The sequence below is a fragment of the Homo sapiens genome, chromosome 11, assembly GCF_000001405.40.
Source record: "Homo sapiens chromosome 11, GRCh38.p14 Primary Assembly".
Classification (NCBI taxonomy): domain Eukaryota; kingdom Metazoa; phylum Chordata; class Mammalia; order Primates; family Hominidae; genus Homo; species Homo sapiens.
The window spans coordinates 12,086,046-12,659,087 of record NC_000011.10 but is presented as its reverse complement, the minus strand read 5'-3'; the positions used below and the strand labels follow the sequence as shown (position 1 = coordinate 12,659,087).

The following is a 573,042-nucleotide window of genomic DNA, read 5'->3' as shown; positions in this document are numbered from 1 at the left end:
GACCCCACTCTAAGGGCAAGGTGAATGAGAAAAACAAACTTTCTGCAAAAAAAAGGAGACAACATTAGCTGGGTGTGGTGGCGCGCACCTGTAATCCCAACTACTCAGAGGCTGAGGCAGGAGAATCGCCTGAACCTGGGAGGTAGAGGTTGCAGTGAGCCGAGATCGTGCCACTGCACTCCAGCCTGGGTGACAAAGTGGGACCCTGTCTCAACAAAAAGGAGACAACAAAAAACTTGTATACAGGTCTTGACCTTGGTGTTGGGTGTCAGGGAAAATAATCATCTGAAAATTTGTAACCGCAAACTGATCATCAAATGATTTTACAATGATTCTACAAAAAATGAAAAATGCAAGCTGATGATACTATTTAAAGTGGTTGCTTGTTAGGCTGCTAGTTGACTGAGAGACATAAATATAAATCCTCTCTGAAATAATGCATACTCAATCCAGGCCTCCAAGAACTCCCACAGATAAAGTTCCAACAAAAATGAGTAACTCACTGTAAAACAAAATCACAAAATGTACTAAGAAGCAAGGCATCATCCACAGGAACCAGCAGAGAAAACAGAACACAGAAATAGGAACTTTACAGCTACAGATAACTGGAATATAAGACATGGACACTGAAGTAATTAAATTTAATATGTGCTATGGACTGAATTGCATCTCCCCAAAACTCATATGTCAAAGCCCCCGTCCTTAACTTGACTGTTTTTGGAGTGAGGAAGTAATTGAGGTTAAATGAGGTTATAAGGATAGAGCCCTGGTCTGAAAGGATTAGTGTCCTTCTAAGAAGAGACACTAGAGAACTCACTCTGTCCCTCTGCCAAATGAAGACAGAGTGAGAAAGTTTCTCCTGCAAGCTGGGAAGAGAGGCCTCATCACAAACCCAGCAATGCTGGCACCCTGATCTTAGAATTCCAGCCTTCATGCTGTGAGAAAATAAACGTATGTTGTTTTAAGCCAGTCTATGGTGTTTGTTACGGCAGTCTGAACTGACTAATACAATATAGTTAAATAAATATAAGACCAGCTTAAAGTATTAGCATGGAATAACCAGGCAGAATTGAGAAAAGTTCACATAGAAATTCTCAAAAATAAAAATTTAATTATTGAAAATACAAATCCCATTTGAAGAAAGTCAGGTTATACCACTGAAGATAGAATTAGTGAACTGGATGATAGATTGAATGAATTTTTGAAGGAATGATGAACAAATATATTTGTAAATATGTCACAAACTCTAAACAAACATGGTATAAAATTTAAGAAATAATGTCCAGTTTGTGGAGGAATCCTGGCCTAGAATTAAAATACTAGATGACAACATCATACAAGGTAGGGGATGAGTCCGTGGAGCCTAAGGTCCTTTATTGCTGGTCTCCCAACAGCCAATTCATCCCTTCCAGTATCCACTCTGATTAGATAATGCGGTTATTTTGCACTAATTTAATCAGATCCATTCTAACCTTCTCCCTTTAACTTCTATATTCCAAACCCCCAACCCAGCACCGCCAGCATCACACTTTCCTCCATTGCCTAGTTGCTACTGGTGGATGTCTGTGAATGACCAACAAGGCCTGTTTGGCCAGTTTTTTCTTTAAGTATTAAAAGGCTTAATCAGGCCCCTGCAAGGATCAGGTTCTTAAAATCATCCTTATTCCAAACAGTTCTTTTTAATTTTAGAATGCTATTTTCCTTTTTGATTATAAAATGAAATGTGTTAATTATATTAAAATTTAGAAAAGTAAGAACAGGCCGGGCATGGTGGCTCATGCTTGTAATCCCAGCACTTTGGGAGGCCAAGGTGGGTGGATCACGAGGTCAGGAGATGGAGACCACGGTGAAACCCCGTCTCTACTAAAAATACAAAAAATTAGCCAGGCGTGGTGGCGGGTGCCTGTAGTCCCAGCTACTCGGAGAGGCTGAGGCAGGAGAATGGCGTGAACCTGGAAGGCGGAGCTTGCAGTGAGCCGAGATTGCACCACTGCACTGCAGCCTGGGCGACACAGCGAGACTCCGTCTCAAAAAAAAAAAAAAAAAGAAAAAATAAAGAAAAGAAAAGTAAGAGCATAAGGAAGAAAATTATTAACACACATTGTATCATGTCATAAAACTAACCACTCAATATTTTTTAAAATGTTAAACTGTCTTAAAATACAACCAGATTAATAAAACAGTTGTATTTCCACTACTCAGAACTGAAAATTGCTAACATTTTGTCATAGTTACTTCTAGACAGTTGCTTACATTTTCAGAGCTTAAGATATCTTTCTGTTTATATGAGAAATAATCATTATCACAAAATGTATTACAAAATATTTTAAGTTCATCATATTAATTACCACTATCACTTACAAATTATGATTCTCTCTGTCCCATAAAATATTATTATCGTATAATAATGTAATGGCAAATGAAAAGAGTTGTGCACATTTTAAAAATACACTTGAGAGTTTTATTATTATTTTATTATTTTTAAAATAAAATATTTTTGAGCATTTGTGATTATGTAAAAAAGTTTAAAGTTCAGGGCTGAGGAGAGATGACTGTTTCCTAGATCTAAGGGTGATACTGTTTTTTTGTTTATCTTCTAAATGAAGGAAACAAAAGATTACTGACCAATTCAGAACTCTCTTTGACCCCTCCTTACAATTTTATTCCCCCTTCTACTTCCTCAGAAGCAACCACAATCATGAATTTCCAGTGTATAGTTCTAGCTATTTTTTATACTTTTATTATATATATGATCTATTAATATATAATGGTCATATATGTATATATATCTGATCTATTTCACTATTGATGCACATTAGTGTGCCTTCCAATTTGAGAATACAGTGAATAAACCTGTTTTGAATATTCTTGGCCAGGTTTTTGATAAATATAAGCAATCATTTCTGTTTGGTATATACTCAGGGATTCAAGGTCATAAAACATAAATTTGTTCAGAGTTTATAGATACTTTCAAACAATTTTTATAGTAATTATACAAATTGAAACTTCCTCTATAATAATATATGAGCATTCCTATGAGCATTCCAGTTGCTCCACATTAGCATCAACACTTGATATTGTCAGTCCTCTCAGAGAGCAATATAGGTGCAGTCCTATCTGATTATGGTTTTACTTTGCATTTGCCAGATTTTCTATAATACTCTGCAAATTTTCATTCAGTTATTGGTGATCCTTTTTGTAATGTGTTTGTTTACATCTTTAGCCCATTTCTGTGAAGGTCATCTAACTTTTCTTTAGTGTTTTGCCAAAACATTTTATATTCTGTTTAGGATTCTGTTGATGGATATATACACCAAAAATATCTTTTCCCTGCCCGTGTCTTACATTTTCACTCTCTTAATTGAATATATTTAACGTTAATGAATTCCAGCTTATTAAATTTTCCTTGTGAGTGATTATAGTTAACATTATGTTTTTCACTTCAGTTTCTACTTGTTCATTTCTAGTGTATAGAAATAAAAATGATTTTTATGTATTGATTTTCTATCCTGAGGATTTGCTGAAATCATTGATTAATTTTAGGAGACTAGTTTTTTTGTTTTTGGTGGTGGTTTTTGTTTTTGTTTTTGTTTTTTGAGATGGGGTTTCGCTCTTGCTCAGGTGCCTAGGCTGGAGTGCAATGGTGCGATCTCAGCTCACTACAACCTCCACCTCCCAGATTCAAGCGATTCTCCTGCCTCAGCCTCCCTCCCAAGTAGCTGGGATTACAGGCATGTGCCACCATGCCTCGCTAATTTTGTATTTTTAGTAGAGACAGGGTTTCTCCATGTTGGTCAGGCTGGTCTTGAACTCCCAACCTCAGGTGATCCACCTGCCTCAGCCTCCCAAAGTGCTGGAATTACAGGCGTGAGCCACTGTGCCCAGTCTGTTTGTTTGTTTTTTTAAAGATTTCTTAGCCTGGGCAACAGGGTGAAACCCCATCTCTACAAAAAAATAGTAAGTACAAAAATTAGCCAGGTGTAATGGTGTGCGCCTGTAGTCCTAGCTACTTAGGGGGCTAAGGTAGAAGGCTTGCTTGAGCCCAGGAGATCAAGGCTACAGTGAGCCACGTTTGCACCACTGCACTCCAGCCTGGGTAACAAATTGAGACCCTGTCTCAAAATAAAAAGTAAAAGAGATTCCTTGAGATTTTTTAATGTAGATAGCTATGTCATTTGTAAATAGGGACAGTTTTTTTTTCTTCTCAATTTATATGCCTTTTATTTCATTTTCTTATTTTATCATGCTGGCTAGGCCTTCCAGTGCTATGTCAAACCAAAGTGATAAGAGCTAATATCCTTGTTTTGTTCTGGAATTTAGAGGGAACACATTCAGTCTTTAATCATTAAGTGTGATATTAGCATTATTTTTTTTTGCAGATGCTCTTCATCAAGGTAAGGGGCCCCTTTTTCTAGTTTGCTGAGTGTTTTTATCACAAACAGAAAATAAATTTTGTCAAGCGCATTTTTTTTTGCATCAGTTGATATGGTCATATAGCTTTTCTTCTTTGGCCTATTAATATGGTGAATCACATTGACTTTTGAATATTGACTCTTTATTTATGTCTTCCTAAATTTCTCTTAGAAATATTTGGTAGTTTTCAATTTAAAGATCTTAAACATTTTCCATTAGATTTATTCTCATGTATTTAATACTTTTTGTTTGTAAATGAAATTATTTCCTTAATTTTATAAGTATTATTAGTATGTAGAAATAAAATTGTTTATGTATTGACTTTGTATCCAACAAACTTGCTAAATTTACTTAAGTATTTCAATAGTCATTTATATTTCTTATGTACTTAATCATATTCCTGCAAATAAGGACAGTTTCAGTTCTTTAATCTTTTCTATTCTTTATTTTTATTTATTTTTCTTGCCATATTATATGAGCTAAGATCTCCAGCACAAAACTGAATAAAACCAGTGACAGTGAATATCCTATCTTATATGAAATCAGTGGGAATATTCAATACTTTGCCTTTGTGTAGGATTTCAGCTATAGAATATTGTAGGCTTTTATTTTGTTTTACATGTGCAAAATTCAGAACTAATTTTTTTAAAAACATCCTTTAGCCCAGGGGTCTCCACATACCTGTGGAGGTATGTGGCCTGTTAGGAATGAGTCGCACAGCAGGAGGTGAGCAGTGAGCCAGCGAGTGAAGCTTCGTCTGTATTTACAGTGGTTCCCCATTGCTTGCATGACTGCATGAGCTCCACCTCCTGTCAGATCAGTGGCGGCATTAGATTCTCATAGGAGTGCGAACCCTATTGTGAACTGTGCGTGTGAAGGATCTAGGTTGCACGCTTCTTCTGAGAATCCAATGCCTGATGATCTGTCACTATCTCCCATCACCCCAAGATGGGACCATCTAGTTGCAGGAAAACAAGCTCAGGGCTCCCACTGTTTCTACATTATGGTGTTTATAATTATTTTATTATATATTACATTGTAAAATAATAGAAATAAAGTGCACAATAAATGTAATGTGCTTGAATCATCTCAAAACCATCCCCCTACCTTGGTCTGTGGAAAAAATATTTTCCACAAAACAGGTCCCTGGTGCCAAAAAGGTTGGGGACCACTGCTTTAGTCCCACATAAGTTATTAAGACTTGGTACTGTGAACTTAGAGGCATGTTGTAAAGTATAATTAACAAAGAAAAAGCAACGTAACCTACTTTTGAATATGGAATTGAGAAGGTAGCAAATGTTTAAATAAAATTTTTGAGGAGTTTTAAATCCAGGTAAAATTTACATACGTAAAAATGAACAGATCTTATGAATGTTAGTATATCCTTGTAACCAGTAACTCAATCAACATACAAAACATTTCTACATTCTCCCAAATTTTATCTTGCTTCCTTCTAGTCACTACTCACACCACATACACAAACATTATGCTGATTTCTATTAATGTTTTTGTTTTGCTGTTCTAAAATTTCACATACATGGAATCATAAAGCATGAATTATTTTGTGTTTGGCTTCTTTGCTGAGCAAAATATTTTTAGCATGACATAAATTTTTATTCACTCTCCTGTTTGATGAACATTTAAGCTGTTTCTAGTTTGGGGCTATTATAAATAAAGCTGTTATAAATATTTCCATACAAGTCCTTTTGTGAACTTAAGTTTTAATTTCTCTTGGGTTAATCCCTAGGATAGGAACTGTTGGGTCATAGATTAAGTCTGTTTAACTTTATAAGAAACTTCAAAAGTTTATTATAATGATAGAGCTGTTTTCTATTACCACAAGCAATATATGAGTACCAAATGTTTTATATCCTCCACAGCATTTGTTGTTAGCCTTTTTAAATTTTAGCTTTTTTTTTTTTTTTTTTTGGTAACAACCTTTTCAGCAGATTAAGAAAGTTCTCTTCTATTTCTAATCTACTGTAAGACTTTATTGTTTATGAGAGCTAAATGTTATCAAATACTTTTTCTGCATCTCGTAAGACACTTGTAAGACTCTCATTTATTTTGTTCATGTGGTGAATTATACTGATTGATGTTTTAACAAATTTATTGAGGCGTGTTTTACATATCTTAAATTCACCAACTTCAAGTGTACAGTTTGATGAGTTTTTGTAAATTTATCCCGTTGTGCAATTACTATCACAAGCTATCACACCAAAATTTTCCTTATTATTCCCCTATGCAGTTCATTGCTCTTATTTTTCGAATCCCCAGGCAATCTCTGAAATGTTTTCTGTTTGTTCTGTTTGTATAATTTTGTCATTTCTAGAAATTCTATGTAAATAAAATCATAAAATATACATCCTTTCCCACATGTCAAGCAACTGAAGCCTCCTGCCAACAGCCATGTAAGTAAGCCATCTTGGGAGCAAAACTATCTGGTTCTCTTCAGACCTTCAGATGACTGCAGCCTCAGCTGACATCTTAACTGCAACCTCATGAGAGACCCTGAGAGCCAAATCTACCTTTCTGAGCAACTATCAAACTTCTGACCCACGGAAACTGTGAGATAATAAATATTTTTTGTTTAAACCATGAAAATTGAAGTGCCGGGCGCGGTGGCTCACGCCTGTAATCCCAGCACTTTGGGAGGGTGAGGCAGGCAGATCATGAGGTCAAGAGATCGAGACCATCCTGGCCAATATGGTGAAACCCCGTCTCTACTAAAACTATAGAAGTTAGCCGGTCATGGTGATGCATGCCTGTAGTCCCAGCTACTAGGGAGGCTGAGGCAAGAGAATCGCTTGAACCCAGGAGACCGAGGTTGCAGTGAGCTGAGACGGCACCACCACACTCTAGCCTGGGTGATAGAGTGAGCCTCCGTCTCAAAAAAAAAAAAAAAAATAGAAGAAGAAGTAAGTTATTATGCAGTAATAGATAATGAATATACTTGCATTAGTGGAAAAAGCCCATTGGTCATTATATATTACTCTTTTTACATAACCCTGGATTTTTAAATATAGAATTACTGTGTTTAGATTCATGAGAGATGGTAATCTATAATTTTCCTTTCTTAGAATGTCCTCTTTGGGTTTTGGTATCAAGATTAGGCTAACTCATAAAATGAATTGGGAAATGCTGTCAAATTTTTATGATCTCAAAGAGCTTCTGTAAAATTAATAATTTTTCAATTATATATTTAGAAGAGCTCAAGAGTGAGAACATTTAAGTTTGAGGGTTTCTCTGGAGAAAGTTTATAAATTACAAATGTAATTTATTTTGTAGATATGGAACTATTGAGAATTTGTATTTTTTATTTCAATATTTTTATTTGTGCAATAATTTATTTTATTTTATCCCAATTGTCAAAATATTACCCTAAATTATTTAATAATATCATTTTATCTTTTTATCTGTAGAATTCTTGAAATTCATAATTTGTGCTCTCTCCCTTATTTTCATCAATTTTTCTATGTATTTATTGATTTTAATAATATCTTCAAAGAACCACTCTAGGCTTTGTTTGTTAAGTTTCTATATTGTATATTCACTTTCTCTTTCATTGTTTTCAGATCTTATCTATCCTAGTTTATTTGGGTTGTTTCCTGTTTTTTTTTTAGCCTAAATTGGAGACTTTCATAATCTATTTTCAATCATTCTCCTTTTTCTCATACATACATTGAACGTTTTACATTTCTCTCTAGGCACTGCTGTAACTGCTTCTTACACATTTTTATATGTAGCAAATTTTTTGCTGTTTGTTCAGTTTAAAATATTTTCTGATATTCATTATGATTAATTCTATGACCCATGGGCTATTCAAAATTAAGTGACCAATCTCAAAATATCTAAGGATTCTAGGAATCTTTTAACATTTTATTTATAGTTGAAATCTACTATGTTCAACAAATATAGTCTATATTTTTGCTATTCAAAGTACTTGTTAAAATTTCCAGCTTAAAAGTTGTTGAATCTTCCAATTTCTTTTTATTACATGAAATCTCTTTAACTTTAGTAATATTTCTTTCATTAGTGTCTTATTTTGTTTTTATATATGTATGAACATATATATACACTTATGTATATATGCACATTTATGCACTTAATGACAGTATCAAAATATAAAAGCAAAAATTAATGGAAGTAAAAGGAGAACTGTGCAAATCCGCAATTACAGTTGAAAACTTTGGTATCAGCTCTTATAGGAAATGATAGAACAAGCAGATAAAAACTCACTAAGGATATAAAAGATTTGAAAAGTACAATTAATCAACTTGACTTTATAGACATTTATAGAACAGTACAGCCAACCACTGCATAATGCACATTATTTTCAAGTGTATAGGGAACATACACCAAAATACAATGTTTCTTCTTTTTCTCTCAATGTATCTTAACTTTATACTTAAAAGGATTTTTTTCCCCCTGCTTTTTTTTTTCTTTTCTTTCTTTCTTTTTTTTCTTTTTGAGACGGAGTCTCACTCTGTTGCCCAGGCTGGAGTGCAGTGGCATGATCTCGGCTCACTGCAACCTCCACCTCCTGGGTTCAAGCGATTCTCCCGGCTCAGCCTACTGAGTAGTTGGATTACAGGTGCCCACCACCATGCCCAGCTAATTTTTTTGTATTTTTAATGGAGACGGGTTTCACCATTTTGGCCAGGCTGGTCTCAAACTCCTGACCTCAGGCGATCCGCCCCCCTCGGCCTCCCAAAGTGCTGGGATTACAGGCATGGGCCACTGTGCCAGGTCCATATAAACAGCGTATAGTTGACCTTTAAAAAAGTATAAATATATATTTTTTGAGACAGGGTCTGGCTCTGTCATCCAGGCTAGAGTGCAGTGACCGGATCATGGTTCACTGAAGGCTTGGCTCTGACTATCCTCTCGCCTCAGCTTCCCAAATAGCTGGGACTACAGGCACATGCCACCACACCCAGCTAATTTTTTTTTCCATGTTTTAAGAGACAGGGTCTTGCTGTGCTGCCCAGGCTGGTCTTGAATTCCTGATCTCCAGTGATGTTCCCACCTCAGAGTATTTATCTTTTAATTGCAGTGATTCACCCATTTATATTTAATGTTTATACTTAATGATACAATTGAGTTTGGGTCTACTGTCCTTCTGTTCATTTTCTATTTGTTCATTCTATTCCTTTGTTTCTTCCTTGCTCCTCCCTTACTCTCTTTTGGATTAACAAAATATTTTTCTTATGACCTTTTTCTTCTGTTTTGGTCTTCGAGTAATGTATACTTTTATTAATCATTTAGTGGTTACCAAATAAATGACAACATATTCCTTGATTTATTAAAGCCTACCTTAAATGAATACTTTTGCCACTTTCTGAACTATGCCAAAAATTTACAAGTTGGTCGGACACAGTGGCTCGCGCCTGTAATCCCAGCACTTTGGGAAGCCGAGTCAGGCAGATCGCCTGAGGTCAGGAGTTTGAGACCAGCCTGGCCAATATGGTGAAACCCTGTCTCTACTAGAAATACAAAAATTAGCCAGGCATGGTGGTGGGCACCTGTAATCCCAGTTACTCAGGAGGCTGAGCCAGGAGAATTGCCTGAACCTGGGAGGCGGAGGTTGCAGTGAGCCAAGATCGTGCCACTGCACTCCAACCTGGGTGACAGAGTGAGACTCCATCTCAAAAAAAAAAAAATTTTACAAGTTTGGTTCCATTTATATCCATCATACACTTTATGTTATTGTCACATTTTATTACTACCTATGTATTAATCCCTACCTGGCATTGTTACTAGTGTTTTTAAACAGTAAAAATTTATTTATTTTATCTACATATTTATAGTTAAATGCTTCTGACTGGGATCATTTTCATTTAGTATGAAGAATTCCCTTAAGTATTTCTTACAGTACAAGGCTTCTGGTGACACATTTTCTTAGCTTTGTCTGAAAAGTTTTTACTTTAACTTTTTTTTCTTTTCTTTTTTTTTTTTTTTTTTTTTTTTTGAGACGGAGTCTCGCTCTGTGCCCCAGGCTGGAGTGCAGTGGCGCAATCTTGGCTCACTGCAAGCTCCGCCTCCCGGGTTCACGCCATTCTCCTGCCTCAGCCTCCCAAGTAGCTGGGACTACAGGCGCCCGCCACCATGCCCGGCTAATTTTTTGTATTTTTAGTAGAGACGGGGTTTCACTGTGTGAGCCAGGATGGTCTCGATCTCCTGACTTCATGATCCACCCACTTCGGCCTCCCAAAGTGCTGGGATTACAGGCCACTGCGCCCGGCCAAAAGGCATCCAAGTCTTATTTCTTTTGAAGGCAATGTGCTTTTTCCTATGTTTATTTTACTCTTTGCATTTGATTTTCAGCAGGTTGACTATAATAAACCTGTATATAGTTTTTTTTTATATTTATCCAACTTGGGGTTCAAAGAAGTCTTTAAATCTGTTTTAACATATTTCATCAGGTTTGGAAGTTGTGGGGCTAGTCTGTCTCCCAGGCTGGAGTGCAGTGGTGTGATCATGGTGCACTGCAGTCTTGACCTCCAAGGCTCAATTGATCCTTCCACCTCAGTCCCCCAAGTAGCTGGGACTACAGGCATGAGCCACCATGCCCAGTTACTGTGTGTGTGTGTGTGTGTGTGTGTGTGTGTGTGTGTGTGTGTGTTTTATGTAGAGATGGGGTTTTGTCATGTCGCCCAGGCTGGTCTCAAACATCTGAGCTCAAACAGTCCACCTACCCAGGCCTCCCAAAGTGCTGGAATTACAGGTCTGAGCCACTGCACCAGGCCCAATTTTTCTTTTTAAGACTTCATTCCTTTTACAATCTTAGCCTTGTCTTCTAGCTTGGAAGTATCTAATATGATCTTTAGGCAGCCCACTGTATCTTGTGTTTTTAATTTCAGGGACTGTTTTGTATTTTTAGAAATTCTATAAAGGTATTTTTTGAATTTGAATTAAAAAGTAGTATCTTGCTATTATTTGATTCCTTTTCACAACGTCTCTATTAATATAACTGAATCTTCCTATTCATGAACATGGAATCTCCCTCCATTTATTTAGTCCTTCTTTCATCGGAGTTTTGTAACTTTTCTCATATCATACCCAACATGTATATGAAAGAAATTGCAGTTTTTTTGGCCAGGTGCAGTGGCTCACCCCTATAATCCCAGCACTTTGGGAGGGTGAGGCGGGTGGATCACTTGAGGTCAGGAGTTCGAGACCAGCCTGGCCAACATGGAGAAACCCCATCTCTACAAAAATACAAAAAAATTAGCTGGGCCTGGTGGCACACGCCTATAATCCCAGCTACTTGGGAGGCTGAGACAGGAGAATCACTTGAACCCAGGAGGCAGAGGTCGCAATGAGCCAAGATTGTGCCATTGCACTCCAGCCTGGGTGACAGAACAAGACTTCATCTCAAAAAAAAAAAAAAAAAAAAAAAAGAAAAGAAAGAAAAAGAAATTGCAGTTTTTGCCATTAAAATAATTGCAAAAACCACAATTATCTTTGCACCATCCTAAATACATATTTTGTTAGATTTATGCCTAAGTACTTCATTGCTCTTGGTTCTAAGGTAAATGGCATTGTATTTTTACTTGCAAATCCCACCTGTTTATTGCTGGTATATATAAAAAGTGATTGGCGTTTGTATATTAATCTTGTATCCTATAACATTGCTGTGTTCACTTATTATTTCCAGTTATTAAATGAATTTTTTTGGATTTTCTACATAGATAATCATGTCCCCTGTTTTCTTTCTTTCTTCCCTATCTGTAACCCTTTTATTTATTTATTTATTTTTAAATCTTATTGTATTGGCTGAAACTTCCGGTGCAATATTCAAAATTAATGATGAGAGGAAACATTCTTTCCATGTTTCTGATCTTATTCAGAAAATTTTAAGTTACTTACCATTAAGTATGCTGTTAACTGCAGTAATTTTTTGTAAATATTCTTTAGCAAGGTGGGAAGTTCCCTTCTTAGTCCATTTAGTGTTGCTATAAAGGAATACCGGAGGCTGTGTATCTTATAAAGAAAAGAGGTTTATTTGCGTCACAGTTCTTCATGCTGTAAAATAAGCATAGCATCAGCATCTGCTTCTGGTGAAGGATTCAGGCTGCTTCAACTCATGGCAGGAGGTGAAGGCAAGCCAATGTGTTCAGTGATCATATGGTGAGAGAGGAAGCAAGAGAAAGGGAAAATGCTAGATTTTTGTTTGTTTGTTGGTTTGTTTTTTAATAATCAGCTCTTATGGCAACTAATAGTGCAAGAACTCACTCACTAACTCCACTCCTTCCCCAACAAAGGAGGGCATTAATCTATTCATTACGGGCCCACCCCCATGACCCATCCACCTCCTGTTAGGCTCTACCTGTCAACACCACCACACTGGGGGCCAAATTTGAACATAAGATTTGAAGGGAACAAACATCCAAACTGTAGCACCCTCTATTCCTAGTTAACTGAGAGTATTTATTATGAATGGGTGTTGGATTTTGTCAAGTGGTTTTTCTGCATCTCTTGATATAATCATATGATTTTTCTTCTTTAACCTAATGATATGATGGATTATATTAATTGATTTTTGAATACTGAATATGTTTTAAATACCTTTAATAAATCCCACTAGGTCTTGAGGCATAATTCTTTTTATAAATTTTTTGATGTAATTTGCTAATATTTTGTAGAAAATTTTTGCTTCTGTAGTCATGAGAAGCATTGATCTATGAGTTTTTTAATTTTAGTAATGTCTTCATCTGTTTTTGGAATTGAGTAATGCTGGCCTCATAGAATGAGCTAGGGAATATTCCCTCTGCTTCTATCTTCTGAATGAGATTGTAGAGAGTTGGAAGGATTTCTTCCTTAAATGTTTGGTAGAATTAACCAGTGAACCCATCTGGGCCTGGTCCTTTCTGTTTTGGAAAGCTATTGATTCAATTTCTTTAATAGATATAGGCCTATTGAGATTGTCAATTTACTCTTGTGTGAGTTTGGAAGATTGTATTTCAAGGAATTGGTCTATTTCATCTAGGTTATCAAATTTATTAGCATAGAGTTGTTTATAGTATTTTAAAAATTATTCTTTTAATGTTTATAGTGATGTTCCCTCTTCTGTTTCTGATATTAGCAATTTGTATTTTCTCTCTCTCTTTTTTTTTTTAAATTAGCTTGCATGGCTAGAGACATTGGTTTTGTTGATCTTTTCAAAGAAACAGCTTTTGATTTTATCAATCTTCTCTATTGATTTCCAATTTCAATTTCATTGATTTCTGATCAAATTTTTTTTTTTTTTTTTTTTTTTGAGATGGAGTTTCACTGTGTTGCCCAGGCTGGAGTGCAATGGCACAATCTCGGCTCACTGCAAACTCTGCCTCCCAGGTTCAAGTGATTCTCCTGCCTTAGCCTTCAGAGTAGCTGGGATTACAGGTGCCCGCCCCCTGCCCAACTAATTTTTGTATTTTTCTTAGAGATGGGGTTTCACCATGTTGCTCAGGCTGGTCTTGAACTTCTGACCTCAGGTGATCCACCTGCCTTGGCCTCCCAAAGTGCTAGGATTAAAGGTGTGAGCCACTGCGCCCGGCCAATATCTATCATTTAAAAAACGGTTTTCCATTGTTGCCCTTGTTCTATGTTCCTATTTTTGTCTTTTTTTCTTCCTCTTGTGGTTTTAAGAGAGCATTATCTATAATTTCATTTTCTCTCCTTTCTTAGAGTATCAATTTTACTTCTTCTTATTTTCTTGCCCCTCTGCTTCTTTTCTAGTGTTTGTAATTTATGTTCACAACTATTCCATGTTCGCTTTCAAACAACACTATACCACTTCATGGGTAATGTGAGTACCTTATAACAAAATCATCCCAATTCCTCCCTCCTGTACCTTGTATCACTGCTGTCATTCACTTATACATAAGCATATTAGTGAAAAAATATATATAATTAAATACATTGTTGGTATTATTATTTTAAATAAACTTGTCTGTTAGATCAATTAAGAATTAGAAAAATAATAGTTTTTATTTTATCTTCACGTATGCCTTCTCTTCTGTTCCTTGTTTATATAGATTCAAGCTTCTCACCTATATCATTTCCCTTCTCTCTAAAGAAACTCTTGTAATATTTTTTGAAACTCAGGTGTACTGGTAACGAATTCCTTCAAATTTTTTTTTTTTTTGGTCTGCAAGCCTGTATTTCTCCTTCATTTTTGAAAGATAATTTTTCAGGGTACAGCATTCTAGGTTGGTGGTTTTTTACTTTCAACGCTTGAAGTATTTCACTCTGTTCTCTTTTTGCTTGCATGCTTTCTGAGGATAAGTTGGATGTAATTCTTATCTTTGCTTCTATGTAGATAAGGTGTTCATTTTCTCTACTTTTTTTTTTTTTGGAAACCGAGTTTCTCCGTTGCCCAGGCTAAAGTGCAGTGGCATGATCTCGGCTCGTTGAAACCTCTGTCTCCCAGGTTCAAGCGATTCTCCTGTCTCAGCCTCCCAAGTAGCTGGGATTACAGGTGCATGCCACCATGGCTAGCTAATTATTTTTGTATTTTTTGTAGAGATGGGGTTTCTCCATGTTGGCCAGGCTGGTCTTGAACTCCTGGCCTCAAGTGATCCACCGGCCTCAGCCTCCCAAAGTGCTGGGAGCACAGGAATGAGCCACCACACCCGGCCATTTTCTCTACTTGTTTCAGGGTCTTTTTCTTTATCTTTGATTTTCTGTAGTTTAAATATGATATACCTAGGTGTAGGTTTTTGGCATTTATGATGCTTGATGTTCTCTGAGTTTCCTGTATCTGTGGTTTGGTGTCTGACATTAATTTGCAGAAATTCTTAGTCATTATTTTTTCAAATATTTAAAATAATTATCCTTTTAAAAATAATTTTTTGTTCCTTTTTTCTTCTCCTTCTAGTGTTCTCATTATGTATATTTACACCTTTTGTAATTGTCTCACAGTTTTTAGATATTCTGTTCTGTTTTTTTCTAGTCTTTTTTTCCTATTTGATTTTCGACTTTGGAGGTTTCAACTGAGATATCCTTAAGCGCAGTGACTCTTTCCTCAGCTGTGTCCAGTCTACTAATAACCCCACCAAAGCAGTCTTCATTTCTCTTGTTGTTTTTGATCTCTAGCATTTTTTTCTTTGAATTTCCACCTCTCTACTTATATTGACCATCTGTTACTGTGTTCTGCCAACTTTATCCATTAGAGCCCTTAGCATATTAATGATATTTGTTTTAAATTCCTGGTCTGATAATTCCAATATTCTTGCCGTATTTGAGTCTGGCTCTGATGCTTGCTTTGTTTCTTCGAACTGTGTTCTTTGTTTTAGAGTATGCCTCATAATTTCTTCATGATGGCTGGAGATGATGTTCTAGGTAAAAGGAACCGCCCTAAACAGGCCTTCAGTAATGTGGTGGTAAGGTATTGTGGGGTGGAGAAGTGTTCTACAGGCCCATAGGTAGTTTTCAGTGTTTTAGTGATCCTGTGCCTCTGGACTGTGAACTTCACATGTGCTTCTCGGCACCTCCCAGCCCAGGCGGAGCAGAATAACAAGAGTGGGCTGGAGTTAAGCATTTCCCTTCTCTCACATGGAAATCTAGAAGGGGCTAGAGTTAGGTATTTTTCTTCCTTCACGTGGAAGGCTACAACCAGCTGTAATAGATTTGGGTATTTCCCTTCCTCCATGTTAGGTGCTGATAAAACTCCAGCTGGTTTGGCTCCAGTTAATTACTTTCTCCTGAGGGCAGACCTTGTTAAGAAGAATAAAATGCACTGGTGTACTTCAAAATGGTTCCCTTTTCTCCTCTCTTCTGCTAGCAGCACGAGGAGATTTTTCCCCAAAATCACTGTGAGACCCTGTGGATTCTAGCAGTTAAAACCCACTAAAGTGTAGGGTCCCTGATGACTGGGACCCCATGGAGTTTTTATCTCCAGCAATTTATCAGCTACAGTTCAGATTTCTGTACCCCAGCATTGGTTCTGAGGAAGTTTCCGCATGTGGTTTCTGCTGTGGTAAGTTGTGATTCTCTGTACTCACCGGTCAGTCTTTCCAATTTTTGGGGGGCAGAGGTTTGCACCTTAATCTCACTTCTTTCTCTGATCTAAGAAGAGTAGGTTTTTCTGTGTGCTTAGCTTTTTAATTGTTACAATGAAATGGTGACTTCCAAGCTTCTTACGTGCTAGACTGGAAACTGGAAGTCACCAGTGAAATTTTTACCTTTTACTGTTGGATGTATGTGTGGTGTGCAGTCAGCTATCATAGGGCAGGAAGTTTACATTTTTGTTCCAGATTCAGCCGGGGACTAGTAACTTGGAAGTTTCCTCTCTGACTGCTCCTGAGAGGAAGCGGCCTTGTGTGTGCACACAGTCTTCTAGACTGCCAGGGCTGAGTGTGATTTTATTTTTAAGCTTGGCTTCATAGGAGTTGCCTCTTGGGGCAGAGTGGCTTATTGTTCACTTAGTGTTTTGTCAGATGTTCTGTTTAAGTTCCTTGTTCCAGTAAAGCTTCACCTTGTGTTGATGAGTCTGTGAGGCTTGGGGAATGCTTTCAAGTCCGCCCCCACGTCTGCTCCAATTGCTCCTGTGTGGGGGCAGCCTCGTGCTTGCACACAACCCTTTTGACCCCTAGAGTTGACTGTGATCCTACCAGGCCTCTTTTTAGCTGTCTTTCCCTGGTTCTATTAAACTTCTGTTCTGCTGTTTTGCTTGTATAACGGAGCTACCAGCCTCCTCTTAATTATTCTCCACCTGATCTTTATGGTTTTCCACAGCGTTGTTGTTTTTTGTTTTTCTTTTTTACACAGGGGCTTGCTCTGTTGCCCTGGCTGGAGTGCAGTGTGCAGTAGCATGATCACTGCTCACTGCAGCCACGACCTCCCCACACTCAGGTGATCTTCCCACCTCAGCCTCCTGAGTAGCTGGGATTACAGGCATGCACCACCACACAGGCTAATTTTTGTATTTATTTATTTATTTATTTTTAGAGCTGGGTTTTCCCCATGTTGTCCATGATGCACAGCATTCTTAGGCCTGGAATTCTCCACTCTGTGTTCCAAACAGCTGGTCCCCTCAGGCAGAGCCGCAGAGCTCTTCATCTCATGGCCTGCCTCTCCTCTGGGCAGAGACCCTGTGCTATGCACTGGAGTTGGGGGTGGAGACCTACTTATCGATGTGACACCCTTGCTCTATGAATAGGGTTGGGGTGGGTGGATGGTAATCCCTTGTCTACTTGGCTTGACCTTCCTGGCATGGAAACTCTCCTAAGAGCACATGGAATGTGGGCAGAGAGCTATTGGACTGCCAGTGTTTGCAGCTTGCCATGCCTGAGGTAGTTTCTATCCTATGACTGAGGGCTGGGTGGAGAAAGAGTACCCTGGTCATCTCGGATGTGTCTGCCTAGAATACAGCTTCCATGATCCAGAGATGGTGGTGGTATCAGGGATATGGTGGTGGGGGGGGGATGTGGTGTGGGGGGGATGTGGAGGTGGTGGGGGGGATGTGGTGGTGGTGGTGGGGGATGTGGTGGTGGTGCTGGGGGGGATGTGGTGGTGGGGATGATGTGGAGGTGGTGGGGGGGATGTGGTGGTGCTGGGGGGGATGTGGAGGTGGTGGGGGGGATGTGGAGGTGGTGGGGGGGATGTGGAGGTGGTGGGGGTGATGTGGAGGTGGTGGGGGGGATGTGGAGGTGGTGGGGGGGATGTGGTGGTGGGGGGGATGTGGTGGGGGGGATGTGGTGGGGGGGATGTGGTGGGGGGGGATGTGGTGGTGGGGGGGATGTGGTGATGGGGGGGATGTGGTGGGTATGTGGTGGTGGTGGGGATGTTGTGGTGGGGGATATGGGGGGAATGTGGGAGTATGGTGGGGGGAGGTGGTGGGGGGGGTTATGTGGTGATGGGGGGATGGTGGTGGCTATTCTGGAAGTCTTACCCATAAAATAATCTTTAAAAAATGGAAATTTGCTCTGCAGCTATTCCTCCTCTCTAACTTAAAGCAATTTAATGATTCCCCATTGATTTTTAAAATGAAATCTAAAATTCCTATGCTGGCCAACCTATGTAATCTAAGCCTACATCTCCAGCCTCATTTTGAGCCAATTTCATTCTTAGTGTTCTCCCACTGGGAACAACAGTTCTCTCACAGTTCCTCAAACGTGGCAAACTCTGTTTTGCCTCAGGACCTACTCACTTCCTTTTCTTTACATGGCTCATTGCTACTCATTGTCCAGAATTCAGCTTTAGCATCAGTCTTCAGCAAAGCCCACTTTTTGCCTCTTGACTTGTATAGATCCAATGCTCCATTGAAACTGAGATCTTCCCTTTCCACACCTGTAATAATTTAATTATTTCAAGTTGTTTATTATTATTATTATTTTGGAGACAGGATCTTGCTCTGAGACCTGGGCAAGAGAGTGAGCAAGATGACAGCTCACTGCAGCCTTGACCTCTCAAGCTCAAGCGATCCTTCTACCTCAGCCTCCCTAGTAGCTGAAACCACAGGTGCAAGCCATGGTGCCCAACTAATTTTTAAATCATTTGTACACACTCCCTATGTTGATTAGGCTGGTCTTGAATTCCTGGGCTCAAGTGATCCTTCTGCCTCGGCCTCTCAAAGTGTTGGGATTACAGGCATGAGCCACTGTGCCCTGCCTTGTTTCTTATTTAATAACATCTACTTCCCTATTTGATTGTAAGCTCCCTGAGGGATAGTTTTCTATTGTGCATTTCCAAGGAGCTCAACAAAGACCTGACTGATAGCCTGATGGATCCACCATAGAGCCTTTACACAGGGTGAACAATGCCGGATTATCCTGCGGTATGAAGTGGGGAAGAACACAATGGTTGTTAGTAGTTATTTTTTATTTTTCTTCTCTTGAGAATTTATGCAATTATTCTAAAAAATTACGTTTTGGTCAAGGTGTATAGATTCTTTTGGATCTACATTTGGAGGTATATATAGTTTGGCTGCCCAGATCAGGCATCCTTAACTCACAGAGGCAGTGGTAGGTGTTGCTTCTGGTACCTCTGATGCCAATGGGGAAGGTCACTCTTCCCTCCCTTACCTAGATCTTTCTCTGAAATCAAATGAGACATCCTAGATGACAGGAACTTGTGAAGGCCAACACAGAATATGCTGACTCAGATCTCCTCCCTATCACCTCCTTTCTTTTGTCTCATGTAGAATTATGAAAATAATATCTGTCTTGTTTATTGGCACAAGTAGATACTTAATAAATTCCTCTTTTCTTTTCCAGTACACAGTTAATTGTTTTAGTTCAGTTACATACCTGTGAGCTTCTAAAGTTCCTTCCATTGTTTTCTAGCTCTTGTCTAGTTATCTCTGGAAAACTCCTCAATAACAATATCACAGCCCCCCAAATGGCCATACTCGTGCCTTCGGTGTGTAAATATTGCTGGTGTTAGACCTGTATTGAGGAAGAGAGAACAGGGCATTCAGAAGAGAAATCACATGTAATTTAATTGCATTACTCTCTGAGTACCTTGAGATGTCCACAAGTCCCTTTTAGAAGCCCTGCAGATATAGTCAACTAGTTTTTCCTTCTTTTCTAAATAAACCCAATATGTGGTTTTTGAATGAATGAATAAATGAACAATATCTGCTTATCCTCAAGGACCAGCAAAATAAGTAAAAATTTCCTTATTAACTTGTGTTGCTTTCCTGTTTTGTTTAATCGTCGCAACTGTGGCCACAGAATACCTCACAATATTCAGTGGCAAATGTACAGCATGTTAGCTTCAGTATGGATTTCTCTCTTTGCTGGATTTTCAGGGTATAGGGAGGATTCACCTCTATATGTACCATTGTTTCTGACTATGGGAAACAAGGTCTGTGTTCCAAGCAGATTGGATCATATAAAGTGGGATGTAACTACTCTGAATTTCAAAACTACCTACACAACACTCAGACATCAGAGAAGGGTAATTCTGGGGGGCTTTCTGACTTTTACTTGACCTTCCTGTTCTATTTACATTTTAAATTGTCCATTTAATGAAATGTAAAAACCAACTCCACTATTGTGAGTCTAGTTTTCTGTCACCCATGGTTCACATCGAACCTCAGTTATTTGAATCACATTGTCACAGTAATTAGCCCAGAGCATGAAATTACTAAATGAATGAGTGAATGAATGCCACACACAGTACAGTTGAAGGGGTTGGAAATTTCGTACTGGAGAATATTCAGATAAAACTTGATGGTTTCTTCAAATATTTGAAAGACAGTTTTTTGAAAGATTCAAAAGGTTCATGAGGCAGGACTAGGCAGAAGCAAGACCAATGCACAAAACTTTGTTCAGTCCGACAAACATAGCATGCCTACTGGGCACCATGTTTGCCCTGTGGGATATGGAATCGTTAAACAGTATAATCCTGCTCTGAGGCTTTGGGGTGGGTAGGGGCCTGTGGTAGGAATGGATTTCTATAGAGGGAACAATCTTACTGGAAATCAGGGGCTGGGAATTTGGGAATTAGTTTAATTGTAACTTAAGTTGTATGTTGATGTGGAGAGACTGCAGGGGGTAACTAATGGCATTTAATGGGGGTGTGGGGGGAATCGTTTCAGTGGAACCACCTCTTGGCACCATCACTTGTGTGGCTTAATATCTAATGGTCTCTGAACTCACCCCCTCAAGGCCCTCACTTTTTTTTTTTTTTTTTTAAGACAGAGTCTCACTCTGTCACCCAGGCTGGAGTACAGTGGCACGATCTCAGATCCTCAGCTCACTGCAACATCCGCCCCCTGGGTTCAGGTGATTCTCCTGCCTCAGCCTCCTGAGTAGCTGAGATTACAGGCACCTGTCACTGCCCCCGACTAATTTTTTGTATTTTTAGTAGAGACGGGGTTTCATCATCTTGGCCAGGCTGGTCTTGAACTCTTGACCTCGTGATCCACCCACCTCGGCTTCCCAGAGTTCTGGGATTGCAGGCGTGAGCCACCGTGCCCGGCCAAGGCCTTCACTTCTTAAGGCAACATGGATGACTTTGCTTATTAGGTGAAAGTCAGGAAGTTTCAGGAAAGAAAGATTAATATTTTGGGGTATTTTCCTTATATCTTATTTGTAAGTGATCTTCCCCCACATAAAAGCAGCCTGTTAAATAATTCCTTACCTTTATGAGAATTTTCTAAAATAGTACAATCAGAGATACCCCTATTTTGTTAGACATTTTGATTGGGTTGGTTTAGACAATGTGGTCACTCTATGTGTGGATTTGGAGGGGGCTGCCTCATAGCCATTGTCTTGAGAAAAAGCCTTTGCTAAGGGGCTGTGGTGTGCCTTGGCCCCAAGTGTTCGAATTAACTAGCGGTGTAGGAAGCAGGCTCTTTTCCTTCTTCTTTTAATTCCCCAAGGTCCCAGGGAAGGCCTGTGATCCACAGCTCTGAGTAGGAAAGGCAGGCAGGGAGGCTGGAGGCTGTCACAGGGCTGGAAGCAGGGTGGGCAAGACCAGGTCCATGGGGAGCCTGTGAGAATGTCCAGGGCAGGACTGGGAGGGAATGTCAGAGAAGAGGGCAGGATCCTGACTGCTGAGCAGCACGAGACTGGGACTGGGCAGAAAGGAGGCCTGAAGCTTAAATAATATCACATGAACTCTCTCGGTTTGAGGTTTTATCAAAGAGGCTTTTGAGGCCTGGAGAATTCCAAACCTCCTGGAAGGGGAAGTTCGCAGGCCTGGGGTCCTGAGATCTTACTTTAGGAGCCTTTCACCCCTCCCAGTCAAGGCCCTGGGCTCTTGCCCATTCATAGGCCCATCCTGATTGTACCTCACAGTCTGCCTGGGGAATGTGAGCCAAGGAAATGCATGTGTAATGAGATTCGCACCCACATTTTCCACACCCTGTCTGGGGACACCAGCTCTGACAAGCATGCGTGTGCTTTTGGGATTATGACCAGAATATGCATAATCAGAGATATCCCAGAAATTTGGCATCCATGTGGCCAAAACTTTGAGCATTGGATCCCAGCTTCTGTGGTTCTCACAAGCTTAGCAGCTGCCTTTTCTTAAGTTATTGTCTAAGCTAGGTTCATTTCAGGAAACAGGCAGGTGACAGTGGGAATCTGTGATGATGCTGGAGGCCCTAAGGAGTCTCTACTGAATAATCATGTCTTGGTGCAATTCCAACTTCAGGTAGGAAAGTTGGGATTGAGAAGAATCTCTCAATTCTTGATGAGAATGCTCCTCCAAAGCAATGTTGCTAGTATAAGGCCATTTTTGTCTTTTAGCAACTTTTTTTTTTTTTTTTTTTTGGCAACAGGGTCTTGCTTGGTTGGTCAGGCTGGAGTACCGTGGCACTGTCATGGCTCACTGAAGCCTCAACCTCCTGGGCTCAAGTGATGCTCCCTCCTCAGCCTCCCTAGTAGCTGGCACTACAAGTACACGCCACCGTGACTGGCTAATTTGTTTTAGTTTGTAAAGATGGGATCTTGCTTTGTTGCCCAGCCTGGTCTTGAATTCCTGGCCTCAAAGTATTCTTCCCATCTTGGCCTCCCAAAGTGCTGGGATTGCAGGTGTAAGCTACCACACTCAGCACAACATTTTTTTTTTAATGATAATACTCACTTTGGTGAAGGGTTGGGGTGAGATAGATACTACAAGTAGGAATATATGTTAATGAAAGTTTTTTTGTAAAAGACATTTGTGGCTGCGCATGGTGGCTCACACTTGTAATCCCAGCACTTTGGGAGGCTAAGGTGGGCAGATTACCTGAGCTCAGGAGTTTGATACCATTCTGGCCAACATGGTGAAACCCTGTCTGTAGTAAAAATACAAAAAATTAGCCGGGCATTAGTGGCGGGCGCCTGTAGTCCCAGCCACTTGGGAGGCAGAGGCAGGAGAATCGCTTGAACCCGGGAGGCGGAGGCTGCAGTGAGCCAAGATGACGCCACTGCACTCCCGTCTGGGCAACAAGAGTGAAACTCTATCTCAAAACAAAACAAAAAACAAACAAAAGACATTTACTAGTCTTGAGACTAGTCTTTGTCTTTGTACTTGAGTCTCAAGTACAAAGAGCCTTGAGAAATTAGACAGATTTCAAGACAGCTCTGATTACACATATTCTGTTTTATAATGCACTTTTGCCCAATAATTCTGTTTATAGTAATCCCCTTTCAGGAAATAATCAGATATATAGAGAAAGAATTGTGACGTTTATGCCAGTATTGCTCATATCAAAATGTGGAAATTTACTTCAGTGTCTGATAATAAGAGAATAGTTAAATTAGTCACATTAAACTTATTTGGTGAAATATTAGGCCTCCGTGAAAAAAATGACACTTAGAGAAAATATATACACAGTTTACAGAAAATACTAATTTCCTTTTTTTTTTTTTTTTTTTTTGAGATGGAGTCTTGTTCTTTCACCCAGGCTGGAGTGCAGTGGCATGATCTCGGCTCACTGCAACCTCTGCCTCCAGGGTTCAAGTGATTCTCCTGGCTCAGCCTCCTGAGTAGCTGGGATTATAGGCGCATGCCACTATGCCTGGCTAAATTTTGTATTTTTAGTAGAGACGGGGTTTCACCATGTTGGTCAGGCTGGTCTTGAACTCCTGATCTCATGATCTGCTTGCCTCAGCCTCCCGAAGTGCTGAGATTACAGGTGTTAGCCACCGCGCCCAGCTAATTTTCTTAAATATGTGAAAAAGTGCTCCACCTCACTCCAAATAAGAGAGATGAAAAATTAAAGCAACATGAGATACAATTATCACTAGTGAAAGAGTAAAATGGTTGATAATTTGTGTTATTGAGGGAGAGAGAGAACTGGAACTCTCATATACTGTATTAGTTACCTATTGTAATATAACAAACTCTTAAACTTAGTGGCTTACGACAATAATAAACATTTGTCATGTCTCCTAGTTTCTGTGTGTAAGTTATTTTGGAGCATCTTAGTGGGGTCTTTCTAGCTTGGGGTATTTCATGAGATTGCCCTCAGCTGAAAGCTCGACTGGATATGCACAGTTCCCTTCCAAAATACCTCACTCACATGGCTGGCAAGGCGATTCTAGTTGTTGGTGGCAGGTCTCAGTTTCTCCCCACAGGGACATCTCCTCAGGGCTTTCTCATGACATGTGTTGTCATGACATGGTGGCTCTCTCCTGAGTAAGGGAACAGATTTTGGCTGCAAGACCTTTTATAATTTAGCCCCACAAGTCACACACTATCATCTCCACAACACTCTATGCATCACATAGACAAGCTCTGATTTAATGTGGGAGGAGAGCACTTGGGGATATGAACCAGATGAAGATTATCTGGGCTATCTTGGAGTCCCACATACTCTGGAAGTGGGAAGATATTTGGCAATATCTATTGAAATTTAAAATGTGCAAACCCTTTGACCCAGGAATTTAACTTTTAGGAATTTATACTGCAAGATTTGCATTTGTGTCTAATGATATATATAAATATATACAAGGAAAGTTATTACAATATTGCTTTAATGCAAAAGCTGGAAATGCCCTAAATGCCTACCAACAGGGCATTGGGTGAATAGTATGGGACAGCTTTCAATGTAACATACTATACAGCTGTTCAAAACAATGAGATTGTTCATTCCACTCATGTAGTTCTGTGGAACTATATCCTAAATATATTAAATGGAATGTGGGTGGGTGTGTATAAATTGATAAACTCTATTAGGAAGGACATATAAAACCCTGTTAACACTGGTGGCCCATTTGGGGAGCAGGAATAAAGGGAAAAATTATTCACTTTATGTTCTTTCATATTTTTCAAATTTTGTACCATATAGACATATTACCTATTCATTAATTAATAAAAAATTAAATGATTTTAAAAGTAAAGAAGTAGAAATACATTTTAAAATGATTGGAAATGCTCATACTATACAAATAATTTAAAAATACCATAGCAAACCATATTTGTGATATAATTTAATTTGTTTTAAAAACATTGTACATAGGCCGGGCACAGTCGCTCACATCTGTAATCTCAGCACTTTGGGAGGCCAAGGTGGGAGGATTGCTTGAGCTCAGGAGAGCGAGACTAGCCCAGGCAACAAGGCAAACCCCATCTCCACCAAAAAATACAAAAGTTAGCCCAGCACGATGGCATGTGCCTATAGTCCCAGCTACTTGGAAGGCTGAGATAGGAGGATTGCTTGAGCCCCGGAGGTAGAGGTTGCAGTGAGCCAAGATCACACCGCTGCACTCCAACCTGGGCAATAGAGCCAGACCCTGTCTCAAAACAAAACAAAAATGTACATAGGAAAAGACTGAAAAGATCATACCAAAAGTGACAATCAATGATAGATAAAGTGTTTCCCTTAACTTTATCTTCTAGATTTTCTACAATGACTATTTTATTTCTGTAATCAGAACAAAAAACAGACAACTTATTTCTGGTTAATGAGATGAAGGGAAACTTATTTTCTTCTTCATTCTTTTTAGTATTTTTCCATAATGATTTTGTATTACTTGTAAATGCAAAAGAAAAAAGATTTAAAACCTGCGATCCAGGGTTCTGGATCAGAGTTTCCAAAATTATGCTTGGGGATCTGAGCAGTGCCCTGAAGAGTGAGAAGCACCTTTTCCTGGACTTGCTCTGGCCAGACTGGGCTCGACCCCACAGTGTTCATCTGCTAGCCCTGGAGAGCAGGGAAGAGAGCTGCTTTTCTTTCCCAGGGCTGGTTAGCACTGTTCACAATCAAAGACTTCAGATTGTTGAACAGCCACATTTGCTGCTGCAGAGGCACCCTAGGATGGAGCAGAAGTAGAGTGCGAAGTTGGGAGCAGCCAGAAAGACAGAGGCCAACGGAGAAATCCAAGCACAGAGCGGGTTCAGGCTGCAGCCATTTGGGAGACAGTGTTCTAGATTGCTTGGAACACTTCCTGACTCTAAGCTCTTTTACTCTCCAAGGCCACCACGTGAGTATCTCCCATGCAGGAAGTCTTTGCCTCTTTTTCTCCCCAGGACTTTGCTTGACCGTGAGTGCCTACATCTGTGAAATTCCTGCCAGAGGACCCTGGCCCCTTGGTTCCACACACACACACAAAAAGCACTCATATAAATATAGTCTGTTAAATTCAATAGTGGAAAAACAAAGGGCAGAGGAAAGACAATTCCTGGATGCTGAGCTGAGATGGCTGCCGTATACTGCCGAGACAGCTACCATGGACTGTTGTCTAGGTTGTATACTGCTACATCTAGTAGGACATCCTTCATGAAATAAACATTAATTTGTATATTTATTATAACATTTCCAGATGATGGTTATAAATTGTTTTAACAAAATTAGTATATTATGATTTTCAGAAAGGTGTTTTGAGAAGGGACACCTTTTTCTAGTTGGTTAATATGGGTCAGCAGCATCTGTGAATTTTAATTCAGTACTTAATTTAGTACTGAATTTTAATCTTAGTTCAGATTTAATTTTAATACCTTGCCCTTGTCTACAAACCTAGCCTAGTCTGCCATGAGACTCCTGGAGGTGGGCAGAAATACTGGACAGTACTGAAAAGACAGTTTCAGGTAAGGACAAAAAGTAGAATGGGAAGTTGGGAGCAGCCAGGAAGATGGAGGCCAAGGGGGAAGTTCAAGCACAGAGCAGGTTCCAGACTGCAGACATTTGGGAAACTGTTCTGGCTGCTGGAAATGAGGCAGATACTGGAAAGCAGGCAGAACCATAGACCTTCCTTGCATCTCAGATGTGCATAAGAGATGCTGTCAGTTCTCACTTCACACTTGGATTTTTGGCTTCTCCAGTTATGAAAAACTGTGTGCTGCTGTGTGCGGATTTTGAAGCAATTATTGAGATCTAAGGGCTCTATTAAGGGCAGAAATTGCTGCCTCACTAGGCAGGCTTCAGTGACTTTGTCGCTATGGTGTTTAATCCTGACTCATGGGCCCACATGCTCTTTCTCAGGTTGTGGAGTGTAGATTCTGTGATTTATCGCATCTGGCTGCTCACATCCTTTGCACTGTGTGTGTGTATGTGTATAAGTGTGCATGCAAGCTCACTTTTGTATAATTGCACGCTGGCTTCCCTCCAAAATTCTTGCTGTTACAAATTACTTTTGGCTATGTTCAGGTTCAAGGTAGGAAAATCCAAGAGACAAATATAGTTGAAATGTGTCAACAGCCTTAGGCTGCCATGTTTGGGGAAGTATTTTAGTAATGAGAGTCCTCAAGTCTGAGAATGGCCCCATGGTCTACCACAAAGGGCCTCTTTCTCTCTCTTCCCTCTTTGCTCTCTATCGCCTCAACTAAACTATTTGGGCAGAAAGAGCAGGGAGTCACTGAAATGCCTGGAGCCCCTGGATGTTCCTTTATGGAGATACCTGAGACTCCCTTTTCTCATAAGGCCCTTCTAGAAGTCACTCCTAATGTTCTGTCTGAGCAACCCAGATCCCCTTGTTGAATTCTAGACCTGTATATTTGGCTGGACATGGAATATCTAGGAGGAAAAGATGTATCAAACTCAATATATGCCCAAAGTCAACACATCAATAACCTTCCCTGTTTGCCACTACTGTCTCCTCCTCCCATGATTCCCTATCTTGGCGTGTTGCCTCTGAGAGTGTGTTAGCAGAACTCCAGCCACGGGGAGTGTCATTAACCAAGGACTCATCTTCTGTGCCCCAAAATCTATCACTGTGTTTGCCCTGCGACCATGCTTTCCACAGGCTGTTCCCAGCAATAATTAAGCCTAGTAAAGACACCAAGGCAGATCTGTTGCTGAGAGACATGGGACAACTTTGACAACTGACTTTGGCTCAAGGACTTCCTGATGGCCTTGCAGAATCTTCCCTAGGCTGCATGGCAGTCTAGGATGTTTTTATTCAACCTTTCTTCTGTCACCCCAATACTTGGGATCTCCTAGACTTGTAGTCTGATGCCTCTTCCAGATTTTTGCAACTCTTTCCCCATTTTCTTAAAATCTTTGCACATTTAGTTACATCTTGGCATATTTCTCAAGGACCCGGAATAGCAAACGTAGCATTGCGAATGGGATAGTAGTGCTACTGGTCCTGTTCCATCTTGAAAAGACCAGCAGTTTGTCCTCACAAGGAGAGAGACCTCTTCTGAGCACAAGTTTGCCTTTCCTGTGTTTAGATGGCATGGTATGGGATATCATCAGGGGCTCACTCTTGCCAGGGGACACAACGAGAGTCCTACTGAACTACAGGACATTATCATTAAGACCCTCTTTCATCAAAAGATACCATTAAGAGATTGAAAAATCAAGTTTACACAATGGGAAAAAAAGATTTCTGATATACGCACCTAATATGACTTGTGTACAGAATATAGGAATTCTTCCAATGCAGATAACTTAATAGAAAAATGGACAAAGGACGTAAACAGGCACTTCAAAAAAAGAATACCCACATGGCCAATACACATTTTTAAAAGTGTTAAATTCTGCTAGTTACTTGGGAAATGTAAATTAAGACCTCAATGTGATGCCATGAGAAATGGCTAAAGTGAAAATGCAAGACAATACCAAATGTTGACAAGTAATTGGAATTGAGCAACCAGAATTCTCACACTGACACTGGAAGTGTGTATGGGAATAACTATTTCGGAAAACTGACGGTATCACTAACCTGTACATGTACATTTCCTATAGTCAGCAATTCCACATGTACATATGTTCAACAAAAAACAGGACACGAATATAGCTAGCAGCCCTATTCATAATGTCAAAAACAAATAATGACACAAATGTACATTTATAGGAGAATGGATAAATAACTCTTCATACACTAGAAGATAGCAATGAGGATGAATGAACTACGATTACATGCAATAACATTGATAACTCTCACAGACAATGGCGAATGAAGAAAGATAGGCACAGAGCATATGAGGTGATTCATTTGTGAAATGCTTAAAAATAAACAAAACTCGTCTAGGCTGTTAGAAACTGGGATGGTGGTTATCTTTAGGCTGTGAGTAGTGACTGGAACTGGGCAAAAGGGTGGCTTGTGGAATGCTGGTATGGGTTCTGTTTCAACATCTGGGTACTAATCACTCATGTGTGTTCACTTTATCAAAATCCATGAAGCTGTTCTAGAATTATTGACTTTATGTATGTTTTTCATTAATAAAATTTACCAAGAAGTTTACTTTTTCTCAATATTTTCATTATAAAAAATTTAGAAAATATAGAACAGAAAAATTGCAATAAGGCTAACCTACTTTTAATATTTTAATGATTATCCTTTTGATTTTTTCTGTATGCACTCAAATGTTGTCCTCTGCAACACTCTCCTTCAAATAAAATCAGGACCATGTTCTAGATGCCATTTTGTAAGTATCTTTTAACACTTTGACTGTATATTCAACCATACACATTGTAAACACCTTTCCCTGTCATGAACATTTGTTTATCACATTTAAAAGGGCTGCAAGTCATCCACTGAATTGGGAGTTCCACTATCTGTAGAAGAACTCATTTTTCATGTCCAGTTTGTTTCCAGTTTTTCAATATTGTAAACAATGTGATAATCAGTCTTGTAGCTAAATCTTTGCCCTACATCTTTGGTTATTTCTTCTAAGTCTTAGAAATTGTGTTTGGGTATAAAGAATGTGTATACTCTTGAAGTTTATACATCCCATAGTTAATTTTTTAACAAGTAACAATTTCAAAGAGGGCATGGCATGATTTGAACTGGGTTCGTATCTGGTTGTTTGTGGCATTCTAAGAGCAACAACAATGATGACAATGCTAATAGTTACTATGGTGCCTATTATTTATTTCCCACTAACAACCTGGTTAGGTGATTTTTAGTAGATACATTTAGTAGATACAAATGAGAAAAGAGGTTCAGATACGTGAAGAATCTCGTTTAAGTTCTTTCAGAATAAAGCTGGATACAAAGCCAGGCCTGCCCGAAACCAAAGCCCATAGCTACCATGATGTCTCCCCAGAGAATGGGAAATCCTATTGTCAAGTTGTACCAGGAAGCCCAACTGAATTAGTGATTCCTATAAGTTATATCAAAAGTTCATAATTATAGTGAGAGTTGATGCTCAATTAATACTAATAGAGATCCAAAAAGAAGGATTGAGACAGGAGAAGAGAATTTGTCTGGAAGGGTGGGTGCTTACGGAGTCTGCTGGAAGTTAGCAGAAGATAAGAAATTGAAATCCTGTGTTAACCCACTTGCTGATGGCATGTCACAAACTGTATGAGCCTTTTTAGCCATCAGGGTACCAGGTTGTTTGGCCTCATTCCCAAGATCGATAAGCACATTCCATTGAGACCAGATGTAGCTGGGAAAGGCAAAAGCCAAATAGTTTCCAAGAAGACCCAGAGAGGGTAAAGAGGTTTTTGCAAGCTTTTAGGATGTGTCTTGGAGTTTTTGTGAAAAGCCAATGAAGTGAGATTGGGGGGATATTTCAGTGAAACTCCGGATCAAGCTGCATCCGTTTTTTCCATGAGGGTATGAGTGCCAGTTACTCAGAAGTGGCAAGAACACTGTGTGTGTGTGTGTGTGTGTGTGTGTGTGCGCGCGCGCGCGCGCGCACGTGTGAGCATGGGTAGCATCAATGAAGAAAAGGCTGGGATTGGCAAGTGTTCAGGGAAACTGGATAGGTATGTTTATCGATAATTTGCCTCAGTCCCTCTCCTTGCTGACTTACATTTCAGTTGATAGGGTGAGTAGCTCAGACAAGTATAGAGAAGAAAGAGGCAACATGGAGAAGTGGAAGAGAAGGCTTTGGTAGGCCATGGATCTAGCCTTTAATTTCAATTTAGCCACTGGTTAGTTCCTCATAAGACTAATACTAGCTAACATTTATTGAGCCTCATATGTATTTTATAATCTGTGCTAAGTGTATGTTCTCTATCTCATTTAATCTTCAAAACCACTCCATAATTCCATTTAGTCTCCTATTGTCCCATCTCATTGATGAAGAACTGATGTTCAGAAGCGTAGGGCACTTATTGGAGATCCCACAGGATTTGTTGAGAGTCAGATTTGAACTCGGGCCCTTCAAAGTCCAATGTCCCTACCTTCAAAGGCATGACTTGGAGGGTATTTTTAAAACTGAGGTTTCTGTTTCCTTTCCTTTAAAATAGAAATAAACGGCCGGGCGCGGTGGCTCACGCCTGTAATCCCAGGACTTTGGGAGGCCGAGGTGGGTGGATCACGAGGTCAGGAGATCGAGACCATCCTGGCTAACACAGTGAAACCCCGTCTCTACTAAAAATACAAAAAATTAGCTGGGCGTGGTGGCGGGCGCCTGTAGTCCCAGCTGCTCAGGAGGCTGAGGCAAGAGAATGGCATGAACCCGGGAGGCGGAGGTTGCAGTGAGCTGAGATCGTGCCACTGCACTCCAGCCTGGGCGACAGAGCAAGACTCCATCTCAAAAAAAATAAATAAAAATAAAATTAAAAAATAAAACATAAATAAAAAAAATAGAAATAAAGCCAGCCATGGTGGCTCATGCCTGTAATTCCAGCACTTTGGGAGGCTGAGGTGGGCAGATCACTTGAGGCCAGGAGTTCGAGACCAGCCTGGCCAACATGGTGAAACACCGTCTCTACTAAAAATACAAAAAAATTAGCTAGGCATGGTGGCATGTGCCTGTAGTCCCAGCTACTCAGGAGGCTGAGGCAGGAGAATTGCTTGCAGCTAGGAGGCAGGAGGCAGATGTTGCAGTGAGCTGAGATCCCACCACTGTACTCCAGCCTGGGCAACAGAGCGAGACTCCCCCGCCCCCCCCCCCCCCCCCCGCCAAAAAAAAAACCTAGTCTATGGCATTGTCTGGAGGCCTAAATTAATATGGTATTTTAGACCACAGTCTGACAGGTAGCAGGTCCTGAATGAATGTTACCTTGTCTCCCTCCCCAGGACTTTCAGAGAGAGAGAGAGCACGTAAAAAAAACCACACCACACTAAAGAACCAGAAAAACATCTGGTGGCCTGAGTAAGGCTGGATTAGATAGGGCAATACTATAAACAAGAAGTAGGTTCAGATTCAACTAGGAATACTAACAGTATGGAGGATATGGGGCTCAGAACTTCACGTATACTGATTTCATCACAAGTTTGTGGGAATGATGGTGTATTAGTACGTTCTCGCACTGCTGTAAAGAAATACCTGAGACTGGGTAATTTATAAAGAAAAGAGGTTTAATTGGCTTATGGTTCCATGGGGCGTACAGGAAGCATGGCAGCATCTGCTTCTGGGGAGGCCTCAGGGAGCTTTCATGGCTGAAGGCAAAGTGAGAGCAGGCGTCTTGCATGACAGAAGCAGGACCAAGGAAGAGAGTGGGGAGGTGCCACACACTTTTAAAAAATCGTATATTGTAGGAACCCACTCACTATACAGCACCAAGGGAGGATAATGCTAAACCATTTATGAGACCCCCTCAAGACGCAGTCACCTCCCACCAGGCCCCACCTCCAACACTGGAGATTACAATTTGACATGAGATTTGGGTGGTGACAGAGATCCAAACCATTTCAGATGGTATATGTCTAATTGACAAATGAAGAAATGATGCCCTAAAGGACTATCCCTAATAACTTAGGGATATGTTGCTGGGATTCCGTCTGATGGGTGGGAATGTCTTCCATGTTTTTATTGTTTTTCAAATTGAAATTCACAAACCACAAAATTCACTTTTAAAGTATACAATTTAGTGGTTTTTAGTATATTTATAAAGAAGTGTAACCATTACCACTGTATGACTATCTAATTCCATAGTGTTTTCATCACCCCAGAGAGAATCTTCATACTCATGAACAGTCATTCCCCATTCCCCCACCCCTCAGCCCCTGGCAACCACTAATCTGCTTTATGTTTCTATGAGTTTGCCTTGTCTGGACATTTCATATAAATAGAATCATAAAATATGTGACCTTTTGTGTCTAGCTTCTTTCACTTAGCATAATGTTTCAAAGTTGACCCATTGTAGCATGAATCAGACTTTTATTCCATTTTATGGATCAGTAACGTTCCATTATATGAATATCACATTTTGTTTCTCCATTTATCACCCGATAGAAGTTTTGGTTGTTCTCACGTTTTGGCTATGATGAGTAAAGCTGCTATGAACATTTGTGTATATACTTCATGTGGACTTATGCTTTTAATGTTTGTATATACATTAAGTGAAAGAAGTTAGATATATATACTTGGTAGAATTGCTGAGTCATATGGTAATTATGTGGTTAACTTTTTGAGGAACTGCCAAAATGTTTTCCAAAGTGACTACAACATTTTTTGACGTCAGAAGCAAATATATGGGGGTCCCAATTTCCCTACATCCTTGTCAGCACTTGTTATTTGTTTTTTTCATCATAGCCATCCTAGTGGATGTGAAGTGGTAGCTTATTGAGATTTTTATTTGCCATAATTTGACAAATTATGTTGAATGTGTATTTAGAGAAATATCTTCTGTTCATTTTTAAATTGGATTACTTGTCTTTTTGTTATTGAGATGTAAGAATTCTTTGTATAGTCTAGATACTAAATGCTTATTAGATATATGACTTGTGATATTTTCTCCCATTCTTTGGGTTGTCTTCTCATTTTCTTGATAGTATCTTCTGATACACAAAAATTTTAAATTTTGATAAAGTCCAATTTATCTACTTTTGTTACTTAAGATTTTGGTGTCATTATCTAATAATCTTTTTCCAAATCCAAGATTATGAAGATTTAACCCATGTTTTCTTCAAGCGTTTTATAGTCTTAGCATTTTACATTTAGTCTTTCATCTATTTTGAGTTAATTTTTATATATGGTTTGAGGAAAGGAGCCAACTTAATTCGTTCGCATTTCGATGCCTAGTTGTCCCAGCATCATAAATTGAAGAGACTGTTCATTCTACATCAAACGGTCTTAGCACCCTTGTCAGTAATTAATTGGCCACATATATGGATTTATCTGGATTCTCAATTCTATTTCATTAATCTATTTGTCTATTCTTATGTTAGTACCACACCATTTTGATTATTGTAGCTTTGTGGTAAGTTTTGAAATCAGGAAGTGTGAGTCCTCCTTTGTTCTACTTTTTCAATATCTGTTTGGCTATTTTCAAGATTATTTATATTTTCATAAGAATTTTAGGGTGTTTGCTAATTAAAATACTGCTGGGATTTTGATAAAGCTTGTGTTGAATCTATAAATCATTTTGAGTAGTGTTAGCATGTTAACAATATTATATCTTTTTATCCATGAACATGAGATTTCTTTCATTTATTTCCTTCTTTTATTTTCCTTAACAATGTTTTGTACTTTTCAGTGTACAAGACTTCTTTTTTAAAATTTATTCCTAAGTATGCTATCTATGAATAGAAGTAGTTCTACTTCTTTCTTTTAAATCTGATGATTTTTTATTTCTTTTTCTTGCCTAGTGCCTTGACTAGATTCTCCACTACAATGCTGATTAGATAGAAGGGATGAGATAGACATTCTGGTCTTTTTCCTGACCTTAGGGGCAAAGCTATCAGCTTTCACCATTAAGTATGATGATAGTTGTGGGTTTTTCTTAAATGCTCTTTATCAGATCAAAGAAATTCCCTTCTATTCCTGCCTTCTTCAGTGTTCTTATGAAAGGTTGTTAGATTTTGTCAACGCTTTCTCTGCATCTATTGGCAAAGTAATGTGGATTTGTCCTTTAATCTATTAATGTGATTTAGTACATTGATTTTTTTTCATGAGCTGAACCAACCTTGCATTCCTGGGATTAATCACACTTTGTCATGGTGTATGATCCTTTTTATATGCTGCTGGATTTGGTTTGCTAGTATCTTGTTGAAGATATTTGTATATATATTCATAAGGGATATAGCTTTCTGTAGTTTTCTTGTGAGTTGTCTGGCTTTGGTATCAGGGTAATTCTGGCTCCAAATAATGAGTTAGGAAGTGTTTCCTTCTGTTACTGATGAATTGCCTATGAATACCTTCAAATGTGTCAAGTTCTGCTGCATGCATTTCTGGGCTCTGTTGTTAAGTACATATATGCTTATAATTGTTTTGATGGAGTGACCCTTTTATCATTATAAAATGTCCTTTTTTTCTCCAGTAACAATTTTTAACTTAGTCTCTTTTGTCTATACTGCAACCACTCCAGCTCTTTTGTTTACTGTTTTCATGGTACACATATTTCCATCCTTTAAACCTATTTGTGACTTTGATTCTAAAATGTACCTTTTGTAGACAACATACATTTGAATCATGCACCCTCCCATCATAATTCTAGTCTTTGTCTTTTAATTAGAGTGTTTAATCAGTTTGTATTTAATATAATAACTGGTAAGATTTACATCTGCCATTTGTTACTTGTTTTCTATATGTATTATGTCTTCTTTGTTTCTTCATTCATTCCCCCATTACTGCCTTCTTTTGTGTAAAATGGATATTACTTAGTGGGCCATTTTAGTTGACCATTTTACTTTTTTTTTTTTAGTGGTTACCCTGGGTGTTACAATTAACATCTTTTTTTTTTTTTTTTTTTTTTTGAGACGGAGTCTCACTCTGTCCCCCAGGTTGGAGTGCAATGGCACAATCTCAACTCACTGCAAGCTCCACCTCCTGGGCTCATGCTGTTCTCCTGCCTCAGCCTCCTGAGTAGCTGGGACTACAGGCACACACCACCATGCCCGGCTAATTTTTTTGTATTTTTAGTAGAGTTGGGGTTTCACCATGTTAGCCAGGATGGTCTCGATCTCCTGACCTCATGATCTGCCTGCCTCGGCCTCCCAAAGTGCTGGGATTACAGGCATGAGCCACAGAGCCCAGCCACAATTAACATCTTATAACAATCTAATTTGCATTAATACAAAGTTGATTACAACAATATATAAAACTTTCCTCTTATATAGCTCTAGTATCTACCCTCTTATTTGTGCTGTTATTTTCATATAAATTACCTCATTATACATTGCATGGTCTGATACATGACTGGTATACAGATTCATAATTATTGCTTTATGTAGTTGTCTCTTAAATAATATAGTAGAAAACAGTTATAAATAAAAGATATATTTACATTGTCTTTTATATTTAGTTTTTACCAGAGACTTATATTTCTTTATGTGGACTCAAGTTATTGTCTAGGGTCCTTTCATTTAGGCAGGAAGAACTCCATTCTCTGTTTTTGTTTATATTGGAATGACCTAATTTCTCTTTCATTTTTAAAGGACAGTTTTGCTAGATACAGAGCTTTTGAGTCTTTCAGGTCTTTGAATATGCCATCCACTGCCTCCCAGATTCCATAGTTCCTGATGAGAAATAAGTTAATCTTAATGAAGACCACTTGTGCTGTATTGCTTCTCTCTCGCTGTTTTTAAGATTCTCTGTTTGTCTTTCGACAGTTTGATTATGATGTTTCTACGTATGAAACTCTTTGAGTTTACCCTATTGGAATTTGTTGAGCTTCTTGGAGGTGTAGATTCACGTTTTTTAAAATCAAATTTGGGAAGTTTTTGCCCATAGTTTCTTCAAATATTATTTTTCCCCTTTCTTTCCTCTCTTTCTGGGACTCTCATGAATATATTGATACACTTGATTGTGTCCCATAGGTCTCTGAGGCTCTTTTTCTTCTTTTTTTTTGTTCCTCGGTCTGAATAGATAGTCAAGTGCATAAAAATGACAGAATGGGAGTGAAACAACCTAGAGGTTTGTTAAAATTGTTTGTGAAATTGTTGTTTCATTGTTTGTGAAAATTCTTCCTCTAGTGAATGTGTCCACAGACAGGCAAGGCCCTCATAATGCCTGCTTTGAACATGGTGGGTTCAAAGCAAACAGATGCAGAAACAGTTCACTCTTTCTTCACTTTCCCTGAGACATCTCCTTAAATTCCTTTTCTCCCTAGGACCTAAGGGACTCAGCATCTCTATTTTCAGCTTGATCCTTTCTCTTGAACCATAGGCTTTTGTGTCCAACAGCTGAAATTCAGATCCAGATCACTCTGACTGCAAGGTCTGTGAAGTTGGTCTGATTCCTATGTTCCTTTTCTATTACTTTCCTAAACCCTCAACACGGCCTCTTTCACAATGACTTAACTCCTTGATGGACAGGTTTGTGGTAGGGTAAGGTGGGGAATGGGGCAGATAAGGAGAGCTGCCTGTCTGGAACTGGATCTGGATGAGAAACCAAAGTCAGCTTCATGTCATTAACAATTTGGTTTATGACTATCCTGGCTATGCCACTTCAAGCCTTTTGAAAGGTCTCCTTTGCCTTATGTACTCCTGATTACCAAACCCAATCCTAGAACAATGAAGAATGGGCATGAAATATTTACTCTGCTGAAGGGATAATTTGAGACCAACATAACAGGATAATATGGGGGAGGAAAGTCTCTCCTTTCCTGCTGCCTACTCAGGCAACTCTGCAAACGGAGTATGGGGAAATAGGAGGAGTCTTCTAAAAATCCTAGGATTCACCCAGTTTTTTTTTTTTTTTTTTTGAGACGGAGTCTCGCTCTGTCGCCCAGGCTGGAGTGCAGTGGCGCGATCTCGGCTCACTGCAAGCTCCGCCTCCCGGGTTCACGCCATTCTCCTGCCTCAGCCTCCCGAGTAGCTGGGACTACAGGCGCCCGCTACCACGCCCGGCTAATTTTTTGTATTTTTAGTAGGGACGGGGTTTCACCGTGTTAGCCAGGATGGTCTCGATCTCCTGACCTCGGATTCACCCAGTTTTGTAGCCAGCAGACTGGGAGTCATCTTCAGCCTCTTCTTTCCTCTTTTCTTCCTTCTCCTTTCCTTCTTCCTCTTTCATTTCCTTTCTTCTTTCTTCCCTCTCTCCTTCTCCATCCCTTTATACATGCAATAAGCCTAATACCTCTCTATTCTTTCACCTCCATGCCTTAGTCAAAATCTCATTGCCTTTTCCACCTGGAGAAAACTGAAACTTGTTCTGAATTGGTCTTTAACTCCCATCTTCAATTCCCATCCACCTTCCACACCAAATCAGAGATAGATTTTTAAAACCCAGATCTAAGGGGACTGGATACCCTTATAATGTAGAAGAGGCACAATGAGTACACAGCCAATCCCACACAGTCAATGCATGTTCATTCTGGTTTAAACAGAAAAACCCATCTTGTAGCAACTACTTATAAGGAAATCCCAACATAACCCCCTTTTGTTTGTAGACTAGCTTCTGAACTTCCAGTTGAAACTGCGTATCACTCCTTGTTTGAGCTTCATAGATTTTTCTGGGTAAGGATCACACAACTTGTCCTCCCATTTCTTCCAGGGTTTACGCATATATTTCTTGTTTATGACTGTTTCCAGACAGATTTTGTCTCAGTTTCAGCAATGCATATCAAAATGGTTCAAGAACCTCACCTTCTACTTAACCCTTGTCTTACAGATGCTGTTTGTCAAGAGACTTTTCTCTGGGATCTAATCCTAAAATGCATGGGCTGGGCATAGTGACTCATGCCTGTCATCCAAGCACTTTGGGAGGCTGAGGTGGGTGGATCACCTGAGCCTAGGAGTTCGAGACCAGCCTGGCCAACATGTTGAAATCCCATCTCTACTAAAAATACAAAAATTAGCCAGGCATGGTGGTGCATGCCTGTAGTCCCAGCTACTTGGGAGGGTGAGGCAGGGGAACCGCTGGAACCCCGGAGGCAGAGGTTGCAGTGAGCAGAGATTGCGCCACTGCACTTCAGCCTGGACGGCAGTGAGAGTCCGTCTCATAAATGAATGAATTTAATTAATGAACGCATGTGGAGAGTCCAGGGATTTTAATGTGTTTTGAGTGAGAGAGATGTAAGGTGTGTGCTAGATCATGCTGAGACATCTTCTTAGACCAGAGAGAGTTGAGTTGGGCCTTTAAGTATAGGCAAGACTAGGAATGGTGCAAAAGAGAGGAAATGTTTTTCCAGATTCAGAAAGCAAGGTGAGAGGTTCCCAGCCCTAAGTGGACATAAATGCTGCACATGTGTAGCAATAAAGAGGTAATCTGATTAGAGCTGCATTTGGGAAATGTGGAAAGGTAGGAAATCATAGCAGAGCAGTTTTAGTACTGGGAATACTTTTTGAATTCATCTAATTAATCATTCCCCAAACTACATTTCTTAGGACACTCATATCTCTCTAAGTATTAATAAATATTTCCCAATCAAAAAATTTAAGAGGTCCTATGGTCAAATCCATCTGGTGAATACTGTGTTAAAGTCCTCAGGGAAGGATGTCGCAAATGTGCATTATGAGTCTCCAAAGCAAGATGTATTATTCAGAATTTGCCTACCTTATTTGTCCATGGAGTCCTGTTTTCAAGAAGGTTCAAGCAAATATATTAAAAGGAGAATGTCCTGTGAAATACAGGCAGTAAAATGTTGATCAATCCAATCTTCTTATTTTTTTAAATGTTGCCCTGAGGGAAGAAGTGCTTGCTTAAGGTCATTCCTTAAGCTGGAGACTGTGCTTGGGCTAGAACCAGGCCTCCTGATTCCAGACATAGACCAATTACAGTGGTCTTGGTTGCCATGGATATAAGAAAAAACACTAGATGCTGTAACAATGCCCAAATTTCAGTGCCTTGGCTCAACAGAATTTTATTTTTCATCCATGTGGCAGTGTAGTGTGGGAGTTCCTGGCCAGTGGGCAGCTTGCTTCCTGTGGTTAATCAGAAACCCAGACCCCTACAATTGTGTGGATCTGCAATCAACTGGGGCCACAGAGTTGATAGAAGAAGGAAACATAGAGAAGCCCCACTTGCTTTTTAAGGGCTCTGGCCCTGGAATTAGATCTTACCCCAGTCACTTCTCAGCTGTGCTTCTCCGTCACTGAACTGCTTTTACCTTCGGTTTCTTTATCTGTAAAGTGGGGGCAATTATAGAACTACCTCATGGGATTGTTATGCACAGTAACTGAGTTAATATTTGTCAAATACTTATCTATACCTGGTACATAGTATGGGCTTTATAAGTACTTTCTAGATAAAATAATAAAAACATTAAAAAAGACTTCTGCTCACTTCATTAGCTATACCTGGCTGCAAGGGGAGCTGTTTTCCAGTGCCAACTCCACATTGTGGAACTGGGAAGTTCTGAATTTTTGGCAAATAGCTGACTATGTTTGCCAAACATTAGAATTTGTGTCTGAACAGGTGGGTGATGGAAATTTTTGAAGGTTTTGAGAAGAGAAATAAAATATGAATAAGCCACTGCAGATATTCCTCTCCTATCTCAAATCTTTTCTGTAAAATTTGAGTTATTGAAGATAAAATTATATTAGACTGTAAACATGTATGACAGAGAATACGTGAATTTTTTTTTTCTTTGCTCACTACAACCTCTGCCTCCTAGGTTCAAGCGATTCTCCCACCTCAGCCTCCCAGGTAGTTGGGATTACAGGCACCTGGCACCACGCCCAGCTAATTTTTGTATTTTTAGTAGAGATGGGGTTCCACCATGTTGGCCAGGATGGTCTCCAACTCCTGATCTCAAGTGATCCGCCTGCCTCGGCCTCCCAAAATGCTGAGATTACAGGCAGGAGCTACTGCGCCCGGCCTGGAGTATGTGAATTTTTATTTGTCATAAGGATTTTAAAATAAAACAGGACAATGTCTCGTCACATACATTATATCTGCTTCTAAGCAAAATGAATAAATGGCTACTGCCAAAATCATTGAGGAGAAGAAATTTAAATTTTCCAGAGAGAAAAACCATAATAATAGGAAATTAATTGTATAGGGTCTTTATTGCTAATTTAATGTTTTTAAAAACTAATGCTATCTGATGTGCTAAAGTAATTTATTTTCTTTGAAAATTAAAAAATATTTATAAGAGATGTTAATGGTCCTCAGCTTTCCCATAAGGGGATATGTTTCTCATCTTGAAATTCTCCTATTATAGAAGCAGGAGCTATTTGGATTGTTCACACATACTCCACTTCTCTGCGGGCACATAGTAGGATAGCACCTTCCTGCCCATTTTTGAAGATAGGCATGGGTCATGTGACTTGTCTTGGCCAAAGAAATGTGAATGGCCATCATGGATATCACTTTCAGGCAGAAGATTTAAGTATCACGGTGTGATTTGTCACGTTTCTTCCTTCAGCTGTGGGGCTTATGACCCATCACAGCCTTCTTCCATGCAGGTCTGAGTGTGTAAAAAGAATGCAGTCCCACTGCCAATCAGAATTGAATATGCAGCGTAAGAAAGAAAGAAACTTTTGTTAAGCCAATAAGACCTATATTTTTTTGCCTCACCATAATGTAACCAATACCAGCTGACCAAAATAATTTCAGGTTGGGAAAGCATAACTTTTAACTTTTTAGTTTTTTAAGCTAATTGGATTATGGCGTATAGCATAGATGGATGGAGGCACAGCCTGGAGATTGGAACATAAGTTAAGTGACAAGGGCCTGAACAAGGCTTAGTCCAGTGGAGATAAAGGGCAATAAAAAAGGCAAAACACTACACAGCCCTTGTTCTTAAACATCATGCTCTCCTCTGAGCCTCAGTCTGCCTCAGATACAGGGATGACTAAAGCTGCAGTTGACAATCACAATATCTTCCCAGGAAATGACTTAACTTTACCTTTCGAAGTATTTTTGAAACTCTAAGGCTAATTATGTTTAACATATTAGTACTGTTTGGTTATTGGTTTATTGGATATTGTCTCTAATTGGCAGTATTTCTTCCTATCTTGCAGACTCAAATCTCCTTAACATGGTAATTATTCCTGGACAATACTGTATTCAATTTGTTCTGAAAGTAATCATGCTATAATATTAGGCATTGCTTTTTGCAATCAATGGAGATCTTTTTTTCATTATAACAGAAAGAAATGCTAATTTAAGGAGTCACAATAGAAAGATAAGGTCCAATAGAGTCATTATTGGTATAGGCAGCTGATTTCAGATCACTAACCGGTACTGTTTGCTGAGTTACAATAGAGCGAGGTTCTGGCGCCATTTGCGTAGATAAAGGTACTGATGTAAAATACACACCTAACCGGAAGGAATTACCGAGTGAGCCAGGCGTTTCCTAGATATTAGCTGAAGTATAGAATTAGTCCCCCTGTCTTGGTCTGTAGATCATAGATGGGACAAAAACCTTTATAGAAAACTAACTCATCTAACATCTACTAAATTTAGTATGTTCTCACTTATTTCCCTGAATCACTAATGGACATGTATGGGAAGGTTTTTGTTCTTTTGATATTTGTTATTTAAAAAATTACAAACAGAACTGAGTTACCAAAGTCATTTTAACAAATATGTCCTGAGCACCTACTGCTCTCTCCACTTTACTAAAGCCCTCACTACAACGGATGTGGCTACTCTGGAAAGTCAGGGGTAGAAAGTGGGAAATATGATTTGAGCGATATCCCTATCTAGTCCCCCGTGTACATTAACATTATTAAAATGCTATTTAAGAATTCAATTGCCATATGGCTTCATTTATATTTTTAACTTTTTATTGATATCCGGGTCTTTAATTTTTCTTTTTTATCTTTTTTATTCAATCGTATTTGGGGAACAGGTAGTTTTTGGTTTCATGGATAAGTTCTTTAGTGGTAATTTCTGAGAGCTTGGTGCACCCATCACCCGAGCAGTATACACTCTACCCATTGTGTAGACTTTTATCCCTTACCCCCACCCCACCCTTTTCCCCAAGTCCCCACAATCCATTGTATCATTCTTATGCCTTTGCATACTCATAGCTTAGCTCCCACTCGTATTAATAAGTGAGGACATACGATGTTTGGTTTTCCATTCCTGAGTTACTTCACTTAGAATAATGGTCTCCAACTCCATTCAGGTTGCTGCGAATGCCATTATTTCATTCCTTTGTATGGCTGAGTAGTATTCCATGGTGTGTATATACATACCACATTTTCTTTATCCACTCATTGGTTGATGGGCATTTAGGCTGGTTTCATATTTTTGCAACTGTGAATTGTGCTGCTATAAACATGCGTGCATAAGTATCTTTTTCATGTAATGACTTCTTTTCCTTATGGGTAAATACCCAGGAGTGGGATTACTGGATCAAAGGGTAGTTCTACTTTCAGTTCTTTAAGGAATCTCCACACTGTTTTCCATAGTGTGTTGTACTAGTTTACATTCCTACCAACAGTGTAAGTGTTCCCTTTTCACTACATCCACACCAACATCTGTTATTTTTTGATTTTTTGGTTATGGCCATTCTTGCAGGAGTAAGGTGGTATCACATTGTGGTTTTGATTTGCATTTCCTTGATCATTAGTGATGTTGAGCATTTTTTCATATATTTGTTGGCCATTTGTATATCTTCTTTTAAGAATTGTCTATTCATGTCCTTAGCCCACTTTTTGATGGGATTGTTTGTTTTTTTCTTGATGATTTGTTTTAGTTCCTTGTAGATTCTGGATGTTAGTACTTTGTTGGATGTATAGATTGCAAAGATTTTCTCCCACTCTGTGGGCTGTTGACTCTGCTGATTATTTCTTTTGCTGTGCAGAAGCTTTTTCGCTTAGGTCCCATCTATTTATCTTTGTTTTTGTTGCATTGCTTTTGGGTTATTGGTCATGAAGCCATTGCCTAGCCAATCTCTAGAAGTGTTTTTCCAATGCTATCTTGTAGAATTTTTATGGTTTCCAGTCTAAGATTTAAGTATTTGATCCATCTTGAGTTGATTTTGTATAAGGTGACAGATGAAGATCCAGTTTCATTCTTCTACATGTAGCTTGCCAATTATCCCAGCACTATTTGTTGAATAGAGTATCCTTTCCCACTTTGTTTTTGTTTGCGTTGTTGAAGATCAGTTGACTGTAAGTTTTTGGCTTTACTTCTGTGTTCTCTATTCTGTTCCATTGGCCTACATGCCTGTGTTTATACCAGTACCATGCTATTTTGGTGACTATGGCCTTATAGTATAGTTTGAAGTCAGGTAATGTGATGCCTCCAGATTTGTTCTTTCTGCTTAGTCTCAATTTGACTACGTGAACCTTTTTTTTTATTATTTTTTGTTCCATATGAATTTCAGGATTGTTTTTTCTAGTTCTGTGAAGAATGATGGTGGTATTTTCATAGGAATTGCATTGAATTTGTAGACTGCTTTTGCCAGTATGGTCACTTTCACAATATTGATTCTACCCATCCATGAGCATGGGATGTGTTTCCATTTGTTTGTGTTGTCTATGATTTCTTTCAGCAGTGTTTTGTAGTTTTCCTTGTCGAGATATTTCACCTCCTTGGTTATGTATATTTCTCAGTATTTTGTTTTTACTTTTTGCAGCTATTGTAAAAGGGGTTGGGTTCTTGATTTGATTCTCAGCTTGATGGTTGTTGTACAGCAGTGCTTCTGACTTTCATACATTGATTTTGTATCCTGAAACTTTACTGAATTCATTTATCAGATCTAGGAGCTTTTTGAATAAGCCTTTAGGGTTTTCTAGGTATAGGATCACATCATCAGTGAATAGCAACAGTTTAACTTCCTTTTTGCTGATTTGGGTGCGTTTTATTTGTTTCTCTTGTCTGATTGCTCTGGCTAGGACTTCCAGTACTATGTTGAATAAAAGTGATGAAAGTGGGCATCCTTCTCCTGTTTCATTTCTCAGGGGAAATGCTTTCAACTTTTCCCTGTTCGGTATAACATTGGGTGTGGGTTTATCATAGATGGCTTTTAGTACCTTGAGGTATGTCTCTTCTGTGCCGATTTTGCTGAAGGTTTTAATGATAAAGGGATGATGGATTTTGTAAAATGCTTTTTCTGTGTCTATTGAGATAATCATATGATTTTTGTTTCTAATTCTGTTTATGTGATGTATCACATTTATTGACTTGTATATGTTAAACCATCCTGCATATGGTATGAAACCCATATCTTTTTGATATGCTGTTGGATTCAGTTAGCTAGTATTTTGTTGAGGACTTTTGCATGTATGTTCATCAGGGATATTGATTTGTAGTGTTTTGTTGGTGTTTTTATGTCCTTCCCTGGTTTGGGTGTTAGAGTGATACTGGCTTCATAGAATGATTTAGGGAACATTCCCTCTTTCTCTAATTTTTTAATAGTTTCAGTAAGATTGGTACTAATTATTTGAATGTCTGATAGAATTCAGCTGTGAATCCATCTGGTCCTGGATTATTTTTGCTGTTGGCAATTTTTAAATTACCGTTTAATCTCTTTCCTTGTTATTGGTCTGTTCAGAGTTTCTGTTTCTTCCTGATTTAATCTAGGAGGGTTGGATATTTCCAGACATTTATCCATCTCCTCTAGCTTTTCTAGTTTGTGTTCATAGTAGCCTTGGATGGTCTTTTGTATTTCTGTGGTATTGGTTGTAATATCTGCCATTTTTTTCTAATTGAGCTTATTTGCATCTTCTCTCTTCTTTTCTTGGTTAATCTTGCTAATGGTCTATCAATTTTGTTTATCTTTTCAAAGAATGAGCTTTTTAATTTACCTTTTGCATTTTTTTGTTTCAATTTCATTTAGTTCTGCTCTGATCTTTGTTATTTCATTTCTTCTGCTGGGTTTGGGTTTCGTTTGTTCTTATTTCTCTAGTTCCTTGAGGTGTGACCTTAGATTGTCTATTTGTGCTTTTTCGGACTTTTTGATGTAGGCATTTAAATGCTATGAACTTTTGTCTTAGCACCACTTTTGCTGTATCCCAGAGATTTCGATACATTGTGTCACTATTATCATTCAGTTCAAAGAATTTTTTAATGTGCATCTTGATTTCATTGTTGACCCAAAGATCATTCGGGGCAGATTATTTAATTTCCATGTATTTGTATCATTTTGAGGGTTCCTTTTAGAGTTAATTTCCAGTTTTATTCCGCTGTGGTCCAAGAGCATATTTGATATAATTCTGATTTTCTTAAATTTATTGAGACTTGTTTTGTGGCCTATCATATGGTCTGTCTTGGAGAATGTTCCACGTGCTGAAGAAAAAAGTATATTCTGCGGTTGTTGCATAGAATGTTATGTAAATATCTGTTCATTCCATTTGTTTTAGGGTATAGTTTTAAGTCCATTATTTCTTTGTGGACTTTCTGTTTTGATGATCTGTCCAGTGCTGTAAGTGGAGTACTGAAGTCCCCCACTATTACTGTGTTGCCATCTATCTCATTTCTTAGGTCTAGTAGTAATTGCTTAATAAATTTGGAAGCTCGAGTGTTAGGCACATATCTATGTAGAATTATGATATTTTCCTGTTGGACTAATCATTTTATAATTATGTAATGTTCCTCTTTGTCTTGCTTTAAAATCTGTTTTTTGTCTGATATAAGAATAGCTACTCCTGTTCCCTTTTGGTTTCCATTTGCATGGAATATCTTTTTCCACTTTTTAACTTATATTTATGTGAGTCCTTATGTGTTAGATGAGTCTCTTGAAGACAGCAGCTACTTGGTTGATGGATTTTTATCCATTCTGCCATTCTGTATCTTTTAAGTGGAGTATTTAGGCCATTTACATTCAATGTTAATATTGCAATGTGAGGTACTGTTCAATTCATCAAGCTAGTTATTGCCTGAATACCTCTTTTTTCATTGTGTTATTGTTTTATAGGCCCTGTGAGATTTATGCTTTAAAGCGGTTCTATTTTGCTGTATCTTGAGGTTTTGTTTCAAGATTTAGAACTCCTTCTAGCATTTCTTATAGTGCTTGCTTGGTAGTGGTGACTCTCTCAGCATTTGTTTATTTGAAAAAGACTTTATTTCTCCTTCAATTATGAAGCTTAGCTTTGCTGGGTACAAAATTCTTGGATGATGATTTTGTTTGAGGAGGCTAAAGATAGGACCCCAATACCTTCTGGCATTTAGGGTTTCTGCTGAGAAATCTGTTAATCTGATAGGTTTTCCTTTATAGGTTACGTGATGCTTTTGCATCACAGCTCTTAAGATTCTTTCCTTCACCTGGATTTTAGATAACCTGATGACTATGTGCCTAGGTGATAACCTTTTTGTGATGAATTTCCAAGGTGTTCTTTGGGCTTCTTGTATTTGGATGTCTAGATCTCTAGCAAGGCCAGGGAAGTTTTCCTTGATTATTTTCTCAAATAAGTTTTCCAAACTTTTAGATTCCTCTTCTTTCTCAGGAACACTACTTATTCTTAGGTTTGGTCATTTAACATAATCTCAAATTTCTTGGAAGCTTTGTTCACTTTTGAAAAATTCCTTTTTTCTCTGTCTTTGTCAGATTGGGTTAATTCAAAAGTCTTGTCTTAGAGCTCTGAAGTTCTTTCTTCTACTTGCTCTATTGTTGAAACTTTCTAGTGTATTTTATATTTCTCTGAGTTTGTCTTTCATTTCCAGAAGTTGTGATTGTTTTTTTCCTTATGGTATCTATTTCTCTGGAAAATTTTTCATCCATATTCTTGGTTTTTTAAAAAAAATTTCTTTACATTGGTTTTCACCTTTCTCTGATACCTCCTTGAGTAGCTTAATAATCAACCTTCTGAATTTTTTTATCTGACAATTCAGGGATTTCTTCTTGGTTTAGATCCATTGCTGGGGAGGTAATCTTTTGGGGGTATGATAGAACCTTATTTTGTCATATCACCAGAATTTCCTGGTTACTTCTCATTTGGGTAGACTATTTCAGTGGAAAGATCTGGAACTCAAAGGCTGCTGTTTAGATTCTTTTGTCCCATGGGGTGATCACTTGATGTGGTGCTCTCCCCCTCCTCTAGGGATGGAGCTTCCCAAGAGCCAGACTGTAGTGATTGTTATTGCTCTTCTGGGTCTAACTACCCAGTGGGGCTACCAGGCTCTGGGCTGATGTTGGGGAGTGTCTGCAAAGAATCCTGTGATGTGATCTGTCTTTAGGTCTCATGGCCATGGATACAAGCACCTGCTCTGGTGGAGGTGGCAGGGGAGAGAGGTAGACTCTGAGAGTCCTTGATTGTAGTTTTGTTGAGTGTGCTGGTTTTCTTGAATGCTGGTTATGCTAGTAGCGAAGTTGTCTGTAGATATGCTCAGGACCTCTGGTTAGCCAGGATGTTACAGGTGGTGGAATTAGCTGTTGTTTTCTCTTTTCTTGGAGCAGGATTATTCTGTCTTGAGTTGCTGTAATGGCTTGAGTTGGCTGACCTCCAGCCAGGAGGTGGTACTTTCAAGAGAGCACCAGCTGTGGTAGTAGAAGGGGGATATAAACATGCCCTAAGTTGGCCAGCACAATTATTTGGGTTTCTCAGGTGATGGGCAGGGCTATAAAGCTCCCAAAACTTTATGTCTTTTGTGTTCAGCTACCGGGGTGGGTTGAGGGATACCATCAGGTGGGGGCAGGGTTAGGCAGGTCTGAGCTCAGACTCTCCTTGGGCAGGGCTTGCTGCGGCCACTTTGGGGGATGGGGTTCCAAGGGAGACTTTGGCTTCCTCTGCTGCATCATACAGGTTGCCAGGGAAGTGGGGGAACCTGGCAGTGGCAAGCATAACCCAGCTTCCATGCAGCCAGCAAGGCCAGTCTCACTCCTGTCGTGCTCTGCTAACAGCACCAAGTTTCTATCCAGGCATCCCATGCATGGAGTTCAGATGTTGTCCCAGGTTACAATCTTCCCCACTGAGAAAGCAAGCTTTCAGACCTCACAGCTCCCACCTGCTCACACCATTGACTGCAACTCCTGCAGCAATTCCTGTTTGCCCCCCCACTGCCCCCGATTCTGCTCAAGAAAATTTGTGCTTCGTTGAAATTTTTACAAAGTTTAGTGGGAAGCTTCTTTCACCCTGCTACCCCTCTCTAGTTCCACTGGCTGCCTTCCCTGAGGACCCCTGTGAGATAAAGTCAGGGATAGCTTCCCTGGGCTTGAGCTGGGGACTGGGAGTGCCTACAGGGCTCTTCCTGCTGCTCCTTCTACTTTAATATTTCACTCAGCTCCTTAAATCTGTTTCAACTCTAGGTAAGATGAAATCCTCTCCCATGAGCTGGATTTTCAGATTCCCCCATGGGGTTGTGTATTCAAAGGCAGGTTTCCCCCCATCACACTTTGGGAACTCACAGTTTTCCAGCTGTCTTTTGGAGTTAACAGCAGCAAGCCACTTATTCCACAAGATCTGTGAACTCTTTCAATTTTCTGGGCACATTCCTGTGGTGGTCCGCGCTGCACGTTAGTCCTGTCTCCTATCTGCTATTTTCCCTAGCAGATTAATCCTAATTCCTCTTTTTTAATTTTTTCAAGTTTGTTTTGGCTCTTCTCAGATTTGCATTTTTATATAAATTTGAGAATCAGCTTGTCAATTTCCATTAATAAAGTATTGACATTTTGGTCAGCTTTGCATGTAACTTATATGAGGATTTGGAGAGAATTGGTGTCTTAAAATATTAAGTCTATACAGTCATGAAAATGGTCTCTCCTTCCATTTATCTAAGTTTCTCATTTCTCTCAATAACATTTTGTGGTTTTCAGTGTAGAGGCCTTAATCATAGTTAATCCAATTTATTGCTAGATACTTGATGTTTTTTGATCCTACTTGGGGTAGGTTGAAAAATGGCCTGTAACAATGTTGGGTCCTAGTTCCCAAAAACCTATAAATGTTATCTTATTTGGAAAAAAAGGTCTCTGCAGATGTGATTAGGTTAAGGATCTTGAGGTGAGGAAATTGTCCTGAATTATCTGGGTGGGTCCTAAGTGCTATCACAGGTATTCTTTTTTTCTTTAAAAAAAAATTTTTTTTATTATACTTTAAGTTCTGGGATACATGTGCAGAACGTGCAGGTTTGTTACGCAGGTCTACACGTGTCATGATGGTTTGCTGCACTTATCAACCTGTTGTCTACATTAGGTATTTCTCCTAATGCTATCCCTCCCCTCGACCCACACCCGCCGACAGGCCCCAGTGTATGATGTTCCCTTTCCTGTGTCCATGTGTTCTTGGTGCACTGTTTAGTTTTCTGTTCTTGTGTTAGTTTGCTGAGAATGATGGTTTCCAGCTTCATCCATGTCCCTGCAAAGGACATGAACTCGTCCTTTTTTATGGCTGCATAGTATTCCATGGTGTATATGTGCCACATTTTCTTCATCCAGTCTATCATTGATAGGCATTTGGGTTGGTTCCAAGACTTTGCTATGGTGAACACTGTTGCAATAAACGTATGTGTGCATGTGTCTTTATAGCAGAATGATTTATAATCCTTTGGGTATATACCCAGTAATGGGATTGCTGGGTCAAATGGTATTTCTGGTTCTAGATCCTTGAGGAATTGCCACACTGTCTTCCACAATGGTTGAACTAATTTACAGTTCCACCACCAGTGTAAAAGCATTCCTATTTCTCCACATCTTCTCCAGCATCTGTTGTTTCCTGAGTTTTTAGTGATCATCATTCTAACTGGTGTGAGATGGTATCTCGTAGTGGTTTTGATTTGCATTTCTCTAATGACCAGTGATGATGAGCTTTTTTCATATGTTTGTTGGCCGCATAAATTTCTTCTTGTGAGAAGTGTCTGTTCATATCCTTTGGGCACTTTTCGATGGGGTTGTTTTTTTCTTGTAAATTTGTTTAAGTTCTTTGTAGATTCTGGATATTAGCCCTTTGTCAGATGGATAGATTGCAGAATTTTTCTCCCATTCTGTAGGTTGCTTGTTCAGTCTGATGATAGTTGCTTTTGCTGTGCAGAAGGTCTTTAGTTTAATTTGATCCCAGTTGTCAATTTTGGCTTTGTTGCCATTGCTTTTGATGTCATGAAGTCTTTGGCCATGCCTATGTCCTGAATGGTATTGCCTAGTTTTCTTCTAGGAGTTTTATGGTTTTAGGTCTTACATTTAATTCTTTTTTTTTTTTTTTTTTTGAGACAGAGTCTCACTCTGTTGCCCAGGCTGGAGTGCAGTGGCATGATCTCAGCTCACTGCAAGCTCCGCCTCTCAGGTTCACACCATTTTCCTGCCTCAGCCTCCCGAGTAGCTGGGACTACAGGTGCCTGCCACCATGCCCGGCTAATTTTTTTGTAATTTTAGTAGAGATAGGGTTTCACCATGCTAGCCAGGATGGTCTCTATCTCCTGACTCTGTGATCCACCTGCCTCACCCTCCCAAAGTGCTGGGATTACAGGTGTGAGTCACCACATCTGGCCACATTTAAGTCTTTAATCCATCTTGAGTTAATTTTTGTGTAAGGTGTAAGGAAGGGGTCCAGTTTCAGTTTTCTGCATATGGCTAGCCAGTTTTCCCAACACCATTTATTAAATAGGGAATCCTTTCCCCCATTGTTTGTTTTTGTCAGGTTTGTCAAAGATCAGATGGTTGTAGATGTGTGGTGTTATTTTTGAGGCCTCTGGTATGTTCCATTGGTCTATATATCTGTTTTGGTACCAGTACCATGCTATTTTGGTTACTGTAGCCTTATAGAATAGTTTGAAGTCAGGTAGCATGATGCCTCCAGCTTTGTTCTTTTTGCTTAGGATTGTCTTGGCAATGCAGGCTCTTTTTTGGTTCCATATGAAATTTTAAGTGGTTTTTTTCTAATTCTGTGAAGAAAGTCAATGGTAGCTTGATGGGGATAGCATTGAATCTATAAATTAACTTGGGCAGTATGGCCATTTTCATGATATTGATTCTTCCTATTGATGAGCATGGAATGTTTTTCCATTTGTTTGTGTCCTCTCTTATTTCCTTGAGCAGTGGTTTGTAGTTCTCCTTGAAGAGGTCCTTCACATCCCTGGTAAGTTGTATTCCTTTTATCTCTTTGCAGCAATTGTGAATGGGAGTTCACTCATCATTTGGCTGTTTGTCTATTATTGGTGTATAGGAATGCTTGTGATTTTTTCACATTGATTTTGTATCCTGAGGCTTTGCTGAAGTTGCTTATCAGCTTAAGGAGATTTTGGGCTGAGACGATGGGGTTTTCTAAATATACAGTCGTGTCACAGACATTCTTATAAGAGAGACAGAGAGAGATTTGACATAGACACACAGGGGAGAAAACCATCTGGAAATGGAGCAGAAAGAGATTTGAAGATGCTGGCCTTGGAGACTGGAGAGAGATGACTATTAGCTCAAGAATGCTAACAGCCTCCAGAAGCTGGAAGGAGCAAGGAACAGATTCTCTCCTAGATCCTCTGGAACATGTCTTTGATTTTCTTGTTTTTCCCCAGTGAAACCGATTTTGGACTTCTGGCCTCCAGAACTATGAGAAAATACATTTTTGTTGTTTTAAGTCATCATGTTTGTAGTAATTTGTTACAGCAGCCTCAGGAAACTGACACTATTGTAAGTGGTATTGTTTTTAAAGTTCAGGCTAATTCAGGCATAATTTACATTCAGTAAAACTTTCCCTTTTTAGGTATAAATTCAATGATATATAACATATATATATATATATATATATATATATATATAGTAATGTAACTACCACTGCAAGAGACATATAGAACATTTTCGTCACCACAAAAAAGTTCTCTTATGCTTGTTTGAAATCAGTCTTCTCCCATCCAAGCTCCAAGTAATTAATGATTTGGTTTCTGCCTCTGGAGTTTGGCAGATGTCATGTAAATGGAATATACAAATTCTAAAGGCTATATACAGTATATAGCCTTTAGAGTTTGACTACTATTTTGTTGAAGAGTTTTATGTCTATTTACAAGACAAATTTTATGCAGTTTTTTAAATTTTTTTTTTCTGGTTTCAATATTAGGAAAATTCTGGCTTTACAAAATATGTTGGTAAGTGTTTCTCTTCCATATTCTGGAAGATTTTGAATAGAATTGATATTATTTCTTCTTAAAATGCTTGATATTATTTACCAGTAATGCCATCAGGGCCCAGAGTTTTCATTGAGGGAGTGTTTTAAACAACACATTCAATTTATGTAATAGATATAGGACTATTCATGTTATCTGTTTCTTCTTGAGTGAGCTATGATAGTTCACAATTTTCAGGAATTTATTTTATCTATGTTATCAAGCATATTGGCATAAAGTTGATCATAGTATTCCTTTATTATCCTGTTATGTCTGTAGAATCTGTGGTGATGTCCATATCTTCCCTGCCTCTGCATTCTTATTGTTGGTAATGTGTATCTTTAAAATTTTTTTTTCTTCATCAGTCTGGCTGGAGATTTATCAATTATATTGATCTTTTCAACTAACTAGCTTTAGATTTCATTACTTTTTTCTCCTTTTTTTGTTTTCAATTCTATTGATTTATATTATTTTGCTATAAGGAATTCTGTTTCTTGAACTCTTAACCTCAAGCAATCCTTTTGCCTCAGCCTCCCAAATTGCTGGGATTACAGGTGCAAGCCACTGCACCCAGCCTAAGAATTTTGTTTCTATTTCTATGAACATTTAATGTCCTTTGGCACTTTAAACAAGTCATCCCATTGATTTCTTGCTTTTAGAGCTTCTGTTGAGAAGTTAGCTGTGATTGTTGTGGGGCTTTTTTGTACGGATAATATATTCTCTTTCTCTACCCTGCTTTCAAATTGTTCTTTTTCATTTTTGAAGCAAATGCTTCAAAGGAAAAATCCATGCCCAATTATGAGATTCCCATCTCTGGGCTCACATCCCTTCATCTCCTGGCCAAGTTGGGAGCTCTTCTTTGTCTCCCAAAAGACATTTAAACCCACTTTTTCTAGTTGTTTATGGCAAAGTATTGTTCTGATATAAGATAGTTTCTCATAAATGGCAGAAGTCCTTTTATGAGTTTTAAAAGTACCTATTTTTAGGTCTTTACTGAAACTGTACATCTTATCTTTTATCATATTGACACAAATTATGTTAAAGACTGTTTAATTATGCAATCTTTGGATCTCTGTGAGTTTGTGTCTATTGTCTGTTATTTCTGCTGGGTGTCTTTTCTGTTGCCTTGCCTTACGGTATGCCAAGTTATTTTAAGATTGTGTGCCAGATCTTATATGTGAAAATTATTTTAGAAATCATGTGAGGACTTGGAAGTTATGTTCCTCCTCTGGAAAGGATTTTACTTTGCTTCTGTGAAGTTTCTGGATCCACTACCAGTTTGGGATAAACTTAATGTAATTTCAGCAAGTGAGATAATTTAAAACATGGCTGCATTTCCTACAAGTGAGTCACCTTCTGATTTGCCTTTACTTCTAAGTTATAGCCCTTTAGGATCCTAACCCAAACATAGCAAGTTTATCACCTTCTATTCCTTGGCAGGCCTTGGATATCTCCTGTTGGTCCCCAGGCCTGCAAGCTTATCAAAGGCTGCTAAACAACTCAGATACTTTTTCTAGAATTGATAAGTGTCTCTAAAAGAAGCTCCTAATTCCATGTTAGCTCTGTCATCTTATGCATCTTGGTCCACCAGTTCTTCACTATCTTTTGGGCCCTTCAGTACTCTAGGCAGTTTTAAACTTTTTTAAAATGCAGTTTTTATAGATGTTTCCAATAGAAGAATGGTTCTCTTATCTAGTCCCACATTAATAACCTCATTTGCCATTTCCTTGAGTGTATTATAATTTTATTTTTTCCCTGAGATGGAGTCTCGCTCTGTCGCCAGGCTGGAGTGCAGTGGCACGATCTCGGCTCACTGCAGACTTTGCCTCCTGGGTTCAAGCAGTTCTCCTGCCTCAGCCTCCTGAGTAGCTGGGACTACAGGCGCAAGCCACCACGCCTGGCTAATTTTTTTATTTTTAGTAGAGACGGGGTTTCATCATGTTGGCCAGGATAGTCTCGATCTCTTGACCTCATGATCCGCCTGCCTCAGCCTCCCAAAGTGCTGGGATTGCAGGTGTGAGCCAGTGCACCTGGCCATAATTTTTAAAATTCAGGAAATTAATTTTTTCTAATTTGTCCATGTCTCTCTCTCTCTTCTCCCCCTTTTTTCCTCTGGTTTTTAAATTTTATTTGTCTGTTATGGTAAAAGGCTTTCCTCAAATGTATGGTAAGCCTTGTGTGTGTGTGTGTCTTTTTAATGTTTTAAAAACAGGGACTACATGCTGATTGGAGAGGTGTGTGTGTGAGAGAGAGAGATCAAGCGGGGTGGGGGAGGGGAGAAAAGATGTTAGTGGACTTCACTGATCAGGGCTAACCTTGCTGTTTCCTTAGGCTGGAGGGGTCATCAAAATGTCAGTATATGTGTGTCTTTTCTCTTGAGCAGGGTTATACTCCTAGCTGCCAACGTCCTGGGAAGTCTCACTGTTCAGTTTTATGACTTTTATTTCTTCAATGTTTAGACCAATGCTTTACCACTTCCTTGAGTTGTTCCCTGAGTTCAAATCATCTCCACCTGGTAATAGAATATGACTACCTCAATTTCCTGTGTTCATCTCAGGCCCAATCAGCTGTGATCAGGGGACTTGGTCACATGTTATAGAGTTGCCACTTTGGCACTGAGGTGAATGTATTTTCCCAAGAGGATTTGAATGGGAGGAAATTATGGGCGTATTCTTCATAAGGCACATTCTTATATCTTGTTTTACTTGAAGCACTTCTGAAAGTTCTGAAATCCTTATATTTTCAAGGAAATCACTCCTCTTGATTTGGGAGAGTGGAAAAATAATCAAGCTATTTTGAGTAGTCAGCTTCCTCTTGTCAGGGACTTAAAAATTTTCATAAGGCCCACTTGGGACACATTCCAGATGATGGGATGTCCATTTCTGCTCAGAGATGGTTAGTACCTTGGCTATTTCAAAACAACATTATCTATGGGATGTGCAGAGGACATAAAATCTGATTAGAAACTTTCTTCATTCTTTAGATAGAGTCTGTTAGTTCTAAATTTACAGGAGGGAAATTTGGGGATAGCCAAGGTCCTACTCTCACCTCATATTCCCCATTGCCAACTGGTGTAGTTAAAAGAGAAAGAATAAACTTTATATTCAGACAGACTTCCTTTTGCGCCAGAGCCACTTACTAGCTGTGTGACTTAGGGCATGTTCTTCAAACTTGGAGGTTCAATCTCCCCCTCTATTTAAAATGGCAATAATGAAGCTTGTTCTGTTCATACTCAATGAAAATAGTAATGCTTATGTGTTAAACACATGTTAAATGTGCTAGTTTTTCTCATGCGCTTATGTCTCACATAATTCAAATTACTCAAAGTCCTATTGCAAACATTTTACCCTATTGGGAAAGCCAGGTTGATTCCTCACTTGTTTTGCTGAGGACATTGCTGGGGCAGGACATAGTGTGTAGGGAGCTTAGATCAATGACTGGTTGGCGTATCATTCATTTAACAGCCGAAATGGGTGGGACTGAGGAAATGACTAGAGAGGTAGCGTCTTGGAGAAAAGGCAAATTAAGAGCTAGCCAGTCAATTTGTCAAGTGCAAGAAGCTCAGTTTTACACAAACGGGACTAAAACTTGAAAAATCAATCATGCATGAAACTTTAAAGTGGGGTTGGGAGGCAGGATCTGGAGAAATTCCCAGAACCACAAGATATGGCTCTTCTACTCCAGGAAGGGTGTGGTCTGAGGGCTTAAGATAGCATGATGATTTTTATTATCTTTTATTTTCTACTTATTTTGATATAAATTAAAGATCTACATAAGTATAAGGGGGTAAAAAACAAAAGCCCACCTTTCTGTTACCCCTTCTAATCTGTTTCTATGCATTTACACACATACACAAAATACTTTTTAAAAACATAGATCAATCTGTACATCTTTTAAATTTAATAATATATTTTGAAGATTCATTCAATAAATATTGTGAACTACTTTAGATAAGATATTTCTGTTTTATTCACTCATTCACTATATCTCTATCTTTTCAATTTTTTTCATACTGACACACATATATTCATGTCTTTTTTAACAGTGGCAGAACTATTTTACAGTGTAAGAGACATTGTTTTCTCTCAGTCTGAGTCTTACCTTTCCATTTTCAAATGATATCTGTCAAACAACAGCTTTTAACTTCAGTTAAGTTCAATTTATCATTCTTTTCCTTTATAAGTAGTGCTTTTTTGTATCTTATCTAAGAAAATCTTTGCCTATCCCTAGGTTGTGAAGATTTTCTCATGTCTCCTTTTAGAAGTTTAATGGTCTAATCTTTATGTTATATCAATCCCTTAATTAAGGCTTGACCTGGTCTGAATCACCGAGATTGGTCCAGAAATGGACAGTCACAGGATTTTTGCTTGAAAGTTTCTGGGGAGGTATATTTTGTGAGATAAAAACCTAGAGCTGCTCTTAGCCATTTTTGCTGCCTGAGAATGAAGCTGATGCAAAAGAAAGAGAAAAGAGATGGAAAGAGGCAGGTTCCTGACAACATTATTTGAACACCTGATTCCTCCCAGACCTGCAGTCAGATGTCCTAGGCCCTTTCAGTTACAAGAGCCAATAAACCCCTATTTTGGCTTTAGGCAGTTTGAGTTGTACTTATTTCAACTACCATAAAATTTTAGGTAACTAATGGACATTGTTAAGGATGTGGCATCACTTATTTAATCTGTCCTCTATGGATGGGCATTTCAGTTGCTCAAAGTTTTAGCTGTTATAAGTCATGCAATCCCTGGAGCTGGTGGAAGGAGGGGGTGGAGGAAGATGTTGGGTAAATTAAAGAGCCAATGTTTTGTGAGAGGCACAGAGAATTTCCTAAGAATAAAGCAGCAAGAGTCTACCTTCAGCCTGCATAGTTAAACCAAGGGAGAGGTGATTGTTTCATCAGACTTTTCATTAGAGGACTGGGGGCTTCTCTTCCACGGGCAAAGGAGTGGCCAGGAAGGAGATAGGGCTGTTCTATAACAGTATCAGCATCAGGCAAGGGGAGAAGGCAGAGGGGCAAGGCTGTTGCCTGCCCGAGGTTCCCGAGATGGGCTCTGCTCAGGCCCTTGTCACGCTTGTGATCACAGCCTTGCCTTCAGCCCTTTCCACAGACCTTTTCTCTCTCTACTCACATACCATGTCATAGCCCTTTGCAAAGTGACCTTTAGACCTTGTGTTAATCAGTTTCGGCTCCTACAATAAAGTAACAGACTCGGTGGCTTATAAATGATGGACATTTATTTCTCACAGTTCTGGAGGCTGGAAGTCTGAAATCAAGGTGCCTACATGGTCAGGTTCTGATGAGGGCCCTCTTCTGTGTTGCAGACTGCTGTCTTCTCATTGTGTCTTCACATGGTGGAAAAAAAAAAGCGGTGGGGGGTGCCCTAGAGAGCACTCTGAGGTCCCTTTTATAAGGGCACTAATCCCATCCATGAGGGCTCCACTCTCATGACTGAATCACCTCCCAAAGGTCCCATTTCCTAATACCATTATATTGGGGATTGAGATTTTAACATATGAATTTTGAGACATTCATATGTCATTCAGCTCATTGCAGATCCCAAAACATACAACAAGAAACTTAGAATATAATCATTTGAATAACTTTCAAGTTTGCAAGTAAAAATCTGTTATAAAGGCAATATTATTATTATTACTATTGCTCATTTGAAAATGAGAGTATAGTGGAAATAGAAGAGGGCTTCAGCATACTCTTTGAAGTCAGAAAGATCTGAACAACTAGTAGATTAAAAACCTCGGGTAAGCTACTTTTTATGCCTCAGTTCTTAATCTATAAACTGTACATAGCAAACACTTTGTTCATGTAATTATGGCAAGGATTGAATGAGATAATTTTTGGCAGCATGGCATATGGAAAATAACTGATGAATGGTAACAGACATTATTAAAAAACAAAGGCTCAGGGAAATAGAGACATGTCCAAGTTCTCATAACTAGGGAGGGTCCAGAACAGTCTTGGATCCACCCATGACTTCTGATTCTTGTTCTTTCCACTACACAGTTTTTTTTTTTTTTTTTTTTTTTTTTTTTTTTTAAGATAGGGTCTTACACTGTTGTCCAGGCTGGATGAAGTACAGTGGTGTGATCACGGCTCACTGCAGCCTTAAACTCCTGGGCTCAAGTCATCCTCCTGCGTCAGCCTCCTAAGGTGCTGGGATTACAAGCATGACCCACGGCACCTGGCTCCACTGCATAGCATCTGAATGTAAATTGGGCAGTCAGGGAAGACCCAGACTAGTCTCTCAGCCAGTGAAGGGAGAGTATGGAGATAATTTGTTTCCAGCTCTTTTTACTTAACTGTTGGACAATTTCCCTTTCTCAAACATCCTCCAAATACTGGTGTATTTAGAATGAGACCCTCGCAGGTGCTGACCTAACACCACTTCAAGGTTTTCTACCATAACTAAGACCTCAACGAGTTGTTCGATTTCCCAGAGCTCTCGGCCCAGGCTCCCCCTGGCGGCCGCTGCGGAGAAGCACCCAGTACCAACTGGGCCAGGGAGCCTCCGCGCTCGTGGAGCAGAAGGGTCAAGAGCAGATGGTGGCCGCCATTTGTATTTACTAAGCCCAAGCAGGGCAAACACTTCACAGGAGGCACCCAGCTTGTGACGCAATCCTTCCCCAGGTGGAGGACACACTCACATTCTGCTCTGGGGATTCCAGTACCAAGAGGACAAACAGTGGTAGGGGACAGAGCTTAGGTCCTCTGGGAGGAAAGTGGCTGAGGAATTGGGTGGAGGAGGCCGAAGCCTTTTATGGCCTCTCTAATTCTTAAGTAGTTGGCTCACATCCCTCAGGGCTGGCGTTATAATGGTACCTGCGGTGCTTAGCCAGCTTGGCCTAGGGAACTTTCTCGTCCAATCTGGACTGGGCCCTGAGCTCTGTGCAGCCTGTGTCTATTCTTGGTCACACACTTGAATACTCCAGTTTTTGACTACCCAGTTTCTAATACATTTCAATGGAAGCCTGTGCTGTTTAATCCCCAGGATGCCCCTGTAAGCTAGATTCTTTTATTATCCTCATCTTGGAGATGAGGAGACTGCAATACGGAGATCCTGTGTCTCCTGCTGAGGATCACTCAGCCATGCAATAGAAAAGTTGGCATTGAAGCCTAGATCTGAGAGCTTCAAGGGCTGTTTGCCTTCCACCAGGCTATCCTGCACTGAACACAGTAATTATTTGTTACCTATAGACATGACCAATCATAGAACTGAAGAAAAAACCTGGAGTCAAAGCAGAAGGGAGAAACCTAATTATTCACAATTCTACTTGTGTCTTCCTTCCTTCCTTCCTATCCCTCTCCCTCCCTATGGTTTGTTCTACAAGCTTTCCTTTTATCAAAGAATCACTGCCAAGCCGCAGCTTCCTGTGTTTTGTCTTATTACTCAGAGAAGAAAGTAGTGTCTGCTGGCTTGATCTGTAACTCGGGCCGTAATTACTTCTGAACTGTTAGGGTTCAGAGGGCTGGCTAAAGATCTCCAAGAAATATCAGAACCTTCTGATTCTGTCATCTCTTGGGTGGAACTTAGAGACAAGTAACGTTATTGGAGCACTATTAAGTATCATATTCTGATTTATAGATAGATATTCTAAGGGGTATGTGTCTGTGTGTATACACACACACACTGTGTACACTTTGGGTCTGGGCTCTTTTGCTCAGCATAACACTTCTGAGATTTATCCATACTGTTGCATACATCAGGGGTTTGTTTCTTTTTATTGCCGAGTAGTACTCTGTTGTATTGATATACAACAATTTATTCACCATTCCCCCTGATAGACATTTGTGTGGCTTCCAATTTTGAGCGATTATGAAAAATGCTATGAACATTTGTGTACAACTCTTTGTTTAGACATATACTTTTGTTTTTCTCTCAAATGTTTTATTTCCTGTGAATGAAATTTCTGGGTTGTATGCAAAGCATGTGTTTAACTTTTTAAGAAATTGCCAAACTGTTTTTCCAAGTGGTACTATTTTATATTCCCACTAACACTGTTGGAGTTTCGGTTGTTCTACATCCTCATTAACACTATTATCAGTGTTTCAAATTTTAACCATTACACATAAGTTTTAGTTCATGTTGTCTCATAATTTTAATTTACATTTCCCTGAAGATTGATTATGTTGAAGATATTGTTACGTATTTATTAGCTGCCCATAATCCTCTTTTGTGAAATGGATGTTTAAATATTTTGCCCATTTAAAAAAAATCGGGCCTCTTATCTGTTTCTGAATGAGTTATAGGAGTTCTTATATTCTCGATATAAATTCCTTGTCAGGGCTGGGCGCAGTGGCTTACGCCTGTAATCCCAGCACTTTGGGATGTCGAGGTGGGTGGATTACTTGAGGTCAGGAGTTTGAAACCAGCCTGGCCAACATGGTGAAACCCCGTTTTTACCAAAAGTACAAAATTTAGCCAGACATGGTGACAGACACCTGCAATCCCAGCTACTTGGGAGGCTGAGACAGGAGAATTGCTTGAACCCGGGAGGCGGAGGTTGCAGTCAGCCAAGATCATATCACTGCACTCCAGCCTGGGTGGCAGAGTGAGACTCTGTCTCAAAAAAAAAAGAAAAAAATTCCTTGTCAGATGTGTGTATGTCCGTGTGTGTGTATACATATGTGTGTGTGTGTGTGTGTGTGTGTGTATATATATGAATGACTATGTAACTATATATTATATACATGTATCTGAAACTTGCCTTTTTAATATTTAAATATGTTGTCTTTCACAGAGCAGGAGTTTTTACTTTTGATTAAGTCCAATTTATTAATTTTGTTCTTTTGTGCTTAATGCTTTTTTGTGTCTTTCAGAAAAGAAAATAACAAAAAAGAAAATCGCACACACAAAGTCTTTAACCTTAAGTTTGAAAAAATTTTCTCAATGTTTAGAAGTTTAATAGTTTTAGCCTCTTTGTTATACTTATGGTAATTTTAGAGTTAATTTTTGTGTATGTTTGAGGTAAGGTTATTAGTCTGTTTTCACACTGCTATAAAGAACTACCCAAGACTGAGTAATTTATAAAGGAAAGAGGTTTAGTTGATACACAGTTCCACATGGCTGAAGAGGTCTCAGAAACTTACAATCATGGTGGAAGGTGAAGGGAAAGCAAGGCATGACTTACATGGTGGCAGGAGACAAAGAGAGCGAAGGGGGAACTGCCAAACACTTTTAAACCATCAGGCCTCGTGAGAACTCACTTCACTATCATGAGAACAGCATGGGGGATACTGCCCCCATGATCCAATCACCTCCCACCAGGTCCCTCCTTTGACACGTGGGAATTACAATTCGAGGTGAGATTTGGGTGGAGACACAGAGCCAAACCATATCATAAGGGATGAGGTCAAGTTTTTCCAAATGAATATACAAAGTTGTTCCATTACCATTTGTTAAAAAGATGGAGGTTGTGGTGAGCTGAGATCATGCCACTGCACTCCAGCCTGGGCAACAGAATGAGACTCCGCCTCAGAAAAAATTAATAGATCACATATAGTAGATCTATTTCTGGACTGTCAATACTGTTCCTTTGATTTATAAATCTGCCCTTATAACATTACACTGTCCTGATTGTAGCTTTTTTTTTTTTTTTTTTTTTTTTTTTTTTTTTTTTGAGACGGAGTCTTGCTCTGTCACCCACGCTGGAATGCAGTGGCACAATCTCGGCTCATTGCAACCTCTGCCTCCCGGGTTCAAGCGATTCTCCTGCCTCAGCCTCCTGAGTAGCTGGGATTACAGGCACCCACCACCATGCCTGGCTAATTTTTGTGTTGTTTTTTTTTTTTTAGTAGAGATGGGGTTTTGCCATGTTGGCCAGGCTGGTCTCGAACTCCTGACCTCATGATATGCCCGCCTCAGCCTCCCAAAGTGCTAGAATTAGAGGCGTGAGCCACTGCGCCTGGCTCTGATTGTAGCTTTATAATCAGGTAATATAAGTCTCCCAACTTAGTTCTTTTTCAAATTGTTTTGGGTATTTGATGTCCTTTGTGAATTTTGGAATAAGCTTATCAATATCTAAAAATAATCTGCTGAGATTTTGATAGGAATTGAGTTAAAGATATAAATTAATTTGGAAAGTATTAACTATATTGAGTTTCCAATCTGTGAACATAATATATCCCTGTGTTCATTTAAATTTTCTTTAATTTCTCTTAGCAGTGTTTTAGTTTCCATTTTGCAGATCTTGAATAATTTTTTTTAATTATACTTTAAGTTCTAGGGTATATGTGCACAATGTGCAGGTTTGTTACATAGGTATACATGTGCCATGTTGGTTTGCTGCACCCATTAACTCGTCATTTACATTAGGTAATTCCTAATGCTATCCCTCCCCCTGTCCACCCTCCATGACAGGCCCTGGTGTGTGATGTTCCCTGCCATGTGTCCAAGTGTTCTCATTGTTCAATTCCCACCTATGAGTGAGAACATGTGGTGTATGATTTTCTGTCCCTGTGATAGTTTGCTCAGAATGATGGTTTCCAGTTTCATCCATGTCCTTGCAAAGGACATGAACTCATCCTTTTTTATGGCTGCATAATATTCCATGGTGTATATGTGCCACATTTTCTTAATCCAGTCTATCATTGATGCACATTTGGGTTGGTTCCAAGTTTTTGCTATTGTGAACAGTGCCACAATAAACATACATGTGCATGTGTCTTTATAGTAGCATGATTTATAATACTTTGGGTATATACCCATTAATGGGATGGCTGGGTCAAATGGTATTTCTAGTTCTAGATCCTTGAGGAGTTGCCACACTGTCTTCCACAATGGTTGAACTAATTTACACTGCCACCACCAGTGTAAAAGCATTCCTATTTCTCCACATCCTCTCCAGCACCTGTTGTTTCCTGTCTTTTTAATGATCACCATTCTAACTGGCGTGAGATGCTATCTCGTTGTGGTTTTGATTTGGATTTCTCTGATGACCAGTGATGATGAGCATTTTTTCATGTGTCTGTTGGCTGCATAAATGTCTTCTTTTGAGAAGTGTCTGTTCATATCCTTTGCCCACTTTTTGATGGGTTTTTTTTTCTTGTAAATTTGTTTAAGTTCTTTGTAGATTCTGGATATTAGCCTTTTGTCAGATGGGTAGATTGCAAAAATTTTCTCCCATTCTGTAGGTTGCCTTTTCACACTGATGGTAGTTTCTTTTGCTATGCAGAAGCTCTTTAGTTTAATTAAGATCTTGAATAATTTTTAAAAATTTATACCTAAGTAGCTCATCTTTTTGAATGCTCTTATAAATTATATTTTAGTTACTTTTCCAATTGTTTGTTGCTAATATATACAGATGCAATTGATTTTTACATGTTAATCTTGTATGCTGAAACAAGGTTAATCTCATTTATTAATTCTAGTAGGAAGACTTTTTAGGATTTTCTAGGTATACAGTCATGTCATCTGTAATTACAAATAGTTTTATTTCTTTGTTTCCAAACGGTATGTCCTTCCCTTTTTGTTTTGCCTTTTTACGTTAGCTCTGACCTCCAGCATTATATTTCCTTGTTCCAAATTTATGTGGAAAAATATTCAGTTTTACACCATTCAGTATGATGTTAGATGTAGGTTTTTTTGTAGATAGTGTTAATCATGTTGAAGAAGTTCTATTCCTAGTTTGCAGAGTTTTGATCATGAATGGATGTTAACTGTTGTTAAACACTCTTCCTACATCTATTGAAATGCACCATATTCTGTTACCATGATAATATGATAAACTAACATATTAAATTATAAATTAACATTAAATTCTGTTACTAGGTTATATGATAAATTACATTAATTGATTTACAAATGTAAAGCCAAGATTGTATTCCAGGAATAAACCCCACTTGATTATGTATTGCTATCCTTTAAAAATATTACTAGATACAATTTGCTAATTGTGTTGGAAGGATTTTTTTTATCCATGTTCATAAAGGACAGTGATCTATAATTTTCTTTTCATATAATGTCTTTGTCAAGTTTTCTTAACAGGGAATACTGGCCTCATCTTCTATTTTCTGAAAGAGCTTATGTAGAATTTGTATTATTTTTTTCTTGAAATGTTTGAATGTTGAATGTAGAATTCATTAGGAAGCCATCTGGCCCCAGAGATTTTTCTGTGTGTAAAGGTGATTAATTACAAATTTAATTTATTTAATAAGACATAGGTTTATTCAGATTTCCTATTTCTTCTTGAGTCAGTTTTGGTAAGTTGCATTCTTTTAGGAAATTTGTCCATTTCATCTAAGTTGCCAATTTTTTTGGCATTATATTATTGATAATATTTTATCCTTTTAATATCTGAAATATCTGTAACGATGTTCTCTCTTTCATTCCTGATATTAGCAATTTATATCTATTCTTTTATTTATTTATTTATTTTTTCTGAGACAGGTCTGTCTTTGTCACCCAGGCTGGAGTGCAGTGGTATGATCATACCTCACTGTAATCTCAAACCACTGGGTTCAACCAATCTTCCTGCCTCAGCGTCTCTAGTAGCTGGGGCCACAGGTGTGCACCATCATGCCCAGCTAATTTTTTTTTTATTTTTTGTAGAGTAGGTCTTGCCATGTTGCCCAGGCTGTATTCTTTTATTTATTTATTTATTTAGAGATGGAGTCTTGCTCTCTTGCCCAGGCTGGAGTGCAATGGTGTGATCTCCGCTCACTGCAACCTCTACCTGCCTGGTTCAAGTGATTCTTCTGCCTCAGCCCCCTGAGTAGCTAGGATCACAGGTATGTGCCACCACACCTGGCTGATTTTTGTAATTTTAGTAAAGACGGGGTTTCACCATGTTGGTCAGGCTAGTCTCAAATTCCTGACCTCATGATCCGCCCGCCTCGGCCTCCCAAAGTGCTGAGATTATAGGTGTGAGTCACTGCGCCCAGCCCCAGGCTGTATTCTTTTATTTTTGAGAAGTTGATGTAGGATTTTAATAATTATATTGATTATTTAAGAGAACGAACTTTTGCTTTTGCCCTAACCTTAACCCTAATATCTGTTTTTTATTTTATTGTTTTCTGTTCTTGGTTATACTATTTCTTTTTACATATTTTTGGGGTATAATTTGCTCTTCTTTTTCTAGCTTCTTAAGGTTATATTATTGACCCATTATCTGCCTATCGATTCAGGTTTGCATTTTCCTTGCTTGATCTTTTATAGCCAGTGTTATGTTAAATGCTTTCCTTATTGTTATTCATTCTTTTATTATTTTGGATCATGTCTTGTTTTCTCGAATCTGTTTTTACAAGTAAGACAGATAGATAGAATCATACCTTGTTCTTTGACTTGTGCACAGATATTAACTTAGTGTTCTGTATATGTTATGTGCTTAATAATTATTAAAAAATATTTTAGTGTGTTTCCAAGCACCAGATCTATATGAAGAGTGGGGAACAATGCACATAAGAGGAGTGGAGCTTAACATTCCTATTTGGTCATCAAAAGCCAGCTCAGACATCATCTCTTCTTGGAAGGACTCTCCATAGGCAGAAAGTATTTCTCTCTTTCATTCTATTTTGTTTATCTTGTATACACTCCTCTTGTTGTACCGATGTTGTATCATAATATTTTAAAAATTAGCTTATAGGTCAGCCTCTCCTACTGTAGTTTTAGTTTTTGACAACAGGGACACTGTCTTGTTCCTTGGTGCCTAGCACAATGCCCGTCATACAGAAATTATCCATTAAATGTTTGGGTGAATGAAAGAACAAAAAGCCTTTCTGTGTCTCTGAAGTCTGGTGAAACATTCAGAACATATGTAACAATCCGTGCTCTGTTGTTCTATATTTCAGAGAATAAACATGCAGGCCTATTGTGTTTTTGAAATGCATTTTAAATGGAAAAAGTTTCAGCATGTGTTGTAAGTTACTGCTGTCCCTCAGAGTAGGGTCCGGAATCAATCAATGTCTGGGACCCAAAAGCACGTGGACACCACCACTTTTCACCCCCAACCCTTTAATCTGTCTCAAGAGAAAATGACTGGTTTAAGCCAAACTAACCTCTCCTGCCTTCGTTCTCAGACATGGGGACTGGTTCACAAAGAAAGAGGGTCTGCAGCTCCACTATTTCAGAAATGCTGAACTCAGAGCACTTAGATAATGGGAAATGTCCCGAAACTCCAGCCAGATCAATTTGTTCCCCCTCCCTAGGGCTATTGTCACAGTGCCCTTGCCAAAGCTCTCAACAAGTCTTCATAATCTCTTACATGCTTGGTTCTCTGTGGAGTTTTCCAGGCACTTTCCTACCCATTATCTTTTCTAATCGCCACAACAGCTGCTATATACGGTATTCCAGAGGGCACCGAATGAAGGAAAGAGATCCAGCTCTGGAGCTGGACAGCACTGATTCAATTCCTGCTCTGCCAATTACTGATGTGGCAGGGGGCAAATATCTTTACCTCACTAAGCCTCAGTTTTCTCATTTGTAAAATGGGGATAAAAATACTCAAAGCCTTCTTGTATAACTCAGAGCTAATATGCATAAGCCATTTAGCACAGGATTTGGTACCTGGTGGGTGCTGATAAATGGTAGCTATAATTGTTACTATTTTCATGTTCTGTTAATGTAATTACTTTGGTTTCCTGTAGCAATTCAGGGTAAGATTAAACCAGGTGCCACGTGCAGCGAAATACTGCTAATGGCTAATGGACATCATATATATTGTCAATTAACTGACTTATCACACGATATTTTCTAAAAGCAAGGGTAGAGGGAACTTTAAAAACCTAAAACCAAAAAGAAAAAGCACCAAACCAAATGGAATAAAGGCAAGCCCTGTAGCTTAAATATTGCTGGAGTGCAATTATGTCTGTCCTGGAATCAGTGTAGACCTTGTGCATAAAGTAGCTGCTTTGGATAAGTTGGTGTTAGTTTATTTGTTCCTATGAACAATTTAACAAAAAATTGAACTGGCATCTATGCAGTGCTGAATGCTAAGTTTAGAGAGAAATGAATATGTAAACCTTTGATTTGCTGAACAAACCTTTGGTCTTCAACAAAAGACTGTACAAAGAACACAGAGCATGGAGCCTCTAACTCTACCTGGGAGAACTGGGCAGAGGAGAGTTGAAGGATAGGTTGGCTTTTCCTCAGATGGTGTTAACACTAATGGCATCTTCAAACTGTGATGAGGTTTTGTGAAGATCGCTGTGGGAAGTGGTGAAGTGATGATTAGCTTGGTGTGATAATCAAATATTTGCTCTATAGCTAGGCAGAACTCTGAGTGAGAATCCATGCTCTGTCATTGATGAGTTGGATGAACCTTGGATAAGTTGGTTCAGGTGCTTGCGTTTACACAACTTAAAATGGAGATGCTAGTAATAGCTACCTTGGAAACTTTAAGGGACCAACAAAAAATTTCCTGTCTTCCTCATTTAGACTTGGAACTAATTGAAAGGGTGGAAATTAGAGAGATAAGTATAAAAATGTCATGTTACTACTTATAAAACTGTATTGAAAAACTTGGATGCTTAGAAATGATGGGCTTCCTAATTCTACACCCCAGTAATGAACATAGTCACTAGGCACTGGCAGAAATGGAAACTACAGGCCCCTTTTAGGAGGAAAATGTGCTCCACGAAGCTTACTCAGCAGGAAGACTCGAATGCATTCAGGTCAAAGAGTGGCTTTAGACGTGGCTGAGCCAAGTGCATCTAGTTTCTTCTTCCCAACTAACCAATGGGTTGAGCGACTCTCCCAGGGAGAATGAGGGGTGAGCAAGAGGCTAAGAGTTTGCTGTAGTGAAGATCCTTAATCTACAGGAAAACCTGAAGTCTGAGAAAGGGAGGGTGCTTCCAACATCCATATTAGCAAAGAACTGGATTAAATATGAGGTAAAATATACAGCGAGCACTCTAAGCATAGTGCCTGGCAGGCAGTAAACACTGAACAAATGTTAGCTTTTATTGTTGTTACTATGGCAGTAGATTAACAGGGCCCAATATATTCTCTGATATTTTTCCCTTAATGTATCCATGAAGACATGCAAAACCTCAAACACTGGATGCTACAGAAAGGACCATATGCCAAAGTCTGAAGGGGAATTTTTTCCAGCTCTACTATTGATAAATATGTCCATCCTGGATAATACTGTTATATAGAAACCATGGAACTCCCTTTTGGGAAGCAGGGATGTAAATTGATCCGAAATATTGACAAACCTTATGCAGCAACATCTCTTCTGCATTTGGATATTTTTTAGCTTGATAGAAGTCCTAGCCTCTCATTTTCATAATTTTTCTCCACACATAATCAGAAGCTACAACTCACAGAACATGTGATGCATTGCATCTAGAAAGTAGCTATCCAAGGAAAAGCATTCTGGTAGAAATGGTAGAGTTCTGGGAACAGTGCAGTAGGTAGAGATGGGGTAGTGATGAAGGAAGAGGCAGGAGAAAAAGGATGGGGTCTTTATGCTCTATATAATAAAAGAACCAACAAATGCATCTAGCCCCAAAGTCAGTGAGAGGAGAGTTCTCCTCAGCCCTGATCAGTCAAGAAGGATAATTACCTACCCAGCCTAGGACTAGGGGCCATGCATATCCACTCCTACTTTAAGTCTAAATCTTATAAAAGAATACTTCAGCACCCAAAGGGACAGAGAGAAACCAAGGAGATGCCATGGCCTCTACCTGTTGGCATAAGGTGGTCTTTGTACAAGGATAAGTCAATAGGTTTTTTAAAAGTGCCCTATAAAAATTACTATAGCATAAAGGAAATGGAAAATTATTCTCTAGGCTCAAAGGGAAATCATAACTCTAAAAATTACTTGCTACAGAAGTCAGAAAATATTTTGGAAAACATTTGCTTTTTTCAATAAAATGCAAAAAGTCATGGTATCTCTGAAAAAGGACAGGTGAGCCTGAAACAGAAATGGTGTGAGATGAAAAGAGTTTGAAAGTCAATTCCAAAAGCAAGACTAATATTCATGTCCATTTTGGACATGATTTTATAAAATGAAATTTCCTGAAGAAAAGATTGGAATGAAACAAAAATATCTAAGTTTTAATAAAACAAACTGTTCTTTAGTAGAAGAAAAGGCCAGTGTTTAGAGATTAACGTGATTTGGTATTTTCCAGGTGACTTTTATATATTGCTGATGACATTTTTTTAAAGTTTAAGGAAGACAAAAAGTTCTGTAAAAATTCATGCAAAAAAATCACAAAACACAACCAAAACCAACAGCAACACATTATCAAGAAACAAAAATCAGACTTCTCATTGGCAACACTGAATAACTTAAGAAAATAGAACAATTCTGCATAGTTTTGAAGGAAAAAATGTGAACCAAGTAATGGTCAGAGAAACCAGGTGAGGGATCTGGAAATGAATAACTGTTCAAGGAAAAACATTGTGGTAGAAACGGTAGAGTTCTGTGAACACTAATCTAGAATCTAAATCATTAGATTCTAGAATCTAGTAGAATCTAAATTAATTCAAGAATGTTAAAATTGTAGTACAATAGAACAGGTAATAAACATTGAAAATAAGTGAACAGTGTGAACATGAAAACTGTCAGGATCCTGTCAGAAGACAGAAATCATCTAGATATTTCAATCAGAGGGAATTTAATATAGGCTATTTGTTACTTAGAGGATGGTCTTCCTTACTTCTCAAACTTTAATGTCACCTGGGATCTTTTAAAAATGCAGATTCAGGCTGGGCGTTGTGGCTTGCACCTGTAATCCCAGCACTTTGGGAGGCCGAGGCGGGCGGATCACTTGAGGTCAGGAGTTTGAGACCAGCCTGACCAACATGGCGAAACCCCATCTCTACTAAAAATACAAAAATTAGCCAGGCGTGGTGGCGCGCGCCTATTATCCAGCTGCTCGGGAGGCTGAGGTAGGAGAATTGCTTGAACCCAGGAGACGGAGGTTGCAGTGAGCCGGGGTTGTGCCACCGTACTCCAGCCTGGGCAACAGAGCAAGACTCCGTCTCAAAAAAAAAAAAACAACAAATAGATTCAAATTTAATAGATTTGGAATGAGCCCTGAGATTCAGCATTTTAAAGATGTTCCTAGATAAAGCCAATGCTGCTGGTTCCTGAAACACTTTTTGAATAGTAAGGAAATAGGAAAAGTTGAGGAAACCAGAGATTAGCAGTAACAGGAAGACACAACTTTCCTTAGGGTTGAAGAAACACGGGAGGGGATGCTATTTCAGTGTCACTGAGTGGTAGCTAGCCCTGTGGCCAGGGTTTCCCGATGGGAGCTGGGACCAAGGTGAGAGGGGCTGGTAGGATCTGAAATCACAGTGGAGATGCAGCTGCTGCTAGAGACCTAGCTGGAGGCAGAGTGACAGGGAGTTAAATACCTTCACTAGCCTCTGATCTTCAGCAAGTATTTCCTGTTTGCTGCAACTACCTTCCCCAGTGCAGTATGCAGCCTTGCTGGCTCTCAGCTTCTCCTCTGAGTCAGCCTTTAATATGCTGAGCAATTAATTAAACTTGATCCCAACCACTACCTCTAAACGTAGACAATCAAATGAATCACAAGGGGCTCTCTAGGTATAGGATCCACCTCTTAGAGCTAGAGAGATGCGGTAGGGGAGAATAAGGGGGGAGTAACAAGTCGAGTTTACATCAATAACAAACGCAGTTTTCCTCCTACACTTATTGCCCTGTGTAGCTTCTTTTCTCAGTGTGCCGACCACACCATGCTCTCTCCCACTTCAAGGCCTAAACAAAGGCTGATGCCTTACCATGGAATGTGTTCCCCCATACTCTGTGTCTGGTTAACTCCTCATCATTTAGATCTTAGCTTAAATGTCTCTTATTAACAGAAAGCTCCCTAACACCCTAGACTAGATAAGGTCTGCCTGAAATAATTTCTTATAACATCTCTTCCTTGCTCTTCCTGGCACTTATAACAATGCGAACTTATATTTGTGTGATTATGTTCTATGTCCCTGTCCCCGCTAGGCTCTAAGTTCCATGAGGGTGAAAATGGTGTCTACTTTGTTAAATATGGTGTTTGCCATGCCTGGATGCACCTCTCCAGGTCATTAGCATAAAAAAGCAGATTGGGTGTTTTGGTGGCCAGAGAACATATTCCTGATGTTAACATTTGAGTGTGAGTATAGAAATGTGATTTCTGGAAGGCATTTTGCTTTGATAATGAGCTGGTCAGTCAGGAGTTGATATTATTCTAAACTTTCAAAAGTTGCATCACATATGTAACCCATAAAAGTGGCATTTAAAACATAATAACAACTACCATTTGTTGAATACTATCCCATGCCAAACACTGTGCTGTTTTACAGACATTTAATCCTCACAACCACCTATAAGGTTATTCCCATTTTACTGATGAGGACGCTGAAACTCAGATGGTGAATGATGTCCTATATTTCATAAGTAGTGGAGCAAAGATTAGGATTGATGTCTTTCTGTCTTTATTAAGCAATGTAACTATTATAACTTCTAAATAACTAGTTTTAAGTTTAATTTAATAGGCTTTTTTTTTTCTTTTTTCTAACTCAAGGGTGAAGACCTAAGCTGTGAATAGCACAAAGTCTTCAGGGAATGTTCCTTCCTGGGCAAAAGGTAAGTAAAGCAGGCACCTGTTTGTGCAGGGGTGTGGCAGCCCCCAAGGAAGCCCACAGTGGAATATATATCTCTCAGCTGCAAAGAGCCAAGAGAGGTCTTTACGGGAAGTTAAGTCCGAATTGGAACCAGGAGGAAGTTTGGCAGGTCAAAGCCACTGGTGTGCCAGCTCTTAAGAGCTGATTGTTAAATTTTTAGGAATTTTGCAAGCTGGTTATTAGATATAGTCATTATTAAACATTAACTTTTATAAACCTGTAATTTAAAAGTATATTAAAAGCAAAGGTAACAAATACTTAAAACTTATTACTTCCTAATGATTTTATTACATTTCACTATTATTTATGCTCTTGAGTTACGTCTGCTGAAACTGAATGGTAGAAATACTATATAGTGGTATGCTACTGTGCATCTCTTCCCACTTCTGTGTTGGGAAGGTAGCTTGAAATTGTCCATCGTCCAATGTTTACACCGTGGAAATTGGCAAGCACTACATATCAGTCCTCCCATTTCTGAAAGCTGGTTGTCAGATGTTTGTCAGCACACTACTACTGCTTTAATCCCTGGGAAAGGGGCCAAGATCAGAGCCAAATGTCAAAAGCCAAAGAACAGTACAGATTAAAGCTGTAGTTCCCTGTGGTTGCTGCCCTCTGTTATTTGGGGTAGTTAGCATTCAGGGAGCTGGAGAATGGGGTTTTGGTATTTTGCAAATAGAAATGTTTGGTATAGAAAAAAATGGTTTAAATGCTTATGAGAATAAAATTGTGAAATAGAAATTAGATAATATTAATATAAACTCAATTGGTAAACATTTTTTGAGGTCTAACAAAACCCCATTAGTATATAAAGTAGTTAGAGATGAGATACTGGGATTCTTTTGTCTTTTAAACTTGGAGGTGTTGCGTGAGGCGTAATGTATGTTACAAATCGAACACTCGTCACACCCTGCCACTGCGCCGCTACTGCATGACCACTGCCTTCTCTCTATGGAAAGCTACAAGACAGTTGTGTACATTTTGGAACGTTTTTGACTCTTGTTATATTTGGAAGAGGCTCTGGGATGTTGTCTAAAGAAGCTGAGAATTATTTATAAGAGGTAAAGGTGAATTGTGAAATGATGTGATGGTGCGACTGTAGTTAGAATTACTGTCAACACCTTACAATTTTGGCTGTGCTTGTAGAATCGGTTTTCCTTAAAGGCTTTAATTATCTTTGAAATCTGATTCATAGCAACCCAGGCAGTAGGGCAAGGAATATAAAATTTTATAGAAATGTTCAATTCAAATTATCTGGGTGAAGTTGGCCAGTCTCAGTAAGTGGTGTGTTTTACCTGGCATGCTTCTCCTAGTTGATTAAATGTCTTACTTGTTTTAATTGATTACAAAGTCATATGTGCTTATTGTAAAAATTCACATAACACAGACTACAAATCTCTTACACACTCACAACCCCAAACCCCAGAGGTAATATCCCATAAGTAAAACAGTTGAGAGTTTTTCTACCTATATGTACTTAACATATAAATATGAAAATTAAATGAGATCATATTGCTCTGCAACTCTTTTCATTTAAAAAAATGTGATATGGTATACCTACAGAAGATTATATAAATGGATGCATACAAATTATAACTAAATGAACACTGGTGCAATCTCTACTTAGAGTATGAAACAGAAAATTGCCTGCACCTTTGAAAGTTGCTGTGCCCCTTCATAATCACAAGTACTTACTCCTATAACATAGGAAACGATGACCTTGACTTTTGTGACAACCGTTGTCTTGCTTTTCTTCATACTTACACCGCGTATCTATGTATTCCTAAATAATCTTTTGTTCAGTTTTGACTGTTTTGAACTTATATGAAATCAATCATTCTGAATGCATTTTTGTAACTTTCTTTCATTCAGCTTTGAGAATGAGATATATTAATTTTACTGCACATAGCTGTAGTTCATTCATTTTTATTGATGCATAATATTCCATTGCAGTGATAGAAATCAGTTTGTTTAGCCAGTGGATTTTTGATGAACATTTGTGTCATTTTTAGTTGTTTGATATTTTTAATGATGCTATTTTAAATACGTACACACACACATACATGTATCTGGTGTAAGTATATTGAAGTTTTCTTATGATGTATACCTAGGAGAGGGGTTATTGAATCACAGGATTTGGATGTGTTAATCTTTACTAGGTAATGCAAATTGTACTCTAGAATGATTTACCAATTTACTTTCTGATCCATGATGGATGAGAGGATCCTATTTCTTTAAATGTTTGCTAATACTTGGTATTGCCAGGCTTAAAAATTTTTGCCTTCATATATCATTATAGCTTTAATTTGCATTTATCTGATCCTAATGAGGCTATTTTTTTAACGTAATTATTGACCATTTTGGTTTCCTCTCTCATGAAATTCCTGTTAAGTCATTTGTCCATTTTTGGTCTTGAATTGTCTTTTACTTAAGGATTCTTCAGTGTTCTTTATATGCAGTTTTTCATCAAATCTAAGATGCCATCATTAAAAATGTACCACTGTATTACATTAAGAACAAAAACATTTTCAATTACGTTGTAACCTGCCAGTGATCATAAGATGCACCCCAACGTCCATGATGGTAAAATGTGGAAAACTGTTTGTCTTAGATACAAAAACTATGGTGTTCTAAGTAGAAGACCTTTGCCAGTTATACGTGTTGCAAATAGCTTCTCCTGATTTGTTGCTTGGTTTTTCCCTCTCTTTATAGTTCTCTTTGATTAACTGCAGTTCTAGCTTTTAAGGAAGTCGAATTTATCTACCTTTTTCTCTACGGCTTTTTTTTTCTTTTTGCATCTTTTTAAAGAAATTATTTCCAGCTGTGAGATAATGAAGATATATTAATTTCTAAAAGTTACGTAGTTTTCTCCTTCTCATTTTACCTTTAATCTCCCTAGAGTTGATTTTAGTTATGGTGTAAAGTAAGGTCCAATGGCATCTTTCACCTTACGCCTGTGTCTTTTTCATTTTTGTCAACCTTTGTACCAATACTCTACTGAGTTTCCTGTAGCTTAACATCTGTTAGAACAACTTCCTCTCCATTTCTTCTTCTTCAAGGACATTTTTGGTTATTCTTGGCCCTTGGCACACATTTCACACACTCAAAATCCACTTCCTCCAAACAAAAAACTTGCTAGGACTTTGATTGGGATTGCTTTGAATCTATAGATCAATTTGAGAAATGACATAATAAAATTGGATCTTACAATCTATTAATGTGATTTGTATCTTCATTTTTGGAATCCTTATTGATTTCTCTTGATAATGTTTTATAGTTTTGTGAGTGTTTTGCAGAGTTACTGTAAGATATATTCCTGGGTATTTTAAATGCAGTTAAAAGCAGTATTTGTGTTTTTGTGTCTTGTTGCGATATATAAAAATATAATTGAGAGTTGTATATTGCCCTTGTATTCAGCAACATTTTATATTTCAAGTTTATTCTAATAATTCATTTACGGATTTAAAAATCACCTACATATATAATCAAAACATCTGTGAGTAAAATCAGTTCTGTTTCTTTTGTTTGCCATTATGCTAGGATTTCTAGTATCATAGTATAATAGTATAACAATCTAATACTGAAGAGAGACGATAATAGTGGGCAGTCTTGTCTTACTTTTTTTTTTCTTTTTTTTTTTGAGATGGAGTCTTGCTCTCGCCCAGGCTGGAGTGCAGTGGCATAATCTCAGCTCACTGCAACTTCCGCCTCCCGTGTTCAAGCGATTCTCCTGCCTCAGCCTCCTGAGTAGCTGGGACTACAGGCACGTGCCACCACACCTGGCTAATTTTTTGTATTTTTTAGTAGAAACAGGGTTTCATCATGTTGGCCAGGATGGTCTGGATCTCCTGACCTCATGATCCGCCTGCCTCGGCCTCTCAAAGTGCTGGGATTACAGGTGTGAGCCATTGTGCCCGGCCCTGTCTTGTCTTACTCTTGATCCCAAAAATAGCATTCCATAGTTCACAGTTTGCTGCTGGGTTTTTATTTTTGTAGTTACACTGTATAAGATTAATGAGTTTCCTTGTATTCAAAACCAAGCTTAATGGCTGAATGATCTTTAACTGGTTTCTTTACTTGTCTGTGAATTAGTGTCCTTATCAGAAAAATTGGATGTCCTACTCTAGATTCCCTAAAATGCAAACACTGGGACAAGGATTAAGTGCTAATGCTTTAGGTGAGAGATGTGATCCCAGGGCAGCAAGAAAGGATGAAAAGAAAAGGGAGGTGGTAAAGTGTGGGAAGCAATGTAGGGTAAAGCCTTTCTGCACTGGCTACTGTCATGACTACAAACACATAACTGCGTCTCAGCAGGTGAGTCAGTCACTCAGCCATGCATGAAGCCTCCAGACAGGCTGCATGGCCATCTATGTCTCAGCACAGTCAGTGGGCAGGAGGAAGGAGAGATTTTATCCTTCTGCTTCCTGTCTTTTACTAGTCAAAATTTTCCCCAATAGGAGTTAACTTTTCCACACTGTGGGTTGCATTATCAGGCTTTTTGGCAGCTATGTGTAGCCACTTCTGTGGAGTGGCATTTCATCTGGGTCTGGAGATTGTAGGAGGGGCCAGAGACTCCAGATAAGTGGCTGCTCAGCCTCAAGCAGCAGAAGGGTGTGTCCTTTGCCTGAGATGCTGAGTGAAGCAGAGCAAATGGCTGAGTCCAGGAGACAGGTGAGGCTGAGAGACTATGAGGAGGAACAGTAAATAGGTCAAGTTGATTGTGTGGATTAAATACATTACTTGCATTTAATCTTAGGTTAAATAAAATGCTCAGAAAAGTGCCTGGTATAAAGTGAGCTCTCAAATACTATTAACTAAAATGCAATCCAATTTATAATCCCTTTCTCTATAGACATTAATCTTTGTGAAATGCTTAAAGCCTTTCTCATTCAGCTATTCTAAAAGTATCATCCATCTGGATTTTATTTCGGTATAAGAAGTGAGGTCAGAATCACGCTTTATGTTTTTCCAAATGACTTGACATGGGTCCAAACACCACATATTGAATATTTCATATTTTTCCGTTCCTTTGAAATTTGGTTTGTAAGATATTGAACTTGCATATTTATTTGCTAATTTATTAGCTTTTAATTCTGTTCTATTGATACATCTGTAAATTCTATTGTACTGTTGTAAGGATTGTAGTTTTATGATAATATAGTACTGTAGGGTATGTTCCCATTTCTTGCTCTTCTTTTTAAAGATTTTCCTGATTATTTTCATATGTTTATAATTTTAGATAAAGTTAACAATCATTTTTAAGGTTTCTTCTCTTAAAAATGCTGTTGAGATTTTGATTGCGAATATATTAAATTTACAGTGTAAATTAGGAAATATGTATGATGGTGCAATATACTTTTAAAAAAAAGCTCTCTCCTTTTATTCAAGATTTAATGTTTATTAGTAAAATTTTGTAGTTTCCTATAAGTACCAAACATTTCTGGTTATATTATTGCTAGATACTTTATGACTTTCTGTAGTTGTGAATGGAATGCTTTCTTCTATCTTTATTTTACTTGATTATTGTTTGTATATTAGGAATCTATTGGCTAATTTTTAACAACCTTATTGAGTCATATTTTGTAGTATTATATCCATTTCAAGTGTTCAATGATGTTTGGTGACATTTAGTGAGTGGTCCAACTACTACCGTAAACTAGTTTTAGAATATTTTCATTCTCTGAAGATATATTTTATACTTATTTATAGTGAATCCCAGCCCCTACCCCCAGGACAACACCAGTCTACTTTCTATCCCTATAGATTTTCTGAACAATTCATGTAAACGAAATCTTGCTATATGTAGTTTCTTGTGTCTGGCTTGCTTTCACTTAGCAAGGTTCATCTATGATGTAGTGTGCGTCAGTATTTTGTTTTTACTGCTGAATAATATTTCACTGTATGGTTATACCACATTTCCTCTATTCATTTACCAGTGATGGACATTTAGATTCTTTCCAGTTTTGGAGTATTATGAATAATGTTACTGTGAACATGAAGTCTTTGTGTGGACATGTTTTCATTTCTCTGGGGCAGATACATAGGAGTGGAATTGTTGGGTTATACAGTAATATTATGTTTAACTTTTTGAGAAATTACCAAACTATTTTCCAAAAGGGCTATACTGTTTTACATTCCTACTAACAATGTATGATGGTTTTCTACTGACTTTAAAATATTTATGTTGTACGTGACTACGGAAAATTGTTTTTATTAACTATTTTTATGTTGATGCTTGTATTAATACACATTCTTTCTGTTTTGTTGTTGTTGTTTGTTTTGTTTTGTTTTTACTGGTAGGGTCTTGCTCTGTAGTCATGGCTGGAGTGCATTGGCACAATTACAGCTCATTGCAGCCTCGAACTCCTGGGCTCAAGTGACCCCCCTGCCTTAGCCTCCTGAATAGCTAGGACTATAGGCATGTGCCACTTATAGCTGGCTAATTTTTATTTAAAAATTTTTTTTGTGGCCGGGCGCGGTGGCTCACGCCAGTAATCCCAGCACTTTGGGAGGCCGAGGCGGGCACATCACGAGGTCAGGAGATCAAGACCATCCTAGCTAACATGGTGAAACCCTGTCTCTACTAAAAATACAAAAAAATTAGCCGGTCGTGGTGGCGGGCGCCTGTAGATCCAGCTACTTGGGAGGCTGAACTTGCAGTCTCCCGGGAGGCGGAGCTTGCAGTGAGCCAAGATAGCGCCACTGCACTCCATCCTGGGCAACAGAGCGAGACTCCGTCTCAAAAAAAAAAAAAAAAAACTTTGTAGGTATGATATCTTGTTATGCTTTCCCAGGATGGTCTCAAGTAATCCTTCCTCCTCAGCCTCCCAAAGTCTTGGGGTTACAGGTGTGCGCCACTGCACCCAGCAGAAAATATACTTAGTTGCACATGACAGCATTCCAACTCAAACTAGCTTAAGAAAAAATAAAAGAAAGTATATTGGTTTATGTAATGAAGAAGAACAAATGAAGTGTTGATCATAAACAACTAGAATTCAGGGAGTTAAAAGACTATCAGATGGGGTCCCTCTCAGCTATGCTTCTTAATCTTGAACATCTTGACAGATGATGCTTAATGGTACAGTTTTTGTCCTTTGATTTCTTTATGTAATATGTTTATCAATCTCTTGCTATTATACCATCCTTGGATCTCGAAATATACCCTATTTGGTCACATTGTATTATTTTACATCCTGCAGTATTTTTTGCTAACACTTTGATTAAAACTTTTTCTAGATACATGGGTGAGCTTGATCTTCTTTGTTTCATACTATCTTCAAGCAATTTGGTTATTAAAATGTTTACTAGTAAAATAAGTTCAAGAAGTTTCTATATTTTTATGTGGTCTGGAATAATTTAAATAGTATTATAATAATTTGTCCAATAGCTTAAAGCTCAATTCTAAAATCATTTGGAGTTAGTATTACTTTCACAGGTAGATTTCTTGTCATTTTCTAACAGCTTTTGTAATTGATGTATTCAATTTTTTTTGCTACTTCTTGCATTAATGTTGATAATTTTTATTTTGTTAGGAAATGATACATTTCCTATAGGTTTCCAAATCTGTAGCTGTGGAGTTGCATATGATAGTCTCTTGTAATTATTTTAACCTGTATTATGACTTTGGTTAGGAATTGGTTATACTGATTTATAATTCTACTTAAAATATAAAATGATTCCATTCCTGTTTTCTTACTTTATCTTCCACTCTGGATATTATCAGATGATAAAATTTTGTGTGTAAATTTTATCAAACTAACTTCCATTTTCCTGATTATAAATGAAGGTCAATGTACTTTCGTGAGTTTATCAGACATTATGGTTCTCTGCCACTGTCAAATGTATGTTTATAACCTTTGCCTACCTTAATAATTTATTTGAGACTTCTAGTGCTAGCCAAAATGGACTCACTCCACTATGGCCTATCTTCCCCACAGATCACAACTAATAACTCTGGATAGAATTAAAAAAAAAAAAAAAAACTACCTGAAGACTGAAAAATAAACACTAGTTGTCAGATTGGGGAAGAATGTCAAATCTTAAAGAACAAGCAGTATGGGAAGGAGTTTTCTGGGTTTTTTTCCTTGTCTTCAAGGTTTGATCCAAGGGTAGCCCCAGTGGCAGAACTGTGTAACAGGTACAGACAGCAAAACTCAGAGAAGGCCTTCCCCATCTGACCAGGAGACCAAAGGAAGAGACTCCTGCACGCCAGAGAGTGTGGGGGAAAATCCCAGTTGTTTTTCTTTTATCTTTTTTCAGCAGCCCCATTTGTGAAGCTACCTGCTGTAGTAGTGGTGACAATAGCATAGACACTGAAAACCTTGAGAGAAAACTTATCTCTTTGGTCAGAGAAACCGAAATAAGGGATTCCTGTGGTGTGAGAGTCTGGAGCACTCCCTCTGTTTTATCTCATCATTTTACTCTGGGTGTGGCTCCAGCCATGCAAAACTGTGAAAGCACAGAAGCTAAAACTCAGAGAGAGAAACATGTATTTCTAGTCAAAGAAATGAAAAAAGGTGGGACCTCAGGAGCTGGAAAGTGTGGGAGAAATCCTGAGGAGAAGAGAGCTGGAGAAGGGAATCACCTGATTCTATATGAACCAGTACAAGTCATCCCTCAGCTGCGCATGTGTGGAAACAGGCCCAGAGAAGCATAGCATGGGATTTGAGGACTGAACTAGAATATAATCCACAGCTAAGTCCTGGACTAATGGCGCACATATGGGGCAAACTCACTAGAGCATAGCAAAGGCTTTTAAAATTCGCATTAGAAGCACAGCCCCTAGAAAAATGAAACGGAATTCACAGTCTAGATCTAAACAGGTTCACTGCCCAAATCAACCTTCTTCAGGGGTTTTGACAAAACCAAAGGTTTCACACACAACATTCAAATTACCCAGATGAATCCAGAATTACTCAACATGTGAAACACTGGGAATATGTGATAAATTCTCAAGAGAAAATACAAACAGATGCTAATCCCACGGTGATCCAGATGCTGAAGTTATCAATGGCTTTAAGCAGCTATTACAATTTGAAGTTAATAGAGAAATAAAAGCCTTAGATATGGAAATAGAAACTACGAGAAGACCCAATTGGGACTTCTAAAACTGAGAAATGTACTATGTGAAATAAAAACTTCACTCAACGAACCGAATAACAAAATGGAGATGACATTTGAAAATGGAGCAATAGGAAGGATCCGATTTGAAAAACAAAGAGAAAAAAGATTGACAAATCTGTGAGCTCTTATCAAAAGATCTAATATTTATATCATTGGAGTCCCAGAAACAGAAGAGAAAGAGATGGATTCAGAAAAAAATATTTTCAAGAAATAATAGCAAAAAACTTCCTAAATTCAGTGAAAGACATAAGTTTATATTTCAAGAAGATCATTGAACCCCAGACAAGAAAAACTGAAGAACAACAACAAAGCCCATCTATTCATCAGAGAAAAACTTCTGAATAACAAAGAGAAAGAAAAAAAAAAAATCTTGAAAGCATCCAGAAAAAAAAAATGACATATTATATAGAGGAGAATAATGATTTTTATGACTGTGGATTTCTTATTAGTATCCTTGGAGGCCAAAGAACGGTAGAATAAAATTTTTAAGGAAAGAGAACTGTTAATCCGGAATTCTATATCCAGTAAAAATATTAATTGAGAATGAAGGAGAAATAAGGCACTTGCAGATGAAGAAAAACGAAGAGAATTCACCAAGCTGAACTCGTCTTAAAAAATGTTAAAGAAAGTTCTTCAGTTTAAAGGGAAATGATACCAGAGGGATCCTTGAAACTTCAGTATGAAGGAAGAGTAACAGAAATGATAAATATCTGGGTATATGTAATAGATAATTTATATGTAATAGATAATTTTTCTTCTCATAAGTTCTTGAAAATATGTCTGACTGTCAAAAACAAATATAAGATTGGTAGGGTTTTCAACGTATCTAAATGTAATACCTATGACAACTATAACAACAAGTGGGAGAGTGAAGAGAACAATGTGGTTGTAAGACATCTACATTTTAATTCATATGGTAAAATATTCTAAGGACCCCATGAACGGTTAGTCGTGTCTATTATAATCCCTAGAGCAACTATTAAAAATGACCTTATTTAGTCCTGGAAATAGACATTGGCCTGAAATCTACTCAGTCTAATGATACAATCACTCCAACTATCTGACTTTGAATTAATGTTTGCATGCTGTGTATTTTTCTATCTGCCTACTTTTTAAACTTATTTGTGTCTATATTTGAAGTACTTTTCTTTTTTTCTTTTTATTTTTTTTGAGACAGAGTCTTGCTCTGTTGCCCAGGCTAGAGTGTAGTGGTGTGATCTCCACTCACTGCAACCTCCGCCTCCCAGGTTCAAGCGATTCTCCTGCCTCAGCCTCCCGAGTAGCTGGAATTATAGGCGCCTGCCACCACACCTGGCTAATTTTTTTGTATTTTTAGTAGAGACAGGGTTTCACCATGTTGGCCAGGCTGGTCTTTAACTCCTGATCTCAAGTGATCCGCCCACTTCGGCCACCCAAAGTGTTGAGATTACAGGCATGAGCCACTGCGCCCGGCTTTGAAGTACATTTTTAATAGGCAGCATATAATTGGGCTTCACAATTTTAAAACCTAATCGGACAAAATTTGCCTTTTACTTAGAATACTTAGACAACTTACAGTGAATATGATTATTAATATGGTCAGCTTTAAATCATCTTGCTATTTTAAAATATGTGTCCCCTCTAGTCTTTGTTCCTTTTTTCCTCTAATTCTTTAAAAATTAATTGAATATTTTTATGATTTCATTTTATTTCCAATATTGTGCTTTTACTTCCTTCCTCCTAAACTTTGTGCTATTGTCATATGTTTTACTTTTACATATTATAAATCTCATATTAGTTATTGCTTTAGTTTAAAGAATCAGGGACCTTCGTAGGCATTTATATAACAATGTCTTGTATATTTACCTGTGTAGTTATTATTTCTAGTGTGCTTTCTTTGTGTAGATTCATATTTTTATCTGATAACTCTTTGCTTCTATCTGAAAGACTTCTTTTAATATTTCTTGTAGTGTGGCTCTGCTCTCGGTGAAATCTCTCAGCTTTTGAATATCTGGAAAACCAATATTACCTTCTTTTTTTGCTTCTTCCTGCCAGCTCCTTGATCTTGAATCACCTCTGTTTTTGAAAGATATTTTTGCTGAATATAAAGATTGAGGCTGACAGTTCTTTTTTTTTCAGCATTTTGAAGATGTTGTCTGTTGTCTTTCCACTGACATCATTTCTGTTGAGTTATCTTTGTTCCCCCATATGTTACATATTGGTGATTTTTATTATTTTTTTTTAACCTGGCTGCTTTTAAGTTTTTTTTTTTAATCGTCACTGGTTCTGAGCAATTTGATTATGATGGGCCTTGGGATGCTTTTCTTTCTATTTCTTGGGCTTAGCATTTTAGATTCTTAGCTCTTGTAGGATTAAGATTTTTATCAAATTTTTAAAAATTATGGCCATTATTTCTTCAAAATTTTTTCTGCTCCTATGTTTTCTCTTCTTTACTGATTCCATTACAAGTATATTAAGCCACTTGAAGTTTTCCCATAGCTCACTGATGCTGTCTGTGCTCATTTTTTAAAATTCCCTTTTCTCTCTGTTTTTGTTTGTTTGCTTTTTGCATAGTTTCTGTTGTTACATCTTCAGGTTCACTAATTTTTTCTTCTGCAAAATCTAATGTGTCACTAATCCTATCCAATGTATTTGCCATCACGCATTGCAGTTTTCTTCTCTAGAAGTTTTACTTGGTTCTTTTTTATATCTTCCATATCCCTACTCAACTTTTTAAATGTGTGGCATATAGTTGTAGTAACTTTCAATGACTATGCTTGCTATTTCTAATATCTATTATCAGTTAAGGTTTATTTTCAATTTATTTAGTTTTTCTCATTACAAGTCATATTTACCTCCTTTTTTGTACCTAGGAGTTTTTTATTGGATGCCAGATACTGTGAATTTTTCCATGATGGTTACTGCATATTTTTGTGTTTCCATAAAATGTTATAGCTCTTTGTTCTGGGACATAGCTAAGTTACTTGAAGCATTTGATCTTTTCAGGTTTTGCTTTTAAGATTATTATGTAAAGCTGGAGCAGTACTCAGTACTAATTCTTTTCCACTATTGAGGCAAGACTGTTCTGTGCACTCTATCTTACACTCTGAGGATCATAAAGTTTTTCAGTCTGGCTGAAGGGGAAAGGCATCATGTCTAGCTGTATGTGAGCACTGGACAATGTTACTTCTAAATCTTTTGGTGGTTCTTTCCCCAGCCTTGTCTAGCTTCCCCACACGCATGTGCTTATTATACTCAGCTGAATACTCAAGGGCACTGTTCCACAGTGAGCAAGTATATGCACACCTACCTCCAAAGGCTAGGGAGCTGATAGACTGAAGAAAGAGGCTGACAAATCCAGTTTCTCAGAAAGAAACTTTTAATAGGAGCTTGCAAACAAAAGTGGTCTCAGGCAGCTGTGAGATGGTGGATTCCCCATACCTGCCCTCCAGAAAATGTCCTTTATGTAGCAAGTTTTTAAGGTAAAGACATGTGCAGCTGGTCATGCCTCAAATTTTTCTGCAAAACTTGCAACCACTGGGGAGATGAGATAAGCATCTTTGTGAGGGATTATCTATGCTAGAGGCATTGCTTAAAGATCTTACTGCAGAACACCTTGGTATGTGAGGGTCAAACATGGGTCATCATAGCAGTTTCACTGCAAGATGGCATCAGTCTTGGTGTGCAACAGGCTGTCTTCCTATGGGTACCCTCTGCAGATTCTCCTTTTCTGTGATACTCTCTCTTCTCTGGTACTCTGTCCTGCAAATGCTAGCCACCTTGGCTTCTCTAGACTCTCAGCTACATCTTCTCAACTCGTCATCCTTTTGTTGAATTGATCCCTTCATCATCATCATCATCATAATTATTCTTATTACATAGCTCTCTTTATCCATGGCAAATTTCTTTGTCCTAAATCTTGATATCACTAATGAGATGATATCTTTTTAAGTACTTTACTCAATGCCCTTGAATTATGAGGGTTTCCATGCTGGCTGGTAAGAATATAAACTATTCTTGGCTCTGTGTGAGCTTTGGAGATTTTTCCTTCTACTCTTTTTGGTTGATTCTTTCCTCGTCCTTGGGTAGTTTCCTCACATGCATTCTCTGATCTGTCCTCAGCTGAAGACTCAAGGCTTTGAAGATTCTGGAGTTCTCTCCTGATGTGCCCCTCTCTTCTCTGGTGCTCTGTCCTGTCAGGTCTAGCCACTTTAGCCTCCCTATCTTCCAGCTGTTTCTCCTCAGCTCAAGGAGACTGCTAGCCTCTGCCTGGAATCTCTCTTCTCATGCAGCGACTTGGAAACTCCCTCTAGGCAGTAAGCTAAAATGTCCTGTGTTTTCCCTCTCTGAGATGTCATTGTCCAGAACTGCCTGATGTTCAACATCTGAAAATAATTGTTTCATATGTTTTGTCCTTTTCTCAATTGCTTCAGATGGGAGGGAGTATCCAATCTCTATTACTCCATATTGACCAAATGTAGAAGTCCTTATTTTTTTAATTTCTTTTTATTTTTGGCTATAGTCACTCTGTTGTGTTATCAAATACTAGATTGTATTTTTTCTGTCTAACTGTATTTTTGTACCCATTAACCATACTCACTTCCGCCTCCCACCATCACCATTCCAAGCCTCTGATAACTATCATTCTACTCTATATTTCTGAGTTCAATTGTTTTAATTTTTAGCTTCCACGAATGAGTGAGAACATGCAAAGTTGTTTTCTTCTGTGCCTGGCTTATTTCACTTAACATGATATCATCCAGTTCCATCCACATTGTTACAAACGACAAGATTTCATTCTTTTTTTATGGCTGAAGAGCACTCCATTGTGTATATGTATCATGTTCTCTTTATCCCTTAGTCTGCTGATGGACACTTAGGTTGATTCCAGATCTTGGTTATTGTGAATAGTGCTGCAATAAATATGGGAGTGCAAATATCTCTTCACAATTCTGATTTCCTTTATTTTGGGTATATACCTAGCAGTGGGATTGCTAGATTATATGGTAGTTATGTTTTTAGTTTTTTGAAGAACCTCCATATTGTTGTCCATAGTGGTTGTAGTAACTTACGTTCCCACCAACTGTGTACAAGGATTCCCTTTCCTCCACATCCTCGCCATCATTCCTTATTGCCTGTCTTTTGGATAAAAGCCATTTTTATTGGGGTGAGATAATATCTCATTGTAGTTTTAATTTGCATTTCTCTGATGATCAATAATGGTAGTCACCTTTTCATATAGCTGTTTGCCATTCATATGTATCCTTTTGAGAAAAGTCTATTCAGACCTTTTGCCAATTTTTAAATCAGATTATTAGATTTTTTTCCTATGAGTTGTTTGAGCTCCTTATATATTCTGGTTATTAATCCTGTGTCAGATGGATAGTTTGCAAATGTTTTCTCCCATTCTGTGGGTTGTCTCTTCACTTTGTTGATGGTTTCTTTGCTGTGTGGAAGCCTTCTAACTTGATGTGATCTCATTTGTGCATTTTTGCTTTAGTTGCCTGTGCTTGAGGCACAGAAACTTTGGTTGCCTACGCTTGTGACACAAGAAACTTTGGCCCAGATCAATGTCCTGAAAAGTTTCTCCAATGTTTTCTTTCAGTAGTTTCTTAGTTTGAGGTCTTAGATTTAAGTCTTTAATTCATTTTGATTTGATTCTTGTATATGGCAAGAGATAGGGATCTAGCTTCATTCTTCTGAGTATGGATATCCAGTTTTCCCAGCAGCATTTATGTGTCCTTTCTCCAATGTGTGTTCTTGACACCTTTGTTAAAAATGAGTTCACTGTAGATGTATGGATTTATTTCTGGGTTCTCTATAAAAGTCCTCACCTTTAATAACTTTAAAAGTACTTTTAAAGTACTTATTTTATGGATGCAGACTATATCTACGATTCCTGTTGATTACATTTTTTTTCCTGTCAGAATCCTATGTAGCCTGTGTTGATGGAATATTCCTCAAGGGTAGTTTTGTGTTTCCTTCTACCAGATTATGTTAATTTCTCAACTTTGCAGAATTTCCACAGATGAAAATCCACTGAAAACGAGCTAACAAACATATCTGAAATAATTGTTTTTAGACATCAGATATCTTTGGTATCCTCAGATCACATGGAGAATGTAAATTCAAAGTTGAAACAAATGTATGATGTTGGTCCACATTTTTAAGTTGTTGAGAGTTCCTTTTTTCAATATGGAGCCCAAGCAAAGACTGACAAACTTTCCCATAATCCTTGTGATATGGTTTGGCTCTGTGTCCCCACCCAAATCTCATCTCAAATTGTGATCCCCATGTGTCGAGGAAGGGACCTGGTGGGAGGTGATTGGATTCCGAGGGTGGTTCCTCTATGTAATTCTCATGATAGTGAGTGAGTTCTCACAAGATCTGATGGTTTAAAAGTGAGGCAGTTCCCCCTTCGTGCTCTCTCTCTCTTGCCACTATGTAAGACGTGCCTTGCTTCCCCTTCACCTTCTGCCATGATTTTAAGTTTGCTGAGGCTTCTCCAGCCATGTGGAACTGGGAGTCAATTAATCCTTTTTTTTTTTTAAATATATTACCCAGTCACGGGTAGTTCTTTATAGCAGTGTGAAAATGAACTAATATAGCTTGCATGCTGATGGATAGTTTTTTCTTCCCTGGAAGATGTCAAGCTTTGGGTAGATATCTCAGTTCCAGCTCCCAGTATCACATGGGACTTTTCTGTCTCACATGGGTGTAGAACCCAAATCCTTACATTATTGAAACAAGCATTTCTTCCCTATTCTCTAGGAATTTCAGAGTTAGTTCCCATATTTATTCTGATTTTCGGATTCCTCTTCATTCATAGGATGTGAAGATTTCTCTCTATTTCTGATAGTATTAGTTATTAATTTTAAAGGATGCACATATATAAAACTACATATGTATGTTTTTATACATAAAAATTATAAAGATATCTGAAAGATTATATATATTTATATAAATAAAATATTTCAGATAAACTACATATTTTCTCTGATTACTAGTTAGTGGCAACTTACTGAAGCTTCCAGCCCTCAATAATTTGAATTCAAAAATTAAGTACCTGGCCATGCAGAGTGGCTCATGACTGTAATCTCAACACTTTGGGAGGCCAAGGTGGGAGAATTGCTTGAGTCCAGGAGTTTGGGATCAGCCTAGGCAAGATTGAAAGACCTTGTCTCTACAACAAGTAAAAAAAAATTCCAGGCATGGTGGTGCATACCTACAGTTCTGTCCCTTAAGTGATGCTGCCTCCCTTAGGTATGTGAAATACACTGGATTCTTGTGAGAAAGCAGAATGATTGTAAGATTATTATAGTCTCTTTGAATGAACATTTTGTTAGTGATCTTATTGTTATTTTTTAGTAAGAGCATACCACCATACATATATATCTGTGTATATGTACACACATAGGGACAGGGCTAAACAGTTTTTAGTGATGATGATTCAGGCTACATGTGTTATAACTGTCTGACTTTGTTAGTGGGAATTGGCTGAATACCATTTCAGGACACTCTTGAGCAGGGTTCAGAAAACTTTTTCAGTAAAGGGCTAGATAACAAATATTTTTGGCTTTGCAGGCCATATGGCCTCTGTCACAATTGCTCAACTCTGCAGTTACAGTGTGAAAGGACCATAAACAATATGTAAATGACTAGGTGTGGCTGTGTCCCAATTAAATTATATTTATAAAAACAGATTTGGTCCATGGGTTGTGGTTTGCTGGCTCCTGCTCTTGAGTCTATTCCATAATAAAATGCTATAATCCATGTATCCATAAATTAAGGCTTTCATTGTGCGCATGGAATTCCCAGATGCTGTCTGAGTCAGGTGGAGAGAATCTGGGTGGCTCCTCTTGGAACTCCAACAGAGTAGTGAAAATGAGATGGAACCCTGGCATGTACCTCCTCTTCTCTTATCACAGACTGACTGCAATAAGAAGGTAAACAATGTTGATCTTGGCCAAGGAGCTTTTCATAAGATGAATATACTATTCCATTGACTTTTTGAATCATTCTTGTCTTCCCAGAGCCTTGTAGGGCTGGTAGAATGACCAAAGCGAGGTTGAGTTTTTGGATTATGATAATGTCAGCTGGAGAAGTGTGGAACTTTTAAAGAAAAAAATTTTCAACAGCTGGGTTTAGTTTTAATAGTTTAGTAATTTTTAAAAACTTATTTAGAAAAAAGGAGATAGAGTCTCACTGTGTTGCCCAAGCTAGTCTTGAACTTCTGGGCTCAGACAGTCCTCCTGCCTCAGCCTCCCAAAGTGCTGGGATTACAGGCATGAGCCACCACGCCTTGCCTAGTTTAGTAATTTTACAGAAAGACAAGGTGACCGGTCCAAATAGTGATTTTTCCCATTGGTTATCTTCCCTACTGAATGCTATTGATCTTAGTTTCATCAAGGGTGTAACAGACTGAGCTGGATTTAAATAGGCACCCACTGATGTGACTGTGTACTAAATAATCTGGAAATCAGGGAATAGGTGGGTCCTGAATGCTATCCCAAGCATCAAGGTTAAATAGATTCTCTTTGCATATAGCATGCCATTTACACAAATCATGATGAATTTTACTTTGCTTCCAGTTTGGACAAGGACTTTAGGTATAGCCTTTATTTATTTTTTCTCCCTTTCTAGAGTTTGTGATTGCCTTTCTGTGTTTGTGTTGATAAAAGGATAATGTGCTTTAATCTTATAATCAAATATATCAAGCTTCCGTTTTAAAATAAAATTTTCTATTTAATTTTTTGAATATGTAATAAATTCCTGAGAGTCAAACATCAGGAATTATAAGACAATATCCTTTCCACCTCATTTTTATATGTGCTCAGTTTCCACAATGGGTGATTACTGGTATTAGTTTCTTAATAATCATTTCATCGAATTTTTAAGCATATGAAAGCCAGTACACATAACTATTTTTTCTTCTCACCTTTATATATAAGTGATAGCAAAAATATTATTCTGCATCTTGCTTTTTCACTTAATAATATATCTTAGTGATTTTTTTGTGTTAATCCATAGTTTTTTCATGCATTTTGCAACTGCACAGTTTTCCATTGTATAAATAACCATAGCTTTTAAATCTGTGTTTTATCCATAGACTTTCTAATCTCTGGCTGTTGCCAACACCATCGCAATGAATAAGCCTGTCTGTTTGTTATTTTGCACGTCCTAAGTATAGGCATACCTCATTTTACTGCACTTTGATTTATTGTGCTTTGCAGATGTTGCGTTTTTCACAAACTGAAGGTTCATGGCAATCTTGTGTGGAGCAAATTTATTGGCATCATTTTTCCAACAGCATGTGCTCACTTTGTGTGTCTGTGTCACATTTTGGTAATTCTAGCAATATTTAAAACTTGTTCATTATTATATCTGTTATGATGATCTGTGATTAGTGATCTTTGATGTTACTATTATATTGTTTTGAGGCACTATGAATCACTGTGCCTATATAAGACAGCAAGCTTGATAAATGTGTTTGTTCTGACAGCTCCACTGACCTGCTATTCCCTCATCTCTCCCCCGTCCTTGGGCCTCCCTATTCCCTGAGACAAAACAATAGCAAAATGAGGTCAGTTAATAACCTAACAATGGACTCTAAGTGTTCAAGTGAAAGGAAGAGTTGCACATTCTCTCACTTCAAATCAAAAGCTAGAAATTATTAAGCTTAATGAGGAAGACATATTGAAAGGTGAGATAGACTGAAAGCAAGTCCTCTTGCACCCAGCAGTTAAGTTGTGAATGCGTTGGAAAAGTGATTTGAAGGAAATTAAAAGTACTACTCCAGTGAACACACAGTAAGAAAACAAAACAGCCTTATTGCTGATGTGGAGAATGTTTGAGAAATCTGGATAGAAGGTGAAACCAACCACAACATTCCCTTAAACTGAAGCCTAGTCCAGAGGAGAGCCTAACTCTCTTCAATTCTGTGAAGGCTGAGAGGCAAGGGAGCTGCAGAAGAAAAACTGGAAGATAGGAGAAGTTGGTTCATGAGGTTTAAGGAAAGAAGCCATCTCCATAACATAAGAATGCAAGATGAAGCAGCAAGTGCTGCTGATGATAAAGCTGTACCAAGTTATCCAGAAGATTTGGCTAAGATAATTGATGATGGTGGCTACATTAAGCAATATATTTTCAATGTAGATAAACAAGTTTTCTATGGGAAAAAGATGCCAACTAGGACTTCTGTAGCCAGAGAGGACAGAAGTCAATGCCTAGCTTCAAAGGACAGGCTGATTCTCTTGTTAGGGGCTAATGCAGTTGGTAACTTTCAGTTCAAGCCTATGCTCATTTACCATTTCAAAAATCCTAGGGACCTTAAGAATTATGCTGCACTCCATAAATGGAACAAAAATCCTAGATAATAACACATCTGTTTACAGCATGGTTTACTAAATGTTTTAAGCCCACTGTTGAGACCTACTGCTCAGAAAAATTCCTTTCAAAATAGTACTGCTCTGCCAGGTGTGGTGGCTTACACCTGTAATCCCAGCACTTGGGGGAGGCTAAGATGGGCAGATCCCTTGAGCCCAGGAGTTTGAAACCAACCTGGGCATCATGATGAAACACATCTCTACAAAAAATACAAAAATTAACTTGGTGTGGTGGTGTGTGCCTGTAGTCCTGGTTACTTGAGAGGCTGAGATGGGAGGATTTCTTGAGCCCAGGAGGTGGAGGTTGCAGTGAGCTGAGATTGCACCATAGCACGCCATCTTGGGTGACGAAGTGAGATTCCATTTTTGGGGAAAAGAAAGTACTGCTCATTGACAATGCCCCTGGTCACCTCAGAGTTCTGATGGAGATGTACAGGAGATTAAAACCGTTTTCGTGACTGTTAGCACAACATCCATTCTACATTCTAGATCAAGGAGTAATTTTGACTTTCAAGACTTAATTTAAGAAATACATTTTGTAAGGCTATAGCTGTCATAGAGAATGAGTCCTTTGATGGAGCTGGGCAAAGTAAATTGAAAATCTTCAGGAAAGGATTCACCATTCTAGATGCTATCAAGAAGATTCATGATTTGTGGGAGGAGGTTAAAATACCAACATGAATAGGAATTTGGAAGAAGTTGATTCCAGTCCTTGTGGATGAGTTTGAGGAGTTCAAGACTTTAGTAGAAGTAACTGCAGATGTGGTAGAGCTAGCAAGGGAACTAGAATTAGAAATGGAGCCTGAAAATATGACTGAATTGCTACAATATCATGATAAAACTTGAATGAATGGGGAGTTGCTTCTTATGGATGAGCAAAGAAAGTAGTTTCTTGACATGGGATCTACTCCTGGTGAAGATGCTATGAACATTGTGGAAATTATGTCAAAGGGTATAGAATATTACATAAACTTAGTTGATAAAACAGTGGTAGGATTTGAGAGGATTGACTCCAATTTTGAAAGAAGTTCTGAGGGCAAAATGCTATCAAACAGCATTGTATGCTACAGAGAAATCTTTCATGGAAGAAAGAGTCCACTGAGCAGCAAATTTTATTGTCTTATTTTCAGAAATTGCCACAGCCACCTCAATTCAGCAAACCCCACCCACCCTGATCAGTCAGCAGCCATCAACATGGAGGCAAGATCCTCCACCAGCAAAAATATTACAAATTGCTGGAGGCTCAGATGATCATTAGCATTGTTTGGCAATAAAATATTTTAAAATTAACTATGTACATTTTTAGACATAATACTATTGCACACTTAGACTACAGTGTAGTGCAAACATACTTTTTATTTTGTTTTATTTTTTTTAAGACAGGATCTTGCTCTGTTGCCCAGGCTGGAATGTAGTGGCGTAATCATAACTCACATAGCCTTGAATTCCTGAGCTCAAGCAATCCTTCCACCTCAGTCTCTTGAATAACTAGGATTACAGGCATGCACTACCACGCCCAGCTAATTTTTAAAATTTTGTGGCAACAAGGTCTCACTGGGTTTCCCAGGCTGGTCGTGAACTGCTGGCTTCAAGGAATCCTCCCCCCTCAGCCTCCCAAAATGCTGGGATTACAGGCATGAGCTGTGCCTCCCCTAAACATAACTTGTATATGCAGTAGGAAACCAAAAAAAATTGATTCACTTTATTGCAACATTCGCTTTATTGTGGTATCTGGAACAGAACCCATAGCATCTCTGAGGTATGCCTGTATAGGATAAATCCTTAAGATAAATTTCTGGGTAAAAGTTTATACTGACAAGAGGCTGAGAAGAGTTAGGGAGTTGGGGGTTGGGGGAATGAAGAGATGTTGATTAATGGGTCCAAATATATAATTGGATAGAAGAAATAAGACCTACTGTTCAATAGATTAGTAGGGTGACTACAGTTGACAATATTCTATTGTATATTTCCAAATAGCTAGAAGAGAATAATTCAGATGCTCCTAGTATAAAGGAAAGATAAATATTTAAGGTGATAAATGTCTCAATTACCCTGACTTGATCTTTACACATTATATGAATGTATCAAAATAGCATATGTACCCTGAAAATATTTACATCTATTATGTATCAATAAATAATTTTAAAATTGAAATACGTTTCACAGAAAAAGGCTATATGTGTTTGAATTCTGATAATTATTGCCAATTTATCATCTATAGGGATGGCACCAATTAAAACTCCTGATAGAAATGTATGAAAGGAACTGGGCACGGTGGGTCATGCCTGTAATCCCAGTACTTTGGGAGGCTGAGGCAGGCAGATCACCTGAGGCTGGGAGTTCAAGACCAGCCTGGCCAACATGGTGAAACACCATCTCTATTAAAAATACAAAAGTTAGCCGGGCGTGATGGCGGGTGCCTGTAATCCCAGCTACTTGGGAGGCTGAGGTGGGAGAATCGCTTGAACCCCGGGAGGCAGAGGTTGCAGTGAGCCAAGAGCACGCCATTGCACTCCAGCCTGGGCGACAGAGCAAGACTCCACCTCAAAAAAAAAAAAAAAAAAAAATATATATATATATGAAAGAATATACTACTTCATATCAGCATTATTACATCATTCTGAAATCTTTTGGATTTCTGCCATTATAACTGAGAAATAATACCTAAATATAGCTTTAGTCTGCATTACTCTTATTAAGAATAAAGTTGAGCCTTTTATATATGTTTTGTGAACTGTTTATGTATTCTGTGAATTCATCATATCTTTAGTTCAGTTTTTCTACTAGGTTTTTTGTGTGTTTCTTGTCTATGTCCAGGACATTTAACATTCTAGGGAGATTATCCCTCTGCTGTCACACAAATTGCAAATATTTTCCTGACTCATCATTTATCTTTTGCCATTTTAATTATTTGATAAGTTAGATTTGACCTTGGTTGTAGTACTTTTTTTTGCCTTGAAAACATTTTTTTGTTTTTGTTTTTTTACTGCAGTCAAATTTAACTATCTTTATTTGTGGCCTTTGGATTTTATGTTTTAATTCAAGTTCTACCCTCATTCCAAGGTCATGAAAGTTCTCCACTATTTTCTCTACTACTTTATGGTCATTTTGTTTCGCACTTAAAGATTTGATCTTTTGTAATTTATTCTAGTATATAGTGTGAAATTTGGGTCTAACTACAGTCTGTTCTCATTATTCACAGATTCTGTATTTATGAATTCACCTACTTGCTAAAATGTATTTATAACCCCAGAATCTATACTCATGGTATTTTTGCAGTCATTCTTGATACAAGCAGTGGCAACAAATTTCAGTTGTGTGACATGTGAGTGTTCCTAGCTGAGGTCGAACAAGTGATGCACTGCCTTCTCTAGTACTATAAGCAAGTGGGCTCCTTCCAGCCTATTTAGTATGACATTTTCACATTTTTGTGCTGTTTGTTGGTGCCTAATTATAGTGCTGAAGTGTTATCTAGTATTCCCAACTGCCTTACAGAGCAAATATATGTGTTAGATTAGCTTTGTTCAGGCATGAGTTCCAGTGCTGTTGGCCATGAGTTCATTGTTAATGAATCAACAATATATATTAACTAAGGTGTCATTAACAGAAACACATAAACAAGGTTATGGATTAATCAGTTGATAAAAAATGTTGTGACCGGAGGCTTGAAGAAACTGGACCCAGCATTTCCACTAGCAGCAATGATTCAGTATTCACTAATTCATGTTTGCAGCATCTTTATAGAACTACTGCTAATCATGAGAATCAACTGTATATATTTTTTCACGATAACTACATAGCTCCTCTAATACAATCACTTGAATGGTCTATCTCTCACCACTGATTTGAGGTGTCACTTCAAAGTCACCAAAGTGAGAGGATCGCTTAAGCCCAGGAATTCAAGACCAGCCTGTGCAATATAGCGAGACCTTGTCTCTACAAAGAATTTAAAAGTTAGCCAGGTGTGGTGGCCACCTGTAGTCCTAGATACTTGGGGGGCCAAGGTAGGAGCATCTTTTGAGCCCAGGAGGTTGGAGGCTGCAGTGATGGTGCCACTGCACTCCAGCCTGGGTGACAGAGAGAGACCCTGTCTCAAATAATAATAAGAAGAATTTTTAAAAATCTGCTAATCTTAGTTCCCTCCACATTTGTCTTTTTAAGAGTTTTCCTGGATATTTTTGCTTTTTTCTTTCACACAAACTTCAGAATTACCTTGTTTAGTCCTAAAAAACTTATTGGTATTTTTATGGAGTTAATACAGAAATAAACTCAGGGACAACTGGCATCCTTTTGAGTCTTCCTACTCAGGAATGTGGTTTGTCTTGCCACTGAGGCAAGTCATCTTTTGTATCCTTCAGGAGAATTAAAAAGTTCTCTTCACATAGACCTTCAAATTTCTTTGTTTAATAATATCGTTACTTCAGCTGCTGCTATTTCTATGAGATTATCCATCTTATCGAAGTCTGCAGGACATCTACGGAGGATGAAAAAACCATGTTCTGAACCTAGTTGATATATTTAAAGACTATCTTCACATGAAAATTTAAGGTGGGAGAAACAAACAATTGTTATATAGAGTAGAAGGAATGAGATGGGGAGATTAATGAAAGTGTAGGAAAGGCTTGATGTGTCATCCTGTTTATTTCATCCAACACTTTGAGTTCTTTACAACGTATCAGCAGTATTCTAAGTCCTTTACAATTATTCATTTAGTTTTACAACAACCCTATAGGATGGGTACATTATCATTGCCACCTTGACTTTATAAATAAGGAAACTGAGGTTGACCGAGGCTTGAAGTTGCACAGCTGGTTCCTTGAGGGAGCTGGAATTCAGACCCAGCAGATTGGATTCAGGGGCCATGCTCTTAACCACATATGTTATATCGAGGAACAGTTAGGACAGTAGTTGAAGAGAGTGCAGCGGGTCCTTGAATAATGTCATTTCTTTCAACTCATTTCCTTATAATGTTGATGAGAAAAAAAAATTACTCTCTTGCTGGGACCACTGTCTGTATGGGGTTTACACATTCTCCACATATATGTATGAGGTTTTTCTGGGAACTCTGGTTTCCTCCCACATCCCAGAATTGTGCCTGTTAGGTGAACCGGCATGTCTAAATGATCCCGGTTTTAAGAATGTGTGTGTGAGTGAGCTCTGTGATGGGAATGATGTCCCCTCCAGGGCTGGCTCCTGTCTTCCACCCTAAGCTGCTGGGATAGGCTCTGGCCACCTGTGACCCTGAACTGCAATAAATGGGTTAGAAAAGGAATGAATAAATGAATACCAATTATTGTCAAATAAATATTCGTCAAGCCTACCATAATCATACAAATGCATAACAATAAACAATGCAGCACAAAAAAAGCTCTGCGAGCCTGCCATATTTGTGATTGTTGGTTTCGAACTATGTGGTGGGAGGAGGTGTTCCTGACAATTTTTGCTTTGCAAGCATTTATTTCTTGATTTAACTCATCACCACTATGACCACCATCATTAGCTGATTTACCAAAAATTGGGTAAACAATTACCTTGTTTTTATTAACCTTTCTTAATGTATATGTAGCTCACACTTATTTCAATGTTTAATATTAGAAGTGTTTGGGTCTTTGTTTAGAAGTTTAGTAATGTTTTGGGGACCACAAATATGCTCTAGGAACTTACCTCTTGTTTATATGTGGTAAAAGTGGTTTTGTTACATGTTGTTTCACTTAAACTTGCAGTTTCCAAAAACCTATTGATGATGTTAAGTGAGGACTTACTGTATTATGGCCCTAAGTATTCAAACATCAATGCATGAAAATTTGGTAACTTGCAGAACAGATCTGAGATTATTGTTTATTACTTGAGAAGTTTTATAGTGTTATTGGCACTGTGGAGACCAGAACTGGGTTGGAATATGGTGACAGAAGAGTCACCTTTATGTAAAGAGAGAAAGGGCAAGGGCAGCAGACCACATGGCCTTGAGTGAGACCAAAGGATGCATCCTGACCCAGCTGACGGAAAGGACACAGATGGTGCACACAGCCGTGATGGGAGGCTATTTCTCTGGATCCTTTCCCAAAACCTCAGACCTCTGCCAACAGCAGGATGATTGACAAGCAGCTTTGTAAGTGATTTCACCTCTGGGAACCCTCAGAAGCAACCTGAAGAAATTCAGCCTTGTTTCTTATCCTGATCAATAAAGAAAGATTAGCTGGTTTAATAGGATTGGGAGGAAGCCATATTATACATAGCTGTAAAGCTATAAAAATGATTTGGTCAAGTGACCCCATCATCTCATTTCATTAGAAACGAGAATAGTCAGATGACTACCCTAGAATTCAGGATGAGAGATTCTAAATAGGTGAAAAATAACATAGGTATGATTCTATAGGTTGAAACTGTGGAAAGGAAAAAAATATAGAAAGGTTAAGAAGAGGTGAGGGAGATAACTGACATTAATTATGGCCGACTGTGTTCCTGGTGCTTTACATAAATGTCATGGCACAGGACTAGACAATTAGGACAATGAAGCTTGATAGAAAGTCTAGAAATAGACTCTTACGTTTATGGGAATGTAAAATGCGATAAGCATAGCACATCAAAGAATAGTGATGAGAACACTTGGTCTCCATTTAAAAAGTTAGAGCCCAAGTTACATATCCAGACAGGTTCCAGATGGAATATGGAGTTTAACATAAAAATAAAATGTTAGAAGGAAAAATAGAATACTTTATCATTGTGGGTGAAAAAGGACACAAAATTCAGAAGCCATGTGTCGAAACTGATGAATTTGACTGTATCAAATTCTTTTAACTTTTGAATGACTATATCAAAGAAACCGAGATAAAACTTTTGTCACATTTATAATAATGTTCAGTGTTCCAAAAAAATAATTAAAAGACAACCCAAAAGAAAAATAATGAGCAAGGAAAATGAGCTGGCAACTCACAGGAAAAATACAAATGGCCAAGAATCAATGGAAAAAAAGCTCAATGTCCCAGTTAACCAGGAGATACAAATTAAGTGAACAATAAAATAATTTTTTACCTATGTTTTTAAATTATTTAAAAGCTGATAACATATGTTATTGGCAAGGGTGTTTCAGAAGCTGGTGCTGTCAAATACGAATAGGGTGAATTTGAATTGATGTAGCATTTTTTTGGATTGAAATGTTCTTTCCTTCTAACATAGTAAGTCAGTTTCATGATACTCATCCAGATAAAGGAGCACAGTGGTAAGAACCTGGACTTATGAGCACGGTTGCTTGCTTGTTGAATCCTGCTTGTTAACTTATTCCCTGTTGCTGCAAGTTATTTAGCCTCTTTCTTAGCTTTGTCATCTGAAAAGTGTGAATGATCATAGCTCCGACCTCAGATGGCTGTTGTGAATACTTAAAAAGTGACTACATGTAAAGTACTTAGATTAACAACTGTAACATAGTAAACACTCAATGAGAATTATTGTGGTCATAGAAACACAATGGAGCTAGGATGTTCACAACAGCATTATTTATAAAGATTAAAAAGAAGTAAGTAACCAAAATGATTACTTTAATGGGGAAAAGTTAAATATTATTGAAGACCATATAGGCATTAGAAGAATTAAAGAGACTGGTCATTGATTAGCTGAGCCTTTCTTTATTGAGTTCCTATAATGTGACAGGCCCTATCCTGGCACTGGAGATACCGTGGTAGATAGAACAAAATCCTTTATCGAAAAGCAAAATACTCCAAGAAATGTTAAGAAGGCAGTTGCAAAACAGTGTTCTTGGAATGAGTCTATGAATGACAAAAACGAATAGCTTTACCCAAAACTATGGACATGTGAAATGCCAAGACAAATATTTGAAAGGATACTCAACATACTACTGTACCTCATGTTACCTTTTAACGTTTCCAAAACTGGAATGTGTCTTACAAGTGATGGCATCTAAGATTGGATAAAGTATGGCATTAGCAAAGGTTATCTTGGAGGTAGGATTGATGATTGGGTAAGGATGATAAGGGACTTTTTACTTTATTATTCTTTAGTTACACTTGGACTTCCAACTAAGGCACTTCTGTATTTACTTCTTATTATGTGAAACTTTGCTATGAGAAATATGTATATGACTGACTTGTGTAAGAAGGCAACAACAGCTAACCCCTTCGGGCTTTGTGGAGGAGGGAGGTCCAGACCAGATATGGACAGTTGCAGTCCCACCCTGATGCCCAGGTAGACAACTTGACCATACAAACCTTGCCTACCTTGGCCTGTGGACCTTCCTATGCTGTGGTAGCCAATGTTCTTTCAGTTACAAGTAACAGAAACCCACTTGTATTAGCTTAATTTTAAAAAGGGTGTGTGTGTGGGGGGGATTTATTATAAGAACAAATGAGTATTGCAGAATCCAGGGGCTGATCCTGTGACCAGGCCTGAGCAAGGATGCCCTCCGGAACCAGGCTTGGGGTCTTTCAGCCTCTGTCTGGCCCTGTGTGATGTCTCTCTCTGTTTCTGTTCACCTGGTTAGTTCATTCCTCTCCTCTCTCTGCAGAGGGAGTTTCAGACTCTTTCTCCACAGGACAGAAGGTGGCCACCCCATGGCTGCCAGATTACATCTTTTCAGTTCAAGTGGCCAACAGGTACAACTAGCATATCTGGATCCCAAATCTGAACTCCTGCGAGACAGAATCTGATTTGGTCTGTTTGGGTCGGTCAACATCCACTAGTGATCAATCTGTCAGGGTCAGGGAGTAGGGCGTACATACAGATATTGCTGCCAGGAGCTACTTTTGTGGCCAAAGGAACGCAGCTACTGAGGAAGGTGAATTATGGGCCAGGCAGATGACTTCAACTGAATAGCTGCGAAATGTCATTCCCATGATATCTTATTCCCTTTATTCTTTTCGCTCTGGTCCTAAGGGTGTCTAGGATTTTGGTGCCTTGCAGGACCAATAAAACCAAGATCCCCTTTTCTTCCCTAAGAAACTACTCTTTCTCCCCAAAACGATCCCTTCCTTATAGCCTTCTCAGCCTAGCTTGCTGGCCTTGGGAGAGACTGCTAGTTTTGCCTTCAAGGGCAATTTATTAGGCAGGGCTTCGCTAACAAAACATGTGACTTGCTGGTTTATCTTTGCCTTTGTAGATGGAATGGAAATGTATCTCTTTTTTTGCAAAAACTTAGGGATGTGATGAAACAGAGAACTCCATAGCTTCAAATGGCTCTATTTCCTCCATAGTCTAGTGTAATGGCGCTAGAGAAAGCAGTCTTCATAGCCAGAATCACCACAGGGAATGCTTCTAAAATGCCTATGACTCCCATGTACCATAGTCACCTTAGTGAGAAGGTAAAACAGAACTCAGGGCTCCCTTCTCTCAGTAGGAAGCATTTCTCAGCATGACTAGCACAAAAGATGTTTGGGGGAGACCCAGAGGCCTCTGGTTGGTTGGACAACTCTAGGCTTGAGCTTCTTTTTTTAATGTGGTGACAAAAAACTTAGGAACTGCTCTTTGGGGGAAAATATGTGAGGATCGTGGTTTCTAATTTTAAATGAAAAGTCCACCTTCCACCATATCACCATCATTGTTGATCAGATGTAGCCTTTTCTAAAAGCTGGAGGGAGTTGTAATGCAGAATTCGAGTGAGCTCACCTGGTCCCTAGAGGGCATTTTAAAGGACACAAGGGAAATAGTTGAAGAAAATGAAAATGTCATTGGGTTCAAGCCCTCTTTCATGGGGAAGGACAAAGACAGGGATGGGGAAGGTAAAAGGAAGAAGGGGGTGAGCCAAATTCTTCAAGGTAATTTCCTTGAGTATGGGAGAAAAAGGAACGAGTATAAAGATCAGCTGAAGAAATGGAACTCCTTGTTGAGCTTCTTTTAATGGCTCACATCCACAGTAGTCCTGGAGGTGGCCTGTACGATTCAAGGCCTTGGCAGCAGTAAGAAAGAACAGGGCAGTGCCGAGTCCTGCCTCTATCATTGATTTGAGCAAGGGCAGGGTCTTTGCCGGTGTTCTGCAGAGCATCCTTGGGCCAAAGAGGCTCCATGCATTTTTTCGGGACTTTGGATTGTTTGCAGTTTGCCCCATAACTCCCACACATTTGCTTCTTCATGTCCCAAAGCTCTGGCTGCTGCAGCATTCCCATAGGAATGTGGATGCCTGCCAAGCGACCTCATGTGCATTCCATTCATCTCCTTGGCTGGGAGGCAGCAGGGAAGCAAATTGGCTGGTTGCTTAACTGTTTGGGTCCCAAATTCACCCTGAAAGGAATCACCAAGGTTGTTGGACTTTTCCAATAATCATGAAGAAAAAACAGAAGATAAAACAAAAGAGATATTTATTTATTCATATGATCCCATCTGGAAAACAGCTATTTTCAAGTGTAGCTTAATGAAAATCACATCCTTTGGTTTGTTTGAAATCATCTTCCACCAGAAAGGCATTTTGAAGCAATGAGGCTTTGTGAGGTGTGATTCAAAACAATGTGAGTAGTTTTTTTTAAGCAATCACACCAAACTGTAGCTACTCAAATTCAGGTTGTTGCCTTCCAAGTAATCTCAGTGGGCTGTGACCCTGCAATTCCAAGATGCTCCAACCTGTGTAAAATTCCTTTAAGGAAATTACTACACTCTTGCTCTGTTTTGCTTTTTGTTTATCATTCAGTCAGCACATATGGGACACCTCCTGTGTGCCAAGCACTCTGTAAAGCTCTGGGGATAGAGTAATGGGGGAGGCACAGTCTTATTGAATGTTTGACCATGCGAAGCCCCCAGGGGCCAGTGGAAAAAGTTAGTCTGACCTGGATTTGAATCCTGGTTTAGCCTCGTGCAGATTGTGTAATCTCAGGCAACTTTCCTAAACTCTTTGAGTCACAGTGCCCCATTTCTAAAAGGAAGACGGTAAAATCTACTTGATGGGATGTCTTTGAGGAGAAAATCAGAGGAAAATATGTAGTAAGCAGCCTTAGCACAGAAGCTGATATAGAGTAATTGCTCAGAAAATGAGAGCACTTATGATTTTAATTGTTTGAATTACATAGCTAGTTCAACTGTCTTTTTTTTGGACTAGATAGACTCTTACTCTTCGAAAAATTAATCATCCTGTGCATGAGAAATATGCACAAGGTACCAAATTCAAAGTATACAAAAATTAGATGATGACAAGAATATCTTCTCCCTGTCCTTACTCCTTGCCATTAGTTCTCCTCACTAGAAAGAATACAAGCAAGTTCTTGTATATTTCCAGATTTAACTGTATTTCTCAGAGATCGGTCCATAGCAACACTTAGTGCTCATTCTTTTTTTTCTTTTTTCAGCGAATTGAGGTATAATTGACAAATAATGTTGTATATATTTAAAGGGAACAATGTGATGATTTGACATACGTATATATTGTAAAATGATTACCAGAATCAAGTTAGTTAATGCATCATCATCTCACATAGTTACCATTTGTGCGTATGTGGTAAGAACACTTATGGACTACTCTACTTGCAAATTTCAAGTGTACAATACAATAGTATAAACTGTAGTCACCATGTTGTATGTTACACCTCCACAATGTATTCGTCTTATAACTGAAAGTTTGTACTCTTTGACCAACATCTCCCCATTTCCCCCACCCCCCCAGCCTTTGGCAACCATCCTTCTACTCTGTTTGTATGAGTTTGACCTTTTCAGATTTCACATATAAGTGGAATCATACAATATTTGCCTTTCTGTTTCTGGCTTATTTCACTTAACATAATGCCCTCCAGGTTAATCCACACTGTCAGGAATGGCAGAATTTTTTTCTTCTTTATGGCCGGATAATATTTCATTGTCTATATATACCACTTTTTCTTTATCCATTTGTTTCCATGTCTTGGCAATTTGAATAATGCTGCAACGAACATAGGAGTGCAGAGAGACACTGATCTAACTTCGTTCAGATATATACCCAGAAGTGGAATTGCTGGATCACATGGTAGTTCTAGTTTTAGTTTTTTGAGGAACCTCCATATTGTTTTCCATAATGGCTGTACTAATTTACATTCCCTCCCACTGTATACAAGGATTCCTCTTCCTCCACATCCTCAACAACACTTACTTCATCTTTTTGATAATAGCCATCCTAACAGGTGTGAGGTGACATCTCACTGTAGTTTTGACTTGCATGTCCCTGATGATTAGTGATACTGAGTACTTTTTCATGTACCTGTTAGCCATTTGTATGTCTCCTTTGGAAAAGTATCAATTCAAGTTCTTTGTAACACTTTTTAGAAGAGATTATTTGGGATTTCTTTGCTATTGAGTTGCATGAATATCTTGTATATTTTAGGTATTTACCCCTTATCAGATATATGACTTGAAAATATTTTTTGCTCATTCCATAGGTTGCCTTTTCATTTTGTTGTTTCCTTTGCTGTGCAGAAATTTTTTTGTTTGATGTAGTCCCACTTATTTGTTTTTGCTTTTGTTGCCTTTACTTTTGGTGTCATACGTAAAAATATCGTTACTAAGGCCAGTGTCAAGAAGCTTTTTCTCTGTTCTTTTTTATTTTTTCTAGGAGTTTTATGATTTCAGGTCTTATATTTAAGTCTTTAATCCATTTTGAGTTAATTTTTGTGCTGGTGTAAGATAAAGATTCTATTTCTTTCTCTTTTTTTGCATATCAATATCTAGCTTTCCTAACTTTATTTATGGAGGAGACTTTCCTTTCCCTATTTTGTAATCTTGGTGCCCTCATCAAATAATAGTTGACCATATATGCATGCGTTTCTAGTCTCTCTATTCTGTTCCATTAGTCTGTGTCTGCTTTTATGCCAGAACCACACTGTTTTGATTACTATAGCTTTGTTATACAGTTTAAAATCAGGAAGTATGATGCTTCTGATTTTATTCTTCTTTCTTAAGATTACTTTGGTTATTTGGGGTCTTTTGTGGTTCTATGTGAGTATTGTTTTTTTTTTTCTATTTCTGTAAACAACACCATTGGAATTTTGATAAGGACTGCTTTGAATCTATAAATCACTTTGGGTAGTTGATCATTCTTAACTGCCTCATACTTTTTAAATGATTATGTGGTAGTCCATTGACTGAATGTGTCATAATTGATTTAGCCACTTCCCTATCAATAAACATTTAAGTTTTTTCTAATCTTTCACCATGACAACAATAAAGCAAAGCCCATTCTTGTGCTTAGCTTTGACTACTTCTAGTCAAAGAATGGCAAACTAAAGAAATACAACAGGCTTCTTAAGGCAGCTCCTGGCAATGTCACTGGAATTGGGTGACTGCTTGAAGCAGAAAATGCTGATCTGATTGGATACATTCTGAATGTTTTCTCAAAAAACATCTCATTATTCTATTCCTGGAATATTGATACCACCCTCAAATGCTACTTATTTGAAAAGTGAGCCAGGCACAGTGGCTCATTCCTATGATCCCAGCACTTTGAGAGTCGAAGGCAGGAGGATCACTTGAGGTCAGGAGTTCAAGACCAGCTTGGGTACATACTGAGACCCTGTCTCTACCAAAAAAAAAAAAAAAAAAGAAAGAAAAAAAGAAAAAAATGCAGAATCTATGTAATAATAATACAGAATGGTGACATTTTAGTCCAGACAGAACTGCCATGAAACCCCTCCAGGACGTATAATACATAGACAAATCTTTCTTTCGCTGGCAGAAAAGAGTCAAGGATGCAGAGATTTCAGACAGCCACTCTAGAAGCAGCTGTTAAGAAGATTCCCACTCTAATTTGCTGCCACAGCTTGAAACAGTGAAATGTATTAAAATGTGCCACATCAGTTAACATGGGTTCAGTTAGATGGAGGTTGCCAGTTTGGAAGGAGGGCAAATGTTCCTTGGTGGCCATCTTTGCTGATGCCCAGGACTGCACAGGCTGTGTGTGGAGCTCAATCAGAGAGAACTTATACATGAGGTTCTGGCACAATCCAGGTACAAATAAGACCCAGGGATTAGCTTTCCTGGATGAATAATTATTTCTGAATCATGGGAAAGGCACACGTGGAAAGGAGGCAGGGGGATGGAAGATGGAAGTCTTTCTAAGAAGTCTCCGCTGTCAGAGGCACCAGTCCTCAAATGAGCTCCATGCAAATGAAAACCGGTCCCAACAGCATCTTGAGCCAAAGAAAATTCTTGGTTGGGGTTGAAAAAAATGCCAGATAAATAGTTTCTTCTTGCTTCTCAGCAGGGCCCAGCTATCACTGCAATCCAGATCTGGCCTCTAAGCAGTTCTGGCAGGTTTAGCTTGGACCAGCTGCTGTGATGAAATTGCAATAATTCCAGGTTTCCCTCAAATCTGGACTGAGCCAAAGGCAGTCTAGGCTTCTAGCAACCGCTGACTTCATTGCCTTCTTTCCTGTCCCTCTTCAACTTTCAAGCTTCTGGTTTTTAAATTTTAACTTAGATACGGGTGATAGAGGAAACCTGTTCAGTGCAACCCAGAAGTCTGGAAAATGTTTATTTCAGGTCAATTTAAGAAACCTATATTGAGTACTTAGTGAGTCTATTTAGGTGAGCTGCGTGGTATAACTACTGGCTAACATGGATTGTGTATCCAGTGATACGCCAGGCTTTGTTACAAGCTTCCTACACAGAAGATCTCATTTAATCAACCAACAGCCTATGAGGTAGGAATGATTATCCCTGTATACAAAAGAGATACGTTTAGTCTCTTACCTTAAAACAAACAGCTGGCAAATGGAAGTATCTGGATCTGAACCCAGTGTAGCCTGAATCTCAGGCCTCTACTTGTGCTCGCTATGACACTGGCCATAAGCAAATGAGTCCTTAATTAGAGGTGAGTAAAAGAGACTCGGACAAGAAAAACTAAAGTGAACAAAGGCAGAAAACTGAGACCCACGTGGGAGAAAGTAGAAGTAGGCAGATAAAGAGTGTGGAAAAAACAGTAGAGGCTAGATTCATGCTCATTCTGAGCCCAACCTCTGAAGACCTTGTGGGTCCTGGAAGCCTAGTGGGGAGGTTTCCCCAGAAATCACTTATTTATAAAGAACTTCCAGCCATTAACACAAAGACTGAAGTATTCTGAGAAGTTGTCCAAAACTCTTTGCTCCCAAGAGAAAGGAGAAATCTCTCTGGGTGCGTTCAACATGGAAGTTTTAATGTACTCTAAGAGGTTCAAGATTTCAGACACTAAGTCCCAGGGCACTAAGAGACTTGCAGTGTGACGCATTGAAGTTTAGGGAGGAATGTTTATTGTATTTCTTCTAATTAAAACAGGCTTTCTAGACCAGATGGGTGGCTCACTGCCCCTACTCCTGACCCCTGCCCCATTATGGGCACCCAGGAGAATGGAAGTAGATCTGTTTCTAGAGAATAAAGCATCTTTAACCCAGAAAGGGAAAAGAACTCTGGGCAGAGTACACCTCAGCAACATCCAGCAGTCTGTGTTGGTGAAGAACAGGGGTATGGGTTCATAGTGGAGCCATGGGATCCAGAACCACATGGCATGTCCAGAAGCACACTTTTGAGCAAAGCTGGCCAACAAGTGTCTTCCATTTTTGCCTGTGGCATCTGAGACCGTGTTCTTCGGCTCATCCCGAGGCAGAGGCCCAGAGATACCAGAGGCTGGTGGTAACAAAGGGCTGATATTCAAAATGGTGGAAATGATTCCAGGAATGATTCACCAATGGTTCTGACCTGAGGAAGACTTATCAAAAAAGTAAAGAGGGCTGGGTGTGGTGGCTCACGCCTGTAATCCCAGCACTTTGGGAGGCCAAGGTGGGCGGATCATGAGGTCAGGAGATCAAGACCATCCTGGCTAACACGGTGAAACCCGTCTTTACTAAAAAAATACAAAAAATTAGCCGGGTGTGGTGGCAGGCGCCTGTAGTCCCAGCTACTCGGGAGGCTGAGGCAGAAGAATGGCATGAATCTGGGAGGCAGAGCTTGTAGTGAGCCGAGATTGTGCCACTGCATTCCAGCCTGGGCCACAGAGCAAGACTCTGCATCAAAAAAAAAAAAAAAAAGTAAAGAGAGAAGCAGCATCCCACACCCTCTTCCCTGACTGTGGGTTCTCCCTGGCAGCAGATTCCATCAGGGAAGGGGAGACACTTTTGTTGTTGTTGTTGTTGAGATGGAGTCTTGCTCTGTCACCCAGGCTGGAGTGCAGTGGCACGATCTCGGCTCACTGCAAACTCTGCCTCCCGGATTCACACCATTCTCCTGCCTCAGCCTCCCAAGTAGCTGGGACTACAGGTGCCCGCCACCAAGCCCAGCTAATTTTTTTGTATTTGTAGTAGAGATGGGGTCTCACTGTGTGAGCCAGGATAGTCTCGATCTCCTGACCTCGTGATCTGCCCACCTCGGCCTCCCAAAGTGCTGGGATTACAGGTGTGAGTCACCACGCCCGGCCAACATTTTAATCTGTGAATTATTGTATTGGGAACTTAATGCGTGAGGCATTCTAATAGCCAAGAACCAGCAGAAAATGATGCAGCTGCCCAACTTTGCATCTCAGGTAGGGGAGGGGGAGCCCCCACTGAATAGAGTAAAAAGTACAATGAGAGACAGACAAATATTGGTCTTTTCACAGTAACTTTTGAGACCTACATATCCACATACTGGCTTCATGTTATATGTTTTTTATTTATACTCTGGAACATTTAGTAGGATAAGGGACATGTAGAATGTGATTCACAGGAAAGTGGTGGGCCCTGAGCAAGGACCTGAGTGTGTTTTTGGTCTGAAACTGAGTTACATGATTTGGGGCAAGTAACGGTCTAGCTTTGTCACCCAGGCTGGGGCGCAGTGGTGCAAAGACAGTTCACTTCAGTCTCAAACTTCTGGGCTCAAGTGATCCTTCCACCTCAGCTCCCCAAGTACCTGGGACTGCAGGCATGCACCACCATGCCTTGCTAATTTTTGTATCTTTTTTAGACACAGGGTTTCGCCATGTTTCCCAGGCTGGCCTTGAACTCCTGAGCTCAAGCGATCTGCCCACCTCGGCCTCCCAAATGCTGGGATTGCAGGCATGAGCCAATGCACCTCAGTTTCTTGTCTGCCAAATGGAGTGAAAATAATTATCCTGAATCTTGATATGAATGTTATATATTTCCAAAATCCCAAGCACATTATGTGTGCTAATTAAATGCTAGTTACTACAGTAATAAGGAGAAAAATGTAGACCAAAACATATAAAAATAATCAAAAAGTACCAGATTGTAAGCTCAAGGGCAGAGACTCTGTCTCATTTATCTTTGCACCCCTAGCACACTACAGATTCTTGGCATATAGTAGGCAGCCCCTTGAATGTTTTTTGCATTAAACTGAGCTGATTTGTTGAGTATCACCTATGTGTAGAAATTGTTTCAGTGCTGCTTAGTCTATCAGATAAGCATTTGAGTTATTTAATTCTTCTGAAGATTAGTTTATTTGTAAGACAGAGAAAATGCATCTACTGAGACCAGAGATAATTGGTTAGCTCCCTCAAAACAGTTTTCCCTATTTTCCTTATTGACAGACCCCAATTGTATTCAGTAATCCTATGTCTCCTGTCTCTGTCTCCGGGTAAATCTTCATTCTTTCAGATGAAGCATCCTGATGACCTCATTGCCTTTGCCTGTGATTAGTTTAGGGGTGGCCATGAGGCTCTGTCCTGGCCAAGGAGACATAAGAGGATGTCACTGAAGGCTGCCAAGAAAGGTCTTGTTGCGTCAAAGAAGCGGAAGAATACACATGAGGAGAAATAGCCCCCAAAACAGTCTTCTCTTTTCCACTGGCTATTGTTTGATTGCCTGTGATGGCTGGAACTGAGCAGCCATCTTGAGCCCACGTGGAGAACCACACCAATCTCCTGAGGATGGCGGAGCTGAAAGCTGGGAGAACCTGGGTCCTTGATAGCATCTGAGCCACTGATCTAATCAGCCCTGAGATTCTTGTTACGTAGATGAATTTTCCTTATGGTTTAGGTCAGTTAAGTCAGAGAAAGCAACCTAGATGAGATACTCCTTCATGAGGTTCTTAAATTTGGTTCCCCTCATCTCCCCTTCTGGAAGACCATCTGCCAGGAATATTGCAGGAGGGATTCCTGCCTTGTGTGGGAAACATGGTGGCTCCTTTCAAACTTTGAAATTCTCTGCTTCTGTGTTATTCACAAAGCAACTCTGAAAAGCCATTAGTTGGAGCTTCTTAGGAGAATGAAAGGCAGCATGGAGCCCTGGGAAGCATGCAGGATGTGGAGACAGAAATCCTGAGCTTCATCCTGGAGATTCCATTTTCAGCTCTGCAGCTTGGTCAAATCACATAAGCTCTCATGGCCTCAGTTGTCTTACCTGTAAAATGAGGATAAAAGTAGTCCCTACCTCAGCATAAGGATTAAATGAGAAAGTGTTGACATGCTTTACAATGTGCGCTCCTGTTTACAGACAATTATGCAGAAGAAAAACCCACATAACTAAACAAGGAGCAGAAAAGTAAGGCTTTTATTTATTGTGCTGGAAACAGAGAGATGAAATGGATGGATGTTTGTTGGAAAACAAACCATTTGGGGAAAGTGGTGATCTTCTCTAGAAAGGATTTCATGCCCTCTCCCTACCAGCTTTGCAAATAACACAACCCTTTCCCAGTGGTTCTAAAGGGCTGTTGCAACTGAGAGCAGAGGTGAAAGCCATGGAGTCCCTCGGACGATGACCTACAGCTCTGCCGTCTATTAATAGCTTTTAAGTCCTTAGAGTGCAGCCCAAGCCCCTCCCACCTCAGGGACATGAGAGGGTCACAAGGCTGCCTGATACAGTCTGCAGAAAACTGGTGGTCCCCAGAATTCTCCCAGTTAGGAATTTTTTCTCCCCTAATGGATTGGGCCTGCCTGGGCCTCTTCCCGCAGAGACTCCAGCCTGATCTGTCAGGTTCACATTCAGCAAGCAGTAGTGAACTGTTTTGGCTCCTCAGGCCACTCACTAGCTGTCTTGACACATCTTATCTCATTGCACCATCACAGGAATGAGCCAGAGCCATTGTATTGAAACAGAACCCAGCTCAGAGAGGGGTTGTGGCCTGTTCAAGGTCACACAGAAAGGACCTTTGGTTTTAGGTCTCAATCCGCCTGTCTCCAAGGCCTGTGCTGTAACATTTGTGTTCCATCTTGAACTCTGGGAGACTTCTGGGCCTTCAACAAGACCATTTAAATCCCTCAATCATGTTGGAAAGAACAGTAAGGAGACTGTGGGATGGGGTGAGTAAGGGAGCAAAGACACAGCTGGCCTCACACTTGGACTCGGGGTCAGAAGGCATCGATGTGTGCATTGATACAACTCTGGTGGCCAGGGTGTTGCTGAGCATGTCAGTGTGGGCTCTGGGCGCAGGCAGGGCCCTTGGCCCCTTACTGCATGGTCACATCTGATTGTATCACCTCCATGCTTACAGAGCCTTAGAGACCTTCTGTGATTTCCTCTGTGCAGGACAAAGTCAGGTCCCATAGTTTGACACTCGATGTCCTTCATGACCCAACTCCTGTCCTCCTTTCAAAACTCACTCCCACTCTGAGCCTTCTATTCCCACACAGATCTAGTTACAATTCCCAGGATAGCCATTTTGAGGGCAAGGATCGCATCTGATGACTTTTCAGACTCCTGGAGCTCAGCACAGCATCTGGAGCAGCCATGATGTTCAGGGGCTGCAGGAAAAGCTATCACCCTTGTCAACAGGGCCCAGCAAGTGGAATAGGAGGGATGAGGAGTGGGGTGTGAGGGAGGGCTGTGTACAGGAGAGGAGGCTACAGCAGAGGAAGGCCCAGTCTACAAGGCTGGGTTCTGGAGATCCTGGGCCTTGGGTTGCTTGGCTTTTAAAATGGGCCTGGGACCTGGGCACTCTCTTGGGCATTGGGTCCAGGCTGCTCCAAGGAGGAACCCTTTTACAATGGGCTTAGCACAAAATTAGACAGTGAGCGTCAGTTGTCCTGGGCCTGGATGGCAGTGTACCCCATGGAGGAGTGGCAGCATGAACATTTACAGAGGGCTGAGAAGGGGCCAGGAATCAGGCTGGAATCTGGTGCCCCAGGAAGCACATCCAGAAAGCAGCAAGTCTACCTGAGATGCCATCTTTGCAGACAAAGAATAGGAAGCAGAAAGGGAACCTCTTTGATTGGCCCATTCTGAGAACTAGGATGGTTATAGTTAGTGTCCACCCAGATTGGCTCCCTTTATCACCAACACCTGGAGTGCTCTTATGAGGCTAAGAGGATTTGCAGGGAATGATTGCTCCCACACTCTGCAATGAGAACCTTAAGCAGTTCACGCTGCATTCTAGCATACGGTGTGCGGGGAAGGAGGGGAATTATAAGGGGAGCCAGCTCCTCCCTGGCTCAGGCAGGATTCTCCTCTTTCCAGCTCCTGTCATTCCCAGCCTCGGATCTCACTGCTCACCTTTCGCTGGTGCTCCTTCTATGAGTCTGCAGTGGCTCAGTTTGCTCTGAGTGTAATCTTGGTGAATTCATCACCATGGAGGTCACTTCTGTCAAATCTGTCTGCCCTACTAGTTCCACCACAAATCCCCAGATGATTTCTTTCCCCAGAGTTTTGGGCCCAGATGCCTGTGTTCTCAATCCCAGTGAGCATAAGTTCCCACCTGTTCAGGGTTTGGGGACCATATTAGTCAGTGTTCTCCAGAGAGACAGAGGTAATAGGATATATGTATATAAGAAAGGAGTTTTTTAGGGAGAATTGGTTCACACAATCACAAGGCAAAGTCCAACGATAGGCCGCCGGCAAGCTGGAGAAGAAAGTGGCTCAGTCCTAATTCAAAAGAAGGAGAGCCAACGGGGCAGCCTTTAGTCTGTGGCCGAAGGCCCGAGAGATCCCAGCAAACCACTGGTGTAAGTCCAAGAGTCCAAAGGCCCAAGAACCTGGAGTCTGATGTCCAAGGGCAGGAGGAACAGGAGAAAGATGAAAGCCAGAAGACTCGGCAAGCAAAATCATCCCACCTTCTTCTGCCTGCTTTGTTCTAGCCATGCCGGCAGCAGATTGGTTGGTGCCCACACACACTGAGGGTGGGTCTTCCTCTCCCAGTCCACTGACTCAAATGTCAGTCTCCTCTGGGAACCCTCTCACAGACATACCCAGAAACAATACTTTACCAGCTACCCAGGCATCCTTCAGTCCAATCAAGTTGACACCCAATGTTAACCATCGCAGGGAGGATTAGCTTCTCGGCCTTTAATGGAAAGAGGCATTTCCCCATTGTGGCTTCCCTACATATAGCAGCAGCATGGGGAGGGAAGTGTGGGGCATTCCTGTTTGATCACACCACACTTGTACATGCACTTTTTTTTTTTTTTTTGAGACAGAGTCTTGCTCTGTCACCCAGGCTGGAGTGCAGTAGCGCAATCTCAGCTTGCTGCAACCTCTGTCTCGTAGGTTCAAGTGATTCTCATGCCTCAGCCTCCAGAGTAGCTGGGATAACAAGCATGCACCAACATGCCAGGCTCATTTTTGTATTTTTAGTAGAGACTGGGTTTCACCGTGTTGGCCAGGCTGGTCTCGAACTCCTGACCTGAAGTGATCCACCTGCCTCCGTCTCCCAAAGTGCTGATTACCTGCATAAGCCACCGTGCCCTGCCCACTTTTACGTGTTCTTCTATGTGTCCTTTCTGAATCCTTATGGAGACTCTGAAACGGGGATAATGTCATCCCTATTCTGTAGACGAAAGAAGGGGAGACCCAAGGAGAAGCTGTAACCAGTGGCAGAGCTGGAATGGAATCTGGAACTGCTGGCTCTGCATCCAGGCTCTTTCCTCAGTACCCGATTCACATCCCTTACTGAACGAACAAGGCGCATGGCCCCTGACTCAGAGGACAGCATGTGCTCAAGGGTTTCCCTACCTGCCTGTCCTAACCACCAGGGCACCTGGAAGCCACTGGATGCCTGTTGAAGTATGTGTTCATTGAGACATGATGGACCAGCCTCTGTGGGGACCTGGGGCTTTTGCTGGTTCATGCTTTGGAACACGGAGAGTCCTGGTCTGCCCTGAGTGTGAGTCATGCCTGGACGTTCACATCAGGTCACTCTGTAGTCTCATGTACTTATCTTACAGCCTTTCTGAGATTCTTGCAGGCCTTCCCCAGTCCTCCTTTAGTGGGATAGGTTTCCTGGGCAACCCATCTCCAGAGTCACATAGAATTCACTTGCTTTTTCACTTTTACTTTCACCAGTTCATGTTAAGTTTGTGCGATTTCCTTCCATGACCCGTGTTCCTAAGCAAGGAAAGTAAGGAACTCACACGGAATGAGAACCTGCTGTCTGCCAGTACTGGGGTGCATCTTCTCCTTGAATTTGATCTTTATAACAAGTCTACATATGTGTTAGGAGGGCGTTATTCCCATTTTTACCGTTCAGGATATTAAGGCTCAGAAGGATTTAGTACCTTTCCTGGAGGTACACCAGGAATAATAAATGGCAAAGCCAGAATTTGAATCTGGGTCTTTTAACCACTCCTTTTCAATATGCCCCACTGTCTCCTAAGGACGTTTGTTCCAACTGTGGTGGCCACTTGAATTCAGACTTGAACTCTGCTGTCTCTCTGGAATAGGTCTACTGAGCTTCTCCAGGCTTTTCTCTTCTGTCCAGTTTTTCTTTCAGTGATTTTATTTACTGAGAATCCTGGGCACTGAGAGCTGAAAGGAACTTAAAGAGGCATCCAGTTTCCCCTCCCCTGAAGCTTGAACTTCCTGCCCATCCTCATAGCCCCCTAAGAGGTAAGAAGGACAAATACTGTTGCCTCATTTTGTGGGTAAGGATAAGTTTTCAGAGAGGGCATGCTGCGTGTTCTGTTTGCCCCTGCAGGCCCACTTGGAAACTCTCTCTACCTTCCCTGTGTTCCAGGAGCCTCACCTATGGACAGCGCAGCTGGGCTGCCCTGGGCTCTGGCCTCCTTCTGGTAGGTGCTGGCAGGAGACTGGAGGGCGGGAGGAGGAGGAAGGAGATGTTTACCCTTCCGCTCCCTCCCTGCCTGGCCTCAGTCTGGTAGAAGTGAGTGGATTCCTCTACCTAAAGACATGGCTCCTGTCCAGTTTTCTCATAGTTATAGATCTCGCTGGGTTCCAGTAATAGCCTCTGTCCCTGGCATGGCACCAACTACCCACTGCTGCCAGCCCCAGGGCTTTATCAGCCCTTGTTGCTTCCCTTAATCCTACCCCACCTTTGAAAATAGCCCCTTCCTTACATTCTCATCAATCGTCTCATTGTTAGTTTTTTCTCACTCCGTTTGAGTGGTCCATGCATTTCCTTAAGTGACTCGTCCAAAGTCTCTCAGCAACTCAGGAGCGGGGCTGGTTTTCAAACACAGATCTCAGAACTGTTTTTCTAATGATTCACCTCATGGTGTTACCTGGGGCTGGCTCTGCTCCCTAGTCTGCATATTTGTGTCTGAATCTTGTCTCATTCTGCCCCAGGTCCTCTCCAAGACTGAGCACCTTTACTTTTGTCTCTTGCAGCATCCCTGGACATTCCATTGCCCACCCAGATCACTTTTTTGGGATTGCTCACTTGGCATTCCTCAGCCACACATTATAGAATGTGAACATCCCAGGGTCAAGAGCCCTCATCTCTTTGCCCTGGTTGGCTTTACCATCTCCAGGACTGTCGCTGCTAGTCCAGATGCAGTTCCGTCCTTCAACCTAAGACTCAGAGTCCAGCCCTTGAGGCCTCTTCTGTCCTGGGGCTCAGCCTTTCATGCTTCTCTGGCGCTTTGAATCTGCCAAGTGCCTGGTCCCTAGCCAGAACCCCCACTTTCTTCCTGACGTTGGATATTGGATGCCATGTCTGCCTATGGGATAGTTTCTTCCCAGGTCCATCCCATCTAAACCTTGCCTGAGCTTCAGGAGCTCAGAAGGAGCATCACAGGAGCCCTGTAGTACTGTGCCCACGTCTGACCACCCTCTCTCTGTGTTTGGGCTACTGATCCCCAGATCTCTGCTGTCTCCAACATGGCACAGTTCTGGGCACTCTCTCCCTTTGAGAAGGAACACCAATGGCCAGATTTTGGAGCATAGATACTGACATCCTTCGCCCTGACACCCAGAAAAGAAAGCCAGGGGCTGGGCCTGATGTGAAAACCTCAGTCAAGCAGGTTGGCTCCACAAGCAGCAATAATTCCTTTGGGAAACAAGAGTGCCAGGCAAGGAGACCAAGGCAGAGACTCAGGTGTGTTGGGGAATGGGGAGAGACCACTGCTTAGGGCCACAGCCCCTTGGATCTTAGCTGCTAGCCTTGAGTAAAATAATGTCATTGGGGCACTGAGGGTCCACAAGTATGTTCAGAAACTGGATGAGGTGGAAGTTGCAGGTAGAGGCTTTATTAGCTGAGGTACACGGGGTCCAGAGATGTGTGCATGTGGGGGGTGGTGCAGGAGCCCACAGGGATGGCAGGTCGGCCCACCTGGCTTCCTGCCCATTTCCCTTTCTCACTTATGCAGAGGGAATGCCTCCTTTCCTGTTCTGGCTGATATGCAATGAGAATTTTATATTCATAGCTCCCTCATTGTATGTCATCCTGAGAGGTTCCTCCTGCCTCCTCAGTGAGCCACATCTTGGATCACAACATTGCTGAGTCTTGTGTACAGAGTGTGAATGTGACACATTTCTACCACCTTTGGGGACATCCCTGGGGAGAGGCAGGATATTTGGTTTAAATCCTGGCCCTAAAGCTGCGGCATCCCTGGGCTGGAATGTAGAGTAACAGGGCTGCCCTGAGGAATGAGCGGGAACTTGATCTGCCAAAGGAGACGCTCCACACAGGGGCCACACCTGGGCCGGGGCTCGCTGAGGCCGGTAGTGTGTGCCTCCTCCACAGAGGGCCTCCCTGAGGTTCTCTTAGGGGAGGGAACTACGCCCTGTGCCCTGCTACCTCTGGTTCTATGCTCAGAGTAGCAGGGCATAGGACCCACGCAGGTCTGGGAAGCCTCATAACAATCCAAAGACCCCCTCTTTCCCAAAACAGCCAGAGGAAATGTGCCATCGTGCAAAGAATGTGGGCGTGGGAATCACACAGACCTGGGTTGGATCCCACCTCTGCCACGTGCAAGCAGTGCAACCTTGAGCAACTCACTTACAACTTCTTGGAGGCTGTTTTATCATCTGTAAAAACATGAAGTTAATCACACCTACCTCAGAGGGTGCTGTGATGATTAGAGAAAATGCTTACATACAAATAACATTCAAACATGTCAGCAGTTTTAATATCAGCCCCAAGAATGGAGGGAATGGGGGGTCAGAGGTCCCTGGAGCCAGCTTTGCCATCAACGGGCTCTGTGACCTTGGGCAAACTCTCTCCCCTCTGCAGTGGTGGGGCTAGATGCGATTATTTCTAAGAACGCTGAGCGTCCCACCTCCAGGATTCTTCTTTCTCTTTTCTTTTCAAGCAGCCCCCGTTCTGGTCTCAGGGAGGCAGGTTCTGAGATGGAGGTATATGAGCAGGTGGCTTACTGGGGAGTGAGCCCAGGAACAACACCAGTGAGGGAGCGAGAGCTCAGGGTGAGGAGCTAGGCTGTGATATGCAGTGAGGGTGGCCTCAACTGCTCCTACCTGGAGCTCTGGGGCTGGAGGGAGGATCTTGAAAGAGCCTCTTCCCTTCAGAGATGTCCAGATGGAAGAAAGTGTATGCACTGACTGTGTGCACCGACCAGTCCTTGGGTGCCCATGCAAGGGCGTGTCATCTTGGAGATAGGCTCACATCTTTCTTCAGCAGGGCCTATCATGCAGTGGGAGGCAGCTGGGGGTGTGGAGGGTAGGGAGAGAGGGAAGAATGAGTGCCTTGGCCCTCAGGGCCACCTGGGCAGGGGGTACCACAGCATCCACTGCACAAGCCCTTCCTGCTTCTAGACTTCTCTAGAGTGGAGATTCAGTCTGCTGGCTTCTCAGTCTTGGACCTGGCCTGCCCTGGCCTTCGCCAGCAGGGGAGAAATCAGTGTCTGTCCACGAATACTCATCCACTGTCTGCAGCTGCCAGGAATTCTGAAGGCAAAAGCTAAGGAATTCAAAGCATCTATGACTTAGCAGGATTGTTCCAAAACTGCAGACTTCTCCAAAGAGCCTTCTGGATTTCATTGTGAATGCTTCTCTCAGTTCTTAGAACATAGCCAAGGACTCCCGCCCCTCACTTTTCAGGGCTGTCCTCTGGCTGCTGGGGTCAGTGGGCCTTGGTGAGCTTGCCTGGGGAATGCGTGGGTGTTTGGAACCCTTGCCTTCCTGCCTAAAGGTAAGATGCTTGGAAGCTGGAGTCAGACAGTTCTACCCCTTTCTACAGGGTTATTTTGGCCACTCCACTTAACCTATCTGGGCTTCTTTGCTCATCTCTAACATGGACTTGGTACTACCCTCAGAACCTAGGGACGTGGCTTTTCTGGAGGCTAAAAACAGAACATCTTGAGCAGATAAACATGCTGCCTTCTGGTAAATATGTAGTTTGAGTGGTAGCTACTATCTTTCTATATATTTTACCTCCTGCCCCATCCCCAATCATAACTGATTGGTCCAGGAGTGGGCATTAAGAATTTATTTGGAGCCTTGTATTGGCATCCTGAGCTATAAAATTTGTACAAGGCTACAATGGCAAGCAGCTTTCCTTGTAATATTCCTGTCTCCCTCCCACTCTCCCAAAGACATCACTAGTCAAAAGGCAATGGGGAGAGTGCTGGGTTGATTAGTAATGTCTGCCATAGATATGTGAGGAGCAGAGGAAGCATGGTACTATTTGCCAACCCTGGCCTAAGGCTTGCAGGAATAACGGTAGCACTAGGAACCCCTACTGCTGTGGAGCTTTCAGGTTTACAGAGTGTCCATAGCCACACTATTGTTGAGCCTCTTCACCAGCCCTGGGTTGTGGAGTGGCCCTCCTCGGTGTGGGATGATTACTCTCATAGTTGGAGCATAGGTTCAGGAGAGAGGCCTGAAGATGGCGGGGTGGGAGACACTTCTGAGCCAGGCAAAATCAAACCAGGATTCAACAAGTGACAAGCCCCCCTTACATCCTCACTACCGACGGAGAGGCTCAGAGGTACAGTGATTTGCCCAGTATCAGACAGCTAGCAAATGCCAGGCTTGAACATAGGCCCTTTGCCCCTAAATCAAAGTTTTCAGGGGTTCTGGCTATCCTAATAAAATGTGCTTGCACTCTCTCCCCTGGGCTTCCCCTGAGTCGAGTCTCTAGCAGTGTAACCTGACTGCAGATTTTCACATTGGGAAAATCCAAGAGAAGAAACTTGCTGCCTGTGACTTGTTTTCTCTCAGTCCCTGGAATTTGATTTTGTAAAATGATCTCATAGGCTTATTATAAACATGCATTGATGTACATCTTCAACTTTTGAAACAGCCAGTGTGAGTAAAGCTGAGTCACGAATGGAGGAAGCAGAGCCTTTCAGTAAAGTCTATTCACATATGGGCACAGGCTGTGCCAGTGGAGCCGTGTGCTTCCAGGCAGGGCTCTGGGCTCAAGTAGGCCGTAAGTCAGGATTGCTGTCATCTTGCTTTTTCAGTCCCCTGTCTCTGGGTCTACTGGTGTTCCCAGCCACAGTCTCAGGAACCAATCTGCTGATGTGCAGTGTGGGGAGGTAGAGGTTCACAGGCAGGCAATAACTCAACAGCCCTGGAAAAGTTCTGTTATTAAAGACCTAGTATCTACCTGGAGCACCTGGACATTGTTTGATGACAGCACCCTCCTCCCTGGCTCTCTCATCCCTCTCACGGGCCTAAGCTCCTGCCTTCACCTGCCCTGCACAGCAATTGCCCAATGGGACTCAAAAAGCCCACTACTAATTCCAGCTGGTCCCCTGTCTGAGGCTGGCAGACTGGGCCAGCCCCCTCTGTGTGGTGCCATCTCCCCTGATCTCAAGCCCTGCTTGCTGCCTGTCGCTTAGCCCTACCTGCTGGAATCCTCCTTTCCCTGTACACCTGCCTGAACTGTGACCAGCTTGTGTGTTCCTGCCTATGAGACCTCAGCAAGCCTGGCTATTTCCCTGGGCCCAGCACTGGTCAGCTGGGGTGGTGCTGCAGACTCCAGCCTCTGTACCACCCATGTCCTTCCCTCTCCCCCCAACTCCAGTCCAGAAGCCGGGAGCTCAACCTGCCTCTAGCTTTCTACCCAGAGGAGGACAGCCCCCCAAGTCCCCACAAGGGCAGAGACAGGCCACTTGTTTGTTGGAGAGGAAGTGAGGCTTCCTCAGGCATTCATACCTGTGCCTCTTCCCAGAGTACTCCAAATAACCAAGTGTTTCGCATAAAAAGACACAGAGCATACCCTTAAAAGAATACTTCAAGGCTGGCACTTATAATTCTAGTGCTTTGGGAGGCTCAGGCCAGGAGTTCAAGACCAGCCTAGCAACATAGACTCTGTCTCTACAAAATAGAAATAAAGAATTAGACAAGTAGGGTGGCATGTGCCTCGAGTCCTAGCTGTTTGGGAGGCTGAGGCAGGAGGATTGCTTGAGGCCAAGAGTTTGAGGCTGCAGTGAGCTATGGTTGTACCACTGCACTCTAGCTTGGGTGATAGAGTGAGACCCTGTCTCTAAAAACAAACAGAAATGGAACAACTTCAGAGTTCGGATAAACCTCTTTGTTTAATTTCAGAGTTTCCTGCAATCAGTTAAGAAAAGCCCCACCACTCCCCCTCCGTCAATTAACTAGATAAATACATAAAGTCAAGAGGAAACAGTATTTGTGATGGTAAAAGGAATTTTGATTCACAGTTGGAATCAAACCTCGTTGACACTGATCATGACCTCACCTCTAGCCTGTGTGGTGTTGGGGAGCCAGGGTTAAAGGAATGTGGAGGCAGCAGGACATCCTGGAGAGAATGAAGACTTCAGAGTCAGACAGAGCTAGATTTGAAGCCAGCTGGCGAACCTCTGTTTTCTCTTCTGTAAAATGGGTAACTATAGCACCTACCTGACAGGTTAGCATCTACATGATGGATAGGTTTCTGTGCATGGTACATGGCTGGAGTCCAACAAGAATTTATTTCAAGTCTGTCTTTTTCCACTGGAGATCATCACTGAGTTGCGGTCTCCTGAGCAGAAAGGGGGTTGGCAGCCGGAGCATGTGTCTCTCTTGGAACACCCTAGGCTCTGGCAGCACACAGGTTATGCAAGGCACAACCGGAGGAGGAAGTAACAGGATCCTAGCAGTGACTGTTGTTGGAGAGGGTCAGACCAAGCTAAAGCTTGGAAGGAGATGCAGCCTGGTTCCATCTGGATCTGAATCAAGGGTCAGAGGGAAGTGTCAAGGCTTGGAAGTCACTAGAGCATAAGCGCATGAGGCTGAGAGCATGTCTGTTTTGTTTGCTGTGGATTCTCCCATGCCTAGCGCAGCATCTGGCATCATAGGCAGTGTTTAAATATTTATTGAACAAATGAAGAATAAATGAATTAGTGACAGCCTTATCAGTTCAGAGCCTGGTTGTTTCGGGAGTTCCATTTGAAAACAAGGCAAAGGAGAACAGCTGCTGGCAGGAAACAAATGTGGGAACCACCAAAGGTTCTGAAGATACACCATGTTTAAACGGCTAGAACCTCAACTCTGGAGCCACGTGGCCAGGACTCAAAGCTCTGTCACTTACAAGACATGGAACCTGGATCATGTCACTAAATCTTTCTGTGCCTTCATTATGTTTTTTATTTTTTAATTTTTTGCCTATAACATGGGGATAATAGAACCTACCTCACAGGATTGTTGAAAGGACCAAAGGAGATTATTTGTGTGAAGTGTACACTGTAAGTGCTCAATAAACACAACTGTTAGTATTAATTGAGAGGGATGTGAAATTAGCTGTGTTTCCAGAAGTTTTGGCAGGGAATACACACAGAATGGATAGCTTAAAGAGAAACTTCTTAATATAGTGATAGATTTTAGAGCATAGAAAGAAAAAAATATGGGGAAAAAAACCCTGCAACTAGTTAAGAGTCATTGCAATATCTGGGCATGAGAGGATGAGGCCTAGATTAGGGGACTAGTTGGGGGTCCACAGAGGGAGAGGACCAGTGCAAAACAGATGGTTCATGAAGGAGCAATTGGTAGAACTGATTGGATGTGTTGGGGGGAGCAGAAAATGTAGAACTCCTTTGTGGGTCTGGAAGGAGATGGTAGCTCTCGAAGAGATGAGGGATGTCTAAGAAGGAGCAGGGCTGGTGAAGGATAAAAATCCAGTTTGGAATGTGCTAAGGGGGACAAGGGGTAGCCCGCTTGAAAGATGCTGTGAAGCTGGACATGCCCACGCGGATGGGTGAGATCTTGGGGTTGGAGGGAGGGCAAGCAGGGGTGGAAGCCAGGGGACATGTAGGAAGAGACGTGTGGAGGGCACTTCCAGAGAACACCCATGTTCGGGGGTGGGGAGAGGAAAGACCTCCACCTAGGAGCACACAGAGCTATAGCCAGAGGGCGGGTGAGAAGGGGACAAATGCAGTGCCCCTGAGGCTGTGGCAGCCAAGTTCCTGGAGGAGTGGAGCAGGGGAGTGGGGCCAGGGCCAGCCAGTGGGTTCAGTGCTGACAACTCAGAGGACAACTTATCTTCTGGAAAATTAAAGGCAGAATCTAGGGGTTCATAAAAGAAGGGAGAAAGGAAGGAAATAGAATTAGCATGGGTCTGTATGAGACCAGGAAATTGCCTTAAGGAAAAAGTAAAACAGGGCAGAAGATGGAACTGCAGTGAGAATGGAACCTGTATGTGTTAGGAGTGAAAGTCAAGATGCTGGAGAAGGAGGGAGTCAGTCCTGGAGCAGGCAGGTGGAGGAAGTGGCAGCCTCAGAATTGGGGCAGGAGGTAGTGAGAGAGGCAGTGAGAAAAGATGTTGAGATGCTATGGAAAGAACATGAAGCAAATAGCTTTGACTTTCTTGGTGAAGGAAGAGATGAAGACATAAGCGGGGAGAAAGTGGAAGGACATGGGGATTAGGTAGGGCACAGGTGTATGGAAGATGAAGGCAATCCGTGAGAATTAGAGGACTCTCAGAAGCCAGGGAGCACGCAATGGCAATTGAAAAATGACAAAGTAATTGGCTGATGCATGTCCATTCTGGAATTTTCTGCAGTAATTTTATGTTCTGGGACAAGAGTAGAGATGCCTGCCAATGGGGATGACCAAACGGTGAGTTTAGAGAGGCAAGGAAGCTGTGTGTGAAGACAAAGTCGAAATGGCTGGCAGTAGAGCCTAGGCTGGACTTTGGGTCATTGCTGGTCATCTGGAATCTGTAGCATAAAGCCAGTGATTTCCTAGCAACAAGTAGTACTTTAGAAGAATGACCCCAAGTCTCCGTTTGGCTTTAGGGTGAGTTGTGTGATTTTTGGAGCAGCAAATCTGTGTGGAAAATGAAGTTGTTGATCCTGGAGGGAGATGCTCCCAAAGATTCCATGGCAGCTGTGGCTGGGGTATTTTCTGGAAGAATCTAACTAGGGACCCTCAGTGGTATCTGATGCTATCTCATCATGTCATTGAATTACCTCAAATGAGCTGCACCTGTCATCCCCACTAAGATGGGAGAGTCATTTGGGAAGAGACCCTGGACTTTCCCAACCCATTTTGTGCGGAGACTTTCCCAACCCATTTTGTGCAGAGAGTGGGGTTGAAGACAGAACAGACATTCCACAAATATTCGCTGACTTGACTGCATTCTGATTGTGAGAGGTTTGGGGTCCAGCCCAGGGCAGTGACAAGAATTCTTGTCCCATGGTGTTTGGAGTTCCACTTCATCAGTGTTAGGGCGGGTCTGTGCTGCCATGTGGGAATTGGAATCACATGAAAAGAATGGGAGAGAAAGCTCTGTATCTTATTGACAAAGCACACCAAAGGGATGCTGGTCAGAAAGCCATTTAATCCATAAACACAAAGACACATGAATGGGCAAATTCTGTAAATGAAAGCAATCTGGCAAAAGCCCTTGGTGGTGAGCTTGGTCTCCCTCACAGGCAATGACAGTCTTGGCCATGGGTCTAGACAACACACAATTCCAATGCAGCCTAGGAGGACATTATGGAAGTGAGCTGGGAGAACCAATGATGCAGAAAGTAGACTCAGGAGAGGCACAGAGAATGCACCCCCTGCCCCAAGTGCAGTGGATCAGAGAGCTCAGAACAGAGAAGAGATGAGGAGCTCATGGCCTCTCGTAGCCTAGCCTAGAGCACACTTACTGCTCACTATCTTATTGTCCATCATTTTAAGTCAAACATCCCCAGTTCAGTGAGAGTGTACATTCTCCAATATTACACACATAAGGAAAGATGGGGTAACCCCTAAAGCCTGAATGAGAAAAAGCTTCCAGGAGCTGTTTTTCAGATACACCAACATATATTTGCCAAGGGCAGGCACTGTGTTTCTCCAGGCAGGCGGTAAGGCCTTTGACAGGGTTTCCAGGAAGACACATAGCAGCCAGAGAGTTGTGCAGCCCCAACCCTGGCTCCACACAGAGCAAACATGTAACAGATTAAATATTTATCTATTGTCCTGTCTACCTCAATAAAATATCACACTCCTTTAAGCGGTTGCCTTAATGACATTTGTGTGTCTTGGAATGACAGCCTGTGCTAACAAATTGCATCTCAAGATGTGAAAACATGAAGATCAATAAAAAGAAATGAAAAGTCTGCTTCATTGATAAAACATCATTTATCTTAATAATGGGTACTTCTCTGAATTTCCCAAGTGCCCTTCCAAATGCCAGTATCAAAGCCAGTGCCCACATGTGTGTAGAAAGTTCAGGAGGGTTCAGGGGAGTTGAGGCAGGAACACAGGCTGCTCAGCCCAGGGGGTCCACCGAGGAGAAGCATCATTCTGGGCCAGTCACCCACTGGACTGGTTTCCAACCAAGGAGATTTCAAGCGGGGATTTCCAAGCATATTTCTGGAATTTCAAAACTTCCAGTGAAAATAATATACAATTGACCCTTGAACAACAATGATTTGAACTGGGCAGGTCCACTTGTTCATGGATTTTTGTTTTGTTTTGTTTTGTTTTTTTGAGACGCAGTCTTGCTCTGTTGCCCAGGCTTGAGTGCAGTGATGCGATCTCAGCTCATTGCAACCTCTGCCTCCTGGGTTCAAGCAATACTTCTGCCTCAGCCCCCTGAGTAGCTGGGATTACAGGCACGCACCACCACACCTGGCTAATTTTTTGTATTTTTAGTACAGACGGGGTTTCACCATATTAGCCAGGATAGTCTCAATCTCCTGACCTTGTGATCTGTCCGTCTCGGCCTCCCAAAGTGCTGGGATTACAGGTGTGAGCCACCGTGCTCGGCCCATGGATTTTTTTTCTGCCTCTGCCACCCCTCAGACAGCAAGACCAACCCCTACTCCTCCTCCTCCTCCTCCTCCTCCGCCTACTCAATGTGATGACCATGAGGATGAGGACTTTATGATGACCTGCTTTCACTTAATAGTAAATATATTTTCTCTTGCTTATGTTTTTCTTAGTAACATTTTTTCTCTAGCTTACCGTATGGTAAGGATATAGTATATAATGCACATAACATACTAGCTATGTGTTAATTGACCGTGTTCAGTAAGGCTATTAGTATTATAGTTACGTTTTGGGGGAGTCAAGTTACATGCAAATTTTCAGCTGCTCAGGGGTCGGTGCCCATATCATTCAAGGATCAACCGTACTTTCATATGAAAGTTGTTTCACCAAACATTGTGAAACATTAAGTGACCCCCTTTTGGTAGATTTTATATAATGTGGTGGGCATTGGAGCAGTTATAGTTCATGCTGATTAGTATGAATTTTGAAAATGTATTATTCCACATCCAGGAGGCTTGCTTATAGTTTGTCAAGCCCACAGGCTGAATGGTGGGATTCCTGCTCCTGCCGTTGGTAAAACAGGAGTCCTCCTCCGAGGTGAGAGGGCTGGAAGCACTGGTCTCCATGGATCAGCGTTCTGGCCTGGTAGGCCCCTTATTTCATTCCCTCCACACATGCAGCCTCGTCCACTCTGTCCAGTTCCCCTAGCTCTTCTCAGGACACATTGTGGAGAGGCTGGGGGTAGTCCAGGAGTTCCTGTCCATCAGCAGCAGCAGGTTAGGAGGAGCTATGGGATGCCCAGAGGTTGCTAAGACCAGATTGGTGTTGGGGTGGGCAGAGGTCTGATCTCCTCTCCTGGTCTCCTCCGCTCCCCAGCCAGGACCATGGTATGACATGAGAAAGGCAACCCCAGACTCCATATTGCTGACGTAGCTTTCCCCAGAGTTTTCCTACACAGTGGGACATTTAAAAAGGTAGATGGCAACCTGTTTTTCAAAGGAGAAAAATCAGCACTCCCGATGCCTGCGATCGGATCCGTCTTCTCCCTCATTCTGTGTCCTCTAGCCATGCTGGCTTTCCGCACTCCTCTGGGGAGCCAGGTCTTCTTGTCTGGGGATCCTCCTCCGTGGTGCGCCCTGGAGTGGCAGGCTTCTCATTGGAGTAGCTCCACGACTGAGGGATTACTTTAAAATGCCACTTTGCCGGAGACTTCTCATGACCTTAAATCTACATTAGAACTCTTTCATAGATTTTAGTACTTCTCCATCGCGACAGTCACAATTTGTAACTAACGTCGATTCATAGTTATTTTTCATCTGTCTCCCCTGCTAGCTATAATCTCTCACTCACCCTTGGACATGCTGCACTCAACACATACTTGCCGAATATATGACTAAATGAAGTCCTGAGTTCAGAGTACTCATCCTAGAAATTTCTCAGGGGACAGATACATCCTGTGATCAAACAAGATTGGGACCCATCGTACCCCGTCTTCCCTTAGAAAGTCCTAATACGCATTATGTAGGGGACTCTGAGGTGCGCTCCAACTAGAAAACAAAAAGCGTCAGTAAGCTAACTTTCTTCACCTCATGTTTCCTAAACATATTTAAACGTGACTTTTTTTTTCATCTAACATTTACTAATATCCTGTAGAATTTATTTTTAAGAGATGCTTTCTTGCAGGATCCTACTGGGAAGCCTGAGGTTCTCAAGGTCATCAGGCTTGGTTTGGGGGCAGCACCCTCATGGCTGCATTGCTGTTGTCATGAACACGTGAACACGCATGCACACGTTCACATATGCGACCACCACTGTAGTAAAGCATGGGCTATAAGCAGAGTTTGGAGCTAGCCTGGGGTTACAGTTTTCAGGGAGCAGAGAGTAAAAACACAGTCGAAACTCTGGTATTTGTAAATGTAGCCTTTGTAGTTAGGATTGTGAGTAACTCATACTGACTTTTCTTTTGGTAAGACCCAAATCTGCAAGTATTTGGGAAGCTGATGTGTGGAGGCAGGTCCCATAGGTGGTGAGTCAGTCTACCTACCCTACCCGGCCTTGCAGCTTAATGCAGCTCTCTTGTTTTCAGCAGCTGCAGCAATTCTCTTGGATTTTCCAATAGAGTTAAGCAAATTTTTGGGGGAAATGACACGCAATCTTGGAATTAGTGAAGATTTCAGGACATATCCCTCTTGCCTATCTAGGATGTATTATAAAGGTAAGATTCCTGAGGTGGAGCTCTATTAAAGGCAGCGGATCTCAAATTAGTTTTGATCAGCCTCCACTTAGGCACGGCAAAACTGTTTCACCTACCGACTCCATCTAGTCTTATTTTCCAGTGGAAAAATAAATGAGTGATAATTTGTGGGGAGTGGATTATGTATACATTTGTTCTAGCACTGGACTATGGATGATTCCTATTTGAACCACAATGTATACATGTCTCAGAGTCTAGTTATTGAAAAATTACAGCTCCAGAATACTGTTGATGCAAATAAGCTTCAAGTATACTCTGTAGGGTTAACCAAGCAACCCACAACAAAACAAACTGATGATAATGCAAGCTAACAGTAATTCATAATTAAAAAGCACCAATAGCAGCAATTGAAAATTGCAACCAACTCGAGGCAACACTGATGATGTGCTGATAAAGAAGCCTTCTCCCAGATCGGGAAATGTCATCTCTGTGCCTGCACATGTGAAACTGGAGCCTTCTAATATAGCAGGCGAGCACTGCATTGCTGGCAGCTAGACTTTATAGTACAGTATTATAGCGTATGTAGTAACCTTTGTGATGCTTAGTGGATTACAAATTCGTAGTCCTGGTAATATATAAAAATGAAACCTTCATCAATCTGCATACAATTCACCATAAGGTTCCAAAAGAGGACTTAAAAACATTCGGTTCGAGGCACATGAGGATGCCTCTGATAATGTGCCCCAGCCTCTGGTCCTGCACCCCATAGGTTTTAGACTCTACTTTTGAAATCATTGTCTAGGCAGCCTTTCCTCCTTCGGCTAGGGCTTTTTTCCTTTCCTAGCTCGAGCAGACTGGAGATACGCATTTGGATTTATGAAGTGCTCAGATTGTTATTTTAAAATGTGAAAGGAGTTCTTTTTAATACCCAGGGTAATACAATATCCAAGATATAACATTAAGTGATAAAAAACAAAGTGTATGACAGTATAGATGACATCCTACTTATATTTTTTGAAGCCCGCAGATTTTATATGTATGTTTGTGCTTTACATGCCTAGAGTATCTCTGGCAGTGTGTGTAAGAAATGGATCAAAACAGTTGCCTCCAGGGAGAGGTAATGGGTGCCGGAGGAGAGAGGGAGGCTTAGGTTTTCCACTAGATACCTATTTGCGCTTTTTAAATTTTGCACCATGTATGTATTAAGCATTAAAAATAACTGAGTTTAAATTAACAGAAAAGAAAAGAAAACCCAGTGAGCCTATGAAGTGTTGATTCTCATTTTGGTTTCTTTTTTCTTTTTTTTAAAGATGAAGATTAAGTTTGTTTTATTTATTCTTGATTCCTCTTTTGCCTTTCAAAGTCATGGTCATATATTAAGTAGGAGATTCCAGGTTCTAAAGTAAAATATCGAACTGAGATGACAGCATTAGAAAACCAGGCCCAGGACCTGGGATTCTGGGCTGAGACAAAGAACTCAATCCCAAAACACAATTTTCTGATAAATTAGAACTGTTATTTAAAAACTTTCCTAGTGTTCCAATGTATTTTCATACTGTATATATGTAAAATACAAAAGGAGCACTCTTAGTAAGGATACTTGTACATTTGTAACTTGAATATAAGAAAAAGAGACCAAAAAAGAGACAAAATTCATAAAGCAAAGCATGTTTAAATGAATGCATTCCTCTTACTTCATCCTGCTTCAGTATTGCTCAAGAAAATGAAGCAATTATTTATCTTGATTTGCTACCAGGAATTTTTTTAAAAGCAAAAGAAATATTACACTATTTAGTGTTTCCTAATAAAAAATAAAATTTCACTAATTATGTAAAAAAGAATTGTATTCTTTTACATAGATCAACACAAAACAGTACATTGCCTTTGTATGTTAAATGCTCATTATGCTGAGTGACAATTCTAAGAGCAAAGACATGTAGTTATCTAAATTTTATGGGTCCTCAATTACTGCAGATAGACAGTACAGTAAGAGACAGTACAGTAAGAAATAAAAAGGCTGAAAGGAATGTTTTGGACATTATAGGAGGCCTAACTTTGGGTGGTGTAGATACAGATCAAAATGAATTCTCAAACCAGAGATGGGCTTTGTGGAATGGGCCTAAAGTAGTGACAAGGTAGTCACAGACTTCTGGAGGAGGGTACTTGGGCTGGTGTCTACCTGGCATATTTAGGAACATTCCATAACGAGATGTAATATCAGCACAATTGATTATTTAGCCCAAGGTCTCAGTCAGTTGATGGCTACAAGTGTTAAGTACCACAAGCCCCACCTCTATCTCTGTATGTTTAGAGTGCAAATATTTTCCCCATGCTTCTCGTCCCCTAGTCACTGCCCACCCCCCTCCGCCCTTCCCTATTCTTACAGGACTTAGCAGGCTGGCACACTAGAGCTCTGTCTTTCAAAGTCAAGTTCACATAGAGGAGATACAAGTAACCACAAGCCCTTGAGTAACCCACGCAAAGAAACTGCTTGGCTTTGGTCTAAATGACTTACATTTTTCCTCGCTTGAATTAGCCGGTAATTACATGTGGGCAGACTTAGCCAGAATAGTCTAAATGATCAATTAGAAGGCAAAAAGAAGTTCCTTTCTTTAAAGTTCAAGGGTCCCTGTTGAAGAGCCCTACTTCCAAAGTGATGCTCACATGGGCCCGTGCCCAGCTCTCTGCGGTGCCTGAGCATATTGTACATTTGCTTAACGATAATGAATTTAGTACTTATTTTGCAGGAAAATATAGGGCATTTCCATTACATGCAATCAAGCAAAAAGGCTGCAAAATGTGCCACTCCATTAATTCTAAACAAAATCCTTCCCAAATGTCACCCTGAAACCAAAGTACAGAGTTATTATAAATCTGAAGGAATTAAGAGTAATTTTCATTTGTACAAAGGATGTGAGGGACATGACTCCTGCCACACACACACTATTAATTGGGTTAAATCCAATTTGCCAATTTCAGTGTGAATCACTAAGCTCTGACCTAGCTTGCCCCAGTGGTGAGATCAGTGGGTTCTCGTGTTTTTGGCTCAGGTGTACATGTGCACGTGCTCAGATGTGCACACACATACACAACTTTAGAACATGCAAAGAACATAATGTAATTGGCTTGTTATAAACATGTTGTACTGTCTACTATTGAGGAATGCATACTTAGCTAAAAAGAAAAGCAAAACCTTGATGATTGGACTCAGAATAGTGGTTACCTTTAGGGAGAAGGGAGAGGTTATGTTCAAAGAGGAAAAAAATTCCAACTTCTGGCAAGTCATTTAACCTCCAAGCCTTAGTTTCCTCATCTGTAAAAGGGGAATGAAACACCTACGTCAATGGGAGTCCTGAAGATTAATGGCCTTGAGTATATCAGAGCAGAGCACTTAGTGTGGGGCCTGACACACAGTTAGCATCCTTTGAATGGTAACTAGGATCTTTATTTTCATCTTGTGGGGACTCTTTTGCCTAAGCTGGTTCCCAAATCATGGAGGGAAATCTGGACCTGGCACCGGGAAGGGAACAACCTTCCCAACCTTCATTGCTAGGTTGGTCCCCAGCGCCTGGGAGGGATGGGTCAGCCCACTGAGTTATTGATGATTTCCTTCCTAATTTCAGTTTCCACTATCTCTGGGTTGCAGCTGGACTTGTGGGAGAGCACAGTGCAAGAGACAGGAATAAGCAGGGTAAGGCAGTTCGGAGGAGGGTCCAGTACGCCAACAGCAAGAACTCTTGGGCAGTGGTGGGCCCAGGGCAGCCCCTCACTCCACGTTACGGTACTTGGTGAAGAGGTTGTACAACACTCGTAGTGTAGATTTCAGGTCACAGTTGACTATGTCTGCGTAGAAAACAAAAAACACCAATTGTTTCCATGGGGCCACATGTTCCAAAGCTGGCATACACTGCCCCTCCCTTCCACCCACCACCCAATCCCATGTACCCAGCATGTTCGGGGCAGATGGGTAGAGTGGGCAGCGAGAATTCAGAGCAGGGGGCAGTGAGGGTAGAGGTGCTGGGGCACAGCATCTCCAGATAAGAAGGCCTGACCCTCCCCACAATCCCCACCTGTCCCAGGGGCTCTTTGCCCACTGCCTCCAACCTCCATCATAGAACCAACCATGGGTGGTGAAAAGGAGGGGAAGGCCTGGGGCTGCAGTGGAAGACCAGGGGGTGCATTAGGACTCAAGCTGCCTCACAGAAGCTTGCCTAGCAGAGAAGGGGGACTTGCAAGGAGTACTCAGGAAATAGGCGTCATGGGGGACAGACAGGTTCCGATTAAGAATACAGCATGGCAGAAGGGTTTGAGGTGCTAAAACTTCAGCTGGAGGTTCCTCAGCTTCTATGCTACCATTCCCTCTCTCGCTCACTTCCTCCCTCCCTCCCTCCTTTCCTCTGATCCTCCCATCCTCCTTCCCTCCCTCTATTCCTCCCTTCTTCCGTGCCCCCGGATCTTCCCATCCTCCCTCTTTGCCTTCCTTCCTTTGCAATAGGAGCTTTCCAGGTACAGAAGTGGGCAAAGAATTCCATGTGGAAAGTTTAGTGTATCTTACTAAACCCAGCTATGCTGGAGAATTCCCAATAGGCCAGCATGGCTAGAGAGGTTGGGGTGTATGGGGCTGGATCCCGAAAGGCCTTGAATTCCAAGTTACAGAGCTTGCATGATTTTGTAGGCTAGAGGCTGGAAACTGGCAGCTGGCAGGCTAGCTATGACTCACTGACACACTGTGCTTAGCCCTTCCTCCCTTCATCCATCTATTTACTGGTCACCACCTTCTCTGGCTGTTCCTCTAACCCTCTGCTGGCTCCTCTACCTTCCTCCCTCCCCCAACAAGACCCCCTCTCTGCTCTTGTCCCTCTGCTGTCACTCTCCTAGAAAGCCAACCTTTGAAGAGTGGGAGAAGAGAAAACAAACAAAAAAATGGAACTCCGTCTACTATTGAGGAATGCATACTTAGGTAATAAAATTATAAAGAAAAGCAAAAACAAGGCAAAACCTTGATGACTGGACTCAGAATAGTGGTTACCTTTAGGGAGAAGGGAGAGGTTATGTTCAAAAAGGATGCAGGGCAAGTTGAAGGGAGCTCTTGGGAGCCGGCATTACTTTTTTCTTTGTCCTGGGTGGTGGCTGCGTGCTGGCTCGCTTGGTAAAAGTTCACTAACCTGTACATTTATGTTTCATGCACCTTTCTGTATATGTGATATTTTTCACAATAAAAATGATTAAAAAACAACTGTATGGGAGGTCAGATGAAGTAGGTGATTAAGAGAAGGTAATAAATGCCCTGGGATTCAAAGATGGGAGAAATTACACCAAGCCACTGGGAAAGAAGGGGTGGGGGAAGGTGTCAGGATTCTAGCAATGCTCTGGTCAATACCCACAGGGATCCTTCAAGAGTAGGCAGAGTGGGGAGCCAGGGGCTCCCAGGTCTTAGCCTTGGGACTTTTAAAAAAAAAGATTTTATTTTTTATTTCAATAGCTTTTGGGGTACAGTGGTTTTCTGTTACATGAATGAATTATATAGCAGTGAATTCTGAGATTTTAGTGTGCCCATCACCCAAGTACTGCACATTGTACCTAACATGTATTAGTTCCTTTATCCCTGTGCCCGCTCCTGCCTGTGCCATTCTCAGTCTCTAAAGTCCGTTATATCACTCTGTATTTAGCCTTGGGATTCTTGCAACTGGAACTGCCACAGCCTGGCATGCTCAGGCCCCAAGCTCCAGGCCTAGGGCCCAGGGCTTGGGGGAACCTCCTTAGGTTCCCCCCACCCCAAGGCCCCTCCTGCCTGCTCCCTCCAGGCCTTATCCTGGTTATAGACCAACCCTGCTCCACCCTGGCTGGGCCCAAGGTCTCCTACTGATAGACCAGGGGCTTCCAGAGACCCATGGAGAGGCCTGGAGTGGCCTGGAGCTCCCAGATTCTGTTTCTGCTCCCATGGTGCTTCATCACATATCTGAGCCTCTAACTGGGGCCCTGGCCTGAGGCTGAGTCCTGCTACCTTGCCTTGCTAATGCTGAGCCAGGAGTCCCACCCTGAATCACCTTCTGCCAGATGGAATCCCATGCCCTCTAGGCCAATTCCTGTCCTCCCCTGACTGCTTGGTGTTGAGTGTTTCTTAAATTCTACTCAAGTCAAATACCAGGAAGTTACTCCAGGGAGGAACTGCTAGAAAGGCAGAGAGGGGCAAAGGTGAGCTTGCCAAGGGAGTTGGGTGTAAAGGGGAAGGTAAAGTGGGCCTGGAGCTCCTGCAACAGGCTCCTAATAAGCTCCCCTTACCCTTTCCAAACCATTCTACCTACTGGAGCCAGACTATGATAGGCCTCCAGGCATGGCTGTGCAGGATGTACACTGCACAACTCCAAGGCACATCATTCACACTTCCAGGGCACCACTGTCATGGACTGCAAGGTAAACAGGGCCTCTTGGAGCTGTGTAGCTCACAGCTTGTATGGCCATACAACTATTTCCCTTAGAAGGTCCAAAATCCTAAATTGTGGCTTTGTAAGGCGTAACCTGACCCGACCTGCCTACCTTCCCACTCTCATTTGGTACCACACTGCCTCCCTCACTATGTATCACAGTCACTGTGGCTTCCTTTCACTACCCTCCCCATGGGCCATGCTTGGCCTCCGCCTATGCTGTTACAACATCTAGATCACTCTTCCCAAATAGCTGGCTCTAGGTCCTCCTGCAGACCTCAGCTCAAAGCACAGGCTCCTGGAGGGAGGCCTTCCTGACCCCCGCCTGGGCGCAGGGGTCCTGTTTTATGTTCTCAAAACTCCCACATGCTTCCTTCATAGTACTCACTCCAGGTGTAAATCAGTGACTTGTATGCTTATTGATTAACATCTGCCTCTGTCCTGGACTGTAGGTTCCTTGAACACAGAGAGCATGGACCCTCCAAGGATATTAACAGATCCATGAATGAATGGTTGCCCACCGTCTTGGAAGCCAAGGAAAAAAATTCCAGAGAGGGTGGACAAGAGGGCCACGCGCTCCCAAGAGGGCGAGGAGGTTAAGGACTGAAAAGAGTTCCCAGGGAACATAGGCCCAGCAGGTGACTTGGGAGAGAGCAAGGCCAAGAGCAGGTGGAGGTAAAATGTTAATAACAGCACGGGCAGATCAGAAGTGGAGGCATGAGCACGGGTCGCAAAGGAGGAATTTGGGGGCCTGGTGAAGGACAGATACTGATAGAGGCAGGGGGATTTGTTTTCCCTTTTGAAAGGTGGGTGAGTTCTGAGGTTGCTAGAAAAAGAAAATGTCCAATATGGGAGAATGTTTTAAACTGGCCATTTTAATGGTTACTAAGTGACATTTTTATGTTCACAGAAGTTTGAAGTCCATCTCCACTACAGCTGTGTGACCCTGGCAGTCACTTAAATTCTCTGAATCAGTTTTCTCACTGGTAAAATTGGGCAATACCTTTATGAAAAACACCCAGAATATATTAAGGGTCCCCTAAATGGTAGTTTTCTTTCTGTTTTCCCATCTTTGCCCATTAGCAGAGCTGCTATGTATAGCCGTGCAGTCTGTGCACTGCACAATGCCTGCATCATTCACGTGGACTAAGCCCTGCTCCTTGGAAAACTGAGTTGCTTCTTCACCACCTTCACCACTAACGCCAACAGATGGGCCGGGTGAATAGGGGAGACAGCAGTCAGAGACACTGCCTATCACTTATCACCTGTTCTTATCAAGAAAGCCAAGACCTGGGCCCCCAGGTAGTCCCAGGCAGACTAGTAGGCCAAAAGGAGACTGGACTATCTCAGCCAGGAGAAGGGCTGTGGATTCCTGGGAATATATTGTAACTTCATGCTGTATAAACAGAGCCACGTCAAAGCCCTGTTCTCATAAATTGTGTGATTAGCAACTCAGTTCAGTTCTGATAGCCTCTGTGTGCTGGCCCAGGGCCCCTCTCTGGAGGCAGACAGCCAGGACTATGGGGCTTCTGGTCAGATACACCAGAACAGAGGCTGTCTGACAGCCTGGGGCCAAGGAAGAGGTGGCTCTAGAGATAAAACAGCTTCTGGCCAAGGGGAAAGGGCTCATTGTTTGCTCCTCCCCCCCAGAGGTATTAGTGACTCTTTCTATCAGGAGAGGACCATCGAAAATGAGTTCATGAATCTCTAAAGGATGCAGAGGCCAAAGGAAAGAGAGGAACTCTCTTCCCAGCAGAAACTGTCTTTGCACAAAGGGACAAGGCCCTCTGTGGCCATTTGTGACACCACAGTTTCCTTCATCCCAAGGCACTGCTGAAGGCCCTTCTCCGAAGCCTTCCCCCACGGTCTCTGAACCCCTTGACCAAGGTGGGAGGCCCCTGCTGGCTCAGGGCTGGCAGCTGGTGGGGGCTGGAATCAGTTAGGTGGCCACTAGGTGGTTACTTATGCTCTAGCCCCCAGCCGACCTCCCTGCGCCTCTATCTCATCCTGTCTCGCATCTCTACCTGCTCTCTATTCCCCACCGGGGCAGGATCCATGCTGTACAGATGCTCCTTTTCGTGGTGACCTACTGCCCTATCTGGTGGTGAGTTTGCCATTTGCTTTATTTATTTTTAAAAACTTTTAAGTCATTAAAAATTTTTTTTAAATATGACATACATCCAGAAAAAAACCCATGCAACATATATGTACTGTTTTAAATATTTGAAAATGAACTCCTGCCCGTCAAAAATAGAACATTGTCAGTATCCTAGAAGCATCCCCTCCCCCTTCTACATTCCCTCTCTCATTCCCCAAATATAACCACTGTGCTGACACTTATGATTACTTCCTTGCTTTTCTTACCAGTCCTAGCATCAACATACGTGCCCTTGAACAGTAGCTTCAAATGTTGCCTCTTTTTGTATTTCACAGGATTCATCTATGTTGTTACATGAGCTGTCTGTTTTTTTTTTTTTAACAGTTTTACTGAGGTATAGCTATAATTATCCAACTATAATTCTATAATTGTTCAAGGATAAAGCTTCTTGGCCGGGCAGGGTGGCTCACGCCTGTAATCCCAGCACTTTGGGAAGCCGAGGCAGGCGGATCACCTGAGATCAGGAGTTCAAGACCAGCCTGGCCAACATGGTGAAACCCCGTCTCTACTAAAAATACAAAAATTAGCTGGGTGTGGTGGTGGCAGCCTGTAATCCCAGCTACTTGGGAGGCTGAGGCAGGAGAATCTCTTGAACCTGGGAGGGGAAGGTTCCAGTGAGCCGAGACCACGCCATTGCACTCCAGCCTGGAGAGCGAAACTCCGTCTCAAGAAAAAAAAAAAAAAAAAGAATAAAGCTCTTGATTTGTTGTCTACCTCTGGTAGGTTTTCAGTGCTTCAAAATCATTGTTTTGATGATTTTTGTCCAGTTTTACACTTGCTTTTTTGCAGAGAATAGTCACTGATCTCTTCAGGCTACAGTAACTAGAAGTTCCTGCCCTGACTTCTCAGTTCAGTCTTTTTTATTGTCATGGTTGTATTATAATCCATGATATGAATATGCTTCAATTTATGTAGCTAGTCTACTGGGATGTACACTCCAGCCTATGCTATCATGGGTATTCTTGGGCTTGTCTCCTGGTGTATGGACATACGTACCTATGAATGGAATTGCTAAGTCAAGGAGTGTGCTAACTTCCTATTACTGCTGTAGTAAATTAGCACACATTTGGTGGCCTAAAAACAACATAAATGTATTATCTCTGAATTCTAGAAATCAAAAGCCCCAAATCCATCTCACTGAGATAAAATCACGGTGTCAGCACAGCTGCATTTTTTTCTGGAGGCTCGAAATGGAGATCGTTACACTTGTTCTTTCCAAGTGGGGGATGGAATAAGTTAGGTGGCCATAAGGCAGTTAGTTACTCATGTTCTAACCCTCTGGGGTTGCCTGCATTCTCTGGCTCATAGACCTCTTCCATCCCCAAAGCCAGCAATGGTTGGGTGAGCCTTTCTTATGCTACATCACCCTCACACTCCTGCCTCCCACTTCGACTTATAATAAGGACCCCTGTGATGACATTGGGACCACCTAGATAATGTCATCATCTCAAGACCCTAAATTTAATCACATCTGCAAAGTCCCTTTTGCCATGTAAGATAACACATGAACAGGTACCGAGGATTAGGACCTGGACGTTTTTGGCCAGGGGTGGAGACCACATTATTTTGGCAGGGGGTGTCTACCACATTATTTTATAGCGTATTACAAATCTTCAACTATGTTAGATGAGAACAAACTGTTTTCTACTTTCGGCTAAATAGGGACTGAATAAAAATAAAATGGTTCTAGCAATTTAGAACACCAGCAGTTTCTGTTGCTCTACATCCTTGCTAACACTTGGTATGATTAGAGTTTTAAATGTTTGTCACCATTGGCTTCTGTACACTATCTCCTAGGGGAATGGGGGAGTTGAACATTTTCCATGTTATCAGCCACTGACCAAGTCTTCCCCAAATGAAGTGATCACCTGGAACTAAGCTGCCATAACCTGCTTGGTTTTTCAGCATTGCTTGCCATCTGGTCCCAGGTATGAGACTCCTTAAATTTTAGATATTTAGTCCTACAGACTTCAATCCTGCCTGGTACTAGATGTCTTCTGAGTCCCTGCCTGCCTGTTATTCTGGAGTCTTAACCATAATTGATGATGAGTCTACTTGAAAGGTGATAACAGGGTGGACATGTGCATTTGAAGACATGTGGCACGATGCCCTAAATAAAAAGCTGCCAGCTGCATGACAATATTTCTTTTTCTTTCCTTTTTTCCTTTCTTTGAGACAGGGTCTCACTTTGTTGCCCAGGCTGGAGTGCAGTGGTGCAACTTCCGCCTCCCAGGCTCAAGCGATCCCTTCCACCTCAGCCTCCCGAGGAGCTGGGACCACAGGCATGCACCACTACACCTGGCTAATTTTTTTGTATTTTTTGTACAGGTGGGGTCTCACTATGTTGCCCAGGCTGGTCTCAAACTCCTGAGCTCAAGCCGTCTGCCCACCTTGGCCTCCCAAAGTGTTGGGATTACAGGTGTGAGCTTCCATGCCTGGCCATTATTTCGACTGCTCCACTGGTTAGGAACTTGATGCTAACCCTTGGCTTACACTAACTCAGGCACTAAACGGTCATGAAGCCTGGGCAGCAAGTCATCTCAGATACAAACCCAGTTTCTAGGGGATTTCAAGGCACAACAGAGCTTTGAGTGTTAAACAGCACAGCAGAGAATGCATTTTCCTGACCTTAAAAACATGTTGCCATGAAAAATGCCTCCACCACAACCAGTTTGATTTTGAAATGCCCTCAAAGAATTACCCACATTGGCACCCTTTGAAATGTCTGCATCATTTACTTCCAAATCTCACTTTCCAGGTAGAAGCATAAAAACCAGACGGAATGCTGGGATTCACTTCTTTCAAAGTACAATTTCATAAAATGCTATTTCCATTCCCCTTTACGTACTGGAAATTTGCAGCATGGGCATAATGCCCTGTGTCATAACAAATAAAACACGTGTTTTTCCATCCACATCAGTCTGTTAGTTTCACATTCAGCAACTTAATAATTGCATAAAAATATCACCTATATTCCAAAATATTCCCATAGATTGATTTATATTGGGAAAATTATCTGTCCCAAGGGAAAGAAATATCCCAATTCTAAAATAGCAGAAGTACTTCCAATCTGTAACCAGGAAGTTTCATATTAAGTGGTTGAAGAAAGTGGAAGCAAAATGATGGTCGGAACTTTCTCACTGTGTCTGTCCTCCCAGAAGCAGGGTGCTCATCATCTGCCCACAGAACAAGAAGAGTCCATTCCTAATGGCATTAGGAAGGCTGGAGTGGCCTTGCCAAAGAGAGAGCCCCAGGGGGACACCAGCCTTGCTAGAGGTCCTCCCCCAGGTCTCAGTTGACCAGGGGCTTAGGACAAGGTGGTAATAAATGAGAACAGGAGTTGACCTTTGTTGGCTAGAGTCAATAGATAACGAGTCTGGAAGGAGTCATGAGACAGGGTCCCCATTCTTCCCCGGGGGGACTTTTGCTCATGCTGTCATTCTGTCTGGCATGCACACACTTCTCTCCCAGTCTCCATACACCAAAGCCCTACCTGGTCCTTATGGTTGAGCCCCACTGTCTCCATCAAACTGTTCCTCCCCCAAGACAGAAGTGGTATCACCTCCTCAGTCCTCACAGACTCTTCCTTGTACCTCTTTCGTAACAGTTCCCATGACTGTCATTTCATTTTGCTAACTGGCTCCAACTTTTCTCTTCCCTGGTTGGCTACACGTGCCTTGAGGTTCAGGAAGGTCTTACCCCTCTTGTTATATCATGGTCTACAGGGTCTCAAGCCCACTAGACCAGGGCATGGCCCCCACTAGGTGGGGGTTTGGATAGAGGAGCTCAGAGCAGAGGCAGGAAGGGGGCATGAGAGCCCACCATTCCTACTCATCCACTTGCCTATAAACTACCAGAAAAGTGCGAGCAAAAGGGCCACAGATGGCATTCTCAGTGTTCCCAGGGGACATATGCAGGAGATTATCTGCAACACAGTGGTGACCTGCCAGCTCTGGTGAAATGGAATACTTCAGTCAGTAAGGGGCAGAAAGCAATCATCCGTACCAAGACTACTAAGAGAAGCGTGCCTCCTCTGCTCACGAATGCACGTGTGCACTCCTAGCAGGAGTATGCAGGGGCTGCAGAAGCACTTGTCCCTTCTGCATTTCCCCTCAGACTTATATTTACAACCCAAACCCCACAAATCATGGCCTGTCCTCAGACAGAGTCTGAGCAGGCAGAGCTCCGCATCTGTAAGGAGAGAAGCAGTTTTGCTCAGCCCAGAACTGTCTGCGCTGCACCTTCACCCCGACTGGCGGGGACACAGCTCTTTGGCAGGTCAGCACCCTGTGCAGGGACAGGAAAACCTGGAAATTGGGCACAGGGCAGTTCCTGCAGCAGCAGTTCTGCTCGGTCCCTGATCCCCGCGATCCCACGCATGGCATGTGTGGGATTTCAGATTCTTTTCTTCCCCTGGCTGTGCAGCTGGCAGCTCACAAAGGGTCTCTGGGACTGAGCAGCTGCACCGAGTCCCACCTTCCCCAGCAACGAAGGCTTCAGAAAATGCTTCCCTCTGCTACAAAATCTGAGTACTCATGTGCAGGGAGAGGGTCTCACTCTGTTGTCACAAACCCAGGAAAGAGCAAAGTACCTTCTGGCCGCGGTTTTGGCTTTTCCAACCCTCCATCTTGCATGAGCTCAAAGGCAAAGGAGACATTCAAGACCTGGCAAGAGAGATGCAGACAGCATGTACCATTGCACACCCAGGAGCCCCAGGACCTGGCCCTGGGAAGTGAAGGAGCCCAGCACTGTAGCCAGAGGGACAGAGGCTGAACTAATTTCAAGGAGAAATATGGCTACCAAAATGGGCAGGCCACCTGGAGCGTGAGCTAGCTGATCCTAGCTTGCTGTTGGGAGAAGCACTCCTGGAGAAGCACAAAACTCCCTTCATATCCTACTGTGTTCCTGTGTAAACTGCCAGGACTTCAAATTGGGGGTGTCAGTGCACACGTCTGGAAGAATCAGATGGCAGGACATGTTCAACAGGCAGAGCAGGCTTTCTGGTCAAATGCCTTTGTGTAGCGAGCAGGATGTGGCAGCCTACGAGAGGCCATCAGAACCAGGCTAAGCATGAGCCTCAGGGCTGACCAGCTTCACAGTCACTTTCCTTGTCATCTCTGGGGAGAGAGGAGGCTGGGCTGGGGCACTTGACAGGGACACAGGGCAGGGGACCCGGGCCAGGCTTCAGGGCAAGGGAAAGGCAGTCAGGGATGCCCAGTGGTCTGCAGGTAGCTCCTTCCCAGCTCAGCTCTTATAATGGGTCCCACCTCCAGGCACTGAAGACGTTGAGCAGAGGGGAAGCTTCTGCCTTTTTTCTGGATAGCCCCAGCATGGGTGTGGGCACATGAGTCAGGGGATGTGGGCTAGGGGGCCTCCCTTGATGTCCCTTCTCCTTACCTTCTGTTCAAAGCTGTCCGGGGTCAGGAAGAAGCTGTGCAGGGGCACAAAGTAGCCCTCCAGGAGCCCCATGAGCAGCACCAGGTACACCCCATCTGCAAACTGGAGGAAGAGCCAGGTGATGGCACTGGCCCCTGAGCCTCCCAGCCAATCCCCATCCAGGGGGCCCATCAACTTCTGTGCTATGCCACCTGAAGCCTACCACCCCAGCCAGGCTGCTAGCTCGGGGGTAGGGGCAGTGGCCCGAGACAAGGAGGTCTGCTCTGCCCCACGTCTGGCTGGCACAGGAGCCACAAGCCCAGGCCCTGATCTCAGCTGACCCAGCATTTACTGAACAGAGGCTGTGTACCAACTCCTGGTCTAGGCATGGGGACCAGAGCATGGTGGGGGGTGGGGGGTGGGGGGTGGTCAGTGTGGCTCCTGCCCTGGAGGAGTACACAGTCTAATAGGGAAACTGGTGTGGGGGCAAGGCACAGCTGCTCTGATGGAAGGAAGCTCGCTGGCCTGAGTGAGGTTGAGAAAGGTCGCCCACAAGCACTGAAGGCATCAGAGGAGTCTTCTGGAGGGGACAGAGCCTGAGTGGAGAGCTGAGGATGAGCAGGATTGGCTAGAGTGGGACAGAGGGAGGAGGGGGAGGTGATGTCCAAGGTGAATGGCATGAGGTTCCTGGGGAGATCTGTGCTTTCTGAACAGAGAAAGGACTAGTGTCACACAGGGCTGGGCATTCTTTCTCCCATCTCTCTTCAGTATTACAGCAGCAGAGTGCAGCTGTTATGAATGTGGGCTCTGGGGCCAGGCCTCCCAGGTGCAAATTCCAGCTCTCTCACCTACTAGCTATATGCCTTGGGCAAGTTATGTCACTTCTCTGTACTCATATGTCTTATCTGTAAAACAGGGATGGTAATAGAATAGTATCTATGTCACAGAGTTATCGTGAGGACTAAGCCAGTTAAATATGCAGAGAGGGCCTGTAAACTGCTAGGCATGTAGCATTGAATAAATATTAAATGTTGCTATTACTGTCTGGGAAAACAACAAAGCAATCAGGACATGACTTACTTGCTCTTGCTGGCAAAAGCAGAACTATGTGCTGAGGGCCCTGGCAGGAGGCTTGCAGCCCGGTCCCTTCCTAGGCAGAAGAGGCCAGATGGGTTGGGAAACCAGGCCCAAGGGACAGGAGAGTCCCTCAGCTAAGTGCGGAGGCTGCTGGTCTTCTGCTTAGGGCTGGGTGAAGTGAGCATACACTGAGGGCTCAGGACAGGCTTGTGGAGGCCGGGGATGATGGACCTTGGGAGGAGTAGGGGGTTCCAGGTAGGGGGGATGGCCTAGCAAAGACATAGAGGTCAGATGCACATCCGACATTCTAGAACCCTTTCAAAGGAGGCTGGGCCACCAAATGTTTATGAGTGTATATAGCTGCTGGGGTTTAGAGAAGGCCACATTTCTTGGAATCACCTTAGGAGCCCAGAGTCTGCTCAGAGAGCTTTCCAGGTAGCCAGCTAGCCGGCCTGCGGCTCAGCCGTCATTAAGGGCACAAGACCCTGAGCTTGCGCTTGCCTTAAAGGCAGCTTCTGGCCGAGTGCGGTGGCTCATGCCTGTAATCGCAGCACTTTGGGAGGCTGAGGCAGGCGGATCGCTTGAGCTCAGGAGTTCCAGACTGGCCTGGGCAACATGGTGAAACCCTGTCTGTACTAAAAATACAAAAAAATTAACCGGGTATGTTGGTGCATGCCTGTAGTCCCAGCTGCTCAGGAGACTGGGGTGGGAGGATCACCTGAGCCTGGGAAGTTGAGGATGCAGTAAGCCGTGATCGTGCCACTGCACTCTAGCCTGCATGACAGGAGTAAGACCCTGTCTCAAAAACAAAAGGGTAGCTCCTCCCAGCTTCTATCCATCAGGCCTGCAACTCAGGTGGGAACGGCCTGAGCATGACTCACCCTAGGTGGACACGGGAGAGCAGACCCCAGAGTCTGTCAAAATCAAGGCCCTTCTGGTGGGAGCTGAGCAACTGGGCTTCATTCAAGCTGTGGTGAGAAGGAGTTAGGAGTAAAAGAATCCAATCTGTGAGCTCAGGGGTGACCTTGGGTTAGGGTTGGGGTCATTCACAGCTCTGAGTGCCAGGCTTAGACTGCTCCTCACCTCCCATGGCTGGTTCCACTGACTTGGTAGGAATAGTAGATAAAACTGTAGAGACCCAAAGTGCTTGGCAGTGACCCCTGTCATAGCACTCCCTGCCCTTGAAAACGGAGCTGATCATTCCAGGGCCCATTCTAGCTCACTCAAGGAAGCGTCACTTTTCCAGAACATTCCTTATTTCCTACAAGAGTACATGAAGCTCATTTCACACAGTCTAGACACACTCAGGTGGAGCTCAGCGACAGGCTGGCATTTGTCTTTAAAATAAAAGGAGGTACCCAGATGACTGAAAGAGAAGTATAAGGCAGAAGCTCACCAAGAATGAAAGGAGGTGGGGAAACAGGATTCATCAGGCTCAAAATATCTCCCCAATAAAGATTAGTTAAGTATAAAGAGAGGAAAAATAACTTTATAATAGGGAAATCCGGTGAACACCATCCTAACCAAATAATCCAAGTTATCACTAGCAGTGGGACTAATGGACAGAGTGCCTCCTCCTGGGATGCCCCGGGAAGAACACAGCCTTACTTGGGACGTGCTGTTAATGAAAATGCATGACCTGAATCTAATATGTGCAGAAAAGACAGTCTATAAACCAACTGGCCTGAACACTTCAAAAAGTGTCAGTGCCACAACAAGAAAGGCCGAGGAGTTGTTCTACGTTAAAAAGAGACTAAAGAGACATGACAAGTAAATGCAGCATGTGAGCAAACTGGACAACTGGCAAAATCTGAACAGAGTGTTTTTTCTAACCACATGATGTTGCCATTTTAGTAGGTTAAGAACAGTCAGCTGGGTGCGGTGGCTCATGCCTATAGTCCCAGCACTTTGGGAGGCCAAGGTGGGTGGATCACCTGAGGTCTGAGTTTGAGACCAGCCTGACCAACATGGTGAAACCCCGTCTCTACTAAATACAAAAAATTAGCCGGGCTTGGTGGCGCATGCCTGTAATCCCAGCTACCTGGCAGGCTGAGGCAGGAGAATCGCTTGAACCTGGGAGGCAGAGGTTGCAGTGAGCCGAGATCTTGCCACTGCACTCCAGCCTGGGCAACAAGAGTGAAACTCTATCTCAAAAAACAAAACAAAACAGAAAACAAAAACAGTCGAATGTCAGCAATTTCATATGATTCAATCTAAACAGATTAATGTATTATGTTAAAACTGCCTGCCTTTGATAATTGTGTTGTGGTTACCTAAGAGAATGTGCTTGTTCTTGAGAGACATATGCTCAAGCATTTAGGGGTGCAGAGAAAGAGAGAGAGGTGTGGCCAAATATTAACAATCGGTGCATCCCAGTGAAGGGTATATGAGTATTCATTCTTGTAATTTTCATAATAAAAAGTTGGAAAAAATCCACAGAGACTCAGTCCACCCCTCAGAGTAGGACAGATTCCCATGCCCTCATCCCCCTCAGCTGGGAAAGCCCTCCTGGCCAAGTGTGGTGGGCCACTTGGAACAGGGGCTGTAGGGCAGGGCCCTGCCTCTACCTGTGCTGGGGTCTGTCACCCACCTGGGTTTCCAGTTCTGTGACCTCCAGGTTCAGTTTATTCAGGTGCTTGTTCACGAAAGTGATGAGTGTCTAAAAGAGAAGCAAAGCAGGCCCTAAGCTGGGGACTCGCACTAGTGCAGGAGCCTGTGGCTGCTCCGTGACTCCCGTGAGGGCAAGGGTGAGGGTGAAAGCAGAGGATCAGGCCCAGCCAAGAGCCCTGGGCCCAGGAGCTCTCTCTGCAAAGGCCATTGAGTGCACAGGGAGGGCCACAGGCTCGACTTTGCAGTCCCATACAACTCAGGGCGTGTAAGGAACAAGGAGGTCCCAAGAGGCAGAATGATAGGTGGAGTGTCTGAGCCAGTGTCTGGGTGGGGGAACTGAAATAAAATGATTCCACTGGATCTCTCCTTCCTGTCCCTTCTTCGGCACAGGTGCCTAGGCCAGGGAGACAGGGAATTCTGTGAGGAGTGGGGAAGGCTGAGATTGCTGGGGTTAGCCTGGGTGGGAAGACAGGCTGTTCATGCTGATGGAGGGGAAAAGGCCCAGGTGCAACATCCAGTGAGGAACAGACAGGTACATGGATGGCAAGGGGGAAAGCCCTGTGTGTGCAGAGGTTAGGTGATGCCACCAGTTCTGGCAGGAAGCTCGCAAGCTGCAGGGATGGGTTTTCCCAATGTTCTGTTGCATCTCGCTTCCCTCTGTCCATCCCAGGCACCCCTTTCCCACCTTTTTCACCACATTCAGCTTGTCTGGGGCATGGTCGAACAAGGTGTCAAAGGCATCACGTTCTGAAAAAGAGGGAAACACAATGTGGAGCACAAGAGCTGATCCCTGGCAGGGAAGCCCACCTTGGGTCCCAGAGCCACGCGCCTCTCAAGGTCACAAGGTCAACTACCGATGGGAAGCCTCTGGGGTATAGACTGTGCCGGGAACTCTGGAATGTGATTTGGGGCTAAGATTTGGGGTGATTCTCACCCTGGGAGCCTGTGTCTGTGTCCGTGCATGTGTACATTATTGGATTGGGGCAGGCTCAGGGCTCTTTTAGGTAGTGTGACCCGGGATTAGTCATTTCCCTTCATTGTATTCCATTATATCCTAACGTAGCTATTGTTCAGGTGTTTCTGAACCTCTGTAGAGGGAGAATGTTATCCAAATATTAAATAATTTCACCCCCCAATTTTCAAAAACAGGAGACCCATGACAAACAAGCTGGCAGAGGGCACAGAGAAGAGGGCTGGGAGCCAGGGAGCTCCAGGATGGGATATGAGCTCTTCCTCTTAAGTGATCTAGGCCACTTCAACTCTTTGTGCCTTAGTTTCCTCTTCTATAAAATGTCATTTTAAAAATAACCCTCCCTCAGGTTTGTCATGAGGATGAAGTGTGAGAACAAGCATGTGCGTGCTCTGTAAACTCTGACATGTTCTCCTGAAGTGAATAATTTTTAGCATGATTGAAATATTTCAAAATATTACCCACAGTAAATATCAGGATCATAGAAAATAGCAAAGCCATGCTCCCTGCAGGGATTCTCCTTGCTGCAGCCTCCGTGTTCTCAGAACTGAGAGGTGACACAGTGGAAGGGATCTGACTCAGGAAAGGAGAAGGGTCTCCAAGGTGAACCTGGGGCTGGGAGGGTGCGAGGCCCTGAGGCCTGCCTTTTCCAACTCTGGCACCAGTGGGTAAATCTGAGACTACCAGGAAGGGGATGGTGATCCCTAACATTCATGGACTTCATAAACAAACAAACCCAGTCGTGATAAATGGAAGAGATAAGAGCTGTGATGAGGGAAGAAAGAGAAGACAGTCTCTAGAAGGACAGAGTGGGGACAGGGGACAGTCCTTGTGTTCATGCATGTCTTCCTTTATTTCCACGAGACAATTAGAGCAGAACTGCCCTGAAAATGCCCAGGACCCATCCAGACACCTCGGGCAAGCTAATGAATCTTTCTGGGCTACAGGTCTCTCATCTCTAAAATGAGGATAATTACAGTAAATATTTCAGTGGGATGTTATGAGCATTAGATGATTTAATACCTAGAAATATTTTAGCATACTTCCTAGGACATAGTAAATGCTCAAAACGTTTTTTTCTGAGGACACTTTTGGTTCTTTTTGATTGTTGTTTATCCATCTGCACACCTATCACCCACTAAATAAGCACTTGCAAGTAGTGCACTGGCAAGAATAATAAACTCGGAGTTAAGTGCTGGATAAACCAAGATCATAATCTCCTCCTTCACCCTTGGGCTGTGGGGTCCCAGGGGGTGTAATCGTGGCTTCATGTGTTTACTGTGAACATCAATAGCTACAAAAGTGCTTTGTAAATGGCAAGGTCAATGATGGCCTGATAACTTTCAAGACAACTGTGCAGGTGTAGGTAGTCTTCTTCCCGCCAGTAAGCTGTCCCTCCCAACCCAATTGGCCATGTCACCCAGGCTGGTGAAGACGTATATCCAGGTGACAAGCTGAGAGCCTGTTCCTCCCAGCTGCTGCGGAATTAACTAAAGCCCCAGTGCAGCCACCAGTGCCAGAGGACAATCTTATGTGACTTACCATGCCTCCCGGAAAGAGCCCTGGAGGAAAAAGAGAAAGAAAATAGTGTGACTCTTCTCTTGTCCCTTATAAGAGGCCAGTCCTCTGAAAGGACACTCCATCACTGCTGGAAGCCCACCCCATGCTGCCTGCCACCCACCTGCCCTTGGTTGAGGAGCTCAAAAAGCCTCCTTCCATTGGCATTTTATTCTGCACGGCCTCCAATTATTGAGACTTTACCACATTACCACCCATTTTCCCCCCAGTTACACCCATATAGTGGTGTAATGCAAAGCCTGGCATAGTGATGCCTAAAGGATCACTTTTTGCCTTAAATAAAGTCATATTATTGCCTGCAGTTAAAGAATATTGGACTCAGGGGCTGAAGATTTCCAACCAGAAAATCTTAGAATTCTTACGAGTGAGCTCAAGCAACCCCTCAATGCAGAATTTTACTGCCTAGGTTGCTGTGGGCAGGTCAGCTTTGTCTCTCTCCTGTCCACCCTGTAGTACCCACCAAGATGTACCTGCCATTGACCCAGGGTAGGTTTTCTCAAAGAGTGCAGGAACTGGAACCACACTCATAGCAGAGAAGCAGCATAGTATCAAGAGCACAAGCTTTAAAGACACATCATTGAGGTTTAAATTGCACTGAGTGATTTTTTTGCTGTGTGACTGATATGGTTTGGCTGTGTCCCTCCCCAAATCTCAACTTGAACTGTATCTCCCAGAATTCCTACGTGTTGTGGGAGGGACCCAGGGGGAGGTAATTGAATCATGGGGACTGGTCTTTCCCATACTATTCTCATGATAATGAATAATTCTCATGAGATCCCATGGGTTTATCAGGATTTCCTCTTTTGCTTCTTCCTCATTTTCTCTGCCACCACCATGTAAGAAGAGCCTTTTGCCTCCTGCCATGATTCTGAGGCCTCCCCGGCCATGTGGAACTGTAAGTCCAGTTAAACCATTTTTCACCATTTTTCATTCCCAGTTTTGGGTATGTCTTTATCAGAAGTGTGGAAAAAAAACTCATACAGTGACTTTGGGCAAGCTAATGAACCTTTCTGGGCACCAGGTCTCTCATCTCTAAAATGAAGATAATTATGGTAAATACTTAAATCAGATGTTGTGATTATTAAATGATTTAATATCTAGAAATATTTTAGCATAATTCCTAGTATGTAGTAAATGCTCAAAACACTTTTTTCCAAATACACTTTTGGTTCTCATAATGATTATTATATTGGTTTATCCATCAGCACACCTGTCACCCACTAAGTGAGCACTTGCAAGTAGTGCACTGGAAAGAATAATGAACTTGGAGTTAAGTGCTGGATAAACCAAGGGCACAGTCTCCTTCCTCACCCTTGGGCTGTGGGGTTTTAGGGGGTGTAATCATGGCTTCATGTGTTTACTATCAATATCAATAGATAGGAAAGTGTCCCATAAATTGTACTGTGTTGTCATTATTAGGACATTGCATCCATGTTTATGTCTTTGTGGCAGAGAGAGGGACCATAGAAAGCATAACATGCATCCGAGAGATTGTTCAATAATCTGAAACTTCACACTCCCTGGTTTGGGAGTTTCTCCCAGGCCATGCTCCTCTCTGCTCTGTCGTCTTCTTTCCCAGAGGTGAAATAGTGGGCACAGGCAAGCCCAGCATAGGGGAGGGGTGGTGGGCGGTGGGACAGTGAGGAATTCTCCTTTCCCAACAGGCCTGGCTCCTCCCATCCCTCACAGAACCAAGGCCAAGGTGTGCCCTATAGATCAGTTGACCCTTCAGCTACCAAGACTGGCCTCTGAGGTGATACAGAGGCTGCTTGATGGGGTCTCTATAGGCCATAAACAGGGCATCTTGGGAAAGGCCACTTTACATCTCTGGCCCCTAGTCTCGGCCTGGAATGCCCACGCCCCTTAGTCCTTGTTAAGCCATGTACACAATGTGATCTAGACGGGCAGTGCCCCAGACTCCTGTCAGTCATGGCTGGGCAGAGGGCAGGAACCTCCTAGAGACTGGATGGGCTTGGCAGGTACGGGTCAGCTGTGCTGGAGAAAAGATGGAACAGCAGCTACAGAGGGCAAGGGAACGAAGTCACAGCTGTGACCACAGTAAATCTTTCCTACCTCTCTGGGTGGGGCAACTGAGGTCAGAGAGGTTAAGGGACTCACCTGGTGAGTAAGTGGCAGAGCCTGTATTTGAACTCAAGTTGGGTTGGCTTAGCAGCCTCTGCTCTTTGCACTATGCTGCTCTTGTTCAAGGGGGACTCAGAGAAAAGTCTGGGGAGCAGGGAATGCTGAAAGCTAACTGCCTGACTTTGCATGGGGCCAGGGTGCAGTTCTCGGGATCACAAACTCACCCCACACTATGAATTTTTTTTCTGCTTGAGGAGAAAACTCCTGTTCCCCATGGCAAAATTTTGATAGGTTCTGATATCCCAATTTCTAAAAATAAATGAAAAAAAAAAAAAAAAAACCACCCCAAACCAAAAGACAAATCTAAGGTAGAGAGGCTTTCTGGGTCATGGCACATGCCCAAATCAGATTCAGAAAAGGAAGAAAAACGTCCTTTTGAAGGTTAACAATTTAAATTCAACCCAGTGTTTATGGCATGACGATTTCATGCTGGGTTGGCTTTTTTTGGGCACACTTTTTCCTGGAGTGGCACAAAATTAGAAGTTTTCAATCACTGCTAATTCCGTCTCCCTACTTCCCCACCCAAGTTTGTACCTTAAGCATTGAGAGGCATGTTTTGAATGCATGGAAAAGGCTAAACTATAATCATTGGCTGAAGTCTAATCCCTCCTGCAATCCCAATAAATGAAAACTAAATATCAGCAAATGGATGAATTTCAGAGAAACATCTGTGTTCCATTACAGAATCGCTGGCAACAATGGTGTTGACATACTCTGTGTTACCAGTTATTTCCTCTTGGATTTGCCGAGACTGGAGGATTCCTTCTCGTTTCTGAAATGGGGGTGGGGAAAGGGGTTGGGAGGAGAAGAGAAAACTATGCTTTAGAAAAATACAGAAACACTGATGAGCATTCCTGATAATGAGAAAGTTACTGGTGTTTAAGAAATGCACCCAAGATAAGATAATGCTGGAAGTGAAAGGAGGTCCTGATTTTCAGGGACTGGACTGAACCATTAGGACGCAAGTGCAATTAGTGTTTAGTCCAAACAAGTAGGCTGTTTCTTGGATGGTGAATCTTTCCTTTCTTTATTGGAAGACATGCTGCTGGAAGCAAACTGTTTGCCTCCTGGAGTAATCCACAATAAACCAAATGGAAATGAAGGCCAGGGTGTGTCTGCCCTCCAGCTGGGGCCACAGAGGGAAGCTGAGAAACACATTTAACTGGGGGGCTGGGTGGAGGAACTGAGGCCAACTAGGAATTCAGACAAGAGGCAGAGGGTTTTTTTTTTTGGTTTTTTTTTTTTTTTTTTTTTTTAACTGATAAATATGGGAGCTTTTAAATAAGTAGTAAGTCCTCACTCAGGTAACTAGCTTATTCTCTGAGAAAAGGTTAAGCATGTTAGAAACTCGTCCGTCCGTCCGTCCATCCATCCATCCATCCATCTGTCCACACTTCTCCCATCAACTTATCCTCTTTCTTGTTTATTTCATTAATCAGTGCCCTCTATGTACAAGGCCCTGTGCTGGAGTTAGAACAAATACTATGGAGTATATGATATAGTTTCTGCCCTTGAGGAGCTAAAGTCAATCGGGATAGAAGAAGTAGACACCTGAGAATGGTTTCCCCAAAACAGTCCTGGTTTATCCCTGATGTCCCAGCATATTAGTAAGATTCCCTTTCATCTCAAAAGTGTTATGAATAATAGATTACGTGGTCACCCTCGGCAGAAAGTGCTGAATGCAGGCCAGGAGCAAGCACTTTTAGCTAGAATGGTCAGAGAAACCTTCCAAGGGGAGGGGGCCCTGGAGCTGGACACTGAGAAGGGGTTATTTCAATGGGAGGAATGGCCCCAGCCAAGAGGCAGAGGCAGGACGCACAAATGTGTTCCAGAGGCCATCCAGGGGAGGGCAGCTGCCATCAGTCAGGGGGCAGCTCTGAGTGCCAGTTTGGAGGGTTTAAAAAGCACTGTGTGGGCATGGGAGCTGACGAAGGAGGTAATGTTGGGGTGCAGGAAGACTTTCTGATGGGTGTGAGGAGGGAGATTCATTCTACTACGTCCCTCCACCACCAGCACCAGACACCTGGAGGATGCTGTGACATAGCAAGCGATTGACCAAGCAAATGCATCTTCCCCAAGGCTGAGATGAGCGTGAAGAAGGAAGGAGCCTCTGAACTTGGGTGGCTCATCTGAGCCCTGCCTTCTCGAGCCTCCTGCCCAAAGTTCCACAGAACCCAGAGTCCTTGCAAAATACTTTTACAGAAGAAAGGAAGAACTGGATAAGACCAAGAGTCTATCTGGCTTAGATTAAGAATGGACTAATCAAAACAAAAAAGGAGGTAAAAGAAAAAAAAAAATCTATCATTTAAAGAGGACCAGGTGAAGATAAATCAGGACTTCTTTCCACATGCAGTTTCAACACAGGCTGTGTTTTCATGTGGGGTTAATGGAATCTGTGTCCTTGTCCTGCATGGCCATTCATAGACGTAAAACCTCATCTCCAACTTTCTGCAAAATTAAATGCTTCTGCATAGAATGGAAAAGAAATCTGGGTTCAATAACCCCTCACACAGCATCCTGATTCACCTCCACCCATTATTTGTTCCCTAAAGAGTTCTCCCTGTGGTTCAGTCTGTGACTCACCACCAATTCTGAGTCTTGCTTCTGTGCCTGTTCAACTTGATAAAGCAAAAACACCCCATAAAACCTGATGTGCATTAATGCCATTTTATGGAACATGTCCTCTTTTCTCCCTCATGCTAACAAAACAGCCTACAGGAGAAATTAAACTGACAACAGGCTTCTGATGGCCTATAATTGAGCTCAAAATAAGGCAGGAGACACAGGCTTGCAATGACCACTGTTTCAAAATAGAAGCCCCCTCTCTCCTGCTCACATTTTCAGTCATCATTCAGTCTGTAGTAATTCCAGCAGGCAGATTTTATTATTTCTGTTAGAGGGCTGTTTATTCTAGCTGATAAGAAAAGTCTTAAGATGTTCAACAAATTCATGCACAAAGAACTGGACTGGATTTGTCACAAAAGAGAAGATAAAGAAGGGCAATTTACATAAAAGTATTTATCTCCTCTAGTGATAAGAGAGCTATTATAAATGAATATAACAGCAGTATGTTTACTTATGAAAATAATTTTTAAAAATTTCAATGTTAGTGATATGTGGTCACTTTTAAAGTACTCTTTCATGAACTGTTTCAGGAACCATGATTAAAAAAAAACAGACTATATTTTCCAGAGCAGTCTGAGGTTCACAGCAAAATTGAGAGGAAGGTACAGACATTTCCAGAGATTTCCTATATATTCCCTGCCCTGACACATACTTGTCCTCACCCACTTTCAATATCCTACACCAGAATGATACACTTTTAACAACCGATGAGCTTATAATTGATACTGTCACTATCACCCAAAGTCTATAACTGACATTAGGGTTCACTCTTGGTGCTGTCCATTCTATGGATTTTGACAAATGTATAGTGACATGTACCTAAAAATCCTCTGTGCTCCCACCTATGGGGACGATGTCCACCTATTCATCTCTGCCTCCCTAATTGTAGTTTTTAAAAACATAAAGAATTGCATTCACACATCATTGATTGGTAAAAATAACATGACAGAGATGACCTGGACTCACTAGGAAGATGCTTGAACCAGAGTAGTCTGAGTTGGCCACATATCCATAGCAGACATAAAATGCTTAGTGCCATGTTTGAGACAAGTGAAGAGCTCAATAACGAGGACATTTAGGACCTTTTGGCCAGTGGCACTCGGTATCTGAGCCACACACATTCCCATTTCCTATGAGCCCTCTCTGCTTCTTACTTGTAGTCCTATCTCCTCAGCAGGCAGGGCCGAGGTGTCATATTCCTGTTATACCTTCTTAATGCTTAGTGGAGTTAAGTACCCAGAGGTGTGGAATAAATAGTTTTTCACTGGGGGACAACTGATCAGTTGATTAGGAGGACCATTTCCTTGTCTCCTCCTGTTGACAGCTGATCCTTGGAAGTTCAACTCAAAGTCCTTTTGTCTTGGAAACTGGCCTGGTCTGACAGGGCAAAGTCTACCAGCCCTCAAGGCTTTTTCTTATCAAGGGATGGCAGAGCCACTGTTATCATTCCCTATTCCAGAGCCTGGATCGCCAGGGAGCTGCTTAGATGGAGAGCTCTCCTTTGCTGCATGTTTATTTGGAAAAGAACAGGAACAAGCAAACAAAAGGATGACCTTTTGCTAAATGGGTATAAAGTTGGAAAATAAAATTGAATTTGGGTATTTAATGGGGTTAGGAGCGGAGTGAGATAGTCACAGGGAGAGAGCACACCCTCATTGTGGAAATTACACAGCCATATGTGAATGGAAATTCCATCCAACAATCTGGAAAAGATGACTTGAGATCCCAGCTGTGCTTCTGTGAGTGGGTGAACAGTGGCAGTACCTTCACTACAGACATGGCCAGTTGGGGTCTCTCTCAAACACATGCACATGTACACACACATTCCCTTATATGCACAGATATCGTTCTCCCCATACCTAAGTATCATTTGTTTAACCAAAATATTATGGTTCTCCATGGTTTGCAGGGCACCTGTACACTCCTGTACACAAACTCACACACACACACACACACCCACATACCTTTCCTCCTGACCCCATGACACACAGCTCACATACATACCGCACACCCTCATCTACACATTACACAGAAAACTCAGACAAAAACACATAAACCATAGGCACATACCCCACACAAAGCTATCTATACACAAGCACACGCTCTTCCATCTTGTGTACACTTACCAGGGGAAGCCAACATGCAACAGAAAGCTCATTCAGTGCCTCCCAATATACTGCACACCCAGGCTCACTCAACATTCATGCAGCCATCCTTCTAATGACCTACTCGACGCACCATAGGAACTCGACCTCCACGACTCTTTAAAGACACAGATGTTTGTAGTGTTACCTGTCTTACCTGGACCACAACCACTTGGATGGAAACATGGTCTGGGAGTCGAATTGGTGCGCGGAAATACTGAGACAGAGCAACGAGCAGGTGTAAGATGGCCACCAGGCTCTTGGCATGAACAGCTGAAATGAAAGAAGATTGAAAAATTACAGCATCTTCTTCCAGGTTCTAGGCAATATAAGCAGATGTTCAAAGTGTAGTAGTACCCCACTGATAGAGTTTGGATATTTGTCCCTGCCCAAATCTCATGCTGAAATGTAATCCCCGGTGTTGGAGGTGGGGCCTGGTGGGAGGTATTTGGATTGTGGGGGTGGATCCCTCATGAATGGCTTAGTGCCATTCCCTTGGTGATAAGTACACTCGAGCTCTCACATGTGATCTGGTGGTTGAAAAGTATATGGCACCTTCCTGCAGCCCACTCTCTCTCTTGCTCCTGCTTTTGTCATATGAAGTGCCTGTTCCCACTTTGCCTCCTGCCATGAGTAAAAGGTCCCTGAGGCCTCCCTGGAAGCCAGGCAGATGCCGGCCAGTTTAAACCTCTTTTATTTATAAATTACCCAGCCTCAAGCCTTTCTTAATGGCTATGCATGAACAGCCTAATATATCCACCCAATGTCCCTTTATACCATGCCTGAGGGTCAGGGGACACCTGTGGTCATCACAGGCCTCACTCTGGGCCCCCTCAAATCTTTCTTTTTTTTTGAAGCAGGGTCTTGCTCTGTTGCTCAGGCTGGAGTGCAGTGGTACAATCCTAGCTCACTGCAGCCTCGAACTCCTAGGCTCAAGCAATCCTCCCGCCTTGGCCTCTGTGGAGTAGCTGGGACTACAGGGATGTGCCACCATGCCTGGCCCCCTCAGTTCTTTGCCAGGTCCCATGGGGCTCCTTCTTGGGTCATATTATTGCCAGATTTCCAATGTGGCACCTCTCTAATCCCAGGTTCCCATGAGGATCCTGACAACTGCTGAGCTCTGAGCTCAGATCAGCTCTCTCCCGGTCCCATGTCCCTGCCCACTCCACTCCAATCACCATAAGCATGTCTGCTCTGCACTCCCTCTCCCTTCCCACTTAACCATGAACTCTGGATTATCACTACTACCCTTGTCTCAAGACTGCACATAAAGCACGCCCTTAATAAATAAACATTGAGTCAGGAACACTAGGTCTCTTCCTTGGTTCAGGGCTTTAAGATCCCTGGAAGAAGCCATGAGAGAGACATTCAAAGGGCTATGTTACTTGGCTTGAGTGTCACTATGGTCACTGTAGGCAATGCCCTTTAAGGAGCAGCTGGGACGGGATGTTACTGAGCCAGGGGGCTGCCAAAGCTGCTGAGTCATGTGCTCAAAGTCAAGCCATTTACACCAGAGAAGGCAGGGTCACACTGGGTTGTAGTTTTCTCACTAGATGAGGAGAAAAAGACTCAGTGAGGTGCACAGAGGGTCAGGCAGACTGGAGCCTGAATTCTAACTTTATAATCTACCACTTATTTACTGGCTACATGGCCTTGGGTAGGGTAGGCCACCGAAGGCCTCTGAGCCTTAATTTGCTCATCTTTACAAATGGAGGTAACAGAACCTATGTGGATGTACAGGTTGTAAAGATTCCCCAAAAGCCTTCATTAAAAAAAAAAAATGAAAATAGTTACACTAGAGTGGATAGTCTTAATTTTTTTCCTATTTCAAAATATTCTTTAGAATAAAAATCTGCCATCTTTTCAATTAAAACAAATTCTAGCCACTGTTGAACATTTGTGTGCCCCTATCATTCCTGCCTCTCGACATGTCTCCTGGGAGTTTTCTCTCTGATGCTCCTGGAACACAACAGGTGGCCAGGAATGGCTGATTTTTTTTTTTTATTATACCTTATGTGAAATTACCTGGCACCTAGGCAACTAAAACATGCCAGCTTTATTCCCTTTCTTTCTCATCAAAGGGAAGATTCATCAGATATTTTGCCTGCCTTCACAGTCCTACCAGCTTCACGGCTCTTCATTACAGGGGGCATTTAAGGGAATAACAAAAAAAAAATGCCTATTTTGTGTACTTCGCATGCACTAGGCCCATTATTAGGATGTCATTCTGTCTTCCCTGGGATCAGTGAGTCTGATTTAGCAGAAGCTTTGAGAAATCACTAAGAAAAGAGAATGATTCAGACATTCCTTTGTAACTCATTAGGGTTTCTGGTTATCACTGCTACTTCAAAGAAGGTTTTCTACTGATTATGAACAGCAGCTCACCATCACCACAAACAGAAGCTGAACTGCTCTGAACTCCTAGCCTTCCAGAAGGTTTCAATTTTGGGCTTTCGGGCCTTGTTAACTAAGTTTTACCCAGACTTACAGCCTCAAAAAAAGATCCTGATGTGGCACTGACCCACTGTGACCCACTGACATGGTGTGGTCACCATCAGAGGCAAATCCAGGTTTGCTCTTCTCATCAGAACTACCGGCCCACCACCTGGCGTCACTGAGGGTTGTAAGAACATTTGCTACCCCTCTCCCCTTTAATGGCAAAATATAATGCTAGAAAAGTTGTGATCAAGTAAGTTGTTCTTATACCCTGGTGACATTGTACACCATCTCCATTGTCTTAGTGAGCAATGCAGAGCTATACCATAAGCATCATATAGATGTCAGACTCATTCAATGAATGCTCTATCCTCCTGGGATTTTTTTTAGAAAGAAATAGTCTATAGTCTCACACACATACATACTACGCTACGTGTACAAAGATGTTACTGTGTAATATACTATGATGTTTTAAAACCCTGGAAAACACTATGTCCAATAACAAGAGGATGGTTTAGATCAGCATTTTTCAAACTTTTAAATATGAAGCACAGAAATCCTTTGTTCTAAAAGTTGATAGTTAAAACTGATGAAAAAAGTACAACTGCTCCGCTTAAAGTGAGGATTCTGGAGTCCTAACTGCAGCCTACCCATGACTTCTTGTCTTCTCCTTGGTGATGCTAGAGTTTCTCCTTGCAAATCCCTAGTTTTGGACCAACCATAGTTGAATAACCACTGCTTTAAGAAGTTATGGTATATACACATAATGAATAGTTTGCATGCATTGAAAATCATAGTTAAGATAGTATAGCTATATATATGTGTATATGTGTATATATCTATATACACATGTGTATATGTGTGTAATATACATAGCTATAAATATACATTTATGGATATATGCATACATAAAAGCATATACATATGTATGTATATCTACATATACACACACAAACATGTGCTTGTGGCCAACATTTGGAAAGGAATATATTAAAACAAATGAAAATAGTTATGCTAGAGTGGAAAGATTGTTTTTTTTTTTTTGAGATGGATTTTTGCTCGTCGCCCAGGTTGGAGTGCAATGACTAGATCTCGTCTCACTGCAAACACCTCCTCCTGGGTTCAAGTGATTCTCCTGACTCAGCCTCCCAAGTAGCTGGGATTATAGGTGCATGCCACCATACCTGGCAATTTTTGTGCTTTTAGTAAAGAGGGAGTTTCACCATGTTGGCCAGGCTGGTATCAAACTCCTGACCTCAGGTGATCCACCCACCTTGGCCTCCCAAAGTGCTGGGATTACAGGTGTGGGCCACCGTGCCCCGCCAGATAGGTTTTTTTTCCCCCTTTTTTTCTTTTTTCTGAGATGGAGTCTCACTCTGTCACCCAGGCTGGAGTGCATTGGTGCAATCTTGGCTCACTGCAAGCTCCGCCTCCTGGGTTCAAGCGAATCTCCTGCCTCAGCCTCCCGAGTAGCTGGGATTACAGGCACCTGCCACCACGCTGGGCTAATTTTTGTATTTTTTAGTAGAGACGGGGTTTTGCCATGTTGGCCAGGCTGGTCTCAAAGTCCTGACCTCAGGTGATCCACCCACCTTGGCCTTCCAAAGTGCTGGGATTACAGGTGTGAGCCACAGCGCCCAGCCTTTTTGCCTATTTTCAAATATTCTTTAGAACAAAAATATGCCATTTTTCCAATTAAAACAGATTCTACCCACTGTTGAACATTTGTGCACCCTCATCATTGCTGCCTCTCAACACGTCTCCTGGGAATTTTCTCCCTGTGCTCAACAGAAGCTGAGGCCAACATGTGCCCGCAGTCAAGTCAGGAGGGAACATATGGGATAAGAGTAAGCGCCCAGGCCTCACTGTGCAAGCCGGGAACCGCAGCTGCAAGGCTAAGAGTGTCACTCTAGGGCTGGAAAGCAGTATTTAAAACAGGGCTGCTGAGTTAGAAATAGTCTTCCAAACACGTCCTGTGGTGGAAACAGAAATTGGTGTAATTTTTCTGGAGGTAATTTAACATTATGTACTATGACCTTAAAAATGCTCTCACCCTTTGGCCCTAACATACCACTCTTAGGTATTTATCCTAAAGAAGTCATTATGGCTACAAGCAGGGAGAATGCATCCAGCTGTATTGATATCAGTGGGAAAACGGAGAACAATCTGAAAATCCATTATCAGTTAAGTAAATTATGGTAGATCCATACAATGTCACATTATATAGTATTAAAAGTGACATACAGAAGAATATTTAATGATTTGTCAATATATACATCTTCCAAACAACATAAACAGGTTGATCTCATTTTTGCTAAAAGTTTTTTATATATACATATATAAAATATTATACACTACTTATTACACACGTACAGACACACACAGAACTTGAAGAACACAGCACAATGTTCACGGTTCTTGTCTCTAGGTGGGCAGTGAAAAGACAAAAGTCCCTGCCCTCATGAAGTTTACCTTCATAGTTTCTTAACCTCTCTATGCCCTGACTTTCCCATCTGTAACATGGGAATAAAAGAATTCTTACTTCAGATGGGTGAGTGAAGATTACAAAGATTAAAATACATAAAGTGTTTAGAAGAATACAAGACATACAATAAGCATAATACATGTGTTAAACGTTAATATTTAAATTTATCTGCACTTTGTAAATTTTCAATAATGAAAATTACTGTTGTGAATTAGAAAAAAAAAAAAAGGAAGAAATCCCTAAAGCCCCAGATCAAGGACCTTGGTAACTCAGCAGCCTGTCCCTACCACCCTCATCCTGAGCGGAGAGGCGCCACAGTGTCCTCAGGTTTACATCCACGGAAGGTAACTGAGAGAGGAGACAGAGCTTTTCCCCCAGGAGCTGAGCCTGCCACATTCCTTATGGAACAAGCCACTATGACTTTGTAAATAAGCCCAGCTCTTCAAAAGCCCCAAGGCATCACAGGGAGCTAGCCACCAAGATGAGATAATTATTCCCTCTGACCTAGTAATCCATCTCAGTTCTGGAAATTTATCTAAAGGGAGTAATTCAAGCAAAAAGAGGCACAAGCTAAGACATTCAGTTTGGTGCTATCTGATATTAGAAATAGGTTGGGAAACATCCTAAAAGGATAGGCATCAACCTAGGGTTTAAGTTAACAGTGGGATATCTACCCTATGAAATAGAAACAGCTATCAAAAATTTTAACTACAAAGACCACGAGGGAATGTAGAAAATACGTGTGATGTAAGATCAAGCGAAAAATAACAAAACACAAAAATGTATATGACTTGGGCCAGGTGCAGTGGCTCACGCCTGTAATCCTGGCACTTTGGGAGGCCAAGGCGGGTGGATCACCTGAAGTCAGGACTTTGAGACCAGCCTGGCCATGGCGAATTCCTGTCTCTACTAAAAATACGAAAGTTAGGTGGGCGTGGTGGGGCATCCCTGTAATCCCAGCTACTCAGGAGGCTGAGGCAGGAGAACTGCTTGAACCCAGGAGGCGAAGGTTGCAGTGAGCCAAGATTGTGCCACTTCACTTCAGCCTGGGCAACAGAGCGAGACTCCATCTCAAAAAAAAAAAAAAAAAAAAAGTGTATATGACCTGACCAAGCAAAATGATGCAGTGATGTAACTAGTAACAAATGAAACAGTGAAATGAAACAAATGAAAACAAACAAATGAAAAGCTAGATTAGCATGGTAATACGAGTGATGATTTTTCTTGCACACATTTCCCCGTAAGAAATTAAAGTAAGCATAAACCAAACAAATCATTCAAAGCCACTGGAGACAATGTTCTTGATGTGGCTTTAAAAGACCCTGTTCTAGGCTGGGCACAGTGGCTTGTGCCTGTAATTCTAGCACTTTGGGAGGCCGAGGCGGGTGGACTGCCTGAGCTCAGGAGTTCGAGACCAGCCTGGGCAACATGGTGAAACCCTGTCTCTAGTAAAATACAAAAGAAATTAGCTGGGCTTGGTGGCACACGCCTGTAATCCCAGCTACTCGGGAGGCTGAGGCATGAGAATCGCTTGAACCTGGGAGGCGTAGGTTGCAGTGAGCTGAGATTGCACCACTGCCCTCCAGCCTGGGCAAGGGTGAGACTCTGTCTCTACAAAAAAATAATAATAGTAATAAAAGACTCTGTTCTTCTATCTCAGACTTTCCCAAATTGGGTGCCATGATAAGTTAAATATGTTTGACTTGTTTTTTTTGGAGGGGTACAGGGAGGTGGTCCCTATTCAAAGGAGCGGGAGATAGGATCAAACCAAACTAAACAGCAGTCTTCATTAGAGGACTTCTCTAATGTTTATGACTATTGTGGATTTTTAAAATGCAGATACATTTCCCAAACTAGTCATCAACCTCCCTGCCCTGCCTTGTTCTCCCCCATTGACAATACTAGCATTCCTGGAACACAGTGAAACAGAGCCCCTCTCCTTGATAGCATCTAGGGCCCAGGGCACGGCCTCCCCTCCTCCTGCCCTCAGGTGTCTCCCTCTGCGGGCAAAGAACGCCCTGTGCCCTGTTCCCAGCGTCACTGCTGTGCAAAGCAGCTGATCATGCTGTGCACAAAAACGTGTAATTATGCCGAGGAGGCACTTGGTGTCTCAGCCCCAACGTCAGATGTTAGAGACCTGCTGGAGGGATTGTGACTGGCAGTTACTGGGTTTCTAACTTTAGAGGTGAAGACTCCATTTGCTTTCCCAAGTTTGAAAAGTATTTTTTTTTGTAGGGGGCTGTTGATTTTAAGTTGTGTAAGTTAGACGCAATAAAGCATAGTACTTAACCCCTTAATAGTTAAAGGCAAAACACAGTCTAATCTAATCTTTTATTAATCTAAATTCATATTTTTATCTATTACAATAAACTTTGGAATCCAGTTGCTACTGCTAGATTCACCTAATCCCTTGATTAATTCTGATAGGGACTCATTAAGTCTGTATTAGACACCGGGCCTTTGGAGCAGTAAATGAACTAATAATTTATAAACTAATAATTATTATAAACTAATAATTTATGCTTTCTGAGGTCTCTGAGCTATGCTACCTGTAAAAAGCTGAATTTTAACATCTTGTTTCAGTGCCTATGATCTCAGCCATATCTTTGCTCTTTCTAGAAAATGAAGGGGGATTGGAAGGGCGCGGGCTTTGGAATAGACAGAACTGAATCCTTGCTCCCTGCTTCTCAGCTGTGTGAATGTGGGGACCTCAGCTTCCCAAGCCTCTCCAAGCTGCAGACAACAGCTTTCTCAAAAGGCTGTGCTGGGACTTAGAAGAAGTAGCTCAGTGAATGAGTTTCCTTCCCTTCCCCATTTCACGTGAGGTTTCTATGCAAAGCCTTTTACAGAAGAGGAACGTGAGATTTTGACATTCTGTTATTTTTCCCCAAGGGTATGGATGGAACTTCTTCCAAGTTCTGAGGAAGCGGGGCAACTTGTTCAAAGATAAATGAGTTTGACCCCCTCCCCTGAAGCCTGCCAAGCTTATGGATGGCTTCTTGGGGAAGCCCCATGGCAGGGACCACAGGCATTGTTTAATGGTGCCCCTTTCCTTTGTTCAACTCACAATCCACATTCCACTTGATGCTCCTGGGAGGAAGTTTCAGGGTTTCATTGATCTTCTCCAGGACAGTCTGCAGTTTTTGCTTCTGAGCAATCTCTGACTGGGTGACCTCAGCCACATTTAGCTTCTCACTCTCCAGTTTCTCTGAGGGTGACAAGGGAAAAGAGAACAGCTGTTATGCTGGGCCCCAGACAACCCTACTGCATGCACTTACTCAGTTATTCGGTCTCTCATGCACTCATGCATGCATGCACTCTTGCAACAATAGATACTGGATGCCTACCAGCAGAGGGACACTGCTGTCCCCTCATCACCTTATGGTGGCACCAGCAGCATCAGTACTGTGAGAGCCTCATGATCATGACTTGAATCCCCAGATCCCAGGGGCATTTAACCTAGCCTGTCATATTTGAACTCTATCATTCTGGAGTTTTCTCCTTCTTTTCAATTCTATCTTCTCCAAGGACATCTCTGTGCTCCGACTGGAAAGCCTTCTCTGTAGAGTTAGTCAAGGCATTTTGTACATTCCTGTAGTACAGTCTGGTCAGGTCCAATCATACTTATCTGTTTTAAGTACCTTCTTTCCTTTTAAACCCACCTGGAAGGTAACTTACTTAATGTGTCATATTTAATCAATTCTAAGGCACATATTTTTCACATTTTAACATCCTTAAAGTCAGGTTGTGTTTTACTGGCATCCTACAATGGCTGCCAGCTAGGTGGAAGGTCTAAGAGTTATCATTGTCTCCACGGGCATGAACTTGCTTGTAGCTCTTCACAGTATGATTACTTACATGTCTCAATAAGCCTACATGAGCACCTTCAAAAAGTATAAAATAAAAATTCTCAGCAACAAGAAAGCATTGAGTAATAGCTTAAAGTGATTTTTCTCTTTCTGAGTGGTTTTTATATAATGGTGTGTTTTAAAATCAATAGTTTTTTTTTATGCAATGACATAACACCTTAATACTTAAAAAAAAGGAAAAACTCAGTCTAATCATTTTGTTAATCTAAATTCATATTTTAATCTATTACAAAGAAAAAAACAACTTTGGACTCCTTAACAGGAAATTGGTTGCCTACCACTGGAACTCACCCAATCACTTCTAATTAATTTAAGATTGACAGAACTGCACACATTTAAAATATCTTTTCTCCTAATTTTTAAGGGCTGCTATACAAGTTAAATTTTACTATGTATCAATATTTTCCCTAATGCTTACATAATTTATTTTTAAGTAACTGTGGTTTATCTAAGCCAAATGCCCCTTGAGTCATTCTTTGAAGATAAAGTTGCCCAATGGAGAATTTATGCAGGTTCTGTGGATTTGCGAATTTTTTTAAGCACCTCAGTAGGACAATCTCAAGCTATTCTTACCTGTGATGGCCTGAAATGTTCTCTTTAGTTGTTTAAGCCATTTTTATCTCTAAAGTTCAGGGATTTAACAAGAATAAATCTAAATGTCTTCTTCTTACATCTTGAAGAGACCTTGTGTGTGCCTTATCCATTTTTAGGCTGAATTCTTATCTTGGATCCTCTCCTACTGAAAAAATGACAAGTTATTTTCTTTCACTTTTTCCCATTATTTTCAGATGATGTAATTGTCTCTATAGAAGCAAGTTATTTTAATCTTACTTTGCAACTACAAGCATTGGATAGAGGCTGCCCAAAATGCTAGGTTAAGAACCTTCTGGTCTTATCTTGGCTCAGAGGCAAAGATTGCAGGCAAAGATTACTGATGACTGTTGTGAGAGAGGGTTGGGTGGGGAGGAGAGGAGTGAGGAGGAGCCACTTATTTGCTAGCTCTGCTGTGTTGCATCATTGTCTATACATTTTCATATTTAAAATCTGGCATTGAACAGATTTTCAGCTTAGGTCTCTGAGTCTGTTTTCTAGGTCAATAACTTTTTCTTGCACAGTTGTCTAGTTCATTCTTTTTTTTTTTAAATGGTGTGACATAAGAAGAAATATACATCTTGCCTCCTTGATCTCCCTTCCTAGCACAGAGCTTCTAAAAACCTTGTAACTTTCTGAAAGATGATAGTGGCATCTATGGTTATAATATTTGGGTTTTGTCCCCAGTTCCTGAAAAAGCTCTGAAATGATTAAGGTAAAAGGAACATCTTTTGTTATTCATAACAAGCCCCTTTCACCTACATCTGAGTTTATGTTAATGAGGCAACTTTTAGAAAGCTCTGAGGATGGGGAAGCTGATTGCCAGGAGAACCAAGCATATGATTAAAGGATTGGAACATTCAGCCTCATACCCCCGACCCATGAGAAAGGGGAAGGAAGCTGGAGGTCAACTATCAATGGCCAGTGATTTAATCAGTTATGCCTACTTAATGACACTTCATAAAAACTCTGGCCGAAAATGTTCAGAGAGCTTCCTGGTTGGTAAATATATAAAGGTGCTGGAGGGTCATGCACATGAGAAAGCATGGAAGCTCTGTGCCTCTCCCACAAACCATGCCCTATGCATCTCTTCCTTTTGGCTGATTTTGAGTTTTATCCTTTATAATAGACTAGTAAACCTAAGTGCCTTCCTGAGTTCTGTGTGCCATTCTAGCAAATGATCATATCTGAGGAAAGGGTTTTGGAAACCCCTGATCTATTATAGCTAGTCGGTCAGAAGTACCAGAGGTCTGAACTTGGCGAATGCCAACTGAAGTGGGGACACTCTTGTGGCACTGAGCCCTTAACCTGTGAGGGCTGTGCTAAGTTTGGGACAGTAGTATCAAAATTAAATTGTAGGACACCCTGTTGCTGTCCATAGAGAACTGGAAAATTGCTTAGTGTGGAAAACCCACATATTTGGTGTCAGAAGTGTTAGGAGTATAGAGAAATGTGTTTTCCATTATTGGATTTCACACCTTACTTACTGAAGCATCCATTGTTTTTCTGTTTCCACTAATATATTTAACTAGTCTATGGTACTAAAATTGTAGTGCATTCTTCCTAAAATTAATTTTTTTCCTTTTTTTTTTTAGCGTCTGGTATTTCTTATTTAGGAGAAGCATTTTTGTGGCTTTGTTTTGTGTTGCAAATGTTTTATAAAATGTAATTCTGCTTTACTTCTTTCCATTTTAGTCATTATGCTTTGGGTTTATATTCTTGCTTTTAATTTTTGCTGTTCGATATTTTAGTTTAGGCATTGATATTGGTATTAAATGGATTTGCATAAAAATATATCGAAGTAATCCTTATTGTGTGTGTGTTAATATTCTCTCTTTTTTTTTTTTTTTGAGATGGAGTCTCATTATGTTGCCCAAGCTGGAGTGCAGTGGCACAATCTCAGCTTACTGCAACCTCTGCCTCCCGGGTTCAAGTGATTCTCCTGTCTCAGCCTCCTAAGTAGCTGGGATTACAGGCATGCACCACCACGCCCAGCTAATTTTTGTATTTTTAGTAGAGATGGGGTTTCATTATGTTGGTCAGGCTAGTCTCGAACTCCTGGACTCAAGAGATCCACCCACCTCAGCCTCCTAAAGTGCTGGGATTACAGGCATGAGCCACCACACTCAGCCTTCTCTTTCTCTTTTAATGAAAATGAGATTATAGTATATATATATTTTTGCTATTGGCTTTTTTCCACTCATATATATATCATAAGTCTTTTCAGGTCAATATATGAATATAACTCATTATTTTTCAAAACTGCATATTGCATTATATGACTTATAACTTGACATACAGCCAGGTTATAACCCACATTTTCTGTATTTGTAATAAAGTTGCAATAAACATCTTGTGTGTGTGTGTGTGTATGTATTACTAATTGATTACTGCTGGTAAACATGAAAGCTATTGCCTTACAGATTTTTTCCTTGTATGTTGTCATCTTACCAAATCCCTTTATTAGTCCTATTGCGGTTTGAGTCTTCAGCATTCTCTGGGTATACAAATAAAACATCATTATCTCTATTTTGCAGGCTTATGTGACATATTTTAATTTTCTAACATTTTAAATAAAAGATTAATTTGCGAACTTCTTCTGCTATTCCTACCACCTCCTTTATCTTTAAGGTATTCAACCCTTAAAATATAAGAGGCCCCCTCAAATAATATTTCTATAGCTTAATAGTAATTTACTCAACATTACTAAGGATTTAAAGATAATGTTCTTTTGTGGGCTAATTTCAGCTAGCTCCATAAAGTTTTCTATTGCTGAAGTTTTATTCTTCCAGGAAACTGTTTCTCTCATGTTTCCATAGTTACACAAATTGTTCATAACTAGTTTAACTCTTCATAAGTATTAGGCATGATTTTGAAATTGATAGGATGTGATTTAGAAAATTTTCTCAGGTGGATTATTTTGTGAATCTTTGAGTTGTTTTTGAAGGTATTACCCAAATTTGCTTTTGGAGAGATTATATATAGAAAACAATGAAACAGTAGTCAAAAGTTCTGACGCATAAAGACAAGGCAGAATAAACTCAATTACCCTGAATGGTGGGAGAACTGAGATGTTCTAACAAACACAATTGTCATATATACCACACTATATTAACGTAACCACCCTTCAAGAACTAAAATATGTAAAATACTCTTTCCAGTATGAACAGTTCCTGAGTTGTTTAAAAAATACTTTTGTCTCCAAGTATATTAGGAGAGAAACTTGCATTGTAGTCAGAGAATTTGGTCTGTATGCTAATTTGTTGAGATTTGCTTTATGGGCATAGTCAAATTTCGTTAAGTGTTCCATGAGCAGTTGAAAAGAATACAGTTTGCAGGGTATCATATGCTATATACAGATTAGTTAGAGCTGATTAACTGTATTATTCAAATATTCTCTATGAACTTTTTTCTTAATATGTTATTAAGAGAAGTATGTTAAAAACTAGCACTGTGATAGGTTTGTCAAATTCTTGAAGTAATGATTATCATTTTAAATTTTTAAATATTTGATATACAAAAGTACATATAAGTTTAAAATTTCTATATTTTCCTAGTGACTTTAATTTCTTATTAATATGTAGTGACTCTCTGTAGTAATGCCTTTTGCCTTAAAGTCTATTTTGTATGATGTAAAATAGTTACCCCAGCTTTAAAAAAATTAGTCCTGTATACATAATTATTTCCACCCTTTTTCTTTCAACCTTCGCGTGTCCCTCATTTATTAAAACTATCTCAGCTGGGCGTGGTGGCTTTATGCCTGTAATCCCAGCACTTTGGGAAGCTGAGGCAGGAGGACTGCTTGAGGCCAGGAGTTGGAGACCAGCCTGGGCAACATAGCGAGACCCTGTCTGTACAAAAAATAAGAAGATACTTAGCTGGGCATGGTGGCACACACCTGTAGTCCTAACTACCTGGGGGGCTGAAATGGGAGGATTTCTTTTGAGCCTGGGAGGTAGAGGCTACAGTCGGCTGTGATTGTGCCACTGTACTCCAGCCTGGGTAACAGAGCAAGACCCTGTCTCAAAACAAAACAAAACTATCTCTTGTATATAGTATTTGGCAAGAATTTGTTTTGTTATTTGGTCTGATATTGAGTTTACCAGTATACTTGGATTCACTTCTACCAACTTATTCTGAACTTTCTATTTAGTGGGTTTTCCGATTCTTCTCCCACTTCCAGCCTTGTTTTTTTTTGGATTAATGTTTTCATTCTTTCTCATTCCATTTTCTCCCCATGATTAGTAGGGAGGTTATATACTCTGTTTCTATTATTTCAGTATTTATGATAGAAAATTTATCATTCATATTTAACTTAATAAAGTCTTAAGCTAATTGGTATCTTTACCCATATACTAAACAATACAAAGACCTCAGCACGCGTTGACTCCAATTACATAATTCCTGATTTATGTGCTACGGTTGTATGGGATTCTGATTCTATCTTGTTTTAATTAACAAATTAGACATTATTGTGATTATTTTATATTCATTTAATTATGGCTTTGATCTACCCACCATGATAATCTTTGTTCACTATTGCATTTTAGGTATTTTTGGGGGGTTCATTTTCCTTCCTATTTTACATTCTTGAGAAATTCCTTTGCGGGGGTCTATTGGTAATAAACCCTCTCAGTTTGTGTTTATTGAAAATGCCTTTATTTTCTCTCTCTCTCTTTTTTTTTTTTTGAGACATAGTCTTACTCTATCACCCAGGCTGGAGTGCAGTGGCTCGATCTCTGCTCACTGCAACCTCCACCTCAAGTGATTCTCCTGCCTCAGCCTCCCAAGTAGCTGAGATTACAGGTGTGCGCCACTATTGCCTGGCTAATTTTTGTATTTTTAGTAGAAATGGGGTTTCACCATGTTGATCAGGCTAGTCTTGAACTCCTGAGCTCAGGTGATCCATTCGCCTCAGCCTCCCAAAGTGCTGGGATTACAGGCGTGAGTCACTGAGCCCCGCCTCTCCTAACTTTTTTTTTTTTTTTTTGAGACTGAGTCTCACTCTGTCACCCAGGCTGGAGTGCAGTGGCACGATCTCGGCTCACGGCAAGCTCTGCTTCCCTGGTTCACGCCATTCTCCTGCCTCAGCCTCCCGAGTAGCTGGGACTACAGGTGCCCACCACCACACCCGGCTAATTTTTTGTATTTTTCATAGAGACGGGGTTTCACCATGTTAGCCAGGATGGTCTCGATCTCCTGACCTTGTGATCCATCTGCCTTGGCCTCCCAAAATGCTGGGATTATAGGCGTGAGCCACTGCACCTGGCTGCCTCTCCTAACTTTTTAAAGCCGCCTCTCCTAACAGTTTTTTTGGCTGTGTATGAACTTATAAGTTGATCATTTTTGTCAGCACTTTAAAGACATCAAAGTATTTTGATATCTTCAGTATTAATATCTTTTGGCTTTTTTTGTTCCTTGTGAAAGACAGCTTTCAGTCTGTTGTTCCTTTATAAATAATTGATTTTTTCCTCTATGCTTTTAATCATTTGTCTTCAGTGTTCTTAGGTTTCACTGTAAAATGTGTAGGTGTAGATTTGTCACTACTTATACTATTTGGGATTCACTGAGCTCCCTGAATCTGAGGATTCATGTCTTTCATCAATTCTAGAAAATTCTCATTCATTATGTTTTCTTTAAATATTTACTATACTCCATTTTCTTTTCTTCTAGAATTCCAGTTAGCTATGTATGTTGCATCTACTTAGACTAACCTCTATGTTTTCAAATTCTCTTTCTCGTTTTCTATTCTGTTGTCTTTCTATACTGGATTCTGGGTAATTTCTCTAGTGCTGTCTTCTGGTTCATTAATTCCTTCTTTAGCTGTGTCTAATCCATTGAGGTTTCTAGTTTCATTATTATTCACACTTTTTCATTTCTAGAAGTTCTATTTGGTTGTTTTTCATATCTACCTTCCAGTCTTAATAGTTTCTTGTTCTTTTATCATTTTTAAGTCTTTAAAAACATTTATTTTGACATATTAAACATACTCATTTTATATTCTATAACTGAACACTTTTTTTCTTTTTCTTTTTTTTTTTTAAATAGAGGTGGGGTCTCACCATATTGCCCATGCTAGTCTCGAACTCCTGGGCTCAAGCAATCCTCCCACCTTGGCTTCCCAAAGTGCTGGGGCTACAGGTATGAGCCACCATACCCAGTCTATAGCTCAACAGTTTCTAATATTTATAGTATTTGTGGGATGAATCTACAGATTATTGTTTCTGTTGACAGTGCTCATGGTGGCTTACGCTCATGTCTTTGGTGATTTCTAATTTTGAGGTCATATTCCTTGGAATTTTAACTCTGGGAGTTCTTTGTGGTCTGAGTTTAGAGTTCCTTCCTCTTTAAAAGAAGGACATATGTTTGCTTCTGTCTTGGGGCACTAGTGACCTGGGACAACTTGTAACTAAAATTTCAATTTAGATTTTTTAAAGTCACATAAGTACTGTGAATCCTAGCCTTAAATCTGTGTGAGTATAGACTTTTGATGAGGAGTTATCTGAAGCAGACTTCTTTTTAATTGTTCTGTTCACATCCAAGGCTAAGATAATTTATCCTTATTGCCTCTTTCTGTGGGACAAATTTTGTACTCATTGAAAGAGTTGCCCTTTCAAGACCATGGCTCTATTCAGGGGGCTCGAATCCAACCCTCTTTCTTGCTCAGACTCTACCCAAGATTTGTCTCCTGACCCTGTATGTGTGACCCTTTAAACTTCAGGCTATAGGCCATTAGGAATGATAGGTTATTAGGAATTAGCACTTATCCCACTAGATTTATACTTCCTTCTTGTTCTTGGAATCAGAAGAATTTCCTTCCTTTTCACACCAGTTTAGCCATCCCATACAAAAATATGTTCTTGAAGGCTTATCCAGATTTTTAAAGCATGAGGTACCAATAAGATTTATCTGAACATCTAGTCATCAGCCATAATGCTAAAAATGAAAATCTATTTTCTTATCATATTAATTAGGACCTCTGAAACACTTATAATAGTTGTAACAGCCATTATTTCTCATTTGTCCCTAATACCACATCTCTGATATTTCACTATTTAATATGTTCAGTTAGGTTTTATTTAGTGGTCTTTATCATATTTAAGTAGTTTCCTCTTTCTATTTTACTTGAAATGACTGTTCAAATATGTATCAAATGTTATTTGATATCTACTGATGGGTTAATTCAGTTTTGCTCCTGAAATTTACATATGCACTCAACCAATTTCAATAAGACTGATAATATACAAACAGAGAAAATTCAAGCTGTGAAAACTGTCTCCTTTCCATGGCAGTCCCAAGTTCCCTAGTCCCATTCATAGAGACAGTTTATTATGACTATTACGAGAAATATTCTATGCATACAAACATTGTATGTGTCCCTTGACACACACACACACAGTCGTTCTCTACCATGCCTTTTTCTATGTAGTAAGACATTTTAGAGAGCTTCTCTATTATTTATAAAGAATAATAATAAAAAACTTTCATCTAACTTTTGAGTTTGAGATGAGAAAATAACTCTTTCAGTTTAAGAATAGCAGCATATATCAACAATCCTAAAATCAGATTATAGGAGGAGGATCTTCAAGCAGGGCTATTCAGCAGAACTATCTGGTATGATGGCAATGTTCATTTTTTTAATTGTCCAACGTGGTAGCTACTAGCTACATTTGGCTATTGAGCACTTGATATCTAGCTGGTGTAACTGAGAAAATGAATGTTCCATTTTAATTGCTTTTAACAGCTGCATATGGCTATTGGTTGCTGAATTGAATAGCTCAGCCATAGAGGTTTTTAAAGCCACCTTCCTGACTTTACAGGAGAGTGATCGGAGTAACAGAGGTATGTTTTAGTGGTGAAACCAAGATTGGAACTGAGATCTCCTGTTTCTTCATTCCTGCTTCAATTTTAGCATAGCTGCCACTTCAGCCCAGCATTTTAGGGCATAGAAAAGTGACTCTCAAAGTAAACAAGATCAAACTCTTCAAGATGCATCTCCTCCTGGGGTTCATGGAGTCATACCTGTTCAACATCCACCACATAGAATCAGCCTGGTTTACTCTAGCTACTCTCCCTACATCTCTAGGTCCTCTTCAAGCTTTTCCCCATCCAAACTGACACTCCTCTATTTGACACTATCCTTTTCTCATGAGGAGATGCTCTGCTGGAGTTCCTTCCACTCTCTCTGAGCATCTCCCATACTGCTCCTATGTTATTTCCTAAAGCCCCATTTCTGACTGTGTTGTTTTGCTCATAAGGCACCACTAGTTGCCGCTACCAAAACAATACAGTCTAAAACTCTTAGTTCATGGTCCTCTAATGTGAGCTTCATCTTCTTCCTTTATTTTATTTATTGTTTTGAGACAGAGTCTCACTTTGTCTTCCAGGCTGGAGTGCAGTGGTACGATCTCAGCTCACTGCAACCTCTGCCTCCTGGGCTCAAGTGATCCTCCTGCCTCAGTCTCCTGAGAAGCTGGGATTACAGGCGCCCACCACCATGCCCCACTAATTTTTGTATTTTTAGTAGAAATGAGGTTTTATCATGTTGGTCAGGCTGGTCTTGAATTCCTGGCCTCAAGTGATCTGCCTGCCTCGGCCTCCTAAAGTGCTGGGATTACAGGCATGAGCCACCGCACCCAGCTTTATTTTATTTTATTTTTATTTTTATTTTTGAGACAGAGTTTCGCTCTTGTTGTGCACGCTGGAGTACAGTGATGTGATCTCGGCTCACTGCAACCTCCGCCTGCCGAGTTCAAGCGATTCTCCTGCCTCAGCCTCCCAAGTAGCTGGGATTACAGGTATGTGCCACCATGCCTGGCTAATTTTGTATTTTTAGTAGAAACAAAGTTTCTCCATGTTGGTCAGGCTGGTCTCGAACTCCCGACCTCAGGTGATCCACCCACCTCGGCCTCCCAAAGTGCTGAGATTACAGGTGTGAGCCACGGCGCCCAGCCCTTTATTTTAAATAGACTTTTCATTTTAGAATGGTTTTTAGATTTATAGAAAAGTTACAAACAGTACAGACAATTCCTATGCACTCCGAACTCAGTTTCCCCTCCTATTGTTAACAGCTCACATTACTATCGTACATATGTCACAGCTATTTATGTATGGCATTAGTACATGACTGTTAACTCTATATCTTATCTGGATTCACTAGGTTTTTTCTAATGCCCTTTTTCTGTTTCAGGAAACGGTCTAGGATACCACTTCTTTTCTTCATGTCTCCTTAGCGTCCTCTGTTCTGTGATGGTTTTTCACACTTGCATTGTTTTTACCATGACCTTGACAGTTTTGAGAAGTGATGGTCAGGACTGCTTGATTTTTCCTATATTTTTCTCATGGGTAGGCTGGGGAGGAAGACCACAGAAGTGAAGTACCCTTTCATTACACCCTCCCCCTACCCTGTCCCCACTTCCACACTCTAACCATGGGAAGCCTGTCACTAAATTCAGCCACTCAAGGATTGTGGAATTAATTGCCACCTTTTTTGAAGGGGTTATATCTACACAAAGTATTTGAAATTCTATAAGGCAGAGTTGTCTTTTTGTTCCCATTTGCTTATTTGTTCAGTTATTTATATCAGTATCAATTTAAGGGTATTTAGACTTTGGGTTATAATCCAATACTGCTATTATTAATTTTTCCCCCAAATAATTCCAGCTTTGGCCACTGGGAGCTCCCTCAGGTTGGTTTTGGACATTTTCAATGTGTGGCCCTGTATATATATTTTTTCTTAGCACTTCTTTTTGGTACTGCAAGATGCTCTAGGCTCATCTACATTCCCTGCCCCAGGTCTAAAATTAGCCATTTCTCCAAGAAGTCCTGGTTTCTCCTGTTGGAAATGGTGCTAAAAACCACGACCTGGGAGCTGGGTCTCATTTTCTTTGTTAGCCTCATATCCCAGTCACCCAACCCTGATGGTCATCTACCCACTGGCTCCTGGACTCTACAGCATTTTCCCTCCATTAGCACCAAAATTAACAGAGGCTTCCTGGAAACTCTTTTGTTGTCTTGGCTAAAGTGCCCTTTCTCCTTCCTCATATGGTTGAGAATCTTTTTCTGTAAGGCCCCATTCAAAATGCCCCCTCTGGCTGGGTGAGGTGGCTCACGCCTTTAATCCCACCACTTTGGGAGGCCAAGGTGGGTGAATCATTTGAGCCCAGTAGTTTAAGACCAGCTTGGGCAACATGGTGAAATTCCATCTCTACAAAACACACAAAAATTAGTTGGGTGTGGTGGCACACACCTGTGATCCCAGCTACCTGGGAGGCTGAGATGGGAAGATCTCCTGAGCCCAGGGAGGTCAAGGCTGCAGTGAGCTATGATTGTGCCACTGCACTCCAGCCTAGGCAATAGAGTGAGGCCCTATCTCAAAAAAAAAAAAAAAAAAAAAAGTCAACAAAAATCAAACACCAAAATACCCCCTCTTTCCTGAAACCTTTCCCAAACTCCTACTTGATCTCTTACAGACCTGTATACTACCAGGCTGTGAGTTTCCACAAGACAGCATATGACACATTTACTTTTATATTCCTGAACTCAGCAGTTAGCATATAGCACACCAAATGGTTTTTGCCTAGTGGATATTATTATCTGACTGATTAAGATCAGTGTAAAATGCACTCTTTAGGGTCTATCAGGGAAAAAGAAAACCACACACACACACACACACACACACACACACACACACACACACACCAAAACAAAACCACCCTCCTGCAGAACTTTACTGCCACAGGGAAACTTTTGGTCTCAAGCCTGAAGAATGATATCCTGTTTCAGTCACATGTTACTGTGAAAACCAGAAAGAAGAGCCCTGGAAGCTTATGACTCTCATCTCTGAAAATAGGCCTTTTCTGTTCCCAGCACATGTACATGTTCAAACATAAGGATCAGTCAAATGAAACATACCACAAGGAAATTCACATAGACATCCCAAGCCAGGAAACCTCAATAAGAAGCAGGCAGTGGGCCATGTTCAAATGAAGTGATGAATTATGTTGTATAGGCATCTTCCTGGAATCGCTTATCCCATCTCTCACTCAGTCATGCCTACTGCCTAGGTGTTGTGAATGTAAATATAACCAGGTGACCATGGACATACCTGTATAACTGAGGTATTTGGAAATGTGTCCCAACTTTGGATGATTCTGTGACTTCTTATTGATGCCATGGAGTAAGAGTATATTCTGGGAGACCTAAGGCTCTTTCTTCCATCAATCACCCTGGAAGGGGGTAATCCTGGACAAGAAATGAGGTGACTTTTTGGCTGGGGTAGGAAGGAACTTCCTCCTCATTCTGGGGTTCGGAAACCTCTGCTCTGAGGTTTGGAAAGGGCTAGGGCTGCTCCCATGAGAGGATGAAGTGTATGTCATGAAGAGGCAGGCCAGCGTTGCTGGCAGCTAATATTTTATTGGCAGCAACATCAACAGCGCAGAGAAGTGGCCAGTGTCCCCACAGCGGGGTTGCTGTCTCTGTGGTCTCTCTGGATGACAGCGATGCCCCTTCCCCCAGCTCCTTGGCCCACCTGCATTCATCTGCAGCTACAGACAGCTCCTAGCACACTGATGGCCATCTCTGGCCCCAAGGCTCTCTCCTCTGTCACCACAGGAGCACAGCCTGGAAGTTTTTATTTCCTGCACAGGTCACCCTCAACCACAGGGGGAAAGGAGCCATAGGATAAATGCCCTTGCTACCTTGCACTGGGAAGGGTGATTCTGAGATGTGTTGTTACGTGGTTTCTCAGAGGGCCCAGCTATGAGCCCTGGTTGAAACAGAGCTGCTGTTCTGATTAACATACTCGTGTTTGGCATTTCTCTCTTCCCCTCTTACGTGCCCTACTCAGTTATTTGTACGTTTTAAGGTCACCTTCTATATAAGCTTCCTCCACCCACATCCTTGTCTTGGCGTCTGCTTTTGGGAAAACCTAAACTAAGATCTGCTGCCAGGGCAAGTGGGAAGACCCAGGGAATACAGGCAGCAATGGGGCAGCTGGGTTGGGCAGCTAAGAAAGGACTAGGGAGAGGCTGTTCTGATAGAATCTACCAGAAATGCCTGGGGCCTGTGAGAAGGGTGATTTTCCTGCAAGGAAGGCAGACACTGCTGTGAGCAAGGGGCATGTGGCCACACAGAGGTGAGCCAGGCATGCTATTGCTCCCCATTGAGCTCACAATTGGAGAACACCCAGCCAGTCCTTGCCAGCCAAAGTCACATGGCATCTCAAGGACGCTCACCTGTTCAGGCTTTCACCACAGCAACGAAACATATACAACTCTCTGCCAAGAAGTCCCTGCCTAATATGGTTTGGCTGTGTCCTTGCCCAAATCTCACCTTGAATTGTAATAATCCCCATGTGTCAAGGGTGGGGCCAGGTGGACATAACTGAATCATGGGGTAGTGAATAAGTCTCACGATATCTGATGGTTTTATAAATGGGAGTTCCCCTGCACAAGCTTTTCTGCCTGCCGCCATGTAAGACATGACTTTGTTCTTCATTCGCCTTCAGCCATGATTGCAAGGCCTCACCAGCCATGTGGAACCGTGAGTCAATTAAACCTCTTTCCTTTTTTTTTTTTTTGAGATGGAGACTTGCTCTGTCACCCAGGCTGGAGTGCAATGGTATGATCTTGGCTCACTGCAACCTCTGCCTCCTGGGTTCAAGCGATTCTCCTGCCTCAGCCTCCCAAGTAGCTGGGATTGCAGGTGCCCACCACCACGCCTGGCTAATTTTTGTATTTTTAGTAGAGATGGGGGTTTCACCATGTTGGTCAGGCTGGTCTCGAACTCCTGACCTCATGATCCACCTGCCTCGGCCTCCCAAAGTGTTGGGATTACAGGCGTGAGCCACCACACCCGGCCAGCTTTCCTTTTTAAATTACCCAGCCTTGGGTATATCTTTATGAGCAGTGTGAGAACAGACTAATACACTGCCACACCTTCTCACACACTTCTGCCTCTAGGTTCTGGGTCTTTGCTCCACAATGTAATCAACATGGCTTCCTGGATTCCATGTCCTTTTTTTTTCTTTTTCTTTTTTTTTTTTTTTTGAGACAGGGTTTCGTTCTTGCTGCCCAGGCTGGAGTGCAATGGCACGATCTCGGCTTGCTGCAACCTCTGCCTCCTGGGTTCAAGTGATTCTCCTGTCTTAGCCTCGCAAGTAGCATGCACCACCATGCCCGGCTAATTTTTTGTATTTAGAAGAGATGGAGTTTCACCATGTTGGTCAGGCTGGTCTCGAACTCCTGACCTCAGATGATCCACCTGCCTGAGTCTCCCAAAGTGCTGGGATTACAGGTGTGAGCCACCACGCCTGGCCCTGTATCCTTTTCTTGATGTCAGATGTGTATGCTCCTGGGCTACGAGAGGCCCCTATGCCATTTCCATCATCTTCTAAGTGCTAGTGTTTCATAGTTACTTTACTAATCTCAAACTCAGACCCCTCCAGCTCGCTGCCCAAACAACTCAGTATTAAGGAAGCTCAACCCCCAGTACGATTAGAAGCTGGATTTCTGGGAACAGTCATGCCTAGTTAATACCACCACGTAAGGGCACTGTACCTAGGTACAGATGTTTGGTTATTTATGCTGCAGACAACAAGTTAAAAACATCCACTAATATACCCACATCTTGATATCTAAATTCCATTCTCTAATAAAATAAATCAGGGCTCGTTGGAGAAGTGATTGATTTCAGGACTGGAGTAAGAAAAATATAAGATGGTCTTGGAGTATCTTATGATGTGAGAAACAAAGGAAATGCTCAGAAAAAAAAAAAATATGGGCAGCTTGTTGAACGTGTCCAGGAGGCAACCTGAAAGAGCTCCCAATGGCCGAAGCTGGAGGCCAATGAGCAAAAAAGTGAACGATAAAGTAGTACTGGATTAAACCCAAAGTATAAAATAAATATGTCCATAGTGATATAAATAAATAGAAATGACAACTCTTCCTTTTAGAATTCCAGTTAATAAATGCAGAAGGAATACAGAGAAGAGACCATCTCTGCTAGAACACTACCATAAGAATTGCGGCAGATGCATTCTAAATGGATGCAAAAACTAGAGGGAGAAGTTTAAGGAGAAACAGGATATTTACGTGGTCTCAAAGTATCTCTCCCCACTTAAAAAAAATTAATTAAAAAGAGAAAAACAGTCACTTTATAATGAAGAAATCTGGCAGATACCACCCTGACAATGTGATTGAGGTTAACATGACCAGTGACACGAAAAATAGCCAGAGGGGAACGTAAGGTCAGAGTGCTCACTCAAAACTCTGCCTCCTTTATACTCACAGGGTCGTTAAAAAAAGAAAACAAACCAAAACATTCCCCAAAATCTCTGCTTCCAGACTGATCCCTCCCAGGAGCTCCTGATGCATTTTTTTTTTTTTTTTTTTTTTACCGCAAACTGGTTCCCTCCACCTGAGTATCCTACCCATTATGGGCTTTGAATGTGTATGCCCTGCCTCAGACCTTTGAGATTAGGGTCTAAACTTAAGTTCACAAAAGAAGCATCACCTCCATAGTGAATCACCTTTTCAGCATGAAGGGTGAAATGTGAAATGATCTAATCTGCTTGTACGCAATGCCTAACGTGGGGTTGCATAGATGTGATGCTGGATGGTTTTGTAACCATTCCTGGAGGCAAGATTCCTCCACAACCATGTTCCATTACTCTGTGGCCATGTTCTACCTTGCTTTGACAGCCTAGCATAGAACATTTTGGCAGTTTCAGATCCTGACTAGATGTCTGCTGGAGGAGTTAAAAGCTGTAGTCACTGGGACAGATGCGTGGTGAGGCTCCCGGCTTAGCCATGTCTTCATGTGCCGAAGCTTTTTCATTTCCTCTCTGTATTCAGTTGGAGTTTACAAGCCTTTAAATATTAACACTCATTAATACTGATGTCTGAGAACCAAATCAGTTTAACTTCCTAGAAATTACATTAGCCATTCATTCATTCAATACACTTTTTTTTTTTTTTTTTTGAGAGGGAGTCTTACTCTGTCCCCCATGCTAGAGTGCAACGGCGTGATCTCCGCTCTCTGCAACCTCTGCCTCCCAGGTTCAAGTGATTCTCCTGCCTCAGCGTCCCGAGTAGCTGGGATTATAGGCACCCGCCACCATGCCCGGCTAATTTTTGTATTTTTAGTAGAGACAGGGTTTCACCATGTTGACCAGGCTGCTCTTAAACTCTTGACCTCAGGTGATCTGCCTGCCTCGGCCTCCCAAAATGCTGGGATTACAGGCATGAGCCACCGCGCCCAGCCTCAATATACATTGATTAAGTGCTAGGCAACATATGCTAGACAACCTGATGGTGCTGGAGAAGCCTGGATAAATATATAGGACATGGCTCGTGCCCTTGGGAAGCCTATACACATTTACCTAAACAGCTACAGATGACATGGAAAGTCTTATAATAAGGCATGTATATATACTTACATGTATGTATACAGATATGTGTGTACACGTTTATATCTACACACCTATACATATATGCACATATGTGCAAGTGTATATATAGTCCCTCAGAGAGAGAAACATTTGTGTGTGTGTGGGGAGGAACACAAAAAAAAGTATATGACTATCTTTTCTAAATGTGACTATAGGGCCAGGCGCAGTGGCTCACTGCTGTAATCACAGTACTTTGGGAGGCTGAGGCGGGTTGCTTGAGCCCAGGAGTTTGAGACCAGCCTGGGCAACATGGCAAAACCCCGTCTCCAGAAAAAATACAAAAATTAGCTGGGCATGATGGTACATGCCCTGTAGTCCCAGCTACTCAGGAGGCTAAGGCAGGAGGGTCACTTGAACCCTGGAGGTCGAGACTGCAATAAGCCAAGATCATGCCACTGCACTCCAGCCTGGGTGACAGCGAGAATCTGTCTCAAGAAAAAAAAAAAAGTGACAGTACTGTAAAGGCTATAATAGGGAGGCACATTTGATTAATTTGATTAATTCTAGAGATCAGAAGGATGAGCAATAATGGTCTCCCCTGGTGGGTAAAGGAGGAAGGCAGGCCTTAGAGGCAGAAGGACTAGCATGATCAAAGGTACAGGCATGTTAATATGTGTGGCATATATAAAAATGCAGCAATGGTATGTAAAAAAAATAGTAAAACCAATGATGACAGACATTTATCGAGCATCTACTATGTGTCAGGCACTATCCTAAGCACTTTACACGTATTACTACACGGATGAGCCACATGTGTGGGTGAGACCAAGGAGACAGCTGGGGGTCATCGGATGATGGAATGCTTTGAATGTTGTGCCAAGGGGTTTGGACTTTGTCCAGCAGGAGAGAGGCACTAAGAGTTATAAATAAGTACAGGCAAGACTGGACTTGTGATTTTAAAAGTTTCCTCTGCTAGCTGTGTAGGGAATAGGTTGGAGGAGGTGAGATGGGAAGCAAAGAAGTGAGTTTGGAAGTTTTTTCAATAGTTCAGAGAAGTCAAAATGGCAGAGGATGTATTCAGGAGAGGTAGAAATGGGTCTTGCTGATCCCTGTATACATGGGGGCAGAGGAGGAAGGGAGAGGATTCTATGAACTCAGAGGGGATGAAACAGCTTTAGAAAAGTGGATGAATTCAGTCTAAAGCAGATTCAGGTAGAGGTGCCCAGAGGGCAGCTAAGGATTGAAGTCGAGAATCTGAGGGGACGGTTTGGGCCACAGTTAGATTAGGAGCAGTGGGGGACACCTTAACTCCATTCAAGCTAAAATTTGTCCTTTCAACACTAAGATTACCCCTGAATTCTCCTTTCTCTCCCCATTGTCCTTACATTTTCACATGAACAGCTGCAAAGTGACCCAGGGAGGAATACACACACACACAAGTCCACAGATGACAGAGGAACACACACACATGCATCTGAAGGTGACAGAGGTCTAAAAATGCATACTCAGGCCCATGCATGTAAATATACCGACAGAGGCCACACAGGCATGCTTTTCTGGAGAGGCGGAGGCGTGCTTTCTAGTTATTAATATACAGTGGGGTCTTTTCATCTAGCTGATGATTCTTGGCTGCTAGAAGGAGCAGGCCCACCTAGTCATGGAGACTCCCTCTACAATTCATTCATATGAAACATTCCAAGAGGACATCTAAAGCCTTCACTGAGCTGTTATTCCATGCTCCACACATTTGTAATCCATTTCCAGGTAAGCCACTGTAAACTGAGAATAACTCCTTCTAGCTACAAGTAGGTGATCCAACCACCTGCAATTAAACACACATCCATTGCAGCACTCAACTCTCCTACCGAAAAGCTTCTGCAGGACTTGTCCATCATACAAATCTTCAGCTAGGTCTTTCACAATGATTCTTTCTCCAACCAACACATCATTAATCCAGTCAATTAATACCTACAGAGAGAGAGAAAGGGAATGTGCAATAGTAAGAAAAGAGTTATGGGGTATTTTCTTACAGACCAGCTTTCTTATCCTAAACAATTAAAATCCAAATTAACTTTAGATTTTAAGTTTCATTTTATTTGAGATGGGGTCTCACTATGTTGCCTAGGCTGGACTTAAACTCCTGGGCTCAAGTGATCTTCCTGCCTCAACCTCCTGCATAGCTGAGACTATGGGAGTGTTCCATTGTGCCCTGCTTTGAACTTCAGATTTTAAAAGCAGGAGAACTATCCACATAACCCAGTGTGTGCACAGGTAGCTGTAAGTGTGAGCCCTACTGGCCTTCTTAATTTTCAGATGTATATCCTGCTAGTGCCATGTCCCTGTTAATATCTATGTCCCCTATTATTCCTTACTCTAATGGCAAGCAACACTCACAGTGTACGGCCATAAAAAAAATTTTAGGCTGGGCGTGGTGGTTCACACCTGTAATCCCAACACTTTGGGAGGTCGAGGCGGGCAGATCACTTGAGGTCAGGAGTTTGAGACCAGCCTGGCCAACATGGTGAAACCCCGTCTCTACTAAAACTACAAAGATTAGTCAGGCGTGGTGATAGGTGCCTGTAATCCCAGCTACTTGGGTGGCTGAGGTAGGAGAATTGCTTGAACCGGGAGGTCAAGGCTGCAGTAAGCCGAGATCGTGCCACTGCACTCCAGCCTGGGCAACAGAGTGAGACTCTATCTAAAAAAAAAAAAAAAGTTAAGTATACAGTGATATGTCTTGGTCATTGTGCACAGTAGTTTAATCCCCACCACAATCGAGATACAGAACAGTTCCCTCCCCAGTAGGATGCTTCCGTAGGTCCCTTTGTACTCAATCCTCATCCCTGACCACAGGCCTGGGGGAACCACTACAGTTTTGACATTTCTCCAATTTCTTATAAGTGGACATCGTCCTTTGTGTTGGACGTCTTTGCCTTAGCATAAGTATGCTGCCTTTATAACACAGCAATAGCCAGACAGCGTTGCCATCCCTGGGTGGGCTGATGTTGGAGTCTGGAGGCTTTTGTTCTGCTGTCCCAAGGCAAGAGGATGGCAACTGTAATACCTACTGTATACCAGGCACTGCACTGTATCCAGTAGAGTAAGACCCAGCCTCTGTCCTGGAGAGGCTTATGGGGGCAGAAAACCGGTCAACCAAAGGATTATAACATAAAGAGTTCAAATCCTGGGGTGGGGAGGACATGGTGCTATGAGAGAGTAGAGAAGAGGCCCCAACAGGCTGGGAGTGGGCAGGAGAGATCAGGAATGAGGGGAGGCTTCCAGAAAGCCTTGTGTTTGAGGAGACTTTTTTTTTTTTCCTTTTGAGGCAGGGTCTTGCTATGTTGCCCAGGCTGGAATGCAGTGGCTATTCACAGGTGCAATCATAGTGCACTATAGCCTCGAACTTCTGGCCTCAAACCTTCATCTGAAAGTAGCTGGCATTACAGGTACATGCCACTGTGCCCAGCTCCTAAGAAGACTCTTAAACTAGGAGTTGACCAGAAAGAGTAGGATTTCAAGGTGGTCAAAGCAGCCTAGATCTAGAAAATCGAACCTCCCTCTGGAAGTACGGAGGTAGCTGTGCCTTTGGTCAGCACCCCAGGGCTCAGGCCTATGTGCATCTCCAATCCTTCACTCTCTCAAACAGGGCCCGAGTGCAGGTCTAGGTCTGGGAGATCAACATTGAAGCCTAAACCATTTGGAGCCCATTCTGACCGTCCTTACCCTTAGAGGTCTCCTGAGCAAGTAGTAGCATACCCATTCTAGCATGGTGAGCGCCCTCTGATAGGAGCAAGCCCAGGGCTAGCCCCTTTCCCCCTACCCTTGCCCACACAGGCCCAGCACCCCGGAGAGTGTGCAGCGGCAGGCACAGCCTGCACCTCAACTGTTCCATCTTCTTCCTGCACAGAAAGGTGAGGGCTCAGGGTCTCACTGGGCAGGGGCAGTCATCTATGGATGCAGCACAGACTGCATCAGGAAAGGCCAGATACCCAACATGCACAGCCCAGCTGCCTGTGAGGCTCCGGTTGTGATCCAGGGGAGCAAGGGGCTGCATGGCGGCCTAGCCAAGGCTGCCTCCTTTCTCTTAAACTCTGGGGTCAGGGCACAGACTCCCTTCAGCAGACAGAAGGGACATTTACACATCTCCTCTGAGATGACTGCCCTCAGTCCTCCAGTCCCTAGTGAGATGGCCCAACCCTCACATGGGTTTGATTTTACTTCTGAATACTCCTGGCTGACTTTGAAATTCCTACCCATTCATCCACCCACCCTTCCTTTCCTCCTTCCATCCTCTAATGTTTATTAAATACCTGCTATATGTGACATTCTGTGCTAGGTCCTTGGGGTACAATGATAGAAAAAAAAGACAGTCTCTAACCCCAAGAAGCTCACCATTTAGTAAAGGAGACAGAGAAGTGCATGAGAAGCTATAATATTACGTGGAGACGACAACAGAACTAAGGATAGGGTTATAGCAGCCGTGGAGTGGTTGAGCCATGGCACTAGAGTTTAGAGCAAGCTTCCTGGAGCAAGCAGCCGTGCTGAGACTTTCAGATGAGGGGCATGAGAGGCATTCTACTCAGAGTGGACTGCATTAGCCAGGCTTTGGCGGTGGGGAGCGCTGGGAGCACGCATCGGCTGCTGGGAGCAGCAGTTCTGGCATCCTTGTGTTGCTGGGTAGTGGCTGATCTCAGGTTGAAGAGGCAGCTAGAGCAAGGAGTCTAAACACCACCTCTTAGGAGTCGACTGCAACCTGTGGTGGATGAGAAACTCTGAGAGGTCTTGCACAGGGGAACCGTGTATTCAGATTTGCATGGGGGAATGAATCACTCTGACATCCAGTGCTATTTTTTTTTTTTTTTTGAGACAGGGTCAGGCTGGAGTGCAGTGGCGTGGTCATGGCTCACTGCAACCTCTGCCTCCCAAGTTCAAGCCATCCTCCCACCTCAGCCTCCCGAGTAGCTGGGATTACAGTCATGCGCCACCACACTTGGCTACTTTTTGTATTTTTAGTAGAGATGGTCTGGGATTACAGTCATGCGCCACCACACTTGGCTACTTTTTGTATTTTTAGTAGAGATGGTGTTTCACCCTGTTGCCCAGGCTTCAAGTGATCCACCCACCAGCTAATTTTTTGTACTTTCAGTAGAGATGATGTTTCATCGCATTGCCCAGGCTGGTCTCGAACTCCTGAGCTCAAGTGATCCGCCCGCCTTGGCCTCCGCAGAGTGCTGGGATGACACTCATGAGTGCCTTTTGTCTTAAGTGCAGCTTGGTTAAGCTGAAGAGGAGGAACATAGGACAGGGAATAAGACGCAGGGGAGAAATGAACAGTTTTGAAAGGACAAGCGCACGCCAGCCACTGCGCAGGTACGTAATGCACAGTATGTCACTTCATCTCCTTTATTTCTGCTTGAGTTCCAGCTCCTTGTTTATGACCATAAACAAAGCATCTGGCTTTTCTGAAACTTGATTTTGTCATCTGGAAAATGGGGATGAGACTAATTACTGCTCCACTGCCTGCTTTTGAGGGTCCTTGAGAAAATAAGCATTTTGTGCACTCTGGAATCCTGGCCATCGTGAGCTTACCTGTACTGAACTGTCTGGTGCTGTGACCAGCACCACTCACTGGGCATTTGTCACATCCCACACTTAAACAATCGGTTACGTTTTCGATGGCCATCTGCTAGACAACTCACTGCCTGAGGCAGGGGCTGCCATGACTTTTTACCTTCTCTCAGGGGCTCGTGGGGTACCTGCACAGAGCAGGTGGCATATGGACACATGGTGGGTCAGTGAGGCACCTGAAGCCGCTCCTGATTTCTTCTTACCTTCATCAGTTCTTGAAGCTTGGGGTCACTGCGTGAGTTTGGATCCACCATTGTTCGCACCTCATTCTCCTCTTTAAAAAGAAAAGGAATTCAGTGGGGGTGCTGGCATGGGAAAGCTTAAGCGAATTCAGAGACAAGAGCACAGTTACCCAGCATCGTGTCCTCGGGGTCCAGCTCAAAGGGAATTGGGCTGAGGGGCAGGTTGATGGCGTTCATTCCCTCCTCCTGCAGCTCGGACACTGGAAGAAAAGGAAGAGCAGGGTCACATTTCAGCTGACGGACGGCAGGGGGTTGGAGCTCTGTAACAAGGGTGTTCGATATTGACATTGAGAAAAAAACCCACTAAGGGTAGATTACAGCTGTTACTCAGCCTACGATCAATTCATGGCCTCGCCTGGCTGAAAGGACCTAATTGTCCCCTTAATCTCACCTCTGCCAGCTGTCACTTCACTTGCTTTCCTCAGGGAAGCAGGGAGGTCTCAAAAGCACAGAAATCTCCCTCCTCTCAGAAAAGATTTCGGAATGAATGGAAGCGAGGTGGGCACTGACTTCTTTCTGAGTCTCTACCTCCTGCCTGTCCCATCTTCCAGGACTTCCTGTCTGGTGCCCGGCGACTGTGTGCTGACAGGATGAATGGGGTCATGGGTTTGAGGCTATATGTACGCTGTAAGGCATTTCCATCCTCCGTTCAACCGTCCTCTGACTTCTCACCTCTCCTGGCTTCCCTGAGGTACTCTCCTGATTATCTGCCTTCCCACCTCCACCCAACCCCAGCCACTGCTCAAAAATACCTCAGTTCTGGCCCTTCCCTGAGCTCTGGTCCTATCCCTTGAGATGGAACCAGCTGTGGGACCTGGGGCCAGGCACTTCATCTCTCTTGGCCCATTTCCTCAGCTGAAAATAGAGTTTGACTGGATGAACAGTAAGCTCTTTTACAGTCTTCAAATCCTAGAAATCTGTAATTCCACCTTCCTCAGAAAGAAAAACAAAAACAGGTAAAAACTACCAAAGATTACCAGCCCACGCTCCTCCAAGTGACCAGCCCCCACATGGAGCCTTAGTACAAAAGAATTCCTCCCACAAAACCAGTTGTGTGACAGACGTTTGGTGAGTGCTGACCTTGGATTACCCCTCCTAAAAGCAGTGACTTAAATCCCCTTGCTTTTTGCCAATTAAGCACAGAAAGGCCATTTTCTCAGAAGGCGTTGGTCACCAAGAGGTTCTTAAAGAGCTAATACAGCAGCTGCAATCAACCTTAATAAAAGCAGCGTCCCATCTTTCCATTTTATTTTTTTTATTGACTCTGGCCTCACCAATTGCCAGCATAGACTTGCAAGAAATCCTAAGCACAAGGCAGCCACTTACAAAGAGTTCTTTCACCTCAATACACTCACTGATAGCTGCAGTTGGACTGGAAGGAGACTGAGAAACAAAGGGAGTGAAACACTCTCTACGCCCTAAGAGACACAACTTGCATGGCGAGGCTGGTATTTAGTACCTTTGCAGCAGGTCTTTGACATTCACATAGGGTACCAGCCAGTCACCACCTTGATCTCCACATTCACAGACACCGACTATTTCATAGAATTCTCCATAAAACATGACAGAAACACAGAAGGGGTACCTTCAAAGCTTAAATCAAGCTTGTCCAACCCACAGCTCACGGGCTGCAATGTGGTCCAGGATGGCTTTGAATGCAGCCCAACACAAATTCATAAACTTTCTTAAAACATTATGACATTATCTGGAGATTTTTAATAGCTCATCAGCTATCATTAGTGTTTAGTGTATTTTATGTGTGGCCTAAGACAATCCTCCTCCTTCCAATGTGGCCCAGGGAAGCCAAAAGATTGGACATCCCTGGCTTAAATGATTCTGTAGGTACAGATTGTGTTTGTTTTCCAGCTAAGCACAACTGTTTCCTTAAAATTCTATAGTTTCTTCTAATATCTCCCCTAGAACTACCAGTTTTCTTTCTTTCTCAGGCTATTTCTCACAAAGAAGCACAATTTTCATTACTTTGTTAACAAGCATTGCTACGCAAGGAGTGAGCAGTGGAAATAAAGTCATGTTTAAATGTGGCTGCAAGGCTAGGCTTACTGGCCAATGAAGGAACTTGCTCCTGCCTGGGACTTTCTCTCCTGTAGCTACACTGATCGGCACTGTCCAATACAGTAGCTACTAGCCACTTGAGCTATTTAAATTTCAGTGAATTAAAAATTCCGCTCCGTAGCTGCACCAACCACATTTCAAGTACTCAATGGCCACAGGTGGCTGGTACCTACAACACCAGACAGCATGGATGTAGAAAGGTTCCATCACAAGATCATCAAGTATGTTCTCATGATTTAAGTGAGGACATGCCATATTTGGTTTTCTGCTCCTGTTAGTTTGCTAAGGATAATGGCCTCCAGCTCCATCCACGTCGCTGCAAATTACATGATCCTTTCTTTATTCATGGCTGCATAGTGTTCCATGGTGTATATGTACCACATTTTCTTTATCCAGTCTATAGTTGATGGGAAAATAATCCATACAACAAGCCCCCAGGACACAAGTTTGCCTATGTAACAAACATGTACCCCTGAACTTAAAGTTAAAAAATAAAATTTTTAAAAGAGTAAGTGGATAATGTCCTAGGTCATCCCATTCAACTAATGTCCATGTCCACATTTAAATCTCCAGCCTGGAGCTCCAAGCTTATGAATCTAATCACTTATTCAATGTCTCCTCTTAGGTCTACTAATAGAGATCTCAAATGTACACATCCAAACAGAACTTGTGATTCTCAACACCCTCATACCCACCATACCAGCACTAAAATGAACCTGTTCTTTATTCTTATCCTCTTCAGTAGATGGCACCACTGTTTACACCATGGTTCACGCCAAGCTCCGAGGAATCACTCTTAAGTTCTCATTTTCCTCACCTTTTGCATCTGTCCAAAACACTGGCAAGTATTGTGGGCTCCGCCTCCAAACCAGGACCCAATTCCAAACACTTCTCACCATCTCCCTGCTCTATCATCCTGACTTGAGCCACCGTTATCTTTTGCCTGGCCTATCAGAACCACCTTCTAACTGGTCTACTGCTTTGCTTGCATTTCCCCCACTCTCACCTACTTCCCACAGTGCAGCGAGAATGTTCTACAAAAATGTAAATAGGATCATACATTCTCCCACTTCAAGCTTTCTTGTGACTTCCCATCATACTCAGGTCATAGGTAGGAGCTGAGGTTTTATTCTATGAGACTCTGATTAGCGCCCTCCCACCTCCCTCTCATGTTTTATTTTCTCATCATGATCTATTTTCTCATCATGATCTGAAATAAAAACTTATATGGCTGTTAACTCTCTCCCTCACCAGAATGTAAGTTTTGTAAGGACTGGCACTATTTCTCTTTTGTTCACTATTAGATCCCCCATGAGGCCAGAGGGCACAGTGGTTAGAAGCCAAGCTGCCTACGTTCATATCCAGACTCTACCACTCACCAGCTCTGTGGCCTTGGGCAAGTTCATCAACCTCTCATGCCTTAGATTCCTCACCTGCAAAATGGGAGTGACAGCAATATTGCCGACCTCCAAGGGTTGCTGAGAAGACTAAATGAGTTAATATATGCAAAGTACCCAGAAGCATGCCTGGCAGCTGGTAAGAGCTAGGTAAATACATGCAACTATTATTATTACTTAAAACAACACCTCAAGCATTGTAAGCACTCAAGAAATATTTGCTGAATACATAATCCAAACTGTCAAGACCACCCTTCAACTGCACAGGTTATGAGTTGAGGCAGAATTTGCCAAAGCAGAGAATGGGATGCAAAGGATTTTACCTTTTTCCCAGAAAAACAAAATACATTTCCATTTTAGCCTGACTGTGTGTGCGCACATGTGCGTACGCATGCACGCACATTTCTGGGGCAGCATTTCCAGCTTACATTTTATAAGGTAAGTAAAGTCACACCTGTCCCAAGACTTGTTGTATAGCCAAAGTGAGCCAATTTGTAAATGGAGAGGTATTGAAACATCTCTAAAGTGTGACTAGAAACGCAATATTTGAAGCCAGGACTCCTAAAGGTGGGTCTGAACAGGATCTCTTTTTCTGTGTAGATCATTGTTAAAAATGTTTTCAGATGAAGAATCCCCAGTCAGAAACATTCCCCTCTGCCCTGCCTCTTTAATTCACTCACAGAGACATAACAAATCCAAGAAGAAAGGCCAAGATATGTTTGCAATTGGAAATGTTTTTTTCAGGAAACGATTTGGTACAGGAACATCATTCCCATTCCATTAACTGCTGACTCTGAGCCAACTGTTTGTAAAAGTGAATATGCAAACTGCCCAGTGCAGGCCTGGCCCTTGCCCCATGGGGCCCCATTAGTGGCCACTTTCCCAAAACAGCCCTCCTGCTTTGGAGGTTTCATTTCTATTAAACCAAAGCAGGACCCAGCAGAAGCCCCTTGCCAATCCTCACGCACTGAAAGAGAAAGAGCTACAACTGAATTTTCTCGGCACAGAATGGGAATCTGATGTTTATCCACTGAACCTCCTCTAACAATCTAAAACTGGGTCCGAATGTCTCGCAGCGCCATTAAGTCATAACTTAATAAACAGATCAAATGCCCAGCTGAAGGTCGGGGTAGGGAAAGCAGGGAGATTGCCTGAACCCCTGAAGTGCTCACCGTGAGAAAAGGGGCTTTTGTTTCCAGGGATATGTGGTCTGACTCTGAGGCCACATGAGCAGAAGAAAGTACCTGGATGGGCTTTGGCGTGTGGATTTGTACCCTACTTCTATTTTTATCAGCTGTGGAACCTTATGTAAGTAGGTTAACCTCCTTGAACTTCGGTATAAAACAATTCTGTACATAACAAGGGTATAGCTGACATTGGTGGTTTGCTCCCCAACATTTATCCGTTTTCCCTGCTGAAAGAACCCTCATTTTGTTCCAGTATACACCCCTCCCTCCTATGCCTCCAGGTAAAGCCGCTATTGGTTTAAACGAATCATGATGATCTTGATCCCTGTAGCAGTGGTTGGCTCAAGCATCATCATGTCAATTCTGGTCAATGAACTGTGACAGAAAATTTCTAGAAGCTTCTGGAATCACTTTCCTTCATTCTAAAGAAAGGCCCAAGGAAGAAAAGGCAACCTTCTCCTTCTAATCATTATTGTGTCAGGATATTATACCTGGATTTGTTGCAGCCATTTTGTAGCCATGCAGTGAGTAAGCTCAAGGAAGAAGCTAGTGTGTTGAGGTTGGCAGAGAAAAAATATAGAAAGATGGGGTTCTTGTTGATACTATTAAGCCACAACCCCTGGAACCACTCAAGCTCATATGTCTTGTTATAGGAGATACAATAAATTCCCTTACTGTTTGAGCCAATTAGAAGAGGTATTTTTCTAGGCCTCAGAGCCCAAACTCCCTAACTGATAACATGGGGATACCAGGATTCTAAAGTCAATGGGTGAATAGAGTAGGTCTGCAATGAATGGTAATTTCCCCCTGATTTTTGTTCATGAAGAAAAGAAATGCTATGGCATCTCTTTTACTCCGGAATACATCTAGGGACTCAAAGAATACCAGGGGAAAAGCAAACATGGAGAGAATAGACAGAGGTCTCTAAATATGCAAGGCCAGTAATTTCATTCATTCAACCAATAAGCATTACTGGGTGCCTCCCCTGAAGCAGTCCCCATGCCAGCACTGGTGATACAGGTTTGGGGATTTGACGTAGGCCTGCCTCAGTCTGCTCAAGGTGGTGGGAAAGGTAGGCCCGCAGATGCAATGCACACGGTGCTACACTCAGAGGTGACAGAGATGTAAGGAGAGAGCCACAGGGCTCATGTAGAACAAGGCTAACTTTGGATGGAGAAGACTGGGAAGGAGTCCTAAAAAGGGAACATTTGAACTGGACCTTGAAAATGTAAATTTTCAACCAACACAGGTGCACTACAAAAGGCACATCTTGTGTAAAAATAGCAAGATGTGGAAAAACAGGGCAGGTGTTGAGGGAGTAGTGATTATGTCTGAGCACAGGGAATATAAATGTGCACAGGGGAAGGGGGTGAGGAATGGAATAGCAGATAAGTAGGGCGGGGTTCCAGAGTGTTAGGGTCTTGAATTCATCTATTCTCCACATTCCCTGAACCACGCCCACTGTATCTGTACTTGCAAAAAACCATTCTGAGAGAGGGCAAGAAAAGAACCAGGATGTTCTTTCTCCTTCAGGGCCAGTGGGCCCCAGTGAGATGTTTAGGCTGCTCTAGATCCTTATCAGAACTCTGATTATTAATTTCTAGTCCCCTTGAAAGTTATTAAAGCTCCCTTAATTTCTAAATAGTTCCAGGGCCTATACAGAAGCTCTTGGCAGCTAAAGACAACTATATTGTCTGGTCAGCAAGTCCCAGCAATGTTTCTCTATGTGAAAAATCAATCTGAAAGAACATCTACAACAACAACAACAAAAAAATTAAACCCTACAGCCTAACATCATACATTATGTTGAGAAATTGGATGCTTTGCCCCTAAAAATGGGAACAAGTCAAGGATGTCTCCTCTCACCATGCCTATTCAAAATTATACTAGAAATCTTAGTACAATAACACAAGAGAAGAAAATAAAAGGTATACAGATTGGGAAGGAAGAAATTGTCTTTGTTTGCCGGTGATATTTCTAAAGAATCAACCATAAAACAAACAAACAAAACACCAATGCTCCTCACCCCTAAAATTCCTAGAATAAGCAATTCTGGCAAGGTTGCAGGATACAAGGCTAATTTACAAAAATCAATTGCTTCCTATATACTAGCACTGAATGGTTGAAATTTAAAATTAAAAACACAGTATCATTTATAGTAGCACAAAAAATGCAATACTTGGGTATAAATCTAAAATAATGGGCACACTATATCTTCTGATATGCAGAAGATTATAAAACCCAGATGATCTAAATAAAGGAAGAGATATTCAGTGTTCATGGACTGGAAAACTTAAGATTTCAATTCTTTCCAACTTCATCTATAGATTCAATGTTAATCTCAGTCAAAATCACAGAAAGCTATTTTGTGGATATTGACAAACTGATTCTAAAGTTTACACAAAAAGGCGAGAGACCTAGAGTAGCCAACAAAATATGGAAGAATAACGAAGTTGGAGGACGAACACTACCATACTTCAAGACTACTAAAAACATACAATCATCAATTGTTAAAATGATCACAGACCTAAGTTAAAACACAATACTATAAAACTTCTAGAAAAAAAAAACAGAAAATCTGTGTGACCTACGGTTGGATAATGAGTTTTTAGATACAACACCAAAAGGATAATCAATGAAAGAAAACTTGGTGAGTTGGGCTTTATTAATACTTCTACTCTACAGGCCGGGCGTGGTGGCTTATGCCTGTAATCTCAGCACTCTGGGTGGCCGAGGCGGGCGGATCACAAGGTCAGGAGTTTGAGACCAGCCTGGCCAACATAGTGAAACCCCGTCTCACTAAAAATACAAAAATTAGCCAGGCATGGTGGCGCATGCCTGTAGTCCCAGCTACTTGGGAGGCTGAGACAGAAGAATTGCTTGAACTCAAGAGGCAGAGGTTGCAGTGAGCTGAGATCAGGCCACTGCACTCCAGCCTGGGCAACAGAGCAAGACTCCGTCTCAAAAAAAAAAAAACAACTAAATAAATAAATATTTCTACTCTACAAAAGATACTGTTAAGAGAATGAAAAGACAAGGCATAGACTGAGAGAAAATATTTGCAAAATACCTATCTGATAAGACTTGTATGCAAGTCTGACTCAACTACAAAATGGGCAAAAGATCTGAATAAGCATATCACCAGAGAAGATGTACATATAGCAAAGAGGCATATGAGAGGGTGTTCATTATCCTTTGTGATTAGGGAATGACAAAACACCAATGAGATATCACTAGACATCAACTAGAATGGCTATAATCCAAAAAAAACTGACAACACTAAACACTGGCAAGGGGTGTGGAGCAACAGGAACTTTCATTTATTGCTGGTAGGAATGCAAAATAGTAAGAGCCACTTTGGTGTTTTCTTACAAAACTATAATTTTACCATATAATCCAGCAGTCAAGCTCCTAGGTATTTACCCAACTGATTTGAAAACATGTTCACACAAAACCCTGAATGTGAATATTTATAGCAGCTTTATTCATAATCACCCAAAACTGCAAGCAACCAAGATATCCTCTAATAGGTGAGTAGATAAACTGTAGTACATCTATATGAAAATTATTATTTAGTGATAAAAGGAAATGAGCTATAAAGCCATGAAGAGACATGAAAGAACCTTAAATGCATATTCCTAGACAAGTTGGTCTAAAAAGGCTACATGCTATACAATTCTAATTATACGACATTCTGGAAAAGGCGAAACTAGAGAGAGTAAAAAGATAAATGGGGGAAAATGCTGAATAGGCAAAGTACAGAAGATTTTTAAGGCAGTGAAAGTGTTCTGTATGATACTGTAATGGCAGACACATGATATTTATAGTATAAGAAATGTCTTAGTCCATTTTCTGTTGCTTATAACAGAATGTCTGAAACTGGGTAACTTATAAAGAAAAAAAATATTTCTTACAGTTATGGAGGCTAAGATGTCCCAGGTTGCAGGGCCACATCTAGTGAGGGCCTTTGTGCTGGTGGGGACTCTCTGCAGGGTCCTGAGGCAGCACATGGCAAAGGGGCTGAGTGTGCCAGCTCACATCTCTCTTCCTCTTCTTATAAAGCCACCAGTCCTATTCCATAACTCATTAATCCATTAATGGATTAATCCAGGCATCCCCAACCCCCAGGATATGAACTAGAACGTGGACCAGTACTGGTCCATGGCCTGTTAGGAACTAGGCTGTACAGCAGGAGCTGAGCAGTAGGTGAGTATTACTACCTGAGCTCTGCCTCCTGTCAGATCAGTGGCTTAGATTCTCATAGGAGCGCAAACCCTATTGTGAATTGTGCATGCAAGTGATCTAGGTTGTGTGCTCCTTATGAGAATTTAATGCCTAATGATCTGAGGTGGAACAGTTTCATCCCGAAACTAACCCCGACCCAACCCCATGTCCATGGAAAAAACTGTCTTCCATGAAATTGGTCCGTGATGCCAAAAAGGTTGGGGACTACTGGATTAATCCAGGTAGAGTGCTCATGAGTCAATCACCTCTTAAAGGCCCCACCTTTCAATACTGCCACATTGGGGATTAAGTTTGAACATGAGTTTCAGAGGCGACAAATATTCAAACCCTAACAAGGAGTAAACCTTAATGTAAGCAAATTAAAAAATCATTTAGAAGGTTAGAGGACCCAAGGATGGAATGCAGATTGTGACAATAGAATCTAACTGTATTACAAATGTATGAGATGACCTCAATGAAAGGGGTGATGGGAATGGTACGAACTTAAGTATCTCTGGAAATGAGATGACTCTATAAGACCAAAGGCAAAAGGAACTGCATTTAGGCACGGCACTCTAGTTGATAAAGTTGTTTCCCATAGGGTATGGGTTAACAGTGCTGATACTGCTATATGTGTATGCTGGAATTGAACAATTAAGTAAATGCATGGTGGATGGTAGGAGCCAGTTTTCTCACTGGAGTGGGAGGTTATAGATAAACAAGGGGAGAAAGCTAGAATGGTCCATGTGGTAATGCATTGGAGTTAGAGACATCAGTAAAAACTTATGTTTAACTTAATATAGATACAGATGGTTACAAGATATGTGTATATCTCTCTAAGTATTTCTATAAATTAGTGCACACACATATATTTCCTTACTGTGTTAACTGAGAGGGCCTAGATGCATCAGTACTCCAGTAGCAATGAATGTACATAGAGCCCAGATGTTCGTTTCTAGTCCTGTTCTCCAATAAAAGTAACCAGGGCTCCTTGGAAAAATGGCTGATTCTAGGACTGCAGAGAAAATATATGAGATAAGCTTGGAGCCAGAAAGGAAGGAAGTACTCAGGAAAAAAAAAAAAAAAAGGAGGGATGTCAGAGGCTCACAGGAGCTGATTGAAAGAGCTGGCCAAAGTTGCAACCATTTGAATAACAAAATAAAGTAGTATTGGATTATAATAAAGTGGATTATCATATAAATTGTATTATAACAATCTGAAGCCCACAGATAAAATAAATGTCTGTGAATCCATAGTGATATAAATAATTGAATAAATTAACACATGGAAGAGAAGAAACTAATCTGTGCAGAATTTCAAATTTTCATAGATCCTCTGTTCTGAAAGAATGGAGCATAACTCCCCACTCTTTATGTGTGGGCTGCGTCTAGTGACTTCCTTTGAAAGAGTACTGTATAGGAAGGAGGAAAAAAGTTAGGCTTTACAGTGGAGAAATGTGACAAACACCACCTCAGCCAGGAAAACAAGACCAATATCCACAGTCATAAACCATGTTGATGTTATGTACCCTTGATATGATGTGATGAAAATGGCACTTTACCTCTGTGACCTTCCTTCCAGAAACCCATAACTATAGCCTAAGAATGAAAAAATGTCAATTCTAACAGGAGGGCATCCTAAAAAATACTTGACCAGTACTCCTCAAAACTGTCAAAGTCATAAAAAAACCAAGTCTGAGAAACTGTCACAGCCAAGAGAAGCCTAAGGAGACATGAAGACAAAACGTAATGTGGAACAGATAGAGTATGTTAAGTACAAGCTAAAGAAATCTGAATAAACTATGGCTTTAGACAAAATATAGTAATATCAATAATATAACAAAAGTAATATATCACTAACTGTAAGTTAGTAATAATATATCACTACTGTCCATTAATTTTAAGAATTGTACCATACTAATTTAAGATGTTAATAAGAAAAAAAAGTGGGCGTGGGATATACGAAAACTCTGTACTCCCTTTGCAATTTTTTTTTTTGGTAGATCTAAAACTATCCTAAAAATATATAGTGTTCATGAAGGGTTGGGGGTGGAAATCCAAGATTTTATGAGACACGAATGTTTCCTCCCATCACCAAGAAGATAGTAGTAACTTATCTGACTAAGCTCTGTAGAAGCATTTGGACAGGAGGCAAAGCCCAAAGATGACTACAGCACCTGAGAACTCAAAGTTGTTGGTTGTTTCCAGGGCTGAGATGAGAAAATTTAGGAGAAGACAGAGCTTCCTCCTAACTTAGGGATGCCTGGCAGGGTCATTTCTACTTTATTAAAAAGGGGTCTGTCTCACTAGTACAAGTGTCACTGAAAGTTCGGTGGTCTTTTCAATGACTTTTCTCTGGAATTGCATCTATCCATGGTCACCTACGGAGGTCTTTATACCATGGGCTTTTGTATTAGTTCTCTATTGCTGTAGTAGCAAATCACAAACTTTGCGGCATAACACAATACAAATGTATTATCCTTGCAGACCTGTAAGTTAGAAGACCAACATGGGTCTCACTGGGCTAAAGTCAAAGTGTCAGCAGGGCTGTGTTCCTTTCTACTGGCTTAGCGGGTAATCCATTTTCTTTCCTTTTCTAGCATCTGGAGGCTGCCCTCATTCCTTGGTCTGTGGTCCCTTTCCTCCATCTCAAAGCCAGCAGTGGGGGCAAGGCTCAAATCCCTCTCACTGCATACTCTAAATCTCCTCTTCTACTTTTAAGTTTCCTGTGATTTTATTAAGCCCACCTGAATAATCCAGGCCAATCTCCCTATTTTAGGATCAGCTGATTAGCAACTGAAATTCCCCTTTGCCACATAAAGTAACATATTTACAGATCCTAGGGATTAGGGCATGGATGGCTTTGGGAGAGTGATTATTCTGCCTACAATAGCTTTTTCTGTTAAGGGAACAAGTTCTGTTCTTAATACCCTTCTCTACAACATATGGGTTCACTTTTTTCCCATGTGAGATTGCCAGAAGAAAATGCAAAATCTGCACCCCCCAACCCAGTCCCTTAAACAAGAGAAGTTTTACTACATTTAACTAAAAGGATACTTGTTTCAGTGGTTATAATATGTGGCTTCAGGTAAACATGGGAACCAGCTCTTGGTGGCCTCAGCAGAATGTTGGGGTCTCACCACACTCTCTTGTACTTGACACAGCTAGTCTAGTCACCGAGGTTGACATATGGCCCTTGGAGCACAGCCAAAAAAGAGAACTTAGAGGCGGTGTTGTGATGGGAGCTGACAGCAGGATCTATAGTCCCAAGTCCTACAGTTTCCACCCATCTTTGTTTTGGTCTGTTTCATAGGCTCTGCAGAGTTGGAAGTCTGCCAAGCAAATGGCCCCTAGGCACTTATTCACTGTTTAGCCAACCATGTGATGCGGCTGTCCTCCAATTGCTCGTAGGCATGGAAGGAGATGGAAGCACCATTGGATGGCTTCAGGCAGTCGAAACAATTTGAGTTGAAACATTATTTGAGGTCTCATGTAAGCCATGGGAGTTAAATTTAAACACAAAACAGGCATACAGGGCCCAGGGAACAATATTCATCACTGTTCTTTGTCCTTTGCCATGCCATACCCTGTTATCTTTTTAGATTGAGAATGAGAACCATTTCCTTGGTTTAAAAGTCTGCTCCTACTTAGAGAAGAAGTGCCATGCCTTTGTGCGTGGGTGTGCATCTGTGTGTGTCCACATGCCCTGAGCATTTGTAACGGCCTTGGGGAGAACATAGAACTTGACCTGGTAAGCTGGCTAATTACATAGGAAATGTAGATACAATAAGCCACCTAAACCAAGGACAGCCAGGGTGGAGCTGGCATTACTTATCTCACAGATTCATAAGCATGTATGGGCATCTCTGGTGCTAGGAGATGGGTCAGGAGCTATGAATACAAAGACAAGGACCTGCCTTCCAGAGCTAGTTGGTTCCTAAAGGGCAGCCACCTTGTTGGCCCTCGGAGCCCAGCACAGTGCCAGGTACCTGATAAGCACTTATTAAGTACCTGGAGGATGTTTTAATGTGAGAGGGGGGGACGCTGCATCCCGCAAACTGCAATGCAATATGAGGGCCCTCACACAGTCCTGAACCAAGTCCTGAGAGCAGCGTACTCTTCCAGGGTTGAGGCAGCAATAGATGAGCGTTTTGGAGCCACAGGCTGTCAGCAGAACCCTAAGCAAAGGCACCTGGTGAAGCCTTGTCATCTCACTGGCCTTCGTCTTCATGCATCACCTGAGTTAAGTTTCCTCTCTTCATCTCATTCTCTGTGGCTCTTTGACCTTCATGTCTATATCCTTCTTATTTATGAATCCTGAACAGCCAGTCATTTATTTTTGCAGTGGCTCAGTGCTGCTTAAAAAGTGCCACATCAACTACTAGTCCACTGAATTCCTAAGAGGTAACCTTGGAAACAGCTCTCAGTGGGGCTAGTAAGCAAACAGACATGCTGTGTTCTGGTTGGATCGATTTGCTGGTGAGTTAATTCTGGGTTTGTCTGAAGAGTCGGTGGTTTACCCTGAAGAGCACTGTTTGTGGAAACTCTCTCCTGTCATCGATGATGATGATGGTGAGGGCACACACATTGTATGTCCCTTGTATCAGGTGCATCGATATAACACTTGGTTTTTTACATGTATTAACTCATATAATCTTTGCAACAATCCAATGAGTAGGTACTATTATTATCCTCATTTTACAGATGAGGAAAATGAGGCCCAGAGAGGTTATATAATCTGAACAAGGCCACACAGCTAGAAAGTGGAGCCAAGGTTTGATCCTGAGCCAGCTGGCTGCAGAGCTCTCACATCCTTAACACTATGCTATATGTTGTCCCAGTTTTATGTAGCAACATTTGCTTTCTATACGAAAATGTTTCGTCCATTAGGTTAGGCAGAGGAAGTGCTCCCCAAACACAATGCATATCTCTAAAAAAGGCCTGAAAATACATATCACACCATTTTTGCAAACCACATTTGTTGTGAAGGCATGGGAACACAGTCACTTCTGCATTCCCACGTAAAGCCAGGAGAAAATTTAATGGAGAATAATCTTGCATAAGCTAAGCCCTAGGGGTTGCCTGGTCATTCTATGGAGGCTCAGCCCCTGCAAGGACAGATTAAAAAGGAGGTGATATTTGAGCAGTGTTTTTGTTTGTTTTAAATAATGGTTGATTTTTTTTCTGACTATAAAAGAAAAACATGCTCTTTAAGATAACTTGGAAAATATTTTTAAAAAGAGAAAATAATCCTACTGCTTAAACTCTGTTACATGTTATATTTTCTCACAAGTGTGTCTATGTTTTATATATAGTTTCAAAACATACTGGGTTCTATAGCCTGCTTTTTTCATGTCATATAATCTTGTTATATTTCTATATGCCATAAAAATATCACTTTAAGTGGCTTCTCAATCTGTATTGAAGGTACACACCGTACATAACCATTCCGTAACTGTTGAACGTTTAGGTAGTTTCCAGTTTTTGGAAGGGGACAGTTGGGTCATTTCCCAGCTATGAAGGGTGAGTGGGTGCTCACAGGCAGACCAGCAAGGAATGTGGGGCCTCTGGGAACTCGTGCACAGTTCTATATGAGAGTTAGGGCACACGCTATTTTCTTTCTTCTTCTTTTTTCTTTCTTCTCTTTTTCTTTTTTTTTTGAGACAGGGTCTCTCTCTGTTACCCAAGCTGGCGTGCAGTAATATGATCACAGCTCACTGCAGCCTTGACCTCCTGGGCTTAAGTGATCTTCCCACCTTAACCTCCTGAGTAGCTGGGACTATAGGCATATTCCACCATGCCCAGCTAATTTTTGTATTTTTTGTTGTGGAGACAGGGTTTCACCATGTTGCCCAGGCTGGTCTCGAACCCCTGGGCCCAAAAATGCTGGGATTACAGGCTCAAGCCACCATGCCCAGCTGGCACAGGCTATATCCTTTCTCTTTCATGGGTAAGGAAGCCAACATCCGGAAAACTTCAGGGACTTCCCTGAAAAGATCCCTAACAGGATGATCCTAACAGTGAGTTGTCTCCTTTCTCCAATGTCTTAGTTTGGAGTTGCTTGAAAGCAGGAAAGAAATCCCAGGAAAGGAAAGAAGAACAAAGAAAGTATGACAGACCCAAGAAGAGACAATAAAGGTGAGTTTCTGAGCTGGTCATGTGGGGGTAACTGGGGCTTAATCCCTACTGGGGCTCTCTGAGAAACTGCAGAAAGTGTCTCAAGGCGACTTTCCCACTAGTTGAGGTTACCCCCAGGGAGTTCTCTCTCTCCACACTTCCAGGCTGTGCAGAGTGCAGGCTGAGGGGGCTTCAGAAGCCAAAGCCTTGAGACAGAAAAGGGGAGGTGTGAGAAGCTGCCACCCTGGGCTGCCACAGAGGGGGTAGGATGTGGGGTGCACAAGCATCTGCTGTGCCCACCCAGAGAACTGGGGGCCAGAGTCTTTCTCCCCTTTCCCCAGGAGAGAAATCACAGGAAACTGGTGGGGAGTTAGTATATTTTTAGGAGCAAATCCGGGAACAGAACATGCTCTTTTCCTCCAAGGAAGAAGCAACCAAGAATGAGCAGGTTGCAGAATCCTGTTCCTCATATATGACACTAGGCCAATGCCATGCAAAAACAGCATTTCCTCAGTCCCAACTCTATGGCAAGCCCATGCTGCTGAGATGATCAGGATGTCAGTCCTGTCCCTAGCCTGGCTCAGGTCTGGTCTGAGAAAATGCAGGCCATGCTGGCTGGGCAGCTCACTCTCAGTAGGGTATGACACTGTCCTGAGAAAACTCCTGGGGCCAGGCCCTGCGCCGAGGACTGTCCATTCATTATTTCATGCTTTACGACTCTTCTGGGAAGAGACACCTTCCTGGGAACGGGGCTGAAGTTTTGGAGCTTGTGCGTCATGTTAATACAATCGTGATCACAGCACTGGGGAAAGCCAGTGACCCCTTCATCTGATGGAATGGGGACTTGGAAAATGTACTCATTCCTTTCCTCCCAGTCTTACAGAATGATTGAGTACCTACTGTATGCCACACACTATTCTAGGAAAGAATGAACCCTGGCCCCAGGAGCTCACAGTCACACATGACCCCAGTCTCAGTGGGCTGAGGGCCGACTCTGGTCTAGCTCCAGTGGTGAAGGAGCACCCCTAGGTGAGCCTCACACTGCCAGGGGGGACCAGGGAGGGCTTCATGGCAAAGGCAGTGCCAGACCCTTTTGTGGACAGATCTCTACTCTTCTATCTCACTCACCACAGTTTGCAATTGTGCATATCTGAAGGACAACCTGTCTCCCCCCACTATTTTGAGTGGTCCAAGAGGACTGAGGCTTTGTGCACCACTGTCCTGCCAGGACCTGACACACAACACATGCTAAATACATATTTACTGAATGGATGAGTGGTCTGTTGATGCTGGCCCTGAGCAGTCTTCCCCTTCCAGCCCAAATACACAGCTCTCCCTTCTACACCAGAGCCAGGACGTTAATCATCAGAGGGTCTGGGCTTTAAGAAAAGAAGCTGGAATGGGGAAGGCTGAGGAACTGAGGCAGCAATGGAGGAAGCAGAGAGGGTGAGCAAGTGCTGGTTCTGAGAGGAGGGGTTCAGGACACTGACTGTGAAGCATTTTTGCTTATAACTTAGGCCTCTTTAGCATGAATGACTAAGCCCTGTCAGCAACTGGAAATCCATGGACTACTGCATTGGAAACAGCAAAACATTGCCAGTCACTGTGCAGCACAGACCCATTGCAGCACCCTGATTTTTTTTTCCTAAACCAACAATTCATGTTGACAGCAAATCTGTACAGAGAACCTATTAAAAGAAATTGTAGTAAATCGAAGATGCTTTAACTGCCTGTCTGACGTTCTGCTGATTGCATGCCTGACACTTCCACTATAGCTTCCTTTTGTACAACCTTCCATTTGATTCGATTCAATGGATAATTATTCAGTCTTGACTGTGGGCAAGGCAATGTGATGAGAGCCTCATTCCAGTTGCATCTTCTAGGCATAATTTAGCTCGTACACAAAAATAAACACGCACAATATAAGCATAGAGTGGCAAAGGCCATAAGAAACTATAAAAACCATTTCAAAGAAGATAACATTTTACCCATGTGAGCAAGTGTGGGGTAGCTGGTACAGACTCATTCATTTAAATGTGCATTTGACAGCATTGCTGACCAATGTTCCCAGGTCAGGCCCTGTGCTGTGTCCTGGGGTAAAAGGGATGAGTAAGAACCAGCCCCAGAGTACAGCATAGTACTCTATGGGAGCCTGGGGATATCACTTAAGTCATCTGAAAGTGGAAATCAGGGAGGGCCTCAAGAGGGAGGACATGCTTCAGTTGCTTCTTAAAGGGGATTAGGAGTTCACCAGGTGAAGAGGGAACAAGACATACAAAAGGGCTGGAGACATGAGAACAGGGAACATTTTTGGGAAGGTTTGCTGGAGGGTAATGGAACTGTGGAGTGCCCTTAGAGAGTTAAGTCAGGGCCATACAAGCCAGAACATACCAAGTATGAGTTTAATCCTGAAAGCAATGGGGAGCCACAAGATACAAGCAGAGTTTTGCAAGTCTGTAGGATGGCTGGGAACAGGTTCCCTAATGGATCCATTCAAGCAGAAGTCTTCATAGGATGTACACTACCCTGATGATACAGTTTGAATTAGCCTGGGCTCTGTAGAAAGGTAGATCTTGGATTAATCCCAGCTCTGACTATTACTTAACTTGTTCCCCCTCTAAAGTGGGAATCATGATACTTAGCTCACAGGTTTATAATGAAGCGTAGATGACATGGCACATACGAAATGCCCAGCACAGTAGTGCATGCCTTCGTAAGCATCCTCTAACTCTTGGTTTACCCTTTCCCTGCCTTTTCTCAGTACATGCCAACAACGCATACATACTGGGAGGGAGGGAAGGACTGCCCAGTGATGACCTAGTGGAATAAGAATGACTTGGCAAGCCAGCAGAGCTCAAAAACAAAACTGGAGGAGACTTTAAGAAATTATCATCTATCTCCTTGTCTTGGGTTTCAAACAGATGCAAAGAGACAGCAAGGTGAAAAAGGGACTAGAAAAGCCCCACACAATGCTTCATGACATTGAAGGACATTTTGGAACAGGTGGCATGGTGAAAGTACCCAGGCAGACTGGAGAAGGAATATTTTACAGGTGTTAATGGAGTCTGGAAGCTGGACACTTGAGGAAAGATGAAGATGGTATGGTGATGGCCTGGGGGCTGTAATGGGTGGTGGTGCTGATAGTGGAAACTGTGTTGAGATGAAGTTTCAGAGGTGGCAAGAAGCAGAAAAAAAATGGTGCTCAATTCTCACAGCACCTGGACTGTGGTCTCTAAATAAATATGAATGCTATTACCCACTAAAAGCAATCAGAGCTCCTTGGAGAAATGGCTGATTTTAGATCTAAAAATATATAGAACAAAAAATAGATGAGAAGAGCCTGGAACTAGAAACCAGTAAGCAATAGATTTCTACTAGATAGGGTTGTATCAAAGAGGCTTCCAATGGCCAAGGACAGAAAAATTTGAGCATCAATAAGGATATCAGCAATGGACCAAAACACATCAAAAATATTTAAATCCATGAGTTAATAATGACACTAGAAAAACAATATATAACACATTGCTACTCACCTCTGGAGGATGCTAGGAAACCCACTCATTTTGAAAACTGGTAAATAAAGGGAAATAATCTAACATTTATCCTGTTTTTCTAAATCGAAATGTATCTCTGGCTGGTCAAATACTTAATGAGGAAATGTTTAATGAATGAGAGTATTACCACTTGGAAATCCCTAATGGATTAATTATCTAGGCAATGATCATCAATAGCTCCTAACATCACAAAAAGAGAGACAACCAGAAGTAATGCTTCCCCATCTTCCCTGAAGAGACACACCACCATCAGTCCTATATCTACCCATCAGTTTTTGGGAAATGCAGGGGTCAGGGGAACATGACACCATCAAGATACAAGTAGCAAAGTCTAGACTGTGGAAAACTCTACAGGTTTCTTTAATAAATATATTTTATGACAGGATGTCCACCAGCTGCAGTGCATGGGCCTTATTTCAATCTTGATTCTAACAAACCAGAAAAACAATAAATAATAAGTTGGGCATGTGACTCATGCCTGATGAAACAATCAAAACTATGAGACTGAATAGCTGAACATGTTAAGGAATTATTAATTTTTTTACATGAATATAGTTGTGTTTTTTAAAAAGGATCCTTATTTTTAAGAGCTATAAATATATATGCTAAAATGATATATCTGGTAACCACTTCAAAATAATAAAATAATCTTCCAGCAGGGGCAGAGGGTCAGATGGGAAGTGTGAATGAAGCCAAGATTGGCCATGGATTGATCATTGTTGGCTGCTGGGTGCATTGGTAGTGTATTACACTATCTACCTTTGTAATTGTTAGAAGTTTTCCACAGTCAGAAGTTCTTCTTCTTTTTTTTTTTTTTAAATGATACTTTAGAACTGGATTGCGGGGGTAAAGCAGAAGTGACACACAGGCTTGTTTTGTAACATAAGGAGGCAGATCAAAGCAAGAAGCTTTTCAGACTCAGAATAATGTCCATCTGAAAAAAATATTCAACTAATGTAGCAAGCACAGATTACTATATTTAATATATAATGACTTTACTGTCAAAATCCATAATGAAAGTCTATCAAAGCCCCTAAGGAAAGTCAACAAATTACATTAAGTGGCAATTTGTGTAAAGAAAAAAATTATACTATTTAGTCAATATTGGAGAAAATATCCATCTTCACTGGTCTCCACTGAAATGTAGGTGAAACAGTGAAAGGGCTCTTTTCTATGAGTAGCAGCCCAGGGTCCTCTCACCACCTTCTTCCCTTCATATCTGCTCCGCCCACTTCCTGGATCCAAGGGCAAACACCAGCTCTGCTGAGGAGCCTCCAGGGGTTGCTTGTGACCTCTGGATCCCTCAAAGTCTCCTGTTTTCCCCCCAAGTTACTGTCTTCTCTGGCTGTGACCTTCAATACAAATGCCTTCCTGGAAGGGGCAAAGGAGTGGATTTGTGGTTTATACATTCATCCGTTAGGAAGGGGCTGCTAATCTGTGATGACAGCACAAAGGACCCCAGGGAGATGCTGTGTCCCCCACAATACGTCTTCAGGGGAACCAAGAGGGCTCGCTCACCATGGCCATCCCTTGGGCTCCACTGTGGCTGAAGGTTGCTTAGAGCCACCCTTTTTATTCCTTTATTAGTTATGTGTGTTTTCAGAACCCAATCAATGAGCCCAAACCAATGTAACCTTTAACCTGTCAAAATCTACAGGGAGGCATTTCAGCTCAGCCATCAACCCAAACATATGAATTTTCAAAACCATGTTTAACCTATGGGTGGAAGCCGAATGGAAAATCTTGCCAAAAACTTATGTGCACATCAATAAAACCCACCTCAGTTTCTGTTTTAATCTATTTATTCCAAACTATGTGGGAGAATTGGAAAGGCCTATTAGCCTTCACTGATTAGGAGCTCTTACAGTAAGATACTTGTACTTTTCCTATTACCGTCACTAATCAGAATGACAACACCCTCTCTACTCCAGCTATGGAGTGGAGCTCACTGTCAGGTCTTAGGAAAAGCAAGTAGCAGGCTCACAGCTCACAAAGGCCCAAAGCTTCTTTGTATTGTTTCAGAATCCTACCATTATGTAGGAGCACAGAACAGCAAGCAGTAAACTTAGGTAGAGCTTTTCTTCCGCAAGTCCTTTACTCCTTCATTTCTTTGTTCATCTTCACCCCTTCCCTCCTATCTCTAAATATCAGACACCCCCACCTACCCCCCATAGCTACCTCTAACAACAGAGCCACAATAAGGCAGGTCAGGATGATATAAAAACCCTTCAAATGCAAGAGGAGGAGCACTCACCATCTCAACTCAAACCCCAGAGACGAGCTGGGAGGTGGCCAGGGCGCCCCCCCAACAAAGAATCGCTCCCACCACAGCACGTTCAACTTTGTCCAGGCTCTGACCTACCTTGAGGGCAAAGTGCCCCGCAGCCCATGGTCTAGGATTTCATGGCAATCATGGCATCTTCTGCCCAGAGCTGACCCCCTCCCTGTGGTTTCTACCCTTCTGCTTTCAGACCAACTGGAGGTCTGTGAAGCTATAGGATCTTCTCAAATGCTTCCCGAAGAGAATGCCTCCTGCTCGGCACAACTCTCAGCTCAGTGCGTCAGTTGCAAACAAGTGGCTGCCTATATAATTTAATACGATGCCACTGGAGACTCACAGACCTGCTGCAAAGCAAGCGGGATTCTGCCTCTCGCCTCTTGGCAACCTGAAATCTGAAGTGCCTGCTTGTTTCTGCTCATTCGGGGTATAAGTTACCTGTAGAGCAGGGTAGGGGTGAAGGCTGGGCTGGGTACTCAAATGCTGGGGGCTACTGAGAAAAGAGTCTCACCTGGGGGATCTGAAATTTCTTAGCTGACTCACAGACTCAAGGTCATGGGGATCTGACAAAGGCAGAGGTAAATTGTGGGTATAGCTGGGTGACCCCAAGGCCACACTGGACACAGAGTGGCTATGCTGTGCTCTCAAAGCTTTTTCTCAGTTGTTGTGGGGAGAGCCTGTCCTATCAGGTGAGATAACTTAAACTAGATCACGAAGATCTAACTACTAGTTTAGGTTGTCTCTTATGATAGGACAGGCTCTCCCCACAGGAGAGGAGGGCATTTACATCCACTTTTCTAAGCACAAGTGTGTAATCTTAGGCATGCATTAAGGAAAAGAAGAAAACTTTCTCATTTTTGAATAACTGTCATTCTGGCCCTTTGGGTTTGCTGCTTGGTTGGCTTAATGCTAAGCCCTGCCTGGAGGCAGGCCCTGGAACCGTATACCTGTTTCCGCTTGCATATAAGGCAGGGAGATGAGCAGCACTGGCCCTGGGCTAAATGGATTGCTCAGGTGCCGGGACCAGTTCATCTGCACCCTGCTGGAGTAGCCCTGCAGGGTGGTGGTGGCAGGAGACTATCTGGGGTACTTCACCCTTTTGGAAAAGGACAAAACTCTAAGTCTCCACAGATCCCCTAAAAGCCCTAGAAGGAGGAATCCCGAGATGTAATTACTATGCTACCCATGATCATTTGAGAAAGGGGCTCTTTCCATAACCATCGGCTTTATGATGATCAGCTAAGAAGCGCGATATTCTTCAAGGAGCCAATGGCTAAAAGGTACAGAGTATGCAAATTTAGCTAACATTCTTGGATTAATAACTATTATGTAACTGTTAGGCTGAGCCTCTTGCACACATTATCTCATTTAATCTATAGGATGCAGACTTTGTAAATGAATTTATCATACCTACTGCCTAATGCATTAGAGTATGTAAAAGAGAAATCTAGAAATAGCACTGTAGGACTGAACTAAAAGGTTTTGATTCATGGCAAAGGAAATTTAATTAAAGCATGTAATGTCAATTACTGTCATTCATAATCATATTATACCTCCCCAGAAATAATACAGATATAAAAGTCTAGAGTTACCTGCATGTTTGATATAAATAGGATAAAATTATCTAGGTTCTGAAAATATCCAGATATCAGACAGAAAAAAAAAAAAGCATCTCTACCTAGCCTCATGTGTCATCAAATTTCATTAGGTAGGGACGTGAGTATCCAGCAGCAGGAAAACCCTTCCCTCCTCTGAGAGCAAGTCATAAGGCTTTCGAAGGTGCCTGAAAATCTGGGGTTTAACATACTCATGAGCTTTTAGCTGCTAGAGATGAGATGCTCTCCTTGTTTTGACAAGCCCCAGGAGAAACCAGAGAACTCTCAATAAACTTCCACTAGTTTGGGGACCCTGTATAGTGATAAGGACCAGATCCTCTCATGGGGCAGTTTTGAGGTCTAGTGGAAAGAAAGAGCCACAGGAAAGCATCAGGGCAAGAAAAACACAGCACACTGACCAAGCCACAGCTAGGCCTCAACTGGTCCTTCCAGGGTGTGATGGTTAACATAGAGTATCAACTTGATTGGACTGAAGGATGCCTAGATAGCTGGTAACATATTGTTTCTGGGTGTGTCTGTGAGGGTGTTGCCAGAGGAGATTAACATTTTGAGTTAGTGGACTAGGAGAGGCAGACCTGCCCTCAGTCTGGGTGGGCACCATCTAAATGAGCTGCCAGCACAGCTAGAATAAAGCAGGTAGGAGAAGATGGAAGAGCAGACTTGCTGAGTCTTCCGGCCTTCATCTTTCTCCTGTGCTGGATGCTTCCTGCCCTCAAACATCAGACTCCAGTTCTTCAGTTTTTGGACTCTTGGACTTCCACGAGTGGTTTGCCAGGGGCTCTCAGGCCTTTGGCCACAGACTGAATGCCGTGGGTCTCAGACTGACCCACCACTGGCTTCCTTGCTCCTCAACTTGCAGACAGCCTATTGTGAGACTTTACCTTGTGAGAGTGTGAGTCAATTCTCCTTAATAAACTCCCTTTCATGTATGCTTATATCCTATTAGTTCTGTCCCTCTAGAGAACCCTGACTAATACACATGGGCATCCAACACCCTGAGGCTTCATTCTCTTTTCCCTTAATCACTTAGCATATGTAGTATTGGCAGACCCAGAGCTCAATAGTGGGGTTAACACAAGATCCACCAGATCAGCAAGGTCCTTGCATTCTTTGGATTACAGTGCAGTGGGGAAAACAGACATTAATCTAAGAAATACACAAATTAATAAATACAAGCAAAGTTCTACTGTGTCCTAGTTTCTGCATATCTGAAATAGATTTAGAGAATATCTATTCCATGGGGTGGCGGCAAAGATGAAATGAGTCAATATGTACAAAGATCTTGACTTAATAAAAATTCTACTGGTACTACTATTATTCTTAGTACTAATGTGTAGCTTCAGCTGTTACCAGATGTGTGACCTTGGGCAAGTTACTTAACTCTCTCATGTCTCAGTTTTCTCATGTTACAATTTTCCCATAATGATCAGTTTGAGTAAAATGGGATAACAACAATTCTTCGTGAAAAAGATTAAATGAGTAAATATGCAGGAAGGGTTTGGAACAATACCTGGCACATGGTAAGAATCTATCTGATCAATGTTAGTCGCTAGTGGTGATTATTATTTTGCAAGAATCTGGGGAGTAGAATCCTAAGACAATACATCAGCTCATAATATGCTTACAATCTAGCTCAGAGTTTCTCAACAGAGGCACTATTGATCTTTGGACAGGATAATCCCTTGTTGTGGGGGGCTGTTCTGCACACTGTAGAATGTCTAATAGCATCCCTGGCCCCTACCCACTAAATGCCAGTAGCAATCCCCCACTCCCACAGTTGTGACAACCAAAAATATCTCCAGACATTGCTTAGTGTTCCCCGGAGGAGAGGCTGGTGGGAGCAAAGTCACCCCCATGGAGAACTACTGATCTAGCTGGGAAGTACCACATACAGAGAGGAAGAAAGAAGAATGCGGAGCTAGAACCTGTGGTAAAAGAGCAGCAGTAAGTCCATGAAGGGAACTCATTGACAGAAACAGGGAAGGTTCCTTAGAAGACAGAGCCTTAAATGGTGCTTCATGACCATTTTAAATGTATGTCCCGCCAGGTGCTGTGGCTCACACACATGTAATCCCAGCACTTAGGGAGGGTGAGGCAGGCGGATCACTTGAGGCCAGGAGTTTGAAACCAGCCTATCCAACATGGCAAAACCCTGTCTTTACAAAAATACAAAAATTAGCCAGGCATGGTGGTGCACACCTGTAATCCCAGCTACCGTGGAGGGAGGCTGAGGCGGGAGAATCACTTGAGCCGGAGAGGCAGAGGTTGCAGTGAGCCGAGATTGCGCCACTGCCCTCCAGCCTGGGCGACGGGGAGACTGTCTCCAAAAAATATAAAATAAAATAAAAATAAATAAATAAATAAATAAATAAATGCCCCTTTTGGTAAACATAAAAATCTTTTTATTGAGATTGAAATTTCAAAACAAACATCATGCCTAAACCCAAATTAAAGCAACTATAATATAGTGAATATTATTTTCCATTACAAACAGTTCCTTCCTCTCACTAAAATTCTGATAAAGCTTCTTAGCTAAATGTCAACTCACAGTGGTTTAAATAAGCTGGGAAGAGATAACAGACAGAGAGAAGGGAGAGAGTACAGAGAACCTAGGTCATCCCTGAAGAACTTGGAGAACATTGGAGCAACGTCTGCTGATATCTCTGGAAATGAGTCTAAATGTTACCCAAGTAGTAGTGAGTCTGCTTTCAAGATAGACAATGATCCCTGGCTTCCAGCTGTTGTATCCCATTCCATCCCCTCCCCATGACAGGGACCAGCTGACCTTCAGCTGTAACTCAGTTCTGCCTCATTTTCTAAGACACATCTTGACCTGAGGCTGACTCGGGCTCAACAGCATCACTGTCTGATCCCAGGGCACTGCTTCATTCCAATAAACGACAGTTCTAATCCATTACTCACGTTCTTATAACTGAAGTTCTGCCTTGGTCCCTGTTGATGAATCCCTGTCCAAGAATCTGCTGAGCACCTCATCCCAGAGAATTGCCAAGCACCCTTACCCAATGTCTGGAGCTACAACTCCTGGGTGTCCTAAGCCTGCCTTTCTGGACATCTGAGCATCATCCCATCCAACTGCTGCCGCACTCATCTGCCCTTGGAAACATCCTACTACTTTGTCTTGGATCCTTCTGTGTTGCTGTTGAATCTCAGAAGGATCACGGCTGCACCCATGCTGGCCAGGCTGCATCTTCCCCATTAGCGTGCAGGCCAGCAATCCTAGTGCAATCCTAGCCTGGCAGAAGGGTCAGATCTCTATGACCCCCCGCCTTCCTCATTCCATTGTAGGTAACTGGCCATGCTGCAACACGACCAAAATCTCTGAGTTTTGGTTATCTCTACTGTAAGGTAGGTTAATCAGATGTCAGCCCTGCACGTGATTCAATTGTAATTTATACACATTATAAATTGAGCACCTCCTATATGAAAGATACCTTGACAGGTGAGGGAAAGAGAGGAGAACTAATGCTGAAGGTTTATTTTGTACCAGACATTGATTTCTTGCTTTAAACAATTATTTTAACTCATAACAAACCCAAGAGGTAGATATATCATCATTAACATTTTCTGTATGAGAAGATTAAGTTCAAAGAGCCAGCAAAGCATCAGGCAGGGCCCTCAACAGGGGTCCTACTGACTTCAAACCTCATGTTCATTCCCCAACACTGGGAGTGGTCTTTTTGATGGGTGCCTGGAACCCTACGAGGTTTTTATCTTTTTCTTTCTTCCTTTTATAAATTTTGATAATATATTGGGCATCTACCTTCAGGGTTAGTGACTGTACTCAGAGTATTCATACAAACTGCTCTCAGCATCCTCTCCCAGTTTTTTTCTACTATTAAAATTCAGGTCACACAGAAGATGAAATGTGTTCTCCAAACTCTCTCAAGGGAGCTGAGTACAAATAAGTATTATAACTTTATGGGAGCTGCTGTCCCAGCAAGCAAGGCATGAGTGAGACTTGGATTTCCCAGAAGGAAGTCAATGCACCCATACTGACTGGGACCATATCTACCGGGCTCGGGGCTCGGCAAGGCGCTCTGGTCCCTCTCTCTCTCTGCTGAAGACATGAGGTATGCCAGGGATTGCCCATGGTGAGTTACACACCAGCCCTGATGGGGTGCTGTTTATGAAAGGGACACAGGGCAAGGTATTTGAAAACATCACATTTGCATAATGAATTATCTCCTCTCCTGACCCCACCCTCACTTTTAAGATTAGCATTTAAGGCTTTAAAAATACCACCAAAAAAAATACACTAGAGATTATACTGGCTTTTCCCTACAGTGAGACATGGCAGGGTTGTGTCATGAGATTGACCTTTACATGGGTTGACCTGAGCAATTTTACAGTCAAGTATAAACTGCTACATTACAGGGTTTGAGTAACACATAGATGGAACCTCATCACCTGTTACAGCCAGGTGCCTGGGCATGCTCATCAGTCACATTTAGGACATAGAGAGGAGACAGAGAGCCAAGCATATAACACAGGCCTGGAAGAAGTTACTCATCCTGTATGGGAATTTTTCTAAAGACACAACCAACATTTACCCTGAGACTTAACCTATAGACTTATAGGAGTCATAGCCATGTTCTTAATTTTCTCTATTTTTATGGAAAACCTGGCTACATTGAGAATGTACGAAACCAACAATCATGAAACAACGGGCCAGAAACCACAGAATACACTTTTACCACAGGAAAGCAATGAACTGCAAAATTTAGACTCATCTGATCCTTATAATTGGACAAGGCTAGCTTTCACATGATGACAATCATTACTGCTATATTATTGTATTTCTGTCAATATTTAAAGTGTATCTCTCCACATACTTACAAAGTGAACCTATTTGATATTTTAATAATATTCATTGATCCTAGCCTGTTTTAATATATTTAAGTCATCACACAATTGTTGGCCATTGGGTTGTTGCAGTCTAGGTAAAACTCTCCATGTAAGTTTTTATTACTTTAGGATATATTTCTAAAAGTAGAATTGCTGGGTCAGAGTGGAGGACTGATTTGGTGATCTTTTTTGCATATCATCACACTGTTCTCTAGGAAGGAAAAAAAATTATAATGCCTTCTTGAGTGTATGGGTGTATCTCTGCCCATGTTAGATTTTGTAGGTCTTTTTATTTTTGATATTGTAGTAGGTGGGAGTGGTAACTCACAGTTGTTTTAACTTGAATTTATTAACTTACCTCCCTAGGATTTGTGTACAGCTGTGTGAATTGTCTACTCATAACCTTTGACCATCTGTCCAATGAAGTCTTGATTGGGACCTCTCAGATTTTTCTAAAACTCCCTCGAAGTGTTTGGATATTATGTTTTTAGATGTCATGTTTATTACAATTATTTCCCCAATCTGTTGCTTCTCTTTTCACCTTTTTGTTTTGTTGATTTTCTTTGTACAAAAAAAGGTGTGTATTTTTTTTTAAAGTAAATGAACCCGTCAAACTTGTCACTGATAATTTCTTCAATTGCTTCAATAGTCAGAAAATTGTCTTTCCTCAACAATTGGGATAAGAATACTATTTAAAAAATTAGCTCTTTAAACCATCTGGCATTTGTTGCGGTATAGGGATACACTGACCATATTTTCTGAGTCAAAAATTGGAACATGTGATCTGACAAATGCCAGTGTTCTCATGGGTAAAATGGGACAGAATATTTGAAATTGAGACTTTCCTGGAAAATTAAGGACATATGGCCCCCATATGTATGGAGCCGGCTGTTATTTTAAACGTCCCGCTTTTTTCAGCCCCTATCAACTCTAAGCAATAGAGCTTTTTAGCCTAAGGTTCAATGTCACCCAAGTCCTGAGCCCAACCTTACGAGGGCAGGCAGAATGGCAATACAGCCATTCCTACCAGAAGGAAGGATCCAGAATTAGTTATGTTACAAAGAGCCTGGTATTTGCCCCTCTAGATCCAGGCCTTCCCACCTTGTTCCCCTCTCCATGTTTCAGTGGGCACACTTGCTGTCTGTCCTCAGCTCCCATTAGATCAATGGGAAGTACCCCAAGAAATCTGGGAGAGAGGGGAGAGACAATCAGGGTATTTATGTCCTGATTCCCCTGCTGTAAGGTCACCATGATCAAAGGTCATTGGCCTTGTCTGTTGGGTGGCCCTCCCCACACCACTTTCTCTATCCTGGAATTTAGTAACCATTCACATCCCTCCCGTTTCAGGCTTAGGAGCAATAACAGCTCCCCACAGTTCCCAGCCCCAGGATAGAGTATACTTAGCCCATTCCTATGTGAACAAACCCTTTATTAAACTGTAGTTATGTTAATCAATTGGAGTGTGCCATGGTGTCCAGCGGGGACCCTTCCTCATATACCCAGTACCCAGGCTGCCTCAGTGAACAAGTACATATACAATCAGAGTTAGTTTTCCCCAGACCCCATTACAGTTGGCTCTGTGCACTCAAGGGTTAAAAATCTAGTTCCTCCTAGAAGTACAGCCCTCCCCTAGACCACTGCCTACTTGGCTACTTTGCCAGCCCCTTCTTTATACGACAAGCCCTCTCAACTCCACCTATGGACAGCAGAATTGCTACACTCCAGATAGACCACCAGGCACAGCAATCCAGCTGCTCATGCTGACCTGAAATCCTGAATTCCAGTCTTGGTTCTACCCTGTCCTAGCTGCTTTCTTTTCCCCTAGGGCCAACGCTGAGGTCTCAGCATGCCTCTGGGTTCATCTATGTAGTAATAACCAGTGGCTTCTTCCTTCAGGGGCAACCAGAATACCAGAGATTATATAATGCATTTAAGATAAACTGGTTGGGAGGCTGAGGTGGGAGGATCACTTGAGGCCAGGAGTTTGAGACCAGACTGGGCAACAACAAAAAAATTTAAAAAATAGCTGGGTGAGGTGATGCATGCCTGTAGTCCCAGCTACTCAGGAGGCTGAGGTGAGCAGATCACTTGAACCCAGGAGTTCCAGGCTGCAGCGAGTTTTGATCTTGTCACTGCACTCCAGCCTGGGCAACAGAGTGAGACCCTATATCTCTATAAAAAAAAAAGAAAAGCAAAGAAAGATATACTGGGCTGAGTATTATACATAAGGATTGGTTCAGTCATCACCATGAATTAGTGAGTATTAATTGTCTAAGCTGCCTGTTCTGGCCCTCAACACCCATCTTTATGGGCTATCCATTTCTTCTGGGTCCTTGAATTTTGCTTTTGGTGCTCTTTGGAAGATTTTGCAATGCCTCCACTGACCCACCTCTTACCAACAGCACTGCCTGATGTCCTCCTGTGTGTTCCCATTAACAATCTGGATTCCGCTTCTGCCAAATCCTTACCATTTGGGGCCAACCTCAACATGCCCCTCTCTGTGAGGAAACCATGAGCAAAGGGATGCTGGGGGGTTAGGGGGTGGGTAGGAAGCTGCAAACCTGCCTCCCTGAAGCCACCACATGGTGTCTGAAGTGAGGACCTCAAGATTCAGCTCAACAAGCATTCATGGAGCCAGGTTCAGTACTACAAAGGCACGCTGAAAATGACATGAGGCAAACAGGAATGAGATAGTAAGGCAGTAAAATGGGAGCACAGACAACAAGCAAGTGGTGACAGGACTGGTAAGGCTTTGGAGAAGAAGCAGGGCTCAACCTAGAACTTGAAGGTAGAGGAGAAGAAGCAAGCCCAGAAGCAAAGTCTTCAGAGCAGGAATCAGCAATGGTGGCCATATTGCCTAAGGGTACAGGCAAGGGAAAACAAAAATTATGCTACACCTGTTTCCATCCAAGCACCTCATGTTCCCATCTGATATCCACTAGGCTGCATCTCTGAATCCCCAGAGCCTAGAAACATGGTTGAGAAAGTATCAGTAAAATAAAAGCATGAATGAATATACTTAAAAAGCATGAATGAATATACTTAACTCTGTTATTGCCAAAAGCCAAGAGTTCAGTAGTTCCTTTGAATCCTACACCTGCAGGGGAAACAGGTCACCCAAGAGAAGAAGTGGTGTGTGACAGATGCTTTTAAGAAGTCAAGTTGGCCAGGTGTGGTGCCTCACGCCTGTAATCCCAGCACTTTGGGAGGCCAAGGTGGGCGGATCATGAGGTCAGGAGATTGAGACCATCCTGGCCAACATGGTGAAACCCCGTCTCTACTGAAATACAAAAAATTAGCTGGGCTTGGTGGCACGCACTTGTAGTCCCAGCTACTCAGGAGGCTGAGGCAAGGGAATCGCTTCAACCCGGGATGCGAAGGTTGCAGTGAGCTGAGATTGCACCACTGCACTCCAACCTGACGACAGAGCGAGACTCCATCTCAAAAAAAAAAAAAAAAAAAAAGAAGGGGGGCGCCGGGCATGGTGGCTCACGCCTGTAATCCCAGCACTTTGGGAGGCCCAGGCGGGCGGATCACAAGATCAGGAGATCAAGACCATCCTGGCTAACACGGTGAAACCCCATCTGTACTAAAAATATAAAAAATTAGCTGGGCGTAGTGGCAGGTGCCTGTAGTCCCAGCTACTCGGGAGACTGAGGCAGGAGAATGGCGTGAACCCGGGAGGCGGAACTTGCAGTGAGCCAAAATCGCACCCTGCACTCCAGCCTGGGGGACAGAGCGAGACTCCATCTCAAAAAAAAAAAAAGGAAGTCAAGTCAGCAAACATTACAAAACACCTTGATATATAGCATCCCACGTTGTCCCATGGCTTTTGGAAACTGCCCTTATGTCATTTATTTTATGTGTAGCAGCCTCTGCCTTCTACCCTCCTGAAGCTTCGTGGGGAGGCTCTTTTCCCCTCGGTTCTCATGGTGCCTGGATTCTCAGTGGGCCTGGTGAATAGATCATAGGGGCTCTGCTCTTAGGCTGCACCCCTAAGAGCTTAGTCAATGTACCTGTGGACAGCCAAGCAATGAGGGCTTTTTGTCTTGTACCTGAGACTTCTGCCCTACATCTCCTCCACATCTCCCTCTTTAAAGCAGCCTCAAGCTCCTAGTGTCACAGCTATTGACCTTGAAAATGCAGTCTTTTGCTGCACTCTCAATACCTGTCTTGGGCTCCACATACCTTTTCTTCAGGCACTGGCCATCCACCATCCTAAGTTAGAGTCTCACTTTCTTCCTGTTAATAGTATGAATACCATACCTTACATTTGCTTAATGCTTCCCAAAGCTTACATATGCATCTTATTTAACTCTATAGCAATCCTGCTAAGTAGGTATTGTGATCTCCATTTGATGCTGAGGCTCAAAAGAGGTAAGAAGTTTGTTCAGCTGGACAGCAGCATCGGGCACTGCCCAAAGGTCCTCCCTGTCCAGGACTCCTTATCCTCAGTCATAGTTGCTGCCTCGCTACTTCTCACTTGCTCTGAAGAGTATGATTAAGTAGAGCTGATGGCTTCCTGCCTCCATGCTGCTGAACTGGTCCACGCATCAAGTAAAGTTTGGATTGGTAGGCTACAAGGGGCAAGGCCCCTTCCAACTCTGAGTCTCTCTGACTCTCTAACCCCACAATCCTTCGACCTGTCGGCAATTTTCCACAAAGCAAGCTTCTCCCTTCAACTCCCCCCAACTTACCACATGCTATTTTTTGACACTCAACTATTACTATACATTTTGTGGAGCTAGGCAGTCAACTGGATAGCAATTCCCTATCTCCAATTTCCTGCAGCGTTGTGGAAAATTGTGTTACATTGGGCAAATGAAAGAGCTAACAGCAGCAGGGGGAAAAATCATTAAAATATAGTCGTTTTTGTTTAATCCTGCCTCCCTCAGCAGATTTGGTTGGTGACCTCTCTCTGAGTCATAAAAAGGCTTTAAAACTTGCTCTGATTTACATCTGTAGGAAATAGAGTTTATGTCTTGCGTTTTAATTTTTTTTTCATTCTCAAACCATACTTTATTCCCGTCTATGTGGAATTTCTTGATAATACCTCAGGACAAAAATATACATACATAATAGCTTTTCGGCTTTATGGTGTGGATTAACCAAAACCACTCATTTTAACAAGATCCTGGAGGCTTTAAGCCAATTACCCCCGAATGTATTCTGTGAGATTTAGCTGGGCGGTCTTCTCTTGGTCAATTAAGTCATGGGAAAAGGCTCAGGATCACCAATGATCTCACTTGGAGAGTGATCTGCAAGGAAAAGCAATTAAAAAAAAAAAAGTTTTCTACCAGAGTATAGAGGCAAAAATTTTCATTATTTTTGGCATCTGAAGCATGGCAGATGGTCTAATCTTTTGCATCTCTATAGTCTGAACTCAATTCTAGAGGAAAAATAAAGAACCACAATTTAGCAGAGGTCAGGAACGCAAAGTTTGTAACTTCAGCCCCACCTCCACCCCCAAGGCTGGGGCCTCTGTGGATTATGGGCCATTACTCTTTAGTTGTAAGAAACAGAATCCCCCTCCCCTAAGCTAATTAATTAAAGGAGATTGTTTAAAAATACAGTGGTAGGCAAAATCCTGTGCCTTAAGATTTCCTGCTCCAATCCTGGGACTGTGAATGTGATGAGATATCATGCGCTATGTTAGGTTACCTGATAGAGGGATTATGTAGATGTAATCATGGGTACTAGTTTTGATTTGAGTTACCCTAAAGGAGATGATCTGCGTAAACCTAACCTAATCATTCTTACCCTTTAAAAGCAGGTAGCAGAAGAGGAAGTCGGAGAGACTTAGTATGAGAGGGATTCGTTTTGTAGGTGATTCTCTGTTGCTGACATGGAGGGGCCCTATGGCAAGGAGCTGAGAGTGGCCCCTTGGAGGTAAGAACAGTCCCTGGCCAAGGCCAGCAAGGGAATAGGGACTCCAGTCCTACAATGCAAGGAAACAAATTTTGCCAAGAACCTGAATGAGCTTAGAAGCAGATTCTTTTCCAGGGCCACCAGATAAAAACCCTGCCCAGCCAACAACTTGACGTCAGCTTTGTGAGATTCTAAACAGAGAACCCAGTTGAACCCGCTGGACTTCTGACCTATAGAACTGGGATATAATACATGGATTGTTTTAAGCTGCTAAGTTTGTGATAATTTGTTACGCAGCATTAGAAAACTAATACAGAGCCCCAGTTCACGGGCACAGGAACCCAAATGTGGCCAGGCCCCAGTGGGAAGGAGAGAAGTCCCAAGGAAGCAAAACCTCTCCACCGGCCACCTGGACTCTCCCCCTTAGCTTCTCTTTTGATCTTGACCGGCTTCCTACACTTATCTGTGATGACATATGACTGCTGGCCCCAACCCTAACTGAACTCACGGGGCCAGCACCAATCACTGACCAAAAAAGCCACTGTGTCCTTACTTCAAATTCTGAGAATTTGGAATGAATGGCCAGTTGGTCGTTGGCCATTTATTCATCCAACAAATGTTAACTGAGCATATACAATGGTCAAGAATTGTTCCAGGTGCTGGGGATACAGCAATAAACAAGATGCCATCCTGCTCACAGGGAGTTTATATTCTAGTGAAGGAGAGAAACAATGGAAAGGCAAACAAGGAAACATGCATGCTACGCCAGCAGTGACAGGTTGTAAGAGAAAGCAGAATAGGGCGATGGGAATAAAGAGAACCAGGAAGTGCTATATTTAAACAGGTGGTCATAGGCCTCTCTAAGAAGGGTTGTGCATAAGGAGGATTTGAACAGAGGCTGGAGTGAAGGAGCCAGTTATGCAAATACATAGGGAACATTCAGGAAGAAGAAACAGGAAGTGCAGAGGCTTTGAAATGTAAATGTACTTTGCTCCTGTAGGGAACAAGAAGGCCAGGGCAGCTGGGGCAGAGAAAGCAGAGGGAGGAGGATAGGAAGTGGGGTGGGAGGAGCAGCATGGGCCAACACAGGTAGGGCCAATATGGGAAAACCATCAAGGAGTTTACTGCGAGGTAGTGACACGGATTGCTGGTCTTCAGTCAGAGATCCAAACAAGGTCTCAAACATGGCAACCCAGGCCTGTCCCTTCAGCTGGGCCTCTGGGTGCCATCATTCCCAAAGAATGGGGGTGATGAGTGAGTCAGGCTAGACATCTACTTCATGCTCCCATTATCACTAAGAACAACTTTGGTTAATTCAATAATGTCTCAACCATCTTTGATTCAAGCTGGAGGACTGAATCAAACGGGCAGAGTCCACAGGAGGTAATGGAAGGTCAGTGGCAAATGAAGGGACAGTGTCTATACCAAAGTCTATAGAGATAGCTGGGCCTTCTTTTCATCTCTCCTGCAGTGTCGTTTGGGGGAAGAATTAGTAGAACCACTGGCCAAGGAGTTGTCCCCTTCCCCATTCACCCTCATATTCCTAGTGAGATGCATCCAATCAAAAGAACACAGCTCAGAAACCATGAGAGGGACTCCAAAAGAATTACTGTTCCTAAAGTGCCCCTGGGATCAGAACTAGTGGTCTCCTCTGTCACTTTCCCAAACCAGTCTACTGTCCATCCCAAACACAGTCTTATTCATGCATCCTCTCTTTCCCATATCATTAGGCCCTTCTGAAGACATGAGCCATCCCAGGCACTACAGTACCTACCCTAACACCATTTTGCCTCAATCTTCCTCTGAACTGCTGGGCCAATTTTTAATCCCAAAGAGCCTCTTTCTTCCCATCCTGGTTTCCAAATTTTCCTGGAATTGATCCAGCAAATGTTTACTGAGTGCCAACCTTGTGGCACTGTACAAGGCAGGAGGGATTTAAGCCCTGGGTTCAAAACCTAATGCTGCCACTGACTATCTTAATTTGGGCAAATAACTAAACCTCCCTGAGTCTCAACTATGAATGGGAACAATAATACCTACTTTAAGGAGGTGTTTAGGGGTTAGGAACAATAAAAGTCAAGTCTCTAGCATGAAGCTGGAGACAAAGTAGGCCCTTAGTGGATATTTATTGAATAAATGAATAAATTAATGAATGCTATGTTTGAATGTCCCCTTCAAAACTCATGTTGAAATTTAAATGCCATTGTAACAGTATTAAAAGGTGGGGACTTTAAGAGGTGAGTAGGCCATGAAGGCTCAGCCCTCATGATGAAATAAATGCCATTATTGCAGGAGTGGATTAGTTATCCTGGGAGTGGACTCCTGATAAAAAGGATGAGTTTGGGCTGATTTCCTGTCTCTGGTGTGCTTGCTTGCTCTCTCATCATAGGATAAAGTAACAAGAAGCTCCTCACCAGATGAAGCCCCTCAATCTTGTACTTCCTAGCCTCCACAACCATGAGCCAAAAACCAGTCTATGTATGGTATTCTTTTTTTTTTTTTTTTTGAGATGCAGTCTCGCTCTGTCACCCAGGCTGGGGTGTAGTGGCGCGATCTCTGCTCACTGTAAGCTCCGCCTCCCAGGTTCACACCATTCTCCTGCCTCAGCCTCCCAAGTAGCTGGGACTACAGGCGCCCGCCACCATGCCCGGCTAATTTTTTGTATTTTTAGTAGAGACAGGGTTGCACCGTGTTAGCCAGGATGGTCTCGATCTCCTGACATCGTGATCCACCCGCCTCGGCCTCCCAAAGTGCTGGGATTACAGACGTAAGCCACTGCGCCCGGCCTATGTATGGTATTCTTTTATAGAACCAGAAGACAGACTAAGACAATGAATGACAAGGTTGGAAGTACATCTGATGATTGGATATTGATGCAACTCCATGATGAATGCTTCAGCAGAGGTACAAAGTCACGGGGTGAATGGGAAGCACCGACCAAGCTGCCACCTTTCCTTTTTACTCTCTCTCTGCCTCCCCTGCACATTCCCCACATGGGCTGCTCAACCTGATTCTGTCTTCAGCTTCAGCGTATTCCCCACACCATCTGATTCCTTCCCAAAGGAGACCTGGACACTAAGCACAGCCTTGATGCTCTTTTATTCCCACCCCCAACCCCAACATAGCATCATCCCTATATCCACTCTCTAAGTCTGCTCTCTTAATTCAATTCATGTGAACAAACCTTCACTGAGCACCTAAGATGTGCAAGACAAAGTGGATATAGAGATGAAGAGGCCATAGTCTTTACTCACAGAGCTCATATTCTAGTGAGAAGACTGCCAAGATGGCCAGTTCATACACTGTGATGATGCTGGCAATAGAAATACGTCCAGGGCACAATAGCACCACAAAGGCTAATTAACTTGTGATAGGAGGCTTAGGAGGCTGGGGAGGATGTAGGGAAGAGAAGGCTTCCTGGAAGGAGGGACCCAGGAGTTGGGCTTCACAGAATGAATAGGCACATGCCTGGCAAAGGCAGGGAGAGGATATCCTTCTTGTACCTCACCTCTTCTTTCTGCAGTCCTTTCTTGTTCTTCTAGGAGAGGGTTCCTTAAGTTCTCTGAAGTAAAGGACCAGTTTCTTTTCTTTTTATTTCCAAATAATTGCAGACTGATACTTTGCAAAAATATAATAAAATAAACTACTATAAAATATTGGATTATAACACAAAATACTAGCATGCCAATCCCATGCTCAGATGTTGCAACAATGTCAAATTGCTGTAAAAGTTTCTCCCTTGGTGGTGATGATACCACATTGAACTGGGCACTTAAAGATGGTGAAAACAGCAAAATTTATGTAATGTATACTTCAACACACAAAAAAGTTTCCCTTTCATTTTCATAGTATCCCCATATTTCAAGTTTCATTGAAACTCTGGAGTTGTTCTTAAGCCACTTTTGCTCTCATCTCCAATACCAAATTTATCATCAGTACCTTTAATCATTTTTTCTTTTGAAATAGTTTGCATTTCCATCCTTTCCTTCCCAATCTAACCCCACACTTCTTCAGATCAGGGTCTGGTTCCAGCAACAACCTGCTGAATACCCTTCCTGCCCCCATCCTCCCAAGCAAAAATGCCTTATATATAAAAGGAAGCTAAACTGATCTTCCCAAAACACTGTTTCTTGGTGTTCTCCCTCAGTAATACTCAATGTCTCCCTGTGGCCTCTGACATCAATTTTAGTTCCCCTAACTTTCATAGAAGCCTTTATCACTCATTACTCACTTTATACAGGCAGCCAAAAGTCCTCCTAGGCCACTTGTCACATGTCCCTCTGCTCTGGCCCACACAGATCTCTCTCCATCTCCAGGACTCTTACTTCCCAAGGCCACTGAGACCTTGATGGGAGACTGTTACTGAATGGGCTCTAATTGTGTTGTGTGTAGTTTCCGTAGTCTGAGACCAGCAACCAGTTCTGCTAATTCTCTCCCTTCAACTCTGATACCAGTGTATGAGACAGGTTAATAAAAAATTTTTGGTGAGTTGTCAGGTTTATAATTAGTCTAAGAGAATTTCACTATATGGGCTCAATCATCCTACCGAATTAAGTCTAGCAAATAGTATGTTCCTAATATGCACATTATCCCTAATCCTCAGAAGAGGGAGATATTGCTATCTATTTTACAAATAAAAACAGAGGCTGGGTGAGGTGGCTCATACCTGTAATCCCAGCACTTTGGGAGACTGAGGCAGGTGGATCACAAGGTCAGGAGATCGAGACCATCCTGGCTAACACAGTGAAACCCCATCTCTACTAAAAATACAAAAAATTAGCTGTGTGTGGTGGTACGCGCCTGTAGTCCCAGCTACTCAGGAGGCTGAGGCAGGTGAATCCGGAAACTTGAACCCGGGAAGCAGAGGTTGCAGTGAGCCGAGATCACGCCACTGCACTCCAGCCTGGGCGACAAAGCAAGACTTCATCTCAAAAAACAAAACAAAGCAAAACAGAACAAAACAACAACAACAACAAAAAAACAGAGATATAGCCAGGAGAAGTCACTTGCCCCAAAATCAGACAACTGTTGAGAGGAGAGAGGGATTCTAAATTTAATGTGTAACTCCAAACCCTACACTGTTTCCACTGCACAGCCCAGCTTTTGAAATGGAAGCTCTTCTCCAGAGTTTAGGAACCACCCACTCATCATTCCTTATGACCTATGAGAGTTTGTACACTCAACATGCAGCTCAAACCCCCCTGTAATTCCACGGGTTTGGCTATTTGGAGCATCAAACACAAGCACTTGCTATCATGACAAAAACAAGAACTCTTCGGTCCTGGGACTTAGAAATAGACCGGAAGCTCTGTCACCCATCTGTGTGTTTCACATCTCATCTGTGTTGAATGACAGGGATATTTTCAGAAGCAGCTTTGGAATGGTCAACCCTCTGTACTTTTCCCCATGTTCTGGAATCAGGATCTTGGCTGGAGTGACAGGAGAAGGGGAAAAGGATGGGAACTAAGGGAGGAATAATTTTTAAGAAGAAAAGGGAGAGTCAGTGGGGAAAATGGAACAAGTGATCAGAGAGAGGGGGGAGCCTTGAGCAACACCTGTCACAGCTGAGGAAGAGGAGAGCTTCAAGAAGCAGGCAGCTGAAGAGAGAGATCAAGTAAGATTAGGAAAGAAAGTCTGGAAATTGGGAAGTCCCAGGTAAACTTTGCCAGAACAGTTTCAATGGGTGTACAAGTCAGACGGCAGTTTGGTGTATGAATAGAAGCAAAAAAGCAGCACCTTATCTATACGTGAGTTTTCAAGACATTTGGTGAATACGGGCAGGAAAGAAGCTGATTGAGAAGGGACTGGTGTGTGGGGTGGCGGACTGAGGACTGGGGTTATGTTAGAAGCTGGGGGTTTGTAACCAAGTCACTTAGGCAGACTAAGTGATTATCTTCAGACCTGGAGCAGGCTCGGTAAAAATGCCTTCTGGGTTGATTCAAGTTGGGGACTGCTCAGTTTGAGCAGTAAGAACAAAAGGGGTTGGGGATTGGCAGTGGGGGCCACTGAGGATGCTGTGAGTGTGGCTAGAATAATCAACAGATAACCAGGCTGGGTTGGGAGGGTCTGGAAGGATAGAGGCCCAGAAGCTAGAGGCTGAGAGCAAGTCTTCATGGGAGTTACAGAGTAGAAGAGACCAGGAGGTGGAGGACTGTGGTCAAGAAGGGGAAGCCCAGAGGGCACTATGTGTTCAGACATAGAATGATCCAAGCCATGAACCATGGGAGCAAAGTCACATGGTTGGGGGCTGTGACAGCCAGAAAAGCTGAGGAGGAACTCCAAGGCTGGGAGACAGGTCAGGAGGGAGGCTGTTAAACTCACCCGGGAAAGAGAAGGCCTGTTTGATAGGGACCAAGCGCCAGAGTCCCTGGTAAGTACGAAAAGTACTGGGGGTCCCAGCAGGCGGGACCTGCAGCTGAGATAGCCATCAAAGCAGTGGGAATGCAGAATTTATCCACACTTCTCAGGCTGCAAAATGCCACTCACTGCTCTCCCTCAGGGAGCGCAGGGCTGCAAAACTCCTCGGTGTCAGTATGTGGGCCTTGCCCCCCACTGCCTTTCAAAACAGGATGGAAAAACTGCTTACGTGGTATGATATTTTAACCAGAGGGCACTTGGAAAATCAGAATTTGAAGGTAGCCTGCACACAAGTCCTAAGGCCAACCTTGGATTTATGAACACGTAGAACATAGTGCTCGCGGTGCTCAGACCTGAGCCATCGAGGTAAGGCAAGCTCATTCTCGGCCAGCCTCACATTTTTCTCCTTATTTTTATCTGTGGGATCAGGCGTGTTGGAGAGAAACAGAGAGGCCTGGTAACAACAGCTTCCCCGTCATTCTTGGTTACTTACATCTGTGGTCAATTTTCCACACTTTATTCCATAAAAGGTAAAGGAGGCACGGTACTTGCAACAGGATAATCTAAACAATATGAACCATGTTACTGTTAAAGACCATCTGGCTGATCACGCCCAGGCCCAGACTTTTAACTCCTTGAGGTAAGAAAGATGCCAAACCCAGAGAGGCCGGGGCCTTTTTCGGGGCTCTTACTCCAAGTCTTTTCCTCCCTCTTCAAGTCAGTTAAAACAACAACCTCTAAGGTCTCTGCCAATCCTAATATTCTCTCTGATTCTAGGCCGGCTGCCGGTGAAACTGCAAGCTTTGTGAATGAGCAACTTGCAAAGTGCTTCTATGAAATGCCTCTTTTATTTCTCTTTAAAAGGAAACATTAGAAGCTTAAAAAAACAAAAAACAAAAAACAAAACAAAACAGAACAAACCTTCCACACAACCCAAACTGAAATACTCTCAAGTGCTGGGGTTGCTTCCTTCATTGCTGATTCTCTCACTTAAAACTAAGGTATCATTTACATAATTTTAATTTTAAGAAGCAGCTGATACCAGTGAAGAACCAGTGAAGCCCATGCTTTGCTTTTATTTGGGCTTACACATTTTGTGGCCATCTGTTATCCAAGAAAGTTGCAAACTCAAATAAGAGATGGGAAAACTGTAAATCAGATGGTGTTTTTCATCCTTTGGGTGGGGAGCTAATGATAAAAGATTCCGGGAAAGTTTCAGCTGGGTAAGGTCGTCGCAAAAATGAAACTTGGCCTCCCTTGTGAGGTGCAGCCTTTCCACCTGCAGAAGGAATTTAGCATTTGACCTAGAGGTTCGGGTGTATTTTATTCTTCAAATAGGTCATTAAGAACTCTAGCTTTTCCTAGCTTCTTCTATGGGTATTAAAACGATTCAAAACAATTCAATTTAATATACCTTTTAATTTTTTAAATCGTGTCTGGCAACATTCCATCAAGGAAGCATCTTTCAGTACCACGGCTACGACAGAGCCCTCATTTCTAGCCACCATCTCCTTTGGGTGTAACCACAGGACCTAAGCAATCAGTTTTCTGGGAATGGATTTTCAGAGGTCATGATAGAAAACAGGTTCAAATACAATGGCTATGCCTGGCTTCAACAATGCAGCACCAACTGTGCTAGAACAGCTCTCCACTTTTTAAAATATTCTCGAAAATCTTGATACAGAAAAAAATGACGCAAGAGCCTAAATAACGTACACATGACAGAACGTGGTTCTTTGTCAAATTACTTTAACTTGCACAGGCCCAGATAAGCAGTTATTTTTTGGTTTGGTTTGGTTCTGTTGACTTGCCAAACAAACTTCAACATCCTTGTTTCTTGCCCCATCCACCTTGCAAGTTACCTCTTTGGATTCACAAAGACAAGAGGTGAACGGTTAACGGCAGAGCCATTGGGAGACAAAGCATCATATCCCATGATCATAAATCTCTTTCAAGGCAAGTTAAACTAAATTCTACAGCTCCCAAATTCAGCATTCATCTTCAATTAGATAAAATGACATTCACATCTATTTGTACTCTCTCCATTTCCCAACACATTTATCTCATGAAATAAAAACTGAAAGATACTACTGTCCTAAACATGCACATTATTTTCAAAAAGAGTTAATGAATCAGGCTAATTTAATAGGCCTTTTATTGGAATTCACTTTTAATATAAATTCTTTAACATGTGTGAGCAATATTTTTCAAGAGACAGGTGAGAAAGAAAATGAGGAAAAAAGAGTCACTACTCAACTATAGTAGTAATTTCCCAACCCAAAGCAAAGTAGGAAAAATTTTACGTTAATTGTAAAAAGAATTTTATTTTGATTTTATAATCAGATATTGGGCATATTATAGCTCCTTTGCAGAGCTCTTCCCTTTTGGAGAAAGGAGTTTCATTTCGTTTATGATTCTGATTCAATGGACAAGCAACCCCAGTGTAAACTAGTATCCTCACCTCTGTGAGGACCAAGGCTGCAGCCAGAGTAAGAAAGTTGGGAATTTCCAACAACTGCTAGATTCAAATGGTTGCTTAGATTTAGAAGCCACAGAACGAGATGAGAAAAAAGTCCCAAAGGGCAAGCAAGGCAGTGTGGCTAAGTGTTGATGGTGGCAAAAAGAGTAACATGAGTGAAGGAAGTTGGCAGGGAGTGGGGGGCCCATGGTGGCACTGGCCTCAGGGCCATGCAGATACAGGCATAAGGCCCAGCTGAGCACAGGGTCTGCATTTAGATGGTCCAATAGATGGTTAGGCCCTAGCATGGGACAGGTGGCCTTTCAGGTCAGGTGAGAGCACACAGGTCCTTTAACCCATTTAAAAGACCTAGGGTGTGGGAATGAATGAGTGAAGCCATCTGGGAACATGTCAGGACTGAAAATGTGGGGCAAGAACTTCAGAGAAGGGGCCTTGGGTTCTGCAGACTCTTGCCTCATTCTAAGCTGCTAAGTTCTTCTCTATTGAAAAACCAAAAATCAGATGGGTCCCACAGCCACGTGGTGGGCCTGAGCCTCCTGGTTTGGATTGCAGGCAGGGGCTGAATGCACAGGGTGTTAAGTGGCTCAAGGCCAAGATTGAAAGAATGGACGCAGGGGTGACAGATATGTAACAATGCGTAACATCCAGGCACTATCCAGTCTGATACCACAGCAGGGTCTGGAAGCACTTGCTGTTGCTAGATTATGGGAGGGTCTGGCAGGCCCCAGTGGGGACAAGGCTGCCTACACAGGATGGGAAACACTGGCAGGGGTATTGGGGGATCAGCTATTTATCAACCACTGCTAAAATAAACTGCTGTGAGTCAGCCCTGGGAGCAGGGGCAGACAGGTTATTCCCGCCTTCCAGTTGGCACTCTGTCCACATCTGTGTGAAAGGGATATTGCTTAAGAAAGGAAAATAAGGCTGAGGGTGGAGCCAGGAGGAGCTTGTTTTTGTCAAATTTCTCGAACATTTGCTTTGCTGGTTAGCACAAACAAAAGCTTGTGCTTTTGCGATTAGGAATCGTGTCTCTTTGTTGTTGTGGCATGGTTGAGGGAAAAGAAAGTCCTAGACTTCTCCGCCCTGTCAAGCACGTTTGGATTTCTTTTAGGAGGTGAGATCAGGAGGGAACTTTTGAACACTTTAGAGTAACTAATTTGACAGCTGCCCAAGTGATATGTCTATAACTATCCTCTATTATAGCCAGGCATGGGCCCTCTTTCTTATTCCTTTTTTTAAGATATAAGGGAAAATAAGGGTGAGATGGAAAGGTCTTAGTAAATGCATTAAACGTCATGATTCATGTGAGTAATAAGGCTTAGGCAAGATCCATGTCAAACCCCCCACAGCATCTTGGTATGAGATTCAGGAAAGAAAGGAGCCTCTGTGTGTGGGTTTTCTGCTGGAGGCAGTGTGAGCAACAAAGACCTGTGTGTCCAGGAGGGGCAAGGTGACGAAAGGTACTCACTCACCCAAAGAGGAGACTTTTACCCTCGTTAGGAAAGAGGGCAATGGGTGTGTTGGAACTGGCTCCTACCAGCTCTCAAATGTTAAATTTTCAGGGATTCAGGGAGCCAGTTGTTAAATACAGTTATTATTAAAATTTAAAATACAAAGTTGCAATTAAGTAAATTATACTGAGAAAGGTAATACTCACAACTCATCACTTATATTGATGATCTACGTTCTTGAGATGATGTTCTGCATCTATATGGCAGAAGTACTACTACACAATGGTGTGCTGCTCTTCCCAATTCCATGTTCAGGGATACCACAAAATTGGCCCTAGTGGGGGTATTTACTTCTTGGAAATCAACCAACATTGCAAATCAGGGTTTGATTTCTCATTCTGTTGATTATCTAGACTTAAGAAAATGATGAAGGAATGTCAATGATGCAGATTAAACTTAAAGGGAGTCTGTAAAATTTAAAAGTGTCTGTAGTCATTATATCATGAATAACATTAAAAAAAGGAAAATATTCTTCCAGTATTTAAAACTGTTATACGATCAGCAAAGAAGGTGCTCATGCCATTGGTGAATGAAGTTATACTCAGTACTGAAGCTGAAAGAGGTTTCAGTTTATCCCAGTTATGCCTAGTGTTCCATTATTGGAACGCTAAGCTTGTGGGAGTTATTTATATCCTACTGCTCAAGGTCATCGCCAAGGTCTGATTTTTCACAAAAAAATTTGCAACCACCGGCATAAATGGGTTAATAGATACAAAGATGAAAAATAGTTTAGTGATCACATGTCAGATTTAATGACAATAAATTTATTGGGAAAAGGTTAGTGGACTGATGAAATTCCACGCATCAAATCATGGCTAACCATAGGTTAGCTATGGCTACAAGAGCTCAAAGTATCAAAAGTATTCTGTGAGAATGGATTGGCTATATGGAATTTACAATAAACAGTGTTGATATTTTATTATTATTTGTAAACTGTGTGCTATACATCCTTTATATCAGTGAAGTTTATAATTAACTTATATATGCATTTGTACACACACTTTTTACTGGAAAGCTGGTTGTTAAACATTTACCAACGTGCAACTTATTGAGGGTGCTGCAAATGCAGGCCTCGGGGAGGGGTTTGTTCTCCCTATTTCTCACTGCTAAAGGGCTAAAGGGTTAGTACTTCTTTTAAAACTTTGAGCCAGGCATGGTGGCTCATGCCTATAATCCCAGGGAGGCAGAGGTGGGAGGACTGTTTGAGGCGAGGAGTTCAAGACCAGTCTGGGCAATGAAGTGAGACCCTGTCTCTACCAAAAATTAAAAAATTAACTGGGCATGGTGATGTGCACCTGTGGTCCCAGCTACTTGGGAAGAAGCTGGGGCAGGAGGATCACGTGAGCCCAGGAGGTCGAGGCTGCAGTGAGCTATGATCGCACTGCTGCACTCCAGCCTAGGCAACAGAGAGAGACTGTGTCTCAAACAAAACAAACAAAAACTCTGAACCTGATTTGATTCTAGATTAATAATACACATCATGCTTTTACCAACCCACACAATTTACCCTTCCCCCAAATTCCTGAAGCTCCTTCTGTTTTTATTCACTTAGCAAATGATACCCCTGTATTGGCTTTTCAATTTATAACATTTTAAATTTATGTTCCTTCTCGTTTTAGACAAAGGTCAGTCTCAGAAGCTTTCTCCGAGCCTTTGAAAGGTGCCTGCGTGGGGTGAGCACCAAAAAATTGTATTTGCTCCGCTAGTCAATTGGCCAACTTACCATCTCGACCTCTGCACCCGACACTGAGCCAAATCAGGGATTCAGACACGCATGAATATCTCATCATGATGGAGATGATGGTAATGCCATGATGGCCAGAGTTTACTGAGGACCAAATAGGTGCCAGATACTATGCCAGGGACTCTGCATATACTATCTAGATACAGCGGTATCTGTGAACATGTGGCTAACTGGTCAAAGATAGTGACTTGAGACTGGGTCTTGGTCATCTCAGTCCTCAGGCCCCAGCCCTGTCCTGGCTTAGTAATGTTGAAGCATACATGTCTGCATGAATGATTGAGTGCCCTACTGTTAGCATTTAGTTATAGATCTGCTGTGTCTTCTCTTCTTTCCTCTTACTTTCCTTCCTTCCCTCCTTTCATATGAGAGACTCTATATGGAAAAGGAAGCTGAAGTGGCCTGCACACGATATAGAAAAACCATATTACTTTCCTAAGACTGGTAATCCGGCAATACCTAATGCAGCACATGGCTAGAGACTCCACATTTGCCCAACTTCTCTGCTCATCATTTGCCACTGTTCTGTAAATTTCCCAGTCCCCTCACAGAAAGCACATGGCACCATTTAAAATGGCTGCTCACTCTCTAAGGGAGGTCTCACAGGCTGGTAGTGAGCCCTGTCCCAATAGTGAAGTTCTCCACAAATGGGGAGACTTCTCCCAGGAGGAGGGGAGGCCTGGAGATGGGCATGCAGTGGGCAATGTCAGCTGCCCTCCAGGTTCTGCTGCCCTTTTCCGCCCTGGTCAGTATACAAGCTTCGGGGACACACGCCTGGACCAGAAGCAGTTGTGTTACCTAGAAATCGGGAACAGGCTTCCTCATCTCTCAGTTTGAGAACCTGAGGGCAACTGACTTCTAACCACTGTCATTCACCTTTTCTCAAGAGAGTAAAAGTTAGGAACATAGCAGCTGTATTTGATGTTTTTACCTAAAGCTTACAACTTCAATTTGCCAACAGATAACTTCATTCTGACCTTATTCAACCCTGCTGATGACCCATAAGACAAAAGTTTCAAGATAATTGTTTTTTTGTATGCCTTTAAAAGTGTCAAAACTTGCTTTAAAAAAAAATGTCTGTTGTAGATGAAAACATTTCTAAAGAAGATTAAGCCCACACTTGCTTCCATCAACAGAGAAGGCTGTCCATAATTTAACCTCTGCCTCCACTAATTCAAGGCCATCCTTAACGCTGATAACTGTTGATTTGGGCTAAAATAGCCATGTATTCATGTCAATGATTTTCATTTTTCTGTGCTAGGAAGGGATTTGAACAGGGTCATGAAGACTGGTCAGACTTCAACAGGCAGGGAAGGGAGAGGGGAGCAAGTGAAAGGGTAGGCCACATGCAGGGCAGGAGACTGCATATCAGATTTTACGACAATAAATTGTTGACCAATTTCATTATCTCATGCTATCTAAGTATCTGTTTCAGCTGGGTTAGCTAATTCAGCAAGAGTTATAAATAATATGCCATACATATGACAGATTTCTTTTATAATAATTATATTTCCTTTCTCATTCAGTAGCTCTACTATATTAATTAAAATTTAAAACCCTGTCTTATTAGCCTGATTTTTACTTCATTTCTGTTCATATTTTTATTTTCTTTCTCATGCTGTTTGCTTTAGCTTACTACTTTGTTTCTTTTCTAGATTCTAAATTCTTTAAAATGAGACTTCAAAGCCTTTTTTTGGTCCAAATAAATCATGTCTATTTATTTCAACACATATTTCCCTTTCTCTGCCCCATCCTCATTCTGCCCCCAGAATATCCATTCCTCTCCAGTCACACTGCAACCCCTGGTCCAAGCTATGGCCTCTTACCTGGACTGCTGAAAGAGCCTCCTAATTTCGCCTGCTCCTATACTTGACCAATTCCTCCAGCCACACAGTGGCCAAGTAATCTTGTGGTGGTCAGGCAGCGGGCAGAGCTTAGGCTCTGGAGGCACAAGACAACCTGGTGATACCCTGGCCCCTTTCACAAACATACGATGTGACCCTGGGCTAGTTGCTTAACATCTCTGGGCCTTGGTTTCCTCCACTGAAAATGAGCATATTAAAATCCCATAATTAAAAGCACATACGTCATCTGGATGCTCTCAGTATTAAATGAGAGAATATATTTATTGCTTGGAGCAATAAACTGGCTTTAGGCACTTTGAAACATCTCTGAAAATATATATCAAACTGCTTAAAACCCACTTCAACCCAAATACTCTGCCCTGGATCATAAGGGTCTTCAAGATCAGGGCCTGCCTCACCCCATGCCACTCCCCCTCCTTACTCACCATGCTCCAGCCACACACTGGCTCCTGGTTGCCTTTCAGGCCTACTAAGCTCTTTCACACCTCAGTGCCTTTGCATATGCTGTTCCCTCAGACAGGCTTCTTCACCCAGCTTCACATGGTTAGTGACCCATCCTTCAGCTCTCAGCTTAAATGTCACTTCCTAATCTGACAGAGGCCCTGCTCAACCACCCAGGCTAACTTTAATGGTCCATGTCATTGTCATTCCTTTATAGTACTTAACAAAATTTGAAGTTATACACTTATTTGTCGGTTGACTTGTTTAATACGTCTCCCCCGGTACTGTGAACACCATGAACCATGTTTGCTTTGCTTGACCCTGTCTCCCCAACACCTGGCACATGGGAGGTACTCAATCATCTGTTGAATGAATGGGAGTGGATGGCTGATTAATGAACTTGGAAGATGAGTTTGGTTCTTTGTAGAAACTTTTGCCTTTATCTCCAAATAGGTTATAATAGTTTACTAAAGCGAATAAAACGTGTCCTTGGCCACAGATTTTACTGGCTCTGCCTGGTAACGAAGTAAGAATTGTTAACGCCTCAACACACTTATTCAATAAGTATTTCTTAACGTCTGCCATATATTTAGCACTGTATAGTGGACTCTGTTTGCTAAACAAAAGAAATAGAAGACTTCAGATCTCCCTCCGCCCCATCCCTACAGGGATATTAGACATATGAGATGTACATAATAACACAGGAGGTAACTAGATAATATGACAAGGCTATGAATAATTATTTGCCAAGATGAAGGCACACTTAAGGGAAACATTAAGATGAGAGCAGAGAGAAATCACTCAGGGAGAATCACAAAGACAGGAACTTTGGGATGAGTGAGAGGTGAAAAGAAAAAGGGCATTCTCTGCAAGAGAACTTTTGTGTTGGGAAGAGGCAATGAGGAGATCAAGGTATTTTGGGGTTAGGGGTGCAACTAGAAGACTGACCTGGTAAGATTCATGTTGGGGAAACTGCGGGGTGAGGGAAGGCCTTGAGGAATCCAATGAAGAGGTGATATGACCATTCTCATTTCTTTCTGATGGCCAAAACTGTGTTCGTCTTATCCTCCAGCATGTTGCCTAGTGTTTCACAGGTGGTTTACATTCAGCAGTGCTTGCTGAACTAATTATGTTGAATAAAAAATTTAAAACACAGACAAATGACAGAGAAACTGTTAGGGAAAGTTCTGTCCTCTCTACACACTTCTAAAGGAAGCCCCTAATGGATTCTCAGAACATCTCGAACTGTTCAAATACCAGTTACATAAATGATTTCAAAATACAGACAAGATTATATGTTATATAAATAAGATCTTGATCTGAAACACCTGAGGACAACACCAATTGAAAGAGGGGGAGACAGAGCATGTGGATTACAGGCCATTTAATTCATAAATATAGTTTAATCACAAATAATATCCTACACACAGAAAAGGGAAATGTTTCAAAAACAAACAAGTATGAGCTATCCTACAAAGACAGAGCTAGCACATAGGGAAATGATTAGGGTAGTTCAAAACTTTGATAGAAAAAAAGGGTTTTACTGTAAGAATTCTTTGGTGGATGCTGAGGCCATCAATAACATTCAACATTAAATCTTCAAAAGAACTCAAAATCAGAAGAGGAGATTTATTCCTTAGGATAAAACAATGATTATAGACGTAAATCTGGGCTTGAGTGTTATTCTTTATGTGGAAATTCTAGAGCAATGCTATCTATTAAGACTTTCTGCAATGATGGAAATATTTATTTCCGCACTGTCCAGTACAACTGGACAACTAGTATTGGTAGCAACTAGTTATGGATGACTATTGAGACTTCAATGTGGCTAATGTGACTGAAGGACTGAATTTTTTATTTTATTTTTAAATTTATTTAAATTTGAATAGCCAGAAGTGGCTATTAGCTACTGTAATGATGGCACAGTCTTAGAGACTTCACTTTGCAAACACAGGTAGAAGCATAAGATGTTCCTCTCAGTACTCATGTTGGAGGTAATAGGAAATGCTGCAGGACACGATGAAAAATAAATAGAGAATAAATACAGGAAAGATGGAAATGGACATATCACTTGTTTTGCAGATGATATAAAAGTGTAAATAGAAAAAGCAAGATTAACCAAATGCATACCACTGCTATGAAGTTAGAAAAGGCAATGAAAAATGGTGCTATTCACAACATTAAAGAACATCTGAGAATTTATATATCTAGATAAATATCTAGTGAGATAAAAATAATACAATTATAATGGGAAAAATAAAGGAATACCTAAAGAAACAAAGTTATATCCATTGCTCTTGATTTAGAAAATTTAGAGTAATACCAGTAACATTAATCCATAAAACAAAAAATAGATTAACATAATAACAATTATATTCCTGCAAGAATACTCTAGAATGTGATAAATGACTGGCAAAATTAATAAAGAAAAATAAATACACAATAATTCCAAAGAAGATTGCAGGAGGATGTAATAATCAAATTTTAAGACATATTATAAAGTGATCTTCATCAAAACTGAATTTTGCTGAATCAAAGCCAGGACAAAGACTCTACTAAAATAGTGATTCCAGAGATGGATTCAAGCACTTATAAGTCCTGAGGACATGGCAAACAAAACAAAACTAAGAATCACGACAATAGATGTCGGAATCACCATTTAATAAATGCTGGTGGAACAACCTGATATCAATATGAAGAAAAGTATATTATATCCATAACTCACCATATACAATAGTACTTTCTAAATTGGTTAATGAACTAATTAAACATGGAAAGCATTTAAAAGAAAAAAAGGAGAGCATATTTATCCCAGCTATAGCAGAGAGAGAAATTCATGATTAAAAAACTAAATAGTATTATAAGACTGAGGTAGGTGAACTCGAATATCATAAAGTCTATTTAAAGTCTCTTTGCACTTTGGAAGGCCAAGGAAGGCAGACTGCTTGAGCCCAGGAGTTCAAGGTCAGCCCGGCCAACATGGCAAAACCCTGTCTCTACCAAAAAAAAAAAAAAAAAAACAAAAATTAGCCACGCATGGTGGCGCACGCCTGTGGTCCTAGCTACTCAGGAGACTGGGGTGGAAGAATGGCTTGAGCCCTGGAGGTCAAGGCTATAATGAGCTGTGTTCACGCCACTGCAGTCCAGCATGGGTAAGCAAGACCCCGTCTCAAAAAAAAAAAAAAAAAATCTCCTTAATGAAAAGTAACAAAACATCTGGCTAGGCGAGGTGGCTCACGCCTGTAATCCCAGCACTTTGAGAGGCCAAGGTGGACAGATCACCTGAGGTCAGGAGTTCGAGACCAGCCTGGCCAACATGGTGAAAGCCCGTCTCTACTAGAAATACAAAACTTAGTTGGGCATGGTGGCAGGAGCCTGTAATCCCAGCTACTCAGAGGCTGAGGCGCGAGAATTGCTTGAACCGGGAGGTGGAGGTTGCAGTGAGCTGAGATTGTGCCACTACACTCCAGCCTGGGCAACAGAGCAAGACTCAGTATCAAATAAATAAATAAGAAAAGTAACAAAACAAATACAAAGGGAGCCCCCCAAAATTTTAAATTATGATAAATATAATGGATAAATATTTATAATCCAAAATAATAATAAAATCTTATAGTGTGAGATAAACATATATTGTCATCAGTAATGAGACTTCATTTGACAAATGGCTAAAGAGTAAAGGGGGAAAGCAGGAAAGAGAAGGACACTAGCAGGTGGCAGCCCTGTGCCAGGCACTTTATAGTTGCATTACACACACTGGGAAATGACCCTATAAGCTAACACAGGGAAGGTGTTCAGTCTCACAATTAAAGAAACATGAATGAAAATAACTGTTTACCTACTTGAACACAATAAGAAACACAATGGTAAAATACTGGGCAGAGCTGTTGGACGACAAGCCCACTCAACTACTGCCAGGGGCATTGTACATTACTCTAGTGTTTCTCTCAGTTGTCTAACAATATGGAACTAGAGCTATAAAACCATCCATATTTTTTATCCTTAATTCTTCTTTAGGGACTATATCTTGAAGAAATGCTCAAAAAAGAGACCCACAGAAAGAAATGTAACCAATGTAAGCAATGTTTCTAACAGCATATTATTAAGAAGTAAAATGGAATCTGTCTAAATATCCAACCACAGAGAAATGGGTTAAGTAAATTCAATATAGCAATTCAGTAGGATTTCTATGACATTATTTAAAACTTTAAGTGATCATGTGAATTGACCTATGGATAGAAATGTAAATACAAAACAATTTTAAGTTAGGAAAAAAGCATAAGAACCCTAAATGCAAAACATTTCAAATTGTACATAGAAGATGATGACTATGAATCAAAGTCCTTTCTTGGCTGGAATATCCTCCAAATGTGGGGAGAAGTCAAGTTAAAGCAGCAATAACTGGCTTAGCCACCATGGAGGCTCTGAATTCTATCAAAAGATCTTGAACTACTCAATCAAGAATGTTCTGGGCCTGACCTGTTCCATATTTCTAGAACTTAGTTTAACTCCAAAAGAACATAATCAGATAAAGATCTGATCAGCCCCAATATTTGTTGAATGCATCCTTTTGGCTTTTCCTTTTATTATGTGGATTAAGGAATGGAGTGTACAAACTATATTTGCACAATTGCAATTCAAGAATTAAGGCCATTCTTGGCCCCTGAAACACATCAATAACTAAAAACACTACAACTAGAGCATTGCTGGTGAGAGCCTGGTTTGTGACAGCCCATGGTATCATCACTGATCTGTCCACAGAGCACGGCCTGGACAGCTGTGATACCACCATGTGGGCAGCTGACAGAGGCCCCTCTGGCTATCTTAAGACCATGTGAAGTCCACTTCAGCAAAACTGTACTCTGCAATCACTTCAAAGGTATAAGATTTTAAAAGGCAGATTAAAGAAAAAAAATCTGTTGCTGGGATTTTTCTGGAATTTAGACTTTCAGAGGAAGAATCTGATAAATGGTGTTGAGGTTACCATCCTGCACACTCTCTCTAGGAAAGTCCATCCATTCTCATGGCTTACTGGCCACCACCAGAGCCCCACAACCTAAAGTCTAGTCTCATGTCTTTACTTGGACTTCCTAAGTATATAATGTAAACACTTCAGTTTTGGGCAGAGATATTTCTAATCCCTCTTGGGTACCATGCTTGGATAGCCTCATCTGTGCAACTTTTTGTAGCTGGGTCAGATCCTTAGTTGCCCCTCTTACCAGCCCACCACCTTGTCCATCTCATGCCTAGCAATCCATAATGGCAAGCTCCGACCACCAAGACACCCCAAGTAGTAAATCATGGTAGTATCACCTTTAGAGCCGGTACTGATTGAGAAGTACAAAAAAAAAAAAAGTCCTAACATGCTGATATAAACAGATGGTTGACCACCGTTTGAGTGATCATTGAAGGATCCAGGAATTTAAGACCTCTGGCAGCTAACTCCTTCCATTCTCGCTGGGTGGGGTGGTGTGAAGAGGACAGGCTCTGGACTCTACCGCCTGGACTTGAATGCTAGTTATGCCATTTACTAGCTGTGTGAACATGGGCAAACAGCTTCACTGGGCCTCATCTTTTTCATCTATAAATTGAGAATAATGACGGTTCTTGCCCCACAAGATTGGTAAGAAGATTAAGTGATTTAAGACCTGTAAAGTGCTTAGAACAGTGTTTGGCATGTAGTAAGCAATCAATAAATGTTAGCTATTATTATCATTCTCATCATCCACTAAAAACAGGTGTTGGGCTCTGGATCTGAGCCTAAAGGACAATCCTTACTTCCAGGAGCTTACAGAACCATACTCCTTATTATTAGGTGGAAACATCCTCAGTGCTTTTAGGTATAGGTATTTTCCATGTGTCTGCTCCAATCTCTCAAGACACATTAGCTTCACTGTCCCTCTGTTCTAGATCTTTTCTCTATATTTAAGAATTTGAATACACTGTTTACACTTCCAAACAGAACAAAAGGTTTAAACCTACGTTTCCTCACTCTTGCTTGGTGCACTTGGGAGACATCTCATTCATGAAGTTCCCGTTCAAATTAAACACACAATAATTTGATCTAGTGTTTTTCAAAAAACCACAAACCTACATTCTTTGCTGAAATTAGTGCCTCCAAAAGGAATAACAGATGTGTACAATAAATGCCTATTAGGAATTTTTAATGGGTCCACATTAGAAGCTGAGTCTCCCAGAACTAACCCTTTTTTTCTCCTAAAGTCTTCATTCCTGTCTAGAGCCATGAATGCCTGATTTCCTTAGTTTTCTTTATTAGTGGAAACTCAAAGACTTCAAGGAATGCATTTTGAGAACTAGCTACGTATGTATTCGGAACATTACTGAACAGAACTTATAATTAATATAGTTGATTTAACATCTGCTAAAAATAATATATTTTCCTCATAATGATGGGAGACATTCTGAACAGCAGTATATATGAATCTTAAAAGTGTTTCCGCCAGCATTTACCTAGGTTTTGCCACCACACCTTCAGCAACAACGTAAGAAGAATTCAGTTTGACATTAACCACGGTAGGGCTAGACTCTGCTTCATATCCATTAGGATGGTTACTATTAATAACAAAAATAACAATAAGTATTGGTGAGGATGTTGGGAAACTGGAACCCTTGTGCCCTGCTGTGGAATGTAAAATGGTGCAGCTACTGTGGAAAACAGTATGGCCGTTCCTCAAAAAATTAAACATAGAATTACCTGTAAGATCCAGCAATTTAACTTCTGCATACACTCAAAAGAATTGAAAACAGTCTTGAAGATATAGTTGTACACCCATGTCCAGAGCAGCATTACTCACAATAGTCAAAAGATGGAAGCAACTCAAGTGTCCGACAATGGATGAATGGATAAACAAAATGTGGTATACACATACAATGGAATATCATTCAGCCTCAAACAGAAAGAATATTCTGACACATGCTACAACACAGATATAGCTCTGGACATTATACTGAGTGAAGTAAGTCAGTCATAAAAAGGCAAATATCATACGATTCCACTCATAGGAGGTACCAAGAGTACTCAGATTCATCGAGACATAAAACAGGATATTGGCTGCTGGGGCCTGGGGGGTGGGGAGAATGGGGAGTTGTTTAATGGGTATAGGGTTTCAGTTTTGCAAGATGAAAAGGGTTTAGGAGGTTGGTTACAAAACAGTGTGAATGCACTTTATACTACTGAACTGTACACTTAAAATGGTTAAGAATTTAAGTTATATGTATTTTACTACAATTTTTTTAAGATGGCTGGAAAGACTTTTTTAAAACCAAAAAATTTTAAAAAAGCAGCTCCTTGGTCAGAGCCTGGTTACTTCATAAATTCAACCACTTAATAACTTCGGCAAGTTATTCAATCTCTTCATGGTTCAATTTACTCATCTGCAAATGGGATTGATTAGTACCTACCTCATAAACCATTGTGAGGATTAAGTAAATTACTACATGTAAAGGGTTTCTAAGAGTTCCTGGTGCAAAGTATTGTTCAATACACATCAGTTATCACAGCAATAATGGTTATTATTGTTACAGGGTGCAAGGCAGCATTCAAAGTGCTTTCCTATGTTGTGGCATTTAGTCTTCAACTCCCCACTTCCACTTTCAACACAGCTAAATTTTACAGATGAGGACATAGAGGCTCAGAGGCATTCAGTGATCAGTCTAGGTCACAAAGCCGGTGGCGGGGTGGTAATGGGGAGCAGAATAAAGATGGAATTTGGCTCCAGTGAGGTGCAGTTGCCTGATAGAGAATCAAGCAGTCATCACGCTGGCCCAGACCATGAACTGGGTGGGGGAGGCTGTGGCAGGCACGCTGAGAAGCTGGGCTCTGCTCCAAGCCAACAACCCACCCGCTAAAGAATCCCAACTGTCTTCGTCCTCCTCCCACACCCATCCTGCCCCAGGGATGAGACCAGCTGGATCCAACAAAGAGAACGCAAGCCCAAAGTGGGAAGCTGGATCCAGAGGTCACCACTACGGCCCTCAAGCAGATGGAAGGGCAAGACCCAAACAGGAAGCCACAGAGGCCTGTGGGCGGGGCCTGCTGGGCACCATCACCCAGCCCAAACTAAGGGAACAAAACTCACATCACCCACCCAGGGACTGGGAGTGTCTGTCACAGAGTATTAGGCCCAGGTAGGCGGCCTGGGCTCCAATGACCCACTTCCACCTCAGACTCTCATTGGGCCCCTTGGCCCATGCTGATTTCCTCAGAAAATTTCTGAAATGTGGCAGGAATTCGGTTCCTGATTCTTATCTGAGCCCAGTGGGGGTGCCAGCAGGAACCTTCCAATGACTTGCAGTTTCAGATGTTTTTTGTTTTTTTCTCTCAAGTGACTTCTCTTCCCCACCCCACTCCAAGCCAGCCTTAGGTGGCCTACAGGCACTCTGCATCAGCATCTGGCACTGCTGGGGTCTCTAATCTGGAGGAAAGGGTGCCTTGTAGGAGGTGCTCCCTGGCCAGAGATGCCTCGCCCCTGGGAGCTGCCCAGCTAGAAGGGGCTGTTGGCTCCAGAAGAAAACTCAGGTCAGGCCATAAGCAAGAAGGAAGGCTTGGCACCCGGGGGGCCCTGAGGACAAAAAAGATCCAGAAACAGGATTTTGACATTTGGGAAAGTTTTTTCCCTTCCCAACATTGGGAGGGACTCTGTAAATACAAACTTAACTTGGGCCCTTCTCTGTGGAAAAACACTTAAATAAATCCTCTTGCATTTTTCAGTCTTGCAGAGTGAAAAATCCTCCTCTCCTACTGATTGTTTTTTATATTAGGCAAGTAATACATATTCATGGTAGAAATTAGAAAATGCAGACAGAAAAATTAAAATCACTCCAAATCCTACCTTCCAGATGTAGTCACTGTTAATACTGTAGGTACACATTTCCAGACTTTATTCAATGCAAGTATAAACATATATATTTTTACATATATACCCTTACAAATATATAAATACTGTTTTTAAAAAGTTTCAGTTAATATAGCATAAAAATTATTCCAGAAAATAATATAGAACTGCGGTATATTTTTAATGTTACAGTATTTTACTATGATACACCATAATTTATTTAACCAATCTTTTCATATTAGACTTATAGTTTATTTCAAGTTTTTCACAAGTGTGAACAATGCTGTTATCTACACAGGATTTACAACCTCGTCCAACTATTTATTAAGAATAAATTCCTAAAGGTGGAATTGCTGGATCAAAATGTTTTTGTAATATGCATAAATCTCCCTAATCAGTCGATTTCACTGATATACAAGTTTCCTTATAGTGACAGACCTTGGAATTGTGCTTATAGTCTGAACCAGCCCTTGGCCTTCTCAAACACAGTTCTCCATTATAAGTAGTTCCAACAAAGTGACTCAGGGGCATTTAAAAGATACACAATTTTATTTTGACTTTAGTAATCTAAAGATTACTAGAGACCCACAAGACAGATGTCCCAAGATACTGGCCATACAAAACCCATTTGTGCAAAATTAGACTTAACGACCCACCTTGTGATCAGCCCTCATGCTCTCACCTTCCATCTCTCTGCCCTCGTGCCCTCCCCTCCTTTCTCCCTCCCTCCCTCCTCTTCCCTTCTTTCTCCCTCCATTGCTTTCTTCCTTCCTTCTCTGCCTCCTCCCTATCTTTCCTCTCTCCTCCTCTCCCTTTCTTTGTAAAATTGTTCTCCTTCTTTCTCTCCACTCGCTTCTTTCTCTTTCTCCCCTGATTTCCTTCCTTCTTTCCTTTTCTTCCTTCCTTCCTGAAGCAGCAGGGACCCTTCATCAGGGCAGATGGCGCTGGAGTCGGCGAAGGTTCCAGCTGTACAGAGAGCCATATAAGCTGTCTGTGAAATCTTCAGGTTTTGGTATTCATTATTTAGGTTCTGTGGAAATGAGTTTGCTTTGAAGTCTACTAACTCATCCTTCTCTTCAACTTCTTATTTCCTGTAAATGATCCATTAGTTTTTGGCAAGATTCATGTCACACAGCATTTCCACCAGAGGGGCTGTTCTACCGCTAGGGACAGTTTGAATGCTGTCTCTTGAGGTGGAACTGGATGAAAGATGGGGATGTGTAGACTCTGCTTTCTTAAAAGCTGCCTCAACCAGCCCTAACGTTGCCTCGAATTAATAATGTGAAACACATGCTCTATCTGCCTGCTAACGGGTGACAAAGCCATTTATGTTCATAATGGCCAAAATTATTCTACGGATGAAAATTTTTCTAAAACTGTGCTAGTCCATCAGTTTCACCAAGGGGGAAAATTCCCCCTCAATCATTCCACTTTCAACCTCTTTCCCAAAACAGCCAGTTCACCACAGCATTATGATGTTGAAAGGGAAAACAAATGGAGGTTATAAACAGTTCTAAGTTTTCAAACTTTCTGCCCCCAATAAGGCAAGCATAGATTAGTGCCAACAGCTAAGTAGAGAAGGCGCTACGCCTTTTCACCAAGATCCAGGGGGCTATGCGGGACTCTTGTGGGTTTCAGAGACCAAACAAATCAATTACAAGGCTTCATCTTTAAATAAAATTGGGCTGAAAAAGTACTCAGCAAAATGCCTAATCTCTCTCTCTCTCTTTTTCCTGGCTGGTGGGAGCAGAAAGATATCCCTTTGATATCAGAGCAAATAAAATTTGAATTACTGACTGCTCATGTTAATGCTGAATTTTACTACCACCATATTTCAAAATGAAATTATTCTAACATGTATGTCTCAAATTAAGATCTGTGATAATATATATTGTAGTCCAGAAAACATCTTAGGCTCAGATGATGTAAAGGCTGATTCCCCTTGAGAGTAAAGTCTGGCCATTGTTTCTCATAGACTAAAGCTCTCCTGGTCCCTCCCAATAAATCTAAGTATTGATGACATCAGGGAGTGCTGCCTGGTTATTGAAGCACATGTTGGGGTGGGGGAGGGGATGGGGAGGGCAAGGCCACACCACTTCATTGTCAAAGTGGTTGGTATGTCTTAAATGCAGGGTTGTCAACATACGGCTTTCTCCTCTGATTTACAAAAATGAAAGGCCTAGGAGAAAGCTTAGCATATGACACACGAAACTTTGTGTACTCTTATTCTGCCATGCTGGAATCCTAGTTTCAAGTTTCTCATGCCATCTTTGCTCCCATGAGCCTCATAATGTCTTTTGGGGGTATTCACAGATTTCCAGTCCCAAAACGCCCATCTGTGTAAGCACAGCCTGCAGCTGACATGTCAAATAAACTCTCTCCCTAAGTCATGACATTCTCAATATTGCCTTTCCTGTTGTTAACACATCACTTCATCAAGGTGTTGGGATGGGATGGAAAACAAGGGGTTAAGCCAGCCCACCAGTGCCCAGGCTGGTTCCTGACAGCCGACGCTAGGTCCACCCTTACATTCTGTGAAGAACACTGCCCTTGAGACTGTGGGATGATTCCTCCTTAGGGAGGAAAGATGTCTTCACCTCCCCAAAGCCTTCTTGTCCAAAGGCTTGCCAACTTCCACCAGGCCCACTAATTAGATGTTAGTTCACATCGATCCAGGGCTGGCCATAACCCACAGAACTCCTGGCCTAGCCCTGCAGATGGCTCCACGCAACTAACGCTGTAAGAATCTAATTCCATGTTTTGAATTACTTTTCACAATTCTTTTCACTTCATATGAAAACAAGATCAAATGTTTATAAGGACTCGTTTGAATATATTTTCACTTTCCAAGCACAAACTTAGAGACAAAAAAAAAAAAATGAAATTTTCAGCAGCCATAAGACAAGAATGCATTTCTCCGGCTACCAAGTCAGATCATGGTGCAATAAAAACATCTCCAAACGCTTTCTGATACATTCTCTCATTTAACCTTATAACTCCTTAATGTTCACATTTTAATTGCAGTTTTAGAGCGTTAAGATCCTCCAGCAGCGCTGAAAGATGAAAGAATTTAAAAATTATTTAATACTAACTCGAAGCAAAAGCGAAGGCATTTCAGGCGGCTAACACAAAAGTTTCGCATTTAAACCACTCAAACTTCTCAGAATCTGCATAAAACTCAGCAAACTAAGTCTGTTGGATCTTTGACTAAGGAAGTGGGCTGTTGTAAAATGTAAACTCCTAACGGGCATCTCTAGCTCTTTTTGTTTTAATTTAAAAACTGGAGTGTAATTATCTCTTATTTACAAGAGTCACAAACACTGCCGAAGGGAAAATAAACCTCCTCTTTTGGGATGAAGTTGCTGACAAAGGTTTGACAGAGAAAAATAATTAATAGTTCTGTGCTGGCACGGGGAGAGTCCCAGAGCTTGGAGAAGTGAACTTGAAGATGTGCCACGCACGGCTGCCGTGTGGCCCTGGAATCCCAGGGGCCCAGCCAAAGGCAGGGTACACGTCTGGTCCTGAGAATGTGGGCAGCTTTGAGAGGGACTTAGGCTATGGCATGAGACAAAAGTCCAAGAGGTTTTTGAATATCCTCCTTAAGTTACTGTTTTGTGCAGAAACTGCTTTGTTCTCTGGTTACAAACTTTCTCCTGTTCAAGAAACCTGTCCATGGGTGATTAATGTCTTTCAGCTGGGGGCTCGAGTGTTCTCCAAGTTTGGTTCTGGGCTCTGCTGTTTAGAATCCCCACCTTGGGAAATAGAGGCAAGAGAGCCTTCAGGACAAGGAGCCGCCTGTGCCAGCTCCCTGGAGCCTACGGGGCACCTCACCTGACTACTGAGGTTAAAGCAGAGGAGAGGTGCACGTAAGATCATGTGCAGCTGGGTCAAAACCCTTGGAAGGAGGAGTCTGCTTCTTAAAAATGTGTGAGTGTACAGGTTCCATCATAACACTGCTTTTAAAGTAAACTACAAGAATCTTTTGAATACAAACCATATCGCATTCTAGCAGACATCCCTCTGTATTTTCATTTGCCTACATGAATGCTAGGAAGCCCATGGCCCAAAACAGTAAGATATTCTCATCCTTTTGTCATTATTATTAATGATGGATGTACTTGTAATGCCTATACATTTCTGCCTCGTGTGATAATCCCTTCCCTTCCCCTGGAGCACAGTCATGTTTTAAGATTGGCAACTATTTTATATCCTTTTGAGGCATGTTTGGGTGATTGGAAAGGGTTCAGATCTTGAAGCTGGACAGAATCTGATTTCTAGCCTTAACAAATCATGCAATGTTCCCGGGCCTCAATTTCCTCATCTATGAAATGGAGATAATATCTTTGTGGCAGAATGGGCAGAGATTATCCTGGCCTAATTCCCCTTGTATGCCCAAAGACAAATGCCTGGCACAGGCAGACGCCTGCATCCCAATGCCTGGCACAGAGTTGGCACCCAATGCACAAGAGCTATTGTTATTATTACTCTTAATAACACAACAAAAAAACAAAACAGTGGATGTTACTGACCAGAGCAATTTCTAATTCCAGCTTCATTATTTCAGATTAACTCAGCTGTTTTCCCCTCTTCTTATAGAATTCAAAAGAAAAGCCCTGAGATTTTGGCTCCAACTTCTCAGTGATACTTTTGGCCTTAGGAATATCTATTAAGAGTTTGCGATCCAAGGAGAACTATTAACACTGGCGTGGAAAGGGAAATTAGGAAGTCTGAATGAAGTAAAGGTCTGCTTGCGCATATAACAAGACCATTTTTCCTGCAAATATTATTTTCTTGGCTCTCAGGATCTTTTGTCCCTTTCTCTGTAGGCTGGGACCTCTGGGGCAAAGGACAGTGAGGGGCCCACACATGTTTAAAGAACAGGCTGGTACATCCTGTCCTTGCTACAGAGCCTGGCACATCAGTAGCAAAACAGACCTCTCTTTTGACACACTTTCTTTGAGGATTCTGCCAGACCCAGGCTTGCTGCTGAAGCCACCACTGAGCCTTCCTCTCGGCCTGGGCTGGTGAACTGCATCCCGGAGCCCCCTGGTGGTCCTTTCCATACTCACACCTCATTCCCACACCCTCTGGGGCAGGGAGAAAACGGCCTTAAAAGACCCACCCAAGGGTTAATCTCTGGTATCCATCATCCACTGGGGCACCCCATTTTCTTAGGATGAAGGCAACATGCTCTGTGTTAAAGATGGTATAGAAATGGCACCTTTCTCTAACATCAAGAGTCATTCATTAAGCATCTCTTAAGCACCTACTGTGTGCCAGGCTCACGCTGGACATGAGGAATAGAGGATTATGACTCAGCTCCTGCTCTTAAGAAGCTTCCAGTGTACAGGAAGAGGCAGACATGAGAGCTGAGAAAGACAATAGAGAGATGTGCCCAGGGAACCCTAGGGACAGTGTCAGTCTCTGTAAGGAAAGTGGGAATTGCATCAGGGAGGAAGGATAAGTTAAACTGGATCTTAGAGTCTTTGCATAGAGATTAGAAAGAAACTAGGCAGGCAGAGAAAGGAGGGAAGGCATTCCTGGGGGATGAGTCGATATGCCTCAATGCCCGGACCTATTAGGGGAATGCTGAGAAGCTGGGGGTGCCTGCAGCAGGAAGGAGTGATAAAGCAGGCTGGTGATGTGGGCAGGGCTTGGAGTGAGAAGACCTCGTAGGTCACACCAGGGAGTGTAGACTTGATCTTCTCCAGTGATTTTTCAAACCATGTTTTTAGACTCCCCATAAACATCTGATTCTAATTTCATGGATGCTGAGACCAAGGGAAAACTGGAGTGGTCATCCATAATCTGCTAACTTTACATTTCTGTGTTCAATTCCGTCTAACCATGAGAAGAATATCAGATAAATTCTAGTAGAGGGGCATCCTACAAAACACCTGACCAGTACTCCTAAAAAGTGCCGAGGCCATCAAAAACAAGGAAAGTAAAAAAGCTATTATAGCCAAGAGGAACCTAGGGAGGCGTGACAACCTAATGTACTATGGTACCTTCCCTGGTGGAACCCTGGAACAGAAAAAGAAATCTATTAGGGAAAAACTAAGGAGTTTTGAATAAAGTATGAACTTTAGTTGATGATTATGTATTAACATTGGTTCATTAATTATAATAAATGTACCATACCAATGTACAATGTTGGCAATAGGGGAACTGGGTACAGGGCCTATGGGAACTCTCTGCACTATCCCACAATTTCTTGTAAATCTAAAACTGTTCTATTAGGTTGGTGCAAAGGTAATTGTGGTTTTTACCATTAAGATGGCAAAGATCGCAATTACCTTTGCAGCAACCTAATAAAAAGTGAAATCTGTTTTTAAAAATCCTTTGTTCATCCAAACAGCCAAATTATTGTCACTGATAAGCTTTATAACTGTTATAAGTTAGAACTTAGAAAATTAACTTGTGCTCTAGTAACATTAGCTAACATTTATTTGGTAGCTATACCAGGCCAGGTACTCTGCTAAGTACCATACTTGATCTCCACAACAGCCTCATGAACTAGGGATCGTCAGTATCACACCCCCATTTTACAGCTGAGAAAAGTGAGGTACGGCGAGGTTAGACAGCTTGCCTGAGGTTATACAGGTAAGTGGCAGAGCCTGCATTTGGACCCAGGTCTGTCTGATGCCAGAGTCCAGATGCTTAATGATGAACATTCCATGCGATACTTTATTGAAAAAGAAGGGTCCACATAACTTTCATTTATTTCTTTCTTTTTAACACTGAAAGCCATAGCTATAGATGGGGTGGGGAGAAGAAGGGATCCTCAGTAGTTTTCCACTGGAGGAGGAACTAGGTCAGAGTTTGGTTTGGGAATGAACATTCTGGCAGCTACAGTGTGAAAGATGGGCTGGCGTAGGCACTGGGCTCCTGCTGCTGAGATTTTCTAGTGATGTCTCCAAAAGGAGGAGGAGAAGCAACGAGAGAGAATGAACTTCCCTAAAAGGATAAAGCAAAAGCCCTCGTATAGCAATCCTTCGGATCTAGACCCAACCAATCAAACCACAGGCATTGCTGAGCCCCTGAATGTATGCCTGGCACAGGCCTGTCTCCACAGACAGGAGCCGACAGTAAAGAGAAAATAACCGCAGCCCAAGAGATGGAGCAGCTGGCCCGGAGTCCCTGCCGGGGGGAAAGGCAGACCTTGGAGGGAATGCTTCCTGTGGCCTGGGGTAGGCAGGGGTGTTCCTGGAGGAGGCCTGTGGGCTGAGCCCTGAAGATGAGGAAAGGGCAGATAGGACTTCAAGCAGAGCCCAGGCCAGCACAAGGCAAACCTGATCCCTGCCCTGCAGTCCCGGGGGCCTGGGTGGCCCAGCCCGGAGATGCCTAGGGCTGAGAGCCTAATCCCTTACCATGAGCTCTGTAGTCTCTCCTGCCCTCCTGGATCAATTAAAAGTGGGAGTCACTTCACCAGTGTACTTGAGAGGCTACTATGTGCCACCTAGAGGCACATTTGGAATTTGGTACTCCTAGAGTTTACAGAAAACAATAGCAAGTCCCCTAGATAGTCAACTCTGCAAAAGCAAAGATGCTGTCTCAGACAGCCTGGCATGTAGCAGGTACCAATTAATAGGCAGTGAACTCAAGAAAGAATTAAAATTGCATGGGTCAAGGGTAATACTGGAATGTACTAAACTGCAGTTGACAATGTTTGGTGCAAAAACTTCGTACTTGCTTCCAACTGTGGCTCTAACAAATTAGTAAATGCTTAGTGGCTTACAACACTAATTTATTATTTCACAATTCTGGAGGTTAGAAGTCGAGCTAAAATCAACATGCTGGCAGGGCTGCATTCCGTTCTGAGGGCTCTAGGGGAGAATCCATTTCCTTGCCTTTCCCATCTTCTAGCAGCCACCCCTATTTTTTGGTTTGTGGCCCCTTACTCCATCTTAAAAGCCAGTGATGTCACATCTTCATGGCCATTCTTCCATAGTCACACTTCCTTCTGACTCTTTCTTCTGTCCTCTCTTCCACTTTTAAGGACACTTGTGATCACATTCGGTGCACCTGGATAACTCAGGAAACTCTCCCTATGTTAAGGCCAGCTGATTAGCAACCTTAACTCCATCTGCAACTTTAATTCTCCTTTACCATAGAAGATAACATACCTACAATTCCAGGGATTAGGACATAGACACTTTCGGGCTGCCACTATTCAGCCTACCACAACCCCAGATTTTAAGGTCAAACTGTAGGAGATAACCATTCTGTCTCCAAAATGTGAAAACAATAATTACCTCTTCTGAAGCATCTCTGTGTACCAGGCACACCACTACATATTATATATATATAACCTTACTTAATTGTATTTGATGTTTAATGAAGCAGGCACTGTTAAGAAACCAGAACTGGTCACTCACTTGCTAAAATCCTCTAATGACTTTCCATATGTCCTTAGGAAAATTCATAGGCTTCCAGTGGCCCTGCAAGGCCCTGTGGGACCTACCTTTGGCCCAACATCTAGCACCATCCCCCTCGGCCTCTCCCAGGTCCTCCGTGCTTCAGCCATGGGGGCCTCCTTTTGGTTCCTTGAACTCTCGTGGCTGTACCTACTGACCCCTCTTTCTGGAACATTCATTCCCAAGATCATAGTTAGTCCCACTTCACTATTCCAATCCCCACTGAAATATCTGTCCTCAGGGAGGCCTTCCTTAGCCATCTGCTCTGAAGTGACCACCCCGCTTCCCACCAAGCCACTATTATCTAAAATTATCATTATTTGTTTTATATTGCCTGTCTGGTCCATGGGGTCAGAAACCTAGTCTACCCTATTCACTGCTATATCCTCCAACCCCTAACATAGGGCTTAGTAAATAGTAGGGTCTTAAGAAATATTTGTTAAGTGAGCAGTTCTGAACTGGATAAATGAAAAAAACTAAGTGATATGGCCAACTTCCCAGAACTAGTTAGCTGGGATTCCAACAAAGCATGTACTCTACACCCCAGCCTCCGAAGGAACCATCCCTGACCTCTTCATCACAGGGTCTGGCTGAGAGGCACAGGGATGAAAACATTGGGTCCAGCTCCCAAGCAGTCCCCAGCTTTGTGAAGTGCAGTGAAACCAAGACAGAGGCCTCCTGAGAGGCTGCTGTGGCCCAAGTAATCAGTGCATCACTAGGTATGGTCTGCAGCTCAGCCAACCGAGAGGGCTGAGAACAGGAGAGGATGTGCTCACCACAAACCAGGAATGCACAATCAATTTGGGAAAACCAACCCCAAACATGAAACGGTCAGTGGCACAGGAGGCATATGAGCCTGGGTTCACTGCTGCGACAGGAAAGGCTGCAGGGCCAGACATGTGAGAGACAATGGGGTCTCAGTGGCTGGATTTAATAAGTAGGGCCAGGTCGGGGTGGGGGCATGTGGTGACAACAGGGGAATGCCCAAGCAAAGGTGCAGACCTTAGAACTGGCAGGACACACGTGAAAAACAGTCAGTAGAAATTGCTATTATAAAGCAAAGGAAAACAAAGCCAAGTAAGAGCCAGACTCTAGAGTCCTTAAACCTGGACTAAAGAATTTATACTTCCTCTTTAAAAGGATGGGGACTCATCGCAGGTTCCTGAACAACAGAGAAGCCTGTGTTTTAGGAAGATTTATTTTAGCAATGGAAGGCAGGATGGATCAGATGGCAGGGAGACCTACTCCTTATGAGGTGCAAAAAGGCCTCCAATCACAAAACACTTCTGCACCTCAAAGCCACCTGTCAGGGCTCTGTCCTCATGCTGAGGTCCTTCAAGAGGGCTGAGCCATGTACACTCTGAGAGTGATGCAGGGAGAACCTAATACTTCCAGGCCTTAGAGCATCAAACTGCTTTCCTCTGTGCTGGTGATCATTTGAGCAGCTGGGGACATTTAGGAGGGTGTGAGAAGAGACCAAGAGGAGAAAAAATTGGACACTGTAACATGTAACTGGAGCCTAAGAAATCCCTTCTCCCATGTCCCCATAGTGAATATTTACAATTTCCTGATTTCAAAAAACACCTTTAAAAGCTGGCTGGAAAGAACTGTTTACTGGGCATCTTTTAAATGAAACATTAAAAAACATCCTTTCATGGTTTATCTCCTCTATGCTTCAACTCCAAAGAATAGCAGTGTACATGTCTATGGGCTTTCCCTAGCATCAGTTCTATCTATGATGCCTACAGTAGAAAACTAAATTTATCCACTATTTTTCCTGAAGGCACGCAAGGTAGAACTGAAACATCAGAAATAAGCCTTAAAAAAGATGGTTCCAGCCTCCCAAGGAATTGATATTTCCAGATGCTAATATATCACAGATATACACATTTTAAACATCAAAACAGTGAATCTGCTTTGATACTAATGATATTGGCCCAAGGATCACACTTTGAGAAGCAACATCCCAGGGAAATGTTAGCAATGTACATCAAAAGCTTAAAATCTTCATACCTTTTGACCCAGTAATTCCAGGCTAATGAATATATTCTAGGGTCTAATAAGACATACATAAGAAGAAAATGCACAAAAAGATGTCAATAAGAATGTTTATAATAAAAACCAGATACAGGCCAGGCACGGTGGCTCACGCCTGTAATCCCAGCACTTTGGGAAGCCGAGGCAGGTGGATCATGAGGTCAGGAGATCGAGACGATCCTGGCTAACATGGTGAAACCCCATCTCTACTAAAAACACAAACAATTAGCCGGGCATGGTGGCGGGTGCCTGTAGTCCCAGCTACTTGGGAGGCCGAGGCAGGAGAATGGTATGAACCTGGGAGGCGGAGCTTGCAGTGAGCCGAGATTGCGCCACTGCATTCCAGCCTGGGCAACAGAGCAAGACTCCGTCTCAAAAAAAAAAAAAAAAAAAAAAAAAAACAGATACAACCTAAATAGCTAACAATGTGGAAATTTTAAATAAATCATGAGAAAGCCATTTGATGAAAAGTCAATATAGTCATTAAATATCAAATTCTTGTAGAACGTTTGGTGTTACGGGAAAATGTTCATGACATGTAAAGTAAAAAAAAAAATCAAAATACAAAAGTGGGATATGCAGCATGTTATACTTTAGTTTTATATGTCACCTTGGCTAGGATACAGTATCCTGTTATTTAATCAACCACTAATCTAGATGTTGCTCTGAAGGTATTTTGCAGATGTGGGTAACATCCACAATCAGTTGACTTTAAGTAAATGAGGTTATCCTCCATAACGTGGCTGGACCTCATCCAATCAGTCAAAAGCCTTAAGAATAAAAACTGAGATTTCTCAGAGAAAATGGAATTCTATCGTAAAACAATAGAATTAATTAATTCCTGCCTGAATTTCCAGCCTGCTGGGTTGCTTATGGATTTTGGACTTCCCAGCCTCCACAATCACCTGAGCCAACTCCTTAAAATCAATGTGTGTTTGTGTGTGTGTATATCTTCCCTACTGGTTCTGTTTCTCTGGATAACCCTAATACACAGTATGATTTCATTTTTGTAAAAACAAAGCTAAAAACATATACATGTATAAATAACACTGAAAAAGCTTGGGTCTCATAATTGAACATATAGTATGATTCCAATTCTTTTTTCTTTTGAGACAGACTCTCTGTCACCCAGGCTGGAGTGCAGTGGCAGGATCTCAGCTCATGGCAACCTCCGCCTCCCAGGTTCAAGCAATTCTCCTGCCTCAGCCTCCCAAGTAGCTGTGATTACAGGCACCTGCCACTGCGCCCAGCTAATTTTTGTATTTTTTAGTAGAGATGGGGTTTCACCATGTTGGCCAGGCTGGTCTCAAATTCCTGACCTTAAGTGATCCACCCACCTCAACCTCCCAAATTGCTGGGATTACAGGGGTGAGCCACTGTGTCCAGCTCTAATTCTATTATTGCAATATTAGATATATGAACAATGAAAGAGAAAACATATCCAAATATTAATAGCAAAAACACTATGGTTTATTTTTTGTCTTTATTATTATTTTCTTGAGACAGGGTCTCACTCTGTCATGCAGGCTGGAGTTCAGTGGTGGACTCACGGCTCACTGCAGCCTTGACCTCCAGGGCCCAAGTGATCCTCCCGCTCAGCCTCCCAAAGTGCTGGGATTATAGGCATGAGGCAACACTCCTGGCTTTTCTTTATACTTAATATATTTTTCTAAACTTTTTCCTATACGCATGTGTTAAATTTGTAATCAGGGAAAGCATAATTACAATGTAATTTGAATTCAGTGAAGCAATTTCAATGCCCACTCAAAGGTATATGGTGCAATTTTAGGCAATCTGAAGAAGACAGCATGCTTCTTTACCATCTCACATCAAAAATCTGATTCCTGGCCTTTCCTCTGGACCTGTCCCAGCCCCACCTTTTTGTTGTTCTTGTTCCTTTCTCTTTGGACTCTTTTTTCTTGCCCAGAAGGAAAAAGCCTATTCTCTCAAATGAAAAACCTGTTAGATGGGTCAGGCAGAGACTTTTATTATCTGTTTTATAAATGAGGAAACTGAGGCTAAAAGGGTTTAAATGAGTTGCACCTAGATACCCAGACGGTAGCTGACCCAGCCCAGATTCCCACCTTTGTAAACTGTAAAACTAGACACATGTGAATGACTTTCACTACTGCTCCCATATGGACCTTGGGAGAACCATGTCAATTACATTACAGGGTTTTCTCCTTGGCCTTCCACAGCTTTCTTCAGTGACTTCAGACAATGGGTCATTAAGCTCCAGAAAAGATGAGGATGTAACGATGGCCAGGGTCAGGTGCCAGGACCAAAAGTGCTTTGGGCTATGCCACATGTCCAAAGCATCTGGCCAGGACCCCTAATGACTCAAGCTCCACAGCTGTAAGCAAACAGGGCCACCCGCGCTACCCTAAATGGGGCCAAATTCAGCACTTTCTTTCAGTCTCAGCAGCCTCTCCAGTCCCCATCTAATTATTGGCACATGGCCCTGGCCACCTGCCATCCCATGCCCATGAAGGGATAGCCCAACTGCAGAAGATTTAGGATACAAAAGGAACTCCTTCTGCCAGCAACTTCAAATTCTGCTTCTGTGGAGGCTCTGATTGGGTCCTAGCACCAAGGGCTTTCCCTCTTCCCTCCTGGGCCCACCCAGACTGAGCGCACTCTTGAATCCCTTTAGGACTGGACCCTTTTTTGGGGCCCTCATGCTCTCCTTTGCATCCCCAAGGAACTGGACCTTGCTCTATCAGCATCCCTGCAACAAATGGACTCATCTCCCCAAATCATAAGCCTTTCATTCCTAAGCACTGGTACCCTGGAATATCCTGCTATAATCTGCAACCCTAAGACCTGATGGTAATGCAGGCTGGGATAACTTCTAGTATTTGCTGAAAAAATGAATAAATAGACTACACATAGGCCATACTACTGAGGTCCTGGCAAGCCTCCTATCCAAGCATTTCTCAGTGATTAAAAAAAAAAAAAGAGCTATATTAAACGGTGAGCCAACTGGGCAGCTGCCTGGGGTGCGAGTTTATAAGAAATGCTGAAATATCCCTAGAATAAATTGGAAATATGGTACCAGTTAACTCAGGTTTCTACATGCTGCTTCTTCCATAACTGGTAAAGTGTAAATTGTTTCCATTTCTGTCAAAGAAGATAGTGCATTTGGTGAGAGAGGGTTAAAAATCACAGTTCTCTCTGAGAGCTACTTTGGATGAACATGTTTACACTGCCAAAAGTGCAAGGTGCAAGGTGTAACTAGAGGTGCCAACCCCAAAACCAGCTGGCTGACAGAACCTGATGTTGGGAGGTGCAGGTCAGCTGAAAGTTTGAAACTAAACTAACCCTAGACATTAGAGTTGTTTGGTGGGAATGAGCAATGTATCTGAGTAGCTAAATTTTAACTCCTTTCCTATATTTTCTAAGACATTGCCTAGTGCAGAAAATGACATGAAATAAACAAATCTAATCTCTTATTTTGAATATAAAGAAACCGGCTTACTGGCTTTGTTAATGTAATGTCAGTTTCTCCTCATAACTAAACATTGAGCACATACCTCAAGTATTTGACCTGCTACCTTCTGAGTCCCACCGCATCAGAACCTCCCACGCACACAGTGGAAATGCTCAGAGCACTGGCTGGGCACAGAGAAGGCTGGGGGCCTCCTATCATCACCATGCAAAAGCCTTCAGCTTCCCTAAAGGTTGTGTAGGCTTCCATCACCTGCTAGGGGACTAATCAGGGTACCTGTTGCTCCCCACCCTAGTGACCTCAAAACTAAGGACTCAGGCTGCTCCTGGCAAAACTGGAAAAACAAGAAGATTCCTTCTCCCCCTCCTCCTATTATGATAAATAGGAATGGAAGAGGGAGGGGGACAGGAGTGGGTTAAATACAAGGCAGAGTACAGTAGGGGTTTCACAATGAAGCCTTGGGAAAAAGGGAGAGAGAAGGGAGACTGAGAAGAGGGGACAGGCCCTTCGAGCTGCCCTGTGCTGGCCCCTGTGGGGAAGGAGGCAGCGAGGCATGTGCCAGCAGGGCTGATAATATGTGCTTTAGTACCAAGATTTAATGGGCAGGGCTAACCACAGGCTATAGAGAGGGAATGAGAACAACATATTCTCAGCCGTGCCAAGTACGTTACAGAAAAGTTACCATCAGCATCAGAAAAATGTATTTGGATTTCTGAGACTCGGTTGAGGCCCAGAATGGAGACTCAACCACTCCGAGTACGAAAATGAGAAAGGCATTCAACTTTCTGACAGAGGGCCAGACCCAGGAGGAAAATAAGCTCCTTCTTACGTATGTGTGTGTAGTCTCTGAAACAAAGCAGAATGTACATGTCAACATCTCTTTGAAATTGTGAAGAAGGAAAACAGCTCACTGCTTCACATTTATTGAGAGCCTACTATGGGTCAGACATTATTTGTTCTATGCACTTGATGTGTATTAACTCATTATCTTACTTACATCATGGGAATATACTAGTAGTATCTCCTTTACCAAGACAGAAAAAGCTTAGGCACCATGTGGTTAAGTAATTTTCAATTTTCCAAAAGTTACACATATAGTAATAGCAATCCTATAGAACTTCTTGTGACCAAGGGGGAAAAAGGAAATTAACTGCATAGTACCCATCAACCTTAGTTAACATTTACTATGCTAAATATCCACTTGCCCCTCCAGATCCACTCTGTACTGTGGTTGAGTTTGGCCAATGGATGACGTCAGGAATAATGGATGTTTATTCCCCTGGTTCCCTCCCTGCTGGGCCACACATTGGCAGTTATGGTTTTGCTCTTCTGAGGGCCACAGTTTCTGCTGAGGCCCTCTTCTGTGCCTATGGCTTTCTCCCCAGCTGCTGGTCAATATCCTGTCCCCTTACTTCTTATCTAAGGGTAGTCACTGCTCCCTGCTGTTGCCTTGGGGCACTTCGCCCTCATTGGTTCCCTTCAAACCCACTCTTTGTAAATGGTCCCTCCACTACTCTCTTCAATCACTCCATAGAGTATGCAAAGCGTTCCCTCCCAGGGCCTTGACTCATACACGAGGTTATAACACTTTACATGAATTTTTAATCCCTCTATCAACCCTATAAATGGGTGAAATTATTATCTACATTCTCTAGTTGGGGAACTTGAAAATTCTGATGGGTTGACTAACTGCTTAAAGGTAATTAAGTGGCAAAGTCTAGATTTGACACAAGCAATCACACTCCCATGCCTATATTACACCTTAGCTACTGTGCAGTAAGTATTGCACTGGTATTGTAAATTGTATAAAATATCCTAACATATTAGGCTGTCTTGATTATTTTAAAAACATTTTTTCATGCCCTGCGATCATGGTTTCCCAATCCTATTGTTCCCTAAATGTTACTGTTCTGTCACTGGATGCAAAGGAAAGTTGGGGGACGTGAATGCATTTCAAATCCAGCCCTTTCTAAAGTAGGGACCATCATTCCCACTTCACAGATAATTCTATACTTCAGTACGATGTCTTCAACTTCGTAAGATTCATGACCAAGGTAAACATCAATGCCACAGACACTGGGCTGGCACCAGCATGCTCCATTGTCTGTGTGTGCTGCAGAATGGTACTGTGCAAGAGGTTAGTAGGTGCTTTTTGAAAAACAGGATCCCATTGGCAAAAAAAGTTCTGAAAAAACTGCATATTAAATCCCACCTTTGCCTCTTCTTTGGAAATTGAAATAGTGTGTTAAGCCTTAGCAGGAAAAGAAGCCCCTTTAACCTTGCTTTTTCCAAAAAGTTGAGCATAATACATTTTTTCTGTAGATATTTATTAACATAGCTTTCCTAAATGTAAAACAGATATCCACATATTTTAGCCACTTATAATTATTTGCCTGTGAGGTCGCTGCAGATTCCAAGTATGCTCTTTTGTCTTGCTTAAAAATAACTACCAGCCCAGGGAAAGGACCTAAGGCTTGTTAAGGTGGGAATCGACCGTGATGGAATACCCTGGTCCCACTACATGCCGCAGTGGCACACACTTTGAAAGTGTGCACTTTGGTGCACACTGAGAAATCACTGTCTTATTGATAAACATCTCCTCATGTTATTAAACAACAAATGAGCCCTCAAAAAGTCTTCAAGGGAAATACAGGTCAACATTTATTGCCAGACTCCAGCCCCAACTGCCTATGTTGCTCCTCAGGCCTCCCTTTGCCCACACTGCTAGTATAGCACAGATCACATGGGAATACAGTTAAATATTTGTGTTCAGGCATCTAGAAGTTCCCAAAATAACCCAGATTTCAAATATTCTTCTTGCTTTCCCTATAATTAACAAAAATATGTCAGAAATTCCACTGGATGCAAAACAGTTGCAAAAATTAATTAATTCAAACTGGTATGTAATACTTACAAAATAGGCCCAACTCACAAAAAAGAGACGGAAGGAAAGAAAAATTTTTAATAAGGCTGAAGAAATAATTGGAAATACTCAAGAAAAGTCCCATACACTTGCTACATTATCAATACATAGTATTTGGTTGGAATTCAAGTGCATTTTTCTAAAGACAAGGACCATCAAGGTCATATAAAAGTACTCCCCAATTCCAAGAGCAGAGAAAAAGAGAAGGATCTAGACAGTGGAGATAAGGTATGTCCATATGCACAGACTTTCTACACACATTGACTTGCCCTCCAATCTGAAGTAGTTTGAAATCTACTCAAAGTAATATATTTTTATTCTAGTGCTCAACTAATTATAAAGCAAAAGGAGAAATATAAATGGGTTTATGCACGAAAAACATTCAACCTCACTGGTAATCATGGAAATTCAAATAAAAACAATTAAAGTTGTTCCCACAAAGCAAATGTAATAAATTAAAACAATAAATGCTAAAAATAATATAGTTAAATAGGCACTCTCATAGACTACGGCTGGGAACATATGTTGGCACATCCCTTTTAAAAAGTAATTTGAATTTGATCAGGCATATATATCAAGTAATTTTTATTTATTTATGTTTTAATTTTTATTTTTTAATAGAGATTGGGTCTCACTATGTTGCCCAGGCTGGTCTCAAACTCCTGGGCTCAAGTGATCCTTCTGCCATCTATCAAGAAATTTAAAAGCCTTCATAATGTTTGACCCAGTAATTCCATTCTAGGAAATTTACCCTAAAGAAGTAACACTAAATATGGAAAAAATATTTATATAAAACTTAATCAATGTATTTTTATGACAGCAAATAACTGAAAACATACCTAAGCTCCAACAATGAGGGAAAAGGTTGGTAATCTATGGTACATCTTCCAAATGGCTATATTATTTACATTATAGTCACTAAAGAAGATATACAAGAATTATTTACTGTAACATTGTAATGGGTAATGTAATGAGAAAAAAATCAAAAAGTATATACAAGCTAAAAACAACAAAATACACACACACAAGAAACTTGGAAATAAATATGATAAAATGCAAACAGTGTTTATCTAGGTCAGTGCTACACAGAGTGTGATCTGCAGACCAGCATCAGCCTGGGAACTGTTTGCTCCCTGTCCATGATAAGACAAGAACTTATAATAAACATTTAGAAATATTTAGCAATTTGATATTGCTATGACATTCAGGAGGGTGTACCATGGCACTGTCTAGTTGAACAGGGTATAGACCAGCTTGACTGCTGTCCAACTCCAGTGGAGAATTACAGGTTACACAAGCTGCATAGTAGTCACACACAGTAGGACATCACAGTCCACAAAGGATTGGAAATAAAAAAGAACTGCCCCTCTGCTGTAGGTAGTAGCACTGTGGGAAAATATTGTTATATTTCCATATGTTCAAAATTTTTTATAATGCTTTATAGCTATTACAAGAAAAAACTTTTTTAATGAAAGAAAACAGAGAAAAGTAAATGTCAGTGGACTGCTATGTTTGGAAAACTTTTCTATAGAAATGTAATATATACTGAGCGGCAGAATGACATCATGGTTAGGAAAATAGATTTTGGAACCGACAATCTTGGTTTGAATCCTGGCTCCACCATTTACTAACTATGGGCTAGTTGCTCAACCTCTCTGTGCCTCAGTTTATTCATGCATAAAATGGGGATAAAAACAGAACCTATCTCATAGTTACGTATAGGGTTCGGCAGGATTAAATAATTCAATAAATACAAAGTGATGGAACACAATAAGGTCTATGTAAGTGCCCACTATTATTATCACAAGTCATGGGCATGGGTGACAGCCACAGTCAGACCATATCTTCCAATGTCTTATTTGCAACATGGGTTAAGAGGAGTGGTATATGTGGTAATAACAGCAAGGAATATTAAGTGCTTTATATGAGCCTGGTTCCATGCCAAGCACTTAACATGAATTAGCTCCTTAATTATTAACACTAGAGATCTGGTATTGAGTTCTTATGCCCATTTTGTAGAAGGAAAAACCAAGATTCAGAGAAATGAACTGACATGTCCAGGGTCACCAAGCTATTAGGTCTGTCTCCCTCCAGGACACTGGGCTAGGCACAGGAGGACGGGGGTCCCTAGAGGCTAGACTGTGAACCCCTTATAAAAGTAGAAATGCCCTGTGTCTCATTTCTGCTCTTATAAGGGGTTCACGGTCTAGCCTCTAGGGACCCCTGTCCTCCTGTGCCTACCCCAGTCAGGGCTCTTACAATAGCCAGGGTCACCAGCCTATTCAAAAGACCAGGCCAAAATAAAAATCCAGAACTTGTTTCCAGCCAGGGCCCTCACCTGGTCCCTGTCATGCAGGCCAGCAAACAGCAGCTGGTCTTCCTCCGCAGCCTGGTTGGGGTGTTGTTCTCAGGGAGTGATCTAAGTCCCAAGGAGGGCAGCTCTTGGAATGTAACGGGAGGATGCAGGGGCTCGTGAGTCACTCAACACTCCCTCCTCACCATGGCTTTGGATGTCATTTATTATCTTCATCATTTGGGTGTCTGCTCCTAGTTGGCTGGGGGTTGGTGGAGCAGTCATCCCTAAAAGGAAATCAGCCTGTTAACAACTCCCATCTCTCCCTGCCAAATGGACTGGAAGCAGAGGGAAGGACACTGGCAGGGCCCAGCTGTTCTGGGCCTGGAGGAATTCAAGGGGGCAGAGAGGCCCGTGCTGGGCTAGTGGAACACTTAGCAACCACTGGCTTCAGACCTCTGCGTGTGGATGCTCTTCCATGACTTCCTCCTCTCGTCAGAAATCTGGCCCCTCTGCATCCAGAGGAGTGTGAAATCTCTAAATGTTTATCCTCAAAGTTGAAGAAAAAAAAAAAAAAAAGACCTTCCCCCAGAAAATGGGGGCAGGGGACTTGGGAGTGGAGAGATGGTTAAGAACACACAGGATTTCGCCTTGAGATCCAAAACATCCTGTCTGAACCAACATGCTGAAGCTAGGAGCCTGAGAATTTGTTGCCTAAAAATGTGTGGCTAAAGAGAAGTATTTCCAATAAGATTAGAGATCCGGATAACTTTTAGTTTCCACCCTCTCTTTTCAAGACTGAATTCTTAACAAGAATAAGAGTTTTACTAAAATGTGTGTAGGTGTTTTTCTTCTCTATCATTTCCTTTTTGGAGAGCAATATGGTAAAATCCAGCAAAATCCAAACTTAAAAACGTTTTGCCTCAGCAATTCCACCTCTAAGAATTTATTGTGCAGACAAACTGGCATAGAATGTTGTTTGCAAGCATGTTTAATGCAGCATTGTTCAGAGTAGCAAAACACTAAAATAAATTTAAGCTGGGTGCAGTGGCTCATGCCTGTAGCCCCAGCTACTGGAGAGGCTGAGGCAGAGGGATTGCTTGAGCCCAAGAATTCAAGTCCAGCATAGGCAATATAGCAAGACGCCATCTCTAAAAATAAGAATAAATAAATGAAAGATATGATTAAATAAATTATCTTTCAGCCTATAAAAAAACTTAAATGTTCATCAATAGGGAACCTATTAAACACCTTTATGCATTGAGTGGCACATCCAAGCAATGCATAAAGCTGTTTATAAAAATGAGGTCAATCCCCCATGTGAAACATACCCAGGACAAATAGGTACGTGAAAAAGAATAAACCGCTGAACACTCTTAACAATAATATTGCAGCTGTATATAAACAAAACAAGTACATGAAAGGAAAGGAAAGGAAAGAAAACAAGTACATGAAAGGAAAGGAAAGAAAACAAGTACATGAAAGGAAAGGAGAAAGGAAGAAAGGAAGAAAGAACAAAACAAGCATTTCTCACAGGCTACACTACTACAGTCAAAGCCTGGAAGTAAGAAAGAGGGGGCCCTTACTTTTCATTTTATATTTCTACCCTTTAAAAATTCTGTTTTACCATAAACCTAAACAGTTTTAGCTAGGTTAATACACATAGAAGTCATAATACCAACTGGTTAAACGTACTGTGAACAAGAGGAAGTTCCATGCGAGCAAAGACATAGAGCTTGGGCAATGCCTGGCAGGGGATCCTATTTCTGGAATGCCCACTGAGGGCCAGGCCCTGTTTTAAACACTTCACAAGTATCAATTCCTTTCATCTTCAAGACAACCTTATGAGACAGTGCTAGTCATGCCATTTTGCAGATGAGGAGACTGGAGCTCAGAGAGAATGATGAACCTGTCCCAGGTGACACAGCCAGTGTGTGCTAGGACCAGGCACTTTGCTTCCAGGGCCCAGACACCTCCTTCCCAGGCTTGCCTCACAATCAACATTTGTTGAACAAATGGACAAACTAGACAAATTGCCAGCACCTTTAAAGACTAGAAAAATGGTAAATTATTAAACAGTTTCTATTGTCACTGTTGATTTATCTTATTAATAATTATTATTGATGAATGAAAAATAAATACTTCAGAAAAGCCAGCTGTGTTATAGTGGGCAAAGAGTTAGACTTTGGTATGAAGAAACCAGTTGAAATCCCTGTTCTACCAATTAATAGCTGAGAGATCTTAGACAAGTCAGTTCACTTCTCTGGGCCTCAGTTTCCTCATCTGTAAAATTGGGACCTCCCAGGGTTCCTGTAAGGATTAAATGTGATATAATATATGGAGGTCCCTAGGTGCTTGACATATGTTGGATACGTATACAAATAAAAGGAAAAGATGCTGAAGATGGAATCAACTATGCTCAGAGCATTGCCAAGGATAATCTTTCTTTTTCAACCTTCTGAGTTTTAAAAGTGAACTGAAAATCTTATATCCACTCATATTCCAATGGTCTGAATAGGAAAGCAGGGTTTTAATTGTTCTGATTCTGCCTCCAAAATATTGATTTAGGACGTTTAATACCATCTCCAAATGCCAGGCTTAATTTGCATTGGGTCAGAAGCTGGGCTGCCAAGTGTTGGCTGTTGATTTTAGGTGGAGAATTGGGAGGTCCTCCTGGCCAGCCATGAGCAAGCTTCACCTGGGACTCAGGAGAACTAGCCAGTGGAAGAGGCCGAGTCTTTGATGGATTTTCACTGTTTAATTAACATGCAGCTGGGATCTGGGCCGCACCGTACCTTTCAAGCAAGATATGTGTCATGGGTTGAACAACTAACCCAGGCTGAGCCAATCTGGCCAGGGCAGAGCCCAGACTTTGGCCTGGCTTCCCCGTTACCCAGGAAGCCTGTGCTTCTAACTTTTAGAGGCTCCGGCGCTCATCTTCAGCAGCCCGATTCTCCCGGCACTGACCACTACCTCCAGGAGTATCTCAGAATCAGAGTTCAAAAGCTGACCAATGGCTCCCAAACAGAGCCCCTGAAGACCTGTGTAAAGCTGTTCTTCGGTAAACACATTCGGTGCTCTTAGTTTACTATCCGGGGACTACAGAAAGTCTACACTCATGATTCATTAAAGTCTTTTTTTTTAAATTATACAGTTGACCTTTGAACAACAGCAGTTTGAGTTGTAAGACCCACTTATATGTGGACTTTTTTCAACCAAACGTGAATCAAAAATAAAGTATCTGCAAGATGCAAAACCCATGTAAAAACTTCCATAGGGCCTCTTCTTTCTTTTTTTTTTTTTTTTTGAGATGGAGTTTCGCTCCAGTTGCCCAGGCTGGAGTGCAATGGCCTGACCTTGGTTCACTGCAACCTCCACCTCCCGGGTTCAAGCGATTCTCCTGCCTCCACCTCCCAAGTAGCTGGGATTAAAGGCATGAGCCACCACGCCCAGGTAATTTTGTATTTTTAGTAGAGATGGGGTTTCACCATGTTGGTCAGGCTGGTCTAGAATTCGTGACCACAGGTGATCTGCCCACCTCGGCCTCCCCAAGTGCTGGAATTACAGGCTTGAGCCACCACGCCCAGCCTGTAGGGCCTTTTCATATAGGTGGATTCCGTAGAGCTGACTGCAGGACTTGAGTGTGCTCGGATCTGGGTATACACAGGGGTCCTGGGACCAATCTCTTGTGTATACAGGAGGATGATTGTAATCATAATGGAAAATTTCAGATATACCCAGAGTAGACAGAATACTACAGCAACTCTCCACATACCCACCACCATTCTACAACAAGGAACAACTTGTGCCTACTCTTGATTCCATCTTTACCTTGACCCCTACACTGCATTATTTGATGCAAATCCTAGACATTTCATTGTGTCATCCACAAACATTTCAGTATGTACCTTGAAAAGATAAGGACATTTTTGGTAAGATAACCAAAACATCATTCTCACACCCAGTAAGCTAACAATGATTCCTTAATATCATCAGATCTCCCATGAGTGTTTACATTTTCTTGATAGTCTCATAAGTGACTTGTAGAAGTTGATTTGTTTGAAGCAGGATTCAAAACAACTAGCTGGGTTTTGACTTTGAATTGTGTCTCTGGTGGCTTTGGATCTCTCATCTTCTTTCTTCTTCCCTTCAATCCCTTCCTAGCACAGTAGTTGTGTGGGGGCATTCCAAGCCCAGTGATACCTCTTACTAATAATATGGCCTTGGACGTGGAACCAAGCTCTCTGCTTCAGCTTCCTCATCTGAAAAATGAAAATAATAATAATTCCCTATCCCATAGGGTTTTGTAAAAATTCAATAAAATAGTAAGTGTGAAATGCTTAGAACAGTGCCTGGCATAGGGCAAATACTTGATTAATATTGGTTTTTATTGTTTCTCTTTTTCTAAAAGGCAATGACTTCAACAGCATCCAGGCAACCACATAATAGTTATATGTGGGAAGAAAACTGAGTAAAAACTTGTGCAACCACACATTTTTCCCAGACCTCTGAGCTACTATTCAGAGGAAGGTAGAGGAGCGTGCCACTCAAGAGCAAGCTTCTGGAGCCAGACTGTCTGGGTTCAAATCCATGTCTTCCACTTGCTACCAGTGCCAAAATGAAACATGTGTTTGCTCAAACCCATTTCCTTTCCCCTGGGGCCAAGAACAAAATTATATTTCTCTTGCACTTAGGTGTGGCCACATAGCTGAGTTCTGGCCAGTGGGAAGTGGCAGATGTGACATACGCCACATTCAGGCTGGTCCCCCAAGACCTCCCACTGAGTCCTTGCTTTCTTTCTCACCCACCAGCTGAGTGATGAGGATTTGAAAAACCTTCAGGAAGGTAGAGCCATAAGATGAAAGGGGCCTGGATCCCTGAATGACCATGTGGAAGACAACTCAATCAAAAACAATGCCACCAGGTTGTGCTGTAAGCAAGAAATAAGCTTATTATGTTAAGCTTCCAAGAACTTGGGGCTTATCTGTTACAGCAGCTAATGTTATCTTAACTAGTACACTAGTCTTGACTTTGGGCAAGTTACCTGGTCTCTCTGTGCCTCAGTTTCCTCATCTGTAAAGGGGCAAAGATGCTAATATTAATATGTATTTTGTGAGGTTGTTAGGAAGACCAAATATGTTAACAAATGTAAAGCTACCACATTACCTGGCCCATAATCGCACTTTGTAAGTGCTTGTCCCTGATGCACTTACATTATTATTGTTGTTATTAACAGTAGTATTATTTGAAAAATAATGGTACATCATCAAGAATGTCTACATTTCACTTACGTGTAAATCTTTGCTACTTTTCTGGTATTTTTTTTCTTTCTTTTTTTTTTTTTTTTTTTTTTTCACAATTTGGGGTTAAAATTGTTTCCAGCCAACAATTTCCAATTTAATAATAAAAGCCAGTGATGTAATGGGATTGTAACAATTTTCTTCACAGGAAATATTTCAGGAGCACAGCCATTCTGCAAGATGAAACACCTAATACAAGATGCAGCATGTCTCTGGTGTCCCAGTCAGGGTTAAAAAATGAGTGAAGGAGATCCAGTGTGTACCTTTCGGGGTTAACAGTCAGATAACTCATAAGGCTCAGGACTGAGGAGATGTGCACTGAACTCTGTAAAATGTTTAAATACACTTGAGTGTATACTCCTAGGTATATACCTAAGACAAAGAAAAATATGTGTCTATACCAAAACTTGTACATGCAAATTCATAGTCACATTATTCATAATTGCCAAAAAGTATGAATATCCAAGTGTCCATCAACTGATAAACAAAATGTGGCATATTCAAATAATATTTTTAGTCATAAAAAGGAATGAAGGGTATGGTGGCTCATGCCTGTAATCCCAGCACTTTGGGAAGCAGAGGTGGGCAGATCACTTGAGGTCAAGAGTTCGAGACGAGCCTGGCCAACATGGTGAAACCCCGTCTCTACTAAAAATACAAAAATTAGCTGGGCGTGGTGGCAGGTGCCTGTAATCCCAGCCAGTTGGGAGGCTGAGGCAAGAGAATCGCTTGAACCCAAGAGGCGGAGGTTGCAGTGAGCTGACATCGCGCCACTGCACTCCAGCCTGAGTGACAGAGCAAGACTCCGTCTCAGGAAAAAAAAAAAAAAAAAGGAATGAAGTACAGATACATGCTACAACATAGATGAAACCTTGAAAATATTATGCTAAGTGTAAAAGGCCAGTCACAAAACACCATATATTATTCTATTCCATATATTATATTATTCCATTATTCCACATATATTATTCCATTATTATAATAATATATATTATTCCATTTACATGGAATGTCCACAGTAGGCAAATTCAGAGAAACAGAAAGTAGATTAGTGACAACTTGGGGTTAGGAAATGGGGAGGGGAGGAGGAGTGACTGCTAATGGGTACAGGGTTGCTTTTCAGGATGATGAAAATGCTCTAAAATTGATTGTGGCAATGGTTGCACAACTATGAATATACTAAAGACCACTGAATTATGCCATTTAAATGGGTGAATTGTATCTCAATAAAGCTGCTATATTAAAAAAGTGCCCACTCCTCCCAATGGATCAGACCACCTCTCCTCTGGACTTGAGCTTCCATCAGAAGGCAGAGCACGTTCCCAGCTCATAAGAAGTCTTTGGGAATTCCATGCTGTGTGTTAAAATCCGGTCCATTTCTGTGTGCAAGTGACAATGACATGACACACACATGCTAATGAGTCTGAAGTGAAGATGAGAGGTCATGGCTGGAAGTGTAGCTTGGGGAGTTAGCAGCATATGCAGGTAGGAGATGAAATTGTCGTCCACACTCACGTGAAAACTGATAACCCATTGATACCAACCTGCACAAACACAACCTTCCAACCCCAGAGATACAAGCAGGGGTGTTGTTTTTCTTTTTCACACAAGAGCATAAGCTAGACCATGAATCACACTTCCCAGAACCAGTAATACTGAAAGGGCTAGGTAGCTGGGAGCCCAAATTACTTAAATTGATGCCATATCATCTGAAGAGGCGACACTGGGATCTCACAAACTGAACGACAATTGCCATCTAGCCAATTCATGGCCCTGGACTCCTGTTTCCCACCTGCTCCAACACCAATTTAAGCAATTCCGAACTTTGATCTCCACAGCAGAATGTCTCAGATTTATTGAAGCGTCAGGTCCCAATTGTGCTAACATCCACCCTGGCAGGGCCATTACAAGGTGTGAAATCTGGGTGCCCATCACTCCGGCCACGTTCAGCACAGTGACAATCAGAAGGAACAAATCAATCTGCCTCTCTATAGTCATCATGAGAGCCTTGCAATTTACTGTAATGATGGCCATGGAGGAAATGCAGGCAAAGGGATCATTCTGTTCTCTGGGAACTTGGGCATGTGCTGAAGGAGCTGCTGAGCCCACCAAGAGAGGCCTTGTAACACTCAGCCAAGAGGCAGCTGCTACTCCTTACATGGGGCTATTTCAGGACTTGCCTGTATCCTGAGAGCTGCTTTAAAATGGAATTGTGTTACCCTCCTCCTGTGTTTTGCAAACAGCATCAAAACTGTTGGTTCCTGCTGCCCCTGCTTCTCCCAGCTGTCATTATTAATTACCTGTCATCTGCAGGTCTGCCTCACCAGGGCTGAGAGCCAGGGAGAGCTCAGCCTCATGGTAAATAGGAAAACCCCTCCCAACAGAGAGGAAAGTTTATTTTCAAGTCTCAAGTGTGGGAGAATGGAGTGAGGGAGGCAAGAACCAGGGTCCCTTTGTGAGCCTCCCCACCGACCTCTACTTTGCAGGGCCAGGAGTTCTAATTCCACATAGAGACTACAGCAGCCTCTGCCCCTTACTTACTCAGCTAGGGTCGTAACCTGCCTGCTACATTCTGCCAGGTTCTGTCCCCAGGACTCTGAATCTGAGACCTCACCCTGGACTCTGAGGAGTCTCCTTGATTCAGGACTCAGGCACTCAAGAGATGCCAAGAATTCTCTGCTCAGAATCTCTGCACCCTGCCATCTCACTGCCCACCTCAACAGACCTGGTGTGCCCTGCTTCCTAAACATGGTGATTAGAACTACAGACCCCTCCTGAATTCCTCTCTCCTTCCCCATCCCCACCAGGGGCTCTCAACACATCGCACGGCCAAAACCATGCTAGCCAAGACAGAAAATGCTTTCAGAATAATCGTTTTGAATTGGAAAGTCAATGTAATACTGCAATTGGCAGATTAACGATTCTGCCTATGAATGTTTCCTGGAAAGAAACGAGCACAGAGTCTGCTCCACCTGGGTTTATGTCACCAAGAGAGAAGAAACAGGCCCCCAGCCAAGCCCCTTGGTAGTTCATCATCATCCCCAAGAGATGGGCTGCATTTTCATGAAGAGCCTCATTCACAGCTCCCCAGAGCCAGGCTGCTTTTCAGAGTAGAAGAGGAGCATTGCCTCTGGATTTTAAAAGAGGTAAGGGAATGAGTGAACGGAAAAGAGTATGATTCAATGATGAAATAAATGCCCTGACACATCCCTCCCAGGGAGAGCATCCACGTCCTCCAGTGACTCCCCAGAAACACTCCCTGAGGTGTCAGGTGTGATAATGACGTGCTCTAACTGGCTCAGATCCATTCTTCAGAGATGCAATGAGATACCTGCCTACTGACTTCTAATGCAGGTACAGGAAACTGAGCCCCTGAGGCATCAGCCCAACCCACTCTGTCAAAACCAGCTGAAACTCAGGTTCCCAAAGCCCATCCCTTCTCTTGTTGCCCTGGAGGGGAAATGGGTGGGAGGGGATCCCTTTGCTGGCTTCAAGACCCAGCTTGAAATCACCATGTCTCCTAAGAGTTCCACCTAAATGCTTCTACTGCAGCACTCAGCCCACTGTCTTGCAATTACCTCCCATGTGTCTGTAATTGCCAAGTTTGGGGTAAGTCCAAGAACTCAGAAGCTGGGAGGTGGGGAGAAAAGTGTGCAAGAGAAAGAGACTTCTTGACCAGACCTCCACTGGGTCTCACACAGGAGTGGCGAGGGCTCAGAGGGGAAGAGGGGATGGTGGCCATGCTTCTCAGACAGCTTCAAGGATGGCAGTCCCCAGGGCAGCCACGCTCTGGGCTCTGACAGAAGGGAGCAGACACTGGGGTGATATACAGGGCCATCTATGGATGGAAAGATGGCCATAGAGAACATTCTCAAATAAAGGCCTGCTTCTGAGCACATTACTGGCCAGGCTGGAAATCTCCTCTCCCTGACCCATCATCCTCCCATCCTACCCCTTAGGTAATCTGGTCCTGCCAGCCCAGAGCAAATAGAAACTTTCAGCCTCACAATGTTGGTTTTAATTCCAAGCAACCTATCAGAGGGATCACTCAGATCCCTCTGATAATGATTAATGGCAATCATTTCTTCTTGGCTATCAGTTCTAACCTATTGATGATAAGCTAATTATCACACTCTGGCCCTGTAATTGCACTTTTAGGACTCTACCCAAAGTAAAGTACCCTGAATTTTTTTAAAAAAGCTTTAGGTTGCATTATTTACAGAAGAAAAAAAATGAGACCAAAGTAAACAACAAGATAATCACTCAATGGAGTATTATGTGCCTATAAAATTGTGTTTAATAAGATTTATAACACAAAAATATTTACATTATAATAAATGAAAAAGATAAAAAAACTTATCTTTACAACATACATAGTATACTCACAATACTAAAAAAGAAAAAAATTATAATAAAGAAGAATAGAAAGAAATGAAGCAAAACGCTAATAGCAATTGCCTTTGGGAGCTGGAACTTTGCACAACGGTTTTATCTATTTTTCCATAAATCCCGTAAGCATGGGCTAATTTTATAATGGGGAAGGAAAAACTTTTATTAAAAAAAATCAGATGGTAAGTGATTTGGTTCATTCTTCTTTCCCCCAAGAGAGTGTGCAGTCATTAAGAATGTTTCTGTTTAAGCTGATAAAAGTTCACTGCCTCTTCCATCCACGGCCTCTCATTGCCCTAAAGCTGGTTTGAAGCAAAGACAGTGACACTGGTCACGTGTCGGTTTACTAAGGCTTTGGCAGGCTGGCCTGTTCCAAGCAAACAGAATTATCACTTATTAAATGCTAGTAGAACCAGATTTTAGGTAAGTCCTATAGTGATCCACACATTCAGCTAACATTTGTCCCAGGCCTGAACAAAAATTAAGCAGCTGCAATTAACTGAGGCTAGGCAAAGCTCACCAAAGGTGTGCCCTCCAGCCATCTTCTCCTCTTGGTGAGTTCTGTCTTTTGGGGGAGGGCTGAAGTGAGGAGACTCTTGTTGAGGAGGAATGATAGTGGCTCTGCATCTGGCTGATTTTCAGCTGCCTTCACTTTGCACTTTAGTGAGGAAATGAAGCTGAGATGGGCAAGAGGGGATGGAATAGGCAGGGGAGGGAGAATGAGACAGACTTTGGGGAATTAAGGGAACTCTGAATCTCTCCTATAGAGTTTTGGTCTGTAAGTCTCTTATCTCTCCTAAATCTTGCTATTGGGCTCTTTTACCTTAGTCCTCCTTCATATAAATACGTACCATGCCATTTCAGAAAAGCAAGCTTTTCTGGATGAAAACAAAGAAGTCAACCGGCCTTCACATTCCATCTGGTCACCCCCTGCACCCCCACCCCCACCCCAAACCCCCCAACCGATGGGCCTCCTCCGGGCTCACTGCTGCCACTGGGAAATCAGTGCCCATGGACTCTAGGACCCTCTGGTCTCACAGGCCTTTGTCAAATAACAGGATTAACTGACAATGTCTTCCCGCAAAAGGAAAAGAGATTCCTAGGGGTAGGGATGAGGCATTTTCATAAGCTACATACACACACACACACACACACGCTCAAAAATAGAGACCTGGATAGAATCTGGGGACTGGAAGAGTCATCCAAGGTTAAAGCAGAGTTTGGGGTAACCTGGGGACTCCCTCTATGGGAATAAGATGCCCAGTGATGATTCAGACAGTTAGTTAAGAAGCATTTTAGGGAGCACTGGTTAAGTACTAGGTAGTATGCTAGGCACCAAAGATACCACACAACGGCTACCCTCATGGCATCTGCAGAAAAAACAGAAAAGAAAGGATGCTGCCTAGGGCCTGTGCAGGAGGAGGTCTCCTTGTGCTGGTGCTCTGGTCCTCAGGCAAAGCCCTCATTGGATTTCCTACTGATTTCAGGCTGCACAACCTATTGAAAACCTAACAGAATGTGTTTACACATACTTTTTAAAAGTATTTTATTTTTGAAATGATTGTAGGGCTTTCCTCAAATGTTGTTCTTTGTTCCATGACAGTGAGTGGAGATTTTAGATGCTTACAAATGTTTACATGAGGATTTCATCTCTTCTCCTGGACTCATGGCTGGAACATAATTATGAACTGTGCTTGTTAACCAAATAGAGATATTCCATGAGACAAGAAGGCTGATTCCTAATATGGAGGTGTCCTTGGGCCGGGGCCCACTTATCCTGGTATCCATCTCCTCCTCCCGACACAGAGGTGCCTTCATTAGTAGAGGAAAGAAAGAGGTCTTTGTGATGATGTAATTCCCAGACCACCCTACACAGACAATAAAACTGAATTTGAGAGAAGCTGGGTGAAATAAGAGCTCAGAAATCATAGAATACCAGTGCAGCAGGGACCTAAGAGGTTATTTAGTCTAATCTTTTAATGTTAGAAATGGGCAAATAACACCAAAAGGGGAAGAGATCTGTCTAAGATTACATGGCCAGTTAATGGTGGGCTATTTTCATCAAGGTAAATATGGGGAAATTCATTCCACAGAAATTCTAATAACTGTGTGTTTGATGATATTATGGTAGGCAAGAGGGCTGTCACCATAGTGTGTGACAAGCAGCTGCAATGCAACATGACCAGTGCTAGCACAGAGTATAGACAAGGCACTGTGGGATCACAGAGGAGGAAGCATCTCACTCTTCCTGTGGGCACTGTGGAAGGCTTCATGCAGAAGAGGACTTCTGAGTTGGGTCTTTATGAATGAACAGAAGTTGGTTGTATAGGAAACGGAAAAGGTATTTCCAGAATATGGAACAGCATGTAAAGGCATAAACATGTGAAAGAAAATGACATGTTTGGGGGATTAAGAGTGGTTTCCTATGGTAAAAATGGAGATTTATTGGAAGGGAAATAGAGGAGACAGCAAAAAGGTAAGGGAAGGAGTAGCTGTGAAGGCCTTGGATGGCATGTTAAGAAGTTTGTCCTGGAGAGAAGTTATCTTTGTGCTTTAAAAAACAATGTAGTGGCAAAAGGATGAAGAATGGGCTGAACAAAAATGGACCCATGATAGGAAGCCTAGCTGGGTGGATAACACAGTATTTCAGGTGGAAAATAAGAGTAAAAATTTTGAAAATGAACGAACAATCCAGAGCACTTGTGAAGGCTGAATTAAAGCAGTGATATTTAGATATTTAGTGATGGTAGACTCAGCAGGATTTCATAAAAGATGATTAGACATGGGGAATAAAATGGAGGATGGGGCAGCAAACTACTGCCCTTGGGTCATGTGCAGGCTGCCATCTATTTTGTACAGCCCAAGTGCTAAGAATGGTTTTTACATTCTCATGTACACGTACATGCTTCCTTCAATAGCTGAGAAGAAACAAAAGAAGCATCTTTTGTAACACATGAAAATAATGGGAAATTCAAATTTCAGTGACCATAACTAAAATTATATGGGAACATAGCCACACTTGTTAATTGACCTATTGTCTCTGGCAGCAAAGGCAGAGCTGAATAGTGCAAACCAGGTCATAGGTCTCATAAAGCCTTAGATAGTTACTATTTGGCCCTTTCAGAAAAAGTTGCTGACCTCCTCCAGGATTCTCCAACTCAGTTAAAATCAGTTCATCTTTTTAGTTGCCCAGACCAAAACCTTTGGGGTCATCTTAATTCTACTCTTAGCTGCCAACCGATCTTTCATCAAGATCTGCTGTATTTTAAAAATATATCCAGAATTTGACCCTCACTCCTTCCCTTGCTACCACTCTGTTCCTCAGCACTACCATCTCTCAGCTGGGTCATTCTGGTAGCCTTTATTTATTTATTATTTATTGAGACAGGGTCTTGCTCTGTCACACAGACTGGAGTGCAGTGGTGTGATCATGGCTCACTGCAGTCCCAAACTCCTGGGCTAAAGCGTTCCTTCCATGTCAGCCTCCTGAGTAGCTGGGGCTACAGGTGTGCACCACCACCCATGGCTAATTTTTTTGTAGAGATGGGGTTTCGCCATGTTGCCCAGGCTGGTCTTGAACTCCTGAGCTCAAGCAAACCACCCACTTCGCCTCCCAAAGTGCTGGGATTACAGGCGTGAGCCACCATGCCCAGCCTCATTCTAGAAACCTTTTGCCTCATCTCCCTGCTTCATCTCTGCCTGCTTCAGTCACTTAACACCATCTGAGTGATGGTGTTTTAGCACCATCAGTTAAAACAGAAGTGAGATCACGCCATTCCTCTGCACAAAGTCTTCCCGAGCCTTCCCATCTAACTCTGAGTAAAGGCCCAAGTTTTACAATGGCTTCCAGGGCCCTACAAAACCTGCCTCTGCCCTTCCTCTTGTTACACCCGGGACCAACCCCCGTTCCACAATCATGCTCACTCTCTTCTCCAGTCACATCAACCTCCTTCTTGGTCCTCAATAATGTACCAGGTCCACACCTGCCCCAAGGTCTTTGCATCTGTCATTCCTTCCACCTGTAATGTTATTTTCCAAGATATACATATGGTTCTCTTCCTCACTTCCTTCAGATTGGGACTCAAATCTACCCTTCTTAGTGAGGCCTTCTCTAGCCATCCTACTTAATACTGACAACCATCCTCAGACCACAACCCTCTATTTCTCTTTTTCTTGCTTTATTCTGCTCTCTAGCACTTACTACCACTCAAACAAAATACAAACATTACCAATTTATCTTGTTTATTACCTGTCTCCCCTGTTAGAATGTAAGCTCCAGGAAGGCAAGAGTTTTTGTTTTGTTTTCCTTTCTAGAACCTAGTACAGTGCATGGTACGTGTTAGGCACTCAATAAATAGTTGCTGAAAGAATGGAAATAATGGATCAGAAAGTGACTGGGAGATAAGAAAAGACAAGCAGGTAGAGATAACTCTTTCAAGGCATCTGGTGAGTAGCTAAAGAGGAAACCAGTATCAGGAGACTTTCTCCAAATAGGAAAGACTCAAGCATATTTACAGAACGTCAGGGCGACAGAGTGGCAAAAAAAGATGGGATATGAGAAATAGCATATCTGGCTATGCCAAGTCTGGGAGGAAGCTGAAAGAAATGGCCTTATGAGCAAGGAGAGAAGGGACCTCCTTGGAAGGGACTAGGGCAGGTGGGGAGCACAAAGACAGTTGCACATATGGGTGGGACTGGCCAGATATGGTAGAAAGGGAACTTGAAGGAGCTCATAGCTGGTCTCAATTTTCTATCTGAAAATCCAGGGAAGGGTTTTAGGGGCTATGGACAACAACATGGGTGCCATTGTTCAAGGCGTGCCCCTTGAACAATGCAGGTTTGAATTTCAAGAGTCCACTTATATGCAAATTTTTAAAATAAATGTATTAGAAACTTTTTTGAGAATTGCAACAATTTGAAAAAATTGCAGATGAATTTTGTGATCTAGAAATATCAAAAAAAATTAAGAAAAAGTTAGATATGCCCAGGAGTTTGAGACCGACCAGGGCAACATAGCAAGACTGTGTCTCTACAGAAAAAGATGTACTTTGGAAAAATGAGAATGCACCGGCTGATTAGAAGAAAAGGGTAGCTCTGCAGTGCTAAGGGTTCTACTCACTCTAGAAACCATAAATTTGTTGCAAGGTTTGTGGATTTTTCTCCAGCAACACTGGGCAGCCAATGAGAATCAAGTGGTAAGAACTAGTATTATTAGAAGAATTATGAAATTAAAGCCTTCATTGGATACCTCAGGTCCTGATCAAAATGTAAAACTCTGGGGGATAAAAACTTAAATGAATGGGTAAACGACAGGAATGACCAGTGCTGCTGGCCTAATTCGGGTGCCTTCAGCAGAGAGGTACAATTCAAGTTAGTGTTGCTTGAAAGAGCACGTCTTGAGGACAGTTTCAGAGAAAGAAAGTTGAAAAGTGGCCCTCTGGCAAGTAGACTCTGAAAGGGCAGTGAAAGAATCCACACAGGAGGGCCATGTCCAACAGAAATGGAATTGAAAACCCAAAAGAAGAAGAAAAAGATCAACAGAGAAAAACAAAAGCCACTTAAGCTACAACTCATAAGAAGGGGCCCAGATAAAGTGCTGAAATGTGTCATCTTGGGAAAAGGGAGGATCTCACTTGCAAAGAAAGATCCCTTAACTCCTAAAGGGACAAAATAGTGTCCCACAGGCATATAGTCATGGGCTACTAGGCTATTTACAGAACCTGAAAAAGCCAGTGCAGTCCATAATAAAAAGACTATTTCAAATTTCAAAGACCAATGAAAATTGAGTTGTCAATTTTAATAGCTACCATTACTTGTGCCATGCAATGCATTTTACATTCTCGATCTCATTTAAACCTCACAACTTCCATGTAAAGAAGGAATTCTTATTCTCATTTTATAGATGAAGACACAGAGGCTTACAGGGGTTAAGTAACTTGTCTTAAGTCATAGAATGAATAAGGGGTTGAACCAGAAATCCAATTGAAATGTGTCTAATCCTAAAGACCATGCTTTTAACCCTTGTTCTCTCTTGGACTCTAACACTGTTTTTTCTTATGAAAACACAGGAGTGATGACTAGTTGAGTGCATTCTTATGAGACTCATAGTCATTCTATGATGTAGTTTTCCTTAGGAGGACATTTTTTACATGAAATTATTAACCTAAATAGAGTTGATCCTTGAACAACACAGGTTTGAACTGCGAGGGTCCACTTATATGCAAATTTTTTCAATAACTATATGGGAAAATATTTTTGGAGATCTGTGACAATTAGAAAAACCTTGAGATGAACCATGTAGCCTAGAAATATTAAAAAAAAAAAAAAAGAAAAAGTTACTCATGTCACAAATGCATAAAATATACATCAATACTTGTCTGCCTTCTCATTTACTACCATAAAATATAAACAAATCTATTACAAACAGTTAGAACTTATCGAAATGTCAAAATGTACACATACACACAAGAACTGTGCGTGATGCCATCTGCAGATGAGAGAAATGTAAACGTAAAGATTAAATCCTCACTGCACGAAATGAACTGTAGTACATACTGTACCACTGTAATAATTTCACAGCTACCTCCTGTTGCTATTGTGGTGAGCTCAAGCGCTGCAAGTATCTGCTTAAAACACCTTGTGACGCTAATCATCTCCACGTGAACAGTTCATCTCTCCAGTAAATTGTGTACCGCAGTTAAAAGTGATCTCTTGAGGTTCTCGCATATTTTTCATGCTTAGTGAAATACCATAAACCTTGACTAACACCATGGGACTCTAACAAAGTGCCACTAGAGATGCTGGAAGTACTCCCAAGTATCAGAGAAAAGTCATGACATTATAAGAAAAGTTGAATTGCTTGATGTGTACCATAGGTTGAGGTGTGCAGCTGTGGTTACCTACCATTTCAGTCAGACAATGTAAACTTACAGTATCAGTAATGCAGCACAGTTTTGCAAACGTATTTTCTCTTCCTTATGATTTTCTTTATAACATTTTCTTTTCTCCAGTTTGTTTATTGTTAAGTATACAGTATACAATACAAAATATGTGTTGATTGACCATTATCAGTAAGGCTTCTGGTCAACGGTAGGCTATTAGCAGTTAAGTTTGTGGGGAGTTAAAAACTATACACAGATTTTTGACTGTACAGGGGGTCAATGTCCATAACCCCCACATAGTTCAAGGGTCAACTATATTCTAACAAGTATTATATCTTTCCATTTGTTGTGTCCTACAGTGGGACATAGCAGGTACCAAATGAATGAATGGGAGTCCTTGGGCCTCGGAGAATGCTACACCAAAGCACTGAGATAATCTGTGGACAGACTGATGGCAGTGATCTTGAGGAATGAAGAATGAGAGGTTCAAGAACACCAAAGAGAAAGTTGAAGAAGGCAGATTCTACAGAGCACAAAGCTGTGAGCTTATCCAGGATGCAGAGCAAGATCCGGCCTTATTATTACTGAAGTGATGGTTAATGGGGCCCCACACCTACTAACCATCACTTCAGCACTGATCATTGAGATCCAGCACATACTCACTAAGGACAGTCATTTCAAACCAACCCACTGCCTTCTTTGCCTGGGCTTGCAGAAATACCATATGCCGCAGCAAGCAGCTGGAGCTGGGTGGTGGCTGGCCCTTCAGAAGACGTTCTGTGTTCTTCCATTCATCCATTTACAGCCCCTGGATTAGTTGACAGACTGAATGAAGGAATCAGGACTTTACAGTGAAATATAACAGGGATGAAAATAAGATCTTACACTTGGTTTCAAAAACCCAACTGAGTAAATCCAAGATAGGGAAGGCTGTGATTTAGGAGCAACAAATATAAAAATGTCTTTGAGTAAGCTGATAGCAAGCTCAATGAGAGATCACAGTGCGACGTGGCTGGCAGAATAGTTAGAGGCAACCTTAGCTGCATTAAAAGAACATTGTGTCTGTGCTAGAATAAGGGAGATGACAGTCCTAATCTGGGGTGGCTGGCTTGCACTACAACTGTACTATGGTGACTTCTGGAGAGCTCACTTCGAGCGGGTCTGGTAACAGGTTGATCTGCTAGGTATTCTCCATTTCCACCGTCCCCACTGTGATCTATTCTCTGCACTGCTCTGTGCCCTATGGACGCTGCCCCTATCTATTGCAGATCCCTTGCTCTGATGGCTTCCCACTGGGTTCAGCACCAGTAGGTGATGCACGGGCAAGAAGACAGAGAACATGCAGAATGTGCATTTATTGTGCCACTCTCTCCTTGCTCTGTCTGCATATTTCGGACAGTAGCTGCATCCCTCTATGACTATAGTTCCAGTCCAGCAGCCCCTCGTCCATAACCCCAGCTTGTAATAGGTTCCAATTTGCTTCCCTTGTCCCTCAGGCCTCGGAGTGATTAAGAGCTTCCTCCTGTTGCTAGCCCCTAGGGACCTCAGCATCCCTTCTTAGTTCCCTTAACCCTGCCCACAGCTCTGTCAATAGCCCTTTCACTAAATTATTTTCAAAATCTCAACTAAATTGGCCTTCTTTTTCCTGCAGGGACCCTGTCTGAAACTAAAGAGACAGGATGCAAAAGTCCTTAAAATTATGTCTGTGAGGAATAGAGGATGTTGGGCCTGGTGGAGAGAAGACTCTAGAAAGCAGGATAGCCTACTTCAGCAAGGTAGTAATAAAAGGCCACCCCAGACTCATTCTCTGGCTCTACCAACAGTGATAGGTACAGAGAGATAAATTTCTACAGAGTAGGTAAAGATGGTTATCCTGGTAGGTCATGAGCTTCAATATTTCTCAGTTGCCCCATCTTAAACTGGATGAGACTATGTCAGGAATGCTGCAAGGAAGAAGTTAGAAACATGGTCTAGAAAAGAGCTTCCCAAGCCAGGGTTTCATGATTTGCCACCAACTGTACACTACTCGATGGGTTACCAAAATAACCAATGTGGGGAAACTTTTGTATGTTTTTGCTGCTTCTCGTTTCAATCTAGGGAATAGAAGTCTAGTTCTTCATCAAGTCTGATAATCCTCAGCGCTGAAGATGTTTTTATACTTTAAGATGACTTACAAACATGAAAATTTCACACAGCATCACAGCTTTCAAAAGGTTATTTCTAATTCATGGAGCAATCTATTAAAAACATTTTTTAGGGGGGAAGAGAAGTTGATTAATGGTTACAAATATACCATTTGATATAAGAAGACCTAGTGTTAGATTGGTAAACTAACTATATTTTACAATAACCTCTTGTATATTTCAAAATATCTAGAATTCCAGTGGTCTAGCATAGAGAAAAGACAAATCTTTAACGTGATGGATATCCCAAGTACAGTGATTTTGTCCGAGGCATGTGAACCAGAGCAACTCCATCTTGAATGGGGCCAGGTAAAACAAGGCTGAGTGAGACCTACTGGGCTGCATTCCCAGAAGGTTAAGGCATTCTAACTTACAGGATGAGATAGGATGTGGGCACAAGATACAGGTCATAAAGACCTTGCTGATAAAACAGGTCGCAGTAAAGAAGTCGGCTAAAACCCACCAAAACCAAAATGGCGACAAGAGTGACCTCTGGTCGTCCTCACTGATACACTCCCAGCAGCGCCAGGACAGTTTACACATGCCACGGCAACGTCCGGAAGTTACCCTATATGGTCTAAAAAGAGGAGACATGAATAATCCACCCCTTGTTTAGCATACCATCAAGAAATAACCATAAAAATGGGCAACCAGCAGCCCCAGGCTGCTCTGTCTATGGAGTGGCCATTCTTTTATTCCTCTACTTTCTTAATAAACTTGCTTTCACTTTACTGTGTGGACTCACCCTGAATTCTTTCTTGCGTGAGATCCAAGAACCCTCTCTTGGGGTCTGGACTGGGACCCCTTTCCTGTGCAATTTGATCTTTACAAATTATATGAATGTATTACATTATCACATGTGCCCCAGAACTATGTACATCATGCATCAACTAAAAAATGTTTAAAACAAAAATGTTTAACTCAGCAACTTCTATCTACACACCAGTCACCACAGTGCTTCTTGAGAACTGCCACCTCGTTTTCAAACCAAAAACCAGGACGCAAAATCTGTGCATGGGAAAAAAAAATATTTTACATGCAAACTACCCTGAAAAAAAAAAAAAAAAAAAAGAATAAGGTCGCCTCAATTCACTCTGGTGGGGAAAAAACAAAGGTTTTTACGAAAGCCCTGAATGCCTGAGTTCACAGCAGGCCCATGACGAAGTTTGTGTCTCACGCAGGTTTTCTCCTTTGGTGGGAGTTTATTGTGTATTACACCGAGGGCACGCTAGGTTTGCCAGTTTTTCGCTCATTCATTCAACAAACACTCGATGTCCACCTACTCCATTAACAGAGCCCTTCTCAGCCCTCGGGATGGACAAAAGATCCCGAAGAGGCCAAAGCCACGACGCCGCTGCCAGAGGACGTCAGCAGGTCCAGGAAACGACCTGATTTTAAGGACCAATGAAGGCAACGAGTAAGAGCGACGGCGCCCAGGAAAGCTGCAGCGGAAACTTGGGAAATGCCAGCCTTCGGGCGCAGAGGGCGGGGCAGGGCCTACTGGATCGCACTGTCTGCGGGCTGGGGCCCCGCCTGGGCTCCGGTCCCGCCGCCTCCGGCCGCCAAGCGGCGCCCGCCCACGGCCCGGCGGGGGCGTTGGCCTGGTCCCCGGCCCAGGAGGGCAGCGCCCGGGCGACCGCGAGCGGGCGGGGTGGCCTCGATGGCCCGCGAGCCCCGGGCTCAGTGTGGGGTGCGCGTCGCTCCTGCCCGACGTACCCGGGAAGCGCGCGCACGCATCGCCGCGCGCCCCACCGCGCCGGGCACCCGCGGCGCGCTCCCGCCCGGTCCCAGTGCCCCGGCCCCTCGGCCCCTACGGCACCCCCGGCTCCTACCGCCCGCCCGGCCGGCCTGGCCGCACTCACCCTCCTTGGCTTTCTTCCTCCGGGCCAGGGTCCCTCCGAGTTTCCCCAAGAAGGAATCATCTTTCTTGCGGGACGGGGGCGACTTGGGAGTGGGAGACTTGGGGACAGAAGGCGACTTCTGCGGGGAGGTGGCCATGGCGCGGCGCAGGCTGCCGCGGGCCGGTCGGGACGCGGAGCTGGCGCTGGGCGGACGCAGCGGGCGGCGGCGGGACTGAGGCTGCGGCTTTCCAAACGGAAGCGGAATTATTCCAAGCATTTGAGGCAGCTCACGCTCGCCTTTCCCTTCCCTCGCTCCCTCCCTCGCTCCCTCCCTCGCGCCGCCCTCTGCCCTGGAAGGAGCTGCGCTCCCGGGGCCGCGCCTTGCGCCCCTGGGTTGCCCCAAGCAGGGAGGATGCCCCAAAACTGCCCCTTGCAGGACAGGAGGACGTGTGTGCCCAGGTTGGGAGCGGTCGAGCCGGAAAGCTTCATTTACCCAGGCTCTGTCCCCACCACACAGCCTGGCGCAAAACACATCTGAGAACCAACCCAACCCTGCTACTCTCCCGGGGTCTTCCAGCCGGCGGCTGGTGAGCTCGCTCTGCCCCAGCACTACTGCCTGTGGGGTTATCAGGCCCACGTCTTGCGCCCACAAGACTGCAGCTCCTGGAAGAAATTATTGCAGTGAACCAAAATGTGTCCAGGCCCCACCAAAGTGGGCAGAACCAATCACTCCTGAACCTATCCATGACCGTCAACCTCCTCGTCTCTACTCCCATCCAAGACTGAGAAGCTTGGAGTGCACAAGGGTAAAGCCGAGGCTTCTTATTCTTGTAAGACATCCGTGTTTCCAGCAGCTTATACAAAGGAAGATCCCACGTGGTGGTGGAAACATGAATGGGAAAAGCACAACCATGAGCTCCTACAGGACTTCCCGCAAAATTTATCCTGCCTAAATAAAAGCAAGAGAGTGACAACCAGACTCATTTGAGATAACAGGGGAGTCATACAAAGCACAGTGTTTGAAGGACTCATACTGGAAATGATTAAAAGGCACGTGTTATTGAGCTTACCCATCTCAAGTTCTCACTCTGGCTCTTTGTCCTTCTGTCTGTCTCTCACACACAGACTCACAGCACCTTGGCAACTGTGTTTCCTCCTTGTGGCCCCTTCTAGGCCACAGCTGATTGAACCTGGGTGAACACCTAATCCAAAGGGCGCTACTGCTTTACTGAAGAGCAGACGATCAGCTGGCCCCAGTTAAGACTGCACTAAGCTGGAGAGACTGTTGTCAGAAGTTGTGCTCGTGACTGATGATCATTCGCAATCAAAACTAGGGTGGCTGTTTCTAGCCACGTGCATGCTGAGGAGTAGGGAAACCAAAGAATGGAGCAAAGAAGTGTGCTCAAGAAGCCACGTGGTCTGAGTAATGGAAACCGTGGGGAGTAGCTGCTTGGACCTTGAATCTTTTCCCAGACCCCACTTGCACTTCCTGCCAGGGCCAGCTGTGCTTCTTCCCAGGAGATGTTACTCAGCCTTTTATTAACCCATCCACAGTTCCTTAAACTAAATAAAGTGACAAGCAACAGTTTCTGAGTAGAACTAAAATTTAACAAAAAGATAGTCAACAGATTCTCAACACCGTATAGGTTCATTTTATCTTAAGAGTCTTAATTTTACCTTTTTTAAAAAAAAAAAAAATCTGCTTTAGTTGGTGCCTCTTACTTAACAGCAGAAAAGTCATGATGTCTGCTAGCCTGGGAAGATTACTACAACTCCTCCTAGACAATAAATCTTAAAGGGATGGTGAGAAGCCAAAATATAAGTGTGTTTTGATTACATCATTAATCATTTTTGTTCAGGATATCAGATATAGGACATCTCCAAAAGCGTATCTCCAGCCCCGAGAGCTCTTGTCAGGGAATTAAGAGACACGTAGCTCAATAGCGGTGTGATCTTGGAAAGGTTTACTCCCTTTTCTGAGTCTCCATTTCCTCATCTACAAAATGAAATGGTTGGCACAGAACAGTGGTTTTCAAACTCGATCGTGCATCACAGTCGCTTAGAAGTTTGTTGCATTCACAGGCCCCATCTCCAGAAATTCTGATTCAGTCGATCTCAGGTGAAACCAAGGGATAGGTGTTTTTTAAACAGACTACATCAGGTGATTTCGATGTATTAATAGCTGATTCACACCCTGATGTCTTGCCATTTAGGGCTACTTTCAGCTCTTAACAGTCTGTGGTTCTTTATTCTTTCAAAAATTGCTAATATCTGTATGCAAGGCTTAGTCCTAAATGTGCCATAATCAAAATTACCCATGGAGATTCCTTCAGTTGCCCATGCATGCTTTTGCATATATAATACTCCTCAGTAATTGTTATGTTCGTTAAACTTGGAAAACCACTGAGCAAGGCTAAAAGGAGGAGTAAAGTCTTGATTGTTGAATGCTAGCTCCCAGAAAATATCAGCAAAATAAGCTGTGGAAGAAGGCAAAGCTGAATTTTTTGTACACCATGATAAGGAGAGCCCTGCCTTGGCAGAGTCTCAGTAGCATCTTGGAGTAGGGGAAGGGATATTTATAAGGTTTTGGAATCTTGATGAAGACAGGCCTTCCAGTGGGATGGTGCTTGATTAAGTTTGACTAAGGATCATGATATAATAGATAAGGACTGGTAGACCCTAGGCAAAGCTTTCCAAGAGTCTTGGAGAGTAAATAGTCTTTTTAATGCTATCTATTGAAAAGTCTAATGGGTTTATGTTCATTTCAATGAGATTTGGTGGGGAGTTCTTGAAAAGAACAAGAAAGTTATTCATAGCTTTTTATCTTCCTGGGCAAGAAATTTTTGGAAGACAGGGGAACGATAAAGTCCTGTTAATGTATGCAGTAACCTGCATTGGTGGGAATGGTTGCCAGGGTCTCAATATTATGCTGATACCTTGTTATTCAAGCATTTCTACTGGTAAGATCATTATCAATCTTTCTGGAAAGGCCAGTGGGAATGGGTGGTGAATTATAAATCAGTGCTACTCACAGTGTAGTCTGCAAACCAGTATTGATCTGGATACCATTATTAGCTGCCAAGACCAGCTTGGTCGGGGAGACCCTAACCCAGCGGCGCTAGAGGAATTAAAGACACACACACAGAAATATAGAGGTGTGAAGTGGGAAATCAGGGGTCTCACAGTCTTCAGAGCTGAAAGCCTCGAAAAGAGATTTACCTACGTATTTATTAACAGCAAGCCAGCCAGTCATTAGCATTGTTTCTATAGATATTAGATTAACTAAAAGTATCCCTTATGGGAAACAAAGGGATAGGCCGAAATAAAGGGATGGGTTGGGCTAGTTATCTGCAGCAGAAGCATGTCCTTAAGGCACAGATCGCTCATGCTATTGTTTGTGGTTTAAGAACGCCTTTAAGTGGTTTTCCACCCTGGGCGGGCCAAGTGTTCCTTGCCCTCATTCCGGTAAACCCACAACCTTCCAGCGTGGGCGTTATGGCCATCATGAACATGTCACAGTGCTGCAGAGATTTTGTTTATGGCCAGTTCTGGGGCCAGTTTATGGCCAGATTTTGGGGGGCCTGTTCCCAACAATTAGCCAATGACATAAATGTAGAAATTGAGAGTTTTTAGAAACTTTTATAGCAATTTAACAACACTTTATGTCTGTTTAATCTAACAATAATCAGAAGCTTATATTTTGAATATCTTTTCATTCTATTTTTCTAGTAATTTTTTATTTTTATTTACAAAAATATTGCTCTATGATGAATTGGTCCTTTAGCAGATTAAGAAGCACTGTTCTACATTGCTCGTGTTTACTTAGAGAGTTCATCTACTCTCATTTGATATAATGCTTTTAGAATCCTTAAGAATGTGAATTGATCTGGTTTTTGTTTAGAAGAGTAAATGAGATAATCTGTGGGAAAGCACCATCTACAGGGCCTGGCACTGAAGTAGGCTGAATCTAAATCTTACTTAGAGACATGCTGCATGCTATTCTTTGATAGGATGGGAAGACCTTGTACCAGCTCCCTCCACTCTAAATTGGTATTTACAATTATGTCCCCACTGAACAGCACCTCCTCTCATGCTCGGTCATTGTTTTCATCTTACCCAAGGGATTTGATTCTAAGGACAGATCATCAATTAAATGTGTGATACGTAAGACTCTGCTGAATCTCTAGGCTGCCTCTTCTTGAAATTGGGGCCTAGACAAATGCACTGGAAGAGAATAAACTCAGGTTCCAATCTTAGCTTAGCAGCCAGGTGATCTTGGGTAAATCTCTTCCCTTTCTGCATTTATTTTTCCCATCATCTATAAAATGAAGCCAAGGCAGTACCTACTAAAGCCAACCATCATACATACCTTATGATCAACAATTTCAATTATAGGTTATACCCAACAAAAATGAGTACATGTGTACACACAGAGATAGGCTCTAGAAAGTTCACAGCAGCACCATTCAGCTGCCTGTTAACAGTTGAATTGATTGTGATAACCACAGCAATGAGAGTGAACAATTTGCAACTACAAGCAGCAACAGGAATGGATCTTACAATATAATGTTGAGCGAAGGAAATCAGACACAAAAGAGCACATACTGTATAATTGTATTCAAGTAAAGTTCACAAACAGGCAAAACTACTCTATAATGTTAGAAGTCAGGATATTGATTAGCCTTGGAAGGTGTAGTGACTAGAATGGAGTGGGTGGCATGAGGAAAACCACTGAAGCTGCTAATGTTCTGTTTCCTGATCTGGATACTGGTTACGTGGATATATTCACTTTTAAAAATCAATGAGACATACACATAGTACTTTCAGCAGATTTTCTGTATGTATTTTATACTTCAATAAAAATCTACAGCTGGGCATGGTGGCTCATGCCTGTAATCCCAGCACTTTGGGAGGCTGAGCCGGGTGGATTGCTTGAGTTTGGAATTCAAGGCCAGCCTGGACAACATGGCAAAAACCTAGCCTGGACAACATGGCAAAAACCTGTCTCTACAAAAAATACAAAAATTAGCCAGGTATGATGGCATGTGCCTGTAGTCCCGGCTATTCAGGAGGCTGAGGTGTAAGGATGGCTTGAGCCAAGGAGGCAAAGGCTGCAGTGAGCCGAGATTGTGCCATTGCACTCCAGTCTGGGCAACAGAGCCAGACCCTGTCTCAAAAAAATATTATGAATTTATCGCAAACATGATTAATTTTTAAAAATGAAGCCATGGGACTATATGCCCTGCAGGGTTTCTTTTATGTCTAGTCTCCTCCAAATCCCTGGGTGGCCCATGTCACTCAAAACTTCACAGTTCCTAAATGAGGCCAGTTCTGTCCCCAGCCTTTTCTTAGGCAATTACATTTCTAGATAAACTTGTGGCTACTCTCAGCCACCCAGCAGCTTTCCTATCCGGGTCCTGTCATCTTCCTTCAAGAATGCCAACAGGCAGGCTGTGTGTTGTACAAGAAAGGGTCATGTAGTGGTGAAGCATATGGGTTCAAATCACCATTCTGCAGCCAAAGCTGTATAATCCTGTGCAAGTTACTTAACCTTGCTGTTGCCTCACTTTTATCATAAAATGAGTAATTCCTCATGAGGTTGTTGAGAGGACCAAGAGAGTGAGAATAAATAAGCAACTCAGCTCAGTGCCTAGCAGATGATAAGACCTTAGTTTAATAAATACTGGCTATTAGTATCTCTCTTTTTTTTTCTTTTTTTTATTATACTTTAAGTTCTAGAGTACATGTGCACAATGTGCAGGTTTGTTACACAGGTATATATGTGCCACGTTGGTTTGCTGCACCCATCAACTCATCATTTACATTAGGTATTTCTCCTAATCCTATCCCTCCCCTAGCCCCCCACCCCCCAAAAGGCCCCAGTGTGTGATGCTCCTCGCCCTGTGTCCATGTGTCTCATTGTTCAACTCCCACTTATGAGTGAGAACATGCAGTGTTTGGTTTTCTGTCCTTGTGATAGTTTCCTTAGAATGATGGTTTCCAGCTTCATCGATGTCCCTTTGAAGGACAGGAACTCATCCTTTTTTATGGCTGCATAGTATTCCATGGTGTATATGTGCATTTTCTTAATCCAGTCTATCATTGATGGGCATTTGGGTTGGTTCCAAGTCTTGGCTATTGTGAATAGTGCCGCAATAAACATACGTGTGCATGTGTCTTTATAGTAGCATGATTTATAACCCTTTGGGTATATACCCAGTAATGGGATAGCTGGGTCAAATGATATTTCTAGCTCTAGATCCTTAGGGAATCACCACACTGTCCTCCACAGTGGTTGAACTAATTTATACTCCCACCAACAGTGTAAAAGCATTCCTATTTCTCTACATCCTCTCCAGCATCTGTTGATTCCTGACTTTTTAATGATGGCCATTCTAACTGGCGTGATATGGTATCTCATTGTGGTTTTGATTTGCATTTCTCTGATGACCAGTGATGATGAGCATTTTTTCATATGTTTGTTGGCTGCATAAATGTCTTCTTTTGAGAAGTGTCTGTTCATATCCTTTGCCCACTTTTTGATGGGATTGTTTTTTTCTTGTAAATTTGTTTAAGTTCTTTGTACATTCTGTATATCAGCCCTTTGTCAGATGGGTAGATTGCAAAGGTTCTCTCCCATTCTGTAGGTTGCCTGTTCACCCTGATGATAGTTTATTTTGCTGTGCAGAAGCTCTTTAGTTTAATTAGATCCTGTATGTCTATTTTGGCTTTTGTTGCCATTGCTTTTGGTGTTTTAGTCATGAAGTCTTTGCCCATGCCTATGTCCTGAATGGTACTGCCTAGGTTTTATTCTAGGGTTTTTATGCTGTTAGGTCTTACATTTAAGTCTTTAATCCATCTTGAGTTAATTTTTGTATAAGGTATAAGGAAGGGATCCAGTTTCAGCTTTCTACATATGGCTAGTGGGTTATCCCAGCACCATTTATTAAATAGGGAATCCTTTCCCCATTGTTTGGTTTTGTCAGGTTTGTCAAAGATCAGATGGTTGCAGATGTGTGGTGTTATTTCTAAGGCCTCTTTTCTGTTCCATTGGTCTATATATCTGTTTTGGTATCAGTACCATGTTGTTTTGGTTACTGTAGCCTTGTAGTATAGTTTGAAGTCAAGTGGTGTGATGCCTCCAGCTTTGTTCTTTTTGCTTAGGATTGTCTTGGCTATGCAGGCTCTTTTTTGGTCCCATATGAACTTTAAAGTAGTTTTTTCCAATTCTGTGAAGAAAGTCAGTGGTAGCTTGATGGGGATAGCATTGAATCTATAAATTACTTTGGGCAGTGTGGGCATTTTCACAATATTGATTCTTCCTATCCATGAGCATGGAAAATGTTTTTCCATTTGCTTGTGTTCTCTTTTATTTCATTGAGCAGTGGTTTGTAGTTCTCCTTGAAGAGATCCTTCACATCCCTTGTAAGTTGAATTCCTAGGTATTTTATTCTCTTTGTAGTAATTGTGAATGGGAGTTCACTCATGATTTGGATCTCTGTTTGTCTATTATTGGTGTATAGGAATGCTTGTGATTTTTGCACATTGATTTTGTATCCTGAGACTTTGCTAAAGTTGCTTATCACCTTAAGGAGATTTGGGGCTGAGACGATGGGGTTTTCTAAATATACAATTATGTCATCTGCAAACAGAGACAATTTGACTTCCTCTTTTCCTAATTGAACACCCTTTATTTCTTTTTCTTGCCTGATTGCCCTGACCAGAACTTCCAACACTATGTTGAATAGGAGTGGTGAGAGAGGGCATCCTTGTCTTGTGCCAGTTTTCAAAGGGAATGCTTCCAGTTTTTGCCATCGAGTATGATATTGGCTGTGGGTTTGTCATAAGTAGCTCTTATTTTTTTGAGATATGTTCCATTAATACCTAGTTTATTGAGAGATTTTAGCATGAAAGGCTGTTGAATTTTGTCAAAGGCCTTTTCTGCATCTATTGAGATAATCATGTGGTTTTTGTCATTGGTTCTGTTTATGTGATGGATTATGTTTATTGATTTGCATATGTTGAACCAGCCTTGCATCCCAGGGATGAAGCTGACTTGATCATGGTGGATAAGCTTTTTGATGTGCTGCTGGATTCTGTTTGCCAGCATTTTACTGAGGATTATCACATCGATGTTTATCAGGGATATTGGCCTAAAATTCTCTTTTTTTGTTGTGTCTCTACCGGGCTAGCCTCATAAAATGAGTTAGAGAGGATTCCCTCTTTTTCTATTGATTGAAATAGTTTCAGAAGGAATGGCACCAGCTCCTCTTTGTACCTCTGACAGAATTCGGCTGTGAATCCGTCTGGTCCTGGACTTTTTTTCGTTGGTAGGCTATTAATTATTGCCTCAATTTCAGAACCGGTTATTGGTGTATTCAGAGATTCAACTTCTTCCTGGTTTAGTCTTGGGAGGTTGTATGTGTCCAGGAATTTATCCATTTTTTCTAGATTTTCTAGTTTATTTGCATAGAGGTGTTTATAGTATTCTCTGATGGTAGTTTGTATTTCTGTGGGATTGGTGGTGACATCCCCTTTATCAGTTTTTATTGTGTCTATTTGATTCTTCTCTCTTTTCTTCTTTATTAGTCTTGCTAGTGGTCTATTTTGTTGATCTTTTCAAAAAACCAGCTCCAGGATTCATTGATTTTTTGAAAGTTTTTTTGTGTCTCTATCTCCTTTAGTTCTGCTCTGATCTTAGTTATTTCTTGCCTTCTGCTAGCTTTTGAATTTGTTTGCTCTTGCTTCTCTAGTTCTTTTAATTGTGTTGTTAGGGTGTCAATTTTAGATCTTTCCTGCTTTCTTTGTGGGCACTTAGTGGTATAAATTTCCCTCTACAGACTGCTTTAAATGTGTCCCAGAGATTCTGGTATGTTGTATCTTTGTTCTCGTTGGTTTCAAAGAACATCTTTATTTCTGCCTTCATTTTGTTATTTACGCAGTAGTCATTCAGGAGCAGGTTGCTCAGTTTCCACGTAGTTGTGCAGTTTTGAGTGAATTTCTTAATCCAGAGTTCTAATTTGATTGTGCTGTGGTCTGAGAGACAGTTTGTTGTGATTTCTGTTCTTTTACATTTGCTGAGGAGTGTTTTACTACCAATTATGTGGTCAATTTTAGAATAAGTGTGATGTGGTGCTGAGAAGACTGTATATTCTGTTGACTTGGGGTGGAGAGCTCTGTAGATGTCTATTAGGTCTGCTTGGTCCAGAGCTGAGTTCAAGTCCTGTATATCCTTGTTAACCTTCTGTCTCGTTGATCTCTCTAATATTGACAGTGGGGTGTTAAAGTCTCCCATTGTGATTCCGTGGGAGTCTACGTCTATTTGTAGGTCTCTAAGGACTTGCTTTATGAATCTGGGTGCTCCTGTATTGGGCGCATATATATTTAGGATAGTTAGCTCTTCTTGGTGAATTGATCCCTTTACCATTATGTAATGGCCTTCTTTGTCTCTTTTGATCTTTGTTGGTTTAAAGTCTGTTTTATCAGAGACTAGGATTGCAACCCCTGCTTTTTGTTTTGTTTTGTTTTGTTTTTTTGCTTTCCATTTGCTTGGTAGATCTTCCTCCATCCCTTTATTTTGAGTCTATGTGAGTCTTTGCACACGAGATGGGTCTCCTGAATACAGCACATTGATGGGTCTTGACTCTTTATCCAATTTGCCAGTCTGTCTTTTAATTGAGGCAGTTAGCCCACTTACATGTAAGATTAATATTGTTATATTTGAATTTGATCTTGTAATTATGATGTTAGCTGGTTATTTTGCCCATTAATTGATGCAGTTTCTTTGTAGTGTCAATGGTCTTTACCATTTGGGATGTTTTTGCAGTGGCTGGTACCGATTGTTTCTTTGCATGTTTAGTGCTTCCTTCAGGAGCTCTTATAAGGCAGGCTTGGTGGTGACAAAAATCTCTCAGCATTTGCTTGTCTGTAAAGGGTTTTATTTCTCCTTCACTTATGAAGCTTAGTTTGGCTGGATATGAGATTCTGGGTTGAAAATTCTTTTCTTTAAGAATGTTGAATATTGGCCCCTACTCTCTTCTGGCTTGTAGTGTTCCTGCCGAGAGATCTGCTGTTAGTCTGATTGGCCTCCCTTTGTGGGTAACCTGACCTTTCTCTCTGGCTGCCCTTAACATTTTTTCCTTCAATTCAACCTTGGTGAATCTGACAATTATGTGTCTTGGGGTTGCTCTTCTCGAGGAGTATCTTTGTGGTATTCTCTGCATTTCCTGAATTTGAATGTTGGCCTGCCTTGCTAGGTTAGGGAAGTTCTCCTGGATAATATCCTGAAGAATGTTTTCTAACTTGGTTCCATTCTCCCCATCACTTTCTGGTACACCAATCAAACGTATATTTGGTCTATTCAAATATTCCCATATTTCTTGGAGGCTTTGTTTGTTTCTTTTCACTCTTTTCTCTCTAATCTTGTCTTTTTGCTTTATTTCATTAATTTGATCTTCAATCACCGATATCCTTTCTTCCACTTAATCGAATTGGCTATCGAAGCTTGTGCAGGCATCATGAAGTTCTTGTGCCATGGTTTTCAGCTCCATCAGGTCATTTAAGGTCTTCTCTACACTGTTTACTCTAGTTAGTCATTTGTCTAACCTTTTTTCAAGGTTTTTAGCTTCCTTGCGATGGTTTGGAATATGCTCCTTTAGCTCGGAGAAGTTTGTTATTACCGACCTTCTGAGGCCTACTTCTGTCAACTCATCAAACTCATTCTCTGTCCAGTTTTGTTCTGCTGCTGGCGAGGAGCTGTGATCATTTGGAGGAGAAGAGGCACTCTGTTTTTTGGAATTCTCAGCTTTTCTGCTCTGGCTTCTCCCCATCTTTGTGGTTTTTGATCTTTGATGTTGGTGACCTACAGATGGGGTTTTGGTGTGGATGTCCTTTTTGTTGATATTGATGCTATTCCTTTCTGTTTGTTAGTTTTCTAACAGTCAGACCCCTCAGCTGCAGGTCTGTTGGAGTTTGCTGGAGGTCCACTCCAGATGCTGTTCGCCTGGGTATCACCAGCGGAAGCTGCAGAACAGCAAGTATTGCTACCTGATCCTTCCTCTGGAAGCTTCATCCCAGAGGGGCACCCGCCTGATTGAGGTGTCTGTTGGCCCCTACTGGGAGATGTTTCCCAGTCAGGCTACACGGGGGTCAGGAACCCACTTGAGGAGGCAGTCTGTCCGTTCTCGAAACTCGAACACCATGCTGAGAGAACCACTGCCCTCTTCAGAACTGTCAGACTGGGATGTTTAAGTCTGCAGAAGCTGTCTGCTGCCTTTTGTTCTATTATGCCCTGCCCCAGAGGTGGAATCTACAGAGGCAGTAGGCCTTGCTGAGCCGCAGTGGGCTCCACCCAATTCGTGCTTCCTGGCCTCTTTGTTTACACTGTGAGCTACTCAAGCCTCAGCAGTGGCAGTCGCCCCTCCCCCCGCCAATCTGCAGCATCGCAGGTCGATCTCAGACTGCTGTGCTAGCAGTGAGCAAGGCTCCGTGGGCGTGGGACCCACTAAGCCAGGCATGGGAGGGTATCTCCTGGTCTGCCAGTTGCTAAGACTGTGGAGAAAGCGCAGTATTTGGTCAGGAGTGTACAGTTTCTCCAGGTACAGTCTGCCATGGCTTCCCTTGGCTAGGAAAGGGAAGTCCCCTGACCCCTTGCACTTCCTGGGTGAGGCGATGCCCTGCCCTGCTTCAGCTCGCCCTCCATGGGCTGCATCCACTGTCCAACCAGTCCCAATGAGAGGAACCAGATACCTCAGTTTGAAATGCAAGAATCACCTGTCTTCTGTATCGATCTCGCTAGGAGCTGCAAACCGGAGCTGTTCTTATTTGGCCATCTTAAAAGCGCCCTTTTTTCTTTTTTTTTTTTTAGACTGAGTCTCACTCTGTTGCCCAGGCTGGAGTGCAGTGGCATGATCTTGGCTCACTGCAAACTCTGCCTCCTGGGTTCAAGCAATTCTCCTGCTTCAGCCTCCTGAGTAGCTGGGATTACAGGCGCATGCCACCAAGTCTGGCTAATTTTTGTATTTTTAGTAGAGACAGGGTTTCACCATGTTGGTCAGGCTGGTCTCAAACTCCTGACTTCGTTATCTGCCTGCCTTGGCCTCCCAAAATGCTGGGATTACCAGCATGAGCCACTGGGCCCGGCCAAGCTATTAGTATGTCATTTGAGACTCATACATGATATTATCATCACCACCATTTTATGGACAAGTAATTCAAAACCCAGAATTTAAATTATGGGCTAGAGATCACATGTAGCCAATAATTGAGAGACTAATATTAGCAAACCGAATCCAGCAGCACATCAAAAAGCTTATCCACCATGAGAAAAATTATTAATAGTTGATCCAAACAAGAGGAAATACTGAAGTGAATGGCAGAAGGAAAATCATCCCAAGTGAGGGTAAGTATATGGGTAAGCATAAAAGCCTATTCGCTATACACAACAACATAAATAATACAGGATTTAAAAACTAAATCAAAATAAAATACACAAAAGCAGAAGCATTCAAATCGGGAAGTGAATAAATGGAGTTAAGTGTTTTAAGATCCAGGCATTGTCTGGGAAGAAGTAAAAGTAGCAAGTTCTATTGGACTCTGATAAATCAAGGATCATGTTGTAATCTCTAGGGTAACCATTAAAGGAATAATAAAATAGTAACTATAAGTACCAAGATAATGGAACGAAAATTGGAGTCTAGGTGCTCCATTCAGATTTCATAAATTACATGTGATCTGTATCTGTCATATAGAAGGAAGCTTTTCTTTTGTATTCTGTTATCTATTTATTTTACTGGGTTGCTTTTTATTGAATAGCTTAAAAACCCAGGATAGAGGTAAACCAATCATATCAAAGCAAATTAAGGCAAAATTCAAGCCCAAAGTGGCTTTCACTAGGAAAAGATATTCTTCCTAAATGTGAAGGCCATCTGTTATGGGTTGAATTTTGTCCCCTAAAAAAGATACGTTGAAGGTGTAACACCCAGTACTTCAGAATGGGATCCTGGAAGTAGGGTCATTGCCAATGTAATTAGTTGCTAAAAATTGTATTTAGGTCATACTGGAATATGGTGGGCACCTAATCCAATGAGACTTGTATCTTTATGGGAAGAAGAAAATTTGGACACAGATATGCACAGAGGGAATGTGATGCAAAGATACAGGAAGAAGATGGCCATTGGAGTGATGCAGCCACATGCCAAGGGATGCCTGGGACTTCCAGAAGGTGGAGGAGGCGACAAAGAATCCTCCCCTAGAGTCTCAGAGGGAACATGGCTCAGCAGACACCTTAACTTTGGATTTCTAGCCTCCAGGACTGGGAGATAATAAATTTCTGCTGTTTTAAACCTGCTGTACTTTGTAACAGCAGCCCTAGGAGACTCTCACTCTTCCAGATCACACTGACCTCGGAAAGCATTGGGGAGAGGAAAATCAAGAACTTGGTGTCATCTCAGTGGCCTGGGACATGAACCACATACCATCTAAGGGACAAAATGGCATCCCCTGCAGATCAAGATGAGGGTTTTACAAAAGCTCTGGATCCCAACCAATAGTCAGAGTTATTTGACTGCAGCAAAGCAGGAGGGGGAAGAGAGAAGCCAGCCAGAGCCTCTTGAGGATCTCTTTGATCACTGCAAGCAAGATGTGCTCTTAGGATGAAAGGAATGCGTGAGAAATGAAATGTCTGTGGAGTGGGGGTCTTAAGGGACAAGCCTCATTGCATGTCCCCCTTGGGAACTCTGGAATATTAGTGGTGGCCTTTGAAGGTCAGCCTGCCGGTGAGCATGTCCTCCAGGAATTCTACCTGTCTGGGTGAAGGCTGTCCAGGTGGCAGGGATGGAGTGGGAGAATAGGAATTCTCTTGGTGGGCAGGGAAGTCACAGGACAGGAGGAAGTTGGACAACCTCAGCCTTAGTTGGTAACATGGTAGACTGAGGGCAGGGCTGTTTTTGAGGACCACACAGGATGATGCCACTCAAATCGCCTCTGATTCAGCCATGGGGGAATGAGTCCAAAGTTCTTTGAGACAGATGACCTGCTCACCTACCCTTCAGGGGTAATAATGAACTACAGACAGTGGTGGAGAGATTTTCTCACCTCAGCATGATAGCTGAGGGCCAGCTGCAGAAGTGAAGCCCTAAAATCAGTAGTTCCTCCTTGGGTAATCAAACAGAGGAATGAATAACACACAGGTAAACAAGAGCACAGCAATGCTTTTAAGGGCAGAAAGCAGCAGGTGTGAGCCAATGCAGACTCAGCCAGGCAAGGGGGAATACCTGGGGCCCCAGTGATTGTACTGGTGTGTGGTCCATGTCCCAGGCCACTGAGATTATACCCATGGTCTTGATTTTCCTCTCCCCAATTCTTTCCTAGGTCAGTGTGATCTGGAGGAGTGAGAGACCCCGCTTCCATCTTTCTTGGGGGGAGATATTATAGCTATTCATACGTTGGATGTTTCCTCTTAGGGAGGAAGGTTAGAAGTATTATGTCTAACAATGAAATGGAACCAAATCACCAAGGCCAGATGTTGTCTGCTGGAAACACTAAAGGGTATACTTGAAGGAGTATTGGCCAAAGAGCTGTGCAAGGGGCTGGACATCTGGTCAGCAGAGGGCAGTCCAAAGAGATGGTCCCCAAAGAGATTCCACGAGCACTCTAGTGAGTCAGATGAAATCAGAGAGGTGACAGAGTTCTGGGGAGTGAGTTTCCTGGCCTAGTTCACCTGGTAGGTGAGAAGAGCTGAGTTCACAGTAGCTGTTACCATTATCAGGGTCAGAGGGGCTGGGGGAAGGGTGCTGTGATGTTTGGTTTTGCTTTCTTTTATTTCTAAGTGAACTGGGAGAGGGAGTGAGCATGAAATTAGAAAGTGTGCCCTGAAGGCTCAGAGACGGTGAGTTGCAGCAATGGCTGAGAGTCTGCAGCTCTGTGAGTATGAGGATGTCAGCTGAGCCCCAAGGAAAAACTTGCAAAGTGCCATCAGAGGTGGCTGTTGCTTGGAGCTCTTCACTCCCCACATTAGTGCTGGTAAAACAGGAGCTCTCATCTGCAGTTATGTATATTTGTTGTTGATGCTCAATGGAAAAATAAATCCTTTCAAATATTTGATCAGCAGACAAAAGCTTTCAAACAAATGGGGCACCTTCGTGTGGAATGATGGGAGCTCCTGGGACTCATGGGTTGATTACTGTGATGTGGCAATTCTGGTGTACCCTGCACTCATAGTTTAAGAATATGCATGTGCTGGGGTTAAGAAAAGAGGTAATAAGAACAAACTAAAAGAATGTGACTTGAAGGAAGAGGCTAGATCTGCGCAGAAGGAAACGTTCCTGTTGAGCGAATTAAATACAAAACCAGGTGAGAGAAAGGTGAGAGAAAGGGAGGGGCTGGGACTACCATAAGCCTCATCCCTCCCCTTCCCCAGCCTTGAAAACAGCTTTCTTTGTTGAAGGAATACACCTGAGGTGAGCCTTCTTCGCTTCTCCTCCCATTCAAATCCAATTTGCTGGTCAGGTAAGTCCTTCTAGATGCCCCATGGTAATAAAATCTCCCAGGTTAATTAACAGACTCCCACACAAAATCAAAGCCTTGCCCAGGCTCTTTCACTGAGAACAAATAAATGAAATGGATGCTGCCCTCAGAGGTGCCAGACCAAGCCCACATGAAAATGTTTTGATTCCTGAGACACAAAACCATTTATTTTTGGTTCATTTCAGTATCTATAGCAGTGCACAAATAACACATTTCCATCCACATGAATAGTTCCCAATTGTTGGAGCAAATTAATCTTTTACAAGCTACTCAGCAGTGAGGTTAGAAGATAAACAGTAGATGAAATCGTACACTTTCCCCTGTATGTGAACTTTCTTATTACAATAAACTCCTACATTTGAGCTCACCACATCCAATGACTGCCCCTCTCTGTTCATGTGGCGGCCCCGGCTGCCCCCTGCCACCTCTGCCCTGCTGAGGTAGTTCTCTGATCAGCCACCTGGGTGGGGCATGCTGCCATTTTCAGTTTGGAAGGAAAAGCCTGTAAATCTGCTTCCTGGGAAGAGAGACACTGCTGAATTGTCATTTGCCTCCAGAATGCAGAAAACATCAATTTCATTGCAGCTCATCAGGGTTGGAAACACCTGCCACTTCCTTTCTCGGTTGCAATTAACATGGTGCATCTTGGCATTGATTGATTCCAAGCAGCCTAACACTGCCAAAGTCAAGGTTTAAATGAACAGTACAACCTGAGATGATTTTTCACAGTTTTAGAAATACAAACTTATTTTTACTGCCCAAGAAGCCCTGTGATAGTGGGGGATATTCTTTATGCTTGAGATAAACGTGAGTAGAATAGGTTGATGCTTATAATAAAAATAGCTTTTCATCTTTGTATTTGGGGATGGTACCTATTTCTTGATCTTTGTATTTATTTGGAGGTGGAGTTAAGGACTAATATTCTTTCTGTATCTCAGCATCTGGCACAGGGCTGCAGAACCCCATGGGCATTCAGAGGATGTTAAATAAATAGACCAATAAATCAATGGTTTGGGAGAGCAAGCTTAAGAAATGTCCTCTTGGCCCAACTTAGGTACAATTCTGACCTTATAACTATCATAAACACTTTGATTTAACTTAGAAGCTGTGTGAGACTGACTGTGAAATATGACCTGAGGCTGGGCTTTCTGTCCCATTCAGAGTCCTATATAGTTTGGCCTTGATCACATTCACTAGTGCCCTTTTATGGGGCACTGCAGACTCTGTGTGTTTTCATCATAATCCTACTCATATTGCATACAAAGAAACTGTCTTCAAAATGTATAGTATTTTACATTTTGAGAGTCTTAGAATGCTCTCTCTTGTAAATAAGGAATGGAATCATTTTAGATAGTTCAACAGACACAATATTTGTGTCCATTGGAAATGTTGAAATGGTTTTTATGTACTAGTGAAACAGAAAGGCCAGTGTATATAGAAAACTGTTAAGGATGAAGTTTACGTTTTAACTTGGCCAGATAAAACTGAGCCATAAACCACAGAGCACAGCCTGTGAAAGCAAGTGAACAAATTGCTTCTCTCATCTATTAACAGAATACTAGGGGCCAAACCACCTTCTCTCTTGGCCCTCTTGGGAGATTCATCCTTTAGGATGGAAATATAACAAATTAAAATAAGTGGCAATTAATTCTTTTGCACAATAACAACTCAAACATGACACGCTTGAACATCATCTGTTAAGTGTATGCAGGCATCAAAGGATGCACTTTTATGCAACTGACAGAAAAGACTGGGGCCTGAATATTGCTGCATATTCTAGAATGAAAACTGAAGTTATAAATCTTTTTCTTATAATGAGTTGATATTCTTGTGCATCCATAATCTTACCTCTAAATGCCTGATAGCTGAAATCTTTAATACTATACAACTCACTGCCCCAAACATCTGGGTTATTTGTATATTAAATAGCTTATGTACCAATTTCTTAGTGCTAATAGGTCTTCTCCAAATTATAACACCTGAAAACCTGAATTATGAGGAAATGATATTATCAATTCTCACCAATACACAAATAAATAAAAATAGATAAATATCCAGAAGTGGTACAGTTTTCATAGGTAGGCAGGTAGGTAGGTGCCTCCTCATATTGCCTAATAATAGAATTCAGGCCCTGGAAGACCTGATTCTTATTTTTTTTTTAAAAAAAAAAAGGAAGGAAGGAAAGAAAAGGAAAAAGAACTGCAACCTTTGGAACTTGCTATAACATAGAAAGATTGTGCTTAAATGTAACCCAAAGCATTGGCTGACTCAGAGGAAATCCAGTTATACATCTAATTTCTGGCTTGTGAGCTGGCCAGATTGGTGCGTGCAGAGAGCGTCTCTGACAGAAGTGGTTTATGGATTGATTTGAGAGAAATTTGGTCTCCAGTCAGAGCCAACTGTTGCAGAGCACCTTTTGTCTAATGACACATTTAAACACTTGCCGAAATGAGAGCGGCCAAATACACAACCAAGAGTTCTTTAGTGTTTCTCTTATCGATAATAGACTAAATCTTCAAAGAATCCGAGCAAAAACAATCAAATGTTTTATGACAACACATCACCATATTAAATCTTCTCTTCTTTGGCCCCCATGGGAACCCTCATAATGCCCCAGGAATTCCAACATGTCAGCACACAAACTCCATCTTCCAGCTTTCTTTTCAAACTGAAATGTCATTAAAAAAATTCATGACCCAGTTTGGGATTTGGTAAATAGGGTCACTGCATTCAGCCCTCCCTCTAAGTCAGAAGTGGTTTTGTCCTTGCTCTGTAGAGTTCCTGGGGAGAGGGAGAGATACTTCTCTCTTTGAGTCTAAGAAGACCACCAGCGAGAAGCATTCCTTCTCTTGTACCCTAGTGTGTTCAGTTTCAGTAGCGGCACCAACCTCACCAATATTTTATCAACAAATAAAAGAAGTTCCCCTCTTTTTTTTTTTTTTTTTGCCATCATCAACACTTATTTAAAAAGTACTTTAAAATCATTCATTTTCTGAAAATGCTTTTCATTATTTTCCAGGGTCCATAAAAAGCATAGCACGGGGACGAAAAGCTTTTCTAAGCCAGCAGTGTTTGGTGAACACTAACAATCCCACTGGCATAAAGTTAAAGTTTTATTTCCTTTTTTCTTTTCTTCTTAAAATAAAATTAAGGCTCAAATGTTCTATTAAGCTCTCATTGCTTATGTATATTATATTAAGGCTTATAAATGCACCTGGTAAATTAAATTCACCCTGGATTGAATTAACACCTGCTATATGAGTTATTTGCTTTATGTAATCAGTAATCTCAAGGTTTCTCCTCTTTCTCTGGAAACACAATTTAAATATTAACCTAATCTTTAAACTGCGGCTGCTTCTTTCTGACATTTGGAAACTGGTCATCCATACAAAAAAGGCAAATATGGATATATTAATGAAAAGGCAGCTTCTCAAAAATCTTAAAGTATGTAACTCAATGAATTGGGAAGGAAAATGATAAAAGTAGCAGGAAAGTCAAGTCTTTGTGTCACTTTCTAGGGAAAACAATGCTGGTCATCTGCCAACAACACCTCCAGTCTGAGAGCCTGGCTGAAGTTGACTGCCAATTGCCAAAGAGTCTTTGGGTTTTCTTCATTTGAATCTCTGGAAGAACCTTGGGAAGCTGCCATGCGTGCAAGAGAATTTTAATTTTAAAAAATGCAGTAAGGTATAACAAGTTCCAGGGATGATAAATCCTGCAGAAAGACCCATGAGGGTGTGTGGTGCACTTGGCCTGATCCGGTCCCAACGTGCAGCCAGGGAGAGGGACTACGGGCCTCCTCAAGTCCTGCTCAGCTGACAGCCTCTGGAGAATACGAAGCTTTCAAAGTGCTGGTCCTCGGCTTTTTCTCTGATGCGTTGTTCCTCTAAGGAATCGACGAGTTTGTCCCTTTGCTCAATCACTTGCATCAGCTCGGTGAATACTTCTTGCTCTTCGTTTAGATCCTTCTCATCTTTCTGGCTCTCTAAAGAAAAAAAAGAAAACCACTGGGCTCAGAGAAGATTGGGCCCCGGCAGAGTTCTTGGCATGGACATTCTCGATTGTTATGGACTTGTTCTGCCTTTAATTTTAATGGAGAAAACAAGGAAATGAATTTAACACCAAGGAACCGCCCTTAGAGTGAGAGATGAGAAAGGTGTGTGCGGTGAAACAGTTCACTCAGTTTTCATCTTGAAGATATGTACAAAGCGACAGGGAAAACCCCTTTGTAAGAAAAGGAATTTAATACCAGCCAAACCCTATCAAATCCCCCAACCTTCCCTCTGCCCCAAAGAGAAGCTAACAAAACAACAAAAAAGGCGGTTTCCATAAACATAGCTGAGCCACAGCAAAGAAATCTGTGAGAAGTTTCTAAGTAAACCACCTGCACCAGTGGCTACTGTTTCAATGACCACAATCTTTTTTTTCTTTTTTCTTTTTTTGAGATGGAGTCTCACTCTGTTGCCCAGGCTGGAGTGCAGTGGCATGATCTTGGCTCTCTGCAACCTCCACCTCCTGGGTTCATGTGATTCTCCTGCCTCAGCCTCCTGAGTAGCTGGGATTACAGGTGTCTCCCACCACGCCTGGCCAATTTTTTGTGTTTTTAGTAGAGACGGGGTTTCACCATGTTGGCCAGGGTGGTCTCAAACTCCTGACCTAGTGATCAGCCCACCTAAGCCTCCCAAAGTGCTGGGATTACAGGCATGAACCACAGCGCCCAGCCAGAATCTTTTTCATGTGTAGTTAATGACAAACTAGCCTTTTGTTTAGGGACCACAGGGAAGCAAAGTGAGGCTACAACTGTCTGATAGGAAGGTGTTTCCACACTGACTTTGCTTTTCCCTTTGTCTTCTCGAGTACCTGACCTTCTTGATAATTGGCCTGAGGCATTTGGTTGCCTGGGGGAGATAGGATTGTTAGAAAATGAAAGGACAGAGTAGGAAACAAGTAGTAATGAGCTTTGGACACAGAAAACAGGATTCTGAAGCCAGATTTAAGTCTTGTCAAGCAGACAATTGCCTTGGGAGAAGACTTTCTAAATTCCTAGAGCCCCTGTGTCTAACACACGGAGGACTGGGTGGGGAGCCTCCTCCCAGAGTAGAGAGGGTGCCACTTCCTTCATCAGGCTTAGCTCTGAGGTCTGGGCCAGGAAGCAGGTAGGTCTGATGAAAGGGAGACAAAGAAACACCATCCCACTGCACCTCAAGTTTTAAGAAGAAAGAAGAGAGGCAGGAGGGGCAGAGGGTTAGAGCCCCATGCTCGGTCTCTCCATTCTGGGCCTTAGAAGCCCCAAAGGGGACAGGTAATGTCATATCTCATTGGTGGATGGGCAAAGGACTCTTGCCCTGCCCTTGTTCAGAATTCTGGAAAGAAGCCAGCTTAAAGGGCATCCCTATGTATAAACATAAGACAGTACTTCATGGTTGGGCAGAGAAGAAGGGTCTGAGTGTGGCCCCCCAGATCTTGGTGTGCTGTATGCGGCATGGGCGGAGCCTAGAAGGGTCCACTTGCCCCACTGTTACCAGAGACAGCTGGCTAGTGGACCTGCCACAGGGTTCCCCCATGGGGCAGAGTGACCCCACAGGAGAGACTGTCTAGCCATGCTGAATGAAGGATGTGCTGAGGTGAGGCTGGGTGAGCCAGGAATGCCCGCAGGCTCTCAGGCACCCCGAGAGAGTGGGCAGGCTACGGATGAGACCAGCACACACCTCAGTTGCAGATGCCACCAGAGAGAGTTGCAGCCCAATGATGGGGGATGCCATGAGGGGACTCAATAAGCACAGCACCCCACACAGAGTCCTAATGCCACCACAAGGTCACACAGACCTGCCTTTTCCCATTACTTGCCAGTCACCCTGGGGAGAGACAGAGAAGGGAGGGGTGGCATCTTCAAGACTGCACATTTTCATCCCAAAGAGACCGAGCATCTCCTACACGGATTGTTTAAGTTATTGCATCAGATTAAGTTTACCATGGAGGGGTAAAGAGTTCCTATTTTTTTTCCTTGCTAATCAGTGGGAGGATGCATAGGCAGAAGATGAGCTCAGGTACAGACAGAATAAAGAAACTACATTTTTTGGATACATCTGACAGGGTTGAGAAAAACCTATGACCTTCACTTCTTAGTAAGAATTTTTTTAAAAAGAATCAAAGGTGGCAAATAGTCTTTGGTGGTATTTATTTAGTATCCTGAAACAGAACAAATTAAACTTTTCAAATCTGATATATAAATCAGATATCAGTTAGAACCTATGGTTTATTAAGTTAGGTATATTCCAGGATTACTATTCATTTAATAAACAGCACAGAAAAATAAAAAAAAAATCCTCTCTCAGTTTAGGCTTGTCGTGGATGGACCCATCTGAGCCCCTCTGACATATAAAAAATGATTTATACCACTTTAGTCTGTACAGTGCTGCTGCATAAGGATTTTGTTAGAATTCTGTTGCTATAAAGAAACAGTCTGCAAATTACTGCCATATGGGAAAGAACAGGAGACCCTGATCTGTGATCTGTTCCTAAATCTTAGCCCTACCATTCACCTTGAGCATGGGATTTAAATTCTCTGAGACTCAGTTTTCTAATTTGTAAATTGGGCGCGAAAATACCTAAATACAAATCAGTGATAATAATGCCTAACATTTGCTCAGTACTTGCCCTATACTGGGCAACCTCATAAGGTAGGTGCAGTATTAGATCCCTGAGGTATAGACATTCTTTAAGTTGTTCTTTTAGATCTAGGTCTGAATATGGGAAGGTCATGCATCGATCTGGCACTGCAAACACACAGGTGCAAAACGGAGTGAATATGCCTTTCTGGCAGGAACTAATAAATGCATACAGCAGTATACTGTGTCAGTTGAGTTTATCTCTACTCTCCTTGCTTCCTGGTGGAATCGTTTTCTCATGTGTGATGCCCTGGCCCTGCCCACGCTGGGAGGGAACGTTTCCTTTACTAGCTCTAGTGCCTGGCAGCACTAGGCCCGCCTTTCTCTGGGATCCCAAAGCCCTTCTGATGTGGCCTTCATCTCACTGAACTAGCATTACGGAACTGGGGGTGTTAGTCTCCCCAGTGAGACCACAAACTCCTAGAGGGCAGGACTTGCTCTTCATCATAAACCAGGACCATAGTTCCCAGTAAATGTGTGTTAAATGAATGGGTGGATACATGAATGAATAAGTGAACATAGGACTTTGTTCCTACTGCCACTTGGGATGGGGGAAAGCACTGCCCTCACAGCCCAAGTGAATGAGGCTAAATGGGGCTTGTGGTGCTGCTGGTGGGAGGCAGGCTGGCTTTGTACTTTCCTCTAACTTGCAGGCTGGCAGGCAGGAAGAGCGCCCCACTCTGGGATTTGTGGCACACGCTGCTCAGGAGCCTTTCTAGGGGGAAGTTCTCAACAAAGGCCCAAGCATACTCACCCTCCTTGAGCATTTTCTCTCTCAGTTTCTGCTCCAGTCTGCTTTGATGATCTTCTAATTCCAGTTCCTGGGCCCTGGGTGAGAAAATGTTCAAATTTTATGAATACTATAGATTTGTGAGGAAACATTGATGAATAAGCCCATTGAGAGTAGCTACAGCATTCTTTTTTCCTAATTAAGACTGGAGTTTTAGCCTATCTTTATTTTTTATTGTAATTATTATTTTTCTGAGACCGAGTCTTTGTCGTCTGGACTGGAGTGCAGTGGCACCAGCTCACTGCAACCTTCGCCCCCCAGGTCCAAGTGATTCTTCTGCCTCAGCCTCCCAAGTAGCTGGGATTACAGGCGTGCACCACCACGCCTGGCTAATTTTTTTTTTTTTTTTGGAGACAGAGTTTGCTCTTGTCACCCAGGCTGGACTGCAGTGGCACGGTATTGGCTCACTGCAACCTCCACCTCCCAGGTTCAAGCGATTTTCCTGCCTCAGCCTCCTGAGTAGCTGGGATTACAGGCATCTGCCACTGGGCTAATTTTTGTCTTTTTAGTAGAGACAGGGTTTCACCCTGTTGGCCAGGCTGGTCTCGAACTCCTGACCTCAGGTGACCCGCCCTCCTTGGCCTCCCAAAGTGCTGGCATTACAGGCATGAGCCACTGCACCCAGCCTTAGCCTGTCTTTAAACTGAAGGTTCTGCTACTGCTGGGATCTCTGAAGGTACATGGAAAGATTGCTGAGATACACTGAACTCAAGAGACCAGGGGGAGCAGCTGAAGGCTGCAATGTGCTCTCAGTAGGCTTTGGAAGGCCATCCAGACCACCCTTTAGGGATGGGGTGGGGGTGAGGAGAACAGTGAAGAAATGACTAGCATAGGCCCGGGAGAAGCAATGACAATCAAAAGCTTTTCTCTCTTTTAGGAGTAACTTGACTTAGAGCATTAACTCCAATGATGCCCAAGTCTCTGACTGTGGTACATGAGAAAACAAAATAGAGCAAACAAAAGTGAGATATTTTGTGTGGGTGGGGTGGGGGACTTAAAACTCAGGCAACTCTCCAGCTGGCTGTAGGAGAGGTGGAAAGAGTCAGTGATGCTTTGGGGTGGTCAGGCTTGAGTGCTGGGGGCTCAGCATTTCCACTGAGAGGAGCAGCAAAGTCAAGAAATGAGGTGAGTCCTCAGGGAAGGTTAGATGGAACTTAAGTTTTCCATGCCAGGGGATGCCCCATTGAGATCACCGTGGGTGTGTGAGCTCCCCACAGGCTAGCCCATGTGGTAATGTGGAGGCTCCCAAATGCCACTCTGGAGTTCTCAGAAGAAAGGAGGACCACACACAGATGTGGCAGTGGTCAGAGGTGAGAGCTGAAGTTGTGTGATCCCTAAAGGAAGGCTATAGATAAAGAAACAGTTTGAAGACAGAAGCCTGGAAATACCTACATTTAGAAGCCAAACAAAAAAGGTAGCCAGGGAAGAAGCCATCCAAAGGTTGGAAGAACAAAACAAGAAGTGCACCAGCACAGAGACAAGCAAGGGATGTTTTGAGAGAAAAGAGAAAGGTCAAAGGTGTTCACTGCAACAGAGACTTGAAGAGGGTGAGGGCCGAGACTAGGTTCCTGGGTTTGACCTGGTGGGGCCTCCTCTTCCAGCCTCCACCTGCCATCTGCATGTGTATCACACATCACCCCTATAGGTGCTGGGGTCGCTTTGTTATACCCGGTTACTGGCGTTATTTTTACTACATCTGCTACTACATGGGCCAAGGTCCCTGCTTCTTGTTATCAACCCTGAACTTCTTGTGGCCCACTGTGGTAGCCAATGGAGATGGACCGGTCAGATCTTCCTTTAAGAGAACTTTCTGGGAGAAGCATAATGAGCTCACTGCTGCTGCAAAATCCACTTCCATGTCATGCAGACTGGGCAGAGAGGAGGTGCTGCAGTTGCCCCGTTCCTGCCTGCATGGAATTCCTCGATGGGCAGTCTTTGCACTGATGTTCCCATTGGCCTGGCCAAGACTTTCTCAGAGCTGCGCTGCATCTGGGGCTCCTCCTGCCCAATTCTTCTCCCTCCCCACTCTCCTTTTACAGGCATCAGAACTGCAGTGGAGTCTGAAGACTTCTCACTTCCTCCTGCTCCTTCTCCCTTCATAGGCATTTTCCCCAATAGACCTCTTGTTCTTTGAAGTGTCTTGGCATCCGGTTCCCAAAAGCCTTGAATCAAGATACCAATAAGACATTTCTCCATGCTCATTCAGGGCTTTCTCCAAACTAAAACCCATGCTTTAGCAGAGCTCCTACTAGCCTTTGTCTAGTTCACATGTCAAAGTTTTCCTATTCACCCTCCTTTGGAGAGGAAAGTCCTTCCTACAGTGCGTTGACCGGGGAAGCTGCAGTTATGGGACACAGGCAGCAGCCGTGCCTCCCTGACTCTCAGGCAGACCCTTCTGTCGCCATGGAGCTCTTCTAAGTTTTCTTATCACTACTGTGCTATGCACGTGCCTATGTGTTTCCCTTAAAACTACAAGATCCTAGAAAATAGAGTCTATGACCTTATCCATCTTTATTTTCACAGAACCCAGCATAGTCCCTGGTGCACAGAATGTGCTTGATAAATTTTTTACACTTTTAAAATAATTTTTACGTTTTTACAATTTATCATTCATACCTGGCCTCAATGCAGACACAGTAGCTATATAAAAAGGGCTTTGTAGTCAGGTAGAGTGGACAAATTACTTAGTTGCCCTGAATCTCAGTATATGCATCAACTTAAAAAGTTGTAATAAGGCTGAGCATGGTGGCTCAGGCCTGTAATTCCAGCACTTTGGGAGGCCGAGGTGGGTGGATCACTTGAAGTCAGGAGTTCGAGACCAGCCTGGTCAACACGGTGAAACCCTGTCTCTATTAAAAATACAAAAATTAGCTGGGTGTGGTGTGCACCTGTAGTCCCAGCTTCTTGGGAGGCTGAGGCAGAAGAATCACTTGAACCCAGGAGGTGGAGGCTGCAGTGAGCCGAGATCACACCACTGCACTCCAGCCAGGGTGAAAGAGCGAGACTCTGTCTCAAAGAAAAAAAAAAAAAAGTTATAATACAACAAATCATCACTAGAGATGACCCCCCTTCTTCCCAATTCCTGGCATTACCTTCCATGTCAATGGAACTCAATGAATGTAACTCCGGGCCACCTCTCCCAACCCTACCCTTCCTCACTCTCACCCCAGGGGAGGTAAATTTGGGAAAAATAGACTACGTGAGCTCAACTCACTCCTCTCTTTCTCTCCCAGGCTCAGCCAGTCTTCAGCAAACATGTGTTCTCAATAAGCCTTGCCATAGTTCTAGGGCAAGGTTTCTTAACCCTGACACTTTTGACATTTTAGGCCAAATAATTATTTTTTGGTGGGAGGAAGGGACTGTCTTGTACTTTGTAGGATGTTTAGTAGCATCCTTGGCCTCTGCTCACTGGATATCAGTAGCACCCCTGCCCCTAGATGTGACAACAAAAATGTCTTCAGACATTGCCAAATATCCTCTGAGGTTATTGCCCCTGGCTGAACCCCACTGGTCTAGGATAACAGCCTTGCCCCTAAGGAGCAGGTGAGTCTACTACCTTTTGTGATTAGGTAGGTATATGTCTAATTCTGGGGTTGGTTAGTGTAGTGGGTTGAATGGTGACTCCCTAAAAGATATGTCCACGTCCTAACCCATGGAAACTGAATGTGACCTTATTTGTAAAGGGTCTTTGCAGATGCAATTAAGTTAAGGATCTTAAGATAAGAACATTCTGGATTATCTCAGTGGGTCCTAAACCCAATGACCCAAGTGTCTTTATAAGAGCAGAAGAGAAGACACAGACACACAGGGAAGGCTGTGTGAAGACAGAGGCAGAGACTAGAGTGATGCAGCCACAAACTCAGGAAAGCCTGGAGCCAGAAAAAGTGGAAAGGGCAAGGACAGGTCCTTCCTTGTGTTTCTGCAGGAAACACAGCTCCCCCAACACCTTGATTTTGAACTTCTGGCTTCCAGACAGTGAGAGAATAAATTTCTGTTGTAAGCCATCCAGTCTGTGGCAATTTGTTATTGCAGCCTAGGAAACGAATAAAGGTAGCAAGCTAATCTGGGCTGTCATACTTAGCCAGGTACAAGCCATTATCATATAAGCCATTATCGGTAATAAAGATAATATTTTGATGTTCCCTCTATTGACTTGGTTGTCTTATTTCTCACCTGGCTCAGAACCCAGGCAGGGAAGAGTGATAGTATTTATTACACCCCTTCAAAAGCCCTTAAAATTACTTCCTGGGGTTGGGGCAAAAATGAAACGAGACAGCATAAATGGAAGCACCCAGCACAACTTATGGCACTTCAATTGATACTAAATGTTACTTTTTTCCCTCTAGAATGATGACAGGTATAGTGACCTTCAGCTTTTTCAGAGTGTGGTGACATCCATCTCCACTTTTTGGTCTCCCAACGAGGCTGCAACTGCATTCAGAGAGGACAGCCAGACAGAACTCAGTCCTTCATTCTCTTAAAGCCACAGGAAGTGGTCAGGGGTATGTCACTGAGTCCTTCCCAAGATTTACACTCAGAGGCCAGACACAGCCTTCCCATTGCAGGTGTGTGATCCCTCTTTTAAGATGGACCCAGGGAACAGGGATGGATTGAAAATGCCTTATCCAAATGACCTTCAGCTCCAGACCCATTACCCAAAACCTATTTTAGCCACAGGACTCTGCAGAGAGAAAGAACAGACAGCTAAAGATTCTTTGCACTAATGCCAGCATGATATGCAAGACATAAAATATCAATTTGCCTCAATCACTATTCTGTATGCACAAGGAGAAAAAGTCCCGAGACTTCGGCCTAGGAGGGTAAGCCACCCCCCTTTGCCCCTTTGCTTTTAGGACTCGCTGGTATCTGTGTTGCCTTACTTACATGATTAGGAGCTCCGACTCATATCGCATTAATTTATTCTTCTCCAGAACCAGCTTAAACCATTCCTGCAAAAGCTGTGCTTCATCCTGTGTGCCTGAATCTGCTTAAGAAATCAACAGCAAATGGGTTAGATTGGCATTTCTCTCCCCATGATCAAACTGCTTTGAGCCACTTTAGCAGGTTATGTTTGTAGTGACAAGGGCTCTGCAGGCAGCAGCTCCCTGACACCCTGTAGGTGCCTCCAGGTTATGGGTATGACAAATAAAACCCACCTGTGCATGCTGTGGGTACGTGTGTGAGGGGGTCTTCTTGGACACTTAGGGCATGACTACTCCAGTTCCAATGGTCACATAACCACGATAACATCCCACCACAAACGACCCTCCCCCTGCCTACTCGTATATTCTTTGTAAAACTTACATATGTGTATGCATCACATCCTTCACCAAGGACAACCCTAGCTGCTGCTCATCATTTCCTTCTTCTTTTTCTCCCCCAGATCAAATGCCTACTGAGTACCCAGGTGGTGTGTGGCTCCTTCCATGGGGCAGGGAAGCTCATGCCACATTTGGTCACAGAGGAGTGCTGACTGGCATTTTGATTTTTTGAACAAAGAAAAGCCAAATAATAATAATACAAAAGTTATTAGCTTTGTGTCTCATGGGGGAAAAGTTATATCCATATATTCTTATTACTTAGATTATGACCTTTATTAAACAGAAGAAGAATCACGAGAAAACTGGCACTGCTTCTTAGATATTTAATGTTAGATACTAAATATCTAGGTACTAAAATGTTAAAAGGTGGCTTTCGAATATTTCACCCTGAAAGGAGAACACAAGCTGTATGGCAAAGCTCATGGTCATCCTAGAAGGATTTATCCTGGAGGGTCCCATACGCAGAGGGGAAAACAAGGCAGACAGAAGCTTTGTGTGACCTTGTGCAAGTTGCTTAACTTCTCCGAACCTCTGCTTCTTCACTGGTTAAAGTGGAATAATAAGACACACAGGCAATACAATAATAATGAGCTGCTGTTTATTTTGTAGTGATTACATGCCAGTTGATGGGCTATGTGCCTTATATGCAGCACCTAATTTAATCCTCATAACAAACTTTTCTGTAGATACACTTATCATCACCACTTGATAGCTGAAGAAATGGAGGTTTAAAAGATTAAACTTGCCCAAGTTCACAGTAAGCAGCAGAGCTAGAGCCTGAACTTAACTGTGTCTGATCCTAAACCCACAATCTTCACTGCTATGTATATTTCTCCCTCCCTCCTGCTAAAATAGTCTAAGATAAATAATATGCCTAGTTCATTGCCTTGCACATAGCAAGAAATCCATAAAAATTAGTTCCCTTTTCTCTGTGTCTCCTGGACCACCTTGTTATTGATAATAAAACCAGGGCCCAGAAAGATTTACAGTCATCTCTCAGTATTTATGGAGGACTAGTTCTAGGACCCCCTCTTGGATATCAAAATCCATGAGTGCTCAAGTCCCTTATATATAATGACACAGTATGGTCAGCTCTTCAAATCTGTGGGTTCCTCAACTGTGGATTCAACCCACTGTGGATCAAAAATATTCAGAAAAAAATATTTCACAAAGTTCCAAAAAACACAAATTTGCTGCACTTCAAGTACTATGTTGAATCCATACAAATGAAGTAATTTGTAGGCATTGTGTTTGGTATGGTGAGTAATCTAGAGATGATTTTAAAATATGGGAAGATGTACACAGGTTATATGCAAATACTATGCCTTTTTTTTTTTTTTTTTTTTTGAGACAGAGTCTTTCTCTGTTGCCCAATCTGGAGTGCAGTGGCACGATCTTGGCTCACTGCAACCTCCGCCTCTCAGGTTCAAGTGATTCTCCTGCCTCAGCCTCCTGAGTAGCTAGGACTACAGGTGTGTGCCACCACACCTAGCTAAGTTTTGTATTTTTAGTAGAGATGGGGTTTCACCACGTTGGCCAGGATGGTCTCGAACTCCTGGCCTCAGATGGTCCTCTCGCCTTGGCCTCCCGAAGTGTTGGGATTACAGGTGTGAGCCACCGTGCCTGGCCTGCTATGTCATTTTATATCAGGGTCTTGTGCATTCATACATTTTAGTATCTGCACAGGAGTTCTGACCCAGTCCCACATAGACACCAAGAGGTGACTGTATTTGCATATAACCTATACACATCCTGTAGTATACGTTATATAATTTCTAGATTATTTATAATACTGAATATGATATAAATGCTATGTCAGTATTTGCCATATTGTATTGGTTTTTCTATCTGTATTATTTTTTATTGTATTATTTTAATTTTTCTCTAAATATTTTCAATTTACAGATGCAGAAGGGTGGACTGTATATGCAATATCCCAAATTATTTACTTTATGGGCAAACTGGTGCTAGAATGCAGAGCTTGGCTTCTGTTTCATTCATTCACTTAATAACATCTATCTATCAGACACCTCCTATGTGTTGGTATTGCCTTAGGTACTGGAGATACAGTGATATATAATGTTACATTGCATGAGAAATTTGCAGATAGTGAGGCATTGTGCCTACCAAAAAGGATATCATTAGATACTCTTTGGATCACAGGGACTCAAAGAGCTAGAATAAAATAGAATATTAGAAAACAATCACAATAAAGCAACAAAAAGCACTGTGGGCACACAGGGGAGGGAGGATTCTCCTGATCAGGGTGTGAGGCTGGACTTTCTGAGGGACTGGGGTGGAAGAACAGGTAACACTTTTGAGAGGAAATAATGAGGGTGGAAGAGGGCATTTTTCAAGAAGAGGGAACAACTTGAGGAAACACAAGGCAATGGGGAAGAAGACGGTGGAGACAGAGATTGGGAGGGGCTGAGGGGCATGGAGGGGTGGGCAAGGAGGCCTGGCATTTTTTGATGATCTCATCACAGAGAGTAGTGCTAAGGCATTTGCACTTCATGCTGTAGAACACAAAGGGACATTAAAGGATGTGGAGTAGGAGAATGATGTGTGAAGTGTCGTGTGTAAAGGACTAAAGTGAGAAAGGGAGGAGGGAGGGAAATAAGGTGTTAATCTTTCTTAGGTTTCTTGAGTGAATGAATGTATGAGCAACCAAATTTATAAACATTGAGGGCCAACATCTTCTATGCATTGTTAGTGGTGCCGGACAGGGGCGAGTAAACACTGGTTCCAGCTCTTTAGGTAACTGGGAGCTCATGGTCCATTGGGGAAAACCAACGTAGCCAAATAGAATACAACATGCCTCTTGTGAGAACACAGGAGGCAGGCAATTAATTGTGTGTGGAGAAAGCGAGGGAAAGCCTCAGAGAGGAGACAGCAGGTGCACTCAGTCTAAATGGATGACAGAGTTTGCCAGGGAGAGGAGGGGAAGAACAAGGCATTCACGGACATTTGTTATTGGATGAAAGAATGAAGTATGTACGCCAGAGATCATATAGAACATAGAAGTTAAGAATGTACACTTTAAACTCAGACTTGGGATCAAAATGCCACTCCTCTACTTCCCATTGTGTGGGCTTGAGCAATTATCATAGACTTCCTAAGCCTCAGTTTCTATCTGCCATGCAGCTGCAGTGGGATTATGCACACAAAGCCCTTATCCCAGTCCTGGCACACAGTATAAGCTCAATAAATGGGAACTGTCACTATTGAAATCATACAATACACATGGTAGAAGAACCCTCCGGGGTCATCTGGTCCAGCCATGAGCCAGTGCAGGAATTCCCTCCGCTCCTCCCTCACAGGTGGCTGCTCTATAATTATCCATGGGACGAAGGAGCTCTCTCCTGTCCAGGAAGCCCACTGCAGGGCTGTGTACTTTAAGTCCTGAAAACTTCTTTCTATCGGCCTTCAATGGGTTGGCCGCTAACCACTGATTCCAGTTTTTCTTCCTGGAGGAAGATGGAAAACAGTAAGTATATTTTACATGACAGACCTTTAGATATTTGAGGACACGTCTCACAATTCACTAAGTTTGCTCTTTTCACAGCGCCTCCAGATCGTCTGTCATTTTGTCCTAGGAAGGATGCCCATTCTGCTTACCCTCTAATTTTCCAAGATATATCTTAAAGAGAGTCTATAATTAAACACTATATAAACAACCCAAAATGGAGAGACCCTCTCTCTCACACCTTCATCCTATGCCCAGAGATTGCAGAAGTCTTTTTAGCAGCATCTTCACTGGGGCTCTTATTTACCAGTAAATGAACTCTGGCCTTTCCACAATGGTGGTAGTTAAGTCTGATACCTTCATCTTTTACTTGTGCAACTGATCTTTTTCATAACCCAATTCAAGACTTTGTATGCATCTTGTTAAATATCACCTTACTTATTTGGCACGTTATGGAGACATCTTTTGAATATTTTATCCAGCTGACACATTTCTCCTGAGATTTCTGCAGAACTGATAAATGGGCATCCTGTACATTTATGTGATATTAGAAAGCAAAATGTCAGATGGAACTGGACATGGAAGACAGCCATCTGGCACATCATTAGGGACCTTTCTCAGCCTTTGGATGAAGCCGACTCTATATGCACCAAACTGGTGTCATCCAGCCCACATTGCTATATCTTGTCTATGAGGCTGTTAGAGAAATGACCAAGGTCAAAATAGTTTCCTGAACTGAAGCTCCACAATGTCTGTCATGTTCATTGGCACTACAAACCTTGCAACTCCATCCAGAAAAAGAAATGACATTTGTTTTTCACAGCTTCTCACGAAACACGAGTGGTTTCTAGTAATCTCAAAATTCTTTCTAAATACTCACAATCTTTCTTTCTTTCTTTCTTTTTTCTTTTTTTTTTTGAGATGGATTCTCGTCTCGCTCTGTCGCCCAGGCTGGAGTGCAGTGGCGCAATCTCGGCTCACTGCAAGCTCCGCCTCCCGGGTTCACACCATTCTCCTGCCTCAGCCTCCCGAGTAGCTGGGACTACAGGCGCCCACCACAACACCAGCTAATTTTTTGTACTTTTTTTTTTAGTACAGACGGGGTTTCACCGTGTTAGCCATGATGGTCTCCATATCCTGCCTTGTGATCTGCCCGCCTTGGCCTCCCAAAATGCTGGGATTACAGGCGTGAGCCACCGCACCTGGTCCACAATTTCTTTGATAATTATTTCTAGGCCGGGCGCGGTGGCTCACGCCTGTAATCCCAGCACTTTGGGAGGCCGAGGTGAGTGGATCATCTGGGGTCAGGAGTTCAAGACCAGCTGAGCCAATATGGTGAAACCCCGTCTCTACTGAAAATACCAAAAGTTAGCTTGGCATAGTGGTAGGCACCTGTAATCCCAACTACTCAGAGGCTGAGACAGGAGAATCGCTTGAACCTGGGAGGCGGAGGTTGCAGTGAACCCCGATTGCACCATTGCACTCCAGCCTGGGCAACAGGAGCAAAACTCCATCTCAAAATAATAATAATAATAATAATAATAATAATAATAATAATAATAGTTTCTAGAATTTTGACAAGGATCATAATTCATGCTTCTTTTCCATATGAAAAACGGAAAATGTGCTCCAAGACCTCTAGCCTTTTGGTTCCAAAATTCTCCATGAGTTTTCAAAGACTGAGGTCATATGTATAAGCTATTTCTTTTCTTTTGTTTTTTGTTTTGTTTTGTTTTTTTGAGACCGAATCTCACCCTGTCACCCAGGCTGGAGTGCAGTAGCATGATCTCAGCTCACTGCAACCTCTGCCTCCCCGGTTCAAGAGATTCTCCTGCCTCAGCCTCCTGAGTAGCTGGGATTAGAGGTATGTGCCACCATGCCCGACTAATTTTTGTGTTTTTAGTAGAGATGGGGTTTCGCTATGTTGCCCAGGCTGGTCTTGAACTCCTGGGCTCAAGCGATCCACCTGCCTCAGCCTCCCAAAGGGCTGGGATTGCAGGTGTCACCAATCGTGCCCGGTCAATATGCAAGACATTTCAAAAGCAGGGGCTTAATTCAGCAAGTTCTGATTGAGTAATGCTACATCCAAGACACTGTTCTATGTTCCATCTTTCACCTGGCCTTACAGCTCTCTCATTTTTTCCACGTATCTAGATTCAGTCCCTTCTAGATATTTGTTTAATGTTTCTAGATTAAGGATCGTTTTTCCTTGATAGAGAAAACAGAAAAGCTGAGAGCTGAGAATTCTGCCTTTCCTCGTATCTAACATTATACCATCTGCCACATGCACTGGGCCTATCCTTCCTTGTTCTCGATCCAAAAGAAGCAGCTTTCAAGACACTATTTTGCTGTCTTTAGAGCATTTTTTGTTGTTGTTTTTCAGATTCAGCCTCTTTCCTGCATTATACCCACACGTTCTAGCTAGACTTTTATCCGGGATTACATGTCATTTTTTCAGTCTTATGTGTCCTAAAATCTGGCCTGTTAGAGAGTTCCCTGTGCTGCCACACTGATTCCCCTTGACACTGTACTTGACAAACACAGGTTGAACAGAATCACTCAATTTAATTATTTTTTCAGTGGAATAACTTCTAATTTTATTGGCTACAGTTTTTTTTTTTTTTTTTTAATGAGATGAAGCTCTTGTCGCCCAGGCTGGAGTGCAATGGCATGATCTCAGCTTACTGCAACCTCTGCCTCCTGGGTTCAAGCAATTCTCCTGCCTCAGCCTCCTGAGTAGCTGAGATTACAAGCACCTGCCACCATGCCTGGCTAATTTTTGTATTTTTAGTAGAGATAGGGTTTCATCATGTTGGCCAGGCTGGTCTCGAACTCCTGACCTCAGGTGATCCGCCCACCTCAGCCTCCCAAAGTGCTGGGATTACAGGTGTGAGCCACGGCGCCCAGCCTATTTTTCAGTCTCCCTTTCTTCAGTAGTCAAAAGCACTTTGGGGGATCTTCGGGTGTGGAATCAAGTGCAGGTTTCCAGGGAATCTGCCTTCCCAAAGTATTGGGTTCAGGACGACTGTGCCCAGTTCAACCTTGCCTTGCTCTCCACTCCAACCACGCCCCAAGAGGCTCCTCTACGATTTCCATCAGCTCCCTGCCCCCTCCCGGTAAGATTCCTTCCTGTGGGTCCTGACGAAGGCAGCATTGCCCCTCACTATAAATGCAATAGAGCAAAGTGAAAGAAGCATGGGCTTTGAAGTCAATCAGACCTTGCTCTGCCACTTACAAACATGTGACTTTGGGCACGTAACCTCACGTCTGTCTGCCTGAGTCTCCTCCTGTGGAAAATGGGGATGGTGATGATAGTACCTACCTTATAAATTGGATTAAATGAGCTGACGCATGTCAAATGCTTAGCATTGTGCTTGGCTAAGCATTGTGCTTGGCACATAGTAAACACTCAGTAAACTATACCATGCCATTTCTATAGTAAACTATACCATACCACACCTACCTTGCCATTTCTTCCAACGTCTAGTTCTATAGTTCAATATGGATTATTTTCTGTTCACCTTTAGAATTCAGCTAGAGTATAACCCCTGCCTTGACTATACATGGCTAAACTTTATTTTGTAACTTAAAATGAAGTTAACAAAAACTCATAAATAATAATTTTTTTTTGGCCTCATGTAAATGAAAAGGTCATGTGGCTGCGTAGATCATCCGCACTTCTTGGGAAGACACAAGCACCTGGTACCTATGCGATGGTTTGCTTATCCACATCTCCATCTGGTCCCATAGCTGCTGGTGCATGGAAAGCCCTTTCAGGGCATGGCTGGGACTCTTATGACTAGCTAGGAACCAGGACGCAGCTGCAATGGTGCAGCCAAAAGGCAAGCAGCCTCTGCCTGTGAATAGAATGGCCCAGTTCTCCAGCCCTTTCTTCCGCTCACCCTCTGCCTGGGTCCACTGTCAACTGGCTCTTCAATTGCTCCTGTGTCCTCATCTCATGCCTTTTCCTGTGCGAAATGTAAGTATCCCACTTGCTGAGGTGAAATGATCAAAACCCAACACAAAGTGACTTTTTATTAATAGAGTCATTTATATTGACTCAGTTTTGCCCAAGAGTACTCTCAAAATTGCAAAGCACACTATGTTACTTCCAACCACCAAGGCTGGTAAATCTTAGTCCCTACTTACCCTACGATGATTGGCATGTAAAGGTCAATAACTTTTTTCTTTTCTTTTCTTTTCTTTTTGAGAAAGAGTCTTGCTCTGATGCCCAGGCTAGAGTGCAGTGGTGCAATTTTGGCCCACCACAAACTCCACCTCCCGGGTTCAAGCTATTCTTTTGCCTCAGCCTCCCAAGTAGCTGGGACTACAGGCATGCGCCACCATGCTCGGCTAATTTTTATATTTTTCGTAGAGATGGGGTTTCACCATGTTGGCCAGGCTGGTCTTGAACTCCTGACCTTAGGTAATCTGCCTGTCTTGGCCTCCCAAAGTGCTGGGATTAGAGGCATAAGCCACCGCGCCGGGCCAATAACATTTTTTGGAATAGATAGTAGTAGAGAAAAAAAACGATCTATTTATTCTTTAAACTTATGTCTTTTTTTTTGTTTGTTTTTAACCTTTTTTTTTGTAGGTAATGCTGAAGGCTTCTCTGATTATGTATTGGTGTGTGTTTTTTATCCAAGTTGGGTCTTGTTTTGCTGCGTGGTTCATAACTATCTATCTCTTTTGATGTGATTTTGCACCTCCTTAGAATCTGTGAGAAGTCCTAATTCAGTGTTCGCTGCAATTTTGTTGATGTAGTCTTCATCTTCACTGATGATCTAGGGGCCTTCAAGGGGCTTTAGAGAAAGTGGAGCAGGAACTCTCAATAGCACTGTGCAGGGCCTCTCCCCTGGAATGGCTGGGTTTCGGTCCCTGTCTTTTGTTCTCTGGTCTCTGGTCAGCACTCCACTCTGGAGCTCATGCACAGACCTGTTTCATTCAAGTTTCTACCACCCTTCATATGTGGAGCTCTGGGTATGTCTGCCTCCCACAGGCTCCTTACACAGAATGATGATAATCCAGAAAGCTGTGCTGTGAATCTGGCCTGATTCAGTCTTGACAAGCCCAAGATGCTAGTAGCTAGCTCACAATTCTGTTCTGGGAGTCAGAGCATGCAGCTGAAAAATAAAAATTCTAATCTTTCCCTTTTAAATTACTTTTTGTTTTGTTTTAATCTGTATATTCTTTAGAAACAAAAAAATTAGTTTTTCTTGACTTTGGGCTTTAGTGAAATTGTATTATACTATATGTATTCTTCCATAACTTGCTTGTTTTAAATTCAAAATTATGTTGTAAAAATGCATCCATGTGACTGATTCATTTTCACTGCTGTATATATAACATTCGGTTGTATGACTATACCACAAATTATCCATTTTCCTGTTAATGGATATCTGAGTTGTTCTTAGAGTTCTGCTATTATGAGTGATGCTGTTATGAGCATTCTTGTATGTGTCTTTTTGGCCACGTGGGTAAGAGTTTCTCTGGAGTATATATTAGGAATGAAATTCTTAAATTGTAGCGTATGCACATATTCAACTTCACAGCCTAAAGCCCAATTGTTTTCCAAAGTGTTGTGACAATTTGTGTTCCCATTAACATTGAATAAGAGTGCACCTTGTCCCTCACCCTTGCCAAATGCTTAGTATTATCAGATTTTTAAAGTTCTAATAATTTAATAGTTTTCCATAGTTTTTTACTGTAGTCTGAATTATTTGTATTTTCCTGTCTTTTTCACAGATTTATTGGACATTAAGTATTCTTCTGTGAAGAGAATATTTATGTCATTTGTCTATATTTATATTGGGTTGTTTGCCTATTTCTTACTGATTTGTAACAGTGGGAATATTCTAGAATGCTGATTCTTTTTTGGTTATTTTTTTTGCAAACACAGTTGACCGTCTGTATCTGAGGGTTCTACATCCTCAGATTCAACCAACTGTGGATTGAAAATATTCTGGAAGGTAGAGCCAAGATGGCTGAATTGGAACAGCTCCAGTCTATAGCTCCCAGCGTGAGCGACGCAGAAGATGGGTGATTTCTGCATTTCCAACTGAGCTTTGAAGAGAGTAGTGGTTCTCCCAGCACACAGCTTGAGAACTGAGAACGGGCAGACTGCCTCCTCAAGTGGGTCCCTGACCCCCGAGTAGCCTAACTGGGAGGCACCCCCCAGTAGGGGCAGACTGACACCTCACAAGGCTGGGTACTCCTCTGAGACAAAACTTCCAAAGGAACGATCAGGCAGCAGCATTTGCGGTTCACCAATATCCGCTGTTCTGCAGCCACCACTGCTGATACCCAGGCAAATGGGTCTGGAGTGGATCTCCAGCAAACTCCAACAGACCTGCAGCTGAGGGTCCTGACTGTTAGAAGGAAAACTAACAAACAGAAAGGACATCCACACCAAAAACCCATCTGTACATCACCATCATCAAAGACCAAAGGTAGATAAAACCACAAAGATGGGGAAAAAACAGAGCAGAAAAACTGGAAACTCTAAAAATCAGAGTGCCTTTCCTCATCCAAAGGAACACAGCTCCTCACCAGCAACGGAACAAAGCTGGATGGAGAATGACTTTGATGAGTTGAGAGAAGGCTTCAGAAGATCAAACTACTATGAGCTAAAGGAGGAAGTTCGAACCAATGGCAAAAAAGTTAAAAACCTTGAAAAAAAATTAGATGAATGGCTAACTAGAATAATCAATGAAGAGAAGTCCTTAAAGGACCTGATGGAGCTGAAAACCACGGCACGAGAACTACGTGACAAATGCACAAGCCTCAGTAGCTGACGCGATCAACTGGAAGAAAGGGTATCAGCGATGAAAGATGAAATGAATGAAATGAAGTGAGAAGTTTAGAGAAAAAAGAGTAAAAAGAAATGAACAAAGCCTCCAAGAAATATGGGACTATGTGAAAAGACCAAATCTACGTATGACTGGTGTACCTGAAAGTGATGGGGAGAATGGAATCAAGTTGGAAAACACTCTGCAGGATATTATCCAGGAGAACTTCCCCAATCTAGCAAGGCAGGCCAACATTCAGATTCAGGAAATACAGAGAATGCCGCAAAGATACTCCTCGAGAAGAGCAACTCCAAGACACATAATTGTCAGATTCACCAAAGTTGAAATGAAGGAAAAAATGTTAAGGGCAGCCAGAGAGAAAGGTCAGGTTACCCACAAAGGGAGGCCTATCCGACAAACAGCTGATCTCTCCGCAGAAACTCTACAAGCCAGAAGAGAGTAGGGGCCAATATTCAACATTCTTAAAGAAAAGAATTTTCAACCCAGAATTTCATATCCAGCCAAACTAAGCTTCATAAGTGAAGGAGAAATAAAATACTTTACAGACAAGCAAATGTTGAGAGATTTTGTCACCACAAGGCCTGCCCTAAAAGAGCTCCTGAAGGAAGCACTAAATATGGAAAGGAACAACTGGTACCAGCCACTGCAAAAACATGCCAAATTGTAAAGACCATCAAGGCTAGGAAGAAACCGCATCAACTAACGAGCAAAATAACCAGCTAACATCATAATGACAGGATCAAATTCACACATAACAATATTACCCTTAAACGTAAATGGGCTAAATGCGCCAATTAAAAGACACAGACTGGCAAATTGGATAAAGAGTCAAGACCCATCAGTGTGCTGTATTCAGGAAACCCATTTCACGTGCAGAGACACACATAGGCTCAAAATAAAGGGATGGAGGAAGATCTACCAAGAAAATGGAGAACAAAAAAAGGCAGGGGTTGCAAGCCTAGTCTCTGATAAAACAGACTTTAAACCAACAAAGATCAAAAGAGACAAAGAAGGCCATTACATAATGGTAAAGGGATCAATTCAACAAGAAGAGCTAACTATCCTAAATATATATGCACCCAATACAGGAGCACACAGATTCATAAAGCAAGTCCTTAGTGACCTACAAAGAGACTTAGACTCCCACACAATAATAATGGGAGACTTTAACACCCCACTGTCAACATTAGACAGATCAACGAGACAGAAACTTAACAAGGATATCGAGGAATTGAACTCAGCTCTGCACCAAGCGGACCTACTAGACACCTACAGAACTCTCCGCCCCAAATCAACAGAATATACATTCTTTTCAGCACCACACCACACCTATTCCAAAACTGACCACATAGTTGGAAGTAAAGCTCTCCTCAGCAAATGTAAAAGAACAGAAATTATAACAAACTGTCTCTCAGACCATAGTGCAATCAAACTAGAACTCAGGATTAAGAAACTCACTCAAAACCACTCAACTACATGGAAACTGAACAACCTGCTCCTGAATGACTACTGGGTACATAACGAAATGAAGGCAGAAATAAAGATGTTCTTTGAAACCAACGAGAACAAAGACACAACATACCAGAATCTCTGGGACACATTCAAAGCAGTGTGTAGAGGGAAATTTATAGCACTAAATGCCCAAAAGAGAAAGCAGGAAAGATCTAAAATTGACACCCTAACATCACAATTAAAAGAACTAGAGAAGCAAGAGCAAACACATTCAAAAGCTAGCAGAAGGCAAGAAATAACTAAGACCAGAGCAGAACTGAAGGAAATAGAGACACAAAAAACCCTTCAAAAAATCAATGAATCCAGGAGCTGGTTTTTTGAAAAGATCAACAAAATTGATAGACCGCTAGCAAGACTAATAAAGAATAAAAGAGAGAAGAATCAAATGGACGCAATAAAAAATGACAAAGGGGATATCACCACCGATCCCACAGAAATACAAACTACCATCAGAGAATACTATAAACACCTCTACGCAAATAAACTAGAAAATCTAGAAGAAATGGATAAATTCCTCGACACATACACCCTCCGAAGACTAAACCAGGAAGAAGTTGAATCTCTGAATAGACCAATAACAGGCTCTGAAATTGAGGCAATAATTAATAGCTTACCAACCAAAACAAGTCCAGGACCAGATGGATTCACAGCCGAATTCTACCAGAGGTACAAGGAGGAGCTGGAACCATTCCTTCTGAAACTATTCCAATCAATAGAAAAAGAAGGAATCCTTCCTAACTCATTTTATGAGGCCAGCATCATCCTGATACCAAAGCCTGGTAGAGACACAACAAAAAAAGAGAATTTTAGACCAATATCCTTGATGAACACTGATGCAAAAATCCTCAATAAAATACTGGCAAACTGAATCCAGCAGCACAGCAAAAAGCTTATCCACCATGATCAAGTCAGCTTCATCCCTGGGATGCAAGGCTGGTTCAACATATGAAAATCAATAAACATAATCCAGCATATAAACAGAACCAAAGACAAAAACCACATGATTATCTCAATAGATGCAGAAAAGGCCTTTGACAAAATTCAACAACCCTTCATGCTAAAAACTCTCAATAAATTAGGTATTGATGGGATGTATCTCAAAATAATAAGAGCCATCTATGACAAACCCACAGCCAATATCATACTGAATGGACAAAAACTGGAAGCATTCCCTTTGAAAACTGGCACAAGACAGGGAGGCCCTCTCTCACCACTCCTATTCAACATAGTTTTGGAAGTTCTGGTCAGGGCAATCAGGCAGGAGAAGGAAATAAAGGGCATTCAATTAGGAAAAAAGGAAGTCAAATTTCCCTGTTTGCAGATGACATGATTGTATATCTAGAAAACCCCATTGTCTCAGCCCAAAATCTCCTTAAGCTGATAAGCCACTTCAGCAAAGTCTCAGGATACAAAATCAATGTGCAAAAATCACAGACATTCTTATACACCAATAATAGACAAACAGAGAGCCAAATCATGAGTGAACTCCCATTCACAACTTCCTCAAAGAGAATAAAATACCTAGGAATCCAACTTACAAGGGATGTGAAGGGCCTCTTCAAGGAGAACTACAAACCACTGCTCAATGAAATAAAAGAGGATACAAACAAATGGAAGAACGTTCCATGCTCATGGGTAGGAAGAATCAATATCATGAGAATGGCCATACTGCCTAAGGTAATTTATAGATTCAATGCCATCCCCATCAAGCTACCAATGACTTTCTTCACAGAATTGGAAAAACTTCTTTAAAGTTCATATGGAACCAAAAAAGAGCCCGCATTGTCAAGTCAATCCCAAGCCAAAAGAACAAAGCTGGAGGCATCATGCTACCTGACTTCAAACTATACTACAAGGCTACAGTAACCAAAACAGCATGGTACTGGTACCAAAACAGATACACAGACCAATGGAACAGAACAGAGCTCTCAGAAATAATGCTGCATATCTACAACTATCTGATCTTTGACAAACTTGACAAAAACAAGAAATGGGGAAAGGATTCCCTATTTAATAAATGGTGCTGGGAAAACTAGCTAGCCATATGTAGAAAGCTGAAACTGGATCCCTTCCTTACACCTTATACAAAAATTAATTCAAGATGGATTAAAGACTTACATGTTAGACCTAAAACCATAAAAACCCTAGAAGAAAACCTAGGCAATACTATTCAGGACATAGGCATGGGCAATGACTTCATGACTAAAACACCAAAAGCAATGGCAACAAAAGCCAAAATTGACAAATGGGATCTAATTAAACTCAAGAGCTTCTGCACAGCAAAAGAAACTACCAACAGAGTGAACAGGCAACCTACAGAATGGGAGAAAATTTTTGCAACCTACTCATCTGACAAAGGGCTAATATCCAGAATCTACAATGAACTCAAACAAATTTACAAGAAAAAAACAAACAATCCCATCAAAAAGTGGGTGAAGGATATGAAGAGACACTTCTCAAAAGAAGACATTTATGCAGCCAAAAAACACATGAAAAGAGGCTCATCATCACTGGCCATCAGAGAAATGCAAATCAAAACCACAATGAGATACCATCTCACACCAGTTAGAACGGCAATCATTAAAAAATCAGGAAAAAACAGGTGCTGGAGAGGATGTGGAGAAATAGGAACACTTTTACACTGTTGGTGGGACTGTAAACTAGTTCAACCATTGTGGAAGACAGTGTGGTGATTCCTCAGGGATCTAGAACTAGAAATACCATTTGACCCAGCAATCCCATTACTGGGTATATACCCAAAGGATTATAAGTCATGCTGCTATAAAGACACATGTGCACGTATGTTTACTGCAGCACTATTCACAATAGCCAAGACTTGGAACCAACCCAAATGTCCATCAATGATAGACTGGATTAAGAAAATGTACATATACACCATGGAATACTATGCAGCCATAAAAAATGATGAGTTCATGTCCTTTGTAGGGACATGGATAAAGCTGGAAACCATCATTCTCAGCAAACTATCACAAGGACAAAAAAACCAAACACCACATGTTCTCACTCACAGGTGGGAATTGAACAATGAGAACACATGGACACAGGAAGGGGAACATCACACACCGGGGACTGTTGTGGGGGGGTGGGGGGAGGGGGGAGGGATAGCATTAGGAGATATACCTAATGCTAATTGACGAGTTAATGGGTGCAGCACACCAACATGGCACATGTATACATATGTAACTAACCTGCACGTTGCGCACATGTACCCTAAAACTTAAAGTATAATAATAATAAAATTAAAAAAAAAGAAAAGAAAATATTCTGGATAAAAAAAGGATGGTTGTGTCTGTACTGAACATACACAGACTCTTTTTCTTGTCATTATTCCCTAAACAACATGGTATAACAACTATTTACACAACATTTACACTGTATTCAGTATTATGAGTAATCTAGAGATGATTTCAAGTATGCAAGAGGACGTGCATAGGTTATACGCAGTGACTACGCCATTTTATATCAGGGACTTGAGCATCCTCAAATTTTGGTATCTTCAGGGGTTCTGGAACAAATCCTCTGTGGATAACAGAGTGTGACTGTATATTTTCCAAATGAGTGTCTTTTCATTTCCTTTATAGTATCTATTGACTAACAACTTGAGGTCAAAAAAAGATTCTTCTTAACATCTCAAGTTTCAATTTTCACATTAAAGTCCTTAATCTTTATGGAATTGATTTGTTTGTATGGTACGAAACAAGACTCAATTTCATTTTTTCCTCTATGGAAACCAATTGTCTCAGAATCACTTATTTCCTGTGATCTCTAATGCTACTGATGGCTTATATCAACTTTTCATATATATAAGAATATGTTTGGATCCTTTGATGACTTTCAGAAAAGTATTAAAATTGGCTCCATAAGATAGTACATGTTTTTTGCTAGATTTACTCCTAGGTACCTTATATTTTTGATGTTAATGTAAGTGATATCTTTATTACTTCATTTTCTAGGTGTTTCATGCTGAGATATTGAAATGCAATTAATTTTTCTAGTTTGAGCTTATATCCAGTCACTGTTATTTAGGTCCATATTATGTTTAATAGTTTACTTGTACATTTTGGGGTTTTTGTCATATAGACAATCCTAGCATCTGGAAACAACAAAATTTTTTTTCTTTCTTTCCAAACCTCTTGCCTTTCTCTGCCTTGTCTTACCACACTGGTTGGGATCTCCTGCACAAAGTTAAATAGAAGACTTAAGAGTAGGCAACATTATTTTATTACTGATTTTTAAAGAAATGCTTCTATTTAACAGTGATGTTTGCCGCATGGTTTTGGAAAATATGTTTCAATTAAGAAAGTTCTATTCTGTTCTATTGCTTTTTTTTTTTGCTAAAAGTTTTTAGCAAATGGATGTTAAATTGTGTCAAATGATTTTCCTTCTTCTATTGAAAAGACCATAAGATTTTCCTCTTTAATTTTTCAATATGGTAGTTGTAAAATCACCCTTAGATTGCCAGATTTAAAAACTAACGGGATTAAGTGTTTGTTATATTCTTTTATCTTTTTGAATCTTTGCTGTATCTGTGGTTGCATCTGCCCTTTCCATTTCTTCTTTATTTCTGTCTTCTGTCTTATTTTTAAAAAACAACTTGCAAGGGTCAGCTTTAGTCTCTCATTAATACGTTTGTTCAATATTTGGCTTGCAATGAGGCCATGGACTTCCTACAGAGTGGCCAGTGAAGCTGGAAACAGAGGTGAATATACAGCAAGCGGACTGTCGGTATTTGTTGAGTGAGCCAGTCTTCCATAGACTAGGAGTGTCCCTGTACATCTTTGCTGAGTGAGCCAAACTGCAAGGCCCTACCATCCTCTGAACCTTAGCCATTCCTCTAACTAGTCAGGTAGAGAATTCCAAGAAGGGGGTCAGGATACTACTGTGTGACTACTGCACAACTACTTGCTTCCTGGGAAAGGGGAATTGGCTCATTTACTGCTTGCTATAAAAGCTGCTGAGTCCTTTTCCTGGGGCTCCCTAGCTATGGGACAACTCACTGCACGCACAGGTGCCATCTGGGCTCATCATGTCACACCATGGGACTTGGGAACAGGGCAACTTGGGCTACCGAGCTGATGTTCCTGCTGTTTGCTATGCTGTGAATAATAAACTCTCTTGCTCTGATGTACTGACTTTTGTTGTTTACTTTTTGCACCTACATAGTTGTGGCAAACAACCCAAGTTCCTTGCATGCTTAATCATCCACTTTGAAGTCTTATTACTCCTGACCATTATCTATAAGGTTGGTGTCCTTTTCTGACAATATCCCATTATATTATGTGACAAAATAATATTATCTGTGTTTCTGTGTTCATGGCTACCTGTATTTAGAGAGACTCCTTTAGAATCACAGAAGATCTCAACCCTTCCCCTGCTCTGCTGACTTATGAATGCACAGCAACCAGCCATGTCTAATGATGGATGAAAGGGTACAACCTTTAACTCACTGCCTTCAAGTACCTTTTGAGAACAAATAGTTATGGAAGGAAACCTAAAGAATATCTATTTCCTAAAACCCATTCCCAAATTGTGGCAGAGTGTCAGAGAGGCATGCCTCAAAACCCATAGTCTGCTATCTTTGTTGAACAGCTTTTATTGCATTACTGTTTTTTGGGGGCGGTGGTGGCGGGGGTGTGGGAGTGATAACAATGAGTCCTCATTGAGATCCTTGTTTGGATCAGGCATGCAAAATTCATGTATTACAAATATTTAGAGAAACCGGCTTAAATCTCTTGTAGGGAGTATAGTTACAAATGAATGTGAATGGATGAACAAACAAATAAATACAATTTGAGAAGTCATTGACCATCCAGCTGTGTTTTATAATAATAGGGACATAAAAGAAAAGAGAAGGAATATTTTTGGATACCTATTTTATTTCAGGCCCTTTTGTGGGTGCTTTACTAACATTATTTCACTTCATCTTTTCTTCATACCACCTCTGTGAGGTTGGTATTATTCATTCAATTTTACAGATGAGAAAATTTCGCAGAAAAGTAAATAATTGTATAAGGACTACATTGGGATTCAAACTCAGGAGTGTCTGATTCTAATGCCTGTGCTCTGTCCAGGACACCTCACTGTACATTATCCAGGAATTTTTATTCCTCGGGTCCTCAGCAGCAGTGAAAACCATGGAGTGTAAGCTCAGCTACCTCCCCGGTCCTGGAGAGGCTTTCGCTAGCATTTCTCACATAATGTGTGCTCCTGCTGCCACCTGCTGGCACTTTGTGCATCCTAATTTTTCTTGGTAAACCCCTCAATCTCCGGGAAGAAGAAACCATCTGGCTCCAAAAAAGGCAAGAAGCTCCATGCAGACAACTAGCTGGTAAATCTTCCCCAAAGCTGGTAAAGCTATAAGGGAATAATTATTCTCATCGACCTCCCCTGGGGAGAAATCCTTTCTCTTTCGAAGTTACTCAGTTTTCATCAGATTCCAGGTATTGAAAGAAAGCCCAGATTGTGTTATCCAGACCATTTAAATTTGAATGGTGGTCTCTTGCTAGACTGGGGTATTCCATGCCCCTAGTATGTAACACTGATCATCATATTGACAAGCAACAAGCCAGTAGGTAACAGTGCCTCAACCAATAAGAGTCTAAGTGGCTGCAGAGCTGGGCTTGGCCTCTTTCCAGAAGGTGGTAGGGCCCCCAGGAATCAGGTTACTGCATATCCTGGTCCTTCACCTGGGCAGCTAGGACCAAGAGGGGACTCTCTTACCTCTGTCAAAGACATCACACACACAGACACACACATACAGACACACACACACACACACACACACACACACACTCTCTCTCTCTCTCTCTGTCTCTCTCTCTCTCTCTCTCTACCCCTCTCTCTGTCTCTCTCTCTCTCTGTCTGTCTCTCCCTCTCTCTCTCTCTCTGTCTCTCTCTCTCTCTCTCCACGTCCTGCAAAACATAATGATTTGTCATCTGGGGTGGATTATTAGATTTTTGTTTTCCTTTGTTTCCCTTTCCTTGACAAAATGGGGAAAAACCCTTCCCGGGGGCGGGAGAGCTTATTTCTGACTGCTGTAAAAAAAGAAAGCAGGAATTGTTGTCACGACAATGAGGAGCTCATCAAAGCCTCATTTTGCTCATCAGCCATCATTGCCCTCCATCCCGCACCCCCGCATGTTCCTCTAATTCAATGCCCGCCTAATGAATAACTCCCAGAACAAAAGCCCCTTTCAGGCTGCCTACATAATTATCAGAGGAGCCTTGCATAACTGTCGCAGACTACTCATGTTTTCAGGTCTGTCTCTAAATTTGGTTATTCACAACCTTTATAGCTCAATATTATTGCCTAACTGTGATCATTTTCTAATTATCCTAATAATACCTATTAAATAATTCCCATTAAATCACTTGAACCGGAGCAGCACAGGCCAGCTCAAATACAACTTAACCTAATAAGCGTTGGTCATTCATTAAGCAACAGGGCAATCTCTTAAAGGGACTGAATAGAATATTAAACCACCAAGGAATATTATTATTGCACAAATGTTATTACAAGTTAGAGTATATTAATTTTGGTGGCTGGTCTGCAAAACTTCCATTTGGTTGCTTTTGAGGCCACTCTCCCGTCTTGACTCTTTTAGTCTCCAGCCCCTTGTTGATCTGCATCTGTCACCCACACAAGGACAATCATGGGAAAAAGGCCCATAAACTTAACAGGGGAATTAAATTACCAAGGATATAAAGGGAATGAATGGAATCCATCTTCTGTCTGGCTTGGCACACCTCCGAAACATCACAAGCTGGCCAGATTTCTTTTGCTATAACTCAAACTAGCTCTCTCTTTTCTTTTTTTTTTTTTTTTTTTTTCATATTTGGGGATGAGGAAGATTTTCAGAAGATGCTTTACAATTTTGGTTTCTATCATTTAAATTTCAAGCAGTAAAAATTAGACAAATTCTTTAAAAGAAGATGTGTGTGGATACTTAGTAATATTTTGTAAAATGATATGAGTAGTGTTTACTAAATGCCTACAACCTAGGCAATACTCCGGTAGAGACTTTGCCTATCAACACTTCTAATTCTCAAAATGACCTGATAATATGGGGATTATTATCTTCACTTTTCAGATAAAAAATCTAGGACCAGAGAGGTTAAGTGATTTTCCCAGGACTATTCAGCCTAAGCGGAGTGGAATAGAATTTGAACACAGGGCTTATTGGCTTATTGGCGCCCACAGCTCCCCACTTCCCACCATGCCACCTCTTGGCCTGTGTTGCTGGCGGCAAACTGAAGCACGCCCTGGCTTTTCTGGTTTTTCCTCTTCTTTTCTAATGCTCTCACTGAGATCAGCAGATTGTCAAAGACAAGGACCAGAGCCTTCTGGACTGGGAATATGACCAAGCACCAAACAAGGGCAGTTCATTCTACCAAAAGTCCCACAGCAGCTGTAGAGATGGACAGTGACTCTCAGTCCAGGCAGCAAGAAACTCTTTATATTTGTAATAAGCCTATTTCTAATGAGCAAATTTGGGTCATCTTTGCAAGGAAATCCAGTGCATTGTAGTAAAAAAAACAAACAGGTATTGATTAATCATCTGCTCCATGCCAGGCACTGGCTATGGATATTACATAAATTATTTTAGCTAATCCTCACCACAAATACAAGTAACAAGTATTATTAGCACTCCCAATTTACCAACAAGAAAACTGAAGCACAGAAGAGGTAAAGTCTGACTCTAGCATTTCCCTGAAATCTAGTTGCTAAATTAACCATGCAGTTAATGAAACTGAAACCTCAGGACCCCTTACTTGGATGGGTCCTTGCAAGGTTCTGGAAGCAGCCCTCACAATTTTACATGCATGACTTTGCATGAACTCCAGGCCTCAGGAAATCTGGGTCTGCACCTGCTAGTTTCATCGCTCTCATGTAACTGGACTCTTAAAGAATTGAAATCCTAATGTTTCACTTGTTAAGTAACAAGTAACCTGTTGTTTATATTATTGCACATTATTTCAGTGCTCAGTTTTTCACCTTTTATATCTCAAATGCTGAAGGCTGAAGACATCACATTATAAAACTAAAGAGACAATACCCCCAACAAACTCTTAGGGCCCCCCAATTCATGAGCCACACCCCTACTGGAAGATTTCCGAAAATGTAGGTTTCTTTAAGCCACTCCTTACCTGAAAACCCTTCACTAGCTCATTTGTGAAGATATTTCATGTCTTTCCACATTTGACCTTTGCAGGTGCTGTTCCCTCTGCCAAAACAATCTCCTCTTTACTGGTTAACTCTTGTTCCTCCTCTGGTTCTCATCTTATAGATCACCCCTTCCCAGAAGCCTTGCTTGATGGCTTCCCTCGCCCCAAGATCAGTTAGGAACCTCTTGGTTCTGTTCACGTTGTACCCTAATGCTTGTTCCTATGACAGCATTTGTCATACTGTATTGTGGATTACCTCTTTACCTATGTGTGCCTCTCAATGGACTATAAACTTCTCAAGGTAGAAACTGCATCATACTCATTGTTACAGACCCAGTGTTTTAATGTCTAATGCATAGTAGGTCTTCACCAGATGAGTTCTGTTTGAATCCAAGAAGCTGAAGCTATTACTGGAAAAGTTACCACTTATTGCTTTACCTTGGGCCAGGCAATGTGTTAACTTAAGCATCAAATATAATTTCTTCTTTAATCCTTATATCAGTTCTATAAAGGAGAAAACCACCATTATCCCCATTTTAGATGAGAAAATGAAAAAGTATAAAGGTTTATAATGTGACTGGCCCAAGGTCGTACAGGTAGTAAAGGAAAAACCAGGACATTGACTCTCACTCTGAGTTTTGAATTACTACCAACACTGCTCCAATACCCATATATTTCTCCTGAATTTATCTTAATCCTTGAATTGCAAAGAACATTCATGTTAGCCAGTGGAGAGGTGGCTTATATCAGTTCTATAAAGGAGAAAACCACATTATCCCCATTTTAGATGAGGAAATGAAAAAGTATAAAGGTTTATAATGTGACTGGCCCAAGGTCGTACAGGTAGTAAAGGAAAAACCAGGACATTGACTCTCACTCTGAGTTTTGAATTACTACCAACACTGCTCCAATACCCATATATTTCTCCTGAATTTATCTTAATCTTTGAATTGCAAAGAACATTCGTGTTAGCCAGTGGAGAGGTGGGGCTGAACAGACGCCCAGTTACAAGGCCCGCGGGCTGACCAATGCTCCTGGGAATTTCAAAGTGGGCCACTAGTTTGATTTTTACATTTGATCTTGGCCAAAAGGCCGAGAAACAATAGTTTGATGTTTAAAGTGTGCGGCACTTGTGGATTTACCACCATATGTCCATGCTGACAGATCTCCAGCAGGTGACAAGGTCTGTTTTCCTCAGATGGTTACGCTAGCACTATTCTCAGACCATGCCCACTGCTCCGGATCTGCTGGGATGCCGTACCTGCTTCTCCTCGCAACGCCTTCTCCAGCCTCACACCCTGGATCTCAGAAGCCCTCTGCCGCTCCTCCACCTCCTCCAGCTGCCTCTGGATGGCCTGCAACACCAGGATCAGATGTCACACAAGGACTTTCCACATAGAGTCCCAAGAGGGGCTGATTCTGCCACTTACTTTCCAGGAGAAAGAGGCCCTTTCACTTGTGATGGTCCTGCCTTGAATAACTAGGCAAGGACCTCTGAATTCCCAGACAACTATACCCTGATGTTTCCCTTCCTTAGCATGCAACATAAAGCAAGGAATTTGTATGTATGTTCAACTGGCCCTTAAGTAGACATTAAAACAGTCCCCTTAGACAAGGCCAATCACAGATGTCCTCCAAGACAGAGGCTGTTGGGTGAGGTGAGCAGTCATCATGGCTCCTAACTATGGCCGTGGCATAATGATTGGAGCTGCAGCCACTGTTCAGAGTAGGGTAGGGGGTCCAGGGGCAAACAAAGTACTTGCATAATCTATTTTCTCCAAGAAGAACCAGCCTATACCTCCCAAGGAGTCAGTCTGGAGCAAGAGAACTGGGCCAGATCCCGGGGTTTCGTGCTCCTGTTTTAGATTGTCCTGCTCCTGTCCTTAGCTACAAATTGTACCTGTTCTTTCATTGCACCATGGGCAGATGCCCAGCGTTCTTTCATTGTGGAAGTGTACTGTGCCTTTGTTACTAGCAGGTTATTAAGGTGAGACACAAGATGTTTAACTTGTTAGGGGATGACATCATACTCTCCTTAGGTTCATTATAGACACCTGTTAAGGTCTGGGGTCATGACTTTATTTGCATTTACATATTTATTTTCCTTACTAACTATTAATCTCTTGTGTATATTAGAAAGAAGTTAGGGAAAAGCCATTCCTATATAAATTTTGTTCATCCCCATCCATTTTCTCTGCTTTCAAATACCATGCTGTCAAAAGGCACATCCCTTGGCAGAACAGACTTTGCACCTGGCAGAACAGGCATATTCAAGGAACAGTCAGTTGTTTGGGCAGACAGAATGCCTGTGTTCCTCCTCTGTTTTACTTTACTCTGTCTCACTCCCCTTCTTCCTTAACCCCACGTCTTTCTAAATCTCCCCTGGAATCACAAGTACAGCAGCCGAGGCCCCTCCAATCCTGGAAAGGGACCCAAGCAGGGAGGGGTGGGGCCTGCACAGCCACCGGGCTCTTCTTGTCCCAGCTATGAGTGCTTAAGTCCCAACATAAAATCTGAAATAGATGGAAAGTCTACTTAAAACTATTTGTAATTTCATGCCCTCTTCCTGTCTCTCCCTTAAAGACAATTATATCTTTATAAATCCATCTCTTGCTGGCATGCTGTAGAATTGCTAAAGAAAGGAAGCACCTAAATGGCTTTATTGCTGATCACTGTGCAGTAACAGCTATCTGGTTCTTAGAGACTAAATTGTGTCCCACCCCAAATGCATATGTTGAAGCCCTAACCCCCAGTGTGACTATATTTGGAGATAGGGCCTTTAAGGAGGTAATCCAGGTGAAATGAAGTCATAGGGCTGGGGCCCTAATCCAATGCAGCTGATGTCCTTATAAGAGGAAAAGACACCAGAGATATTTTTCTCTGCTCACGTGAACTCACAGAAAGACCATGTGAGGACACATGAAGAAGGCAGCTGTCTATAAGCCCGGAAGAGAGGCCTCACCAGGTGCCAAACCTGCCAGCACCTTGATCTTGGACTTCTCAGCTCCAGAACATGAGGAAAATAAGTTTCTGTTGTTTAAGCCATCCGGTCCGTGGTACTTTGTTATGGCAGCCCAAGCAGACGAATACAGTGTCATTCTTTAGACACTAAGGATGAGGCTGGGCACGGTGGCTCACACCAGTAATCTCAGCATTTTGGGAAAATGTGGTGGGAGGATCACTTGAGCTCAGGAGTTCGAGATCAGCCTAGCCAACATGGTGAAAACCCGTCTCTACTAAAAATACAAAAATTAGCTGGGCGTGGTGGTGGGCTTCTGTAATCCCAGCTACTCAGGAGGCTGAGGCAAGAGAATCGCTTGAACCTAGGAGGTGGAGGTTGCAGTGAACTGAGATCACACCACTGCACTCCAGCCTGGGTGACACAGCAAGACTCTGTCTCAAAAATAAAAAACCAAAAAACAAAAAACAACAACTAAGGATGAAAGTCTCAGAGATTAAAAAGGGCTGCTATGGGTGCCAGCAGGACTCAAAAGGCCATTGTAATTCCTCTCTCATCACAACCATCTGGGATGAAAATACAAGGAAGAGGCATTGCCTAGTTTGCCAATCAATATCATAAGACTTGTCTTGTTCTTGGAAGGAAAAGTTGCAGTGTTTCAAGGAAACCTGTTTTAGAGGTTGCAAGTAGACAGAAGTGACTTTTCCCCATTCACTAGGTGAAAGAGGTAGCTCCCAAGTCAGCCACGGGGAAGGGTAAAGGAGGGTGGATTGAATGACGTCACTCTGTCAGAAATAGTGTATAGGATTATTAGCCAGATAAAGGGAATAAATGGAGAAAGGGATGTGAGGGTATACTGGATTAACATGAGTGGTCATTCTAAGTCCGTGTATCCTAAAACCCAACTCTTGTTCAAGACTAGGCTTGGGTTCCTCAGAGAGGTGGAGGATGCCTTGAATTTCTGCTTCATTTTGCCTGTCTGTGATGGAGTTGTGGCTGAGCAACTTGGGAGGAAGTGTTTGAAGTAAGCAATCAGGCCAGGAAATCTGTATTGGAATGCTAGATACTTATGATTTCAACTAATCTTGAAATAGAGACAGCCCTTAACAGCTGTCAGTTTAGTAAAGACACTGTCAGGGAGTTGGTGGAAGATTTGTGTCCTCACAGAAGACAAAACTAAGTTCACTGCTATGTGGCAGTCAGGGATGACTCCCAAGGCCATGCGTTGGCTCTTGTTCCAGCCTCACATGTCTGCAGATGGAGGGGTGGCTGAGAATAGGCCAGATTAACACGGGGGCTCTCCAGGACCCAGAGTCCTACTGAGACTAAGCCAGAGCCTCTTTAAAACGGCCACAAATCTGGTTCCTCAGAGAACAAGACTGACCTTTCTCCAGCCTGCTTTCCCTAATACAATGCAGACCCCCAAAACTCTTTCCCATCCAGAGTCCCAGGATCCTGGACCCAGGCCCACTCACTCATGTCCAGTTTATTTACTGACCTGAGCCTTATAGAGTCTTTTCAATTCTTCTTGCTTAACCAACTGCTTCATTGCTTTTTCTAGCTTCTTTCTTCTTCTAAGTGTCTTCTTCTCCTATGAAAACCAATGGAGAAAAAAATTATGTCAGAGAAAAATGGGGTTGAAATTTACAAAATATCGTTATAGGCTTCTACCCTCTCCAACTAATGATTCCCAGCCACTGCTTACCTTCTAAAATAACGACATCTGGTAGAACTCTCTGCAATGATAGAAATAACCTATAGCTGTGGCTGTCTGAAATACAGAAGCCACAAGCCCCATGTGGCTAGTGGACACTTGAAGTGAGTGTGGATTAGAAATTGAATTTTAAATTTTATTCAATTTTAATGAATTTAAATGTAAACTTAAGTAGCCACATGTCGCTAGTAGGTTCTGGATTGGGAAGCTGCTATGTGTGTATTGGGAGGGAGTGTATGTGTAGGTCTGTAGCTGGGAATTGCTATAATAGAATACTGTCTGGGTTCAGCTGAGAGAAGGAATGGTATAAGAATTATACTTTACAGGGGTGCTACGATATGGCCCAGGGATGAGGGGCTTGGGAGAGAGAGAGACGGGTAGGCAAGTAGACAGACATACACACACATACTCTCTCTCTCTCACTACATGAAAACCAGTTAACAACTTTAAATAGTGCTTAGGTTGAGTCTACAGTGGCTAATTAAACCTGGAAATGGAGAAATGTATCATTCCAATGAAAGTGTTTTTTGGCTTGAGGGAAGCATGAGATTGCTTCTCTTCCCAACCTCACTTTGTTTATACAATTATAGCATTACTGTCACTGGGTGTGTGTGTACCTGTGCTTGTTAAAAAAATTTTAAATTGATGCATATAAAGTAGAAGTCTAGATCTTGATAGTATCACTTCCAGGTTTTAGACACAAGAGCAAAAAGAAGTGATGGTGTGGTTAATTCCACATACTGGAAAGTTCAGGAGGCACTTAAAAATGGGAGAAATAGCAGAGACTAATGGTTGAGCACTGGGCCCACAAGACAGGCAAAGCTGGCATCCAATCCCAGCTGAGTTGTGTGAGCTTCAGAATGTCACACAACATTCTGAACTTCAGTGCTCTCTTTAGAGTAATGAGAAGAATTTACTGCCTACTTTGTAGGGATACACTAAGGACTCAATGAAATAATAAGGCTAAGCCTTTTGTAGAATACCTGAAAAAGACATGGGAAGAACACTCAGTAAATACTAATAGCATGATTTTTATAGCATTCGTATATTATTATATTTTAAATTAGCATGATTATCACATTTTACTAAAATCTATTATGATTTTTGTGTGTAGGAGTATATATTATACATACACACACAGACATTCTGTATCTACAAAATAAATGTTCAAATTGGGCTATTTTTACTCGTTTGCCTTCTCTGAGCATACACATCAACTTTCTGTATACTAGGATGAGGATTAGAGCATGCTAGACATTTCTTTTTAATGCTGGAATAAATAAATATGAAATTTAAAAATTGTCGTAGCTAGCTTGGTGCCTACAGGCTATTTTTCTGGAATTCTCCTTAGGACCTAAAATCCTAAAGATCTTCATCCTTGGAAGAAAATTTTACTCTCAGAACTCAACTTATTCCATATCATGTCATCTCTGTTTCCATGAGATGACTACCAGATTGACTGTCAATCACTCTGAATGGGGATTCCAGACCTTTTGGACGGGGGATTCTTCATGGGGCAGCTAGGATCTTTCTGGAAAGGCTCTAGGGAAGAGGTGGTGGGGATCAATGGTAACTGTCATCCAGAGATTGTCTAACTTAGCCTATATGGAGTCAGTTCATTTATTAACAACTGCCCCTTGAGCTTCCATTATACTAACCTACGTAATAAATCCTCTCATTTACCAAATGCTATATGCCAGATACTGTACTAATTATTTCACATGTATCATCCCATTTATTCCTCAAATTGCACTTACATTATAGGTAAGGAAATAAAAACTCAGAGAGGAAATTAACTTATACAAGATGATGCAATTATTAATAGGCAGAGCCAGGAGTTAGGCACAGGTAGCCTGAATCTAGTATCCACATTTCATTTGGTCTATACTGCCTTTCCTTGTGCCAAATACCGTTTAGACACAACAAGGACCTACTCTACTTTTCCATAGTGGGACTATGGAAAAGAAATGCCAATGTTCCCCCTAAATGAAGACCACTGAATGCAATTCCCAGGCGAAAGGTGGGGGGAATTGCCTCAACAGCATCATGTGGTCTTAGCGCTTCCCAGCAGCAAAGCTATCAAACTCTGACTCTTTCTCAAGAGTCAGCAAAACAGAACCTAGAGGAGGAAAGAAAGTCATGTATTGCCTTTTATTAAAAAGTTGCTGATACAGAAAAGAAGAATGCTTCATTAATAAACACACAGCCTTACATATACAAGGCACAGTTCTTATATCCTCACTGATGGTGATGATGCAGAGAGGGAAAGACGCTAAGGGCTAGGGAAGAAAAGATGCAGAAGCTTGGCAGAATCAAAGACAAGCTGCTGCGTCTCTTCCTGCCTTAGTCTCTTAGATCTGGGTGTGGTGTGGGAGGAGAGGCAGTGGGGAGCAAGGGTGAAGCAAAGGGAAGAGGCCAAGAGGACACATCCTGCCTCGTTTCCTGTGCAAAGGTTCATTTGAGCTGTCATGGTCTCCGTGCCACCTGGCTGGGGACACACCTGCATGGGATAGAAGAGACAAAGAAACCAGAGGACGAAAACCTCCTCTCTTTCCTTCAGTGTGAGCCCTCGAGAACTTGGAAAAAAGAAATCTTCTTGCCAGCTTCCCTTAGTGTAAGAGTGGGCCAGGTCAGAAGCCAGGTGAAGCGGGCATGCTTTACCACCTGGCAAGCTGACGTGATGGCGGGCTCTGTTCTGGGCCAGCAGGAGAACAAGGAGCTATTTGTGAGACTGGTCCTAAATACCACCGTCTTGCTATTTCAATATGTTTGGGCCATTCTATTCTTTTATTCTCCATGAGTGTCAAGATGGCTGATGCTGGGATCTCTGCCTAATTTGAATATAGAATTAACTCAGGGTCATTCAAGGGGATGAGAGGGGCAGTAAGAAAACCACAGAAATCAACACAAGACACACGGAATTCATTTGTGTTGAATACTGAATTAATCAGGGACACCATTGTTAGAAATGAGAAATTCATACATCTTTCTCCCTCAACTCTCTCTGTCTCTCTCTCTTCTCCCTCCCTCTTTCTTCCTCTCTCCTCCCCTCCCCACACCACACCTCCCAGACCCCTCCTGCCTTGCTCCAAGCTGGGCCATGGGGAGTTGGAACCCCAGAGTGACTTGAGATGATGTCAAATCTCCTAATGCCAGATATAGAAAAGTTGAGTGTAAGTAAATAAATTTGGTTCTCCTCCTCCCTCCCCAGATCCTCACTACTCCAAAAAATAAACACTACCAGAGCAGTGAACTGCTTCTCTTTCTACCCGGGAAGCATTTTAGGTCCAACCATTCAATAACCCCTGCCACCCCCACCCCACCAAGTACTCTACTGTCTCAGTGAAAACGCTCCAGCTTCAGTGGATAAAGAAAACAATGATGGGCTTTGGTTATGGGATGTCTGTCTCTGTGTATGTGACATACAGACACATTTATAAACATATAAAATGTTTGTGTTTTTTTAATCTATGGATATGAGAGTTGTTTAAAGAGTTCTCCAAAAACATTAATGTTCATTGAGAAAAGAAGTCTGCCATCTCCCCAGCTGGCACGGGGCTTGTCCCTTCCACAGCAGAGATCTTTGGAGTATCCATGTCTAGATGCAACTGCATGGTTCATTTCATATTTCTGATTAGAATAAACATAACATTTTCCATGCAATCTGCCTCTAGTGCTTCTTAAATGAAGCTGTGCTTCCCCCAGGGAAATATGCATCTGCTTGTTGTAATGTTTTCGATGGTTTGCTTGTTGGACCACATATTAAACCCACTTTAAGAGCTGCCATCACCAAATGGTTTCAAGTAAATATGTCTTTTTTTTTTCTCCCAAATTTGCGTCTGAGAAAGGCAAACTTCTACAAGTTTTTTTTAAAGAAGATAATTCTTTGGGTGTTCAAGGTAAAGAGAGCACTCTGTCAGATGCAATGAAACATGATCCTCCTAAGGAAACCACTGCAGCTGGAGCCCACATTGGTTCTGAAATCTGGATGGTAAGCAGCCCCCACCAGCCAAGGCCCTCTTTGGCTGGTCAAGTGTTGTTACCTTTAACTGCAAGGAAAGCTGGGGATCAAATTCTTCATCTGCAGAGGAGGAGGAGGTTGAAGAGGCAGAAGAGGAAGCCTCTGTTACCTGTGCTCTGAGGGGAAAGTTCTTGGAGTCTGAAATGGGAACAGAAAAACTCAATGAACTGCTAGCTTCATTTCCTGCTTTATGAACCAAAGCTGCTGCTTCCTCCTCCCCCACTTACTCTCATTCCCTTCCTCCCTGCCCTCCCCTCACTGCACCTGCCGTGAGCATGAGGCAACAGTACCTAAGGGCAACTGAAAATTTGGCCCTCCATGTTAATTACATTTCTGGGTCCCTGCCAAGAGCTTTGCAGCTCTCTTTTCACATTAAAAAAAAAAAAGAAAAAACCAAGGTATTATGCAGAAATCAATTAATTCCTTAAACACCATTTATATGGTGTGTTGCTCAGAATGCATTCAGAGATAAAATCTATTATTAAAATGCATGTCTGAAGTTAGTTGAGTTACCTAAATGCTTGTGTAAGGTTCGTTCTGCAGAGTAATTGAATGCAAAAAAGTTGGAGCCAGCTCTTAAACAAATCGCCCTTCTGCGGCTCACAGCATCTGGCACCCATTTTTACTACATGACATCTGCTCAGTGTAAAAGAGCTGGCGTCAGAATGTCTGGTCATAGAAAAAAAAAATCCCAAATGTAATCAGAAGCAAAAGGACTCTAAGCCTAAGGTTTTATCACATAGTCTCATGCAACATAAATATTTCATTAATTATGGCTAAACAAATGCCATTTTTATTTTCCCAACTTGCAGATGTTATCACATCATCGAAGTGGTGATTCAAATGCCAGGAAAGGCAGTTTAAGATAGGGATGGCTCAACAACACAGGGCCCAAGGGAGAGCCGAATTCGAGGAGATATGCCAGTCTCTGAACAAGAGGTAGATGGTTAGAGGCAGCAAAGTGCCCACGTTAACTAGAATCGCTCTGTGATCTGGCCGGGGACCATGTGTGATAAGGTCTTCCAGGTGCCACAGGAGGCTTTTATTCTTCTCAGCAAGAACATCTGCCCCTACACATCAACATGATGCAGAGTTAATGAGTAATAGCTGGATTAACCCACTCTGATTACTGAATATCAGGACCAGCTAGGACTCCACGATACGAAATTTACTAATCTTTATTTTGCTGTGGCTGCTTATGTCTGAATAGAAATAGGTGTTGGGTCGGGGGAAAGGAGAAGCACCTCCACGTCAACTAACATTCTCTCCAGCCTGCCTTTTCCTCCTTAAAATTTTCAACTATTCACCCTAGTGAGAGAGGCCAAGTTTGACAAAATAAGGGTGCTTTAGCCTCCAGGAGCACATTTACATATGTTGTTATTCAAAGCAAAATAATGCAAAACATCCCTGTTTTCTGGTTTAATTTGCCAGATGGAAAGCTCAGGTAAAGATAGAATCAGAGAGCAGTATAATAATGGGAGGAAGCATTGTTACTGATGAGCTGAGATTGTTTCCCACTTCTAGCCACTAAATGACCACTGAGTAATTCAGTCACTGAGTGTTCACTTCTTAGCATATGACCTTGAGGAAATAATTTTACCTCCTTGAGTTTCTCAGGATCATGATTTCTAACTTGCAGAATTGTTGTGGAAGGGTGGAGATAATCAGTGTAAAGTGCCTAGCGCAATGCCGGTATATTAGCGGTGCCTGAGTAAATGTTCTTATTGTTGGTAGCAGCAAGAGCAGCAGGAACCACGTGATCATCATCACTGATCTAAAATAACAATACTGCAACATTAGAAAACTGCCTATTTAGCCTTTGTTTATGGAAGAAACATAAACTTAAGTTGAAACTTCTTTTAACTTTCAAAAAATAAATATTTCCATTGAAATTTCTTTTGAAATTGAGGAGAAAATGCTTCCAAAGATAAGGCATTTCTTACACTTCCGGCAAGAAAGAAGTTATATAGTTGCCACTGAGTCTTTTTCTTGTTACTCTCTCCATTACAGAACCAACCATTCTAGTACTTTTTTTTTTTTTTGAGACGGAGTCTTGCTCTGTCACTCAGGCTGGAGTGTAGTGGCATGATCTGGGCTCACCGCAACCTCCGCCTCCCGGGTTCAAGTGATTCTCCTGCCTCAGCCTCCTGAGTAGCTGGGATTACAGGTGCCCACCAACATGCCCTGCTAATTTTTGTATTTTTAACAGAGATGGAGTTTCGCCATGTTGGCCAGGCTGGTTTCGACTCCTGATCTCAGGTAATCAACTTGCCTCGGCCTCCCAAAGTGCTGGGATTATAGGTGTGAGCCACTGCACCTGGCCTAGTACACTTTTCATTTGTAAAATCTTAAAGACTTTGCAGCATTGTTCCACTCTGGCTGTGTTAGAATGACTGATTCTGGAATTCATCTCCCAACACAAAGCACTGAAAATTAAGAAAAAATACATGAAGCATCTATTTTCAGGCACTGGACAGCAGGCAGTGCAGAACTGTGATAAAGGCAAGAACAGAAGCAAATGAGGAAAGTCCTACAATCACAGTAACTTTCTGCCTAGAGGGTCTTTCCAGATCACAGTACAGGTAAGAAGAAACTAAATAAAGCATAACAGATTCATTGAGTTGAAAAGATAGATGAAAGTTTGGGCAGGCTGAGACAGCTGGAATACGTGGGGCAGAGTATTGGAGAAGAGGGAGCTATGAAAAGAAGAAATTCACACCTAAGCATAGAAATCCCCTTGAGTCTATTGCTTATAGTAAACTATAGATACATAAAGAGAAACTCTATGAGGTTGGGCAAATAGCTGCTGGAAAGTTGTAGCCTAAACAATCTTGAAAGCTTCTTTAGGACTGAGAGATGTTCAAGTTCTACCTAGCCAGGGTAGAACAAAAATTTAAGGCATTGATAGAGACCACAGAAAAATCACGGGGAATGAATTAGCCCTAGAGTAAAGGTTATTATAGATTCACCTGAAAAAAGCTTAAAAGCAAGCCTTCAAAGGAAAACAAGTGATCTGCAAGTTACCCTACTTCTGCCTGCCAAATATTCTTTACTGCCTATTTAATTCCTTAATTAAAGAAACAAAACATAGACATGCTACAATGTAACATTCAGAGTCTGGCAGCTGGTGAACAATTACTAGATATGTAAAAAAGCAGGACAAGTCTGATAATCAAGAGAAAAATTTGTCAATAAAAGCAGACCCAGAAATGACAGATATGAGGGAATTAGCAGATGAGAATTTTGAAATAGCTATTATAAATGTGCTCAAGAACTCCACCAAAAAAAACTATTATAATAAATCAGTAAAGTTGCAGTACACAAAATTAACATAGGAAAATTAGGAGCATTTCTATACATGAACAACAAACTATCTGAAAAAGAATGAAAAAAATCTCATTTATAATAACTTCAAAAAAAAAAACCACCTAGGAATAAATTTAACCAAGGAGGTGAAAGACCTATACACTGAAAATCATAAAACATTAATAAAAGAAATTGAAGACACAAAGAAATCAAAAGATATCTCATGTTAATGTATTGAAACAATTACTGTCAACATTTTCACTAAATATATACAGTCAAAGCATTGCAATTAAAAAGAAGATATTGTCAGACTGGATTTTAAAAAAGCAAGAACCTGCTATATATTGTCTATAATAAATTCATTTTAAATATAAAGAGAAATTAAAAGTAAAAATTTAGAAAAACTAGAGTGTGATAACTCTAATCAATAAGAAAGATCATGTGGCTGTATCAAAGTAATTTGTGGACCAGGAATATTAACAAAGATAAAGAGGGACATTCCATAATAAAAGGTAAACCTATCAAGAAAATGAAACAATTTTAAATATGTGCACACTTGATTAAATTAAAGAAACAAAATACAGACGTGCTTGATTAATTAAATATTAATTAATTACAGAGCTCCAAAATACATGAAGCAAAAATTGACCAAACTGAAAAGAAAAATAGATAATTCAAAAATTATAGCTAAGGGGTATTAACCCTTTTCTCTTGGAAATTGATAGAATAAGTACACAAAAGTAAGAGTATGCGACTTGTACACGCTATTAAACAACTTGACCTATTTCACATCATAGAACACTTCACCAAACAGCAACAGATTATTTGAAAGCGCACAGGAAACATTTCCTAAGTTAGACGATATCCTTGGCTTTAAAACAATCTTGATAAAGTTCTAAGGAGATTGAAATAATGAAAACCATGTTCTCTGACCACAGGAGAATTAAAGTAGAAATTAGAAATTAATAACGGAAAGATACTCTGGAATATCCACAAAATATTTGAGAATTAAATAATACACTTTTAAATAACCCATAGGTCAAAAAAAGAAATCACAAAGAAAATTAAAACAATGTATTTTTGAGACAGAGTCTCACTCTGTCACCCAGACTACAAAGAAAATTAAAAGCAATTTGAATGGAATGAAAACACAACATATTAGAATTTGTAAGATTCAGCTAAAGCAGTGCCCAGAGGGAAATGTATGGCTTTACCTTGTTTATATTAGAACAGAAGAAAGGTTTAAAATCAATGATTTAAGCATACTGTAAGAAGCTAACAAATATGTATTAATTTCAAAGAAGTAAAAATAAGACTGACAATTGACTTTGAAGAGAAACAATGGAAGCTATGAACAATGGCATGATATCATTAAATGATGAAAGACAGTGCCTACTGTCAACTTGCAGTCTATATTCTAAAGAAATATCCTTTAAAAACAAAGGCAAAAGTGAAACGTTTTCAAACAAAACCTGGCAGAATTATCCTCAGCAGACTCACACTAAAAGGAATGCCACAGACAGTTCTCCAGGCAGAAGAAAACCAATCTAAGATGAAAGTATTGTGATGCAGAAAAAGATGAAGAACCACTAAAACAGAAAATGTGCATGAATCCATGCACATTCAGGACTGTTTCAAACCATAATTATAATATCTATGGGTTTAAAATATGTATTGATTTAAAATATATGACAGCAATCACACAAAAGTTGAAAGAAGATAAATGGAGTTTAAAGTTTTCTGGCCGGGCAAGGTGACTCAAATCTGTAATCCCAGCACTTTGGGAGGCCGAGGCAGGCAGATCACAAGGTCAGGAGATCGAGACCATCCTGGCTAACACGGTGAAACCCCGTCTCTACTAAAAATACAAAAAAAAAAAAAATTAGCTGGGCATGGTGGCGGGCGCCTGTAGTCCCAGCTACTCGGGAGGCTGAGGCAGGGGAATGGCGTGAACCCAGGAGACGGAACTTTCAGTGAGCCGAGATCGCGCCACTGCACTCCAGCCTGGGTGACAGAGCGAGACTCCATCTCAAAGAAAAAAAAAATAGAGTTTTCTAAAGTCTTAGGTTATCCAGAAGGAGATAAGAGAATTAATTTAATATAGATTCATTTTAGTTATCAATTAACATTATAGTCTCTTGGGTAACAGCCAAAATAATAATGAACAAACTATACATAATGACAAGCACTACATACTATGTATTACATAAATAATAAGTAAAAGAAGAAATTGAATTTTTAAATTCCGGATTAATTAAAAATAAAGCAAGAAAAGAGAAAAAATGAACAAGTCAGATGAGACAAATGAAAAACAAACAGTAAACGGATAGATTTAAACCCAAATATATCAGTAATTATGTTAACTGTAAGTAGACTAAATATTCAAAATAAAAGAGACCATCAAATTGGATTTTCAGAAACCCAAACTATAGGTTGCTTATAGGACAGACACTTTAAATATAATAATACAGTAACATTAAAGTAAAAGAAGGAAAACGGGATATCATGTGAAAAACAAACCAAAAGAAAGTTTGTATAGCTATCAAAAAAAAAAAAAAAAAAAAAATCAGACCAAGACATTAAGGCCAGAAATACAACAAAAATCAGGGACATTTAGTGATTATCAAAGCATCAATTCAAAAGTATACTATAACAATCAGAAATGTGTACATACCTAACAGCATAGCCTCAAACTATATAAAGCAAAAACTTACTTAACTAGAAAGAGAAATAGTCAAACCCCTCAACCATTGTTAGACATTTTAAACAAAGCTCTCTTAGCAAGTGACAGAAAAACCAGACAAAATAAAAAAAAATCAGCAAGGATATAGAAGATACAACTAAACACTATTAATAAATTTGACCTAATTGATAAGCAAATATAGAATATCACATCCAATAACTAGAGTATATTAATATCTATGTACATATACACATATATAAATTATTTGAAGTACATAAGAAACATTTATTAAATTGATGATATGTCAAGCTATAAAGCAAGTATCAACAAATCTCAAAGGACTTAAGTCACACACAGTATGTCTTTGGATAACAGTGGAATTAAGCTAGAAATCAATACAATCATGTAGAAATTGTAGGGTCTCAGAAGCAGCTTCCTCTGACCTTCTCCTGCTCTCCTGGCCTCTCATTCTCCCCCCGCGGTTATTCATAGAAACTAGACTCCCTCTTCCTCAAGGCAGGTCATAACAACCAGAACCCCTTTCCCTCAAAGCCAGACATAAAATCTAAAAATATTACTCTAACTTTCCACCTCCCTTTCTGTGTAAAAACTGTCCATAAAGAAATAATCTGACTTGTCTTGTTTGACTCTAGATCTTTTTTTTTTTTTTTTTTTTTGAGATGTAGTCTTGCTCTGTCGCCCAGGCTGGAGTGCAGTGGTGCTATCTCGGCTCACTGCAAGCTCCGCCTCTCCGGTTCACGCCATTCTCCTGCCTCAGCCTCCCCAGTAGCCGGGACTACAGGCGCCCGCCATGCCGCCCTGCTAATTTTTGTATTTTTTTTAGTAGAGACGGGGTTTCACCGTGTTAGTCAGAATGGTCTCGATCTCCTGACCTTGTGATCCGCCCATCTCGGCCTCCCAAAGTGCTGAGATTACAGGCGTGAGCCACAGCGCCCGGCCGACTCTAGATCTTAAGACTCCTATTCCAGAGACGATCCTGCCCCATACCCAAAATAAAGGAATGCTGTACAGAGAGGCCAAGAAAGATCTGAAGAGACAGGCCTTGCTGGGTTTCCCCAGTCTATTAGCATAAGATTTTACTCTTTTTGTCCAATTATATTTCTTCATGACAATCCATATTTTGTTGAACCTAAGCATAAAAATGAACAGTTTCCCTCTATCTTTGGATCTGAATTCTGAAGACTCCCATGTCACAAAAAACTATGATCAAATAAATTTGTATGCCTTTTCTCCTGTTAAACTGCCTTTTGTTGGTGATTTTCAGCAACCTTTCAGAGGGTGAGGGGGAAGTTTTCTCTTGGACTTGACAAAATTAAGTAATATTTTTCTAAACACGCTGTGGATCGAAGAAAAAATATAAATAAATTTAAACTGACTGATGATAAAAGTGTGTCATAACAGAATGACTGGGATGCAGTTAAAGTAGTAATTAGAGAGAAATTTAGAGCCTTACATAAAACGCACATCATGCAAAAAAAAAAAAAAGTTGAGAAATGTTGTTCTAAGATCCATTTCAAGAAGCTAGAAAAAGAACCACAATTGAACCTAAAGAATGTAAGAGGAAGCAAATAATCAAGATAAGAACAGATTATGAAAGACAATAAAGATAAAGCAGAAATAAAATTGAAAATCAACAAAGCGAAAATTTGACTCTAAAAATACAAAATTAAGAATGATTAAGCAAAAAATGGGCAGAAAACAAAAATTACCAATATTAGGGATGAGAAGTCCCATAGAGTATTATTAAAGGAAGTTATTATATGAACTATTATATAATAATAATTTTAAAAATTTGTTTTTATATAAACTATTATAATAAATTAAAAAACATAGGTTGAATAAATTCATTGGAAACACAATTTGCCAAAACAAACACAAGAAGAAATAGAAAATGTGATTAGTTCTCTATTAAAGGGACTAAATTTATAATTAAAAAACGTTCCACAAAAACAGTTCTAGGTTATATGACTTCATTTGTTTCCCAATGTTTAATAAAAATGTCACCAATATTAAAACAAAAAGCTCTTCCAGAGAACAGAAAAAGGACACTCTCAAGTTGTGTTATGAGACTAGCGTAAGCTTAATACCAAAACCTGATAAAGATATAAAGAAAAATTTGGCCAGGCATGGTGCCTCACACCTGTAATCCCAGCACCTTGGGAGGCCGAGGCAGGTGGATCAGGCCAAGGCAGTCAGAAGTTTGAGACCAGCCTGGCTAACACGGTGAAACGCTGTCTCTAAGAAAAATACAAAAATTAGCCGGTGTGGTGGCGTGTGCCAGCTACTCTGGAGGCTAAGGCAGGAGAATCTCTTCAACCCCAGAGGCAGAGGTTGCAGTGAGTCAAGATCGTGCCACTGCACTCCAGCCTGGGCAACAGAGCAAGACTCTGTCTCAAAATAAAATAAAATAAAATAAAATAAATAAGAAACCAACAACACCAACCAAAAAAAAAGAAAGAAAAATTTTAGGCCAACATCATTTATAAACATAGGTGTGAAACTCTGAAAAATAATTAGTAAATTCAATACAGTGATACATAAAAAGGTAGTACATTATGACCAAGCTGGGTTTATTTCAGGAACACAATAATGATTTAACATTCAAATATCTAAATAGTCCTAGCCAGAGCAGTTAGGCGAGAAAAAGAAATAAGTGGCATCCAAACTGGAAAAGAAGGAGTCAAATAATGCTTATTTGCAGATGACATGATTTTGTATTCAGAAAAACTGAAAGACTCCACACAAAAACCCTTTCAGAACTGATAAACTTAGTAAATTTGCAGGATACAAAATCAATATATAAAAATTGGTAGCATTTCTATACACTAAGAGCAATCAATCAAGATTCTTTTCTGAAAAAGAAATCAAGAAAGCAATCCCATTTATAATAGCTACAAACAAATAAAAAAAACCCTAGGAATAAATTTAACCAAAGAAGTGAAAGATCTCTACAAGAAAAACTATAAAACAATGATGAAAGAAATTGAAGAAGACACCCAAAACATGGAAAGAAGTCTCATCCTCATGAAATGGAAGAATATCGTTAAAATGTCTATACTACCCAAAGCCATCTACAGATTCAATGCAACCCCTATCAAAATACCAATGACATTCTTCACAGAAATAGAAAAAAAAAATCCTAAAATTTGTACAGAACCACGAAAGACCCCAAATAGCTAAAGTATTCCTGAGCAAAAAGAACAAACCTGGAGGCATCATATTCCTTGATTTCAAATTATATTACAAAGCTATAGTAACCAAAAGCATGATACTGGCATAAAAACAGATACATAGACCAATGGAACAGAATAGAGAACCCAGAAATAAGTCCACACACTTACAGTCAACTCATTTTAACAAAGGTGCCAAGAACATACATTGGGGAATGGATAGTTTCTTAAATAAATAGTGCTGGGAAAACTCAATATTCATGTGCAGAAGAATGAAACTAGATTCCATCGTTCACCATACACAAAAATAAACTCAAAGTGAATTAAAGACTTGAATTTAAGGCCTGAAACTATGAAGCTACTAGACAAAAACACTGGAGAAGCGCTATAGGACATTGGTCTGGGCAAAGATTTTTCTGGGAAGGACCTCAAAAGCACAGCTAACAAAAGCAAAAACAGGCTATTGAGATTATTCAAGCAAAAGAGCCTATGTACAGCAAAGGAAACAATTAACAAAATGACGACACAACCTAAAGAATGAGAGAGAATGTTTGCAGAGTATCCATCTGAAAAGGGATTAATAACCAGAATATATAAGAAACTCAAATAACTCAGTACAAAAAACCAAATAATTCAAATAAAAAATGCAAAAGGCCTGAATAGATATTTATTAAAAGAAGACATACAAGTGGCCAACAAGTGTATGAAAAAATACTCAGCATCACTAATCATCAGGGAAATGCAAATCCGAACCACAATGAGATATCATCTCACCCCAGTTAGAATGGCTATTATCAAAAAGACCAAAAAATCAAAAATGCTGGCAAGGATGTGGAGAAAGGGGAACATTTACTTATACACTGTTGGTGGGAATATAAAGTAGTAAAACCATTATGACAAACAGTATGGCGGTTTCTCAAAAAACTAAAAACAGAATTACCATATGATCTAGCAGGCCTACTGCTGAGTATATAACGCAAAGAAAGGAAAACAGTATATTGAAGAGACACCTACATTCCCACATTTATTGCAGCAGAATAGCCAAGATACAGCATCAGCCTAAGTGTCCATAAACAGATGAATGAATAAAGAAAATGTGGTATATATATACACAATGGAATATTATTCAGCCATAAAAAATAAAATCTTGTCATTTGCCTCAACATGGATGAAACTGAAGGTCATTATGTTAAGTGAAATAAACCAGGCACAGAAAGACAAATATCACATATTATCACTTACACAGGAGCTAAAAATGAAAAAGTGGATCTCATGGAGATAGAGTAGAATGGTGGTTACCACGGAAGCAGAAGTGGGGAGGGAAGGCTAAAGGGAAGCTGGGTAATGGGTACAAAATACAATTAGTAGAAGAAATAAGTTATAATGTTTGATAGTACAATAGGAAAATTATAGGTAACAATGATTTATAGTAAATTTCAAAATAGCTAGAAGAGAAGAATTGTAAGTTTCCTAAGACAAAGAAGAGATGAATGTTTGAAGTAAATTGATGTTTCAATTACTGATTGATCATGACACATTACATATATGCATCAAAATATCACATGTATCCAAAACACAAATAAAACTATGATTTATCAAGTAAAAAATACAAAAAAGTTACATATAAAATTATGTCATTTAGCACATGTTGACTAAAGTAACAAAAGCATATGATTATCCAACAGATGCAGAAAAAGCATTTGCTTACATTTATCATTACTCGTGATTAAAACTCATAGCAAGCTAGGAATGGAAGGAAATTTTGTTGATCTAATAAAGGACTGACAAAAGAAATCTGCAGCAAACATTATACTCAATGGTGAAATACAATCTCTCTCATATTGGGAAAGAGACAATGGTGTACACTATCACCACTTCTATTCAGCTCTGTATAGGAGGTCCTAGGCAGTGCAATAAGGCAAGAGAATGGAAAAAAAGGTATACAAACTGGAAAGGAAGATGTCAGTCTGTCTTTATTGGCAGACAACATGATTGTCTTGCTAAAATTCTATTTAAAAGCTATTACAATAATAAGTGAGTTTAGTAAGGTCAATATAAAGTTAATTTGCTTCTACATATTAATGAGGAACAATTTAAAAGCAAAATTAAGGAAGCAATTTTATTTACAATGGCAACAAAAACATGAAATAGTTAAAAGATAAATTTAATATGTGTGAAAAATCCACACACTGAAAACTAAAAAAACCATTCTAAATTAAAGTGAAAGAAACTTAAATAAATTGAGAGATACACCATTTTCATGGATTGAAAGACCAAACAGGTGTCAGTTTATCCCAAACTGATCTATAGATAACAAGCAAAATTCCAGTAGGCTTCTTTGGTAGAAACTGATAAGCTAATTCTAAAATTCATATGAAAACACAAAAGACCTAGAACAGCCATATTAATTTTTAAGAAAAACAAAGTTGTAAGACTTTCCCTACCTGTTTTCAAGACTTATTCTAGCTGGGCTTGGTGGCTCACACCTATAATCCCAGCACTTTGGGAAGCCAAGGCAGGAGGATCACTTGAGCTCAAGAGTTCAAGACTAGCCTGGACAACATAGTGAGACCTTGTCTCTATTAAAAAAAAATTGTTTTTTAATTAGCCAGGCATGCTGGTGTGTGCCTGCAGTCCCAGCTACTCAGAAGGCTGAGGCAGAAGGATCACTTGAGCCCAGGAGTTGGAGGCTGTAGTGAGCTATGATTAAGCCACTGCACTCCAGCTTGGGCAACAGAGTGAGGCTCTGTTTCAAAGACAAGACAAGAAAAAGAAAGGCTTACTCTAAAGCTGCAATAATCAAGAAAGTGTGCTTTTAGTGTAAAGATGATTGTATAGATCAATGGAGCAGATTAGAGAGTACAGAGATAGACCTACACATATATGGTCAATTGATTATATACAAAGGTGTCAAAGTAACTCAATGGGGAAAGAACAGTCTTTAAAACAAGTGGTACCGAAGCAATTAGATACCTCTGGGCAAACAACAACAACAACAAAACCCATGACTTACATTCACTATAAAAAATTAACTAGAATCTTGCATTCATTGCAATGTAAAAAAATTATCTAGAATCAGATTAAAGGCTGAAGCCGAAAATCTAGAAACTATAAAACTTTTGGGAGAAAACATATGAGGAATTCTTAGTGACTTCGAGTTTAGCAAAGATATCTTAACTATAACTCAAATTATAAAAGAAAAAATCAATAAATTTGACTTCATCGTATTAAAAAGTTCTGCTCTTTGAAAGATACTGTAATGAAAATGAAACAACAATCCACTGACTAGGAAAGAATGTTGCAAACATATATCTGATAAAGGATTTATTTATATGCAGAACTCTTAAAACTCAAAACTAAGAAACAACACAATTTAAAAATGGGCAAAAGATTTGAAAGCTACTTTACCAAAAAATATACAAATAAAAAATTCATACATTAAAAGAAGCTCAACATCATTAGTCACTAGGGAAATGCAAATTAAAATTGCAATGAGATACTACCATAGGCATTAGGATGGCTAGAATTTGAGTCTGACAATGTCAAGTGTTAGCATGGATGTACAGTAACCGAAACTCTTGTGCATGGTTGTATGGCATGTCACTTTGGAAAATAATTTGACAAGTTTAAAAATAAAACTCAACATGCACTTGCCAAATGACCAAACAACCCCATAGCTAGGAACTTGGCTAAGGCAAATGGAAACATGTCTCTACACAGAGACCTGTACATTAATGTTCATAGAAGCTTTATTCGCATTCAAAAACTAAACCCCATCTCATGTCTATCAACTGGTAAATGGATAAACAAATGTTGGTGCATCCATACAATGAAATTCTACTAGCAATAAAAAGGAATGGATTACTGAAATGTGCAACAACATGCATAAATCTCAAAAGCATTACGCTAAGTGAAAGAAGCCAGACACAAAAGACAACATGCTGTATGATTCCATTTATATGACATTCTAGGAAAGGCGACACTATTGAGACAGAAAACAAATCAGTGTTTTCCAGGGACTGGGAATATGGAAAAGGGATTAATTCTAAAGAGTCATGAGAAGACCATTTAGGATGGTGAAAATATCTCTATTTTGATTTTGGAAGCAGTTCCATTACTATATACAATTGTAAAAACACATGGAACTGCACATTTTAAAAGGGTAAATTTTATTGCATGTAAATTATACCTCAATAAAAAATTAGAGTTTGGTAGAGTAGATGAATTCAATTGTTTTTCTACCTAAATGACCATATAGTCAATCACAGAACCGACAGATAAATCACTGTATATTCCCACAATGAAATATAGTGTACCAGAAGAATAATGCAACCACAAGAAACAATGAGGATAAATCTCAAAAAAAAAATGTTGAAAGAAAAGGTTACATTTACCTAATGAATACTGTTAGAAATCAGTGGTTATCTTTGTGGTAGATGGTAGCCATGTGGGATTAGTGACTGAAAGAAACAGAGGACTTTTGGGGTTCTGGTAATGTTACGTCTTCATCTAACTCCTATTACATGTATGTGTTCAATGTGTGAAAAGCTCTATACTTACGAGTATTTTTCTTTTGTGTATTATAAGCAAGAAAAATGACTATCTAGAAATAAACCTTCAGAAATGCAAAATACCTTTATCAACAATACTGTAAAATGTAAATAATTTTTAAAAATCTGACTAAATAGAGGGCTATAAGGTGTTCTTAGATGGAAGACTCAATATTCTAAAGCTATCAAACGTCTTTAATCAATTAAAAACCATATCATTTGAATCCGCATTTAAAAAACCCCACATGCCTGGGAAAATATCTAATGAAAATTGTACAAGGTCTCTACAACTAGAAAACATTAAGAAAAATTGAAGACCTCAATAAATTCAGGGATGTATCACGTCCATGGATTTGAAGACTCGCTACAGTAGTACCCCATGTTCACAGTTTCACTTGCCTCAGTTTCAGTTATCCACAGTTGACTGTGGTAAAAAAATAGGTGAGTACACTACAGTAAGATATTTTGTGAGAGCTAGGTCACAGGCACACAACTTTTATTACAGTATATTGTTATAATGATTCTATCATTAGTTGTTAATTTCTTACTGTGGTAATTTATAAGTTAAATTTTATCATAGGTATGTATGTACAGTAAAAAAATGTAGTAGTAAATACAATGATATGGTTCGGCTATGTGTTCCCACCCAAATCTCATCTCCAATTCTAATCTCCAAGTGTCAGAGGAAGGACCTGTAATCCCATATTGAGAGAGGGAAGTGATTGGATTTTGGGGGTGGTCTCCCCCATGCTGTTCTCATGATAGTGAATTCTCACGAGATATGATGGTTATATAAGGGGGTCTTCCCGCTTTGCTTCTCGCACATGCTTTCTCTTGCCCGCCACCATGTAAGATGCGCCTGCCTCCCCTTCTGCCACAATTGTAAGTTTCCTAAGGCCTTCCCAGCCATGTGGAACTGCGAGTCAATTAAACCTTTTTCCTTTATAAGTTACCCAGTCTTGGGTAGTATATTTATAGCAGTGTGAGAATGCACTAATACAGTATTATCCATGGTTTCAGGTATCCACTGGGGGTCTTGGAACGTACCCCCTGTGGATAAGGGGGACACTACTGTATTGCAAAGACGTTAATTCTCCCCAAATTTATCTATAGATTCAATACAATCCCATTCAAATTCCCAGCAAATGTTGTAGAAATTGATGAATTCATTCCATAAGTCACATGGCAATGCAAAGGCCAAGAATACTAAGACAATGTTGAAGAAGAACAAAGTGAAGGATTTACTCTAGACTATGACGATTTATTATAAAACCACATAATGAAAACAGTGTGATTCAGGAACAAGGTCAGACAAACCAGCCAGTGAAACAGAAGAGAAGGACCCAAAACAGACTGCCTAATTTATAACAAAACTGTCACTGTAATACAGTGGGAGGAGAAGAATGTTTTGTGTGTGTGTGTGTGTGTGTGTGTGTGTGTGTGTGTGTGTGTGTGTGTGTGTGTGTTTGAGACAGAGTTTCGCTCTTGTTGCCCATGCTGGAGTGCAATGGCACGATCTCAGCTCACTGCAACCTCAGTCTCCCAAGTTCAAGCAATTCTCTTGCCTCAGCCTCCCAAGTAGCTGGGATTACAGGCATGCGCCACCACGCCCGGCTAATTTTTTTTTGTATTTTTAGTAGAGATGGGATTTCTCCATGTTGGTCAGGCTGGTCTCAAACTGCCCACCTCAGGTGATCTGCCCGCCTCAGCCTCCCAAAGTGCTGGGATTATAGGTGTAAGCCACCGTGCCTGGCTGAAGAATGGCCTTTTTAATAAATGCTGCTTAATTGATTGGATAACAACATGGAAGAAAGTAAACCTTCACCTTACCTCACAGAATACCCAAAAATCTATCCCAGTTTCATCATAGATATGACTGTGAAAGGAAAAATAATAAGGCTTCTGTAACAGTGTTGTCCAATAGAAATATAATACAAGCCATGCATGTAATTAAAAATTTTCTAATAGCCACATAAAAAATGTTTTAAAAATAAAATTAATTTTAATATATTTTATTTACCACCAATTTCAAAAATCATATCATTTCAACTTTTTATTTATTTGTTTATTTGTTTGTGACCAGTATTGGTCTCTTGCCCAGGCTGGAGTGCAGTGGTGCAATCGTGGCTCACTGAACCTCGACCTCCTGGTCTTAAGTGATCCTCACACCTGCTGAGTAGGTGGGACTATGAGCATGTGTCAACATCTCTGGCCAATTTTTTTAGTTTCTATAGAGACAGGGTCTCCTTATGTTGCCCAGGCTGGTCTTGAACTCCTGGACTCAAGCAATCCTCTTCCTCAGCCTCTCAAAGTTCTTATATCTAACAAAGGACTTATATCCAGAATCTATACAGATTACAAATCAATGACAAAAGGGCTAATAATACAATAAAAGTATGGGCAAAAGACTTCAACAGAGACTTCTGACAGAAGAATATCTAAATAAGCATGTGAAAAGTTATGCAACATCATTTGGCATGAGCCACTGCACTGAGCCAAGAATTATTAATGAGATGTTTTACATTATTTCATTCATACTAAGTCTTCAGAATCTGATGCATATTTTACACATATAGTATGTCTCTGTTCAGATGATACATTTTTAATGGTTAAAGTGAAATGTAACCCTATCAAATAAAGTTGTGTTTAATAGAAAACCATTTTACACTGCTTCAGTTTTTAAATTTAAATTAATTAAAATTTTAAAAATTAAAAATTCAGTTCCTCATTCACACTAGCTACATCTCAAGTATGAAACAGTGGCTACTGTATTTGGACAGCACAGTTCTAGAAGGTAAGCGAGAACATCTACATGACCTTGGAGTAGGGAAAGATTTCATAAACAGGATGCAAACGTCAACAGCAATAAAGGAAAGTGATATTGTTTGGCTCCATGTCCCCACCCAAATCTCACCTTGAACTGTAATCCCCATAATCCCCATGTATCAAGGGTGGGACCTGGTGGAGGTAATTGAATCATGGAGGCAGTTTCCTTCATGCTGTTTTTGTGATAGTGAGTGAGTCTCACAGACCTGATGGTTTTATAAGCGTCCGGCATTTCCCCTACTTGCACTCACTCTGTCCTGCTGCCCTGTGAAGAGGTGCTTTCCACCACGATTGTAAATTTCCTGGGGCCTCCCTGGCAATGTGGAACTGTGATTCGATTAAATCGCTTTCCTTTATAAATTATGCAGTCTCAGGTATTTCTTCATAGCAGTGTGAGAACTAATACAGAAAGTATTGATAAATTTGGCTTTATTAAAATAAATACTTCTGGCCAGGTGCAGTGGCATCTTCCTGTAATCCCTGCTAACTTGGGAGGCTGAAGTGGGAAGATCGCTTGAAGTCAAAAGTTTGAGGCTTCTGTACTTTATGATTGTGCCACTGCATTCCCAGGCTTTTATTAGAGACACTGTCTCTTAAAAAAAAAAGGTACTTCTGTTTATCCAAAGACATCATTAGAGAGTGAAAAAGGGAGCAAAAGAGTAGGAGAAGACAACACAATAAAAGTATGGGCAAAAGACTTCAACAGAGACTTCATACAGAAGAATATCTAAATAAGCATGTGAAAAGTTATGCAAAATCATTATCAGGCAAATGCAAATTAAAACCATAATGAGACACCACTGTACACCTGTAAAAATAGCAACATCAACAAAACAAAACAAAGCTGAGACTATCAAGTGTTGGCAAGGATGTGGAGCAAGGGGAGCTCTCATTCCCTGCTGAGAGTATATACATTGGTACAACCACTTTGCAAAACTGTTTGATAGTATCTACTAAAACTATCATACATACCTACCCTATGACCTAGCAATTCCACCCCAGGTATATGCTAATGTTCTTTTCTTAACCAAACCCGAGCCAGGCTCCTCTGAATCCTCTTCTTAACTAGGCCTCACCTTGGCCTATGAAAAGAACAGACTCGCGACATAAGTGATTTTGTCCATCCCTTTTCTCTCCACATTAAAAGGCTTAAACAAACACTAACATAGTCTCTGAAAGCTCAGGACCCAATCACTAAGATGGCCATAGCCTCCCTTAAAGTTCCTGCCTAAGAAAACTCAAGGTTGCCAGAATAATGGACTGCTTGTTTTAGCCGACACGGGATGACAGGCACCACTGTCACTTGTTCTCAGAACATTTATTAAAAAGAGCTTACAACATGAATCCTTTCTCTGTCCGTTTGAGACATATGTGTATCTCCTACAACTCAGGAGTGTCTTTCTCAAGGACCTGATAAGCCATTCCTTTGAAATGGAATCATCGGAAGGATAGGGCCACTGTCTCCCAGTCTCTGTGGAAAGACAGAATTCTGACTTTGTTAACTGCCAGCTAACAGATGCAGCTGGACTAACCTGCATGGACACTGACCAGCCCTTTGTGATTTTTCACTTCCCTGACTCTACTGAGCCCCAGCCTGACCACCTCCCTATGCCCTCCTTCTCCCTGTAAAACACTCAGTCACTTCTGTAGAAATTGAAGTTGAGCTCAGTTTACACTGGAACCTCTATCTTATTGCAATAGCATGTTACTGATTAAAATCTGCCCTTACTGTTTTAACTAGTGTCCAGCTTTATTTATCTTTAGCAATACTCAACAGACACAAGCACATATGTACACCAAAAATACGTACGTATAAGAGTGCTCCTAACAGCACTATTCACAATCAGAACAACTGAAAACAACCTCAATGCCCAAAAACAGAAGGCACGAATAAATTATGATATAGTCATACAATGGAATAAAATGGAGCAATGGAAAAGAACAAACCACTTCTGCACATAACATGGATAAATCCCCTCCAAAGAATGTGATATGGTTTGGCTGTGTACCCACCCAAATCTCAACTTGAATTGTATCTCCCAGAATTCCCATGTGTTGTGGGAAGGACCCAGGGATGGGTAATTGAATCATGGGGGCTGGTCTTTCCTGTGCTAGTCTCGTGATAGTGAAAAAGTCTCATGAGATCTGATGGTTTTATTAGGGGTTTACTCTTTCACATCTTCCTCATTTTCTCTTGCCACTGCCATGTAAGAAGTGCCTTTTGCCTCCCGCCATGATTCTGAGGCCTCCCCAGCCATGTGGAACTGTTAAGTCCAATTAAACCTCATTTTCTTCCCAGTCTCGAGTATGTCTTTATCAGCAGTGTGAAAACGGACTAATACAGAATGTTTAATGAAAGAAGCCAGGCACAAAAGAGTATATACTTGTATGGGTTTTTCTATTGTTGTGGAACCAATTCCCACAAGTTTGGAGGTTTACAACAACACCCTTTTATTATCTTACAGTTCTGTAGGTTGGAAGTCCAGGCATGGCTCAATGGGGCCCTTTGCTCAGGGTCTTATAAGGCTGCAATTAAAGTGTCAGCTGGGCTGCAGGTCTCATCTATAGCTCAGGGTTCTCTTCCAAGCACATTCAGTTTGTTGGCAGAATTCACTTCCTAGTGGTTAGAGGGCATAGGGTCTGTTTTCTTGCTGCTTGTCAGCTGGAGGTCAATCTCAGCTCCTAGAGGCCTCTTGTTCATGGGCCCTCCCACACCACAGCAAATTTACTACTTCTTCAAGCCCAGGAGGACCATGTCTCTCTCAAGCTATGAATCCAGTCTCTGACTTCAGGAAGTCCTTGTTAAGGGCTCATCTGATTGAGTTAGGCCCACCCAGGACAATCTCTCTTTTGATTAACTCAAAGTGAATTGTTTTGGGGCTTAACTATATTTGCACAATCCCCTAACTTAATCATGGGATGAAATGAAATCCATCATATTTATGTTCCCACCGTATTCCAGAGGACTAGATTCTTTTTTTTTGAGATGGAGTTTTGCTCTTGTCGCCCAGGCTGGAGGGCAATGATGTGATCTCAGCTCACTGCAAACTGTGCCTCCTGGGTTCAATCAATTCTCCTGCCTCAACCACCCAAGTAGCTGGGATTACAGCACCTGCCACCATGCCCAGATAATTTTTGTATTTTTAGTAGAGACGTGGTTTTGCCATGTTGGCCAGGCTGGTTTTGAATTCCTGACCTCAGGTAATCCACCCGCCTCTGCTTCCCAAAGTGCTGGGATTACATTTGTGAGCCACCATGCCCAGTCTAGAGGACTAGATTCTACACAGCAAGCACGCTAGGGAGCAGGAAGCATGGGGTCCTTTTAGAATTCTGCCTACCACAATAATGAATGATTCAATTTTTATAAAGTAAAACCAAATAAAATAAAAACTGCAAGAGTAATCTAAGATGATAAGAGGCAGATGAGAAGTACCTTTGTTGGGCAGGGCATATAATGGGGAGAAAGCATGAGGGAGTCTTCTGGGTGCTGATAACATTCTATAGCTTGATCTCAGGGGCGATTACACAAATGTGCATTTTGCAAAAATTCATCAGCTGTAGGCTTAACATTTGCGGATGTTACTGTATGTATGTAATACTGCAATAAAAACGTTTATGCAAAAAATTAAAGGTTCTCAGGGCATGTTCTTTAATTATACACAAGAATGATAACTAGCATTAAAATTGTTTCTATAAGATGACCACTGACAAGTACCTGAAATTAGTTTATGCCTCCAAGTCATTCAAATATGCTGATAAGTTTATGTACACCATTAATTTAATTGGAAAGTTGTCTTATAAAAATAAAAACAAATTAAATAATTTCAGCCTGGCTCTTATTCAAATGATCATAAATATTAGGTACTTCAATTTGAATGAGCATGATGCTGTTTTCTCTCTCCATTGCATGGAAGTGTGCACCCCCAAGTTAAATGCGGAGGCAACAGTGTCAGTGCATATATGTGAGTGTGTGTTTGGTGGACTGAGCAAGGAAACTAAAAAAAAAAGACTGATGGGTCTAATCTGATAGGCTAGGTAAAATCTTTACATTCTTAGGATACTGACCTAAGAACACTTGAAAGAAACACAAAACTCTTCTAAGAAATAGGTGCAGGCACTACTTCCAGTGCTAACTCTAACCTAATTCCATTCTGTACATTCCCATTCTGTTCCAAGGCAAGGAAGTCATACTATTTTCTGATGAATATAAATGAATGTAGCTCTCCATGCTAAGCAAGCCAGGAAAATATATTTACCCTAAGTTATTGTAATTAGCACATACAGAAATCATATAAAAGTGATATCAATGAACTGTAGGCCAATATTACCTATGAATTAAATGCAAAAATGTTAAATAAATTATCAAACATAATCAAAAAGTAATAAGACATCATGTAAAGTAATAAGACAAAGTAATAACACATCATGACCAAGTGGTATTTATCTCAGCAATGCAAGGATGGTTCAATACCCATAAATCTACGATATAATTCGTAATATTAATCAAATTAAGGAGAAAAAAATCAGACATCTCAAAAGATGCTGAAAAGACATTTGATGAAATTCAACATCCATCTGTGATTAAAAATACTCTCACCGAAATAGAACTAGATGGCTATTTCCTCCAAATGATAAAATATATCTCAGTCAACCCAGAAGCCAGTTACCATGCTTAACTGGGAAAAACACCAGCAGCATTCTCATTATGAGTAGGAATATATTAAGGAAATAATTATCTCTACTTTTATTTAACATTGTTCTGGAGATTCTAGAAACAAAAGAAACCAGGGAGACAAGATAAATCAGAGGTATACAATTTAAAAGCAAAAAGTAAAGTTATAATTTGCAGGTGTTATGATTGTATATATGGGGGGAACTCAGGGGAATCCATTGAAAAACTTTTATAACAAAGAGGAATTAATAAAATGGATGGGTACAAAATTACCACACAAAAATCAATAACTTTCATATATACAAACAACAGTAGAATGATAAACTGGAAAATATCTTGTTGACAATAGCAACAAAAACTAATATATCTATTAATAAAATTAATAATTATGCTAGATCTATGTGCTGTAAAGTGTAAAATATTCCTGAGGGTCACAAAAAAGACATGAACAAATGGAAAGATAACTCATATCATAATTTTATAAGTTCTTGCCAAGTTACTTATAAATTTAACTCAATCCCACGAGAGTATTCACAGGACTTTTTTTTTGGTAGATAGACAAGCTTATACTAAGTTCATATAGAACATCAAATGAGCAAGAAGAGCCAGGAAATTTTAGAAAAAGAAAATCAATAATGGAATACTCTTCCTATCAGATAGTAAAATACCTAAAATAAAAAAATATATAAATACATAAAATTAGAAATTTAAAACAGTGTGGTATTGATATATAACAGACAACTAAATGGAATATAATAGATGGTGTGGAAATAAGTCCAAGTTCAGGAATTTTATATATGATAAATACGTCATCTCACATAAGAGAGGGAAAGAGAGATTATTCACTGATTTTTTAGGATAGCCAGGGAAACATCTAAAAAGTAAGGCAGAATCTATAGCTCACATTTTATACTAGGATAATTTCTTGATGTAAATACTTAAATGTAAAAATATTGAAAACAATCAAGAAGACTAGAAGAAACTGTGAGAAAATTCTTCTACAAACTTGGAAGAAGCTCTTTCTAACTACTATATAAAACCCAGAAGACATGCAATAAAAATGTTTCAAACTAGTATATAAAGCTAGAAATTTTACATAAGAAAAGCCACTGTAAATAAAGTCAAGCACAAACAAGAAACTGGTAAAAAGTACTTGTAATTTGTATCATTACAAAAAAGGGTTAAATTTCCCTTTTGATAAAGAATCCCTACATACTATTAAGAAAAACCCAACAAACCAATAGAAAACTGGACAAAGGACAGTATCAACTGGTCACAGAAAAGGAGATGCAAATGGCTTCTCAACATATAAAAAGATGTTCAATCACGTTATTAAACAAAAAATGAAATTCACACCACTCCGAAATCTATATTTCACCATCAGATCAGTAACACACCAGTTAGTGCAAATGTAGAAATCGAGTTCTCATACTTTGCTGCTGGGAATGTGAACAAGCACACTGTGATGAAGGACAAGTTGACAATATCTATCAAAATTCCCAATTCACATATCCTTTGCTCCAGCATTTCCACTTCTAAGAATTTATCCTAAAGATAAATTCACGCACATGCTTAATGGCCTAAGCTATCAGTTAATTATTGTAGCACTGTTTGCAATAGCCAAAGATTTGAAATAACTTAAACTTTGCATCATAGGGGGCTGGCTACATCAATTATGTTACATCTACACACTGGGATACTGTACAGCTATAAAACAAAAGAAGAAAGTGCTTTACGTACTAATATGGAATGAGCTCCAAAATAAAATGAAAAGTTCAAAAAAAGTGCACACAGCATGCTGCCATGCTATCATTTGTGTTAAAAAAAGAAAAAATATAGTATATAAATTTGCTCTTACATGCATAAATTCTGTCTGCAGGAATGCCTAAGAAACTGATGACAATATCTATCACCAGGATAGGACCTGGATTGCTCAGGGACAAGGAAGGGAAAGAGGACTTTTTATTTTGCACCTTTTGTACCCTTTGATTTTGAACCATGCAAATGTATTATCAAAAAATGCATAACACATTAAATTTTGTGATGTGTGACATAATATACCCTTATGTCACACATCACAAAATTTAATGTGTTATGCATTTTAGTAGTTTATTAAATAATCTATTTAATTTATTAAACTAAAGTTTAATAGTTTATTAATTTATTATGCATGTTTAAGAGTTATACTGCAGCCTTTCCATGCTTATCCTGAACCTGGTTGAAAATAAAGTCTCTTGTTAATCTATACAGCTGTTTGATTAAGGTACTACTGAAGAGAAATAATATATTACTTGAAAACTTATGTTTCAAAATAGAAGTTAAATAAGAAAATAAAAAAGCTTTTTAGGAAAAAAGAAAAACAAAGTTGATCAACAATAGGGATGGTAGGATCACAGTTTGTTCAAAGCAGTCAAACAAGTATCAACGACAAAAAAGAACTCATGTGAATGTTTAGCTAAACTGTCTCTAAGGGAATAGACTAAAACTTTGGCAAGGAGGAGAGGGGATGAGATAATACATTTTAGTTTTTATTAGATATTTCCATATTGTTGGATTACTCTGATTATTTGATATATTAATTTTAGAATTTAAAAATTTTAATCAGGTTTAAATTATTTAAAAAGCCTACATTTTCATTGGTGGTATGCAAATATGCGTAAGTGTTTAGGCTAGGAGTTTAAAGGGAAAAACATTATATGCATAAAGATGTTCATTCAACACCGTATGTAAAATATAAATATATGCATATATAACATATATACAAATATAAGTTAACAATAAGACAATAGTTCATTAAATAACATACCCACCAGACAGGATATTCAATTAAATCACATTTATGTATACTACATGGTAATTGGCATAATATCTATGATATAATGTTGACTTTTAAATGATACAAAATTTTTGGCTAGGCATAGTGGCTCACACCTGTAATCCCAACACCTTGGGAAGTCAAGGTGAGAGGACTGCTTGAGGTCAGGAGTTTGAGACCAGCCTGGGCAACATATTGAGACTCCATCTCCACAAAAAATAAAAAATTAGCTGGGTGCTTCAGTCCAGGAGTTTGAGGCTACAATGAGCCATGATCAGGCCACTGCCTTCCAGCTTGGGGGACAGAGAAAGACCTGTCTCTCTAAAAAAAAAGAAAAAAAAAAAAAAAAGAGGCTGAGCATGGCGGCTCATGCCTGTAATCCCAACACTTTGGGAGGTTGAGATGGGTGGATCACCTGAGGCCAGGAGTTTAAGACCAGCCTGGCCAATGTGGTAAAACCCCATCTCTACTAAAAATACAAAAATTAGCTGGGCGTGGTGACACACATCTGTAATCCCAGCTACTTGGGAGGCTGAGGCATGAGTATCACTTGAACCCGAGAGACAGAGGTTGCAGTGAGCTGGGATCATGCCACTGCACTCCAGCCTGGGTGATAGAGTGAGACTCTGTCTCAAAAAAAAAAAAAGATACAAAATTTTATGTACAACTTAGTAAAAAATATTCCTATGGAAAGAAAGAAAATAAATGAGAAAGTGGTCGTAGGGTTATGGTTGATTGGTCTCTTTTCAACTTTCTATAATTTCAAAACTAATTTTTTCAGATTTTTTTCAAATTTTTTGCCTTTAAAGTTTTCCTACTTTTGTTAGTATTTGAGAAGCAAAACGAAGTGAAAGATGCCTGCTTGTCGATGCAATGAAGATTACTAACTGCCCAGCATGAAGGGCAGACATTTATCAGGACAGAGCCACTTACCTGCACCTCCCGCTGTAGGAGGAGGAGGAGGAGGAGGAGGAGGAGGAGGAGGAGGAGGAGCTGCCTGGCGCAGGGAGGTGCTTTTGAAAGGCTGCAGCAGCTTCTCCAGGGCCTGCGCACTATCTTCAGGCAGCACCTTCCTCTTGGGGCTGCCAAAGAGGTCCCTGATGTCCTTTCTTTGTCTGGATTCTTGGAGGAAACTCTCAAAAGATTTGTCTTTGAGTCTGAGGGAGGAAAAAAGTGAGATTCTTTTCTTTGGAGGCTTAGAAGCATCTGGGAAGTTCTCTTGCAAACTCACTTTCTCGAGGAGTGTGGGGACATCTTCAATCTTGCTGCAGGGTGGGGACCTAAGTGCAGGAAAGACCTTGGATGGCCGATTGGGCAAACTGTGGGTGCGGAGGGCAGGGTCAGGAGGGCTAAAGGCTGAGGACTGGTTTCTCCCAGGGGAATGCTGGTCCCCGTCTTTATTGGAATTGGTTTTCCGAAGGCTGAATGAGCGAGTGCAGGCCTGTGCGGGCAAAGTTTTGGATTCTTGCTTGGCCCAGGCCTTCTTCCCGCCTTCAGAGTTGGAAAGGAGGGGCTCTAGAGACCTTCGGATGGCATTGGCTATGAGCCGCAGTGGGGACTTGGGTGGAGGCACGTTTCGCTCCCCTTGAGCTTGTTCCGCAGGGGTCCCCATCTTCTCCTGGGCCCCTCTCTGGGTTGGCAGGGGCTCTCCTGCTGCCCTAGGGAGCAGCAGGGGGCGGACTGGTTTTAGCACACGGCCTCCTCTACCATTCTCAGCACTTTTCTGGGAAATTCGCTCCCCAGCTTTGAGGTGCACACTCTCAGGGATGGAGTCATTCCAATCCAACAACATGGTCTTCTGCTCCTGAGTGAGGACTAACTTCTTCAGGCCCAACTTCTCCTTTACCAGCACTGGCCCTCCCTCTTCTTCCTTCCTGGCTCCAGTACTCCCTTTTTCCCGGTCTTCTCCAGCCAAGGGAGATAGCTCTTGCCCTGTCCAGCTCCTGTCCTTCCCCCAGATGGGGTGTGGGTCTCTGTGGTTGCTTCCGATGTCCCCAAGAGGGGCCTCTGCTGGCTGGCACTCATCAGAAGTCATCTCTGCAGGGTCTGAGAGGCCATCTTCACCAGGGCTCACCAGGCAGTACTCTGCCCACTCTGGCTTTGGGTGATGAGGCAGATACAGGGGAATTTCCCTGGGTGCTCCTTGGGCTACGGCTCGCCTCCGAAAGTTTGGGGTGGGAGGACTTGGATGACCTCTCGAGACTTGCGAGAGGGGCTCAGAAGCTGTCATCTAGATGGGATGGGCAAAAATAGCAGTTATTTAAAAATTTTCATCATTTATTTATATGATGAAAGCAAATCTCAATCTACAACCCCCTCCCTGTTTTTTCTTCCCATCTCAGATGCCCAAATTAAAAAATAATTTTGCCTAAGATGATTTTAAAGGGATACTCTTTGTTCTAAGTAGCTGCCTTGGGTCCTGCCAGGATCTGCCTGGAACCCCCGAATCAGTACTGACGAAAGGCTTTTCTGAATCCCAGATTAGCTGGGTTGGAAGCCAGGGGGAAGGCAAAGGTAGGACACTGCTGTTGATAAGCTCCCGGGCCCATGATGGTAGGACTGGCTGGGCCTCTGTGGGTGGCCAGGCACATAGGGGAAGATAAGCTCTTCATTTTCTTGCTCAGCCATTGTCTGTACTAAAAGGCATGATCCACCCATAGGTATGTTCCTCCAACAACCAAGAAACCAAGGCTTCTTCCTTGGAGGCCATCAAAGTAAGAAGCGACAGTCACTCTCTGGGCTGAAGCTGTGGTGGCACAAGGATGGCCCTTAAGACCTTTCAATGACCCTTTTTAACCTCCCACATTGCACCACTGAGAAAGGAGCTATTTCTAGCATGCAGGAACTTGGCCCTTGGCAAAGAGGGAACATGAGTGGACTCTAGGGGTGGCTGTGCCCTCCCAAGACCTCTGGTGCCTGAAGGGCAGGTCATAGCACAGGGGCTTCACCAGAGCACCCATCTTTTCTGTCTTGTGCATTCTACTTTCCAGAGTCTAGAACAGGCCTGGCAGGTAACAGAGGCTTGATAAATACATACAGAAGGAAAGAGTCCAGCCTGCATACCAATGATGACATTTTATATTCAAGGGAGATGTTGCTTCCAAGGTTCTTGGACCCTACCAAAGGGACCCTCACTTCTGTGCCTGCCATCCTACAGCTGCAAATTCCTCAATGCCCTTTGCAAGTTCTCAAGGGAAAGGTGTCCTAGCAGCTCTGTATCTCATGGAGACCTGGCATGGAGTCTAAACCCTGTAAAGTTTGCTGAGGGAATGACTGTGTCCTCAGGGATGGCTGTGAAGGAACAGCAGGAGCTTTTGTGAAAGGTATACATGAAGGCAGCTGGGGTAGACCCTTGACAGAGTATCTTCTGGCGCTGGCTTTGCACTTAGGTTGACCTATGAGCACGTGGAATCCAGAGATAAGTGTGGAAGGTGGGAAGAGTACAGGTAGGTTAGCTTCCTGACACCTGGGCAGGACCCTCAGGGACACTCACCTGAGGCGGGGAGGAACCATCTGGAGCATTCCCAGAAACACTGGTTGAAGAAGAAGATGGTGGGGAAGATGAATGGGAAGACGATGAAGGAAGAGGAAGAGAAGGAGAAGGGTCCTTAGGAGGTGACATAGTTCTTTTGTTCACTGGCGTCAAACCTACCAAGGAAAGAACACACTCTTCATTACAAAGGTGTTATTATTTTATCAAGAAAAGAGGAGGCTTTAAGTGAAGCTCCAATTCTATAAACAGTCAGAAAGAGGAAGATGTCAGAGCCTGACTCAGAGGTTCCTGGTGCCCAAGGCGTGGGACTCAGAGGAATGGGTAGAGCAGTGGCAGGGTCCCGTGGGGCAAAGGAAGTCCCAGGGTGAGAAGTCTAATAACCATTGTGTTTCAGACTCATGCGATGATGCTCTTGAGAGGTGTATCAGGGCATTTCCAGAACATTTCTTAGAAATGCTCATCTGCCTCCAAAGAGCATCCTAAAACCATTGTGGTTGGGAGCTGGGCTGTGTTAAATCACTCAGTCAATAAACCACCTGAGCTTTCTTCCCACAAGATGCTAGACCTTTAGCCATGGGCACAGACAGGATAGACATCCACGACTAATGAGATGGGCTCTTTCTTCTCATATGTGTGCCAAGAGGCTCTCAGACAGGAAGAGTCGTTTGAGATTTTAAGAGCACACAAGAGAGGGAGGTTACAGTGAGTATCAAATCATTGGAAGGATATGGAGTGGGCCCATGCCAAGCTCCTGTTGGTCAGGGAACAAACAGGATACAGTGTGGCTACTCAGAGATGGAGGTGAAAGGAGTGGGGCAGGGCCCTGAGGACAGGCCTGGTTCAGTGCTGTGGGGGGCTGAGATCATCTAGTCTGCTTAGAGCAGAATTCTGACAGTCATAGCCTACTGTAAGATCAACCAAGCTCACATGTGCGCACTGTCTTCCTCTCCCTCTCCCCTCCTTCTCCCGCTCTCCCCTTCCTCCCCTCAAGCATGGTAACCTTAAATCTAAAATCTCAAACATTTTGTCTCCATATTGGGTCATTTGAGATCACTTGTCCTCAAATTGATTCAGTAAAATGCCATGCTCTTTTTCAGATCTGCCCTCTCAGTACCTACCCCCAGCCCAACCAGCTCTCCCATGAACCGTGGTGGCACGTAGGGATGTCCCCCAGAAACTTCCCAGGACCTCCACGTGGAACGAGTCCACTCTCTTGTTCAACTCCCTGCTTCTGGCCACTCAGCGGACCCATTCAGATTTTCCTGCAGGGTGTGTAGCCTTCAGATTTTCATCCACTTCTTAGCGCAACACAATCCCCTGGTCTTAGTTTCCCCAAAGCTCTGAGTGAAAAGCTCTTCCTCAGGGACCCACACAGGCCAGGCCAAACCCAAGTCCCATCCCAAGAAGAGTCCCATTGAGTCCCCTCCACCCCCAGGAGGCCACACCGTTCTCGATATTCTGTCCTGCCTTCCCCCATACATCAATGCGAACATGTGCGACTGTGTGTCCCAGCCGTGGGCTCTGAACAGATGGCACCACACGCACACGGTCAGCAAGCTCCCAGAGGGAGGCCTCGCAGAAAGCTTTGGAGGGAAAAGGTAATTCTGGGAACAGATCTGATCTGAGGGCGGCAGGAAGGAGCTGCTGGGGAGGCGGCTGGCCTGCCTCCCACTACCGCACCCCCATCGCAGCCCACGATTAGAAGGTTCAAGCCTAAAAAGGCAAAAGTTGTGAGTCAGTCCTTGCCTTGCTTCCCGTTCTTGTCCTCAGTTTGCCAAATTCCTTCTTCCCTTCCTCCTTGCACCCTCATTCTCCCTCTCTGCCATCTTCTGAATCAAACTCCTTCACTTGCCTCAAGTCCCCTCAGCTCAACAGACTGCCTTTTTGTTCCCCCTGAGGATCCCTCAGGGACTTCCTGACAGGAAGCCAGGGCCACCTCAGGAAACAAGCCTGACAGAAACACCTCAGGTCTCACGAGGTCATGACCCAGAAGCCACTCCCTTCTTCTCCTTTCTCTAATCCCCACTCCCACCCCTGCTAGGGGGTCTCTTTCTCTCCACATGTGGTCCTCATGCACTGCCTTCAAGATGGAACTCCAGCAGGGCTTGAGGAGATGGGGGAAGCAAAGCCCCAGCTCAGGCCGAGCCCCTTGTCCCTGGGCTGCCATTCAAGCCACTGCTTGGGAGGTGGGCACAGCCTGGGGAGAGAGGTGATGAGAAACCTACCCTTCCTGATGCCCACTGTGTCTTGGGGTTCTCTCAGAAGATGGTGAAGGGGAGCCTGGAAGTCCACTCCTTCACACACATACCAGCTGCCTGGCTCTGAGCAAGTTACTTAACCCCTGTCTCCTCATCCAAAAAGTGGGCTGTCTGGTGCAGCTTCATGGGGTGGTTGAGCAGATAACATGGGCTAAAAAGAGATTGCCAGTTGGCCAGGCATGGTGCCTCACACCTGTAATCAGAGCACTTTTGGAGGCCGAGGTGGATGGATCACTTGAGCTCAGGAGTTCAAGACCAGTCTGGCCAACATGGCGAAACCTTGTTTTTACCAAAAATACAAAAATTAGCCAGGCATGGTGGTGCGCGCCTGTGGTCCCAGCTACTCGAGAGGCTGAGGTGGGAGGATCACTTGAACCTGGGAGGCGGAGATTGCAGTGAGCTGAGATCACGCCACTGCACTCCAGTCTGGGTGACCAAGTGAGACCCCATCTCAAGAAGAAAAAAAAAAAAAACAAAAAAAAACAAGAGGTGCCCAGTGGCACAGGACACAAAGTAAAAGCTAGTTGTCAGCAAAATATGAACTCCATTAGTTTCCCACCCTCTCACGCACTCAAGCCGCGTCCAGTAAAGACATTGCTGAAGCCCTGGCCCATTCCAGAGGGGGCTGCACACTCTACCCAGCCAGGATTTCTCCAACTCTTGAGCCAAGAGCTCCTCATTGGCCAACTCACATCCCCCTCTGCTGGCCGTTTCCTTGAAACCTTGGTATGGCCCACCGGGGGCTGCCTTGCCTTCTGCAGGGGTCTCAGTCACACGTGCAGCTGGCCCTTAGGGTTGTTTTGTGCGAAGGAGGCTGATGCGCACACCAGCGCCTGAGTTTCAGCATCCAGGCTGCCTCTGGGTCAGGCGCTTGTGCTACCTCCTCTCTGGGCCCTCTGGCAGCAGCAACCTTTCTCGTAGATCCTAGAGGTCATCTGGCAGCATGATCAGCTGGGGAGGGTGCCCAGGGCAGCCACATATCCCCTCCGGCCCTCCCACCTGGGGCTTGGGGCCAGAACCAGCTGTGATGGGGCAGTAATGCCTCTGGACAGGAGGGATGGTACCATGCATTCTGCTCCCAATGGCAATGCCAGCCCTGCTCCCTGAGGTTTTCTTTTGGGCAAAGTAAAGACAATAAAAAAGATGGCTCTCGTGGCTTTCAGCTCTGGGGATTTTCGGGAGACTGGGACTCCATGGTGCAGCTTCCCAGAACTTGGAGGTTTTGCAAGGCTCAAATCCCCCTCAAAGTCTTGGAGCGCCCTCTAGGGGCGGCAGCCTGAGCAGGCCTGAATCCATGTCCTCCCTTTGTACGCAGTCCAGCCAGCTCGCTCCTTGGTTCCTTACTTCATTCATTGATTCAGCAAACAAGGATTGGGTTCCTCCTCCGGGCCAGACCATGCTAGACACTAGGCTGATTGAAATGATCAAAACTCAAGCCCTGCCCTCAAAGCAGCTTTTGTATACTCTCGAGAAACGCTGTGCAATACTCCTTGATAACTAAAGGCTGAGTTTCCCAGGCCCATCCCAGACACCATGGGGCTGCTCAGCAGTCCTCTTGCTCCTGCACCTCCCCCAGCGACCCAGCCCTATTGGGAGGGTCTCCCACCAGCCTCCCTGCTCTCACCCCAGGCTGGGAGCTTCCTGAGGAGGGACTGATCCCCCACACTGGTGGCACACAGTAGAGTGGGCTGGAAGCCTTGGGATGGACCCTACACTCATATAGTCCGGGCCTGGGCAGCAGGCTTCCAGGGACTTGGGGAGGGCCAGAGCAGGGCAGTAAAGGCGATGACCCATGTGTGGCAATGCTAGCTCCTCTGCCCTCTGCTGTCGCCGCTGGGGGCTGTCAGAGGATTCAGGAGTGACTCTAGGCTGTCCTCAGATGAAGTGGCCTGCCCAAGAGTGCAGCCCTGGGTCCTGCTCCCAAGGTGCCCCTGTCCCAGCCTGACCTGGTGTGACGGTGGTGCGTCTGGGGATGGTGGGGGAATGACTCACTGGCTGGGAGCCTTGACTCAGAAGGAAGGAAGACCAGGGCTCAGTTCCAACTGCAACAACGTTTCTTGGTAGAAACCCCTGTCTAAGCCAAGGCCTTTCTGGGTCCTCCTCTCCTAGGGTGAGGCTGGAGAGGGAGTGGGTGTGGGGGGAGGTGGAAGGCAGCGATGAGCCTGGAACTGGATGAAGAGTCTCTGCCCCTCGCTCAGGGCCTGAGGAGGTAACTCTGCTCAGTGAGTGCTGCAGTCCCTGGATCCCCGGCCTGCCTAGATGCTGTGAGACTGTGCGTGTTCACTGCGCCCCCTGGCAGGGCCTGCCGCCTCAGCACCTGCCACAGCCCTGCTCTTCCCCAGGACACTGGGACCAAGGGTGACTCAGAAAAAGGAGCAGGTGTGTATGTGTGTGTATGTGTAGGGGTGTGAGTGTGTGTGCGTGTGCATGTGTGTGTGTGTGGATGTGTGGGTGTCTGTGTGTAGCATCCTGTTTTGTGTGAGGCCGTTAATCTGATGGCCCAGTCTCACTCCAGTGTACAGAATCAAATCATAGAGTTCCTGAACCTCAGTTTACTCATCTGTATTTCAAAAAGCTTAGAGGCAATGATGGCTAAGGCCCTGTCTGGGTGAAACTGTAGAATCCTAAGGCTCCATAATTCCTGAGCCAGGGGTGGGGTGGAGGGGGATGGGAAGATCTTGAGTCCCTTGGAAAAGGCTCCCTCTAGTCAGCAGTGGAAATAAAGTCAAGCTTATATTTTATTTCTTGCCTCTGACAACCAGGAGGCCATGCCAGAGAGATACCATGTAAGGAATGAGAACGGCTGCCCCTGAGAATTAACCAGAGATCTTCTGCCCAGCCCCAGCCTCCCACCCCCAGAGAGCTAGTGACTCACTCCACCAGAATTCTCTCCTCCAGTTCTGGTATTTGCTTGGGGTTGGAGACTGGAAGCTATTGGCCCGTTGCAGAGCTGCTGTGGAAAAAGAAAGGGACAGGGAAGATGGGGTGGGAGGAAGAGTCCATTAAATGTGTAGAGTAAGTAGGAATTTATCTCCTATAGCTCAATTACCACAAGTCAATAGACTAATGATTATAATAGACTGAACTCTCTCCTTCCCTCACACCATACTGCTGTCCCCACAACACACTCTACCAAACTTTTCATTTGTTCACACATCAAATATTTTTGTGTTTTTGTTTGCTTGTCACCAGGCTGGAGTGCAGTGGTGGGGTCATGGCTCACTGCCCCCTCGACCTCTCGGGCTCAAATGATACTCCCACCTCAGGCTCCCGAGTAGCTGGGACTATAGGCATGCACCACGACACGCAGATAATTTTTTAATTTTTATTTTTTATAGAGACAGGGTCCCACTGTGTTGCCCAGGTTGGTCTCAAACTCCTGGGCTCAAGTGATCCTCCCACCTCGGCCTCCCAAAGTGCTGGGGTTACAGGCATGAGCCACCACACCTGGCATCAAATATTTGAGACCCTGCTATGGGACAGGTACCACCCTCAGAGAATGCCTCAAATTATGAACCATCATTACTAAGATCATCAGTGAGCATCTACATGCATCTATGCGTATATGCATATGTGTAGACATATTTATACATGCATGTGTACATACGTACATGCACATATTCATTCATGTCAGAACAGTTATTTAAAGCTAAGGTCATCACGGGCCATCAATGTTCCATATATGTAATACATTAAAAACTGGAGCTGCTCTGATTGAAGCCAGGAAGCTGCAGGAAGTTCTACTCTCTGCCTCCCCTTTCCCCACAGAGCCCCCCAAACCCTTTGGAAACCAGGTTTAATTGAGGCTGTGGACCATCATTGCTGTGGCCCTCCCTTGGCCTGGTTCCAAGGGAAACATATTTGCGGGACACTGTACTTCCTGTGGAAGACCCCTCTGCCAGCTGGGCCTTGAGGATTAGCTGAGCAAAATGAACATCACATGCAGAAGAAAAACAGGTCTTGGTCACTTAGGGTGTGAGAGTGGGCAGTGGGGTCCACGTGTTCCCTGTTCCCAGGCAAGGCCTGCAGATGCATTCCCAGGCTTCAGGCCCCTGCGCCTCCATCACTGCTGGAGAGAAAGGATGGGGACGGTGAACATCTGAATGTGCACACAGGCAGGGCCAGGAAGCATGAACGGAAAGGAAGCCCAAGGGCATGATGTGGGTGTGGGAGATGGACGCAGGGAGGGTCTGAATCCAGGACCCTAAATCCAAGGCCCAGCTAGCCCAGCCCTCTGTCTTTCTTTCTGTCTAGAAACAGTCCTAGATATTCCACTCCCTGCCAGGTCTCACAGTGGAACTCTTTCTTAGCAGCCAGGCTGTGGAGCACAGGTGACAATTACTACCTGGGGGCTTTCCTTCCTCAAGACCAGCTCCTTCAGCTCCTCTCTTTCCCTTACTCCATTTGTGAAAATGCCTTTGCAAAAATTATAACTGAGAAAATTATGACAGTGACAGAGATCTGACTTAACCAATCCCTCTTGCTTCTAACCTCCACCCTGTCTTTGTTCATTCCTGGGCGTAGGCTGAACTAACTTTGGGAGGAACTTAGTTTATAGTTTAGTTTGGAAACAAAGACGATAACAGCCCTTTCCCCAGACAAACCCCCTTCCTGCCTGGGGACAAGACTGCCTTTGCAGGACTAACAAATTAGCCGCAAGATTAGAAATTGTGGTTTAAGAGTCATGCAGCTGGAAGTTGCAAGATTCCGAACCTTCCCAAATTGCATCTTGAGGCTAACATCACTATTGTAAAGCCTAAGATCAGTGCTTGGGATATTTTGCAGACTCTGCGCTCAGAGGTTCAACTGGCACCACCTAGATTGATAAACTGGCTCATCTGGTCTTTTAGCCCCCACTCAGGAACTGACTCAGTGCAAGAGGACAGCTTTGACTCCCTATGAGTTCATCTCTGACCTGACCAATCAGCACTCCCCATTTTCCGAACCCCTTCTCAACAAATTATCTTTAAAAATCCTGATCCCCGAGTTTTCAGGGAGACTGATTTAAGTAATAATAAAATTCTGGTCTCCTGTACAGCCAGCTCTGTGTAAATTAAACTCTTTTTCTATCGCAATTCCCCTGTCTTGAGAAATCAGCTCAGTCTAGGCAGCAGGCAAGGAGAACCCTTCGGGTGGTTACATTTGGAGGCGCTTCATGTCTGCTCTGTCTGGCAGGTTCCCAATCCCACAGGCCTGCTCTCAAAATCAAGCCCATGGGTTTGAGGAGGAGCCTGTATGGATGGGCACACAGTCTTCCCAGCTCCCCATGAGGAGATGAATAGCCCACCCCCCAATTGCTGGCTGCCTGGGCTTTCCAGGCTGGATGTTTTCCATAAGGAGCAAGCAGGTCTTAAGCACAGCTACATCCTGCTGGCCAAAGCTAGCCTCTTAATCACTTAATGAAGACATTTCTAAAAAAAAAAATTGCATAAAGCTCTAATTGCTTCTTCTTAGCTTGTAACTTTGTGGAATGGAACCTATTGGAAATGGCTAAAGTTCAAGAGAGATTTTCCATCACTGGTGTTAATAGAACACACATGCACACATTTTTACCACAACGGGAACAATAGGGTGGGTAGTAATGACTTCATCTAGTAATGCTGAGCAGCATAAAGTGGGCTGATCCCTTCTTTTTAGCTTATATTCTATGTGTGTTTATTTATTTTAAAGGAGCACTTTCAGAGATCTTAGTGCATGACCCACTGTAAAAGGAGTGAGAGGGTATTTTCCCATGTGGTGCTGATGATATCATTTCATTGCTACAAACTGATAAGTGTCCTCCATATTCCATTGGATCAAATTATTGCCAGAAAAAAAGATGGATAAATATCAATTCCTCTAAGCCAGAATAATTCGGGGCAGGTTGTTCTCCTAAATCTAATTAGTTTATAGCTAAGAGTCCAATGCACTAGATCGATTCATTTAGTTGCTTGGGTGTGGATTTCACAATGAATTCATCTAGGAAGGCCTTCCACAAAGCTGCATTTCTGAAACTCCCAAAGTGTAGAACATGGTCCACTGTGTCAAAGCCCCTGGGGATGCTTACACAGAATGCACACACTTGGCACCACTCCAGACCCACTCAATCTGAATTTCTGATGGTGAGAACCTGGGAATCTGCCTTTTAAACAAGATTATCACGAATCCCTGACCCTGATGTTTTAGGGGGCTTTCTGCAGCCTCCATAACATAGGGTGTGAGCTGTATTTCAGGCCATCCTCTTGGGCACGCTCTGTGAACTTTGAGGATGTAATAAGTTTCTTCATGTGCCAAGGTAGTCCCCGAAGTCTTTTTAAAAATTGTGGAAAATAATATACATAATATAAAAATTGTTACTTATACATTTTTAAGTCTAGATTTCAGTGACATTAAGTACACTTACCCTGCTGTGCAGCCATCACCACCTCACCACCACCCATCTCCAGAACTCTGCCCTCATCCCAAACTGATGTATGTCCTTTTATGACTGGCTTATTTCCCTTAGCAGCATGCTTTGCAGGTTCATCTAAGTTGTAGCACATGTCAGAGTCCCTTCTTTTTAAAGTCTGAATAACATTTTGCTGTATGGATATACTGCGTTTTGTTTATCCATTTGTCTGTTGAACATTTGATTTGTTTCCCCCTTTTGGCTAATGTGAATAATGCTTCTATGAGCATGGCTGGACCAACGTAGAGTCTTTTTTTTTTTTTTTTTTTAAACTCCACACTGCAACCAGGAGTCTTTTCAAAGCAATATCCTGGTCTTGTCTGGCATTCCCTTGGTCTACCTTGGAGGCATTTATCCAGGTGAGAATTGTGGTTAATGAAGCTCCATAAAACCCACACAAAGGGTCAACCCTGCATTATTTGGTAAAGTGATGGGGTTACCATAACCAGCAGCACAAAGCACAGCACTTAGACCTGTGCCAGAGAGCTTAACTGTACAATGTGGTCCACCTAGCAATGATAAAACAATGACTGATGAAGACTAACTCGACAAAGAATTGTTTGAGAGTCACGCATTCTACCCACTTACCTACTCTGTATTTTATTCTGGCGTTAAACTGGACTGTCAGAAACAAAATGCTTTGGCTTCACTACCCAACCCAACTAGTCTCCCAACACAACCCCATCCCGCTAAGAAAACTGCTATCACTGAGTCATGTTTTTTTGTCATGCCCTCACCTTCCAGCAAGGGTTGCTGTAAGAAACAGCCTCGAGAATACTAAGGCTGCATTTTCTGAGGAACTGTTAAGACATGATCGAACACATTTCTCAATATCATCTATTTGGTATGAGCCAGAAACTACAGAGTTAAGCATTAGGAGAAGTTGTGCCTACTCAGAGACCTGCTGCAAACCAATATATGTTTTCCTCATAAACAATGAGAGTAACGATGTTCTGTGTTTCCTTTTAAATGCTGGAAGCTAGAAAACTCAGAATCAAACTTATGATTCAATTAGAGCAACTGTTTAGGATTATGGTCTGCCTCTCTGGGGTCTATCCCTCCTAAACTGGTTTTGTTAGACCTGATTTTGAGGCTTGATCTTTCATATTTATAAATGTACAATTTTGTTTTATGTTTTTCTTGTAAGTTGCCTAAAACCGTCTGGCAATTGGAGGGGAAATGGAGGGAAGGGATGAAAGGCAGGCCAACTTCATATCTGGAAATGGGGAGCTGGAGCCCAGGGGGATGGAAGGGTACACCAAGGCCACGCAGTAACCAGAGGTGGGGCTGGACCCAGCTGGGCACAGGAGAGTACTCAGTTCAGTGCCAGTGCTGAGCCTTTCTGCACAGCCCCACAAATGGTACTTAACAAATGTGTTTGGATGATAATCTGTCCTTTTTAAAAAGTGTCACTTTTTTAAAAAATGAGGGTAAAATTCAACATTTCTAGAGTAAATTCAACAATTCCAGGATTTAAAAATATCTATATGAGTTCTTTCCGCCCCAGCCCTCGTCTTCCTGGGAAACCATCACTCCTGAAAACATTTCACGGACCAGGTGGCAATTCTGCTCATGACCACCAGGTGGCGATGCAGGACAAGTTGAGCTCCAGCTCTCCCAGGGCAACTAAGGCTGTGGGGCCATTGGGCAGCAAGTTTCCGTCAGGTTAGACTGTTTCTTCCCAGGCTCGTCCAGAAGTTACCCATAAATCAGACGATTTGGTCCCAAATTGTTGACTGAATCAAAACACTCAGTTCCAGGTCAACTTTGTATTAAACACAAGCTGGGCTGCTAAAGACAGCTACCTCTTAGTAAGCCAGAGCTTGGGCAGTGGTGGCTGGAGGGTGGCACCAGCACTGGCTGAGACTTCGGGAGACCACTCAGCCTGTTTGCTCACCTGTGAAACAGGCTTCGCACTAGTTACCCCACAGGGTCATCCTGGGATGACCACACGTATGGGAAAAGTCCTGGCCCATTACAGGTATGCAGTAAAAGTGTATTAATTGTTGTGTAGAAGTTTGGGTGCATCCCACAAGCCCCAAACACTGGTAATGGCCCCGGTGCTGTGCAGGTGGTCCCAGGGAGATGATGCCATCCAGGGCTGCATGTTGTCCAACAGCAGCTGGACCCAGCTCCCTTCCCTCAGGGGCTATGGGATGCTGGAGGGGCCCCTAAGGAGGTGCCCATACAGGAGGCAGGAGAGCGATCACTCCAGGCAAGAGAGACCTGCGGGCCCCTGATCCCTGCCAGCCTGTGACCAACCACAGCCAGCCAGTCCCCGTGATGTCTTCCCCACTGGGATTCCAAAGCTTCTCATGGAGAGGGAAGCCAGGCCTGGTTCAAGTCCCTTCACTGCCACTTGCGTCCCACTCCCCAAAGGTCCTAGCCCCACCGCCTTGAAGCCTGAGGGCGAGGCTTCCTGTCACCTGGTCCTCCAAGAGGGAAATTCAGCTGTGGGGGTCTCTGTTCCCTCCCCACTTCCCAGAATCAAGCCTGGTGGGCTCTCTGCTTACCGTGCACAGCTCTGGGCTCCTCAGGGCACTGTGGAGAGACTGCCCTGCTCAGGGCCTCCCCTAGGGACGTGTGCGGTAGATGCGGGGATCCTGGCCGCCAGGGTTTCTCTTCACAGGGTTCTGTGTGGGAGCCCTCGCTGCCACCATAGTCAGACTCTGTGTCAGAGCTGGAAGGAGGAAGGAGTGGGTGGGTGAGTCAGGGGGCCTGGAACCCATGCCCCAACACACCCACACTGCGTCCTGCCCAGGACTGCTCCAGCGCACCTGGGGGGCCTGGGCTTAGTCCTGTGTGCCCAGAGCCCAGCTTCGGACTTTGTTATGGGTTGAATTGTATTCCTGAAAACTCATATGCTGAAGTCCTAACCCCAAGTACCTTCAGATATGACTGCATCTAGAGATAAGGCCTTTAAGGAGGTCATTAAGGTAAAATGAGGTTGTTAGGCTGGGCCCTTGTCCCATGCACCTGATATCTTTCTAAGAAGAGGAAATGTGGACACACACAGGCACAGAAGGAAAACACTATGCAAACAGGAAGATGCCATCTACAAGCTAAAGAGGGAGGCCTGGAACAGATCCTTCCCTCCAATCCCCCAGTAGGAACCAACCCTGCCCACACCTTGATCTCAGACTTCCAGCCTCCAAATCAGTGAGAAAATACGTTTCTGTTGTTTCAGCCACCCAGTCTGTGGTGCTTTGTTATGGCAGCCAGAGCAGAACAATACAGGCTTGGCTCAGAGCAGAAGGGGCCCAGCAATGCATGAGGAGCTGTTTGAATAAAGCCTGCTCTGCTCACCTGCACCTGCCCCGGAGCATGACTCCTAAGGTCTCTCTGGTCAGATAAGCTCATCATTAGGGACTTGGTCCCGAAACTTCAGGCATTTAAATACTGCTCTCTTCCCCATGGAATGGATGAGGGAATGGAAAATTCTACCTGGGTGGGGGTGAGGGGTGGGTGGTATTTAACATGGGCCTTAAATAACTGGAATTCAAGTGGCAAAGAAGTGGAGGCAGGGTGTCCTAGACAGAGGGGCAGCCCAAGCACACGCAGTTCCAGGATGGGAAAGTACAAAACTGCTCAAGCAGTGATGTGTTAGTGAAACTATATATATCCACACACTCTCTGTACATGGAAATCCAGCAGGGTTCCTTCCACAAGGTCACTGCCACTCGTCCACCTGTGTCTATGGCAGACCCCCTATCCATCAGAGTGCCCAAGCCTGGCTGGTCATGGTGCCCCAGTCCTGTTCACTGATTGTTCCCAGAGGGAAGTATGTGATGTGGGAGTAGCAGCTGGAGGCCTGCCTTGGCATCCTGACCTGAGGACATGAATTTATGGATACGGTCTGAGACCCTCAGTAGCCGAGTTCCATGTGTGGAGACAGCCTCTCTGCCAATGGCTGTAAAAGCAGCAGAGAGAGAGGCAGGAAGGGAGAGGGGCTGTTTGAGACTCTGGCTCCTGCCCTGCCTGAATGAGGACCACCCTTGGACTTCCCAGTCAGACGAGCCGATGCATTTGCCTTTGTTACCGAAGCTAGTTTGAGTTGGGTTTCTGCCTGTTATTATGGAAACAGGCCTGCCTACGTGGAGGCTTAGAAGACTCTGAAGGCTGTGTGATCCAGGGCAGGTCATTTCCCTTCTCTGGGCATCAGAATGAATCACCTGTGGGATGCTCAAGCCTATGTTCCCAAGCCCCATTCCAGAGTCTGCATGACCAAGACTTGACGAGCCAGTTGTCTACAACTGCAGTCCCTGCTTTCCCCTCATGTTCTCCCCACATCTACTCGTTCACTCCACCGAGGCCACTTTGTCCAAGTTAACAATGAGCCTCCCGTTGGAAAGTCCAAAGGTCATTTCTCTATACATATCCGACTGGGCTCTCCAGCAGCCTCTGATGCAGAGAACCAAACCCTCCCTCTTGAGACACTTTCTTCTCTTGGCTTCCACCACGTGCCATCTCCTGGTTCCTTTGCTCCCCAGTGGGTTTTGCTAGCTCCTTCTCCACTTGCCTACTGAATGTTCAAATGCCCCAGAGCTCTCTTCTGAGCCCAGCTCTTCTTTGTCTACAGGAAGATATTCTTACTGTGGAAACAACCCATCAGAGCCCTGGGCTTTAATAGCCTCTAAAATCACCATCTCCAGCCCTGCCTCCCAGAACACTTACATATTCAACCACTTACCTGACATCCACAAAGACACCGGCATCTCAAACCCAACGTGCCCAAAACAGAACTCTTGACTTTCTCCACTAACGTGCACCTTCTCTGAAATCTTCCCCACCTCAAGATAACTTTAGAAATGACCATACCAGCCATTCAGTCACTCTGGAAAAATTCTGAGAGTCACTCTGAAATTCTCTTTCCCTCTCATTCAGTCCATTAACAAATCCATCTCCACTGCTCCCATCCTGACCCCGAGCTGCAGGCTTCCACCTGCTCTTCCTGCCTTTATCCTCACACACGCCTGCTTCATCCATTCCCCAAAGCGAGGCCTGCTGATCTGTGAAAACTGTAAATGAGATGTTACTCTTCTACTTAAAAATTCTTTGAATTACAGTCATGTCTTTCATAATGATGTTTTAGTCAGCAATATAACCCATATTTGATGGTGGTCCCATAAAATTATAATGGAGCGGGAAAATTCCTATCACCTATTTACGCCGCAGCCCTTGTTAACATCGTAGGGAAAGGTGTCACTCACGTGTTTGCAGTGATGCTGGTTTAAAACCTACAGTGCTGCCAGTCAGTTAAGAAGTAAAGAATAAAAAAGCTTATAGAATAAGGGTATAAAGAAAGAAAATATTTTTCCAGCTATTCAATGTGTGTGTGTGTTTTAAGCTGTGTTACTACAATAAAGAAGTTTAGAAAGTAACAAAGTTACAGTAAGCCAATTTATTATTGAAGAAAGAAAAATATTTTTCAAATAAATGTAGGGTAGCCTAAGTGCACAGTGTGATAAAGTCTACAGTAGTGTACAGCGATGTCCTAGGCCTTCACACTCACACACCACTCACCCACTCACTCACCCAGAGCAACTTCCAGTCCTGTGAGCTCCATTTATAGTAAGTGCCCTATATAGGTGAACCATTTTTTATATTTTCTACTGTATTTTTACTGTACCTTTTCTATGTTTATATATATTTAGATTCACAAATACTTACCATTGTGTTACAATTGCTGATAGTATTCAGTAGAGTAACACAATGTGCAGGTCTGTAGCCTGGGAGCAATAGGTTACACCATATAGCCCAGGAGTGGAGTGAGCTTGCCCATCTAGGTTTGCATAAATGCCCTCTATCATGTTCACACAATGACAGAATCACCTGATAACACATTTCTTAGAACATATCTCGGCTATTAAGCGATGCATGACTGGATACCCAGAACACAATTTAAACTCCTTACCTTGTCTTATAAGCCTTGCTCCTGCCTTCCTTCCTGGTGTAATCTCTTATTCTTTTCCCACTCAGGGTGTACCTGCCGCACCGACCTTCTCTTAGCCCAGACACACTCAGTCTCACCCAGGGGCCTGTCACTAGCTGTTGTCACTTCCTGCATTCCCCTTCTCCCTTTGCTGTCCTTTCTTGCCAACCAATTCTCAGCTTAAATGTCACCTCCTCTGGGAGGCTGTGGGAATTTGTCTGCAAAGATGGTTGCAATTATTCCCTTTAGATCCATGCCCCTTTGCAATGGGGGCTTTGCAGCTCTTCCCCTAAAGAGAGCAGCCTATTCCCCACTTGTTGAATCTGTTTAGGCCTTGTGACATGCTGTAGCCAATCAGATGGCACTGGAGCAGCACTGTGCGTTGTCAAGCCTGGGGCTCAGGAGATCTTGGATGCCTCCCCTCTTTCTCTTAACAAGCCTGGACTGCCAGTTGGAGGATGAAAGACCCACGGCCCAATAGCCCTCTGTCACCCCAGCTGACACGCAGGCTCCAGAGCAGAACCCTACTGGCCCAAACACACAGGCGAGCCCACCAAGACCACAACTGCCCAGCTGCACCTGGCTTACTTGGTCAGGGTTGGCTTACTCCGGTCTACTTTTTTACACAATCGTGGTGTAATGAACGGTGGCTGGTTTAAGTCACTCGCTTTGGGGCTGGTTTGTCACTCAGCATTATTGTGGGCATCAATAATTGCTACAGAGGCCTTTTCCTGGCCACCCAATCTAAGGCAGCTGACCAGCCACTCTCTAGCATATGTGTCTATTTTATTTATCGACCTGGCGCATAGGTGATGCTTTTCTTGTTTAGCTACTTAACTTGCTTCCTAGATGGCTCCCAATGTGATGGAAACCATGGGAAAGCAAGGACCTTGTCTTGTGTTGGCCGCTGCTATTTCCTCAGAGTCTAGTAAATAATAAGCAATCAATACCTGCTGTTGACTTACCTCTTGAGTGAATTCAGTGCATCTGGGCGAGTCCTGGAGTCTGCATGTCTAATAACCACTCCAGGTGCTTCTGATGCAGGTGATGAGGACAGCGCTCTGAGAAACAGTCACCTAAGGCACCAGGGCTTCGCTCCTCATGTTCCCCACTCTGAATCCTAGCCTGCCCAGCCCCATGCATCACCATCTTGCAGTGGGCGGCCCTCGGGACAGGTGACACCCATTCTGCACCCCTCACTACAGTCAGCATGACACTGCCTCCTGAGAAGAGCATGGGGCCAGGCCCTTTCTCTTCCCAAGAAAATAACAATTGCTAACACTTACAGTGCTTATGACGTGTGGGCACTGTTCTATACACTTAACACATATGAATTCTGTGAATCTTACCACTCCCTCTGAGATGGGTACTATGATTGTCGCCATTTTACAGATGAGGAAATGGAGGCACAGAGAGGCCACACTGCAAGCAAGTAGAGAGAAGACCCAATCCCAAATGTGATTCCCTTCCTCCAACCCCGCTTCTGTCCCCATCTGGCAGCAGCCTGAGCATACCTGCTGTCTTCGCTGGTGACCAGGACACGCACAGCCAGCACATCCTGTCCAGCTGCTTCCTCCCCAGGGCTGATCCTCACTGAGGTCCACTCGGAGGGCAGGGGAGAGGCAGCGTCCCCTTCCGCATCACTGTGCTGTGGCTCAGAGATGCTCTTCGGCCTCTTGGGGGAGGTGGGCTCATCTGCTGAGAGGAGAGCAGGGTCTAGAGAGATGGTGCAAATGAATGGCCTAGCAGGACCCTTCCAGGGGCTCAGGGCCCCTCTAGGCCTGGGGTCTACTCAGATACTCCAAAGCTGACCTTCTTGTCCTCCGTGCCACCTCTGGAACCCTCACCCCCGAGCCTGCCAGATGCCCAGGCATTTAGGGCATATTTCCCACATGTAGGGCGTGAATGCACAGATCATCCCATTTAGTCCACAGGGAAGGTTCTGAAACATTCAGAGGGGCCATTCCAGGCTAACCAGCCTCTGAACTGCTGCTGTCAAGACGGCAACATCCAACATGTTGCTAAATCCAGTGGTAACATCTCAGTTCTCATCTTATTCGACTATTCTACACACCAGCAGCATTTGACCCAGCTGGTCACTCCGTCCTAGAAACAGCTCTCTCAGCTTCTAGGATGGCAAGGCCTGCCCAATCCCCAGCCCCTTCTTCACTGGCTATCTCCTTCATTTCCTCTCCTGGCTCCACCTTCTCCCCTTGACCTTGTAACACTGAAAGATCCCGGGACTCAGTCTCTGAACCTCTTTTCTTCTCTGTCTACACTCATGCTCTTGATGCCCTCATCTGGTCTCATGGCTTTAAATAACCCCAGGCAACAATGACCCCCAGATTTCTATCTCCAGCCTGGACATTCCTGATTCTAGACTTATATAGACCACTGCTCACTTGCATCTCCGTCTACGTGTCTAACAGACACATCAGACTCAACAAGTCCGAACAGAGTTCTTCATCTTCTCCACCCACCCAACATGTCTTGCCCATAGCCTTCCCCCTCTCAGTAAATGGCAACTTCAGCTTCCTGTTGCTCCAGCCAACACCTCGCCAGCATCTTTGACTGCTCTTGTCCTTTCGTTCTTCATTCAAGTCATCGGCAAATCCTGGTGGGTCTGCCTTCAAAACACGTCGGGAATCCAGACCCCTCTCACCGCCTCTCTGCTTCCCACTCCTGGTCCAGCCACCATTGTCTTTTGCTTGGATCATAGAAACTGCCTCTGCCTGGCCTCCGTCCCTGCCTCTTGCTGTGCCCCACCCCCACAGTCTATTCTCAACACAGCAGCCAGGGTGACTCAGTTAAAACCTGAGTGAGATCATGCCACTCCTCTGCTTAAAATCACCCAGTGGCCCCTCATTTACTCAGGGTGAAAGCTGAAGGCCCTACCGAGGCCTGCAAAGTCCAAGATAACGTAGTCCCCAGTGCGTCCCGTGACCTTGTCTCCTAGCACTGGCCCCAGGCTTGCCCTGTCCTCACCATGGCACCTCCGTGATGCTCCTCCAGCACTCTGGGCACACGTCCTTCTCAGACCCCTTGCACTGCTCTTGCTTCTGCCTGGAAGGTGTTATCCCCAGACGTTTCCATGCAGGCCTCATTCACTCACTGGCTGTCTTCAAGTCCTTGGTGGAACGTCACCTGCCCTGACCATCCTATTTAATATTGCAGCCCATGCCTCAGTGCTCTCCATTCCCCTTGATTTTCATTCATAGTGTGTCTCACCCTCCAATAAACTATACAATTTCCTTTTTTCATTTTGTTTATTGTCTCTTTCTTCTATGACTAGAATGTAAGCAGTGATTTTTGTCTGTTTCATTTGTTGCTAGGGTGGTACCTGGTGAACGGTAGGCGTTCAGTGAGTGTCTGCTGAATGAGTTCATGAGTGAATGCGCCCAGCTCTGTCTTGGCCACTAACTAGCTAGGTGACCTCATCTCCAGGGACAGTGTCCAGAGAACAGGTGTCATTTTTCCTCTTCAAGATGGAGCCTTCACCTGAACTTGGCTCCCTCTCACTTCCCTCCTCCCTCTCCACAGTGTCATTCTTGTGTCCTCATTTGTCTACTGAATCTTTCCTGTCTATATTTAAATATGCTGAAAGTCTCCTGTCTTAAGAAAACTTGTTTTAATCCCAGTCCTCACCCCCAGCCCCCAGCCTACTCTTTCTTCTTCCTTCTTAGCCAAGCTTCCTGGAAGGGTTGGCTACACTCTTCTCTCTCTCCTCTTCTTTATGAACCCTCTATTCCTATAATCCTGCCTGTGCCTCCACCACTCCCAAACTACCCCCAGCACAGTCCACAGTGACCTCCTTGTTTCTAAGTCCAATTCACAGGACTTTGGGAGTCCTCCTGCGGTCCTTGAGCCTGCCCTGTCCCTGCTCCTGGGGACACCTTCTCTCCCTGCCCCTGTGGCTGGCCGTCTCAGCTATCCAGTATTCCAGCCAACCCTTAAACACCTGGGTTCTCCATGCATCCACCTGAGCCCTCTCATCTTTTTACCCATGTGTTCTCTCTGGGAGATACAATCTCTTCCCAAACTGTATTTATCACCTGTGAAGATGACTGAAGAAATTTTGATTTTTATGTGAAATACCTCATCTTAAAATATCAGACACATCAAAAAAAAAAAAAAAACATGTCTGCAGCAGACTGAGCAAGTGGGTTGCTAGTTTGTAGCCCCTGGTGCGTGTGGATGCTTGCTGTGTGCACGTGTCTACACTTCTAAGTTAGTGTAACTGGGGATGGAAGGCATTTGAGGAATGTAGTCAGATGCTTCACTACATAATAATAATGACATGGCGATGGTGGTGGTGGTGGCAGCATTAGTCATAATAAAAGCAGTAGCAGCTTACTTTTATTGGGTGCTCAATATATACCAATAATTGTTTGAGCATTTGACATGTATTAAGTCTATTAAATCTCACCCGATCCTCTCAGAAAAGCGTTGTTATTACCCCCATTTTCCTGCTGAGAAAACTCAAGCACAGAGAGGTTACGACACCAGCACAAGGTCATGTATTCTGTCAGAGGACGGGGATCAGTCTGCGTGTCTGTGAGCACAACAGAACCATGAATGGACACTGTTGCGCATGACCTTTGTGCTGGGAGTTTTGGCTGGAAAGTGCCCCCAGTTCTTTTCTCCCTCCCTATACTAGAGTTGCGCTTTACGCTGTGACTTTGCAGTCCTTCCTGCTGGAGTTGGTGGGGTGTATAGCCCTGCCCCATGGACGTGAGGCTTGGCGGCAAGGCTTGCTTTGACCTGTGGTAACTCGTGGATGGGACGTGAGCAGAGGCTTTAAGTGGGCCTGCCAGTTGGCTGTCACTCATGTTCCTGCTAGGTTACATGAAAAGAACTTGTCGCAGGTGGCCACTACCCCTTCAGTCAGGGTCCCTGATTGAGGGCACATGGAACAGACCTGGAGCCAAGCTATAGCCTGGAGCCAACCCAGTCAATCCCTTGGGGCCTCCCTCGCCCTTAGACCTACAGCCTGAAGCAGAGCTACTCAGTCAACCCACAGACTCCTGAGCAAGAAAATAGGTGCCATATGCCACTGAGACTGGGGAGGCTTATTACATAGAATGACTGTGGCAAAGACCCAGCTCCATGCCTTGCTTCTTGTGTGCCTATGAGCTGTGTGCCCAAATGCTTGTATTTCCAATAGATGCTGTGTCCTCCTCAGATCCAGGCCTGTGCTAGGGGTTTGGGGATGAACCTGCCACCACAATCCCTGCCTTCAAGGATCTCTTTCTGTCTCACAAGGGAGATAAGGCATGTTCACAAATATCTACGTGATAAGACAAAGCATGTAAGAGTGAGGCATGGAAGAGGCAGAAGGGGAGGGAGATCTGACTTCCATGCAATAGCAGCTTTGGGTTAAAGGCACTGCTATGACTGGGCTTGGGGATGAGGGGAGAGAGTGGTGGAGTCCAGGGTGGCCTAGCAGGATGAGGCGGCTGCGGGTGGCCAAGGCAAGCTCAGCTATGCCAGTCTGCAGAGGTACCAGACCCACAGCCCCCACGCCTCAGAGCCCAGACCAAACCTGTAAGGAACACCCAGTGTCCTGCTTTTCTCTTTCCTCCTTCCATGGAGGGATGGAACAGGCCAGGGCTCAGCCTGGCTCCCTGGGCTCCAGGAGGGTGGAGGGCACGGCTGACAGATGGCCTCTCAGAGCACAGAGCCAGGGCCAGCGTCTCTCACAGTGAACCCAGACATCAGGGCAGGGACAGCAGTGTTGAGGTAGAGACTCTGTAAAAAAGAAGCTGGTACTTCCTCTGGGCCCCCTTTTGCCAATGTGCCCAGACAAAAAGCCTCAAAGGAGGCCAGTCTCCTCCCCGACTTCTGCAGTCTAACACTCAGGCCATGGCTAGTGCTGGGTTTTATGGGGTTCAGTGCCACCTCCACGAGAAAATTCCTCCAGTCAAGTGGCTACTTCCAGATATCTCTTTTCATTCCCAGACAGCTCCATCTGTGTGCGTATAACAGTAGTAATACTAGTGGCACTAGTACAAATACTGGAAATAATGCTAATGACAGTAACAAAAGCAACACTGACTCATCGAGTGCCCATATGCCTTCATCCACCCTAGCATCCCAACAGCCCTAAGAGAACGGTATTAGCATCCTCACAGGATGAGTGGAAAAGATTGGAGTCCAGAGAGAACACCCACCAGGCCAGCCAGTGAGTGCACAGTGCTGGGTATCACCGCAGCTGGGCCTCCGGCTGCTGGGCACAGAGCAGCTGCACATGTGGCCAGCCCCAGGTGAAGAGCCAGGTGTGCTCACCTGTGCTGCATGCCCACACCACCAGCCCTCTTGCTGTCTCCCTGAGGCTGGCTGCTCTTTAAGAGTTTGCCTGAAGCCATCTTTGCTCATTTGGAGAATGAAGGACTCTAATGGGGGCTGGAGGATGACAGGAGAGGAGGTACCTAGGAGTCATGGGTGAGAAGGATCCAGCACCCTGCAGAGCAGCTGCTGCCAGCCTGTGGCACGAAGCAGCTTTGCCCAGAACTGAGCACCTCAGCCTCATCTCAGCTCTGGCCAGATACCTGCTCCCTGACAAAAGATAGGACTTCAAAGATCCTAAGTGCCGGGTCCAAGGCCTACCTATGAGCCTGGGAAAGGCAGAGCCAGGCAGGGTCTGGGGAAACGTCTGTCCTCACACATGGCTCCCAACAGCCAGGTCCAGAGGCCCTTTCCTGGCCAGACCCCTGCCGCAGGGTTATGGAGAGGCGCGGCACTCCCTGGTTCTGCGGGTGAAATTGCTGCTGCTTTCTACTCAAGTCTGAAACTCTTCCACTCACCCCCAGAACCCAGGGAGATGACAACGCAACAGGCCTCCTGTGTGCTGCTATTAACCCCACTTTGCAGGAAAGGAAACCAAAGCTTGGAGGAGTTATCACACTTGACCAATGTCACACAGCTCCTAATGGCCAGAGCCATCTCTGGCCACTGTCCACTGTTCTCTCTGCAGAGAAAAGTTGAGAAAGAAAGCGGCAAAACTAAGAGGATCAGGATCCAGTCAGGAAGACAGGGCCAAGCCAGGGAGTTCAACAGAAGCATCCAGACAGGAAATGAACTGCAATGGTGCCGGAAGAGCTAAAAGCCAAACAGGGATGAAGCAACCCAGAGAGGAGCAGCAGCAGGCCACTGTCCCTCAACAGCAGAGGGACAAGGAGAAGAGCTGGTGCCACCAGAGCCCAGAGGCCACAACACTGCCACTGCTGCAAGGCAGGGAGCTGGGAGGGACACCCTGGCTTCCCCTTGGATCCTGCCCTCCAGCCCCACACCAGCGCGTCCAGCAGTCAAAACTAACAGTAAGCCAGTTTCAAGGGAGCTGGAAAATGTAGTTTGCAAGGGATACGCCTTTTCAATACAGAGCCAGCCAGAGAAGGGCGGGGAAGGCATCTGAGCACACACAGGTAGATATCTGGGATTCTGAGCAGAGTGGCCTCCCTGCCCTCTTATAAGAGGGGACACTACAAGTCCCCAGCAGGATGAGGGAGGGCCCTAGGAAGATGCTTGTGGCAGGCAGTCCTTCTACCCACTGCCAGTGTATGTCACAATTGCTCTGGGAAGGAGACTAGTCGATGCCAGAGCCAAAGTCCTTTTCAGTGTGTGGCCCTTTAGGGAAAAGGCACAGGTACCAAGATGGGCTGGCTGCCCTCATGGGGGCTTCTGAGAGTGACCCCTCAGGGTGCAGTCATGGGAACAGGAGTCCACGGATCTTCAGGGGGTGAACCAATTGATGGGCAATCTTCGGCCTCTGGCTCCTCTGCCCTGGGGCATGGCTGTCCTGCCTTGCTGTACTCCTTCCAGGAGTGGACCTGGCCCGTGTGTGTAGGTGTGCAGATACACACGGACACACCCTCCACTGCCCACAAGCCAGGCGTCATTCAAGGGGCCCTGGCTGGCCCTAGCAGTAGCCTTTGTGCAGGGACCAATAAATTAAAATGTAAACCTGAGGAAGATGCAAGCTTTGACAGGCAGTGCCGAGCCTCAGCCCCTTCCCCACGGCCCTCAGCAGAGCTGAGCAGCTCCTCCCACGAAGCCCTCATCCTGGACACTGGGCCAGACACAGGGAAATGCTGCCACAGACGGCTGGCGATCTGGCACCAGCCCTCAGCACATGGCTCCCTCTGGACACCAGGACTCCTCCATTCAGGTGAGGGGTGGGGGCACACGCTGTATCTTCCCAACAGCTCTGCAGGCTCCAGAGTATCAGGGAAGCTGAATTTCTTTGCTAACAGCAGCATGTCTGGAGCCTTCTTCTTGGAACCTGCTTCTTTTCTTCCCTCTTCTTCTGACACTACAGGCACTGTGTCTGGCCAGCTGTGAGCCTTCAGCTTTGGGCACAGCCAGGACCCATACCCGCATTCCTCTGAATGAGGAGGGCAGGAAGAACTCTAAGTTTCTCGGAAGGCAGCCCAGCAGCAACCCTGTAAAGCAGGAAGGGAAGTAGCCTGGGGCCCACTGTCATTCCCTCCTGTTCAGAACCTGGCCAGAGCAGCAGCAAGACCCCAGCACTGAGCAAACAATCCCCGTCCAGCTGCCACATGTCCCCAAGGGAGTCACAGCCAGGGCCTGGTGTGGGTTGGGGATGGGAAAAGAGAAAATCTGATCTTCTGGCATTTCTAGGCTCCTACAAATGGAAGAGTTGGACTCTTATTTTTTTTTTTCCTTTGAGACGGAGTCTCGCTCGTCGCCGAGGCTGGAGTGCAGTGGCACAATCTTGGCTCACTGCAAGCTCCGCCTCCCGGGTTCACACCATTCTCTTGCCTCAGCCTCCCGAGTAGCTGGGACTACAGGCGCCTGCCACTACGCCTGGCTAATTTTTTTTTTTTTTTGTATTTTTAGTAGAGACAGTGTTTCACCATGTTAGCCAGGATGGTCTCGATCTCCTAACCTCCTGATCCGCCCACCTTGGCCTCCCAAAGTGCTTGGATTACACGCGTGAGCGACCGCGCCCGGCCGAGTTGGCCTCTTTATCTGAGGGTGGGTCCCCTGCTTCCTCAGCCCCTCTGCTGCCGGGCAGGCAGCCTCTCTTGGTCTCAGTTATAGGCACTTGCAGGATAACTGGGCTCAGGGGATCAAAGCCATGCTGAGCCACCCATATGCCTTGGCATGGGGGCCGCACCCTCCAGCCCAGGTTATGGTGGGTGGAGTGTTCCCCACCCTGTCCCTTGTCTCACATCTGCCACCTGGATTCCTGTGTCAGGACCCCAGAGCAAGGCACAGTGAAGAGGGGACAGAGGATGTGTGTGGGCCAGTGGCCTGGGCCTTGATGCCCCAAAAGGGATGCTGCTGGAACTGCTCTCTGCTGCCAACCTCAGCTTGTCCCTGAGAGGAGGCATCCAAGGCCCACCTGCTGCTGTGCAGACCCAGCTCTCCCAAGAGTTGTACATGACAATGATGCCCCTCAGAAGGCAAAATAGAAGCAAAATCAAAACTCCCTTCTCATAATCAGGGGGTCTGCAGTGGCAGCCAGGACACACAATGTCAGACTTCTCTTCCTCCAGGTCTCCCTCCTGAACCATGCTGGATGCCAGCCAGACCTTCCCCAGCCCGAGATGGCTGCATGTTCTGCAGTCTGAGGTCCAGGCCAGAGGGCATATATCCTAAAAATATTTTTTGAGGGCCCACTATGTGCTAAGTGCAATTCTGTCGGGGTTATACAAGCATTGAAAGGCAACCAAGACCCCTGCCCTCATGGAGTTTGCATTCAGTGAGCTGGAGAGCTGCTGGAGTTTTGAGCAGCAGTGAGACATAAATTCTAAAAGGATCATCCAGGCCAGGCACAGTGGCTCACACCTGTAATCCCAGCACTTTGGGAAGCTGAGGCGGGAGGATCACTTGAGGTCAGCAGTTCGAAAACAGCCTGGCAAAACCCTGTCTCTACTAAAAATACAAAAGTTAGCTGGGTGTGGTGGCGGGTGCCTGTAGTCTCAGCTACTCGGGTGGCTGAGGCATAAGAATCACTTGAATCCAGGAGGTGAAGTTTGCAGCGAGCTGACATCACTCCAGCCTAGGTGACAGAGTAAGACACTGTCTCAAAACAAACAAACAAATAAATAAAAGGATAATCCGGCTGTTTTGTTGAGGAGGTTGAGGGGTGAAGGGAGAAGCAGGAGGCCTCAGAGGGGTGGCTGCAATAACTTGGATGACAGTGGCGGAGGGTGGTTAGTGCGGAGGTGGTGAGGAATGGACAGCTTCTGGATATTCCTCAAATTTGCTAATGGATTTCGTGTGAGGTCAAGAGAAAGAAGAGTCAAGAATGACTCCAGGGCCTTTGGGCTGAGCAACAAGAAAAGGGGAATTGCAGTCTCCAGAAATGGGGAAGGCTAAGGGCAGAGCCTGTTTTGGGGGAAAATCAGCAGTTGGAGTGGACATTTGGGCTGGACATGCCCAGTAGACATCAGGTGTGGAGCAAGCGGGCAGCTGGGCACAAAGTGAGAGCCTATGCCCCCTCCTTGCTGAGACTCGGGCACTCACTAAGGCAAAACCAAAGTCCACCGGCAGGTGGTGGGAGGGAAGGGGAGCTCCAGAGCTGAGGCCTGGGTGTCCGAAGGGAGGTGGCTGTTGCCTTTAAGAAGGCTGGGGAATCAGAAACCTGGAGGAAAGCAGATGGTGCCACCAGTGTGAATCGAGACCGCTGTCTAGTTCCCAACCTGAAGGTGTCCTGTCAGGCGTTCTGAGCCCCAGTTAATCGAGAATGCCCGACAAGTTTTCCTCTGGGCGCTCTATGCTGTGCAAGATCAGGAAAGTGCTATCTAGAACATGGCAAAGAGATCTTGCTGTCCTGAGAGTCAGACACCTTGAAAAACCCTACACTAGAGGCATCCTTAGCCCCAGTTCACAGAAGGGACCTGTCTAATGCCACTGAGTCAGTACCAACTGCTGGGAGCAAAGCCTGGTCTTTGGTGGAGCCCAGGCCCTCAGCATGCACCGAGGTTCCTCTTAGAGCAGGCACCTGACTCCTAGCCTGGGCTGTGGGACTCAGTCCCTTCACAGTGGAAAATGTGGCTCTAGACTTGCTTCTGCCTCCCTAGTATCAGGAGCTTCTTTAACATCAGTACTGACCGCAAGGTTGCCACAAGGAGGTGAAGAGCTAACGAAGTTCTGCACATAAAATTCTTGGCCCACTACCTGGCACAGAGAAAATGTTCCCTATATAACAGCTGGCTGGGGGGCAGTAAAAGATGCAGTAACTTCTTTTACTTACTTAAGCCTTTTTTTTTCTTAAGTTGTAAAAATGAATGCATTTATAGAAATAAAGGGGAACAGCCCACCCACTCTGCTTGACCGACTTACACATTCAAGTTGCACAGATTTATTTCTTCTGCTGGATTATTTCCTCAGGATAAATTCCCTGCAGTAGAATTATTAGGCCAAGAGGTCAGAGCCCTTTTCTGGATCTTAATCAGGGTTGCCATAATGCTTCCCAGGAAAAGATTCTCCCAGTTTACTTTTTACTCAATACTTGGGATGAAGTTCATATTTTTTTCTTACAGTTTTACTTTTTTCTTTACTAATTCAGTAGATGCACTATAATTTTTATTATTTTCTTTTTGAGACAGAGTCTCACTCTGTAATCCAAGCTGGAGTGCAGTGGCATGATCTCAGCTCACTGCAACCTCTGCCTCCTGGGTTCAAGTGATTCTCGTGCCTCAGCCTCCCAAGTAGCTGGAATTAAAGGCATGTGCCACCGTGCCCAGCTAATTTTTTTTTAGTAGAGACAGGGTTTTGTCGTGTTGGTCAGGCTGGTCACGAACTCCTGACCTCAAGTGATCTGCCCGCCTCAGCCTCCCAAAGTGCTGGGATTACAGGTGTGAGCTACCGCACCTGGCCCATGTGCACCATAATTAATTTACTTCCTTTAAAAACCAAGTAGGAATACTTTTGTAAATGCTTGCTTTTTCTTTTTAGTGTTTACTTTTAAAATTTGCTTAAGGGTAAATTGCCTGTTCATAGCCTTTGCCTATTTATCATTGACTCTTTAATCAACAAATATTAACTGATCATCTACACTATGAGAGGTGCCCAGGAACATCTGTTTTAAATGAACCTTGAAAATACCATGCAATGAACTTCTTTGTTATTACATTTAGTTCATATTTTTCCCTAGTCTAATGGTCTATTTAATATTTTATTACTCTACATTAAGTTTTAAAAATGTATATAATCAGATTTGTGTCATGTTTTCCCTGTGTGGTGTTCTTCCTATTAGAGGATTTATGCTTAGAAGGTTATCACCCCATATCTAATCAATACTTAATTCCATTTAATATTTAATTATATGGTTTTCCTTTTAAAATTCTAAGTCTTTAATCCAATATCTCTGAATTAAACACTAGTCTACCAAAACTATGTATGTAGAATGCAATATTCAAAAAAAGCAAACCAAAACAAAAACAAAATGTTCACATAAGTATGGGACAGCTGACTTTCACAAAGTTGATTAAACTTCCCTACAAGGATGCCTCAGAGACTTGACATGCTAATGAATCTTGCTAGTCTCCAGGACGGGGGAGGACTGGCAAGATCAGTACAAAATATTCCTCAAATGTTGTGATCATGGACTCCTTTGTTGGTGAAGCACCACTTGGGGTGTCACGCTTTGACAATAAAGTGACGATTTTTGTCTGCTTTACTCCCTGCTGTATTCCTAGTACATAGTAGATGCTCAGGAAATATCACAGAGTTGAGCAAACAAATGAGCACATGCACAGTTAAATATAACAGATCTCATCTAGTACAGCAATACTGAGCCACATCTCTAAGGTGCAGGGAGGTGTGGGGACTTCGCATGGTTCCCTGCTGTACCTAGGGCTTAGAATAAGGCCTAGGACAAACATTTGCTGAATAAATGAATGCATAAAGGAATGAGTCACTTGCACAGCCCAGCACCTGACTTACAGTCCCTAACATCCCTCCTTAAATGGAAGTGGGAATATATCACCCAGGTAAGAGTACAGAACCCTTGGTCATGACCTGAGGCAGCTCTGAAGGTAGATCCAGGCATCAGAGACCAGAGCCTCAGGAACACCCATTTGGAGGTGCCAGGGACCTCATGAGGTTCACAGGTGACTTTTCATACCACTGTCAGAAGCCCAGCTACGCCCAGCTACGCCCAGCCAGGAAATGGCAGGCATCCCACCCAGGGGAGGCTGAGGACCAGATGACTTTGGCACTGCCCAGGATAGCCAAGTGAGGCTCCAAATCTTTCCCTTAAACACAGCCTGGAGTTGCCTGGGGCCTGCCATGAATACTATACTTCGGGTGGTGCTAGGGCAGGGCCTCACACCATAGATACTGAATACCCTGAGCCTTTGGGACAGGAGAGGTCTCTTAGGATGGCAGTGGCTCTCCATCTGATGAGCACACTGCCAACTTCATTGCCATCCTAATATTGATGCCCAGTCCTTCCTACTTACCTTCCACTTGCCACTCAGCTGTGCACCAGCGTGAAGTGTTCCAGACCAACCTTTGCTGAATAGGAACCTAAATTAGTGTAAGGTTCATGGGGAAAGCTCTCCTGTAGAGCCACGCTTGGGTGTGCGGGGGAAACGGGTAAAGGTAGCCATCAATACAGTCTGCTTCTAATCGCTGAGGGGACACTGACCCTCACCCACTATGCCCAGCATCTAGAACAGCAAAGTACAATGAGTGTTCAAGAAAGAGATCCCAAAGCCTAGCCCAGGAGCATTGGTGACAGTTTCCAAATATTACCCAGGGGTAATATTTCCTTTCAGAGTGCCCAGCGCAGCCCCAGAGAGTCCTGTGTTACCTCAAGTGCAAGTCCCGCCAGCAGTTTAGGGAAAATGAACCCCCTACACCAATCCCTGTGTGTGAGGTTTTAGAAGCTTCCACGGCAAAGAAGAGAGGAAACAATGAGCTTTATAAAGAACAATATTTATTTCCATTTACAGCATCAAATACCATAAATAAAGCTAAACATTGTTTGTTTTGCTGTGTGCAAAATACAGGGTTCCGTGTGGCACTGTAAATGATTACCAAAGGTCACAGACATGCGTTGTGATGAGATGGGGAGGCTAGCTAAAGAGGAGGCTGAGAGGGGAGGAGGGCACTCTTTGGTTGACATTCTATAAAGGGAGGGAGACTCTGTAAGAGAAGATAAGACAAGAGCAACGACTTTGTACTGGCCAGGATCTGCACAAATACAGTGAGCGTGCAGCATGCAGGGCCAGGCAGGCAGGCCCGGGGGTCAGGGTGGTCTGGGCCACATGCAGGACAGACGCCCACCGCAGCCTGAGACCGCGAGTGTTGCCTAGGACAGCTCCACGGTGCTTGGTGTGTTGTTTCTCGTTAAGAGTGTGTTGGTGATTATCCTGCTGCCCCAGGTACAAGAGTCAGCAGAAATGTGTGCTTTAAGCAGAGTCACAGGGGCCTGGGGCTGAACTGAGTCATTTCTCAAAGATATCCCTGCCTGGGATGATGATGGCTCTAATTGAAGCTCTGGCATCATCTGGGGCTTTATGAGCCAAGGGAGATAAGAAGAGCCACAGCAAAACCCTTGGGTCTACAGTGCAGGCTGCAACCAAGGCAGCATTTGCTAGAATATTTGTGATTATGTGTTCAACCTACAGAGCATGTGTCAAGCTTGGGATGAGGCCTGAGAGTAATTAAGTTTTTTAAATCCCTCCAAATAATCACCTATGGTTTTGATAAATGACATTAACAATCTTTACATTAGAGCCAATTTAAGAAGGCGCTGGTATGTATGAGCTTTTTGAGGCTGCTCAAAAAGTGTTCTTTTCAAAGGTGACAGAGGCCCCCTCATGGTATTGTTTCATGATCAAGGTCGACCCTCCCAAGAAAGTAGGTAGCTTCGCAGACGCAACTGGAGAAGCATGCACGCAGGCAGACCCAAGGGAGAGAGGAGAGGCGGGGCATGCACTTGGGGTAGACCAGGCTGCCAGCTCCATGGGAAATGAACACAGGCATGGGTCTCAAGCTGAACACCCCCCGCCATGCTGTTAGCCAACCATGCCACCAAATGAGTCCATCAGTATGCAAGACACTCACAGTTAGTGCAACCAGTACTGCTGGCGGAGAGGACGGGGTGCGGAAAGCGGGTTGGGGGTTAGTACCACTCTTTGAAAATTGGCAAGAAAACCAGTCACCTTAGAGCAGAAGTGTGTCAGCCAAGAAGTGGGTGTAGCACTGGAAGGCTGAAATGAACTGATGGCCATGGCGTAAGATTGGAAAGAGAGAGAAAGATAGAAAAGAGAGCTTAGTGTGGGGAAAAAAGGAAATGATTAACATCACGAGAAGGCACCGGAGTTGAAAATAAGGCCACGATTGAAAGAGGGAAACTTCCTCTGAAAGAGTCGCTGTTTGCTTAGGAGAGATGAACCTTTCTGGTTGTGACCAGCTACTTGTTTACGAGAGTGGATGCACACAGTTTGCATCTTGCTCCCTGATATCCTCTCTGCCCCCATTTTACTCTAGCGTCTCCCATTCATTCTTGAATATGTTGCGGAGGCCTAGAGGCATTCATCCTCGGGGGTCCACCCCTGGGTGTCGGTGCTGCCCACCAGAAAGGTTCAACATCTCAGAGCGTACAAACATCTCAGATTTCTGACAGGCACGCCCTGTCTCGCCACAGTAATTCAAACCAGTCTCCTTATGGCTGTACACGACAGTCAGAGATTCCGACTCGGGCTTCATGGAACACTCCACAAAGCATCTCAGCCTATCCTGAGCTGAAGATAATCACAATAACATGGCCGTTCACATCATGACCTCAAAAATTTACTTTCTATACTCAAACAAAAGGAATCAAGGGTTCCTCCCACCATGCTGAACATTAAAATCCCAGCAAAAATTGGAGAAAACACAATGCAAGTCATCGGACTGAGAACAGTGCCAACAAGGACAGAGGCGCCAGTTCCCACAGAGTTGGCCACGGCCATGCCTCTGTTTTTCCCAAGGATTTCAGGGAAGTGTTTGTAGAAATGCACCTCCTTCTTCCCGCCCCATAGAAACTGTCATCTCAAAGCTCTCAAAGGTTCTGACTCCTCACCCACACCCAGGCACACCTCTTAGTTAATCCAGAGGCATCTCTAGTGATAACTCCACAGAGCTATCTTGGGCCCAGCAACTCCAGATACACTGCGCACCGTAGATGGCCTTTCTCTGGCGGCCCCTTGATTGTTCAGCCAGACCCTGCAGCTGTGTATGTCTAGGCAGCGTGGAGTAGGGAGAGCTGAGGACTCTTCTAGATACCCAGAGTAAGAACACAGGTGGACCTGCATGCTCATTTTTACCCTTACTCATGCATATGTCCTTTGGATCAGTCCATAAATAGCTTCCACTCCCAGCCTTCCCTGCCAGTCAAGATATGGTAGAGCTTCCCCTGGAGGTCAGACCCATTCCTTTCCCAGGGCAGTGTGAAATTGGTTTCTGTTTTGACCACATATGTGTGGCAGCGGAGCAGCTAAGCAGTCAGGATGTCCACAGGCAATGCTCACTGGGCAGGCCACGCTTCCCAGCAATAGCCTGATGTGCTAACAAACCCCCTCAGTCCCAAAGGACACCACATAAGTGGACAGAGTCTTCCACTCCACTTGGCCTGACCAATATGGACCCTGCACAGCCTTGGCTCAGCCTGCAGCCCGGGCTGGGGGATCCGCTGGGAGCCACAGGGGCTAAAATGCCATCAGTTGAAAGAGCTCATCTTTGGCACTGCATCAGCTCCATGGTCAAATGCCAATGGGCTTTCCCTGCAGTGCCCATTAGTGGGAAGGGAAAATGCATGTTTGTAGAATCTGTTGAAACCCCACGGTTCTTTGTCATTTGGCTGTGAGTTGGTATGGGGGGGAAAGCCTTTAAGCTACTGTTTAACATCAAAACAAGGGAGCAAAACAGTCCTCCTCCCAGGGGGACAGATAACAGCCAACCACACACTGCTCCGTGCTTCTGTAAGTTGAATTCTATTCTGCCCTTCTACTCTCTTCTTCTAAAATAATTATGCTTTCGTGTTGTAAAAAGTATCCTGCTGCTGACAAGTGGCATCTGGGTACCTAAGTCAAAAGGCACTGGTCAGGAGATGGCACACTCATTTTCATGCGTGTAAAATCTTAAATCATCCACTTTGCAGGCAGTGGCTTTGATAACTCACTGCAGTGTTCAAGGGGTTTATAAAACTGGTTATAAGCTTCAAACCCATGTTTAGAAAAATTGACACTCATAGAAAAAAATGCTTTCTCTGGGCTAATTAAAATTAAAAAAATTGAAATGTAAACCCAGAAGTATGGCTCACAAAGCTATAGAAAAGATCCTTCATATCATCCCTGGCCCTAGCACCGTGAGTAGATGTTCACCCTGATAAGGCCAGGCGGAGGTGGCCCATGTGAAATTCTTTGGCTTTGAGCTAATTGCTTAGAGAATGCTAGGCTTCCTGGCCAGAGCCTGAGCAAACTGCAAACGCACTGCCATCTGAAGCCTCCCTGGAAATGTGAAGGCACTTTGGGGCAGCCAGCCATGTCAGCGGAGCTTGACTGGGAAGCACCTGAGCACCCAGTTGCAGATGCTCTCGAGGGAGCCCTCAGATTCCCTGTACATGGCTGCCAGGACCTCAGAGAACGCCCAGAGGAGTGGCAGCCCCAGGCTCAGGAGCTCGTACATGTAGCAGTAGTTGTAAGCATTGTCCCTGATATGGAGGCCAGCAGCTTGCAGGAGTCCCTGCATCCAGTTACACAGGTCCCTCGGCAGCCTGAGGGGCCAGCCCAGCACCTTCCTAAAGAAGGAGGTGGAGATACCTGGGGGGCTGCCTTCCAGGGTGCCAATGGCGGCCACTGCGCAAGAACTTTCGGTGGGAGTGTCTCTCCGAGGGGCTTCCTGCTCTTGCCATGTTGCCTCCTCCTGAGAAAGAGATGGAAATGAGGGCATTTGTCTGTAAGTCTTCCAGAGGACTACTTCAACAAAGCCAACAGCCAATACAAACTGAACTCGCCAGACCCTGCAACCAGCCCCCACAATAATCTCAGCCCCCCGACTCATGCTGAAGCCGGTGCTGAACACGGGCACTTTTCTAGGGGCCAACTGACCATAGGAGTCACGAGCCTTCAAAAATATGCATGCCTTTTGATCGGCAATCTCACTCCTAATGATATACATCAAGTAAATAATTTGAAATATGGATAACAACATGCATACTAGCATACACTGTAAAAACATTTGTAAGATAAAAAATTCCAACGACGTAAAGATCCAGTAATACAGAAGTGGTGAAGTAAATTATTGACCATTTATAGACTAGAATCTTCCAAAGGCATTAAAAATTATGCTCCAACATAAAAAAATTTAATGTCATGGGAAACTATTCTTGATATACAGTTAGTGAAGAAAAGGAAGAATATAAAACTCTAGGCATAGGATTCCACTTTGGTTAAAATACATTCACATAGAAAAAAAGCCTGGAAAGGGATGTTACAAAATGTCAACTGCGGTTTTCTCAGGGTAGAGTGGTTACAGGTGATTTAACTTTGTTTCTTTATATTCTTTCCTTCCCATGTTTTTACACTGAACCTATATATTTGGCTAATTAGAAAAAAGTTTTAAGTTATGGGTTGTTGCTAGTGGTAGATGATTAATCAAGCCCGAGAGAAGATATTTGCTAAGAGATGCCAGAAGAGATGCTTCCACAAACCATCTATGAATTCAGTGGGCTGGTCACTTTGTTGACTTCGAGAGCCTGGGAGAGGACTTGGAAAATGTAGAAGGGTCGGTCCTATACCAGGCATTCTTGCAAACAGCACCTTGTGGCCAGGTGGGTTCCAGGTACAGAGGGCCATGTGGCTTTTGTGTGGCTAAGCATATCACCCCATCCCTGCCACATGGGCAAGCTCTTCCAGGCTTCTTATGAGAAGCCAGCATGGCTACTGTCCTGGGAGCTCATCTGGAATGGGACACACCCCAGAGGCTGTGGAACAGACTGAAGCAAAAGAACCCTCCACACCAGGAAGCAGAGGCTTTCTTCTTTATCTGTGAGTCATCTCAATCCCTCTAGGGCCAGCAAAGCTGGCCTAACTTTGAGGATCACTGGAAACCCTTATCAAGGGGCCTTCCCCGTTTCACCAGCATGTTTGAGACAAACATACCTCTCTTTGTTGCTTCAACTCTGCCCGTCTCTTCCGTTGTTTGCTATTGGTTTTACAGTGAATGAAGTGAGGCTTGCAGTAAAATTTGCCTGTAAAAAGAGGCACACACATACAGAAAAATTTTTCTCCTGTAAACTAGAGCTAAGTAGACAAAAGCCAAGTGCCCACCACTGTCCAAGTCAGAAAATAGTAACGATGGAAATAGCCCAGGGTGGCTCAAACTTGGGAAACGGCTTCTGTCACCTTCCTTAAAGAAGTGGCACTGAGATAAGGTAGGAGGGCCCTTTGCTGCCTCAGAGACAAGCTCCAGCAATGGGGGGCTCCCGGGGATGTGGCTAAGACCTTCAAACCATGCCGGCTCCCGTAGGGTGGCATGCCCGCACCCGGAGAGGGCATGGGAGCTCTGAGCCCCTTCTCCCATACCACACCCCATGCCTCTTTTCCATCTGGCTGCTCCTCTGCATCCTTTATAATAAATAGGACAACATTTAAAAAAAATCCCCAAATCAAACTGAGGCCAAGTTTCTTCATAAGACCGGTTGCCAGGCAGCTAAATGGACAGCTTCGAGTATGAACACCCTCAGTCTTTCTTTGTGGAATACCTGGCGGGTGGGAAATGCTGAGAGCAAATGGCAGCAGTGATGGGGAGGAAAAGACCCAGACGGGGCACGCACTGGGAAACTGCCACTGCCCAGGACCACTGTGCGCCTTCCAGACAAGCCTTCCTTGCTCACTGCTGCACTGGTAACAATAGCAATAGTAAAAATTGTAACAGTAGGGGACACTTACATAGGAATGACTGTATGCCAGGCATGATGCTATGAGCTTCACATGAATTAACTCATCAGTCATCACAACCACCCTGAGAGCTAAGGACTACCGTTAACCTCATTTTACAGATGAGGAAACTGGGGGACGAAGAGTTTAAGTAACAAGCCCAAGGTTCCATGCTTAGGAGGTGGTAGACTCTGGAGTGGAACCCAGGCAGTTTAATTTGAGGGTGTGTATTGAGCACCATGCTATACTGCCTCTCGTTATAGGTGACAGAGCAAATGTCAAGTGCTGAAAATTAGAAAATAATCATTCGTTCCGATGAGCATGATTCCTCCATTGATGTCTTTGTTAGGCCACTTATCAGAGGGAATATCATTATGATGGTTATTTTAAAAACACATACTATGTAAGTAATATTAACATTGCATCATTTGGTGAACCTTACTGCATGCCAGGTGTGGTGCTGAGCATGCAATGGAGAGTATCAGGTTGGATTTTCTTGGCCATACAGGGACAATGGAGGGTGGTGAGGCTACATAAGAAGAGGTACATAGAGCCCTGGGCACACAGGTGCCCACCAGGACCTGGTATGCCGTACCACAGTGCTGATGCTACCCCTTCCCTGGGACCACAGGCAGCCTCCCCTTCTAGCAGGAGCTCCCAGTCTCCCTGAGCAGCTTTCCTGATGACATCATACTTCCTTTTGGGTATGTTTGGGTGTCCTAGAGCCACCAGAGGGACAGGAACCCGAGCCAAGGTCACACCTGAGGCCAAGGCCAGAGCCCAGTGCTGCCCTGGCCCCTGGGGTTACCTTCATCGCAGTCAAAGGTGTAGGCGGCCAGGCGCAAGGTGGTGGCACAGATGCTGCAGCGGAAACACTCCCGGTGGAAGAAGTGGCCCTCGGCGCTCAGCCGTTCCATCACGTACACACGTTTCTTACAGAAGTAACACGTGTCGCTGCCTCCCAGGTTAAGGGGAAATGACTTTCGCATAGATTCCTGGGGATCGGGAGAGAAGAGTGGGTGTATTATGGCTTATCCCGAGCCTTCAAATGCCAGGCCAAGGCTTTTAGAAATTCCACACTGAATGCTGGGGACCTCGTGGGCTTCTGCTTCCTGCTACTGCCACTGCAGCAAAGAGGGAGGGGTAGGAAGATACACCCCCAACCCAGACCCCAACCCTGCAGGGGCTTCTGTTAACTGTACTCCCAGACAGGCCCGAGACAACAAGGTGGGCCCGGGAGGGGCTCTCCCCGAGGTTGGCTGCTCTGGTTTTGGGGTGGGAGTGATCCTGGTCTGACGGAGTGGGCTTTACTCACAACCCTGTCCACCCCAGGATATTCTTTCCAGGATCTGTCCTTGGGATTAAGTGTCACCTGGTTCTGGACAAAGGTCCTGAAACTGGCCCGCTGAGGATGTTTTAGGTGTCCTGTTCCCCTGCAGTGGCACAGGTTGGGTGAGGAAAGCTTGTGGCATCAAATCTGGTCAGTTATAGTCCTAGTTGTGAATTGGGAGGGCACGGGCCAGGGCAGCAGTACCCCTGGGCGATTCCAGGGCAATGGGCCAAAAGGAAACAGAAAGAATGGTCAACTAAAATTCCTGGTGATGGCAGCGAGCAGCCCAGTTTAGAGAAAGGGAGAATTCAAATCAAAGGGCTATTTTCCCCATGACCTTTTTCTCAATCCAATGCACAGAGTCTGTTCAGGTTGGACACTAAACACTGAAAGTGAGGGCCATTCAATTATGCTCACGGCCTCACCTGGGCCTTTCTACCAGGCCGTTCTCCAAAGCCACAGAGAGCAGGAAGATCTCTATTTTCAAAAAGACCACAGGGGACCTGAGTGAGATCTGTCTTTAAGGAAAAGCAGGCTCCTTTTAACTTCTGCCCTGATTCAGCTCATTCTCAGCCCCCTCTTGTTCCAAGAGAAGAGGAGCCTCGGGAGGGCCAGGGCATCCTCTCGACATCCCATGTGCCCGCCCTGGGATGCCAGAGCCAGTGTCTGTGGGTGAAGGCTGGGGGTGCATGTCCTTACCAGGTCTGGAGAGGTGGCCTGGGCCTTAGGTCTGTGATCATTCATGTACAGATTGACCAGGACTTCAGCTGCAGCCCCTATTCCGCTGGACACTTTCCCTACCGTCAGCTAACCAAGAGCAGAGGCAGAGGAGACAGAGACAAAGGTAGAGGCCAGTTAGCACCCAGGAGGAAAACACAAGCAGGATGGATGGGGAGAGGGCTCCTCACCCACATGCAAATAGCACCCCACGACCCAGGAGAAGCAAAACCAGCCAGGAGCAGAACGCGGGGATTCTGGAGGTGGAGAAAAGAAAATAAATAAAACCCTGTGGCCGCAAAAACACAAGTACTCTAGGATTCCACTTATATGTGGTACCTAGAGTAGTCAAAATCGTAGAGACAGGCAGTAGAACAGTGGTTGCTGTTGTTTAGTGGGTACAGAGTTCCAGTTTTACAACAACTAAGAGTTCTGGAGTGGGAGGATGGTGAGGGTTGCACACGAAGGATGTATTTAATACCACTAAACCGTACCCTTAAAAAATGGTTAAGGCTGGCCGGGTGTGGTGGCTCACGCCTGTAATCCCAGTACTTTGGGAGGCCGAGATGGGTGGATCACCTGAGGTCCGGAGTTCAAGACCAGCCTGACCAACATAGAGAAACCACGTCTCTACTAAAAACACAAAATTAGCCAGGCATGGTGGTGCATGCCTGTAATCTCAGCTACTTGGGAGGCTGAGGCTGGAGAATCACTTGAACCTGGGAGGCAGAGGTTGCAGTGAGCTGAGATCGTACCATTGTACTCCAGCCTGAGCAACAAGAGTAAAACACTGTCTCAAAAAAAAAAAAAAAAAAAAAAAAGTTAAGGTGGTAAATTTTACGTCATGTATGTTTTAACACAATAAAAAAATTCGAGGAAAAAAAAGATTAAAAACCAAAAGCCTTTTAGTCCTGGGTGGGCCATGGGACTGTTACATTCACCGTGGGGTGCAAGGCCTTCCAAAGTTCCTGAGCCTCTCATTGCACAGATATGTACATGAATCCCAGAGAAGGGAACGGTCTATCTGAGGCCGCTTAGCAAATAAATTCAAGATTCCAGACTGTACTCTGGTCTCCTGCCCCCCAGCCCTGGGGCATTCACAGCTTCACTCAGCAGGGGCATGGGGTAAACGTGGTACTCAGACCCAATCATTACCCAAAAGCCCCAAAAACCTGCGAGTTAGACAAGCCAAGCAAAGAGGAGAAGAAAATCAGGAACCAAGCCCCCTCAGACAGAAAGGTAGACTGCCAGACTGCGGCCACCCTCTTCCAGAGACCCCTTGTCCCCGGAGGGCTGCAGGCAGCTGCTCAGGGACCAGGAAGACCAGGGGAAGGGTATGGGCCCAGCTCCACCATGGGCCAGTGCTGAGACTTGGCGTAAAGCACAGAACTTCTGAGCTCAGTTCCTCATTTAGTAAAATGGGGAGAGTTATACCTGTCTCCCGAGTTTGTGGGAAGGACTGCACGAGAGAATGTGTGTCCTATTGCCTGGCACTTGGCAGGCTCTGGGCCAGGACTACCTTGTGTGATATTGTGATATGGTCGGAAATACATATTTGGACTCTGCCCCCTGGTTCCTGAGGCAGAGCTCCTAAGACCTTTGTACCTTTCTGAGTGACAGCAGCATCTGATGCAGAGATCCTAAAGCCCCTGGGATTTCCTGGGTGATAGGAGCATCCTTTGCTGGAACGAGGTGACTCTTGAGCTCCTGGATAGCTTCAGGATGGGGCTGGTTGCCAGGGGAACCAACCCTGTGATTAAAGGGTTGGAACTTTCAGTCCCACACACTGACCTACAAGGGCGGAGAGGCTGAAGGTTGAGTTAATCACCAACAGCCAGTGATGTAATCGATCATGCCCTTCATAACGAAGCCTCCATAGAAACCGAAAAGGTTAGGGTTTGGAGCTTCTGGAGGGTGGACCATGCAGAGGCCCCTGAAGGGCAGTGCCCCAGAGACGGCAGAGAGGTGCCCACCCTTTCCCACATGCCCTGCCCTGTGCCTCTCCTCACCTGGCTGTTCCTCCCTATCCTTGATAAGATCCTGTATAATAAACCAGTAACCGTGTTTCCCTCCTCGGGTTTAACTAATTTGCAAGGATCGCTCGTAGAACTCAGGGAAAACCTTTCCATTTATAGATTTTGTTGGTGGGGAGAAACATCCCCACTTTATTTGGTGACCAGAGGTGAGTGGTGTGAGAGTAGAGAGAAGCAGTTTTTTTCTTATACCTTGCTTCCTCCCTCCCTTCCCTCCTCTAGATTCAGCCTGCCCTAGCCTGCCTTGAAGCTCCCAGGTCCCTCCCAGCAGGACCACAGCCCACCCTGCCAACAAGAGCAGTATGTGGAATGGGCGCACACTGGGCAGGTAGGACAGGATGGGGACTGCAGCAGGCTCCAGAGCTAGCGCCAGGCAAGGTCGGCTTGGAGACAGCGAGGTGGCAGCTCTGCCTGGGCCCTGGGGTGCATGGCCCAGTGACAGGTTGTGGGTGCCTGTGCTCCTGAGGGTACCTACAAATGCCTGGACCCCCACCAAGGTGTCAAAGAGCTGGGGAAGGGGTGGAAGCTGACAGCCCAAAGAGCATGGCACAATTATACATACCCCCTTCTGCAAACCCCAGCTTGCTCTCCCCTTCACCCCTCACCCCCAGCTCTGGAAGCCTGCTCTGGAAGCCCACCCTGGTATCGCTGCAGTCTCTTCTTGTGGGAGGTAAATACACATAGCATGAGATTCTAGAAACACTGCTCCTGATCCCAGGATCGTAGAGTGAGGGAAGCTCTAGGTCCTCCCCAGCTTCTGAACCCAGCCTCTGGGAGATGTGGCCAGAGAGAGCAGCAATGGAGGCTGCAGGGCCTCTGGGCAGGGGTTGATATCCATCACCACACCAAATAACAGTAACTTGTGTGTGGGTGAAATGATGACTTCCATCAAAACCCAAGACTGCCCTTGGGAGGTCACATCTAAACTGATAAGAGAAAGCCTCAAACATAAAGCAGGGAGTCCAGGGAACTGCAAAGCAGATGACGGGCTCACCACAGCTCCCCTATTCCTGGTAGCAGTGCCCATCCTCAGGGCCTAAGGCTAACTCACTGGCTTCCAGCGAAAGCACAGGCACTAAATAGGGCTGAGCAGGGAAAGGAGTGCCTGGCAGACTGGTGCAAACAAAGCCCAGGAGCTCCTTGCTCCCTTTCTGATTAGGAAGCCCAACATTACAGCACCTTTGGAATGGTCACTCCAGACCATGTGTGTGGCTTTGGGGCCTGCAGAGGACATGGATGCAGGCTTGCTGGGGGTGTCTGATCCCTTGAACTTAGACAGATGGGACCTCATCAGAGTTTACCAAGCCTGCCACTTCTTGGGAGCAGCTGTCAGGCCTGGCTCCCCCTTCCACCCTGGCCTCTACTCTGGCCCAACCTGGGAGGGATTAGGATTCTGCTTCTAAGCATACTGTCTGCCATTTCCAGGAGGCCACAAATGCCAAGAAATTTAGCCCCTGCTTCCAAGAAAGGTTCAGGTGTATCAGCTCAGGACAATAAGCCATTGTTTGCCTGATGTTCCATCCCCTGCTGGGGCCCCCAGCTTGGCCCCTCAGATAGGGGCTATAGGATACAAAGGACTTCCTGGGCTTTGTGGGAGGAAAGGCAGGGAGGTCAGTTATATTCTCAGCACTGCCTGCCCAGCCCCTTGTGTGACTGCCTCCACTGGCACAGTGTGTGAACGGGCTCCACGGTATTCTCCCAGAAAGGCACCACAGTGATGCCAAGATACCCATGCACAATTACTGCCTCCCCTGAGTAAGCAGAGACTATACTTTTTGGAGCTTTTAATACAAATCCCTAATGAGACCTTATTAACTACTTAGCTAATAAGCACTTTGTGCACTGAGCTTCTGAGCAACCGTGACTTGGGGAGGCATTACTGAAGCATGCAGAGGGCTGCGAGGTTGCTGGGAGGTGCAGCCAAAACTGAGCAGCTGCAGAGCTGCTCCATTGTCCTGCAGCACAGGGCACAGTCTGGGTCATCTGCGCAGGGGATCCAGGATGAAGACCACACCTGGTCCCACCTTTCATTAGGTCCAAAAGCCCCCTTTCTCCCCGTGGCACCCACACATCCACCCCGAGAGGGTGACATTCCTTTTTTTTTTTTTTTTTTTTTTTTTTTAAAGTGAAATGGAAGCACCCTTAAGGAAATCAGTACTGGGTCTCCTACCTGCCCTTCCCAACCTGATGAAATGCATTCCAGAATCACCAAGAGGTAGACCAGCACTTCTTTGAGAGGCCACAGGGAAATAAGGTGATGGAGAACTTGTCTCCTGGGATGAGGGGAGAGCCTTTGAAGCCAACCCCAAAGGCCAATGTGAAGGTGAATGTTGCCCTGGGCATCAAGGGTTATCTTCTATTTCTTGACAGCAGGACGGCCTTACCGGCTCTCAGAGTGAGGATATAACTAACTAGCTGGCTTCTGCTAGCTCACTGCTCCTCAAACTCACTGTGGCTTAGCTCACTGCTCCTCAAACTATCTGTGGCTAATGACAGGTTTTTTCTTTTTAAACATTTAATCCATTATGGCCTGTTATTTCCAGATACAATGAAAATAAACTAGAAATATGATCACACACTTGAATGTGTGGCAATATCAAATGGTTCTACAAGTTTCCAACACTTACTCTCTCTCACTTGCTATAATCATGGGATTACAGCCCAGTCCCTGCCTGTGGCCCACACTTTGAGTAGCACTGCTCAGGTTCTCACGATCCTGAGAAATAAATGCTCAACTCATGGAGAAATCCTAGATAAGTCACCCTGGTGTGGACCTCAGGGTTAGAGCCAGTCCAGTGGTTCCTACCAAACAGAAGCATGCATTGATGGCAAGACACCACACTCCTGGGGAGGCTGGTCAAGAGAAGAGCTTATAATTAGGCTGGGAACAATTCATCTAAATGCAAAGTTGGACAATCTGATGATCTGGTCAAAGATGATCATGTTCCAGCCTCTAGTTTTTTTAAGAACTAGTAATTTCAAAGTCCCATGGGACTGCTTTTGCAACCCTTTAAATATCTCTCAATATTCTTGTAATTTTCAAGAATTTAGGTGCTTTTCATTACCTTTTCCTGCCTTTTGAATTCTAATTATTTTTCAGCAAATTAATTAGAACATTTCAGGAGGGCAATCATCTCACATTACACGAGGTTAACCTCACATACGCCATTTCCCTTCTGTGAGCCTCAACTTCTTCATCTGTAAAATGGAGAGACTTCCACCAACCTTGCAGGGCTGAGGAAAAGACTCCTGAAAGAACCTGGGCCATGCAGGAGGCACGCGGCAGATAGTGAGTCCAAAGCACGGCCATTGGGATAAATGCTTGAGGGAATGGATACCCCATTCTCTGTGATGTGCTTATTTCACATTGCATGCCTGTATTCAAACATCTCATGTACCCCATGCATATATACACCTACTACGTACCCACAAAAATTAAAACAAAGCACGGCCGTTTGTGCAGCTTTGCATTTCCATGTTCTGGGACTTCTCTCTTGTCTTAAATCACTTTCCTCTGCACAAGAGTGGCATGGCCCACACAGGACGAGCTCCCTGCCTCCTCTCCCCAGAGCCAATCTAGATAGAAACACGGCGACGCAGCTGTTGTCACACGCACCCATGCCAGAGGCTGCAGACGATGGCTAGACCTCTACAAAGAGGCATTTTCCAAGTGATCCTGTGACCCCACGCAGAATGATGGTCCCCGCCTAGATATCAGAGCGTTCCTCACACTGCACCGAGCTGGCCCATCTCTTCCTCAGTTTGCACTCCCTGAGTGACCTGTCTTATTCACCTCGACATTCCTGGCACAAGGCAGAAACTGCGAATGCAGGAAAAAGCAGGCTCCAGGCCCTGTTTGTGTGAGAACAATGGAAACGTTCCTCCCTGTGCCTGGAACTGAGCCAAGATTACCAGGTGTCCCGGCTACACTTCTCCGCTGAGTTTGGCCACCTGTGGCCACACAGCCTGCCAGGAGCATCGAGCAAGCCCACGTGGGTAAGGCAGCAGTGAGAGCAGAATGTGCAGGGCCTCAGAAGAGAGGGCTCACAGGAAGGGGAGCTTTTGACACGTAGGGCTAGAGGTGGTCTGTTGGATCCACTTGGGCAAGGACATCCTCACTGAGGAGTCCCTGTATGAGAAGACATCAGAGGACAGCCTGTTGGATCTGATTCCTCGGCCATATGCCCAGGGCTGGGGGTAGGAGGGCAGGCAAAGAACTGAAATCACTGTGTTCAAGGGTGTCTGGAAATTACAAGTTCAGAGCTGAGACGCAGGCAGGCCTTAGGGGCTGTGAGCTCCCAGTACAAGCACATGTCTGCCCACCTTCGTCCCCTGGTGCCAGGCACTGTACTGCTGCTGATCATATGCGCTTAACTCCCAGAGCCCTGCAGGTGGGTCTGATAATCCCCCTTTGCAGGTGAGGCAGCTGAAGTTCAGGGAGGCTCTAACTCACCTGAGGATGCACTGTTCTCAAATGGCTGGGATGAAAATGGAACCCTGAAGGTGACTTCTTTTCCTTTAGAAAGAGAGGGATCAACATGCATTTTAGGTAAATAAGCTTTCTTTCCGAATTCTCTTCCACTGGGGAAAGAGAAGCTTTACAGGATACTTCAGGCATTTTGCATAGGTTAGGACATTGCAGTATTCCAGTTACCCTCAAGAGTAGTTGCTGTCCTCTCCACTTTATAGGTTAAGAAACTAATGCTCAGAGAGGTTCACAAACTTGTCCAAGGCCACACAGTGAGTAATTGGTGCTCTGAACTGAAGTCTGATTTGAAACTCATATCCTTCTTCCACACCAGCACTACGCAAATTAAAATCCCCCAAGCTGGGATGCACACAGGAGACCTCCAAAAGGTTGCCTAGCTCTATTCCCAGGATAGAAGGAGGAACAGTGAGGTTGGAGGCAGCCTTGAGACCTGTCCCTGAGATTTATCCTCCTACCAGGTCAAACAAAGGCGGGATGCCCCAGACAAAACTTCCCAGCATTTCCCTGTTTCTCTCTACTATGCAAATCTCTCGAGTAAACCCTGCAAATCCAGTTTTAAAACAAACACCCCAAGGGTAGAGAAAGCTCCTTTTGCAATGCTCAGTGCTCTTCTGACCCTGGAGGACTGAGGGGCAATTCCCAGCCCAGTGAAGGCCCCCACCCCTCCCACTTGCCCAGCTGTGCAAACGCTCAGTGCCTTCTTGTTCCTGCAAGAGCTCAACGGCATGGCAAACAGCCAGCAGCCAATAGCCATTCCATGGGCCAGAGCAGCACAGTGGCCTCCCTTCTGGAAGAGCGAAAGTAACTAACGGCTGATAGGGAGCTGAGATCACAGAAGAGGGCTGGTTTGGTGGGATAGATGAGGAAATGGTTCTGGGGACATAAAACTGGGCATAGGTCTCACAGTCCACAGCCTGGAAAGACAGACTCTGCCAAGGATCTGAGCCCCCCGTGAGAGCCCTCAAGACTCCCTGTGACCATTCAGGCCAAGAAACCCACAGCACCACTCTGAATTTTAAAGTGGAATATCAATCTGAGAGGGCGGGCAAGTGGAGTCTGAAGGCAGAGCCCTGGCTCCCTGTCTTGGAGTCAGCAACTCAAGTTTGCATCCCTGTGAGTAACAATTGCTCCTCATAGTAAGTTTGGCTAAGTCTGTTCCCATGAGGAGATTATTATTCACGGATCCTCGGAATCAGTGTGGAAGACCATAGGGCAGGAACAGAGACATGCTGCCTGCCAGGAAGTTGTCAAGGACTAAGCATCAGTTTCCAAGTGCATTTTTCTTCCTCTTGCTCCCCTGAATTCAGGTGAACTTGGGTCCATTGAGCAAAAAGAGCAGCCCAAAATCTGTTTGGAAGAAGTATTAAGGCCCCAGACTCTAGGAGAGAAACTCCCTGAGCTGCACCAGGATAGAATAAATCTGTTTATCACCAAATCATCACCTACTTTAAGGAACAGCCAGTTCTCTCCCTAGAGGTGGTTGTGATTCTGCCAAATTCTGCATGTGCAAAGCCCAGTGCTGAATCAATGGTGGGGCAGAGTTTGGGGAGTGAGGGAAGTCAAGGCAATGGGTGAGGCTGGCAATATCCTTTCTAAGACTGCTTGAAACCAGAAACTCACCACTCCATCCATAACTGCCTAAAATGGCCTCACAGTGTGACCTGCATGAACCTGCGAGTGTAGGTATTCAGAGAAACTGAGGCACAGAGAGGCTAAGTGACTTGCCCAAGAGTCCATTCTAAGAGGTCCTCCATCATTCCCAGCCATACTGTGAAAGAAACATCAGCCAATAATTAAGATGTTGGAAGCTGTCGAAATAGCCCAATTACATCATCTAATGGCCAACGCTGGCTAGGGAGAAAGAATTTTTTAAAAGAACAAAAATGGGGCAATTGTTCTACCACAACTGGGGAGGAGCAAGGAACAAAGCTGTAGAGGTGGGGACAGCAGATCTGGGGTTGGCCACCCCAAAGCCCTCCCTGTCCCTGAGTGTGAGGGTTTACATGCACACAGCCTCTGGGCCTCTGACAAGGCCTCCATGCATGCGTGGCTTCTGCAGGACACAGGAGAGCACTGGCCTGGGAGTCCGAACGCTGGGCTCCAGTCTCCTCCCTGAGCCTTTGCCTTCTTACCTGTGACTCTGCTCCTGCTCAGTTCTCACCATCACAGGAAGAGCTCTCCAGCCCCCACCCAACCACTCCATTTAAAATTGCCACCCTTCCCTCCCCAGCATTCCAGGTCCCCACCACCAGCTCTAATTTTTTCATAGGAAATATTATCTTGCCCTCTAACACATTATATAATTTACTGATATATTGATTGTTGTAGGCTTGTAGGGTGTAAGCCTCATTAGGGCAGAGATTTAACTCTTATTCATCAATACATATCCTGACAGCCTGAAATGCCTAACAATGGATTTTCATTCAATAAATATTTGTTTACTGAGGGTGGTGATTCACATCTATAGTCCCAGGTACTCAGGGGTGGAAGGCTGAGGCAGGAGGATCACTCGAGTCCCAAAGTTTGAGGACGCAGTGAGCTATGATCATACCACTGCACTCTGTCCTGGGTGACAGAGAGAGACCCTGTCTCCAAAAAAACAAAAAAATTAAATTTGTTGAAGGAATGAATGTTCACACATTGGCTTTTGGAGTGACATTGGTGGAGAAAGCTCCTTTTGCAATGCTCAGTGCTCTTCTGACCCAGGAGGACTGAAGGGTAGCTCCCAGCCCAGTGAAGGGCCCCCCTGCCCAGCTGTGCAAAGGCTGTGCCTTCTTCTTCTTGCAAGAGCTCACCAGCGTGGCAAATGGCCAGCAGCCATGCCACAGACCAGATCAGCAATGGCCTCCCTTCTGGAGGAGCAAAATTAACTAATGGCTGATAGGGAGCCGAGTCCTCAGGGGAGGGCTGCCTGAAGAGCCAGAGACAGCAGCAGGCAGGGCCTCAGCCGGTGTGATGCTGATGTGATGGGGACACGCTTAGTGGCTGACAGCATCTCTGTCTTACCCAGCAGCTCTGCATGTTTCCAGCAGGCTGCTCCCTGCCGTCTCTTAGAAGGATCTAATGCCCGGTGGAAACCAAGTCAGGGTATTTGGGAAGTGTAGGAGCTTTTCTTGCAGCAGTTTTGGCCCCAACAGTGACCACGCCAGACTTTTCTGGGGATGAGAGAAAGGCAGGGACAAGAGAAGGCTTTGCCTGGCTCTACCCTGAAGGGCCCAGTCAGCTGGAGTGGGCTGGGCCAGAGAGAAGCAAGGTGTGGGCCTGGCTGACCAACTATGGGCACAAGCCACTGCCTGGTCCGTGCCTAGGTGCCTTCTCCCCTCCCACCATCCTGCCAAGGGTGCCATGACCTTTTCCCGTAGTAGGGAGTATACCCTGGGGAAGGTCCCTTTCCCTAACTGGGCAAAAAGCCTACCCTGCAACCTTGCTGATGGTGATGACAAAAATGCCTGTCTCCACCCATGTTGCTCACTGTAACATGAGCCCAGAACCACTCTTACTGAGGAGGAGGAGGCCCAGACAGGTCAGGAGGCTTAAGGTCAAACAGCTGGCCTGTGGCTGACCTGGAGCAGGTGGCTGGGGATCTTGATATGCTGACCATGGCTATTTTCAGTGGCATTGAAGATCCTGTTAGCGTTTCTCTGTGTTACCTGCTGCTGCCCTTTCTGGGGTGCTTCCCATTAACACTGGTGGCCTCAGATGGGATGGGGCTGGTAAGATTCCTTGCTCCTTTCTTAGGGACTCTACCTACACCGTTCTCCTCACAGAGGTGGAGGCCAACAGGGGTGGGACCCCCAATTACACACCAAGGGGCAGCTTCTAATTTTTCACTAATGCAATAGCATGGAGCTGGTTTGTGCATCAGTCTAACAGCACAGAAACAGACCAGCACTCCTTCTGGCAGCGGCACGTGCAGCATGACACACAGAGCCTCGGTGGGAGCCAGACGCACTGGCTGTGAACAGAGAAGCACAGTTGGTGGGTGGAGTGGGGGAAGACTCCAAACCTACTCCATGAGCAACAGCTCATGAGGTAGGCTTCACGCCCATTTCTAGATTCATTCATTCCAGAGGCCAGCCTTCCCAGAAGACAGACCCTCTCCCACCCAAGCCTGGTATTATTCTCAGCACAGGAGGTAACAGGAGGACAAGTGAAAAACATGAAAAGCACCCCTAAACCCAGTCTTAATCATTGTTTGTGAGTGCATTTCATTAACTACTTAACCAAAGTTAGCTCCCCACTCTTCTCATCCTCCAGGCTGATCTCTGCACTACTGTCTGAGCTGTACTTCTAGAACACAGAGTAGATCCTGCAGTGGCTTCCTATAACCCAGAGGATAAAATGAAATTCCTTTACACAGAGTGTGCTCACTTCCACTCTCCATGCCCCCATAAATACTTTTATCCCCAAGTTCAAGTCACACCAGACATTCCATCTTTCCATGTCACGTAAGCCCTGCCTGCCTGCCTTTGCACAGGCTAGCCCCTCTCCAAAACACCCTTGCCCTAAACTTCTCTCTAGCAAAATCCCCCCATGGAACCTTCAACACTCACTCAGTTCCCATATTACCTTCTCTGCATTACCTCCCCATCTTCTCCCCTCTCCATTCCTACAATCTTGCCCTTTAAACCTCTTATAGAATGAATGAATAGTGTTACGTTAAGTTTATCATGTGAAATTGCCATCTTATTAGGACAAAACAGGCAAATATCAGCAGTATGTGATGTGATATTTCATATTATAAAAATGTCACTTATTTCTATGCTAATGTGCTATTTCCCATCTCAACTGTAGTAAGGGAACTGCACCGCCCTCTCTGTTTTCTCAGCATCTGGCACGAAGGGTGGCATACGGTGGGCCCTGATTAATGCTTGCTGAATGAATGAGCCCTGTTTGGCAAGCTTTTGTACACTGCCTGTTCTGCCGTGTTGTGTGCTCTAACACAAAAACAAAATTGAATCCAGCACTGGTGTAAAATATCTTACAAATTTTTATTCCAGCCAAGCCAGGCTCAAGATGTTTGTGCAGGTCAAGTGGAGCATGAGAACATCTGGGAACATGCAGGGAATAGGGAAAGCAAATTGTTCAGGACAACTACCTTTCTGGCAGGAGAAGCAGAGTCAACAGTTGATGGAGAGGAAGAAGCAGCTGGATCAGGAGACGGAAGGCGAGAGGGAGGAGATGGAGGATGAGTATGAGACAGGCCTTTAGAGAGTAGTTTATTCTGCACAGAACAGAAATAGAAGAAACAAGGATTATCCCAGGAGTCACACATGGTGATACATGCCTCAATCATGCAGTCCCATGCCTGTGCACTCAAGAAGGCAAAGAAAGGAGACCCATGTCTCAGGACAACACAGAAACCCCTGTCTTTGGAGCCAGAAAGGATTATCTGGCTCCTGGTTACACTGCATTCTGCTGCAACTATTCCAGCTCCCTTGTCACACCGAAATAGCTCATGCAGATTCAATCTGTTCCTGCCTACATCCGCCTCAGACACCGATGCCAATTACCAAAGCCCTCACCCTGGAGCTTGGTATGAAGTAGCAGCTGCGAGCTTAGGAGAGGAGAACCCTGGGCTGCTTTAGGGCAGGTGGCCACAGCAGGGGCCTCTATAGCTGCAGCAAGCAACTGTGCTAGCCTCCTGGCAGGCATGAGGAATCCTAAAAATGAACGAAGTGTAAAGCATCCTTCCCACGCCAGTGACTCCACCAAGTAGCAGAAGAGGAGACTAAGTGAAAACAGTGGAGAGGCAAGTTCTAGGGACAGGTGTGCTGTGAGGGAGGGAGGACTTTACACATACACCCACCTGTAGGATCTCATTATCAACTCTTTCATTTCCTCTTGAGCACATGCTCTTCTTTTCAGCAAATTTCCAAATAAGTACCTGGCTTGGAGGAGGCTCTACTTCCTAATTCTAAGGCAAAGCCATTCTTGTTGGCTTGACTTTATCCCATGGGGAAGCAGAGCCCCAGTTGCAGCATGTGGTTGGCCTCATCATTCAGTATCTTCCTGATCAGGGCCACAGGGAGATTTCTCTCCCACTCAAAAACATCACAAGCAACTGGGTAAAGGCATTGTGATTCTGCAACTGATGACTGTTTCCTCTTTGTGTTGACCCTTAGGAAGCTCAGAGCCTGCTTGGAAAATACCTAGGGTCTACCGGCTTGTGCTTCTTATAGTAATGCCTTTCTCGATCTGTGTTTACTTTCCTGTCTTAGTTTTTCCTTTCTCATGATGTATTTATTTATTTTGAATCTTCGCATTTGGGTCTTTTCTAGATGCCAGCTTGTATTATTTGGTGGCTTGAAAAATAAAGAGCTCTTCATGCTCTAAAAGGAGGAAGGAGGAGAAAATTGAGCTCAGAGCCTGATTCAAGGTCACCTGGCTGGATGTCCAGCATCAGGTTCCTGGGGGCTCTGAAAGCCCCATGTTTACCTGCGGGAAATCCCCGTGTCCAAACATGGAGGCAAGGTGAGCCGCCTTCTCCTTAATGTTCTTTGTGTGAAATTCCCTGTTGGCCAAGTTCTGAGCCCTCTTCTGCAGTGAAGGTGAGAAAGGAGAAAGAAAAGAGAGATAGTGACAGAGACTGAGACAGTTGGCTTCCAAGAAGTGGGTGAGGGAGGCAGCCGGGGGCCTTGCCTGCTCACCACACACAGCAGGATGAGAGACAGGGGGTGGGCAGAGGGAGGAGGAACCCACCCGGGTAGGAGGAGGGAGGGGAAGAAAGGAAGTCACCCAGACACGGACAGAGACGGGCAAAAAGTGAGTCTCTCACCTGGAGAATCTTTTCCTCCACTTGCTGCAGCCGCCACAGCACCCCGGAAAGAGCCTGCGCCCTCGGGCGGGTAGAAGGCAGGGTAGCGAAATTTTCTGTCCCACCCAGCTGTAGGTCAGACTTGGCTCTGGCTCTCCAAGGTCTGCTCAGGCACTCACTGCCAGCAGACACTTGCTTGAGCTCTCTGAGCACGTGCCCCGTCACGACCACAGAGGGGAACTGGGAAAGAGGGAAAATTAAGCTTCCTTCCCTACTGCGGCCCTTTCATACACCCTCACCATGAGGGATCCCCCATGAAGACCAGAGACAAAGGGTGCACCAGGTGCAACCCTAAGTAAGATTCCAAACTAGCCCCAGGTGTTGACTCTCCACCACCTGCATCAAAATTGTCTGGCCTCCTCATTCACAATACACAGTCTGGGGCCTCACCCCCAACCCCCTGAATCAAAACCTCTACAATGCTGGTTCTCAATCCTAGCTGCATACTGACATTTAGGGTACTTAAAAAAAAACACCCAAGCCTGGGGCCAACCCCCAGAGATTTCGATTGGATTGCTCTGGACTGGGCATGAGACATTGGTAGTTTTTTAAAAGTTCCCCAGGTGAGGCAGACAGACATAAAAATTGCTGCATTGTAGTCACACCGACCTTACTCAACCTCCACCACCTGGGAGCAACACACAAATCCTAATGCTGACCAGACAACTTTGTGGCTTATGGTCAATAACAGTGATTCGGTTCAGATTCCAAACTCAGGAGCACTACCTGCCATAAGCCATACTCCGTGACTGCCAGCTGCCTTCCCGCCCGCTATGCAGGTCCTCAGCTACTCTGGCACCGGCAAGGCCTTCGCCACATCCCAGCCTTACCCCTTCAATGGGTCCAGCCAAGTGGCCACCTGGGCCCATTCCAACATCACTTTTTCATTGATATGGAAATCAGCCTATTTGAATGGTCTGCAGATAATGCTTAGTGTTATAGGGCATCATACAAAATACCCTGTGGTACAGTTTATTTTTCCCTAGCAGCACCATCGAGAGCATGGTATTTGGTCAATTGATACCTCTGACTGGCTAAGGGATCAATAAAATGTATTTTGTGATGTTGCATACTTGGTTATTCTTACCTATAAGTGTGGTGACATCAAGGTGTGTCCAGAAAATCTACAATCAGCCCTACTTGGGGTGTGGGAAGAGCCACTGACCCCACCCATCTGGATCAAAGTCCCCTCTGGCTTCACCAAAACAGCATCCACTGGAAGGAGCCCTACCTGCCTTTTCAGAGGAGGTGATGGGCTGGGTGTGGCCTCCTCCGGCTTGGGGCAGCAAGAGTGAACAGGAGGGCCGGAGGAAGAGCACAGGACCGGCTTACCTATCCCTGAGACACGGCGTTCCTGGGAGAAGAAAGGCGAGTCCAAAAAAGCAGCCACAGGAGACATGAAGGAAAAGGTGAGTCAGATTGAGAGGCTTGGAGGGAGAAGAGAAGAGGAGCAGGGAGACGAAGGTTGCAAGTGCAGAGGAAGCACTGGGCTGAGCTCCCGCAAGCCGGGCCCAGCTGGGAAACTTGAGCCCTGGCTCCCTGTCCATGTGAACAGCAAGTCCTGGAGTCCCCTTCTCATGGACAATGTGTGAATCCCAGGGTGGCTTTGCTTTTGGCTCAGACACAGGGCCTTAAGCAGGCACTGCCAGAGCCCATGCCAGGCCAGGGTGGCTAGGCCAGGGTGGCTGGCCCAGGAGTCTACCTGGAAACAGAAAAGCTTCCTGCCCACTCAAGGACAGGGACGCTCCGGTGCTTCTGATGGAATGGAGCCCTCATCAGCACTTGGGGACTGTGAGGGGCCAAGCCTCCAGAATGGGCAATCAAGAAAATTTGTGGAGAGTTACAAGTCTCAAGGAAATGGCCCCCTTATAATAAAATTCCTTCACTTCCTGGAGAAGGTCAGTTCTCCCAGGAGGGACACAGTCCACATCAAGACTAAGGAGACATCTATGGTTGCCTCAAAAGCTAATTAACTATGAGTCTGTCCTCCCAAAAGGAGTCTCATTCTGTCATGTGACAGGTGTTCACCATAGAAAAACCCAACCTCTTTTCCCAAGCTTCTGTAATGTGACAACAGCACCCTAAAGGAAGTTCAGGGGAGCAAACGGAACCACGAGGCACAGACCTCGGAGCCGGAGTCAGAAGGAAGCCTACAGCCTGACGCAGCATTCTGCCTCCTCCAGCCTCACACTAACCCCCATCAGACAAAACAGCCCCGCCAGGCTGACCCTGGTGCAGGGAGAGAGGGGAGTGCCAGGAAACACCTGGGAGGTTGGCCTTCAATACTGTGAGCTCAGACTCAGTTCCTCTGGTTAGGATGGATCTTCTCACTGTGGACTTTGTACTTTCCCAGCCAGCCAGCCTCTCAAAGCTCCTTCAAACTGTATCACCTCAAAACTGGCTGCAAACCAAGTCACGGTTGGAAAGCAAAACCAAATTAGGGAATGGATTTATTTAATGCAGAACAACCACCAGCAAACTAGGCCCATGGGCCATACCTGGCCTGCTCCTGTTTTTTGTAAATAAAGTTTTATTGGAACACAGCCAGACTCATTTGTTTAGGTATTGTCTACTGCTGCTTTCATACTACAATGGCAGAGTTGTAACAGAGACAGTATGGCTTCCAAAGCACTAAAAAACTGCTATCTGGCCTCTTATAGAAAAGTCTGTTGACTCCTGATCTAGAAGGAGCTCAAGTCTCCTTGGGACCAGGCCTGGCTGGCATATCTGAAGTCTATCAGCAGCCAGAACATTCCTGCTGAAAAGTCACCAGGAAGTTAGGTCCAGTGAGTATTTGACATGACTCACCTGCTTCATGAGTGAGGGGTTCCGAGTGCTCTCCTCAAACTTGGCCAGCAGCTGATTCGCCATGGACTTGACTTTGTTCTGATTTCCACCTTCCTTACTGCTCCCACACTCTTGATTGGAGCCCAAGCTACGGCTGGAAAAGTTTGAAGGCTGCAAAGGTTGAAACGGGACACTGATGGTTGGATCCTGGAATCTGGATATCAGAAAGCAGACTTGGGGACTCAGGACGTGGGACTAGCTTCCCGCAGAAGGGCTCCCTCCATGGTCTGAGGAAGGGAGGCAGAGGCAGCAGGGCCACCCCCGCAGAGGCAATGCTCACAGGAGGGATGCGTCTTTCCAAAGGATGGGCACAGCTAGGCTTGGGAGCCAGGTGGTTGGGGTTTGAATCCCGACTCTCATTTCTTATCCCTGTGATGTTGGCGATTTACTTTACTTCTCTGACATTTTTTCATGTATAAAATGAGAACAGTAATCTACTTCACATGATTACTGCAAAAACCAAGTATAATCATGAAGTGTTGAACAAAATGGTTTTCAAAAATACATCATCTGGCTGAGAAGAGGAGAAGAGCAGGGGTTGGGGGCCAATGAAGGAAGCACGGGTGGGGTCACTCAGGCAAGGCCTGGGCTCTGGAGATCTTTCTCCTTTCTCCTCTGTACCTACCCCCAGCTTTAACCAGCCCTGCTCTATTTTTGCTATCTTTTTAAAGAAAAATTTTAATTTAGAAACAATTTTAGATTTACACAAAAGTTGCAAAGATAGCACAGACTGTCCCTGCATACCCTTCACCCAGCTGCCCACAGTGTTAAATCTGGAATAATTGCTCCTGTCATCAAGATTGAGAAATTAACACTGGCACAATACTATTAACTAAATTATACACTTTATTCGGATTGCATCAGTTTTTCCACTAATATCTTTTTTCTGTCCCAGGATCCCACACTGCATTTCATCACCCTGTCTCCTTGGTTTCCTACAAACTGTAACAGTTTCTGTTACAGAATGACACTTTTTGTAGGGTACTGAGCAGCTGTTTAATAGAAAGCCCCTCAATCTGGGTTGGTCTGATGTTGTCTCATGATTAGACTTTGGGGAAGGACACCACCGAGGTGAAATGCTCTTCTCATTCCAGTACAGCGGGCTGCATGATATCAACGTGACTTATAAGTGGTGATGTAGACCTTGATCATTCGGTTATGCTATTTTATAAAACGGAGTTCCATATAAGATTTCTCTAGCTCATCTGCTAACAGTGAAAAATTGAAAATGACCACTGTTTACTAAGAACGTCTGTTCCCCCTTACTACGGGATCTCCTCCCACAGGCCTCAGGAGTATAAATGGTGCTGCCACAGCAAGTGGGCAGTAAGTTTTCCCAAGGACACCAGGAATGTCCCTCACAGGAACAGACATTCTCACGACAACAAAGATGTGTTCATTTAGAAGAAATTCACTGGAAAAGGCAAGCTATAGTTAATTTTTTTTTAAAAAGATCCCTAGGTGTGGCAGCCCTATGGGGAACCTTGTATGTAGAGCCACTCTGAGTGTTGGACGAACACAAACCGAAGAGGCATACCCTCCTTCAAAGTGAAATGTAACTGTGCACAACAGCACAGGCTTGAGTGAGAAGAGGCTGTGCTTACTTGGGTGATCACTATTTGTACAAGACCAAAGTTAGCCAGGACGGTGGGCCATACAGGCCAGCACTTTCAGACATTAACGGGTCCACGAATCACCAGGAAATCAATCCTCAAAAGCAGATTTGCTTTCTGTAGGTCTGGGGTGGGCCCTGAAAGCCTGTACTTCTAACAAGCACCCAGCTGCTGCTGCTGCTCCTGGATCTTGGATTACATTTTGAGTAGCAAGAATTTAGAAAGAATATTGCTTTGTTAAAACTGACTTAAAGCAAAACCGTTGCCCCAGGAGACTGTCCAGGGCTGTCTCAGAAAGGGTAGACACAAACCAGATTTCTTCCCACTCCAACTCCTAGGTTGCCAATAACAGAAACAACACTCACATACCCTTAAATAAATAAGCCATGGGTGAAACATAGGAAAAGACTTCCACCTGAGACAAAGTGTACCCAAGGGAAGCTTCTTGGGAATAGGCAGGAGCAAATCCCAGGCCCTGAAGCTAGAGAGCTGACACCCGTAATCTGGGAAATGGAATGTGTCTGTAGCCTTGTGCAGTCTCCGCTTCCTCTCTGTGTCTCTATTTGCTGGCTTCTTGCTTACACCACAGCCAAGTGGTGGAGAAGAAACAGTGCTTCCTGAAGTGCACCTTCAAGAAGCTCTAGGAAAATGTTCAACCCAGGGTGTTTTGAACTCATTGGGTAGAATGGGTTTGTTCATATTTTAAGATGTGAACTGAACTCGTTTTTCTTTGTCAGCGCTTCCCTTTGACCATCACAGATAATGGGTTGAATGGCTGGCTGCTGCTTTCCCCAAGGTGAACCTCATGACTCTATTTATTATAAAGCTCACTGTTGTGAGGGGCAGCAAGTCAGACACGAACAACCATGTCATGCAACTATACAGCAATAAAAACTCTTCGACCATAAACAGTAGAAAAAGTCCCTTCTACCTCCTATCAATCAGATATCAATGTATTATACAGACCGTCCCTCATGCCTCTAAGTCATCATTTTGAGGTCAGCCAGTAGGCTGGCAAAAGCTGGCATCCCACACTTCGCTGACAATATGCATGCTTGTGGAGTTGGAATGGCTTTTTTTGAATGACGTGTATATCTCAGGTCTCTTTTAAAAGCTGCCCAGGGAAGCAAGAACTGACACTCTTTCCCCTTGATCAATTTTTCAGAAGCAGGCAAGAGATTCAGGCTCTCCTTTGACAAAGTAACCTGTAATTTTCTTCTTTCACCAGAAGGTGGCACTTGTGGAGACCACGACATATGCCTTAAAGGCTAAAAGCAAAGGAAACACAAATGGATACAAACGATGATTGGGAGAAAAGTGGGAGTGCTGATGCCTCTTTACTATTTACTGTTAACAGTGGTTGTATATTGATTAACATGTGTCAGATACCATGTTCATCTTATTCATCTTTAAAAGTCCTGCCAAGTTTCATGTATTTCAAGTGTATCATTGCACGTTACAGACATGAACCACATCCTGGGAGGTTGTGTTTCTCAAGGTTACACAGCTAGTAAGTAGTGAAGCGTGATCCAAAACCCCAACTGTTTTTCCATCACGCCAAGCTTGGAACCCAGTGGTTCATGAGAGAGGGAAGGAACAGGGCCAGGCTGCTACCACAGTGAGGCTGCCTGTGGCCACTGGTTGTCAGGAAACGAGCCTCTGTTTAAAGCCACACTGTGTACACAAACCTCGTCCAGGTTGGTGAAGCCCTTCCGTCTCCGTTTGTTCATGTCATTCTCTCCGGTTTGACCATCCACCTGCAATGGCCAAGAAAGCAGGGTGAGCTCTGGGGGCCACCAAGGGCTTCAGTCCCACTAAGATCCCTGAGGGCATAGGGCTGGCTTTGAGCTGGCGCTGAGGATGTGTCCCTGCCCACAAACAGCTGTCAGCCTACAGGCAGGAGTGGTAGTAAATGACTCCGCACTGTGACAAATGCTGTCACAGGGTTTTGTTCAGGCACAGCGGAGAGAACCTCACTCCACCTAGGGAGCCAAGGCTTCGTCAGAAGGGGCTGGAATTACACCCCAAAAGATCTTCATGAAACATCAAAGCAAAAAGAATCCCGGTGACATAGGCAGGGCAGGGATGATCTCCATTGCAAAGTGGCCTTGGGCTCAGAGCAGTTTAATGGTTTGCCCAAGGCCACAGCCAGGTCTGCTGATGCTTTCAGTGTGCTGCCTCATGGAGACCAGCTGGGGTCTCTCTGCACCCAGGGAGCCTCTCTCCTACAAGAAGGTGACCGGGTTCACCTCACATGGACTCTCAGGGCTCAAATGAGCTGCCTAGGGATTTGATGGCAAATCAAGTCTGCAATTCACTCACCATCACAGATCCTAGTAAACAATATTTTATTAACTTCAAATAAGCATTAACTATAGCCTGATGACTAGCGTGACCATACAGCCTAGTTTGTTGGAGGTGGAGGGTAGTTCTGATTTACCGCTTTTTACCCCCAGCCTGATTGTTAACAGTGCCCCCTTCACTCTCAGAAGTCTCCTGGTTTAGATGATACATGACATGGTTGCCCTACTGAGAACGCCTCACAGCCCACTCTCTGCTGCCTGCATCTGGGCATTGAAATCCAGAAAGCCCTGCTCTACCCAAGCCCATTGCATCACCCTGCAAGGGCTCCCAAAGGGCACTCGGCTGTCAGGCTTGTCTCCTCAGGGAATGAGCAGAACTCTGGAGGCCGAGCTGATGCTATGGCTGGAGTGGGAAAGACTGAATTTAGTACCTCCTCCGTACCCCATGGGTAAGCCTACCCTTGTCGCTGGGCTAGGGTCCACCTAGGCTCCCCCATCCTTTTCTGGGGTAAGACCTCTCTGCTACCAGTCTTCAGCCACGGGAGCCTTCTCCAAATGGCTAGTTCTGTCAGAACCAGGGAGCCATGTCCCATTGACCATAGATCGCTTCTGCAGGGAGCCATCTACCCTCTCAGAGGGGGCTTCCATCGCAGGCCCATATTAAATCCTAGCCTTTCTACCATTTTGGATGCAGGGGGAAGTGCTGCAGGCCACCTGCTCACCTCAAACCCAGGCATACAGCCCAATCAGCCCCGTAAATCCTAACCTACCCGATCACAGGAGGATTCTTTTACCTCCTGGTTGTCTGAAACAACAACCCTAGCTACGGGTGCCCCAACACACAACCCAGTACGCATCCCCTCCCTCCAACGGAAAGCATCTGCATCCTCATCTCTTGTCCTCTTCATCATCCCCTGCCCTCTCCCCATATTTACCAGCACCAGATTTTTTTGTTTGTTTTTAAAGACAAGATCAACCACAGTTTAGTCCATTGATATTTGTTCAAAAATTTGCCCCAGGCAGCACAAAACAACACATCAAAGGGCCCTGCCTTCTCTTGAACGTTTTCCTCAGCTTCTGATAAATCATTATTCTGTGAATGGAAAAGATTTTAAGCCAAAAGCTTGGGCAAACACCAAGAGAAACAGATGATCTTATTTGCAACAATGTTGGGTCTTAGAGGAACAGGCTGTCTGGACCCCCAGCTCCACAGCCTGGGAATGCTACTCTTGCCAGCCCAAACCTGGGGCCTGTGAAAGTACAGAATGTCCTACCCAACAAGAATGCTTCATGCATAATCTTAGGGTTTTCTGTTGTTTTTTTTTTTTGGTTTCTACCTTAAATGAGGATTTGGCTTTTCCTCCAAAGGGCAAAACATTTTACTCTCTTTTGTACTCAACAAGCCCAGGGTGGGACTGTTCCACGGGAGCCTATATAGATTGAAGACAGCCATATTAGCCATGGGCTTATGAAGGGCATTCCTGGGGAGGCCGTGCCCACCAGCAGCTCCTAAGAAGACTCCAAATCCTTCAGGGGGAATAAAGGACATGGACGGGGACAACCTCAGCCCCTCTGACCCACCCTGACCCATGGGACAACCAAATGCAGTCTATGGAAAGGTTAGCAACACATATACCCAAATGGTTTCTACTCTTCCTTATGAATTTAACATTGAAGCACTGATTCTCAACTAAGAGCTAGGCTAAGACAAAAAGGTTAAGAACACTCAAACCTAGAGATTTATCTACTTTTTTCTTATCTGTATATCTATATTTGTGAACCAAAATTGCTTCAGTACTCCCTTTTCCTTGGACCCTGTTTCACTCTACAAAGAATTCAAAGTACAAGAAGAAAGAAAATACTTACTGTGCCCAAAGAGAACATGAGAATAAATAACTTATGTTCTTTTCCCATTAATGTTTCCAGCTCTTCCGCCCTAAGAATACTTTCTTATCATGATTTCCCAATGATTTGAAAGAGTCTATATACCAAAAGGCATTTATTAAACTAATTGGTTTTCCTATTAAAAAAAATCAAAGACGTAGATATCTGCCAATCTGAACATTTATTTGATCAGCACAAGATAACCATGTTCCCATACTGCCCGAGTTAATGTGATTTTAGCTCAAAGCAAACAAACTTTATATTTAGTTAGCTGGTATAGCCTAGCCCAGGAATAATTTAGATATGGGTCATAGGAAGAGAGGTTGACCATTGCAGGCTATGGTTTTGTTGATTTGGGCAGCAGCTATGATAGTCAGGAAGACGGCCAGTGATAGCAAGAGAGCTCTTTCTTCAAGGAATCATGGATTTGAGCATTGGTACTAATTATTTCCCAGCTGTGTGATCTCAGGAAAACCATCCAACTACTTTGACTTCAGTTTCCTTAACTATAAGAAGGGATCTTATATTGTTTAGTTCATAAGCTGTTGTGAGAGTAATGAAATCACAGATGTAAAACACTTCTTAAACTATAACGTGCTAGACAGTAGTCTCCCCTCATCCATGGCAGATACATTCCAAGGCCCCCAGTGGAATCCAGAAACCATGGATACTGCCAAACCCTAGATATGCTGTTTTTTTGATCTGGTAACTGAGACAGCTAAGGTGACTAATGGGTGGGTAGCAAATACACCATGGATATGCTGGACAAAGGGATGATTCACATTCCAGGCAGGATGGAGTGGGATGCTGTGAGATTTCATCATGCTACTCAGAATGGTGTGCAATCTAAAACTGAATTGTTTCTGGAATTTTCCTTTTAATATTTTTGGACCATGGGTGAACACAGGTCACTGAAACCCTAGAAAGCAAAACTGCAGATAAGGAGGGCACTACTGTACAAGTATTAGACACTATTAGTGAGGCTAGTGTTAGTAACATAATTTATTTTATTTATTCTCTTTTTGGGGACAGGGTCTTGTTGTGTTGCCCAGGCTGGAGTGCAGTGGTGTGATCTTGGCTCACTGCAACCTCTGCCTCCCAGGTTAAAGTGATTCTCATGCCTCAGCCTCCCAAGAAGCTGGGACTACTGGTGTGCACCACCACGCAGGCTAATTTTTGTATTTTTAGTAGAGACAGGGTTTCACTTTGTTGGCCAGGCTGGTCTTGAACTCCTGGCCTCAAGCAATCTGCCCACCTCAGCCTCCCAAAGTGCTGGATTACAGGCATGAGACACCGTGCTTGGCAGAGTAACAGAATTTTAAACATCTGAGTTCTACTTCTGGCTTTGACATTTACCACCTACATGACTTATCAAAATGTAATCTCCCCAAGTCCAAGTTTCCTCATCTAAAAACTGGCATGAAAATATGTTCCCAGCCTTCCTCCAAAGGTGACATGAGGAGCAAATGAGATGTATGTGAAAGTGTTTTGTATGCTGCAAAGGGCTGTATTGATTGTGGTTGCAGTACAGAACCAAGTGTTCAAGCCAGATCATTTTACTCATCTTTTGAGAAAACAAGCATCTTCATTTAATCATCATTTCTAAAGGAAAAGAACTATCATTTACTAAGCACCTTCCACCTGCCAGACATCGTGCTCAGACCTGCCACACGCATTTGATCACCTCATCTTTGCAGCAATACAATGGTGTACATGTTGTTACCCTCATTTTTCAGACAAGCAAAGGAGATTTCTGAGAGGCTAGAACATTTGCCAGACCCCCAGCAGACGTAAATCTGTGTTTGTCTGCTTGACTTCTAACTGCATTCCCAATCTGTAAATCAGCTCTGAATCCTGGACTGAGATTGCGCTGAGGAAAGGAGAGAGAGTAGCTTCAGCCATGACCTGCGCGCACCTGGAGGGGATACTCCAGGGCCCTGTGCTGGCCCAGCCTTGGAAAGCGGCACTCTTGACTCCCCTAAGCCTTCTTCAAACCTCTGCCATGAGAAGTCCTGGAAACCTAGTGGGGAGCTTTGGCTGCTGGGCGTGTGGTTCTGTGAGAGAAGTTGGGGAAGTGAGGTGAGAGGAAGTTCGTAAGTCCCACTAGAAGGTAAGCTGCCTACGCAGGGTCCTCGCTTGTTTCGTTCACTGCTCCATCCCCAGTACTGAGGAGAACTCCACATAAAATAGGCACTCAAGAAACAGTTGTTGAATGAGTAGATGGAAGGAAGAGGCACCTTCGCACGTAATGCCACCCGGCTCTTCGGAAAGTGTGCAGGTGGCTCAGGAAGAGGAGGGTTGGGGAGGGGGACCTGGACCACTCAGACCACACACTGACAAAAATGTCAGTCACATTTTGTGAATGCCACTCTGTCAGGGACCAGTGCTGGAGGAGGAGGAGGACCTGGTTGAGCAGGATCAAACCTGGGGCTACCCATCTGGCTTCTGGGATGAGCTCTCCAGGGACAAGTAACAACTTCTGTTTTATCCCCCAAGGAGTGGGCTCAGAATGGGACAAAAATTGGTGTTCTGCATATGTGTACAGTAATGACCGTAGTGGCCATAAGTACAGGTGTCACCATGTGTGGCAGGTCTAGGAGAGTACTGGTAGGTATTGTGAGTCTGAGGGTGTATGTCTGTGTGTGTGCCCATGCACACAGGCATGATAGACGCCCTGGTTATATGTCCAGGTGTCACCTACATGCATGATGACAAGAGCCCTGGAGCCCCCAGGAACTGTCCCATGCCATGAGGCTTTTAGATCCTCACCAGGACCACAGACAGATCTGCAGAAGCAGACCAAGGGCCTTTTAAGAGGAAAATATACTCCCCAAGCTCTCCTCTTTCCAGGCATGGGCTGCCCAGTTTTCAGAACTAATCAACCCACTGGGTTACCACTCATGGTGGGAATGGAAAAGTTACTCTCTTTAAAAGTAAATGAGATCCTTGATGGAGAAAAAGCCTTTCATTTTGCTTGAAGTTGATACATCTTGCTTGGATTGCATGTTATCAGGAAAATAAGATGGGGGGGGAAAGAAGAATTTAACATCGTCAGTGAAAATCAGGGAGGGAGGTTCTTAAGCCTGACTCAGCAGAGAACCAGCAGATCCTCTTCAGATGAAGATGCCACATTGTAAATAAATGTGCACTCACAGCTCAATTCCCATATCAATATATTCCTCTGGAAGACAGAGAGGAAGTTAGGGAGGGGCAGGGAGGAAGGTCAAATACGGATGCACCTGTATGTACAGATATTGTCTGTGTTTGTGGGGAGGGCTATTGTATAGACTCGTGCAAGCATGCCTGCCCTGTATCTCCACTCCAGAAGGGCTGATGAGCAAGGTCATTGAGGGTTGCGTGTTTTGTTGTACTGATATCTTGGTGTAAATGTGAGGGAGCCTTTATGTACAGATGTGTAATTGTGTATGGATTTCAGAGTCTTACGTGCAGACATCCCCTGTGGCTGTGCAGGACCAGACCGAGGTGGACTCACTGTTCTTTGCTAATGGGAAATGTTGAGGTCAAAGAGCATTGCCATTCGGTTCCCCAAATCAAAAAAGCATTCAGATACAACAAGGTATCTGGTAGGATGGGAAGAAGGTACTTTCTACGTGGCCCTGATCACTGTGCTGGCATTGAGTGGTAGACAGAATGCAGAGGTATTTCAGTGATGGCCAAGGCACAGTGTGGTGACCCAGTAGCCTTACGAAACAACCTAACCCACCCACAGGAAGTGCTCCATCGCTCTGAGAGAACAAACAATGCCCATGCCAGGCACTTAACTCAATGGCCAAATATCTCTACCTATCCAAAGATGGGGTAGAGTGCAAGGATTAAATGAGGCTGTGGGAGAGGACAGATCTGTGGGCCTTGACTCCTCTCAAAATGGGCAGCCAAGGGACACACCCTGAAGAAGACTGAACAAGATTCAAAAGGGGCCAGAATTGGGCTGGGCAGAGCCCTCTACCACAAGCATTTTCTAGCAGAGCCAGAGGGAAGTGGAGTGAGGCCCTCAGCCCTTGGGAGGCCTGGCTAACCTTGCTGATTCCTGACTTTTAACCATCCCCAGCTCCCAAGCCAGTGCTGGCCAGGCTGTTTCAATTCTGTCACTCTGTAAATAGAGGTGTGGTGAGTGAAAGGTGGAAACATCCCTCTCCAGTTCCCTCTGAGGGCCAAGTGGCAGAAACGCGGTGAATGGAGAAAGGCAGTAAATGTCTGTCTCGGAGAGCTTCCAGAAACACTGACTGGCTTGCCTGGGGCCAAACAGCCCAAGACAGGGGTCCTTGGGCTGGAGGTAGAACAAGCTGACCGCTGGTACCCAGAAGACAGCCCCATTTACTCAGTGGGAACATGGCGGACAATGCAGCCCTCACACAGAGCCTCTAGGTTGGGCCGGCTCAGAGTGGGAGAGAGGCTGGGTGCAGCTCATCATTTTAACTGCTCTGTTGCCATCTTCCTTGCCCAGCTAAGGCCTTGCTAGCCCATTCCTTCCTAGAGATAGGGAGCCACAGAAGCATGAAGTATCCTGCTCCTGGGGTTGGCAAAACAGCCGCTGCAGCATCCCAGGGAGCAGGGAGTTCAGGCCTCAGTGGAAAAAGTGACCACTGCTCACACAGCCCAGGGAAAGGAGGCTGGGTGGCCCCATCCCACCCTGCTAGGTATGGCTGCCTTGGCCAAGCTTAAATAGACTCTTGGCCACCTAGAGAGACTCAGAAACTTGCAGAGGCTTCCAGCCCACTGTCCTGTTGGTGGAGGGCACCCTGCCATCCTGGAGAGGGCAGGCAAGCTCTGGGCAGGTACTTACAACTGCCCCTACCCCAAGCCACCCCTGCTCCCACCAGTGGCTTCACTCTGGTCCTATTCTCCTCCACCCATCTTCTCTCCTCTGCTCCCACTGACCACCCCAGGAACTCCCCACTCCAGTCCTAGAACTCTGACATTTGCCATCCGCCCCAACACATCCAAATCCCATAGCCTGTCCTCAGCCCCGACCCTGGCTGGCTTCCCTGTCGCCTGGCATGGTCTCCAGGGCCCATCCCGTAGAAGCGCTCTCCTCCGTGGGCTTCCCGACTCCCTCTCTGACTTTCCAACTGCCTGTTCCCCTTCCCATCTTCTTTCCTGGCTGCTCTGCCTCTGCCAGCGCCTCAAACTCCCTTGTTCCCCAAGGTTCGGACTCTTGGTTCTCAGTTTTCTCCCTATCTTCCCAGCATCTATCTTCCTAACTGGACTCCAAGGTCAAGGCTCACATTACTTCTGTATGTCCTATAACTGGATACACAACAAATGCCTTTCAATGAGTTGATTAATTAGTGTGAAGGAAGCATGGGGTAGGGGCAAAGTAATGAAGTACAACGGAGTAGCAGGTGACCTGGCCAAGGCACCTAGCCTCTCTAGGCCTCCAATTTTTTGTTTTTTTTAAGTGGAATTTCACTCTTCTTATCCAGGCTGGAGTGCAATGGTGCAATCTCGGCTCACTGCAACCTCTGCCTCCTGGGTTCAAGCGATTCTCCTGCCTCAGCCTCCCGAGTAGCTGGGATTACAGGCACCTGTCACCACACCTGGCTAATTTTTTGTATTTTTAGTAGATACGGGGTTTCATCATATTGGCCAGGCTGGTCTCAAACTCCTGACCTCAGGTGATCTGCCTGCCTTGGCCTCCCAAAGTGCTGGGATTACAGGCGTGAGCCACCACAACCATAGGCCTCCATTTTTATCTGTAAAATGTGCACATTAAGCAAGAGAACTTGCATTATGCCTCCCACAGAGATGTTAGCACTCACACAAAACTGTCACTGCTCCTTAGGCATGTGATGCCCAAACTGTGTCCCATGGCACCATGTGAACTCACAGAGGTGCCACAGAATATTTTTAATTTTCTAGGAAAACACTATCATGTCTGTCAGACATCTTGAAAAATGCTCCTATTAAGTTATTTGGTCTTAACTACTTAATAAATGAAACTGTTAGGTATTTATTTTGGTATAGGCCCACCATGAAAAAAATTACAGAGACATTAAGGGTGCTATAAGTTGAGAAAGTTTGGGAACCTCTTTATTAGGCTCCGAGCTCCTCAAAGGCAAGGTCCATATATTATTCACTTCTGTATATTTGCTCCCCTCATCAGAAACAAAAAATATAGCCCTGAAGTTGACCTATAGGAGAGCCCAATATATATTTGTTGAATGAGTGAATAAATACAAATTAATGGAACAGATGTGTAAACAGAGCATCATCACCATGCACTTCTGCCACTAAACTGATGGCCGTCATGTTCCAGATCTAAACTGCTCAGCACAGTGAGAAATCATTTCATCCCCATCCCTCAGGAAGCAGAGCTGATCTGATTTACTTGTAAAAGCATTCACCAATATGTTCTATCAGCTCGCTACCATGTCCTTCCTATAACCACTTTGAAGTCATTGAAACTAGCTACACAGTGCCAGGAAGAACTTCCAAAAACACTCAGTCACTAATCCGAGTTTTACTAGCATCTTCCGGGAGCGCCTGATCCATGTAACTTACTAGCCTCAACAGGCTGAGAATGTGACAATCTCCGTTCCTCATACCCCGTCCATGTGCAATGGGAAATAAAACCGAAACCAGGCCAAAACTTACCCGTGGAGTCCTCTTCCTTGGAAATGTGAGGTTGAGATAGTTATTAGAAATGGATGATTTGGCCAAGCTGAGGTCAGCATTTTCTCCATAGTTTTTGCGCCAAGAATCTGTTGGGAAATAAAGCGCAACTGTGATTTGGAACCTGGCTCTGGGAAGTATGGCTATAACAAGGAGGTGTTGGCTGGGTGTGGTGGCTCACGCCTGTAATCCCAGCACTTGGGAGGCCAAGACAGGTGGATCACGAGGTCAGGAGATCGAGACCATCCTGGCTAACACAGTGAAACCGCGTCTCTACTAAAAATACAAAAAAAATTAGCCAGACGTGGTGGTAGGCACCTGTAGTCCCAGCTACTCGGGAGGCTGAGGCAGGAGAATGGCGTGAACCCAGGAGGCAGAGCTTGCAGTGAGCCGAGATCACACCACTGCACTCCAGCCTCGGCGACAAAGCGAGACTCCCTCTCAAAAAAAAAAAAAAAAAAACCAAAAACAAACAACAAAAAAACAAAAACAAGGAGGTGTCATTGTAACCAGGTCCCTCTAAAATAATTCTGTCACCCCAAACTCAAGATGTAAATGGCATACAGATCCACTTACATGCACAGGGGCTGGGTGAGTGGAGTCACCCCTGTTTGGCCTCAAAGTCAAGGGGAACACACTGGGCAGCCCCAGAACAGACCATACAGTGTTAGGAGCAGCCAGACTCAGAGACAGGGACAGAGTTGGCTCAAGGGGCTAAGCAAAACCTCTGTGCAGGTGCTTACCCACGGGCCTCAGTGGGGTGCCCCGGAAGAGCTCGTAGAACTTGGAGAGGTACATGACCATGCTGAGCTTGTCAGGCTCCTGGGCAGATGCCATCTCTTTGCCCGTGGTCACTGGAGGGATCCCAAACTCTCGCTCGGCCACATCAAATGCGAGCTGGTTGTTCTCCACAGCATCATCTTCATTCAAAGAGTCAAAGTTGCTAGAGAATCAAAACAAAGCAGAGAAATTCAGGGAGAGGAGGCAGAGGTGTGGCGAGCTGAGCACCTTCAGGTGGTAAGGAGCACTGAGGGTGACACTCTGCCAGGTGTCGGCAGGTTACAGGGGAGGAATAGTGACCCCAGCCCCTACTCCCAGTTCTCACCCACCACTCCACTGGTCAGGAAGGGACAAAATCAGACCTGGGCCATGATGACGTTATTGCTGCCTGGGCTAAAGCCATCAGAAAATGATTTAAACCTCTTGGGAACATTTATGAGCTATTTTACTTTTAAATATATCCCTTACTTTTTTTCTTTTTAATTACAAAAGTAAAATGGGCATCTTGTAAAAAACATCAAGTTATATAGCATATAAAGTAAAAAGGGAGACCAGGCGCAGTGGCTCATACCTATAATCCCAGCAGTTTGGGAGGCAGAGGCGGGCAGATCACTTGAGCTCAGTTCGAGACCAGGCTGGCCAACATGGCAAAACTCTATCTCTACTAAAAATACAAAAATTAGCCGGGTGTGGTGGTGGGCACCTGTAATCCCAGCTACTCAGGAGACTGAGGCAGGAGAATTGCTTGAACCTGGGAGGCGGAGGTTGCCATGGGCTGAGATTGCGTCACTGCACTCCAGCCCAGGCAACAGAGCAAGAGACTCCAGCTTAAAAAAAAAAAAAGACGGTCCATCCTCCTAAGGCCACCTCATTTCCTAAAGTACCAATTGCTAGCCCTTGGGTAGGTTTGCTGTCAGCCTTTTTTGTGATTTGCACCTGGCTGTGAAGTTCTGCTGCTGCTGATTTAAACACAGATGCACCATGCTTTAGCACCACAGTGTTTCCTCAAACATAACCTGATCTCCCCAATGACCCTGCTGCTATTTCTAATTTGTAGACGAAGAATCTAAAGCTCAGAGAAGGTAAGTGGCTTGCCCAAGGACACACAGCTTATGGATCTGGGTCTCAAACCTAATTCTATAAAACCCTCAAACTAGTCCCTGGAACTAGGTCTGGCCCATACTCCTCTCTTGAGGGTGAAGCTCCAAGGTGTGAATGCTCAAATTCCAAAGAGTGTGGTGATGGGGCTCGGGGGGGAAGGGTAGTGGGGGGTGAGGTGTCAAGAGTGCCATCACTAAGCCGGAGCCAATTTTTATCCTCACATATTAGGAACACAGATCAAACACACTGCTGACAGAGTAATCAGTGCAAAGGGAAAAGAACAAATGTTAAGAAAAATCTCAAATTGAAACACAGAAAGAGAAATATTGAACCAAGTAATGAAGATTCTGCATGCAGCAGAATGGCCTTGGCATCCCTCGTCTCCAGGGGCCAGCCTGGGCCCCAGACTCACATGAGCTCAGGCCGGAAGCGGTGGATGATGGCACACAGGGCCAACCCACTGCGCCAGGATGTGGTCAGGTCGGTGACGTTGACATGCTGGTAGCCCTCTGTCTGCTGCTGGCACCAGGTCAGGAGCTTGCTGGGCCGGATATCTGACTCTGCAAGAAGGAGAGCGCAGGCAGTGAGGCTCTGCAGGAATCTCACACGGTCTGCCCTGGCGCTCCCTTCTCATTGCCACCATGGCTGGGGACCAGGACGAGCGGCCCCAAGGCAAGGGGCCAGGGCAGGGGGCCACTGGCACGGGTGCAGCTCCCTGAGGACTGCTGCTTGGGGGCCTGGTCAGGAGTGTGGCAGGAGGGGAGAGGAAGCATGTTCTCTTCCAGCAGAGTTCCTAAGACCTACTGTGTTTAGGCCCTGCCAACAACATGCTCATCTAGTGGGGAAGATAGTCACAGAGGGGGTGATGATGACACAGTGCTGCAATGGAGGGAGAAACAGGGGGCTGTGGGAGCACATTAGCAGGTTTGCCTGAGTCTGCGCTGGGAGGGGAATTCTCCAAAGAAAAGTGTAATGGGGAGGTACGTTTGAGCTTGTTCTTTGAGAGCATCTAGGAACTTATCAGACGGAAGAAGTCATTCCAGGAAGACAGAAAGGACTGTGTGGTGGCTAAGAATCTAGAAAAACCTGCTATGTTTGCGTAACAGTAAAATGGTTGATTATGGTAAGTGGTTTATTACAGCAGTGGGGCATGTCGTGGTGTGTGGAGGGGAGGGAGGAGTACAGCTGAGTTTGCCTAAGGAAGGAGAGGAGGCAAAGCCTGGACAGGCACAGGTAGCCAAAGAGGTCTCTAAGCAGGAGAGCATCCTGAGCTGAGCTGGGCGCTGGGAGTTCCTCATTTAACCATCCCATCTCCCTGTGTTGAGCACTGGTCCTGTGTCCAGAGCACTGCTAGGCTCAGGATGATCAGGAAAAGGGTGAAGTGCATTAAGCTCATTATCTACTTAAGGGGACAAGGCCCCCATGCAGGAAACAACAGGAAAATAAGAACAAGTCCCAGTGAAATAATCCCCTGGTTCATGTTTACTGTGTGAAGCTCTCGACACACACTAGCTCCTTTCATCTTCATAATGATTCTCTGGGCAGGGGTTCTCTTGGTCTCACAGAGGAGGAACTGGAGTACAAAGAGGACAGGTGCCTGCCCATGACCACACAGGTAAAGGGGCAGAGCCAGGCTGGTTGCAGTGCCTGTGTCACCACGGTCACTGAGCAGTCCTCCTCCCCTCAAAGCTCTTCCCAGCCACCCACCAGGGTCCCAGGAGGGCCGCTTACCCTTCCTGGAGAGGTTGACAGATCTCCTCACCGAGCCCAGTCTCTCGAGAGGGTAGTGCTCCAGCTCCTTAGTGATATACAAATGCTTCACCTATGAGCAAGAGAGACATGCTTGCCCACCAGTTTTCCCCCAAATCCTAGTCTCAGGGCCCCTAAACTCGACCCACCCCCAATTCAGTGCCTGCCACCATTTTCCTCTACTGCTGGGAGGCATGACCTTCGGCAAGGGAACGCAGGCAACTTCAGTCATAGAGCAATGGGCCTCAATCTTCCACCCAGATGCAGGCAAACTAAGTGGGAATGTCTGTAGCTAATTTGTGTGTATGTAATTAGCTAATTTTAAAAATTCACACAATTTTCTGTTCTATTGACCAAAGAGGTTGAGAGTTTGGTGGCTTTAAATTAGTGGAAGAAGAAATGGACCCCAGGACCAAGGGTGGTATGCAGAGATCATATTTGGCCAAGTAGCTTATTTGAGACAGGTAAGATCAGCAATGCATATGCATAGTGACAATATATATAAATATATGCACATATACATATAAATCTCTCCCCCTACATGTGTTCTAGTTCTGTCCTGCGGGCTAGAAAGAATGCTGACTCGAGTGGGGAGAAGAACTGGTCCCACCATTAGGCCAGCAGGCCTTGGTGGCCTTAGTCCCAGGAATGGACCAAAATTTAATGTGACCCCCTCCCCACCACCTCTTCCCACTGTTCAGTGCAGAGTGATTCAGACAGAGCCCCAGCAATGGACTTGCCTGATGGGGCCTGACACAGTGTGAGTTGAGGTTTGGGTACCGTGTCCCTGGGTCCAACGTGTACTGCTCAAAGTTCTTGTTGATGTTCTCCGGGGTTGTCTGAGGTAACAGCCGGTAGAGACTTTCCCTGGAGGGAGGCGGAGCCTGGAGGTCAGGGATCACTTTTGCCACCTCAGGCCTTGTCCCCACCCTTCCCTACTTCCCCCTTCCTCTGGCTCAAGGGCTTCCTGGACATGTTTGTCTAACCCTTCCCTGAAATACCTGACTCTCCTGGTTCTTGAGATCTGCAAAGTGGGGAGAAGGTCAAAGGGGCCGAGAGGAAAGGGGCGCCTGGGTGACGGGGATGCTGGGCTCCTCCACCCAGGCAGGGGGAGGGATGCAGGGCTGGCAGCACGGTGGCCTGTGGTTTTGCCATAACCATGTTCAGCCACGCTGCCTCCTGCGGCCTGCTCCCCACGACCACAGGCTTCCACACCCAAGATTGTCAGGGCCTGCCTCCGCCCGCCAGCCCTGACCTCCCCCCGTCCACCAGCTGTCACAGCCACGTGGCCAGCAGCAGGGGTCTGGGAAGAAGCCCAGGATCTCAGTGGTGTGAGAGGCCTGGAAAGCCAGAGAATCCAACCCCCATCCAGGACAGGAGACTCAGCGCTGCCCTGGAAGATTCCCTTAAATAAACCTCTCTGGCTCTTCGGTGAATGAGCAATGCTGGGGAGCCCCAGCTGCAGGGCCAACCTAGATGAAGATTTCTCTTTGTCATCCAGGGCCCAAGGTCCTGGCCCCAGAGAAAGTCACTGTAAGAGTCAGATAATGATGGAGAAAGCATCCTTGGGGATGCTGATGATCAAATCAGGCCACACATGGGAAGGTAGAATGGAGGAGGCAGAGGCTCCAGGTATATCCAGCAGTCACCTGCGGGGTGATCTTGCCCCCTTTCCTGCCTGAGTGCCCTGCCCCCCAGTTAGGAGCCCTACTGTCAAAGCTCACCTTTCAGCCAGCAGCTCCAGGGGAGGGGTGCCCTGGTTCCAGCTCTTCACCATCCATGCCGTGTCAAAGGCTGCCAGGAAGCCACGGGCACAGCCTGTACCCATGGGCCAAAATGGCTGCAAAAGAAAACGTGCAAAATTCCAGTTGATTCTGATGACTCCCGATCTATGATCTCATTGGACCCAGCACACACTGATTGCCAGGACTGTGCAGGGCACTGGAGGGACAGAGAGGTGACAGGGCAGGGACCCTGCTACCTATGAGGATTCATCACAAGGTCAAATAACTATAGCAGAAGGTTAAATGTAAAGGGTGCTATGACGCAGGCATAGCAAAACTGCTTTAGGGCTCAGAAAAGGCGAGACGAATTCCCATCCTGGGAGAGGGAGATGGAAATCAGAATAAGCTTCTTAAGAGTTGCATTAAGCTGATTTTAACAAATGGATGGGATTCTGATCCTGAGCTACTTGGGAATGGTGTGGGCAAAGGCATGGTGGTTGGAAAATGCTGGCGCCTGATGGAAGAACAGCCGTCTGTTCTGGGTGTAACATGGAGCATGGGAGGAGGGGAGGGAGAAACCGAGCTGGGAAAGGAGTCTGGGCCAGAAGCAGGATGGGAACTGAGGGCTCAACCAAGGGCCTTAGGTTCAAGTCCATGCACAATAGTGCCCAAGGACCAAGTCAACCAAGCTGAGTGCTGACTAATCTGCTCCATGAGCACCCAAAGCATGGTTTGGAATTTGACTCTTAACTTGGAATAAATACATAATCAGTGCTCACACTAAAGAGAAAACTTTCTCCTTTCTGAAAACATTCATTTAATCTAAGGATCCTTGCACCCTTGCAGATTTTCTGGGAAGAATTTTCAGCAGGGAAGCTATGAATGGAAAGGAGACTTTGGGGCCCATAGGCCTCTCCTGCACTCCGTGTGATCTCAAAGGCCACAAAGGGCCGCCCACATGAGGAAGAAGTCTCGGCCCAGCTGAGGGTCCACACACTCTGAGAAGGATGGCTCATATGGCCCAGACCGGGGCTGCCTGATTTTGTACTTCATCAAAGAAGTCAGTGCAAAAGAGCCAGGAGATAGGAGAGAAGGCTCTCCTAACTACACAGAGGCAGAATAGGCTCCTCTGAGTGCAGCAACAGGACAGGCTCTGAGGCCGGGACAGGCTTGGCAGAGTCCTGCCAACTGGCTGAGAGCCTGTCCTCTCCCCGCTGCACAACAGCAGATACTGCCTGCCAGAATACAAACGTGGGATCTGTCTCGCAGAGAAACATGGGGGCTCCGAGCTCAGGCAGTACCTCAAGCAAGCTGTCACCCACAAGGGCCACGAGCAGCTGGTGCGCCTGCCGCTCCCGCACCAGGGCCGCGTTCTCTGAGGCATACATGCAGGTAAAGTCAAACATGGCCACATCAGGCTGCCCATAGTGGTTCATGGCAAAGTCTAAGGATGGCAGCTGGTAGTTGGTGGCAAAGTCTGCAGCTTCCCGGGCATAGGATAGCAGGTTGTCTTGGTTCACGTTCTCCGCACACAGCAGCATCTCTGTGTCGATGTAGTCCTGGGGAAGATGAAAACATGGTGCAGCAACCTCCCCCTCTAAAGGGCTAGCCTTCATACCCACCTCTTGGCAAAAGGACTTGGAATGGGTCCCTACAGTGAGGCTAGTCAGAAAAGACATATAAAAACCAGGACCAAGGGAATAAAGAGGAAATAAATCAGCCAGCTGTGAGGGTTAACACGGTTGTGATTAAGCATCAAATTTGGCATTGAGCTTCCTGGCATCCAAGGCAAAAGGGAAATGTGATATGCCCCAGAGCTCTCCTTATCAGAAAGAAGGAAGCGTAGAAATTCCTCAGGGGAGGCAATTTTTCCCTGGCATTAAATTCTAAAAGATCTGTCTCACGTAGGAATTTCAACAGGGCGCGTTGAGAGTTGTAATGAACAGTGCACTTGATAATGGTCTTGGAGCAAACAACGAGCACATTTCATAGGTCTGGTTCTCATGAGAACTTTCAGTACAATTAAGAGACAAAGGAGCCATCAGAAAGTGTGATTTTATAATAAATTCAGCTAAGCGAGTATGATCCAAATATGCCATGTTTAGTGGTCAAACAAGACCAGAAAAAGAAAATGGGAAACCTCTCACACTTTCCAAAATCAGTGACCCCTTTACTTGATGGGCCGAGGGCTCTCACAGCGTAGCTTTTTTTTTTTTTTTTTTTTTTTTTTTGAGATGGAGTTTCGCTCTTGTCTCCCAGGTTAGAGAGCAATGGTGTGATTTTGGCTCACTGCAACCTCCGCCTCCCAGGTTCAAGCAATTCTCCTGCCTCAGCCTCCCCAGTAGCTTGCTTTTGGTGCTAATTGTTATGCTTCTTTCATGGGGAGTGCAGAGCCCTGAGCTGCGAGGACTGGAATATCCATCCTGGAGGGACACTAGCAATGAAACACAGGATGTGAGGATTGAAGAGAGCTGGCAAGTTTAGTGTATCCCCAGAGTCCAAGCTGCTCACCGTGTGGCTAAAGAAACTAAAAGACCACCTTTCTCAAAGGTGACACAAAAAGTACAGACACCTGGAGTGGGAGGGGACCAGTGTGTAACATGAACACAGGCTTTGGGGCCAGTGAGAGCAACGGGTCAAAGTCCACCTCTGCTGTTTACTAACTAAATCTGGGCCAGTTATTTAACTTTTCAGAGTCTCCACTCTCTCATCTGTAAAAAGGGAATATCAAAACCTACTTCACAGAGCCACATGAGAAGATGGAATGAGTGTACACACGAAATCCCTAGCCCCATGTGGGAAGTGACCGATGAATGGGAATTCCTGTCCCCTGTAATTCATGCTGGCTCCAGATATGGCTTATGATGAAGTATATCCTGGACCCAGCCAAGGCACCCTCAATTACAAAGGTCTTGACAATCACAGAGTGCCGCATTTACAGCCAGAGTGACCACTGCCTCAATTTTCTGAGTAGCCATGATTTCAAATACCCTGTTCTGGAAACTCATATTTCCCCCATTCAAACCAAACCGCCCAAATTGCATCCAGCACTGGTCCAAGAGCTCTTTGTCAGGCCCCAGTGTCCAGGATGGAATTCCTGTTATTTGATTTCCTTTCTGATCCCTGTTTCCGCGGTCACATGATCACTTCTCTCTCCGAAGGCGTGGAGGTGAGATGGGGGAAGAGAGAAGGGAGAGGTCTCAAACACCCCCCCTTCAAAATATGACCCAAGCATCCCTAAGATGGAGTGGGTGACATTACACAGTGAAGACAGTGCCTGGCGTGGACGCCTCATGCAGGAGAGTGGGGACCTAGCAAAGGGAAGACACTAGGCTAGAGCTGGCCTAGGGCTGCTGTGGAGTCTCTTAGTGGCTGGAGGGTCCCAGATGAGTGGGGGGATGGAAGAAGGAGCAAAACCATAGGGAGCAGATGAGGACAAGGACAGGAGGACAGAATCCCAGCCCACACACGTATGGGCCAGCAGAGGCAGGGGCCCAGGGAGGCTCTGGGATGGGACATCCTCCCTGTGGGGAAGAGAAAGATGGGCACAGCTGAGAGCCCAGAGGCACGGCTGCTTGAAGAGAAACTTTACTCTTCCTTCGGTAGCCATGGAAAGAAGCCCAGAGATCAGCTGGAATCAATGGGGAAGCAGGAAAACCTCTTGTCCAGAGGTCAGTCATTCATTCAACAAACATTTACTTGGCACCTTCTGTGTGGCTATAGGAAGATATGGATCCATGTAGGGAGAGGAAAACAGAAAACTTGCCATTCCTCCAGGGAGCAAGAGAACAATGTAAATTTAAGCGGCTCAGGGAAGATGGGTTGGGAACTTGGCTGGACACCTGGACGCTCAGGCTATAGCTCTTGTTCCAATCAGGTGTCCAGCCTGTGGCCTCCAATTTCTTTCCCATCTTGTACCTTGAGGCTCCTCAGCACCAGCTCAGGAGCTGCTCCCAGGGGCCTCTGAAGGAGAAAGAAAGGCCTTGGTGAAGACAAGCATGGGCCTGGAGGGGCTTTGACAACCGCCAGGGAAGCGAGTTGCCATGAGCAAACACCTGGGATGACCTGAGGGTGACCTTAGCATCCCAGGAGGCCACGGTGCTCTGCAAAACACAAAACCCATCAAGCTTTGCCTGCCTGCCTAACCTCTCCTCTGCAAAGCTGCCCGCTACCCCTACACCCCTGCACCCCCCAGTTTCAGACTAAGGCGGCAACTTCAGGAGGCAACTTCTGTGAGGCAGAGGGAAGAAGGGGACGCCACCACTCCCAGACTGACAGTCAGCAGTGGGACACTGCTGAAGCCCATCGCCCACCCATCTGCTGGCGTGCTCAGCCCACTTCACCAAGCCCGCATTCACAGCCTCCGTCTACAACTCAGGCTCTCAGCAAAGACCTGAGCTGAAGTGGAGAAGGCCCACGGGGTGGCTGGGTTACTAATGCCACCCAGACGGCTGCCAGCACACGCAGGAAAGAAGATAGCTGCATTCTTCTCTGACAAGCAGCAATGAATGGCCACCGTGCTGCCTGGGCTCCAGGCTGACACCCAGACAGCAGGCTGAACTTGGGCAGTGTGATCCTTATCTTGAGGTTGCAGCAGCAGCAGTGACAGTGGCAGCAACTACAGGGGCTCTGGAAGGGTTGTACACCTGTCCGAAGAAGCTTCCAGTCAGGGGCCACTACTCCATGTTTCTTCCTTCCAACCCTGCTCCGTGCTTAAGCATGAAGTCGCAAGGCCACGAAGCAGAGGCCAGGAAGCCAGCAGGACAAAAAAGCCAGTGTGCAAACAAGGCTGAGAAGTTACAGAGGGAATCTACAAACCCACCCTCTGCCGGGCACTGTGCCAGGTGCTCTATATATATCTTCTGTTTGCTCCTTCCAAGAACCCTTTCAGGCAGAAACTATCATTCCTATTTTGTAGATAAGAAGACTGAGGTTCAGGAAGGATACACAGTTTGCCCACAGTCTGGAGGAGGTATGTGGCAGAGTCAAGATGCAGATCGAGTCTTTTTGACTGCATGAATAATGAAATTCCCCCACACTGTGACAAGGCTCCACAGCATGAAATTCACAAGTCAAAGGATGCCTATGTCTCATTAGGACAAGGAGCCCCCATCTGCCTCCAAATGACATGTGACCTCCCAGAGAAGAGGCAAGGCTGGATGAGACTTGGGAAGGAAAAGACTCAGTTGATCCACATTAACACCTGGTAAAGGTCTCACAGCAGCACACGTCCCTCTGCAGAAAATTCTCTGTGCATATTGGCGTGGGCTCCTTTATCCAATACTCATGTAACACCAAGAAAAAGAAGGGTGTAAGCTGGTGGCACCTTCCCCCCTCCTCCCCTCGCTCAGTTTCTGGCAGGACGACATCTGCCTTCACACCTGCTGATGTCACCAGCCCAGGTCGCGAAGTCGGGAAATCGCAGCCAAGAGGTACGTACGTTAATGATGACACCTTTGTCGAGCAGGCTCTGCTTCTTGGCTGTCATTACAAAATAGTGGGTGCAGTCCTTGTAGTAAACAATGTTCTCAAGATCTATGCCTGAAAAGAGAAGCATTCACAAGCTCAGTGTTACTTCCTCGGCACCAACTGTGTGCCAGGAACTGTACTTTGCCTCACTATTGGTCTTGTTATTTATCTGCAGAATATTCATGTTAGACCAGTTTTTAAGGCACACAAGGCTGGCAAAGATAAAACAGAGTGCCAGAATCTACCCAAGTCAAAGCAGCTAGCTTCTATAGTTCTATAGCGGCATTATTCCTGTTAAAACTCACAACGTCTGTAGGGGTTGTGGGCCAGTATAAGTTAGAGCCGGGTAATTGTGCAGAAAAGCCAAGTGCCGGCCATGGCCACAGAAGCTCAGCAATGACAGGGCTGGGATTTGAACCCCAGCCCATCTAGCTCCAAGTCCTGTCCACTGTGCCCTCCATGCGCCCATAGTAGCATAGAGCTGTGGGAATTCTCCAATGACTATGCCAAGGAATATTTCTACTGTTTCCCGGCTTGTATGTGAAAACCCGAGTGCAGTGGTAGGAACAACTCAGGTTAGAAGGCTGGGCTGTATCTTTTTGTGCTTTCCACCAATCACAAGACATTTTACACACTAAGTTCCTGCATTTAAAACCATGCTGTGCAATGAGAGCTTAGCTCCACGGTTCTCAAAGGGAGGTCTCTGGCCAACAGCATCAGCATCACCTGAGGACATACTAGCAATGCAAATTATCAGGGCCCTTCTTCAGACTCACTGAATCAGAAACCCTGGGGATAGGGCCAGCACGCTGTGCTTTAACAAGCTCTAGGTGATGCCAATTCATACTCAAGTGTGAGGCTGACTGGCTTATTTGAAGGGAGAGAAAGGAACAGGCACATGGCGACATATCAGCATTTACACAAGGCGTGCTGGGTAACCATAGGAGCACCTTTATTACGGTTAAATAGGAAACAGGCATCAATGCAGAGGGCCCCCAGGAGAATCAGGAAGGTCGCGACTGTCACTGTCTGAGGGCACTGTTGTGAAACGATGGCCGAAGGTGACAACCACAGCAAAGTTTCAAGGAAGTTCACTGAAACGTGGAAAAACCCACTCAATGTCCTGCTCTCATTTATATTGAGTGGCTTAAGTATTTATTTTCTTGGTTTTTTAGAGGAAGGGAGGGTTGGAGGATTCTCAAAGCATTCAAAAGGACACCATATGCTGGCAGGAAATATTCAAGCTTTTAATGGAATAATGCAATGGAGGTGAAACTGAGAGGGTTGTGCAGTGAGCACATACCCTCCAGGCCAGTGAGAAGTACAATCTTGCTCAACAACTAATGCCATTCCTAGGAAATGATGTTAAAGAAATAATTTAACAGAAGCAGTGTTATCTGTAACAGTAAATAACTGGAAGGCCTAAATCAGAGGTCAGCAAGTTGTGTGTGTGTGTGTGTGTGTGTGATGGACCAGCTAGGAAATATTTCTGGCCTGTGGGCCCTATGGTCTCTTTCATGATCTCTCATGGTGGAAGCAGCCATCAACAGTTATGTAAAGAAATGGACATGGCTGGGCGACAATCAGCTTTTATTTATGGATGCTGAAATTTGAATTTTAAATAAACTTCATGTGTCATAAAATATTCTGATTGTTTTATTCAGCCTATATATAAAACCATTCTTAGCTCGAAGGCAGTATAGAACCATGTGGCCAGCCATAGTTTGCTAATCCCTGGTTTCAATGCTTAGGCAGTGACAATACATCAATTTGATGAGATATTCCACAGCCCCTAAAAGTGACCACCAGAAGGATGATGTTTGGAATGTGACACTGAATGAGAAAAGCTGACTAAAGAGTGTGGACACTGCGATTTAAGCTACAGTCACATAACAAGCAAGAACGCTGGTGGAAAATTACAGAAAAGGAGTAGGTGAGTCTGAAGACTATTCTCGTGTGGGGCGGTCAGATTGCGGATGATTTATTTTCCATATACAGATTTTATTTAACATTGTTGTTACATTGCTTTTCAAGGAGAAATCTGTGTTTTTAATCAGGTTAAAAAGAAAGGAAAAGTATCTGGAATTTACTTAATTGGAGAGAGGTGACTCGTCCCCCTTTCCCCTCACCCTGTTTTTCTCTGCCGTCCCTATTACCACCTGATGAGTCACTGGTTTATTTGTGTATTGACTGTCTATTCTCGTAGAATATAAGCCCAGGAGGGACGGATTTTGTTTTGCTCACTGCTCATTCTCAAGCCCTAGAACAGCATCTGGCACACAGTAGGCATTCAATAAATATTGAGTGAATGAATCAATACCTCCTATCCTCTAGGCCCATGGCTGGGTGACAACTGGTGCCAGTACAGGTTATGTTCCTGGGCGTATCCAGATGTCCTTCTTGGGGAAGGGCAGTGCTGTATTGCACAAACTCACCCGGGAACCTTTAGGAACCATCCATAGGTGACTGGCTCCCTCCTTAGCATTCCCTAAATATCATGCTGACCTCAGGTGCGGTGCTGGCCACCTGCCTTAGGATGGTTTATACAGATATCCCTTACTGGACAGGGAGCCACTGTGGGAAGGATCGTGTCAACCTTCACTTTTTACCCAACACTGAGAATTGGCATGTAATGAGCACTCAGCAAATGTCCACTATCTCCTTTCATGTACAACATCCAGAACATTCCCTCAAGAATCTCTCTTGTCCCAGAAGGAATCCTGTCTGTATTCACTATCCTAGGGAAAATCATTGCTTCCACTCTATCAGAGTGAGTCCCTCGAGGCCCAAGAGCCCAGAAAGCCAGCACACGCCTCTGCACACTTTAGAAACTGCAAACTTTAGACCTTGGCCTGGTTGGGAGAAAGGTGAAGGTCCCACCTGTTTCTTCTTTAAGGTCCTGAAAAAATTTCTGATTGAAGATGAAAGCCACACCACTAATCTCTTCCACCTTGGCTTCCGCTGTGCTGTTTCTGTTTATGAAGTTGGCGGTGATGGCAATCGCCAGCTTCCCACGGAATTCTTTTCTTCTGAACCCTGCATGAGGAGAAATGAAAAAGTGGGTCTATCTTCTGGATTTGGTGTGAAAACTGAAAATGATTATTGGGAGAGCTGTTCCCAGATGCCTCCCAGGCCAGTGAAACCAGGATTCTGGATCTCTAGTGGACAGGAGCGGGCAGAAATACCGAAGTTTGCTCCCAAGGCTTTTAAAAGTCAGTGAGACTGTCCGTTTCTAAAATCTACAGGACCTGGTTAGGCTTCAATAAACAAAAGGAAAAGCGATCCTTCCCAACAGGCAGTCACAGGGTGTACCCTTGTAAGGATGTGTCAGGCATTGTTGCTAGATACACTCATGAGAGACCCACATGCACTTTGAATTTATAGGATGAAAACTACTCTGTTAGCATTTCTTATGGTGCCACCGCTCCTGACCCCCTTGAAAAGTAGATCACATTGAATTCCTGCAGGACAGGGATTTTAACAAATTTTCTTCATATCTCCAATTTTTTGGGTTGTATTATGTGCCTCTCCAACACACACACACACAAATTCATGTGTTGAAATCCTAACCCCAGTACCTCAGTATGTGACTCTATTGGAAATAGCGTCATTGCAGGTGTAATTAGCTAAGATGAGGTCATACTGGAGTAGGGTGGGACCCAGCTTACTCCAATATGACTGGTGTCCTTTGAAAAGAGGAAAATAGTACACCAGTTCCCAGTAACTGGCATTTAATACATCTACAATGCATGTATAAATGAATAAATGGAATTCTAGCTCTCATTCGTTTTTTGTTTTGTTTTGTTTTGTTTTTCAGACAGGGTCTCGCTCTGTTGCCCAGGCTGGAAAGCAGCGGTGCCAATCATGGCTCACTGCAGCCTCGACCTCCCAGGGTCAAGCGATCCTCCCACCTCAGCCAGCAAGTAGCTGGGACAATATGCATGTGTCACCATGACTGCCTTATTTATTTTTTTTTAAGTGTTTGTGGAGACACAGTTTCATCATGTTGCCCAGGCTTAGTGCTCTAATTCTTGTTTTCAATGATTTACATTAAAATTGCTCTTGAATGGCAGTGCTATGGAGGATCACAGCAGCTGGTGCAGGGTAAACGCACCTGACAGCAATAACTGAAGCGCACCTTTAGAAAGACCCTGTATGGCTGATGCACCTGAATGTGTGTTCTGAGCTGGGGAATCCAGGAGTGGCCAACCCCGAGACTTCTTCTTTGTCTATGAGGGACATTTGAGCTCCTGGCCCATCCCGTGGAACATGGACCATGCAGGGGGATCCAGGCCCTGAGTTCTGGGTTGGATGAAGGTTGCCAGGTGGAGGTTAAGAGGAGGGTGTTAAGTGAAAATGCTGAATAAACTGCATGCTGTTTGCAAGCAGTTGCGGTTTTCCTGCCCAGGTTGCCACCACTGGGCTGTTGTGCTGTCCAGCCCGCCGCCATTGGACCGTTTCTGCAGGGAAGCCGGGTCTCCTGTCCAACCCACTGCCACTGGACTCTCTCCCCTGTGAATCCCTAATAAAACCCCATGTCTATTTTGCTGGCTCTTGGGCTCTTCTTTGGCCTCTTGAACTTGGTACTTTCCCTATTGAGGTTAATAGGGGTTCCACACAACAGATGGCCACTTTTCAACAGTGTGTCTCCCTCCTAGTCCCCCATCTTGCTGTCATCTGACCTTTCCTGAGTGCCCCTGCCCCCAGGCATGCTGTGTACTTTGTGTAAGGCCAGGTGCCTGTCACACAGGTGCAGACCTCCAGACATAACCTTTCCTTAGCCACCTTTGGGAATGCCCCACACATCTGCTCACCATGTACTCCAGCCTCATGCTGATTCTCACTCATCTGTCAAAAATCCCTTTTAGTGACAACCTTGGGGTTTTTTTTGTTTTGTTTTGTTTTTTTCTGAGATGGAGTCTTGCTCTGTCACCCAGCCTGGAGTGCAGTGGTGCGATCTTGGCTCACTGCAACCTCCACCTCCTGTGTTCAAGCAATTCTCCTGCCTCAGCCTCCCGAGTAGCTGGGACTACAGGTACGTGCCACCATGCCCGGCTAATTTTTTGTGTTTTTAGTAGAGATGGGGTTTCACCCTGTTAGCCAGGATGGTCTCGATCTCCTGACCTCAGGTGATCCGCCCACCTCAGCCTCCCAAAGTGCTGGGATTACAGGTGTGAGCCACCACGCCTGGCCAACAACCTTGGGTTTCCATTCAATAGTCCTCTTTTAAGTTGTCCTTCATTAGACCTTTGTCAAAAGGGTCAGAAATGGCCATTATTCTCATCTAGCATTTCTTAGCTGGAGGTGATTTTGTTCCCAGGGGCCACTTGGTGATGTGTGGAGACATATTTGGTTGTCGCACCTGGGGGTGCTGCCAGTGTCTGGGGGGCCAGAGGCCAGGGATGCTGCTGAACACCCTACAATGCACAGGGCAGTCTCTGTGACAAAGAATGGTGTGGCCCCAAACGTCTGCAGTGTTTATACTAAGAAGCCCTGCTCTAGTTTACCCATTTGGCCTTGAGTGGCTCAAATGGCTCCATCACTCTCCACCCTTCTTTCCATGTTCAAGAAATGCCCAACTATACTCAAGCTGAAAATGGGTCCTGGATTCTCAAATATTCTAACTTACACTTTTACCAAGTGTAAAATTCCAACAGTACTACATCCAAGTTGGCAGCTTAAACATTCCCTGTCAGATATTGATGACCTATGGTTGGCGAGGTGGGTATGGAAAGGGAAAAGGGAGTGGCAAACAGCCCCAGTTATGTGGCAGATGGGAAGGTCCTGAGCCAGGCGGCCCACAGATCCTGAGTTTTCTAAGATTAGCCCTGTTCCAGGGAGCATGTCCCATCCTCAGAGTGACGTATCCTCTCAGTCAGGCATCTGCAGCCTGTGGCTCTTGAGGGGGCAGGCTCAAAAAGCAGAACTGCCCTATTTGGGGCCATGTTGTTTATAACCCATGGTCTCAATTTAGCATGGTTAATATCAATGAGTACAGCCTGTGGATGGATCAGTCTTGGTGTTGAGGTGGAGGGGACGGAAGCATTTTCTGGCAATGGGGTTTCTCTCACAAACTGACAGGATCTTACCCCACGAAAGATACTATGCTTCAGCTTTAGAACTCAGAGAAGTGTGGCCTTTGTACCTTGACAGTTTGGCAAGACATACCTGCCTGCCCAGCAGTGCTTAAAAGTTACAAAAAGAGGTGAGTTCCTCCTTCAAGTATAAATAATATTACACTTGAAAGTAAGCGAATACCATTAATAGTATTATAAAAATGTTTATCTTAGCTGAAGTAAGTATGAAAGTGCTCGGCACCATGGCTCACACACCAGGAGGTGCTCAATAATGGATGTTCATTTTTCCCCCATGACACTTTATCTTTATAAAGCATTTTCACATACCAGTCCTTTCCCAGCCCGCATAACAACACTTTGAAAGGGTTCTGTGATCCACATCTTACAGCTGAGAAAACTGAGGTTCAGACGGAATGAGATGGCTGTCCCCTGAACTGCCCACCCCACAGGTGGATGGGCTGTTCTACCTCAAGAGGGACAGGATGGTCTGCCCTCCTATCAAAACCTCCATCCAGCTCTGGCATCTGCATCTTGCCCACTTTCTCCAACTCTTCCCCAATGTACCCTCTCCCATTCCCATCCCCCCATTCCCACACCAAGAAGAAGAGTCTTCACCTTCCAGGGTGTTCCTGCGGCCATCGGCACCAATGATGACGTCAAACTCAAACTCCGACAGAGAATGGTCTGTAGGGAGAAATTCTGCCCGCCAGCCAATTTCTACCAGGACAGAGAAATGAGATGAGTTGGCAGAGAGAGGTGGGAAGAGAATGATTATACCCCCCGTGTGGTGGCTATGAGAAATGGACAGTGCAGCCAGGTCTGTGTATCACAGAGAGAGCCTCCAGGGGAAAGGCTAGAGCAGTCCAGATTCACTCTCTAATCTGGTGTCCTCTGACCTGAGTGTCAGTTCAATCCAGGATGAAGTAAACCAGCAACACCAACTCCATGCCTGGTTTTGTTGGCCTCCGCTAGGAGTCTATCCTCAATGCTCCATAAACTACTCTCATTTGCATCTTATCATTCTCAACAAAGTCCACCATCTTCTCTTCACATTCTCCCACATTCTTCAGTGCCTCTCATTGCTAAACAGACCCAAAAGGATATGTAGGGTGTAAGGAAACCACTTTTAATTTCTATTGTATGCTCAAAATGTTCTGTTGTACACTACACTGTCTTTTATTTAAAAAAAAAAATCAGGTGAAGCCTGGCTAATTAAGATTTAATGTCCACTAGAGGTCTGGAAAAGGTTAAGAGTACACAGTCTCTGAATGCCAAATAGTGAATGCTGTCCTGCTCCAAAAGCTAACTAAAGCCTCCCCTAAATTCTCAAATAATCTGGGCAGAGGACAGGAGAAATCAGAAATGTACCCTAAGCAGGAAACCACAAGGTCTCTGACACTAAGCTGGTCCCAAACTCAAAGCCCTTCCCAGGCGGTAGATACTTTTAATAATAAGTAAGATGCAGAGGCATCCTGAATAAACTCTCTGACCATGGTGTGTGTAAGGGATAAGAATTTAAACAAACATGCTAAAAGGAAAAAAGAGAAACATTATGATATGCCTATACGGGCAAATATCATAGTTTATAAATGATACCTCAACATGGTTAAGAGTATTATATACCAAATAACATCTTGAACCTTATTTCACAGTTGCTCTAGAAGCTTCACTTTACTGGATTTTAAAATGTGCCATGGGTACAAGTACAACCACATCTATGTGTTAAACACACACACAGCTTGAAGAACACGTGAATGAACCTTACCAAACAACCAAATCTATGTCTTCTGTCCTATTTATTGATTAGATTTCCTTTGCCAAAGTAGCAACCCCTTGGGACAGGGTAACCAAATTACAGGTTTAATGGCTTAATCATAAATCCCCTTGGAGCCAAACAGCAAACCTAAAGTCATAGCAATGGTAAAAAAAAAACAGTAAAATACCCTTCAGTGGCATTATGCCAACCAGCTCCCAGTAAGAATAACTCCTACAGAAACACCCTTTGGAAGCAGCAAGTGGAATTTCTATTTTGTAGTATCTGCTTTCTAGGCAGAAAAAGAAAATTATACTGTACTTTGATTTTCTTGATCTTCAGGAGGCTCTAGAACCTTCACGAACTCCACATTCACATGGATTTCAACTCCCAGCATCAGGGCCACCTTGAATAGGATGAGCTGTAGTTGGCGAATACCTGTCAGGCAGGAAGGAGAGAGGAACTGTCACAGCAATACCTGAACACCACCTATATGCAGAATGCTACATAATCACTGCCGCTCAGTGACCTTTGAGCACAGCAGTATACCAACAATGATCATTACTGAGCGGGATTATGCACCAAGAGCTCTGTGTTTTCTCATCTAACTCTTACAGTGGCCCTTTGGAATCGTTATTATTCTCATTCTGTAGATGAGAAATTGAGGCTTAACAAAGTTAAATGACTTGCTCAAGGCGACACAGAGCAAAGCTAGAACATGGACCCACATCTGTCTGATTTCTAGACCCTGTTCTAGCTGCTAGATGATGCTGTAACAAGAGAAGCTCTGTCTTTCCAGCCTCCTTCCCCAGCTGGGCTCTGGGTTTGATGAAATGAAGAGTAAAGGGCCTCAGTGAAGACCGTGATCAGTGACTCATTACATGGGGCCTACGCCTCAGCTCTTAGACATCCAGTGGTGAGGAGTGGGTAGGAAATTTTCCCCACAAAGCTGGGTCATGGTTCCCCATCTCTTACCCACACTTCAAAACTCCCCTAGTGAGTGGAATCTCATTTCTGTTTTGTCTCCTGCCATTCAGCACAAATGCGTATGCCTCCAAATACTTTTCTGTAGAGTGAGAAGTTTTAAACTTTCTGTGGGCCCTTCTGTATTTGGTGGGTTTGACTTACTTAGTATTTATTGAGCATCTATACTATGTCAGGTGCCATGCTAGGCACAGGAGATACAGAACACACCCTCTAATGGAGGGAACAGAGGTAAATAGAATGGGGCAAGACATGGTGGTTGGGGGAGGGTGATGGTGGTAGAACAGGGCCTTAGTGGGGGTCCTGGAAGCCAAGAGAGGAGGGACCAAGAATATCAAATCCCACAGAGAGAGGAAGGGCTGTGAAGGTGACAAGAGCCCAATAAACTTGGGGGTTTGGGAGCTTTTGGAGACACTGCTGAAAATCTCTTTAGCACACAGGTGGGGAAGACAGCAGACTGCGACGTTAGAAGGTTTGAATGGAAAGCATGGACCAAGTCTACGCCCTTCTTTCTAGAATAAATACCTTATGGCAAGGAAAAGTGGCAGGGCAGCAACAGGGCTGGAGGGCTGGCATGAGGGGAGGAGCAGGAAGACTCAGTGATGGGGCAGGTAGAAAGGAAGGAAGGAAGCCAGAGGGATTGGAATTGGAAAGGAGGCATAAGCTGTGATCTGGCATGAGACACGAGGAAGGAATGGGTGCTGGGGCAGCAGGGGAGAAAAGCGGGCCTAGAACAGGAACACAGGAGGGAGGCCATCTGCTAGGAATGAGGTCACCGTGCTGGAGGTTTGGAATGGCCACAGTGGGAACTGGAGGAGGAAGTTAACACAGACATGGAGAACTGCTGAGCAGTGCTGAGTATGATGGTGCAGCTGAGGCTAGAGATGTGGCTGGGGTGATCCAAAGCCAATCAGCTTAAAGAGCCCAATCCACCTCCTGCCATGAACCACCCTGCCAGGGGAGACCTGGCCTTTCCTTATAGTCCTGAGGTTCCTACTCAGTACGGTTCCAGCACACAGTAGGTGCTCAATAAATTCTCCTTGCCTCCTTTCTCACAAGTACTGGAGCTACCCTTGACAATGATCATTCTGCCTGTCTCAATGTTATTTCTAGAGTCCCACCGGCATTACGGCACGCTGCAGGATTTCCAAGGACTAGGGGTTCAATGAAAGCCCCATCAATGAGGGCAGAGAAGGGCTCCTGGCCAGGAAGCCAGCCCAACCAGCCCAGGGCCCCACAAGGCATCCTGGTACCCAGTTCTGCCCCCCAAGAGAACTTGATGAGAAAGTGGTGCTCAATACAGTGGTTCTAAATTGGTAACCGACATACATTCTTCCATAGGCGGGAGAGCACATCTTGAAAGCTGACACTGCAGCTTTCTGAGTAAATCCAAATTTCCACTGGACTCCTGGAATTTTCTCATCTCAAAGTGTGAATAAACTCTGGGGGCACAGCTGGTAAATTCTCCTGTGTCTGAATAAATTATACCCTATGTGACTGATAATTCTCTCCAGTTGTTCCCGCCCAAGCCTCATTCCTTTTTCCCATCAATTCTTGTCCTCATAAGAACATGGCTCTCAGGGCCCTCCTCCCACCTACCCCTACAGAGAAAGCAGCTCTGGATTCTGAAGTCTGGGGACGATGGCTGCTTCTTGCTCACTGTACAGCATGGGATGCAATGTGTTTTCCTGGGCACTTACTATGTGCTAGGCATAGTGCAAAGCACATTACAAACTTGACCTCATTTAATCTTCTCAGCAATTCTAGGAGACAGAAATTAATCACACTTTACAGGAGATAAAACTGAGGCTTGAAGAGGGTAAGGGATTTGCCCCAAGCCAGATAGAAATGGAAGAGACATATTTTGGACCCAAATCTGTTCAAACTCTTGAGCTTTCCCCATAGTGTTAACCTCCCTTTCATGAGTCACTATTGCTATACAATCATCCCTGAGTATATGCTGGAGATTGGTTCCAGAACCCCTGAGTATGCCAAAATCCATGCATACTTAAGTCCTGAAGTTGGCCCTGTGGAATTCAAGTATACAAAAAGTCAGCTTTCTATATAGGTGGGTTTTACATCCTGCAGGTGTTTGGTTGAAAAAAACCATGTATAAGTGGACCCTTGCAGTTCAAACCTGTGTTGTTCAAGCGTCAACTGCATATAAAACAGCTAAAGACCTCCCCACTGCAAAGCTGCAGGAAGGAAGGCTGCCTTTCCCAAAACCCGTCTGCACAGACCTAGCCCAGAGAGCTCCAGGCTTGAGGAACATCAGAGCAGAAGGGCCTCAGCACTCGTCTCTCCCTATATAAGCATTCAGGGATGCCCAGGACCTGAAGTCCACATTCTCTATTTTCCTTCCTATTCTGGTTGAAGTCCCATCATGATGTTCTCTCTCTTTTTAAAGCTCATATTTTTAAAACTTTGGTATGGGATCCATCAGGAAACAAGGATCCAATTATTTCTTTCCTCTGCTCTAAAACCTGCCATGGCTCCCCAGCAACACCAGCACGATGCACAATGTCCAAACTCCTTTGTATGGAAGGTCTTGACTATCTGGCCCATTAATGGTTTTGTGTGGCCCCTTCCTCCAAATTCCTTTAGCAAGTGTGACTAACCCTGTTGAACACATTACCACCAACAAAATCTTAATGCGCTCCATCAGGGTGCAGGCTATGCTATTTACCTCTGCCTCTGTTTCTCTGTTTCACTCAATCATCCAACAGATGTTTATCAAGCATCTGCTATGAGTCAAGCACTCTTTCATGTCCTGGAGATAGTCTGGTGATTAAGGCATGCTGCAATCCCTGACCTCATGGTGCTTACAGTCCACTGGGGGATAACCCAGGGCCCAGAACAAGGCACAAAGCAGGCCTTTTACTAGTTGTCTGTTAGTCTGATATATGGTGCCCCCAGGGACTAAGATGGAACAAGCTGGGGACTCCTAGACCTGGAGAGATATGTCCCACCCAGGGTCAGTCCCCTCCCTTCATGGGATATCACCATAGACTCCACTCACTGATATGGTCGATGGAGCCAGCACAGAACTTCCCATAGAACTTCTTGGCTCCCAGGCCACGAAGGTCATGGATGGTGAAAGGCCAGAGGTGTAGCACGTTGTTCCGGGAGAAGGAGTCCCTCTTCTCCACCACGACCACTTTGGCTCCCAGGTAGGCAAGTTCAATGGCAGTGCGCAAGCCACAGGGTCCTCCCCCAACTATGAGACACTGCAGAGGTGAGAGAGGAGAGAGACTCTTGGTAACCTCTAGCATCACAGACACGAACCCCCAGTCAGCAGGAAAACTGAAGCGCAAATCCCACTCTTCCTGAACCAACCAGCAAGTGCAAGCTGTGTACCTGTTAGGGCCTGTCATTCATCCACCCAATGTACCTTACCTGTGGGCCTACCACGCACCAGCCACTGCACCAAGCCCTGTGAGGAGTGCAGAGGTAAAGGGACTTGGCGAGGAGGCACAGTAAGATGCACATGAACTTCAGAGTCAAAGTGAACTGGGTTGAAGTCCCAGCTCCAGCATTTGACCACTTAGTTTCCTTATCTGTGTGGGTCTACTACTCTCCTCATAAGGTTATTGTAAATAAGATCACTTTTAAAAAGCATATGGTACATCTTTGTGGTCTTGAATTAGGTAATAGTGTCTTAGATATAACAGGAAAAGCACAAACAACTAAAGAAAAAATTAATAAATGAGACTTCAAAATTAAAACTTGGTGCTTCCAAGACCACCATGAAGAAAGTGAAAAGACAACCACACAGAAGGGAGAAAATAGTTGCACATCATATATCTGATATGGGACCTGTATCCAAAACATATAAAGGATGTTCACAACTCAATAATAAAAATACAAATAGCCCCACTAAAGACTGGGCAAAGGGATTTTAGTAGACCTTTCTTCAGAGAAGATATACAAATGGTCACTAAGTACATGAAAAGATGCTCAACCCCATTTGCCTTCAGGGAAACACAAATTAAAGCCACAGGGAGAAATCACTTCACACCCACTGGGACGGCTGTGATAAAAAAGAGAACAGCAAGTGTGGTGAGGATATGGAAAAATTGAAACCCTCATACATTGCTGGTGGGAAAATAAATTGGTGCAGATACATGAAAACAGTGTGGCCATTCCTCCAAAAGTTAAACATAGAGGTTTAAACCACAGGAGCTAGCAATTCCACTCCTAGATATATATATCCAAGAGAAATGAAAACATGTTCACACAAAATCCTGTACGTGAATGTTCATGGCGGCGTCATTCACAATAGCCCCAAAGTAAAAGCAACCTAAATGGCCACCACTGATGAAGAAACCAAATGTGGTATATCCGCACAATGGAATATTATTCAGCCATGAAAAGGAAAGAAATTCTAATACATGAATGAACCTTAAAAACACTGTGCTAAGTGAAAGAAACTAGATACAAAAGGACACATATTGTATTTCGTTTATATGAAATGTCCAGAATAGGCAAATCCATGAGACAAAAGTGGATTAGTGATTGCCAGGAAATGGGGGAGGGAGAATTGGGGAATGACCGCTAATGGATACAGGTTATATTTTTGGGAAGTTCTGGAATTAGATAATGGTGATGTTGCATAACTTTGTAAATATACTAAAACCACTGAATTGTGTACTATAAGAGGGTAAATGTGAATTGTGTCATAATTTTAAAAAGCGCATGAGAAAAAAACATGGTACAGAGCTTGGCACCTACTGGTGTAAATGTCATTCTTATTGCCTAGACCTAGGCCCTGTCTTCTAGGAATTCTCAGGCTAGGGGTAAAATACCTAACTTATAAAATAAATAACTAGAACCTCTTGTGGCTGGTCTTTTTCTGGAGCCCAGACGGAAAAGCTAATCCTGCCTGGTAGGTTGGAAAAGATTTTCACAGAGGAGAGTCTTTAAAATTATTATTTTAGCCTACATTTGTTGAACACTTACTGTGGGTTGAACGGTTTCAAGTGCTTTCTGTGTTTTAGCTCTTAATCCTCACAACAAATCTAAGGAACTATTATGGTGCCCCTTTCACAGATGGGGAAATTGAGGCACAAAGCAGCTGCTTAATTGGCTCATGCTTTTACAGATTGAAAGGGGGAGAGCTGGGATTCAAACCCAGGTAGTCTTATTCCAGAGCCCACCATGCTGGACTGCTTCTGGTTTGCCAGGAATAAAAAAGAAAAAAGAACATTTCAGCAGAGGTAACTGCCCTTTCAAAGAGAAAGAGAAAGAAGCTCAAGGTGGATGGAGAGAAGGATACTTTGGGAGAAGAGACGGGAAGGAGAGAAAAGAGATGAGAGTTGGTCTGCAGCCAAATGGTAAAAGTCTTTTTTTTTTTTGAGACACAGTTTCACTCTTGTTGCCCAGGCTGGAGTGCAATGGCGTGATTTTGGCTCACCGCAACCTCTGTCTCCTGGGTTCAAGTGCTTCTCCTGCCTCAGCCTCCTGAGTAGCTGGGATTACAGGCATGTGCCACCATGCCTGGCTAATTTTTTTTGTATTTTTAGTAGAGATGGGGTTTTTCCATGTTGGTCAGGCTGGTCTTGAACTCCCAACCTCAGGTGATCTGCCCGCCTTGGCCTCCCAGAGTGCTGGGATTGCAGGCGTGAGCCACTGTGCCCGGCCAGTGAAAGTCTTAAGTGCCAAAGGCGTATTTTATGGCCTTGGTCCTGTTGGCATTTGGGACATGTGGGCAGAAGTGACAAAACAGGATTCTGTACAAGTCCCACGCTCGGTCCTCAATGGACACTGCATGCTGAAAAAGACAAGGATACTTCCCCACAATGACCTAGGATAGCTACATTCGGCAAAAGCCTTTTCATCCACAGAAAATCTTACGAGGAACATCGATACTGTCTAAAACCAGAGCAAAATGGCAATACTCTGGCTGAAAGAATGAGAGGAAACTCTTTCCTAAGGCAGGAGTTTGCCTGGGGGATCTGACTACCCCCAGCAAGGCGTCAGGCAAGGGAATGCGCACCCACTCCTCACTGCTTGACATTGCAGAGGCATCTGGTAACTGCCCTTCTGCTTGAGATCAAACCTTATCTTAAAAAAACACATTCCCCTTCCTCTAGCAAACGTTCCATCATCCAGTTATCACTCAGCTGGGCCTGCAGGGTCCCAAAGGGACAGTGCAAACAAGCATATCAGGAGCTCCCACACCACGATCAGTGTGGCTTACTGGTTGGAACCTTCCAGAGAGTTTGTAGACACCTAATTAGGGGAAATGAAGTCACCACTGAGATCCAGCTGGAGACTTCAGGGAGTGAGTGGGTGTGCAAGCCCACGTGCTTCCTCTCTGGATAGAGCCACCGGGAAAGAACCAAGCCCCGCTTCCCAAGCCCAGCACTGCTCTTTATCTCACTCCACAAACAGCTCCTTGGCTTGGACATAGCCAGACAATGACAGTCATTTCAAAGCACGACTCCAAGCCCCGACACTGGTGAGGTTTGCTTTGGGGTTAAGTCTGGATTCACTGCATTTCTTTGCAGTTAGTACATCTTTTCCTGTTTTGGAGCAGGGGTAGAAGGATGTGGGGTGAAGAGAGGCAGGAAAGAAGGAGGGGAGCCCCCTGCATCCTTCTGTCCACCAGGCCCGACCCAGTACTGCTCCCTGGACAAGGCAGGAGACCCCTTTCCCACCAGTCAGGGAGCTGCCATGCATTTTGCACGCAAACAGTAGCTGGTGTACAGTTTCTGATTCTCTTGGCTAAACCTAAAATCCCATTGGCGAAAGCTCGGTTTTCCCACCATCCTGGGCCCCAGTACATATTTCGGGCCTGAAATTTCAGAGATGCCAGTCATACCGTAATCTAAAGTCAAAGCAAATACCAACGGGCCTAATTATATAAAGGGAGAAAATTCGGTACAGATGTTATCAAGGCCAGAGAGATGGCTTGTTGGCAGGGGCCAAGTCAGGTCTTCTCTGAACGCACTTGCTGTGATTAATATGGGAACTCGGTGTTCTGGCAAGAGGCCAAATACCATGGCAGCCACGTGCCCGGGCAGAGGAGTGGGAGAGATGAGGACTTCCCCAGCATGCCCACTGTAGAAGCTCTGGATGCTGGATGTGGTCCAAACAGACCACAGATGCAAAGGGTTGTGATAACTCGACCCGAAGGAGCTCTTTCCTCAGACCCAGCTAGGCCTTATGTCCAAGGAAGGAAAGCTTTTCATTAAAACTCAATGAGATTTTAAGCTCCTGCCCCGCGCTCCCATGAGCTGTGTCCTTTCTGCTTCCCCAGAACCAGCTCTGCGGGTCATATTTTCCGTGTCTAACCCACAGCCAGTCCAAGGGTTCCTCTAAGGCTGCCCCTGTCCTCTGTATTTCTGTGTGTTCAGAGCCCAGTACCAGGCCTGCTACTTAGGAGGCCTCAATAGACAGCTGATGAACTCTCCACACCCTCTCCACCCATCCAGTTCTGGCTCTCCATTCACAACTGGGATGTTTCAGTTCACACCAGTTGGGGGTTCACATTTGCAGATTTCCACCCAGACTTGGGGAGCCAGGGTCTGCCAGGGCCACCAGCATCATGGATGTCAGCATATCTGTGTGCTCAGGTGACATAAATTATTACCCAGTGGGGAGCAGGGCAGAACCAACACCTGCAGGAAATCCATTGTATAGATAAGCTCGGCGGTGTTCAGGCCTCCACGTTAGCACAGAGGAGAGACAAACGCCTCATGGAAAAATCAGCTCTTTATCAAGGGTCAGGATGGGGGGATGGTGACCAACTAGCCCACAGTCAGGACACAAGGACTGGGCGGCCCCAGCTCACGTGTGACTTCTGCTCCTCCCCAGGGGAACCTGCAAACACAACCCACTTCTTGACATGGTGCATCTTCCAGCCGCCCCTCTCACCAGCCTACAAGTGGGCAAGTGTGCTGGGGCAGTCAGGAATGCATAAGAGATTCAGTCCCCAGAGGGAGATGCCGAGGGGACCAAGTGCTAAGCCAGGGGTTAGCAGTCTGCAGGTTTCATTTCCACTTCCGAATCCTGCCCTTGTGTTCCTTGAGAGCTGTGTGTGCAGACACTGCAGCGAGGTCGAGTGCAGAAGCTAGCACTTGACCAGGGTGTGGCGTTCTCCAGCTGGCTTACCCACCCTGCACCTCACCTAGAAAGGACAGTTGTGAGACCTAACTGCACGGTGCCTGGCACATTCTATTTGCCAGGCACTGTCCTATTTGCTTTGTGTGTTTCATCCTTGCAACTACCCTATGAAAGTGTTATGATCATCCCCACTTTATAAGTGAGGTAACTAAGGCACTGAAAAGTTAAGCAACTTGCTCCAGGCACTCTTATTAACTCTCTTTTTGAGTAAAGAGGGTAAGAAATGTCTTTAAAGTCACATAACAAATAAGCTGTCAGATCTGGATTTTAACCCAGGTACTATTGGTCTAAAGTCTATGCTCTTACCGGCTTGACTGACAGTGAAGCCCGACCTCAGTGGTGAGGTCAGGATGAAGTGAGAGGACTTGGCTCCTTCCCTGCATTGAGCACACTGTGGCCTCCTGAAAGGAGCTGGGGTTCAGGCTGGGTTCACAGGGGCTCTGCAAGGAACGAGCAAGCCAGGTCCAGCCTGAGCTTCATGTGCTTCCGCAGGGTGGGAAATCATAGGCTGGACAGAGCTTGAGCCTGTGCAAGTCACACTGGCAGGTGCCACCACAGTGGGAGTTTGGGCTTGGATAGTGCAAGCCTCCTTTGGTGAGGGTGGCCCTGGCAGCAAGCTGGGCATGGGGGAGGTCATGCATGGTGCTGTCTTCCTGGTAGCCGCAGTCCTCCCAGCACACTGACCTGCAGGCCAGCTCCCCAGGGCAGTGCACTGGTGCCAGGGACGTGCCACCATACTTCCTGGTGTGGCTCTGCAGCCTCCCTGGCTCTCAGTACCAGCCACTTATCTGAATCCAGGCAGGAAGCCCCTGGCTGTTACTGGTTTACCGTGAATAAGAACAGCTTGGTTCAGAATCGCAGGATGGAGAGTTTTCAAATTCAAGGTGCCACCCACCTGCCAGAATGTGTGTGTTGGGGGAGGGCTTGCAATAGGGACCTGGCTGCACAGCCTCACCCCTGCAGGGCAGTGCTGGGGTTTACTCATGAGAGATGGGGTTAACACTTACTGCCTGCTTATAATGTACAAGAACTGTGCTAAGCATGTTTTAAGAAATGCATCTCACTTGATTCTTACAGTAACCCTGAATTAGGCATATTCATCATCATTTGGCACATAGGAAACTGGAGCTCAGGAAGGTTAAATGACATAGCCGTGGTAACAGAACCAGGGTGAAAACCTAACCTCTGATTCCAGGGTACATGCTCAAAATCACCTGAGGTTCTAGCTGTGGAGGAATCTCTGAGAGGGGGTTGGCCAGTAGGGGCTCCCCAGGGGAACTTCAAGTGCTGCTCTGGGAAAGGAGTTACATCTCATCTGACTTGACATGGCCCTGACATCTCCAGACTCTCTTCTGTATCCAGTTATTCCTGAGTAACAATTACACACCACTTATCAATCTTAGAAATTTACAGAAATAAAATGGAAAAAGGTATCCTATGCTTTGTACGTTCCCTAAAAAAACCAACTAATTCCTCTGAGAAACATTCCGTTTCTCTCTGTTCTTCCCTTCCATCCTGAGCCAGTGCTCTCCTCCTCCATGACCAACTGTAACCAGTAGCTGCAGGGTCTGGATTTTCAGGGACAGTTTTATTCGCAGACATTCTGCCTTTTGGCCTCAGAAGTTCGTTCACACTGCTGCCTAGTTTAGAAGTTCTAAGCACAATCCTCAGGGCTTGTACCTCTCTGGGTAGCGGTTGGGTCTCATGGCATCTCCCCATTTAACACATAGGTTCCCCGAAGTCAGGGTGTGAGGGCCACCCCTGTACCCCTGCCAGCAGCAGAGTCGAACACCTCACTTGAGATCTGAAAGTATGGAGTGAACAGGTCAACACAGTCCCATCTTTGTTGTTGCCTGTGCATCTCTGTTGGGAAGACCAAGAATAATAATAGTATTAATAATAGCAATAATGAAAACAAAGCTACCGCTTATTGCCTGCTTATAATGTACATGAAGTGTGCTAAGCATACTATAAGAAATGCATCCTGCATCGTTCTTACAATCACCCTGAATTAGGCATGTTCATAGCCATTTGGCAGATAGGAAAACTGGAGCTCAGGAAGGTTAAATGACTTGGCCATGGTAATAGAACCAGGGGAAGAACCTAGCCTCTGAGCCCATACTCAAAATCCCAATCCTATATTAATCCTTCCAGGTTTCCATAAGTGTTATGTGGCAGAGCATCTAAGATATGTAAAGGACTGGTGAGATGGCTCTGGGGATTACAGGCTCATGTTCCCAAACCTCAGGAAATTGGCTGGGAACTAGAGAAGAAGAAAAACAGATACAATGAATGCTGGATTGTTTGGTATTACCTCTGACTACTTTAGGAATTTAGAGAAGAAACAGATTAGTGACTTCAGTCAAGAAAGGATCCCTCCAGGAGATAGACCATGAATGGAGAATTGAGGCTGAAGATTTGCAGAAAGAAAACAAATGGCATGCTGAGAAAGAGGGAGGTGGTTTGCAGGGCAGTGGCCAGTGAAGTGAGGGTCAGGGGTTGGTGGGGAAGGTGAAACCAGGAGAGTAGAGAAAGAAAGAGAGAAAGAGAAAGAAAGAGCCAGATCGTGGAGGGACTTGGATGGCAGACTGAAGAGTTTGGACTTTATTCCTCCCCTTTGGATTTTATGAGCTTAGAATAGGATGGAGGTGCTACTTTAGGACAATTGGTTCCAGAGCAATAACAAAGATGGTAAGAAGAGAGAAAAGAAACTAGAGGTAGAGAGGCAGTCAGGGCAGCCTTTGAAACAGTTGACCTACTTTCTTGACTCTCTCCTGCCCTGCAGTTGCTCAGGCACCCTTGCTGCTCCTCCTCATCTTCCTGTCCTCTATACCTGGAAGTGCCTGGGGCTCAGCCTTTATACCCTTCCCTTATTGACCCTGACACCATCTACTTCCATGACTTTAATTACCATCTACATGTTGATGGTGCTCAACCCTGAATATCCCACGGAATCCAGCCAACTGTGCACTGACATTTCTATCTGCTTCAATACGCATTACTCACATAACAGATCTACAACTGAACTCTTATTCCCTCCCTGCAAAAACCTGCTTCTCCCCCATCAACATGGTCTTGGTAAGTGCTACCTACTTTTCTACTTGCTTAGACCAAAAATCTGGAATCAGTCTTGGTTCTTCTCCTCTTACCTCACAACCAATCCACCAATAAATCTTGTTTACTATCTTCAGAACAGATATAGAATCCAATCAATTTTCACCGGCTCACACGCTGCCTCCTTATCCAAGTCATGGCCATCTCTCCTTTGAACTGATATCAGGGCTCCTATCTGGTCTCCCAGCTTCCACCCTTGTCACTTTGCAGTCTGTCCCCATACAGCAACCAGAGCAGTCCTCCTCAAGTCAGATCATGTCACTCACTCGTAGCTCACATCGTTTCATGTCTGCCTGTGGCACTCAGAAGTCAGAATCACAGGATGTGGCTAGGCCTTAGGACCCTATATGATCTCAACCTACAGTTTCCCTTTTGTCCTCAGCTCCCACCACCCCCTCCTCTCACACTCCAGCTGTACTAGCTTCACTGAGCCCACACATGGGCTTTTCACTCGCTTTGTCTTCTGTCTAGAACACTCTTCCTCTAAAAATATATATATTGCTATTTTCTAATACAAAAAAAAAAAAAAAGAAATCTATTGCAGAAAATACACGGGCCTAGTTTTATTTTTCTTCATATTCAACTCTAGTTTTCCAAATAGCATTTTAAACATTTGTAAATATTTCCAGCATCTACTTTTATATTTTCCCATTGTAATTTTTTTGTTTTTAATCTAGTAGCTTTACAACATTTTTTGGCAACATTTCATTATAATACTTTTCAGATATATAGAGAAGCTGCAAGACATCCAAATACTCCCCACCTAGATTCTATGATTAGATTTTGTTCTCCTTGCTTTAGCATGTATCTATTCACATCCGTCTATCCTTCTACTCACTAGTCAATTTATCTTATTTTGTGGTGCATTTCAATTAAATAGCAGAATCAATACATTTCCTCCCAAATATTTCAGCATGTATCTCATTGACTAGAGTTCAATATTTGCTCAAGGTTTTGTTTTGGTTTTGTTTGGTTTTTAGAGACAGGGTCTTGCTCTGTAGCCCAGGCTGGAGTACAGTGCCACAATCACGGCTCACTGCAGCCTCGAACTCCTGGGCCCTAGTGATCCTCCCACCTCAACCTCCCTAGTAGCTGGGACTATAGATACACACCACCACACCTGGCTAATTACAAAAAAATGTTGTAGAGAGAGGGTCTCCCTATGTTGCCTAGGCTGGTGGGCCCTCAAGCGATCATCCTGCCTCAGCCTCCCAAAGTGCTGCTGGGATTATAGACATGAGCCACTGTGTCTGGCCCAGGTTTAAGGTAAAATGTATATAAAATGAAATCCACATACTCTTTTTTCCTACTGCCTGTATAACTGCAGAAAGGTGCACATATCTTAAACATATCATTTGATGTGAAAAATTACAATATATTTTCTTTTTATAGCCTCGGTTTTCTCCCTGTGAATGGTCATTCTTCTAACTGACCCTGTAAATTCTTGTCCCTTGGGCTCTGGTGCTGGTACCCTGGTGTTTTCTTTTAATAGCACAGAGCTCCTAGTCGAGGGGTAAGGCCTGGATCTGGCCAGCGATCTTCTTCTGGAGAACAAAAGACACAGGGTCTTCCAAGACCCAAAAAGGGGTGTCAGATAAATCTCACATTTCTTTAGGAGAAAGAGGGGAGGCTTCTGAGATGGGCTGAGTCAACATATATTCAAAGCTAAAAAATGTAGGGCCAGTTGTAACCTACATGTGGGGAAAAAGGCAGAGCTAAAATATATAAATAATATAACATCCGGAAATAGAGCAGTTCATTTCTGCCATTTTCTCTTTTTTAGTTGCTTAGTAACTGTTAAAGCCTATCAGTTCAGTCATGTAGGGGTCCCCGCACTGCAATAATAATAGCTAACACTCTTTACTACATGCCAGGCCTGTTATAAGGCTGTATTCACAACAACGAACATCCATCATCCATGTCTTACAGCTGTAGCTATTCAGTGGTGAAGCTAGGATTCAAATCCCGGTATCTGGTTCAGAGACCATGATTTTAACCATTGCACCATAGAGATGACAGCAGATAGTGAGGGAGAGGACAATGGCATCCACCACCTAGACTTTCCTAGCCCAGAGAACTCCAGGCAGGACTGCAAGCAGTGCTGTCAATCTACCCAATGACAAACATTTCCACTCAGCAGGTGCCATGGCCGGGGGCCACTTGAGGTCAGTAAAGGTGTCTATTAAGTGTCTTCCATATTATTGCCAGACCTGCTTGAAGTATATTCACTCATTTAACCCTTGCAGGAACTCCTAAGAAAATGGCATTGCTGCTCACATTTTGCAGTTGAGGAATTGAGGTCCAGAGGCAAAATGATGTAACATAGCCAGCATGTGCTGAACTCTGACTCCATATCCAGCACCAGTTGTCACATGTATCAGTTCATTCAAATCTCACAACAAGCCCAGATAACAAAACCAAGACATGAAATGCTCAAGTAGCATGCTCAAGGTCACCTCACACAGTATGTGGAGGAACTGGCATCTGAATCCAGGTGGTCAAGCTCCAAAGCAGAAACTCATATCCATCATGTTACACCTGCCTGGCTTCACACAGCTGATAAAGGGTGGAGCTGGGAGTCACTGCCAGGTGTGACTCCTGCATTGCCCTCTCTGCCACCTTTCTTTGAAGTATTAGGGCCCACTGTCTTTCTAGGCCCTTCTCTCTCCCTCACAGGCACTTGAATCCTCTACTGGCACCACCTCATCCCATGACCACTCATGAGCACAGACAAGGCTGATCCTATCCATGGACAACAGCTTTGTCTCAGGCTGGCCTCTATAGAAGGGCCATGATGAGGCCTGGAAGTGGATCTGTATGAGAAAAGGTCAGGCATTCCTTCAATTTCACCAATTCCTATTGCTCTAAGGTCAACAAGGGAGAGATTACTTATCTGAGTTGAGCAGCTGTTCCTGCAGCCCAGAGCTGGAGCCAAGGAGTGCAAGGCTACCATGCTATTCTACAGCCGTATCTGGACCGGCTGCTATGTCCACAGCTAACCACCTTGCCAAGAGCCTTAGAGTGTTCCCCTTCTCTTTCTATGAAGTCTCTCGCCCTATAGACAGGTGCTGAATGAACACAGCTTAGGAGTCTGAACATGATTTAATTCAGGCCTGCAAAGAGGAAGACTCACCAGCCCTTGAATGAACATCACTGGGAAAATAGCGGATATGGTGGTGTAGTGAGGGACCTGAGACTAGAAGCAGGCAGCCTGTTTGCTCGCTATGTAGCTTTGAACACAGCAGCTTATTACCTCTGACGTCAGTTCTCTCAACCATAAAAGAGGAATAAAGCAGTTCCTACCAGGCAGGGTTGTTATGGGGATGGAGTCAATACACTGCAGAATTGTTCATAAAATAGCCTCGTATGCATATGGCAAGCACTCAGTAAATGGTAGCAATGACCCACGGCTCCTCTCCTCCCTCCTTTCTCAGGAGGAATCCTTTATTTTATTTTTTAAGACTGAGTCTCACTCTGTCACCCAGGCTGGAGTGCAGTGATGTGATCTCAGCTCACTGGAACCTCCGCCTCCTGGGTTCAAGTGATTCTCCTGCCTCAGCCTCCCAAGTAGCTGGGATTACAGGTACCCATCATCGCACCTGGGTAATTTTTGTATTTTTAATAGAGACGGGGTTTCACCATGTTGGCCAGGCTGGTCTCGAACTCCTGACTTCAAGTGATTCACCCGCCCGCCTCAGCCTCCCAAAGTGTTGAGATTACAGGCGTGAGCCACCGTGCCTTGCTTCTGAGGAGAAATCGTTTAAGTGAAATCAGATTTTGACCTCTAAGAGCTCAGAGTCCAGTCCATCCCATTTGGGGACATGGACACTGTGATCCCAGCAGTTCAAGGCTGATGGCAGTTTGCATCGCTTGACAGACACACTGCCTCTGTTGGGGTATCTCCAAGGTGGTGAGTGAGTCCCACCTGGAGCCTGGGTGCCCAGGAGGCTGCTGAGCTGACTTTTCCTGCACTGGCGAGCTGCCCTGCCCACCTGCACTTGCACGTGTGTGCACTGTCCAAGCTGAAAGGGACCTTAGATCCCTCAGATTAGCACATTTTTTTCTATAAAGGGCCAGATAGTAAATATTTCAGTCTTTTCACCAAATGCAGGCTTAGATCATGCTGTCCAATGCATCCCTCCCCATAACCCCTTGCCCTTGGTGGGTTTTGGGTGGCGGGCGGGGGTGGGGGTGGGGGTTCCAAGAAGTTATTTCAGGGAGCCCAGAGGCCATTTTTTGTACCTCTGAAAGTCTAAGGGAGCTCCTTGCTGGTCCTCCTGCCCTGGACACCCTTCCCTCAGATCTTTGAACACAGCTCCTTCTCACCATTCAGGGCTGAGCTCAAACATCCCACTCCCTGGAGATGATACCTTCTCAGCCCCACCCATTACTCTCTCACATTTCCATTTATTTTCTGCATGGTGCTTATCATAACCCAACATCTCTCTCTTTTTTTCTTTTTCTTTTTGGAGACAGGGTCTCACTCTGTTGCCCAAGCTGGAGTGCAGTGGTACAATCACGGCTCACTGTAGCCTTGACCTCCCAGGCTCAAGCAATCCTCCCATCTCAGCTTCCCGAGTAGCTGGGACTACAGGTGTGCACCACCATGCCCAGCTAATTTTTTTGTATTTCTTTGTAGAGACAGGGTTTCACCATGTTACCCAGGCTGGTATCAAACTCCTGAACTCAAGCAATCCACCTGCCTTGGCCTCCCAAATTGCTGGGATTGCAGGTGCATCTGGCCTACATTTTTTTTTTTTTTTTGAGACATAGTCTTGCTCTGCTGCCCGGGCTGGAGTGCAATGGCATGATCTTGGCTCACTGCAACCTCCGCCTTCCAGGTTCAAGCAACTCTCCTGCGTCAGCCTCCTGAGTAGCTGGGATTACAGACACATGCCACCACACCCAGCTAATTTTTCTATTTTTTTTTTTAAATAGAGATAGGGTTTCACCATGTTGGCCAGGCTGGTCTTGAACTCCTGACCTCAAATGATCTGCCCGCCTCAGCCTCCCAAAGTGCTGGGATTACAGGCGTGGGCCACCGCACCCGGCCATCTTTTTTATTTGTTAAATAGTTCACTTTGTTTGTCTCCCTCTAGAACATAAGTTCCACTAAAGCAGAGGCCTTGTCTCTGATTCATAGCTGTATCCCCAGAGGCTAGAGCAGTCCCTCATCCTCAGCAGGTACTGATAAATATTTGCCAAATCAATCAGTCAATCAAATCAAATCAAATCATACCTTTACCCCAAATCAGGATGCACACTGAGGCTAACTGAAATATAATAGTCTATATTTAAGAAGATACTGTCTTGGGGCTTTACATATATTATCTTATTAAATAAGGGATAAACTAACTTATAAGGTAGGAACTATTTTATCTCTTGATTTCAGGTGAGGACATTGAAGTTGAAGTCCTGCTACTTAAAGATGTTTATCTGGTAAAAGGCAGAGCTAAGTTTCAAACCCAAATCTGTTCAACTCTGGACTCATGCTATTAATCACCACTCTTGCTTAATTTTGCATGGGATTGTGACAATTTAGTGTGAACACAAATTATCTGTGGCTGATTAGAAATGCTGACAGGCAGTGATGTGACTTTACACTTTACAAAAATGGAGAGAAGATATTGTCACCTAACATATGCAACCTTGTCTGTGAAACAACTTATTCTGAAGCACAAGTTTTGGGGTCAGGGGAGAAAAGGAATCAAAGCTGAAAATAGGTGGGAGTTTTACTACCTTTACCAATGAAATAAGTAGCTTCAGATACAGGAAACAACTTCAGATGTCACAAAGCCAGTTAGAGGTGACAGAAAATCCTCAAGTTTCCCAAGAGAAAAGCCATTTAGTCAACTGCACCTTGATCCATCTTCTGGGGGTTGGATACACATCTGATATCCAACCCACAGAAGATGGTTACGTAGGAGAGTCCAAAACCCTGATTCTTCAAGAGACAAATCCCAGGGTGTTTGCAGAAGAAAATCTTTCCCACCAGAGGAACTTTGAGGCCTTCCAGATAGTAAGAGAACAGCGAGCCCCTTAGAGCAACTCACACATGTCTTCCAGGCCAGACAACCCATACTCACCAGCGGAATGTAGTTTTGAGTCAACTTGCAGCTGCCACAAAAGAAGTTAGCAAACTTACTCAGAAGTTCTTGATAACTCCATGTGGGTCACCTTACACCATAAAGTGGTTTGTAATTAAAATGTTTTTGAAACTGTGAACAGACCAAAGTGTCTAGACATCGGGAGGCTCCAATCCTACACCATCCCGACTGCCCATGATTACTGTATGATAGATGCCCACAACCTGCCAAAGAACATGTTATGTTTTCTCTATCAGAGCATCTTTAAGGGCAAATTTCTGGAAAGCCTCCCCTCACAGCCTGCTGGGAGCTGCCTGGGAAATCTTTGGCCACCAAGAGGAAGGCATGCCTGGGCATCTAGGGCACTTTCCCTCTGGTGGCAGGCCTGGGCTTGCAGAACGTGAGCCATAGCTGGCTCAGGCTGCCTGCGGAAGCCCACATATGGAAGGCAGGATTTCCGGGACCCAGGTCTAATGCATCATCGCTGTAACCCTTTCAGAGAAAACAAACTGAGTCTCCAGCTCAAAATCAGGAAGGTGGTGGAGGTAGTGGGGGTGGTGAGATAAGGTAGGTTAGGGAATATGTAATTTAAACCCTGCAAAACTATTAAAGGGAAATAGGGCATTTGGAAACTGCTACCCTAGCTCCCTGTAATACCTGATCCTACCCATGTACCAACGGGAAAAGGATATCTATCATTTATTTATCTATGCATTCATTCAAAAAACACTGAATGAACAGCTATTTTCTAGGCATCATATCTGGTGCTAGGGAAATACAGATGGATATGTCACATTTTCTGACCATAGGTACTCGCACTTTAGCAAAAACAAAAACAAAAACAAAACAAAAAAAACATCAAGGTTCCTGAGCAAGAGAACTTTACACATAGTGGGGACTGGGAAAGAGTAGAGGCAAGGACCTGGAAGGAAGCCACTTACAGCAGATGCAGAGGTCCCACTAGGCAGGAATGTAAAGGAGGGGTTGGATGAAACACAGTTAACGTATAAAGGTTAAGAGATTACAAATTCAGGCTGGAGGGTAGAAGGAAGAAGTGAAACTGACTCAGGTTCTCAGAGTGGGAGAATGGTGATACTGTGCTCTAAGACTGAAAATCAGAAAGAAGAATAAATTTAGGGAGTGGGAGGGGAGAGGAAGTGTAAAATTATGAATTTAGTTTTCTATTTGTTGAGTGTAAGGTACTCATTGAAAATCTAAAAGATGTGTAGAAATCCTAATAGTTGATCCAGAGAGTCCGCATAGTGACACAAATTTTAACAATAATGCTAATTTCTACTGAGTGGAGGTCTACCATGTGTCAGGTATGCTATGTTCAATTTCATTGAGTCCTAACAAGGATCCTATAAAGTAGGTATCATTGCGTCCATTTCACAGATGAGGAAGTGGAGGCTCTGAAATGTTACATAACCTGCCCAGGGTCACAGGTATCTGACTCTGGCCATTATGCTCTTTCTACTGTGCCCTAAGCCCTCCAATTTTAGTGTCATTGTCAATGAGAGAAGATTGGTTCATCAAAAGTGAGAGTAAAACAGTGCTATACAATAGAACTGGGTTTCTCAACCTCAGCACTACTACATTTGGGACCAGATAATTTTGGTTGTAGGGTGTTATCCTGTGCATTGTAGGATGTTCAGCAGCTTCCCCGGCCTCTTCCAACTAGGTGCTCGTGCCAACCACGCCACTCTCCCAACAGCATGACAATAAAAAAAAGTCTTCAAATATTATCAAACGTCCCTGGAAGGCAAAACAGCCACCAGTTAAGAATCACTGCAATAGAAATATAAGGTGAGCCACACGTGCAATTTTAAATTTTCTGATAGCCACATTTTTTCTAAAAAAGTGACAAGAAATAGGAAGTTAATTTCAATATTCTAATCTATTATATGCAAAATATTATCATTGCAACACGTAATCAATATAAAAAGTATCGATAAAATATTTGATAATCATTTTTTATACTAAGCCTTTAAAATGAGGTGAGTATTTTATATGTACAGCGCAGCTCAATGCGGACTTACCACATTTCAAGTGCCCTAGCCACGTGGCTTGTGACTCCCATAATGAACAGCAAAAAGCTGGAGAAAAAAGGAGGGAATTGCCCACATATATGGATGGGAGGAGGAGGAGGAGGAAAAGCAACACTGAACAGTGGGCAGAGAGGGTCACAGACAACCTCTGGGGTCCTAGCAGTTCAAGCTTTTCCTTCCCCACCCCACCCCGGGAACTGCCCCTCCCTATCAACAACCCGCCTACCCCAGGGAACAAGGGCAAAAGACGAGACTGAAGAAAGGTGGAGGGAAAGCCCAGGGAGGGTGCCCTGGGAAGCCCACCCACACAGACAGCAGGGAGTCAACCTGGGCTTTCAGGGAGGCAGCTGCCAGCCACCAGCAAGATAGCCGAGAAGTAAGACAGATACGGACAACTCATCCACTCTCGGGAACCCCCAGTCACCTCCACCAGCAGCTGCTGACACAGGGCTGATTCCAGCCCAAGGAACCGCTACAACAAAGCCTTCAAAACCACAGCGTCTGAGTCCATCTCAAGTGAGTTCCAGAAAAGCTGAGGCCGCTGCCTGGGACCACTCAGTAACAAGTGACATATCCTTGTGGTAACTCAAGTAGAAGGGCCAGGGCCTGCCGCTGTCTGGACGCATTCAGTCCCTCATTTGCTCACTGCTGCCCCAGAGGGGGAAGTGTTGCTCTCCCCATTGTAAGGATGGAGACCCAGGACCACACCCCTAGAAACAACCCTGGCCAGGATGCTTCACTAATTATTTAGAAAAAAATATTAACTGAAGCACACATAATTCACAAATAAAGCAATCTTAGAGATGTTCTCCCTTGACTATGAAACCATTTAATGAATTCATGTTTGATGTAAGGAACAAGAAACATAAAATACAGTTAAAAACCAGTCAGCTCCATGGGATTACAGAGGAGGGAAGAAGAGAAAGAAAAGATGAATGAGGGCAGGAAGAGGACAGAGGAGGACACAAAGGAAGAGGAAGAGGCAGAGCCCCACACGGGGAGAGAGCAGAGGGGACACAGGATCAGAGTCCTCGCTGGAGCCTCAGGCAGAAAGCACACCGCTGCTCTAATTCATGGAGGGAAATCCTATTCACCACTCAGGGACTACACTCAAGAATTAGCACAGTCGGGGACAGGGACACAGGCAGATCACCTTGAGAACCAGGTGTAGGAGGGCAGATGGGTACACAGCCCAGCTGCTCATGGGCCCGTGGGCCTCAGCCTCCCCATCTGGCTTCAGGAAGAGACAGCTCTGTATCCTCTGAGCTGGCAGCATCTGAAGGGGACCTCCCTGCCGCTGATGTCTGGGGTCCCCACCACCTGTGCTGGGCACCCTTGAATGGCCCAATATGTTCAGAGTCAACTCAGCTCCCACTCTCTGCACTCCCAGTAGGCTCTTGAGCCCGTAAGAGGCAAACCTTCCCTGGGTCCATCTCTCCTATTGTCCTTGTTTTGCAGCTGGGTAAACTGAGGCCCAGAGACTGGAAGCCTGCCTGTGTTATTTCCACTATACTACAGGCAAAATGAAGAGACCATGCATCTTTAAAAAAAAAATCTTTTTTTAAAAATTGTCTAGGCGCCCTCAAATCGTGGGATAAATAATCTTAAAGGGGAAGGTCACATATAGTATTTATATACACATACAGTGCATGTGGAAAGGGCTTTGTAAATTATGATGCCTTTTACAAATGATAGTTGTCATTAAATTTACTCTAAACAGAGAACTCACTGTCCTCTACACAAGTTTATGGACCTACTTTTAAAGGGTCTAAGGCCCACTTTGAACTTTGAGAGTTCCTTCTAGCCTGTTATTCAGTCAAACCAAAAAAAGAAAAAAAAAGAAAAAAACTCCCCCAAGCCATGTCTAACCTTTGCTTCATTCCTATTCCTGCGTAGGCAAGATCTTGTTTGTTTTCCAAAACCCACTTCTTAAGCACTGGAGAGCTCTCAGCCACTTCCCACAAGTTTCCAGCAAAAGTGCAGGCGCCAGTTAATCCTGTAACGGAAGACCTCCCCCTGCAGCTGGCAAGAGGGCTGTCATCTCCCTGCCTAAGTGGAGAGGAAATGCTCGCCAGTGCCCAGAGCTGGGGCTCCATCAGAGCTACTGGGCCAACCCTCTAGTTCCATGACTCCTTTGCTGAGCACCTGCTATGTGCCTGGGAAGCACATCATATGTAGCAAAGAGAGTTTCAAAGCCTCGGCAGTATTTTGAAAACATGATCGCAGGCTGGCGTTGGGATTCAATTTGAAGCAGTTTATAGGAAGCATGACAGAGTACAAAAGGGTCACTTTGGCTTCCTCCAGGCCTCCAGAGATCCTGGATCTTCTTTTTTACACACTGTATATGGGTTTGGACGTCTTTATTGCCTCTGCTGGGAGAGCTGAGCAGTGCGGAGTACCGTACAAAGAACACTAAGAACTAGGGCTGAACAGAGAACTAAGAATTAAACACTGAAATTCTCCTCCCCTTTAGGTACCTGGTCTCCTCCAGCCACAGTCTGCTCATCCATGAAATGGTAACAGTAACACCTAACACACATCAGAGACTTGCTAGGAAGCTCAGTTTCCAGCCCCAGGCAATACAGCAAGTGACGGCTTTGAGATGGGTAGATCCTGTCATGGGGATGGGAAGGAAGCACGAGTGGCTTGGATCAAGATGAAAGGATATAAGGAGAGAAGCTTATCTTCTTTGTGGGAAGGCATGATGGAATGGCCAATGTGTATACGTCTTCACAATTCCCTCTAGCACTGAACAACAGTAATGGTTTTTATCCCAGCAGTGCTTATTGAGTGCTTACTGCTTTACCTCCAGCATCTAGAAGAGTGCAGTCATGACTCCACCCATTCATCCACCCATCTACTTACCCACCCATCCAACCATCCATCCTGCCACCCACCCATCCCCCCACCCATCCATCCATCCAGCCACCCACCCATTCATCCACACACCCACCCATCCATCCCCCCACCCACCCACCCACCCACCCACCCACCCACCTATCCATCCCCCCACCCATCCAGTCAGCCTTGCTGAATGAAAGCTAACTGCTATTCTAGGTCTTCTACAAACACCTCATTTGAACAGGAAGAATCTTGGAGAGGGCAGATGGGGACACCCTCCTTGGGCCATCGGCCTTTTCCTAACTCACTAGGCTACATGAAGCCTTGCTTCCTCCCCTCCTGCTATGCAAACTTACAAGGCAGATGATTCAGGAGGCCTGGCTAACTAGAGAGATTCTGAGCACAAGGCAGCTGAGCTGACAGTTCCTTTGAGCAATCTGTGTGGTGGGATAATCTCACCAACACCTGAAGCTAGACAGGGGCATTGGAAACTGTAGGGCTCAGTATGGGTCAGTTACTGCTGTTGTTACCAGCCACCAAATTAAACTCACCCAAACTCTCTCCCCACAACTGACTGAAACAATGATTCTCCTAAGCTCATTCTTGTGACAGTAAAAGTACAGAAAGGCCCAGCAGTAGGCTTGGTTTAATACTGTATTGGGAATTTATTTATGAAATCTCTCAGAAGAGCTTAATTCCATCACAAACCTTAATGTCAGACATTCGCTGGGACAGATGACAGTTCAGGACACTCAGGAGGATGGCATTTCCTTAGTTTACCTCTCCCGGGCTGGAATTTCAGAGAAGCAGCTGACTACCACATTTTCGGCCTCTGTGGGCAGGTATGCTGGTGGTCAGGGTCTGCAGTGGAGCCCTCTCTTGGGACACAGATGCCCGTACTTAACCAGGAGGAGAATGGTGAACAGGGAGCGGCTTGCAGGACAGGGAGGCAGCCAGATAGAGAGCTTCCGCTCAGAGTCCTTTCAAACAGTCCTGACAAACAGTAATCATGACAAAGGTAATCATCTTCCTCTATGCCGGCCACTGTTCTAAGTGCTTTACACATATTATTTTATCCAGGCCTCACAATCACCCTCAAAGTTGGAGACTATTATCATTTTTCAATTAAGGAAACTGAGGCACAGAGAGGTGAAGTAACATGCTTAAGGTCACACAGCCAAGATCCGACGTGGTGGCTCACACCTGTAATCCCAGCACTTTGGGAAACCAAGGCGAGTGGATCACTTGAGCTCAGGAGTTCAAGACCAGCCTGGGCAACATGGCAAAACCCATCTCTGCAAAAGCACACAAAAATTAGGCAAACATAGTAGTGCACACCGGTGGTCCCAGCTACTCGGGAGGCTGAGGTGGAAGGATCACTTGAGCCCAGGAGATGGAGGTTGCAGTGAGCTGATTTGTGCCACTGCACAACAGCCTGGACAACAGAGTGAGACCCTGTCTCAAAAAAATAAAAAAAAGTCTCACAGCCATAAGTGGGATGCAAACCCAGGTTGGTCTGACCTCAAAGACCATGCTCTCAGGCCCTGTGCCACACCACCGTCTCACTCTGTGGCTTGAAGAAATAAGAGCTTCAAGGGTAGTCTATGTCAACAGTGTCCACAGCACACCTACTTCTCCTATGTCCTGAAGCAAGAGTGTCCCTCTCACCTCCACAGTCCCTAGCCAGCATCCTACCAGTGATATTTAAGACCCCAAATGCACCATCCACCTCTCTTGGCTCAGTTCAGTCTCAGAAACATCTGTGCCTGAGAAGGGCACAGGCGGTTAGATTCTGGGCTCTGAGCTGGAGCAGAGGCTCTGTGTCTGGGCCAGGACAAGGGGGAGGACATGCTGAGTGTGGACAGATGTCCACCAGGCCATGACTCTGGCAATCATTTTAATGAGCAATGCAGCGGTCAGCTGGGCACGCCAAACGTGTTCACCCACTCTGAAAACTGAGTTGAAATAGAGCATGATTCCAAGGCCCAGGTCAGTTAAATGACAAAGCAACAAAACCACAACAATGTATTACATCCAAACCCAGTGACCACAAAACTTTTCTGATTCAGGATTTAAAAAAAAGAAAAAAAAAAAGGAGTCAGGATATGGTTTCATGAAGGCATTAAGCCATCTCCCCCACCCCACATACTCCTAACTTCCTGAACAAAGAAAGCATTCCATCATTTTAGCGCCTTTCCACCAAGACAACAATAGGCTGCATTTTCCATCTAAGAACAGTTGGCTTGGAACAGCAGATAGAGAAGCAGTGAGAGTAAACGCAGGTCTGCGGGGCCACCGAGGACAATGATTAATGGGTTTCCCAGGCCTGCTATCAGCTGGGGCAGGCAGTATAGGAATAGGTCTCAGAACATGTTACCCCAAGGCCCTCTTGCAAGCACTCCAGTGAGCAGAGGATCGGCCTACACATTCCCAACCCATGAGCTCAGGCTGGAGGTGAGCCAGGGAGAGCCAAGGTGGACAGTGGGAGGAGGGTCAGAAAGGGTCTGAACGTCTCACTGCTGCTCCAGGAAGGGAAGACTAGCCATCCATTGAGGCATTACGACACCACCTCTGACTCGAACAATGGACTGTGTGGTGTGACCTTAATTAAAGGAAAAACGTAGAATCACAGTGCATTTAAAAGACCTTAGAGAGGCCATCTACTAAAATCTCTCATATCACACAAGAGGGAACAGAACAGAGTTGGGAGGAAGGGAAAGAGGAATTTACGTTTCTGACAATTTCCTATCGCTAGGAATCGTGTCGTGTGTGCTAAAGCCGCTACGGTGTGTTAGAATATTGCTGTTTTACAGATGTGGAAATTTGGTCTCAAGCCAGTAATTGGCCCCCAGTCACAAAACTAAAAAGCAGAGGAGCAGAGATTTGACCCGGATCCCTTCCAAGCTCTTTTCAGCAACTCCCCCACCCCTGACCCACTACACTGGCAGGCCCCACATGGCTCCTGACCCCTCTATTCCCAGCTCTATGGCATCAGAACAGGGGTCCTTAACCATTTTTATGCCACAAACCATCTCAGTAACTTGATAAAACCTATGGACACCTTCTCAGAATATTTTCTTTAAATCATAAAACAAAACATTAACAGATCTAGCATAGCTAATAGTAAGTAACAAGATCTAGTTGTAGGTCTAACACCTTACAATAATTTCAATAATTATTCACTTATAATAATTTCTAGTTGTAAGTGTAAATCCTAGCTTGAGATATCTGCAACCACTGCAAGAAGGAATGAAAATATTTGTGATTTCTATTAGTGATGAAGTCACAGGCACTCCTAAGATGGATTTGTTGCCTACAGTGTCCCTGTAATTGGGGAATATATTACGTTTCAGTTAGAGGTTAGTAAAAATAAAGGGTTTTTTCTTCATTCAAGTTCACAGACCCCAGGAAATTAAAAATCCGTGTACCAGACTAGCACTACCATGAATCCCCAGCATGGGGGACAGTTGTCAACTTTTCCTTAAACCTGTAGGACAAAATAATAGCAGTTGCGATTTATTGAATGTTTTAATGTTGCAGGCCCCTGTTAAGCTAACTCATGTCCTACTGACAGCTTTTCTTTAAAGTGGGTGATGCTGCCTTGATCTTACAAAGCAGAAAAGTTTGGTTTCAAGGTTGAATCTTAAAGCAAGTTAAACACATCTACCTACTTCATGTTCAAGTTTACAGATTATTGTAATTGAAGAGACTGTAAAGTAAGCTGTTAAAAAAACCATTTTACTTGAAATTCTCTTCTTGGCTGGATGGATTTTGAGTTCACGTAAACAAAACAAAATAAATTAGACATTGAAGCTGATATAAGGCTACAAATGCCATCCTTAACCGCAAATTGAAAACTACTAAATCCATCAGATTCATAGTACCAGGACTTTAATCGAGAATTTCTAATAAACAAAGGTGAAATTCTAAAACCAGACATTCATAAATATAAAATAATGCTGTTGCCCTCCTTAAATATTTCTGACAGAATTTCTTTTGAAAATAAATGTAAGAATAGGCCGGGCACGGTGGCTCATGCCTGTAATCCTAGCGCTTTGGGAGGCCAAGGTGGGTGGACCACCTGAGGTCAGGAGTTTGAGACCATTCTGGCCAACATAGCAAAACCCTGTCTCTACTAAAAATAGAAAAATTATCCAGGCATGGTGGCAGGTGCCTATAATCCCAGCTATTTGGGAGGCTGAGGCAGGAGAATCGCTTGAACCCCCAGGGGTGGGGTGTGGCGGGGCGGAGATTCCAGTGAGCTGAGATCACGCCATTTCACTCCAGCCTGAGCAAAAGAGCAAAACTCCATCTCAAAAAAAAAAAAAAAAAAAAAAAAGAAGGAAAATAAAGGCAAGAATAATTTCTGAGCCCTCTCTGTATCCTTATCACCCAAGATCAACTGTTGAAGAAATAGTGTACTTGAAAATACAATATATCTCATATCTTTCCCATTTTCTCCACTGAAGTCCTCAAAGGTTGAGCAACTAAAGTCTAGGACTGTTGGTTTTGAACACTGTCACATTCTTCCGTTTATCCCCAGGAAATTCTAGGCAAGTCCCTTAACCCAGTGAAGCCTCAGTTTCCTCATCTGTAAAGTGGGGATAATAATCCCAGCCCTTATTACCCCACAGAGTTATTGTGCAAATCAAATGAGATACTCAATGCAAAATTCCTCTGTAAACAGAAAAGCTTTATACTATTGTGATGTTATTAAACCCTAACAAGGGATAAGTCATTCGGTATGAACAGGAGCTTCAGAATCAATGTGGGAGGCAAAAAATACAGAAGTTTCCTTCAGCACAAGAGATCATAAATCAGTGTCACCCACACCTGTGGCCGTGTGCAGCAGCACCAGAAGAAAGGCCAGTGGTATGCCCTTCATGGGAAACCTTCCTGCCAAAAAAAAAATATATACATATATACATGTATATAAACACTGCAAGAGTCTGGACCTCTTAAAACTCAGATTTACAATTCCTCACAAAGGCGTATAACCCTCATTCTCCCCTCCCTCAAGGTGTCTCTTCAAGGAGAAGAGACTTCAAGGAGATGGCAACCCACCACATCTGATGTCTGAAAAAGGCCAAGTAGACAATACAAGGTAGTCACGGTCTTTGCTAACCCCAAGGCCTCTAGTGGCCCTGAAAAAAGCATTTCTACTAGCACAGGGGAATGAACCCTGATTTCAGTGTGTTAGGGGATAAGGGGAAGGTGAAGATATGGGAGCAAGGAGTACAGAGTTACTTTCCCCAGAAATTTGGTGGAGAACAGAAGACGAAACAGAGCTGATAATATTGATTTTCATGAGAAGTCAGATGGCTGCTTAAAGGGAAGGGGCTGAAGAAACAGAGAAGGAGGTAAAGGATGGGAACAGCTGCTGTGGGAATTGATACAGACAGGAAACTGGCTAGATTTTCTGAAAAGGCTGTCCCAGCAGCACTGAGAGGCTCAGCATTAAGTTATCATAACTTGGTAACAACACCAACCAGCTGGGCTCTGCAGCTCTCTCTAACAGTGCCAGGCAGCCCTCGAGAGCAGGACGCAGAATTAGAGACACTAGAGTCTCTTTGGGTGGGGCCAGCCTGAAGTCAGGAGCACTGAGCAGCTGCTGAACACGATTGCAAAGGCACAATGTGGGCTCCCAGATGGGCAAAAGAAGGAAGCCCTTGGGAGGCAGGTGGATCGGGAGGACAGGCAGGCATTGGCTAAGGATGGGAAGGTGGATTTGCAGCAGGTCTCATGAGAATGACATGGTAAGAGAAGCAGCAGCTCCAAGTCATGGTTAGAGAGGAGCATTTCCAGTGGGAGTTTAGGTGGGACAGTTTTGGGCAGTGGAAAACTCCTAGGTGCGGCTCTGGGCTGGGCTGCTGGGGAGAAGGTGAGAGGTACGAGGAGGTGGAGGCTGCTGGAGCTGCAAAGGTGGAGGATCTCCAAGGACAGGATTTCAGCAGACTGAACACGGAAAGTGCCTACAGTGCTGGGCAGAGGCAGGTGGAGGAGAGGCTGAGAACTAGGGGAGGAGCCTGCCAAGAAGGCGGCCTGTGAGAAGGGAGTTGTGGGAAACAGGTTGGTGAGGCAGGAGCTGGGCTGATCAGACAGGTCACTGGGCCAGGCTGGAGCTGGAACTTTAATCCACAGGCAGTGGGAGTTTTGAATTTGGGCAGTCACAATCTGAGCCGTGCTTGGGAAGAGTGAGTCTGCAGGGGCCAGTACTGGACTGGAGGGGAGGAAAGGCCAAGAGAGCCCAGAGGCTGGCAGGTGTGATCACTTGGGTAAGAAATCAGCCAGTCCCTGAACCAAAGTGGGACAGTGGGGGCGAAGAGCAGGGGACAAGCATGAAGAGAACTGCAAAGGAAGGTGTGATTGCATGTGGGAGGAAGAAAGGAGATGGGCCTGGAGTCCCAGCTACTCGGGAGGCTGAGGCAGTAGAACTGCTTGAGCCCTGGAGGCAGAGGTTGCAGTGAGCTGTGATCATGCCACTGCACTCCAGCCTGGGCAACAGAGCGAGATACTGTCTCAAAAAAAAAAAAATAGTAATAATAATAATACCGTCTGATGAGAGACATTTACCATCTAGTTTCTCTTAAGGAGACCATCTAGTCTCCTGTTACTTGGAGGCTTCATTTAGGTAACACGAATCTTAGCTTCCACAACCCCTTTTTTCTTAACTCAAACATTTCTTTATGCCAACTTAAACTCTTCAGGCAAAGCTTAACTCTTTCAACCAATTGCCAATCAGAAAATCTTTGAATCCACCTATGTCCTGGAAGCCCCCATGCCTGCCCCCCACCCCCATACCTTACATGTATTGATTCATGTCTTTGCCTATAATTTCTGTCTCTCCAAAATGTACAAAACCAAGCTATAACCCAATTACTTTGGGCACATGTTCTCAGGACCTCCTGAGGCTGTGTCACGGGCCATGGTTACTCTTATTTAGCTCAGAATAAACCTCTTCAAACATTTTACAAAAGTTGGGGTTTTTTTGTTCTTTGTTTTTTGTCAGCAGCTTCCATGTCTTCTCTGAGCACACCTCCCTTCAGTCACTGCCACGTGTTCAGCTAGTGGAAGATCCCTGAACCCAGTCCTTTTGGGTCTTAATGGCAGCTTCATCATGTAGGCACAGTTGATGAAATCATTGGCCATTGATGAGCGAATTAACCTTCAGCCCTTCTCTCCTCCCTGGAAACTGGCTTGGCCTTTCAGGCAGCAGCCTTCATCCTGAAGCTGCCTATGGGCTGCCAGCCACCAAGCATCTTATCAGCATGCAAAAGACACTCTTATCACCCTGGAGATTCCAAGGGGAGAAGACCAAATATATATATTTCACAATATCAGATTACTTCAACGGGGTCATGGGGCTCAAGAGAGAGGTACAGGCCAGAAATAGAAATGTGGAGAGTCATCTTCATGAGGGTGACAGGCAAATATAACTGAGATTTCCTGAGAAAGCAGGCCTCACAGAAACAAAAGGAGTTGGAGACAAACCTCAGACACCAAATATGTACTACAGAAAAGAAAAATAAAGCATAAGACTCTTAAAAATTAATCAGAAAAGTTGTGCCATACCTGTACCTCACCCCATATACAAAAATTAATCAAAATGGATGAAAGACCTAATTGAAAGAGCTGAAACTAAAAACTCCTAGAAGAAAATGTAGGGCAAAAGCTTCATGACAGTAATTTGGTCAGGATTTCTTGGATATGACACCAAAGCCACAGGAAACAAATGGAAAAATAGACAAATTTGACTTCATCAAAATTTAAAACTTTTGTGCAACAAAGAACACTATCAACACAATAGAAAGATAACCCACAGAATGAGAGAAAATATTTCCAAATCCCATATCTGGCAAAGAGTTAGTATCCAGAATATACAGAGAACTCTTAAAAGTCAATAAAAACAAAACAAAAAACCTGATTCGAAAATGGGCAAAGGACTGGAATAAACATTTCTCTAAAGAAGACTTATGAGTGGACAATAAGCACAGGAAAAGATGCTCAACATCACTAATCATTAGGGAAATCCCAATCAAAATCATGAGATGCCACCTCACACCCATTAGGATGCCTACTATAAAAAACAAAAAATAAGTATGATGAGGATGTGGAGAAAATTCAACCCTTGGACATTGCTAGTAGGAATATAAAATGGTACAACTACTTGAAAACAATAGGACAGTTCCTCAAAAAAGTAAAAATAGAATTACCATTTGACCCAGTAATTTCACTTCTGGGTATACCACATACCCAAAAGAATTAAAGCATGATCATGAAGAAATAGATACGTATATCCATAGATCATGAAGAAATAGATACGTATATCCATAGTGGCATTATTCACAATAGCCGAAAGTTAGTAGTAACCTGTGTCCATTGATGAGTGAACAGATACAAAAATGTGGTCTATATATACAATGGAATATTATTCAGCCATAAAAAAGAAGGAAATTCAGACATACATTACGACATGGATGAACCTTGAAGACATTATGCTAAGGGAAATAAGACAGTCACAAAAGGACAAATACTATATTATTCCACTCATATGAGATACTTCGGTAATCAAATTCATAGAGACAGAAAGAATGGTGGTTGCCAAAGGCTGAGGGGAGGGGAGAATTGTCAGCTATTGTTGAATGGGTAGAGTTTCAGTTTTACAAGATGAAAAAAGTTCTGGGGATGAATGTTGGTGATGGCTGCACAAAAATGTATTGCCACTGAACTGTGCACTTAAAGATGGTTAAAATGGTCAATTTTATGTTAAAAAAAGTTGTGTCACAAAAGGCAAGGGGATAGTTCAAGAAGTAGAAGGAGGCGATTAACGGTTGCTGGGCACTTAATATGTTTTACATGTGTTTTCTCACATAGCCTTTACCCCAGCCCTATGAGATAACAACTATCATTATTATTACTCTCATTTCATAGGTGAAGAATCAGAGGCTCCAAGATACAAGATCACACAATAAGTCATGGGTAGTGTTAAGTGTCATGGGTATTCAGGAAGGTTTTTTCTTCCAAAAAGACTTTAAATCAGAATGGCCAAGTCTGCCCTAACCTTCGCAGTGAGGCTGGTTTCAGCCTGTCCCTGATCTGCTGGTTTGTGGTGAGAGAGTGAGCAGCTCCTCTAAGACATGATGAGCACAGGATGTAATACATTCCTTAGGCCTGAGATGGTCGTGACTCACAGATAGGAGAGACCCTAGTCTTCCTTTACGTTTTTCATCCCCAAGATTTCACAGTTCCTTACCTGAGGAAGTCATGTCACTTTCCACTCAAAGCCTCCTGTGGCTTTGCATCTCATGCAGAGTAAAAGCCCAAGTCCTTTCAAGGGTTCCAAGGCCCAACCCCACTCTCTCTCTGGCCCATCTCTTACCACCCCCAGCCTGCCTCCTTCCAGCTACATAGGTCTCCTTGCTGTTTCCACAACATCCTGAGCACACTTGCGTCAGCACCTCTGTACCTGCTGCTCCTTTGCCTAGCATTCACTCCCCTCTAAGAACTGCACACTCATCACCTTGCTCCTTTAGGTCTCTGCTCAAATGTCACCATCTTCTAGAAGCCTTCCCAGGACATCCTATATCAAACAGCAACCTACTCTCCTCTCCCTGCCCTGCTGTATCTTCTACCTAGGATATACACACACCTGACATACACACACACACACACACAGACTCCCCACACATTTGTTTATTGTCTCTCTCTTTCTCTCTCTCTCTCACTGATAAGAACATAAACTCCAAGAGGACAAGGATTTTGTCTGTTTTCTTTTTTTTGTTTTCGACCCAGAGTCTTGCTCTGTTGCCCGGGCTGGAGTGGAGTGGCGCAATCTCGGCTCACTGCAACCTCCACCTCCTGGGTTCAAGCAGTTTTCCTGCCTTAGCCTCCTGAGTAGCTGGGATTACAGGCACCCACCACCACGCCTGGCTAATTTTTGTATTTTTAGTAGAGACAGGGTTTCACCATGTTGGCCAGGCTGGTCTCGAACTTCTGACCTCAGGTGATTTGCATGCCTCAGCTTCCCAAAGTGCTGGGATTACAGACGTGAGCCATCGTGCTCGGTTTGTCTGTTTTCTTTACTGCTATGTCCCTAGCACCTGGCATGTAGCAGGCACTTAAAATGATTTTTTTTTTTTAAGCAGAGTCTTACTCTGTTGCCCAGGCTGGAATGCAGATGTGTCATCTCATCTTGCTACAGCCTTGATCTCCCAGGCTCAAGCGATCCTCCCATCTCAGCCTCCCAAGTAGCTGGGACTACAGGTGCATTCCACCACACCAGACTACTTTTTTGTATTTTTTTGTAGAAATGGCATTTTGCCATGTTGTCCAGGCTGGTCTCAATCTCCTGAGCTAAAGCAATCTACTCACCTTGGCCTCCCAAAGCACTGGGAGTACAGGAGTGAGCCACCATGCCTGGCTGAAAATGATTTTTTGAATGAATTAATAATTGCGAAAAGTTTAACTCAGGGATGGCAATTTAAAATATAAGGGTAAATGGAAACAGTTTGGTGGTTCCTCAAAAAGTTGAATTAGCATATGACTCAGCAATTCCACTCCTGGTATATACCTAAAATAACTGAAAACAAAGACTCAAACTGATACTTGCACGTCAGTGTTCATCACCACATTATTCATCTTAGCCAAAAAGCAGAAAAAAAAAAACAAGGGTTCCTCACTGGATGAATGGATAAACATATGCAGTACATACATAGGATAGAATATTATTCAGTCCTAAAAAGAAGGAAATTCTGGCATATGTCACAGATGAACCTTGAGGACATCAGGCCAAGTGAATAAGCCAGCCACAAATACTGTATAATTCCACTTAAACGAGGTACCTAATAGTTAAACTCTAGAGACAGAAAGTAGAATGGTGGTAGGCAGGGGCTGGGGGTGGGGGTGGGGAGGAGAGGGGAGTGACTGATTATGGGTACAGAGTTTCATTTTTGCAAGATGGAAAACCTTCTGGAGATGAATGATAGTAATGGGTGTACCACAATGTAAATGTACTTCATGATACCAAATTATACATTTTAAAATGGTTAAAATTTTATGTTATGTATATTTTACCACATTTTGCTTGAAAAAAACCTCAAACTCAATTCAGTTACTGGAAAAGTTTTAATTATGACTGGAATAACTTGGATATGTAAATCTACTTTTTTCAACTGTAAGTTTTATAAAATTTAAATACAGATTAAGTATTTCTGACTAAAATTTAGCATCTGAATTGAGATGCTCTATAAAACACACACCAGATTTCAAAAACTCAGTACGAAAAAATGTAAAATAGCTTTAAATAATTTCACAGTGATTACATGCTGAAATAATAATAATTTGGATATATTTGGTTAAATATATTTTTAAGATTGAAAAAGAAAAGAATGAAATTCCAACACATGCTACCATGTGGACAAACCTCAAAAATATTATGCTAAGTGAAATAAACCAAACACAAAAAGACAAAGACAATATGATTCCACTTACATGAAATATTACAAACAAATTTACACAAACAAAAAGATGAGAGGGTAGCAGGGGCTGAGGGAAGAAGGGAACAGGGAGTTTTTGCATAATGGTCACAAAGTTTCTATTTGGAGTGAGGAAAAATCTTGGAAACAGGAAGCGGTGATGGTTGTACGTCATCCAGAATGTAATTAATGCCGCTGAATTAATTGTACACCTAGAAATGGTTGAGATGACAAATTTGTTAAACATATTTTACCACAATTTAAAAAGACACATTGGGAATGCCAGGGGCAAAGAGTAAATGCAAGAGCTCATTCTCTTAAAGCTAGAGAGGAGCAACAGGCAGCTGCAAGTAAACATGAGCATGTTCTCCTTGGCTGGAAGGGGACATGAAACTTCCCCTGGACTTAAGTCTTGTAGATTTGAACTTAAAAAACATCTCCCCCTATATATTCCTCAGATTTTGACAGCTGTCCCCTGCAGAAAGGGTCCTGAGAATAAAATCTTTCCACTGCAGATTTCCCATAGACCACCCTTTGGTATAGCTCGCTACCCTGTATTTACATCTCTTAAGACTGTAAGACCGATAGCAGGAGGTGTAGAATACGCCAGGTTGCAGTGAAATCTGTCACATAGAGCCAAAGGCTCTGAGCAGCCTCTGAAATTATAATAGACTCGGTTTATCTTTCTAAGAAGCTGCATAGAAGTTTGAAATGAGTAACTTTTTAATGTAATATAATTATAATACATAAAAATATATGTATATACTATATTTACAACTTCTCTTAAGTATATATTTCTATAACTATGTATGTTATATATTTCAATATTTGTATCGGGATATATGTTAGTACATGTTACATGGAGAGCTGGTAGCTTATGGCTGACCATCCTAAGGAGACAGCCAAGTATAAAGAGATCTCCAGAGAACCTCTGACCTGCCTGTGCACTGGGAGGATGGGGCGGGGCCTCGGGAAGTTTGCACCATTAGCAGGGGGAGGAGACTGACCTCTCCTGTTCTGGGTGGTACCTGGGATTCAATGTGTGAGATGGGGGCCTGTTAATAGGAGCCTCTCTCAGTTTGCTGAGTTTTTTTTTCTTCCTTTTCACCCAATACATTCCATTTTTCTCACCCTTCAAAGTGTCTTTGAGCCTAATCTTTCATGGCCATGTGACAAGAACCCTGCTTTTACCTGAACTGAGGAGAAAGTCCTACAACACTAATATCAACTGAGAACCATGATGTCTCCCACCTTGTTTCTTGCAAAACTCATTTACTGAAAGGCCAAGTAGGAAGAGACCTAATTGCTTGAACCTGCAGACATTTGATTCTCTTGTACACAATTTGACTTCTTCCTCAGCTCAATCATCGTCTTCCCCATTCCTTTCACAGGTGTTGACTGCTGATGAACACCCTGCACTCCAAACACCTACTAAGCATCTGCATTTGAAGAACTCAACCTGAGACAAATACATGTTATGTGTCAGGCATTTTCCTAGGTGCTGGGGAATCAGCCGAGAACATATAGGCAAAAATTCCTGTGCCCATGGAGCTTACATTTTAGCAGAGTTTCTGGGAACACTTTTGCCTGCGTGATAAAGAGATGTATGTAGCTAGAGCAACCCCATCTACCTTCTTCCTGCTTTGAAAGCAAATGTGATGGCTGGAGCTGCAGCAGCCACCTTGTGACTACAAGGTGACAAGCATGAGGAAAACTGCACAGTCCAATTTGACAGCCGCTAGCCACATGTGGCTAGTAAGCACTTGATGTGTGGCTAGACTTAACTGAGATGAGCTGTAAAATACACAGTATTTCAAAAATGTAATATACAAAAAGCAAAATATCTCAGTAATCATTTTTTATATTTACTACATGTTGAAATAGTGTGGATATATTAGGTTAAATAAAATATATTATTACAATTTCAACACGTCTTTATATTTCTAAAATGTGGCTAATAGAAAGTTTAACATTATATATGGGCTTACATTATATTTCTTTTGGGCGGCACTGGCCTAGAGAATCAGAGAATATAGCTACTGAACCTCCAGCCACTGCCTCTCTCCTCACTTCTCCTTAAAAACATAAGCCCCTATTTGTTTTCGCCTCTGGTCAGCATCTCAATTACCTGCAGCTGAATGCACTCTTACAAATTCAGCGCAGGAGAACAACCTGAGAATCAGGCTCAGTGAACTGCCCAGGACCTTCCCTGTGGCAGGAGGCTGAACTGAACCTGGTACTCCACCCTGTTGAGTAGGAGATAGACAGATACATTCACATCAAGTGGGACAATTATCTGGTCAAGGAATACACTGATTGCCAAGATATTTTTAATTGTGGGAAAAAAACAAAGCAGAACAAGAGTCTCCAGTGAGCAAGGAAGAGGGAAGCCAGGGTTTACCTTTTAGTCTGGGAAGGAGAGCGTTAAACTGCTTCATGGTTTCCTTTCTCCCTGCCCAGAGATACACATTTATTTGGATAATCCTGGCCAGAGACTCCCTAGGGCCTTGTACAACCCTGGGTGGGCCAGGAGCTGCAAGAGGGTTTTCTTTTTTTCTCCAAGAAAAGGGAGGCTCAGTCTTCCAGCTTCACAAGCCTATTGGCTAACTTCCCGTCTCTTTTGAAAGCTCCACGGGCAGCCAGATGCTAGTCAAGGGCCAGACAGGGCTGTGGCCACCATCCCCACCCTGCAGGGAAGGAATGCTCGGATGCAAACTTGGACAGATGCTTAAATAAGGAAATGAAAGGATTGTCTGGTTTTGTCTTCCTCAAACCCACCATCAAAGCTTGGAAACACCGGGGCTCACATAGTAAAGCTCCAGAAAGAAGCCCTTTGAGCCACAGAGTTCGCTCCTCTATCCCTGTGCATCTTCCCTGTGCCAAGCCCTGTGCTGGGGACTTGAGACGCGGGGATGAACCAGGCATGCTCCCTGTCCTTAGGGAGCTCACCGTCAAAAGAGACAAAGCCATCAATGTGGGGCACTGATCAGCAAGATAGCAATAGGACCAGAGAATCTAGGAGCCCACTGGGGCACCAAACCCAGATTGGGGATGGAATAAGAGGAGGCAATGGGGAGGAGATGGTCAGGGAAGGCTCCCAGGAGGAGGTGGTGTCTGCTTGAACTGAATCATAAAGAGAACAAGTTAGCCAGGCCAGGTCCCTGTTCAGCACTAATAGGACAGATCCTCCATGGGCCAGGGCCCTAAAGTCTCCCATTATTTGATGAAATTTTCAAGAGAAATATAAGTGCATTTGATTTGATACACTTATAGGTGTTCTTCTCTTAAAGAACATTCACTTTTACTGATACAGCAAACTTTTTTATTTTTATTTTTTTGAGATGGGGTCTTGCTCTTCACCCAGGCTGGAGTGCTGTGGCACAATCACGGCTTATTGCTGCCTTGACCTCCCAGGCTCAAGTCAGCCTCCCCACTCAGACTCCCCAGTAGTTGAGACTACAGGCATGCACCATCACACCCGGCTAATTTTTCTATTTTTTGTATAGACGGGGTATTGCCATATTGCCCGGGCTGGTCTCGAATTCCTGGGCTCAAGGGACCCACCCACCTAGGCCTCCCAAAGTGCTGGGGTTATAGGAGTGAGAAATGGGGACTGACAAAGTAAACCTCTTAATGAAACGATGTATATGGAACTGTGTTGTGAGCTGTAAAGCACCACGCAAATGTTTGGTGGTGGTAATAAAACTGTTGTTGTTACAAGGATGGCAGTAATCCCTGCCACTTCACTGCTGCACTGCTCTTCACCCAGTGGCCCCATTCAAGGTCACCTAGTCCAGGCTGCAGGACTCAGAGGGTGTCTATCAATGCCCACTCAGCAAAGCCCGGGAAATCTAAGTAGGCAACATCTTACTGCACTCTCTTTTTAAAGAAGGGCTCTTCTTGGTACTCCCTTGCACTATTGGTGGGAGTATCCACTCCAGGGAGGAGAATCTGACAATGCCTATAATTTTTAAATGTAGCACACATACCCTTTGTCTCACAATTTCACACGTATACAAACAAGTGTGGTTAAGGAAATGCACTGCAGCACTGTTTAAAATGGCAATAGACTGGAAATAAGCTAAGCTAAAGAAATTGTGCTATAGACGGTGTGGTGGCTCATGCCTGTAATTCCAGCACTTTGGGAGGCCGAGGCAGGCAGATCACAAGGGCAGGAGTTTGAGACCAGCCTGGCCAACATGGTGAAACTCCATTTCTACTAAAAATACCAAAGTTAGCCGGGCATGGTTGCTCACGCCTGTAGTCCCAGCTACTTGGGAGGCTGAGGCAAGAGAATCACTTGAACCTGAGAGGCGGAGGTTGCAGTGAGCTGAGATCATGCCACTGCACTCCAGCCTGGGTGACAGAGCAAGATTCCATCTCAAAAATAAATAAATAAATAAATAAAAGAGATGGTGCTATTGTGCTATAGCCATAAAATGAGAAACCATAAAAGACATGAATAAAAGAGTTAGATCCACACCTACTGAGATAAAGCAATCTCAAAGATATATTTTTCAGTGAAAAAAGTTCAGAACCAGTGTAGAAAAAAATGTGTGTAGATTTTTTTTTCCCATTAAGAAAATAAAGGGGGCAGTGCATGCATCCATAACACACATCCACAAACATGCAGAGATTTTCAGGAAGGTCACAAAAGAAATGGGAGAGTACTTGCCTCTAGGAAGGAAAACTGGGGGAGTGGAGAAAAGAAACTTCTTCCACACTAAATTTTCTTTCCTTTTTTTTTAAATTAGCTTGGCTTAGGCTCAAATCCACACTGTCTTGTCTTGTCTTTTTTTTTCTCTCTCTTTTCTTTTCTTTTCTTTTTTTTTTTTTTTTTGAGACAGGATCTTGCTCTGTTGCCCAGGCTAGAGTACTCTGGTGCAATCATAGCTCACTGCCGCCTTGACCTCCTGGGCTCAAGCGATCCTCCCACCTCAGCCTCCCACGTAGCTGGGACCACAGGCACGGTGGGGTGCACCACCCTCAGCTAGTGAAAACACATTGTTTTCTCACTGTGTTGGTCCCACTTGCCCGGTCTCACCCTATATTTTCTTACCCTACTTGAGTTATTTTTTATCATGAGCAGGCATTTTTTTCAAAGAAACCTTTTCTTTTCCTTATAAAGAAAAAGTATATATATAAAGAAATATATATGGAAATATATAGATAAGTATGGGGGCAGAAATATATATTTATATATACATATTTAAAGAAATATATATGTGTCTATGTAAAGAAATAGATATGTGTGTAGTGTGTGTGTGGTGTTATGTATGTGTGTGGTATGTATGCATGTATATGTGTGTATAAGTGCATGTGTATGTACGTGTGTGTGGTGTGTGTATGTGTGTATATGGTGTGTGGGGGGTATGTATGAATGTGTGTATGGTTTGTGGTGTGTGTAGTATGTGTGTGTATGTGTGTATTTGTGTATATATGTATTTGTATATATGTATGTGTGATGTGTGTATGTATGTGTGTATGGTGTGTGGCGTGTGTGTATGTGTGTGGTGTATATGTATTTGTGTATCTATGTGTGTATGTGTGTGTGGTGTGTGTATGTGTGTATATGTGTGACTAACTGTATGTGTATGTATGGTGTATGTGTGCATAAGTGTGTGTGTGTGTGTGTGTGTGTATTTGCTGTAGAGACCAGGTCTCACTATGTCGCCCAATTTGGTTTCGAACTCCTGGCCCTGAGCATTCCTCCCAGCTTAGCCTCCCAAAGTGCTGGGGTTACAGGCGTGAACCATCCCACCTGGCCTAGTTTTTTCATAAAAAGACAAAAAAGTCTTTATTTAGAAATATATTTATAAAGTGAACTCAGTAAACCTGGATTAACAACTTCCTATGAGGACAGCTAAAAAGGAAAGTTTTTTCTTCTCCATATGACATTGCTGTGAATTGGATTTACTCAAGCTCACATATAATGCCCAACACACACACTCATGCAAACCCCACACATTCCATGTGCAGCTGTGGTAACAAATGCAACCATTGGTACAACCCGACTGGCAATCCAGGCTCAGAAACATGTTCAATGTTGCAGGGCCGGCAGTCTATTGTCAGGTAAGCAGACAAATCCAGAGTTCTTTTAAGCTTTTTCTTCAACTCGCACAGAGTTTCACACCCCAGGGACCATCTTCTGCTTTATCGGTTATGACTGGAACTGCCCGTATCAGGCAAAGTGGCCCTTGAAGTGTCTGAGCCAGCGCAGCCATGATGGATGACTTCAGAGGTCGGGAATGTCAGACAGGTTTATCCAGGCCAAGGGGTAGCAGTCTTTGCTCCCGGTGTCACCCCTTCCACCCCTAACATCCTTGCACCCTGCCTCGCTGCCTCCCTGTGTGATCTACGGAGGAAACTGGGGACCATAGGGCCGTCTGGCCCTCGAGCACAAACCGGGGCCTGGGCTACACACAGGGGAGGGGCCCAGGAGCAAAAGGTGTGTGGTGACCCTGCTGCATACTCATAAAATACAGTCACATCCTTCTAAAAAGATAACGCAAGAGTTTTCATTACATACGCTGGCCTGATTCCTGCTGGTGACAAGAGTCCATGAGTCATTTCCTGCGAGTTTTTATGGCAACAATGTACAAATACCCCCTGGTCTGTAATGGTACCTGTGATTACTGAGCAATCCTGTGGGGAGTGGTGGAAAGAACCCTGGACAGGATTGGGAATCAGGGGCTCATTGTTAATGGTTTCCCAGGTCCTCTGTTTGAGTACGAGACCCTCTGTTCACAGCCTGGACCAGGAGGCGTTTTCCTCCAGCCTTTCCTACCATCCATCCACTCTGTTCTCTCCGGCTTTCACCCTTTCCCCGCACCCCACACACTCCTCCTTTCCCATTACAGAGCAACACACTCTCCCTAGAATATATGCACTCCCTTTAGCTGTTTTCTCAGCTCTACATGGCAAACTCCTACTCATCTGCCAAGCCCCACATTAAACCTCCTCTTCCAGGAAGCGTTCCCAGACTACCCCTGTCACAGTCAGTCATTTGCTTTTCTATCCTCCTGCAGACCAGTGTACATACCTCTCTCATAGCTCTTAAGATATTAATGATAATAAGGGCTAAATGTTTACTGATCACTTATCAGAATGCTAGACAGCCTTCTACACTTTACAAAGGTTACCTTATTTAACTCTCATGGTAACTCCATGAAGTAGCTACTCTTATTATCCTCATTTTACAGAGAATGCTACTGAGGACCAGAGATATTAAGTAACTTGCCCAAGGCTACAGAGCTATTACATAGCTAGACAAATGCCTGACACATAGTAGCTGCTCAATAACTATTCACCTGATGAATGATTAATTAAAGTGAATACAGAAATAATTACATATCTGTCTTCACATAAAGCTCAAGTAAGAACCACATCTTATTCATCTTCCAAACTATCCTCTCTGTCAAATGCCTGGTAAGGTGTAGGGCACTGGAAACACCTGCTAATGAGCAAATAAACAAAAGAATATAAGAGCAAACCAGTAAATAGAGTCCAAATCCCAGTAATGCCACTCTCTTCAGCTTTCTGGACCTCAGTTTGTGGCCTGTTAAATGCAGAGATTGCACATAACATCTGCTTAAGTTCCTTCTAGCATTAAAGATTTATATATAAAGATAACCAGAGTCCAAAATTTTGTGATTATAGCATTTCCCACACCAAATTACATATTGCAGGTTCTTCTGGGTCGTTTTCCTCCGTAACACTACTCAGTCGGGTGTAACATTCGAGTCAGGTGTTACCCTAATACAGAGCCAGTTATCAATCCTGAAAGAGTTCATTTGGCATGATCCTCAGTTCACCCTCATTCTTATCCAAACACAGTCACGCCCAGGGAAAGAATTATTAATATTCAGTGCCAATAATACCCTCATAAATAATCATCAATAATAAACAATAATCCCAAGTGAGATTTTGGAACTGGCACCTGAGCCACTGCTCTAGAGAGCTCTCAGGCCACTCTGCTTGTCCCCTGACACCTCCATTAGAGCCCGTCCTTCTTCTCCAAATAGATCCTGGTCCCCAATCTCTCACCACTGTCACACGCACGTGTGTATACACGCACATATGGTGGCACGGAGGCAGGAGCATGGTGCTCAGCATATGGCAGCGGCTGATAAATGCTTGTGAAATGCTAAAGCCCAGACCCACTCCAGGTGGTGCTGAGATGCATCCACTTTAGCACAAAGGTCGGGGTTCTGGCTGAATTACATTTATTCTTGCTCTGCCTATGGCTAACCAGGAGCTTGGCTTTATGCCTGGTACCTGACAAACCTGTGTCATCTGGCTTAGCATTAATGATCAGCCACATGTATGCAAATGCCCAGCATTTCTTCCTTGACTAATGCTCAGCATAAACCATGACACCAAAGGATGCCTGAACATGGTATGTGAGCAAGACAGTGTCTGTTCATGTTGGAAGAGGTGAGGACCCCTGTTCTGTGTTTTGACTCACAACAAGGAGTACAAGCACCGGCCTCATGGAGCTGGCCATTAACCACCCACACATGAATGTGATATGCCAGGGGCCTGTATCATGGCCAGAATACAAATCAACACTCACTGTAGATGACACCCATTTTTTGTGTGATTTTTTTATTTCTTTCTTTCTTTCTTTTCTTTTTTTTTTTTTTTTTGAGATGGAGTCTCGCTCTGTCACCCAGGCTGGAGTGCAGCGGTGTGATCTCAGCTCACTGCAACCTATGCCTCCTGGGTTCAAGTGATTCTCCTGCCTCAGCCTCCTGAGTAGCTGGGACTACAGGCACTTGCCACCACACCTGGCTAATTTTTTTTGTATTTTTTAGTAGAGATGGGGTTTCACCATGTTGGCCAGGCTGATCTCGAACTCCTGACCTCAAGTGATCCACCTGCCTTGGCTTCCCAAAGTGCTGGGATTACAGGCGTGAGCCGCGACGCCCAGCCAAGGACACCTGTTGATTATCTGTCTCACACTCCCACATCCTTGGGGATTTGCTCCTCCCTCACATCAATCATGTGATGCTTGAAAGGGCTGCCAATCACAGTAGCCAGTTCCTCTGGCTTTGGCCATAATAAATCCAGAAGTGGGCCAATTAGAATCCTTCTCTGAGGTTTTTTTCAATATTGACCTGGAAGAGACAGATTCCAGCCTTTTGGAATGGAGCTATAAAGATGTGAATGAGAGGCTTCGAACATGGAGAAAAATGTGTTTGCAGGAGGGAAGCATGGAGCCAATAGAGAGCAAAGCATCAAAGCACCCAAGTTAAGGTCAGGACTTAAAGTGTCTGGACCTTCCTGTTAATATGAGTCAATGATTTTCCTGTTCTTTGTGGTTATTTTGAGCTGGGTTTCTGAAAAGCACAGCTCAAGTAGCCTAACACAGTCACAGTTCATACTTACAATGCATTCTCAAATGTATCTTCCAGTCCTCAGCATTCAGGCGGTTTTTACGAGATGGGTTATCTCACATGTGAAATGTCTTTGTTCTTCCTCACAAGACAGGCATAAAAATTCCTGGGCAAGAGGCACCTTACCCAGCATCCCTAACAAAAGGAGCTTTCTTTCCCTTTGCATCACAGAAGCCAGTGGTGACCTGCCAACCACAAGATGTGATGACTGTTCTATTTCAAGCTACCAAAGCTTGTAAAATAGAGGCTGGCCACACCAGCTAGGCAACTGGCTAGTATGTTTTGGAAGAAGGGTCTCTTCTTGGTGGTCAGCCCTCCGTTCCATCCCTCTGCTGGCTGACTCCCTGTGACAATCTGTCTTCAGATCACCAAGAGGGTCCCTCAGCAGCCACAACATGTTGGGTGTATGGGGCAATAGCATTCCCTAATAAAAACCAGAGCTCTGAAAACCCTCTGTGAGAGAACACAGTGCAACTGGGCCACCTGACTTTTATGGGACCTTTAAAAAAAAGAAGCCACCATATACAATTACTAAGAGGGATGACACTTTGGAAGCTAAAAGCTTCCCCTCCTTTAACTCTGAAGAGCCACCCCGTGAACTCTGAACCATGAAGTCACAACAACGAGGAAGGGAGGCACTGGGCAGGAGTGGCACCCAGGACATTGGTCTCACCTTCTCCTCCCCCTTCCTTTTCCCTACCTCCCCCATCTCCTCTGCCTAGCTGGAGCATGGTAGGTTATAAACAGGCACTGCCTGGATAGCTAGTCTGCTCTGGGCTGAGGCGACTGGTCTGTTTCAACCTGATGGAATGCTTTTCCTACGTCCCGCAGTGTCAGTGTGCCCCAGGCTCACAGGAGCTTGGCAGCTGTCTCCCCAGGGGCAGTGGAAAGCAGCATATCCCATGGTGGACTCGACAGCTTCTCACCACCAAAACAAAAACACAACAGTCCCGACTGCCATGGAGAGTTCAATCCTCTTGTCCCGGGATTGGCACCGGCTGGAATTCCTAGGGTTCTAGCTGAGCTACCTCCTGTGAGGTCTAAATACAGCACATTCGATTTTAACCTAAACACACAGCCTGCACCAGTGCTCAGGGCTGGTAGTCCCCAACGGCCACCAGGGAAGTCAGCTGAGACGCCTGGACTCCCACCTGCCCATCTGGTGCTGGGCATTTCAGAAATGTCAGAGAAAGGTTGCGATAGTGAGCCTATGTTCGCCGATGCTGTCTATGGCCAAATGATGGGGGATGCAACCAGTTCGTGTAGGCTTAACTATGAGTGTGGTCCTAGGTAGAGAAATGCATCCTGAGGAAGGGAGTGGGCAGGTGGAGAATGCAGGGGTATCAGGAGGAAGAGAAAGAGACAGGGAGGAAGAGGCAGTAAGGACCTAGACCTATTTCTTAGCCAATTAATCCAAAACCAGGGGATCTTTCTAAAATGTCCACACCCAGGCGAACACAACTCTGTAACTATGCCTCTCCCTGAGATTTAGGTCTTAGGCCCTAGAATCAGATGGACTAAGGTTGCCCTCTAGTTGTGTGACCTTGGGCACAACTGACTTCTCAATTTCCCCATCTCTAAAATGGCCTGAAGGACTGCTGTAGCTGTTCATTGAAATCATGGACATAAAGTACCTTGTACCTAGAAGCTGCTCAACAAATAGCAGCTACTAGAAGTAGTAGTAGTGGCAGCAGGGATAATAGAAGTGGGGGTAATATCAAGCATGGGCTTCTCTCCCTCAACTTTGCCTCTGGCTTCCCTCCCTTGGAGAGGGCACGAGTGGAGGGAACCTCCCAGCCAGGAAAAGCTGATGCTTAGAGACAAAGGAAACCTTTACCGGAGGAAAACAATGCAACATTCACACCCACACCTAAGAACCGTAGAGTGCCAAAATGGCAACAGCTTCCTAACCTCCCAAATGTCAACCCACACGCCCTGCAAAGGTAAGACTAGGAGGGTTTCCCCTTACCTTGGTGTTCGTGCACGACTTCCCTCGCTTATACTCTTTGTGGGAACCACGCTTATCCAATTTGTACCACAGGGCTTTGGCTTTCCAGGTGGTCACCTTGGACTTGAGCTTGGAATAAAAGTTTCTGTGGTCCAGAGGGTCTAGGTCCAGGTGTCGTGTGAGAATGTTGAAGGCCTGGAGGGTACCTTTGCACGTGGATGCCTGGACAAAGTTCTCAAAAACCTGCCCCGCCTGGGCCTGCTTCTCATCCTCGTTTTCCCCCATGGTTCAGGAGTCGTGTGCGGCAGTGGTGCGGCGAGGACACAGGTGAACAGCATGAAGTATCTGGAGAAACGTCACACCTGTGAAAGTAGGGGGAGGCAGAGGTCAGCTTTGGACGATGAGGTTAGGGTGGGGGATGGGTGCTGAGAAGTAAAAATGCAATTTCTTTAAGACATTCAAATATTAACCACACTATTTAGTGTTCAATACTAAACATAAATATTTATAACAGATACAGAATTGTGCCTTTTGGCCTGTCGATGTGGCATTGCAGGTAATCTCTTCCCCTATGCTCTGCTCCTCTTGCTGGCTGAAAAGTACCACAGATTGCACAGGGCTATGCCCTGGCTAATGCCAACAGTACCTAGTCAATCTTGCTCTAAGCCAAGTGGTTCTGCAAATAGTGACTAGGAAAAGGGAAAACAACCCAGAAAAGTACACTATATATAGCACCATTGAAAGTCTATCATTCTCGGTGCTGCAAATTGGTTGGCTGATGTGAATATAACCCAGCCACATTACACTAAGGCACAGACAGAAAAAACTCCAGAGAACATCTCTCTAGATTTCATGACTGCCCACCTCTCCGTAGACACCCAGCTTTAAAGCCTTTCTTCATTCGTTACCAGAGAGCAGGGCTTTCCACTATCCACATGACAAACAGTCTCTTCTCAAAACTTCTGCTCCTGGTATCAGCTGGAAGCACACCATCTACCTCAGTCAGACTCACAGACAGACAGACAGAGACACGTGGACCTCCTCCGCCTGTGCAAAGGGGGCCTGTGCTTTGTAATTCCAGGCTGTGAGCTATTTGGAACAAGTGCTCCGGCTCATGGAAGGGAAAAATGCGATGGGTGCTCATTCACATCCCAAAAATAGCTTGCCTGGGCTTTGGCCATGGTCCTTTCTGCACCATTCTAACCTCAGACATTTCTTAGGAAAGTCATTTAAGTTTCAAAGGAACAAAAATAAAGTAGAGCTGATTTTCCAAAGCACTAGCTGTTTTTCCAGAATCCAAAGCTGGCACAAGAAAACAAATGTGGAGGAGCTGGGGCTGACCCAGCTGTCAGGAGGGCTGGAGGGGTCTCTGAGCAAGAGGGCACAGCAGACCGAGCTCCACCGATGAGGCCTGGTAAGAGGAGGTCAGCAGCACACAGAGCGCAGGCCTCACGGCAGCTCTGTGCTCCCCAGAGGGGCAGTGTTCATCGTGGACAAGTTGGAATTGTGGGACGGTTTTATAATACTAAAAGCAGAGAATGGTGTTTATCTTCCTCCTTAATCTCTTACTTATTCACTCAGCAACAATTACTGGTGCATTAGCAAGAGTCGGGCACCACTCAAGGGGCCGGGAATACGTAGGCTCAGGCCCCGCCCACAGGGGCAGATGGATTACAAGACCACAGGCAAGTGCTTGTGGAATATGAACCAAGGGCATGGAAGCCCAGAGCAGGCGGTGTCCAACAGAGCCTCGAGGAGTCCAGAGGGGCCACAAGAGAGAAATCTCAAGAAAGCTTCAATTTTAGGAATGAGATTTATTTTACTAGAAGACTGGGCAGTGGACATTCCAGGCCATGGAAATACCCACACAGGGATGTGAGTGTGGAAAGAGCGGGACAGTGGTGGAATGACAGCAAGTTCAAGGTTCAGGATTCGTGAGGAGGTGCGGTGGGGATGTCCAGCGCACGTGGTGGCAGGTGTCCCCTCCAGGCCAAGGAGGGGGACTGGCCTCTCCAGTGGGTGGTGAGGAGCAGAAGACAGAGGAGCAGGAAGAGACAAGTCTTTGGGAAGATGATAGGGCAGCAGTGGACTGGAGGAGGAGGCTGGAGGCAAGGAGGCAGCTAAGGGGCTGTCCAGGCAGCAATGAGAGGAGCCGGAAGAGAAGGGGGAAGAACAGCACATGCAAAGGAGCATAGGAGCCCACTGGGCACCACCTGCCAGGAGGAGCCTGCTGGGGCTGGCGAGGTCTCAGACACTGGATGCCCAGACTTGGGGGTGACAGGATCCCTGCAACTTTGTAGGGCCCTACCCGACCTTCCCTCTTTCCCGGAGAGCTTCCGAGGTGCCTGGCACTATGCTTGGCTTGAAGGGAGACTAGCACTCATTCCCTGCTCAGGCCTGGCCAGCTTCCCTGCCCTACCCAGGCTGGGTCCTCCATGAGGCCTTACCCAGTGACCCCGGTCTATGACACTCAGCAACTTCAGTAGACTGGGGAAGGGGGCTCTGTGCCCTGCCTGGTGCGACAAGCGTGGATTCCTTCACAGATCCTCTCTGGGCTCTGTGAGCGTCCACTGTGCTTACTTGGGCATGACTCACATAAACACTGCCTCCTACTATGTCTCCACTTTCCCCATGTGCAATGTTGCCACCCAGAGAGCATAAACAGAAGGAAGGACTCATTTGCTTTGCAGATCGTATTAACATTCTCAGTCTTTATCTATCTTTGGAACCACTTCTGTGCCCAGCATTGAACAAAGGCTGCAGTGGCTGGCCGAAAAACACAAGGCTATTTGAACTTGCCTGCTACACTACAGTCTTTTCTGAGGACAGGCAAGCAGTACAGAGAAAACTGTAAGGCTTCAGAGCTATTGCCTCACACAAGCCACTTCTGATTCTCAGTTCCCTTACTGTAACAGACAAATTATAATCTCATCCTTGCAGGGTAGCTGTGAAGGGCAAGAAACGTGGATGACGGCAGAGCCAGGTCCTGGCAGGCACTCAGTAGATGTGGTAACGCACACTGCATCTACCACAGGAGGCAGATTTGTACCTGGGGAAATGTACCAGTTTAGAAAATAGTCTTGTAAATCAGTTCTCCAAGTTGCCAGCTCCTCCTTGTCTAAAATTATGAACAGTTTAGAGGCATCAAGCCAGACAATAATTTACAAACTGGAAGAAGCTGTCTCCTCCGCACCCCAATCAATGGCCACCCCTCCTCCCCTAGAAGAAGAATGAACAACTTCGTCTTCGGGCTCCAGTGGAAAAAGAGCTAAAGGTGGTGCTGAGGGCTGGATAGGCGTGGGAGCTCCAGGAACCAGCCCTTATCTAGAGTGAGATAAGGGGAGGTGGAGGGAGATGGTTTGACAGGAGAAGATAAGCGCAGCTTGGATATGTAGCCCAGCAGCCTGTACCAGGCTCAGACTTGCCACCCTGGACCTAAACACCCATCTCACCCTTTACAACTGGCTTTCCAAGTTAGGTCACAGACCTTAAAAATGACTCTAACACCCATGGCGGGTAGCTTTCCTCGTGGGATTAACATCAGAATATTTAGAGTCAGGGTAACCTGAATGTGAATCTGCTCTCAACACTTGCTAGTTTTGTGACCCTAGGCAAGTTACCTCATCCATCTTGGCCTCAGTTTTCTCATGCGTGAAATAGGGATAATACAGGCTTCCCTCAGTAACCATGGGAGATTGATTTCAGGATCCCATGCAGATACCAAAATCTGTAGATGCTCAAGTCCCTTATATAAAATGATGCCATGTTTGCATATAACTTACACACATTCTCTCGTATACTTTAAATCATCTCTAGATTACTTATAATACCTAATACAAGTGCTATGTAAATACTTACATTGCATTGTTTAGGAAATAATGACAGTAAAAAAGCCTGTACATATTCAGTACAGATGAAATTATCTGTTTTTTTTTTTTCCTGAATATTTTCAATCCACAGTTGGTTGTATCTGTGATGTGGGACCAATGGATGCAGAGGGCCACCTGTTCTCCTCACTTCATGGGGCTCTAAGGAATCAGTGAGATCATGTATGTGATAACCAATACTCATTACGATTCTTCAAACAGCCCAAACATCATCATATCAAAAGGAAGGGCAAAAGAAACATCATTCAAGACTACTGAGACTAGCTTTCTGGGTCAAGGAGTTATATACAGGTTGAGTATCCCTTATCCAAAATGCTTGGGACCAGAAGTGTTTTGGATTTCTATTTTTTCTTTTTTTTTTAGAATATGTCCATCATACTTACTTGGTTGAGCATCCCAAATCCCAAAATCCAAAATCCAGAAGACTCCAATGAACACTTCCTTACAGCATCATGTCAGCACTCAAAAAGCTTCAAATTTTGGAGCATTCTAGATTTCAGTTTAGGTATAGTCAACCTGTATACTTTAAAACTAGAGGACAAGGGCCTTCCATTTAGAAGGTCTGAGTTCAAACTCACTTCCTCTCTGTGTAGACTTGGACAACTCATTTATTTTTTGGGTTTTAGTTTCCCATGTATAACTAGGGAACCTCATAGAAAGTAGTTTTGGTAATGAACTGAAAACATACAGAATTCAGGACAGTGCTGGGAATGAACTGGGAAGGGCTGACCTAGCACTCAGAAGGACTCAGTGATTCTGAGCTTCAAACCTTTCTTCCAGAGAACTGGAGTGCAAAACCTTTGGTGGCTATCCTTCCCCTCACCCCAAAAGAACGTAGTCAGGATTTTTTTTTTTTATCAGAGGATCCTGGTAACTAGCTCTTATTAAAGTTTTCCTTGTTAACCACCACCCAGCTGTTGCCCTTTTGAGGTTTGATATGCAATAGAAATAAAACCAACTAGCCAGAAATATGAGGCTTTCTGCATTTTCTGGGAAGAAACAAGATGTGATGCTTTAAGTTTCCAAGAATAGCCTTGAAGCAATTTGGTTTTTGCCAAGTGGAGTCTCTTATTTGTGGTTCTTCTGCTCCCCTGCCTATGTGACTTCATGAGTCACAAAGCAACTTCCTTTCCCTGCCTCTAGCTGCTAAAAATTATAATTAAGGGCCCCAGATTGCAGGCAACAGCATTGGTAATGGGCTAAGCCCACAAAATCTGAGAGTCAAGCTCAAGGTTTATGCAGAGTCCCTGAGCACCTCTCCAAATGAGAGGAGGAGCCTCCCCATCCCGATCTGCAGGTGCCCTCAAATTTAGGACTCTGATGCCTCTTGCCTTCCCTGAGCCTCTTCTCCCAAATGGCATATCAGACAGTGCAACCAGGGTTTTGATAAATGATGGATTTTATACAAACTTAAGGAGATATGGGGGTGGACACTAGGCAGAACCTTCCCACAAAGCAGCAGTTTGCCCAGGAGAAAAGCTCATTTTTCAACCCACCCTTGAGGCTCACAGACAAAATCTGTTTCAAGGTCAATGCAATCCAAAAACAAAACCCATGTATACTGCCAAGCAGCCCTGTTCAAACTTACCCTCTCCCAGCTCTACGTCACTAAGGAGCTCTGGAGGAAGGCCCAGGTTCCTTGGCGATGAAGTGGGGTGTTCCCCCCACACTCGCAGGGTGCTCAGGAAACTAAAAGCTCCAGCTCTAACTCTCGCACACAGAAGACCTTCAGTTATGGCCATCTGAATCCAACACCTGAGATGAGGCAGGAGCCAGCCAGGGGCTCAGCAGTGCGAGATGCCTTCCACACCTGGTGCATCCCCACAGAGCCCACCATGGGCAGGAACACCTGGCTCCCAGGTGGGGCCTACAGACCCCATCTTCCCACCTGGCCCAGGTAGGGCTGGCTTTCCACCTACCAGGGCACTAGGCACCCAATTTAACCAAAAGGAGCACTTCCAGGGTAGGGAAGGGACTGAGAGGGCCACTTTGTCTTCTTGGTAATCTCCTTCCATCCAGGTGTCCCCAGCCTGGCCTCGGTCACTTCCACAAACAGAGGAGCGTGTACTGCCTCCTGGGGCTGCCTGCTCCACCCTTGCCTCCTCTGGAAGACAGCCTCAGTGAAATAATTCTTCTTAGTCATTCCCCAGAAAGATAAGTTCCACTTCTCCAAAGCCTTCTCTATTGCTCCTGGGTGTTGCCTTGAGATCACCTCCAGGAAGCCCAAGCCCCTTTCCATGCACACTGAAGGCACACATGGAGAGTCCTCTTATACATGCTGTCTGAAACCCCTACTACGAAAGGCCAATGAAAGAGCACCCAAGAGACTCACCACGAAGCTCAACCAAGTTTCCAGGAGGTAGCAAGGGCCCAGACCTTCCCCCTTTTGCCACACAGCCTCAGGGCTGGAGTGCTGGGGAGAGACCCCAGGTCCACTGCAGGCCCTGGCCTTCTATGCCCGCTCCTTCACTGAGAACCCAAGTTCTTTGGCTCTTGCCCTTCTGGCCCCAACCCTCTTCCCCACTCCTTTTCAATAGTTAGTAGACTCCACTGGTCTAGCTTGAAGGCGCCTCATACATTCCCCCTTCCTCACCTCATCCATTGCTTCTTATAGCCACTCAACAGTACCAGGCGCCGGGAGGTCCCAATGAGGCAGTGCCCACCCTCCAGGCCTCCCGTCCTGGCATCAAGAAACATCTGTATGCTGACCAGTCACAGTGCTTGGAATGGCAGAAGGAAGCCAACGTCATCAGGGCCCAGTACCACCCAGGCACTCTCACCAGTGTTAACCTAAGGAATCCTCAAAACACGTCTATGTGGACGTGGGGGAGGTAAGACTTTTTTCTTTCTTTTTTCATTTTTATTCTGCAAAAAGCAAAGGCCTTAAAAAGAGAGAGAGAAGTAATTGCAGAAGTTGCCTATCTTCCTTTTCTGTAACACAACTATGTTTGCCATGTGTGATTATTTCATGTATGTATATATGTGTGCATGTGTGTATGTATGTGTGTGCATATGTGTATATATGTATGAATGTGTGTATATGCGTATGTGTACGTGTGTATGTTTGCAGGGGTATACATGTGTACATGTATGTGTATATGTGTGCATGTGTGTATATATGCATGTTTGTGTATATATGGTATATGTGAGCACATATGTATGTGTATTCATGTGTGCGCAAATACACATGTATATGTAGCATGTGTATGTACATGTATGTGTATATGTGCGTGTGTGTGTATGTACATGTATGTGTGGTGAGTATGCAAATATATCATATACATATATATATTTAAAATTTTCCATAAGGATTTCTAGCCAGCACTCCATATCTTCATCTGTACCTCTTCAAGCTCTGTCTCTCTTCAAGGACCTTCCAGAACAGGGGAAGCCTTTGAGGTGGAAAGAACTCTGGCCTAGGCATGAGGATACCTGGGTTCAAGCCCAGCCCTCAGCTTGCACCGCCCATGTGAGGACACTGACAGCGGGCACTCACAGTGTACCAGGCCTTTACCATCCTGTCTCATTTCACCACCCTTGTTTGATAGAAGACAGCTTTACAGAGGTGAGTAAATGCCTCCATATCATGCAGGCAGCTAGTAGGGGTGCTGTGAAATGAGCCCAGGCCATTTCACTTTGAAATCCATGCTCTTAGCCCCAGTCCATATGAGCCATATATACAGAAATAGTATGGTCTTCCTTTTCTGAAGCTGCTATGTAAATTAAATCAGTTAACTTCTATTGTCTCTCAAGTTATTCTGGGCTTGGAGAGTCTACAAGTATCAAATGAGGCATGGTCTTATAAGTCATGGTACAACCAAACAAGTATCAGGCAGTCCTTTAAAAATAATATTTATAAAGACATTTAATCCATGGGAAAATGCTTATGCCATAATGCAGAGTGAAAAGAGCAGGATATGGATCCAGAAAGTCAATACAATTTCAACTCCATAAAATAATGTCTAGTGTCTGTAGGAGAAGAGAAATAAGCCAGATGTGAACAGTGGTGATATGTGTGTAGGATCGCATTTCAGATAGCTGTTAGTATACTTTTACTCTATACTTTTCTGTATTTCCCAAAGTTTCTACCAGGAACATGCATGACTTTTACAACCCCTCTTACATACACATTCCAAGGCCAGGAGTCTTCTTTCCCTGACTGTCCATCTCAACAACAGGAGGTGGGCTTCCTGTATCTTATCTTCTCCAGGCCTAACAAGCGCTCAGGTCTTGGTGGAACTCAGCACCTGGGCCCTTGTGTGGCTACACAGCACTAGCAATGTGATCTTTCTCCAAAACAGAAAGGGTCATCCTGCATGAAACCCTGACATTGTGCTAATTTAAGGAATTAGCTTAAATGTTAACAGGTCAGGGCTAAGTCCCCCAAGGCTGTGTTCCTTCCAGCAGCTCCACTCCCGAGGGACTACAGGGCCCTTGCATCCAGTGCAGCAGGTGCCTTCCAAAGCCCATGCTCTCCCACCCACATTCCAGAGCAGAATGGGAAAGGCATTGCCTCCAACCCAAATCTCCAACCCAAATCTCATTTCCTGCAGGATCCCCTGCTGGTGAAGTCCCCAAGAAGGAAACCTGTGTACCTGGTTGACAAAGTAACGTACATCTTACCCCACATGCAGAGCTCATCTTACCAACAAAACCTTTGCAGACACTTCTGCATGTGACCTGAATCATCTTGATCCCACATTGGGTGCCCAGGAAAACTGTGAACTCTGAATCCCAATTTCTAGGAGGCCAGCCTATCTCAAAACTAACAGTGAGAGGTGACCACAATAAGCAAATTCATAGAGACATAAAGTAGAATGGTGGTTACCAGGATCTGGGGGAAGTGGGGAATGGAGAGTTATTATTAAATAGGTGCAGACTCGAGGTCAGGAGTTTGAGACCAGCCTGACCAATATGGTGAAACCCCATCTCTACCAAAAATACAAAAATTAGCTGGGTGTGGTGGCACGTGCCTGTAATTCCATCTACTGAGGAGGCTGAGGCAAGAGAATCGCTTGAACCTGGGAGGTGGAGGTTGCAGTCAGCCAAGATTGCACCACCGCACTCCAGCCTGGGTGACAGAGCAAGACTCCGTCTCAGAAAAAAATAGGTGCCAACTTTCAGTTTATTCTGTGGAAGGATGGTAGTGATGGTTGCATAACAACATGAATGTACTTAATACCATTAAATCTTACAATTAAAAATAGTTAAAATGGGCCAGCCACAGTGGCTCATGCCTGTAATTCCTGCTCTTTGGGAGGCCAAGGTGGGAGGATTGCTTGAGTCCAAGAGTTCAAGACCAGCCTGGGCAACGCAGTGAGACTCTGTCTCTACAAAAAAACAAAGAAAAATTAGCCGGGTGTGGTGGGGTGCGTCTGTGGTCCCACTTGTGGTACTTGGGGAACTGAGGTGGGAGGATTGCTTGGGCCCAGGAGGTCGAGGCTGCTGTAAGCCATGATCATGCCACTGCACTCCAGCCTGGGTGACTAGAACAAGAGCCTGCCTCAAAACAAACAAACAAAAAAAAGGTTAAAATGATAAATTGTATGTTATGTAAATTTTACCACAAAAACAATAATAAAATGCAAACAAAAAAAAAAACCCTACCACCACTACCACCATCACCACCTTCTATAAGTGGGAGCTGCCCAAGGCCAGGGAATAGAATCTGTGGTCTAATTAATAATCTTGCTAACTTTCTGAAATACTTTTGAGTTAAAATACAATAAACAAAATAAATCATTAGGTCAATGAAAGACATTTGCTGTTTTTTATTGGTTCAATGAAATATTTTTTACCTCTTTTTAAAAAGTCATCTAGGCTTCTCTCATTCTTTCCAAATCTCATTTGACCGCAGGAAGCCCACCAAAGCTCAGCCTTGCCAAGTTCCCCATTTTTATCTCCTATTCTGTCTTCCCCAGACTCTCACCACAGGTACACTCCTCCCCCACCACTCTGCACCTGTGAAATATTCTTCAACACCCCAGGGAAGGTTGGGCACCAGTTCCCTGGTCTTAGCTCTCAGGGCCTACCATACATCGCCCTACCCAGGAAGAACACTCAGACCCTGTGTTCCAACAATTCCTATACAGAGTGGGTGGTGCCCTAAATAAGCATACCCATATTGCTCCCACACAAAGTAGATGGGGCCACAGGCACACAAGCACTACTGTCTTGCACACCACATCAGGATGTAGTCTTTGGTCTAGACCTTTGATTCTTTTTATTCTTTTTTTTTTTTTTTTTTTTTTTTTTTGAGACAGAGTCTTGCTTTGTTGCCAAAGCTAGAGTGCAGTGGTGCAATCTTGGCTTACTGCAACCTCCACCTCCTGGGTTCAAGCGATTCTCCTGCCTCAGCCTCCCAAGTAGCTGGGATTACAGGTGCCTCCCACCAGGCCCAGCTGATTTTTTTTTTTTTTTGTATTTTTAGTAGAGACGGGGTTTCACCATGTTGGCCAGGGTGGTCTCAAACTCCTGGCCTCAAGTGATCCACCCTCCTCGGCCTCCCAAAGTGCTGGAATTACAGGCATGAGCCACCAAGCCCAGCTAAGACCTTTGATTCTTAATACTCTCCTGCCCTTCTTTCATCAAACTCCAAAATGCTAGGATCTATAGATCAAATGAGAACAGCATCCAATCCACCAGTGAAAGCTAAGCTGAGAGGTGTCTTTGGAGCCTTGGTGGGTGTTGTGGAGATGAGCTAGCTCACCACCAGCTGGACCGCTCCTTCCTCCTGGACCCTTGCTAGCAGCTGTGAGTCCAGGTGACCAGGTTCTAAGTCATGGAATCCAAGCAGGAGTGGCGCATGCCACTTCTAAGACCGACCCATAAGAATCCCCCATAGTGGTTTTTGGTGCCTTTTCTACTTCTGCCAGGGCACAAAGACCTTGGAAACTGTGTGTTGAAGTTGGTGAGCCACAAGAAGGAAGGGACCCAGTCCCCTGGATGCCTGCATGGGGGAAAGCCCTCTTTGACCAGAACACATGTTTTGGACTTTACATATGTGAGCTATAAATATGCAGTATGCGAAGTCACTGAGAACTGGGAACTTATCTCTTAGGCAGGAGGCATTACCCTAGCTAATACAGTAGGTATTAGGAGTGGGTATGTCAAATTTGGCCTGGATCAGAAGGCATTCCTTCCCAATGTGAAGGTCAACCACATGGGAATTAAGATGTCTCTTACCCGACTGTTGCAGGCCAACTTCCAATAACAACCGGGTCCGTCATTTTACATTTTACCTTCTATTAGTACCTTAGTGTTCTGCAAAAGTTGCCTGACCCCCAGAAATAAGCCTGCCCACCCCTCTACGTAGGCACTCACACATGTGCAACCTATCTTGAAAAAGACATCCTTTCCCTATTTGCAAATAGCATAAGACAGGAGACTAGAACAGATAAGCTAGTTCATTTCCTTGGTTTCAGAAACACCCCCAGGCACTCAGCTCTTGAGTCCCTGGAAGCCAATGTGATGTGGTAGAAAGAACATGGGCTTCTGAGTCACTAAGTACTCCTTTGAGCAAGTCATAAACAACATAGGGTTCCTGTGAAAATTAAACGGAGGGGCCTCTCACAGCGCTGAGCCCACAGATGAGCTCAATAAGCGTCAGTTCCCGGGAAGCTGCGTGGGGATAACTCCTACCACCTCAAGCTCTAGGTAGCCCAAACCAAACCGAGGCAGAAATGGATACATTTTCACATAAAAGTTGAGGGTAGCTCATCCTCGCCTTAACCAACTCTCTGCTATGGTAAGACGACTAAAAACAGATTTTCCACCAAGTCTCTGCCCGGCACCCTCTTAAAGGCACTCTCCAGGGGAACCTTTGTATCTAAATGGCACTGCGTCTTGCTGAAATTAGGCCTTTGGGACTTGATGCCAGTACAGTAATTAGTCTGGAGGATATAGAGGGATGCTGGGGAAGAGGCATCAAAGTCACAGCCAAGTGAACTTGAAAAGGATTTCTCTATGCCTATTCACTGTGTGCATGGTACCACACCTGGAGCCCAGGACGACTGCAGAGCCGCCCCACCCAGAGCAGCTCGCAACCCAGCTATATCTGATGGAGTCTGTCCCCCAAAGATCCCCTATGTTTTGTGTGCATTTTTTGTTTTTGTTTGTTTTTTTTTTCAGACAGGATCTCACTCTGTTGCCCAGGTTGGAGAGCAGTGGTACGGTCACGGCTCACTGCAGCCTTGACCTCCTGGGCCAATCTCCCTGTTCTGAAGAACTGTACCATTTGACCTCATTTTTCTCAAACACGCTTAGAAAAAGTTCAGTGCTCAACAAAAGTTTATTTTTGTTTCTCTGATTTGTGAATTTATCAATATGAAGTCATTCCCCAAAATGCGCACAAATCCAACCACAGTTAGATCTATATTTGCTTTTATGGGAGAAAACAAATAGCACTCTTCTTTCTTCCCCTCACAGCCTAGGTTTCCAAATGAATAGTCCAGCCTTGCAATGTGCACTTCCTCACCTCCCACTCATCCATCAAACCACCACAATCTGTTTTCTCCTCACAGGCCACCCGGTGCATCAAACCAACGTCACCACCAACTGCTGCTAAATGCAACCGCCACTTATGGGGCCTTATCTTGAGGCCCCATAGAGAGGGCAGACCCCTCTCTACTTGCCCCTGAAAATGAAGGTTCTGGTCTTCACTGTCATGGACCGTAACACTCCTACAGTTCAACCAGTATCTGTGTCCTCATGACTCCCCAGGCTGTACTTGCACCACACAGCTCCCTGCTGCATTTCAGGCCCTTGTGTCACCAACAGTTGGACATTCTCCTCTCACTATCTTATAGAGACCTCACGTGTGGCCAATTTCCCTTGCAACCCCACCTGTTCCTTCTCCTGCAGCCCCAACCTCAGTGAGCAGCACCATCGTGACTCTGCAGCCAAATCCTTCGAGTCAAATTTCTCTGCCCCTTTTCCCTCATCTTGCAGAGCCAGCCAGTCACCAAGTCCTGCCTCTTCAGCAGCCCTATTTACTGCCTCCCATCCTTCCTAGGAGGGTCAGGTCTCCACCTGCTGTCACCTGGAACTCTCAAAATCTCGTAAAAACATTTCCTGCCTCCAGATTCACCTCCCTCCAATCCACCAGCCTAGTCCTCAAACTGTTGCCAGAGAGATCTTTATTTCAAAAATGTGCACTTAGTCAGGTTCCATTGCTGTTCAAAATCCTTCAACAGCTCCCTGACAATCTGCAGGGTGAAGTCCAAACATCTTAATGGAGCAAAACAAAAACTACCTTCGTGATCCAGCCCTAGCTCGCCCCTCCAGCCTCTACTCTCATCACTTCCCCGCCCCCTCATACTCTAGACTCAGGAACCATTTGTAATTTCCCGATAAACTCCACTCCGACACACTTCCACCCACATGCCTTTGCTGATGCTGATCCCTCTGTCTGGAATGCCTATCTGGACTCTGTTTACCTTGTGAAAGCCCAGTGGTCTTTAGGGCTGAAACATCAAAGGCAGCAGAGTGTCACAGGTCCCAGTTTGGACTCTGGAGTCAGGCAGACTGGTCACCAAACCCAACCCACCATTTACTAGGTGTGTGAGCCTGGAGGAGTTGCCTAACCTCTTTGAACCTCAGTTTCTTCATCCATAAAATGGGTATAATAACAGTCCTGACCCCTTGGGTGACTTCAGGATGAAACACAGTGACGCCTGGCTGGGCTGCATCCTTAGCTGCACTGTTCTTCTTTGAAGCATAATTTGCCCTCCCTGGGCCCCCTTTTCTACACTGTACTCTGGGGAAGTTTGTATGATGGTTTTGCACATACCCTTGCATTGATCTACTTGTGGCCCCTCCTACCTCACCTGACTGTGCGTTCTGAAGCTGAAGGCTGCAAGCCCCGGGGCCTGGTGCCCATGCCTCTGACAATGGTGGGTGCTCAATAACCACCACTGGTAGATACAATCAAATCAAGAGTATCGCACACAATTCAGGGTGTGTAGTGGCTAGAGTGTGGCTGCCCTTTGTCAACAACCCTGCCACTTCATCCAGGACCTGGCCAGCTCTGACCTGAGCTACCATGGGCCTCCTCACTGATCTCCCCCTTCCCAACTCACCAGCTTCACCTTTATCCTGTTCATAAATCTCTCAGGGCTCCCTACAGCCCTTGTACAAATCCAAACCCTCCTGCCGGGCTCAGCGGGCTCCCACCCATCATGCAGCCCTCTCTTCCTTGTTAGGCTCAATTCCCAAAGGCATTTGGGCTTATCCTGTGGCTGCCCTCATATCAAGTCTCTGTCTTACTTCTCAAACCTCGCTCATCCTCTGAAGCCCAGTCAGCTCCATGGTGCTGACTGAACACCTACTACAAGCTGTGCCCCCTAGGAGCTTCACAGTCTATTCAGGGAATCCAAACAAACTAACAGTTATTGGTAAGAGCTGCTGGGGAGGTGAGTGCCAAGACATGTGGATGCAGAGTTGGAAGATGGAGTGACTCAGCACCTGAGAAAAGCTCCCTGAGAAGGTGGTACCAGGGCGGGATCTTAAGGGATGGGCTGGAGCATTCAGGTTCAGAAGCCCTCCACCACCCCATCCCTTACCCATCTGTGTTCGTCTAACTCAGAGTCTATGCCTAAGCTCACCAAACCTGGCTGTCGGGCAGATTCGCCCAGGAAGTCTATGAAAACTCAGTTTCCTGGGCCTGTTCCCGAATAGAATCCCTGCAGCCTGAGGTTCAAGAGGAAAAGATGTTTTTAACTCCCCAGGGAATTCTGTTGATCAGCCAACTTTGGGACCCACTAGCCACATTCAATTCCATTCATTCAATTTACTGAGAACCTATATTGTGACTGGGGCCTTGCTAGGTGCTGTGGATGCCAAGGGAACAAGATGCTTCTTCCCATCTTCTGAAAAATGGGGAAGACGAAGAGTTCCCACACAGGTCACAGACCACGCCATTTGGCTCTTCCTTTAGCCTTGAACCTATCATGTGTTTTGTGCACTAATCTTGTCTGGACAATTTAATGTGTAAACTTAAGGAAAGGCAGATTTTTAAATTTATTTTCTATTTCCCAGAGTATTCACCCCAGCTCTGGGTTCTCAGTTGGTAATCAATATTTAAGGTTCAAATAATTCAGCTTTCTGTATTATGGTATTTTGTAGCTAATTCACTCATTGATGAGCTGTTTACTGATCTTCATCTTTGTAATTCCAGTGCCAACATGGTGCCTGCTCCCAGTAGGTAGTATATGTTTGTTGAATGAATGAATGCTTACCATAGAAATCTGGCTCAGGAGGGATGGAACTGCTTCCATGGTAGCACCTTTAGAGTTCACTTAAAAGATTTCTAAATTTTTTCTTTTGCTTTCTTTTTTTTATTATTATTATACTTTAAGTGCTAGGGTACATGTGCACAATGTGCAGGTTTGTTACATATGTATACATGTGCCATGTTGGTGTGCTGCACCCATTAACTCGTCATTTGCATTAGATATATCTCCTAATGCTATCCTTCCCTGCTCCCCCCACCCCATAACAGGCCCCGGTATGTGATGTTCCCCTTCCTGTGTCCAAGTGTTCTCATTGTTCAACTTCCACCTATGAGTGAGAACATGCAGTGTTTGGTTTTCTGTCCTTGCAATAGTTTGCTGAGAATGATGGTTTCCAGCGTCATCCATGTCCCTACAAAGGACATGAACTCATCCATTTTTATGGCTGCATAGTATTCCACGGTGTATATTGCCACATTTTCTTAATCTAATCTATCATTGATGGACATTTGGGTTGGTTCCAAGTCTTTCCATTGTGAATAGTGCCACAATAAACATATGTGTGCATGTGTCTTTATAGCAGCATGATTTATAATCCTTTGGGTATATACCCAGCAATAGGATGGCTGGGTCAAATGGTATTTCTAGTTCTAGATCCTTGAGGACTCGCCACACTGTCTTCCACAATGGTTGAACTAGTTTACAGTCCCACCAACAGTGTAAAAGTGTTCCTATTTCTCCACATCCTCTCCAGCACCTGTTGTTTCCTGACTTTTTAATGATCACCGTTCTAACTGGTGTGAGATGGTATCTCACTGTGGCTTTGATTTCCATTTCTCTGATGGCCAGTGATGATGAGCATTTTTTCACGTGTCTGTTGTCTGCATAAATGTCTTCTTTTGAGAAGTGTCTGTTCATATCCTTCGCCCACTTGTTGATGGGGTTGTCTTTTTCTTGTAAATTTGTTTGAGTTCTTTGTAGATTCTGGATATTAGCCCTTTGTCAGATGAGTAGATTGCAAAAATTTTCTCCCATTCTGTAGGTTGCCTATTCACGCTGATGGTAGTTTCTTTTGCTGTGCAGAAGCTCTTTAGTTTAATTAGATCCCGTTTGTCAATTTTGGCTTTTGTTGCCATTGCTTTTGGTGTTTTAGACATGAAGTCCTTGCCCATGCCTATGTCCTGAATGGTATTGCCTAGGTTTTCTTCTAGGGTTTTTATGGTTTTAGGTCTAACATTAAAGCCTTTAATCCATCTTGAATTAATTTTTGTATAAGGTGTAAGGAAGGGATCCAGTTTCAGCTTTCTACACATCACGATTTCTAAATTTTTCATTTGAATTACAGACCACCAATTTCAGGATTAATTTCCTGATATACAATTACAGAAGCTTTGTTGTTTATATTGTCATTAATGTTATTAACAACATAAATAACACCTTCCTGGCTCTCAGTAGTCTGCTGGCCTCTGAGATGCTTGTGCACACCTTTCATTGGGCCGTCCACCCAACTGGCAGTCCAACTGGCCATGTCCCTCACCCCAGAGTCTGCATAAGAGCCTATACACTGCATTCAGCCTTTATAAGCAGGTGTATACACCTGCATGGACAGGTGAGCCCTGCCTGAGTCAGAAATAACTAATGGCTATTCGAAGCCTACCAAAATGTCAACACACTTGGGAAGTCAGGATCTAAGATTTAGATGTAAAATTGCCTGTGCTGCAGAGAGGCAGCATGACAAAGGAAGAGCCCCATCATGAGGTTCCTGGGAGACCTGTCCAAGCATAGGACATTGGGCCAGCTAGGGTTGGCTAGGTATGCAGGGGTTGCCAGCAGAATGACTCCCCCTGCTTTCTCCAGGGCCAGCATTCCCAGTAGATCATTGTCGCTATTGATGTTTGTTTGTTTTAAGCCCTGAAAACAGGACTCGTCATCTTGAGGTGATGTGGATTAAACATCATCTGTCTTTCCAGGCCCCGGCCTAGAAGATGCCTTTATCGGGTAACTTCGTTTATGCCAAACACCAAAGGGGTCTTTTCTGAAGTGCATGCTGGGTCCTGATAGCATGCAGGCCACATAGTCTGAGGCCTGTTCACTTCCATTTTGTTCTGCTGGAAAACAGAAGGATTTCCTTGCTGGTCATTCATTCAACACTGATTACCATGTGCCCAGCGATGTGCTACATGAACCCAGCTGGACAGTTCTTAGGTACAACCTCAGGAGAGTGAACAGACCAGAAACTGGCAAGGTGAGACAGTTCTGAGAAAGGATTCCTTCCTTCATCAGGATGTGGGCTGAGAAGAGCTCTCTGCCCACGGAAAATATGCTGCTATCAGGAGGCATTTCAGACATCTGAACAGAAGTGAAAGATCAGGACAGTTTTGACCCAGTCCTTTACTATACAGAGGAACTGAAGTCTCTCGGGAACTTCTCCCCAGATGTCTGTAAAGCCAAGTAAGGTTACAGATGGCAAATACAAAAATGCCTGTCTGAGAAGACAGGGTAGAACCAGTCTCTAATGTATACTCAGTTGCTGAACTAACTGGAGGAAGTTATTGGTCTGACAGGTTGTAGCTGAACTGACTGGAGGAGGTTATTGGTCTGACAGGTTGTATTTCACCTCCCTGAACTAGGTGCACGAGCATTGAGGTTTGAAAGTCCTATAACATTTGCCTACTTGGTAATGGCTCGGAGGCTGCAGAACCGTTGCAATTTATGGTTGTGAGCAATTCACTACATTGAGAACAACGCAGACCTCTGTGGGACAGTCTCGGGGAAGAACGCTGCCTCTCCAGGCCACACTCAGAGGCCACATTCCTGAAAGCTCAGAGAGGCTGGGTCATAGGTTCCAGGGCCCAGAAAGGGCCTTGACCATTCAGGGGGTCAAAATGTCCCTCACCAGCCCCAAACTCCAACATCCAGAAGCCCCAGAGGAGGGGAGCCCCGAAGGTATGGCCCCGCTAGTGACTTCTCCCTGGTGGGAGGGAGACAGCCTCCCATCATCCTGATGAATACATTTCTCTTGGCTGAATAAAGACATTGGACTCTTTCCTTGGTATTTGGGCTCATGCTCTGAAAAACATGTTTACTAAAATAAGCCCCAACTGTTCCAAAAAAGATTTTTTTCTTTTCTCATAAAGATACAAAACCCACGGGCAGCAGATAGGGACTGTTGATACAAGACCAAGAAGTCTTAGACTCCAAATCACTCTCTGGTTTATTGGTTTGCTCCTCTCCATAGAAGACAATTCAGGCTCAAAGTTCAATGTTTGAAACTCATTTCCTGGGGCAGACCTCAGCAAGGTATTCATTAAAGTGGGGGTGTGCAGGAACAACCACGCCCAGGAGACAAGAGTTCCTGGCGCTCTCTCTCTCTCTCTTTCCCTCTCTCTCTCCGCCATTATTCTTTCCACTCTAATGATCTGATATTTTTAAAAATTCTGGCTCACCCTCATGACAAATAATCTACTTCCTGGATACTTTTGCCTTGCAAATGTCATCCTTAAAAACAACTATATTTTTTGTTGGTCTTTATTTTTAAGTAGCTTTCTCAACCCAGAGCCCCAGCTCCTGCAGAAATATTATGTGACCCTGTCTGGAATGCAAAATGATCCCTGGAGAGTCAATCTGCGCAGGAACTCACAAGGGTGTTTGCTATCAGCTTATCTGGCAAGAGGAATCTGAGACATTTTAAATATGAACTGTTGGTGTGGCCCGTCCCACCCCATTCACTTTGCCCCATCAATAATCACTTCCATTGGTGTGTGAGACACAAAATGCAGAAAACGGACACAAACTCTCTGAAAATGAGCCCCCAGCAGAAGTTCCTTTCTCTATATGGAAACATCCATCAGGCAGCTGGAGAATTCATATTTGGAGAAGCTTTCCTGGTCTCTGCTAATGTTTCTTTCAATGAATCTCACCTAGCAGCAAGTATTTTGCAAAGCCCTTGACAGTCTACTTCTGAACTCCCCTCCTCTCCCACTTCAGAGCTGATCTCTCAACTGAATGTCTCATTCCTTGCACCCTCAGCTAAGAAAAAAGCATGCCCACTACTCCTCCTTACTTCTAAACACCAAATCAGGCCCTTTCACACCTCCACCCAGTTTCCTTGGAGAACCGTCTGCCTCCTTTTCTGCCTGGCAACCTCCTGATCATCCTTCAGTACCCAAGTCTCACAGCCCCTCCTTGGTAATGCAGTCTTCCCTGTGTGCTGCTCTCTTCTCAGTGCTTCCAGAGCGATAAGGGAGCTATGACTGTCATCATATACATCTGTCCCACCACCAGGCTAGGCCACAAGTCCTAGGAGTAAAGGGACTAGGTCTTACTCACTTTTGCATCCCAAGAACCAAGCCCAGGACCTGGCATTTGGAAGTCCCATGATAAATGTTTGACGCTTCAGTCAATGCCTTGCCTATTTTTCCCCAGCCCTCCCTTCTGTGTGCAGAGAGCCATGTGAAATGTGGAACCAGGAAGGGCTTTAGAGTCAGATACCTTGCGTTTGAGTCCTGGCCCTTGTGGGCATGGACAAGTTATTTAACCTGTAACTGTCTCAATTTTCTCCTCAGTACAACAGGTAGCCATGCCTATCTCTCAGAGAGCTGCTATGAGGAAAAACAAGGTAATATATGTAAACCTAGTGCTTGCCCAATGCAAAGTGCTCCAGATGCATTTCCTTGAGCTCAGCAGGAAGTGTTGGGCCAAATGGAGTTCTACAGAAAAAGTGAGTGGTTTCCATTCTGGTTTATGTGCCATCAGCATAGTGCTGGGATGGCCAGTCTCTGACTGAAAAAGCCCCTCTCAGAGCAAGCAACAGTGTAATCCATGCCCTTTGCTGGAGGTTCTCACAACAAGGCCTGCTTAGCAACAACGCTCATATGATTTTGATTTGAATGGCAAACTCACAAGAGGCTACTCCTGCTAAGGCTGGGCCATCTTATAGCCTTCATTTCCTGTCTTGAATTAATCTTTCACCCCAAGACACATCATAAAACAGAATAACGGCAACTCAACAGTGTTAAGTCACTAAATACAAATCAAAACAGCCTGCACATAAGAAGCCTCAACCTCTCCATGCTGTTGCACCCAGGTTTTATTAGGCCTTGATAAACAATGAGGTAGGAGCTGTGGGGGCCCTGCTAACACCTTAGACATTCAAGTGCAGGGTGGAGGAGAAAAGAGGAAGGCACGGTGGCTGAACCCACATGAGGAGGCAACATGGAACTGCAGAGAGAGCCACTTGCTGGGAATCAGGAGACTTAGCTTCTGTCTCACTTCTACCACCAGCTTGCGCTATGGGTGTGCTTGAGTCATGTCTCTGGGCCTCAGTTTCTTTACTAATAAACGGGAGAAGTGGATTAAAGGATCTGTCGTTCTTTTCAGCTTTAATACTTTACAATTGTAAATGTTAGAGACAAATCCACCTTCCCTAGCCTTTCCCCTTTTCATATTGGTTGTCCATCTGAGGTATCTCTCATCTCTCACTGAGCAACCTTCTACCAATGCTATTCCCTTTATTTCTCCAAAGTGTCTGGTCACCCCTGATCACAAGGGTTGGCCAACTTGGGGCCATATTCTTAAGAACATATTGACTACCCTCTGATCAAAAATTCAGTACAATCCAGGTACCCTGGGGCATCAAGGACTTGAAAATCCCAACAACCTTTAATCCCATTTTCCTCTGATACCAACCAACTTTCACTCCTTAGATCTCTAAGAGTCTCACAAGGTTAGAGTTTTCTCCCATGCTGCTTGGCAGAAGAGTAGGGCAACAACAGGAAGTTCTTATCTGCACTCTGGCATAACTCAGGGTGGCGCAGGGGAGAGATGGCAAAGCTACAAAGATCAGGATGAAAGTGCTTACAGAAGCAAGCTCTGACCACATGAGGAGGAGGTGACCTGGAGGAGAAGACAGTGCTAATCACAAGGACAAACTGAGAGAGACACTGAGGACCAGGACCACAGAAGTCAAGGAGACTTCTTTAAGATACCACCAAACCTCCACCCCTCCCTGAATTCCTGAATAAGAAATCTGAAGGCCCCTGAGGTTCTGTGACTCGCCCAAGGCCACATAGCTAAGCTGTGGACAGTCAACACTAGAACATGGCTCTCTTGGTCTCAGCCCACTCTTATTTCTACTCTATTCTGTTGACCTCAAGAGTCTAACAAGGCCAGCTGGATCCCTTGCAGACTCGAAGAAAGATGACCCAAGTATCACTTAGGGAAAGAGCAGACCCAGCGGATATTTTGATAACTGCCTCCCGGAGCCCATGAATTCTTTCCCATCTTGACATGGTTTTCTTGTTGTTTCTCCAGCCCTTGCCACAACATATGGAAAAGTTCAGAGGTCAGTGAGAAGGAAGAGGTAGGCTCCCCTAACTGTACAGAACCCTGCATATCTAAGATAATACACACCTGTCCTTCTTCCTCAGTCTAGAGAAGGTTGGTGGGGGAAGGGTAGAAGGAGGAGATGAGTGAACTGCCTGGAAGGCTGACCTGTTTAGGCCACAGGTATTATTCATGGGCAATTAGATGGGTCACTGAAGGTCTGTGACAACAAACAGTAGGATCTGCTTCTCCCAAGGACCTCTCATAGATCAATGTCTAACGTAGCATCTCAATGTCAGGAGGAGGAAGCTCCGAGTAAAAGTCAAGGAATTAATTATTCAGTGTGCATGACCTAGTTCCCAGAGGTATGGCTGGGTGAGAAGAGAGCTCACCAGTTCCTTATCATGGCAAGAAACTCAAATATTCCACAGGGTAGTGTTCTCTTTGCTGCCAAAGAGGGTCCACTTATGGTTGAGAGTGGCCAAAAAAAAAAAAAAAAAGAGCCAAAGTTCACTCATTCCACAAGTGTTTATTGAGCTCCTCTTAGGTCTCAGGCCCTCCAGAGATTTACTATGGTTGGAGTTTAGCAGAGGAGAGACATGGAATTTATAAACAGTAGGACTGGGCCATGTCCCAGCTCAGCCCTTAGACAGCTGCATTGCCTTGGGCAGGCTACCGCCTGCCTAAGGCAAATTTCTCATCTGTAAAATGGGAGAAGTCCACCTGCTTGATCATGAAGATGAAATGACCTTTATAAAACATAAAGTGCAAAGAAATATGAAGTGTAAATAATAATGATACAACATGATACACTTCCCCTGCCCTAGAGAAGTATATAATTTGGGAATGCTTTGGAAAATAATCCAAGGTACCTATTTGGCAAGCATCACATTCTCTGTAATTTGGGGAAATTTTATGTTTCACCCTGCCAATGGAGATGAAACTGGCAGTCAGTCCCAGTCCTCAAGTCCAGGAAGTTGCAAGAAAAGGTAGAATAAACACAGAAGAGTAGCCAGGACCCACCTGGCCCTGGGTCAAGCCTGGATTGAATGGATGAGCCAGGAGGGACCCAAGATTCCAAAGGGAAGAGAGAAGAACAGCACGTGTGTTCAACAGAAACAGAACAAAACAAAAATTCATTTGAGGGCAATAGGATTGAGCCAGCCAGAATTGCTCACACTCCCCTCCCTACACATTTCAGACAACATTGGAATTCACTGTTCATTGCCTGACCCTCCTCTGTGGACAAACTCTGTATTCTGTTTCTCCAGAGAGGGGACAGTTTCTCAGGCTGTGGCAGACTGGCCAATCAGCTCTTTGCCTGGGTCTTTCCCCAGATACTAAGAATGAGAATTCCTGGAGCAGCTTTCCCTGAGGTCCAGTCAACCCCTTGTCATCCTGCCATTCAGGACTCCCGTGGACTCCTCACCCCACGTGATCCCTCAGCGCCCACCAGGCCAGCTGCCAAATGCCCTGACATGCACGCCGGCTGCCCCTCCGCCGGAGCCTCCGCCCATGCCCCAGCATCTTGGATTGGGCCCTGATGCTCTCCCCTCACCCTCACCTTCATCCTCCCTCCTCCCACAACTAAACTGAGCCTCTTCAACGCCCTGCCAAGGCTCACATGTCCAGGAAAGCTCCCGGAGAGAAGGGAGGGTTTTATTCATCCCTATGTTCCCTCTGACTCATGGCTTTCTGTAAGTTCTTCACCCTCCTGTAAACACAGATATATGGTCCCAAAATGTTCTCTGATTGCTGAATACAGGAGCAGGGCAGAGGAGGAGGGAGGAGGGGTGCCAAAACGCCAGACAGGAAGTCCAGGGCCTGCGTTTCCATTCTCCATTGGACACCAGTGAGCCCTGTCACCTTGAGAAAGAATCTTCAGGCCAGGCCTCAGTCTCCCTGTTTGGCAATGAGGGGTTTACTCTAAACAACCTTTCTAATTATAAGGTTACAGAAACCAGGCTAGCCTGGGACACAGAAAACGTGAGTCCTGGGCACTTATTAGCCTACCACCACCTGTGGCAGGCTATCTGACTCCTCAGACCCCAGCCTCCATGTCTATAAAATAAACAAGGATAATGTGACCACCCCACCCAGGGCACAAAGGTTCCCATAGGACACTGTTTGTGATGAAGCTTTGTGGACCATAAAAGCCCTGATCAAACCTCAGGGATGAGACTCCTTGAGTCCACAAACAGCTGTTGGTCACCTGTGATGTGCCTTGTACTGTGCCTGCCGGGAATTGCTGCCTGGCTCAGACAGGAAGGCGGGAGTCTGGTTCCTTGCCCTTGAGGCTCCCACAGCCGGTAGGTGGGACAAGCAGGTGAACAAACCCTAACTCAGTGGTGTATCTGAGGCAAGAACACAGCGCTAGGGGAGTGCAGAGGAGGTGGTGCTGACTCAGAGGGAACAGCGCGCCCTGGGCACAGCAAGCTGCCCCAGGATGGTGGGAACATCCCACACTTTCCTAAGCCTAGGACCAGCCCCCAGGAGCTACTCCACGGTAAACAAGATCCACCACTGTGACTTACTCACTGGATTCTCAGGCATCACAGTGGTTAAAGTCTTCTCTTTCTGGGATGAGACACACACGGGTTGCCATGTTCCTTTAAAAACAAGAGCCCAACAATTAATGTCAGTGACATCATCGTAGCTTATGCCTCCTTTCTAGTCTCCTCCAAGAGGTCACGCATGCTTGTGCACTCTGCCTTGTGGGACACTTCACCCAGCAAGAGGAAATGGACAGAGAATCTCTCCCTGGCCTCCAACAAGTTTTGCACGTGAAGAAAGGAATAGCAAGATGGCTAAACAAATTCTATTGTTGGCTGCAGTCAGGGCACCCTAAGGGCTTATCAGATCTCTACACAAAGACTTTGCTGAGGAGTAGGAGGGATCCGGAAAACAATGCTTTATTCGCTGCTTTAGTAAAAACAGAAAGTGTCAGAATTTTTAAGTGTGAGACACAATGAAAGTAAATCAAGCAGGTGTAAAACTGGATAACAAGTCCCCAGTGTGAAACGGGTCCCATTTTCTAACACTGAGTAAACTAGGGAGTTATGAAAGTGCACCAGCTGATCATGGCTGAGTTTCCTAAACTAATTTTTCTCTTGGCTTCCAGTGACGACCCACATTATTTCATGACATCCTATTGCTTCTGCAGAAAATGCCTCTACACCTGTTTGGAAAACGAAGCCCAGAGTTACAAAATATTTCTAATGATTTACTTCCACATTAAAAAATAAATCAAAATATTTAAGAGGTAACCTCAAAGGGACAAAAACTAACACAGGTGTGAAATTTGACATCTATAAGAGGCAATATTCATACTCCAGGGAGGTATACGCACACTTTGTTCAACAGAGTGGTGCCCCCCACACACACACTCACACACACACACACTCTCTCTCTCTAGCACACAAAGAGCACACATTGTTAGAGTGCTGGGAGATGGGACTCACTGTTCAGAATTCTCAGCCCGTTAATGGGAGACAGCCTATGAAGTGCTGTGTACTGTCATGGGTGGAGACTAGACCTGCTTGATCTCAGTGGCTCCTCACAGACAGCAAACAGAGGCTTACAGAACAGATGGCACTTGCCAAGCCCCTACAGCAAGGCAGGATTGGAGCCCAGGACTGGCTGCCCCTGTGCTCATGGTCTTTCCCACCAAGCTGAGGGAAAGGTGTACTGGACATCAACTCTGATTTAGTCCTGGTGGGCCCACACACCGGGCGAGCCTGGCGAGCTCCAAGGGCGGCCACCTGGGCAGAAGCGGCAGCCCTGCCCGCCCGTCATCATCATTACCAAGCCCACACCCCTCGGGGCTTGTGCCAGCTGACAAACAGGCTGGCCTGCCTGGGCCACATTCTATCAGCCTGTGCTGCAGGCTCGGTGCTGCTGCTTCCAGCCAGAAGTCAAAGCGGCTAGAGGCCTTGACTTGTCTGCCCCCTGCTTCTCAAGGGAAGCTTCTGGGATCTGTGGGTGGGGAGCTGGACATCCTGGTACAGAATTCCATCATTGGTCCAACCAGAGTTTCAGAAGCCAGGGACCCCGCCATGCTCTCTAGATCTCAGGAACAGAAGTCCCTACCCACCCTAGGGCATTACGGAGACCAGCAGCAGGGACACGGGGCTCTTTAAGGTTCAGCTTAGGCTGTCTTCATGGTGGGTTGGAGGCAGGTATGACTGGACCAGGCTACAAGGGCTGACCACTGGTCAGATGCTCACAGAGGCCTGGGCACACTGTGTCCAGCCACTCAAAGGACCAACTCGTACCCTTTGTCTGACCAACAAGCCAAATACACTTGAGCTCCCTGTAACACCAACAAATTAGAAGGTCCTAGAGCCCAATACCTTCTGGCCTTTGAGGGTCAGGGCCTCTGTTCCCTCATCCATAAAATGAGGAGCTTGATACAATTGGTGATTTCCTCACCTAGGACCCCATTCAGCTGCCCCCCTCCAGGTACCCTGACTTTTAGAGACACCGACAAAACTACTTAGTTGTTATAAGAGGGAGGGATTAACCTGTGTACAGGTATTGCCTTGGGTAGTTAACACTGCTACCTCAGCTAATCCTCCCAGCAACCCTGTAAGACAGGTAGTACGGTATCATTACAGAGGGGGAAACTGAGGCATGGCACAGCGAAGTGCTTCACCCAAAGTCTCGATTAGCAGAGACCACAGCAGCTCTGGGACTCCCGATGGAGCTGGCCTGAGTCCACGCCCATGCTCACTCCCTGACACTATATTTTCCTTTGTAATCAACCAGAATGAAGAAATGCTGTCTCTCCTTGGACTTGCCATCAGGCCAGTGCCAAGCAAAGAAGCACGAGGTCTCTGGTCCCTCATGGGCCTGATTTGGGTGATACAGGGAAGGTTTCCTGTGAGATTGAGTGGGACATGACAGGCCCAAGTGACAGGAACTCCGGGAGCCTTCCTCTTGGATGTTTTCAGAGTCTAAGCTCTTCCCTGAGGGACCCCAGCACTTGGACAGGGCCTGGAGCCTCCAGGCCCTCAGTAAATATTTGTTGAATGAAGAAATGAATAAACTCAGAGTTTCAATGCACTAAAGACTTGTTCAAGAACCATCTGGTGTAGGTCGGTGTGAGATAGATCGAGACCAGCTCAAACCTCACAGCCGACCCCTCAGCAGCATGCAGCAGGTAGGGGTCTCCACATCCCAGCCCCTCCCCAGACTGTGGACAAAGACTCAGGTGCTGAGCCAAACCAGGGGAGCTGCAGACAGAGCAAGAGAAGTGTCTAAATGTGCAGGCTACCCAGTGAGGCAGTTAAGAACTTGGGCCCTATGATCAGTCAAACCAAGGGTCCTATCCCAGCTCTGTCACTTTAAATTAGTTGGGTGGCCCTAGGCAAATCACATCATCTCTGTGAGCCTCAATTTCTTTTTTTAAAATGTGGATGATGTTAGCACCCACTTCATAGGGCTTCTCTGAAGATTAAATGAGATAATCCTATAAAGGACTTAGCCCATTGCTTGCTCAGAGCAGGTGCTTGGAGGTGATGTCTGTTATTGTCTGCATCAGAGTGGGTGGGTAACGGCACTTCTGGAGCCCTCTGCTTGGGTTCACTTCCAGCTCTCCTCCTAACTAGCTATGTGACTTTGGGCAAATTGCTTAACCTCTCTCTACCTCAGTTTCCTGGTATGTAAAATGGGTTGACTGTGAAGATTAAATGAGTTATGCAGGTAAAGAGCTTAGAATGTGTCTTGCATAAAGTAGCTCAAGAAAAGTGAGCATTATACTTAATTATTAATATTACTAGTATTCTTCTCTCTGTGTCTCTCTCCTGATAACAGACTCCACCCCATCTCCCACTCTCCAGCCAAAAAGGAGGGTATAGGACTCAAGGTGGGCTCATGGGAGTATCTTTTCTCCTTAGCAGTGGTACATGGGGTGTGCACATGCTCCAGGCCAGGCCAAATTCCAATCTGAAAACTCCTGGGGAAGGCCTGGTCCTCTTAGGTTGGCGGCAGGGCTGTGTGGGGTCAGCTGGGAGCTGCCTGCAGCCATAGTGCACTGAACAGGGGACTCTGGTCTAGAGATGCTGGAGGTCACATGCTGTCTTCCTGGGGCTTGATTCTTCTGCACCTCTTTTGAATCTTTGAGCCTCCTCGAAACCTTCCAATGTATCCTTTTTAATTTAATTTTTTTTTTGTAGAGACAAGCTCTTGCTATATTGACTATGCTGATCTTGAACTGCTGGCCTTGAACGCTCCTCCAGCCTCAGCCTCCCAAAGTGTTGGTATGAGAGGCATAAGCTATGCATCCCATTTTTGCTTAAGCTCATTCAAGTTTGGTTTCTGTGCCTTGAAACCAAAAAACTCCCAAGTAATAACAGCCCTCAACAAGTGCCTGCTTTATCATCACCAAATCCCACCCAGGAAGAAAAGCCAGCTGCACACCCAGTGAGACCCAGGAAGCCAAGGGAGAGCAAATATGTACAGCAAGGTATCTACAGACTGAAGTGAGGGGAGGCCACTGCAAGCCCCTGGAGCAGGGCCCTTCCTGGGAGAAGAAGTTACCGAAACCAACAGCGAGCAGCCCAGCCCTGTGCTTCCTGGTTGAGAACGGAGCCTCAGACCCAGCCCCGGAGCCATGCCCATTATGAGAGGGGAAGAAGAGAAAGAAGGAAGCTAAAGCTGATTTTCATTGACTTTGAAGTGGTGCAGAAAAAAAATCCAGATAGCTATTTAAAACAACTCTTTTTAAAGGAGGAAGTAAGGGAGAAAGTGGGGAGCATGGATAAGGGAAGAAAACTTGCCTTGTTTGAGTACTTAAATGTGCCATGCACTGGTGGTCACACTCATTGAATTGTATGATCTTGTCTAACCTTCAATGAAACACTGGGAACTGGATGATCATCCAACCCATTTTCCAGGTGAAGAAACTGAGGCTCATGAAGGTCAATAACTAACTCGCCAAGGTCATGCCACTAGTGCCTCATGCCTGTTCCACCCCATGCACACCACCTCCTCAGTACACTCTGATTTCAGTGGAGCCTGGGGTCTTTTCCTCACACAGCCCATTTCTACTGTCACTCACATCTGTGCTCAGATCCCTCAGAGGTGATGGCAATGTCCTGCTGCTCCTTTATTCATAACTACTCAGAGGAAAGCGCAGCCCTGAGACACAGACAGGAGAGGCAGTATCTTGACAGCTCAGGTGCATCCTTGGGCAAGTTTCCTTTTCAAGACCTTAGTTATTTCAATCTCAAAGAGCTCTAGTGTGATTTTACTGGATGGCATGTATCAGTGGGTTTCCTGCTCTTGAGGGCAAGATTTGCCTACGCCTGACAACCAGCCAACAGGCTGTAAAACATCATCTCCTTTGCGTGTTTTTTGTTTTACTTTTTTTTTTTTTCTCAGTCACCTGTCCCAAGAGATTCTGACTTAATAGGGACGACTATAGTCCCTGTCACAAAGCATTGTGCTAAACAATATTATCGTTGCTTGTCTCACTTACTCACTACTTTCTGGACCAGCACCCAAAGATGATCTACTCCCGTATCCCATGCCTACTAATAGCATGGTTTTAATTCCCTTCAGGAAAGGAAGCTGCACCTTCAGGTGTGTTTTTAAAGGGTTTTAAATGGAAAAAATGGCCGGGCACAGTGGCTCACACCTGTAATCCCAGCACTTTGGGAGCCCGAGGCAGGCAGATCGCTTGAGGTCAGGAGTTCAAGACCAGCCTGACCAACATGGTGAAACCCCATCTCTACTAAAAATACAAAAATTAGCCAGGTGTGGTGGCGCACGCCTGTAATCCCAGCTACTTGGGAGTCTGAGGCACAAGAACCGCTTGAACCCAGGAGACAGAAGCTGCAGTGAGCCGAGATGGTGCCACTGCACTCCAGCCTGGGTGACAGAGCAAGACTCTCAAAAATAAAATAAATAATACAAAATACAAAGCAACAGAAAAAAAATCCATGGCCTGGTAGCAAAAACTAAGAACCAAAATATGCTGACAACCACCCACCTCTCCTGCAGCATGGGCCATGAGATGAACACACAAATGAGCACAGGCAAGCGCCTTCTTCCACAAGCCCCAGGGAACCCAGCACCGAAGTCTGCATGGGCATAAACTAAATAACCAGTGGAGTAAGGAGTAAAGATACAAGCATCAGTTGGTACAAAAGAACACACAGCCAAGATGGAAGTGGTAGCTTCTAGCATTTGCTAGAGAATTAAACTGGGAACTGTGATCTGGAATGACATGAAAATCTTCCTGACTACAATCATGTCAAGAAGAAAAGCTCTTGGCAGAGACTTGGCTCTATCTGTGGGAATAGGGAAGATCAAGAAGCCATCCCAAGCAGGAAGCCTTGCCTGCTGACCCTCACAGGACACAGGCTTCATAATGCCACACCGCCCAGCGCCCAGCTGGCAGCTAATGGCTATTCTCTTTGTTTTCCAGCTGCCAGCTTCAGAGAGTGGTTGCCCCAGTCATGGGGGATTATCCAGGCAGGTATTTCCCTTACTTTTCTTTTTCTTTTCATAACTTTATTCTCTGCTATTTAAAAAATAAAAAGGAACCGGCTCATTTTCCCTGAGGGCATGATTTGGTTTCACTCCTGGGTGAGATATGGTGCCACACAGCATAGCACTGCCTGGTGTTGGAGTGGCATGCAGTACACTAGCAGGGATCCATGGGCAACTTGGACCAGATAGAAATCTGAAAGAGAGTGGAATGTTCAAGGGGTCGCATTTCCTGCACTCCTGCTGCAAACCTGGTTTCCCTTAAACCAGCCAGGAAAGATTATTCAACCAGCATTTGCTGAGTGCCCTGGCTGGGACTGCGAGGAACATTAAAAAGCATGGGAAACAGGGGCCAGGACTCAGGAAGCAGAGGTGGTAGGAGGATGGGTGTTGCCTCAGAGCAGCCCACCCCTAGGCTTGGATCCCTGCCTTGCTGCCTGTCTGTTGTGCGACCTCAAGCAAGTCATTTCAGCCCTAAGGCTCATTTGCTCCCCTTTGTGGAATGACGTCTACCTTATAAAGCTAGGGTGAGGATTCAATGAGATAATACCTATCAAAGAATAACAAAGGCTGCCATATGTTAGCCATTTACTATGAGCCTGGACCTGTGTGCAAAGTGCTTTGCATGGATTATTCCATCCAGTTCTTACAACTTCCCTCTGAGTAGGCTTCGCATCCTCAATCTCAAATGAGAAAATGAGACTCAGAGAAATGAAAACACTTACCCAAAGTCACACAGCTCATAAAAAACAGAGCTAGGACATACCCAGCCTCCATGCAACTGCCTGGAACATGGTGGGTGCACAAAACATGTTGCCTGCCTTCCCTTCAGGAAGCAGAGAGGGTGAGAAAGAACTCCCAGGAAACAGGTAAATGCTGAACTGGGGGCTGTTGATTCTCTGCCCAGCAAGCATATGGAGAAAGGAGGGGAAACTGGGTCTGAGAGGGTTTAGGAAGCCTTTCTGAAGACAGCAGGGCTGAATCCAGACTTGGGGGATGAGGGTGTTGAAAAGGCAGAGAAGAAGGAAAGTGCTGAAGAACCAAAGCAAAGAATTGGGGCCAGGGATGGCCCAGGTGCAGAGGAGAGGAGACCAGCCAGCTTGGAGGATGAGAAGGGGGAGCTGGTCTGACTGAGGGATGGGCAGCCTGAGCCATTACCTTGGGGCAATTCTACTGGGATCTTTTTTTTTTTTTTTTTTTTTTTTTGAGACGGAGTCTCGCTCTGTCGCCCAGGCCGGACTGTGGACTGCAGTGGCGCAATCTCGGCTCACTGCAAGCTCCGCCTCCCGGGTTCACGCCATTCTCCTGCCTCAGCCTCCCGAGTAGCTGGGACTACAGGCGCCCGCCACCGCGCCCGGCTAATTTTTTGTATTTTTAGTAGAGACGGGGTTTCACCTTGTTAGCCAGAATGGTCTCGATCTCCTGACCTCATGATCCACCCGCCTCGGCCTCCCAAAGTGCTGGGATTACAGGCGTGAGCCACCGCGCCCGGCCCTACTGGGATCTTTCTCACCTGCAACCCAGAGGCCCTCCGGCCTCTGCTCCTCCAGTCATGCGACCATCACAGAGGGAGCTGAGAAGCAGTTCCAGGTGCCAAAGCCCAGAAACCTCTCTCTTCCCACAGCAGTATCAGGGTCCACCTCCATAAGCAGGTGTGTTTGCCAATTCCCAGTCTGTGCTGCTCTGCAGACCTGCCAGGCCTTAATTCTAGCCCAAGTGCTGGGGTGCCAGGAAGCTAAAATGCTGCCATGTGCACTTAAGAAGCACCACCCTCAGAGCCTCCACCCAAGTATTCAAAGTTGGCAGGAGGGAGGAAGAGGCACAGGTAAAGCCGAGGTTGTAGGACCTGAGCCCCTTGTGGCAGGGTCCCTGTCTTGCTGGACTTTGTATTCCTCATGCCTGCTGGGACACTGTAGGTACTTCCTCAATAAACTTTTGTTGGGCTGAACTAAACAGGAGATTCTTCTGCTTAAGGAACAACTCCAAGGAGTTTAACAAGTCTGAATTAAGGGCTGACTTTGAGCCCTGGGTTTAGTCCCACCTTGGCTAGAAGGATCATTTGCCTGTTTGCCTCCCAGGGAGTAAGTACTCCCCATCCCATCCCTCTGCCCTGTGGCCTCTGATTCAGCCCCCTGCAGGCCCCTGGCCAGGCTCCAGGCAGTGATTCTGGGCTCTACACCTCAGCACCTGCTCCTCCTCTTGCCTCCTCCACCTTCAGTTGCAGGGTCCCTCATGGCACATTTATGCTCAGGACAATTTCATACTCAGGCACTGCAAATGCTTCAAGCTACAATGCTCTCCCCCATTGTCTCCCACTCCCCACCAAGTTCCAAATGCTGAGTCCCAGCCCAGACCTCAGATCCACAGAGAAGGGACAATGGAGTGGGGATGATTTGAGCAACTCCAATAATCAGCTCTGCTCAAAGCCATCACCATGTGCTTAGTTCGGGAGTAACAAGACCTGGGAACAAAGGGTGAAAGTAGAATTGTATAGCCTGGGCGCAGTGGCTCACGCCTGTAATCCCAGCACTTTGGGAGGCCAAGATGGAAGGATAACTTAGAGTCCAGGAGTTTGAGACCAGCCTGGGCAACACAGGGAGACCCTGTCTCAACTAAAAACAAAAGAAAAAATTAGCCAGGCATGGTGGCGTGCACCTGAAGTCCCAGCTACTCCAGAGGCAGAACTGGGAGGATCATCTGGGCCCAGGAGGTTGAGGCTGCAGTGAGCTATGATCCCACCACTGCTCTCCAGCCTGGGTGACAGAGTGAGACCCTGTCTCATATAAATAAATGAATCATAAAATTAAGAGAAAAACAAATGAAAAACTGTCCACGTAATTGAGGACCACCAAAAAAAAAAAAAAAAAAAGAAGAAGAAGAAGAAACAGAGTAGAATTGTATAAAGGTCGGCTGGTCACCACATGACCTCCTCCCAGTCCTCTTTAGGAAAAGGGCTAAGGGGGAAATGATGAATGGCTTTAGGGGAAGAGTCAATCTGAAACTCCAGAACAAAGCTTTCTGGGATAGGAAGGGGGGTGCGTGTTTCATTACCTTCCACTTGCACGTTTTGGAGCAAGTTATTCAACCCTGCAGAGCCTCAGTCTCCTGACCTGTTCAATGGGGACAGTACCCAGTAACCGCACAGGGTAACTGTGAAGACCAAATGAAATATGAATGGGAATGTGTTTGGCAAACTGTAAAGCACCTTTGGAAATATCAGACATTTTCCAAATCCTGAGAGGTGGGGTCTTCAGGTCAGAATATGTGGCTTGAAGGGTAAAAGAAAACCAAGAATCACTTCTTTTGGCCCAAGTCTCTATTGACAGCTTCTAGGACAAGGCACAAGTCTTCAGGGATTTTAGAAAGATGCTGATTGAATTCTATTCATGGTCTTGTAAAGGGGAGACCTACACCCACATCTATATAATAAGGCAAAACAGAATGTGTTACAGAATGATCCTGCAGAGAGGATGGACATTCTACCCTGACCTCAGAGATTAAGAAGGCACTTACAATAATACTATAATATAAAAATAATATAAGAATTGTTAACATAATAATAACTCTTTCAGAGTGCTTGCTATGGGCCAGGCACTGTTCTAAGTGTTGACATAGCTTCTCTGATATTCTCATAACAACCCTATGAAGCAAGTTTGCAGATGACAAAACTGAGGCACAAAGAAATTGACTTCTATCTTGGACTTACATGGCTGGTAAGTGCTGGAGCCAGGATTTGAACTTGTCAGGCTCTGCTCCTTTTGGGAAACCAAAATGGGTTTCAGATAGACTCTGAGAGGGTGGCTGAAAGGCTCTGATAAAGCCTGCAGGGCTGAGTCATTGAAGAAAGGTACTGTTTCACCCACAGTGTCTCCCACCCATGCTTTCCCCACTACATTCACACTGCCCCGATCTGTCCTGGAAATTGGCCATGCCTCTGCTCTCCCTGCACCTCTTTGTGGGTACCTAATACCAAGGGAGACTGATATGAGAACCTATATGTCAATGTTTACATTTACACAATGGAACACTCATGGATTAATCCCAGCTCTGCCATTTACCAGCTATGTGACCTTGTCAAGTCTTAGTCCAGGGCTTCTGCTTCCTCATCTGTAAGATGTGGTTAACACTTATTATCTTGGGCAGTTATTGCAAAGATGAAATGGGATGTGTCTAGTGCAGCACCTGGCATGTTGCAGTCTTGATAAACAACTGTTAAATAGGAAGACTTTACAAAGGATTTCCATTGCAAAATCATTTTCTTCAAGGTAAGATCTGGTGGTAACAGTAGTACTTTTAACTAGTATTCACCTGGTTTTCATCTGCCACTAACCTACACCCACAACATGGATGATCTCATTTAATCCTGAAAAGCGCCATTATTTTCTTCATTTGACTTGGCTTCAGGACAAGAAAGGATGTCCCTAACACATTAATTTTACACACACATACGTATATGCAGACAGAGGGACAGATAGTAGAGCAAGACAATATTTTTAGGCACTTATTATATGTCAGGTGCTAGTCTAAGTATTCTACATTCAGTAACCCACTTCATCCTCTTGAAAACGTGCCTGAAATGGTAAGTACCATTTTATCTCCATTTACAGATGTGGAGCTTGCAGCACAGTGAGGAAAGTGTCAAATGAGTAGACTTTTTTAGTCTACAGTGGTCATCTCCTCCTGAATCTCTGCTCCCCTGTCTCAGCCGCCAATATCCTATCCCCTACAAAGCCACTAGGGAGATCTCCCCACACATGTCACTCCTCTGCTCAAGAGCACTCAAAGACTCCCTACTGCCTAGTCAAAGACCCCCAACAGGTCGAAGAGGATCAACTGTGGGCTCAAGATCCCAGTAGGATCTGGCCTTGCCTCCTTCCCTGTGCTCCCAAAGTCCCAGTGACAGGGTGAGTCAGTGAAACCTTCTCTAACCACTCTGTTTAAAATTACAGCCCTCCCCGAGCTGCTCCCCTCTCCATGCAGCACACACCATCTCCTTCCCTGCTTTGATTTTCTCCACCATACCTCTCATCACCTGGCCTCCCACGCATTTAGCTCACTTGTTTATTGTCCCTCTCCCCTTCTGGGAATGTGGCAAGGGATGTTATCTTGTTTTGTTTTTTTCCCTGCTGCAACCCAGCACTGAGAGCAGTGCCTGCCACAGAGTAAGAGCTCATAAATACCTGCTGAATGAATGAATGAGCAGACATGTAAAATGCCTAAGAAGAAAATGTCCCCATAGAGCAATGGTGAAAGAATGGCTCCAGGAGGCTGGAGGCTAGAGATGCCTAGACTGAAATGTCCTGGAGCTAGACCCTTTCTTGCCTATCTTCCTGAGATTTACAAGAGTTCCCTGTGAGACCCTGGGCCTTCATCCTCCCATCCCTGTTCTGAAGTTAAACACACTCCAACTCAATCTCTCTCTCATTAAAGCCTCTTTGCATCTGTCCTAAACTCACCTGCCTAGCCTCATTTCCCGCTGCCCACCTTCAAAGCAGGCAATTCCCCATTTCTCTTGGCCTCAACACCCACTAGAGATGCTCTCTTCTTACTCCCAACTTATCCATCTGCACTGCAACTACCCATCAGGATCCAGATCAAATGCTGCTGCTGCCGCCACCTCTGCTCCCTCCTCCAGGAAGCTTTCCAGGCCCTCCCTAGCCCACAGAAAACACTCCCCACACCCACCGCTGCCTCCTTCAGGCAGATGGACATTAGTCATGAACTACCTTGTGGTTTTTCTTCTATGATTGAGCTGAACTGTTGCGAAAATCTCCTGTTACTTAATTTTTTTTTTTTTTTTACACACATAAGCCTTGCTTTCCCAAGCCCACTGTAAATACTTTAGGAGGAGAAGTTGAGCCTTATGCATCTTGTCATCCCCACAGCACAGAGCCTAGGGCACATAGTAGGTGTTCAATAAATGCTTCTTAATTGCCCAGGGTAAATAAGTCACCTCCCCAATCAGGTCACTTCCTCAATTATAGGTACCTGGACTGGCCACTCCCAAGAGGCTGCATTTTTTCTTCAGAGCCAGCTGTGATCTCAGTTACCTGCAAACCTCACCATGGGCCTATGTTTTCAAAGGATGTTAGACCTATTCTAATCTCACTCCACTGAACTGGGCAGACGAGATGATTTGTAAAGCATCTCAGGTCTGGCAAAGCAAAGTACATACTTCTTCCAGGCAAACCCAGAGATTCAGAGCTTCCAATCTCCTTAAATACTGGAGTTCACAAGAGGAAAAAACCATGGTGTAAGTTTTAAGTGACTGACAGCAGAAAACCAACATGAGGCTCAGGTGCACGCTTTGAGCACCAGCTATCACTAAACCGAGATTACAGTTTACTGTAATGGTCCTAAAATCCCACATGACTTCTGAGGGAGAGGCCCTGTTTACTACAGACCCTCCATGTGCTGGCCTATGCCAGGCTCTGCAGGAGGGCCTCCCTGAGTCCCCTCTGCAAGGTAAGTGGGCTGGGACCAGCCAGCTTTACACCTGAGGAGCTGAGGCCCAGGTGGGTAGGAGGCTGCAGAGCCCTGACTCAAGCAGGTGAGTCACTCACTCCACATGGCCTCACCAGTTCACATTAGCCAATCAGGCATCCCAGATTATCTGTTATTTAAAGAAAAAAAAAACTGAATAAGAAATACTTGCACCGGATTCCAAAGTCAAAAGAATACAAAAGTATTCAGAAAAAGTTTCCCTCCTACTCCTGTCCCCATCTACCTACCACGTCCCCACTCTAAAACAGGTCACCACTATTATCAGTTGCTTGTGTCTGTTTCCGGACCGTGATTATGCATATATACACAAATATAAATATGTGTCCTTTTGTTTACATTAACTGATAGCAGACTAGACACACTTCTCTGCACCCAGGCTTTATCTTTTAAAGGACTAGACTTGGGACAGGGCAGAGAGATAGAGTGTCTCTACATAACAAAAAAAAGATGCCGGGCACGGTGGCTCACGCCTGTAATCCCAGCAATTTGAGAGGCCGAGGCGGGCAGATCACGAGGTCAGGAGATCAAGACTATCCTGGCTAACATGGTGAAACCCCGTCTGTACTAAAAATACAAAAAAATTAGCAGGGCATGGTGGTGCATGCCTGTATTCCCAGCTACTCGGGAGGTCGAGGCAGGAGAAGCACTTGAACCCAGGAGGCGGAGGTTGCAGTGAGCCGAGATCGCGCCACTGCACTCCATCCTGGGTGACAGAGCGAGACTCCGTCTCAAAAAAAAGATGTACAGCTATGTGAAAAGCCCATGAAATAAAGAGAAATATTCTGGAGAACACATGGGTGAGAAGGGAAGAACTAAGGCATAGAGATACGATGGAAATGGACCCCACTGGGCTGCTGCTGATACAGATCCCAGGCTAGCCAGAGATGAGCTCTGGCGGGTGGGGCTGAGATCAGACACCCTGAGAGCGCAGGAAGCCCCAGTGGCTAAAGGCTAAGCCTGGCTTTGCAGAGAGTTTCATCATCTAGAAGAGAGAGGATGTGTCCATAGAAACAGGGACTAACCTAGTTCCCTAATTCCCACAACAATGGTGGAATGGGTTAGTGACCAGAAGGACACAGGAACTGTGGAGGAAAAACAATCATTTCCTGTGAAATTAGCAAAAGACCAAGAAGGGGAAGTTGGTGCTGGAGACTCAAAGAACACAGACTTCAAGTGGCTGGGAGATCAGAAGAGCTGCTAGATGCGAGGTGGAGGAAGTTAATGACTTGGACTCTGAATGCAACTCCAGCCAAACAATTGAGGAGACCAGGACAGGGGAGCAAAGAACCAACACTGGAATGAAGAGTAGAGTGGAGATAGGGGTTTAGTGTTTTTGTTTTGTTTTTTAAAAAGGATATTTAGACATTTGCAATGACTTCAAGTCCCCTAGCCCGGGAAAGTGACCTCCCAGAGCACGGAAAACGTTCACAGATGAGATGCTAAGCTGCCTGGTGCAATCTCTGGGGAGCAGCCCAGGAACAGCTGAAAGCAACCTTGGAGCCCTCGAGGAGCTGAGAACACGTAACGTTAAGGCTGTTCATGTCCTTTTTGATGAAGCACTTGATAGTAGATGCAGAACTGCAATGGGCATGGCCTATCTAGCTTCAGAAAGGCGTCTTAGGTCAGAGAAGCAAAAGGACAGAGACTAGGCTAGGGGCGGCTTCAATCACTCTTCCCAAAGTCAGTCGGTCAAAGATCGCAAGTCCACTGAGGGGAGGTCTCCAGGAGTGTGACAGAGGGGTCCCTTCGATAAGCATTTATCATGACTTGGGTGACGCTGTGGAAGGCATACTTAAATAGGATTCTGATCAATGGAACAGGGCTGCACTGAATTTAACAAGTTGAAACTTAACAGGAATGATCATTCTGAATCAAGCAGGAGCAAAATAGGAGGCTCTGCCTTTAAATTCTAAAGCCACACAAGTTTAGGACAGGGGAGAAGCAGCTTAGCAACAGCACATGTTAAAAAGACCTAGTCAGCAGTAACGTCTGTGATGTGATGCTGCTGCCAGCAAAGCTCATAGAGTCTTGGGCTGCATTAAGAGAAGCAGAATGTCCGGAACTGGAGGTGATAGCTCCCTTCTTCTGCTGTCCTCATACCATAAATACAATATATGGTCTGGACACTGCCTTCGCTGTATAAAAAGATCTGAACAAACTAAGGCATGTTCAGAGGAAAACCACAGAGAAGGTAAAAATCCTGAACCCACACTGTGGGTTGTTAATCTGGAAGAAGATGCAGGAGAGAAACAGAGGGCTGTCTTTAAATAACGTATTTCACTGATCAGAAATGCATTTTTCCCATTATAAAATGTCTGAAAGCAGAATGTGTCTTAAAACCCCCTGAAACCTAACGATCTCTCCCGGGATGCAGCTGTGGCATAGCTGTCACCGCCTCACATATGGAAATTTGACTCATTCCTGGTGGCATATCTGAACAACCATGATCTAAAACATTTCAGGAGCCAATACTTTTAAGGACCATTTAAGGAAGGAATGTGAGTCCTGGTTGTTAACAAAAAAACTTTCATTGATGCCTTCTGGTAAAATCAAGAAAACACCAGAACTGACATAATGGGTGTCAGCAGCTGGAAAAAATTCCAGGGACAAGAGAGATGAAGAAATACATCCCCACCTGACTAGAAGAGAACAGTGAGTCAGAAAACCATGGACATTGATGAATCTCAGTCAAAAAGTGATTCAGAAGAGTTAGATTCTGAAAGCGAAGTTTTAGAAATGCCTTAACCAATTTACTTTTATATATATGCAAGAGTGATATAAAATAAAAAAAGTATGTCTAAAATCTTAAAAAATTCAGAAAATATAGAATAAAAATTTTAAGCAATGGCAAAGCATTGTGCCACAGTTTAATTGGCAGCTCTTTTTCTTTCTTGAGGGTACATGAAATAATGGTATATCTTTCAGTTGATGGTGTTAGAGATTTGATTAAAAAAAAACAATTTCTGAAGAGCTATTGGGTGGTAGACAGATTAGACCTACTCTCCATGGCACCCAAGGGGAAGAACTGGGACCAAATGCCAGAAGCTATAGGAAGCCATCAGGAAGGAGGAGTTCAAAGACAGGATGGATCACCTCCCACCTATAAACTCAGGCTAAACCACCACTGTGGAGTCAAGCATCCAGTGGGATTGATGATAAGGCTCTCCCAGACCTGCAGTTCCAAGGTTTATGAGAAGAACTTCTCACCAGGAAGCGAAAGGTGGCCCATCGTTCTTCACTGCACACACAGGTGCTTTGACTGAGCCATTCCCTTTAAAAAGTCATTAAAGGCAGGCCAGGCGCGGTGGCTCACTCCTGTAATCCCAGCACTTTGGGAAGCTGAGGCAGGCAGATCACTTGAGGTCAGGAGGTTGAGATCAGCCTGGCCAACATGGAGAAACCTTGTCTCTACTAAAAATACAAAAATTAGCCAGGCGTGGTGACACATGCCTGTAATCCCAGCTACTCGGGAGGCTGAGGCAGGAGAATTGCTTGAACCTGGGAAGCAGAGGTTGCAGTGAGCCAGGATCGCACTACACTGCAGCCTGGGTGACGGAGTGAGACTCTTGTCTTTAAAAAACAATTAAAAGTTATTAAAGGTAAAAGGCACTTAGGGGCCAGTACCGAATGAGAGGCCTGCGGCAACAAGGAACCCTGCCCACATCTGTGCTCCAAGGCTCCTGTGGGCCAATTCAGGAATGAGCCAGAGGGGAAGAGGCCACCTGCAGGCCACTATGTGCCAGGCACCATGAGAGGTGTGCTACGCCCATTACCCCATTTAATCCTCACAACCTCCCCGTGAGGTAAGTAGCATCACTCCCATTTTACAGAGAACAAACCCAAGGTTCAGAGATAGTATGTGTGTGGCTTGTCCAGTGTTTACAGTGACTGAAAACCCATGGTCTGTCTGTGACAGCATGCTTCAAATTGAGAGTACTCCAAAAATCTTGGCTGACAGAATGAATGCACTGAGCAATCAATTTATCAATCAGTGAACAAATCAGCTTGTTCTCATATGGGTAGCACTGATCCTAGGAGAAAAAAGAAAGCAAGCCCATTTCAGTGCCCCACCCCAAATCCCATCAATACCTCCCATCAATAGCACTAAACTCATTACATTTGCTGCTTGCGGGAACAATTTATTCCATCACATAAAGCAAAAGTGTCCCTGAGACATACATGGAAGAGAACAGGTGCCAGCCCCGCTCAAATGTCAAAGCTGAAAATGCACCAGGCTGTGGTGCCTCCCATCTGCCAGCTTAACACGGGAGCAGGCGGAAGCAGAGCTCAGCCTTTATCCACCTCCCTGTGGCCACGATGGCCAGAGGGCTGGGAGGCAACCAACCCCCTACCTGCTCCACCTGTCCAGGCCATTCAGTCCAGCTCCAGGTTTGCCAGCCTCTGCAAACTCTCTCTTCAACTAGAGAAGGAAACTCAATGTGCACACAGGAAACCCAGGGCAGGATGCACTTGAAGGGGATATTCAGGTGATTGTGAGGCTGTGCAGAGGAGAGAATCAGCATCATTCCAGATGATGTACAAATGCTCTGACAGCCGCTGACTCCTACAGAGCCAATTCTTCCAAAGGCGCTTTCTTTGGAGGAGGTGGTCAGCTGGGTTCCTGCACCATCCCAGCTTTGCTGCCTCCCTCACACACAGACAGGGAACTCCTGCTCCTGCTCCAGCAGTAGCCCCCAGAGGAGCTCAGCACCTCGACTGCCCTATTTATTCCCCTCAAATTGACCTTGAGTCAGGAGAAGATCCGTGTGAAGAGCTTAGCCCGCAGCGAGGTGGTGAAAGTGAAGCAGACGCTGTTTGCTACACAGAGTCAAGAGCCACCAAAGCTCAGACAGCCACACTTGGGTGTACAAGCTGCAGAATGTGACAGATGTCCCATATCCTAAGACCCTAACCAGGAGTTCCAAAAAGGGCTGCCCTCCTGATAAACCAAAGACAACATTTTGCTTGCAGACTCCCTTCACAAAGAAGGCTGTGGGTCAAAAGCCAGGATACAGACAAAGTCTTTTTGGGGGCCCAGCCTTACTGCCCCCCACCCTGTTCCCCACAGCCCTCCTCAGTCCAGGGGAATGGCAGCTGTCTGGCAGTGTGCACCTCCCGTGAACGGAGGGCAGTGCCCTGAAGGATGACTCTGACTATCCCTCTCTGACAGCTTCCCACAGTCCGCTGGGTTCAGTCCACACCCACACCGCCCCCAGAACTCAGGGCTCTCCATGCCTCAGAGCAGCCTGATTCCAGCCTCAGCTTCTCTAGGCAGCCCTCACGTTTCTACCACATGGTACCCTGACTGTGCCCTCACTTTTCTACATCTCTTTGTGCTGTTACCTCTGCCCATCTCTGCCTATGGAAATCATACCTATCTTCCAATACCCTTCTCAATCTACAAACTCCACCTCCTCCAGGAAGCCTCCCCTGGTTCCCCCCTACTGTGGGACTCTGTGGACATTCCATACTCTGTCTCGGTGTTCAGCCACAGGTGAGCTTGTCTAATGCACCTCCCTCCATGAGTTAGAAGAGCAGGCAGCTTCCACCAGTCATCACAGGGACTCTAGCCCAGCAGCTGCACACTGTGAGCTCCGAGCCTGGGCCTATGGCTGTTGATGCCCCCAGCACCCTATTTGCCATCTCTCAGGATTCCCTCCTCCTCCTGTTCCCAGCTGACTCATCCTATGCCCCATCCTCTTAAGGTTCAGCCCTTGGCTGACAGCTAATCAAAGATAAACTCATCTCTGTCAACATATGGTCCTTCCCAGTTAACTTCTGTATTTTTAACAAAGGGCTTCTGCGGACAAGGGCTAGGAACAAAGGTGGGAATTCTAAGCCCCAAGGCTCTGGGGGAGGTGTTCATGATAAGAAAAGATCTTGGGACTGAGACCAGCCAGTGCTACAAGCGTACACAGCATAAATTCAAAGAATGTGGGAGGTTTTAGAAAGGGAGGATGAGGCTCTGTCCTTCGGTACACGCAGCCAACTGTAAGCACAGCTGCCTTAGACTGATCAAGGACCACAGCCTGGTGGGAAATGGTAGATGGAAAAGAGACCTGACTCTGACCTGGCTGGGTGACCTTGAGCAAGAAACACACCTCTCTGTCCACTCAGCATCAGGAAGCATCCGAGTGTCAGTTTCTCCATAGGTAAAACAAGGTGGCCAGGATGAGAACTACACCATCCCATGAGGCCCATCCAACCTGACATCCCAAGGCTCTGTGACTCATGGCCTCTGTGGCCTCCTCCCTCCTGGGAGGTCAGTGTCATTTGAAACTACCCCACTCTCAAGCCCCACCTGAGTCCAAAGGGAAAGGGAGAGCTAGAGATCTCCCAGCCAATCCGCAGGCGGCCTATGAGGGCGGGCCTCAACCACTGCAGGTGGAAAGAAGGGGCAGAAGTGGGGGAAAGGTGTTGCATTCTATGCTCTCATTCATGCCATCTGTCTCGGCCTAGACAAAAGACAGTCAGCCAGTTGCCTTCACCTCCTTGGCCTACCTTTTTTAGAGATTACAACTGTCTGCTGAATTTAAGTGCTGCTCTAAAATCAGGACATATAAGGTCTCTCAGGCTGGATTTGAAGGGTTTCATAATGGATAGAGCATAAGAGCGATGAAGAATTAAACTTGGAGGCAATCTAAGCTGTATTGTGCAGCCATGCCAATTAAAGATCTTTAAAAATAGCCTCTCTCCTCTCATGCCGTAGATGAAGTTTCAGCAATAAACAGACATCTGCTAGGAGCTTCTGAAGAGATACAACATAAACACCCCAGAGAGCAGCCATAAACAGCCCACAGCACTCTCCAGGCGGCAGGCAGCATCCTGTTCACGAGGGGAGGAGGGGGGAACCCAGAGCCCAGGGAAACGGAGAAGAGGGTTCAGGGGTCAAGGGCAGAGGAGGAGGTGGTATCCAGTGGCTGGGAAGGATGGAGGTTGGCTCCCTACAGGAGGAGGAAGTAGTGGGGCCAACTCAACTTGGTAGAAAATGGAGAACTGGCTGCCTTCTGCAGGGAAAGAAAAGCTCAGGAACCCACCTAGAGGATTTTCAGAAAGCCATCCAGAGGACTCCATACCAGTGTCATTCATTCTGGCAATGGGTCACTCGTTAAATGTGAAAAAACAAAACAACAACAACAACAAAAACCCTGACATTTTGGAGTGCATATCCAGGCAAGGGACTTCACAAATATTTTAATTTCATCTCCAGATCAAGCTCTTGTAATAGGTATAATTACCTCCTTTATGTAGACTAAAATACTAGGATTCATTAACTCGCCCAAGGCCACAGGGCTCGGATTTGAGCCCAGGTCTGTCTTAGTGCTTTTTGTTTTTGCCTATGTCACCTGCATCCACAACATGCCCCTGAGGTTTATTCTCAGATTCCAGGCTCTTTGAACCCCCAAATCGAACACAAGGGGACTCCTAAAGGAGAGAGCTGGCAAAGTAGAGTGGAAGGGGAAATGGTTAGGCCTTGGCCAAATGAGACAATGGCCAAGTCTCTGCAGCCCTGTGGGCCCTGTCTCTTTACATCCTGGTTGCTTCTTCAGCAGGCCGCAGGAAGAGCAGAAGGGGAACAGGCACCAGGACATGCCTAGACTATGTCTGGAAGGATCCACAGGGGGCTGGGGACAACAGCTGCCAAAAAAGTAAGAACTGAGGGCTGGAGGACAGGGAAAGAAGGGAGATGTACTTTTCATTCAATTTCCTTTGTACTGAGTGGATATCTTACCGTGCATCTATGTGTGCGTGTGAAGGTAAGTCCTATGCATCTATGTATGTGTGGGATGAGTACCACACACATATGTATGTATGTGTGGGTAAGTCACTTTTAAGAAAGCCCAAGATACAAGATAACCAACACGCCCAAGCAAGACCTTCTAGGTCATCTGGTTGGGGCAAACCTGGAATCCAGAAGAAGCCTGAAATTTCACACAGTGCTTCCTCCTACTCCTCCTTCACAACAGTAATGTGTGGCAACTCCAGGCATGTGGCCGGGAAGCTCTCCCGACATGGACCCCATGGTCCCCAAGGCTCCAACTGCATGAGCCTCACAGGACATTCCCTGAAGAAAAAGGCTGAGTGAATCCTCTCCCTGAGGGTCTGGAAAGAGGTTGGAAATCCCCTTGTGTGTTTCTCTATTCTGTTTTCCTTTCATTTAGTCATCAGACAAATGATGTAGCCTCCTTCTTACAAGCAGGGAGATCCTGATCTTACTACCTTTGCATCAGATTGTGCAAAGCCTGGCTGTCCTGATACATGGAGCTGATTTGACAGCAGCCACAGACTCTACACACAGCACCCAACCCCCATTCTGCTCCTTTTGGATGAACAGTTGTCCAATGAGGGCTCAGCAACCAAGCCCCTGGCAGACCCTGGGCCCACTCTGTTTCAGAGGGCAGCTCTTGTTAGTGAGAGCTGCTTCTTCAGTCTCCCCTACACCTCATTATCCTGGCTCCAACACACTATATACTGAGATCCTGCAAAGCTTCACCAGATAAGTCAGTATTCAGATAAGTGGCCAGGGCCAGCCATTCAGAGTCGTGGGAACAAAGAAGTAGTTTCTGCACCTCAACATGTTGGTACTGCTGCAGCAAGGCCAGAACAGGGTGTTCTTAGACTCCCACTCGTGTCTCCAGCATGTGCTGGGCTTCCAGGCTGTGTGCGTCAAGACCTTAGGTCTGGAGATGTCCCAGAAACCTGCTGTTGCAGTGGCTCAGAGGCCAGGGACCACCGTCCAACCCCTTGCTGCCCTCCTCTTGCTGCCAGCAGAAAGAACATCTGCACTAGACATTCTCTCTTGCCCAGCAAAGGAGAAAAACCTGAGCCCCAAACCAGCAGGAAGCACAGCTCCGGTTCTTCTGCCTGCCCTTACCTCTGTAATTCATCAAAAGAAATCTAACCAAGCCTTGGAAGGAATGCAGGTGCCTCAAGGTATCAGGACAGCCACTGGGAGGTGGGGATTTGAGAGAAAGAGGAAGGCAGGGAAATTACCCTGACCCTCAGAGGAGAGAAACATTAGCTCAAATAAAGAACAAACTAAAAATTTCAACCCTAAAAACACCAGCACTATCCACATACGCACAGCTCACTGCCAGACACCACTGAGATGGGCGGTTTGTCCCGTGATGATGGTAGTGATGTTTAGACGCAAAGACAGGTACAGTGCAGTGGTACTTCAGACACTATTCCATACATGGTCATCACAAAAGGCTCTTCATTTGAGACATGAGCAGCTGACAGAGAAGGGAAGCATCTCCAAATCAGACCCCATGGTTGACCCAATCCTGCAAAGAAAGTTTGTTCGTGAACAGAGGGCCAGAGTCACCTATCACTCCCTCGGGCTCTGAATTTCTGAGGCCACGTGATCGATGTTTTAGGAAGAAGAAACCTTATCAGCCCAGGCCAGCCATGCTGTCTACCTTTGGGGAGGGTGTAGGGAGGAAAACAGAAACTAGAGGAGGGAGGAGTCCAGGCACCCCAAAGTGATGGAGCAGGGTGTTTGGCCATTGGGCACTTTCCTGAGAGGACAAGACAGGCCACTGGAGCGTGGAACTTTGCCCTGCCTTGTCTTAGCACTCTGTGTCATTTTGTCTTCCCCTGAGGGCTCAACCTTCCTCAGTTAAAAAAAAAAAAAAAAAAAAAAAAAATCAAAATCAAGAGCCTAACATTAGAAAAATTTCATTTGAGGGATAGCAAAGGAGGAAGTAGAAAGGGAAAGAGGGGCCAGGCGCAGTGGCTCACGCCTATAATCCCAGCACTTTGGGAGGCCGAGGCAGGTGGATCACGAGGTCAGGAGATCAAGACCATCCTGGCTAACATAGTGAAACCCCGTCTCTACTAAAAATACAAAAAAAATTAGCTGGGCATGGTGGCGGATGCCTGTAGTCCCAGCTACTCAGGAGGCAGAGGCAGAAGAATGGCATGAACCTGGCAGAGCTTGCAGTGAGCCAAGATGGCCCCACTGCACTCCAGCCTGGGTGAAAGAGCGAGACTCCATCTCAGAAAAAAAAAAAAAAAAAAGAAAGGGAAAGAGGGTAGTATTTTCTAACTTTCAGAAAGTCGGGATATGTTCATCGTGGAAATAATGATCCAAGCAAATATCGAAATCCCAATAGTGCTGGGGCTTTATCTGCATGTATAACCGTTCCAAATACACGTATAATTCTGTCTACCTACTTCAAATTGGTTGAAAGAAGTCTTCTTTTTTAAGAAAATAAATATTTGGATTTTTCTTTATAAACATAAAATATTTGTCCTACAAAAAATTTTGAAAAATAGTACTAAAAAGCAAAAGATAAAGGAAAAGATCAACTCTAGCACTGCCATCCAGAGTCAGAAAACTTAAAATTTTGTTAGATTTTGTCCTAGTGCAAAAGGCTAGGCCAGGCATAGTGGTTCATACCTGTGATCCCAGTACTTTGGAAGGTCAAGGCAGATGAGTTGCTTGAGCTCAGGAGTTTGAGACCAGCCTGGGCAACATAGCAAGACTTTGTCTCTACCAAAAATAAAAAATAAAAATTAAAAGCCTGTCTGTGTTAAAAAGGAAAAAAAGAAAAAAAGCCCCAAACAAACCATGTCTTCATGTTGAGGGCTGTTCGCAGGGAAGGGCCATTACTGGATGGGTAAAAGACACCTATCGAGGTGTCCAGCACCCCTAAGGACATCTGGTGAGAGAACCAGGTGTGAAGTCCATTACCAAGAGAAGAAGGTACATCTTCTCCTGCCCTCCTAAGCCTCCGGTCTCCTTCATTAGGTCACCCACAAATGTGCCAGTGGTGGTGCTAACTCTATAGAACAAATTCAGACAAGACACTTGAAGGTTATAAACACTTATTTTCCATCACGACCTGCCCCAGTTGTGGATGAATAGTGATTTGAAGAAGGCACCACAACTTGCCCAAGAGTAAGGCAGGTTAGAGAAGGCTCTGGAAGGCACAGGAGAAGCAGCACTGTCCAGAGACAGAAGGAAGAAGAAAAGATGAGTGGTCTCCACCAAGCCCAGGGCCAGGTTTCTGGGTCATAACATGGTCATTCCTGTGGCAGAATTCAAAGCTTGGACAGAAGTGACCTCAGTCTCCGTCAGCCCCACGTGTGACCTGTGGAGGCCGGTTGCTGATCAAGGCACAAACGCAGCTGTCTCGGCTCCCCACCACAAACCAGCACAGTGAGGGGGAGCAGCAGATAGTTCTTCTATTATTTTAGGATGTTTACAGACCGACGCGTGCTGAGGAAACGTCCACACGTAAGCAAGTCATTTTTTTAAAACCTCTTATCTAAGCACATGCACTGGTAGTCACACAAATCCGTGACTGGGTTCATCAATTCAAAGCACATTTCCTGAGTGGCTATGATACAACTGGACAAATGCTTATGGAGCCTCTGCGTGTCCCAGACACGGCGTTCAGTGCTGAGGATCCAGCACAGCCAAGAGGTGGGCTCGTCTTAAGGGGCTCCCTATGTAGTAGGGGAGATGGGCAGTTAACACAGAGGGTAATGGCTAAAGAGGGGGCGCTTCTCTAAACTAAAACCAGGCATAAAAGGACCAACGGCCTAATGCGGCATACCAACTGGATCCTCGTTCAAACAAACCAACTCTAAAGGTCATTTCTGACACAATCAAGGATATCTGCAGGTGGACAGGTGATGTCTAAGAAGCACAGTTAATTCTGTTACGTGCAGTAGTGAAGTGTGGTTATGCAAGACAACGTCCTTTTTAAAAGAGTTGTATACTGGATTATATAGAGGCCAAATGACATGACATTAGACATTTGCTTTAAAATATCTCAGGAATAAATATTCCTTTCAGAGGGGAAGGGAGAAAAAGAGAGAGAGGAAGCCAACCAGGCATAATCTCAATAACTGTGGAAGCTGGGTAATGAGTATATGGGGCTGATTATGCATTATGAGTTTGTGTATGTGAAAATGTTTGTAATATTTTTGAGAGAGGACTGCAATACATCCTGGTAGATACCCTCATGGACATAGCTCGCATAAAAGCTAAGGAAATACAGAGCAAAGAGCACAGAGGATTTGCAAAACCAGAAAATAAATCTGCCAAGTTTCTGAGTGTTTTAAATGCCATTTCATAGTGAGGTGAGAAGACATGTTCATAAATAATTACAATATAGGGTGAGAAAGGGTAAGTACTGTAGCCCCCCCTCATCTCAGGGAGATACATCCCAAGACCCCCAGTAAATGCCTGAAACCTTGGATAGTACCAAACCCTATATATGCTGTGTTTTTTTCTATACATACAGGAGCGATTAAGTTTTCTTTACAAATGAGGTACCTTAAGAGATTACAACATTAATGATAAAATAGAACAATTATAACAATATACTATAATAAAAGCGATGTAAATGTGGTCTCCGTCTCTCTCAAAATACTATAATATTTTCAGACCATGGCTGACTGTAACCGAAACCTCGAAAGGTGAAACCGCGGATAAGGGAGATGACTGCGCAGCAGAGGAGCTGTGCCTGCCAAGCCTCCAGAGTGCAGAGACAGCCACAGGCTTTTCCTGCTTCCCATAGCATTTAATTCTCCACACTCAAACTGCACTCATACATGCTGTGTGATGCAGGCAAGTTGTAACCTTTTTTGTTGTTGTTGTTACTAAAGACAGCAGTCTTGCTACGTTGCCCAAGGTGGCCTTGAACTCCTGGCCTCACATGATCCTCCTACCTCAGCCTCCAAAGTGCTGGTTTTACAGGCATGAGCCACCACACCCGGCCAAGTTGTAACCTTTCTGGGTCTCAGCTTCCTCACCTGTAAAATGCAGTTAACCCCACTTCTTTAGAGGCAGAATGAAACAATAGAATGATGTAAAGAATGAAACATCTCAGCATGATGAACAGTATTCTCTTCTCTGACTCTTTAAAGAATAGAGACTGTTAGCCCTCAGAGGACATCTAGGATCAGCAATGTTTAACCAAGTTATTCTTTTACCCTTACCACGTCCCGTCCTGCCAGAGCCAAGGCTTCCACCAAGAAGACAAGACCTCTATACTTCAGCAGTGGGAAGCAAAGGGGGCAGGCCCATGGCTGGGAGGCAAACCCAGGTGTGGGTGGAGAGAACAGAAACATACCCCAATTATAGGCAGAGAAGGAATCTGGGATCATATGGCTGCTCCTTGCAGCCTGGGAATGGGCCTCCAATGGCCACAGCCACAACCAGGCATAGTTCTTAAAAGCTGATTTATACTAAAGTATAATGGATTGGTATCAGTTTTCATGATTTTCATGACATCATGAAAATAAGTCATGAAAATCATGACTTATCATGATTTTCTTTTGAAAGAGGGGATGAGCAGAAAGCCAGAGCCCTAGGCCTAAAGGAAGAAGGGGCTGGAGATAAAAGTGATGTCATGTTTTTATAGAGGTATGTTCAAACTGGATTTCAATTACCCCACAACCATAACACTACACCCCAACACCTGCCCCCCCACCCCCAAAAGCCCCACGAAACTAGAATCAGTCCTAAGGTAGAGGTTATTTCAGCTAACACAGTCCTCCTAGACTATACCAGAAGCCAGCTTCTCAGAGGTGAGGCCAGGTCAATGGTAGAAGCAGGCTTCCTTCCAAAATAGCACCCAATCCCTCCCCATAGCAATCTGGCCAACACTATCCACTACTCTTGACTAGGGGGAGGATAAGGGGTTTGCAGGTTGAACAACTTGGCTAACCTGGGTCACTTCAACTGTTTTGCCAAAGAAGCATCCCCTGAAATCCTGGTGGAGAGCATCTTTTCAGAGGCTGGAAGGCTCTAGTCAGCACGCTGTGGGGCCATGGTCCTGCACACAGCACACCACTTCCCACAGCCATGAAACAAGAGCACTGGACTCACACTGACAGGGCCAGGACCTGGCTCAGACACTTGTTGTGTGACCTTGGGCACCTACCATACCTGAGCCTCTTTCCCCATCTCTAAAATGGGGAGGGCAAAACTCTCAGCGTTTTTGGAATAACCATGAAATTGGCTGCAAAAGTGCCACAAGACAGGACCTGTTGCCCAGTAGGCACTTAATAAGTCCGTCTTCTCTCTGCATGAAGAAAGTGAGTTCTTACGGTATTAGAGTCTCCAGGGCATTGCACAGGACTACCCTGGAGACCGGAGGCCCACTTGTTGGGTCGACTGCCACTGGGGAGGGGGAGCAGGACAGAGTAAGTGCAGGTGTCAGGGAACCTGGCACAAACACTGGAGGGCCAATTCGCCTCTGGCTTTTCTCCCGTGGGACCAGCCCACAAGGGGCCTGGCTGGTGACTTCATCCTTCACCAAAATCATTGTAGACTGTAGTTAACAGGCGACAATCACAGCAAGAGAGCCGGCACACTGCTGTAGGCCTGGCGGGGCCCTACAGGCTTCCAAATAAAAGCTCTTTCCGCTTTAAGAACCCAGGCCTCAGAATAAACAATGTGGAAGGAGGCACACTACTCTGGTTTCCACATCCCCTCATCCCCATCCAGTAAAGGCCGTTCCCAGCTCTGCCAGTGAGGCTGGCGGTGAATACAATTTACCCCACCTGCCCCGTCTGGCCCGGCAGCGGCTTAGACGCTGTGGGCAAGATCCCACCTCTCCCCGGGGCCAGCCAGGCACCTACAGGGTGGGTGCCGCGGACACCCTGCGGGGGTGCTCCTGGGCCTGGAGCGAGAGCGGGCTACTGGGGATGCGGGAGACGCGATGCAGAGCGGACAGTGCCGCGGCCCCTCGGACCACTGCCACGACCCCATCCCGACTGGGCTCCAGCCCGCGGCCAGCCAGGCCACTGACATTTGGCCCAACTTAACTTCCTGTTACTAAAGAGGGAGGGGACAGGGGAGGGGGAAAAGGGCGCCCAGTGAAGAGCTGGAACGGGGCGTGCAAGGCTCGGAGCCCCAATCCTGGGAAGTTTGGGGATGGTCTTCTGCCAGGTGACAGGCAGCACTGCAGGCGCGTCACTCCCACCCCGTTTTGGCGCTTGCGATTTTCTAGGCTTGGAACTGCAGGGTTTGGGTGTTGCGGAGCGGAGTAAGAGGTAGTTCGGCGTGCCGGTGGGAGGCTTTTATTGCGTTCTAATTGGTTCAGAGGCCGGCCAGGGCCGCCCCGGGCTTCGTCGCAGCGCCACCTGCTCACTGTGCGCCCCGCCGGGTGGGTTTGAGGCGGGGGATGCTGCGGCCGCACCTGACCCTCCCGGGCGTTGGACACGGCGCAGAGTCCAGCCGAGGCTGGCACGGTCCCCACCCGCGCCCGCCCGCCCTCCCCACCCTGAGGCCAGCGCCGCCCCCGCCTTACCGAAAGTCGCGCGGGCTGCCCGGCCCCGGGTCAGGCCTGCCTCGGCCCTGGCCGCGGGCGCAGCGATCGGGCCCCGCGGGCCACTGACAGAGCTGGGAGCGAGCGAGGCGGCCCGGCGCAGGCTTAGCCAGCCGAGCGCCTGCGGTTCTGCGCCGCGCGGTGGACCGGGCTGGGGAACGCCCCCGACAGCGGCGCGGCCAATGACAGGACAGCACGGAGCCCGCCCCGCCCCCGTGGGGCCGGCTGTCACCGCCGCTGCCGCCGGCGCACGTGGGCTGTAGCCCGGCCCAGAACGCAGGGAGTGGCCGGGCGCTCCCACCCTGACCCGCACAGGGCGGAGACCAGGGGAGGGCTGCTGGGAGTGGGGCGTGGTGGCGCTGCGAGATGAAACCCCCGGTGTTGGTAAGCGGGTATCAAGGGAGCGGCGAGGGCCTGGGCCTCACGCTTCTTGGTCTAGGCGGCTGGAAAGCAAGACACGGCATCCCCTTTTGGACATGGGGGAGCAGCATGGCACTTCTAGTACCGACTGTGTACGTCCTGTGGACCTCCCTCTTTGCTCGGCTCCTTGACCACCCTGAGCTTCCGCAAACCTCCTTGCTAGCTAATAGGATCTTCCCCTCACCTGGCCTTGCTTGGCTAAAGCTAGTGGGAAGGGGGCGGTGGTGCAGACTACCTGTGTTACCTTGGTCAGATCACCTAAACACCCTCTACCTTTGGCTGTCATATCCCTATCTTAATCTCTGCTCTGCCCACCTTCCCGGGTTACCCTTACCCCCCACAGCTCCAGAGAGCAACATTCACAGACAACACAGTGTGAATGGAGTGGGGCCTAGTGAGCAATCAGAAGCACTCTGTAGACTATAACTACTGTAAAACACCTTGTGTTTAAACGGCTCTTGTAGCAGTTATCATGAAATGGGGATCTCCATGGGCAGGAACCATGTCTGACTCACCTCTGGAACCCAGGGCCCATCACAGGGCTTGGCCCGGTGTAAGCATCAATAAGTGTTCTTGGAACTGAGCTACCTAGGCAGAGGAAAACAGGCAGGCTTGAGCAGTGAGAAACAGTATTGTGGCTCCAGGCTGCTGGAATTTCCCCAGCACAAGACCACCTCCAGGAGACACCATGTTCCCTTGCCAGACAAGTGCAAACAGAACAGTTTGCCTCCCCAAACCTGCAGATTATTATTATTTTTTCTCTACTCTACTTCTTGCCATGTGATCCTACTCTCAGCCCTTTGGTGTTTACCAGGTATTGTCCTACCTGGCAGCTCTCTTAGCTCTCTCTTCAGAATTCAATCAACTTCCTGTAGATGAACTTTCCAGCAAAAGCTGTTCCTACCCAGTTTGCAAGGCCCAGTCAGCTTGTACTCTCAGAGGGCCAGCACTCCACTCTGATGGAAATCTGCCTGTGATGCCAGCCTGGGGAGTGCCCTTCACACGTGATCTCATCTAAGCCTGGCTTGACAGGTATGTATTGTATCATCATCCCATTTCACAGATGTGGAAACTGAGACCAGTGAGGTAAAGCAACTGGTCAACATCACATGGTTAGTAAGTATCAGAGTCCGGATTTGAGCCAGATCTGGTTCCAGAATCTACATGCCTAAACACTATGTGCTGGGGCCTCTACAGCACTGCCCATGCCTCTAGGGTACTTGACAGGTCAAGTCTAACCCTGAAAGAGCTGCTCTAGGCCTGACCCACTCCCAGTCCATCCAAACAGTCTGTCAAGCTCAGGCCAGGGCACTGTAAGGGAGAGGAGACTCCACTGGCCTGGCCCTACCTTATTTAGAAGAGTGATACAGGAAACCCAAGGCAGTGAGGAGCTTCAGGAAGCAGTGTTACATCTGTCCCCACCTTAACTACACTGGACATAAAGCCTCTTGCTATTGGCCTGGACCTGAGACACCCATGTGGTGGATAGAGATGGAGACAGAGTCATTCATTCATTTAACAAACCCTACTCCGAACCAAATGTGGTTCCTGCACTCATGTAACTTATAATGCAACAGATGAATAATCAGAAGTACACAATGCTGTCCAGACATGGTGGCTCAGGCCTGTAATCCCAGCACTTGGGAGGCTGAGGTGGGCAGATCACCTGAGGTCAGGAGTTCAAGACCAGCCTGGCCAATATGGTGAAACCCCGTTTCTACTAAAAAACACAAAAAATCATCTGGGCATCATGGCACATGCCTATAATCCCAGCTACTCAGGGGGCTGAGGCAGGAGAATTGCTCGTACAGCGAGACTCCATCTCAAAAAAAAAAAAAAAAGGAAGAAGAGGAAGAAGAAGAAGAAGACCACAGTGCTTTGGGAGCTGTATTCTTTATTACTCTTTTTTTTTTTTTTACAGTTTTATCACCTTACCAATAGCACAACATTCTCCCTTCAGATTAAAACAAGCTTAATGCTATTTCAGGAGCACTGTGGGCCAACCAAGTTTAACAAAGATAGCATTGCTCAGCACAGAAGTTCAAGCAACTTAAAAATTAGAACTTACCAATGCATTCCCAGAACCTCTGCCTCCTCTCCCCTACCCTACTCCCAATCTTTTTAACTCAGGGGGCTCAGATAAGAAAGACTCTTGCTAGGTGGGTGCATCTGAGGGCTGAGAGGTGAGCTTTTCCTTGGACGCAGGGCAACCTGGGAACTGAGAAGGGTTAACTGCATGGAGGGAGATAAACCTGGGGACTTCTTGAGCCAGTGGCCAGAGCCACTCACCACCTCACACAAGCCACCCTTGCTGACCATCTTCCTGGAGAGAGAAGAGGAATGGGTTAAGGATGTCACAACTCACCTTCCTCTGGACTAAGCAGTCACCATGGGATGTCCTGCTGGGCTGTGACTATGTCTAGGAGTTATACAGCTCAGCTCTTCAAATGAAAGATCTAAAGTTAGGGCAAACTTTAGAGGAATATTTATCGAATCCCTTACCTAGCAGATGAAAGAAAAGAAGAGGCCAGGCATGGTGGCTCATGCCTGTAATCCCAGCACTTTGGAAAGCTGAGGTGGGTGGATCACTTGAGGTCAGGAGTTCAAGACCAGCATGGCCAACATGGTGAAACTCCGTCTCTACCAAAAATACAAAAATTAGCTGGGTGTGGTGGCACACGCCTGTAATCCCAGTTACTTGGGAGGCTGAGGCCAGAGAATTCTTGAACCCAGGAGGTGGAGGTTACAGTGAACCGAGATCACACCACTGCACTCCAACCTGGGCGACAGAGCAAGACTCTGTCTCAAAAATAGAAAAAAGAAAGAGAGAGAGAGAAAAAAGAAGAAGGAAGGGAGGGAGGGAGGGAGAGAAGGAGGGAAGGAGGGAGGGTAGAAAGAATAAGGAAGAAAGGAAGATAAAGAAAAGAAAAAGAGGCCGGGTACAGTGGCTCATGCCTATAATCCCAACAGTTTGGGAGGCCGAAGCAGGTGGATCACCTGAGGCTAGGAGTTTGAGACCAGCCTGGCCAACATGGTGAAACCCCATCTCTACTAAAAATACAAAAATTAGCTGGGCATTGTGGTGTGCATCTGTAATCCCAGCTACTCAGGAGGCTGAGGCAGGAGAATCACTTGAATCCAGGAGGTGGAAGTTGCAGTGAGCCGAGATCGCACCACTGCACTCCAGCCTGTGCGACAAGAGCAAAACTCCATCTCAACAACAACAACAAAAAAAAAAAAAAAAAAAGAAAGAAAAGAAAAGGAAAGAAATGGAGGCCCAGAGATAGAAGGATGCTTCTGATGGTCACAGAGTGAGTGAATAAGTGTGTTCCAGGCATGCAATGTCCCTTTCTCACTCTTAGCATGACAGGCAAACTAACTCAATATCTTTATGAAGCAGGCTCAATAGTCTATATTTAATAGCCACCTCTTCCCCAGGCCACTTTTCCAGGATGCTGCTTGTGGAGGTTGTCTGGGAGATGCAGATGGCCACTTAGCACGAGAGGGAGGAAGAGAAGGAAGGCCCAGATTCATCCCTAAATATAGCTTCATCTCAGACGGAAGCAATGGCCTCCACAGCACTATGCATGCCTCCCCCTGAAAGAACCCAGCTGGTGCTCGCGGGCATCATCGTTTATCCACCTGATTGTGTTCAGAGGACTGTGGGGGTGGCAGTTCTGGCTTCCTTTTATTTCCAGCCTAGCAATATGCTTGAAGAGAGGTCAGAGTTGAACTAAGTGGACTCCTGATGGAGATTTTCTGTAATGAAGCCAGGGTGCCCCTCAAGATATTTGAATGGCAGAGAAGACAGTTGCACCGGGCTCTGGATCTCTTCCTGAAGGCCATAGATTCCAGAGAAGGGCAAAACAGTGAGTGTGGTTCTCACTGGCTTCCTCCCCAAGCTGCTATCAAAGTGCTTTGGTCTTTCGGAAGGAAGAGGAAGGCTGGTATCTAGACAGAGTCCAGTGACCTGGTTAAATGATGAGAAAGGGCTGATTGGCCCCGGGCACCTTGGGAGCTGTCCTTGGAGGACTTTCTAAGCCAGGAAGTGGAAACATTTGTATCTCCCACAGACAGACTCAGCAGTATGTGAGAAGCAAGATCCCTGGGGCCTTGTTCAAGCTCTTCATCATCTTTATAGTCCTCAGAACAAACCGCTTGTTCACGGATAAAACATCTAAAAGTTTTCAAGGTCACTAAAAACTCATCAGGCCTACCTCGCTTTAAGTGGCTTTTCCAGAGGTGGTTTAGAGAAAAATGGCACCTGTCTGGGACCTGCTGAAGTCAGTAATGCCCTCGGAGGCACCCCAGCACTTTGGTGAATGTGTGCACGTTGCCAGCAATGGTGAGAAAGTCAGTGCTGGAGAGCAAAGAGCTGTGGCTGCAGGCAGGAGGTGACATCCCAGCCAGATGTAGCAACCAGAGCAAACAGCGATGGAGTGGGTGTGCAGAAGAGAGGGGAAGAAACATAGGGTCATGTAAGTAGTCTAGCTTTAGCCCCAGATAGACTGGGGATTCACAGACAATTGTGAATTCCAGGGGCATAACATAATTCTGACCTCTAGAGATCAACTGATGCCACAAAACCCAGAGCACCCTCATGGCAGGCTGGGCCACACCTGCAGCCTGGGCAGATTCCTGTCCACATAAACCCGAAGCCCATTCCAGAACTGCTGTAACTGATGGATCTTGGGAGACAGCTTTCAACTTGTACTTCCAAACCCTTCCCAGAACAGCTGGCTAGAGGCAAGGACAGGAATATTCTTCTCTGTTCTAGTCCAAGGAGGGAACTCAATCAAGTTCATCTGTCTATCCACCCATCATGTGTCCACCCCAGAAATATGTACAGTGCAGTTAGGCTGGAGGTGTCATAGCCAAGCTATTAATAGGACAGACTCTGAAGTCAAGATGACTGGGTTTGAATCCCAGTTCTGCCACTTATTAACTGTGTGACCTTGAGCAAGGGAGTTAACCTCCTTGTGCAGCAGGTAGTAGGGGAATAGTAATGGGGAGATGCATGCTAGAACAGCGCCAGGCACATAATAAATCATATGTAAGGGTTTGTGAGTAAATATACTTGGTGATGATACCACTAAGGGTATGGAGAACTAGAGTCTGTAGGAGGCATCAATTCTGTAAGCAACTCCTGGTCAGGGACTTGCCTAGTCCCCAGCCTCAGACTTGTGTGTATGTTATAAAGGCAGGTACTATTTTCATCCACTCCTTAGAGATGAGAAAATGGGATTTTGGAGAAGTGAAATCACTGGCCCAGAGTCTCCTAGGGGCCAGCATCTGGCAAAATGAATCGAATTGGTGGACTTCCAAGCCCGTGCTCTTTACAATTCCCAATACTGCCTCCCCAGATCTATCTGGGGTGCTGGGGGACAGCGAGGAGGCTGAGGGGAGTGGGAAGACTTCACAGAGGTGGCATCCCTTCCACTGAGCCTTGAGAGATGAGTGGCAGGCAGATGGGAAGGAGTATGGTGAGCGCTCAGGACAGGCAGCAACTGAAACACGGAATCAGGGATGAGGGGCAGAGCCAGGAACTGCAAGAGATTCCTTCCTTCATTCATTGAGCAGATGCTGACTGAGTGCCTGCCATCTTCCATGCATTATTCTTAGTGGAGGGGATGCAGCAGGGAATAGAACATGAAAGTAATCCAAGATGAAGCTAGAGAGGTGGCAAGAACCACACAGGGGACTGTGGAAGCTAGTTGTTGTATGTGGAGGAGGGAATGAACTGGCCAGCTCCTCCATTCCTCCTTGTTTTGGTAACATCCCTGCCCTCCTGGCTACAGAACTGGACACAGTTCCCAGGCCTGGTGAAACATCAAGCCCCCATGGTGAACAGTCCAACAGCCAAGCGCCTGGTCCAAGCAGAATTCGTTAAGACCAGTGTGTAGATACACAGTGAGAGAGGCTCTCTTTCCATGAAACTTAGGGCTACCAAGAATTGTGTGCCAGGTGCAATGGAGGAAACCTGACCACAAGAAGAGAAAGAGAGAAAGAAACTCCTATAACTGAAGACTGCAGGGGTGAAAGCTCCAGCCACCTTACTCTGCAGTTGTCTCAGCTCTGCCCTCCTCTCTGTCAGCTTCTCTTCAGACTGGTTTTCCTCATGGTAGCAAGTGTCATTGCTCTCATTGCCACACGCTTCCTTATCCAAAAGAATATTTCTGGCCCAGCATTCCAAGCATGGTCCTGAGCTTCATCGGATTGGAGTGGGTCACATGCCCAGTTGAACTGGTGCCATAGCCAGAGGAATGGAATGTGCTGATTGTCCATGCCAGTCAAGGCCCCCTCCTAGAGCTGGGGTGGACTCAGCTTCCCTGAGACACCTGGGCTGCATGGGAGAGGGGGAACACCTGAGTGAACACTGAGAGCAGTTAGGAAGGGAGGAAGGACATGTATACATATGTCAGGTAGATCTAGCACAGGCAGTTGATTTCCATATATGCCACTGGCTTTCTAATGCAAATATCTCGGACTCTGCCTGAGGGTTCTCCCCTAGCCTCAGCAGTAAGCTCAGCCAATGCACAGGGCAGACCAGAAATACAGGTGATTTAACACCACAGGGAGCAACCTTCAACACAGTGTGGGCAAGGGTTTGTGGATATATACCCCCAATTTCTCACCCCTCCGGGTAAGACATCTTGAAGGTGAGTTCTCTATCTCTAGCTCTGTCTCAGAGAGCCCCAGCAGGACTGGGCTCCAGGTCTCACAGCAGTAACCTGTATTGGCTTCCTCCTGCCACTTCTCCATCACACTTCCCCGGTCCCTTACTGGTGCTTCCTGGGGTTACTTCCCAATAAACTGCTGACATTCAGACTCTTATCCCAGGGTCGGCTTTTGCAGGAACCCACGTGAAGACAGGAGCAACTCATCTGCGCCCTTGGCTTTAAAACTCTTCAGGAGGCTCCTCCGTGTGGTATGCAACATTGTAACCTCAATGCACATTGCTTAAACAGCACCCAGCAGGTGGGAGGTGTCAGGAAATGTTTGTTGAAAGAATAAAAGGAAACTATTTAAAAACAAACAAAAAATAGACTAGACAAGTGCTTGTACCACCCAGCAACTATTTCGCTAATGAGCCTGAGCCCTAGTTATAGACCTGGGCCCATATGAAATTTCGGAGGAATTTATACTTTTTACCTCTGGGAAAGTTACATCATCCTGACCTCCTCCCCTATTATCCCCTCCCCACCCCTACTTTCACACATCAGCCCTCACATTAAGCTGCTCTCTAAGTGCAGTACATTTTGTAGTGGATTAATACTTTTAAATGAAAATTAAATTCCTACCTACTTTTCTCTTAAAAGCTTTCTCCTAGGAACAGCTTAGATGCCAAGAGACAACCTAGGGCAGCACTAGCTCTGATTGGTTCAGAAGGGATGTTCTCCTCCTTTTCAGGTGAACGAGGTCCACAGGGGCATTCCAAGCATTACTGTGATGGAACCAAGTTCCCAAATAGAAAAGCCCAAACCAGCTTCACTGGTCAAATTCCCTTGAAAAGAGTTCAACCTCCAACAACCTGGATTCCAACATGTGTGCTCCCTAATGGTGTGAATTGGAGCAAGCCAGTAGGTGGAGATAATAACCCTGTGTTTGTAAGATCAGAGCATAGATCAAATAAGATGGCATATGTAAAGGCTCTCAATTAATGTTAGTTGCCTTCCCTCCTATTTATAAGTGTGGTGGCTTTGTATCATAACAACTTGCTAAGCTAGACCTGTTTTCCAGAATTTCCTTTCCTGGATGGTTCTGAATTAGGACTGGCCATAAGGGATATTTGCATGAGATCAGGAAGGATTTTTTTCTTTTTTTTTTTTGAGACTCCATCTCACTCTAGTGCCCAGGCTGGAGTGCAGTGGTGCGATCTCAGCTCACTGCAACCTCTGCCTCCCAGGTTCAAGTGATACTCCTGCCTCAGCCTTCTGAGTAGTTGGGATTACAGGCATGCGCCACTGCAGCCAGCTAATTTTTGTATTTTTAGTAGAGACAGGGTTTCACCATGTTGGCCAGGCTGGTCTCAAACTCCCTACCTCAGGTGATCCACCTGCCTCAGCCTCCCAAAGTGCTGGGATTACAGGCATGAGCCACCGTGCCCAGCCGTAGGAAGCAATCGTTGTGCCAGATCAGCACAGGTCACCAGGCAACACTGCCGCTCATGTGTTGCTGGCATGGGGCAGTTGCCAGCCTTCCAGCTCCTGCAGCTCACGCAGATTCTCCTCCTTCAGCTTTGCTGAATCTAGGGCCAGGTGCAGGTTCACTTATTTGGTGAAAGGTGCAACCTTCTTCTAAGGGTCACCACATCGTCAAAGTTAGAGGTGATGAGAAATAGACATGAATTCCACCTTCTCCTCAAGGGATCCATTTGTCCAAGTTTCAGCTGGCTCTTGATTTGCCCCTCTTCACAGCAGGTTTTCTTCTCACCTGATGACCCTGTGGATCTACAGCAATCCAAGTCCACAAGTAAACACTGAGGCAACAGCTTTCTGCGATCTCTTTGTCAGCTCCCACAATTATGTGAACTCTAATCCCTATAGTAATTCCCTCTTCTACATATTAATGGTCTTGCTGCCCTGATCAAACCTTAACTGATACAATAGGTAAATAGAAACTGCCGTTTTTCAGGCACCTACAATGGGCCCATATATTACCTTATTTATCTTCACAACATCCATATAGCAGGCTGAGATTTTTAACCCCATTCTACACTTGGGGAAACCAAAGACCAGGGTGGTTAAGTCATAGTAACAGGCAGAACTAGCATTCAAACCCTGATCTGTCCATCTCCTGAGCCTCAGCTCTTGTCACTTAGTCACTCTGAAACTTATCACAAGCACATATCTCATTAGCAGTAAAACTACTGCAAATGTGATATATACTTATTAGAAATAGGAAAAACTTTTAGATATATCCAAAGACATTGCCAAAGAAGTGGCAAAAACAAAAAAAAGGAGGCCATCCCCCCCCATAAAAGATATTAAAACACAGATGAAATGAATTGTAGACTTGCTGGTCATCAGGTAAGTGGCAGATTGGGCAACCTGGTTTAGGCAATATCTCAAGTGCAGGGTTCTGGTCCTTCTGTATAAGGGCAAGGCTGAAAAGAAATTTGACTTCTGGCAGAAATGCAATAGTTGTTTCTCTGCACAGTTTACCACTCAGCATTCTTCCCGCTGGCCAACAATCTCTGACAGTCCAACTGGGAGAAAATCAAAGAAGCCATTGAGTGAAGGCTGTGCTGGGTCTGTGCCCAAGAGTCACAGGATCCCAGAACAAAGTGGGAAGGCACGAGCCACAGCCGCCTTCTAAGAATGCCTGAGCGGCCAGCCCTCGAGGTTTTCTATTTCCCTAAGGACCAAGGGAAGCATCTTAGAACAAGGCTATATAGCTGCTCTGTTGACAGCAGAGAGCAAAGCATATTTATGTTGCATGGCTCACTGTGCGCAGAGGAGGGGGAATGGGAACTGGAAGAGGGGCAGAGGGAGGACCAGGAAAGAGATGGCATGAAACATCACCCTATGGATCCAGCCTGTCTGTCCGTTCCTCCCCCATCCCTCCTGATCTCGGCTTCAGGCTTAGTGCTACCCTTGTAAAAGGCTCTCCCTGTTCCTTTCCACCCAGTGAGAAGACTGTACTACAGGTCACCACCTTGGGAAGTCTTCCTTATTGCCCCAGTTCATGCTCCTTTCACATTCTGCAAACAGACTCACCCACGTCCCCGTGAAGTTTCGCGTCCTCGCTAGTGGTTGCTTACATGCCTATGACATCTCCTTCAGAGAAGCGCCCTACCTCTAACATCTTTTCCTCCTTGTATTAAAAATAGGCTTTATCTTTTGTATAATCAAAGCTGTGCCCAATCAAAAAGGTCAATCAAAAGGAATAATGTAAAAATAAAAAAAGACATTCTCATTATCCAGGGATTGGGGCCATTACACCTTGGAGAATATGGATCAATTCACATTATCAACATATGTACTTATGAAATCTTGCAGCTATAGAGGCCAGATGAGAGGGTTAAGGGTTTGGGCGTTGTAGTTAAACCAGCTTGGGGTGGAATCTCAAATCTAGCTGTATGACCTTGGATAAGTGAGTCTCTCTGATTCTCAGCTTCCTCTTTCATCAAATAGGGGTAGTGAAGTTGTTATAAAGTTGTCATAAAGTTGGCCAGGTGCAGTGGCCCACATCTGGAATCCCAGCACTTTGGGAGGCCAAGGTGGGCAGATTATTTGAGGCCAGGAGTTCAAGACCAGCCTGGCCAACATGGTGAAATCATCTCTACTAAAAACACAAAAATTAGCCAGGTGTGGTGGCACACACCTATAATTCCAGCTTCTCGGGAGGCTGAGGCATGAGAACCTGGGAGGCAGAGGTTGCAGTGAGCTGAGATGATGCCACTGAACTCCAGCCTGGGTAACAGAGCAAGACCCTGTCTCAAAATAAAATAAAATAAAATTCAAAGTAAATTCACAGTGTTGTACAACCACCACTATCTGGTTCCAGAACATTTTTCTTTCTTATATGGGAGCTGCTTCACACATAGTTTCAGAACATTTTTATCACCCCAAAAGGAAACCCACACCCATTAAACAGTCACTCCACTCCCCCTTCCTCATAGTCCCCAGCAACTGCTAATCTGCTTTCTGTCTCTATGGAAAAATCACTATCTTTTATCTTCAGACTTTCTCTCTCCTTTAGTTTTTCCTGCAGCATTAATTGTAGTCAAACTTCTCTCATCAAACTGAACTTTAAAAAGGAAACAAATCACAAAAAGAATGAAAAAAGATGTGGCATATCTACTTGAGCCACTGGCCCTGTCTCTTACCATCAAACTTCTTTAAGAGTGATCCATCCATGCTTTTTCTCTCTGCATCCTCCAGTTTCACTCACCCTAAACCCTATAAGCTGGCTCTTGTTAGGATGCCAGAGCCCTCCTAGTGGTCAAATCCCTGTTATAGAGCCAAAAATACTTTTGGCTTTTAACTTCCTTAATTTCTTTGCATCACAGGACACAGTTGACCACCCCTCTTTGAAACTCTCTCTTCCTTTTTCTTTTTCTTTTTTTTTTTTTTTTTGAGACAAGGTCTCACTCTGTCACCCAGGCTGGAGTGGCACAATCTCAGCTCACTGAGGCAACCTCTGCCTCCCCAACTCAGGAGATGCTCCTACCTCAGCCTCCCAGGTAGCTGGGGCTACAGGCATGCACCACCACACCTATTTTTTTCTTGATTTGTAGAGATGTGGTTTTGCCATGTTGCCCAGGCTGGTCTTGAACTCCAGAGCTCAAGTGATCCTCCTGCCTTTTCATTCCCAAGTATTGGGATTACAGGTGTGAGCCACTGCGCCCAGCCATCTTCCTTTGTTTCCCAAACACCACTGCTCCACCTCAATTTTCCATGCCATAAGAGCTTCTCTTCCTGCTCTTCTCCCTCGATGTCTCTCCTTGAGTGACCACATTCCTCACCCCTGTCTCAGCTATCATATGGGCACTGGAATTCCAGCTGTCTCCCAAATTCCAAATTCATGTTCATCTGCCCTTGGATGTTGCTCCCTGGATGCCTTCAACACATCTCAAAGTCAGCATGTCCAAAGTGCATTGTCCAAAACCCTCTTAATGATCTATATTCCAAATCTCACTGATGGTATCACCATCCACCCCATTTCCCGAACTGGAATTCTTAGTGGTTCTTCTGTGGTTCTGTGGTTTCTCTCTTTGTCTAAATCTTCTTTTCCAGTTGGTTAACAAATCCTTTAAATTATAGTTCAGACACATCTCTTGAATCCCCTCCCCACTATTCATCCCTATTGTTGCTGTCTTAGTTTAGGTTCCCAATATCTCTCCTCTGAACAACTACAATTACCTTTTTAAAAGAGACTGAGTCGCATTCTGTCACCCAGGCTGGAGTGCGTGGTGCAATCATAGCTCAATGCAGCTTCAAACTCCTGGGGCTCAAGTGATCGTCCCACCTTAGCCTCCTGAGTAGCTAGGACTACAGGCATGAACCACCACATCCAGCTAATTTCTCTCTCTCTCTCTTTTTTTTTTTTTTTAATACATAGGGTCTCGAACTCCTGGGCTCAAGTCACACTCAGATTGCTCCTTCCTACTTTGCTCTCCCTAGCCTTTTCAAGCAAACCTCCATTTTAGCATTTGTCACAGTATGGTCATTTACCTGTCTCCTATCCTCTTGCCTTGGCATGCAAAGCACTGGGATTACAGGTGTGAGCCACTGTACGCAGCCTATACACCTTTTTTAAAAATTCATGACCAGGCTCATGCCTGTAACCCCAGCACTTTGGGGCCGAGGCAGGAGGATGGCTTCAGCCCAGGAGTTCAAGATCAGCCTGGCCAACATAGCAAAATGCCATCTCTATTAAAAATACAAAAAAATTAGATGGGCGTGGTAGTGCACGCCTGTAGTCCCAGCTACTCTGCAGGCTGAGGCATGAGAATCGCTTCAACCTGCAAGGCAGAGGTAACAGTGAGCTGAGATCTCGCCACTGCACTCCAGCCTGGGTGACAGAACGAGACTGTGTCTTAAAAAAAAAAGAAATAAAAAAAAGTTACATGTTTTCTCCATAACTGGCAGAGTGGCATCTTAAAATACAAAAGTCATGTTATCATTCTCCTACTTAAATACCTCTACCTCCTACAAAATACAGCAACTCTCCTCTGTCTAGCCCTGACTACCTCCTCACCCTCATCTCCCTGCAGGATCTGTTACAAATCCTCCATTCTCTACCACGGCCTTCTAGATGAGACTGCCTCCAATTTCTGGCCCCAGAGGTGGGACACATGACTAGATTAAGCCATCAGCAGTCTCCACCTCTGTGGCCCCAGTCATTGGCTCAGGCCCAAACCAGAGCCAATGAAATGCAATGCTAGGTTTTTGAGATATAAGAACCTCAGACCTCTTCTTTGCACTGGATGTGAGGGAAGCAGGAACAGAGATTGGAACTGCTGCATCTTGCAACCAATGGGAGACTTAGAATGCAACCATCACTGGGAAAAAAGGAAAACACTATCCTGATGACATCTTTTGAGACCTGGATCAAACCCTTTCAGGAACCATATAGCCTTTGACCATCTTTTAAAAATCTAATGTAAGCCAATACACAACTCCCCTCCTTTATGGTAGATGCATCGGTGCATGGTAGACGCAACTGGCAGTGATAACTTAAGCATACCCTGAGAATGACCCTGTGTAACAGACGCACCTGAATGTGTGTTTAGAGTTCTGAGCTAAGGAATCCCAGAGTGGCCAACCCGGAGACTCATTCCTTATCTATGAGGAACATCTGAGTGCCCCCAGCCCAGCCACAATTCCATACATGGGATCCAGGCCCTTTTGAGGGGTTAAATGCAGTTTGTCAAGTGGAGGTTGTTAGGGGGAGGGTGTTAAGTGAAAATGCTATGTAAACTGCATGGTTTCGCAGCAGTGTGGTTCTTCTGCCCAGTCCGCCACCACTGGACTCTCTCCCCTGTTTGTGAGCCCCAGTAAAACCCTATGTCTCGTTTGCTGGCTCTGGGTCTCTTCTTCAGCCCCTTGAGGCTGGTGCCATCTCTCTGGGAGTTGATAGGGGTTTGGCACAACACCTTACCCACTTCATTTTCTATTCTTAAGATAGTTTAAGCTAGGCTTTGTGTTGTTACAAACCAAACTCCCTACTCATTACCCTTGAAGCCAGTGTTTCCCAAATGTTGCTGAACATTAGAATCACCTGGAGAGCTTTTAAATCCAACCGCCATGTCAATTAAGTCATAATATCTTGGGGTGGGAGGCAGGAATTGGTAGTTTTGAAAGATCTCAGGTGATTCCAATGCATGGTGAAATTCGGGAACCACCGCTATGAGCAAAGTGAGCTGCTTCCTTTGGGCTTCCCTAGCCCCCTGTCACCTATTTACCAGAGCTCTTCTTATGCTATATTGCAGGCCTGCCTCCCATTTTGGACTCTGACCATGTCAACAGCAGACTCATGTCTTTCTCTTGTCTTGCACATGGTAGGCCTCCAGTAAGTGTTAAATAATGAAGAAATGAATGAATCAATAAATGAGACAGGTCCATGCAATGTTCTTGTGTATTTTTTCATTCAAGGTACCTTGTAATGGGCATAAGGCGGGGAAAAAGGTCTCAGAGCATACCTTTGCCCAAATCCTGGTGATCCAGGGCAAATACTTTGCTGTTCAGTGCCTCCTTGTCCTCATCCATAAAATGTAAATAACAATAGCACTTACATCACAGTGATGTTGTCAGGCTTCCATAAGTCAATATATGTAAAATTCTTAGAACGTTGTTTGCTATGTAGCAAGAAATGAGATGGTAGAGACTGAGTATAGATGGTTCCTTGCAGAATCGCTTATGACTGGAAGGGGCACACAGTGGGGGAAGAAGCAGAATAAAGAGTAGTTTGTAGTATTTTCATTTTTAGGCTGCAAGCCTTGAGCATGTTTAGAAGCTAAAAGGAAGAGCTAGGTGAAAGGGGGAAACTGAGGTGTGGAGAGAAGCAGATTCAATACCCAATAGAGCCAGGTCTGCAGTAGATGGGAAGATGGGTCTGGAGAAGAGGGGACAGGACGAACCAAGGACCAGAGGGGTGTGGAAGCCTCAAGACAAGAGGAATCACAGAGAAGACAGATGCACAATATTCACACCTGTGTATGCTCCGGGAGTTGCTTTGCTTCTCGTGCAGTTTGTTAAATTAGGTGAATTTCATTCAGGTGGCTGGAAGTTTACTACACTGGGGTGGAGAACCAATTACTGCTTGCTGGCAGAACAAAAGACTTGTAAAGTTCTGCTGGACTTGCCCTGCCCACAGTGGCGACAGCACACAATCAGGTGCTTTCAGAGCCACCTGAATAGAACCTGTTATTTGGACCCAGGCCAGGTGAAGGCCTTACTGCTTCGTATTATTCATCACAGAGCATTTCGATCTATTTTAAAGGAACTCTTTTCCTGCCTGAGAGAGGAAAGCACTTCTCTATGAAGACCACAACTTTATAACAAGAATCGTTGTCATGGAACTTTACCTGCGGAGTGTTTGTTATTCAAAGCTTATTGTGCTTATAAGTTTGTCAGCAGAATGGTTAGAGGTCTCTTTACTATTTTAGATAGTAAGTTTCTAGCCAAGAATGTCCTTGAACACTCCTCCACCCGTCCCAGCTCTGTCTCCTTATCTGTAAAAGAAGGGCATGGGCCTGCGGGCCTGCCTGCTTCCTTCCTCCCTCCCTTTCATCAACATGTGTTTGAGCTCCTATCATAAGAGGGAACAATGTAGGTACTCTGCAGAGATAAACAAAACCTGATTCAGCGCTTGTCCCTCCATCAGAGAATTAGCAGTTTTGCAGGGAAATTATAACCAGTCACTCTGTTGTAGCTGAGTTTTTCTTTTTCTTTTCTTTTTTTCTTATTCATTTATTTTTTTGAGACAGAGTTTTGCTCTTTCGCCCAGGCTGGAGTGCAGTGGTGTGACCTCAGCTCACTGCAACCTCTGTCTCCTGAGTTTAAGCGATTCTCCTGCCTCACCCTCCCGAGTAGCTGGGACTGCAGGTGCCTGCCATCACACCTGGCTAATTTTTGTGTGTGTATATATATATATAAAATAATATTATATATAATATATTATATTTATATATATAATACATTATATTAATATATATCTATAATACATTCTATTAATATATTATAGATCTATAATATATTAATATATTATACATATATATAGAGAGAGTTTTGTTTGTTTGTTTGTTTTAGTAGAGACAGGGTTTCACCATGTTGGCCAGGCTGGTCCTAAACTCCTGACCTTGTGATCCGCCCACCTCGGCCTCCCAAAATGCTGGGATCACAGGTGTGAGCCACCTCGCCCAGCTGTAGCTGAGTTTTTCATCACCTCTCATTTAAATCCACTTTCAGTGGATTCCTAGTCGATCGCTCTGACTTCACTCATTTTTCTGCCCACTACCTGCCAGAAGGATCTTTCTGAAGCACTTGTCCAGTGTGAATGCTGCCCTCCAGCCCACAACATGACAGAGAGTTCCTTTCTCTGTTTTCTTTACTCACGTGCTGCTCTCCTCATCCTCTGTGTCTGGCGAACTCCTCATCCTTCAAGCCCAGTGCCATGCTTTCTCGGTACTCACACTCTCAGCAGAATGGACTGCTCCTTCCTCCCGTGCTGTCTCTAGCCTTTGCAAGCACATCCCCGTTTGAGCATTTGTCACAGTGTGATCATTTACCTGCCTCCTACACTGGGGAGGGCCGGACCTTCATTAGTCTTGGTACCTCAGTGCATGACCCTTAGTGGGTGATGAATTAATGATTGTGAAGTCATTGAGTGTCATATGTGAGAAATAGACAAAAACACCCCTCCTTTTCCCCTCCCAAGCCATAACCAGGCTACTGGGGGAATCCGGCAGACCAGGCACATGGGGGATTTTTTTTCCCTAATGTTTCATTTTCTTTCTTTCTTTTTTTTTTTTTTTTTTTGGAGATGAGGTCTCACTATGTTGCCCAGGCTAGTCTTGAACTCCTGACCTCAAGTGTTCCCCCAGCTTCAGCCTCCCAAAATGCTAGGATCACAGGCGTGAGCCACCATGCCCAGCCATGCTAATATTTCAAACATAAGGAAACAAAGTATGACACCGCAAACGCTCATGCGCCGGCCATCCAGCTTTCATGAATCTTCTCCGTTTGCCATATCTGCTTCAAATATTTTCTTCCTTTAAAGACATAAACATAGTTAATGCACACTCTGTGCCCCACAGGGATCCATTCCCTTTCTCTGGAATTTGGTGTTCATCATTCTAATGCGTGTTTTTACACATTTACTACAAAGGCGTATATTTCTAAACAATGTTTTATACTTTTAAAAATGTTTTTAAACATCTTACCTTCATGAAGACTCCTGTATGTGACATTACAATTTGATTTTCCTGTCAATGTTATCCAGATACATATGAGCGTCTTTCTGTTCCCTGTCTTCTGCTCCAATGTCTGTTTGTCTATTTGTGTGGTGATTCTTTAACATCAGTGCCTTAATAATGGATTTTAATAGCTGGCAGCTAAGTCTCCCCTCCTTGTTCAAAGTAATTTAAGCTATTCTCTGGCCTCTCTTCCATGTGAATTTTAGAATTAGCTTGTAAAGCTTTGGGAAATTCCTTACTGAAGTAGGCATTTCATTCAATGCATATATTACTTTGAGAGGAATCCTCATCTTTATGGTACCGCGTCTTCCCCTCCATGCACCTGGTAAGGCTCTCCAGCTAAGGAGACCTTTTGTGTGGGATGTGGCAGTGCACCCCAGGGCATCATTCCCAAGGCATCCCCAGCAGCAGAACAAAGAGCCTCTGAGAGACCTCTCACTGCGTGTGAGCAGAGCCCAGCCAGCAGGAACCAACTGCCAAAGTGAGGCCAACCCAGAGATGCCAAATAAGCTGAACGCACGATTTCTATCCCCTCCAAATTCCACTTGCAGCAGATACTGCTAATCCACCCTAGTGCTCTCTTCCTCCAAACCCAACGCCCTCAGCCTCCTTTCTCACATGGCACTTCAGGCAGCCCCTAAATAAGTCAGGCACACCAAGTGAAACCTCTGTGCACCCAGCCTAAATCTCACGAAGCAGACAGGCATTTTCTGGGACCCTATGACAACCCAACACTGGTGTCTCTGAGGGGACTTCATGGGCCTGCACGGAGCTCTGAGCCTACCCTGTTTCACAGGCACAAGTGCAGGCACATCAGATGCACACTCTCCTCACCATTTTAAAGATTGCTTCCCCAGGGAGAAACAACTGATTTCAGGCAAACCAATGAGCCGAAAAGGCTGAATGGAGAAATATTTTGCTGGGGGAACTGGTGTTGACTTTTCATTCCAGCCACCAGGCTACTCTGAGTTTTTCAATGTGCAGAAGGCCTTCACAGCTGGTGCCTGAATGCCTGGCGGTAGAAGCTATCTATGTCTCCTTCCACCTCTTTTTGGAAACAAATAATTACCATGTATTACAACAAAGATCACAACAGAGGTCTGTTTAGGGATCTCTGCCTTGCTCCCATCTGTACCTTTTGTCCCAGCACCCAGTAGACACTTACCATATCCTGATGCAGATTAGAGCTCAGCAATGTTTGATGAGTGTCACGTGTCAAGCCCTGGGTTAAAGGATACTTTGTCCTACTTTGTCTGCACCACGGTGGTGAGTAAAATCTCCATGTTGCAGATGAGAAACAAAGGCTCAGGGAAATAAAATGACTCCTCCAATCAGGGCTACTTAGCTAGTCAATGACAGGCTTGTGAGCCAAGATCTACCCACCTGTGATGGTGGAATCTAAGTTCAGTGCCACCTGCTCATTGCTGCCTGCTAAGGAAGGGAGGAGAAAAGGGAGGAAGGAAGGAAAGGAAGAGGAGACAGAGGGGCAGGGACAGATCATAGAAGGAAGAGAGGGAAAGGAGGAAGTTGAGAAAGAGGGGAAGGGAGAGAGGAGGGCGTGAGGGAAACTGGTGGTGGTGGAGGCTCCAAACCTGCCTTCCTCTTCTCTCTCCCGGAATCTGTGTCCTGGGGGAGGTTGTATGAATCTGGAAGCCCATTCCAGACTGATCTTGTATTTCCCTTGCAGTAAGAAGAGGAGGAAGAGGAGGAAGCTTAGGAATCCTCTCTGAAGGGGACATGGTTCTTGGAGGCCTGATTTGTATTGGGGAGAATCCTGAAACCAATCACTGAGGGAGCACTACCCTTTATGATGGGGATGGAAAAGCCACAGCAACCCTATGGCCTCTAGTTTTGGAGAGGGACTCAGCTAAAGACCAAAGGAAGCACCAGAAAGAAGAACTGAAGAGTTTAATTTGGTTAAACATAAATAAAAATAAAAACATCTCTAGAATATAGAAACTATCTCTAGAAGTCCGGGTGTTGTGGCTCACACCTGTAATCCCAGCATTTTGGGAGGCTAAGGCAGGTGGATGACCTGAGCTCAGGAATTTGAGACCAGCCTGGGCAATATGGCAAAACTTCGTCTCTGCCAAAAATACAAAAAATTAGCCGGGTGTGGTGGTATGCACCTGTTGTCACAGCTACTCGAGAGGCTGAAGTGGGAGAACTGCTTGAGCCTGGGAGGCAGAGGTTGTAGTGAGCCAAGATTGCACCACTGCACTCCAACCTGGGTGAAAAAAATAAAAGAAAAACTATCTCTAGGGGTGGAGCTCTGGGGAATGTTTTCTCTGTTCAAATGTTCTACCAAGCAGATGTATTACAGTGGATGTGATTGCCTTTAATTTGCTTGATTTGCTGGACATCGTTCAAAGGTCATCCCCAGGTATCAGTGGATGGATAGGAAGGAGAGTGTGTGCACTGAGGGTGTGGCTGTGGGCCCTGCAGGGGAGGCACCACAGGGAGGGGCTGGCACTCCTATGGGCTCAGACGCTCAGGTGAGTTGCCCATTACATAAGGTGCATTGCTAGGGCATTAGCTCAGCCAGGAAGGAACCACTCTGGACTTGTGACTTCACTTTCCCCCCTCCCTCTCTCCTGTTCCCACCCCCCACCCTGGCTCCTTCTTTTTTCTTTTTTTTTTTAGACGGAGTCTTACTCTGTTGCCTAGGCCGGAGTGCAGTGGCACGATCTCTGCTCACTGCAACCTCTGCCTCCACGGGGTCTCCTTCTGATAACTACTGAAGGAATTCTATGAGGCTATCTCTCCCCCAAGCTCTCTGGGGGAATGGGTTTAATTAAAAACCAGTCCAGTTTGCCCTCAGTAGGAAACAGGGCAGACAGGATGTTGGTGCAAAGCAAGCCAAAAACCTAGTCAGTATGGAAGGCATCTGCCTTCTTCCTGTCGTGACCCTCTGGGCTCAGCTCTGAGACCTGCCGGGACAGGAGTAGCGGGGGCCTAGGGCCCTCAGGGGGGTTAACATACTGGCTGCTGACCTGGCAGGGGCTCTCAGGCAGGTGGGCAGGGCTCTGACAGGAGGAGTCTCTGGCTTTTGCCAAAGATACTTGTTTTCAGGTGGGTAACAGCATCTGGCTTCTGAAGGAACTTCCTCTTTGAAGCAGGAAGTGGTTTTGGATTCAGGAATAGGGCGTGGTCTAAAAGGAAAAATGATAGGGGAAGTTGGCAAGACCATAGAATCCCAGCTGAATGGGGTTAAGGGGACTTCTTGCTCACTGGAAAACCTGGGGCAGAAGCTCAGTTACCCAGATTGGGCTGGGGAAAGGCTGGAGCTGAGAACAGAGGTGGAGGCCCAAGGCAGGGAGCCTTCTCAGGAACCTTGGGTCATAAACGCAGATCTTTTTCTTTTTAATTATTTTAAACATTTTTTAGTTTTACTTTAAGTTCCAGGATACATGTGCAGAATGTGCAGGTTTGCTACATAGGTAAACATGTGCCGTGGTGGTTTGCTACACCTATCAACCCATCACCTAGGTATTAAGCCCAGCATGCATTAGCTATTTGACCTGATGCTCTCCTTCCCCCTGCCCTGCCACAGGCCCCAGTGTGTGTTGTTCCCCTCCCTGTGTCCATGTGTTCCCATTGTTTGGCTTCCACTTATGAGTAAGAACATGCGATGATCACAGATCTTAACCCTTTCTCTCCCACTGCCCAGATGGGGTTCCCACTACCAGGCCAGGTCTAATTTCAGCAGCTCCTGGGCCTGGGTGAAGCTAAATAAGGCAGTTGAATATCTCTAGCTCCTGTGGGTAGGCCTGGCTGGGGAGAGCAGAAATTGATACCTTTAGTCTCTCTGTGTGAGTAATAAGGTGAGAATCTCAATTTGAACCTGTGAATAATCTAATTTTTTCCTCCACCGCACCTAGTACTGGCAAAGCACTCGGCTTGCATTGCCTGGATCCACTCTCTAATGAAATTAGACAATTATATTTCCTCATATCCATACTGAAGAATCCTTAGAAAAATGTAAAAGAGGAAACCAAGACGCAGCGAGGTGAAGGGTACAAGCTCATTCATACCAGGGCTTTCCCCTCTTCTCGTGGTCCTTGAGGCAGTGATCACTGGTCAGTCACTGCATTCTTTCCTGCTGACCCCAGAGCTGGCGACAAAGCTCAGAAGGGCCCTGCAGGCCTTTCCCCCAGCAGCTCAGTGTTTGCCATTCCCTGTGTGATGAAGTGGGTATGCAGGGAGGCTGGACAGAAAGCAGTGCTGCAAGGAAGATGGAGACCTGGAAAATAAAAATGTCTGTCTGTGTTACTCATTGCTTCAATAATGCTATGCAACTGTGGCAGATTGTATTTCCCAAAGATGGCCGCAACAATATCTCCCATCCTATCTTCTCTTTTGAAATGTGACCTTGCCATTTCCCTATCAAGATGTGACATCTATGTTTCCAAGGGTCGATGCTGTGATTGTTTTGACCAATAGAATAGAAAGAAAGTGATGCCGTGCCAGTGCTGCCACAACTCTTACCTGGCCTAGCAGCATCCTCTTCCTGCCTCGTGGAACCCAGCACCCCGGTGTGAAAAGCCCTTGCCCATGCAGAGGTCATGTGCAGTCAACAGCCCAGTTGAGTCCAGCATGAGAGCTGGCATCCAGTGCCAGCCACCTGGGTGAGCCATCCCAGGCACCCACTCAAGCTGAACCTTTCGGATACCTGCAGCCCTAGCCGACATCTGACTAATCATCTGAAAGCCCCCAGGTGGGAATTGCCCCACGGCGACTAGTCAATGCGTAGAACCTTGGGAGATTGTAATAAATGAGTATATAATACATTGTTTTAAATCACTAAGTTTTGGGGTGGTGTGTTACTCGACAATAAATACTAGAACAGAAATAGACTACCCCCAAAACGTATGCCTTAAAACAACATGTATTATTTCTCATGAGTCTAGTTGCTCATGCATCTCGGGTCCGCTGGCAGGTTGGCTGGAGGATGGCTGGCCTGGGGTGGCCTCTGCTGGGACAACTCGGCTCTGCTCTGTGTGATATTTCATTTCTCATAGGCTAGCCCCAGCTTGTTCTCATGGCAGCAGCAGGGGTTTAAGAGAGAGACAGTAGAAGACACAGGCTTCTTAAGACCTAAGCGTGGAGCTGGCACATTGTCACTTTCAATAAACACTGTTCAAAGCAAATTTCAAGGCCGGCCCATATTCAAAGGGTGGGGAAATGGATTCTGTCTCTTGATGGGAGGAGCTACACGGTCACATTGCAGAGGGTGTGGATTGAGGATGCAGAGGGTGTGGACTGGAAGGGATAGACGATTGTGGCTGTTTTTGCAATCAGTCTATCACAATAACTAATAAGGATATAAGAAGTTTGCTAGGAGCCGCGTATAGTGGCATGCCTCTGTCATCCCAGCTACTTGGGAGGCTGAGGCAGGAGGATTGCTTGAGCCTAGGAGTTTGAGGCTGCAGTGAGCCATGATCATGCCACTGCACTCCAGCCTAAGTGACAGGAGGATGCTGTCTTTAAAAAAAAAAAAAAAGAAGAAGAGGAGGAAGAAGTTAGCTGGGGAGTGTAAATTACAAGTTCCTCCTCTGTTTTCACTGACATCATTAGTTAGGCCTCCATTGCTCAGCATTACCTTTCACTGTTTTAGCTTTCCAGCCTCTATGGAGAAAGGAAAGACAGAAAGAAACCGTGAGGAGCTGTGTTTGGGTGGCCAGCCAAACTTGCCAAGTGCTCCAGTCCTGTGGCTTTCAACAGAGCTGGGCGACGCCCTGGTGCACTGTGGCAGTTTCTCAGGGCTACCACAAGGGAAATGGTTGAGTGTAAGTGTGAGAAACCCTGAGTCCCCACCTTAACCAGGGCAGTACTCTTCTTTCCTTGTGATTTCCTTTGGAGAAAGGTTATGCATCTTTAAAAAATAAAAATATTTCAAATCCAGTGAACTAGTCTAACCTCTCAATCTTACAGAAAAGGAACCAGTCTTAGTGAAATGGAGTGTTCTATTCTACATTACTCTGCCACTGAGTGTCTTGGCCGGTGTCAGACTCCAGGCTGCTGACGTGCCATCCTACCTGAGCTCATTCTTCTGCCTGACTCACCCCTCCCCTCACTGGGTTCAAGAGACAGCAGATTGCTGAAGCCCAGAGAACAGAAGAGAACTGAGGAACATCAGAAGGGATGTCCCTGACCTGTCACTGCTCCAATTCTCTACTTTCCCACCATGGTCCATAGTCCTTGAATCCTGAGCCTCAGCCACCACCCTTCCGCACATACACACCCTTACGTGATGATCCTGACAAGGCTTGGCCCCCAGAACCACAGACAATTCCAGGCATCATATTGGCAGGCAGGCTGAGCTGGCTGGTCAACCCCAGGGTGGAGCAGGGCACACTTGGGGGAGCTGATCCTGCAAGGGCAGATGGAGCTCCATCTGGGAGAAAAGCTCATTTCCCAAGAGAAAGCTTGGTCTTGTTTGGAGCCTGTGATCTCCTTGTTCTCCTCCCAGTTTGTTAATTCCATTTCTTCCCAAGTTCATTTTTTTAGGACATGGGCTATTTATAGCTCCCCCTAAGTCCTTTCCAGTCTGTTTCCTGTTCAAGTATACTGCATTAGTCACCAGAAAGTGTCTCAAGCAATCTCTGTGTCCCTGCCTGATCCCGGCCACAGGGAACACGGGGATGCTGGTCAGACTCAGGGTGGATCCCCTTGGAGAGATGGGAAGCAGGAGGCAGGAGGCTGGCTAAGGGGGCTCATGGGGGCAGAGGGAGCATCTCTTATTCCCCATCCTTTGTGGTATCAAGCCCTGAGTCCTTCCTGGAGTTTATCTAGTCCTTGGAGACACGGAAACTGCAGGGGCACCTCCATTTGGCTGCATATTTTTGCCATTACTTGATGACCTATTTGCATGCAGCTCCTTGCAGAGAATTTCCTCTCAAGCCATATAGGGTGATTTCATTGCACCACATGAAGCTTTTATTTGCAGTCAGTGATCAAGGCTCCTTCCTGACTTCCTCCTGCCAGTCCCACATCCCTCCTGTCCACTGTGACCTGCCTAGGCTGCTCTGAGCTCCCTGCAAGCTTGGTTCTCTCCAAGTGTGGTTGCTCCAGGAAATTACCAGCTTTATCTGAGGAGAAGGTGCTGGAGATCCAAGCTGAGTTTTTGTATCAGCAGGATGCCAACATTGCCCAGCAGCCCTGGCCACCTTGCGGGCTTTTATCAGCCTCCACAAATCCCTAGCAAAGGAGTTGAGTGCAGGGTTTCTGACCCTGAGCTTGCTGACACTGAAGGGTCAAAGGAAAGAAATGCGGAGGGAAGTCCGAGGTTTTGTTTGCACAGCTAGTCATCAGGCAGC

At 43.9% G+C, this 573,042-nt stretch overlaps 2 protein-coding genes, 3 long non-coding RNA genes and 1 other non-coding gene across 31 annotated transcripts, besides 30 other annotated features; 1 reads left to right on the top strand and 5 right to left on the bottom strand.

The window, feature by feature from the left end:
* Positions 1-17,361: 17,361 nt before the first annotated feature.
* Positions 17,362-39,786, bottom strand: LOC105376556 (uncharacterized). Of its 3 annotated transcripts, XR_931039.2 has the most exons (5): positions 39,565-39,765; positions 24,362-24,473; positions 19,650-19,787; positions 18,551-18,690; positions 17,362-17,504 (listed from the first exon to the last, which is right to left on the bottom strand). It is a non-coding gene; the product is annotated as an uncharacterized LOC105376556 (long non-coding RNA). The 3 variants fall into 3 exon arrangements; XR_931038.3 differs by lacking the exon at positions 17,362-17,504 and having other exon boundaries at positions 18,247-18,690; positions 39,565-39,775; XR_931040.1 differs by lacking the exons at positions 17,362-17,504; positions 24,362-24,473 and having other exon boundaries at positions 18,247-18,690; positions 39,565-39,786.
* Positions 21,447-21,946: an enhancer, noted in NCBI's record as "H3K27ac hESC enhancer chr11:12658689-12659188 (GRCh37/hg19 assembly coordinates)". NCBI's record gives its function as "activates a minimal SCP1, AML or CMV promoter by ChIP-STARR-seq in primed H9 embryonic stem cells {active_cell/tissue: H9 hESC(primed)}" and the evidence as "EXISTENCE:reporter gene assay evidence [ECO:0000049][PMID:30033119]".
* Positions 21,947-22,448: an enhancer, noted in NCBI's record as "H3K27ac hESC enhancer chr11:12658187-12658688 (GRCh37/hg19 assembly coordinates)". NCBI's record gives its function as "activates a minimal SCP1, AML or CMV promoter by ChIP-STARR-seq in primed H9 embryonic stem cells {active_cell/tissue: H9 hESC(primed)}" and the evidence as "EXISTENCE:reporter gene assay evidence [ECO:0000049][PMID:30033119]".
* Positions 59,272-59,566: an enhancer, noted in NCBI's record as "tiled region #1666; HepG2 Activating non-DNase unmatched - State 8:EnhW, and K562 Activating DNase unmatched - State 8:EnhW". NCBI's record gives its function as "activates a minimal TATA promoter and a strong SV40 promoter by Sharpr-MPRA in HepG2 and K562 cells {active_cell/tissue: HepG2 | K562}" and the evidence as "EXISTENCE:reporter gene assay evidence [ECO:0000049][PMID:27701403]".
* Positions 101,992-102,286: a silencer, noted in NCBI's record as "identical tiled regions #15612 and #8581; HepG2 Repressive non-DNase unmatched - State 7:EnhWF, and K562 Repressive non-DNase unmatched - State 21:Repr". NCBI's record gives its function as "represses a minimal TATA promoter and a strong SV40 promoter by Sharpr-MPRA in HepG2 and K562 cells {active_cell/tissue: HepG2 | K562}" and the evidence as "EXISTENCE:reporter gene assay evidence [ECO:0000049][PMID:27701403]".
* Positions 123,732-282,652, bottom strand: PARVA (parvin alpha). 2 transcript variants are annotated; one of them, XM_005253015.4, is made up of 13 exons: positions 282,354-282,652; positions 185,254-185,343; positions 185,105-185,175; positions 181,139-181,241; positions 162,490-162,630; positions 154,659-154,774; positions 150,446-150,504; positions 147,555-147,574; positions 145,728-145,789; positions 145,023-145,091; positions 141,377-141,478; positions 140,571-140,643; positions 123,732-131,239 (listed from the first exon to the last, which is right to left on the bottom strand). In XM_005253015.4, exons 1-13 carry the CDS (start codon positions 282,355-282,357, stop codon positions 131,163-131,165), a joined length of 987 nt encoding a protein of 328 aa, XP_005253072.1. In that variant the 5' UTR covers positions 282,358-282,652; the 3' UTR covers positions 123,732-131,162. The 2 variants fall into 2 exon arrangements, with proteins under 2 accessions (XP_005253072.1, NP_060692.3); NM_018222.5 differs by lacking the exon at positions 282,354-282,652 and adding an exon at positions 281,305-281,517.
* Positions 206,015-206,516: an enhancer, noted in NCBI's record as "H3K4me1 hESC enhancer chr11:12474119-12474620 (GRCh37/hg19 assembly coordinates)". NCBI's record gives its function as "activates a minimal SCP1, AML or CMV promoter by ChIP-STARR-seq in primed H9 embryonic stem cells {active_cell/tissue: H9 hESC(primed)}" and the evidence as "EXISTENCE:reporter gene assay evidence [ECO:0000049][PMID:30033119]".
* Positions 292,310-292,882: an enhancer, noted in NCBI's record as "NANOG-H3K27ac-H3K4me1 hESC enhancer chr11:12387753-12388325 (GRCh37/hg19 assembly coordinates)". NCBI's record gives its function as "activates a minimal SCP1, AML or CMV promoter by ChIP-STARR-seq in naive H9 embryonic stem cells {active_cell/tissue: H9 hESC(naive)}" and the evidence as "EXISTENCE:reporter gene assay evidence [ECO:0000049][PMID:30033119]".
* Positions 292,552-292,846: an enhancer, noted in NCBI's record as "tiled region #4146; K562 Activating DNase matched - State 4:PromP, and HepG2 Activating non-DNase unmatched - State 4:PromP". NCBI's record gives its function as "activates a minimal TATA promoter and a strong SV40 promoter by Sharpr-MPRA in K562 cells, with weaker activation in HepG2 cells {active_cell/tissue: HepG2 | K562}" and the evidence as "EXISTENCE:reporter gene assay evidence [ECO:0000049][PMID:27701403]".
* Positions 296,948-548,498, bottom strand: MICAL2 (microtubule associated monooxygenase, calponin and LIM domain containing 2). 22 transcript variants are annotated; one of them, NM_001393937.1, is made up of 37 exons: positions 548,362-548,498; positions 520,624-520,698; positions 496,669-497,009; positions 454,631-454,838; positions 450,949-451,065; positions 449,490-449,591; positions 445,678-445,833; positions 442,769-442,869; positions 438,630-438,887; positions 437,329-437,444; positions 436,345-436,471; positions 435,587-435,677; positions 434,268-434,415; positions 432,718-432,917; positions 431,957-432,063; positions 422,843-422,911; positions 419,503-419,652; positions 417,926-418,048; positions 416,656-416,874; positions 416,316-416,417; positions 414,976-415,101; positions 409,842-409,904; positions 403,338-403,445; positions 402,117-402,303; positions 400,532-400,620; positions 399,191-399,293; positions 382,922-383,102; positions 377,989-378,155; positions 371,924-372,001; positions 366,791-366,945; positions 364,231-365,527; positions 339,277-339,392; positions 335,018-335,110; positions 331,822-331,915; positions 309,151-309,250; positions 304,231-304,304; positions 296,948-300,793 (listed from the first exon to the last, which is right to left on the bottom strand). In NM_001393937.1, the coding sequence occupies exons 3-37, from the start codon at positions 496,930-496,932 to the stop codon at positions 300,609-300,611; spliced, it is 5,874 nt and encodes a 1,957-aa protein (NP_001380866.1). In that variant the 5' UTR covers positions 496,933-497,009; positions 520,624-520,698; positions 548,362-548,498; the 3' UTR covers positions 296,948-300,608.
* Positions 328,117-328,618: an enhancer, noted in NCBI's record as "H3K4me1 hESC enhancer chr11:12352017-12352518 (GRCh37/hg19 assembly coordinates)". NCBI's record gives its function as "activates a minimal SCP1, AML or CMV promoter by ChIP-STARR-seq in primed H9 embryonic stem cells {active_cell/tissue: H9 hESC(primed)}" and the evidence as "EXISTENCE:reporter gene assay evidence [ECO:0000049][PMID:30033119]".
* Positions 416,606-417,130: an enhancer, noted in NCBI's record as "H3K4me1 hESC enhancer chr11:12263505-12264029 (GRCh37/hg19 assembly coordinates)". NCBI's record gives its function as "activates a minimal SCP1, AML or CMV promoter by ChIP-STARR-seq in primed H9 embryonic stem cells {active_cell/tissue: H9 hESC(primed)}" and the evidence as "EXISTENCE:reporter gene assay evidence [ECO:0000049][PMID:30033119]".
* LOC124902634 (uncharacterized) lies at positions 434,724-444,606 on the top strand. Of its 2 annotated transcripts, none has more exons than XR_007062598.1 (3): positions 434,724-434,978; positions 435,964-436,068; positions 444,549-444,606. It is a non-coding gene; the product is annotated as an uncharacterized LOC124902634 (long non-coding RNA). The 2 variants fall into 2 exon arrangements; XR_007062597.1 differs by lacking the exon at positions 444,549-444,606 and adding an exon at positions 438,175-438,285.
* Positions 441,216-441,716: an enhancer, noted in NCBI's record as "H3K4me1 hESC enhancer chr11:12238919-12239419 (GRCh37/hg19 assembly coordinates)". NCBI's record gives its function as "activates a minimal SCP1, AML or CMV promoter by ChIP-STARR-seq in naive H9 embryonic stem cells {active_cell/tissue: H9 hESC(naive)}" and the evidence as "EXISTENCE:reporter gene assay evidence [ECO:0000049][PMID:30033119]".
* Positions 441,717-442,217: an enhancer, noted in NCBI's record as "H3K4me1 hESC enhancer chr11:12238418-12238918 (GRCh37/hg19 assembly coordinates)". NCBI's record gives its function as "activates a minimal SCP1, AML or CMV promoter by ChIP-STARR-seq in naive H9 embryonic stem cells {active_cell/tissue: H9 hESC(naive)}" and the evidence as "EXISTENCE:reporter gene assay evidence [ECO:0000049][PMID:30033119]".
* Positions 465,652-465,946: an enhancer, noted in NCBI's record as "tiled region #12121; K562 Activating DNase matched - State 5:Enh". NCBI's record gives its function as "activates a minimal TATA promoter and a strong SV40 promoter by Sharpr-MPRA in K562 cells {active_cell/tissue: K562}" and the evidence as "EXISTENCE:reporter gene assay evidence [ECO:0000049][PMID:27701403]".
* Positions 476,254-476,754: an enhancer, noted in NCBI's record as "H3K27ac hESC enhancer chr11:12203881-12204381 (GRCh37/hg19 assembly coordinates)". NCBI's record gives its function as "activates a minimal SCP1, AML or CMV promoter by ChIP-STARR-seq in naive H9 embryonic stem cells {active_cell/tissue: H9 hESC(naive)}" and the evidence as "EXISTENCE:reporter gene assay evidence [ECO:0000049][PMID:30033119]".
* Positions 479,474-480,348: an enhancer, noted in NCBI's record as "H3K27ac-H3K4me1 hESC enhancer chr11:12200287-12201161 (GRCh37/hg19 assembly coordinates)". NCBI's record gives its function as "activates a minimal SCP1, AML or CMV promoter by ChIP-STARR-seq in naive H9 embryonic stem cells {active_cell/tissue: H9 hESC(naive)}" and the evidence as "EXISTENCE:reporter gene assay evidence [ECO:0000049][PMID:30033119]".
* Positions 484,447-484,496: an enhancer, noted in NCBI's record as "active region_4462". NCBI's record gives its function as "activates an Ori minimal core promoter by ATAC-STARR-seq in GM12878 lymphoblastoid cells {active_cell/tissue: GM12878}" and the evidence as "EXISTENCE:reporter gene assay evidence [ECO:0000049][PMID:35858748]".
* Positions 491,612-491,906: an enhancer, noted in NCBI's record as "tiled region #10887; HepG2 Activating DNase matched - State 8:EnhW, and K562 Activating DNase unmatched - State 5:Enh". NCBI's record gives its function as "activates a minimal TATA promoter and a strong SV40 promoter by Sharpr-MPRA in HepG2 and K562 cells {active_cell/tissue: HepG2 | K562}" and the evidence as "EXISTENCE:reporter gene assay evidence [ECO:0000049][PMID:27701403]".
* Positions 495,165-495,664: an enhancer, noted in NCBI's record as "H3K4me1 hESC enhancer chr11:12184971-12185470 (GRCh37/hg19 assembly coordinates)". NCBI's record gives its function as "activates a minimal SCP1, AML or CMV promoter by ChIP-STARR-seq in primed H9 embryonic stem cells {active_cell/tissue: H9 hESC(primed)}" and the evidence as "EXISTENCE:reporter gene assay evidence [ECO:0000049][PMID:30033119]".
* Positions 495,321-495,405, bottom strand: MIR6124 (microRNA 6124). Its single transcript, NR_106739.1, has one exon. It is a non-coding gene; the product is annotated as a microRNA 6124 (primary transcript).
* Positions 519,089-519,630: an enhancer, noted in NCBI's record as "H3K4me1 hESC enhancer chr11:12161005-12161546 (GRCh37/hg19 assembly coordinates)". NCBI's record gives its function as "activates a minimal SCP1, AML or CMV promoter by ChIP-STARR-seq in naive H9 embryonic stem cells {active_cell/tissue: H9 hESC(naive)}" and the evidence as "EXISTENCE:reporter gene assay evidence [ECO:0000049][PMID:30033119]".
* Positions 519,631-520,174: an enhancer, noted in NCBI's record as "H3K4me1 hESC enhancer chr11:12160461-12161004 (GRCh37/hg19 assembly coordinates)". NCBI's record gives its function as "activates a minimal SCP1, AML or CMV promoter by ChIP-STARR-seq in naive H9 embryonic stem cells {active_cell/tissue: H9 hESC(naive)}" and the evidence as "EXISTENCE:reporter gene assay evidence [ECO:0000049][PMID:30033119]".
* Positions 521,905-522,405: an enhancer, noted in NCBI's record as "H3K4me1 hESC enhancer chr11:12158230-12158730 (GRCh37/hg19 assembly coordinates)". NCBI's record gives its function as "activates a minimal SCP1, AML or CMV promoter by ChIP-STARR-seq in primed H9 embryonic stem cells {active_cell/tissue: H9 hESC(primed)}" and the evidence as "EXISTENCE:reporter gene assay evidence [ECO:0000049][PMID:30033119]".
* Positions 542,415-542,559: an enhancer, noted in NCBI's record as "145 bp enhancer 176/177 fragment used in the MPRA reporter construct; PK_construct_4235". NCBI's record gives its function as "activates an SV40 promoter by MPRA in K562 cells {active_cell/tissue: K562}" and the evidence as "EXISTENCE:reporter gene assay evidence [ECO:0000049][PMID:23512712]".
* Positions 542,478-542,495: a transcriptional cis regulatory region, noted in NCBI's record as "GATA motif; enhancer activity is reduced when this motif is scrambled". NCBI's record gives its function as "necessary for full MPRA enhancer 176/177 activity {active_cell/tissue: K562}" and the evidence as "EXISTENCE:site-directed mutagenesis evidence [ECO:0005528][PMID:23512712]".
* Positions 547,889-548,592: an enhancer, noted in NCBI's record as "H3K27ac-H3K4me1 hESC enhancer chr11:12132043-12132746 (GRCh37/hg19 assembly coordinates)". NCBI's record gives its function as "activates a minimal SCP1, AML or CMV promoter by ChIP-STARR-seq in naive H9 embryonic stem cells {active_cell/tissue: H9 hESC(naive)}" and the evidence as "EXISTENCE:reporter gene assay evidence [ECO:0000049][PMID:30033119]".
* Positions 547,889-548,804: a biological region, named in NCBI's record as "H3K27ac-H3K4me1 hESC enhancer GRCh37_chr11:12132043-12132746".
* Positions 548,135-548,804: a silencer, noted in NCBI's record as "silent region_3161". NCBI's record gives its function as "represses an Ori minimal core promoter by ATAC-STARR-seq in GM12878 lymphoblastoid cells {active_cell/tissue: GM12878}" and the evidence as "EXISTENCE:reporter gene assay evidence [ECO:0000049][PMID:35858748]".
* Positions 554,852-555,352: an enhancer, noted in NCBI's record as "NANOG-H3K4me1 hESC enhancer chr11:12125283-12125783 (GRCh37/hg19 assembly coordinates)". NCBI's record gives its function as "activates a minimal SCP1, AML or CMV promoter by ChIP-STARR-seq in naive H9 embryonic stem cells {active_cell/tissue: H9 hESC(naive)}" and the evidence as "EXISTENCE:reporter gene assay evidence [ECO:0000049][PMID:30033119]".
* Positions 565,678-566,178: an enhancer, noted in NCBI's record as "H3K4me1 hESC enhancer chr11:12114457-12114957 (GRCh37/hg19 assembly coordinates)". NCBI's record gives its function as "activates a minimal SCP1, AML or CMV promoter by ChIP-STARR-seq in naive H9 embryonic stem cells {active_cell/tissue: H9 hESC(naive)}" and the evidence as "EXISTENCE:reporter gene assay evidence [ECO:0000049][PMID:30033119]".
* Positions 566,179-566,679: an enhancer, noted in NCBI's record as "H3K4me1 hESC enhancer chr11:12113956-12114456 (GRCh37/hg19 assembly coordinates)". NCBI's record gives its function as "activates a minimal SCP1, AML or CMV promoter by ChIP-STARR-seq in naive H9 embryonic stem cells {active_cell/tissue: H9 hESC(naive)}" and the evidence as "EXISTENCE:reporter gene assay evidence [ECO:0000049][PMID:30033119]".
* Positions 566,179-566,866: a biological region, named in NCBI's record as "Sharpr-MPRA regulatory region 886".
* Positions 566,572-566,866: a silencer, noted in NCBI's record as "tiled region #886; HepG2 Repressive non-DNase unmatched - State 8:EnhW". NCBI's record gives its function as "represses a minimal TATA promoter and a strong SV40 promoter by Sharpr-MPRA in HepG2 cells {active_cell/tissue: HepG2}" and the evidence as "EXISTENCE:reporter gene assay evidence [ECO:0000049][PMID:27701403]".
* Positions 569,647-572,217, bottom strand: LINC02989 (long intergenic non-protein coding RNA 2989). The gene is made up of 2 exons (NR_186297.1): positions 571,968-572,217; positions 569,647-569,966 (listed from the first exon to the last, which is right to left on the bottom strand). It is a non-coding gene; the product is annotated as a long intergenic non-protein coding RNA 2989 (long non-coding RNA).
* Positions 572,218-573,042: the final 825 nt, after the last annotated feature.

What these genes read in the sequence shown, in the direction of transcription:
- PARVA (NM_018222.5), bottom strand. Translation starts at nt 281,440, where the DNA reads ATGGCCACCTCCCCGCAGAAGTCGCCTTCTGTCCCCAAGTCTCCCACT. An exon ending in AGTCCTGCAGAAGCTTTTCG is followed by an intron (nt 162,631 to 181,138) that starts GTAGGAGAGTTG and finishes TGTCACCCTCAG; the next exon opens with AGAAACTGGAGAGTGAGAAG. An exon ending in CGGACAGCTTTGAACAGAAG is followed by an intron (nt 140,644 to 141,376) that starts GTAAGGAGAAGG and finishes CTCTCTTGCCAG; the next exon opens with GTCTTGAATGTCTCCTTTGC.
- MICAL2 (NM_001393937.1), bottom strand. Translation starts at nt 496,932, where the DNA reads ATGGGGGAAAACGAGGATGAGAAGCAGGCCCAGGCGGGGCAGGTTTTT. An exon ending in CTGGAGCTGCTGGCTGAAAG is followed by an intron (nt 436,472 to 437,328) that starts GTGAGCTTTGAC and finishes GCCTCCCTCCAG; the next exon opens with GGAAAGTCTCTACCGGCTGT. An exon ending in CCTGGAAGGCAGCCCCCCAG is followed by an intron (nt 383,103 to 399,190) that starts GTATCTCCACCT and finishes TCCTCTCAGCAG; the next exon opens with ATGAGCCCACCTCCCCCAAG.